Source organism: Mesoplodon mirus (genome assembly GCF_964341445.2).
Source record: "Mesoplodon mirus genome assembly, chromosome: 12".
Taxonomy (NCBI): domain Eukaryota; kingdom Metazoa; phylum Chordata; class Mammalia; order Artiodactyla; family Ziphiidae; genus Mesoplodon; species Mesoplodon mirus.
Genome location: NC_138988.1, coordinates 39,546,294 through 40,087,106, shown reverse-complemented (window position 1 = coordinate 40,087,106; position 540,813 = coordinate 39,546,294). Strand labels below are relative to the sequence as shown.

General features: G+C 51.1%; 27 protein-coding genes across 76 annotated transcripts; 15 read left to right on the top strand and 12 right to left on the bottom strand.

Annotated features, from left to right (window-relative positions):
* Positions 1–34,039: 34,039 nt before the first annotated feature.
* CDC25A (cell division cycle 25A) lies at positions 34,040–59,912 on the bottom strand. 3 transcript variants are annotated; one of them, XM_082637150.1, is made up of 15 exons: positions 59,250–59,906; positions 58,164–58,237; positions 56,609–56,651; positions 55,690–55,726; positions 55,085–55,186; positions 52,915–53,034; positions 49,742–49,876; positions 49,158–49,232; positions 45,969–46,142; positions 40,844–40,942; positions 39,001–39,063; positions 38,815–38,913; positions 37,994–38,124; positions 36,188–36,299; positions 34,040–35,977 (listed from the first exon to the last, which is right to left on the bottom strand). In XM_082637150.1, the coding sequence occupies exons 1-15, from the start codon at positions 59,417–59,419 to the stop codon at positions 35,837–35,839; spliced, it is 1,575 nt and encodes a 524-aa protein (XP_082493276.1). In that variant the 5' UTR covers positions 59,420–59,906; the 3' UTR covers positions 34,040–35,836. The 3 variants fall into 3 exon arrangements, with proteins under 3 accessions (XP_082493276.1, XP_082493277.1, XP_082493278.1); XM_082637151.1 differs by having other exon boundaries at positions 55,085–55,183; XM_082637152.1 differs by lacking the exon at positions 52,915–53,034 and having other exon boundaries at positions 59,250–59,912.
* Positions 59,913–77,363: 17,451 nt separating this feature from the next.
* LOC309813108 (antibacterial peptide PMAP-23-like) lies at positions 77,364–78,674 on the top strand (the record flags this gene model as incomplete). Its single annotated transcript, XM_082637702.1, has 4 exons — positions 77,364–77,561; positions 78,190–78,297; positions 78,439–78,510; positions 78,597–78,674. 4 exons carry the CDS (start codon positions 77,364–77,366, stop codon positions 78,672–78,674), a joined length of 456 nt encoding a protein of 151 aa, XP_082493828.1.
* A 17,274-nt stretch (positions 78,675–95,948) lies between these two features.
* Positions 95,949–97,977, top strand: LOC309813426 (cathelicidin-6-like; the record flags this gene model as incomplete). The annotated part of the gene is made up of 4 exons (XM_082638286.1): positions 95,949–96,170; positions 96,805–96,912; positions 97,039–97,110; positions 97,720–97,977. 4 exons carry the CDS (start codon positions 95,949–95,951, stop codon positions 97,819–97,821), a joined length of 504 nt encoding a protein of 167 aa, XP_082494412.1. The 3' UTR covers positions 97,822–97,977.
* An 11,064-nt stretch (positions 97,978–109,041) lies between these two features.
* Positions 109,042–111,203, top strand: LOC309813567 (protegrin-2-like). The gene is made up of 4 exons (XM_082638551.1): positions 109,042–109,403; positions 110,042–110,149; positions 110,292–110,363; positions 110,966–111,203. The coding sequence occupies exons 1-4, from the start codon at positions 109,047–109,049 to the stop codon at positions 111,074–111,076; spliced, it is 648 nt and encodes a 215-aa protein (XP_082494677.1). The 5' UTR covers positions 109,042–109,046; the 3' UTR covers positions 111,077–111,203.
* An 11,863-nt stretch (positions 111,204–123,066) lies between these two features.
* On the top strand, positions 123,067–125,101 carry LOC309813568 (cathelicidin-6-like). Its single transcript, XM_082638552.1, has 4 exons — positions 123,067–123,294; positions 123,929–124,036; positions 124,163–124,234; positions 124,844–125,101. The coding sequence occupies exons 1-4, from the start codon at positions 123,073–123,075 to the stop codon at positions 124,943–124,945; spliced, it is 504 nt and encodes a 167-aa protein (XP_082494678.1). The 5' UTR covers positions 123,067–123,072; the 3' UTR covers positions 124,946–125,101.
* Positions 125,102–136,174: 11,073 nt separating this feature from the next.
* LOC309813539 (protegrin-2-like) lies at positions 136,175–138,335 on the top strand. Its single transcript, XM_082638512.1, has 4 exons — positions 136,175–136,535; positions 137,174–137,281; positions 137,424–137,495; positions 138,098–138,335. The coding sequence occupies exons 1-4, from the start codon at positions 136,179–136,181 to the stop codon at positions 138,206–138,208; spliced, it is 648 nt and encodes a 215-aa protein (XP_082494638.1). The 5' UTR covers positions 136,175–136,178; the 3' UTR covers positions 138,209–138,335.
* An 11,863-nt stretch (positions 138,336–150,198) lies between these two features.
* Positions 150,199–152,233, top strand: LOC309813540 (cathelicidin-6-like). Its single transcript, XM_082638513.1, has 4 exons — positions 150,199–150,426; positions 151,061–151,168; positions 151,295–151,366; positions 151,976–152,233. Exons 1-4 carry the CDS (start codon positions 150,205–150,207, stop codon positions 152,075–152,077), a joined length of 504 nt encoding a protein of 167 aa, XP_082494639.1. The 5' UTR covers positions 150,199–150,204; the 3' UTR covers positions 152,078–152,233.
* Positions 152,234–163,472: 11,239 nt separating this feature from the next.
* On the top strand, positions 163,473–165,472 carry LOC309813385 (protegrin-2-like). Its single transcript, XM_082638248.1, has 4 exons — positions 163,473–163,673; positions 164,311–164,418; positions 164,561–164,632; positions 165,235–165,472. Exons 1-4 carry the CDS (start codon positions 163,476–163,478, stop codon positions 165,343–165,345), a joined length of 489 nt encoding a protein of 162 aa, XP_082494374.1. The 5' UTR covers positions 163,473–163,475; the 3' UTR covers positions 165,346–165,472.
* A 16,233-nt stretch (positions 165,473–181,705) lies between these two features.
* LOC309813384 (cathelicidin-6-like) lies at positions 181,706–183,740 on the top strand. The gene is made up of 4 exons (XM_082638247.1): positions 181,706–181,933; positions 182,568–182,675; positions 182,802–182,873; positions 183,483–183,740. Exons 1-4 carry the CDS (start codon positions 181,712–181,714, stop codon positions 183,582–183,584), a joined length of 504 nt encoding a protein of 167 aa, XP_082494373.1. The 5' UTR covers positions 181,706–181,711; the 3' UTR covers positions 183,585–183,740.
* An 11,239-nt stretch (positions 183,741–194,979) lies between these two features.
* Positions 194,980–196,981, top strand: LOC309813521 (protegrin-2-like). Its single transcript, XM_082638496.1, has 4 exons — positions 194,980–195,182; positions 195,820–195,927; positions 196,070–196,141; positions 196,744–196,981. The coding sequence occupies exons 1-4, from the start codon at positions 194,985–194,987 to the stop codon at positions 196,852–196,854; spliced, it is 489 nt and encodes a 162-aa protein (XP_082494622.1). The 5' UTR covers positions 194,980–194,984; the 3' UTR covers positions 196,855–196,981.
* A 17,016-nt stretch (positions 196,982–213,997) lies between these two features.
* LOC309813522 (cathelicidin-1-like) lies at positions 213,998–215,908 on the top strand. The gene is made up of 4 exons (XM_082638497.1): positions 213,998–214,198; positions 214,836–214,943; positions 215,086–215,157; positions 215,749–215,908. The coding sequence occupies exons 1-4, from the start codon at positions 214,001–214,003 to the stop codon at positions 215,836–215,838; spliced, it is 468 nt and encodes a 155-aa protein (XP_082494623.1). The 5' UTR covers positions 213,998–214,000; the 3' UTR covers positions 215,839–215,908.
* A 2,872-nt stretch (positions 215,909–218,780) lies between these two features.
* On the top strand, positions 218,781–221,016 carry LOC309813107 (cathelicidin-4-like; the record flags this gene model as incomplete). Its single annotated transcript, XM_082637701.1, has 4 exons — positions 218,781–218,978; positions 219,616–219,723; positions 219,867–219,938; positions 220,906–221,016. 4 exons carry the CDS (start codon positions 218,781–218,783, stop codon positions 221,014–221,016), a joined length of 489 nt encoding a protein of 162 aa, XP_082493827.1.
* Positions 221,017–222,088: 1,072 nt separating this feature from the next.
* On the top strand, positions 222,089–309,284 carry LOC309813471 (uncharacterized protein). Of its 6 annotated transcripts, none has more exons than XR_014295512.1 (5): positions 222,089–222,220; positions 228,929–229,023; positions 304,669–305,192; positions 305,785–305,868; positions 308,589–309,284. XR_014295512.1 is itself a non-coding variant. In XM_082638389.1 (3 exons), exons 1-3 carry the CDS (start codon positions 305,667–305,669, stop codon positions 309,051–309,053), a joined length of 321 nt encoding a protein of 106 aa, XP_082494515.1. In that variant the 5' UTR covers positions 304,741–305,666; the 3' UTR covers positions 309,054–309,284. The 6 variants fall into 6 exon arrangements, 1 of the variants encoding a protein (XP_082494515.1); XR_014295513.1 differs by having other exon boundaries at positions 305,762–305,868; XR_014295514.1 differs by having other exon boundaries at positions 304,669–305,868.
* NME6 (NME/NM23 nucleoside diphosphate kinase 6) lies at positions 252,993–258,221 on the bottom strand. Its single transcript, XM_082639728.1, has 6 exons — positions 257,191–258,221; positions 255,775–255,871; positions 254,705–254,807; positions 254,121–254,160; positions 253,540–253,700; positions 252,993–253,265 (listed from the first exon to the last, which is right to left on the bottom strand). Exons 2-6 carry the CDS (start codon positions 255,862–255,864, stop codon positions 253,099–253,101), a joined length of 561 nt encoding a protein of 186 aa, XP_082495854.1. The 5' UTR covers positions 255,865–255,871; positions 257,191–258,221; the 3' UTR covers positions 252,993–253,098.
* On the bottom strand, positions 304,002–330,005 carry PLXNB1 (plexin B1). 4 transcript variants are annotated; one of them, XM_082638383.1, is made up of 38 exons: positions 329,790–330,005; positions 326,012–326,062; positions 323,824–324,936; positions 322,912–323,094; positions 322,505–322,633; positions 322,278–322,378; positions 321,851–321,983; positions 321,446–321,602; positions 321,031–321,139; positions 320,846–320,954; positions 319,752–320,432; positions 319,427–319,549; positions 319,113–319,235; positions 318,727–318,820; positions 318,469–318,641; positions 318,172–318,323; positions 316,257–316,362; positions 315,948–316,084; positions 315,465–315,641; positions 315,067–315,238; positions 314,638–314,880; positions 313,795–313,971; positions 313,569–313,717; positions 312,974–313,074; positions 312,661–312,878; positions 312,346–312,524; positions 312,127–312,193; positions 311,765–311,911; positions 310,784–310,952; positions 310,401–310,504; positions 310,242–310,326; positions 309,836–310,020; positions 309,529–309,689; positions 309,291–309,438; positions 307,356–307,420; positions 307,139–307,214; positions 306,042–306,116; positions 304,002–304,744 (listed from the first exon to the last, which is right to left on the bottom strand). In XM_082638383.1, the coding sequence occupies exons 3-38, from the start codon at positions 324,928–324,930 to the stop codon at positions 304,640–304,642; spliced, it is 6,420 nt and encodes a 2,139-aa protein (XP_082494509.1). In that variant the 5' UTR covers positions 324,931–324,936; positions 326,012–326,062; positions 329,790–330,005; the 3' UTR covers positions 304,002–304,639. The 4 variants fall into 4 exon arrangements, 3 of the variants coding, with proteins under 3 accessions (XP_082494509.1, XP_082494510.1, XP_082494511.1); XM_082638384.1 differs by having other exon boundaries at positions 309,836–310,008; XR_014295511.1 differs by having other exon boundaries at positions 304,682–304,744; positions 307,139–307,242.
* Positions 330,006–333,068: 3,063 nt separating this feature from the next.
* CCDC51 (coiled-coil domain containing 51) lies at positions 333,069–341,159 on the bottom strand. Of its 3 annotated transcripts, none has more exons than XM_082638386.1 (5): positions 341,062–341,159; positions 340,667–340,724; positions 335,800–336,119; positions 334,589–334,753; positions 333,069–334,036 (listed from the first exon to the last, which is right to left on the bottom strand). In XM_082638386.1, the coding sequence occupies exons 3-5, from the start codon at positions 336,109–336,111 to the stop codon at positions 333,281–333,283; spliced, it is 1,233 nt and encodes a 410-aa protein (XP_082494512.1). In that variant the 5' UTR covers positions 336,112–336,119; positions 340,667–340,724; positions 341,062–341,159; the 3' UTR covers positions 333,069–333,280. The 3 variants fall into 3 exon arrangements, with proteins under 3 accessions (XP_082494512.1, XP_082494514.1, XP_082494513.1); XM_082638388.1 differs by having other exon boundaries at positions 335,800–335,998; positions 341,062–341,085; XM_082638387.1 differs by lacking the exon at positions 340,667–340,724 and having other exon boundaries at positions 341,062–341,140.
* A 30-nt stretch (positions 341,160–341,189) lies between these two features.
* On the top strand, positions 341,190–343,361 carry TMA7 (translation machinery associated 7 homolog). The gene is made up of 4 exons (XM_082638390.1): positions 341,190–341,296; positions 341,431–341,486; positions 341,569–341,656; positions 343,151–343,361. The coding sequence occupies exons 1-4, from the start codon at positions 341,281–341,283 to the stop codon at positions 343,183–343,185; spliced, it is 195 nt and encodes a 64-aa protein (XP_082494516.1). The 5' UTR covers positions 341,190–341,280; the 3' UTR covers positions 343,186–343,361.
* A 3,394-nt stretch (positions 343,362–346,755) lies between these two features.
* ATRIP (ATR interacting protein) lies at positions 346,756–363,325 on the top strand. 2 transcript variants are annotated; one of them, XM_082639452.1, is made up of 13 exons: positions 346,756–347,062; positions 349,148–349,278; positions 349,960–350,130; positions 351,712–351,830; positions 353,220–353,374; positions 354,631–354,726; positions 355,044–355,173; positions 355,363–356,052; positions 361,381–361,517; positions 361,678–361,766; positions 362,231–362,311; positions 362,531–362,783; positions 363,197–363,325. In XM_082639452.1, the coding sequence occupies exons 1-13, from the start codon at positions 346,816–346,818 to the stop codon at positions 363,262–363,264; spliced, it is 2,367 nt and encodes a 788-aa protein (XP_082495578.1). In that variant the 5' UTR covers positions 346,756–346,815; the 3' UTR covers positions 363,265–363,325. The 2 variants fall into 2 exon arrangements, with proteins under 2 accessions (XP_082495578.1, XP_082495577.1); XM_082639451.1 differs by having other exon boundaries at positions 361,675–361,766.
* A 593-nt stretch (positions 363,326–363,918) lies between these two features.
* On the top strand, positions 363,919–365,318 carry TREX1 (three prime repair exonuclease 1). Its single transcript, XM_082639453.1, has 2 exons — positions 363,919–364,001; positions 364,312–365,318. The coding sequence occupies exon 2, from the start codon at positions 364,333–364,335 to the stop codon at positions 365,275–365,277; it is 945 nt and encodes a 314-aa protein (XP_082495579.1). The 5' UTR covers positions 363,919–364,001; positions 364,312–364,332; the 3' UTR covers positions 365,278–365,318.
* Positions 365,319–365,560: 242 nt separating this feature from the next.
* Positions 365,561–385,724, bottom strand: SHISA5 (shisa family member 5). 2 transcript variants are annotated; one of them, XM_082639456.1, is made up of 6 exons: positions 385,549–385,724; positions 381,718–381,874; positions 373,590–373,673; positions 367,193–367,308; positions 366,829–367,041; positions 365,561–366,747 (listed from the first exon to the last, which is right to left on the bottom strand). In XM_082639456.1, exons 1-6 carry the CDS (start codon positions 385,685–385,687, stop codon positions 366,668–366,670), a joined length of 789 nt encoding a protein of 262 aa, XP_082495582.1. In that variant the 5' UTR covers positions 385,688–385,724; the 3' UTR covers positions 365,561–366,667. The 2 variants fall into 2 exon arrangements, with proteins under 2 accessions (XP_082495582.1, XP_082495583.1); XM_082639457.1 differs by lacking the exons at positions 373,590–373,673; positions 381,718–381,874; positions 385,549–385,724 and adding an exon at positions 368,703–368,807.
* A 6,762-nt stretch (positions 385,725–392,486) lies between these two features.
* On the bottom strand, positions 392,487–435,498 carry PFKFB4 (6-phosphofructo-2-kinase/fructose-2,6-biphosphatase 4). Of its 7 annotated transcripts, none has more exons than XM_082637230.1 (14): positions 430,486–430,633; positions 424,839–424,955; positions 424,583–424,679; positions 418,603–418,669; positions 415,873–415,947; positions 415,455–415,511; positions 414,918–415,039; positions 413,027–413,234; positions 412,316–412,462; positions 401,695–401,799; positions 399,870–399,999; positions 399,702–399,764; positions 398,755–398,819; positions 392,487–392,531 (listed from the first exon to the last, which is right to left on the bottom strand). In XM_082637230.1, the coding sequence occupies exons 1-14, from the start codon at positions 430,580–430,582 to the stop codon at positions 392,502–392,504; spliced, it is 1,380 nt and encodes a 459-aa protein (XP_082493356.1). In that variant the 5' UTR covers positions 430,583–430,633; the 3' UTR covers positions 392,487–392,501. The 7 variants fall into 7 exon arrangements, with proteins under 7 accessions (XP_082493356.1, XP_082493357.1, XP_082493354.1 ...); XM_082637231.1 differs by lacking the exons at positions 392,487–392,531; positions 430,486–430,633 and adding exons at positions 394,579–396,948; positions 434,511–434,635; XM_082637228.1 differs by lacking the exon at positions 392,487–392,531 and adding an exon at positions 394,579–396,948.
* Positions 435,499–436,002: 504 nt separating this feature from the next.
* UCN2 (urocortin 2) lies at positions 436,003–436,483 on the bottom strand. Its single transcript, XM_082638270.1, has one exon. It carries the CDS (start codon positions 436,428–436,430, stop codon positions 436,092–436,094), a length of 339 nt encoding a protein of 112 aa, XP_082494396.1. The 5' UTR covers positions 436,431–436,483; the 3' UTR covers positions 436,003–436,091.
* Positions 436,484–437,490: 1,007 nt separating this feature from the next.
* Positions 437,491–469,572, bottom strand: COL7A1 (collagen type VII alpha 1 chain). Of its 3 annotated transcripts, none has more exons than XM_082638380.1 (119): positions 469,500–469,572; positions 469,318–469,403; positions 468,670–468,850; positions 467,857–468,016; positions 467,678–467,771; positions 467,425–467,586; positions 467,096–467,259; positions 466,889–467,018; positions 466,670–466,786; positions 466,421–466,567; positions 466,219–466,335; positions 465,996–466,145; positions 465,785–465,913; positions 464,635–464,778; positions 464,191–464,316; positions 463,946–464,089; positions 463,221–463,343; positions 462,927–463,070; positions 462,440–462,565; positions 462,193–462,339; positions 461,810–461,935; positions 461,311–461,457; positions 460,948–461,082; positions 460,716–460,862; positions 460,498–460,634; positions 460,097–460,223; positions 459,865–460,011; positions 459,605–459,777; positions 459,472–459,507; positions 459,361–459,387; positions 459,222–459,266; positions 459,086–459,148; positions 458,574–458,645; positions 458,443–458,478; positions 458,263–458,298; positions 458,009–458,080; positions 457,830–457,907; positions 457,555–457,581; positions 457,419–457,472; positions 457,215–457,277; positions 457,064–457,123; positions 456,911–456,946; positions 456,667–456,711; positions 456,552–456,587; positions 456,150–456,194; positions 456,033–456,068; positions 455,879–455,911; positions 455,495–455,527; positions 455,282–455,335; positions 455,146–455,205; positions 455,015–455,050; positions 454,837–454,917; positions 454,701–454,736; positions 454,459–454,503; positions 454,151–454,222; positions 453,862–453,906; positions 453,587–453,613; positions 453,371–453,400; positions 453,160–453,240; positions 453,048–453,083; positions 452,937–452,972; positions 452,765–452,845; positions 452,471–452,506; positions 451,999–452,061; positions 451,686–451,730; positions 451,028–451,063; positions 450,917–450,952; positions 450,710–450,805; positions 450,568–450,603; positions 450,446–450,481; positions 450,282–450,329; positions 449,915–449,950; positions 449,661–449,783; positions 449,382–449,582; positions 449,256–449,291; positions 449,122–449,175; positions 448,870–448,938; positions 448,750–448,794; positions 448,552–448,614; positions 448,359–448,403; positions 447,997–448,032; positions 447,826–447,861; positions 447,634–447,678; positions 447,383–447,415; positions 447,243–447,305; positions 447,117–447,152; positions 446,957–447,037; positions 446,752–446,820; positions 446,584–446,619; positions 446,462–446,503; positions 446,262–446,306; positions 446,128–446,172; positions 445,563–445,598; positions 445,420–445,479; positions 445,171–445,278; positions 444,920–444,991; positions 444,730–444,765; positions 444,454–444,513; positions 444,287–444,331; positions 444,020–444,055; positions 443,872–443,907; positions 443,741–443,797; positions 443,533–443,604; positions 442,903–442,974; positions 442,641–442,676; positions 442,270–442,350; positions 441,966–442,019; positions 441,824–441,877; positions 441,687–441,749; positions 440,574–440,636; positions 440,353–440,469; positions 440,091–440,168; positions 439,940–439,993; positions 439,721–439,769; positions 438,990–439,022; positions 438,755–438,841; positions 438,438–438,527; positions 438,155–438,358; positions 437,491–437,843 (listed from the first exon to the last, which is right to left on the bottom strand). In XM_082638380.1, the coding sequence occupies exons 2-119, from the start codon at positions 469,400–469,402 to the stop codon at positions 437,818–437,820; spliced, it is 8,832 nt and encodes a 2,943-aa protein (XP_082494506.1). In that variant the 5' UTR covers position 469,403; positions 469,500–469,572; the 3' UTR covers positions 437,491–437,817. The 3 variants fall into 3 exon arrangements, with proteins under 3 accessions (XP_082494506.1, XP_082494507.1, XP_082494508.1); XM_082638381.1 differs by having other exon boundaries at positions 463,221–463,340; XM_082638382.1 differs by lacking the exons at positions 447,826–447,861; positions 447,997–448,032.
* Positions 469,573–473,637: 4,065 nt separating this feature from the next.
* On the bottom strand, positions 473,638–482,585 carry UQCRC1 (ubiquinol-cytochrome c reductase core protein 1). Of its 6 annotated transcripts, none has more exons than XM_082639720.1 (13): positions 482,147–482,585; positions 481,753–481,923; positions 480,112–480,198; positions 478,871–479,000; positions 478,481–478,679; positions 477,821–477,900; positions 476,155–476,270; positions 475,773–475,916; positions 475,472–475,632; positions 475,265–475,350; positions 474,693–474,781; positions 474,271–474,346; positions 473,638–473,830 (listed from the first exon to the last, which is right to left on the bottom strand). In XM_082639720.1, exons 1-13 carry the CDS (start codon positions 482,213–482,215, stop codon positions 473,766–473,768), a joined length of 1,473 nt encoding a protein of 490 aa, XP_082495846.1. In that variant the 5' UTR covers positions 482,216–482,585; the 3' UTR covers positions 473,638–473,765. The 6 variants fall into 6 exon arrangements, with proteins under 6 accessions (XP_082495846.1, XP_082495847.1, XP_082495849.1 ...); XM_082639721.1 differs by having other exon boundaries at positions 482,165–482,585; XM_082639723.1 differs by having other exon boundaries at positions 481,753–481,893; positions 482,147–482,583.
* Positions 482,586–487,989: 5,404 nt separating this feature from the next.
* Positions 487,990–491,175, bottom strand: TMEM89 (transmembrane protein 89). Its single transcript, XM_082638379.1, has 3 exons — positions 490,067–491,175; positions 489,542–489,723; positions 487,990–488,957 (listed from the first exon to the last, which is right to left on the bottom strand). Exons 1-3 carry the CDS (start codon positions 490,358–490,360, stop codon positions 488,837–488,839), a joined length of 597 nt encoding a protein of 198 aa, XP_082494505.1. The 5' UTR covers positions 490,361–491,175; the 3' UTR covers positions 487,990–488,836.
* Positions 491,176–492,159: 984 nt separating this feature from the next.
* SLC26A6 (solute carrier family 26 member 6) lies at positions 492,160–502,872 on the bottom strand. 19 transcript variants are annotated; one of them, XM_082638358.1, is made up of 21 exons: positions 502,764–502,824; positions 500,993–501,900; positions 500,749–500,907; positions 500,527–500,666; positions 500,176–500,286; positions 499,464–499,627; positions 499,102–499,266; positions 498,870–499,022; positions 498,477–498,559; positions 498,245–498,392; positions 497,859–497,972; positions 497,617–497,694; positions 497,188–497,310; positions 496,990–497,096; positions 496,752–496,821; positions 495,683–495,775; positions 495,493–495,597; positions 494,956–495,048; positions 493,969–494,148; positions 493,314–493,450; positions 492,160–493,090 (listed from the first exon to the last, which is right to left on the bottom strand). In XM_082638358.1, exons 3-21 carry the CDS (start codon positions 500,865–500,867, stop codon positions 492,781–492,783), a joined length of 2,493 nt encoding a protein of 830 aa, XP_082494484.1. In that variant the 5' UTR covers positions 500,868–500,907; positions 500,993–501,900; positions 502,764–502,824; the 3' UTR covers positions 492,160–492,780. The 19 variants fall into 19 exon arrangements, with proteins under 19 accessions (XP_082494484.1, XP_082494483.1, XP_082494497.1 ...); XM_082638357.1 differs by lacking the exon at positions 502,764–502,824 and having other exon boundaries at positions 500,993–501,361; positions 501,794–502,088; XM_082638362.1 differs by lacking the exons at positions 500,993–501,900; positions 502,764–502,824 and adding exons at positions 493,706–493,760; positions 501,956–502,426 and having other exon boundaries at positions 492,943–493,090.
* A 402-nt stretch (positions 502,873–503,274) lies between these two features.
* On the bottom strand, positions 503,275–530,317 carry CELSR3 (cadherin EGF LAG seven-pass G-type receptor 3). Of its 5 annotated transcripts, none has more exons than XM_082638118.1 (36): positions 526,294–530,317; positions 524,089–524,739; positions 523,433–523,658; positions 523,089–523,204; positions 522,660–522,748; positions 522,395–522,552; positions 521,690–521,853; positions 521,309–521,434; positions 521,049–521,218; positions 520,422–520,607; positions 519,749–519,865; positions 519,193–519,364; positions 518,898–519,039; positions 518,679–518,799; positions 518,179–518,362; positions 517,767–517,868; positions 517,533–517,547; positions 516,334–516,428; positions 515,944–516,153; positions 515,515–515,710; positions 515,093–515,248; positions 514,601–514,769; positions 513,833–514,000; positions 513,481–513,607; positions 513,187–513,393; positions 512,806–512,980; positions 512,463–512,575; positions 511,653–511,732; positions 510,991–511,114; positions 510,439–510,555; positions 510,186–510,334; positions 509,814–509,929; positions 509,355–509,513; positions 508,661–508,861; positions 506,979–507,867; positions 503,275–505,632 (listed from the first exon to the last, which is right to left on the bottom strand). In XM_082638118.1, exons 1-36 carry the CDS (start codon positions 530,033–530,035, stop codon positions 505,605–505,607), a joined length of 9,960 nt encoding a protein of 3,319 aa, XP_082494244.1. In that variant the 5' UTR covers positions 530,036–530,317; the 3' UTR covers positions 503,275–505,604. The 5 variants fall into 5 exon arrangements, with proteins under 5 accessions (XP_082494244.1, XP_082494245.1, XP_082494243.1 ...); XM_082638119.1 differs by having other exon boundaries at positions 513,833–513,961; XM_082638117.1 differs by lacking the exon at positions 517,533–517,547.
* Positions 530,318–540,813: the final 10,496 nt, after the last annotated feature.

The following is a 540,813-nucleotide window of genomic DNA, read 5'->3' as shown; positions in this document are numbered from 1 at the left end:
GGGTCATTACAAAATTGATTGCAGGTTTGAATATCTTTGGTTAAATAAAATATATTTTAAAACAATTTCATGTTTCTTTTTTACTACTTTTTAAATGTAACTACTAGAGGGACTTCCCTGGTGGCGCAGTGGTTAAGAATCCGCCTGCCAATGCAGGGAACACGGGTTCGATCCCTGCAGAGCAACTAAGCCCGCGAGCCACGACATCTGAACCCACGTGCCACAACTACTGAAGCCCGCGCGCCTAGAGCCTGTGCTCTGCAACAAGAGAAGCCACCACAATGAGAAGCCCGCGCACCGCAACGAAGAGTAACCCCTGCTTGCTGCAACTAGAGAAAGCCCGCGCGCAGCAACAAAGACCCAATACAGCCAAATAAAGAAAATAATCAAAATGTAACTAACAGAAGAAGTAGAATTACTGTTTGGTTCACATTGCATTTCTGCTGGGTAACGCTGGTCCAGAAGTTAAAAGTGATAGCTGACACTGTATTGAATGCTCAGTATATTCCAGGCACTCTAAGTATGTGATACCTAATAACTCATTTAAATCATCACAACAGTCCTATATGGTTGGTATTCATGTTTTTATTATCATTTTACAGATGAGAAAACAAACAGAACTTTAGTGACTTACCTAACTGGTGGTTGCTAGAGAGGAGGAGGGTGAGGAGTTGGGCAAAATAGGTGAAGGGGGTTAAGAGGTACAAACTTCCAATTATAAGTAAGTCACAGGGATGTAATATACAGCATAAGGAATATAGTTGATAATACTAAATACTGTAATAATTTTGTATGGTGAAAGAAGGTTACTAGACATTGTGGTGATCATTTTGTAATGTATTTAAATGTTGAATCACTGGGAATTCTCTGGTGGTCCAGTGGTTAGGACTCCACACTTTCACTGCTGAGGATATGGGTTCAATCCCTGGTCGGGGAACTAAGATCCCACAAGCGTTGGAGTGCGGCCAAAAATAAATAAATAAAAATATTGACTCACTATGTTGTACACTTGAAACTAACATAATATTGCATATCAACTATACTTAATAAAATTAAATAAATTAAAGGATAAGTGGAAAAGGGATAGCACTGCGAATTTGGAGCTCTGGAAAGGACTTTAAGCCAAACACAGAAAACTAAAATGACTGATCTGGATCACACACCAATTAATAAGACAGGTGTCTTGGCCCAAACCCAGAGATTTCCCCCTCTCACCTTACCCAGACTCCAAAGTAGGGGAACTACCATTGCAAGCCTGAATTCATTCATCCAACAGATGTTGACTGAGTACCTGCACATCAGGAAGGGCCACACAGTGAGCGGCACATGTACAAAGATAAAAAAGATAGGTTTCCTCTCGTGAAATTAGCATTACTTCACACCAAAGCCCACTGACTTGGTCTAAGCAGGAATTTACTATTGAAGAAAAACACACAGGTGGGAGCTAAAAAAGTTACTTTGCTCCTTCTCCCTGCTGCCTGGAATAACCAGCCCCTAGGCCTATCCCAGGCTTTATGAATAGAATTGGCTTTGAAATCCTTAGAAGACAGATGGCTAGGAAGATTCAAAAGTGTTGGAATCCTCCACTTCTTCCTTAATGTAATAGAATCACCATGTTCTGTGTATCCCAAGCTAGACAACCATCTCAGTTATTCCCTTCCATCTCCCTTCTCAGGCCTACCAGATGCTCCTCCTGCCTCAGAAACACCTCCATCAACACGGATGCTGTTCCCTGTTCTCTTTCCTGTATACTGCCATGGCTACTTCCAAGCCCTCTGCCAAGCTTGACAACCTTCTGGACACCCCCCCTCCAATTCATATACACCCTCCTGCACCCCTTATATACCTCTCTATTAACAGTACTCACCACATATGTGGTAATTATTTGTGTAAACATAGATCTGCCCTAATTGTTTCTCAAGGTATAGGTACTTTCTGTTTGCACACCTGCAATAGGAAAGAACATTCCCTTCAGTTCCAGGGTCCCCAGGATGAAAACATAGAGCCCCAGGGAATTCCCTGGCCGTCCAGTGGTTAGGACTCCGAGGTTCCACTGCTGGGGGCTGGGGGTTCCACCCCTGGTTGGGGAGCTAAGATCCTGCAAGCCACACGGAATGGCCAAAAAAACAAAACATAGATCCCCAGCATTTCAGAGTTGGAAGGGAATCTTAGCAAACACCTAGTCCCATGTCTAAGGATATATATATATATATATATATATTTTTTTTTTTTTTTTTTTTTTTTTTTTTTGCGGTATGCGGGCCTCTCACTGTTGTGGCCTCTCCCGTTGCGGAGCACAGGCTCCAGACGCGCAGGCTCAGCGGCCATGGTGCATGGGCCCAGCCACTCCGCGGCATGTGGGATCTTCCCGGACCGAGGCATGAACCCGTGTCCCCTGCATCGGCAGGCGGACTCTCAACCACTGCACCACCAGGGAAGCCCTAAGGATATATTCTTGAAGCTCTACAAGTTCACAAGAAGACATTTTAGGGTTATCCAATATATTTATTATCCATGAAAATCATGCTTTATATTTATTCATCCAATTTTTTTTAAGGTGGAGCCAGGTGGCACGTGGGCATGTGGGATTTTAGTTCCCCGACCAAGGATCGAACTCAGCCCCCTGCATTGGAAGCATGGCGTCTGAACCACTGGACCTCCAGGGAAGGCCCTATTCATCCAAATTTTGATCAAAATGTTGGCCAGGACATAAACATGGGCAGAGTCCAATGGCTTACCATAGAGCCTTCCCTCTAGTTTTAACCTAAACTACTTCAGTAGCTTTCCTTTGCATTACAATCTTGAAAATGGCTTCCAAGATCCTGTGCAATGATGCTGTCTCTGTTACCCCTCATCATCTGCCTTGTTTCTCAATATGTCCAGCATTATCTGCCTTCTTTGTTTCCTGAACTTTCCCCTCTCAGGACCTTCCTCAGGCTGTTTTCTCTGCCTATCCTGATTTGTAGGTAATATGAATTTCTGCATAGAAAATTAGGGAAGATCTAAAAACTATTAGAATTAATAAGAATTCAGCAAGGTTACTGGATACGAAGTTAACATACAAAAAGGAATAGCATTCCTAAATACCAAAAATCATCAATTACAAAATGGGATAGAAAAAAAATCTCATTCATCACAGTGAAACAATAAAATTGTTATGGAACCTAGGAATAAACCTAACAACAGAATTGTAAGACTCCGATAGAAAAATGTTATAAAACTTTACAACTTTTAGAAGAAAATATAGGGAGATATCTTGATGCGCTCAAGGTAGGAATCTCTGGCTGAAATTTCTTGGTACCGACATTTGTCAGATAAATACACAATTTTTACATACCAGTTTTTATCATAATTTATGATGTTTATGTTAGAATTCCATGAGGAGAGGGAAATATAATTACGTGGATTCAAATTCAAATAGGATAGAGAAATAGAACTGAGGAGCCAGAAGGGTCTTTTGGGGTCATTTAGCCCAAACCTTTTTCAGGTGAGGTAATTGGAACATGTTGAAGACCCACAAAAAAGTGGCAGAATCCAGACTTAAACCCATTTTCCGACTCTCAGGCGGGTGCTTTTTGCCCCCACCCCTTCTTTCATCTTTAAAATGGTGTAGCATAGTGATTCAGCAAACATACGTATGTATGTGTGTATATATATATATATATATATATATATATATATATATTTGAAACATGTATATGTACATACATGTATACTCATTAATCTATATTACATGTTATATATAATACAACATATTAATATGTAACATAGAATATTTTATATATGTATTATATATATTATATAGAGCTTTCAGGTAAGCCTTTGTAAAAAGACAAACTCAGCTGCATTTCTTCCACCTGTCCAGAATATGGACACAATGCCTAGAGGTAAAGCAGCCATCTTATGACAGTAAAGACAAAAGCTATGGGTTATGGGCTGAGGGCGAAAATAGGAAGACAGGAGGAGACTAGGTCCTTAACATCTTCCAGCAGCTACACTAATCTTTGACTGCCCACCTCCGGACTTCCTGTGAAGTGAGAAAAGTAACCCCTATCTCTTAAAGCCATCATTAGTCAATAAATCTCCATTGGTGTAAGCCCCCATTGGTCTATGCTATTTGCAATGAAATGCAACCCCAAATGGTACATGGAGTAAAAGTCCTGGACTCCAAATTGAGAAACCCCGTTACAGTCCCAGCTCTGCCAGGAACAAGCTGTATGGCCTTGGGCTAGCCATTTCCCATCCCTGGGCCTCAGGTTGCTCATCTCTATCAGGGGAAGTAGAACAAGATGGCCTCACCTCTCTCTTCACTCACTTGCATGCTGTGTAATGTACAGGATGGGACTTCCTCTCCCTTGAAATAAGACTACTTCTTTCAAGGTTCACTAAGTGTTTCCTTGTTCCTGTGACCTCTGGAGTAATTACAAGGGCCTGTTCCTTTTGAGTGCATGTGATACAAAACACAACTTTGGGGTATTCCCTGAACACAAAATCCCCCTAGCTAGGTCCTTGCTCTCTCTTCCTTTGGTGAGTTTCATTTACCTACAACTAGAGGGAGCACAAAGGGGATTTTACTCTAAAACTAATGGAGCACTGTGCCCACCTCTGCCCTACAGTTGCTGTGTAATTTCTCCTCTTGGGGTCTCGAATTCATCGTTTATGAAATGAGAGGGTTGCAGATGTTCCAAGGGCCCTTCCAGCCCTGACATTCTAACACTGCATTACACCTTCTGAATTTCATCTCACATTGGGATGGTCCTTCCCTGGTTGCTAAATGATTTGCTCTCTGGTATTACAGTTAAGCTTTCTATAACTCTGAGATAGGCAGGGCTAGTATCATCATCCCTATTTGGAAACTGAGGAAACAGATTCAGGGATGTGGAGTGATATGCCTATCATCAAACACTTAGTAAGTGGTAGATCTGGAACTAGAAGCCCCATCCTTTGATTCCTTGTTCAGTGCTCTTTCCACTACACCTTGATTATTTTGTTTCCTCTTTCATTTTTCTCTCCAGGATCCACTTCCTGGCTACAAGTCAAAACTGCTCTCAACTGTGACCCTATCACTGTGACTGCTCAGAGTAATGCCCTCAGTTCCAGGCACTTGGCCAGCTCAGCAGACACCTGGCTTTCCCCCAATTCTTCTTCCATTTTCCATTCTGAACCCTCAGTCTCAATAAAACCTCCTAGCTTCTCCCCAACTCTGACTCCAAGCATCACATCCCATCTAGAGTTCCACCAGATATATCACCATGTTCAACCAGAATCTGGCCCTTTGTCTCAATATGCTTGAGACAACTCTCATCCTGGTTCTGATATTGCTTCTTCACCTCACTCTTCACTCCATCCAACCTCTTGTTCAGCATCTGAAGCCCCTAAAGAGATAAGCCACGGTCAGAGAAGATGTTAACTGGAAGGCCCTTAGAGATCTTACAGTCCAAAGGCCCAGCAGAAGTTGAAAATGAGGAAATTGATTAGTCACAATATAAAAGAGTGGGGTGGGGACCGTGAGGAGCAGGAGGGTGCTGACCCCAACTCCAGCCAATTGCTGCCTGTTCCTGGAAATGTGGGCCCAGTGTGGTCACACTGGAGCCAAACGTTTATGTACAGTATCCTGGTTGTTGAGTGTCAACAACTAATTAAGCCTTTTTAAAAATACTGTCGGGCTTCCCTGGTGGCGCAGTGGTTGAGAGTCCACCTGCAGATGCAGGGGACACGGGTTTGTGCCCCGGTCCGGGAAGATCCCACATGCCACGGAGTGGCTGGGCCCGTGAGCCATGGCCGCTGAGCCTGCGCGTCCGGAGCCTGTGCTCCACAATGGGAGAGGCCACAGCAGTGAGAGGCCCGTGTACCGCAAAAAAAAAAAAAAAATACTGTCTAGGCCAAACACAGCTGTGGACCAGTGGCTCTTGGATTGCCAATTTGCAACCTGTGCTCTGGTCCAAATCCTTCACCCACAGATAAGAGGCCAACATCATGCACCAGATCAGCAGGAGAGGAGGAGGCAGGACCCAGACTTCAGACCCTCTATTCAGAGCTCACCATCCGTCACTCTGAAGCCAGAAAGCAGTTTTGGCCAATTTAACAAGCCTCTGGTGAGAGCCTGTTCTAGAAAGATGTTCTGAGAGGAGACAAAGATGAAGGGATTCTTTTAAAAGATGCCGGCCTTAGCTCCATGGCACTTCCTCACTTAGCTTGGGATCAAAGATTTGGCAGGTTGGGACAAACTAACTTATATTTAGGAAAGAGCTGCCCACGTTCATGGAATTCCTGTGGGCACAGTCCACACTGATTGAATTATGATTCCGGGGACTTTGCGGGGGAGCATTTTCTGAAATTTGTATTTGGAAATAATTTCAAACATACAAAGTTGCAAGGATAAAATAGTGCATAGCACTCTCATGTACCCTTTACCAAAATTCACCTCTTTTTCAGATTTGTCCCATTTGCTTGATTATGTGCTGCACACACACACACCACACACAAATAATATATTTGGAGTTTGAGTGTAGATCACATGCATCATAGCTTTTTACCCCTAAATAGTTCAAACATGTGTTCCTAATGATGCTATTTCTTATAACCACAATACAGATTTCACCTCAGTAAATGTATTTATTTATTTATTATTTTTAGTTGCGGCATGCAGGCTCATAGTTGTGGCACACAGGTTTCTTAGTTGCAGCATGTGGCCTTCTTAGTTGCACCATGTGGACTGCTTAGTTGTGGCATGTGCACTCTTAGGTGCAGCGTGAATGTGGGATCTAGTTCCATGACCAGGGATCGAACCCGGGCCCCCTGAATTGGGAGCGTGGAGTCTTAACTACTACTGCACCACCACGGAAGTCCCAACTTCAGTAAATTTACATTGACTCAGTTCTATCTAATCTACCATTCATATTCCAATTTTGTCAATTGACCCAGTAATGTCCCTTAAAGTATTTTTTTTCTTCCTCCAAAACAGGACCCAGTCCAGGATCAAACATCACATTTCGTTGTCATGTCTCTTTAGTTTCCTTTAATGTGGAATATTTTCACAGCCTTTGTGTGTGTGTATATGTGTATGTTTTTTAATGACATTAACATTTTTGAAGAATACAAATTCTTCAATATTCCCCTCTTTTTTAATTAGAATGTATCTCATCCGGGGAGTCTGATGTTTTCTCGTGGTTAGATTCAGCTTATATCAATACATCCCAGTCAGAATACTGCATGAACAATGGCATGTCCTCAGAATATCATACTAGGAGGCATGCTGTGACCATCTGCCCATCACTGGTGATGTTAATTTTGATCATTGAGACAAGGTGTGTTCTGATTTCTCCAGTGTACTGTTACTATTTTTTCCCTTGCAACTAATATGCAATCTGTGGAGAGATGCTTTACCACATGCTCAGATCCTGCTCCTCATCAAAGTTATTCCCCAGATTCGTCACCCATTGATGAGTCTTGCCTAAACCAACCTTTCCTATGATGACTGCACAGTGGTGTATTTTCCATTCCACCTCTCCTTCCACAGTTACCTGTTGACACTCAGCATTTTGTTGTCAACTATATCCGTCCCTTCTGGATGGGTGCAGTGTTGATCTCTATCAAGGTAAGTGAGATCTGGAGTTCCACTAGAAAACAATCATTCATAGCCAACATTGCCCAGCCCCTAAGAGCAGATAAAGGTGAACTGGAACAGTAACTCCAAGGGTTTCAGCTAAAGGAGCTGAGACCCTCAGAGAAGTAAAGTGGCACAGAGATTCCTCTATGCAGGGGCTTCACACAAACAGTGTCTGTTTCAGGACTTCCCTGGTGGTCCAGTGGGTAAGACTCCACACTCCCAATGCAGGGGGCCTGGCACAGCCTAAATAAATAAATATTTTTAAAAAAATTATAAAACGAAACAAAACAAAACAAAAAAACAGTGTTTGTTTCAAATTCTGTCTCTGTCTCTTCCCCTCACCTGCTCTGTAACCTCCAACAGCTCACCTAACTTCTTTCAGCCTCTGGTTCCTAATTCTTACCTTAGAGGCTCATTGGGAAGATTAAGAAACAATGCTCATCTTACTGGGCCCACAGAGTGCTAAATGAGAGGTACATATTATACGGAATATAGGAAAATTAGGTTGTGCTTGAATTATGTTTCATTTCAACAAACATCTGCTGAGAATCTGCCACGTACCAAGGCACTATGGTGGAGGCTAAAGACTAGCCTAGAGGTAGAGACTAAATATATCAGCCCTCAAAAAGCTCACAATCTAGAGGAAGAAAAAGACAAACTTAATTCCACTCCTAGTACTTACCCCCTCCCCAAATTAAAACATACATCCACACAAAAATTTCTTCAAGAATGTTTATGGCAGGACTTCCCTGGTGGCTCAGTGGTTAAGAATCTGCCTGCCAACTCAGGGGACACTGGTTCGAGCCCTGGTCCGGGAAGATTCCCACGTGCCATGGAGCAACTAAGCCCGTGTGCCACAACTACTGAGCCTGCGCTCTAGAGCCCACGAGCCACAGCTACTGAGCCCGAGTGCCACAATTACTGAGGCCTGCGCACCTAGAGCCCACACTCCTCAACAAGAGAAGCCACCGCGGTGAGAAGCCTACACACCACAACAAAGAGTAGCCACAGCTAGAGAAAGCTCGCACGCAGCAACAAAGACCCAACGCAGCCAAATATAAATAAAATAAATTTATTTTTAAAAATAGATGGATATCAGCATGGAGAGATGGACAGATATGTGATAAAACAAGGATGATAAAGTGTTAACGGTAGAAACAAGATGTCAGAGAAATGGGAGTTAACTGGAAAATTCTCTCAGCTTTGCTGTATGTGTGAAATATTTCATAATAAAATGTTGCAGTGGAAAGCCAGTACTGTACAGTGTGAGTCAGAGTTTGATAAATGATGTGGTAGAGAAATAACCAGTTTTCTCTGCTGTGGGAGTGGAGAGGAGAAAGTGATTACTTCTGCTGGGAGTGGATGGTGGCAGGGGTCAAGCAGAGTCTCAGAGAGGAGGAGTCCTAGGAAATGGGCCTAAAAGATAAGATTTTAAATGCAGAAGAGGGAAAGGGGGAAAAGGGCATCCCAGTAGATAAAACAGGGTAGCGTGAAAATGCTAGGCTCTTTTGGGAAGCTGCAAGGGAGCAGAGAGACTTTGGGGGCAGAATGGCAAGAGAGGAGGCCGATGAGTTGAACTGTGCTCAGGCTGGGATGGGAATTAAAAGACAGACAAGAGCATGTGGTTTTGACTCAGTAGACAATGGGAAGCCACTGAGTGTGTGTATGTGTAAGGCTTTGACATCTGACAGCAGGAGTAGAGGAAGGCAGTGGAGACAGCCAGCAATGCGAAGAACAGCCAGCAGTGGGGAGAACAGCAAGTCAAAGTTTTCTATTGCTTTTATTAACCAGCTGACAAGGGGGGCAATTTTTGTGACAGAAAAGTGGTCAAGACATGACCTTCCCGGAGGTGAGAAGTCTGAAAGTGAATCAGGGAGATAATTCAGCTTGTCTTAATTCCCAGCTCTCTAGTAACTTTGATCTCCCTAAAGACTTCCTGTTCCCTTTGAAGGTCTAGGCTGCCCGTTGACCTCCCCTCTGGCCCTCAGCCACAGCCCAGAATCTGCAGCTCACCCTCAGCACCCTCCGGAATGAACACACTGGGAGTCGGGAAGCCTGCTTTCCAGTCCTGCTATTGCCACCATCCCTCTCTGCGGCCCAGATTCCTCACCTGTAAATCAGTTGTGCTGGCCCCACTGTTCCCTGTGGTTCCTTCCAGTTTGGAGACTTCTCTACTCCAGTCTTTTTCTTTTCTTTCTTTCTTTCTTTTTTTTTTTTTTTGGCTTTGCCACACAGCTTGCAGGGTCTCAGTTCCCTGACCAGGGATCGAACCCATGCCCCCTGCAGTGGAAGCACGGAGTCCTAACCACTGGAATGCCAGGGAATTCCCTACTCCAGGCTTCTTGCAACCAGCCTGCCAGGCTCTCTCTCAAATGTTAATTTTCCCCTTGATGTGCAGGTGTCTTTCTGATCACAGCCCCCACTGTCGTTTTCCTATCTTACCTCTTTCCTCCCCGGTCAGGGGTGTCACTGCGGTGTCCAGCTCCAGCTCCTGGCTGATCTGGGCTGACGCTTGAAAGAGCTCTGCTGGCAGGTCAGGAGCCTCTGAGCTTCAGGGGCTGAAAGTGTGAAAGGGGTAACAATTCCCACTGCCCTGGTTGTAAGAATAACAAGAAAGTGATGTGTGAATGCACAGCCTGGGGACTTATCTTCTCTCCTCCACACCTTCCCTCCATTTCCCCAAGTTCACAGAGGACAGGTAGTGACTTACCTGAAAAGGATACAGGACAGTCACAGCCCTCCTTGGTCCAGCACCCATGACACCTGTTTCCAATCTTCACACCAGCCCTGCAAGCAAGACAGGACAGAAATGCCCCATTTCCCCAACTCTTACTGAGTTCTAGGAAAAGCTCAAAGTTTCACACACATAATCTCCTTTAATTCTCACAGTGAGGCTGAGGTTGGTATCTGTTCCCCTTCTGACAGTTAAGGAACTGAAGGCTCAGAGAAGCTACATAACTTGTCCAAGGTCACACAGCCAAATCCCAGAAATTCACAACCGAAGTATCAAAAGGAAGAATTACTTGGTGTCCTATATGCCCAGCACCGACTTTTAAAAATATATACTATATTGGGCTTCCCTGGTGGTGCAGTGGTTGAGAGTCCGCCTGCCGATGCAGGGGACATGGGTTCGTGCCCCGGTCCGGGAGGATCCCACATGCCGCAGAGAGGCTGGGCCCATGAGCCGTGGCCGCTGAGCCTGCGTGTCCAGAGCCTGTGCTCCGTAATGGGAGAGGCCACAGTAGCGAGAGGCCCGCATATCGCAAAATATATATATATATATATATATATATATATATATATATATATATACATATATATATACATACATACTATAATCCCCACAGCTAGAGTCCACTCAGGCCCTGAGAAGCCTGCCCCGGGGTCCTGGCGCACACATGGGAAGGTGGGGTTGGGCAGGGTTGCTCACCAGTCTGGGGTGGCAAAAGGAAAAGGCCTAGAGGTGGCATTTGCTGCTTCCTGAGGGACAGTAGGACTTCCCCAGACTCATCCTTTCACTAAGCTAATCCTGAAGCTTCACCTGAGAGTCAACTGGTGGGAAAGAGGCAAGGGAGGGCCTTCCAGGGTCTCTCAAAGACGCAGAGTCAGCAAGCTGAGAAATGGCAAGGCACATGCAGGGTGGGCATGTTCAGAGAAGTAGGAGCAGAGAGGAGAGTAGACTCCCTTTGGTGGGTGGAGGTCCCTCTAGGCCTCGGCTCCCAGGAGCAGCTTCCCATGCTATCTGAGCAGGCAGGCCATGTGCGGTCAACCTTCCACAGATAACCCCAGCACCGCACTTGTGGCCTCAATAAAATCTTCGGAAGAATGCAGCTCAGATGCCACCCCTGGCGGCCCTTCCCTGACTCTACTCGGGGGAAGAGGTTCATGTCCTCAGGTTATGTGTTCACCAGAGGATGAGCACCTTCTGCCCTGGTCCAAGCCACTTCTGATTCCTCCATCCACAGCAAGTGGTGCTGTGTCTTCACTGGGTTGTGTACTTATACTGCCTCAACTACTGCCAGGGCTCATGGTCCCCTAAATAGATGACATGCGGGCAGGACTGCTCGATCCCCATGGGAGGCTGGGTCCCTTGGAGTCCCACTCAGCTCGGAGAGCCCATGACTTCTGAACAGACAAACCTTCCCATCCTCATTATCTGTGGTTACTTAAAAATATGTCCAAAAATTCTTAGACACTTTTGCCTTTCAAAGGTGGAGCCTCATTCTTCTCCCCTTGAATGAGGGCCAGACTTAGCGACTTGTTTCTACTGCCTAGAATGTGGCAGAAGCAGTGCTCTGACTTTGGAGGCCAACACACAAAAAGTTATAGCTTCCTCCTGGTTCCTTCCTCTTGGACCGCTCACTCTGGAGGACGTCAGTCACCATGTCTTTAGGACACTTATGCAGCCCTGTGGAGGAGCCCCTGTGGGAAGGGAGGTCTCCCACCATCAAAGCCAGCACCAGCTGGCCAGGTGAGTGAGTGAGCCCCATGGAAGGGGATGCCCCAGCCTTAGCCAAGCCTTCAGATGACTGCAGCCCCTGCCCATGCATGACCACAATGCTTGAGACTTCAAGCCAGGACTGGCCAGCCAAGCCATTCTCGAATTCCTGATCCACAGAAACTGTGAGAGATAATGAATGTATCTTGTTGAATTAAGCCACTAAGTTGAGGGTAATTTGTTGCACAGCAGTGGATAACTAAGACATTACCCTCCTCCCCATTGCCTCTCAGAAAGCTCCCTCTGCTCCAGCCATACTGAACCACTCCATGTTCAAAGCAACACATTTCTGCTGAGTACCTTGTGTGCCAACCCAGGCCAGACACGGGATAGGGCAGTGAACCGGCTAGATCAGCATGGCCACTGTCCTGAGGAGCTTAAGGAGTCACACACTCCAAACATTTACAGATCCTGCTTTTGCCCACATTGTGCCCTCACCCAGAAAGCTTGCCCCAGCCCACCCCTTATAGCTAGATCCTGAACATTTTTGAATTGACCATTCTCCTTCAGCCCTGAACCTCCTCCACGAAGCCTTTTCTGATTGCCCCATTGGAAATGAGCCTTCTCATCTCTGAACTCCTATAAAGCTTTATCTCAACCTTAGCTTGATCACTTAGCATCTTCCTTGTATTATGATTATTCATATTTATTACCTCTCAGGCTAGCTGCTGTAGTCCCCTTGGGGAAGATGTCTTATATGTGTCTGTATTCCCCACATAACTAGTATACAAAGTGTCATGTGCATAGTTATCATTCAAGAAATGTACATTATGCAGATGAACACGTGAATGAAGCTTTCCGAACCCCTCCTTTAGAATTTTTATGGAGGCTGCTTTACACAGATGGGATCTATTAAATCTCTGGCGATTGATTCAACCTCCAGCCCCTCTGCCCTCCCCAGAGGTCAAGGGGGTGGGATGAAAGTTCCAACCTCTAATCACCTGGTTAGTTTCCCTGGCAACCAGCCTCCATCCTTAGGTGCTTTCCAAAAGTCACTAGGTTGATGTAAACTAGGGTGTGGTTGACCAGAGTTTGTTATGAATATCAAGATATCTTTATTGATCTTTCTGCTTAGGAAACTTCAAGAGATTTAGGAACTCTAATGGAGTTCTAATGGAGCCAGGAATGGAGATGAAGGCCAAATATATATTTATTATAAATCACAATATCACAGTGAAAAGTCTCATTGGGCGGTGGGATTTCAAACAAGTACAGAGCAGCATTTTACTTGCCAAACTTACTTGACAAAGTAACAGCTTATCTTCCTGAACTTTCTCAGTGGTAGAGTTTGGATTCAAGCATTAAGCTCTCTTAACACATTTTTTTAAAGTTATTGTAAAATATATGTAGCATAGAACTTACCATTTTAATAATTTTTAAGTGTACAGTTCAGTGGCATTAAGTACCCTCACATTCTTCTGCAACCCACACCACTATCCATCTCCAGAACTTTTTCATCATCCCATATTGGAATTCTCTACCCATTGAATACTAACTCCCCAGTCTCCCTGCCCCAGTCCCTGGTAACCATTGTTCTATATTCTATCTATGAATTTGACTACTCTAGGTATCACATATAAGTAGAATCATACAGTATTTGTTTTTTATGGCTGGCTTATTTCAGTTAACACAATGTCTTCAATGTTCATCCATGTTGTAGCATACATCAGAACTGCATTCTTTTTTTTAATGTCTTTTTTTTAACATCTTTATTGGAGTATAATTGCTAATGTCTTTTTAAAAAGAATATATTTATTTATTTATTTATTTGGCTGCACCAGGTCTTAGTTGCAGCACTTGGGATCTTCGGTGAAGCATGCAGGATCTTTCAGTTGCGGCATGCGGGATCTAGTTCCCCAACTAGGGATCAAACCCGAGCCCCCGGCAGTGCAAGCATGGAGTCCTAACCACTGGACCACCAGGGAAGTCTCAAATGCTTTTTGATAAAAATGATTGTGTTATGAGCATCCTTACTTTGAGCATAATGCGTGTTTCTTGATGCTTCAGTGTTGACATGCCGAATCCTTCTACCTCTGTCAGTGCCTGTTTCTCTCTACGGTGAAAGGGCTCACCTGGGTCTTCTTTATAGCTATGACTCTGGCTTTTGCCTTCCTTGAAGACTTGGGCCCTGACTCCATCTGTCCCTTGGGCAGGAGTGGGTGGACTGTGTGTTCTCTAGACAGAGAAGGGATATGACCTTGGTCAGCACATTTTCTTGGCCTGGAAAGCCCATCGTAAGGGGTGGGTAAGCACAGTATAATAAATATAAACAAGAATATTGTACTATCATTATAAATGAGATAAATATTGCTGTATCAGCAATCATATCACAATATCTAAATGTATCAAAATAACACCTTGTATACCTTAAAATTATACAACGTTACACATCAAATTTATTCAACTAAAATATTTTTTAATAATAAAAATAAAAGGGTGCACAAGTGAGTCGAAGGAGATGAACTCAGGGAGTCTGATGCCATAGCTAGGAACACACATCTGACTCTTGCATCATGACAGGCCACACCCCTCTCTGCTCAAGCAGGTTGGTGAAAACCACCTCCAGGCATTTCTCCTGGCACATATCACCCCAGAACCCAGCCAGAGATCAGCACTGATGTCAATGGGGAATCCCAGGCAATCAGCATGCCCAAGACCCAGCCTGAAGAGAGGGACATGGCAGCCTAGTCTGGCTCTTCAGGACACCCAGGTGAGAAAAACACTGCCTAGAGGCATGGTTAACAGTTTAGGTATGGAAGGAAGCCCCTGCCCCAGAGAACTTCTCTGAGATCCCACAAGGGGATACAGCACCCACATGCTGTACCTGCCTGTCCCAGACCTGAGACTCATGGGTGTGTTCAGCATCCTTCCTTAAAAGCATGGGAGATAAGTATGACGCTGTACATGCCAGCATCACCCTGTTTCTGGGCTCCAGTTCTGGCTCCTTCATAATGAGCTGTGAGGACTTTAGGTGATGTATAAAAGTACCAGAACCCAGCATGCCCTTGGTAAGTGGAATCAAGGCTCATCGTCATCATGTTTCAGCTCTATTGGAGGGGAGAGTAGGTTGACCATGAGAGGTTGTGGGTTTTGTCATCTACAGCATGCGAAAAACCAGAGAAGACCGATGGAAAGGAACACAGTGAGCAGGAGCAGAGAGCTGTTTCCAGGCTGCCATGGACCTGGGGGGGCAGGTCACACACTCACCAGTCCAGTCCCATTCTCAGCAGTCAGAAGAAGCTCTTGCCCAGGTCACTTGCTCAAGCTGGGGACTCACCTGCCCAGTTTAGACTGGAAAGTCACTGGAGAAGACCCTGTTCAGCCAATGGGCAAGAAAAAGACCCACACTTTGTTCCAAGATAGAACCTAAGGGGGCTGTGCTTCATGCGACTCCCCTGGCTCTTCCCTGGGTGCCGGTGATGTTGTTCACATCATCAGGAATGAAGCACTGCACAAGTAATTTGGGGCCAAAGCACCTGGCAGTGAGCACTGGCTTTGTCACTCACCAGGGAGTGATCTTGGGCAAGTCAGTTAAGTTCCATAAACCCCAAGTTGCTCATCTATAAATCAAGCACAGGGTTAGTGAGAGGGTCAAGGGAGATAGACAACACACAAAAGTGCTCTGTAAATGATCAAACTCTACACAAAGGATAGGTATTATTATTATTAAATAACTCCATGGCCAGGATTCTGGATTCTGGTATTGGCCCTGCCTTTACCTAGAGTAAGTCCCTAGCCTCTCTGCCCATTTAAATTGTTGGGCTAGGGACTTCCCTGGTGGTGCAGTGGTTAAGATTCTGTGCTGCCAATGCAGGGGGCCTGGGTTCAATCCCTGGTCTAGAAACTAGATCCCACATGCATGCTGCAACTAAGAGTTCGCATGTCACAACTAAGGAGCCCTCCTACCGCAACTAAGACCTGGCGCAACCAAAAAAATAATTGGGCTAGAAGAGTTTCTTTATTTGATTCAGTCTAACAGTCAACAAGATCAGAGTAGGAAAGGCAGGGGTTGTGAACCTTGTGTGGGAGGGCCATGCAAAGGCAAACGGACAGCAGCAACCAGCACTGAAAGACCACAGGAAGAGACCTCACGTGGGGTGGCCTAAAGTACGGCATTGAGCCAAGCTTCTGGCAGTGCTGGGTTTAAGCAGGGAGACCTCAGCTCAACCTCAGTTTCCTGAGCAGCTCCAGGACAAAGCTGGCACCACTGTTTGGAAGGGCCACTCCGTGCAGGACTGGTGTCTGCAGGCCAGGCAGACATGATGTCATCTGTGCATCTGGAAACCACAGACCAGCCCTCCTGGGTCTCCAGCGGCTCTCATGTTTTCTGGCCAGGATCCCCAAGTTCCGTTCTCTCTATATCCCCAATCCTTTGCATTCCAGGCTCCCAAGGAACTGAGCTAGGACCTCCTGGGCTTCCGTCCAAGCATCTAGTTCCAAATTCCACCCCCCCTTCGTCCCTTGGGAGTAAACAATATGACTTTAAACAAAGACTGCTGCCTCAGCCTTGAGGAAAATCCTGGGCCAGTTTCAGTGCTCTGCTGACTGTTTATTTCTTCATACCCACACTTAGTGCCAAGATAGAACCTGAGGGGCTGTGTTTATTGAGATTCTCCTGTCTCCTCCCTGGGCTTCCAGGTGCTGCGAAAGGTGCTCACATTCACAAGGTCCACACAAGTGCAGCAGGTGTGTTTCAAGTCAGAAACTTGGTCGTTCAATCCCAGCTCTCTCCTTTCGTTAACTGGCAAGTCTGTCAGCCTCTCTGAAACTTAGCGTCTTTGTCTGCAAAATGGGGCCAATAATATTGATGTCACAAGGTTGCTGTGAGGATGGTATCATTCCGGGCACGTCCGGTGGCTGCACACAGTAGGTGCTCAACATCAATGACCTTTCTGCTCTCCTCTCCCCCTTCCATTAGACCATGGTTCTCTCTCCCCTGGAGGGGAGTTCAAGTTCCCATTTCTGGGCCTCACCACCACAGTATCTGATTCAGCATTTCTGAGATTTGCATTGCTAACAAGCCCCCAGGGGCTGCTGCTCCGGTGGTCCAGAGGCTACTCTTGGAGAACCCTCATCTCCTTTGTGAGGAGGAGGTGGAGGGTCTCTATTCCCAGCCTGGCACACAGGGGAGCTCCAGGATGGACTTGTCAAAAGTGAAAGACTTCAGGGCTTCCCTGGTGGCGCAGTGGTTGAGTCTGCCTGCCGATGCAGGGGACACAGGTTTGTGCCCCAGTCCGGGAAGATCCCACATGCCGTGGAGCGGCTGGGCCCGTGAGCCATGGCCGCTGAGCCTGCGCGTCCGGAGCCTGTGCTCCGCAACGGGAGAGGCCACAACAGTGAGAGGCCCGCGTACCGCAAAAAAAAAAAAAAAAAGTGAAAGACTTCAAGTATTTATTATATTATAATTGACATATCAAAAAATTCACCCATTTTAAGGTGTACGGTTTGATAAGCTTTAGTAAATTTACAGAATTGTGCAACCATCTCCACAATCCAGTTTTACAATATTCCCACCACTCCAAAAAGTTCTCTTGGGCCATCTGTGGTCAATCCATGTCCACTCCAAGCTCCAGGCAACCACTGGTCTGCTTTCTGTCTCTAAGTTTTGTTTTTACAAGAAATTTCACATACATGGACTCATATAATTTGTGGTCTTTTGTGGCCAGCTTCTTCTGGTCAGCATAATGTTGTTTTTTTGTTTTGTTTCGTTTTTTTTGCAGTACGCAGGCCTCTCACTGTTGTGGTCTCTCCCGTTGCGGAGCACAGGCTCTGGACGCACAGGCTCAGTGGCCATGGCTCACGGGCCCAGCCGCTCCACGGCATGTGGGATCTTCCCAGACCGGGGCATGAACCCGTGTCCCCTGCATGGGCAGGTGGACTCTCAACCACTGCACCACCAGGGAAGCCCCAGCATAATGTTTTTGAAGTTCATCCATGTCATAGCATGTGTCAGGAGTTCATTCCTCTTTACTGCTGAGTACTATTCCATCGTGTGGGTGCATCACAATTGGTTTATCCACTCGCCAACGATGGACACCTGAATTGTTTCCAGTTTTTGATATTATGAATAATGTTGTTATGAACATTCACACACGTGCCCTTGTGTGGACATGTGTTTCCAAATGCTGTCTTTAAAGGTAAATCGTAATTTACCAAGTCTCTCCTTCCCAGTCCTTGGAGCGTCTGCAGCCAATACTGTTAGCGACTAAGGGCTAATGGGAAGCCCAGGCTCTCCTGTCAGCAGCTAAGATCAAACTCAGACCCCTCCCCAGGCCCTGTCTCCCTGCAGCCTCACCTTACCCACTAGTCACGGCCCTCCCCACCTCCATTACCCCAAATGTCATGCCTTGATTTAGAACTGGTGATTAAAAGATTTTGCCTTTCAGTTAAATTAAACTGCTCAAAGCAGCCAGCAGGGAAGAGAATGAAAACAGGATTGACCCAGATCTCTTAAAAGTCCTGGGGTTTCTCATCTCTCCTGAGCATCACTAGGACTAGATGTCCCCATGGATACAGCACTGTCTGGTCCAAAAGTAGCATCCTCTGTATGTGCACAGCGGTCAGAGCAAACCGAGGACCCAGACACTGGCCTTCTACCCCAACGCCCCTGATTCTTGCTGCTATTTGGCTCCCCTTGGTTTGGCTGACTTCATGTCTGACACACCTAGACTCTATTCCTTCTCTCCCAGGGACATCCCAGCCGCTGTACGGGAAAGTATTTTTCCTGCTCCACTTCCGAGTCCTTCCATCTGCCACACGAGGGGGGCACCAAAGCTGTTATCCTGGACACACACACTGTCCCTTGCAAGGGCCCCAAAAGAATCGATTGAGCAAAGGCTGACTGCCTAAGACCCTTTGCCCTGAGCCAGTTCCCCTCTCCCATTCCAATAAACCTCTCCCATGTCCAGGTAGTTTCCGGGCTCAAATCTTAAGCCATGCCATTTGGTAAAGGAGGTTCTGGCCTCAGGGCTCAAAGATTTGAGTTTGCATGCCTGTGCGGACTTGTGGCAGCAGTGACCTCGGGCTCTATACCACGAAGAAATGGATGTTTTTCATCCCGCCGGCCTCCGGGTGCAGATGAGATAACAGGAAGAGATTTGTTGGGTGCACCGCTCTGGAAACCCGTGGGGCACATGTAGGCCCCAGGTCAAAAGGATTCAGAGATCAGGAAAGACTTCACTCCTGTCACCAGTGAGTGTAGAAACAAGGACCTTTTCAGAGAAATGGCCTCTCAGGAACTGCCATCCTTGACTTGCTCTCCGGATTTGCCAAGTCAAATGGTGGCCCTGACAGGAGTTAAAGAGGTGCATCAAAGTGGTGGATTATAGTTGTGTTTTTATCTAGTAATGAGAGGTTGGGTGACTTAGGTTGGGAAATGTCTGTGCATATACTGCAGAAGGGATTATAACGAGTAGCTGAGAACGAAGGCCTGGAGTGTGAATCCTAGCCCTGCTACCTACTAGCTGTGTGACCTTAGGCAAATTACTTAACATCTCTGGGACTCCGTTTCCTCATCTATAAAATGGGAGTAGGGCTTCCCTGGTGGCGCAGTGGTTAAGAATCTGCATGCCAATGCAGGGGACACGGGTTCGAGCCCCGGTCCGGGAAGATCCCACATGCCGCAGAGCAAATAAGTCCATGCACCACAACTACTGAGCCTGCGCTCTAGAGCCCACGAGCCACAACTACTGAAGCCCACGTGCCACAACTACTGAAGGCTGCGTGCCTAGAGGCTGTGCTCTGCAATAAGAGAAGCCACCGCAATGAGAACCCTGTGCACCACAACGAAGAGTAGCCCCCACTCGCCTCAACTAGAGAAAGCCCGCGCGCAGCAACAAAGACCCAAATGCAGCCAAAAATAAATAAATAAATATTTTTTTTTTTTAATGGGAGTAATCATCTTACAAGGTTACTGTGAAAATTAAGTGAGGGAATGTGTGTGAAATTCTCAGCTCATTAGTTTATAGTGTGTCAAGAGTGGCAATTTTCTTGTTTATGTTTTATTTTTAATAAAGCATTTCCTGAGTGCCTCTTATCCATTCGGTCATCCATTCGTTTGTTCATTCACTTGTTCATTCATCTAGTCAGCAGAAACCTTCAAGTGCTAACAGTGTGCCAGAATATATGAAATGCACTCGAAAAAGAAAATAATACAGTGCTTGACCATTTTTAAAGCTCTTTTACATGCATTGCCTTGTTTTACCTTCCCACTACCTTCAGGGCGACGTTAAGAGAACAGAGGCTCTGAGGATGCGGTGATTTGCCTAAGATACCAAATAAACAGTGGCACAACTCCCTCCAACTCATGTTTTCATTTCTTTTTTTCAATTAAAAAATTTTTTTTAAATATTTATTTATTTACTTTGGCTGCACCAGGTCTTCGTTGTGGCATGCATGTGGGATCTAGTTCCCTGACCGGGGATCGAACCTGGGCCCCCTGCATTGGGAGCATTGGGAGCTTGGAGTCTTACTCACTGGACCACGAGGGAAGTCCCCCAACTCATGTTTTCAGACATTCAATCCAGTTTACTTTATAGGACACCTCACTGCCAGAAGGACAGGGTCATTAATAAATGAGTAAGACGGGGCCTCTCCCTGCCAGTCTCCATAGTCTCTGCTCCCAGAACTCAGGACACCTCCCCTCACTGTAGTCTTTTCCCCGGGGCTCTATTAGAGTTGCTTGTTCTGATTTATCTCCGGACACCAGGAGTCTGCCCAGAACACGGTATGGCATCTGGATGATGCCTGTGTCCATCTGGGTTCTCAGCTGCCAATAATGGGGCAGGGCCCAGGGCCCAGGTGGTGCCCCAGCTGTAAAGAGTCTGGTAAAGCTTAGGTCTGGCTTCTACCTGGAGGAGTGGGACTCAGAGTGGGGGAGTCCACAGCACAGGAGAATGTTCAAAGTTTCTGGGAAGCCAAAGAGAATCCACGTGTACTGTGTCCTGGCCTGAAACTGAATCTGGGTGGCTGGGGAGACCTATATACGTTTAGCCTAATTAAAGAGTAAGGAATCCTTCCAGCAGAGCCTCAGTGACTCTACGGGGGCTTAGGGCCAGGATCCAAGACTTCTGATGGCCAAAGGTATTCAGATGGATTCCTGGCCAAGGAGGCCTCACGCTGCACAGGCTCAGAGACACACAGCCTCCTGGCCTTGCCCCACCCATGTGCAGGGGCAGAATTCACTGGCATGTGGCCACTCCCAGGCAAGGTGGGAACCTCAATAATGAGGGGCCCGAGGCAGCTCCTTCCTGGACACCAGCTTTGGGAGCAGTCATCGAGTCTGACCCTGAGCATTCCACAAACTGCGTCCAGCTGAGCTATGGGTTCCAGGGGTGATCCCGTTCTCCATGCTCTGATACCCTATGATACCCTAAAAAGTACACAACTCCTCTACCCAGCTCAGTTTCTCTTAGGCCAACTCTGTTGAGAATAGGGAGAGCCAGAGAAACACAAAGAGAATAAGAGAAATGGCAGCTAAGATAAACATGAGATAAGTGCATGGAAAAGCCCCTGGGAGAGCAGAGGAAGAGCTGATTAATGCTGCCTGGGGGGCCTGAGAATGCTGGGGAGGAGGACCGAACCCAGTGAAAAGGATTGGCAAAGCGGGGGAAGGAAAGGTGTTTCATGAGAGGGAGCAGAGTTCAGGAACATAGATCTGTGAATAGGCAAATCACTGAGGCTCGCTGAGGATGCACGGGAGGCAGGAAAGGCCAGCAGGGCAAACCGGAACGTGAGACCTTGCTGTGACCTTCAGACAGAGACCAAACTGCTTGGGAAGTTGAGGCATTTGAAAGGAAAATGAACATTTTCCTCTCCATTTCCAAGTTTGCATTTGAAAGGAAGATGAACATTTGGGCTGAGACATAAAGCTGTGTATGGAGTGCCTCCTCTGTGCCCAGTGGCTTACAGGCATTTTCTCCACATCACGCAATGTGCACATTTTACAGGGGCAGACACGACAGAGCCATGGTTTTTCTATGGTATAAGCCCTGTCCAAGGAGGAGGCAGGGCAGAAGGGAGCTCGGCAGAGCCATAGCAGCTCCTTGAGGGTGAGGTCCCCCTTACACGGAAGGAAGCAAGTTGGAGCTTATTAAAGAGTTCACTCTTCTGATCTTAAGACCTGAAACCTGGTCCGTACTCTGGGCCACCATAACGCTGTCAAGGTCACCACACCCAACACCTTGAATGAGCCACCTGTCAAGAAACACCCACACTGAGGCTTCTCAGTGGCAGGGCCCACGTGCCTGGTGCCTGGCAGGTGCTCAGTGATAGCTGTTGGATGAAGCTTTCTGTAAAGAATTATTTTCGTTGTCTCCTGGCTTTGGCCAACACCTCAGGAAGTAACTCCCAGTCTCTCTGGTTCACCAAAGTCATTCAGAAGAGGAAGGGGCCCTTCCACTTCCACGGGGCCGCCCAGCGTGCGAGTGCTGCCAGAGCCCCGCAGGCAGCTGAGTCAGGGTGGGGGGAAGACTTCTTAGAGTAGGAGAGGCCTAGGTGACCCCACGGAAGTGGGGGGGGTAAGTGGAGGGGGCAGTGGGAGGTGGGCTCAGGAGTGAGGACGGGTCTGGTGGAGGAAAGAATGTCGGCGCCCTCCCACCTCTCAGGGCCGTGTTTTCCTCTGTGAACAGCAGCTTCTCCTGCCTCAGCAGCCTTCTCCAAGGTGTTGGATTTAAGGAGAGGGTGGAGGGAGGGAAGGAACCAGCTCTGCCTGAGCCAGGGTATGGACTAGGTCCTCTTGCTATGTGCCAGCCTCAGGTGTTATCTGTGGTGACTCACAGCCCCTCCCGGCCTGTTTACCCATCTACAAAATGGGCTCCGTTATGGGGTTTCCTGAAGGTGTTAGGTGATTTTTGTTGCTCTCTTGATTTTGTCTGTTGTTTTTGAGTTCTGTGGAGGATAACAGATGAACCAACTGGACCCTCTGTGTTGGACTCACCACAGTCAGACCTGGCATTTTTGAGTACTTGCTGGAACTATTCTAAGTTCCTTCCTTATATGTATTGTCATTTCATTCTCAAACCACCCTGCTATTATCCGCATTTTGCAGATAATGAATGTGAGCTTTCCATCCACCCATTCCCTCACCCAGCACGCTCATCAGGTGCCCAGTGGCCTGGGCTCCGGGTCAGCCCACACTTGTCAGCACACTTGGCCTTCCGAGACAGCCAGATGTCTGGGCAGGACTTGCAGCTCTTAGTTAGACCTGTCGTCACACCCTGTTTCAGCCCCGACTGGCCTCCTTCCCTACCTGCCTGGGTAGCTTGGCAGTTGCCAAGGCTTGTCATGCTTCCCCCCCAACCCAGTTGTTTGGGTGCCGGCAAATGCCAGGCAGGTGAGGAGCCCCAGCTTCCACCAGCCCAGCTGCCCTCGCCTTCCAGGTGCAGGGTAGGTGTGGGGCAGGGAGTAGGGGAGAGACAGGGTGTCTCCCAGGCTCAGGATTGTTGAGACGGAACCTCAACTGAATCACAGTATTAACTCGTCTAGAACTGGGGCTCAGGAAAACAAAATACCTGTGCGTGTACAGGGAGAGACCTGGCATCCTAGTAACATGAGTGGCCAGGAGGTGTCCTCCGCCCAGGTGCAGGCGCAATTTACTTCCCTCTTCAAACTTAAATCAAGTGGTCCCAACTTCTCCCTTTCTTCAGAACCATTTGTTCAGGACCCATCACGAGCCCAGGAAAGAGAGGGAAAGTGGGGCTTCCTGCATAAATTAGGAAATTAAGTCTCACAGGAATCCAGCAATGTTGCAGTCACCCAGAGGTGGCTTCTGGGCTCAAGAAGCTGAAGCCCAGATCCAGAACTGATGGTCTTAGGAAGGGGGCTTGGACGTACTAGGAGAAAGTCAGGAAAGAGTCTTGGACTTGGAACCTGAAGCACAAACGTCTACTCCCACCTCTGCTGTTTGGTGGCCAAGTAAGCGAAAGTGACTCACCCATCGATGAGCACGAGTGTCCGCGTCCCTGAAATGGAGGCAACCCCACCTCATGAGAATCTAGCGAGAATGGCCACAGAGGAGAGAAACCAGCGTCCACAAAGCCAGTCCTCAGGAACCCAGCTCCATGGATGAAGTGCTCCGTGGGTAAATAGGTTTGGAAAATGCTCTCTCCTCTCCTGAAATGTGTGCCACAGGTGAAGGATTCAGAGAAGCCCTGCAATAAGGAAAGCAGGTGGAAATTGTTTAACACAGCGTTTCCCAAACTTGGCCCAGGAAAGAAGTGTTCTGTGGGGTGGTGCTGTGAGTGCCCTGAACGTGAACATTAGGTGGCTGTGGTGTTTGGAAAACGGCAAGTAGCCCACTTTTGTTGGGGAGAGGATTCAGCCAAGAGAAGGATGACAGCAATGTGGAAACCAGGTAGGCCTTCAACACGCTCCTACACAGTGGGTGGAAGTGGACATGGACATGGCTGCGTTGAAGACAGTTTGACTACACTGATTGAAATGTCGAAGTCTCTACCGCTTGATCTGGTAATTCCACTTCTAGTAAATTATCTTGCATAAGTACTTGCACTTAATTATATGTACAAGAATGTTCACTGAAGCATCACATGTAAATATAAAAAGAAAAAAAAGAAGTAAACAATCTAGACATCCAGCCCTAGGGGAGCATTTGAGTGATGGCTGTCTGTGCATATGGCAGCCTGGGTCGCTACCATGGATAAAGCGTGGCTGCGCACTCTGACATGCAAGACCTCCTAGATATGCACTTCAGCAGAAAAATAACTTTGTTTTCCTCTCTCTCTCTCTCTCTCTACGTATATACACATAGATATAATATATGTCTGGCTTTTTATATTTATGAATAACACTTCAGTGGACATTCTTGTACATATAGCCCATGTAAGTATTTATATATGATAAATTCCTAGAAGTGAAATTGCCATATCAAAAAATATTTAAGATATATATATAGAGAGAGACAGAGATAGACATATAGATACGGATGCACGTATGCATCCATATATCAACACATATTTATTTGTGTAATATGTATATATACACGTTATATATATAAACACACATATACACATATGCAAATGTGTATATATACATGTATTTATACAAAGATATATGGGTGTATATGTATCTAAATAGAAATGACACATCCATATCCATATGTACCACATATCATATATTATAAATACATAGAAAAGTGTCCAGAAAGGGACATGACAAAGTTAACAGGGGCTTTCTCTTCAGAGGAATGTGGGATTAGGAAGAAGGGTGGGAAGAACAATGAGACTTACCAGCATTTCCATGCTGTTTTTATTTTTTACAGTGAACGTGCATTACTTTTGAAATTTTGAAAAATATGTCTTTTTTTAAAATTAATTAATTAATTTATTTTTGGCTGCATTGGATCTTCATTGCTGCATGAGGGCTTTCTTTCACTGCGGTGAGCGAGGGCTACTCTTCATTGCAGTGCATGGGCTTCTCAATGCGGTGGCTTCTCTTGTTGTGGAGCAAGGGCTCTAGGTGTGCGAGCTTCAGTAGTTGTGGCACGCGGGCTCAGTAGTTGTGGCTCGTGGGCTCTAGAGCACAGGCTCAGTAGTTGTGGCGCACAGGCTTAGCTGCTCTGTGGCATGTGGGATCTTCCCGGACCAGGGCTCGAACCTGTGTCCCCTGTACTGGCAGGCGGATTCTCAACCACTGCGCCACCAGGGAAGTCCAGCTGTCTTTTAATTGGTAGAAAAAAACACTAAAACAAGGCTCAGGAGGATGGCTTTTCTTTTGTAGCCAACTCAAAGCCTTTGTTTTTTTGTAACCTGAAGCCATGGGTGTTTGTTATGAATATAAGCACTGAATGACTATTGGATCCCCAGATTCACTGCTTTTGGTTTCAAAATAAAAACACTTTTTTTTTTTTGCTTGTTTGTATTTGAAAAATACTGAAGATTGCAATAATGTATAACATATCACTTAAAAAATATCTTGAAAGAAAGATGTCAGAGCTACCTTGGTTAACCTGACCAGTCCTCTCTCTGGAAATAACCCTAGTAATAATCTCCAGTGAATAGGGTGGTGCAGATTCTGCAGTGGATTTTGAATGGAAGTATTGTGATGCTGTGGGGCACCCTCAGAGTCAGTTTGTCTGTTTTTCATCCATAGTCCCTGGTCTCTGGAGCACACAGCCTAGAGGGGGCATGTGAGCCAGCAATGCCCACCTACCCTGTTCCCACACTCACATCTGTATGTTTATTATTGTGCTTTTCCTCGGATCCCTGACCTCCTGGGATCCTTTCCCATGCTTTTGAAGTGTATCCTTTAGAAGTTCACCTAGTTCAGTTCTCTTGGTGGGGAACTCGTTTCTTTTGTTTATCTGTGATTCTCTTTGTTTTACACTCGTTCTTGTAAGGTGGTTTTGCCAGTTACACCATTCTAACTTGACTTTCAACACGTTGTGCACAGCCTCCCAGAGTCTTAAGTCTCCCATTGTTGCTGGTGAGCAGCTGCTGAGTTGTCCCTGTGTTAAGGGCTCTAGTCTTTGATTCAGTGTGTGCTTAAGATCCTTTGTCTTTGGTGTTCTGCCCACATTACATGCCCAGCAGCAGATTTCTTCTTATTTACTCTGCTTAGGATTCATGGGGTTTTCTTGATTTTGTGGATTCCAATTTTTCATCAGGCACTCTTTCTTTAAAAATTAACTTTCCTCCGTTTTCTCTACTCTTTCCTCTGGGACTCAAATTTGATGTAGAGAGACCTTTCCATTATGTTTTATTTCTTCTCTCTTTCCACCTCTTTCCTACTCTCCTGATCAGTGTTATGATAAATACCTGTTTTACAGTTACATTCTAAATAATTTCCTAGCACATTTCTCCAGTGTATTATCTTTTCAGTTGGGTCTAATCTGTAGCTTAACCTATCAACTGAGTTTTAAATTTCAACAATTATATTACTCATTTTTACAAGAATAAATAAATTCTCTGGAAAAAGAAGGGCATTCCCCAGAGGTGTCAGCAAAGGTGAGAACATGAGTGCAAGAATGGGAGAGGAGTCCTGGGTTGGAGGGATGGGGGTGCTATCCAAGCCCATTCTTTATTGATAAGAACTCTGAAGTCCAGAGAGTCACACAGGGGTCACACAGCTAGCTAAGGGCAGAGCCAGGATTAGAACATAGGCCTTTTTTCTTTCTTTCTTTTCTTTCTTTCTTTGGCTGCATCAGGTCTTAGTTGCGGCATGCAGGATCTTCGTTGTGGCATTTGGGATCTTTCGTTGCGGCACGCGGGCTTTCTCTCTAGTTGTGAGCTTCTCTCTAGCTGCCATGCGAGGGCTCTAGAGCACACGGGGTCAGTAGTTGCGGCACCCAGGCTTAGTTGCATGTGGGATCTTAGTTCCCCCACCAGGGATCGAACTTGCGTCCCCTGCATTGGAAGGCGGATTCTTAACCACTGGACCACCAGGGAAGTCCCCGCCTTCTTATTTCTTGATTAGAGTCTAGCAATTGGTCAGAACCATCCAAGAGGGAAGGAATTAGGTATTGAAAAGACTGAGATGGATTCCACCCTGTGTCGTCCAAAATAAACTACGAATGAAGTATAGAGAAACGCAACAAAAGTCAGTTATTCTTCCATAATAACTACTTTGACGTATTTATTAAAAATATACACTGATAAACCACCCGAATCCTCCTCTTTTTGTTTCCCTTTTTGGTGCCCCTGCTTTGTGGTACATGAAGCACACGCTCAAACTAGGCTACTGGGAACTGCAGCCTGAAAAAGAAGCCACAACTTTGCCTGCACTGGGGCAGGCACGATGTCCTTGAATGCAGCTGTAAGGCAGGGCGCGGTGCGAGGCTCCCGCGGACCCCCCCAACTCCTCCCAGTTGCTGATTCCGGGAAGAGAGGCTGGAAGGCAGATGCTTGAGGAGGCTAACCTTGGGGCACCGTCGCCACCTGGTGGCGTACTCCGGTTCTTGCAGTGGTCGCGCCTGCAAGCGCCGCGAGGCGAAAGGAGAGAACAAAGAAAATGAGGGCGGAGGGGCCAGGGTGGGCTATTTGACTTTGCCCGAAGACCTGACCCGCTTTGTCCATCACTGGAAGGTGATGCGCCCCCAGGAAGGGCTGAGCTCCCTGTCCTGAGAGTGTGCAAACAGGGAGCCCTAGACTGGGCTTTACACTACTTCCAGGCGTCATCACTTGGAAATCAGAAAGGCCAAAGTCTTAAGATATTAGAATCATCGAGGAGGTAATCCCAACTCCCACCCCTGCCGCCAGGTCACAGTCACAAGGGGCTGAGAACTGCCCGAGATCACTCAGCTCCGGCTACTCCTCCGCCCCGCCCCAGTGTGGGCAGCCTTTGTTCATCAAGGTCTCAGAGACATTCCGGCCACAGGCAGCGGAGTTTACCTTATCTCTGTGATCCTCCCTGGGGCACTTGGCCTGCAGCTCCACGCCCTCTCCTTCCCCCTCTCCCTGAGATCTGACATCCCTCCCGCCTCTGGCTCCCCTTCCCTCGGGTCCCCGCCCCCACTGGGACCTCTCTCCACCTGTCCCTTCAACTGCCATTTGCATGCCTGGGACAAGTTGCTGTCACCAGCCTGGATATTTCTCCAGAGCAATCCCCTCACATTCATCCCCTAACCACCCAGGAATCTGGACAGTCCACTGTCCAAACCCCGCCCTGTCCACTGCTGTCCCCTCCTCCTAAAATGTTTTCTTTTGAAATATCATACTTACAGAAAAGCTGCAAGAATAGTACAAAGAACTCCCCTACCCACTTTACCAAGTCATTTATTTTTTAACATTTGCCTCATTTGCTTTCTCCTCTCTGTTCGTCTCTATTACACACACACACACACACACACACACACACACAGTTTCTTTTATGAAACCATTTGGAAGTAGGTTACATCATAGTCCTTAACCTTAACCTCAGTGTGTTATTTCCTGAAAATAAGGATATCCTTCTATAATTATCAAATTCAGGAAATTTAACATCAAGACAATATTTTAACCTAATCAATAGTCCATATTTCCACTTGGTCAGTTGTCCCCAAAATGTCCTATCTAGCACTTTTTGTTTTTTTGTTTGGTCCCAGATCCCATCCAGGATCACATATTTCATTTACTTGTCATGTCTCTCTTTTTTTTTTTTTTTTTTGCGGTTCGCAGGCCTCTCACTGTTGTGGCCTCTCCCGTTGTGGAGCACAGGCTCTGGACGCGCAGGCTCAGCGGCCATGGCTCACGGGCCCAGCCGCTCCGCGGCATGTGGGATCTTCCCCACCTGGGGCACGAACCCGCGTCCCCTGCATCGGCAGGTGAACTCTCAACCACTGCGCCACCAGGGAAGCCCTGTCATGTCTCTTGAGTCTCCTTAATCTGAACAGTTCCTTAGCCTCTCCATTGTGTGACACTGACATGTGTGAAGAATCTAGGCTGGTAATTTTATATAGTTCCTCAGTGCAGATACTTCCTTTCCTCCTGCATTTTTTTGCTCTAAGTGCCAAGGATCTACCCAGTTCTTCAGGTTAGGAACCTAGATCCCTCCCTCCCTCCCTCCTGCCCAGCCCTCATCAGGTCCTCATGCCCACTGCCCTTCTCTTCAATGCCCTCATCATTCCTCACCAACCAGCCATCCTCCACCCTGCCATCAGCGACTGTACTGCTTCACACAAGCTAGCTGTTTAAAGTGTGGTCCAAGGACCTGCAGCGTCAGGAGCTTGTTAGAAATGCAGAATCTCAGGCCCCAGCCCTACAGAATCAGAACCTGCATTTTTAAAAAAAATATATTTTATTTATTTATTTATTTTTGGCTGCGTTGGGTCTTCGTTGCTGTGTGCAGGCTTTCTCTAATTGCAGAGAGCGGGGTCTCCCTTCGTTGCGGTGTGAGGGCTTCTCATTGTGGTGGCTTCTCTTGTTGCGGAGCACGGGCTCTAGGTGCGCAGGCTTCAGTAGTTGCGGCACGTTGGCTCTAGAGCACAGGCTCAGTAATTGTGGCGCATGGGCTTAGTTGCTCCACGGCATGTGGGATCTTCCCGGACCAGGGCTCGAACCCATGTCCCCTGCATTGGCAGGCGGATTCCTAACCACTGCGCCACCAGGGAAGTCCAGAACCTGGATTTTAACATGTTCCCCAAGTGTTTCTTCTGCTAAGTCTGAGAAGTCCTGCTCTCAGAGATCCCTGAAGCAGGCCCCTCAGCTCCATATTGAAGGAGAGTCCCTCTCTACCACCCCTGACCCCCAAACTTCATTCTTACCGCACCTACACTCATGAGGGTATGCTGTCACCTTTGTACCATTTAGTCCTTCTTCCTGGAATGCCCTCTCTCTCCTGAGACTTCTACTCGAGATTAGGCTTAATGGTCACTTCTGTGGTGTGCTTCCTGCCACTCCTCTTGGGCGCCATTTCCTCTGAACCTGCCTCTTATCCTAGCTTCAGTTACATGCAAGTGTTACTCCCAAGGGCTCCTGATCTTTAAGGAGTTCCTCCTCCCATTAGTTGGTGAGCTCCTTTAGGGAAAGCCTGCATCTCACACACCTCCTTATCTGCAGTGCCTGGAACAATTCGAATGTCTGTTGAATGGGCACGTAAAAAACAAGCTCTTCTTCCACAGAGGTACTTCTTCCCAGTAGATCCTGAAGTGGGTACTGGGGTATCCAAAGGGCCATCCAAATACCTGAGCCACAGAATGTTAGGACAGGGGTGGCCACAGGGAAACATCTACTTCAAATGCCCTTTGTGATCCATGAAAAAAGGCCCCAGAGAAGGAGAAGTGGCTTACTTGCAGCTTCGTCCCCTGGAGTGGTTGGCCCAGCGAGTCACTATTGACCCATGTTTTGACCTTCCTGGAGCAAAGTGCCCTCATGTGGTTTAGTGTGAGAAGCAGAGTAGTAAAAACCAGAGTTGCAGATGAATGCGCACAAAATGGAGAGACTTATGTAGAAGTTTTAAACATGAAAAACTATTCTGTATCTTCTTGCTTAGGAAAGTCATGCCAGTGAAGGATAATGGTTACCTTGAGGAGGATGCGGGAAGACTGGAGGGTTTATAACCAAGCTGGGGTAGGCAGGGGGCTTCAGCCATGCTGTTTACTCTTAAGCTATGTGTGGAATATGAGTGTTGAATTATTTTTTATACATACTTATGTCCTTTAAAAATTCTTATCTGAACCAAGGGATCATGCCTTGCACACAGTTGTCCTCAAATTTTTTAATGAGTTTTCTTGCTGAAGGTTTTCAGTTAACCAGCCCTCAACCTTGTGGGTGCCCATTAAGTTTTTTGGTTTTTTTTAATAGTAAATGTAAACTTTCTGCATGGCAAGCTTCCAGCTCTAACAAGCGAAGTTCAGAGGGCAGGGTGCATTCTGGAAAACAGAATACCACCCTGTTATTGGAGCTTAAGATGAACACAAATAAGGCTGGGATTATATCTTAGCACATGGGCTAGAGTTCAGGTTTCATTTTATAGGCAAAGAAACACTAAATTCTCAAGGAGAATGGTTTGAACGAATTATTCATTTTAGCAAGGTGACTGTGGCAACAACGGGCCAGAGAGGAGACCAGCTAGCTTTGGCAACAATCCAGAAGTATTACCTGCTCAAAGTAAATTTATTTTATTTTTTTTTGGCCACACCGTGCAGCTTGTGGGATCTTAATTCTCCAACCAGGGATCGCACCCCTGCCCCCTGCAGTGGAAATGCAGAGTCCTAACCACTGGACCACCAGGGAATTCCCTCAAAGTAAATTTAAAAAGCAAAATGGGGTGAGGTGAAGAGAAACAAGACTTGCTCTGAGTAGATGTTGAAGCTGTGTGATGCACAGAAAAGGGGCTTCTTATTCTTTTATGTTTGAAATTCCTCATGATTAAAAAAGGTAGTGGGGCTTCCCTGGTGGCGCAGTGGTTGAGAGTCCGCCTGCCGATGCAGGGGACGCGGGTTTGTGTTCCGGTCTGGGAAGATCCCACATGCCACTGAGCGGCTAGGCCCGTGAGCCATGGCCACTGAGCCTGCGTGTCTGGAGCCTGTGCTCCGCAACGGGAGAGGCCACAACAGTGAGAGGTCCGCGTACAGAAGTCATAAATATACACTGACATGACAAATGAAAAAACCCTAATTACAAGAAAGGATAGTTGGTTTTGGCATAAAGTTTTTCATAAATGAATTAGAAAAGTACTGTTCACCTCAAATACATGATACAGAAATAGCCCATGATATAGAAATAGATGTTGAAGAGTTTAAATAACAATTCATTCTGAAAGACTGAGAAAAAGCAGCATATCTATATTAACATTTATATACTTTTAAATGTGTACAAATAATATGGCATGGACATATATACACTACCAAACGTAAGGTAGATAGCTAGTGGGAAGCAGCCACATAGCACAGGGAGATCAGCTCGGTGCTTTGTGACCGCCTGGAGGGGTGGGATAGGGAGGTTGGGAGGGAGATGCAAAAGGGAGGGGATATGGAAACATATGTATATGTATAACTGATTAAATTTGTTATAAAGCAAAAAAAAAAAATGATGAAGGGATCAATCCAAGAAGAAGATACAAAAAAAAATAAAATAATAATAATAATATATTTATAGCTGTGGTAGATATTTAGCTATTTCCGCCATGAAACTTAGTTTGTGGTCTAACTAATCAAAACTTTCCTTTTTTTTTTTTTTTTTCCGGTGCGCGGGCCTCTCACTGTTGTGGCCTCTCCCGTTGCGGAGCACAGGCTCCGGACGCACAGGCTCAGCGGCCATGGCTCACGGGCCCAGCCACTCCGTGGCATGTGGGATCTTCCCGGACCGGGGCACGAACCCGCACCTGCATCCTCTACATCGGCAGGCGGACTCTTAACCACTGCGCCACCAGGGAAGCCCCAATCAAAACTTTCTAATCTTCTCATTAGGAATATGGAGTCTTGTCTTTGGGAAGGTACTGTAATATGGGATGGGTTAAACAGAGTACAGCCATGTGATTTTATATGCAGTTGAAAATCACCTCTAGATATTATTGTACATAACTCTTTATATATGTACATGTATATATACCTACATATATATACTGTTTAAAAAATTGGTGTGACAAAAGTTGAGTGGAGAGGAGGGTGGCCGTGCTTAGACATGCAGTGTCTCTTTGGAAGGGTTAATAAACCATCTGGGAGAGGAAGTGGGGAGATGGAGGAGATAGTGCTCTCTCCTCCAAATCTTTATGAGCACGTTAACAGTAACACTCACTGGAGGTTGGTATCACAGGGGACTTCCTTTCTTCACACATTGTCTTATAATTTTTTTTTAAAGGCTGGAATAATGCCTCTACTATAGAGGCAAATCAGAAGGGAACTATGTCTAAATGAAGCTTGAGGGAATTCCCTGGTGTCCAGTGGTTAGGAATCTGCGCTTTCACTGCTGAGGGCCTGTGTTCCATCCCTGGTGGGGAAACTGAGATCGCACAAGCCACGTGGTACGCCCCCCCGCAAAAAAAGAACACAGATTACTTGCTATCTCGGCACCACTCTATTTTGTAATAGACTTTTGCTCGAGCTGGTATCCGTTGTGGCAATAGCCCCCAGCATTACAGGTCCAAGTTTCTCTGGTTGCATGTGGGCCCGTGACTCACCATCTGCCTGATTTCCTTCTGCAGTATCCTCTCTGGCTCCTTCAGAACACAACTGAAACTCCTATCTCCTTTACAGTGGCCCCTCTTTTGGTCTGTTGCTCAATCCTATGAATTAATACATCTTGTAAGAGAATGTCAGAGGTTCAGGCAGGCTTTTCATGCCCCTACTGCATCTTGTAAATCAACCTGAATCACAAGTTTGTTTTTGGACTCAGAGTAATAACTGAAGGTCATCTGGCCATCCCTGACGCCAGGCCACATGACAGCTCTTTGGCCTCTTAAAGAAATGTCGCTGCCCCAGCCTCTGGTTTTTAGTCAAGTGTGGTCCCAGAACTTTTAAAGGGACTCACAATTCCCTTTAAATACATTATGAAGTAGGCAGAGAGCATGGGTTCAAGATTGTTTTTATTTTCAGAGCCTGCAACAGTTGGTTACCAGTGTTACTAAGCTGGTACATTCTGAAGGCCATCCCACCTCCCTTTTCAGGCATTCAACCAACAGAATCCCTACAAACAAGATTACAGACTAATTAAGATGTGTCTCAATGTGTGTGGGGGAAGAGGCCTTCTCCCCCTGCTCCCCTCCTCCCCACATACTTTCTCTAACAAGATTGCTTTATAGTCAAATGCAACTCAAACCCATAACACAGCAACCAGTCATCTCCAGTATCACTGATTCTCTCCCCGCCCCCAGAACAGGAAGCCGGGGCAAGAGGGGAGACGGAATCTGCTGTATAAGAAAAACTTCGCTATACCCCAATGGAGCAAAGATGGTGAGGAAGCCAGCGCCTAAGGGTGGGGATGAGCAGGAACCAAACAGGCCTGTCTAGAATCAATCAACTCAGCCCCAGCTCCTTGGGAGGTGTTCCTTTGAGACCCCTACTTCTGTGGGATGAGATGAGGGGCAACTGGTGATAATCCATCTCTCCCTGTCCCTCAAAACATGATAAACTCAAAGTTTTACCTTCAAAATCCACCACGCTGCCTCCTGAGAAACACATTCTATAGTCATCTCTGCCAGCACCCACTCCCTTCTAATGCCCAGGGCTTCCAGCCCCTCTCCCCAACCTTGGGTGGCCCAGCCAACATTGATTTGATACTCCTTGACTCATAAAATGACTATTTTTAAAAAATTAAAATAGAAGCCATCAAAGAGTATCAGAGTAATAGAAGAAAGACACTCAATATATACTCCCTTCCCTTAGCTGGTAGAGCCCCCCATCCCTGCCCGCCTACACTGGGATACCTGCTCTACCATGTTCCAACACTGACCTGGGGGTGGCCCAATGGAAGCCACCTCAAGTGCTTTCCTGACCATGACTCCTAGACCAGCAACATCACAGTGAGCAGGGTCACCCCAGTAGATCTCAGGGGCCTTCGAGGTAGGTCTGGGAGGTTTAGCTTATGTCCTGCAGCCAAGCCTGAGTCTGGGGCCTGCTCCCACCAGTATCTCAGTCCTTGGCTGTAAATAGCAGCAGCCCCAGTACCGCAGCGCCTCCTGGGGGTGACAGAGTGCCTAGTTCTCTGTCCCACAGTTCATGTCCCTCTTCTTCCCCCTCCCTTTTTCTTTTTTTTTTAAAAATTAAAGGCAGAGGTAGTCCCTGGGATGATAAAACCCCACCTAGGATGGCAGTATTGTAACTTAAAGAAGCAGTTAAATAAAAGTCTCCAGGAGTTGATTACAAAAAAAGAAAGAAACAAAAGTGACTGATAAAGTTGAATAAATTAATGATATGGGTTATCCCACAAAGACCTTTCCTTCGCAGGCTGTCTTTGGTATTTGGCCAGCAGCATTTGTGAGTCTTCTCTCCATTCGGACTCTCCTACCCCTCCCCTCAGGAAAGAAGGCCATTGCCCAACGAGGCCCAGGCGGCTCATCCAGCTGTGGGGGATGAGGAGTCAGAACATCTTGACTTGGTGCTTGGAACTGTGCTGTGGCACTTGACAGCCTTGGCAGACTGTCCTGTTGCAGAAGGAGGACAACTTACAGGGACAGAAGAGCCAGCAGGATGCTCTGGGTTCCAGCCCTGGGAGAGTTGGAGGTAGGTTTAAGACATGGAAGCCTCAGGCCTTCTCTCCAAATGTCACACAGCTGGCCCCTTTGCTCAAGTTTCTCTACAGCAAACAGGGGAGGGGGGCAGGGAGGGAGGCTCAGGCTGCTGCTGTCTGGCACTGAGACCCTCAGAGCTTCTTCAGACGGCTATACATCTCTCTCTTGCTCTTTTCCCCGGCCCAGGTCCGGCTCTTGGTGCGGAACTTCTTCAGGTCTTCTTTAAAGTCCTTGTGGTGCATGGGCCGGTAACTGGGGGGCTCGCAGTGAGACTGGCGGGAAGATAGGGCGAAGTCAGGGCACACCTGCTTCATAAGCACACTCCTGCGCCCTCCCTGCTGGGGGCTGCAAAGCTCTGCTCAGCAGGTTCTAGGGCCCTTCTGTGTGCAGGGCAAATCCCCAGACCCCTGGCAAGAAACACCCATGACCACCAGACATCTGGGTGGAGAGGCGGCCCCTGCCCTTCAGAGAGTCCATCTTACCTGGCATTTCAGGAAGAACTCCTTATATCCGCCCTTCAGGACATATAGCTCCGGGTAGTGGAGTTTGGGGTACTCATTACCAAGCCGATCTCTCTCTCTCACATATCGGCACCTATAAAGGGGAAGGAAAGCCAAAGCATGGTTAGCTCTACACAGTGAAAGCAGTGTTCCTTACACACATCTCCCCAACTTTACCTTCATTCTTGGAAACAATCAGTGTCGACTTGTGATTTCCTGGCCACCTATTATCTTCAGGAATAGTGTTCACAGCCAGTGCCACTGCCTCGTATTGGCAGGTAGATGGTCTCTTCCCAACTTTTCAAGTTAAACAGCCCTAGCAACTGATCTCTGCCCAGCATCTTCCCTGCCACCACCAGCACCTAATCTTCGGTGACAGCTTCTCAGCCAGCTTCCCTCTGCATTCTCCACCCTCCACAACCAGTGTCTCTCCCTTACCTCCTTCTGAGCTTTGTTCCTGTCTCAGGGCACCTACTTGCATCCTGTACCAAAATGGACTATTGTGTAGTGTACTGTATACTCCTGTAGTTATGTGTGTGCAAATGCAGCAAAATATCACCAGTCGATGAAATCAGGGGAAGCATGCACTCTTTCTGAGCTTGAAATGGTTCCAAATAAAAAGGTGGCACAAGAACTTGAACCCAGCCCCATGAGAAAAGTCTCTCTTGGAACCTTCTAGTGAAGCTGCACTGCTCCCTGCCACCTCTGTCCCTGTTTGCTCAGCATTTGTCACAACCATCTTCCGTCTCTCCACTGGGACCTCCCCTGCGGCAGGTCAGTCCTGTTTACTCACTGCTGTACCTTCATTGCCTCAATAGCCCCTGACACGTCCAGGCTGGCAGTCCTTTCTGAAGGGACCTAGCACAGATGGGCAGCTGTTTGGCCCTCCCCCTAGCTTTTTAATACCACCACACACTTCTGACCACATTTTCAGAACCAGTCCTGTCACCATTAGTGAGAGTGTGGAAAGATGTTGTTAGAGCATCAGAGTGTTATTTTAAATCTGCAGTGGTTATTTTATTGTAATTATACTTTCACTTATTTTTGTATAAAACTTATCTTTGTAGTAAACTATAACAGGGCCTTAGTCAACAAAAGCCCTAACAGAAGTTCTTATTAATAAGGGGTGGGGATGGGGGGGCGGGCGGCATTTCTTTTCACCTCTAATGTGGCGAAAACGTGAAGGTAACATAACCCACTCCTTTGCAAACGTGGATTTGACAAGTGTTCGAGAGCATCACATCAAGTTTTGCAGAGAGGACATCACACTTTTCTGGCATTTGCATAAGGAGCAACCACACTATACCTGAAGGATGTCACCTGAGAACAGTAGCCCCATAGGTAGAAATAAGGACAGTGGGGGAAACTGGAAGAGCCAGAGTTTAATTCAATACAAAGGAAGGTTGGACAGTGAGCCATGCCCAGCAGTAGCCAGGACTAACTCAGGAGTGGGGGTGATGAAGCAGAGGCCAGATCCTCGGGGGATGTTGCACAGGGAACACCTGTGTCACAGGCTGGACTGGGGAAGCCAGAAAGCCCTCCACGACGACTACTGTGAAACTGTTAGGGCAAGCCTATAAACTACACTCCAGGAAGCTGTTCATGAAATCAACTGACTGCAAAACAGGTAAGGATTTGAGAGAATACCTGTTACACGTGAATTGATACTTTTACAAAACTAGGTATTTACACACCATGTGTGTAGGCTAAGGCATGGAAATGACATTCGATGTGCAACAGGTGGTCCCACAAAAGCACCACGGGGGCCATGCCCTGGAGCCCACTCACATGCGAGGGCCTCGCTCAGAAGAAAACTCGCAGTGGAACACCACGATGACACGCTTGCCATCCGTAGGTACGATGGGCTTCTTGAGTAAGAAGTCTTCAACCTCCTCTTCCATGTGCAAGTTCACTGCACCCTGTGAAGGCACCAGAGACTCTCGTTTCACACTCGCAGTAATGATTCTTCGAGAGTGGTCTTCAAATGGGCACCCCAAATTCTGTTATGACTGTGTGCACTGTATGAGTGGTATTTGTGAATGCCCGGGACTTTCACAGCCATGACAGTGGCAAACACTAACACTGTATTTAAAGTACCTCCTTACCGTATTTCAACACTATATTATTGGTTAAAAGATTAAAAGGGCACAACCAATTACTTTCTTCCTGGGAAAGTATGTTCCAACACCCACCTAACCAGGCAACTATAAATGTAAGAGGCATCACTAGGCTTGGCACAGACTGGAACATGTTGCCAGAGACTGGCTTCTCCTCATGGCTTCATGTCCAGGCATGGCTTAGAAGTCAGTGGGTACCATTTAGAAATGCCTGATGGTGATAGTGATGGCCTGAGGGACAGAACAGGAAGCAGTTGCCGTACAGTGTGGTAGAGATTAGTGCAGACCAGGGAACATTCTTTCAGTGCACCAGGAGTCAAATGCCTTTCACGCCCACTGCTTCTTTTTACAATTCTCAGAACCAGCATGTGAGCATTATAATGAGCAGCCAGGTGTCACCTCCCCCTTTAAAAAAAAAATCACAGATGTTGTCCAGGGATCCTGCTATGCCTCCAACAGCAGGGCTCGCCCACAAGCCTCAGGAATCCATACCTTGATGTGCCCTCCCTCATATTCATACGGGTATCGGCAGTCAATGATAACAAACTCTTTAATGAGGTTGGCAAACTTGCCACTCAAAACAGACGCTATCTGTGGAGAGAAAGCCAAGGAGAATCAACTCTGGCTGCCAGGAACACGTAGATTCCATGTGTGGCAGGTTCCAAAAGGATGACTTACAATTTCTGGAGAGATGTATTTTAAATCCTGATGCTTTCCAGCAACTGTATGAAAGAGGTAACACTTAAAAAAAAAGAGAGAGAAAGAGAGAGAGAAATACTTATGTTGGTTACTTGTCTAGGCACTTCATTAATATCCTGACATTGAATTTTCACACAGACCTATAAGGCACATTATCCCCATTTCCATATGTCAAAGCTAGGTACCTTGTCCAAGGTTAGCCAGCAAGTAAGCCAGACTTGAATACAGAAACCTCAGGTGATTTCCCTTTTCTCCCGCTTTTGTTAGGAACCCTCACCTCAGCAGCCAGACTGTGTGCAGCACATAAAGGACACAGAGAGGAATGACTTCATTGTTTACCAAGCACCTGCTATGTCCAGCATGGTGCTAGACACTGGAGGTGGAATGAGTGAGGCTGGGCCCAGACTTGAGGGGGAAGGACAGGCACATCAGTAATTACTGACTAGGGCTGACTGGCCGACTCAAGTGCTCACCCAATCCCATGGCCGTATGTGGGGTTATTATGACAAACACAACCAACCACAGCTTCAATTCAGGTGCAAGCTTCTACCAGCAAGGACACACCACACCCAGGTCTTGGCTTGCTCTTCCCTTCAGACTAGAACTGTCTTCTATTTTTTTAAAAAATTTATTTATTTTTTAACATCTTTATTGGAGTATAATTGCCTTAAAATGGTGTGTTACTTTCTGCTGTACAATGAAGTGAATCAGCTATATGTATACATATATCCCCATATCCCCTCCCTCTTGCGTCTCCCTCCCCCCTCCCTATCCCACCCCTCTAGGTGGTCACAGAGCACCAAGCTGATCTCCCTGTGCTATGCGGCTGCTTCCCACCAACTATCTATTTTACATTTGGTAGTATATGTAAGTCCATGCCACTCTCTCACTTCGTCCCATTTTACCCTTCCCCCTCCCTGTCGTCTTCTATTTTTAATCCACTTATTTCTCCCACCTGGTTGAAATATCTAGTCCAGATCCAAACCTTCCCTAATCGCCTAGCTGAGACTGAGACAAGCCTTTTATTTCTTAGTCTGCTGCTTTCACTGTGCTGATGTTTACTTCAATCCACCATGTGATACATGTAGTACATGTCCATGTGGCATGATGTCTTACTGACCATATGTTAAGTGTTTTGAGGGAAGGAACTGTGTCTCATTTTGGAATCTTTGCCTTACACATAATAAGTGTTTCCATAAATGTTAGCTACATTAATATGTAAAAGACTGACCTGGGGACCTTCAAATCATATGTGGCTAAACAAGCTACTACTGACACAGGAATGTGTCACATTTCACCACAGCTCAAAGGCAGCCAACCTGTATCAGGCCATCAGCAGACCTTCCTCTGGACCTCCCTAAGGGCCTTTTCCCTCGAGGGCCATGCTCTTCTGGACAATGGAGAAATTTAGTCTCAATCCTGGACATTCTAAGAGGACCTTTTGATATACAGACTTATATACAGTGAGGCTAGAGGTTTATTTCTGCTTCTTTACACTTTTCTGCAATACTGCTTTTATAATCACAAACACAGTTCCCAGAGAGCCTGGTCTTTGGGTTGGTGTCAAGGCGGCTGGTGGGTGGCTCCCTACTTGAAACCTCTGACCAGCACCAGTAAGGTCTATAGTCCCACAGAGACTGAGATACACCTGATCAAGAATGTGTTTCCTTATCTTAAAAAAAATTTCAAACTGCGTCCCCTTAGTGGGGTGGGGTGGGGGGAACCCCAGGAGCCACTTCAGGGAGGGAGGAAGGCTGAGGGGGGGCGTTTTAGGTACCCCCCTGCCAATCCTGCATCACAGAGCAGTTCTGCGTGCAATTACCTTGGAGAAGTCTCCTATAAGGTCCCTTGGGTCATTATCCAAAATATTCTCAATGGTCCCTTCTGGGGAAGATACCAGGCATAAAGACTGATGTAGAATCTGTAACAAATCAAAGGTGGAGGATGAGGCCAGGCTTCTGAACAGAACTTATGAAAACCTTCACCTGGAACATGTCAGGAAGAAGAGACTGAAATGTTAACATCCATATTTAGCAAAAAGACACCTTTCTTATTTGCCTGAATCTAGAGTGAAAAAAAGAATATGGGTTACTGACTAGGTATACTATTATTTGAACTGAATTCAATTCTAACTGAATTGCTCTGAAACTTCCTTTTTTTTTTTTTTTTTTTAAAAAGGAGGGGGGCTTCCCTGGTGGCGCAGTGGTTGAGAGTCCGCCTGCCAATGCAGGGGACATGGGTTCATGCCCCGGTCCGGGAAGATCCCACATGCCACAGAGCGGCTAGGCCCGTGAGCCATGGCCGCTGAGCCTGCGCGTCCGGAGCCTGTGCTCTGCAACAGGAGAGGCCCACGTACCGCAAAAAAAAAAAAAAAAAAGGAGGATTAAAATTAGGGCTAAGTCTAAAAAAAGGTATTTCTTAGCTCTACCCACTGAGAAGCTCCAGGGTTGCAGTAAGTAGCCCCTAGGTCGGTGTGCTCCCTAAATAATACAGCTGACCCCTGAACAACACGGGGGTTAGGGCCACCATCTCACATCCCTGAATTCAACCAACCACAGATCGTGCAGTACCACAGTATGTATTTATTGAAAAAAATCTGCGTATAAGGGGACCTTCACAGTTCAAACCCATGTTGTTCAAGGGTCAACTGTATTTTCCACTAAAAGAAACCAGAGCTTTTTGATAGACTCCAGGCTGGGACAAGAAATGTACAAGATAAACCTGGAACACTTTGTCATTAGTAGCAAGGAAGCACTCATATTTCAAAGGACACGTCAAAAGGACTAATCGTGGGGGAGTAAGGATTTCTTTTATACACTTAGTGTATTTTATATTTATTTATCTGGCTGCACCAGGTCTTAGTTGTGGCATGCAAACTCTTGGCTGCAGCATGTGGGATCTAGCTGCCTGACCAAGGATCGAACCCGGGCCCCCCGCATTGGGAACGTGGAGTCCTAGCCACTGGACCACCAGGGAAGTCCCAGGATTTCTTAAGTCGTACACAAAAAACACGAAACATAAAAAGACTGATAAATTAAAACATGTTTTAAAAAAAATCAAGAAATTGTTCATCAAAACAACAAGATTAGGTAAGAACAGGCAAGCCAGAGTGGGCAGATATGCATTCTTCTCAATAAAAGATTCATCTCTGAATATATAAAGCATTCCCACAAATAAGAGACAACCCAATAGAAATATGGGCTAGAAACTTGGCCGAGTAATAGAGAAGAAAATCTAAGACCAAGAAAAATAACTATCAGGGAAATGAGAGTTAAAATCAGATACTACACACTCACCAGAATGGCTAAAGTTAAAGGGATGAACAACACCGGATACTACTGGTAAGGATGAGGAAGAACTGGAACTCTCACACACTGTTCTGAGTACAGCCAGCCCTCGGTATCTGTGAGATAGGTTTCAGGGCACCCAAGGATGCTCATGTAAAATGACACATAGTACAGCTAGTGCTCAGTAAGAATGCATTGCAAAGTTGGTTAAGTCCATGGATGCGGAGCCCCCAGATACGGAGGGCTGACTGGACAACCACTTTGGAAAGCTATATGGCAGTGTCTGCTACAGCTAAACACACGCCTGGCCTAGGACCCAGCAAGTCCACAAGAAAAGTGAAAGTGCATGTTTACAAAACAAATTGTGTAAATACCATCAACTGGTATTTGACAAGGGAGCCAAGAATGCTCAATGAAGAGATCAGTCTTTTCAATAATAAATCATGCTGGAAAAATGGAATATAAACATGTGAAAGAATGAAATTAGACCCCTATCTTACACTACTCACAAAAAATAACTTGAAATGGCTTAAAGACTTACATGTGAAACAGGAAACCATAAAACTCCTAGAAGAAAACACAGGAAAAAAGCTCCTTGACATGAGTCTTGGCAATGACTTTTTTAGATTTGACCCCTAAGGCACAAGCAACAAAATAAAAAATAATTGAGACTACATCAAACTAAAAAGCTTCTGCCCATTAAAAGAAATCAACAAAATGCAAAGACAACCTACAGAATTGGAAAAAATATTTGCAAAACATATTATATGATAAGGGGTAAGTATCCAAAATATATAAGGAATCCATACAACTTAACAGAGAAAAAACAATCTGTTTTTTTAAACATCTTTATTGGAGTGTAATTGCTTTATAATGTTGTTAGTTTCTGCTGTACAATGAAGTGAATCAGCTATAGGTATACATATATCCCCATATCCCCTCCCTCTTGCATCTCCCTCCCACCCTCCTATCCCACCCCTCTAGGTGGTCACAAAGCACTGAGCTGATCTCCCTGTGCTATGCGGCTGCTTCCCACTAGCTATCTATTTTACGTTTAGTAGTGTATATATGTCCATGCCACTCTCTCACTTTGTCGCCGCTTACCCTTCCCCCTCCCCGTATCCTCAAGTCCATTCTCTACGTCTGCATCTTTAAAATAATCTGGTTTTAAAACGCAGGCAAAGAACCTGAATAGACATTTCCCCAAAGATACACAAATGGCCAACAGGTACATGAAAAGATGATCAATATCACTAATCGTTTAGGGAAATGAAAATCAAACTATTGTACAATGAGATATCACTTCATGACTATAAGAATGGCTATCATCAAAAGGACAAGAGGGGGACTTCCCTGGTGGTGCAGTGGTTAAGAATCTGCCTGCCAGTGCAGGGTACATGGGTTCGAGCCCTGGTCCGGGAAGAACACACATGCCGCAGAGCAACTAAGCCCATGTGCCACAACTACAGAGCCTGTGCTCTAGAGCCTGAGAGCCACAACTACTGAAGCCCACGGGCCTAGAGCCTGTGCTCTGCAACAAGAGAAGCTACCGCAATGAGAAGCCCAAGCACCACAATGAAGAGTAGCCCCCGCTCGACTCAACTAGAGAAAGCCCACACGTATCAACAGAGACCCAACGGAGCCATAAATAAATAAATTAAAAAAAAAAAAAAAAAAAAGAGGGAACTCCCTGGCGGTCCAGTGGTTAGGACTCCACACTTTCACTTTGGGGGTCCAGGTTCAATCCCTGGTTGGGAACTAAGATCCCGCAGTCCCCGTGGTGATGCCAAAAACAAAAAACAACAAAAACAAGAAACAAGTGTTGGCAAGGATGTGAAGAAAAGGGAACCTTTGTACAATATTGGTGGGAATGTAAAGTGGGATGGCCACTATGGGAAACAGTATGGACATTCCTCAAAAAAATTGAAAATAGGGACTTCCCTGGAGGTCTAGTGGTTAAGAATCTGCGCTTCCAATGCAGGGGGCATGGGTTCGATCCCTGGTCAAGGAACTAACAGCCCACCTGCTGTGTGGTGCAACAAACAGACAAAAAAGAAAAAAAAAAATCAAAAACAGAACTAACCAGGAGCCAACAATTCCACATCTGGGAATATATTAGAAGGAAATGAAAACACTATGTCAAAGAGATATCTGCACCCCCATGTTTAGAGCATTATTATTATTATTATTATTATTATTATTTTTTTTTTTTTTTTTTGCGGTACGCGGGCCTCTCACTGTTGTGGCCTCTCCCGTTGCGGAGCACAGGCTCCAGACGCGCAGGCTCAGCGGCCATGGCTCACGGGCCCAGCCGCTCCGCGGCATATGGGATCCTCCCAGACCGGGGCACGAACCCGTATCCCCTGCATCGGCAGGCGGACTCTCAACCACTGCGCCACCAGGGAGGCCCAGAGCAGCATTATTTATAATAGCCAAGAAATGGAAATAACCTAAGTGTTCATTGATGGATGAATGGATAACAAAGTTGTGATACATACACACACACACACACACACACACACAATGGATTATTACTCAGCCATACAAAAAGAAGGCAATCCTGCCATTTGCGACAACATGGATGGACCTTGAGGGCATTATGCCAAGTGAAACTGAAGTAAGTCAGACAGAGAAAGACAAATAACTATATGACATCACTTATATGGGGAATGAAAAAACTTTAAAAACACAATACAAACCATCACAACAACCACCAAAACAAAAACCAAACTCATAGAAAAAGAGATCAGATTTGTGGTTACCAGAGGCAGGCAGTGGGGGAGGGGGATTGGATGAAGGTGGTCAAAACGTACAAACTTCCGGTTATAATATAAATAAGTACCAGGGATGTACTGTACACCATGATGACTATAGTTAAGCCTGCTGTACTGTATATATGAAAGTTGTTGAGAATAAATCCTAAGAGTTCTCATCACAAGGAAATAAAAGAACTAAAATACCTAGAACTAATTGACAATGAAAAACACTACAATCAAAGTTGTGAGACAAACCTAAAATAGTGGGAAATTTATAGATCTACATAGAACAGGACACAAGAAAAATTAAAACTAACACCAAGGAAAAAAATTTATGGCCCTACTCCATGGCCCAACAAGTAGGGAGCTTAGACTTCCACCCCTGCCCAGCTGTACTTAAGTGTCCCAATCTCTACTCCACTGGGAAGGTGTCAGCAGAGGCCTAGAAGGGAGCCTGAACTCCCAATCCTGCCCAGCAAACATGAGGCTTGCCCCACCCTAGGTGGCATATCAAGGGAACCTGAACTTCCATCCCCACCTTCCTGCAGTACCAGAGGACTGACTGCTAAAACAGAAGAGTTACATAGCCTCATAATACCCAAAGAATATAGATTTAACTGAAAAATCACTTGTCATACCAAGAACCAGGAAAATCTCAGCTTGAATAGGAAACGACAATCAACAGAAAGCCACACCAGAAACAGACGTTGGAATTGCCTGACAAGGATTTTAAAGTAGCCATTATAAAAATGCTTCAACAGGCAATTATGAACATGATTGAAACAAATGAGAAACAAGAACAGTAAGTCTCAGCAGAGAAAAAGAATCAAATGGACAATTTAGAACTGAAAGATACAATATCACAGTCCTTGAGCAACACCCCCCCCCGCCCCGCATAACTAACCTCCTGGGGCTTCTTTGGACTGGCTGCCTCTTTGGGACTGGCCCCAGCCACACTCTTCCTCCGCTTCCTATTTCCACGTGGGGACTCCTCTTGCGATCGGTCTGGTCTTTTCAACGTTGACAGCATGGTGGAGCTACACGTGGAAGGGGAGTCAAACAGCTTGCAACGATTGCCCTTGGTGGGGGTGGGGGGGAAAGAGACCCATTTAATGTATTTCATTAACATACACTCACTTGAATCGTAAAGAGAATAGACCAAGGACTTCCTGGGATGGTTTAAGATTGATCCATCCTGAATTAGGAAACAGACATTGTCCATTTATCTAGTCCCTCGCACACTGTAGACACCAAGTCCCTGGTGTTCAATGAACATGTTCTAAAGCTGACATTATATGGAAATGAGGAAGACTATCCATGCCCTCAAAAGCCTACTGTCTGCACAGGGTCCTAAGAGTCAAATAACTGTTACCTTCCAGCCAGGGACACATTTTTGGCTTCCTCTTCCCTTCTAGTTTATTATTTGCACTTTGCTCGAGCGGCTTGAACAGGCTTTAACAGCCCACTTTAATCCAGAAGGGTGTGAGGTAGCTGGATTATACTATAAATCAGAGCCAGTTAAGGCGGTAAAATAGAGTTGAGTCTAAGTTTGCAGGGGGCAGGGGTGCCTTCAAAACTGTGTTCAAAAGTCCTTCTCTCTACTCAGTTGTTTTTCTTTCTGGATTGTACCAAAGCATTTTTTTTTTTTTTTTTTTTTTTTTTGCGGTACGTGGGCCTCTCACTGTTGTGGCCGCTCCCGTTGCGGAGCACAGGCTCCAGATGCGCAGGCTCACAGGCCCAGCCGCTCCGTGGCATGTGGGATCTTCCCAGACCGGAGCACGAACCTGTGTCCCCTGCATCGGCAGGTGGACTCTCAACCACTGTGCCACCAGGGAAGCCCTGTACCAGAGCATTTTAATTCAAGACTTACAAAGCCAAAGAAAATACAGGAAGATGTGCTATAGTACTTGATCTTTTAAAGACTAATTTCTCAGAGTCTGAGGGCAGCCCACCTGACTAGTGGTAGAGACAGTCTGACTTCAGCTCTCTAAACACATCTCAGCCCGTTCACAACTCAGTGTTCCTTGACAGGGCTTTTCCTTCTGTGCTGAATACACTTTCATACCCTGTAAACCACTCCCTTTCAAGCTGATACTAAAATTTCAGTGTTGCCTCTTCTTTGAAATGTTCCTGATAGTCCCCCAGCAAGTGTGTCACTCCCACACTGGCTCTCCTAGAGACCAAGGATTTTCCCCTTATTTTTCTGAAGTTTATTTTAACAGAAGTTTATTTCAACAATATGTTGTTCAGAAAAGCAAGGTCAGTTTTGTCTTGTTGTTGTTTTTTACCTAGGAGAGCTGGAAGCATTTTTGGGAAGAGGGCTTACTGCTTTCAATAGGATCTCAGAGGAACTGTAAGCTCCTCAAGGGCAGAAACCCCAGTTCCAACTCAGCCCCTAGCAATTGTGAATCTACTATGTTTGTGAAAGGAAACCCCCAACTGTGAAGGGCCCACACATACTATTCATGATTTTTAAATCCAACTTATAAAACTGATAACCTGGCTTCCCTGGTGGCGCAGTGGTTAAGAGTCCGCCTGCCAATGCAGGGGACACAGGTTCGTGCCCCGGTCCGGGAAGATCCCACATGCCACGGAGCGGCTGGGCCTGTGAGCCATGGCCGCTGAGCCTGCGTGTCCGGAGCCTGTGCTCCGCAATAGGAGAGGCCACAACAGTGAGAGGCCCGTGTATCGCAAAAAAACAAACAAACAAACAAAAACTGATAGCCATTTCCTAAGCAATCTCACACTGTATATAATTTTGTCTTTCAAAAGGACCTAGTAAATTTCATCATAACATTTGTATTGGGGTAGCCTATTCCCTCAAAGCTTTGCACATTAATCTACTATAATGTGTAAGTGGCTTCAAAACTGTATTTGTATTGTGATGCTATCTCACTTTCCCTAGGTGTTTGCATAAATGAGGATATGTTCCTGTATAGGCACAGCCTTGCGTCTGACTTTGTTTGAAAGTGTCCCTGATGGAAACAGAAGCCTACAGTCTATATAGATAGGTGGGTATTTAAAAAAAATATATATATATATATAGAGAGAGAGACAGACAGAGAGAGAGAGAGACATTTTGTGAGTTACTGTTGTTTGCCAAGTGTGCTGATGCTAAGGAATGTAAATAAATGAGAATGATATAAAGTAAACAGTCTTCAGACTAAAGGCTTCAGATTGAGAAGGTTTTTCAGGGAATTCCTTGGCAGTCTAATGGTTAGGATTCGGCGCTTTCAATCCCTGGTCGGGGAACTAAGATCTTGCAAGCTGCGCAGCGAGGCCAAAAAAAAAAGACTAACTAATTCCTCTTCAAACGAAGCCTTTCTATCCCAACTTATTCAACCAGTCCATAATATCTATCACAGTCTGAGTCTCCTCCTTCTACTGGGTGTTCTCTGAATGTGCTCCAGTCTCTCCACATTCTCTCAGCTGTGGAAAGTAAAACAATATGGTAGTCCAGTGTGTTCTCTCCTTCCCCATCAGAACAGGGCAGGGCTAGCATCTCCTTTTTCTGTTCTGGGCCAGGGTTCTCCAGTCAACACTCCTAAAGAAGGATAGCCCTATCTGCTACAGAGCCATCGTCTGGGTGGGTACAGATGGTACCTGTAGCAAAAGTCTTTCTATTCCTGCTGCCTGAGATCAAATTCCTTGTCAGATACAAACTGCTCACCCATGAAGCTGTCAGTTAAAATCTAAGCTGATACCAAATCTGACAGAGTTTGAGAATAACTGAGTCTCTTAAATTCAATTTAGCAGATATTTTCCAGCATTAATCCAGTGATCTTAAAGAAGTTAATAGAGAGGTCAGAGTTGTATAGAAAAGACATTAACTGACCACGAACAGTTGAGATGAACTAGAAATTATAAAAACAAGAACTGCATGCATTTTATATTACCCAGACTTCCTCACACACCAATGAGGACAAAAACAAAACCAAAAAAACTCCAAACAAACAAACTTGAAAAAACAGTGTGTATTAACACCAGGAAACACTAGCGACCAGTCAAGGGAAAGGCCCATAGACCCAACCACAGAATCTCAAAAGAAACAATTTTGATTCCTGTGGCTCCCTCTAGACACACCGGGACTTACCAGGTTTGTAGTTCTTCTCATGACAAGGGGAGCTGTCCAGAGGCTTGCCATGCAGGACGGGGTCTCCTCATCATTCTAAACAGAGAAAAACTGCATCACAAAGGTCCAGCAGAGACAACATTGGTTTAACTACTTTAGAATTCTTCCTGTAGAATACCAGAAAGACCTGGATAGGAAGCATTCTAATGTTCACCCCCTTCCCCGTCCCCAACATTTTAAGGTCAGAAAAGAGTAACACTTAACAGTCCCGGTATCTGAGCATGGCTAAAGGTATGCCCCTGAGGGGCCATGAGGAGGCACCGTGTTCTCCTCAGCTTTACACCACGTGACAGCTATTCTTCCACTGTTCCCGATTCACATCTCTTGCCAGAAAAATGGATTGTCAGCTCCTTCAGGGTAAGAAGGATCATATCAGTGTCTTCTTTTGAACTCCTCCATAGGATTTAATCAGGCTAGAAGCAGTCTCAATAAATTCCCAACAAATGAATAAAAATATCTGCCAGTTGGGGGATCACTGTTCCTTTTCAGATGACTTCTCTCCAGGGTAGTTAGTAAATGGATGGGAAAACACACACACATAATACCTTCAGATTCTCTCCATCGAGAAGATCCATGAAGCCATCATCCTCATCAGACAAAGTGGCAGTCACAGGTGACTGGGGCATAAAAAATGGAGTGAAATGCCCTGGTTCACTGCCATCTCTTTCATTTGAGGAAAGCTACAAGACAGAATTCATGGCTTGTTAATAAATAATCAGCTTTGACTTCCTTGGATGGGTCACTAGTTTTTATGAGGAAAACATGTTATATTTTTGTAAGAAGTTTTAGCAGCTCTAATCAAAGGAAAATGAAACCTAAGATTATAAATGAATTGATGTCCACACACAGCTCTGAGTAGAGTCAGGCCAAGTAGCCTTCACAAAGAACTCTCCCCGGGAGCAATTCACCTTACAATGAGATCTGGGGCTAGCCTCTTGTGAAGGACAAGGTTTGTTTTTTCTGAGGATTATAATTGGTGAACAGGGATCAGCATGGGGGTTGTGACAAAGTGATAATCTGCTAAAATGAGGAAGGGTGAGAAGATACCAGGTCGCTATGGAAACCACAAAAGGGACTAGAGAATGCTTCTGTAACTCCAGTTCTGACAGAGGGATATAAAGTCAAGAAAGTTCTAGAAAGTCCACCCTAGGGACTTCTCTGGTGGTCCAGTGGTTAAGAATCCACCTTCCAATGCAGGGGACACAGGTTCGATCCCTGGTTGGGGAACTAAGATCCCACATGTCATGGGGCAACTAAGCCAGAACGCCACAACTAGAGAGCCCACGTGTCGCCAACTACAGAGCCCACGCGCTCTGGAGCCCGTGTGCTGCAACTAGAGAGAAGCCTGCGAGCTGCAACGAAAGATCCCACGTGCCGCAACAAAGAAAGTTCATCCTAGACTTGGAACTGGAATTTAAATGACAGCTGCTCAGTTTTAACTGAGGAATTACTTGTGCCAGACACTAGGATATAACCTTTTATGTATAATCCCATTTAAGCCTCACAATACACTAAGGGTAGTTAATCCTGTTCATTTTATTTAATAAATCAGGAAACAGATGCTTAAGAGAGGTTACCAAGATCACACAGCTCACCTGTTTGACCACAAAGCCCAAGCTTTTCTCCCCACTATACTCTCCCTAAGAGAGACCATTCCTGGAGTCAAAATATAGAGTATATCTCATTAAGCAACCCTATCTTGTTTTTCAGGTAAAACCCCCATTATAAAATGAATATATATTTAGTATAGAAAATTTATAAAAACCACTCAAAAATCTACCATCTAGAGATAAACACTGCTAATACAAACATTGATGATAATGAATTATTTCTTTTCCAGGTACTTCCCAAAGCCAGGAAAAAAGTTCAGAGATAGATTTTTTTCTCTCCCATAGCAACGAATCTCTTTGGGGTATGAATGCATTAATCCTCAAGCAGCCCTCTGCTTTTCTGAGTAGATACCTCACCTAGGGGTCCTCTCTGCAGCTGGCCTACTCTGGTTCAGGCACTAGCTTTGCTTCACAATATAAAACAAGTTCTGGGTTGCCTCTCATCCTCCACAAGTGTACCTGAGCACACCTTGGGCACACTGGCAGTTTTTTAGCCAGCAGAGCCTAGGAGCAGGTAACTCTATCATGGGGCAGCACCCACTGAAGGCTCACCCTATGGTATAATACCAATTTCTGTAACCCAGCTTCTGGCGTCCCCAGGTGCAGATATGCTATAGAAAATGACAATCTCTGGACAGGATCTAATTCTTTCTCCATGATTCCTACACCAAGAAGCCATTATGAGGAAATATAGATGGTGCTTGGAGACTAAAAGCAAGGATACAAAAGAACTACCCTCTGGGACTTCCCTGGTGGTCCAGTGGTTAAGAATCTGCCTTCTAATGCAGGGGACTCAGGTTCAATCCCTGGTCTGGGAACTAAGATCCCACATGCCACAAGGCAACTAACCCCGTACGCTCTAGAGCCCGCGTGCCACAACTAGAGAGCCCATGTGCCACAACTAGAGAGTCTGTGCACTGCAACTACTGAGCCCGCATGTCAACTAGAGAGAAGCCCCGTGTGCTGCAACAAAAGATCCCACATGCCACAATGAAGATACTACATGCCTCAACTAAGACCCAATGCAGCCAAATGAATAAATAAATATTTTTAAAAGAAAGAAACACCCTCTGACATGATCAAAAGCCAAACCATTGCACTTAGCACTGGCTTTCTTTCAGTTTGTACCCTCAGCACCTACAATTAGGGATGGCCAAGTGATTACAGGAAACCCTGGTGCTGTGTTCTTCAGGTGTACACTAGAGATATTTAGTTTTGGATACCCAGCTCTCAGAGGGTTATTGTGTACTTGGGAATCAGCAGACTGTTTAATTCTGGTCTTCATTTATCTGTGTCCTTTGGCAAATCACCCAACCTCCCTGACCACACTTTCCCAATCTGTAAAGTGGGCTAATTCCAGCTACTTCACAGGCTTATGAAGATTAAAGACAGGAGAACATAAACTGCTTTGTGCAAATGCTAGACAGAGTAGCGATACTAGCTGAACCTGAACCTCAGACCGTAAGCCAGATTGGAAAGCTGTATTTTCAGATGCAAGTTCCCAGGAAAACCTGGAAACCAAATGTGGTCATTTTGCTCAAGCTGGGCCTCTCTAGTCCATAGCTATCTGTCAGATCATCAGTAGGAAATTAGGAAGTAATGACAGTCTCTGGCAAGTAAATAACTGTGGGACAAGTGGCCCCAAATACTGTCAAGTAGCCTTATAGGCAATGGGTTCACTGGGATACATAATAGTTCTTAATAAACCAAGTTTGGAAGAAGACAAGTGCTCTCTCCAAACAAAATCAGTCTGGGAAGTACCTCTCAGCATTCAGGACGCGTTGTAAAAGACAAGTTTGAAGTAAGACATACAATCCCACCATACATACATTCAGAAGAATGACCCAGGACGCCTGCAGAATTCCCATAATTGACAAGGTCAAATATTCCTTGCTCAAGTCCAATATTTCAAACATATCACCTCTCACTTCTGCTTCTGCCTGTCTGCTCTCCAGACACAGCAGAAACACCAAAAATGTGAGCCTAGTTTCAAAAAACAAAGTCAAGGTAAAGACAGCAAGAGCTACTGCTTCAACTCCAGGTTAAAGAGGGTGCTTTCATCTCTTCCCATCAGGAACTCCCAGGACTATGAAAGCCAGAGCACGTACCATCCGAGCTGGGGCAGAGTTCTGCCTCTGTGTGAAGAAATCTTTACCCTCCTGCACTCCATGAGCATGCAGGCAGCCTCGAGATGCAGGTCTTACTGGCTTCTTAAACTCAAAGGCTTCCTGCAAGAGAGTATAAATTGAGACATCATCCACTGTCTATGAAAAACAGCTCTAGGGTCTCAGCTATAGCTTCAGGAGACAAGCAAGGGAGTGGGTATTGATCACCTGCCTCCAAACCCATTTCTGATCTAATTCCAATACTGGATCTGTGTAATTAAGAATTTCAAAGATTCTGTCAAAAGCTAACTACTGATACAGCACTTTTTTCTCTTACCACAAACACTTTATTTCCTAATAAACACATGAGTATCTGCCAGGTACACAAAACACTATGAGTTAAAAACTAAATCAACAACTTTCTATCAACTATACTTCAATTAAAAAAAACTTTCTAAAATCGAAAGCAATTTCATTTCAATATAATTGAATAGGAATAAAAACTTTTCAGTCTAAACTTAAAAGAGGCCTTTATATTTTCCATCTTCTTCCTACCAATAGGAGATAATTAAGTGAAAAACACTTAAAGTTACTGCTTTCCATACTAAAAGCAATGGGGAAAAAAACTAATGACAACATGATGACTATAGCTAACACTTCTGGATGATAAGAGAGTAAATCCTAAGAGCCCTCATCACAAGGAGAAGTTTCCCCTTTTCCTTTCTTTTCCTTTTATTGTATCTATATGAGAAGATGGATGTTAGTTGAACCTACTGTGGTAATCATTTCGCAATACATGTAAATCAAGCCATCATACTGTATGCCTTAACTTTACAGTGATACATGTCAATTATTTCTCAATAAAATGAGAAAAAAAAACCCCAAAACCCTTCTGGTTTATTCAACCACATGGATGAATCTCACATAATGTTGAGTGAAAGCCAGAAGAGATAGAATACATACTGTATGATTTCATTTACTTAAAGTTTAATAGCACTAATAATTCCCCTACCCTAAAATATCCACTGAAGAACTTGTTAAGCACAGCTAACATCACAGAGTATTTACATGCCCATACAGTGCTTTCAGTGCATTAGCTCATTTATCCATCCGATCATCCCCACTTTACAGATGAGGAAACTAGGCCCATAGGTTAAGTGATGTGCCGAAGATCTGGCTTCGTAACCCGACTGGACAACTCCAGAGCAAGAGCTCTTTAACCTATGCTGTTTCCCCTCCAGAATGAAGCTCCAAGCAGGCAAACCTGGGAGAAGCCAACCTGGGGTTGTGGGGAGAGAGACCAGGCATGGGTACAATAGCGTTAGACTGCTTGGTTAAATGTACTACACAGAGGGAGATGTAGTGTTCTAAGCACTCAAGGCAGGAACTCATTTCTGTACTTCCCTCAGGACATCTTGCAAGTTGCCAAAGGAATCACTGGGAGAGTTCATGGAAGCAGTAGGTTCTGGAAGTATTAAGTCTGGAAGATTATAAGAAGTATGCTATGGAAATACATAGATATGGAAATACAGTGAGAAAGAAGACCGGGAAAGTTGAGCTGATTCACTGAACTCTTTTGGTGCCTACTCTGTGCAAGGGGCCCCGCCAGGTGTGAGAAAAGCCAGGCCAGGGAGTTCTTTGACTTTTGGCTGCACCACTCCAACTCACCCTCTAAGCTACCATTTCAGTTACTCTGAGATCCCCTGGGACTTGTTGGCTCTGTTCTTTCAAATACTGTCAAGAAGCCTTTCCCTAAACTTCTAACTCATCCCAGGGTCAGCACAAAGAGGCAAGGAAGGCCTGGCCAGACCCTTCCAGATAAAGTATTCATGGATATAATTCCTCCTCAGAGCTACCTTCTGAGCAACTCTTACCTGCCAGGAACCATTTGAAATGCTTTATCTACATTATCCTTATTTAATTCCCACAATAATCCTACAAGGGACTGTTACTCCTATTTCACAAAGAAACAAAGAAGCCTAAAAAAAAGCCAAGGTCACAGCTAGCAAGCAGTAGGATTCAAATCTAGGTTTTTCTGACTCCAAAGACCATCATGACTTTGGTGAAGGCTTAGTCTCCCAGGAAGCAGCCAGCCCAGCTACTTCTCCATAAGCCATGAACACTTGTGGGTTTGACCTCTGCCCCCAGGTGAGTAGATTAACGCCACACTCACGTTTTCCTTGTTCTCATCCTGGTCAATTAGCTGAAAGACATCACGGTCAAGAGAATCAGAATGGCTCCTCTTCAGAGCTGGGCTACACCCCAAGAGCTTCTGCTATCAAAGTGAAAAGAGGAATTAGGGTACATAAATGAAAATTCAATGGAAACTCAGTTCTAAAGGAAAAAACATATGGTGGTGGTGGGTTGGGGAGACCTAGCCCCTCATACACCACAGTGGGTAACCAGTAAATGTGGCTAGGGCTCCACCTTGCAAGAACACAAGATAGAAGTTCCCACTACATGGATTTACACCTAACTTCACAACATCTACAGCCCTCTCAGCAAGGACTTAGGTACCAAATCAACCCCAAAATAACATCACTACATAAAAAGAACCCCCTTCCTGGTTGGATAAAACTCTAATATTTAGAGATGGAAGAAAAAGCCCTCAAGAGGTAGCCATTATTGAAGTTGCTTTAGGTAGAGTGTTTTGAATGTTTATGAGATAAAGTAAGGAAAAGCAGTCTGTATAAATTAAGGTCTACTATCAAGGTTATACTGGTAGCTAAGGGGCAGATAATAGGTATTGGCTCAAAATAAACAAGGGAACTAACTTACAGGCAGGGAATTTATTCTCCTCATGGGATTTTCAAGGCTGCAATGAAATCAGAAAGTAAATAATGAGAATAAAGCAAGTAAAGAGGTATACATATTAGCAGATGCAAACCTACAGATTGGTGGGGTGAGGGGAGAGTCAAACATTCCCATTTTAGGCAAGATGGAAGAATAGATTTCTGAAGCTGTCCTGTTCTCATAAACATACCCACCGCTGGGCTTCTAGTGAAAAAAGCAAGCCCAGGTCTTCTTTTAAAATATACAAGTTCTAGGGCGTTCCCTGGTGGCCTAGTGGTTAGGATTCTGGGCTTTCACTACCATGGTCTGGGTTCAATCCCTGGTCGGGGAACTGAGATCCAGCAAGCCCTACGGTGCAGCAAAATAAAACAAAACAAAAACCAAACAAACAAAAGGTTTTCTTAAGACAATGATGTCAGAAGTCGGAGCAAGGATGTGGGTGAGACCGGAACAGAACACCAAATTACAGCTAAAACAAAGGAAGGGAAGTTCTGAAAACTGCTGACACAAACTACTCATTCTCAAAAGATACCAGACTGTTTATAGGATCCAGGGATCTTACTAGGGATAGCTAAATCCAGAGCTCCAGCCCAGAACATGAAGAATTTCATTAAAAATATTAAAGTTTTTGGGGCTTCCCTGGTGGCGCAGTGGTTGAGAGTCCGCCTGCCGATGCAGAGGACACGGGTTCGTGCCCTGGTCCGGGAGGATCCCACATGCCGCGGAGCGGCTGGGCCCGTGAGCCATGGCTGCTGAGCCTGCACGTCTGGAGCCTGTGCTCCGCGGCAGGAGAGGCCACAACAGTGAGAGGCCCGCGTACCGCAAAAAAAAAAATTAAATAAATAAATACATAATTAATTAAAGTTTTTCTAAACACAAATATTTAAAAGCAGTGAATACATACTTTTCTTTACTATCCAATGGCCCAGGAGAATCCAGACAGAAGCCTGTGGGAAATTACAACAAACAAACAAACAAACAAAACACCTCTCAGGATTTAATACATGATACACCACTTTGTCATTGAAATAAATAAATAAAACTACTAGTACTGTTTCTTTAAGGCCATCAACAAAGGCTCATGGCTTGGACTTTTGCCAGAATTGAAGTTGAGTCTCTATGATTGCCAAAACTTCGTATTTGTAAAAGTCTAAATATTTTCATAGTATATCTACTCATCCTTTCCTACTTGCAAATACCATCATGGAAAATAGGATTTGAGGAGAGTGAATTAAACCAAACCTCATGACTTATTTACAAAACAGAAAGAGACTCACAGATGTAGAAAACAAACTTATGGTTACCAAAGGGGAAAAGGAGGAGGTGGAGGGGATAAATTAGGAGTTTGGGATTAGCAGGTACAAACTACTACATATAAAATAGATAAACAACAAGGTCCTGCTGTATAGCACAGGGAACTATATATATTCAATATCTTGTAATAACCTATAATGAAAAAGAACTATATATATGTATAACTAAATCACTTTGCTGTACACCAGAAACTAACACAACATTGTAAATCAACTATACTTCAATCAAAAAAAAAAAAAAGTTCCTAAACCAAACCTCATGATTGCTTCGTTATTCAGATAGAGGTTACCCAGGCTAACTTTCTGTGAGTTCCAACCACGGAAAGAATAGGTACTCGTTTTCTGGAATAGTTTTGGTTTCAAATATCTTATATCCTGTCAGATCATGTGCACAACTCAGGGGGTTGGAAAATACAATTATGTTCTCTGACAAGCAAGGCAAGTATTTATTGCCTTCAACAAAATAACATCAAGTGAGGTGCTCAACTCACCAATGGCAGCAGAATAGAGGAGACACTGCTCAGCGTGGCCCAGAGCCACCAGGGCCTGCCTAGCGCACACCTTTCCTCCACGATGTCTAAATAATCGTACAGGAAGTTAGGTGTTACTGCTCCTGACATTCTCCCTTGCCACACTGCCACAATCCTATCCCTGGTTCTTAAGAAGCCTACATTTTAAGACTTTTGCTCTTGCAGTTCCCTAACCTAAAGCATCTGTGCAAATATACCTTGCAGTAACATGAACTTACAGATTACAATAAAATGCGCTAGCACGGTTTCTCCATAGCAGGCTCACTGAAATAATTTCATTATACTTCCAATAATTTGACCCAGCATTTTAACCAGTAAGATTTCCTGAATGCCAGGTAGAGTGGTATGGTTAATTTCACACTACTACTCATCCTCAACACCAAACACAAGCCATCTCCTTGTGGCCACTTGACACGTTTCTTCTCTTCATAAACTGCCACAGGGGCTCCTTTGTACTGTTGTTAAGGGTGTTTGTCACTCAATGCCGGACTTTTCTGTTTACTATCTCAACTCACCAAACTAAGTTTCTAGGTGAAAGCGCACATTTCAGCAAATTCCAAGTATTGCTTCCCACACGGCAGACACATGATAAAAATGTTTAAGACTAAAAGAATACCTGAATCAGTTGATTCGGAGGAGCCCATTCTCTGCAGACTGCTATTCCTCACCTCCAGTGGCTGTTCATACTCACTGAAACCAAGAAAAGTAACTCTCTCTATAGCTCTAGGACATAATTAAAAGGTTACATACAGGAGACAGGCCATGACATGGCAAGTTGCCATGCTGCCATCAACCATCATTACTTTTACGTCACACCACGGAACACTTGGCCACCCAGAACACCCAGTTAGCACTTGAGCATAAAAGGAGATGAGAAAAGAGTGGGTTGGCATGGCCTGGGTCACACTAGAGGACAGGACGACAAAGATGACTATTGGAGTATTTCCTGAAATGAGAGCATGTGTTCTAGGTACTGAGCTAGGAGCAGGGGTGAATAGGACAAGTTCCTGCTTTTCAGAGATTGGAAAAGACATGTGCTTATTTAGAAAATGTGACGTCCAAGATTGAAGAGAAAGCAGTTTCACCAGAAAAACAGTGGGATGCATTTTTTGCAATAAGGAAAAGAGCAGGGAGATTTGGGGCATGGAAAGTTGAATAAAAAGACCTGGTCTTAGGAAAGCATCGGGGTGGATATCCGGAAGGTGCACGGGGCGAGGGATTGCGACGATTTTGCAAACGCCAGGAAAGAAAATGTCACGTCCCTTTGCTGAAAAGGAAACAAAGCTCACAGGAAACTAAGCTCCTACGAGGTGGTTCAGCAAAGGGTGGAAGTGAGCGCCTAGGAGGGCATGCTCTTCCCGCGTGGAGGGAGATTTCAAAGAGCTTCCTGGGATAGGGACAGAAGAGCACAGGGCAATCCGAAAGGGGTGGCGAAGGTGGGGAGTCGGGGCAGACCCCACCCCCTACCGGGCCCGGCTCGGGGCTGAGGGCGGCCCTAGAGGGTCCGAACGGCCTCTCCCGCCCAACATTCGGCCTGGGGGGGGGGGGCGGGTGCACGTGGCGGGCCCCTGCCGGTGGGGCCGCCCCCAAGCGGCGGACAGGCAGGTCTCGCTCTTCTCCCGGCCGGTTTCCCGGCCCGATCTACCCGAAAGCCGTCTGGGAGGCCAGCGGCCTGAGGCACCGCTCTTCGGTCCCTCCTCACCTGCCCAGTCCCTGCAGCTGGTCCATGGTGACCGTCAGGTTGGTGACAGGCGACAGGCCCCCGGCGGCTGGCGTGCTGAACAGCGCCTTCACGACGGGCTGCGGTGCGGGAGGGGGGCTGCAGGCGAAGAGCAGGCGGCGGCGGTGCGGGGGCTCGGGGCCCAGTTCCATGGCGGCGCCCTGCCTCCCAGGGATCCTGCTCCCTCTTCCTCCGCCTCCGCCGCGCCCGCCCCGCCGGCACTAGCCTCGGCTGCGCGCTCAGCTGCCGGCGCCCGCGGGTCAAACACAAACACGACCCAGCGGTTCAGGGACGCTGCTGCCGCGGGCAAGCGAAGAGGACGGGTGGGTGTCCGGACTCGGAAGGCGCCAGCCACAGGCGCGAGGGTTTCCCTTCACTCCGCGAGGCCGGCGGGCGGGCGCCGGCAACCTGAAGATTAAATCCAAACAAGCGGGGCAGGTCTGGGAGGGAGAGCGGCTAGACCGCGAGGCCACGGCCCGGTCTCACACTCTCTTCACTCTTCTTTCACTCTCTTGCCCAGCCCGGGAGTGCAGAAAACCAGGCCGACCTTCACCCCCCCCGCCGGGCTGTCGCTGCCGTGGTGGCCTTTCGCGGTAATAGCTGCTCACTGGGGCCTGCCAATGCCCCGCCCTCCCTTTCCTAGTTGGCGCCAAACGGAATCCACCAATCAGTAACCAGTTCTCCTCCTCGCACAGGAATGGCAGCTAGGCTGGACCAGTGAGAGGGGAAGAAGGAAGCAGCTCGCAGGACTCCGCGAGGTTACCCCTCCTCAGAAAGGGGAGGGGCCTAGAGGGGACCCGAGCTCCTCTGAACCAGAGGGGCTCGGAGGTCAATGAAAACTCCCAGCTGAACCTGCGAGGCGCCGGGGGAGACCGGAAGCACCTCTTGACCCATTGCATGCTGGGAAGCGTAATTCCCACAGCCAGCGGCAGTCCAGTCACTACTTACCCCCGTTAGGCCAAAGCTATATCGGCCCCCCGTCCCGCGCTCCGCAAGCTGAGGAAATGTGGAGGGTGGAGAAGGCCGTCCGGGCCCCTCTCCCACCCTGGGCCTCCAGGCCCTAATTTTATCACGAGAGAGGGAAGTGAATGACCCAAGGACTGGGCTCTGCCTCCTGAACACCAGGGCCCAACTCTGGACCGCTGACTCCTGTCCAACCGGTAGTTCTGGCCATGAGCCGCTGACCACAAGACTTAACCCTACGGCCTGGACTGTGGGCCTCGGCATTGTTTGCTCACCTCCATTTTAGCCCTTGTATATTTTCTCAGAGTCATTTCCTTCTCTCCCACCCTTTCTTACCTCATTGGGATAGCAATATCGTAAATATAATAATAACTAACGCTTATGTAGCGCTTAGGTCCCCGTGTTCCACGGGCTTTATCTATTCGTTTAATTCTTTTTTAAAAAATTTATTTATTTTTGGCTGCATTGGGTCTTCGTTGCTGCGCGTGGGCTTTCTCTAGTTGTGGGGAGTAGGGGCTACTCTTCGTTGTGGTGCACGGGCTTCTCACTTCTCGTTGCTCTAGAGCGCAGGCTCAGTAGTTGTGGCGCACGGGCTCAGTAGTTGTGGCTCATGGGCTCTAGAGCTCAGGCTCAGTAGTTGTGGCACATGGGCTCAGTAGTTGTGGCTCACGGGCTCTAGAGCGCAGGCTCAGTAGTTGTGCACGAGCTTAGTAGTTGTGGCTCATGGGCTCTAGAACACAGGCTCAGTAGTTGTGGCACATGGGCTCAGTAGTTGTGGCTCACAGGCTCTAGAGCGCAGGCTCAGTAGTTGTGGCACATGTGCTTAGTTGCTTCGTGGCATGTGGGATCTTCCTGGACCAGGGCTCGAACCCATGTCCCCTGCATTGGCAGACAGATTGTTAACTACTCTGCCACCAGGGAAGCTCTAATTCGTTTAATTCTTAAACAGTTCTATGAGACAGGAATTGTCCCCATTTTATAGATGACCAGATTTGTTGTTACATCCCCCGTACCAGTGGCGACTCCTAGAATGAATGATTTTATGAGAGAGGCAGAGGTACAGCAATCAATCCTTAAGAGGACTTGTCTTTAGATAGCATGTTTAGAGCAAATACTCTTGCTTATTTAGATTGTATATTTGTTTTAGGTATCTGGTTGAGATTATGACCACTACCTCTGTTTTGGACCTACCGTTAAATTCATTAAATATTTCTTTAAAAAGCTTTTGCTTGGGCTTCCCTGGTGGCGCAGTGGTTGAGAATCCGCCTGCCGATGCAGGGGACACGGGTTCGTGCCCCGGTCCGGGAGGATCCCACATGCCACGGAGCGGCTGGGCCCATGAGCCATGGCCGCTGAGCCTGCGCATCCGGAGCCTGTGCTCTGCAAGGGGAGAGGCCACAACAGTGAGAGGCCCGCATGCCGCAAAAAAAAAAAAGGCTTTTGCTGGGGTGGAGGGATAAATTAGGAGGATGGGATTAACATATACACACTACTATATGTAAAATAGATAACCAACAAGGACCTACTGTATAGCACGGGAAACTATACTCAATATTTTGTAATAACCTGTAAGGGAAAAGAATATGAAAAAGGATATATATATGTATAACTAAATCACTGTGCTGTACATCTGAAACTAACATAACATTGTAAATCAACTATACTTCAACTAAAAAAATAAAAAGTTTTGCTTTCAAAGGTTTGTATTATGCTAATAATACAAAATAATTACAGCCTTAGAAAATACAGATAGTTATAATTTTAAAAAATCATCCATAATTCTACCATCTTCAAAGAAACAATGGTCAACATTTTGAACTTTTTTAATGGACATACACTATAATTATACAGTCAATATTTGTTTCATGGTTAAAGGAATGGAAAGTCCTTGCCTGAGCAGACATTTCCTGAATGAGATTTGCCCAAGTAGGTTGACATACTGAAGTATTTCCACCAGCAATCCAAGTATTGGAATGAAAACAGTGTCAGAAATGTTAGAGAACCTTTTTTTTTTCCTTTTTAAATGTTGTTGGGGACTTCCCTGGTGGTCTGGTGGCTAAGACTCCATGCTCCCAATGCAGGGGGCCTGGGTTCGATCCCTGGTCAGGGAACTGGATCCCACATGCCGCAACTAAGAGTTCACATGCTGAAACTAAAGATCCCGCACGCAGCAACAAAGATCCCAGTTTGCCACAACTAAGACCCGGTGCGGCCAAATAAATATATAATTTTTTTTTTTTTTTTTTTGCGGTACGCGGGCCTCTCACCGCTGTGGCCTCTCCCGCTGCAGAGCACAGGCTCCAGACGCACAGGTTCAGCGGCCAGGGCCCAAGGACCCAGCCGCTCCGCGGCATGTGGGATCCTCCCGGACCGGGGCACGAACCTGCGTCCCCTGCATCGGCAGGCGGACTCTCAACCACTGCGCCACCAGGGAAGCCCAAATATATAAATATTAAAAAAAAAAAAAAAAAAAAAAAGGTTGATGAAACGTTGAGGATGACTTTTTTTTTTTTTATGTTTGGGTCCATGGATTGTGAAATAAAAGCAAAAGAAAAGGAATAATTTAACCAAACCCTTTTCCCCATTCACTCAGGAATGCTCTCCAAAGTCCTGGAGCAGCTCTGGGGGGAAGGGAAGAGCCCTGTGCTGTGAATTGAGAGGTCTGAATTCTAATCTAGCTCTGCTTTGGGGCAAGTCGATTTTTGTTCACTCATTCATTCAGTCTCTACTGTGAGCCTACCAATTTGCCAGCTCCAAACAGACAGGGTTAATGCTTCCTTGGATATTTGCCTGGAATACTCTTCTTCACTCAGCTAACACCCACCCTTTCGAGAAAGCTCTACCCTCAGATACCCTCACTGACACATTCCCCTGTTACCATCCACATTCCAGGCACCACGTGTTTACACTGGTTTCTGTGAAAATTTAATCCCCCCCAAAAAAAGATTATAAACTCAAAAGGATAGGGACCCCCGCCTTTCCTTTTCTGTACTCTAGTGCCTGATTCAGGGAAACCCTCAGTACATATAGATCAAATACATGCTGCGAAGAAAAAGTGTGACTGCTTTGAGAGTGTTTAAGAAGGGAATCTGATCTGGTGTGGTACTGTCAGGGAATCTCTGAGGAAGTGTCCGGGAGGATAAGTCCTTAGGAGGTGGAAGAAAGCGTGTTCTGGGCAGAGGGACAGACCCTAAGCAAAGTCTCTGAGGCTGGGAGGAGTCCCCCCCTCCCCACCTTATGGCAGAGAACGAGTGGGAGGGGATGACGCAGAGGGCGCAGACTCTGCAGGGGCTTGTAGACCACATTCTGCAAGTTTATCTCAAGGGCAATGGGAAATAATTGAAAGGTTTACATTTATATTTGAAAAAGATAACCCATGGCTGATTTAATGTTTTACATGTGCCCATTCTTCTTTCACCCACCTGTGCTGTTAGCCAGATTGGATTTATTCTGCATGGTCTCCTGAGGCAGCGTGAGCCTCCCTGGAGGCTACAAGGTTTCAGATTAACACTAAAAAGGAAAGTCAGAACTAACAAAGCTTTCCAAGGTGGAATGAGCAGTCCACAAGTCTGTATAACCAGGGTCTTAGATGCTGTGGGGGTGAGGAGTACCTAGCATCGAGGGTTCCCAGATCCTAGTTCTACATTACAGTTATCTGGGGAGCTTTGACTTTTATTTAGTTATTTATTTACTGAGTTCACAATCCATTTACATGAGACAAATTCAAATGATACCAAAAAAGGCCTAGACTAAATCTCCCTCCCATCCCTGTCTACCCTGTTTCCTCCCCATTGGTCATCACTGGCCAGTTTTGTGTGTGTGTGTCTCCTAGAGCCTGTGTCTGTGCTAACAAGTGCATGTACATATTCCGCCACACATACTTTTTATTTTTCACAGATGGTAACAACATGTTATAAACACTGTCCTGAATCTCGCTTTTTTCCACTTCATACATCTTGGAGTTGGTTCCATATTAGCAGATAAATTTCCTCTTTTTTTTTTTTTTTTTTTAATGGCTACCAGTTTGGGGAGCTTGTTTGAAAATAGAGATTCTCTGGTCTCCCTTGGATATTTTGACTTCATAGGCTTGGTGTAGGGCCCTGCCTGGAATCTGTATAATCAGAAAGCTCTATGAATTGTTCTGAAACACAGGTTTGGGAACCACTTAACTGAATGACTTTTAAGGCCACTGAATTCCAGAGATCCCACACATTATTCTAATACATAATTTGTGTTTATCCTGGTTTGTGCTGGGTAACAAGCTCTGTAGGATGATATTCTGAGCACAGGCTAAATCTTGTCTCATGGTTAAATGTCTGCTCTGGGATAACAAACTTTTCTAGCAGAAACCGCACCCCCACCCCCCACCCCCGCCCATTCTTTCACGGGTGCTTCCTGAACAGTGAAACCCACCCGCAGTACTTTTTTTGGCCTCCTGCCTTACGGCAGAGAACTCCCAAATTCCCGTTACTGATAGGAATATCTCGCCTGAATTCCTGCCCCACATCTGAATTCACCTAGAATGGCCCACCGGCAACTCACAACTCTACTTACCTCAAGTCCACTTACTTCTCTTTCCTTCCTAACCGGACTTGTGACCCTCCCTAGTGCCCTTGGTAGGAAAAGGCACCGGCACCTTCACCTGCCTGTTCTTCCCCCGCTGCTGACCTGATCTGGCTGGACTCCCAAGCCCTCGACCCGTAAATGCTCTTTCTAAATGCAAATCTGATCTCCTCTCACCCTCTATTTGAAGCCCTTTCCTGTATCCCCCAACTGCTTAAAGCAGGGGCTCCCATACGTTTTGGACCCATGACCTGGAACACACATATCAAAAAGTTTTCAATACATCATTTACTCAGTACTACCTGTAATACACTGTTTTCTCTTTTATTTTTGTGACTTAAAAAATCCTAGCTATGAAAAAAAATTTAATTAAAAAAAATCCTAGCTATGAGTTCCTAAAATAAATGTGTTATGATGGCCTGTGACCTACACTTTGGAAAGCAGTGGCCGATAGGCTCAGTAAGCTAATAATGGTGTCAGCAGGACTCCTTTCATCTCAAAAGCTGTATGAAAAAATAATGTGGGAATTCCCGGGCAGTCCAGTGGTTAGGACTCGGCGGTTTCACTGCCGTGGCCTGAGTTCAATCCCTGGTCAAGAACTAAGATTCCTCAAGCTGCTCGCAGAGCGGCCAAAAAAAAATCTCAGAAAAATTCCTTCCCATTCCTCTTGTTTTGTGTAGTTTATTACTTGGCTCAACATCCCTGTTCTTGCGTTCATTCACTCAACAAATGTTTATTCATTGCTTACTGGGACAAACCTTGTGCTAGAGATAAAATGCCACAATCCCTACCCTCAGCAGGCTTACATCTGCCAAATACAGTCTCACAGAGGAATCCTTACAGTGATGAAAGCATTATCATGATAATGGATGCTGTCTGGGGCGGGCTGGTGGAGCTAGGAGGAGGGGTGGAGATGGAGACTCAGAAAGCTGGAGTGGGGAGGGAGGGGGGACTTCCCAAAGGAGATTAAAGCTACTGAAGCTTGAGGGTGTAGGTTGTTGGAAAAGGGTGGTTCGGGGTTGGGTGAGGTGGGGTGATTTTTAAGGAGAAGAAAGAGGCCTCAGAAGCCAGGAGGTGAGGATACTACTTCTGCAGAATGGGCTCGTGGGAATGGCTGTGAGGACACAAGTGGGAGGAAGGGGACAATTCTTGAAAGGTTGAGCATGCTGAAGGGATTGGCCTCATCCTGTGGACAGTGGAGGGTGTGGAGGGTGGATGAAAATTGCTGCAGGGTGGATCAGTGGGGGAGAGTGGGGGAGATTGGGGAAGCCTGGGGAACAAAGAAGGGGCTGTCCAAATAGTTCCGGTGAGGAATGGCAAGATCCTGAACCCAGGCGGTGGGAAGCGGGGTGAGGGCTCAACAATGGGAAGACGGGTGTGAGTGACCTTGGGAGCTGAGGAAGGAGATGGAGCTCACTGGGTTTTGATAGCTGAGTCATTGAGGTGGGGGAGGGAACGGGAGGAGTCTAGAATGATTTCTAGGAAAGGACTTAAGCCCCTGGGTGGGTGGTGGCATTATTTCAACAATAGGAGGCACAGTTCTTGGAGGAATCTGATGAGCTCAGTTTTGGGCTTGTCTACTGTCTGGGGTTGGCACTCGGGAGAGAAATTTGGAGTTCATTAGCATAAGGATGGTAATGTCCACTGAGGGTGTGTGCAAGGAGTGTTTTAGGAGGCTGCCTCTGGAGGGCACCAGCACTGAAGCCTGGATGCAGCAGGAGAGGCCCAGGAAGGTGGGGCTGGAGAAACCACAGCAAGGCAGGAGTGGCCAGTCTATGGTTCAATCCTGGTGACTGAAGGGAGTCACTGAAGGGGACCACGCAGAGGTCTTCATCGTGTTGAGTGAGTGGTAGAGGTGGGAGGTGAGGAAGAAGCCACAGGAAGGCTCTGGGATGGCAAGAGATGGCACAAAATGTATAGTACGGTTCAAAGTGCACCAACAAGCACTTAAACAAATGTTCATAGCCACGTTATTCATTTTAGCTCCAGCAGAGAGCAACCCAAATGCCTATCAACCATAGAATGGGTACCTGGAGGTTCTTTCATACAGCAATGAAAAGTAAAAACTACACCATTGGGACTTCCCTGGTGGCACAGTGGTTAAGAATCTGCCTGCCAGTGCAGGGGACATGGGTTTGAGGCCTGGTCCTCGAAGATCCCACATGCCACAGAGCAACTAAGCCCGTGCGCCACAACTTCTTGAGCCTGTGCTCTAGAGCCCGCGAGCCACAACTACTGAGCCCACGTGCCACAACTACTGAAGCCCATGTGCCTAGAGCCCGTGCTCCGCAACAAGAGAAGCCACCCCAATGAGAAACCCGGGCACCGCAACGAAGAGTAGCCTCCACTCTCTGCAACTAGAGAAAGCCCTCACAAGGCGACAAAGACCCAATGCAGCCAAAAATAAATAAAATAAATAAATTTAAGAAAACAAAAAAACAAACTACACCATGGATGACTCTCACAATCGATGTTGAGCATAAGCTAGACATGGAAGAGGACATACTGTTTGACTCCGCAGCATAAAGTTAAATAAAAAAGAAAGTCCTGCTTTTTAATCTTGGTAATAGAAGTTAGGGTCCTGGTGATCTCTGGGGTTGGTGGTGACTAGAAAAGTCCATGAGGAGGACTTTTTACATCAATGTGCTCACCTTGTGGAAATTCACTGAGCTGCAAGCTCCTGATTTGTTCACTTTCTATATGAATAGTATATTTCAGTGAAATATTTCCTGTTAGTAACAAAATAACTTTCCCTTGACCCCACTTTCCCGTCCAGCTATGGTCCTTTCCTTCATAGTAAAATGTAAAAAAGTTGTCTCTAACTTCTCTCCTCCCATTTTCTCTTTTTTTTTTTTTGGAAAAGTTTTGTTTTTATTAGTTATCTCTTTTATACATATTAGTGTATGTATGTCAATCCGAATCTCCCAACCTCCCATTTTTTCTTGAACCCACTCCAACCAGACATTCACCCTGCCGACTCCGTGGAAATGGCATCTGGCAAATTCTCCAGGGACCTTCATTTTGCTGAACCTAGTACCAATTCGCATGCCTGTCTTACTCTGCTCAGCAGCCATCTGTTATAGCACTGGCTACAGTTCACTACTCCTTTCTAGAAATATTTGCTGCACTTGGATTTCAGGACACCATACTCCAGATTTTCCACCTCTGTCCAGTTGCTCCTAAAAAAAAAAAAAAAAGATGCTTTAACAACATTGTAAATCAACTATACTCCAATAAAAAATTAAAAAAAAAATTCTTTGGAGAGGTCATGACAGAGGAAGCCATTTGGCCACTCAAGGGTGGGAAGCAGGCACAGGGAAGGAGAACAGCCTTGAAGTTCTTCTGGGGCATGGCGACCTCTTGTTCCAAGTAGCAGCAGCATAGAGCCTGGCTCGTAGCCAGAAGGAGAAATGTTTGTGGTGTAAATGAAAACTAAGGATGTGAATGTTATCCTGAAGGCAGTGGGGTTAGAAAGGGCCTCTGAGACACCATCACTCCTCTCCCCTCCTCTCCCCGCAAGGAAGATGAACTGAACTTATGGCTTGGGGTGGTGAGGCAGGTCCCTATGGTCCCTTTTCTCTTCTGAAAAGGTTGACTTTTTCTGCCACTCTTCCCCGGTGGACATTGGTGTAGCACCCAAAGAGGCCACCAGAGGGCACTTGTTTCCCAGGAGAATATTCTTGGGGACCGAATTGAGGAGTGTTGGTAGAAAAGGCAGCTAGAGGGACTTGCTGCGCGTGAAAAAGTGAATGCACCTCAGTCTCTGGACCTCTGCTTCTAGAGCCTTTTTTTTTTTTTTTTTTGGCTGCCTTGGGTCTTTGTTGCTGTGCATGGGCTTGCTCTAGTTGTGGAGAGCAGGGGCTACTCTTCATTGCGGTGCGTGGGCTTCTCATCACAGTGGCTTCTCTTGTTGTGGAGAACGGGCTCTAGGCGCCTGGGCTTCAGTAGTTGTGGCTCACGGGCTCAGTAGTTGTGACTCTCGGGCTCCAGGCGCGCGGGCTCAGTAATTATGGCTCGCAGGCTTAGCTGCTCCACGACACGTGGGATCTTCCCGGACCAGGGCTTGAACCGTGTCCCCTGCATTGGCACACGGATTCTTAACCACTGCACCACCAGGGAAGTCCCTCTAGAGCCTTTTTCAGGGTGGGACAAGCTCAGGGCCGGGAGCCCCAAACCTGTGTTGCTAGTCTCAGCTGGCCCTTTATCTTATGTGTCAGCCTCTTGATCACTCTTGGTCTCGGTTGCACCCCTCCAGGAAATCGGAGGAATGACTTCTGATCAGTGTACCACACAGAGGCATTAGCAAGAGAGAACAAAGCAAATAGTGTAAACACTTCTCAGAAGTTTGAAATAACCTTCTGAGAAGTGAGTCTGACTCCCTCAGGAAGTCAAAGGTCCCCGCTAGCAGCTGGGCCCTCCTTACAGCTTGCACTTGGGTGCTATTCACCTCACAGATTGTCCTGGGAGGAGAGGAAACTCTTTGTGCTAGGGGCTGGAAGTGGCTGGAGACGAGGAAGCTGGACTTGTGGTAACATTGACCTGTCCCAGTCTTTCTCAATCCCTGGGCCTCTGGGAGGTGAAATTGTTCCTAGGGCTCCCTCCTGTCCTGGTTGAGTTAGAGTCTCTTGTGCCATCCTGCTGCTGACTGGCTGACAAAGGCCCCCATTAGGCAAGGTGCCTTGTTGGGGGGTGGCAGATAGAGGAAGGGCTCATGGTTTTTTTTTTTTTTTTTTTTCCGTACGCGGGCCTCTCAGTGTTGTGGCCTCTCCCGTTGCGGAGCACAGGCTCCGGATGCGCAGGCTCAGCGGCCATGGCTCACGGGCCCAGCCGCTCCGCGGCATATGGGATCCTCCCAGACCGGGGCACGAACCCGTATCCCCTGCATTGGCAGGCGGACTCTCAACCACTGCGCCACCAGGGAGGCCCGGGCTCATGGTTTTGATAAAAGAAATTTTCACATAATGAGGTATGGGGGAGTCATTCTGGCTTATACACAAGTTAACTTGAATTTTATGGTAACTGAGACAGCCTGTTTGTGGCCTATCAAACATACATTGTATATCTGTTTTAATTATTAAAGGAAAGGGCACATTGACCAGAAGTAAAGAATGCCCATGTTAAAAATAAAGCTTAGCGGGGCTTCCCTGGTGGCGCATTGGTTAAGAATCCACCTGCCAATGCAGTGGACATGGGTTTGAGCCCTGGTCCGGGAAGATCCCACATGCCACGGAGCAACTAAGCCCGTGTGCCACAACTACTGAGCCTGTGCTCTAGAGCTGGTGAGCCACAACTACTGAGCCCGCGTGCCACAACTAATGAAGCCCACATGCCTAGAGCCCGTGCTCCGCAACAACAGAAGCCACCACGATGAGAAGCCCGTACGCCGCAATGAAGAGTAGCCCCCACTCGCAGCAACCAGAGAAAGCCCACGCACAGCAATGAAGACCCAACACAGCCAAAAATAAATAAATAAATTTATTAAAAAATTAAAAATAAATAAAGCTTAGGGCTTATTAAAGTTCCCTGGTTGCCTAGTGGTTAGGATTCCAGGCTTTCACTGCCGCAGCCCGGGTTCAATCCTTGGTCAAGGAACTGAGATCCCGCAAGCCGTGTGTCTTGGGGTGGGGGATGGGGGGTGGGGGAAAGCTTAAATGCTTCCCTTCCTGGGACACCAGTGCTGGTACTCCTCCTTTGATGATAAGGCTCCCTTCCCAGTTGCCAAGGCCATACTGACTCGCTGTGGACATGCTGGTCTGTTTTTTTTTTTTTTTGAAACCTTGAAGAAATGTATCCCTGACTTGTTTAATGTTCTTTGTTCTGAGAAGATATAAAACTGTGCTGAGAGCCATGCTTCTCAGGAGCAGTTTCTCAGAGTAATCTGGGAAGATGGTTTCCGGGCTATAGTCCTCAGTTTGGCTCAAATAAAACTCTCTTCTATTCTTATTATAGATTGTTTATTGATTATTTTCACTGACAGTTTCCAGGACCTAGACCTTTCTAGCCCTGAGCAATACCTGCCCTAGAGGACTTGGGGCTGGACCCATTCCAATCCTTTGAGCCTAAAATCCAGAATCCAAGGCGTGCCCTGGGCCTTCTGGGATGTTTGTGTGTTCTGTGAAAAAAGGGACACAATTAAGGAAATTGGGGTTAATCAGAGTGAAACATGTTCCTTTCCTGCAGGACTCTCAACAGCCTTTAGTAAGCTAACATGTATTGTGAGTCTCCGGGAAACAGCAAGGGAGGGTTCACATACTTCTTTGACCGTGGGACCCTTTTCTTGGGAATCTTGCACGACCCCCCCTAGTCCATGGAACATGCTCTGAGAAGTACCCACTTAATCCATGCAGCCCTCACATTCACTTCACAGAGGTAACGGAAACACAGAGTGGGCTAGGGGCTTGCCTCAGCCCCAGGTTGGTGGTCTCCTAAGCGTGGCCGGGGCCTCCCTTCCCTGGGCACACTCAGAGCCTTCCTGAGTGGGCAGGGAGGGGGCAGCTGCAGGGCTACTGCTCTTCCTCACCTTCACCCCTTTCTGTCATCTTCAGTGGCTCAAGGGCCAGTTCATGTGAGCGTGGGCTCTGCGGCCACGGAGAGCTGGGGAGACCAAACAATTGCCCACACATTGCCGGCGCTTCCCTCCCTGCTCTGCAACTTTTGAAACTGAGATATAAATTATCTACCATAAAATTCACAGTTTTAAGGTAATTATTTCAGCTTTGACAAAAACGCACAATCGTGTAACCATCATCACAATCAGAACATTTTCATTACCCCAAATGTTCCCTCATGGCCCTTTGCAGTCTACCTTGTCTTCCTAACCCTGGCCCCTGGCAGCCACTGATCTATTTCCTATCACGATAGGTTTTCCTTTTCTGGAGTTTTCATATAAATAGAATCATGCAATATGTGATCTTTTGCATCTGACTTCTTTCACTTATCATAATGTCTAGCATAATGTTTATGAGGTTCATTCGTGATGGTATATAACCAGTTTGTTCTTTTTTACTGGCAAGTAGCATTCCATCATGTGGATGTCCTGCAGTTTGATGGACTTGCTGATGGACGTCTGGGTTGTTCCTGGGTTTTGACTATTATCAAGTTGCTATGCACATTCTTGTACAAATTTGTGTGTGGAGGAATGTTTTCATTTCTTGATGGTAAATACCTAGGAGTGGAATTTCTGGGATGTATGGTAAGCGTGAGAGCTTACCCTTTTCAAGAGGGTTTCTGGTTGTCCTCCCATCATCTGCAAGGGGAAGAGGGGGATGAGAGGGTGAGCTGAAGCTGGGAGAGGTTGGAGCCTCAACCTTATATCTGTCTCTGAGTAGTTTGGTATCTTGGGCAAGTTGCTTTATCCTGGTCTGGGCTGGCCTCAGTTTATTCATCTGTGAAATGGCAATAGCACTATGATTCTCCCTTCCTGTCCCAGCAGGGGTGGAACGAAGGTCAGCAGCTTGCGAGCAAGAACATGGTCCTGGGACAAAGGCCTCCCACTGAGAGCTCTATTCCCTCTCAAGTCAGTGTGGACAGGACAACGTCAATTCCTGCAAATCCTAAGAGGTTCCTTTTGGTCCTGAGCCGAGTGGGCAAGGCCTAACATTTTTGGGGTTGTTAAAGGCGATCCTCTTGCCACAAACACCTTGGAATATGGAGCTATAAAGGAGGAGAAAAATTTTGCAAGGAGACCAAAGTAAAAAGGATCTTTACCACTGTCTTATACACATGTGGCCACTTAAATTTAAATTAATGAAAATTAAATTAAGAAGTCAGTTCCTCAGTTGCACAAGTCACATTTCAAGTGCTCAGTAGCCATGTGTGTTTAATGGCTGCCATACTGGATAGCACGGATACAGAATATTTCCTTCATCAGAGAAAGTTCTGGTTGAGACTCCAAACCCTTCCCTTTGGGAGGGTCCGTATTATTAGTACATCTCTAGTAAACTGAGGCAGGCCCCATGGAGGTCAGCTGGCTTACAGATAAGGACCCCCGAAAATCCAATGGGCAGAACTCACTGTGAGAGAGCTGGCTGCACAGGGACCCTGTGGCTGGCTGGTGGGTATGGCCCCTGAGATGGACAGCTGGACATGGTGAGGGCTGTGCACAGGCAGAGGGCTGGGATGCAGCCCTGGCTCTCTAAGGGGCTGTGGAGGGAGGTGGAGTGGAAAAGGAAGTGGTTGGCTGGAGCAATTGTGGGAGCTGGCAGGTTTGCTAGCATAAGATGTGAGAGCTCCATTTGAGGGGTGGGCAGTGGGCCTTCTGGGAGGGTCAGACATTTGAGAAATGAATTGGGCCTATGACTGAGCTGGGCCTCGTGAGAGCACCTCCTCAGCCAAGGCTCCTGAAGGGGGAACTATGGACTTCTTCTGCCTGAGCCCGGTGTCTCCAGGAAGGCAGCCCTTGGCTGAGTACTCTCAGCAGGACTTTCAAGGGTCAGTGTTGTGTGCAGGTCTCAGACTATCAACAGCCAGTGTTGTGACAGGACCAGCCCTTGGGGCTCTGATTATGACTGCACGATGCCCTTCAGCAATCGCCATCAGAGAACTCTGAAAAAAAAAGTTTCATTATTTATGGGACTGGGAAATTATGTGGCATGACTGGGGCCACTCAAAGACATCTAGGGTAGAGAGAGAAAGAGAGTATGGGCCTGGGGTCCTGCTTTTTTTGCAGTTGAGGATGGGGGCCTAGGGTTTCTAACGGCTCACTTTTTATTGGTGAATTTAAAACATAAGAGCAGGAATTTAAAGCACAGGAAGAGAAAAAACAAGTGGCCCAAATGGTCAGTTAAAGAAATCTGAAACAAAGGACCCTCAGTAGGGGGAGGTGGCCCGGCTTTTTTAACCTAGTCACTCGGCTGACAACATGTTTATTCAAGATAGCCACCTTTGAAGTGGATGCCTGGCCGTCAAAGCTTAAATCAGGCACTTGCATTACAAAAAAGAAAAGAAAAAAGAGAAAGAAAAAAAACCAATCAACTGTCAGGGTTTACACTACAATCCACCAAGTGATGCCTGGGCATCAGAGTCAATAGTGAGGACCTTGGGCTTCCCTGGTGGTGCAGTGGTTGAGAGTTTGCCTGCCGGTGCAGGGGACACGGGTTCGGGCCTTGGTCCGGGAGGATCCCACATGCTGCAGAGCAACTGGGCCCTTGAGCCACAACTACTGAGCCTGCGTGTCCGGAGCCTGTGCTCCGCAACAGGAGAGGCTGCGACAGTGAGAGGCCCGCACACCGCGATGAAGAGTGGTCCCCGCTTGCCACAACTAGAGAAAGCCCTCGCACAGAAACGAAGACCCAACGCAGCCAAATAAATAAATAAATAAATAAAATTTATAAAAAAAAAAAATAGTGAGGACCTTAACTACCTGGGTAGTTGATATGCTAAAAGTCAGAGGTTATAACCCAGAAACGCACATCTAAATAGGATTACAATAGCAAATCTTTTTTTTTAATACATCTCTATTGGAGTATAATTGCTTTACAATTGTGTGTTAGTTTCCGCTCTACAACGGAGTGAATCAGCTATATTTATACATACATCCCCATATCCCTTCCCTTTTGAGTCTCCCTCCCACCCTCCCTATCCCATCCCGCTAGGTCGTCACAAAGCACTGAGCTAATCTCCCCGTGCTGTGCAGCAGATTCCCAATAGCTATCGATTTTACATCTAGTATTATATATATGTCAGTGCTACTCTCTCACTATGTCCCAGCCTCCCCTTCCCCCACTGTGTTCTCAAGTCTGTTCTCTACGTCTGCGTCTTTATTCCTGCCCTGCCACTAAGTTCATCAGCACTGTTTTTTTTTTAGATTCCATATATGTGCGTTATCATATGCTATTTGTTTTTCTCTTTCTGACTTACTTCACTCTGTATGACAGACTCTAGGTCCATCCACCTCACTACAAATAACTCAATTTCATTCCTTTTTACGGCTGAGTAATATTCCACTGTATATATGTGCCACATCTTCTTTATCCATTCATCTGTCAATGGACATTTAGATTGCTTCCATGTCCTGCCTATTGTAAATAGTGCTGCAATGAACATTGTGGTACATGTATCTTTTTTTTAAATTAATTATTTTATTAACTTGTTTATTTATTTATTTATTTTTGACTGCGTTGGGTCTTCGTTGCTGCCCGCGGGCTTTCTCTAGTTGCAGCGAGTGGGGTCTGCTCTTCGTTGTGATGCATGGGCTTCTCATTGCGGTGGCCTCTCTCGTTGCAAAGCACAGGCTCTAGGCACGCGGGCCTCAATAGTTGTGATGCATGGGCTCAGTAGTTGTAGCTTGTGGGCTCTAGAGCGCAGGCTAAGTAGTTGTGGCACATGGGCTTAGTTGCTCCGTGACATGTGGGATCTTCCTGGACCAGGGCTCAAACCCATGTCCCCTGCATTGGCAGGCGGATTCTTAACCACTTCACCACCAGGGAAGCCCACACGTATCTTTTTGAAGTATGGTTTTCTCTGGGTATATGCCCAGTAGTGGGATTGCTGGGTTGTATGGTAGTTCTATTTTTAGTTTTTTAAGGGACCTCCATACTGTTCTCCTTAGTGGTTGTAGTAGCAAATCTTATAATAATTATACAGGCAATAGTCTGAAATCCAGTCTAGAACCATTGTCCCAAACTTGAAGGTTTCAGCCATGAAAATAGGTCAGTGATCTTGAGGGTCCTAGGGATTTGTTCAAGGATTTGCATAATATTGTGGAAAATGTTAATATTTGGCACCATCCTGTGAAATAGGTCTGAGCCTGTCCAGAGATGGTAGGTTGCTCCATATCTCATCAAACCAGTCTCTTAGTCCTGAGAATAGATCAGTTTAATTAAAAGGTTGTGCTTCATTTTCAGAAGCAGTGATGCAGGTGGGTTCCCCAAGTTAGGCCTACAGAGTACAAGCAATCAGGTATTTAATGAGAGGCATTTCTATGGAAACAATAAAAACCAAAAAAAATTTTTTTTTTTTTAAAAAAAGGGGGCTTCCCTGGTGGCGCAGTGGTTGAGAGTCCACCTGCCGATGCAGGGGACACGGGTTCATGCCCCGGTCCAGGAGGATCCCACATGCCGTGGAGCGGCTGGGCCCGTGCGCCATGGCCGCTGAGCCTGTGCGTCCGGAGCCTGTGCTCCGCAACGGGAGAGGCCACAGCAGTGAGAGGCCCGCGTACCACAAAAAACAAAAAACAAAAAACAAAAAACAAAGGTGAGTGACTGGAGCAGATTGTAATCCCAATTTCTGACTTCTGAAGGCAGCCAGATTTCTAGGTGTTGGGCTTAAATCCTCTTCAAATGGAGTGAGGGCAGACAGTGGCAATCTAATAGATTTTCCTGGGTCACAGTTTGAATCTCTGGTGATGCTTCTGAGTGGCCCACACAGCAACAGACTTGAAGATTGCCCATACATGAGCTGTTATGGTGATTTCTCTGATATTTATATTAAGTTGTCCTATTTTAGCCTGCATAGCTTCAGGAAAAGGGCAGTTTTAGTTCTCAATGATTCCAAGTCAGGAGGATGGGAGAAAAATTAGAAACATTAGTTTGGAGAGTTGTAGCCAGATATTAGAGGAAATGAGGAGAAATCAGTATCCAGACCAGTTTATAAGTAGACAGCAAAACCTCAATGACAATGAACAGAACTAGTATTTAATATCCTCAAGTACATATTAAATTTTCGACTGAAACATAATTTTTCTGTCTAAAGTTACCCCCATTTTTATCAAAGATAACCAGCATAAGACTAATTTGCTTGCAAATTAAGTCTAGTTTCAATAAAATTGGCCTGATTATTTATGAGTTCAGCAAGAAAAAGTGACTGACCATATAGGCTCCTTTAAGTCTGCTTTGCTGGAACTTTTCATAAGGAATCCCAGATTGAACTTTTAAAATTCTACTATTCTTGAGGCTTGGTTGGGAGGGGCCAGGGTAATAGGCCACTGCTGGCAGGGACTTGGGATGGGACATTTTTAGAGTGAGAAAGTCAGTGGAGAAGAATCCAGGAGAGGGGACAAATGGAGCCAGGCCCCTGACTGGTTGAGGGCTGGGCCCAGAAGACAAGATGGTGTGGGGTTGACTGTCTGCCTAGGGTTTGGCTAGGTGTGTAAGGCTCTAGAAGGAGCTGGTACAGTCATCCACTCACCAACATTAACTGATGACTACTCTCTGCCAGACAGTGCCTAGAGGAGGAGATTGAGTGCTGAATACACTCCTTTACCCCATTCCTGAGGAGGCCAGAGTGTGGAGGCAGAGGGGACGTAAGACAGAGCCTGGTCCTCCCTCTCCTGGAGGACTCAATGCTCTTGAGCAACCCTGCCTATGACACTCCCCGTGGGCCCCAGGAGAGGCCAAGACGTTGTCAGGGAGATGGAGAAACCATTTCTTCAACTTCACAGGAGGCTTCCCTCGCCCACTGCCCAGCAATCCCGTGAGGCAACAGCAGGGGCTGAGGCAAGTCCAGCTCACACCTGGGGAGGAGATCAGGGATGGGGCAGGTCAGGAAGACACGTGGTTGGGCCATTGCAACAGGCCCAGGAGGGGCATAAAGGATGGTCCTGCATGCTGGGAGGAGGCCGACTTGGGGACCATGGAGACCCAGAGGGCCAGCCTCGCCCTGGGGCGGTGGTCACTGTGGCTACTGCTGCTGGGATTAGTGGTGCCCTCGGTCAGCGCCCAGGCCCTCAGCTACAGGGAAGCTGTGCTCCGTGCTGTGGATCAGCTCAACAAGTGGTCCTTAGAAGCTAATCTCTACCGCCTCCTGGAGCTGGACCTGCCTCCCAAGACCGTGAGTCAGGAGGGGCCTGGGAAGGGGGCTTTCTCCCGCCAGCCCTGGCCACGCTGTCACCCCCTCTGTTCAGGCTCTACCTCCTGTCAGGAAGGCACTTCTCCCTCTAGGTGGGCTCCCACCTCTTCCAGGAAACCTTCTCAGAGCTGGGTCCCCTCCTAGCATGAGAGCTTCCTGCCTTAGCATCTCTACTGTGGGAACAGGTGCCCTGGGCTCCAGGGCTTTCTGGGAGCTCCAGGGATGGGGGGGCGGTTACTCGGTCTGTGATGTGACTTCCCTGCTTTAAGTCCCATCTGTTCCTCATTGTCTCCCTACCAGGGAGGGCTCTGCTCAGCTTGGAGGTTCCAGTGACAAGGTGTTTCCCTGCAGGTGGTCCCTGACTTGCCTCAGCCCCTCCGTGGGGAAGGTGTTCTCATCAGAGCTAGTCTGAGGTCCGCTCCTGCTCTCTGTGTGCCCATGAGTCCAGGAGTGGGCTCTGTCCCCTTCTCCTGTGCACCACAGCACCAAGCCAGGGGCCAGGCACACAGGAGGGGCTGGAGAGGCTGCCGTCTAGGTGAGGGGCAGGGAGACAGATCAGAGAAGGAAGCATGAGCTTGAGCCCAGTCACCCCACTTTGATCCTTGACCAGGATGAGAACCTGGGCACCCCAAAGCCTGTGAGCTTCACGGTGAAGGAGACTGGGTGCCCCAGGACGACCCAGCAGCCCCCAGAGCAGTGTGACTTCAAGGAGAATGGGGTGAGGCTGGAGGCTTAGAGTGCTGGTGGATGCTTCCCAGGGAGCTGAATAGGGGTCTTCGGGGAAGATTTCCAGCCCCTGGGCTGAGACTGGGAGGCAATGGTCTGGGGGTTCAGGTTGAACTCGAACCTCCCCTCACAGCTGGTGAAAGAGTGTGTGGGGACAGTCACCCTGGCTCAGATCAGGGACAACTTCGATATCACTTGCACTGTGGTGAGTGGCCCATTCTGTGTTGTGGAGCTAATAACAGGGTGGGTTGTGGAACATCCTTTGGACCAAATACCCACTGCCCCTTCCAGGGCAGAGAAAGGCCCTCCTACCTGGCCCCTCCCTCACCCAAGCCCCAGGTCTCCAGGACTGGCTCTGCCATCCCTTAGAGCAGTGGTTCTCTAAGTGGGGTCCCACCCGGGAACTTGACAGAAAGGCAGATTCCCAGGCCCCACTTAGACCTCCTGAATCAGACTCTGGGCTGGGTCCCAGCCATTTGTATTTTCACCAGGCCTCCAGGGGATTCTTACTGCTGAATTCTGAGAGGCACTGACTAGAGTAATGTGCCTTTAGCCCCTACTCCCGTCCAGCTTTGATGGGATGGGCTTGTGACCCTGGGAAACCCCTTGCCATCTGTGGACCCCAGTTTCCTCATCTGTCTGTGGGTGTAGGGTTTCAACCACATGCTCCAAAGGTCACAGCCAGAAAGTGAACTGGGGCCCAAAGTCTCCTGAAGTCACCCAGTTAGTGGGGATGTCCACGTGGGGAGGATTCTGGTCTTACCCTGGGCCCATTTTCCATAGTAACTTGTTTCTTCCTGTTGCATAGCCCCAGAGTGTTGGGGGACTGCGAAGCCTGGGTAGGAAGATACTAAGAGGTTGGAAGAAGTATGGCCCAATTATCGTCCCAATAATCAGATTAATTGGGTGAATTGTCAGCCCAGGGAAAAGTCCAAAGAGTCTGCCTGCCCTGGTTCAGACTTCTGGACCCTGAGAAATAAATTCTTGTGAAAGCAACTTACTCCAGGCCTCAATTTCATTTGTCTCCCCTCCTCCCACTTACCAGGACTGAGTCCTTAACTCTGGGTAGCCTCTTTTGTGTGTGTGTGTGTGTGTGTGTGTGTGTGTGTGTGTGTGTGTGAGAGAGAGAGAGAGAGAGAGAGAGAGAGAGAGAAAGAGAGAGAGAGAGAGAGATCACTCCTGAAAACACAGTCATGGGGGAGGCCCCTGTTCCTTCCAGGAGGGCATGGGGAGGGGCTGCAGGGGCAAGAGGTCCAGCACAGCGTCTCCATTCTCGGGTCCCTCCCGTGCCCTTCACACGCCTCTGCCCTCCTCCTCCAACACCCAGTAGGGACTTAAGGAGACCTGCTCTGTGTGCAGTGCTGGTGGGGATGCTGTCCCTGCTCACATGGAGGTGACAGTCCGGAGGGGTCAGGCATTTGATAAACACTCACAGAGACGCAGTTCAGTCTCAGGGCTAAGCCTACAGGTACAATGCCCATAGCGTTTCACTTGCCCTTGACAATCTTAACTCTGGAAAGCCCACCCTCCTTGCTTTTCCTTTGACATTGAACACATCACTGTTTCTTCAGCTGGGTCCCAGATTTCAGTTGTGAGCTTGTGTTCATTTTTATTTTTATTTTTGTCTGCACTGGGTCATCGTTGCAGTGCTCAGGCTCTTTGTCGTGGGCTTCTCTCTAGTTGTGGCACACGGGTTTAGTTGCCCCACGGCAGGTGGGCTCTTAGTTCTTCAACCAGATTTCGAAGCCACGTGCCCTGCATTGGAAGGTGGCTTCTTAACCACTGGACCACCTGGGAAGTTCCTGTGAACTTGTGTTTGGGGATCAAAGGTATATAAATGTTTTGTACCATTAAAAAGAAGCATCCTGCTCATTGGGGTGAAGAGCTCTGCATGAGTGTGAGAGATACACAGAGTGACACACAGGTCACATATCTGTTTGCCTGGGTATTTCAGACACTGTCCATGTCTTGCCCACTCCCCATTCTCTAGCTGACCTGTGCTCTGGGGCAGACTGGAAACATTGGGGAGTTTGAACCCAGGGAGCAGCCTCAACCAACCATTGGGGGGACTTGGTGGAAAAATACCTCCTCTTCCTCACTCCTTGGGGGGCCCACTCCCAGACATGTCACACGTCCCCCTGAGGTCCCCAGCTGGCTTGAGCCCCTGTCGCCCACTTCTGTGACCTGTTCATTGACACGTCCTCTTCTGACTCAGGTCCTGCCCTGTCTCTCTCCTCTACACTCGTGCTGACACTTTCTGGAATCACCTCCCAAACAAACTACTTCCACTAAATGCTTGTCTTAGGTCTGCTTGTGGGCCAACCTGTACCAAGACACAGATTCCCCTCTCTGAGAGGGACAGAGGACAGGATCTCACAGAGCCTTTACTTTGTTACCTGTCAGGCTTGTCTCCTCTTGGTGAGCAGGTGGGGCTGATCTCAGGCAGGTTAGAGGAACCTCATGCTTCTCACTCTACATCAACCCAAGCTGAGGAAGGAATCCCTGTAGAGGAAACCCAGGGGGCTGTGTTGTGTCTGTGCCAGAGGATACAGGCTTGCCAGAGCCAGTTGTTAAATGGTCAGGATTTTTCTGAGCTGGTTGTTAAACTCTTGGTAGCTTGAAATTGGCCTTGGTGGAAGTATTTCCACCATGGAAATCAGCAAATGTTACCCATCAGTTTTGTCATAGCTGGTACATCACTGCCCAACCTGAGAGATGGATCACTTATCAGGATGATATGGGCCTGTGCTGATCACATCTGTTTCCAATTTCCTCCCGTGACTGCCCATCCTGCTTCTATGACAATCCACCTATAGCCTCAGCCCTGTCTTGTCCTTTCATATTTTACATGGATGTTGGCCATATGTCCCTTGTCTGGGACCAGGCCCTCAACATGCATACGTGACCACTGATAGCAGAAAGGAGATGATGCAAACATTTTTTCCATTGCAACCTTTGAGAAGGAGACATAACAGGCAGGGAGGCATGGAGGCCTTGTCAGTGCCTTCTACAGTGATTGACTGGTGAGAGAGTCTGCCGTTTGACCATTAGATCTCTTACCCCTGAGAAAACAGTCAACAGACTTTCATGAATGGCATAGAGCATCAGCATGCCTCGCTTGTCAGTCCTCCCTGAGAGTAAAACTCTGGATGGTGAGTTCCATTTGCATGTGATGGCTACAGTGTGATGGGTGTGCAATGGAGGGGATCTGAGCCCAGCAAGGGGGAAAGAGGGTGCTCTGGGGAGAAAACTGCTTAGGAAAAGCAGAGGGACTGGCATGGTACAGTGAGAAGTGACACTCAGTTCAGTGCTCAAGGGAGACATGCAAGGGGGTGGGTCAGGGTGGGACTGGAGACATGGACAGACCCAGGTCCGGAAGAGCAATAACGAGCCAGATGATTTTAGAGGGGGAGAGCAGATCCTTGTCCACATTAGCCAACACCCTGGCTTCAGTGTGTGTGTGTGTGTGTGTGTGTGTGTGTGTGTGTGTATGTGTATTCACGAGGGGTGAATCATCAGGGAGCCCAGCAAGGACGTGTCACCCCAGGGCAATGGCCAAGGGGAGAGGAGGGAAGGGAGAATAGAAGGAGGGTTGTCCCAGAAGCTGAGAGAATGTGGGGCTGACTGGGATGGAGTCAATGAAGAGGGGATGAGGAAGGTTGACCCCCTGACAGGTTGAACAATGTGAGGGGTGGGTTCTGAGAATGTGATCATGGGCTGGTCAGAGTCCTGGTGTAGATATGAGATGAGTGTGGGGGGAGGTGACAGTTCAGTTTTGACCACATTGGTTCTGATATCCCAGGGGCATGAAATGCCAGTTTCCCTGGGTGGGGCACTGGGCAGCAGGTGCTGTGAGTGCCCTGCCCAGATCCCCCTCACTGGGTGGCTGCCCCCTGTCCCCCAGCTGTTTGAAATGTGCAATACAGATGCAATGGCTCACAGGTGCCCCCTTCACAGCTGCCTTCATAGCCTCCCAGGAGATGCCTGGGGGGTTGTGTCCCCTCTGCCCTCAGCCTGTGGATGGGGACTGACTATGAGGGGACATCAAAGCCCAGCCCCTGCCTCAGTCAGTCCTAAAGCAGGGGCTCCAGGCTTTTGTGGGTGAGGCTGAAGCTCGTCTCAGGGTAGAGCACGTCCCTGCTCAGCTCCTTCCTCTGCCCTCTCCTGCTCCCCTCCGCCTCCCTCCTCCTGACAACACCCCTCAATAAATCAGGTGCCTCTCACTTCCCAGCTGAGGCCCTGCTTCTAGGGAACGTGGCCTGTGATGGTGGTGGAGCTGTGCAGAGTTCATCCACTCGTCCCCGGTGGGTCAGGTGCGGGGCCTGATGTGGAGAGAAGAGAGAAGAGCCCGAGGCGTCCAGGGTGGTGGTGCAGGAGGGGAGTGGGGTGGGCGTGGTGCTGTAAGCCAAGGGGCATCGAGGATTTTTACAAAGTGGTCAGGGTAGGACAGGAACCCACGAGGCCCAGGGAGATGACTCTTAATATTTTCCTATTGTTTGTGCAGATGTGAAGGCCACTAACTTCAGTGGGGGGCAGCACAGAAGCCAAACACAGCGAGTGGAGGAGAGCAAGAGGTAAGGAAGAGGGAGGGAATGAGTGAGGACAAGGAGGGGCTTCTCCATCCCCCAGACCCCTGCTGTGCCAAGGAGGGAATCTGGGCTGTAATCAGGCAAGGGCCTTGTGGACCCTGCCCTTGAGCCCCACCAGTGAGGTCTCAGGAGTTAGTCTGGGGGCTCCCGAGACGGGACAGGGCACTCCAGGTCAGTCTCAGTGGGGCAGAGGGAGAGAATTCTGAGGGGTCTAGATATCTGAATGTAATTGCTCTCCTGCCTGTGTGGCTCTGAGCAGGAGAATTGATCTTTCTGGGCCTCTGTCTCTCTATCTGTAATTGGGAACAACATTATCTCCTTTAAGGGGTTGGTCTGTCATTTAGGTAGAGAAGGAAATTCAAGGACCTCATAGGGGCCGAATGTGAATCTCAGAGGGTGAGAGAGTCAAGGAGACCAAAGTTAGAGTGTGTTAGTCTCAGGGCACAGTGCCGGCTCGTCTGTCAGTGCAGGGACCCAGAGAGACACTTGGAATCCCCATCAGAGCAGGAGGAGATGAATTAAGTGCAGACTGTGCACACAGCGGACTTCCCTGAGGGCACCAACCTGGCCCCTCTGCACTAGCCTTTCCCATGTGGCCATTAGAAGGTAGCAGCTGGCACAGTAGGACGGGGTACCCTCCAGACCGCCTGTGCTCTGACTCAGCAATGCCCCTGCCAGTCAGAGCCCAGAAGTCTCGTCCCTCGGCCCCCATGGTCTCTCTAGCCTCAGCCCGAGGGTGAGGGCTGCCCTGGTTCCTGGGGTCCTACTTGCAGCCCCCTGTTCTCCTGTGTGTCACTCTGCCTCTGTGTCACCCCAGCCAGAGCAGGGTAGGACGCTGGCAGGGGAGACAGAGGGCTACATTGTCACTTTCATGGGCCCTAGGCACTTTCACCTTCGTGGACCCATCCATCCACAGAAAAGTATTAAAAATTACATTTTATAACTGCATTCATGTAAAGATGGATATAATCAAGGCTGCATTTTATATTATATATATATATTTTCCTGAATATTCATACATAAAATGGGTACTTTAATATATCCTTTGAGGAAATGAAAAACAACATTTGTTAGCTAATAAAAGCTTCAAAAAGAGTTGGTAAAATATTTGAAAAGACTACAAAAACTACTGTTTCACAAAATACTCAAACAGTTTTAATCATGTAAAATAAAATACAATAAAAAACATATTGGGGGATTATATTCAGCTACAAGCAACAGGAAACACCCACAGCCATCTTGACAGAAGGAGGTGCTTATTGTCACATGGAAACAATGGATCACCGATGCCACTGAACAGTGCAGCAGAGAAACAAACTCCCATGTCATTCTTTTTTTTTTTTTCATGTCATTCTTATTATCGGCACCGTTGTGAATGTCGTGGTGAGTCAGGAGCACATACTTACTAGTATTATTAACAACATAAAGTGTTTCCTACACATATTAGACACTATAAAGATATAATCCAGAGAGGAGTAGAATCAGAGAATATTTCCAACCGTAAAATACTGAAATAACTTTCAAAGTGGACACAAGAGGCCTTACAGAAAAAATTCAAACTCTGATGGATCTTTGATGTGTAAACTGTGAAGATATCAGTGGAGACTACATGTCTATAAAAATGGAAATCTAACATTTGTTAGTGGTGTTGAGGACACTCTTGACTACAAGGACACAGAATCTGGAAAATAAGCTGGGAGATGGTGTCCTTGAAGCTCCTATGTATCTGCCTCTTTCCCAGTGTGCGGGCTCCATGATCTGAAGAATGTCTTCTCTGCATCTGCTTTAAAATCGCACACAGGTGAGCTGTTGGTGAATGCTAACATGGAACCACAGAGGGGATAGATTCTGGAAAGTCTAGGTCCTAATATGACTCACAGGCAAGATATCTCCAACTCCAGATTTTTTGTATTATCACAAGTCTCACAGTCTATTCAACAAATACCAGTCAGAAGGAAACACAAAAAGCAAATAGGAAAAATCATAATTTACATAACAGTATACTCTTTGACATCCTAGTCATACATGAAATTTATTCCAAGTGTTTAATAGAATGGAAAATGGGAAAAGGCTCCTATACGTACCACCACCAAAGAGGATCTTTCTTAGTAAAAAGGGTACAATATATACAATAGATTATATATCCAGGAACTGCCACACAAAACTACTAGGAAAATCCCAACAAATACCAAACTGCCATTTTTCAATGGCCCATTAACAGAGAATGAATAGAACATTAAAAAAATTTAAGCCTCACTGCATACTAGAAATACACTTAAATTCATCCATGGATCCAACAGGCTTCAAAAGTAAATAGAACAAAATAACTATCTGATTAAAGGAAAAATCACTACCTTTAAATGTTATGTACTATTGTTGAAAGACAATTTACAGAATTAATTCACATTAATATTCATTTGTGAAATTAGTAGAAATCCACCATTGAAGGATACCCTTGAAGAAAGATCCTGAGTAAACACAGCATATTTATAAACTTTTTTTTTTGGTTGGTTGCATTGGGTCTTCGCTGCTGTGCATGGGCTTTCTCTAGTTGCCACGAGCCGGGGCTACTTTTCGTGCGGTGCATGGGCTTCTCATTTTGGCAGTTTCCCTTGTTGCGGTGCACGGGCTCTAGGCACATGATCTTCAGTAGTTGTGGCACACTGGCTCAGTAGTCGTGGCTTGTGGGCTCTAGAGCACAGGCTCAGTAGTTGTGGCACACAGGCTTAGTTGCTCTGAGGCATGTGGGATCTTCTAGGACCAGGGCTCAAACCTGTGTACCCTGTAGTATTGGCAGGCAGATTCTTAACCACTGCACCACCACGAAGTCCTATAAACTTTTTTTTTTTTTTTTTTTTTTGCTGTACGCGGGCCTCTCACTGGTTGTGGCCTCTCCCGTTGCGGAGCACAGGCTCAGCGGCCATGGCTCACGGGCCCAGCCGCTCCGCGGCATATGGGATCCTCCCAGACCGGGGCACGAACCCGTATCCCCTGCATCGGCAGGCGGACTCTCAACCACTGCGCCACCAGGGAGGCCCCTATAAACTTTTAAAACAACTCTTTCTGGGCTTCACTGGCAGTCCAGTGGTTAAGACTCCGCGCTTCCACTGCACGGGGCACGGGTTTGATCCCTGGTTGGGGAACTAAGATCCCCTGCATGCTGCACAGCCGGCAAAAAAAAAATAATAATAAATAAAAGTAAAAACAGCTCTTTTGGGCTTCCCTGGTGGCGCAGTGGTTGAGAGTCCGCCTGCTGATGCAGAGGACTCGGGTTCGTGCACCGGTCCGGGAAGATCCCACATGCCGCGGAATGGCTAGGCCCATGAGCCATGGCCACTGAGCCTGCGCGTCCGGAGCCTGTGCTCCACAACGGGAGAGGCCACATCAGTGAGACGCCCGCGTACTGCAAAACAACAACAACAACAAAACGCAACTCTTTCATATTGAAGGTTTTCTGGAACATTAGGCATAGATTACTTTCCATCAAGTTATCTCATGTTACTTACATTTATCTTCTCCATGGGAGTTTTTACATGCAATGATATTGGTCAATTGAAGTGTTTCCCAGGCTGTTCACAAACAAGGTTTTATCTAATAAATCCTTTTATGGTTTCATAAACTACTAAGATCAGAAGAGTCATTCCCACATTCATCACATTTTATATGATTTCTGTCCAGTGTGCAGTCTCAGGTCTTTGAAGGACTGAGAGACAAATGAAGGATTTCCCACATTCCTGTCATTGATAGGGTTTCTGTCCAGTGTGAATTCTTTCATGCACTTGAACATATGTGGAAGTGAAGGTTTTCCCTTCATTTTTACATTCATAGGGTTTTCCTTAAGTATGGGTCCTTTAATGTATTTTCAAAACCACTGGATATCTATAACTTTTACCACATTGTTCACATTGATATTGTTTCTCTCCAGTGTGAATCCTCTCATGTATTTTAAGAGAACTGGGATTAATGAATACTCTCTCACATTCTTTATATTTATAAGGTCCATCTCCAGTGTGTGTTATCATGTGTTTCTGAAGGGTTATTTTCCATGTGAAGGCTTTCCCACATTCCTTACATTCATAGTTTTTCTCTGATGTGGATTCTTTCATGACTTCAAAGAGATCGGGCAGTATTCAATACTTTAGAACATATTTTATGCACATACGGTGTCTCTCTTGTGTGATGTCTTCTGTGTAGCTGTAAGAAACTGAAATGATTGAAGGCTTTACCACACTGCTTACATTCACAGAGTTTCTCTCCTCTGTGAATTCTTTCATGTACTTGAATAGTTTCAGGACTTTTAAAGGCTTTTCCACATTGTTTACATTGATAGCGTTTCTCTCCATTGTGACTGCTTTTATACATTCGAAGACAACTGGGATAAATGAATGCTTTCTCACATTTCTGACATTTATAAGGTAAATCTCCAGTGCGTGTTACCATGTGTTTTCGAAAAGTTGTTTCCCACGTGAAGGCTTTCCCACATTCCTTACACTCATAGGGTTTCTCTCCTGTGTGAGTTCTTTTGTGTAGTTGGAAGGATTTTTGATATTGAAAGACTTTTCCACATTGTTCACATTCATAGGGTTTCTCCCCAGTGTGACTTCTTTCATGTGTTCTAAGAGAACTAGGAGAAATGAACGCTTTCCCACATTCTTTACATTTATATACCTTCTCCCGGTACTTTTGATACTCTCTTGGTTTGTCTTCAATGTGACATTTCATGTGTCTATTAAAGGATGAATGATGCATTCTCATGGTTTTAAACCAGGAGTTTTCTTCTTCAGATTGAGAGTTGGAATAAGGGTGAAGTTTTCTCCATAGGAACTACTGTCTTTACTTTGAGAGAGTCTCTCTACCATAGGACTTCTTAATTTTCTCCCCTGGTTTTTGTACTGATCTTCAATGTCATGATCTTCCTGTTTTCTTTCTACTGAGACCAGGTTCCGGAAGTTTTCCCGCATCGCATCTCTGTAGAGCTTCCTCTGTGAGGAATCCAGTAAAACCCACTCCTCCAGGGTGAAGTTCACAGCCACATCCTCAAAGGCCAATGAGTCCATTTTGAGGTTTCCTGGGTCTGTCTGAGTCCCTCCTAACGACTCCAAGGACCAGTGCAGAACACAGAGCAACAGAAGGTACATGAGAGTTAACAGGCCAGTGAACCAGACAAGACATGCGACCTCCTGCGCTCTGTATTATATATTCATTATATATTCGTTCTTCTCATTGTAAAAAAAATTATTTAAAAATATTTTGTGGGCCCCAAAAGTATCATGGTCCCTAGGCAGTGTGCCACTGTGCCTAATGGATAAGTCGGTCCTGGGGAAGTGGTTTTCCTGGTAGCAGGGCAGCCACCCTGGCAGGGAAATAAATGCTGCTTCTGTCTGGGGACTGTGGGCACTTGCTGGAGCTGCTCTGAAATCGCCCCCGCTGGCCATCTGTGGGTACTGCAGGGTAAGCGGGAGGCCTCATGGTGACTTTGAAGGCAGTGTCTGGGGTTTTCCCTGCCCTGGTGTCTTGTCAGGCAGAGGACTAGGAGCTGGGGTTCCCCTGGGGTACTTCATCCTCTCCCTCCTGTTTCGACTGGATTTCATCTCTATTGAATGAGATTTTGTTAAGACTAAAATCACACCTCTCCAGAACACTGGTGCCATAAATTTTTGTCAGTAGAACTGAGAACTAGCTATTACATAGAATTGTTTTGTGCTAGGACAAAGGAATTGTCCTAGCTGAGAGCTAGCTTTTACATAGAATTGTTTTGTGTTAGACAAGGAAATGGAGACACAGAGAAGTTATTTAAAGCTGAGGTGATAGAGCTGGCTGTTTACCCTTAAATAACTCCATTTGTATTTCTTGAGACCAAGGGTAGCCTCTTATATAACTACAGAGCAATTATCAACTATGTACATTTACATGGATACAACATTTTTTCCTACATGCTGGCCCAGTTCCATTGTGTCAGTTGATAAAATAATGTGCTTTAGTTTACAGCATTTTGTCACCTACGGTATAGGATTCAGCCTAGGGTCAGGTGTATCAGGAATTTGTGACTTTCTATTAGCCTCCTTTAATCTGGAACATTTCCACAGCCTTCTGAATTTTTTTTTTCTAAAAAAGTTTGTGTGTGTGTTTGTGTGTATGTGGAAAGAGGCTGTTGCTTGTTAAGGTGTCAAGGTGTGTGTCATGTGTGAGGTGTTTTGAAGTGTATTTGTGAGGGTGTTGGTGCGGGCACAGGTGTGTTTGCTTGTGTATGTGTAATATATATGGTATATGTGGGGTGTTTGTGGCTATGTATTTGAGTGTAATTTTTGTGATGTGAGGTTGTATAGGAGAAGTGTGGGTGTGAGTTTGTTGGTGTGTGTGTAGGTGTCCGGGTGTCTGAAATGTGTTTGGGGGATGTGTCTGGGTGTGTGTGGGTATGTGTGAAGTTTATGAGGGTGGACTGAGTTTGCATGTGTGCGGATGTGTGTGTAAGAGGAGTGTATAAAGTGTGTGTGTGTGTGTGTGTAGTTCAGGGGTGCGTATGTGTATATATGGCTGTGCAGGGGTGGTGTAAGTGTGGGTGTACAGGCTTATATGTGATTATAAGGGTGTATGTATCAGTGTGGTTCTATGGGCATTTGTGGCAGTGTGTTTGTGTGTAATTTATGTAAATGAAAATTTTATGCATTCACTTTAATCTCCAAAAGTTATATTTATACTCATTAAAATATACTTTAAGCAGCATAAACAGAAATAGTGTTTTATTGGCTCATTATTCCCAAGGGAAGGGGGCAGCTATGGGGGAAGAATTTGATTGAAAGTAGAAGCAAGTTACAAATAGAATATAATGCTTATCTTATTACTCAATGTTGTATCCTTTTTTTTTTTTTTTTTTTTTGGCTGCACCAAGCAGCTTGCTGGATCTTAGTTCCCAAAAAGGGATTTAACCCATGCTCCCTGCAGTGGAAACGTGGAGTCCTAACCACTGGACCATTAGGGAATTCCCTCAATGTTGTGTCTTTAAAATTAAAAAGGACATTTTATTTGTCAATAATTTTGAACTTATGGAAAATATCAAAAATAGTACTTAAAACTTTCATATTCTCTATTCCCAGGGTCACCTACATTTTGCCTAAATTGTTTGTTTCTCTCTTTCTCTTTCCCTCCCTCTCTCTTCCTCCCTCTCTGTCTCTGTCTCTGTCTCTCTCAGTGGTTCCTATGTCCCCAGGGTTTGGGTTTTATTCAGCGGTGGTCAGATCACCAGATCGGGAGCCCATCGCCCGGTGCAGAGCGAGTTTGTTGCTCGGAGTTCCCGGGGGGTAGGAGCGGGTCGTGCTGGCCCACAGGAGAGGACAGTGACAGGCAGAGAGCCAGGGCGGGGCACTGCGGGGAAGCCCGTGTGATGTTCTCCAGGGAAGGAATGGACAAGGCTTGAGGGTGAGGCTGACCAGGTTTAGGATCGGCTAGCTTGAGTAATTTCAGTGAGCTGGGGCTGGGGTGTAGGGGCTGCCCAAGTTGTTGATGCCTGACCCTGGGGCGATTAGGACAGTGGCTTAGAGTCTCAGCAGCAGAGAGGGTGGGGTGGGGTGCTGGTCAGTTTGCATGTGAAAGGCGAGCTGAGGGAGAGAGTCTGCTGTCTCTAGGCATCTGCTAACCCTGGGAGGGGATGTGAAAACATCAGAAACAGAAAGTAGAAAACCTGGTTAACACAGGGCTACTTACATAATGTAATCACTGACACATCTGGATTATAGCCTCATATCTCAAAGCTCTTTTATACATTCAATTGGTACCTTATTTTTCCCCCTTTTTCTGCCTTCTTTTGATTTTAAAAAATTATTTATTTATTTATTTTTAAGATTCTGGCTTGTGGGATTTTAGTTCCCTGACCAGGGATCAAACCTGGGGCCCTAACCACCGGACTGCCAGGGAATTCCCCTTCTGAATTGTTTTTATGATTCTTTTTTTTTATTATAACAGATTTTAAAATATTTATTTATTTATTTATGGCTGTGTTGGGTCTTCGTTTCTGTGCGAGGGCTTTCTCTAGTTGTGGCAAGCGGGGGCCGCTCTTCATCGCAGTTCACAGGCCTCTCACTATCGCGGCCTCTCTTTTTGCGGAACACAGGCTCCAGACGCGCAGACTCAGTAACTGTGGCTCACGGGCCCAGTTGCTCTGCGGCATGTGGGATCTTCCCAGACCAGGGCTCGAACCCATGTCTCCCGCATTGGCAGGCAGATTCTCAACCACTGCACCACCAGGGAAGCCCAATGATTCTTCTTTATGTCTGCTTTTGGCCTACTATTTATACTTCTGTTTAAATATTTTTATGTGATTGGCCTAAAGTTTACAGAATACATCTGTAATTAATTGCATCTGTATTCAATAATATATCACTTCAACATGGAGTAGAAGGAGCTTCCCACAATGCACTGACAACAGTGTCCAGTGTTTTCACATGTAGGTGATGTTTTGTTGGTTGGGAAGCCAAAGGTTTCCATCTGATGCCTCTGCCTTGTGTGTTATCAACAGTGCAGGAGTGACTGAAAAATAACAACACTCAGAGGCTAGTTTCAAGTTTCAAGTTTCTTGACACCATGAGGGTGAATCCATAAAACTGAATCCCTCCAGCATCAAAGTGAAATTGCTGCCTTTTACAAAGTAACGAACTTGATGCTCCTGGTACTAGGACTACCCCTGTGCCAAACTTGAAATGCCTATTAAAACCTGGCCCTTTGTGGTCTTGTAGTAGAAAAAGCCACACTCCACGGAGCTCTGACCCTATGCACTCCTAATGAGATTTTGACCACTTCTCTCCAGACAAGGGTGGTGCTTCAGGCTGTCTTTTTTAGGTTACAAACGTGCCGCTTCAGGACTTCCCTGGTGGTCCAGTGGTTAAGACTCTGCTCTTCCAAAGCAGCGGGCACGGGTTTGATCCCTGGTCAGGGAAGTTCCGCATGCCATTCGGTGTGGGGAAAAAAAAGTGACTTAATCCAACTATAATGCAGTTAATAAAGATATATATTTTTTAAAAAGGTGCCGTTTCAGCCAACACTGGCCTTACCATGTCCTTTAAATTCATCTATGTTGTTTCATTTGGTGGACATTGCACACAGTCAGGTAGATGATCTTGCTGAATGGCTGTGGAGATAGAGGTTTTAGGATGACCACTACCTCTGACTGTGAGGGGCGCTGCCACCAGGGAAAAGCCACACTTAGGATGGTGACATTGGGACAAGCGCACGGTGGGAGTCCTCCAGGCTCCCCTGCGCAGCCACATGGTGGCAGCAAAGCAGTTTAGAAGAGAGGGGTGGACGGGCCAGGAGATCACTACACGCCAGCTAAAGAGCTGTGGACGCACAGTGCTTAAAGAAAGCAACCAGCAGGCTGTACAGACTGCCTCCCGCTCAGGCCAATTTGTCCTAAAGAGCCTTTCCAATGACAATGTGGGGGACAGAGAACTATGCAGCCTGGAATGGGACACTACTGCCCATTCAGGAGGCGTCACTAGCTTGTTATTGGGCATTAGCGGATGTTAAGAGCCTAACAGAGAAACACCCCTATCATGGGAAGGGTGAAAAATGAAAACACCAACAAAATGACTATTTCCCAGAGAAGAGGTAAACGGGGTATTTGGAGTGAAACATCTAGAGGGAAACGTGGCAGGTCATGTTCCAGATGTGGCTCTCTCAGATGTGGGGTCTGTGTCAGAGCTTCCTGGGGACTTTGGTCCAACCAGGTTCCTAAAGATGCCTGATCCTTCAAGGCTGAATAAGCTAAGTTAAAGGCAAATGTGTGGGCTGTGCCACTGCAGCTGCTCAGCCTCAGAGACATCTGTTTACACCTGTGCATGAACAAGGGCCTGCTGTTCAGAGTCTCTGACCCTCACCTCCAATTTCAGATGGGAGGAATTTCTCCATGGGGGAGAGGAGGGCCTTCTGTGCAACTGTAAGAAATCTTCCATTTTACAGACAAAGAGAAGGAGGGGCAGCTGGTGAAAGTCTGGTTTAAGTTGACATAGGTGGTCAGCAGGTTGGATAGAGGCCGGGACCGGGGGACCAGAAGCCAGGGCACTCAGCCCTGGCCCTGCTCCTTCTCTTAACCACTCTGCTCTGTTTGCCTGGAAGTCCTGGGCTCTGGGGCCGGGATGAGGATGTGTCTAAACACAGGTGAGGCTGTGCTTTGTCCAGTTGGGGGTTTTAAGTGCAGAGCATGATGGGAAAGGATGGCTGGCTCAACCAGACCGGGCGGGGAAATAGAGGGGAGCTGGGAAAGGTGGGAGCTCCAGGTTGGGGATGAGGTGGTGACAACACTCTTGCAGCAGCCTCTGTAGGAGCCTCTGCTCCCATCTCTTGGCTGGTGTGTCCTCTGTTGGGTTAGGAGGGGGCGTGGGGAGAGTGCCCAGGGCCCAGCCTGACCATCTCAGGGCACAGCTACTGTGGCCTCAGAGATCCTCCCTCTCTTGATGCTGCTCCTTTATCCACCCGCCCCCCCGCCCCCCGCTTCCCTCTCCCCCTGCTTCTCTCTCTCTCTCTCTCTCTAAGCAAGAGCCTGGAGAGAGAACTGCAGGAAAATGGAGCCACGTGGGTTTCTCTGAGGTCATTGTAGCTGGGTTTACTCTCCCTTGCTGCTGAGAGTTCCACCAGAGCAGAGTATTTTGCAAGGAAGTCACAGCTGGTGAGAGGCAAACCGAGAATTCAAACACACGTCGGCCTGACTCCAGAGCTGTGCCAGGCTTCTCCAAGTGAGCATGTCTGGAGGTAGCCCTGGGGACGTCCCTGGGTAGCCCTGGGGATGGCTTTCTGGCCTCTTGATACTAACAGCTGCTCTTTATGGAGCATCAGTTATAGGCCAGTTGCTCCCAAGGTCTTTCCCAGGGTTGACTCCTTTATCAGACCTTGTCCTTGAACAACCGGTTGCCTGTCCCCATGGAAGGATGAGGAAGGAGACCTCAGTCCTAAGGTTTAGGAAATGCAATGGTGCAGAGGCAGGAAAGCAGAGGGAGGATTACAGACACCCACTAACCACGTGTATTGCTAACTATTTTCTACTGTAATCACCTTCTTTTCCTCCCTTGACTTGGGGAAAGGACACAGTTTGACCAAGAGGCCACTGGGGCAACACCTGGAATGTGAAACCAGGTTGCACAGAAGCCCACCTCTCCTTCCTTCTCCAAGGCTGAGTATGCAACCAGCGCCATCTTTCCTGGTTGCCACCTTCTGAGGTGCCCTGGCCATGCCCCCAAGAGTCCCGCAGGCCGGCTGAGTCCAGGAGCTACCCCAGGCCTCACAACCACATGGTCATTCCTCCAGAAAACTGTACAAGAATCTCCTTCTTGGCCTGTAGCCCCTCTATTGCTTTGGCCCATGATCTTTCCAGCTGTGTTCTCACCACCTCCCACACTGACCCCCCCAGCCTGGTGTCTGATCCACAGCACTGGACAGGGAGCCACTTGGGGTCAAATCAGAAGAGACTTCCTGAGGCTGTGGGAGCCAAGAGGAGGAGGTGCCATTTCTGTGGAGGTCAGGGAAGGCTTCCCCAGATGGAAGGGCAGGGCAAGCAGAGGGACCAGGCGCAGAGATGGGGAAGAGCAGGGGGCTCAGCGCTGTCTGAGTGGTTGTGGTGGATGGGGCAGCCTGACACCTGAGGCCTGCAGAGCAGGGGCTGAGGACAGCAGGGAGCATCAAGACCCAGACCCCGATGCCCCTGCCTCAAGGCAGCGGGGGGAATGGCCAAATCAGTGCTTGGCATGAGCCCCTAGGCAATGGTGTGGAGGGCGGACAGTGGTCTGGGGAGAGCCTGGAACCAGAGAAGGTGGAGTCTGGAGGCTGTGGCTACGCTTGAGAGGAGAGAAGATGGTGGTAGGAGCTGGGCAGGGCTGGTGGGAGGCCAGAGGGAGTGTCCTCAAGAGGAAGAAGGAGCAGGTGGGGCTCCCAGGCTTTCAGCTCAGGGCTCCTAAGGCGGCACCCAGCCAACAGCAGCCAACAGCCCAGTGCGGACAACCAAGGGCACTCATGGGAGTCTTGAGCTCAGAGATACAGACCAGTGATGTGTGTCCTTGATAACTGGTGTCTTGAGAAGGGGTGTCCCCAGGAATGTGTGAGGATTGGGAGGAGAAGCAGCCCGGATGCACCTGTGCCAGCCCTGCCTTTTAGGAGGAGGGTCCTTGGAGGAGACCGAGCAGGAGCCATGGGGGAGGCAGGAGGGCACCCAGGAGAGTGGCAGCAGGGGACAATCAGTCAAGGGCCATTTCAGGAGGACAGAGGCGTCTCTAGAGTCTGTATAGTCGAAGACAAGGCTTGAATGTGAATTTGGATCTAGTGAGGACTGGCCAGCCTGCAGTGGCCTTGAGTGTGAGAGGCAGCACTGAATTGGGGTCCCATTGCAGATGACCGCTCCCATGCTTGGTTGAGGAGGGGTCAGGGGAACAGGCCATGTCTGGTGGGGACCTGTGGAGAACTATTTAACCCGGAAAACAGTGGGGATGAATCCAGGACAGGAGACAGATGGAGCCAAGTCCCTGACTGGCTGAGGGCAGGACCCAGAAGACAGGATGGTGGAGGTTGAAGTCTGCCTAGGGACAGGCTGGGCGGATAAGACTCTAGAAGGAATTGGTACTGTCCTTCATTCATCAAACTTTAACTGAGTGCCTCTTGGGCTCCAGGCAGTGCCTGGAGTTGGAGGTTTGTGCTGAACACAGTCCTTTACCCTGATCCTGAGGAGGCCAGAGTGTGGAGGCAGAGGGGATGTAAGACAGAGCCTGGTCCTCCCTCTCCTGGAGGACTCAATGCTCTTGAGCAACCCTGCCTATGACACTCCCCATGGGCCCCAGGAGAGGCCAAGACGTCAGGGAGATGGAGAAAACATTTCTTCACCTTCCACAGGAGGCTTCCCGCTCCCACTGCCCAGCAATTCTGTGAGGCAACGCAGGGGCTGAAGAAAGCCCGGCCAACACCCTGGAAGGTAGCCAGGGATGGGGCAGGTCAGAAAGGCTCCTGGTTGAGCTTTTGCATCAGGCCCAGGTTGAGCATAAAGGAGGGTCCTGCATGCTGGGAGGAGGCCGACTTGGGGACCATGGAGACCCAGAGGGCCAGCCTCGCCCTGTGTCCTCTTCCCCTGTGCACCCAGGGGCGGTGGTCACTGTGGCTACTGCTGCTGGGACTAGTGATGCCCTCGGCCAGCGCCCAGACCCTCAGCTACAGGGAAGCTGTGCTTCATGCTGTAGATCGCCTCAACGAGTGGTCCTCAGGAGCTAATCTCTTCCGCCTCCTGGAGCTGGACCCGCCTCCCAAGGCCGTGAGTCAGGAGGACCCTGGGGAGGGGGCTGTCTCCTGCCAGCCCTGGCCACACTGTCACCACCTCTGCTCAGGCTGTACCTCCTGTCAGGGAGGTACTTCTCCCTCTAGGTGGGCTCCCACCTCTTCCAGGAAACCTTCCCAGAGCTGGGTCCCCTCGCAGCATGAGGCTTCCTGCCTTAGCATCTCTGCTGTGGGAACAGGCGCCGTGTACACCCTGTTCAGGCTTAAGGGCCTTCTGGGAGCTCCAGCGATAGAGGGTGGTCACTGGCTCTGCCATGTGGCCTCCCTGCTAAAGTCCCTCTGCTCCTCGTTGTCTCCCTACCAGGGAGGGCTCTGCTCAGTCTGGAGGTTCCAGTAACAAGGTCTTTCCCTGCAGGTGATCCCTGACTTCCCTCAGCCCCTCAGAGGTGTAGGTGCTCTCATCAGAGCTGGTGTGAGTTCCGCTCCTGCTCTCTGTGTGCCTGTTAGGCCAGGAGTGGGCTCTGTCCCCTTCCTTGTGCACCCAGCACCAAGCCAGGGGCCAGGCACACAGGAGGGGCTGGAGAGGCTGCCGTCTAGGTGGGGGCAGGGAGACAGATCAGAGAAGGAAGCATGAGCCCGAGCCCAGTCTCCTTACTTTGATCCTTGACCAGGATGGCGACCCGGACACCCTGAAGCCTGTAAGCTTCACGGTGAAGGAGACCGTGTGCCCCAGGACATCGCAGCAGCCCCCGGAGCAGTGTGACTTCAAGGAGAATGGGGTGAGGCTGGGGGCTGGGGGCTCCCTGGGAGCTGAACAGGAGCTTGGGGACCATTTCCAGCCCCTGGTGTGAGGCTGGGAGGTTATGGCCTGGTGGCTCCAGTTTGACCCAAGCCTCCCCTTCCAGCTGGTGAAACAGTGTGTGGGGACAGTCACTCTGGACCAGGTCAAGGGCCAAATGAACATCACCTGTGAAGAGGTGAGTGGCCCCTTCTGAGCTGCAGGGGTTGCTGGGGGGGTTGGACTGTGTAACACCCTTTAGACCAATTACCCGCTGCCCCATCCAGGGCAGAGAAAGACCCTCCTACCCTGGCCCCTCCCTCACCTGAGCCCCAGGACTCCAGGACTGGCTCTGCCATCCCTTAGAGCTGTGGTTCTCTAAGTGGGGTCCCCACCCAGGAACCTGACAGAAAGGCAGATTCCCAGGCCGCACCCAGACCTCCCGAATCAAACTCTGGGGTGGGGCCCAGCCATTTGCATTTTCACAAGGCCTCCAGGGGATTCTGACTGTGCTGAATCCTGAGAGGCACTGACTAGAGTAATGTGCTTTCAGTCCCTACTCCCGTCCAGCTTTGCTGGGATAGGCTTGTGACCCTGGGAATCCCCTTGCTGTCTGTGGACCCCAGTTTCCTCATCTGTCTGTGGGTGTAGGGATTCAACCTTGTGCTCCAAATGTCATAGCTAGAGGGCAAACTGGGGCCCCAAGTCTCCTGGTGTGGTCCTGGAAAGGGGTGTCCAGGTGGGGAGCAGTCTTGTGTTACCCCTGGGTCCATTCCCCACAAGTAACCTGGTTCTTCCTGGTTCACAGCTGCAGAGTGTTGGGAGATTTAAGCGGCTGCGTAAGAAGATCCGAAAAACTTGGAGGAAAATTGGTCCGATAGCTGGCCCGCTAATCCACTATTTTGGGTAAATTGTGGGCCCATGGAAGAATCCTACAGGTGTCTGCCTTGGCTCAAGTTTCTGGACTCTGAAAAATAAAATATTCTGAAAGCAAATTCCGCCATTATTTAATTTCACTTGTCTCGTCTCCTCCCACTTACTGGGACCAAATCCTTAACTATGGGAGGTCTCCTATATGTGCCTGCGTGTGTGTGTGTGTGTGTGTGTCTGTCTGTCTGTCTGTCTGTTGGTCTGTGAGAGTGTGTGTTTTTCTGTGTATGTATGTGATTGCACATGCAAAATACAAGAATGGGGCTTCCCTGGTGGCGCAGTGGTTGAGAGTCTGCCTGCCAATGCAGGGGACACGGGTTTGTGCCCCGGTCCGGGAGGATCCCACATGCCGTGGAGTGGCTGGGCCCGTGAGCCATGGCCGCTGAGCCTGTGCGTCCGGAGCCTGTGCTCCGCAACGGGAGAGGCCACAACAGTGAGAGGCCCGCATACCGCAAAAAATAAAATAAAATAAACATCAAAATACAAGAATGGTTGTTCTTTCCAGAAGGGCATGTTGTGAGGCAGCGGGGCCAAGAGGTCTAGGACATTGTCTCCATTCTCAGGTCCCTCCCGTGCCGTGGACCAGGCCATGAACATGCCTAAATGAACACTGACAACAAAAAAAAATTGAATATATATATTTTTTTATTTAAAAAAATTTATTGAAGTATAGTTAATTTACAATGTTTTTTTTAAAAATGTTTTTCATCTCAGCCCTTGAGACGGGATATGTAATTGGCCCCTGGCTGGGAGGTCTGCAGGCCTTGTCAGCGCCTTCAAAAATGATTGACTGGTAAGAGGGTCTGCTCTTTGACCATTAGACACCTCTTACCTTTGTGAGAAGGTGACAGACCCTTTTATGAATGGCACTGGGTCTCAGGCCATGGTACCCTTGGCTTGTCAATTTTCCTTGAAAGTAAAACTCTGGATGGTGGGTTCCATTGGGGAGTGATGTCCACAGTATTATGGACGTGCAAAGGAGGGGACCTGAGCCCAGTATGGGGGAGATGAGGGTGCTCCGGCAAGGTAGAGTGAGGAGTGACACTCTGCTCAGTGCTCTAGGCAGGCATGCAAGTGGTGGGGTCGGGTAGGAGTGGAGAGGTGGACAGACCCAGGTACTAAAGGGCACTAGGGAGCAAGTGATGGTTTTAACATGAATGAGCAGATCCGTGTCCATCTTAACCATCACTGGCTTCAGTGTGTGAGTGTGTGTGTATGTGTGTCTGTGTTCATGAGGGGTGAATCCTGAGGGGCCCAGCAAGGGGGTGTCCCCCCAGGGCAGTGGCCAAGGGGAGAAGAGAGAAGAGAGAATGGGAGGGTTGCCCAAGAGGCTGGCAGAGTGTGGGGCAGACTGGGATGGAGTCTCTGCAGAGACGATAAGGCAGGTTGATTCCCTGACAGGCTGGACAATGCAGGCGGTGGGTTCTGAGACAGTGATCATGGACTGATCAGTGTCCTGGTGTACGTATGAGATGAGTGTGGGGGGAAGTGACAGTTCAGTTTGACTACATTGGTTCTGAAATGCCAAGGGGATGTTGGTCCCTGGGCGGGGCACTGGGCAGTAGGTGCTGTGAGTGCCCTGCCCCAGATCCCCCTCACTGGGCGGCTGCCCCCCCCCCGCCCCATCCCCCAGCTGTTTGAAATGTGCAATACAGATGCTAATGGCTCACAGGTGCCCCCTTCACAGCTGCCTTCATAGCCTCCCAGGAGATGCCTGGGGGGTTGTGTCCCCTCTGCCCTCAGCCTGTGGATGGGGACTGACTATGAGGGGACATCAAAGCCCAGCCCCTGCCTCAGTTCAGTCCTAAAGCAGGGGCTCCAGGCTTTTGTGGGTGAGGCTGAAGCTCGTCTCAGGGTAGAGCACGTCCCTGCTCAGCTCCTTCCTCTGCACCCTCCTGCTCCCCTCTGCCTCCCTCCTCCTGACAACACCCCTCAATAAATCAGATGCCTCTCACTTCCCAGCTGAGGCCCTGCTTCTAGGGAACGTGGCCTGTGATGGTGGTGGAGCTGTGCAGAGTTCATCCACTCGTCCCCGGTGGGTCAGGTGCGGGGCCTGATGTGGAGAGAAGAGAGAAGAGCCCGAGGCGTCCAGGGTGGTGGTGCAGGAGGAGAGTGGGGTGGGCGTGGTGCTGTAAGCCAAGGGGCATTGAGGATTTTTACAAAGTGGTCAGGGTAGGACAGGAACCCACGAGGCCCAGGGAGTTGAAATATTCTATGTACATGTCAAATGTGCACTAATGGTAAGTGTACGTCTTGTGGAGTTTTTGCTATATGTATACATTTGTGTAATGCACCTAGAAATCTTATCTCCCTTCCAGTTGCTACCCTTTCCCCATAACCATGACCCTGACTTTGAAACCCTTAGGTTAGTTTTGCCAGAATTTGAAACTCAGAAAATTGAACTATAACATATATACTGTAGGGGCTTCCCCTTCCCCGGTGGCGCAGTGGTTAAGAATCCGCCTGCCAATGCAGGGGACACATGTTCGAGTCTTGGTCCAGGAGGATCCCACATGCTGCGGAGCAACTAGGTCTGTGTGCCACAGCTAGTGCGCCTCCGCTCTAGGGCCTGTGAGACACAACTACTGAAGCCCGCATCCTAGAGCCCGTGCTCCACAAGAGAGGCCGCTGCACTGAGAAGCCCACGCACCACAACCAGAGAAAAGCCCGCGTGCAGCAATGAGGACCCAACACAGCCAAAAATAAATAAATAAAATAAAATAAATTAATTAAAAAAAATACTGCTCCAAATGTACTCATGTAGACAGTGTTGCACACATGACGAACTATGTCTTAGAAACTTAATTTCTAGGGCAGAAATTGTAGTCAAAAACAAACAAACAAAAAAACCCCATATATACTGTATTGTGCACAATTTTTTCATGCAACATGTTTGTGAGAATCTACCATGTTTTTGTATGTATTATAGTTGGCCAAATTTTTATTGCTTAGTTAGTATTCCACTGTCCGAATATACCGGAATACATTTACTTTAACTATTGATGGATATATGTGGAGTTTACACATCATTCTTTTTAAATGACTGCACTCTAGGACATAGAAAGGACAGAGCATTCCCACCGACACATGTCTGGAAGGTTTCCAGTCCCCAAGTAGGCAAAAAGAAGATGCAGGACACATCTTGCTTCCTTCGTCCTCATGCACATGAGTGAGATTCCATGAGGGAGGATCCGAAAAGTGGGACTTCTCAGGGGGACACTGATAATGGCCGGCACTGTGCCAGGCTTCTCGAAGTGAGCATGTCCGGAGGAGTGGGTATGATGTGGACGGCTGCTGTCCCCCTTTACCCCCAGGAGTCGGGGAAGGCTTTATGGAGACTGAGTCTCTGGACCTCACCTTGAACTTTGGATGGGAGGAATTTCTCCATGGGGGAGAGGAGGGCCTTCTGTGCAACTGTAAGAAATCTTCCATTTTACAGACAAAGAGAAGGAGGGGCAGCTGGTGAAAGTCTGGTTTAAGTTGGCATAGGTGGTCAGCAGGTTGGATAGAGGCCGGGACCGGGGGACCAGAAGCCAGGGCACTCAGCCCTGGCCCTGCTCCTTCTCTTAACCACTCTGCTCTGTTTGCCTGGAAGTCCTGGGCTCTGGGGCCGGGATGAGGATGTGTCTAAACACAGGTGAGGCTGTGCTTTGTCCAGTTGGGGGTTTTAAGTGCAGAGCATGATGGGAAAGGATGGCTGGCTCAACCAGACCGGGCAGGGAAATAGAGGGGAGCTGGGAAAGGTGGGAGCTCCAGGTTGGGGATGAGGTGGTGACAACACTCTTGCAGCAGCCTCTGTAGGAGCCTCTGCTCCCATCTCTTGGCTGGTGTGTCCTCTGTTGGGTTAGGAGGGGGCGTGGGGAGAGTGCCCAGGGCCCAGCCTGACCATCTCAGGGCACAGCTACTGTGGCCTCAGAGATTCTCCCTCTCTTGATGCTGCTCCTTTATCCACCCGCCCCCCGCCCCCCGCTTCCCTCTCCCCCTGCTTCTCTCTCTCTCTCTCTCTCTCTAAGCAAGACCCTGGAGAGAGAACTGCAGGAAAATGGAGCCATGTGGGTTTCTCTGAGGTCATTGTAGCTGGGTTTACTCTCCCTTGCTGCTGAGAGTTCCACCAGAGCAGAGTATTTTGCAAGGAAGTCACAGCTGGTGAGAGGCAAACCGAGAATTCAAACACACGTCGGCCTGACTCCAGAGCTGTGCCAGGCTTCTCCAAGTGAGCATGTCTGGAGGTAGCCCTGGGGACGTCCCTGGGTAGCCCTGGGGATGGCTTTCTGGCCTCTTGATACTAACAGCTGCTCTTTATGGAGCATCAGTTATAGGCCAGTTGCTCCCAAGGTCTTTCCCAGGGTTGACTCCTTTATCAGACCTTGTCCTTGAACAACCGGTTGCCTGTCCCCATGGAAGGATGAGGAAAGGGACCTCAGTCCTAAGGTTTAGGAAATGCAATGGTGCAGAGGCAGGAAAGCAGAGGGAGGATTACAGACACCCACTAACCATGTGTATTGCTAACTATTTTCTACTGTAATCACCTTCTTTTCCTCCCTTGACTTGGGGAAAGGACGCAGTTTGACCAAGAGGCCACTGGGGCAACACCTGGAATGTGAAACCAGGTTGCACAGAAGCCCACCTCTCCTTCCTTCTCCAAGGCTGAGTATGCAACCAGTGCCATCCTTCCTGGTTGCCACCTTCTGAGGTGCCCTGGCCGTGCCCCCAAGAGTCCCGCAGGCAGGCTGAGTCCAGGAGCTACCCCAGGCCTCACAACCACATGGTCATTCCTCCAGAAAACTGTACAAGAATCTCCTTCTTGGCCTGTGGTCCCTGTAACACTTTGGCCCATTATCTCTCCCAGTTATGCTCTGTCCACCCTCCAGCACCGGTGCCCTAAGTTCTTTCCCAGGGTTTACTCCTTTATCAGACCTCATCCTTGATCAGCCACCCGAGGTGTGAGCTTTCCAAGGACAAATTTACCAAGAGAAAAATGGAGGCGCAAAGAGACTGGGAGCTTCTTGCCCAAAAGTAAACAGCAAGTGAGGGGCAGAGCTAGGACCTGAACTTGGACTCTGGCTTCAGGGTCTGTGCCCTGGAACATTTTATAGCATGTCAGTCATCAGAGCCAACTTCCCCGGGACCTGTCCCATCTGTCCGGACCCCAGGAGAGCAGAAGATCCACTTTCTGGAGGAGTTCCCATTTGTCTTCTGCGGACACTGTCTAGATCTCTTGTTCCTTGTAGAAAAACTGAGAAGGGCACTTTTGGAGCCCGGGTGCTCCTGTCTTTCCTGGCTCAGCTTCTGGTGCCCGTTCAGGAGGGCCTGAGACGATCCTGAGCTTCCCTTCCTTATTCTTTTTTTTTTTTTTTTTTTTTTTTGGCTGCACCGCGTAGCATGAGGGATCTTAGTTCCCCGACCAGGGATCAAACCTGCGCCCCCTGCAGTGGGAGCTCAGAGTCTTAACCACTGGACCACCAGGGAAGTCCCTTGAACCTCCCTTCCTCAGCTCACAGGGCCGGCTACCCAGCTCTCCACCCCACGCTCGATGTCTCAGAGCACAGGGGAGCTTGTCCTGAGGAGCGAGGACTCTGGAGGTCAGGCCGGCTGGGCTGGGCAGCTGCAGGAGGCTGTTCCAGCCCAGGAAGCAGTCAGCTGTGTGGGCCCCACTGGGCCTGAACAGGCTGGGGACAGTGGGGTGCTGGGCTGGAGAGGAGGTCATGGGCCCTGTCACGAGCTCCAGATTCCCCCAGATTTGGACGGCTGTGGGTGTTGTGGGCGATGGAAAGAGCACTAGCCTGGAGTCCAGTCCCAGCCCTGCCACGTGTCCCTACCGCAGCCTTGCTGAGCCCCCTTGTCCCTTGCTCTCTTGGGGCCTGGTTGCCCTTCTAAGCAATGGGAGTTGCTATGGTCAGTGCTGCCACACTTGTGTATGTTTGTGTGTGTTTAGAGCCTTTCTTTATTTCTTAAAGAAGACTTCCAAGAACCAGTAAATCAAAGTGATAAGTGTGTGTTGTATTTCCCAGGGAATTAAAATCTCCGCCATCTGAGGAACTCCTGAAGCAGGTACTTGGAGCTCTTCCTGCCATGACTGTATTTTGGGGGCTGGGGGCAGGGCCAGCGTCACGAGTGTGTCACCAGTGCAGTCACACAAGTCCCTGTGCTCAGAAGGGCTTTGTACTTGGTAATGACTTCTTCTTTTTTTTTTTTAACATCTTTATTAGAGTATAACTGCTTTACAATGGTGTGTTAGTTTCTGCTTTATAACAACGTGAATCAGCTATACATATACATATATCCCCTTATCTCTTCCCTCTTGCGTCTCCCTCCCTCCCACCCTCCCTATCCCAACCCTCTAGGTGGGATAGCACACCCACCGAGATTATCTCCCTGTGCTTTGCGGCTGCTTCCCACTAGCTATCTATTTTACGTTTGGTAGTGTATATATGTCCATGCCACTCTCTCACTTTGTCGCCGCTTACCCTTCCCCCTCCCCGTATCCTCAAGTCCATTCTCTAGTAGGTCTGCATCTTTATTCCCGTCTTGTCCCTAGGCTCTTCATGACAATTTTTTTTTTTAGATTCCATATATATGTGTTAGCATACGGTATTTGTTTTTCTCTTTCTGACTTACTTCACTCTGTATGACAGACTCTAAGTCCATCCACCTCACTACAAATAACTCAATTTTGTTTCTTTTTATGGCTGAGTAATATTCCATTGTATATATGTGCCACATCTTCTTTATCCATTCATCTGTTGATGGACACTAAGGTTGCTTCCATGTCCTGGCTATTGTAAATAGAGCTTCAATGAACGTTGTGGTACCTGACTCTTTTTGAATTATGGTTTTCTCAGGGTATATGCCCAGTAGTGGGATTTCTGGGTCATATGATAGTTCTATTTTTCATTTTTTAAGGAACCTCCATACTGTTCTCCATAGTGGCTGTATCAATTTACATTCCCACCAGCAGTGCAAGAGGGTTCCCTTTTCTCTACACCCTCTCCAGCATTTACTGTTTGTAGATTTTTTGATGATGGCCATTCTGACCGGTGTGAGATGATATCTCATTGTAGTTTTGATTTGCATTTCTCTAATGATTAATGATGTTGAGCATTCTTTCATGTGTTTGTTGGCAATCTGTATATCTTCTTTGGAGAAATGTCTATTTAGGTCTTCTGCCCATTTTTGGATTGGGTTGTTTGTTTTTTTGTTATTGAGCTGCATGAGCTGCTTGTAAATTTTGGAGATTTGACTTATGCTTGAGGTCTTGAAATTCCCATGATTTTGCACAAGGGGCCCCACATTCTCATTTTGCAGATGATGTAGCTGGTCCTGGCCAGTGGTGACTCAACACTTGTCACAACACAGGGAAGAGGTCCTGGAAGCCATTCTGAGAGAACTTATCTCCCTGGGTACTTGACTCGAAAATGCCTGAGTCCTTGCCCTCAGCCGTGAGCAGTCAGAGGGCAGGGTAGAGCCCAGGAAGGGAAGGAAGAGAGTGGGAATACAGAGAAGAAGGGGACCCCCAGAACAGCCCTTCGGTGCCTCTGGAGGGGCAGTTTCTGCCTTCCCAGGGCATCTATGACCAGATGCATTGACCTTCACTAAGACAAACCAGGCTGTGGGAAGGGACCACAGAGGCACCCAGGAAAGGTGAAGGTGTGTGGGCCTCGTGTGCAGTGCCCCGTCTCACTCCATCCTCCTGGAAGCTGGGGTCCAGATAGGCTTGACCTGCTTCCTGCTTGCAGCACATGGTCTCTTGGAGGCCGACCCTGAGACCCTGGGGTTTGCAGGTCTTTGTTCTGGTAGAAGAAAGAGGGAGGATGTGCCTTCTCAGATGTACCTGAGGCATCCAGAGTCCCCTCTGGGGAGAGGATACCCTCTTAGGCTCTCTGGGGACAGGCCTGGCCTGGGCGCCCCAGCTGCCCTCTCTATACCCATTTCCCCGGTAAAATCCCACTCACGGGAATGGTACCCACGCCCACCAGTCTGCTCCATGTCTGGGGCTGGGCCTAAGCCTGATTCTCTTCTGCAACGCTCAGGCACCTTCCTACTCAGCCTCCACCTGGGCCCAGCTCACCTTGTCACACAGCCCCAGATGCTGCGGAGAGGAGCTGGTTAGGCGTTTGATCGAGGTGGGGTAGCGCTGCCCTCTTGCTAGCTGCTCTCCTTCTCTAAGGCCCGTGCCTGGGAAATCCCAGCCTAGCTGAGGGCTTTCCAGGAGGACATAACCTCCACAGCTCTTTGCTTCACATGAAGTGGTACAAGGGAAAGGAGGAAGCTGACCCTGAGCAGAGGGTCCTGACCTTCATCCCTGACCCAAATTCCCACCCTCACAGCAGCCATGGCTGCCTTCCCTGCTCACTGCAGAGGGCAGGAGGGGGCGCTGAATTCCATCCCCTTGTCCCTGTAGAAGGACGAGCGTGGTGGGTGAGTCGGGGGCAGTTGATCCACGTCCAGGTCTGTCATTTTTCAGAGGGTGGGAGGGCCTTGTTGGAATGATATTGCCTGTGGGTCTCATTTTACTCATCAGCTGGTCAAATCAGAGAGCTAGTGGGTGTCCCCACAGTTGGGGACACAGCAGCCTAGGGTCCAGTTCTCTTTCCCATGAAGTGTCTGGACAGGAAGGATGGCTGAGAGGAGCAAAGGAGTGGGTGATGTAGGGTCAGGGCTCATACCTGACTTTGTTGGGGTGAAGGGTACATGAGGATTTCTCAAGGACCAGATGTGGAGTCAGGGGCAACCTGCCTGGGGACAAGGGGGGCTGTGGTGTCTTTCCTGAGAAGACCTCCGCTCTGATAGACTATGAGGACTAAACCAGGAAAGACAGATGCTGCAGGCATGGAAGGCAGGACCCCATTACAGGAGGTGCAGTGTGAGGACCTGGCAGAGAACTCTACACGGGATCCAGGGAGGATGGGGAAGGGGACTTCAGTCTGAAGGGTGAGCAAAATGGAAAGGCCCAGAGACAGGAATGCACAGGGAGGGTCTCATAATACCCAGTAACCATGTGTATTGCTAATTATTTTCTACTGTAATCACCTTTTTTCCTCCCTTGACTTGGGGAAAGGACACAGCTTGACCAAGAGGGCACTGGGGCAACACCTGGACTGTGAAACCAGGTTGCACAGAAGCCCACCTCTCCTTCCTTCTCCAAGGCTGAGTGCGCAACCAGTGCCATCCTTCCCCGTTGCCACCTTCCGAAGTGCCCCAGCCAATTGCCAAGAGTCCCACAGGCCTCCAGTCACATGGCCATTCCATGGGGGACTGGATCAGAATTTGCTTCATGGCCTCTGGGCCCCTCTAACACTTTGGCTCATTATCTCTCTCAGCTGTGCTCCCTCCACCCCCGAGCACTGGCCATCCCTGCCTGGTGACTCAACTAGAGCACTGGACACAAAGTCACTTGGGGGCAAATCAGAAGAGACTTCCTGAGGCTGTGGGAGCCAAGAGGAGGAGGTGCCATTTCTGTGGAGGTCAGGGAAGCCTTCCCCAGGCAGAAGGGCAGGGCAAGCAGGCGCAGAGATGGGGAAGAGCAGGGGGCTCAGCGCTGTCTGAGTGGTTGAGGTGGATGGGGCAGCCTGACACCTGAGGCCTGCAGGGCAGGGGCTGAGAACAGCAGGGAGCATCAGGACCCAGACCCCGATGCCCCTGCCTCAAGGCAGCGGGGGAAATGGCCAAATCAGTGCTTGGCATGAACTCCTAGACAATGGTGTGGAAGGCGGACAGTGGTCTGGGGAGAGCCTGGAACCAGAGAAAGTGGAGTCTGGAGGCTGTGGCTACGCTTGAGAGGAGAGAAGACGGTGGTAAGAGCTGGACCAGGCTGGTGGGAGGCCAGAGGGAGTGTCCTCAAGAGGAAGAAGGAGCAGGTGGGGCTCCCAGGCTTTCAGCTCAGGGCTCCTGCGGGGGCACCCAGCCAACAGCAGCCAACAGCCCAGTGCGGACAACCAAGGGCACTCATGGGAGTCTTGAGCTCAGAGATACAGACCAGTGATGTGTGTCCTTGATAACTGGTATCTTGAGAAGGGGTGTCCCTAGGAATGTGTGAGGACTGGGAGGAGAAGCAGCCCGGATGCACCTGTGCCAGCCCTGCCTTTTAGGAGGAGGGTCCTTGGAGGAGACCGAGCAGGAGCCACAGGGGAGGCAGGAGGGCACCCAGGAGAGTGGCAGCAGGGGACAATCGGGCAGTTTCTGGAGGAAAGAGGGGCTCCACCACCTGTGATGATAAAGATAAGGCTTGAGGGACTTCCCTGGTGACGCAGTGGTTAAGAATCCGCCTGCCAATGCAGGGGACACGGGTTCGATCCCTGGCCCGTGAAGATCCCACATGCCACAGAGCAACTAAGTCCACGCACCACAGTTACTGAGCCTGTGCTCTAGAGCTCGCGAGCCACAACTACTGAGCCCAGGCGCCGCAGCTACTGAAGCCAGTGTGCCTAGGGCCCGTGCTCCACAACAAGAGAAGCCCCCGCAGTGAGAAGCGTGCGAACCACAACAAAGAGTAGCCCCCGCTCGCCACAACTAGAGAAAGCCCACACGTAGCCACAAAGACCCACTGCAGCCATAAATAAATAAAATAATTTAAAAAAAGATAAGGCTTGAGCATGGCCTCCAGATTCAGGGAGGGCTGTCCAGTTGCAGTGGCCTTCAGGGCGAGACAGAGCAAAGAAGTGTGGTCAGGGTGTAGACGACCCTTTCTCAGGCCTGGCTGGGGAGAAGCCAGGGCAATAGGCCACGTTTGGTGGGGTCGGGGGAGAGGAAATTGTTTGGCTGATAAAGCAGTGGGGAAGAATCAAGGAGAGGGGACAAATGGAGCTCACTGTCTGAGTGCTGAACGCAGAGCAAAGGATGATGTGGGCTTTGTGTCTGCCTAGGGACTGGCTGGGTGTGTAAGTCCTTAGCTGTGAGTGGAACTGTCAACAACTCATCAAATGTTAATTGACTGCCTACTGGGTGCCAGGGAGTGCCTAGAACTGGAGATTCAGTAGAGAATACACTTTGTCACCCTGATTCCTGAGGAGGCCAGAGTGTGGAGGCAGAGGGCATGTAAGACAGAACCTGGTCCTCCCTCTCCTGGAGGACTCAACGCTCTTGAGCAACCTTGCCTATGACACTCCCCATGGGCCCCAGGAGAGGCCAAGACGTTGTCAGGGAGATGGAGAAACCATTTCTTCACCTTCCACAAGAGGCTTCCCGCTCCCACTGCCCAGCAATCCCATGAGGCAACAGCAGGGGCTGAGGCAAGTCCAGCTCACAGCCGGGGAGGAGATCAGGGATGGGGCAGGTCAGGAAGACACGTGGTTGGGCCATCGCAACAGGCCCAGGAGGGGCATAAAGGACGGACCTGCATGCTGGGAGGAGGCCGACTTGGGGACCATGGAGACCCAGAGGGCCAGCCTCGCCCTGGGGCGGTGGTCACTGTGGCTACTGCTGCTGGGACTAGTGGTGCCCTCGGGCAGCGCCCAGGCCCTCAGCTACAGGGAAGCTGTGCTCCGTGCTGTGGATCAGCTCAACGAGTGGTCCTCAGAAGCTAATCTCTACCGCCTCCTGGAGCTGGACGCGCCTCCCAAGGCCGTGAGTCAGGAGGACCCTGGGGAGGGGACTGTCTCCCGCCAGCCCTGGCCACACTGTCACCGCCTCTGCTCAGGCTGTACCTCCTGTCAGGAAGGCACTTCTCCCTCTAGGTGGGCTCCCACCTCTTCCAGGAAACCTTCCCAGAGCTGGGTCCCCTCGCAGCATGAGGCTTCCTGCCTTAGCATCTCTACTGTGGAAACAGGCACCATGTACACCCTGTTCAGGCTTAAGGGACTTCTGCGAGCTCCAGGGATAGAGGGTGGTCCCTGGCTCTGAGACGTGACTACCCTGTTTTGAGTCCCCTCTGTACTTCTTTGTTCCCTACCTGGGAGGGCTCTGCTCGGCCTAGAGGTTCCGGTGACAAGATGTCTCCCTGCAGGCAGCCCCTGACTTCCTCAGCCCCTCAGAGGTGTAGGTGCTCTCATCAGAGCTGGTGTGAGTTCTGCTCCTGCTCTCTGTGTGCCTGTTAGGCCAGGAGTGGGCTCTGTCCCCTTCCCCCGTGCACCCAGCACCAAGCCAGGGGCCAGGCACACAGGAGGGGCTGGAGAGGCTGCCGTCTAGATGAGGGGCAGGGAGACAGATCAGAGAAGGAAGCATGAACCTCTCAGCCCAGTCTCCCCACATTGATCCTTGACCAGGATGGCGACCCGGACACCCCGAAGCCTGTAAGCTTCACGGTGAAGGAGACCGTGTGCCCCAGGACATCGCAGCAGCCCCCGGAGCAGTGTGACTTCAAGGAGAATGGGGTGAGGCTGGGGGCTGGGGGCACTGGTGGATGCTTCCCAGGGGTGTGAACAGGGGGCTTCCGGGAAGATTTCCAGCCCCTGTGCTGAGTTTGGGAGGTGATGACCCAAGGGTTCCAGTTTGACCTCGAGCCTTCCCTTCCAGCTGGTGAAACAGTGTGTGGGGACAGTCACCCTGGACCAGTCCAAGGACCAATTTGACATAGACTGTAAGGAGGTGAGTGGCCCCTTCTGTGTTGTGGAGCTGATAATGGGATGGGTTGTGGAACATCCTTTGGACCAATTACCTGCTGCCCCATCCAGGGCAGAGAAAGGCCCTCCTACCCTGGTCCCTCCCTCACCCGAGCCCCAGGTCTCCAGGACTAGCTCTGCCCTCCCTTAGAGCAGTGGTTCTCTAAGTGGGGTCCCACCCGGGAACTTGACAGAAAGGCAGATTCCCAGGCCCCTCTCAGACCTCTGGAATCAGACTCTGGTGTGGGTCCCAGCCATTTGTGTTTTCACGAGGCCTCCAGGGGATTCTGACTGCTGAATTTGAGAGGCATTGACTGGAGTAATGTGCTTTCAGCCCCTACTCCCGTCCAGCTTTGCTGGGATGGGCTTGTGATCCTGGGAAGACCCTTGCCATCTGTGGGCCTCAGTTTCCCCATATGCCTGAGGCTGTAGGGATTCGACCACATGCTCCAAAGGTCACAGCTTAAGGGTGAACAGGGCCCAGTGCTCCTGGTGTGTCCGTTAGGGGGTTGTTCATGTGGGGAGGGAGGGGTCTCGTCTTGACCCCTGCCTAGTCACAAAAGAAATAAATTTCATTGTGGTTCACAGCTTCAGAGTGTCAGGAGAATTCGTATCCGGCCTCCACGTTTGCCAAGGCCAAGGCCACGCCCATGGGTCCCGCCAAGGTTCCCCTTTCCAAGGATTCCCGGAAAACGGTGAAGGATTGCCTGATGTCACACCCATTAAGGGCTTTTGGTGAACCCTGAGCCCAGGGAAGAGTCCTAAGGGTCTGATATGTTCTGGCTCAGACTTCTGGACGGTGAAAAATAAATTCTTGTGAAAACAACTTCCTCCAGGCTTCAATTTCAATTTTCTCATTCTTACCACTTACTGGGACCAAGTCCTTACCTCTGGGATGCCTCCTCTGTGTGTGTGTGTGTGTGTGTGTGTGTGTGTTTGTGTGTTTGTGTGTGAGAGAGAGAGAGACAGAGAGAAAGAGAGAGAGAGAGAGACAGAGAGAGAGAGAGAGAGAGAGATCACTCCTGAAAACACAGTCATGGGGGAGGCCCCTGTTCCTTCCAGGAGGGCATGGGGAGGGGCTGCAGGGGCAAGAGGTCCAGCACAGCGTCTCCATTCTCGGGTCCCTCCCGTGCCCTTCACACGCCTCTGCCCTCCTCCTCCAACACCCAGTAGGGACTTAAGGAGACCTGCTCTGTGTGCAGTGCTGGTGGGGATGCTGTCCCTGCTCACATGGAGGTGACAGTCCGGAGGGGCCAGACATTTGTTAAACACTCACAGAGACGCAGTTCAGTCTTAGGGCTAAGCCTGCAGGTACAATGCCCATAGCGTTCCACTTCTCCTTGACAATCTGAAGTCTGGAAAAGCCCACCCCTCCTGGCTTTTCCTCTGGCATTGAACACATCACTGTTTCTTTAGCTGGGTCCAAGATTTCAGTGGTGGGCTTGTGTTTAGGAAATTACCTGCTACAAAAATATGCAGCCTTAAAAAGAAGCATCCTGAGATGTAGAGAACAAACCTATGGACACCAAGGGGGAAAGTGACGGGAGAGGGTTGTGGTCGTGGTGGTGGGATAAACTGGGAGATTGGGATTGACATATATACACTAATATGTATAAAATGGATAACTAATAAGAATCTGCTGTATAAAAAAATAAATAAAATAAAATTCAAAAAAAAAAAAGAAGCATCCTGCTCATCAGGGTGGAGAGCTCTGCATGAATGTGAAAGACACACAGAGTGACACATGGGTCACATCTCTGTGTGCCTGGGTGTTTCAGACACTATGCACATCCTGCCCCCTCCCCATTCTCTAGCTGACCTTTGCTCTGGGGCAGGCTGGAAACACTGGGGATTCTGAACGCAGGGAGCAGCCTCAACCAACCATTGGGGGGACTTGGTGGAAAAATACCTCCTCTTCCTCACTCCTTGGGGGGCCCACTCCCAGACATGTCACACATCCCCCTGAGGTCCCCAGCTGGCTTGGGCCCCTGTCGCCCACTTCTGTGACCTGTTCATTGACACGTCCTCTTCTGACTCAGGTCCTGCCCTGTCTCCCTTCTCTACACTCGTGCTGACGCTTTCTGGAATCACCTCCCAAACAAACTACTTCCACTAAATGCTTGTCTTAGGTCTGCTTGTGGGCCAACCTGTACCAAGACACAGATTCCCCTCTCTGAGAGGGACAGAGGACAGGATCTCACAGAGCCTTTACTTTGTTACCTGTCAGGCTTGTCTCCTCTTGGTGAGCAGGTGGGGCTGATCTCAGGCAGGTTAGAGGAACCTCATGCTTCTCACTCTACATCAACCCAAGCTGAGGAAGGAATCCCTGCAGAGGAAACCCAGGGGGCTGTGTTGTGTCTGTGCCAGAGGATACAGGCTTGCCAGAGCCAGTTGTTAAATGGTCAGGATTTTTCCGAGCTGGTTGTTAAACTCTTGGTAGCTTGAAATCGGCTTTTATGGAAATACTTACACCATGGAAATCAGCAAATGCTTCATGTCAGGCCCATCACAGCTGGCACATCCCTGCCCAACCTGAGAGAGGGATCACTCATCAGGATGATATGGGTCTGTGCTGGTCACATCTGTTTCCAATTTCCTCCCATGACTGCCCATCCTGCTACCATGGCAACCCTTTTCTATCCTCAGCCCTGACTTGTCCTTTCCTATTTTACATCGGTGTTGGCCAGATGTGCCTTGCCATGACGAGGCCCTCAACATGCATATGTGACCACTGATAGTGGAAAGGGTTGGATGCTTACATCCTTTTCATCTCCACCCTTGACCAGGGAGCCAATGTGGTCCCTGGCAAGGAGGTCTGCAGGCCTTGTCGTGCTTTCTAAAGTGATTGGCTGGTGAGAGTGTCTGCTGTGTGACCACTAGGCCCCTTACCCGTGAAAGAACAAGTATCAGACCCTTCCATAAATGGCTTTGAGCATCAGGCCAGGGCAGTGGCCAACAGAGGAGGGAAGAGAGAATGGAAGGAGGGTTGCCCAAGAGGCTGGCAGAGTGCGGGGCTGACTGGGATGGTGTTACTGCAGACAGGATGAGGCAGGTTGATTCCCTGACAGGCTGGACAATGCGGCGGGAGGGGTGGGGAACTTCCAGAGTGCATGGTCACGGTCTGTTCAGTGTCCTGGTGTAGGTATGTGATGCGTGTGGGGGGAGATGAAAGTTCAGTTTTGACCAGGTTGGCTCTTAGGTGCCAAGGGGATGCTAGTCCCTGGGTGGGGCACTGGGCAGCAGGTGCTGTGAGTGCCCTGCCCAGATCCCCCTCACTGGGCGGCTGCCCCCCCCCACCCCATCCCCCAGCTGTTTGAAATGTGCAGTACAGATGCTAATGGCTCACAGGTGCCCCCTTCACAGCTGCCTTCATAGCCTCCCAGGAGATGCCTGGGGGGTTGTGTCCCCTCTGCCCTCAGCCTGTGGATGGGGACTGACTATGAGGGGACATCAAAGCCCAGCCCCTGCCTCAGTTCAGTCCTAAAGCAGGGGCTCCAGGCTTTTGTGGGTGAGGCTGAAGCTCGTCTCAGGGTAGAGCACGTCCCTGCTCAGCTCCTTCCTCTGCCCTCTCCTGCTCCCCTCCGCCTCCCTCCTCCTGACAACACCCCTCAATAAATCAGGTGCCTCTCACTTCCCAGCTGAGGCCCTGCTTCTAGGGAACGTGGCCTGTGATGGTGGTGGAGCTGTGCAGAGTTCATCCACTCGTCCCCGGTGGGTCAGGTGCGGGGCCTGATGTGGAGAGAAGAGAGAAGAGCCCGAGGCGTCCAGGGTGGTGGTGCAGGAGGGGAGTGGGGTGGGCGTGGTGCTGTAAGCCAAGGGGCATCGAGGATTTTTACAAAGTGGTCAGGGTAGGACAGGAACCCACGAGGCCCAGGGAGATGACTCTTAATATTTTCCTATTGTTTGTGCAGATGTGAAGGCCACTAACTTCAGTGGGGGGCAGCACAGAAGCCAAACACAGTGAGTGGAGGAGAGCAAGAGGTAAGGAAGAGGGAGGGAATGAGTGAGGACAAGGAGGGGCTTCTCCATCCCCCAGACCCCTGCTGTGCCAAGGAGGGAATCTGGGCTGTAATCAGGCAAGGGCCTTGTGGACCCTGCCCTTGAGCCCCACCAGTGAGGTCTCAGGAGTTAGTCTGGGGGCTCCCGAGACGGGACAGGGCACTCCAGGTCAGTCTCAGTGGGGCAGAGGGAGAGAATTCTGAGGGGTCTAGATATCTGAATGTAATTGCTCTCCTGCCTGTGTGGCCCTGAGCAGGAGAATTGATCTTTCTGGGCCTCTGTCTCTCTATCTGTAATTGGGAACAACATTATCTCCTTTAAGGGGTTGGTCTGTCATTTAGGTAGAGAAGGACGTTCAAGGACCTCATAGGGGCCGAATGTGAATCTCAGAGGGTGAGGGAGTCAAGGAGACCAAAGTTAGAGTGTGTTAGTCTCAGGGCACAGTGCCGGCTCGTCTGTCAGTGCAGGGACCCAGAGAGACACTTGGAATCCCCATCAGAGCAGGAGGAGATGAATTAAGTGCAGACTGTGCACACAGCGGACTTCCCTGAGGGCACCAACCTGGCCCCTCTGCACTAGCCTTTCCCATGTGGCCATTAGAAGGTAGCAGCTGGCACAGTAGGACGGGGTACCCTCCAGACCGCCTGTGCTCTGACTCAGCAATGCCCCTGCCAGTCAGAGCCCAGAAGTCTCGTCCCTCGGCCCCCATGGTCTCTCTAGCCTCAGCCCGAGGGTGAGGGCTGCCCTGGTTCCTGGGGTCCTACTTGCAGCCCCCTGTTCTCCTGTGTGTCACTCTGCCTCTGTGTCACCCCAGCCAGAGCAGGGTAGGACGCTGGCAGGGGAGACAGAGGGCTACATTGTCACTTTCATGGGCCCTAGGCACTTTCACCTTCACTCATTCATCCACAGAAAAGTATTAAAAATTACATTTTATAACTGCATTCGTACAAAGTTGAATACGATCGTGGCTAGATATAATGTTATATATTCATTGCTATTAGAGTCATGTTAATATTCTGTTCATAAAAGGAATTAAAATTAAAATATTTTTGTGGGTCCCAAGAAGTATCATGGTCCGAAGGTACAGTGCCTACTGTACCTAATGGATGAGTTGGTCCCTGGGGAGGTGGTTTTTCTGGTAGCAGCGCAGGCGCCCTGGCAGGGAAGTAAATGCTGCTGCTGCCTAACGAGACTAGGCACTTGCAGGTGTTGCTCTGAGATCGCCCCCCGCTGGCCATCTCTGGGTACTGCAGGGCAAGCTTGAGGGCTCACGGAGACCTCCAAGGGGGGACTGCCTGCGGTTTTTTCTGCCCTGGTGTCTTGGCAGGCAGCAGGCTAGCAGCTGGGGTTCCCCTGTGGACTCGATCTTCTATTCGTGATTCTTTTGAATCTCAGCTCTATTGAATGAGATTTTGTGAAACTAGACTCTCCACTCTTCCAAGCACTGGCAACATTACTTAACTGTCGGTAAAACGGAGAACTAGCTGTTGCTTAGAACACAGACTTATTCCGTGCTGTCACAGAGAAGGAAACCAAAACATAGAGAAGTTATCTAAAGCTAAGGTGGTAGATACAGCTGTCTTCCTCAGCCTCATAGAATTCTATTTGTATTTCTTATGATTAGGGGTAGCCTCTTATATAACTACAGAGCAACTATCAACTCTATACATTTACATGGATACAGTACTTTTTCCTATATGTCAGATGATATAATCATGTGCTTTACAGAGTTTCTCACCTGCAGTACAGGTTCCTGCCCAGGGTCAGGTGTGTCAGGAAGCTGTCAGGTCTCATTTGCCTCCTTTAATCTGGAACATTTCCATAGGCTTTTGCCTCCTTTTATTCTCCAAAAGGTTTCTGTGTTTCTGTGTGTGTGTGGATGGGGGGTTGGATTGTTGGGTGTTAAAATGTCAGGGTGTATGTATGTGTTGGAAGTGTTGTGCATTGTGTTTGTGAGAGTATTGGTATGTTGTGTTCCTAGGTGTGTGAGAGTGTGTGTGGGGGTTTGAGTGTAGTTTGTGTGTATGTGAGGTTGTATAGAATGAATGTTGGTGTGAGTTTGTGGGTATATGTGTAGGTGTCAGGGTGTGTCTGAAATGTGTATGTGGGATGTGTGTCTGGGTGTGTATGGGTTTGTGGGGGATTTATGAGTGTGGGATGTTTCTTCTGTGTGGGGATATATCAGTAGAGTTGAGTATGGGGATTTCTAAACTGTGTGTGTGGATGTGTGTGTATGAAGAGTGTATAAAGTGTGTGTGTGTGTGTGTACTTCAGGGGTATGTATGTGTATGTATGGCTGGGCATTCATGTGTGTGCACGGGTGTTGTGAGTGGCCATGTGCAGGTTTATATGTGAGTGTAGGGGTATAGTGTCAGTGTGGTTGTGTGGGTGTTTGCGGCAGTGTGTTTGTGTACATTTATGTAAATGAAAATTTTATTTATTCTGTTTAATTTACAAAAATTAGATTAATACTGGTTAAAATACGTTTTAAGCAACATAAAAGGAAATAATGTTTTATTGACTCATTATTTCCAAGAGAAGCGTGCAACTATAGCAAGGTCTTAGGGGCAAGAATTAGACCGAAGAGTAGAAGCAGGTTACAAATAAAAGGAACGTAACGCTTATGCAATCCCTCAATGTTGTTAACTTTAAAAATTTCAAAAACATTTTAGTTGGTAATAATTTACAGAAAAGTAGAAAATGTACAAAAAAACTTTCATATTCTCTATTCCCAGGGTCACCTACATTTTGCCTAAATTGTTTGTTTCTCTCTTTCTCTTTCCCTCCCTCTCTCTTCCTCCCTCTCTGTCTCTGTCTCTGTCTCTCTCAGTGGTTCCTATGTCCCCAGGGTTTGGGTTTTATTCAGCGGTGGTCAGATCACCAGATCGGGAGCCCATCGCCCGGTGCAGAGCGAGTTTGTTGCTCGGAGTTCCCGGGGGGTAGGAGCGGGTCGTGCTGGCCCACAGGAGAGGACAGTGACAGGCAGAGAGCCAGGGCGGGGCACTGCGGGGAAGCCCGTGTGATGTTCTCCAGGGAAGGAATGGACAAGGCTTGAGGGTGAGGCTGACCAGGTTTAGGATCGGCTAGCTTGAGTAATTTCAGTGAGCTGGGGCTGGGGTGTAGGGGCTGCCCAAGTTGTTGATGCCTGACCCTGGGGCGATTAGGACAGTGGCTTAGAGTCTCAGCAGCAGAGAGGGTGGGGTGGGGTGCTGGTCAGTTTGCATGTGAAAGGCGAGCTGAGGGAGAGAGTCTGCTGTCTCTAGGCATCTGCTAACCCTGGGAGGGGATGTGAAAACATCAGAAACAGAAAGTAGAAAACCTGGTTAACACAGGGCTACTTACATAATGTAATCACTGACACATCTGGATTATAGCCTCATATCTCAAAGCTCTTTTATACATTCAATTGGTACCTTATTTTTCCCCCTTTTTCTGCCTTCTTTTGATTTTAAAAAATTATTTATTTATTTATTTTTAAGATTCTGGCTTGTGGGATTTTAGTTCCCTGACCAGGGATCAAACCTGGGGCCCTAACCACCGGACTGCCAGGGAATTCCCCTTCTGAATTGTTTTTATGATTCTTTTTTTTTATTATAACAGATTTTAAAATATTTATTTATTTATTTATGGCTGTGTTGGGTCTTCGTTTCTGTGCGAGGGCTTTCTCTAGTTGTGGCAAGCGGGGGCCGCTCTTCATCGCAGTTCACAGGCCTCTCACTATCGCGGCCTCTCTTTTTGCGGAACACAGGCTCCAGACGCACAGACTCAGTAACTGTGGCTCACGGGCCCAGTTGCTCTGCGGCATGTGGGATCTTCCCAGACCAGGGCTCGAACCCATGTCTCCCGCATTGGCAGGCAGATTCTCAACCACTGCACCACCAGGGAAGCCCAATGATTCTTCTTTATGTCTGCTTTTGGCCTACTATTTATACTTCTGTTTAAATATTTTTATGTGATTGGCCTAAAGTTTACAGAATACATCTGTAATTAATTGCATCTGTATTCAATAATATATCACTTCAACATGGAGTAGAAGGAGCTTCCCACAATGCACTGACAACAGTGTCCAGTGTTTTCACATGTAGGTGATGTTTTGTTGGTTGGGAAGCCAAAGGTTTCCATCTGATGCCTCTGCCTTGTGTGTTATCAACAGTGCAGGAGTGACTGAAAAATAACAACACTCAGAGGCTAGTTTCAAGTTTCAAGTTTCTTGACACCATGAGGGTGAATCCATAAAACTGAATCCCTCCAGCATCAAAGTGAAATTGCTGCCTTTTACAAAGTAACGAACTTGATGCTCCTGGTACTAGGACTACCCCTGTGCCAAACTTGAAATGCCTATTAAAACCTGGCCCTTTGTGGTCTTGTAGTAGAAAAAGCCACACTCCACGGAGCTCTGACCCTATGCACTCCTAATGAGATTTTGACCACTTCTCTCCAGACAAGGGTGGTGCTTCAGGCTGTCTTTTTTAGGTTACAAACGTGCCGCTTCAGGACTTCCCTGGTGGTCCAGTGGTTAAGACTCTGCTCTTCCAAAGCAGCGGGCACGGGTTTGATCCCTGGTCAGGGAAGTTCCGCATGCCATTCGGTGTAGGGAAAAAAAAAGTGACTTAATCCAACTATAATGCAGTTAATAAAGATATATATTTTTAAAAAAGGTGCCGTTTCAGCCAACACTGGCCTTACCATGTCCTTTAAATTCATCTATGTTGTTTCATTTGGTGGACATTGCACACAGTCAGGTAGATGATCTTGCTGAATGGCTGTGGAGATAGAGGTTTTAGGATGACCACTACCTCTGACTGTGAGGGGCGCTGCCACCAGGGAAAAGCCACACTTAGGATGGTGACATTGGGACAAGCGCACGGTGGGAGTCCTCCAGGCTCCCCTGCGCAGCCACATGGTGGCAGCAAAGCAGTTTAGAAGAGAGGGGTGGACGGGCCAGGAGATCACTACACGCCAGCTAAAGAGCTGTGGACGCACAGTGCTTAAAGAAAGCAACCAGCAGGCTGTACAGACTGCCTCCCGCTCAGGCCAATTTGTCCTAAAGAGCCTTTCCAATGACAATGTGGGGGACTGAGAACTATGCAGCCTGGAATGGGACACTACTGCCCATTCAGGAGGCGTCACTAGCTTGTTATTGGGCATTAGCGGATGTTAAGAGCCTAACAGAGAAACACCCCTATCATGGGAAGGGTGAAAAATGAAAACACCAACAAAATGACTATTTCCCAGAGAAGAGGTAAACGGGGTATTTGGAGTGAAACATCTAGAGGGAAACGTGGCAGGTCATGTTCCAGATGTGGCTCTCTCAGATGTGGGGTCTGTGTCAGAGCTTCCTGGGGACTTTGGTCCAACCAGGTTCCTAAAGATGCCTGATCCTTCAAGGCTGAATAAGCTAAGTTAAAGGCAAATGTGTGGGCTGTGCCACTGCAGCTGCTCAGCCTCAGAGACATCTGTTTACACCTGTGCATGAACAAGGGCCTGCTGTTCAGAGTCTCTGACCCTCACCTCCAATTTCAGATGGGAGGAATTTCTCCATGGGGGAGAGGAGGGCCTTCTGTGCAACTGTAAGAAATCTTCCATTTTACAGACAAAGAGAAGGAGGGGCAGCTGGTGAAAGTCTGGTTTAAGTTGACATAGGTGGTCAGCAGGTTGGATAGAGGCCGGGACCGGGGGACCAGAAGCCAGGGCACTCAGCCCTGGCCCTGCTCCTTCTCTTAACCACTCTGCTCTGTTTGCCTGGAAGTCCTGGGCTCTGGGGCCGGGATGAGGATGTGTCTAAACACAGGTGAGGCTGTGCTTTGTCCAGTTGGGGGTTTTAAGTGCAGAGCATGATGGGAAAGGATGGCTGGCTCAACCAGACCGGGCGGGGAAATAGAGGGGAGCTGGGAAAGGTGGGAGCTCCAGGTTGGGGATGAGGTGGTGACAACACTCTTGCAGCAGCCTCTGTAGGAGCCTCTGCTCCCATCTCTTGGCTGGTGTGTCCTCTGTTGGGTTAGGAGGGGGCGTGGGGAGAGTGCCCAGGGCCCAGCCTGACCATCTCAGGGCACAGCTACTGTGGCCTCAGAGATCCTCCCTCTCTTGATGCTGCTCCTTTATCCACCCGCCCCCCCGCCCCCCGCTTCCCTCTCCCCCTGCTTCTCTCTCTCTCTCTCTCTCTAAGCAAGAGCCTGGAGAGAGAACTGCAGGAAAATGGAGCCACGTGGGTTTCTCTGAGGTCATTGTAGCTGGGTTTACTCTCCCTTGCTGCTGAGAGTTCCACCAGAGCAGAGTATTTTGCAAGGAAGTCACAGCTGGTGAGAGGCAAACCGAGAATTCAAACACACGTCGGCCTGACTCCAGAGCTGTGCCAGGCTTCTCCAAGTGAGCATGTCTGGAGGTAGCCCTGGGGACGTCCCTGGGTAGCCCTGGGGATGGCTTTCTGGCCTCTTGATACTAACAGCTGCTCTTTATGGAGCATCAGTTATAGGCCAGTTGCTCCCAAGGTCTTTCCCAGGGTTGACTCCTTTATCAGACCTTGTCCTTGAACAACCGGTTGCCTGTCCCCATGGAAGGATGAGGAAGGGGACCTCAGTCCTAAGGTTTAGGAAATGCAATGGTGCAGAGGCAGGAAAGCAGAGGGAGGATTACAGACACCCACTAACCACGTGTATTGCTAACTATTTTCTACTGTAATCACCTTCTTTTCCTCCCTTGACTTGGGGAAAGGACACAGTTTGACCAAGAGGCCACTGGGGCAACACCTGGAATGTGAAACCAGGTTGCACAGAAGCCCACCTCTCCTTCCTTCTCCAAGGCTGAGTATGCAACCAGCGCCATCTTTCCTGGTTGCCACCTTCTGAGGTGCCCTGGCCATGCCCCCAAGAGTCCCGCAGGCCGGCTGAGTCCAGGAGCTACCCCAGGCCTCACAACCACATGGTCATTCCTCCAGAAAACTGTACAAGAATCTCCTTCTTGGCCTGTAGCCCCTCTATTGCTTTGGCCCATGATCTTTCCAGCTGTGTTCTCACCACCTCCCACACTGACCCCCCCAGCCTGGTGTCTGATCCACAGCACTGGACAGGGAGCCACTTGGGGTCAAATCAGAAGAGACTTCCTGAGGCTGTGGGAGCCAAGAGGAGGAGGTGCCATTTCTGTGGAGGTCAGGGAAGGCTTCCCCAGATGGAAGGGCAGGGCAAGCAGAGGGACCAGGCGCAGAGATGGGGAAGAGCAGGGGGCTCAGCGCTGTCTGAGTGGTTGTGGTGGATGGGGCAGCCTGACACCTGAGGCCTGCAGAGCAGGGGCTGAGGACAGCAGGGAGCATCAAGACCCAGACCCCGATGCCCCTGCCTCAAGGCAGCGGGGGGAATGGCCAAATCAGTGCTTGGCATGAGCCCCTAGGCAATGGTGTGGAGGGCGGACAGTGGTCTGGGGAGAGCCTGGAACCAGAGAAGGTGGAGTCTGGAGGCTGTGGCTACGCTTGAGAGGAGAGAAGATGGTGGTAGGAGCTGGGCAGGGCTGGTGGGAGGCCAGAGGGAGTGTCCTCAAGAGGAAGAAGGAGCAGGTGGGGCTCCCAGGCTTTCAGCTCAGGGCTCCTAAGGCGGCACCCAGCCAACAGCAGCCAACAGCCCAGTGCGGACAACCAAGGGCACTCATGGGAGTCTTGAGCTCAGAGATACAGACCAGTGATGTGTGTCCTTGATAACTGGTGTCTTGAGAAGGGGTGTCCCCAGGAATGTGTGAGGATTGGGAGGAGAAGCAGCCCGGATGCACCTGTGCCAGCCCTGCCTTTTAGGAGGAGGGTCCTTGGAGGAGACCGAGCAGGAGCCATGGGGGAGGCAGGAGGGCACCCAGGAGAGTGGCAGCAGGGGACAATCAGTCAAGGGCCATTTCAGGAGGACAGAGGCGTCTCTAGAGTCTGTATAGTCGAAGACAAGGCTTGAATGTGAATTTGGATCTAGTGAGGACTGGCCAGCCTGCAGTGGCCTTGAGTGTGAGAGGCAGCACTGAATTGGGGTCCCATTGCAGATGACCGCTCCCATGCTTGGTTGAGGAGGGGTCAGGGGAACAGGCCATGTCTGGTGGGGACCTGTGGAGAACTATTTAACCCGGAAAACAGTGGGGATGAATCCAGGACAGGAGACAGATGGAGCCAAGTCCCTGACTGGCTGAGGGCAGGACCCAGAAGACAGGATGGTGGAGGTTGAAGTCTGCCTAGGGACAGGCTGGGCGGATAAGACTCTAGAAGGAATTGGTACTGTCCTTCATTCATCAAACTTTAACTGAGTGCCTCTTGGGCTCCAGGCAGTGCCTGGAGTTGGAGGTTTGTGCTGAACACAGTCCTTTACCCTGATCCTGAGGAGGCCAGAGTGTGGAGGCAGAGGGGATGTAAGACAGAGCCTGGTCCTCCCTCTCCTGGAGGACTCAATGCTCTTGAGCAACCCTGCCTATGACACTCCCCATGGGCCCCAGGAGAGGCCAAGACGTCAGGGAGATGGAGAAAACATTTCTTCACCTTCCACAGGAGGCTTCCCGCTCCCACTGCCCAGCAATTCTGTGAGGCAACGCAGGGGCTGAAGAAAGCCCGGCCAACACCCTGGAAGGTAGCCAGGGATGGGGCAGGTCAGAAAGGCTCCTGGTTGAGCTTTTGCATCAGGCCCAGGTTGAGCATAAAGGAGGGTCCTGCATGCTGGGAGGAGGCCGACTTGGGGACCATGGAGACCCAGAGGGCCAGCCTCGCCCTGTGTCCTCTTCCCCTGTGCACCCAGGGGCGGTGGTCACTGTGGCTACTGCTGCTGGGACTAGTGATGCCCTCGGCCAGCGCCCAGACCCTCAGCTACAGGGAAGCTGTGCTTCATGCTGTAGATCGCCTCAACGAGTGGTCCTCAGGAGCTAATCTCTTCCGCCTCCTGGAGCTGGACCCGCCTCCCAAGGCCGTGAGTCAGGAGGACCCTGGGGAGGGGGCTGTCTCCTGCCAGCCCTGGCCACACTGTCACCACCTCTGCTCAGGCTGTACCTCCTGTCAGGGAGGTACTTCTCCCTCTAGGTGGGCTCCCACCTCTTCCAGGAAACCTTCCCAGAGCTGGGTCCCCTCGCAGCATGAGGCTTCCTGCCTTAGCATCTCTGCTGTGGGAACAGGCGCCGTGTACACCCTGTTCAGGCTTAAGGGCCTTCTGGGAGCTCCAGCGATAGAGGGTGGTCACTGGCTCTGCCATGTGGCCTCCCTGCTAAAGTCCCTCTGCTCCTCGTTGTCTCCCTACCAGGGAGGGCTCTGCTCAGTCTGGAGGTTCCAGTAACAAGGTCTTTCCCTGCAGGTGATCCCTGACTTCCCTCAGCCCCTCAGAGGTGTAGGTGCTCTCATCAGAGCTGGTGTGAGTTCCGCTCCTGCTCTCTGTGTGCCTGTTAGGCCAGGAGTGGGCTCTGTCCCCTTCCTTGTGCACCCAGCACCAAGCCAGGGGCCAGGCACACAGGAGGGGCTGGAGAGGCTGCCGTCTAGGTGGGGGCAGGGAGACAGATCAGAGAAGGAAGCATGAGCCCGAGCCCAGTCTCCTTACTTTGATCCTTGACCAGGATGGCGACCCGGACACCCCGAAGCCTGTAAGCTTCACGGTGAAGGAGACCGTGTGCCCCAGGACATCGCAGCAGCCCCCGGAGCAGTGTGACTTCAAGGAGAATGGGGTGAGGCTGGGGGCTGGGGGCTCCCTGGGAGCTGAACAGGAGCTTGGGGACCATTTCCAGCCCCTGGTGTGAGGCTGGGAGGTTATGGCCTGGTGGCTCCAGTTTGACCCAAGCCTCCCCTTCCAGCTGGTGAAACAGTGTGTGGGGACAGTCACTCTGGACCAGGTCAAGGGCCAAATGAACATCACCTGTGAAGAGGTGAGTGGCCCCTTCTGAGCTGCAGGGGTTGCTGGGGGGGTTGGACTGTGTAACACCCTTTAGACCAATTACCCGCTGCCCCATCCAGGGCAGAGAAAGACCCTCCTACCCTGGCCCCTCCCTCACCTGAGCCCCAGGACTCCAGGACTGGCTCTGCCATCCCTTAGAGCTGTGGTTCTCTAAGTGGGGTCCCCACCCAGGAACCTGACAGAAAGGCAGATTCCCAGGCCGCACCCAGACCTCCCGAATCAAACTCTGGGGTGGGGCCCAGCCATTTGCATTTTCACAAGGCCTCCAGGGGATTCTGACTGTGCTGAATCCTGAGAGGCACTGACTAGAGTAATGTGCTTTCAGTCCCTACTCCCGTCCAGCTTTGCTGGGATAGGCTTGTGACCCTGGGAATCCCCTTGCTGTCTGTGGACCCCAGTTTCCTCATCTGTCTGTGGGTGTAGGGATTCAACCTTGTGCTCCAAATGTCATAGCTAGAGGGCAAACTGGGGCCCCAAGTCTCCTGGTGTGGTCCTGGAAAGGGGTGTCCAGGTGGGGAGCAGTCTTGTGTTACCCCTGGGTCCATTCCCCACAAGTAACCTGGTTCTTCCTGGTTCACAGCTGCAGAGTGTTGGGAGATTTAAGCGGCTGCGTAAGAAGATCCGAAAAACTTGGAGGAAAATTGGTCCGATAGCTGGCCCGCTAATCCACTATTTTGGGTAAATTGTGGGCCCATGGAAGAATCCTACAGGTGTCTGCCTTGGCTCAAGTTTCTGGACTCTGAAAAATAAAATATTCTGAAAGCAAATTCCGCCATTATTTAATTTCACTTGTCTCGTCTCCTCCCACTTACTGGGACCAAATCCTTAACTATGGGAGGTCTCCTATATGTGCCTGCGTGTGTGTGTGTGTGTGTGTGTCTGTCTGTCTGTCTGTCTGTCTGTTGGTCTGTGAGAGTGTGTGTTTTTCTGTGTATGTATGTGATTGCACATGCAAAATACAAGAATGGGGCTTCCCTGGTGGCGCAGTGGTTGAGAGTCTGCCTGCCAATGCAGGGGACACGGGTTCGTGCCCCGGTCCGGGAGGATCCCACATGCCGTGGAGTGGCTGGGCCCGTGAGCCATGGCCGCTGAGCCTGTGCGTCCGGAGCCTGTGCTCCGCAACGGGAGAGGCCACAACAGTGAGAGGCCCGCATACCGCAAAAAATAAAATAAAATAAACATCAAAATACAAGAATGGTTGTTCTTTCCAGAAGGGCATGTTGTGAGGCAGCGGGGCCAAGAGGTCTAGGACATTGTCTCCATTCTCAGGTCCCTCCCGTGCCGTGGACCAGGCCATGAACATGCCTAAATGAACACTGACAACAAAAAAAAATTGAATATATATATTTTTTTATTTAAAAAAATTTATTGAAGTATAGTTAATTTACAATGTTTTTTTTAAAAATGTTTTTCATCTCAGCCCTTGAGACGGGATATGTAATTGGCCCCTGGCTGGGAGGTCTGCAGGCCTTGTCAGCGCCTTCAAAAATGATTGACTGGTAAGAGGGTCTGCTCTTTGACCATTAGACACCTCTTACCTTTGTGAGAAGGTGACAGACCCTTTTATGAATGGCACTGGGTCTCAGGCCATGGTACCCTTGGCTTGTCAATTTTCCTTGAAAGTAAAACTCTGGATGGTGGGTTCCATTGGGGAGTGATGTCCACAGTATTATGGACGTGCAAAGGAGGGGACCTGAGCCCAGTATGGGGGAGATGAGGGTGCTCCGGCAAGGTAGAGTGAGGAGTGACACTCTGCTCAGTGCTCTAGGCAGGCATGCAAGTGGTGGGGTCGGGTAGGAGTGGAGAGGTGGACAGACCCAGGTACTAAAGGGCACTAGGGAGCAAGTGATGGTTTTAACATGAATGAGCAGATCCGTGTCCATCTTAACCATCACTGGCTTCAGTGTGTGAGTGTGTGTGTATGTGTGTCTGTGTTCATGAGGGGTGAATCCTGAGGGGCCCAGCAAGGGGGTGTCCCCCCAGGGCAGTGGCCAAGGGGAGAAGAGAGAAGAGAGAATGGGAGGGTTGCCCAAGAGGCTGGCAGAGTGTGGGGCAGACTGGGATGGAGTCTCTGCAGAGACGATAAGGCAGGTTGATTCCCTGACAGGCTGGACAATGCAGGCGGTGGGTTCTGAGACAGTGATCATGGACTGATCAGTGTCCTGGTGTACGTATGAGATGAGTGTGGGGGGAAGTGACAGTTCAGTTTGACTACATTGGTTCTGAAATGCCAAGGGGATGTTGGTCCCTGGGCGGGGCACTGGGCAGTAGGTGCTGTGAGTGCCCTGCCCCAGATCCCCCTCACTGGGCGGCTGCCCCCCACCCCCGCCCCATCCCCCAGCTGTTTGAAATGTGCAATACAGATGCTAATGGCTCACAGGTGCCCCCTTCACAGCTGCCTTCATAGCCTCCCAGGAGATGCCTGGGGGGTTGTGTCCCCTCTGCCCTCAGCCTGTGGATGGGGACTGACTATGAGGGGACATCAAAGCCCAGCCCCTGCCTCAGTTCAGTCCTAAAGCAGGGGCTCCAGGCTTTTGTGGGTGAGGCTGAAGCTCGTCTCAGGGTAGAGCACGTCCCTGCTCAGCTCCTTCCTCTGCACCCTCCTGCTCCCCTCTGCCTCCCTCCTCCTGACAACACTCCTCAATAAATCAGATGCCTCTCACTTCCCAGCTGAGGCCCTGCTTCTAGGGAACGTGGCCTGTGATGGTGGTGGAGCTGTGCAGAGTTCATCCACTCGTCCCCGGTGGGTCAGGTGCGGGGCCTGATGTGGAGAGAAGAGAGAAGAGCCCGAGGCGTCCAGGGTGGTGGTGCAGGAGGAGAGTGGGGTGGGCGTGGTGCTGTAAGCCAAGGGGCATTGAGGATTTTTACAAAGTGGTCAGGGTAGGACAGGAACCCACGAGGCCCAGGGAGTTGAAATATTCTATGTACATGTCAAATGTGCACTAATGGTAAGTGTACGTCTTGTGGAGTTTTTGCTATATGTATACATTTGTGTAATGCACCTAGAAATCTTATCTCCCTTCCAGTTGCTACCCCTTCCCCATAACCATGACCCTGACTTTGAAACCCTTAGGTTAGTTTTGCCAGAATTTGAAACTCAGAAAATTGAACTATAACATATATACTGTAGGGGCTTCCCCTTCCCCGGTGGCGCAGTGGTTAAGAATCCGCCTGCCAATGCAGGGGACACATGTTCGAGTCTTGGTCCAGGAGGATCCCACATGCTGCGGAGCAACTAGGTCTGTGTGCCACAGCTAGTGCGCCTCCGATCTAGGGCCTGTGAGACACAACTACTGAAGCCCGCATCCTAGAGCCCGTGCTCCACAAGAGAGGCCGCTGCACTGAGAAGCCCACGCACCACAACCAGAGAAAAGCCCGCGTGCAGCAATGAGGACCCAACACAGCCAAAAATAAATAAATAAAATAAAATAAATAAATTAAAAAAATACTGCTCCAAATGTACTCATGTAGACAGTGTTGCACACATGACGAACTATGTCTTAGAAACTTAATTTCTAGGGCAGAAATTGTAGTCAAAAACAAACAAACAAAAAAACCCCATATATACTGTATTGTGCACAATTTTTTCATGCAACATGTTTGTGAGAATCTACCATGTTTTTGTATGTATTATAGTTGGCCAAATTTTTATTGCTTAGTTAGTATTCCACTGTCCGAATATACCGGAATACATTTACTTTAACTATTGATGGATATATGTGGAGTTTACACATCATTCTTTTTAAATGACTGCACTCTAGGACATAGAAAGGACAGAGCATTCCCACCGACACATGTCTGGAAGGTTTCCAGTCCCCAAGTAGGCAAAAAGAAGATGCAGGACACATCTTGCTTCCTTCGTCCTCATGCACATGAGTGAGATTCCATGAGGGAGGATCCGAAAAGTGGGACTTCTCAGGGGGACACTGATAATGGCCGGCACTGTGCCAGGCTTCTCGAAGTGAGCATGTCCGGAGGAGTGGGTATGATGTGGACGGCTGCTGTCCCCCTTTACCCCCAGGAGTCGGGGAAGGCTTTATGGAGACTGAGTCTCTGGACCTCACCTTGAACTTTGGATGGGAGGAATTTCTCCATGGGGGAGAGGAGGGCCTTCTGTGCAACTGTAAGAAATCTTCCATTTTACAGACAAAGAGAAGGAGGGGCAGCTGGTGAAAGTCTGGTTTAAGTTGGCATAGGTGGTCAGCAGGTTGGATAGAGGCCGGGACCGGGGGACCAGAAGCCAGGGCACTCAGCCCTGGCCCTGCTCCTTCTCTTAACCACTCTGCTCTGTTTGCCTGGAAGTCCTGGGCTCTGGGGCCGGGATGAGGATGTGTCTAAACACAGGTGAGGCTGTGCTTTGTCCAGTTGGGGGTTTTAAGTGCAGAGCATGATGGGAAAGGATGGCTGGCTCAACCAGACCGGGCGGGGAAATAGAGGGGAGCTGGGAAAGGTGGGAGCTCCAGGTTGGGGATGAGGTGGTGACAACACTCTTGCAGCAGCCTCTGTAGGAGCCTCTGCTCCCATCTCTTGGCTGGTGTGTCCTCTGTTGGGTTAGGAGGGGGCGTGGGGAGAGTGCCCAGGGCCCAGCCTGACCATCTCAGGGCACAGCTACTGTGGCCTCAGAGATTCTCCCTCTCTTGATGCTGCTCCTTTATCCACCCGCCCCCCGCCCCCCGCTTCCCTCTCCCCCTGCTTCTCTCTCTCTCTCTCTCTCTCTAAGCAAGACCCTGGAGAGAGAACTGCAGGAAAATGGAGCCACGTGGGTTTCTCTGAGGTCATTGTAGCTGGGTTTACTCTCCCTTGCTGCTGAGAGTTCCACCAGAGCAGAGTATTTTGCAAGGAAGTCACAGCTGGTGAGAGGCAAACCGAGAATTCAAACACACGTCGGCCTGACTCCAGAGCTGTGCCAGGCTTCTCCAAGTGAGCATGTCTGGAGGTAGCCCTGGGGACGTCCCTGGGTAGCCCTGGGGATGGCTTTCTGGCCTCTTGATACTAACAGCTGCTCTTTATGGAGCATCAGTTATAGGCCAGTTGCTCCCAAGGTCTTTCCCAGGGTTGACTCCTTTATCAGACCTTGTCCTTGAACAACCGGTTGCCTGTCCCCATGGAAGGATGAGGAAAGGGACCTCAGTCCTAAGGTTTAGGAAATGCAATGGTGCAGAGGCAGGAAAGCAGAGGGAGGATTACAGACACCCACTAACCATGTGTATTGCTAACTATTTTCTACTGTAATCACCTTCTTTTCCTCCCTTGACTTGGGGAAAGGACGCAGTTTGACCAAGAGGCCACTGGGGCAACACCTGGAATGTGAAACCAGGTTGCACAGAAGCCCACCTCTCCTTCCTTCTCCAAGGCTGAGTATGCAACCAGTGCCATCCTTCCTGGTTGCCACCTTCTGAGGTGCCCTGGCCGTGCCCCCAAGAGTCCCGCAGGCAGGCTGAGTCCAGGAGCTACCCCAGGCCTCACAACCACATGGTCATTCCTCCAGAAAACTGTACAAGAATCTCCTTCTTGGCCTGTGGTCCCTGTAACACTTTGGCCCATTATCTCTCCCAGTTATGCTCTGTCCACCCTCCAGCACCGGTGCCCTAAGTTCTTTCCCAGGGTTTACTCCTTTATCAGACCTCATCCTTGATCAGCCACCCGAGGTGTGAGCTTTCCAAGGACAAATTTACCAAGAGAAAAATGGAGGCGCAAAGAGACTGGGAGCTTCTTGCCCAAAAGTAAACAGCAAGTGAGGGGCAGAGCTAGGACCTGAACTTGGACTCTGGCTTCAGGGTCTGTGCCCTGGAACATTTTATAGCATGTCAGTCATCAGAGCCAACTTCCCCGGGACCTGTCCCATCTGTCCGGACCCCAGGAGAGCAGAAGATCCACTTTCTGGAGGAGTTCCCATTTGTCTTCTGCGGACACTGTCTAGATCTCTTGTTCCTTGTAGAAAAACTGAGAAGGGCACTTTTGGAGCCCGGGTGCTCCTGTCTTTCCTGGCTCAGCTTCTGGTGCCCGTTCAGGAGGGCCTGAGACGATCCTGAGCTTCCCTTCCTTATTTTTTTTTTTTTTTTTTTTTTTTTTTTTTTGGCTGCACCGCGTAGCATGAGGGATCTTAGTTCCCCGACCAGGGATCAAACCTGCGCCCCCTGCAGTGGGAGCTCAGAGTCTTAACCACTGGACCACCAGGGAAGTCCCTTGAACCTCCCTTCCTCAGCTCACAGGGCCGGCTACCCAGCTCTCCACCCCACGCTCGATGTCTCAGAGCACAGGGGAGCTTGTCCTGAGGAGCGAGGACTCTGGAGGTCAGGCCGGCTGGGCTGGGCAGCTGCAGGAGGCTGTTCCAGCCCAGGAAGCAGTCAGCTGTGTGGGCCCCACTGGGCCTGAACAGGCTGGGGACAGTGGGGTGCTGGGCTGGAGAGGAGGTCATGGGCCCTGTCACGAGCTCCAGATTCCCCCAGATTTGGACGGCTGTGGGTGCTGTGGGCGATGGAAAGAGCACTAGCCTGGAGTCCAGTCCCAGCCCTGCCACGTGTCCCTACCGCAGCCTTGCTGAGCCCCCTTGTCCCTTGCTCTCTTGGGGCCTGGTTGCCCTTCTAAGCAATGGGAGTTGCTATGGTCAGTGCTGCCACACTTGTGTATGTTTGTGTGTGTTTAGAGCCTTTCTTTATTTCTTAAAGAAGACTTCCAAGAACCAGTAAATCAAAGTGATAAGTGTGTGTTGTATTTCCCAGGGAATTAAAATCTCCGCCATCTGAGGAACTCCTGAAGCAGGTACTTGGAGCTCTTCCTGCCATGACTGTATTTTGGGGGCTGGGGGCAGGGCCAGCGTCACGAGTGTGTCACCAGTGCAGTCACACAGGTCCCTGTGCTCAGAAGGGCTTTGTACTTGGTAATGACTTCTTCTTTTTTTTTTTTAACATCTTTATTAGAGTATAACTGCTTTACAATGGTGTGTTAGTTTCTGCTTTATAACAACGTGAATCAGCTATACATATACATATATCCCCTTATCTCTTCCATCTTGCGTCTCCCTCCCTCCCACCCTCCCTATCCCAACCCTCTAGGTGGGATAGCACACCCACCGAGATTATCTCCCTGTGCTTTGCGGCTGCTTCCCACTAGCTATCTATTTTACGTTTGGTAGTGTATATATGTCCATGCCACTCTCTCACTTTGTCGCCGCTTACCCTTCCCCCTCCCCGTATCCTCAAGTCCATTCTCTAGTAGGTCTGCGTCTTTATTCCCGTCTTGTCCCTAGGCTCTTCATGACAATTTTTTTTTTAGATTCCATATATATGTGTTAGCATACGGTATTTGTTTTTCTCTTTCTGACTTACTTCACTCTGTATGACAGACTCTAAGTCCATCCACCTCACTACAAATAACTCAATTTTGTTTCTTTTTATGGCTGAGTAATATTCCATTGTATATATGTGCCACATCTTCTTTATCCATTCATCTGTTGATGGACACTAAGGTTGCTTCCATGTCCTGGCTATTGTAAATAGAGCTTCAATGAACGTTGTGGTACCTGACTCTTTTTGAATTATGGTTTTCTCAGGGTATATGCCCAGTAGTGGGATTTCTGGGTCATATGATAGTTCTATTTTTCATTTTTTAAGGAACCTCCATACTGTTCTCCATAGTGGCTGTATCAATTTACATTCCCACCAGCAGTGCAAGAGGGTTCCCTTTTCTCTACACCCTCTCCAGCATTTACTGTTTGTAGATTTTTTGATGATGGCCATTCTGACCGGTGTGAGATGATATCTCATTGTAGTTTTGATTTGCATTTCTCTAATGATTAATGATGTTGAGCATTCTTTCATGTGTTTGTTGGCAATCTGTATATCTTCTTTGGAGAAATGTCTATTTAGGTCTTCTGCCCATTTTTGGATTGGGTTGTTTGTTTTTTTGTTATTGAGCTGCATGAGCTGCTTGTAAATTTTGGAGATTTGACTTATGCTTGAGGTCTTGAAATTCCCATGATTTTGCACAAGGGGCCCCACATTCTCATTTTGCAGATGATGTAGCTGGTCCTGGCCAGTGGTGACTCCACACTTGTCACAACACAGGGAAGAGGTCCTGGAAGCCATTCTGAGAGAACTTATCTCCCTGGGTACTTGACTCGAAAATGCCTGAGTCCTTGCCCTCAGCCGTGAGCAGTCAGAGGGCAGGGTAGAGCCCAGGAAGGGAAGGAAGAGAGTGGGAATACAGAGAAGAAGGGGACCCCCAGAACAGCCCTTCGGTGCCTCTGGAGGGGCAGTTTCTGCCTTCCCAGGGCATCTATGACCAGATGCATTGACCTTCACTAAGACAAACCAGGCTGTGGGAAGGGACCACAGAGGCACCCAGGAAAGGTGAAGGTGTGTGGGTCTCGTGTGCAGTGCCCCGTCTCACTCCATCCTCCTGGAAGCTGGGGTCCAGATAGGCTTGACCTGCTTCCTGCTTGCAGCACATGGTCTCTTGGAGGCCGACCCTGAGACCCTGGGGTTTGCAGGTCTTTGTTCTGGTAGAAGAAAGAGGGAGGATGTGCCTTCTCAGATGTACCTGAGGCATCCAGAGTCCCCTCTGGGGAGAGGATACCCTCTTAGGCTCTCTGGGGACAGGCCTGGCCTGGGCGCCCCAGCTGCCCTCTCTATACCCATTTTCCCGGTAAAATCCCACTCACGGAAATGGTACCCACGCCCACCAGTCTGCTCCATGTCTGGGGCTGGGCCTAAGCCTGATTCTCTTCTGCAAAGCTCAGGCACCTTCCTACTCAGCCTCCACCTGGGCCCAGCTCACCTTGTCACACAGCCCCAGATGCTGCGGAGAGGAGCTGGTTAGGCGTTTGATCGAGGTGGGGTAGCGCTGCCCTCTTGCTAGCTGCTCTCCTTCTCTAAGGCCCGTGCCTGGGAAATCCCAGCCTAGCTGAGGGCTTTCCAGGAGGACATAACCTCCACAGCTCTTTGCTTCACATGAAGTGGTACAAGGGAAAGGAGGAAGCTGACCCTGAGCAGAGGGTCCTGACCTTCATCCCTGACCCAAATTCCCACCCTCACAGCAGCCATGGCTGCCTTCCCTGCTCACTGCAGAGGGCAGGAGGGGGCGCTGAATTCCATCCCCTTGTCCCTGTAGAAGGACGAGCGTGGTGGGTGAGTCGGGGGCAGTTGATCCACGTCCAGGTCTGTCATTTTTCAGAGGGTGGGAGGGCCTTGTTGGAATGATATTGCCTGTGGGTCTCATTTTACTCATCAGCTGGTCAAATCAGAGAGCTAGTGGGTGTCCCCACAGTTGGGGACACAGCAGCCTAGGGTCCAGTTCTCTTTCCCATGAAGTGTCTGGACAGGAAGGATGGCTGAGAGGAGCAAAGGAGTGGGTGATGTAGGGTCAGGGCTCATACCTGACTTTGTTGGGGTGAAGGGTACATGAGGATTTCTCAAGGACCAGATGTGGAGTCAGGGGCAACCTGCCTGGGGACAAGGGGGGCTGTGGTGTCTTTCCTGAGAAGACCTCCGCTCTGATAGACTATGAGGACTAAACCAGGAAAGACAGATGCTGCAGGCATGGAAGGCAGGACCCCATTACAGGAGGTGCAGTGTGAGGACCTGGCAGAGAACTCTACACGGGATCCAGGGAGGATGGGGAAGGGGACTTCAGTCTGAAGGGTGAGCAAAATGGAAAGGCCCAGAGACAGGAATGCACAGGGAGGGTCTCATAATACCCAGTAACCATGTGTATTGCTAATTATTTTCTACTGTAATCACCTTTTTTCCTCCCTTGACTTGGGGAAAGGACACAGCTTGACCAAGAGGGCACTGGGGCAACACCTGGACTGTGAAACCAGGTTGCACAGAAGCCCACCTCTCCTTCCTTCTCCAAGGCTGAGTGCGCAACCAGTGCCATCCTTCCCCGTTGCCACCTTCCGAAGTGCCCCAGCCAATTGCCAAGAGTCCCACAGGCCTCCAGTCACATGGCCATTCCATGGGGGACTGGATCAGAATTTGCTTCATGGCCTCTGGGCCCCTCTAACACTTTGGCTCATTATCTCTCTCAGCTGTGCTCCCTCCACCCCCGAGCACTGGCCATCCCTGCCTGGTGACTCAACTAGAGCACTGGACACAAAGTCACTTGGGGGCAAATCAGAAGAGACTTCCTGAGGCTGTGGGAGCCAAGAGGAGGAGGTGCCATTTCTGTGGAGGTCAGGGAAGCCTTCCCCAGGCAGAAGGGCAGGGCAAGCAGGCGCAGAGATGGGGAAGAGCAGGGGGCTCAGCGCTGTCTGAGTGGTTGAGGTGGATGGGGCAGCCTGACACCTGAGGCCTGCAGGGCAGGGGCTGAGAACAGCAGGGAGCATCAGGACCCAGACCCCGATGCCCCTGCCTCAAGGCAGCGGGGGAAATGGCCAAATCAGTGCTTGGCATGAACTCCTAGACAATGGTGTGGAAGGCGGACAGTGGTCTGGGGAGAGCCTGGAACCAGAGAAAGTGGAGTCTGGAGGCTGTGGCTACGCTTGAGAGGAGAGAAGACGGTGGTAAGAGCTGGACCAGGCTGGTGGGAGGCCAGAGGGAGTGTCCTCAAGAGGAAGAAGGAGCAGGTGGGGCTCCCAGGCTTTCAGCTCAGGGCTCCTGCGGGGGCACCCAGCCAACAGCAGCCAACAGCCCAGTGCGGACAACCAAGGGCACTCATGGGAGTCTTGAGCTCAGAGATACAGACCAGTGATGTGTGTCCTTGATAACTGGTATCTTGAGAAGGGGTGTCCCTAGGAATGTGTGAGGACTGGGAGGAGAAGCAGCCCGGATGCACCTGTGCCAGCCCTGCCTTTTAGGAGGAGGGTCCTTGGAGGAGACCGAGCAGGAGCCACAGGGGAGGCAGGAGGGCACCCAGGAGAGTGGCAGCAGGGGACAATCGGGCAGTTTCTGGAGGAAAGAGGGGCTCCACCACCTGTGATGATAAAGATAAGGCTTGAGGGACTTCCCTGGTGACGCAGTGGTTAAGAATCCGCCTGCCAATGCAGGGGACACGGGTTCGATCCCTGGCCCGTGAAGATCCCACATGCCACAGAGCAACTAAGTCCACGCACCACAGTTACTGAGCCTGTGCTCTAGAGCTCGCGAGCCACAACTACTGAGCCCAGGCGCCGCAGCTACTGAAGCCAGTGTGCCTAGGGCCCGTGCTCCACAACAAGAGAAGCCCCCGCAGTGAGAAGCGTGCGAACCACAACAAAGAGTAGCCCCCGCTCGCCACAACTAGAGAAAGCCCACACGTAGCCACAAAGACCCACTGCAGCCATAAATAAATAAAATAATTTAAAAAAAGATAAGGCTTGAGCATGGCCTCCAGATTCAGGGAGGGCTGTCCAGTTGCAGTGGCCTTCAGGGCGAGACAGAGCAAAGAAGTGTGGTCAGGGTGTAGACGACCCTTTCTCAGGCCTGGCTGGGGAGAAGCCAGGGCAATAGGCCACGTTTGGTGGGGTCGGGGGAGAGGAAATTGTTTGGCTGATAAAGCAGTGGGGAAGAATCAAGGAGAGGGGACAAATGGAGCTCACTGTCTGAGTGCTGAACGCAGAGCAAAGGATGATGTGGGCTTTGTGTCTGCCTAGGGACTGGCTGGGTGTGTAAGTCCTTAGCTGTGAGTGGAACTGTCAACAACTCATCAAATGTTAATTGACTGCCTACTGGGTGCCAGGGAGTGCCTAGAACTGGAGATTCAGTAGAGAATACACTTTGTCACCCTGATTCCTGAGGAGGCCAGAGTGTGGAGGCAGAGGGCATGTAAGACAGAACCTGGTCCTCCCTCTCCTGGAGGACTCAACGCTCTTGAGCAACCTTGCCTATGACACTCCCCATGGGCCCCAGGAGAGGCCAAGACGTTGTCAGGGAGATGGAGAAACCATTTCTTCACCTTCCACAAGAGGCTTCCCGCTCCCACTGCCCAGCAATCCCATGAGGCAACAGCAGGGGCTGAGGCAAGTCCAGCTCACAGCCGGGGAGGAGATCAGGGATGGGGCAGGTCAGGAAGACACGTGGTTGGGCCATCGCAACAGGCCCAGGAGGGGCATAAAGGACGGACCTGCATGCTGGGAGGAGGCCGACTTGGGGACCATGGAGACCCAGAGGGCCAGCCTCGCCCTGGGGCGGTGGTCACTGTGGCTACTGCTGCTGGGACTAGTGGTGCCCTCGGGCAGCGCCCAGGCCCTCAGCTACAGGGAAGCTGTGCTCCGTGCTGTGGATCAGCTCAACGAGTGGTCCTCAGAAGCTAATCTCTACCGCCTCCTGGAGCTGGACGCGCCTCCCAAGGCCGTGAGTCAGGAGGACCCTGGGGAGGGGACTGTCTCCCGCCAGCCCTGGCCACACTGTCACCGCCTCTGCTCAGGCTGTACCTCCTGTCAGGAAGGCACTTCTCCCTCTAGGTGGGCTCCCACCTCTTCCAGGAAACCTTCCCAGAGCTGGGTCCCCTCGCAGCATGAGGCTTCCTGCCTTAGCATCTCTACTGTGGAAACAGGCACCATGTACACCCTGTTCAGGCTTAAGGGACTTCTGCGAGCTCCAGGGATAGAGGGTGGTCCCTGGCTCTGAGACGTGACTACCCTGTTTTGAGTCCCCTCTGTACTTCTTTGTTCCCTACCTGGGAGGGCTCTGCTCGGCCTAGAGGTTCCGGTGACAAGATGTCTCCCTGCAGGCAGCCCCTGACTTCCTCAGCCCCTCAGAGGTGTAGGTGCTCTCATCAGAGCTGGTGTGAGTTCTGCTCCTGCTCTCTGTGTGCCTGTTAGGCCAGGAGTGGGCTCTGTCCCCTTCCCCCGTGCACCCAGCACCAAGCCAGGGGCCAGGCACACAGGAGGGGCTGGAGAGGCTGCCGTCTAGATGAGGGGCAGGGAGACAGATCAGAGAAGGAAGCATGAACCTCTCAGCCCAGTCTCCCCACATTGATCCTTGACCAGGATGGCGACCCGGACACCCCGAAGCCTGTAAGCTTCACGGTGAAGGAGACCGTGTGCCCCAGGACATCGCAGCAGCCCCCGGAGCAGTGTGACTTCAAGGAGAATGGGGTGAGGCTGGGGGCTGGGGGCACTGGTGGATGCTTCCCAGGGGTGTGAACAGGGGGCTTCCGGGAAGATTTCCAGCCCCTGTGCTGAGTTTGGGAGGTGATGACCCAAGGGTTCCAGTTTGACCTCGAGCCTTCCCTTCCAGCTGGTGAAACAGTGTGTGGGGACAGTCACCCTGGACCAGTCCAAGGACCAATTTGACATAGACTGTAAGGAGGTGAGTGGCCCCTTCTGTGTTGTGGAGCTGATAATGGGATGGGTTGTGGAACATCCTTTGGACCAATTACCTGCTGCCCCATCCAGGGCAGAGAAAGGCCCTCCTACCCTGGTCCCTCCCTCACCCGAGCCCCAGGTCTCCAGGACTAGCTCTGCCCTCCCTTAGAGCAGTGGTTCTCTAAGTGGGGTCCCACCCGGGAACTTGACAGAAAGGCAGATTCCCAGGCCCCTCTCAGACCTCTGGAATCAGACTCTGGTGTGGGTCCCAGCCATTTGTGTTTTCACGAGGCCTCCAGGGGATTCTGACTGCTGAATTTGAGAGGCATTGACTGGAGTAATGTGCTTTCAGCCCCTACTCCCGTCCAGCTTTGCTGGGATGGGCTTGTGATCCTGGGAAGACCCTTGCCATCTGTGGGCCTCAGTTTCCCCATATGCCTGAGGCTGTAGGGATTCGACCACATGCTCCAAAGGTCACAGCTTAAGGGTGAACAGGGCCCAGTGCTCCTGGTGTGTCCGTTAGGGGGTTGTTCATGTGGGGAGGGAGGGGTCTCGTCTTGACCCCTGCCTAGTCACAAAAGAAATAAATTTCATTGTGGTTCACAGCTTCAGAGTGTCAGGAGAATTCGTATCCGGCCTCCACGTTTGCCAAGGCCAAGGCCACGCCCATGGGTCCCGCCAAGGTTCCCCTTTCCAAGGATTCCCGGAAAACGGTGAAGGATTGCCTGATGTCACACCCATTAAGGGCTTTTGGTGAACCCTGAGCCCAGGGAAGAGTCCTAAGGGTCTGATATGTTCTGGCTCAGACTTCTGGACGGTGAAAAATAAATTCTTGTGAAAACAACTTCCTCCAGGCTTCAATTTCAATTTTCTCATTCTTACCACTTACTGGGACCAAGTCCTTACCTCTGGGATGCCTCCTCTGTGTGTGTGTGTGTGTGTGTGTGTGTGTGTTTGTGTGTTTGTGTGTGAGAGAGAGAGAGACAGAGAGAAAGAGAGAGAGAGAGAGACAGAGAGAGAGAGAGAGAGAGAGATCACTCCTGAAAACACAGTCATGGGGGAGGCCCCTGTTCCTTCCAGGAGGGCATGGGGAGGGGCTGCAGGGGCAAGAGGTCCAGCACAGCGTCTCCATTCTCGGGTCCCTCCCGTGCCCTTCACACGCCTCTGCCCTCCTCCTCCAACACCCAGTAGGGACTTAAGGAGACCTGCTCTGTGTGCAGTGCTGGTGGGGATGCTGTCCCTGCTCACATGGAGGTGACAGTCCGGAGGGGCCAGACATTTGTTAAACACTCACAGAGACGCAGTTCAGTCTTAGGGCTAAGCCTGCAGGTACAATGCCCATAGCGTTCCACTTCTCCTTGACAATCTGAAGTCTGGAAAAGCCCACCCCTCCTGGCTTTTCCTCTGGCATTGAACACATCACTGTTTCTTTAGCTGGGTCCAAGATTTCAGTGGTGGGCTTGTGTTTAGGAAATTACCTGCTACAAAAATATGCAGCCTTAAAAAGAAGCATCCTGAGATGTAGAGAACAAACCTATGGACACCAAGGGGGAAAGTGACGGGAGAGGGTTGTGGTCGTGGTGGTGGGATAAACTGGGAGATTGGGATTGACATATATACACTAATATGTATAAAATGGATAACTAATAAGAATCTGCTGTATAAAAAAATAAATAAAATAAAATTCAAAAAAAAAAAAGAAGCATCCTGCTCATCAGGGTGGAGAGCTCTGCATGAATGTGAAAGACACACAGAGTGACACATGGGTCACATCTCTGTGTGCCTGGGTGTTTCAGACACTATGCACATCCTGCCCCCTCCCCATTCTCTAGCTGACCTTTGCTCTGGGGCAGGCTGGAAACACTGGGGATTCTGAACGCAGGGAGCAGCCTCAACCAACCATTGGGGGGACTTGGTGGAAAAATACCTCCTCTTCCTCACTCCTTGGGGGGCCCACTCCCAGACATGTCACACATCCCCCTGAGGTCCCCAGCTGGCTTGGGCCCCTGTCGCCCACTTCTGTGACCTGTTCATTGACACGTCCTCTTCTGACTCAGGTCCTGCCCTGTCTCCCTTCTCTACACTCGTGCTGACGCTTTCTGGAATCACCTCCCAAACAAACTACTTCCACTAAATGCTTGTCTTAGGTCTGCTTGTGGGCCAACCTGTACCAAGACACAGATTCCCCTCTCTGAGAGGGACAGAGGACAGGATCTCACAGAGCCTTTACTTTGTTACCTGTCAGGCTTGTCTCCTCTTGGTGAGCAGGTGGGGCTGATCTCAGGCAGGTTAGAGGAACCTCATGCTTCTCACTCTACATCAACCCAAGCTGAGGAAGGAATCCCTGCAGAGGAAACCCAGGGGGCTGTGTTGTGTCTGTGCCAGAGGATACAGGCTTGCCAGAGCCAGTTGTTAAATGGTCAGGATTTTTCCGAGCTGGTTGTTAAACTCTTGGTAGCTTGAAATCGGCTTTTATGGAAATACTTACACCATGGAAATCAGCAAATGCTTCATGTCAGGCCCATCACAGCTGGCACATCCCTGCCCAACCTGAGAGAGGGATCACTCATCAGGATGATATGGGTCTGTGCTGGTCACATCTGTTTCCAATTTCCTCCCATGACTGCCCATCCTGCTACCATGGCAACCCTTTTCTATCCTCAGCCCTGACTTGTCCTTTCCTATTTTACATCGGTGTTGGCCAGATGTGCCTTGCCATGACGAGGCCCTCAACATGCATATGTGACCACTGATAGTGGAAAGGGTTGGATGCTTACATCCTTTTCATCTCCACCCTTGACCAGGGAGCCAATGTGGTCCCTGGCAAGGAGGTCTGCAGGCCTTGTCGTGCTTTCTAAAGTGATTGGCTGGTGAGAGTGTCTGCTGTGTGACCACTAGGCCCCTTACCCGTGAAAGAACAAGTATCAGACCCTTCCATAAATGGCTTTGAGCATCAGGCCAGGGCAGTGGCCAACAGAGGAGGGAAGAGAGAATGGAAGGAGGGTTGCCCAAGAGGCTGGCAGAGTGCGGGGCTGACTGGGATGGTGTTACTGCAGACAGGATGAGGCAGGTTGATTCCCTGACAGGCTGGACAATGCGGCGGGAGGGGTGGGGAACTTCCAGAGTGCATGGTCACGGTCTGTTCAGTGTCCTGGTGTAGGTATGTGATGCGTGTGGGGGGAGATGAAAGTTCAGTTTTGACCAGGTTGGCTCTTAGGTGCCAAGGGGATGCTAGTCCCTGGGTGGGGCACTGGGCAGCAGGTGCTGTGAGTGCCCTGCCCAGATCCCCCTCACTGGGCGGCTGCCCCCCCCCACCCCATCCCCCAGCTGTTTGAAATGTGCAGTACAGATGCTAATGGCTCACAGGTGCCCCCTTCACAGCTGCCTTCATAGCCTCCCAGGAGATGCCTGGGGGGTTGTGTCCCCTCTGCCCTCAGCCTGTGGATGGGGACTGACTATGAGGGGACATCAAAGCCCAGCCCCTGCCTCAGTTCAGTCCTAAAGCAGGGGCTCCAGGCTTTTGTGGGTGAGGCTGAAGCTCGTCTCAGGGTAGAGCACGTCCCTGCTCAGCTCCTTCCTCTGCCCTCTCCTGCTCCCCTCCGCCTCCCTCCTCCTGACAACACCCCTCAATAAATCAGGTGCCTCTCACTTCCCAGCTGAGGCCCTGCTTCTAGGGAACGTGGCCTGTGATGGTGGTGGAGCTGTGCAGAGTTCATCCACTCGTCCCCGGTGGGTCAGGTGCGGGGCCTGATGTGGAGAGAAGAGAGAAGAGCCCGAGGCGTCCAGGGTGGTGGTGCAGGAGGGGAGTGGGGTGGGCGTGGTGCTGTAAGCCAAGGGGCATCGAGGATTTTTACAAAGTGGTCAGGGTAGGACAGGAACCCACGAGGCCCAGGGAGATGACTCTTAATATTTTCCTATTGTTTGTGCAGATGTGAAGGCCACTAACTTCAGTGGGGGGCAGCACAGAAGCCAAACACAGTGAGTGGAGGAGAGCAAGAGGTAAGGAAGAGGGAGGGAATGAGTGAGGACAAGGAGGGGCTTCTCCATCCCCCAGACCCCTGCTGTGCCAAGGAGGGAATCTGGGCTGTAATCAGGCAAGGGCCTTGTGGACCCTGCCCTTGAGCCCCACCAGTGAGGTCTCAGGAGTTAGTCTGGGGGCTCCCGAGACGGGACAGGGCACTCCAGGTCAGTCTCAGTGGGGCAGAGGGAGAGAATTCTGAGGGGTCTAGATATCTGAATGTAATTGCTCTCCTGCCTGTGTGGCCCTGAGCAGGAGAATTGATCTTTCTGGGCCTCTGTCTCTCTATCTGTAATTGGGAACAACATTATCTCCTTTAAGGGGTTGGTCTGTCATTTAGGTAGAGAAGGACGTTCAAGGACCTCATAGGGGCCGAATGTGAATCTCAGAGGGTGAGGGAGTCAAGGAGACCAAAGTTAGAGTGTGTTAGTCTCAGGGCACAGTGCCGGCTCGTCTGTCAGTGCAGGGACCCAGAGAGACACTTGGAATCCCCATCAGAGCAGGAGGAGATGAATTAAGTGCAGACTGTGCACACAGCGGACTTCCCTGAGGGCACCAACCTGGCCCCTCTGCACTAGCCTTTCCCATGTGGCCATTAGAAGGTAGCAGCTGGCACAGTAGGACGGGGTACCCTCCAGACCGCCTGTGCTCTGACTCAGCAATGCCCCTGCCAGTCAGAGCCCAGAAGTCTCGTCCCTCGGCCCCCATGGTCTCTCTAGCCTCAGCCCGAGGGTGAGGGCTGCCCTGGTTCCTGGGGTCCTACTTGCAGCCCCCTGTTCTCCTGTGTGTCACTCTGCCTCTGTGTCACCCCAGCCAGAGCAGGGTAGGACGCTGGCAGGGGAGACAGAGGGCTACATTGTCACTTTCATGGGCCCTAGGCACTTTCACCTTCACTCATTCATCCACAGAAAAGTATTAAAAATTACATTTTATAACTGCATTCGTACAAAGTTGAATACGATCGTGGCTAGATATAATGTTATATATTCATTGCTATTAGAGTCATGTTAATATTCTGTTCATAAAAGGAATTAAAATTAAAATATTTTTGTGGGTCCCAAGAAGTATCATGGTCCGAAGGTACAGTGCCTACTGTACCTAATGGATGAGTTGGTCCCTGGGGAGGTGGTTTTTCTGGTAGCAGCGCAGGCGCCCTGGCAGGGAAGTAAATGCTGCTGCTGCCTAACGAGACTAGGCACTTGCAGGTGTTGCTCTGAGATCGCCCCCCGCTGGCCATCTCTGGGTACTGCAGGGCAAGCTTGAGGGCTCACGGAGACCTCCAAGGGGGGACTGCCTGCGGTTTTTTCTGCCCTGGTGTCTTGGCAGGCAGCAGGCTAGCAGCTGGGGTTCCCCTGTGGACTCGATCTTCTATTCGTGATTCTTTTGAATCTCAGCTCTATTGAATGAGATTTTGTGAAACTAGACTCTCCACTCTTCCAAGCACTGGCAACATTACTTAACTGTCGGTAAAACGGAGAACTAGCTGTTGCTTAGAACACAGACTTATTCCGTGCTGTCACAGAGAAGGAAACCAAAACATAGAGAAGTTATCTAAAGCTAAGGTGGTAGATACAGCTGTCTTCCTCAGCCTCATAGAATTCTATTTGTATTTCTTATGATTAGGGGTAGCCTCTTATATAACTACAGAGCAACTATCAACTCTATACATTTACATGGATACAGTACTTTTTCCTATATGTCAGATGATATAATCATGTGCTTTACAGAGTTTCTCACCTGCAGTACAGGTTCCTGCCCAGGGTCAGGTGTGTCAGGAAGCTGTCAGGTCTCATTTGCCTCCTTTAATCTGGAACATTTCCATAGGCTTTTGCCTCCTTTTATTCTCCAAAAGGTTTCTGTGTTTCTGTGTGTGTGTGGATGGGGGGTTGGATTGTTGGGTGTTAAAATGTCAGGGTGTATGTATGTGTTGGAAGTGTTGTGCATTGTGTTTGTGAGAGTATTGGTATGTTGTGTTCCTAGGTGTGTGAGAGTGTGTGTGGGGGTTTGAGTGTAGTTTGTGTGTATGTGAGGTTGTATAGAATGAATGTTGGTGTGAGTTTGTGGGTATATGTGTAGGTGTCAGGGTGTGTCTGAAATGTGTATGTGGGATGTGTGTCTGGGTGTGTATGGGTTTGTGGGGGATTTATGAGTGTGGGATGTTTCTTCTGTGTGGGGATATATCAGTAGAGTTGAGTATGGGGATTTCTAAACTGTGTGTGTGGATGTGTGTGTATGAAGAGTGTATAAAGTGTGTGTGTGTGTGTGTACTTCAGGGGTATGTATGTGTATGTATGGCTGGGCATTCATGTGTGTGCACGGGTGTTGTGAGTGGCCATGTGCAGGTTTATATGTGAGTGTAGGGGTATAGTGTCAGTGTGGTTGTGTGGGTGTTTGCGGCAGTGTGTTTGTGTACATTTATGTAAATGAAAATTTTATTTATTCTGTTTAATTTACAAAAATTAGATTAATACTGGTTAAAATACGTTTTAAGCAACATAAAAGGAAATAATGTTTTATTGACTCATTATTTCCAAGAGAAGCGTGCAACTATAGCAAGGTCTTAGGGGCAAGAATTAGACCGAAGAGTAGAAGCAGGTTACAAATAAAAGGAACGTAACGCTTATGCAATCCCTCAATGTTGTTAACTTTAAAAATTTCAAAAACATTTTAGTTGGTAATAATTTACAGAAAAGTAGAAAATGTACAAAAAAACTTTCATATTCTCTATTCCCAGGGTCACCTACATTTTGCCTAAATTGTTTGTTTCTCTCTTTCTCTTTCCCTCCCTCTCTCTTCCTCCCTCTCTGTCTCTGTCTCTGTCTCTCTCAGTGGTTCCTATGTCCCCAGGGTTTGGGTTTTATTCAGCGGTGGTCAGATCACCAGATCGGGAGCCCATCGCCCGGTGCAGAGCGAGTTTGTTGCTCGGAGTTCCCGGGGGGTAGGAGCGGGTCGTGCTGGCCCACAGGAGAGGACAGTGACAGGCAGAGAGCCAGGGCGGGGCACTGCGGGGAAGCCCGTGTGATGTTCTCCAGGGAAGGAATGGACAAGGCTTGAGGGTGAGGCTGACCAGGTTTAGGATCGGCTAGCTTGAGTAATTTCAGTGAGCTGGGGCTGGGGTGTAGGGGCTGCCCAAGTTGTTGATGCCTGACCCTGGGGCGATTAGGACAGTGGCTTAGAGTCTCAGCAGCAGAGAGGGTGGGGTGGGGTGCTGGTCAGTTTGCATGTGAAAGGCGAGCTGAGGGAGAGAGTCTGCTGTCTCTAGGCATCTGCTAACCCTGGGAGGGGATGTGAAAACATCAGAAACAGAAAGTAGAAAACCTGGTTAACACAGGGCTACTTACATAATGTAATCACTGACACATCTGGATTATAGCCTCATATCTCAAAGCTCTTTTATACATTCAATTGGTACCTTATTTTTCCCCCTTTTTCTGCCTTCTTTTGATTTTAAAAAATTATTTATTTATTTATTTTTAAGATTCTGGCTTGTGGGATTTTAGTTCCCTGACCAGGGATCAAACCTGGGGCCCTAACCACCGGACTGCCAGGGAATTCCCCTTCTGAATTGTTTTTATGATTCTTTTTTTTTATTATAACAGATTTTAAAATATTTATTTATTTATTTATGGCTGTGTTGGGTCTTCGTTTCTGTGCGAGGGCTTTCTCTAGTTGTGGCAAGCGGGGGCCGCTCTTCATCGCAGTTCACAGGCCTCTCACTATCGCGGCCTCTCTTTTTGCGGAACACAGGCTCCAGACGCACAGACTCAGTAACTGTGGCTCACGGGCCCAGTTGCTCTGCGGCATGTGGGATCTTCCCAGACCAGGGCTCGAACCCATGTCTCCCGCATTGGCAGGCAGATTCTCAACCACTGCACCACCAGGGAAGCCCAATGATTCTTCTTTATGTCTGCTTTTGGCCTACTATTTATACTTCTGTTTAAATATTTTTATGTGATTGGCCTAAAGTTTACAGAATACATCTGTAATTAATTGCATCTGTATTCAATAATATATCACTTCAACATGGAGTAGAAGGAGCTTCCCACAATGCACTGACAACAGTGTCCAGTGTTTTCACATGTAGGTGATGTTTTGTTGGTTGGGAAGCCAAAGGTTTCCATCTGATGCCTCTGCCTTGTGTGTTATCAACAGTGCAGGAGTGACTGAAAAATAACAACACTCAGAGGCTAGTTTCAAGTTTCAAGTTTCTTGACACCATGAGGGTGAATCCATAAAACTGAATCCCTCCAGCATCAAAGTGAAATTGCTGCCTTTTACAAAGTAACGAACTTGATGCTCCTGGTACTAGGACTACCCCTGTGCCAAACTTGAAATGCCTATTAAAACCTGGCCCTTTGTGGTCTTGTAGTAGAAAAAGCCACACTCCACGGAGCTCTGACCCTATGCACTCCTAATGAGATTTTGACCACTTCTCTCCAGACAAGGGTGGTGCTTCAGGCTGTCTTTTTTAGGTTACAAACGTGCCGCTTCAGGACTTCCCTGGTGGTCCAGTGGTTAAGACTCTGCTCTTCCAAAGCAGCGGGCACGGGTTTGATCCCTGGTCAGGGAAGTTCCGCATGCCATTCGGTGTAGGGAAAAAAAAAGTGACTTAATCCAACTATAATGCAGTTAATAAAGATATATATTTTTAAAAAAGGTGCCGTTTCAGCCAACACTGGCCTTACCATGTCCTTTAAATTCATCTATGTTGTTTCATTTGGTGGACATTGCACACAGTCAGGTAGATGATCTTGCTGAATGGCTGTGGAGATAGAGGTTTTAGGATGACCACTACCTCTGACTGTGAGGGGCGCTGCCACCAGGGAAAAGCCACACTTAGGATGGTGACATTGGGACAAGCGCACGGTGGGAGTCCTCCAGGCTCCCCTGCGCAGCCACATGGTGGCAGCAAAGCAGTTTAGAAGAGAGGGGTGGACGGGCCAGGAGATCACTACACGCCAGCTAAAGAGCTGTGGACGCACAGTGCTTAAAGAAAGCAACCAGCAGGCTGTACAGACTGCCTCCCGCTCAGGCCAATTTGTCCTAAAGAGCCTTTCCAATGACAATGTGGGGGACTGAGAACTATGCAGCCTGGAATGGGACACTACTGCCCATTCAGGAGGCGTCACTAGCTTGTTATTGGGCATTAGCGGATGTTAAGAGCCTAACAGAGAAACACCCCTATCATGGGAAGGGTGAAAAATGAAAACACCAACAAAATGACTATTTCCCAGAGAAGAGGTAAACGGGGTATTTGGAGTGAAACATCTAGAGGGAAACGTGGCAGGTCATGTTCCAGATGTGGCTCTCTCAGATGTGGGGTCTGTGTCAGAGCTTCCTGGGGACTTTGGTCCAACCAGGTTCCTAAAGATGCCTGATCCTTCAAGGCTGAATAAGCTAAGTTAAAGGCAAATGTGTGGGCTGTGCCACTGCAGCTGCTCAGCCTCAGAGACATCTGTTTACACCTGTGCATGAACAAGGGCCTGCTGTTCAGAGTCTCTGACCCTCACCTCCAATTTCAGATGGGAGGAATTTCTCCATGGGGGAGAGGAGGGCCTTCTGTGCAACTGTAAGAAATCTTCCATTTTACAGACAAAGAGAAGGAGGGGCAGCTGGTGAAAGTCTGGTTTAAGTTGGCATAGGTGGTCAGCAGGTTGGATAGAGGCCGGGACCGGGGGACCAGAAGCCAGGGCACTCAGCCCTGGCCCTGCTCCTTCTCTTAACCACTCTGCTCTGTTTGCCTGGAAGTCCTGGGCTCTGGGGCCGGGATGAGGATGTGTCTAAACACAGGTGAGGCTGTGCTTTGTCCAGTTGGGGGTTTTAAGTGCAGAGCATGATGGGAAAGGATGGCTGGCTCAACCAGACCGGGCGGGGAAATAGAGGGGAGCTGGGAAAGGTGGGAGCTCCAGGTTGGGGATGAGGTGGTGACAACACTCTTGCAGCAGCCTCTGTAGGAGCCTCTGCTCCCATCTCTTGGCTGGTGTGTCCTCTGTTGGGTTAGGAGGGGGCGTGGGGAGAGTGCCCAGGGCCCAGCCTGACCATCTCAGGGCACAGCTACTGTGGCCTCAGAGATCCTCCCTCTCTTGATGCTGCTCCTTTATCCACCCGCCCCCCCGCCCCCCGCTTCCCTCTCCCCCTGCTTCTCTCTCTCTCTCTCTCTCTAAGCAAGAGCCTGGAGAGAGAACTGCAGGAAAATGGAGCCACGTGGGTTTCTCTGAGGTCATTGTAGCTGGGTTTACTCTCCCTTGCTGCTGAGAGTTCCACCAGAGCAGAGTATTTTGCAAGGAAGTCACAGCTGGTGAGAGGCAAACCGAGAATTCAAACACACGTCGGCCTGACTCCAGAGCTGTGCCAGGCTTCTCCAAGTGAGCATGTCTGGAGGTAGCCCTGGGGACGTCCCTGGGTAGCCCTGGGGATGGCTTTCTGGCCTCTTGATACTAACAGCTGCTCTTTATGGAGCATCAGTTATAGGCCAGTTGCTCCCAAGGTCTTTCCCAGGGTTGACTCCTTTATCAGACCTTGTCCTTGAACAACCGGTTGCCTGTCCCCATGGAAGGATGAGGAAGGGGACCTCAGTCCTAAGGTTTAGGAAATGCAATGGTGCAGAGGCAGGAAAGCAGAGGGAGGATTACAGACACCCACTAACCACGTGTATTGCTAACTATTTTCTACTGTAATCACCTTCTTTTCCTCCCTTGACTTGGGGAAAGGACACAGTTTGACCAAGAGGCCACTGGGGCAACACCTGGAATGTGAAACCAGGTTGCACAGAAGCCCACCTCTCCTTCCTTCTCCAAGGCTGAGTATGCAACCAGCGCCATCTTTCCTGGTTGCCACCTTCTGAGGTGCCCTGGCCATGCCCCCAAGAGTCCCGCAGGCCGGCTGAGTCCAGGAGCTACCCCAGGCCTCACAACCACATGGTCATTCCTCCAGAAAACTGTACAAGAATCTCCTTCTTGGCCTGTAGCCCCTCTATTGCTTTGGCCCATGATCTTTCCAGCTGTGTTCTCACCACCTCCCACACTGACCCCCCCAGCCTGGTGTCTGATCCACAGCACTGGACAGGGAGCCACTTGGGGTCAAATCAGAAGAGACTTCCTGAGGCTGTGGGAGCCAAGAGGAGGAGGTGCCATTTCTGTGGAGGTCAGGGAAGGCTTCCCCAGATGGAAGGGCAGGGCAAGCAGAGGGACCAGGCGCAGAGATGGGGAAGAGCAGGGGGCTCAGCGCTGTCTGAGTGGTTGTGGTGGATGGGGCAGCCTGACACCTGAGGCCTGCAGAGCAGGGGCTGAGGACAGCAGGGAGCATCAAGACCCAGACCCCGATGCCCCTGCCTCAAGGCAGCGGGGGGAATGGCCAAATCAGTGCTTGGCATGAGCCCCTAGGCAATGGTGTGGAGGGCGGACAGTGGTCTGGGGAGAGCCTGGAATCAGAGAAGGTGGAGTCTGGAGGCTGTGGCTACGCTTGAGAGGAGAGAAGATGGTGGTAGGAGCTGGGCAGGGCTGGTGGGAGGCCAGAGGGAGTGTCCTCAAGAGGAAGAAGGAGCAGGTGGGGCTCCCAGGCTTTCAGCTCAGGGCTCCTAAGGCGGCACCCAGCCAACAGCAGCCAACAGCCCAGTGCGGACAACCAGGGGCACTCATGGGAGTCTTGCGCTCAGAGATACAGACCAGTGATGTGTGTCCTTGATAACTGGTGTCTTGAGAAGGGGTGTCCCCAGGAATGTGTGAGGATTGGGAGGAGAAGCAGCCCGGATGCACCTGTGCCAGCCCTGCCTTTTAGGAGGAGGGTCCTTGGAGGAGACCGAGCAGGAGCCATGGGGGAGGCAGGAGGGCACCCAGGAGAGTGGCAGCAGGGGACAATCAGTCAAGGGCCATTTCAGGAGGACAGAGGCGTCTCTAGAGTCTGTATAGTCGAAGACAAGGCTTGAATGTGAATTTGGATCTAGTGAGGACTGGCCAGCCTGCAGTGGCCTTGAGTGTGAGAGGCAGCACTGAATTGGGGTCCCATTGCAGATGACCGCTCCCATGCTTGGTTGAGGAGGGGTCAGGGGAACAGGCCATGTCTGGTGGGGACCTGTGGAGAACTATTTAACCCGGAAAACAGTGGGGATGAATCCAGGACAGGAGACAGATGGAGCCAAGTCCCTGACTGGCTGAGGGCAGGACCCAGAAGACAGGATGGTGGAGGTTGAAGTCTGCCTAGGGACAGGCTGGGCGGATAAGACTCTAGAAGGAATTGGTACTGTCCTTCATTCATCAAACTTTAACTGAGTGCCTCTTGGGCTCCAGGCAGTGCCTGGAGTTGGAGGTTTGTGCTGAACACAGTCCTTTACCCTGATCCTGAGGAGGCCAGAGTGTGGAGGCAGAGGGGATGTAAGACAGAGCCTGGTCCTCCCTCTCCTGGAGGACTCAATGCTCTTGAGCAACCCTGCCTATGACACTCCCCATGGGCCCCAGGAGAGGCCAAGACGTCAGGGAGATGGAGAAAACATTTCTTCACCTTCCACAGGAGGCTTCCCGCTCCCACTGCCCAGCAATTCTGTGAGGCAACGCAGGGGCTGAAGAAAGCCCGGCCAACACCCTGGAAGGTAGCCAGGGATGGGGCAGGTCAGAAAGGCTCCTGGTTGAGCTTTTGCATCAGGCCCAGGTTGAGCATAAAGGAGGGTCCTGCATGCTGGGAGGAGGCCGACTTGGGGACCATGGAGACCCAGAGGGCCAGCCTCGCCCTGTGTCCTCTTCCCCTGTGCACCCAGGGGCGGTGGTCACTGTGGCTACTGCTGCTGGGACTAGTGATGCCCTCGGCCAGCGCCCAGACCCTCAGCTACAGGGAAGCTGTGCTTCATGCTGTAGATCGCCTCAACGAGTGGTCCTCAGGAGCTAATCTCTTCCGCCTCCTGGAGCTGGACCCGCCTCCCAAGGCCGTGAGTCAGGAGGACCCTGGGGAGGGGGCTGTCTCCTGCCAGCCCTGGCCACACTGTCACCACCTCTGCTCAGGCTGTACCTCCTGTCAGGGAGGTACTTCTCCCTCTAGGTGGGCTCCCACCTCTTCCAGGAAACCTTCCCAGAGCTGGGTCCCCTCGCAGCATGAGGCTTCCTGCCTTAGCATCTCTGCTGTGGGAACAGGCGCCGTGTACACCCTGTTCAGGCTTAAGGGCCTTCTGGGAGCTCCAGCGATAGAGGGTGGTCACTGGCTCTGCCATGTGGCCTCCCTGCTAAAGTCCCTCTGCTCCTCGTTGTCTCCCTACCAGGGAGGGCTCTGCTCAGTCTGGAGGTTCCAGTAACAAGGTCTTTCCCTGCAGGTGATCCCTGACTTCCCTCAGCCCCTCAGAGGTGTAGGTGCTCTCATCAGAGCTGGTGTGAGTTCCGCTCCTGCTCTCTGTGTGCCTGTTAGGCCAGGAGTGGGCTCTGTCCCCTTCCCTGTGCACCCAGCACCAAGCCAGGGGCCAGGCACACAGGAGGGGCTGGAGAGGCTGCCGTCTAGGTGGGGGCAGGGAGACAGATCAGAGAAGGAAGCATGAGCCCGAGCCCAGTCTCCTTACTTTGATCCTTGACCAGGATGGCGACCCGGACACCCCGAAGCCTGTAAGCTTCACGGTGAAGGAGACCGTGTGCCCCAGGACATCGCAGCAGCCCCCGGAGCAGTGTGACTTCAAGGAGAATGGGGTGAGGCTGGGGGCTGGGGGCTCCCTGGGAGCTGAACAGGAGCTTGGGGACCATTTCCAGCCCCTGGTGTGAGGCTGGGAGGTTATGGCCTGGTGGCTCCAGTTTGACCCAAGCCTCCCCTTCCAGCTGGTGAAACAGTGTGTGGGGACAGTCACTCTGGACCAGGTCAAGGGCCAAATGAACATCACCTGTGAAGAGGTGAGTGGCCCCTTCTGAGCTGCAGGGGTTGCTGGGGGGGTTGGACTGTGTAACACCCTTTAGACCAATTACCCGCTGCCCCATCCAGGGCAGAGAAAGACCCTCCTACCCTGGCCCCTCCCTCACCTGAGCCCCAGGACTCCAGGACTGGCTCTGCCATCCCTTAGAGCTGTGGTTCTCTAAGTGGGGTCCCCACCCAGGAACCTGACAGAAAGGCAGATTCCCAGGCCGCACCCAGACCTCCCGAATCAAACTCTGGGGTGGGGCCCAGCCATTTGCATTTTCACAAGGCCTCCAGGGGATTCTGACTGTGCTGAATCCTGAGAGGCACTGACTAGAGTAATGTGCTTTCAGTCCCTACTCCCGTCCAGCTTTGCTGGGATAGGCTTGTGACCCTGGGAATCCCCTTGCTGTCTGTGGACCCCAGTTTCCTCATCTGTCTGTGGGTGTAGGGATTCAACCTTGTGCTCCAAATGTCATAGCTAGAGGGCAAACTGGGGCCCCAAGTCTCCTGGTGTGGTCCTGGAAAGGGGTGTCCAGGTGGGGAGCAGTCTTGTGTTACCCCTGGGTCCATTCCCCACAAGTAACCTGGTTCTTCCTGGTTCACAGCTGCAGAGTGTTGGGAGATTTAAGCGGCTGCGTAAGAAGATCCGAAAAACTTGGAGGAAAATTGGTCCGATAGCTGGCCCGCTAATCCACTATTTTGGGTAAATTGTGGGCCCATGGAAGAATCCTACAGGTGTCTGCCTTGGCTCAAGTTTCTGGACTCTGAAAAATAAAATATTCTGAAAGCAAATTCCGCCATTATTTAATTTCACTTGTCTCGTCTCCTCCCACTTACTGGGACCAAATCCTTAACTATGGGAGGTCTCCTATATGTGCCTGCGTGTGTGTGTGTGTGTGTGTGTCTGTCTGTCTGTCTGTCTGTCTGTTGGTCTGTGAGAGTGTGTGTTTTTCTGTGTATGTATGTGATTGCACATGCAAAATACAAGAATGGGGCTTCCCTGGTGGCGCAGTGGTTGAGAGTCTGCCTGCCAATGCAGGGGACACGGGTTCGTGCCCCGGTCCGGGAGGATCCCACATGCCGTGGAGTGGCTGGGCCCGTGAGCCATGGCCGCTGAGCCTGTGCGTCCGGAGCCTGTGCTCCGCAACGGGAGAGGCCACAACAGTGAGAGGCCCGCATACCGCAAAAAATAAAATAAAATAAACATCAAAATACAAGAATGGTTGTTCTTTCCAGAAGGGCATGTTGTGAGGCAGCGGGGCCAAGAGGTCTAGGACATTGTCTCCATTCTCAGGTCCCTCCCGTGCCGTGGACCAGGCCATGAACATGCCTAAATGAACACTGACAACAAAAAAAAATTGAATATATATATTTTTTTATTTAAAAAAATTTATTGAAGTATAGTTAATTTACAATGTTTTTTTTAAAAATGTTTTTCATCTCAGCCCTTGAGACGGGATATGTAATTGGCCCCTGGCTGGGAGGTCTGCAGGCCTTGTCAGCGCCTTCAAAAATGATTGACTGGTAAGAGGGTCTGCTCTTTGACCATTAGACACCTCTTACCTTTGTGAGAAGGTGACAGACCCTTTTATGAATGGCACTGGGTCTCAGGCCATGGTACCCTTGGCTTGTCAATTTTCCTTGAAAGTAAAACTCTGGATGGTGGGTTCCATTGGGGAGTGATGTCCACAGTATTATGGACGTGCAAAGGAGGGGACCTGAGCCCAGTATGGGGGAGATGAGGGTGCTCCGGCAAGGTAGAGTGAGGAGTGACACTCTGCTCAGTGCTCTAGGCAGGCATGCAAGTGGTGGGGTCGGGTAGGAGTGGAGAGGTGGACAGACCCAGGTACTAAAGGGCACTAGGGAGCAAGTGATGGTTTTAACATGAATGAGCAGATCCGTGTCCATCTTAACCATCACTGGCTTCAGTGTGTGAGTGTGTGTGTATGTGTGTCTGTGTTCATGAGGGGTGAATCCTGAGGGGCCCAGCAAGGGGGTGTCCCCCCAGGGCAGTGGCCAAGGGGAGAAGAGAGAAGAGAGAATGGGAGGGTTGCCCAAGAGGCTGGCAGAGTGTGGGGCAGACTGGGATGGAGTCTCTGCAGAGACGATAAGGCAGGTTGATTCCCTGACAGGCTGGACAATGCAGGCGGTGGGTTCTGAGACAGTGATCATGGACTGATCAGTGTCCTGGTGTACGTATGAGATGAGTGTGGGGGGAAGTGACAGTTCAGTTTGACTACATTGGTTCTGAAATGCCAAGGGGATGTTGGTCCCTGGGCGGGGCACTGGGCAGTAGGTGCTGTGAGTGCCCTGCCCCAGATCCCCCTCACTGGGCGGCTGCCCCCCCCCGCCCCATCCCCCAGCTGTTTGAAATGTGCAATACAGATGCTAATGGCTCACAGGTGCCCCCTTCACAGCTGCCTTCATAGCCTCCCAGGAGATGCCTGGGGGGTTGTGTCCCCTCTGCCCTCAGCCTGTGGATGGGGACTGACTATGAGGGGACATCAAAGCCCAGCCCCTGCCTCAGTTCAGTCCTAAAGCAGGGGCTCCAGGCTTTTGTGGGTGAGGCTGAAGCTCGTCTCAGGGTAGAGCACGTCCCTGCTCAGCTCCTTCCTCTGCACCCTCCTGCTCCCCTCTGCCTCCCTCCTCCTGACAACACTCCTCAATAAATCAGATGCCTCTCACTTCCCAGCTGAGGCCCTGCTTCTAGGGAACGTGGCCTGTGATGGTGGTGGAGCTGTGCAGAGTTCATCCACTCGTCCCCGGTGGGTCAGGTGCGGGGCCTGATGTGGAGAGAAGAGAGAAGAGCCCGAGGCGTCCAGGGTGGTGGTGCAGGAGGAGAGTGGGGTGGGCGTGGTGCTGTAAGCCAAGGGGCATTGAGGATTTTTACAAAGTGGTCAGGGTAGGACAGGAACCCACGAGGCCCAGGGAGTTGAAATATTCTATGTACATGTCAAATGTGCACTAATGGTAAGTGTACGTCTTGTGGAGTTTTTGCTATATGTATACATTTGTGTAATGCACCTAGAAATCTTATCTCCCTTCCAGTTGCTACCCCTTCCCCATAACCATGACCCTGACTTTGAAACCCTTAGGTTAGTTTTGCCAGAATTTGAAACTCAGAAAATTGAACTATAACATATATACTGTAGGGGCTTCCCCTTCCCCGGTGGCGCAGTGGTTAAGAATCCGCCTGCCAATGCAGGGGACACATGTTCGAGTCTTGGTCCAGGAGGATCCCACATGCTGCGGAGCAACTAGGTCTGTGTGCCACAGCTAGTGCGCCTCCGCTCTAGGGCCTGTGAGACACAACTACTGAAGCCCGCATCCTAGAGCCCGTGCTCCACAAGAGAGGCCGCTGCACTGAGAAGCCCACGCACCACAACCAGAGAAAAGCCCGCGTGCAGCAATGAGGACCCAACACAGCCAAAAATAAATAAATAAAATAAAATAAATAAATTAAAAAAATACTGCTCCAAATGTACTCATGTAGACAGTGTTGCACACATGACGAACTATGTCTTAGAAACTTAATTTCTAGGGCAGAAATTGTAGTCAAAAACAAACAAACAAAAAAACCCCATATATACTGTATTGTGCACAATTTTTTCATGCAACATGTTTGTGAGAATCTACCATGTTTTTGTATGTATTATAGTTGGCCAAATTTTTATTGCTTAGTTAGTATTCCACTGTCCGAATATACCGGAATACATTTACTTTAACTATTGATGGATATATGTGGAGTTTACACATCATTCTTTTTAAATGACTGCACTCTAGGACATAGAAAGGACAGAGCATTCCCACCGACACATGTCTGGAAGGTTTCCAGTCCCCAAGTAGGCAAAAAGAAGATGCAGGACACATCTTGCTTCCTTCGTCCTCATGCACATGAGTGAGATTCCATGAGGGAGGATCCGAAAAGTGGGACTTCTCAGGGGGACACTGATAATGGCCGGCACTGTGCCAGGCTTCTCGAAGTGAGCATGTCCGGAGGAGTGGGTATGATGTGGACGGCTGCTGTCCCCCTTTACCCCCAGGAGTCGGGGAAGGCTTTATGGAGACTGAGTCTCTGGACCTCACCTTGAACTTTGGATGGGAGGAATTTCTCCATGGGGGAGAGGAGGGCCTTCTGTGCAACTGTAAGAAATCTTCCATTTTACAGACAAAGAGAAGGAGGGGCAGCTGGTGAAAGTCTGGTTTAAGTTGGCATAGGTGGTCAGCAGGTTGGATAGAGGCCGGGACCGGGGGACCAGAAGCCAGGGCACTCAGCCCTGGCCCTGCTCCTTCTCTTAACCACTCTGCTCTGTTTGCCTGGAAGTCCTGGGCTCTGGGGCCGGGATGAGGATGTGTCTAAACACAGGTGAGGCTGTGCTTTGTCCAGTTGGGGGTTTTAAGTGCAGAGCATGATGGGAAAGGATGGCTGGCTCAACCAGACCGGGCAGGGAAATAGAGGGGAGCTGGGAAAGGTGGGAGCTCCAGGTTGGGGATGAGGTGGTGACAACACTCTTGCAGCAGCCTCTGTAGGAGCCTCTGCTCCCATCTCTTGGCTGGTGTGTCCTCTGTTGGGTTAGGAGGGGGCGTGGGGAGAGTGCCCAGGGCCCAGCCTGACCATCTCAGGGCACAGCTACTGTGGCCTCAGAGATTCTCCCTCTCTTGATGCTGCTCCTTTATCCACCCGCCCCCCGCCCCCCGCTTCCCTCTCCCCCTGCTTCTCTCTCTCTCTCTCTCTCTCTAAGCAAGACCCTGGAGAGAGAACTGCAGGAAAATGGAGCCATGTGGGTTTCTCTGAGGTCATTGTAGCTGGGTTTACTCTCCCTTGCTGCTGAGAGTTCCACCAGAGCAGAGTATTTTGCAAGGAAGTCACAGCTGGTGAGAGGCAAACCGAGAATTCAAACACACGTCGGCCTGACTCCAGAGCTGTGCCAGGCTTCTCCAAGTGAGCATGTCTGGAGGTAGCCCTGGGGACGTCCCTGGGTAGCCCTGGGGATGGCTTTCTGGCCTCTTGATACTAACAGCTGCTCTTTATGGAGCATCAGTTATAGGCCAGTTGCTCCCAAGGTCTTTCCCAGGGTTGACTCCTTTATCAGACCTTGTCCTTGAACAACCGGTTGCCTGTCCCCATGGAAGGATGAGGAAAGGGACCTCAGTCCTAAGGTTTAGGAAATGCAATGGTGCAGAGGCAGGAAAGCAGAGGGAGGATTACAGACACCCACTAACCATGTGTATTGCTAACTATTTTCTACTGTAATCACCTTCTTTTCCTCCCTTGACTTGGGGAAAGGACGCAGTTTGACCAAGAGGCCACTGGGGCAACACCTGGAATGTGAAACCAGGTTGCACAGAAGCCCACCTCTCCTTCCTTCTCCAAGGCTGAGTATGCAACCAGTGCCATCCTTCCTGGTTGCCACCTTCTGAGGTGCCCTGGCCGTGCCCCCAAGAGTCCCGCAGGCAGGCTGAGTCCAGGAGCTACCCCAGGCCTCACAACCACATGGTCATTCCTCCAGAAAACTGTACAAGAATCTCCTTCTTGGCCTGTGGTCCCTGTAACACTTTGGCCCATTATCTCTCCCAGTTATGCTCTGTCCACCCTCCAGCACCGGTGCCCTAAGTTCTTTCCCAGGGTTTACTCCTTTATCAGACCTCATCCTTGATCAGCCACCCGAGGTGTGAGCTTTCCAAGGACAAATTTACCAAGAGAAAAATGGAGGCGCAAAGAGACTGGGAGCTTCTTGCCCAAAAGTAAACAGCAAGTGAGGGGCAGAGCTAGGACCTGAACTTGGACTCTGGCTTCAGGGTCTGTGCCCTGGAACATTTTATAGCATGTCAGTCATCAGAGCCAACTTCCCCGGGACCTGTCCCATCTGTCCGGACCCCAGGAGAGCAGAAGATCCACTTTCTGGAGGAGTTCCCATTTGTCTTCTGCGGACACTGTCTAGATCTCTTGTTCCTTGTAGAAAAACTGAGAAGGGCACTTTTGGAGCCCGGGTGCTCCTGTCTTTCCTGGCTCAGCTTCTGGTGCCCGTTCAGGAGGGCCTGAGACGATCCTGAGCTTCCCTTCCTTATTTTTTTTTTTTTTTTTTTTTTTTTTTTTTGGCTGCACCGCGTAGCATGAGGGATCTTAGTTCCCCGACCAGGGATCAAACCTGCGCCCCCTGCAGTGGGAGCTCAGAGTCTTAACCACTGGACCACCAGGGAAGTCCCTTGAACCTCCCTTCCTCAGCTCACAGGGCCGGCTACCCAGCTCTCCACCCCACGCTCGATGTCTCAGAGCACAGGGGAGCTTGTCCTGAGGAGCGAGGACTCTGGAGGTCAGGCCGGCTGGGCTGGGCAGCTGCAGGAGGCTGTTCCAGCCCAGGAAGCAGTCAGCTGTGTGGGCCCCACTGGGCCTGAACAGGCTGGGGACAGTGGGGTGCTGGGCTGGAGAGGAGGTCATGGGCCCTGTCACGAGCTCCAGATTCCCCCAGATTTGGACGGCTGTGGGTGCTGTGGGCGATGGAAAGAGCACTAGCCTGGAGTCCAGTCCCAGCCCTGCCACGTGTCCCTACCGCAGCCTTGCTGAGCCCCCTTGTCCCTTGCTCTCTTGGGGCCTGGTTGCCCTTCTAAGCAATGGGAGTTGCTATGGTCAGTGCTGCCACACTTGTGTATGTTTGTGTGTGTTTAGAGCCTTTCTTTATTTCTTAAAGAAGACTTCCAAGAACCAGTAAATCAAAGTGATAAGTGTGTGTTGTATTTCCCAGGGAATTAAAATCTCCGCCATCTGAGGAACTCCTGAAGCAGGTACTTGGAGCTCTTCCTGCCATGACTGTATTTTGGGGGCTGGGGGCAGGGCCAGCGTCACGAGTGTGTCACCAGTGCAGTCACACAGGTCCCTGTGCTCAGAAGGGCTTTGTACTTGGTAATGACTTCTTCTTTTTTTTTTTTAACATCTTTATTAGAGTATAACTGCTTTACAATGGTGTGTTAGTTTCTGCTTTATAACAACGTGAATCAGCTATACATATACATATATCCCCTTATCTCTTCCATCTTGCGTCTCCCTCCCTCCCACCCTCCCTATCCCAACCCTCTAGGTGGGATAGCACACCCACCGAGATTATCTCCCTGTGCTTTGCGGCTGCTTCCCACTAGCTATCTATTTTACGTTTGGTAGTGTATATATGTCCATGCCACTCTCTCACTTTGTCGCCGCTTACCCTTCCCCCTCCCCGTATCCTCAAGTCCATTCTCTAGTAGGTCTGCGTCTTTATTCCCGTCTTGTCCCTAGGCTCTTCATGACAATTTTTTTTTTTAGATTCCATATATATGTGTTAGCATACGGTATTTGTTTTTCTCTTTCTGACTTACTTCACTCTGTATGACAGACTCTAAGTCCATCCACCTCACTACAAATAACTCAATTTTGTTTCTTTTTATGGCTGAGTAATATTCCATTGTATATATGTGCCACATCTTCTTTATCCATTCATCTGTTGATGGACACTAAGGTTGCTTCCATGTCCTGGCTATTGTAAATAGAGCTTCAATGAACGTTGTGGTACCTGACTCTTTTTGAATTATGGTTTTCTCAGGGTATATGCCCAGTAGTGGGATTTCTGGGTCATATGATAGTTCTATTTTTCATTTTTTAAGGAACCTCCATACTGTTCTCCATAGTGGCTGTATCAATTTACATTCCCACCAGCAGTGCAAGAGGGTTCCCTTTTCTCTACACCCTCTCCAGCATTTACTGTTTGTAGATTTTTTGATGATGGCCATTCTGACCGGTGTGAGATGATATCTCATTGTAGTTTTGATTTGCATTTCTCTAATGATTAATGATGTTGAGCATTCTTTCATGTGTTTGTTGGCAATCTGTATATCTTCTTTGGAGAAATGTCTATTTAGGTCTTCTGCCCATTTTTGGATTGGGTTGTTTGTTTTTTTGTTATTGAGCTGCATGAGCTGCTTGTAAATTTTGGAGATTTGACTTATGCTTGAGGTCTTGAAATTCCCATGATTTTGCACAAGGGGCCCCACATTCTCATTTTGCAGATGATGTAGCTGGTCCTGGCCAGTGGTGACTCCACACTTGTCACAACACAGGGAAGAGGTCCTGGAAGCCATTCTGAGAGAACTTATCTCCCTGGGTACTTGACTCGAAAATGCCTGAGTCCTTGCCCTCAGCCGTGAGCAGTCAGAGGGCAGGGTAGAGCCCAGGAAGGGAAGGAAGAGAGTGGGAATACAGAGAAGAAGGGGACCCCCAGAACAGCCCTTCGGTGCCTCTGGAGGGGCAGTTTCTGCCTTCCCAGGGCATCTATGACCAGATGCATTGACCTTCACTAAGACAAACCAGGCTGTGGGAAGGGACCACAGAGGCACCCAGGAAAGGTGAAGGTGTGTGGGTCTCGTGTGCAGTGCCCCGTCTCACTCCATCCTCCTGGAAGCTGGGGTCCAGATAGGCTTGACCTGCTTCCTGCTTGCAGCACATGGTCTCTTGGAGGCCGACCCTGAGACCCTGGGGTTTGCAGGTCTTTGTTCTGGTAGAAGAAAGAGGGAGGATGTGCCTTCTCAGATGTACCTGAGGCATCCAGAGTCCCCTCTGGGGAGAGGATACCCTCTTAGGCTCTCTGGGGACAGGCCTGGCCTGGGCGCCCCAGCTGCCCTCTCTATACCCATTTTCCCGGTAAAATCCCACTCACGGAAATGGTACCCACGCCCACCAGTCTGCTCCATGTCTGGGGCTGGGCCTAAGCCTGATTCTCTTCTGCAAAGCTCAGGCACCTTCCTACTCAGCCTCCACCTGGGCCCAGCTCACCTTGTCACACAGCCCCAGATGCTGCGGAGAGGAGCTGGTTAGGCGTTTGATCGAGGTGGGGTAGCGCTGCCCTCTTGCTAGCTGCTCTCCTTCTCTAAGGCCCGTGCCTGGGAAATCCCAGCCTAGCTGAGGGCTTTCCAGGAGGACATAACCTCCACAGCTCTTTGCTTCACATGAAGTGGTACAAGGGAAAGGAGGAAGCTGACCCTGAGCAGAGGGTCCTGACCTTCATCCCTGACCCAAATTCCCACCCTCACAGCAGCCATGGCTGCCTTCCCTGCTCACTGCAGAGGGCAGGAGGGGGCGCTGAATTCCATCCCCTTGTCCCTGTAGAAGGACGAGCGTGGTGGGTGAGTCGGGGGCAGTTGATCCACGTCCAGGTCTGTCATTTTTCAGAGGGTGGGAGGGCCTTGTTGGAATGATATTGCCTGTGGGTCTCATTTTACTCATCAGCTGGTCAAATCAGAGAGCTAGTGGGTGTCCCCACAGTTGGGGACACAGCAGCCTAGGGTCCAGTTCTCTTTCCCATGAAGTGTCTGGACAGGAAGGATGGCTGAGAGGAGCAAAGGAGTGGGTGATGTAGGGTCAGGGCTCATACCTGACTTTGTTGGGGTGAAGGGTACATGAGGATTTCTCAAGGACCAGATGTGGAGTCAGGGGCAACCTGCCTGGGGACAAGGGGGGCTGTGGTGTCTTTCCTGAGAAGACCTCCGCTCTGATAGACTATGAGGACTAAACCAGGAAAGACAGATGCTGCAGGCATGGAAGGCAGGACCCCATTACAGGAGGTGCAGTGTGAGGACCTGGCAGAGAACTCTACACGGGATCCAGGGAGGATGGGGAAGGGGACTTCAGTCTGAAGGGTGAGCAAAATGGAAAGGCCCAGAGACAGGAATGCACAGGGAGGGTCTCATAATACCCAGTAACCATGTGTATTGCTAATTATTTTCTACTGTAATCACCTTTTTTCCTCCCTTGACTTGGGGAAAGGACACAGCTTGACCAAGAGGGCACTGGGGCAACACCTGGACTGTGAAACCAGGTTGCACAGAAGCCCACCTCTCCTTCCTTCTCCAAGGCTGAGTGCGCAACCAGTGCCATCCTTCCCCGTTGCCACCTTCCGAAGTGCCCCAGCCAATTGCCAAGAGTCCCACAGGCCTCCAGTCACATGGCCATTCCATGGGAGACTGGATCAGAATTTGCTTCATGGCCTCTGGGCCCCTCTAACACTTTGGCTCATTATCTCTCTCAGCTGTGCTCCCTCCACCCCCGAGCACTGGCCATCCCTGCCTGGTGACTCAACTAGAGCACTGGACACAAAGTCACTTGGGGGCAAATCAGAAGAGACTTCCTGAGGCTGTGGGAGCCAAGAGGAGGAGGTGCCATTTCTGTGGAGGTCAGGGAAGCCTTCCCCAGGCAGAAGGGCAGGGCAAGCAGAGGGACCAGGCGCAGAGATGGGGAAGAGCAGGGGGCTCAGCGTTGTCTGAGTGGTTGAGGTGGATGGGGCAGCCTGACACCTGAGGCCTGCAGGGCAGGGGCTGAGAACAGCAGGGAGCATCAGGACCCAGACCCCGATGCCCCTGCCTCAAGGCAGCGGGGGAAATGGCCAAATCAGTGCTTGGCATGAACTCCTAGACAATGGTGTGGAAGGCGGACAGTGGTCTGGGGAGAGCCTGGAACCAGAGAAAGTGGAGTCTGGAGGCTGTGGCTACGCTTGAGAGGAGAGAAGACGGTGGTAAGAGCTGGACCAGGCTGGTGGGAGGCCAGAGGGAGTGTCCTCAAGAGGAAGAAGGAGCAGGTGGGGCTCCCAGGCTTTCAGCTCAGGGCTCCTGCGGGGGCACCCAGCCAACAGCAGCCAACAGCCCAGTGCGGACAACCAAGGGCACTCATGGGAGTCTTGAGCTCAGAGATACAGACCAGTGATGTGTGTCCTTGATAACTGGTATCTTGAGAAGGGGTGTCCCTAGGAATGTGTGAGGACTGGGAGGAGAAGCAGCCCGGATGCACCTGTGCCAGCCCTGCCTTTTAGGAGGAGGGTCCTTGGAGGAGACCGAGCAGGAGCCACAGGGGAGGCAGGAGGGCACCCAGGAGAGTGGCAGCAGGGGACAATCGGGCAGTTTCTGGAGGAAAGAGGGGCTCCACCACCTGTGATGATAAAGATAAGGCTTGAGGGACTTCCCTGGTGACGCAGTGGTTAAGAATCCGCCTGCCAATGCAGGGGACACGGGTTCGATCCCTGGCCCGTGAAGATCCCACATGCCACAGAGCAACTAAGTCCACGCACCACAGTTACTGAGCCTGTGCTCTAGAGCTCGCGAGCCACAACTACTGAGCCCAGGCGCCGCAGCTACTGAAGCCAGTGTGCCTAGGGCCCGTGCTCCACAACAAGAGAAGCCCCCGCAGTGAGAAGCGTGCGAACCACAACAAAGAGTAGCCCCCGCTCGCCACAACTAGAGAAAGCCCACACGTAGCCACAAAGACCCACTGCAGCCATAAATAAATAAAATAATTAAAAAAAAGATAAGGCTTGAGCATGGCCTCCAGATTCAGGGAGGGCTGTCCAGTTGCAGTGGCCTTCAGGGCGAGACAGAGCAAAGAAGTGTGGTCAGGGTGTAGATGACCCTTTCTCAAGCCTGGCTGGGGAGAAGCCAGGGCAATAGGCCACGTTTGGTGGGGTCGGGGGAGAGGAAATTGTTTGGCTGATAAAGCAGTGGGGAAGAATCAAGGAGAGGGGACAAATGGAACTCACTGTCTGAGTGCTGAATGCAGAGCAAAGGATGATGTGGGCTTTGTGTCTGCCTAGGGACTGGCTGGGTGTGTAAGTCCTTAGCTGTGAGTGGAACTGTCAACAACTCATCAAATGTTAATTGACTGCCTACTGGGTGCCAGGGAGTGCCTAGAACTGGAGATTCAGTAGAGAATACACTTTGTCACCCTGATTCCTGAGGAGGCCAGAGTGTGGAGGCAGAGGGCATGTAAGACAGAACCTGGTCCTCCCTCTCCTGGAGGACTCAACGCTCTTGAGCAACCTTGCCTATGACACTCCCCATGGGCCCCAGGAGAGGCCAAGACGTTGTCAGGGAGATGGAGAAACCATTTCTTCACCTTCCACAAGAGGCTTCCCGCTCCCACTGCCCAGCAATCCCATGAGGCAACAGCAGGGGCTGAGGCAAGTCCAGCTCACAGCCGGGGAGGAGATCAGGGATGGGGCAGGTCAGGAAGACACGTGGTTGGGCCATCGCAACAGGCCCAGGAGGGGCATAAAGGACGGACCTGCATGCAGGGAGGAGGCCGACTTGGGGACCATGGAGACCCAGAGGGCCAGCCTCGCCCTGGGGCGGTGGTCACTGTGGCTACTGCTGCTGGGACTAGTGGTGCCCTCGGGCAGCGCCCAGGCCCTCAGCTACAGGGAAGCTGTGCTCCGTGCTGTGGATCAGCTCAACGAGTGGTCCTCAGAAGTTAATCTCTACCGCCTCCTGGAGCTGGACGCGCCTCCCAAGGCCGTGAGTCAGGAGGACCCTGGGGAGGGGACTGTCTCCCGCCAGCCCTGGCCACACTGTCACCGCCTCTGCTCAGGCTGTACCTCCTGTCAGGAAGGCACTTCTCCCTCTAGGTGGGCTCCCACCTCTTCCAGGAAACCTTCCCAGAGCTGGGTCCCCTCGCAGCATGAGGCTTCCTGCCTTAGCATCTCTACTGTGGAAACAGGCACCATGTACACCCTGTTCAGGCTTAAGGGACTTCTGCGAGCTCCAGGGATAGAGGGTGGTCCCTGGCTCTGAGACGTGACTACCCTGTTTTGAGTCCCCTCTGTACTTCTTTGTTCCCTACCTGGGAGGGCTCTGCTCGGCCTAGAGGTTCCGGTGACAAGATGTCTCCCTGCAGGCAGCCCCTGACTTCCTCAGCCCCTCAGAGGTGTAGGTGCTCTCATCAGAGCTGGTGTGAGTTCTGCTCCTGCTCTCTGTGTGCCTGTTAGGCCAGGAGTGGGCTCTGTCCCCTTCCCTGTGCACCCAGCACCAAGCCAGGGGCCAGGCACACAGGAGGGGCTGGAGAGGCTGCCGTCTAGATGAGGGGCAGGGAGACAGATCAGAGAAGGAAGCATGAACCTCTCAGCCCAGTCTCCCCACATTGATCCTTGACCAGGATGGCGACCCGGACACCCCGAAGCCTGTAAGCTTCACGGTGAAGGAGACCGTGTGCCCCAGGACATCGCAGCAGCCCCCGGAGCAGTGTGACTTCAAGGAGAATGGGGTGAGGCTGGGGGCTGGGGGCACTGGTGGATGCTTCCCAGGGGTGTGAACAGGGGGCTTCCGGGAAGATTTCCAGCCCCTGTGCTGAGTTTGGGAGGTGATGACCCAAGGGTTCCAGTTTGACCTCGAGCCTTCCCTTCCAGCTGGTGAAACAGTGTGTGGGGACAGTCACCCTGGACCAGTCCAAGGACCAATTTGACATAGACTGTAAGGAGGTGAGTGGCCCCTTCTGTGTTGTGGAGCTGATAATGGGATGGGTTGTGGAACATCCTTTGGACCAATTACCTGCTGCCCCATCCAGGGCAGAGAAAGGCCCTCCTACCCTGGTCCCTCCCTCACCCGAGCCCCAGGTCTCCAGGACTAGCTCTGCCCTCCCTTAGAGCAGTGGTTCTCTAAGTGGGGTCCCACCCGGGAACTTGACAGAAAGGCAGATTCCCAGGCCCCTCTCAGACCTCTGGAATCAGACTCTGGTGTGGGTCCCAGCCATTTGTGTTTTCACGAGGCCTCCAGGGGATTCTGACTGCTGAATTTGAGAGGCATTGACTGGAGTAATGTGCTTTCAGCCCCTACTCCCGTCCAGCTTTGCTGGGATGGGCTTGTGATCCTGGGAAGACCCTTGCCATCTGTGGGCCTCAGTTTCCCCATATGCCTGAGGCTGTAGGGATTCGACCACATGCTCCAAAGGTCACAGCTTAAGGGTGAACAGGGCCCAGTGCTCCTGGTGTGTCCGTTAGGGGGTTGTTCATGTGGGGAGGGAGGGGTCTCGTCTTGACCCCTGCCTAGTCACAAAAGAAATAAATTTCATTGTGGTTCACAGCTTCAGAGTGTCAGGAGAATTCGTATCCGGCCTCCACGTTTGCCAAGGCCAAGGCCACGCCCATGGGTCCCGCCAAGGTTCCCCTTTCCAAGGATTCCCGGAAAACGGTGAAGGATTGCCTGATGTCACACCCATTAAGGGCTTTTGGTGAACCCTGAGCCCAGGGAAGAGTCCTAAGGGTCTGATATGTTCTGGCTCAGACTTCTGGACGGTGAAAAATAAATTCTTGTGAAAACAACTTCCTCCAGGCTTCAATTTCAATTTTCTCATTCTTACCACTTACTGGGACCAAGTCCTTACCTCTGGGATGCCTCCTCTGTGTGTGTGTGTGTGTGTGTGTGTGTGTGTGTGTGTGTGTGTTTGTGTGTTTGTGTGTGAGAGAGAGAGAGACAGAGAGAAAGAGAGAGAGAGAGAGACAGAGAGAGAGAGAGAGAGAGAGATCACTCCTGAAAACACAGTCATGGGGGAGGCCCCTGTTCCTTCCAGGAGGGCATGGGGAGGGGCTGCAGGGGCAAGAGGTCCAGCACAGCGTCTCCATTCTCGGGTCCCTCCCGTGCCCTTCACACGCCTCTGCCCTCCTCCTCCAACACCCAGTAGGGACTTAAGGAGACCTGCTCTGTGTGCAGTGCTGGTGGGGATGCTGTCCCTGCTCACATGGAGGTGACAGTCCGGAGGGGCCAGACATTTGTTAAACACTCACAGAGACGCAGTTCAGTCTTAGGGCTAAGCCTGCAGGTACAATGCCCATAGCGTTCCACTTCTCCTTGACAATCTGAAGTCTGGAAAAGCCCACCCCTCCTGGCTTTTCCTCTGGCATTGAACACATCACTGTTTCTTTAGCTGGGTCCAAGATTTCAGTGGTGGGCTTGTGTTTAGGAAATTACCTGCTACAAAAATATGCAGCCTTAAAAAGAAGCATCCTGAGATGTAGAGAACAAACCTATGGACACCAAGGGGGAAAGTGACGGGAGAGGGTTGTGGTCGTGGTGGTGGGATAAACTGGGAGATTGGGATTGACATACATACACTAATATGTATAAAATGGATAACTAATAAGAATCTGCTGTATAAAAAAATAAATAAAATAAAATTCAAAAAAAAAAAAGAAGCATCCTGCTCATCAGGGTGGAGAGCTCTGCATGAATGTGAAAGACACACAGAGTGACACATGGGTCACATCTCTGTGTGCCTGGGTGTTTCAGACACTATGCACATCCTGCCCCCTCCCCATTCTCTAGCTGACCTTTGCTCTGGGGCAGGCTGGAAACACTGGGGATTCTGAACGCAGGGAGCAGCCTCAACCAACCATTGGGGGGACTTGGTGGAAAAATACCTCCTCTTCCTCACTCCTTGGGGGGCCCACTCCCAGACATGTCACACATCCCCCTGAGGTCCCCAGCTGGCTTGGGCCCCTGTCGCCCACTTCTGTGACCTGTTCATTGACACGTCCTCTTCTGACTCAGGTCCTGCCCTGTCTCCCTTCTCTACACTCGTGCTGACGCTTTCTGGAATCACCTCCCAAACAAACTACTTCCACTAAATGCTTGTCTTAGGTCTGCTTGTGGGCCAACCTGTACCAAGACACAGATTCCCCTCTCTGAGAGGGACAGAGGACAGGATCTCACAGAGCCTTTACTTTGTTACCTGTCAGGCTTGTCTCCTCTTGGTGAGCAGGTGGGGCTGATCTCAGGCAGGTTAGAGGAACCTCATGCTTCTCACTCTACATCAACCCAAGCTGAGGAAGGAATCCCTGCAGAGGAAACCCAGGGGGCTGTGTTGTGTCTGTGCCAGAGGATACAGGCTTGCCAGAGCCAGTTGTTAAATGGTCAGGATTTTTCCGAGCTGGTTGTTAAACTCTTGGTAGCTTGAAATCGGCTTTTATGGAAATACTTACACCATGGAAATCAGCAAATGCTTCATGTCAGGCCCATCACAGCTGGCACATCCCTGCCCAACCTGAGAGAGGGATCACTCATCAGGATGATATGGGTCTGTGCTGGTCACATCTGTTTCCAATTTCCTCCCATGACTGCCCATCCTGCTACCATGGCAACCCTTTTCTATCCTCAGCCCTGACTTGTCCTTTCCTATTTTACATCGGTGTTGGCCAGATGTGCCTTGCCATGACGAGGCCCTCAACATGCATATGTGACCACTGATAGTGGAAAGGGTTGGATGCTTACATTGTTTTCATCTCCACCCTTGACCAGGGAGCCAATGTGGTCCCTGGCAAGGAGGTCTGCAGGCCTTGTCGTGCTTTCTAAAGTGATTGGCTGGTGAGAGTGTCTGCTGTGTGACCATTAGGCCCCTTACCCGTGAAAGAACAAGTATCAGACCCTTCCATAAATGGCTTTGAGCATCAGGCCAGGGCAGTGGCCAACAGAGGAGGGAAGAGAGAATGGAAGGAGGGTTGCCCAAGAGGCTGGCAGAGTGCGGGGCTGACTGGGATGGTGTTACTGCAGACAGGATGAGGCAGGTTGATTCCCTGACAGGCTGGACAATGCGGCGGGAGGGGTGGGGAACTTCCAGAGTGCATGGTCACGGTCTGTTCAGTGTCCTGGTGTAGGTATGTGATGCGTGTGGGGGGAGATGAAAGTTCAGTTTTGACCAGGTTGGCTCTTAGGTGCCAAGGGGATGCTAGTCCCTGGGTGGGGCACTGGGCAGCAGGTGCTGTGAGTGCCCTGCCCAGATCCCCCTCACTGGGCGGCTGCCCCCCCCGTCCCATCCCCCAGCTGTTTGAAATGTGCAGTACAGATGCTAATGGCTCACAGGTGCCCCCTTCACAGCTGCCTTCATAGCCTCCCAGGAGATGCCTGGGGGGTTGTGTCCCCTCTGCCCTCAGCCTGTGGATGGGGACTGACTATGAGGGGACATCAAAGCCCAGCCCCTGCCTCAGTTCAGTCCTAAAGCAGGGGCTCCAGGCTTTTGTGGGTGAGGCTGAAGCTCGTCTCAGGGTAGAGCACGTCCCTGCTCAGCTCCTTCCTCTGCCCTCTCCTGCTCCCCTCCGCCTCCCTCCTCCTGACAACACCCCTCAATAAATCAGGTGCCTCTCACTTCCCAGCTGAGGCCCTGCTTCTAGGGAACGTGGCCTGTGATGGTGGTGGAGCTGTGCAGAGTTCATCCACTCGTCCCCGGTGGGTCAGGTGCGGGGCCTGATGTGGAGAGAAGAGAGAAGAGCCCGAGGCGTCCAGGGTGGTGGTGCAGGAGGGGAGTGGGGTGGGCGTGGTGCTGTAAGCCAAGGGGCATCGAGGATTTTTACAAAGTGGTCAGGGTAGGACAGGAACCCACGAGGCCCAGGGAGATGACTCTTAATATTTTCCTATTGTTTGTGCAGATGTGAAGGCCACTAACTTCAGTGGGGGGCAGCACAGAAGCCAAACACAGCGAGTGGAGGAGAGCAAGAGGTAAGGAAGAGGGAGGGAATGAGTGAGGACAAGGAGGGGCTTCTCCATCCCCCAGACCCCTGCTGTGCCAAGGAGGGAATCTGGGCTGTAATCAGGCAAGGGCCTTGTGGACCCTGCCCTTGAGCCCCACCAGTGAGGTCTCAGGAGTTAGTCTGGGGGCTCCCGAGACGGGACAGGGCACTCCAGGTCAGTCTCAGTGGGGCAGAGGGAGAGAATTCTGAGGGGTCTAGATATCTGAATGTAATTGCTCTCCTGCCTGTGTGGCCCTGAGCAGGAGAATTGATCTTTCTGGGCCTCTGTCTCTCTATCTGTAATTGGGAACAACATTATCTCCTTTAAGGGGTTGGTCTGTCATTTAGGTAGAGAAGGACGTTCAAGGACCTCATAGGGGCCGAATGTGAATCTCAGAGGGTGAGGGAGTCAAGGAGACCAAAGTTAGAGTGTGTTAGTCTCAGGGCACAGTGCCGGCTCGTCTGTCAGTGCAGGGACCCAGAGAGACACTTGGAATCCCCATCAGAGCAGGAGGAGATGAATTAAGTGCAGACTGTGCACACAGCGGACTTCCCTGAGGGCACCAACCTGGCCCCTCTGCACTAGCCTTTCCCATGTGGCCATTAGAAGGTAGCAGCTGGCACAGTAGGACGGGGTACCCTCCAGACCGCCTGTGCTCTGACTCAGCAATGCCCCTGCCAGTCAGAGCCCAGAAGTCTCGTCCCTCGGCCCCCATGGTCTCTCTAGCCTCAGCCCGAGGGTGAGGGCTGCCCTGGTTCCTGGGGTCCTACTTGCAGCCCCCTGTTCTCCTGTGTGTCACTCTGCCTCTGTGTCACCCCAGCCAGAGCAGGGTAGGACGCTGGCAGGGGAGACAGAGGGCTACATTGTCACTTTCATGGGCCCTAGGCACTTTCACCTTCGTGGACCCATCCATCCACAGAAAAGTATTAAAAATTACATTTTATAACTGCATTCATGTAAAGATGGATATAATCAAGGCTGCATTTTATATTATATATATATATTTTCCTGAATATTCATACATAAAATGGGTACTTTAATATATCCTTTGAGGAAATGAAAAACAACATTTGTTAGCTAATAAAAGCTTCAAAAAGAGTTGGTAAAATATTTGAAAAGACTACAAAAACTACTGTTTCACAAAATACTCAAACAGTTTTAATCATGTAAAATAAAATACAATAAAAAACATATTGGGGGATTATATTCAGCTACAAGCAACAGGAAACACCCACAGCCATCTTGACAGAAGGAGGTGCTTATTGTCACATGGAAACAATGGATCACCGATGCCACTGAACAGTGCAGCAGAGAAACAAACTCCCATGTCATTCTTTTTTTTTTTTTCATGTCATTCTTATTATCGGCACCGTTGTGAATGTCGTGGTGAGTCAGGAGCACATACTTACTAGTATTATTAACAACATAAAGTGTTTCCTACACATATTAGACACTATAAAGATATAATCCAGAGAGGAGTAGAATCAGAGAATATTTCCAACCGTAAAATACTGAAATAACTTTCAAAGTGGACACAAGAGGCCTTACAGAAAAAATTCAAACTCTGATGGATCTTTGATGTGTAAACTGTGAAGATATCAGTGGAGACTACATGTCTATAAAAATGGAAATCTAACATTTGTTAGTGGTGTTGAGGACACTCTTGACTACAAGGACACAGAATCTGGAAAATAAGCTGGGAGATGGTGTCCTTGAAGCTCCTATGTATCTGCCTCTTTCCCAGTGTGCGGGCTCCATGATCTGAAGAATGTCTTCTCTGCATCTGCTTTAAAATCGCACACAGGTGAGCTGTTGGTGAATGCTAACATGGAACCACAGAGGGGATAGATTCTGGAAAGTCTAGGTCCTAATATGACTCACAGGCAAGATATCTCCAACTCCAGATTTTTTGTATTATCACAAGTCTCACAGTCTATTCAACAAATACCAGTCAGAAGGAAACACAAAAAGCAAATAGGAAAAATCATAATTTACATAACAGTATACTCTTTGACATCCTAGTCATACATGAAATTTATTCCAAGTGTTTAATAGAATGGAAAATGGGAAAAGGCTCCTATACGTACCACCACCAAAGAGGATCTTTCTTAGTAAAAAGGGTACAATATATACAATAGATTATATATCCAGGAACTGCCACACAAAACTACTAGGAAAATCCCAACAAATACCAAACTGCCATTTTTCAATGGCCCATTAACAGAGAATGAATAGAACATTAAAAAAATTTAAGCCTCACTGCATACTAGAAATACACTTAAATTCATCCATGGATCCAACAGGCTTCAAAAGTAAATAGAACAAAATAACTATCTGATTAAAGGAAAAATCACTACCTTTAAATGTTATGTACTATTGTTGAAAGACAATTTACAGAATTAATTCACATTAATATTCATTTGTGAAATTAGTAGAAATCCACCATTGAAGGATACCCTTGAAGAAAGATCCTGAGTAAACACAGCATATTTATAAACTTTTTTTTTTGGTTGGTTGCATTGGGTCTTCGCTGCTGTGCATGGGCTTTCTCTAGTTGCCACGAGCCGGGGCTACTTTTCGTGCGGTGCATGGGCTTCTCATTTTGGCAGTTTCCCTTGTTGCGGTGCACGGGCTCTAGGCACATGATCTTCAGTAGTTGTGGCACACTGGCTCAGTAGTCGTGGCTTGTGGGCTCTAGAGCACAGGCTCAGTAGTTGTGGCACACAGGCTTAGTTGCTCTGAGGCATGTGGGATCTTCTAGGACCAGGGCTCAAACCTGTGTACCCTGTAGTATTGGCAGGCAGATTCTTAACCACTGCACCACCACGAAGTCCTATAAACTTTTTTTTTTTTTTTTTTTTTTGCTGTACGCGGGCCTCTCACTGGTTGTGGCCTCTCCCGTTGCGGAGCACAGGCTCAGCGGCCATGGCTCACGGGCCCAGCCGCTCCGCGGCATATGGGATCCTCCCAGACCGGGGCACGAACCCGTATCCCCTGCATCGGCAGGCGGACTCTCAACCACTGCGCCACCAGGGAGGCCCCTATAAACTTTTAAAACAACTCTTTCTGGGCTTCACTGGCAGTCCAGTGGTTAAGACTCCGCGCTTCCACTGCACGGGGCACGGGTTTGATCCCTGGTTGGGGAACTAAGATCCCCTGCATGCTGCACAGCCGGCAAAAAAAAAATAATAATAAATAAAAGTAAAAACAGCTCTTTTGGGCTTCCCTGGTGGCGCAGTGGTTGAGAGTCCGCCTGCTGATGCAGAGGACTCGGGTTCGTGCACCGGTCCGGGAAGATCCCACATGCCGCGGAATGGCTAGGCCCATGAGCCATGGCCACTGAGCCTGCGCGTCCGGAGCCTGTGCTCCACAACGGGAGAGGCCACATCAGTGAGACGCCCGCGTACTGCAAAACAACAACAACAACAAAACGCAACTCTTTCATATTGAAGGTTTTCTGGAACATTAGGCATAGATTACTTTCCATCAAGTTATCTCATGTTACTTACATTTATCTTCTCCATGGGAGTTTTTACATGCAATGATATTGGTCAATTGAAGTGTTTCCCAGGCTGTTCACAAACAAGGTTTTATCTAATAAATCCTTTTATGGTTTCATAAACTACTAAGATCAGAAGAGTCATTCCCACATTCATCACATTTTATATGATTTCTGTCCAGTGTGCAGTCTCAGGTCTTTGAAGGACTGAGAGACAAATGAAGGATTTCCCACATTCCTGTCATTGATAGGGTTTCTGTCCAGTGTGAATTCTTTCATGCACTTGAACATATGTGGAAGTGAAGGTTTTCCCTTCATTTTTACATTCATAGGGTTTTCCTTAAGTATGGGTCCTTTAATGTATTTTCAAAACCACTGGATATCTATAACTTTTACCACATTGTTCACATTGATATTGTTTCTCTCCAGTGTGAATCCTCTCATGTATTTTAAGAGAACTGGGATTAATGAATACTCTCTCACATTCTTTATATTTATAAGGTCCATCTCCAGTGTGTGTTATCATGTGTTTCTGAAGGGTTATTTTCCATGTGAAGGCTTTCCCACATTCCTTACATTCATAGTTTTTCTCTGATGTGGATTCTTTCATGACTTCAAAGAGATCGGGCAGTATTCAATACTTTAGAACATATTTTATGCACATACGGTGTCTCTCTTGTGTGATGTCTTCTGTGTAGCTGTAAGAAACTGAAATGATTGAAGGCTTTACCACACTGCTTACATTCACAGAGTTTCTCTCCTCTGTGAATTCTTTCATGTACTTGAATAGTTTCAGGACTTTTAAAGGCTTTTCCACATTGTTTACATTGATAGCGTTTCTCTCCATTGTGACTGCTTTTATACATTCGAAGACAACTGGGATAAATGAATGCTTTCTCACATTTCTGACATTTATAAGGTAAATCTCCAGTGCGTGTTACCATGTGTTTTCGAAAAGTTGTTTCCCACGTGAAGGCTTTCCCACATTCCTTACACTCATAGGGTTTCTCTCCTGTGTGAGTTCTTTTGTGTAGTTGGAAGGATTTTTGATATTGAAAGACTTTTCCACATTGTTCACATTCATAGGGTTTCTCCCCAGTGTGACTTCTTTCATGTGTTCTAAGAGAACTAGGAGAAATGAACGCTTTCCCACATTCTTTACATTTATATACCTTCTCCCGGTACTTTTGATACTCTCTTGGTTTGTCTTCAATGTGACATTTCATGTGTCTATTAAAGGATGAATGATGCATTCTCATGGTTTTAAACCAGGAGTTTTCTTCTTCAGATTGAGAGTTGGAATAAGGGTGAAGTTTTCTCCATAGGAACTACTGTCTTTACTTTGAGAGAGTCTCTCTACCATAGGACTTCTTAATTTTCTCCCCTGGTTTTTGTACTGATCTTCAATGTCATGATCTTCCTGTTTTCTTTCTACTGAGACCAGGTTCCGGAAGTTTTCCCGCATCGCATCTCTGTAGAGCTTCCTCTGTGAGGAATCCAGTAAAACCCACTCCTCCAGGGTGAAGTTCACAGCCACATCCTCAAAGGCCAATGAGTCCATTTTGAGGTTTCCTGGGTCTGTCTGAGTCCCTCCTAACGACTCCAAGGACCAGTGCAGAACACAGAGCAACAGAAGGTACATGAGAGTTAACAGGCCAGTGAACCAGACAAGACATGCGACCTCCTGCGCTCTGTATTATATATTCATTATATATTCGTTCTTCTCATTGTAAAAAAAATTATTTAAAAATATTTTGTGGGCCCCAAAAGTATCATGGTCCCTAGGCAGTGTGCCACTGTGCCTAATGGATAAGTCGGTCCTGGGGAAGTGGTTTTCCTGGTAGCAGGGCAGCCACCCTGGCAGGGAAATAAATGCTGCTTCTGTCTGGGGACTGTGGGCACTTGCTGGAGCTGCTCTGAAATCGCCCCCGCTGGCCATCTGTGGGTACTGCAGGGTAAGCGGGAGGCCTCATGGTGACTTTGAAGGCAGTGTCTGGGGTTTTCCCTGCCCTGGTGTCTTGTCAGGCAGAGGACTAGGAGCTGGGGTTCCCCTGGGGTACTTCATCCTCTCCCTCCTGTTTCGACTGGATTTCATCTCTATTGAATGAGATTTTGTTAAGACTAAAATCACACCTCTCCAGAACACTGGTGCCATAAATTTTTGTCAGTAGAACTGAGAACTAGCTATTACATAGAATTGTTTTGTGCTAGGACAAAGGAATTGTCCTAGCTGAGAGCTAGCTTTTACATAGAATTGTTTTGTGTTAGACAAGGAAATGGAGACACAGAGAAGTTATTTAAAGCTGAGGTGATAGAGCTGGCTGTTTACCCTTAAATAACTCCATTTGTATTTCTTGAGACCAAGGGTAGCCTCTTATATAACTACAGAGCAATTATCAACTATGTACATTTACATGGATACAACATTTTTTCCTACATGCTGGCCCAGTTCCATTGTGTCAGTTGATAAAATAATGTGCTTTAGTTTACAGCATTTTGTCACCTACGGTATAGGATTCAGCCTAGGGTCAGGTGTATCAGGAATTTGTGACTTTCTATTAGCCTCCTTTAATCTGGAACATTTCCACAGCCTTCTGAATTTTTTTTTTCTAAAAAAGTTTGTGTGTGTGTTTGTGTGTATGTGGAAAGAGGCTGTTGCTTGTTAAGGTGTCAAGGTGTGTGTCATGTGTGAGGTGTTTTGAAGTGTATTTGTGAGGGTGTTGGTGCGGGCACAGGTGTGTTTGCTTGTGTATGTGTAATATATATGGTATATGTGGGGTGTTTGTGGCTATGTATTTGAGTGTAATTTTTGTGATGTGAGGTTGTATAGGAGAAGTGTGGGTGTGAGTTTGTTGGTGTGTGTGTAGGTGTCCGGGTGTCTGAAATGTGTTTGGGGGATGTGTCTGGGTGTGTGTGGGTATGTGTGAAGTTTATGAGGGTGGACTGAGTTTGCATGTGTGCGGATGTGTGTGTAAGAGGAGTGTATAAAGTGTGTGTGTGTGTGTGTGTAGTTCAGGGGTGCGTATGTGTATATATGGCTGTGCAGGGGTGGTGTAAGTGTGGGTGTACAGGCTTATATGTGATTATAAGGGTGTATGTATCAGTGTGGTTCTATGGGCATTTGTGGCAGTGTGTTTGTGTGTAATTTATGTAAATGAAAATTTTATGCATTCACTTTAATCTCCAAAAGTTATATTTATACTCATTAAAATATACTTTAAGCAGCATAAACAGAAATAGTGTTTTATTGGCTCATTATTCCCAAGGGAAGGGGGCAGCTATGGGGGAAGAATTTGATTGAAAGTAGAAGCAAGTTACAAATAGAATATAATGCTTATCTTATTACTCAATGTTGTATCCTTTTTTTTTTTTTTTTTTTTTGGCTGCACCAAGCAGCTTGCTGGATCTTAGTTCCCAAAAAGGGATTTAACCCATGCTCCCTGCAGTGGAAACGTGGAGTCCTAACCACTGGACCATTAGGGAATTCCCTCAATGTTGTGTCTTTAAAATTAAAAAAGACATTTTATTTGTCAATAATTTTGAACTTATGGAAAATATCAAAAATAGTACTTAAAACTTTCATATTCTCTATTCCCAGGGTCACCTACATTTTGCCTAAATTGTTTGTTTCTCTCTTTCTCTTTCCCTCCCTCTCTCTTCCTCCCTCTCTGTCTCTGTCTCTGTCTCTCTCAGTGGTTCCTATGTCCCCAGGGTTTGGGTTTTATTCAGCGGTGGTCAGATCACCAGATCGGGAGCCCATCGCCCGGTGCAGAGCGAGTTTGTTGCTCGGAGTTCCCGGGGGGTAGGAGCGGGTCGTGCTGGCCCACAGGAGAGGACAGTGACAGGCAGAGAGCCAGGGCGGGGCACTGCGGGGAAGCCCGTGTGATGTTCTCCAGGGAAGGAATGGACAAGGCTTGAGGGTGAGGCTGACCAGGTTTAGGATCGGCTAGCTTGAGTAATTTCAGTGAGCTGGGGCTGGGGTGTAGGGGCTGCCCAAGTTGTTGATGCCTGACCCTGGGGCGATTAGGACAGTGGCTTAGAGTCTCAGCAGCAGAGAGGGTGGGGTGGGGTGCTGGTCAGTTTGCATGTGAAAGGCGAGCTGAGGGAGAGAGTCTGCTGTCTCTAGGCATCTGCTAACCCTGGGAGGGGATGTGAAAACATCAGAAACAGAAAGTAGAAAACCTGGTTAACACAGGGCTACTTACATAATGTAATCACTGACACATCTGGATTATAGCCTCATATCTCAAAGCTCTTTTATACATTCAATTGGTACCTTATTTTTCCCCCTTTTTCTGCCTTCTTTTGATTTTAAAAAATTATTTATTTATTTATTTTTAAGATTCTGGCTTGTGGGATTTTAGTTCCCTGACCAGGGATCAAACCTGGGGCCCTAACCACCGGACTGCCAGGGAATTCCCCTTCTGAATTGTTTTTATGATTCTTTTTTTTTATTATAACAGATTTTAAAATATTTATTTATTTATTTATGGCTGTGTTGGGTCTTCGTTTCTGTGCGAGGGCTTTCTCTAGTTGTGGCAAGCGGGGGCCGCTCTTCATCGCAGTTCACAGGCCTCTCACTATCGCGGCCTCTCTTTTTGCGGAACACAGGCTCCAGACGCGCAGACTCAGTAACTGTGGCTCACGGGCCCAGTTGCTCTGCGGCATGTGGGATCTTCCCAGACCAGGGCTCGAACCCATGTCTCCCGCATTGGCAGGCAGATTCTCAACCACTGCACCACCAGGGAAGCCCAATGATTCTTCTTTATGTCTGCTTTTGGCCTACTATTTATACTTCTGTTTAAATATTTTTATGTGATTGGCCTAAAGTTTACAGAATACATCTGTAATTAATTGCATCTGTATTCAATAATATATCACTTCAACATGGAGTAGAAGGAGCTTCCCACAATGCACTGACAACAGTGTCCAGTGTTTTCACATGTAGGTGATGTTTTGTTGGTTGGGAAGCCAAAGGTTTCCATCTGATGCCTCTGCCTTGTGTGTTATCAACAGTGCAGGAGTGACTGAAAAATAACAACACTCAGAGGCTAGTTTCAAGTTTCAAGTTTCTTGACACCATGAGGGTGAATCCATAAAACTGAATCCCTCCAGCATCAAAGTGAAATTGCTGCCTTTTACAAAGTAACGAACTTGATGCTCCTGGTACTAGGACTACCCCTGTGCCAAACTTGAAATGCCTATTAAAACCTGGCCCTTTGTGGTCTTGTAGTAGAAAAAGCCACACTCCACGGAGCTCTGACCCTATGCACTCCTAATGAGATTTTGACCACTTCTCTCCAGACAAGGGTGGTGCTTCAGGCTGTCTTTTTTAGGTTACAAACGTGCCGCTTCAGGACTTCCCTGGTGGTCCAGTGGTTAAGACTCTGCTCTTCCAAAGCAGCGGGCACGGGTTTGATCCCTGGTCAGGGAAGTTCCGCATGCCATTCGGTGTGGGGAAAAAAAAGTGACTTAATCCAACTATAATGCAGTTAATAAAGATATATATTTTTTAAAAAGGTGCCGTTTCAGCCAACACTGGCCTTACCATGTCCTTTAAATTCATCTATGTTGTTTCATTTGGTGGACATTGCACACAGTCAGGTAGATGATCTTGCTGAATGGCTGTGGAGATAGAGGTTTTAGGATGACCACTACCTCTGACTGTGAGGGGCGCTGCCACCAGGGAAAAGCCACACTTAGGATGGTGACATTGGGACAAGCGCACGGTGGGAGTCCTCCAGGCTCCCCTGCGCAGCCACATGGTGGCAGCAAAGCAGTTTAGAAGAGAGGGGTGGACGGGCCAGGAGATCACTACACGCCAGCTAAAGAGCTGTGGACGCACAGTGCTTAAAGAAAGCAACCAGCAGGCTGTACAGACTGCCTCCCGCTCAGGCCAATTTGTCCTAAAGAGCCTTTCCAATGACAATGTGGGGGACAGAGAACTATGCAGCCTGGAATGGGACACTACTGCCCATTCAGGAGGCGTCACTAGCTTGTTATTGGGCATTAGCGGATGTTAAGAGCCTAACAGAGAAACACCCCTATCATGGGAAGGGTGAAAAATGAAAACACCAACAAAATGACTATTTCCCAGAGAAGAGGTAAACGGGGTATTTGGAGTGAAACATCTAGAGGGAAACGTGGCAGGTCATGTTCCAGATGTGGCTCTCTCAGATGTGGGGTCTGTGTCAGAGCTTCCTGGGGACTTTGGTCCAACCAGGTTCCTAAAGATGCCTGATCCTTCAAGGCTGAATAAGCTAAGTTAAAGGCAAATGTGTGGGCTGTGCCACTGCAGCTGCTCAGCCTCAGAGACATCTGTTTACACCTGTGCATGAACAAGGGCCTGCTGTTCAGAGTCTCTGACCCTCACCTCCAATTTCAGATGGGAGGAATTTCTCCATGGGGGAGAGGAGGGCCTTCTGTGCAACTGTAAGAAATCTTCCATTTTACAGACAAAGAGAAGGAGGGGCAGCTGGTGAAAGTCTGGTTTAAGTTGACATAGGTGGTCAGCAGGTTGGATAGAGGCCGGGACCGGGGGACCAGAAGCCAGGGCACTCAGCCCTGGCCCTGCTCCTTCTCTTAACCACTCTGCTCTGTTTGCCTGGAAGTCCTGGGCTCTGGGGCCGGGATGAGGATGTGTCTAAACACAGGTGAGGCTGTGCTTTGTCCAGTTGGGGGTTTTAAGTGCAGAGCATGATGGGAAAGGATGGCTGGCTCAACCAGACCGGGCGGGGAAATAGAGGGGAGCTGGGAAAGGTGGGAGCTCCAGGTTGGGGATGAGGTGGTGACAACACTCTTGCAGCAGCCTCTGTAGGAGCCTCTGCTCCCATCTCTTGGCTGGTGTGTCCTCTGTTGGGTTAGGAGGGGGCGTGGGGAGAGTGCCCAGGGCCCAGCCTGACCATCTCAGGGCACAGCTACTGTGGCCTCAGAGATCCTCCCTCTCTTGATGCTGCTCCTTTATCCACCCGCCCCCCGCCCCCCGCTTCCCTCTCCCCCTGCTTCTCTCTCTCTCTCTCTCTCTAAGCAAGACCCTGGAGAGAGAACTGCAGGAAAATGGAGCCACGTGGGTTTCTCTGAGGTCATTGTAGCTGAGTTTACTCTCCCTTGCTGCTGAGAGTTCCACCAGAGCAGAGTATTTTGCAAGGAAGTCACAGCTGGTGAGAGGCAAACCGAGAATTCAAACACACGTCGGCCTGACTCCAGAGCTGTGCCAGGCTTCTCCAAGTGAGCATGTCTGGAGGTAGCCCTGGGGACGTCCCTGGGTAGCCCTGGGGATGGCTTTCTGGCCTCTTGATACTAACAGCTGCTCTTTATGGAGCATCAGTTATAGGCCAGTTGCTCCCAAGGTCTTTCCCAGGGTTGACTCCTTTATCAGACCTTGTCCTTGAACAACCGGTTGCCTGTCCCCATGGAAGGATGAGGAAGGGGACCTCAGTCCTAAGGTTTAGGAAATGCAATGGTGCAGAGGCAGGAAAGCAGAGGGAGGATTACAGACACCCACTAACCATGTGTATTGCTAACTATTTTCTACTGTAATCACCTTCTTTTCCTCCCTTGACTTGGGGAAAGGACACAGTTTGACCAAGAGGCCACTGGGGCAACACCTGGAATGTGAAACCAGGTTGCAAAGAAGCCCACCTCTCCTTCCTTCTCCAAGGCTGAGTATGCAACCAGCGCCATCTTTCCTGGTTGCCACCTTCTGAGGTGCCCTGGCCATGCCCCCAAGAGTCCCGCAGGCCGGCTGAGTCCAGGAGCTACCCCAGGCCTCACAACCACATGGTCATTCCTCCAGAAAACTGTACAAGAATCTCCTTCTTGGCCTGTAGCCCCTCTATTGCTTTGGCCCATGATCTTTCCAGCTGTGTTCTCACCACCTCCCACACTGACCCCCCCAGCCTGGTGTCTGATCCACAGCACTGGACAGGGAGCCACTTGGGGTCAAATCAGAAGAGACTTCCTGAGGCTGTGGGAGCCAAGAGGAGGAGGTGCCATTTCTGTGGAGGTCAGGGAAGGCTTCCCCAGATGGAAGGGCAGGGCAAGCAGAGGGACCAGGCGCAGAGATGGGGAAGAGCAGGGGGCTCAGCGCTGTCTGAGTGGTTGTGGTGGATGGGGCAGCCTGACACCTGAGGCCTGCAGAGCAGGGGCTGAGGACAGCAGGGAGCATCAAGACCCAGACCCCGATGCCCCTGCCTCAAGGCAGCGGGGGGAATGGCCAAATCAGTGCTTGGCATGAGCCCCTAGGCAATGGTGTGGAGGGCGGACAGTGGTCTGGGGAGAGCCTGGAATCAGAGAAGGTGGAGTCTGGAGGCTGTGGCTACGCTTGAGAGGAGAGAAGATGGTGGTAGGAGCTGGGCAGGGCTGGTGGGAGGCCAGAGGGAGTGTCCTCAAGAGGAAGAAGGAGCAGGTGGGGCTCCCAGGCTTTCAGCTCAGGGCTCCTAAGGCGGCACCCAGCCAACAGCAGCCAACAGCCCAGTGCGGACAACCAGGGGCACTCATGGGAGTCTTGAGCTCAGAGATACAGACCAGACCAATGATGTGTGTCCTTGATAACTGGTGTCTTGAGAAGGGGTGTCCCCAGGAATGTGTGAGGATTGGGAGGAGAAGCAGCCCGGATGCACCTGTGCCAGCCCTGCCTTTTAGGAGGAGGGTCCTTGGAGGAGACCGAGCAGGAGCCATGGGGGAGGCAGGAGGGCACCCAGGAGAGTGGCAGCAGGGGACAATCAGTCAAGGGCCATTTCAGGAGGACAGAGGCGTCTCTAGAGTCTGTATAGTCGAAGACAAGGCTTGAATGTGAATTTGGATCTAGTGAGGACTGGCCAGCCTGCAGTGGCCTTGAGTGTGAGAGGCAGCACTGAATTGGGGTCCCATTGCAGATGACCGCTCCCATGCTTGGTTGAGGAGGGGTCAGGGGAACAGGCCATGTCTGGTGGGGACCTGTGGAGAACTATTTAACCCGGAAAACAGTGGGGATGAATCCAGGACAGGAGACAGATGGAGCCAAGTCCCTGACTGGCTGAGGGCAGGACCCAGAAGACAGGATGGTGGAGGTTGAAGTCTGCCTAGGGACAGGCTGGGCGGATAAGACTCTAGAAGGAATTGGTACTGTCCTTCATTCATCAAACTTTAACTGAGTGCCTCTTGGGCTCCAGGCAGTGCCTGGAGTTGGAGGTTTGTGCTGAACACAGTCCTTTACCCTGATCCTGAGGAGGCCAGAGTGTGGAGGCAGAGGGGATGTAAGACAGAGCCTGGTCCTCCCTCTCCTGGAGGACTCAATGCTCTTGAGCAACCCTGCCTATGACACTCCCCATGGGCCCCAGGAGAGGCCAAGACGTCAGGGAGATGGAGAAACCATTTCTTCACCTTCCACAGGAGGCTTCCCGCTCCCACTGCCCAGCAATTCTGTGAGGCAACGCAGGGGCTGAAGAAAGCCCGGCCAACACCCTGGAAGGTAGCCAGGGAGGGGGCAGGTCAGAAAGGCTCCTGGTTGAGCTTTTGCATCAGGCCCAGGTTGAGCATAAAGGAGGGTCCTGCATGCTGGGAGGAGGCCGACTTGGGGACCATGGAGACCCAGAGGGCCAGCCTCGCCCTGTGTCCTCTTCCCCTGTGCACCCAGGGGCGGTGGTCACTGTGGCTACTGCTGCTGGGACTAGTGATGCCCTCGGCCAGCGCCCAGACCCTCAGCTACAGGGAAGCTGTGCTTCATGCTGTAGATCGCCTCAACGAGTGGTCCTCAGGAGCTAATCTCTTCCGCCTCCTGGAGCTGGACCCGCCTCCCAAGGCCGTGAGTCAGGAGGACCCTGGGGAGGGGGCTGTCTCCTGCCAGCCCTGGCCACACTGTCACCACCTCTGCTCAGGCTGTACCTCCTGTCAGGGAGGTACTTCTCCCTCTAGGTGGGCTCCCACCTCTTCCAGGAAACCTTCCCAGAGCTGGGTCCCCTCGCAGCATGAGGCTTCCTGCCTTAGCATCTCTGCTGTGGGAACAGGCGCCGTGTACACCCTGTTCAGGCTTAAGGGCCTTCTGGGAGCTCCAGCGATAGAGGGTGGTCACTGGTTCTGCCATGTGGCCTCCCTGCTAAAGTCCCTCTGCTCCTCGTTGTCTCCCTACCAGGGAGGGCTCTGCTCAGTCTGGAGGTTCCAGTAACAAGGTCTTTCCCTGCAGGTGATCCCTGACTTCCCTCAGCCCCTCAGAGGTGTAGGTGCTCTCATCAGAGCTGGTGTGAGTTCCGCTCCTGCTCTCTGTGTGCCTGTTAGGCCAGGAGTGGGCTCTGTCCCCTTCCCTGTGCACCCAGCACCAAGCCAGGGGCCAGGCACACAGGAGGGGCTGGAGAGGCTGCCGTCTAGGTGGGGGCAGGGAGACAGATCAGAGAAGGAAGCATGAGCCCGAGCCCAGTCTCCTTACTTTGATCCTTGACCAGGATGGCGACCCGGACACCCCGAAGCCTGTAAGCTTCACGGTGAAGGAGACCGTGTGCCCCAGGACATCGCAGCAGCCCCCGGAGCAGTGTGACTTCAAGGAGAATGGGGTGAGGCTGGGGGCTGGGGGCTCCCTGGGAGCTGAACAGGAGCTTGGGGACCATTTCCAGCCCCTGGTGTGAGGCTGGGAGGTTATGGCCTGGTGGCTCCAGTTTGACCCAAGCCTCCCCTTCCAGCTGGTGAAACAGTGTGTGGGGACAGTCACTCTGGACCAGGTCAAGGGCCAAATGAACATCACCTGTGAAGAGGTGAGTGGCCCCTTCTGAGCTGCAGGGGTTGCTGGGGGGGTTGGACTGTGTAACACCCTTTAGACCAATTACCCGCTGCCCCATCCAGGGCAGAGAAAGACCCTCCTACCCTGGCCCCTCCCTCACCTGAGCCCCAGGACTCCAGGACTGGCTCTGCCATCCCTTAGAGCTGTGGTTCTCTAAGTGGGGTCCCCACCCAGGAACCTGACAGAAAGGCAGATTCCCAGGCCGCACCCAGACCTCCCGAATCAAACTCTGGGGTGGGGCCCAGCCATTTGCATTTTCACAAGGCCTCCAGGGGATTCTGACTGTGCTGAATCCTGAGAGGCACTGACTAGAGTAATGTGCTTTCAGTCCCTACTCCCGTCCAGCTTTGCTGGGATAGGCTTGTGACCCTGGGAATCCCCTTGCTGTCTGTGGACCCCAGTTTCCTCATCTGTCTGTGGGTGTAGGGATTCAACCTTGTGCTCCAAATGTCATAGCTAGAGGGCAAACTGGGGCCCCAAGTCTCCTGGTGTGGTCCTGGAAAGGGGTGTCCAGGTGGGGAGCAGTCTTGTGTTACCCCTGGGTCCATTCCCCACAAGTAACCTGGTTCTTCCTGGTTCACAGCTGCAGAGTGTTGGGAGATTTAAGCGGCTGCGTAAGAAGATCCGAAAAACTTGGAGGAAAATTGGTCCGATAGCTGGCCCGCTAATCCACTATTTTGGGTAAATTGTGGGCCCATGGAAGAATCCTACAGGTGTCTGCCTTGGCTCAAGTTTCTGGACTCTGAAAAATAAAATATTCTGAAAGCAAATTCCGCCATTATTTAATTTCACTTGTCTCGTCTCCTCCCACTTACTGGGACCAAATCCTTAACTATGGGAGGTCTCCTATATGTGCCTGCGTGTGTGTGTGTGTGTGTGTGTCTGTCTGTCTGTCTGTCTGTCTGTTGGTCTGTGAGAGTGTGTGTTTTTCTGTGTATGTATGTGATTGCACATGCAAAATACAAGAATGGGGCTTCCCTGGTGGCGCAGTGGTTGAGAGTCTGCCTGCCAATGCAGGGGACACGGGTTCGTGCCCCGGTCCGGGAGGATCCCACATGCCGTGGAGTGGCTGGGCCCGTGAGCCATGGCCGCTGAGCCTGTGCGTCCGGAGCCTGTGCTCCGCAACGGGAGAGGCCACAACAGTGAGAGGCCCGCATACCGCAAAAAATAAAATAAAATAAACATCAAAATACAAGAATGGTTGTTCTTTCCAGAAGGGCATGTTGTGAGGCAGCGGGGCCAAGAGGTCTAGGACATTGTCTCCATTCTCAGGTCCCTCCCGTGCCGTGGACCAGGCCATGAACATGCCTAAATGAACACTGACAACAAAAAAAAATTGAATATATATATTTTTTTATTTAAAAAAATTTATTGAAGTATAGTTAATTTACAATGTTTTTTTAAAAAATGTTTTTCATCTCAGCCCTTGAGACGGGATATGTAATTGGCCCCTGGCTGGGAGGTCTGCAGGCCTTGTCAGCGCCTTCAAAAATGATTGACTGGTAAGAGGGTCTGCTCTTTGACCATTAGACACCTCTTACCTTTGTGAGAAGGTGACAGACCCTTTTATGAATGGCACTGGGTCTCAGGCCATGGTACCCTTGGCTTGTCAATTTTCCTTGAAAGTAAAACTCTGGATGGTGGGTTCCATTGGGGAGTGATGTCCACAGTATTATGGACGTGCAAAGGAGGGGACCTGAGCCCAGTATGGGGGAGATGAGGGTGCTCCGGCAAGGTAGAGTGAGGAGTGACACTCTGCTCAGTGCTCTAGGCAGGCATGCAAGTGGTGGGGTCGGGTAGGAGTGGAGAGGTGGACAGACCCAGGTACTAAAGGGCACTAGGGAGCAAGTGATGGTTTTAACATGAATGAGCAGATCCGTGTCCATCTTAACCATCACTGGCTTCAGTGTGTGAGTGTGTGTGTATGTGTGTCTGTGTTCATGAGGGGTGAATCCTGAGGGGCCCAGCAAGGGGGTGTCCCCCCAGGGCAGTGGCCAAGGGGAGAAGAGAGAAGAGAGAATGGGAGGGTTGCCCAAGAGGCTGGCAGAGTGTGGGGCAGACTGGGATGGAGTCTCTGCAGAGACGATAAGGCAGGTTGATTCCCTGACAGGCTGGACAATGCAGGCGGTGGGTTCTGAGACAGTGATCATGGACTGATCAGTGTCCTGGTGTACGTATGAGATGAGTGTGGGGGGAAGTGACAGTTCAGTTTGACTACATTGGTTCTGAAATGCCAAGGGGATGTTGGTCCCTGGGCGGGGCACTGGGCAGTAGGTGCTGTGAGTGCCCTGCCCCAGATCCCCCTCACTGGGCGGCTGCCCCCCCCCGCCCCATCCCCCAGCTGTTTGAAATGTGCAATACAGATGCTAATGGCTCACAGGTGCCCCCTTCACAGCTGCCTTCATAGCCTCCCAGGAGATGCCTGGGGGGTTGTGTCCCCTCTGCCCTCAGCCTGTGGATGGGGACTGACTATGAGGGGACATCAAAGCCCAGCCCCTGCCTCAGTTCAGTCCTAAAGCAGGGGCTCCAGGCTTTTGTGGGTGAGGCTGAAGCTCGTCTCAGGGTAGAGCACGTCCCTGCTCAGCTCCTTCCTCTGCACCCTCCTGCTCCCCTCTGCCTCCCTCCTCCTGACAACACCCCTCAATAAATCAGATGCCTCTCACTTCCCAGCTGAGGCCCTGCTTCTAGGGAACGTGGCCTGTGATGGTGGTGGAGCTGTGCAGAGTTCATCCACTCGTCCCCGGTGGGTCAGGTGCGGGGCCTGATGTGGAGAGAAGAGAGAAGAGCCCGAGGCGTCCAGGGTGGTGGTGCAGGAGGAGAGTGGGGTGGGCGTGGTGCTGTAAGCCAAGGGGCATTGAGGATTTTTACAAAGTGGTCAGGGTAGGACAGGAACCCACGAGGCCCAGGGAGTTGAAATATTCTATGTACATGTCAAATGTGCACTAATGGTAAGTGTACGTCTTGTGGAGTTTTTGCTATATGTATACATTTGTGTAATGCACCTAGAAATCTTATCTCCCTTCCAGTTGCTACCCCTTCCCCATAACCATGACCCTGACTTTGAAACCCTTAGGTTAGTTTTGCCAGAATTTGAAACTCAGAAAATTGAACTATAACATATATACTGTAGGGGCTTCCCCTTCCCCGGTGGCGCAGTGGTTAAGAATCCGCCTGCCAATGCAGGGGACACATGTTCGAGTCTTGGTCCAGGAGGATCCCACATGCTGCGGAGCAACTAGGTCTGTGTGCCACAGCTAGTGCGCCTCCGCTCTAGGGCCTGTGAGACACAACTACTGAAGCCCGCATCCTAGAGCCCGTGCTCCACAAGAGAGGCCGCTGCACTGAGAAGCCCACGCACCACAACCAGAGAAAAGCCCGCGTGCAGCAATGAGGACCCAACACAGCCAAAAATAAATAAATAAAATAAAATAAATTAATTAAAAAAAATACTGCTCCAAATGTACTCATGTAGACAGTGTTGCACACATGACGAACTATGTCTTAGAAACTTAATTTCTAGGGCAGAAATTGTAGTCAAAAACAAACAAACAAAAAAACCCCATATATACTGTATTGTGCACAATTTTTTCATGCAACATGTTTGTGAGAATCTACCATGTTTTTGTATGTATTATAGTTGGCCAAATTTTTATTGCTTAGTTAGTATTCCACTGTCCGAATATACCGGAATACATTTACTTTAACTATTGATGGATATATGTGGAGTTTACACATCATTCTTTTTAAATGACTGCACTCTAGGACATAGAAAGGACAGAGCATTCCCACCGACACATGTCTGGAAGGTTTCCAGTCCCCAAGTAGGCAAAAAGAAGATGCAGGACACATCTTGCTTCCTTCGTCCTCATGCACATGAGTGAGATTCCATGAGGGAGGATCCGAAAAGTGGGACTTCTCAGGGGGACACTGATAATGGCCGGCACTGTGCCAGGCTTCTCGAAGTGAGCATGTCCGGAGGAGTGGGTATGATGTGGACGGCTGCTGTCCCCCTTTACCCCCAGGAGTCGGGGAAGGCTTTATGGAGACTGAGTCTCTGGACCTCACCTTGAACTTTGGATGGGAGGAATTTCTCCATGGGGGAGAGGAGGGCCTTCTGTGCAACTGTAAGAAATCTTCCATTTTACAGACAAAGAGAAGGAGGGGCAGCTGGTGAAAGTCTGGTTTAAGTTGGCATAGGTGGTCAGCAGGTTGGATAGAGGCCGGGACCGGGGGACCAGAAGCCAGGGCACTCAGCCCTGGCCCTGCTCCTTCTCTTAACCACTCTGCTCTGTTTGCCTGGAAGTCCTGGGCTCTGGGGCCGGGATGAGGATGTGTCTAAACACAGGTGAGGCTGTGCTTTGTCCAGTTGGGGGTTTTAAGTGCAGAGCATGATGGGAAAGGATGGCTGGCTCAACCAGACCGGGCAGGGAAATAGAGGGGAGCTGGGAAAGGTGGGAGCTCCAGGTTGGGGATGAGGTGGTGACAACACTCTTGCAGCAGCCTCTGTAGGAGCCTCTGCTCCCATCTCTTGGCTGGTGTGTCCTCTGTTGGGTTAGGAGGGGGCGTGGGGAGAGTGCCCAGGGCCCAGCCTGACCATCTCAGGGCACAGCTACTGTGGCCTCAGAGATTCTCCCTCTCTTGATGCTGCTCCTTTATCCACCCGCCCCCCGCCCCCCGCTTCCCTCTCCCCCTGCTTCTCTCTCTCTCTCTCTCTCTCTAAGCAAGACCCTGGAGAGAGAACTGCAGGAAAATGGAGCCATGTGGGTTTCTCTGAGGTCATTGTAGCTGGGTTTACTCTCCCTTGCTGCTGAGAGTTCCACCAGAGCAGAGTATTTTGCAAGGAAGTCACAGCTGGTGAGAGGCAAACCGAGAATTCAAACACACGTCGGCCTGACTCCAGAGCTGTGCCAGGCTTCTCCAAGTGAGCATGTCTGGAGGTAGCCCTGGGGACGTCCCTGGGTAGCCCTGGGGATGGCTTTCTGGCCTCTTGATACTAACAGCTGCTCTTTATGGAGCATCAGTTATAGGCCAGTTGCTCCCAAGGTCTTTCCCAGGGTTGACTCCTTTATCAGACCTTGTCCTTGAACAACCGGTTGCCTGTCCCCATGGAAGGATGAGGAAAGGGACCTCAGTCCTAAGGTTTAGGAAATGCAATGGTGCAGAGGCAGGAAAGCAGAGGGAGGATTACAGACACCCACTAACCATGTGTATTGCTAACTATTTTCTACTGTAATCACCTTCTTTTCCTCCCTTGACTTGGGGAAAGGACGCAGTTTGACCAAGAGGCCACTGGGGCAACACCTGGAATGTGAAACCAGGTTGCACAGAAGCCCACCTCTCCTTCCTTCTCCAAGGCTGAGTATGCAACCAGTGCCATCCTTCCTGGTTGCCACCTTCTGAGGTGCCCTGGCCGTGCCCCCAAGAGTCCCGCAGGCAGGCTGAGTCCAGGAGCTACCCCAGGCCTCACAACCACATGGTCATTCCTCCAGAAAACTGTACAAGAATCTCCTTCTTGGCCTGTGGTCCCTGTAACACTTTGGCCCATTATCTCTCCCAGTTATGCTCTGTCCACCCTCCAGCACCGGTGCCCTAAGTTCTTTCCCAGGGTTTACTCCTTTATCAGACCTCATCCTTGATCAGCCACCCGAGGTGTGAGCTTTCCAAGGACAAATTTACCAAGAGAAAAATGGAGGCGCAAAGAGACTGGGAGCTTCTTGCCCAAAAGTAAACAGCAAGTGAGGGGCAGAGCTAGGACCTGAACTTGGACTCTGGCTTCAGGGTCTGTGCCCTGGAACATTTTATAGCATGTCAGTCATCAGAGCCAACTTCCCCGGGACCTGTCCCATCTGTCCGGACCCCAGGAGAGCAGAAGATCCACTTTCTGGAGGAGTTCCCATTTGTCTTCTGCGGACACTGTCTAGATCTCTTGTTCCTTGTAGAAAAACTGAGAAGGGCACTTTTGGAGCCCGGGTGCTCCTGTCTTTCCTGGCTCAGCTTCTGGTGCCCGTTCAGGAGGGCCTGAGACGATCCTGAGCTTCCCTTCCTTATTTTTTTTTTTTTTTTTTTTTTTTTTTTTTTGGCTGCACCGCGTAGCATGAGGGATCTTAGTTCCCCGACCAGGGATCAAACCTGCGCCCCCTGCAGTGGGAGCTCAGAGTCTTAACCACTGGACCACCAGGGAAGTCCCTTGAACCTCCCTTCCTCAGCTCACAGGGCCGGCTACCCAGCTCTCCACCCCACGCTCGATGTCTCAGAGCACAGGGGAGCTTGTCCTGAGGAGCGAGGACTCTGGAGGTCAGGCCGGCTGGGCTGGGCAGCTGCAGGAGGCTGTTCCAGCCCAGGAAGCAGTCAGCTGTGTGGGCCCCACTGGGCCTGAACAGGCTGGGGACAGTGGGGTGCTGGGCTGGAGAGGAGGTCATGGGCCCTGTCACGAGCTCCAGATTCCCCCAGATTTGGACGGCTGTGGGTGCTGTGGGCGATGGAAAGAGCACTAGCCTGGAGTCCAGTCCCAGCCCTGCCACGTGTCCCTACCGCAGCCTTGCTGAGCCCCCTTGTCCCTTGCTCTCTTGGGGCCTGGTTGCCCTTCTAAGCAATGGGAGTTGCTATGGTCAGTGCTGCCACACTTGTGTATGTTTGTGTGTGTTTAGAGCCTTTCTTTATTTCTTAAAGAAGACTTCCAAGAACCAGTAAATCAAAGTGATAAGTGTGTGTTGTATTTCCCAGGGAATTAAAATCTCCGCCATCTGAGGAACTCCTGAAGCAGGTACTTGGAGCTCTTCCTGCCATGACTGTATTTTGGGGGCTGGGGGCAGGGCCAGCGTCACGAGTGTGTCACCAGTGCAGTCACACAGGTCCCTGTGCTCAGAAGGGCTTTGTACTTGGTAATGACTTCTTCTTTTTTTTTTTTAACATCTTTATTAGAGTATAACTGCTTTACAATGGTGTGTTAGTTTCTGCTTTATAACAACGTGAATCAGCTATACATATACATATATCCCCTTATCTCTTCCATCTTGCGTCTCCCTCCCTCCCACCCTCCCTATCCCAACCCTCTAGGTGGGATAGCACACCCACCGAGATTATCTCCCTGTGCTTTGCGGCTGCTTCCCACTAGCTATCTATTTTACGTTTGGTAGTGTATATATGTCCATGCCACTCTCTCACTTTGTCGCCGCTTACCCTTCCCCCTCCCCGTATCCTCAAGTCCATTCTCTAGTAGGTCTGCGTCTTTATTCCCGTCTTGTCCCTAGGCTCTTCATGACAATTTTTTTTTTTAGATTCCATATATATGTGTTAGCATACGGTATTTGTTTTTCTCTTTCTGACTTACTTCACTCTGTATGACAGACTCTAAGTCCATCCACCTCACTACAAATAACTCAATTTTGTTTCTTTTTATGGCTGAGTAATATTCCATTGTATATATGTGCCACATCTTCTTTATCCATTCATCTGTTGATGGACACTAAGGTTGCTTCCATGTCCTGGCTATTGTAAATAGAGCTTCAATGAACGTTGTGGTACCTGACTCTTTTTGAATTATGGTTTTCTCAGGGTATATGCCCAGTAGTGGGATTTCTGGGTCATATGATAGTTCTATTTTTCATTTTTTAAGGAACCTCCATACTGTTCTCCATAGTGGCTGTATCAATTTACATTCCCACCAGCAGTGCAAGAGGGTTCCCTTTTCTCTACACCCTCTCCAGCATTTACTGTTTGTAGATTTTTTGATGATGGCCATTCTGACCGGTGTGAGATGATATCTCATTGTAGTTTTGATTTGCATTTCTCTAATGATTAATGATGTTGAGCATTCTTTCATGTGTTTGTTGGCAATCTGTATATCTTCTTTGGAGAAATGTCTATTTAGGTCTTCTGCCCATTTTTGGATTGGGTTGTTTGTTTTTTTGTTATTGAGCTGCATGAGCTGCTTGTAAATTTTGGAGATTTGACTTATGCTTGAGGTCTTGAAATTCCCATGATTTTGCACAAGGGGCCCCACATTCTCATTTTGCAGATGATGTAGCTGGTCCTGGCCAGTGGTGACTCCACACTTGTCACAACACAGGGAAGAGGTCCTGGAAGCCATTCTGAGAGAACTTATCTCCCTGGGTACTTGACTCGAAAATGCCTGAGTCCTTGCCCTCAGCCGTGAGCAGTCAGAGGGCAGGGTAGAGCCCAGGAAGGGAAGGAAGAGAGTGGGAATACAGAGAAGAAGGGGACCCCCAGAACAGCCCTTCGGTGCCTCTGGAGGGGCAGTTTCTGCCTTCCCAGGGCATCTATGACCAGATGCATTGACCTTCACTAAGACAAACCAGGCTGTGGGAAGGGACCACAGAGGCACCCAGGAAAGGTGAAGGTGTGTGGGTCTCGTGTGCAGTGCCCCGTCTCACTCCATCCTCCTGGAAGCTGGGGTCCAGATAGGCTTGACCTGCTTCCTGCTTGCAGCACATGGTCTCTTGGAGGCCGACCCTGAGACCCTGGGGTTTGCAGGTCTTTGTTCTGGTAGAAGAAAGAGGGAGGATGTGCCTTCTCAGATGTACCTGAGGCATCCAGAGTCCCCTCTGGGGAGAGGATACCCTCTTAGGCTCTCTGGGGACAGGCCTGGCCTGGGCGCCCCAGCTGCCCTCTCTATACCCATTTTCCCGGTAAAATCCCACTCACGGAAATGGTACCCACGCCCACCAGTCTGCTCCATGTCTGGGGCTGGGCCTAAGCCTGATTCTCTTCTGCAAAGCTCAGGCACCTTCCTACTCAGCCTCCACCTGGGCCCAGCTCACCTTGTCACACAGCCCCAGATGCTGCGGAGAGGAGCTGGTTAGGCGTTTGATCGAGGTGGGGTAGCGCTGCCCTCTTGCTAGCTGCTCTCCTTCTCTAAGGCCCGTGCCTGGGAAATCCCAGCCTAGCTGAGGGCTTTCCAGGAGGACATAACCTCCACAGCTCTTTGCTTCACATGAAGTGGTACAAGGGAAAGGAGGAAGCTGACCCTGAGCAGAGGGTCCTGACCTTCATCCCTGACCCAAATTCCCACCCTCACAGCAGCCATGGCTGCCTTCCCTGCTCACTGCAGAGGGCAGGAGGGGGCGCTGAATTCCATCCCCTTGTCCCTGTAGAAGGACGAGCGTGGTGGGTGAGTCGGGGGCAGTTGATCCACGTCCAGGTCTGTCATTTTTCAGAGGGTGGGAGGGCCTTGTTGGAATGATATTGCCTGTGGGTCTCATTTTACTCATCAGCTGGTCAAATCAGAGAGCTAGTGGGTGTCCCCACAGTTGGGGACACAGCAGCCTAGGGTCCAGTTCTCTTTCCCATGAAGTGTCTGGACAGGAAGGATGGCTGAGAGGAGCAAAGGAGTGGGTGATGTAGGGTCAGGGCTCATACCTGACTTTGTTGGGGTGAAGGGTACATGAGGATTTCTCAAGGACCAGATGTGGAGTCAGGGGCAACCTGCCTGGGGACAAGGGGGGCTGTGGTGTCTTTCCTGAGAAGACCTCCGCTCTGATAGACTATGAGGACTAAACCAGGAAAGACAGATGCTGCAGGCATGGAAGGCAGGACCCCATTACAGGAGGTGCAGTGTGAGGACCTGGCAGAGAACTCTACACGGGATCCAGGGAGGATGGGGAAGGGGACTTCAGTCTGAAGGGTGAGCAAAATGGAAAGGCCCAGAGACAGGAATGCACAGGGAGGGTCTCATAATACCCAGTAACCATGTGTATTGCTAATTATTTTCTACTGTAATCACCTTTTTTCCTCCCTTGACTTGGGGAAAGGACACAGCTTGACCAAGAGGGCACTGGGGCAACACCTGGACTGTGAAACCAGGTTGCACAGAAGCCCACCTCTCCTTCCTTCTCCAAGGCTGAGTGCGCAACCAGTGCCATCCTTCCCCGTTGCCACCTTCCGAAGTGCCCCAGCCAATTGCCAAGAGTCCCACAGGCCTCCAGTCACATGGCCATTCCATGGGAGACTGGATCAGAATTTGCTTCATGGCCTCTGGGCCCCTCTAACACTTTGGCTCATTATCTCTCTCAGCTGTGCTCCCTCCACCCCCGAGCACTGGCCATCCCTGCCTGGTGACTCAACTAGAGCACTGGACACAAAGTCACTTGGGGGCAAATCAGAAGAGACTTCCTGAGGCTGTGGGAGCCAAGAGGAGGAGGTGCCATTTCTGTGGAGGTCAGGGAAGCCTTCCCCAGGCAGAAGGGCAGGGCAAGCAGAGGGACCAGGCGCAGAGATGGGGAAGAGCAGGGGGCTCAGCGTTGTCTGAGTGGTTGAGGTGGATGGGGCAGCCTGACACCTGAGGCCTGCAGGGCAGGGGCTGAGAACAGCAGGGAGCATCAGGACCCAGACCCCGATGCCCCTGCCTCAAGGCAGCGGGGGAAATGGCCAAATCAGTGCTTGGCATGAACTCCTAGACAATGGTGTGGAAGGCGGACAGTGGTCTGGGGAGAGCCTGGAACCAGAGAAAGTGGAGTCTGGAGGCTGTGGCTACGCTTGAGAGGAGAGAAGACGGTGGTAAGAGCTGGACCAGGCTGGTGGGAGGCCAGAGGGAGTGTCCTCAAGAGGAAGAAGGAGCAGGTGGGGCTCCCAGGCTTTCAGCTCAGGGCTCCTGCGGGGGCACCCAGCCAACAGCAGCCAACAGCCCAGTGCGGACAACCAAGGGCACTCATGGGAGTCTTGAGCTCAGAGATACAGACCAGTGATGTGTGTCCTTGATAACTGGTATCTTGAGAAGGGGTGTCCCTAGGAATGTGTGAGGACTGGGAGGAGAAGCAGCCCGGATGCACCTGTGCCAGCCCTGCCTTTTAGGAGGAGGGTCCTTGGAGGAGACCGAGCAGGAGCCACAGGGGAGGCAGGAGGGCACCCAGGAGAGTGGCAGCAGGGGACAATCGGGCAGTTTCTGGAGGAAAGAGGGGCTCCACCACCTGTGATGATAAAGATAAGGCTTGAGGGACTTCCCTGGTGACGCAGTGGTTAAGAATCCGCCTGCCAATGCAGGGGACACGGGTTCGATCCCTGGCCCGTGAAGATCCCACATGCCACAGAGCAACTAAGTCCACGCACCACAGTTACTGAGCCTGTGCTCTAGAGCTCGCGAGCCACAACTACTGAGCCCAGGCGCCGCAGCTACTGAAGCCAGTGTGCCTAGGGCCCGTGCTCCACAACAAGAGAAGCCCCCGCAGTGAGAAGCGTGCGAACCACAACAAAGAGTAGCCCCCGCTCGCCACAACTAGAGAAAGCCCACACGTAGCCACAAAGACCCACTGCAGCCATAAATAAATAAAATAATTAAAAAAAAGATAAGGCTTGAGCATGGCCTCCAGATTCAGGGAGGGCTGTCCAGTTGCAGTGGCCTTCAGGGCGAGACAGAGCAAAGAAGTGTGGTCAGGGTGTAGATGACCCTTTCTCAAGCCTGGCTGGGGAGAAGCCAGGGCAATAGGCCACGTTTGGTGGGGTCGGGGGAGAGGAAATTGTTTGGCTGATAAAGCAGTGGGGAAGAATCAAGGAGAGGGGACAAATGGAACTCACTGTCTGAGTGCTGAATGCAGAGCAAAGGATGATGTGGGCTTTGTGTCTGCCTAGGGACTGGCTGGGTGTGTAAGTCCTTAGCTGTGAGTGGAACTGTCAACAACTCATCAAATGTTAATTGACTGCCTACTGGGTGCCAGGGAGTGCCTAGAACTGGAGATTCAGTAGAGAATACACTTTGTCACCCTGATTCCTGAGGAGGCCAGAGTGTGGAGGCAGAGGGCATGTAAGACAGAACCTGGTCCTCCCTCTCCTGGAGGACTCAACGCTCTTGAGCAACCTTGCCTATGACACTCCCCATGGGCCCCAGGAGAGGCCAAGACGTTGTCAGGGAGATGGAGAAACCATTTCTTCACCTTCCACAAGAGGCTTCCCGCTCCCACTGCCCAGCAATCCCATGAGGCAACAGCAGGGGCTGAGGCAAGTCCAGCTCACAGCCGGGGAGGAGATCAGGGATGGGGCAGGTCAGGAAGACACGTGGTTGGGCCATCGCAACAGGCCCAGGAGGGGCATAAAGGACGGACCTGCATGCAGGGAGGAGGCCGACTTGGGGACCATGGAGACCCAGAGGGCCAGCCTCGCCCTGGGGCGGTGGTCACTGTGGCTACTGCTGCTGGGACTAGTGGTGCCTTCGGGCAGCGCCCAGGCCCTCAGCTACAGGGAAGCTGTGCTCCGTGCTGTGGATCAGCTCAACGAGTGGTCCTCAGAAGCTAATCTCTACCGCCTCCTGGAGCTGGACGCGCCTCCCAAGGCCGTGAGTCAGGAGGACCCTGGGGAGGGGACTGTCTCCCGCCAGCCCTGGCCACACTGTCACCGCCTCTGCTCAGGCTGTACCTCCTGTCAGGAAGGCACTTCTCCCTCTAGGTGGGCTCCCACCTCTTCCAGGAAACCTTCCCAGAGCTGGGTCCCCTCGCAGCATGAGGCTTCCTGCCTTAGCATCTCTACTGTGGAAACAGGCACCATGTACACCCTGTTCAGGCTTAAGGGACTTCTGCGAGCTCCAGGGATAGAGGGTGGTCCCTGGCTCTGAGACGTGACTACCCTGTTTTGAGTCCCCTCTGTACTTCTTTGTTCCCTACCTGGGAGGGCTCTGCTCGGCCTAGAGGTTCCGGTGACAAGATGTCTCCCTGCAGGCAGCCCCTGACTTCCTCAGCCCCTCAGAGGTGTAGGTGCTCTCATCAGAGCTGGTGTGAGTTCTGCTCCTGCTCTCTGTGTGCCTGTTAGGCCAGGAGTGGGCTCTGTCCCCTTCCCTGTGCACCCAGCACCAAGCCAGGGGCCAGGCACACAGGAGGGGCTGGAGAGGCTGCCGTCTAGATGAGGGGCAGGGAGACAGATCAGAGAAGGAAGCATGAACCTCTCAGCCCAGTCTCCCCACATTGATCCTTGACCAGGATGGCGACCCGGACACCCCGAAGCCTGTAAGCTTCACGGTGAAGGAGACCGTGTGCCCCAGGACATCGCAGCAGCCCCCGGAGCAGTGTGACTTCAAGGAGAATGGGGTGAGGCTGGGGGCTGGGGGCACTGGTGGATGCTTCCCAGGGGTGTGAACAGGGGGCTTCCGGGAAGATTTCCAGCCCCTGTGCTGAGTTTGGGAGGTGATGACCCAAGGGTTCCAGTTTGACCTCGAGCCTTCCCTTCCAGCTGGTGAAACAGTGTGTGGGGACAGTCACCCTGGACCAGTCCAAGGACCAATTTGACATAGACTGTAAGGAGGTGAGTGGCCCCTTCTGTGTTGTGGAGCTGATAATGGGATGGGTTGTGGAACATCCTTTGGACCAATTACCTGCTGCCCCATCCAGGGCAGAGAAAGGCCCTCCTACCCTGGTCCCTCCCTCACCCGAGCCCCAGGTCTCCAGGACTAGCTCTGCCATCCCTTAGAGCAGTGGTTCTCTAAGTGGGGTCCCACCCGGGAACTTGACAGAAAGGCAGATTCCCAGGCCCCTCTCAGACCTCTGGAATCAGACTCTGGTGTGGGTCCCAGCCATTTGTGTTTTCACGAGGCCTCCAGGGGATTCTGACTGCTGAATTTGAGAGGCATTGACTGGAGTAATGTGCTTTCAGCCCCTACTCCCGTCCAGCTTTGCTGGGATGGGCTTGTGATCCTGGGAAGACCCTTGCCATCTGTGGGCCTCAGTTTCCCCATATGCCTGAGGCTGTAGGGATTCGACCACATGCTCCAAAGGTCACAGCTTAAGGGTGAACAGGGCCCAGTGCTCCTGGTGTGTCCGTTAGGGGGTTGTTCATGTGGGGAGGGAGGGGTCTCGTCTTGACCCCTGCCTAGTCACAAAAGAAATAAATTTCATTGTGGTTCACAGCTTCAGAGTGTCAGGAGAATTCGTATCCGGCCTCCACGTTTGCCAAGGCCAAGGCCACGCCCATGGGTCCCGCCAAGGTTCCCCTTTCCAAGGATTCCCGGAAAACGGTGAAGGATTGCCTGATGTCACACCCATTAAGGGCTTTTGGTGAACCCTGAGCCCAGGGAAGAGTCCTAAGGGTCTGATATGTTCTGGCTCAGACTTCTGGACGGTGAAAAATAAATTCTTGTGAAAACAACTTCCTCCAGGCTTCAATTTCAATTTTCTCATTCTTACCACTTACTGGGACCAAGTCCTTACCTCTGGGATGCCTCCTCTGTGTGTGTGTGTGTGTGTGTGTGTGTGTGTTTGTGTGTTTGTGTGTGAGAGAGAGAGAGACAGAGAGAAAGAGAGAGAGAGAGAGACAGAGAGAGAGAGAGAGAGAGAGATCACTCCTGAAAACACAGTCATGGGGGAGGCCCCTGTTCCTTCCAGGAGGGCATGGGGAGGGGCTGCAGGGGCAAGAGGTCCAGCACAGCGTCTCCATTCTCGGGTCCCTCCCGTGCCCTTCACACGCCTCTGCCCTCCTCCTCCAACACCCAGTAGGGACTTAAGGAGACCTGCTCTGTGTGCAGTGCTGGTGGGGATGCTGTCCCTGCTCACATGGAGGTGACAGTCCGGAGGGGCCAGACATTTGTTAAACACTCACAGAGACGCAGTTCAGTCTTAGGGCTAAGCCTGCAGGTACAATGCCCATAGCGTTCCACTTCTCCTTGACAATCTGAAGTCTGGAAAAGCCCACCCCTCCTGGCTTTTCCTCTGGCATTGAACACATCACTGTTTCTTTAGCTGGGTCCAAGATTTCAGTGGTGGGCTTGTGTTTAGGAAATTACCTGCTACAAAAATATGCAGCCTTAAAAAGAAGCATCCTGAGATGTAGAGAACAAACCTATGGACACCAAGGGGGAAAGTGACGGGAGAGGGTTGTGGTCGTGGTGGTGGGATAAACTGGGAGATTGGGATTGACATACATACACTAATATGTATAAAATGGATAACTAATAAGAATCTGCTGTATAAAAAAATAAATAAAATAAAATTCAAAAAAAAAAAAGAAGCATCCTGCTCATCAGGGTGGAGAGCTCTGCATGAATGTGAAAGACACACAGAGTGACACATGGGTCACATCTCTGTGTGCCTGGGTGTTTCAGACACTATGCACATCCTGCCCCCTCCCCATTCTCTAGCTGACCTTTGCTCTGGGGCAGGCTGGAAACACTGGGGATTCTGAACGCAGGGAGCAGCCTCAACCAACCATTGGGGGGACTTGGTGGAAAAATACCTCCTCTTCCTCACTCCTTGGGGGGCCCACTCCCAGACATGTCACACATCCCCCTGAGGTCCCCAGCTGGCTTGGGCCCCTGTCGCCCACTTCTGTGACCTGTTCATTGACACGTCCTCTTCTGACTCAGGTCCTGCCCTGTCTCCCTTCTCTACACTCGTGCTGACGCTTTCTGGAATCACCTCCCAAACAAACTACTTCCACTAAATGCTTGTCTTAGGTCTGCTTGTGGGCCAACCTGTACCAAGACACAGATTCCCCTCTCTGAGAGGGACAGAGGACAGGATCTCACAGAGCCTTTACTTTGTTACCTGTCAGGCTTGTCTCCTCTTGGTGAGCAGGTGGGGCTGATCTCAGGCAGGTTAGAGGAACCTCATGCTTCTCACTCTACATCAACCCAAGCTGAGGAAGGAATCCCTGCAGAGGAAACCCAGGGGGCTGTGTTGTGTCTGTGCCAGAGGATACAGGCTTGCCAGAGCCAGTTGTTAAATGGTCAGGATTTTTCCGAGCTGGTTGTTAAACTCTTGGTAGCTTGAAATCGGCTTTTATGGAAATACTTACACCATGGAAATCAGCAAATGCTTCATGTCAGGCCCATCACAGCTGGCACATCCCTGCCCAACCTGAGAGAGGGATCACTCATCAGGATGATATGGGTCTGTGCTGGTCACATCTGTTTCCAATTTCCTCCCATGACTGCCCATCCTGCTACCATGGCAACCCTTTTCTATCCTCAGCCCTGACTTGTCCTTTCCTATTTTACATCGGTGTTGGCCAGATGTGCCTTGCCATGACGAGGCCCTCAACATGCATATGTGACCACTGATAGTGGAAAGGGTTGGATGCTTACATTGTTTTCATCTCCACCCTTGACCAGGGAGCCAATGTGGTCCCTGGCAAGGAGGTCTGCAGGCCTTGTCGTGCTTTCTAAAGTGATTGGCTGGTGAGAGTGTCTGCTGTGTGACCATTAGGCCCCTTACCCGTGAAAGAACAAGTATCAGACCCTTCCATAAATGGCTTTGAGCATCAGGCCAGGGCAGTGGCCAACAGAGGAGGGAAGAGAGAATGGAAGGAGGGTTGCCCAAGAGGCTGGCAGAGTGCGGGGCTGACTGGGATGGTGTTACTGCAGACAGGATGAGGCAGGTTGATTCCCTGACAGGCTGGACAATGCGGCGGGAGGGGTGGGGAACTTCCAGAGTGCATGGTCACGGTCTGTTCAGTGTCCTGGTGTAGGTATGTGATGCGTGTGGGGGGAGATGAAAGTTCAGTTTTGACCAGGTTGGCTCTTAGGTGCCAAGGGGATGCTAGTCCCTGGGTGGGGCACTGGGCAGCAGGTGCTGTGAGTGCCCTGCCCAGATCCCCCTCACTGGGCGGCTGCCCCCCCCGTCCCATCCCCCAGCTGTTTGAAATGTGCAGTACAGATGCTAATGGCTCACAGGTGCCCCCTTCACAGCTGCCTTCATAGCCTCCCAGGAGATGCCTGGGGGGTTGTGTCCCCTCTGCCCTCAGCCTGTGGATGGGAACTGACTATGAGGGGACATCAAAGCCCAGCCCCTGCCTCAGTTCAGTCCTAAAGCAGGGGCTCCAGGCTTTTGTGGGTGAGGCTGAAGCTCGTCTCAGGGTAGAGCACGTCCCTGCTCAGCTCCTTCCTCTGCCCTCTCCTGCTCCCCTCCGCCTCCCTCCTCCTGACAACACCCCTCAATAAATCAGGTGCCTCTCACTTCCCAGCTGAGGCCCTGCTTCTAGGGAACGTGGCCTGTGATGGTGGTGGAGCTGTGCAGAGTTCATCCACTCGTCCCCGGTGGGTCAGGTGCGGGGCCTGATGTGGAGAGAAGAGAGAAGAGCCCGAGGCGTCCAGGGTGGTGGTGCAGGAGGGGAGTGGGGTGGGCGTGGTGCTGTAAGCCAAGGGGCATCGAGGATTTTTACAAAGTGGTCAGGGTAGGACAGGAACCCACGAGGCCCAGGGAGATGACTCTTAATATTTTCCTATTGTTTGTGCAGATGTGAAGGCCACTAACTTCAGTGGGGGGCAGCACAGAAGCCAAACACAGCGAGTGGAGGAGAGCAAGAGGTAAGGAAGAGGGAGGGAATGAGTGAGGACAAGGAGGGGCTTCTCCATCCCCCAGACCCCTGCTGTGCCAAGGAGGGAATCTGGGCTGTAATCAGGCAAGGGCCTTGTGGACCCTGCCCTTGAGCCCCACCAGTGAGGTCTCAGGAGTTAGTCTGGGGGCTCCCGAGACGGGACAGGGCACTCCAGGTCAGTCTCAGTGGGGCAGAGGGAGAGAATTCTGAGGGGTCTAGATATCTGAATGTAATTGCTCTCCTGCCTGTGTGGCCCTGAGCAGGAGAATTGATCTTTCTGGGCCTCTGTCTCTCTATCTGTAATTGGGAACAACATTATCTCCTTTAAGGGGTTGGTCTGTCATTTAGGTAGAGAAGGAAGTTCAAGGACCTCATAGGGGCCGAATGTGAATCTCAGAGGGTGAGGGAGTCAAGGAGACCAAAGTTAGAGTGTGTTAGTCTCAGGGCACAGTGCCGGCTCGTCTGTCAGTGCAGGGACCCAGAGAGACACTTGGAATCCCCATCAGAGCAGGAGGAGATGAATTAAGTGCAGACTGTGCACACAGCGGACTTCCCTGAGGGCACCAACCTGGCCCCTCTGCACTAGCCTTTCCCATGTGGCCATTAGAAGGTAGCAGCTGGCACAGTAGGACGGGGTACCCTCCAGACCGCCTGTGCTCTGACTCAGCAATGCCCCTGCCAGTCAGAGCCCAGAAGTCTCGTCCCTCGGCCCCCATGGTCTCTCTAGCCTCAGCCCGAGGGTGAGGGCTGCCCTGGTTCCTGGGGTCCTACTTGCAGCCCCCTGTTCTCCTGTGTGTCACTCTGCCTCTGTGTCACCCCAGCCAGAGCAGGGTAGGACGCTGGCAGGGGAGACAGAGGGCTACATTGTCACTTTCATGGGCCCTAGGCACTTTCACCTTCACTCATTCATCCACAGAAAAGTATTAAAAATTACATTTTATAACTGCATTCGTACAAAGTTGAATACGATCGTGGCTAGATATAATGTTATATATTCATTGCTATTAGAGTCATGTTAATATTCTGTTCATAAAAGGAATTAAAATTAAAATATTTTTGTGGGTCCCAAGAAGTATCATGGTCCGAAGGTACAGTGCCTACTGTACCTAATGGATGAGTTGGTCCCTGGGGAGGTGGTTTTTCTGGTAGCAGCGCAGGCGCCCTGGCAGGGAAGTAAATGCTGCTGCTGCCTAACGAGACTAGGCACTTGCAGGTGTTGCTCTGAGATCGCCCCCCGCTGGCCATCTCTGGGTACTGCAGGGCAAGCTTGAGGGCTCACGGAGACCTCCAAGGGGGGACTGCCTGCGGTTTTTTCTGCCCTGGTGTCTTGGCAGGCAGCAGGCTAGCAGCTGGGGTTCCCCTGTGGACTCGATCTTCTATTCGTGATTCTTTTGAATCTCAGCTCTATTGAATGAGATTTTGTGAAACTAGACTCTCCACTCTTCCAAGCACTGGCAACATTACTTAACTGTCGGTAAAACGGAGAACTAGCTGTTGCTTAGAACACAGACTTATTCCGTGCTGTCACAGAGAAGGAAACCAAAACATAGAGAAGTTATCTAAAGCTAAGGTGGTAGATACAGCTGTCTTCCTCAGCCTCATAGAATTCTATTTGTATTTCTTATGATTAGGGGTAGCCTCTTATATAACTACAGAGCAACTATCAACTCTATACATTTACATGGATACAGTACTTTTTCCTATATGTCAGATGATATAATCATGTGCTTTACAGAGTTTCTCACCTGCAGTACAGGTTCCTGCCCAGGGTCAGGTGTGTCAGGAAGCTGTCAGGTCTCATTTGCCTCCTTTAATCTGGAACATTTCCATAGGCTTTTGCCTCCTTTTATTCTCCAAAAGGTTTCTGTGTTTCTGTGTGTGTGTGGATGGGGGGTTGGATTGTTGGGTGTTAAAATGTCAGGGTGTATGTATGTGTTGGAAGTGTTGTGCATTGTGTTTGTGAGAGTATTGGTATGTTGTGTTCCTAGGTGTGTGAGAGTGTGTGTGGGGGTTTGAGTGTAGTTTGTGTGTATGTGAGGTTGTATAGAATGAATGTTGGTGTGAGTTTGTGGGTATATGTGTAGGTGTCAGGGTGTGTCTGAAATGTGTATGTGGGATGTGTGTCTGGGTGTGTATGGGTTTGTGGGGGATTTATGAGTGTGGGATGTTTCTTCTGTGTGGGGATATATCAGTAGAGTTGAGTATGGGGATTTCTAAACTGTGTGTGTGGATGTGTGTGTATGAAGAGTGTATAAAGTGTGTGTGTGTGTGTGTGTACTTCAGGGGTATGTATGTGTATGTATGGCTGGGCATTCATGTGTGTGCACGGGTGTTGTGAGTGGCCATGTGCAGGTTTATATGTGAGTGTAGGGGTATAGTGTCAGTGTGGTTGTGTGGGTGTTTGCGGCAGTGTGTTTGTGTACATTTATGTAAATGAAAATTTTATTTATTCTGTTTAATTTACAAAAATTAGATTAATACTGGTTAAAATACGTTTTAAGCAACATAAAAGGAAATAATGTTTTATTGACTCATTATTTCCAAGAGAAGCGTGCAACTATAGCAAGGTCTTAGGGGCAAGAATTAGACCGAAGAGTAGAAGCAGGTTACAAATAAAAGGAACGTAACGCTTATGCAATCCCTCAATGTTGTTAACTTTAAAAATTTCAAAAACATTTTAGTTGGTAATAATTTACAGAAAAGTAGAAAATGTACAAAAAAACTTTCATATTCTCTATTCCCAGGGTCACCTACATTTTGCCTAAATTGTTTGTTTCTCTCTTTCTCTTTCCCTCCCTCTCTCTTCCTCCCTCTCTGTCTCTGTCTCTGTCTCTCTCAGTGGTTCCTATGTCCCCAGGGTTTGGGTTTTATTCAGCGGTGGTCAGATCACCAGATCGGGAGCCCATCGCCCGGTGCAGAGCGAGTTTGTTGCTCGGAGTTCCCGGGGGGTAGGAGCGGGTCGTGCTGGCCCACAGGAGAGGACAGTGACAGGCAGAGAGCCAGGGCGGGGCACTGCGGGGAAGCCCGTGTGATGTTCTCCAGGGAAGGAATGGACAAGGCTTGAGGGTGAGGCTGACCAGGTTTAGGATCGGCTAGCTTGAGTAATTTCAGTGAGCTGGGGCTGGGGTGTAGGGGCTGCCCAAGTTGTTGATGCCTGACCCTGGGGCGATTAGGACAGTGGCTTAGAGTCTCAGCAGCAGAGAGGGTGGGGTGGGGTGCTGGTCAGTTTGCATGTGAAAGGCGAGCTGAGGGAGAGAGTCTGCTGTCTCTAGGCATCTGCTAACCCTGGGAGGGGATGTGAAAACATCAGAAACAGAAAGTAGAAAACCTGGTTAACACAGGGCTACTTACATAATGTAATCACTGACACATCTGGATTATAGCCTCATATCTTTAGCTCACCCGTTTCCTGAAGATGCCTGGTCCTGTTCCTGGATGGATCAGCTAAGTTAAAGGCAGGTGTGTGGGCTGCACCACTTGCAGCTGTTCAGCCTCCAAGATACCTGTTTATACCTGTGCATGAACAAGGGCGCTCCGCTCAGTGGGCGGAGTTGTGGGCTGTGTAGCCGCCCCGGAAGACATCCCCCAAAATTCACCTTGTTACATTTTTCACTGATTCGTGGGCAGTACACCATGAACTGACAGTGTGGTCAGATGCCTGGCCGTGGGACAACTGAACAGTCAAGTCCCAGTCTTTGTGGGGATAAACATTATGGCAAAACATAATGCTTTGCTCAACACGCACAACCCCTGTTCATGACTCCTGCAGATGCCCACGGAAAACGGCCATTCGAGGATAACATCAATGGAATCAACAAGTGAATCAAATCTGCACTGCCCAGGTGGGGACCCATATCATGTGGATACACCATCACACAGGGCATGGTGATGCATCTACATTCAGCATCAAACTCAAAATAAGGCCTAGCGACGCCAGCACCTGAGGCCAAGGAAGCCTGGCCAGTGTGGCTGACCGCCAGCTCCACAGCTGAGTGACAAAGGGAACTCCAGGGCAATAACCAGTAATGCCAGCCCCATCTGCACAGCATACGTGGCAGGTAGTATTCCAGGACTCTCAGATGGTCTATGTTTCACACCTGGATTCACAAAACACATCCAATCCACAATGGCACTGCCTTACAGTAAGAACTACCGGGAGTGCACAGTTACCCAGATCGCTCCCCGGACCTTTAATGCCCTGTCTCATCTCCAAGCAGTCGGTGCCATTGGAAGATGGAATGGACTCTGACAGGGAGCACTGAAAGGATAAGTGGACACCAAGGCTCACCTCCCAGCGAGCACACACTTAAGGAAGGCAACTTGAGCTCTAAATGGGTCAATTCCCTGGAAGGTCACCTTCTAGTTATGTAGAATGTTTAATTATGAGCCTCGGAAATGAGGGAGGAGGCCCACACAATCTGGACGACTCTTCAACCACATGAGTAATCTTTCTCACCCCACTTTTCTTCTTCCCATGCACCCCTGGAAGCTCCTAGTACTGGAATTTGCAAGTTGCCCAGAAGAGCCTTGGGGTGGGCAAGACTACCCTAGTGCTCATTGTGCTGCCTGCCCTGCTGCTGGAAGGGCAGGAGGGACAGTGATGACAATGATGATGAACATGAGGTGACAGCCCCTAAGGTGGTCCTGCTGGTGTGGACCCCCCATCAGGGCAGAGGGAGATGTTCTATGATGGGTCAAGGAGTATAAGAATGAGAAGCTGCTGGGCACGTAGGGAGGAGTCTGGGCACGTGGCGCTGGTGAGACAAGGGGAGGACTGGAGACGGGACCAGTGATCGCTGAGGGACTGGTTGTTCCATCACTTGGTTGTGAAGAGAGTAACTACCCTGGTGATGGGAATAGAAAGCCTTCGACTCACAGCGTCAAGGGTGGGAGGAGGCACCATTCACCTTTCTCTCAGCTTTTGTCTGCAGGGTGTCTGGCCACTTTCACCCAGGCGGCTACTCTCATCCTCAGCTTGATCAATGGCCAATGAAGAGTCTTGATCTAGGGACTCTTGGGAACCTTCTCGCAACTGCTGCCCCCAGGAGTGAACAGCCTCCACCAAAGAGGACAGAACAAGATTGACCTTCTGGATACTGATGACTTTTTTAAGCCTCATCATGAAATTTTGAACTCTTTTATATATTTTGCACAGACTATAGTAACTGTTCTAAGTTCAAATGCTTGTGGGATTCTGACCCCACAGGAGCAACACCTCCTACTGAGCTTGCTGCTACTTAGTATGTGAAAGTCTGGCCTATATTTACCCACAAAACACAAACTAGTCTAAATTCTCTCTTGTAGTGATAAAGAGTGCCTTGCCCTAGACTTCCTGCTGGCTTTTGAGGTGGGGTATGTGCAGTTGCCAACTTGCTGCATCTGGGTTAATAATAATACACTTAGCTGATTTGGCTCCAGGTGGGAGCCTGGCCAGTCTGTGTTCCAATGGGCCTGATCATCCTCAAGGGAGTCAGTCATGGTCACTCTCGTCTGATGTTGCCTAAGACACAGAAGACACTTGGGTCCACAGCCCTTCAGTACAATTAATTTGTGTATGTGAGGGGGCAGCCTATGTCTCTCAAAAGAATTCAGTTGGTTATGTGAAAATTTGGGATGTAGCATTGTAGGGCAATGGCTCTACCCTAGTGACCTTGCATATATGCATATAGGCCCTGTAGGCAAGGCTTGAACTGCAGCTGATCCGGACTTTGGCAGAAGCCCTTGTGATCCTCCTTGGAGCCCACTGCCAGAGTACAGCAGGCCCTTTGTCCTGGCCGCCGCCAGCTTCAGCGTGGGATCCTCTAAGAACCTCCTTCTCCTCTCAGTTGAGACTATGCCTGACTGGCTGAGTGGGGATCTGTGGTAGTGGTGAAAAGATTCAAAGACATCATTTGGGTGTAGGATGGGGAAAGATGGAGCCCAGTTAGGTGAGGGGACGACCACTGCGATGTAACTGAAAGTGAGGTCTGGCTGTTCACCGCTCAAGAGCCAATAATGAGGCAAGGTTGGAGGAAAGGAAATTTGGCTTTATTTCAGATGCTGGTAAGGTGGGGAGGGTGGGGAGGTTCGGAGGGTGTCCAAACGCCGATTCCCCACCACTGACCATCAGTGGACAAGATCTTTTATAGACAGAGGGAGGGGCTACATGCGGAAACAGTACTGTCAGCCCTGATGGTCATCTTGAAATTGCTCATGTGGCGGTCTGACCAGTGTCATCTTGATTGTTTTAAGTACAGTTAATCTTCAGTTCCAGGGTTGGTTTGTTCCCATTTCCTTGAGGCCAGTTCTCGGAATTGTGGCAGCTTCTGTCATGGCTACAGTCTGGGCATCATGTAGTTAACTTCTTCCACCTGGTGTGGGTTTCAGTCTCTATAAGACAGCTCACAGGATGTGGCTCAGAACATTATCTATAGCCCTTGAGAGGGAACTAAAAGTCCTTGACTTTGCTCAGTGACTAAACTATTACTGTTTTGTCCTGTTTGACTGCTTTTCTTTGCTCCTGCATTTTTTCACTTCTCTGGTTAAAATTATTCTTTGGCTAAAGTTTTCTACAGACAAAAGGCAGGCTGAGGACATGGGGGGCAAGGATCATAGGGTCCTGCTCCATTTCAGAGAGAGGTGTTTCTTAGAGCTTCTGTCCTTCCAGCCATTTTCTATGGCTCCACACACAGAGGTAAGCAGTGTGCCCTGCTTGGGGAGAGAAGAGGGCAAGAGGAGGAAGGGCCAGGAAAGAGTCGGTTCCATGGTAGGAGGGAGAGTTAGGGAAGTTTTTGTTTTTATTTTTTGATGTTTTCTTTTTTTCTGTCTTTTTCATTATTTATGATTTTGTTGTTGTTGATCTTGTTTGCTGTACCATGAGGTCATAGCAGTCCTTCCTCTAATAGAAACTGAAAGCATGTAGAGACAGAACACACTGATGACCATGCATGGTGACTAGAAATACATACATGTACAGAGTGAGAAGGACAGTGAAAAGATTTAGTTTACCTGTGAGAACCATCCCGCGAATGTCTCATATTAACAAGTGCAAAATATAAACAAACACATAAACCCTGATCAAAATGAAAGCAAGTAAAACTACCTAACATTAAAACACAGTGTAAGCAGCCGCATAGCACAGGGAGATCAGCTCGGTGCTTTGCAACCACCTAGAGGGGTAGGATAGGGAGGATGGAAGGGAGGGAGACGCAAGAAGGAGGAGATATGGGAACATATGTATATGTATAACTGATTCACTTTGTTATAAAGCAGAAACTAACACACCATTGTAAAGCAATTACACTCCAATAAAGATGTTAATAAATAAATAAATAAAAATTTTAAAAAAAGAAAAGAAAACGAAAGGACTATCACATACAGAAATGTGGACATGTGAAAAATAAATAAAACTAGTCTTTGGAACAACAACAATAAGTAAATAAATAAAATGCATGAGAGCAATGAAAAAAATAAAACACAGTATATAAAATGGTGTGAGAAATTTAAGTCACTTGACAGTCTTTTAGTCAAGAAAAAGCTGTTTGTGTCCTTTTAAATTTCACCCTGAAGGCCTTGCAGAAGTGGTGGAGGTTAAAGCTGCCAGCCTTGTTCCATCTGACAGGGGATGCAGTTCACAGTGGGCCAGTGCTCCTTTCTTATTCTCCGTTTCGGTGGACTTTCCTGCCAGCGTGTTGATGCCCTCCCCAAGCTCCGCGCTGTGCTGTCCTGTCTGTGCTGCTGAGGCAGTGAAAACTGTAGGGAAGAGAATCAATACAAGAACACACAGCTTGAGTCTGCTGTTGCTGATGAAACTGAGTGATGTCCTGCGACGGGAGCCACTCTTCCCCACGGTCTTTTTGGGTGAGTTTGGTGATTGCTCGTCTCTCCTGACCTCACTCCATTCTGTGATGCCATCACTGCTCAGAGAGGTTTCCTAGAGCCAACATTCTTTTCTTCTTAGGCATGCAAAGGGAAATTTTACCCTGGCAGCTCTGTAGGTCAGATGCCAGGAGGCTTGATGGGTTTCTCTGCTCTGTGTTCACAAGGCCCAGCCAAGACGGCAGGGCTGGATTCCTTTCGAGAGCCTCTGGGGGAGAATTACTTCCAAGCTCGTTCAGCTTGCTGGCAGAATTTGGTCCTCTGTGCTTGTAGGACTGAGGTCGTGAATCCCTTGCCTGCTGGTGGCTGGCGTTGTTCTCAGCTTCTAGAGGCTGGCCCCAGGCTTTGGCTCATCTTTCTCCATCTTCAAAGCCATCAACTGCCAGTGGAGTCTTTCTCTTTCTTCCAATCTCTCTGACTACTGAGGGCTTGAATTTCTTAATAATTTTTGAGCCAAGGGACCCATGTTTTCATTTTGCCAGTTATGTAGTTGACCCTGGCCAGTAGTGGCTCCAAGTTTCCCACAACAATTGAAGGACACCCCAGAAGCCATTGGCAGAGCAACTTACTTCACTCCATACTTGCCCAACGTGTATGTGTTGTCTTCGCCCATGGTCTTGAGCATCCAGAGGGCAGGGGACAGCTCAGGAAGGGAAGAAAGAGAGTGGGAGTTGGAACAGGGCAGAAAGGGACCCCCAGAACAGCCCCTCAATGCTCATAGCAAAGCAGGTCAAAAAGCTGAGTCTCCAGGCCTCTTAAAGCAATGGGCTGTAGGAGAGATGCAGGGTTGGCCAAGGTGGTGTTTGGTGGGCCAGACAGAGGCGGCCAGGGGCTCATCCAACAGAGAGACAGGAGGCCCCATATTGGGCCAAGGAAAACTCACACTGGAGCCAGAGCTCTGGGTACTGCCATCAACCCTGACTTGACCAAGATCTGCTTCCCAAGGCCACACCCCCACCCTGCCTTGGGCCTCAGTTTCTTCCTTGGCCTAATGAGACTGGTGGTAAGCCCTGCTTACCTGACTAGAGTGCTGTGAGTTCAGAGGAGGTGGATATACAGGAGCCCTTTGTACCCTGAAGGACCAGACACACAGGTCACATCCTTGGACTCAGGTCTCCATAGACAACATGTCCATGGGAGGCCGTGAGGAGGGACAGGACACAAGGGGCCCCAGGCTCCCCTCACAGTGTGGTTTCCATGACCATCCCAAGGATTACTGTTAGGGTTGTTGCTTTGGTGGCTGGATGGACCCCAGGCACCCCACTCAGTGGTGTCACTGGAAGAAAATTCACTGCGAAGAGGTTGCCCATGGGCACACAGGTGACCATCATGGCAGGGAGCCATGGAGGGAGCCCCTTGCTTCACCAGCTTCAGGGACAGCAGGGGGATCTGTCTCGTGTCCACTTCATAGCCAGGGTTTCACACCAACACAGCATGGCTCTCACCAAACACAGCTCTAGCCCACCCAAAGTCTTGCCACCCAACGGCCCTCCTAGTCTCCATCCCCATCCAATCTATAATCCCACCTCCCCAGGCTCTTCTCTTGTGTGTTGTTTTAATCGAGCTCGATATCTGAAAGGAAGTTCTCCTGAGGGCGGGGGGTTGTTGCTGGAGCCATGATCAGTGGTTCTTAACTGATGGTGAGCAGTCAGAAAGGTGCCTTTAAAATCTCCAGATTACTTTATTTTGTTTTGTTTTTTCATTTTCTTTTTCTTTTTTGGTTTAATATTTGTTGGCTTCCAAATTACTTTTTGGAAATAAGAAAAGCAGGTGCCACCTGGATCTATTGAGTTGGACCTGGGATCATGAGAAAGGTAGGGCTGAAGAAATGGAATCAAAGGAAATTGTGTTCTGATCTCCAGTCCATCCCTCTCCCCAGGAGTTGGTACCTTCTCTCTTTACTTCCAAAAGCACATACTAAATGTCAGAACCTGTGTGGAGCCTCTGGAGGGGCTGTTTCTACCTTCCCAGGGCATCCACAAGCAGACTTAAGACCTCCACTAGGACATGCCAGTCTGTGGGGAGGGACCACATAGGCACCCAGGAAAGGTGGAGGAGTGTGTGGGCCTCGTGTGAAGTGCCCTGTCTTACTCCAGCCTCCTGGAAGTTGATGTCCTTATGGGCTCAGCCCACTTCCTGCCGAAGCTCGTGGTCTCCAGGAGGCAGACCCTGAGATCCTGGGGGTTTGCAGGTCTTTGTCCTGGTAGAAGAATGAGGGAGGATGTGCCTTCTCAGATGTACCCGAGGCATCCAGAGTCCCCAGGCTCTGGGGAGAGAGCACCCTCTCTCACCCTCTGGGGATAGACCTGACCTCGGCCCCCAACTGTCATCTCTACATCCAGGTCCCCAGTAAAACCCACTCACAGGAATGGTACCCATGCCCACCAGTCTGCTACATGTCTGGGGCTGGCTGTGAGAGTGGCCCTCTTCTGCAAAGCTCAGGCACCCTCCCACTCAGCCTCCACCTGGGCCCAGCCACCTTGTCACACAGCCCCAGATGCTGTGGAGAGGAGCTGGTTGGATGTTTGTTGTCGTGGCTGGTGGTGAGATCCGGAGCCGGAGTCTGGCGCAAGCTGAGGTCCTTGGACAGGGAGGTAGGTTAGCCTCAAGCTTGGCTCTGCAGCAGCAGCAGCAGCACGGTCACCCTGATGCCACCAAGTATTCTGGCTACAGTGTGGCGGATGCAGCCTCTGTTTGGTTTTATGTACCCACCCCCAGAGAGGGGTGGCGCTGCCCTCCTGCCAGCTGGCCTCCTTCACCAAACCCCATGCCTGGGAAACCTCAGCTGGGCTGAGGGCTTTCCAGGAGGATGTAACCTGCCGCAGCTCCTTGCTTCACATGAAGTGGGAAGTGGGAAGGAAGAAGCTGACCCGGAGCAGAGAGAGGGTCCCGACACTCAGCCCTGACACAAGTCCTCACCCTCACATCAGCCGTGGCTGCCTTCCTTGCTCACTGCAGAGGGCAGGAGGGAGGGCCGAATTCCCTCCCCTGGTCCCTGTGAGACGACCAGCGTGGTGGGTGAGTCGGGGCATTTGGTCCAAGTCTTGCATCTCCTGTTTCCTGGATGGTAGATCCTTATTTGAGTGATTTAACCTGTAGGTTTCATTTTCCTCATGAACTGGACAACTCAGGGAGTTGGTGGGTGTTCCCCAACATTTGGGGGCACAGCAGCCTGAGGTCCAGTTCCCCTTCCTGCCCAGAGTCTCATGGACAGGAAGGATGGCTGGGAGGAGCAAAGGAGACGAGCGCTGCAGGATCAAGCCTCATACCTGAGTTTGTTGGGGTGAAAGGTGCATGAGGATTTCTCAAGGACCAGATGTGGAGTCAGGGGTAAACCCACCTGGGGACAAGGGCTGTGGTGTGTCTCCCGAGAAGACCTCCGCTCTGACAGGCTGTGAGGACTAAGCCAGGAAAGCCAGACTGGAGGCATGGAAGGCAGGCCCCCATCACGGGAGCTGCAGTCTATGGACCTACACAGGATCCAGTGAGGATGGGGAAGGGGACTTCAGTCGGAAGAGTGAGCAAATGCAAAGTTTCAGAGGCAGGAAAGCACAGGGAGGATTTCAGCATTACCTAATAGCCAGTAACCATGTGTATTGCTAATTATTTTCTACTGTGATCACCTTCTTTTCCTCCCTTGACTTGGGGAAAGGACACAGCTTGACCAAGAGGCCACTGGGGCAACACCTGGACTGTGAAACCAGGTTGCAAAGAAGCCCACCTCTCCTTCCTTCTCCAAGGCTGAGTGCGCAACCAGCGCCATCCTTCCCGGTTGCGACCTTCTGAGGTGCCCTGGCCGTGCCCCCAAGAGTCCCGCAGGCCGGCTGAGTCCAAGAGCTACCCCAGGCCTCACAACCACATGGTCATTCCTCCAAAAAACTGTACAAGAATTTCCTTCTTGGTCTGTGGCCCCTCTAACACTTTGGGCCATTATTTCTCCCAGTTGTGCTCCCTCTATGTGCAGCACCAGTGCCCCGAGCCTGGTGTCTGATCCACAGCACTGGACAGGGAGCCACTTGGGGTCAAATCAGAAGAGACTTCCTGAGGCTGTGGGAGCCAAGAGGAGGAGGTGCCATTTCTGGTTGGAGGTCAGGGAAGCATTCCCCAGGCAGAAGGGCAGGGCAAGCAGAGGGACCAGGCGCAGAGATGGGGAAGAGCAGGGGGCTCAGCGCTGTCTGAGTGGTTGAGGTGGATGGGGCAGCCTGACACCTGAGGCCTGCAGGGCAGGGGCTGAGGACAGCACGGAGCATCAAGACCCAGACCCCGATGCCCCTGCCTCAAGGCAGCGGGGGAAATGGCCAAATCAGTGCTTGGCATGAGCCCCTAGGCAATGGTGTGGAGGGCGGACAGTGGTCTGGGGAGAGCCTGGAACCAGAGAAGGTGGAGTCTGGAGGCTGTGGCTATGCTTGAGAGGAGAGAAGACAGTGGTAGGAGCTGGGCAGGGCTGGTGGGAGGCCAGAGGGAGTGTCCTCAGGAGGAAGAAGGAGCAGGTGGGGCTCCCAGGCTTTCAGCTCAGGGCTCCTGCGGGGGCACCCAGCCAACAGCAGTCAACAGCCCAGTGCGGACAACCAGGGGCACTCATGGGAGTCCTGAGCTCAGAGATACAGACCAGTGATGTGTGTCCTTGATAACTGGTGTCTTGAGAAGGGGTGTCCCCAGGAATGTGTGAGGACTGCGAGGAGAAGCAGCCCGGATGCACCTGTGCCAGCCCTGCCTTTTAGGAGGAGGGTCCTTGGAGGAGACCGAGCAGGAGCCACAGGGGAGGCAGGAGGGCACCCAGGAGAGTGGCAGCAGGGGACAATCGGGCAGTTTCTGGAGGAAAGAGGGGCTCCACCGCCTGTGATGATAAAGATAAGGCTTGAGGGACTTCCCTGGTGACGCAGTGGTTAAGAATCCGCCTGCCAATGCAGGGGACACGGGTTCGATCCCTGGCCCGTGAAGATCCCACATGCCACGGAGCAACTAAGTCCACGCACCACAATTACTGAGCCTGTGCTCTAGAGCTCGCGAGCCACAACTACTGAGCCCAGGCGCTGCAACTACTGAAGCCAGTGTGCCTAGAGCCCGTGCTCCACAACAAGAGAAGTCCCCGCAATGAGAAGCGTGCGAACCACAACAAAGAGTAGCCCCCGCTTGCCACAACTAGAGAAAGCCCACACGTAGCCACAAAGACCCACTGCAGCCATAAATAAATAAAATGAAAAAAAAAAACATAAGGCTTGAGCATGGCCTCCAGATTCAGGGAGGGCTGTCCAGTTGCAGTGGCCTTCAGGGCGAGACAGAGCAAAGAAGTGTGGTCAGGGTGTAGATGACCCTTTCTCAGGCCTGGCTGGGGAGAAGCCAGGGCAATAGGCCACGTTTGGTGGGGTCGAGGGAGAGGAAATTTTTTGGCTGATAAAGCAGTGGGGAAGAATCAAGGAGAGGGGACAAATGGAACTCACTGTCTGAGTGCTGAACACAGAGCAAAGGATGGTGTGGGCTTTGTGTCTGCCTAGGGACTGGCTGGGTGTGTAAGTCCTTAGCTGTGAGTGGAACTGTCAACAACTCATCAAATGTTAATTGACTGCCTACTGGGTGCCAGGGAGTGCCTAGAACTGGAGATTCAGTAGAGAATACACTTTGTCACCCTGATTCCTGAGGAGGCCAGAGTGTGGAGGCAGAGGGCATGTAAGACAGAACCTGGTCCTCCCTCTCCTGGAGGACTCAACGCTCTTGAGCAACCTTGCCTATGACACTCCCCATGGGCCCCAGGAGAGGCCAAGACGTTGTCAGGGAGATGGAGAAACCATTTCTTCACCTTCCACAAGAGGCTTCCCGCTCCCACTGCCCAGCAATCCCATGAGGCAACAGCAGGGGCTGAGGCAAGTCCAGCTCACAGCCGGGGAGGAGATCAGGGATGGGGCAGGTCAGGAAGACACGTGGTTGGGCCATCGCAACAGGCCCAGGAGGGGCATAAAGGACGGACCTGCATGCAGGGAGGAGGCCGATTTGGGGACCATGGAGACCCAGAGGGCCAGCCTCGCCCTGGGGCGGTGGCCACTGTGGCTACTGCTGCTGGGACTAGTGGTGCCCTCGGGCAGTGCCCAGACCCTCAGCTACAACGAGGCCGTGATTCGTGCTTTGGATCAGCTCAATGAGCGGTCCTCAGAAGCTAATCTCTACCGCCTCCTGGAGCTGGACCTGCCTCCCAAGACCGTGAGTCAGGAGGACCCTGGGGAGGGGGCTGTCTCCCACCAGCCCTGGCCACACTGTCACCGCCTCTGCTCAGGCTGTACCTCCTGTCAGGAAGGCACTTCTCCCTCTAGGTGGGCTCCCACCTCTTCCAGGAAACCTTCCCAGAGCTGGGTCCCCTCCCAGCATGAGAGCTTCCTGCCTTAGCATCTCTACTGTGGGAACAGGCGACCTGTACACCCTGTTTGGGCTTAAGGGGCTTCTGGGACCTCCAAAGATGGAGGGGGTGTCCTTGGTTCTGTGATGTGACTTCCTGGCTTTAGTCCCCTCTGCACTTCTTTGTTCCCTACCAGGGAAGGCTCTGCTCAGCCTGGCAGTTACAGTGATGAGGCTTCTACCTGCAGGCGACCCCTGACTTCCCTCAACCCCTCAGATGTTCAGGTGCTCTCGTCAGAGTTGGTGTGAGATCCGCTCCTGCTCTCTGTGTGCCCATGAGGCCTGGAATGGGCTCTGTCCCCTTCCCCCGTGCACCAAGCAGAAAGCCCAGGGCCAGGCACACAGAGCAGCTGGAGAGGCTGCCGTCTAGGTGAGGGGCAGGGAGACAGATCAGAGAAGGAAGCATGAACCTCAGCCCAGTCTCCCCTCATTGATCCTTGACCAGGACAAGGACCCGGACACCCCAAAGCCTGTGAGCTTCACGGTGAAGGAGACCGTGTGCCCCAGGACGACCCAGCAGCCCCCGGAGCAGTGTGACTTCAAGGAGAATGGGGTGAGGCTGAGGGCTGGGGGCACTGGCGGATGCTTCCCAGGGATCTGAACTGAGGGCTTCCAGGAAGATTTCCAGCCCCTGGGGTGAGGCTGGGAGTTTATGGGCTGGGGGTTCCAGTTTGACCATGAGCCTCCCCTTTCAGCTGGTGAAACAGTGTGTGGGGACAGTCACCCTGGACCAGGTCAGGGGTAACTTCGACATCGCCTGTAGTAAGGTAAGTGGCCCCTCTGTGCTGCAGGGGCTGCTGAGGGTGGGTAGTGGAACGTCCTTTGGACCAATTACCTGATGCCCCTTTGAGGGCAGAGAAAGGCCCTCCTACCTGGCCCCTCCCTCACCCGAGCCCCAGGCCTCCAGGACTGGCTCTGCCCTCCCTTAGAGCAGTGGTTCTCTAAGTGGGGTCCCACCCGGGAACTTGACAGAAAGGCAGATTCCCAGGCCCCACTCAGACCTCCTGAATCAGACTCTGGTCTGGGGCCCAGCCATTTGCATTTTCACAAGGCCTCCAGGGAATTATGACTGCTGAATTTGAAAGACACTGACTGGAGCTTTCATCCCCTGCTGTCATCCAGCTTTGATGGGATGGGCTTGTGACCCTGGGAAGCCCCTTGCCTTCTGTGGGCCTCAGTTTTCTCTTCTGCCTGTATGTGTCGGGATTCACCACAAGCTCCAGAGGTCACAGCTACAGGGTGAACTGGGGCCCCAAGGATCCTGGTGTGACACTGGAAAAGGGAAGTCCAGGTGGGGAGGGGTCTTGTGTTGATGCTGGTCCAGTACCAAGAGCAACCTGTTTCTTCCTGGTTCACAGGCCCAGAGTGTCAGGATTACAAAGCTACCATGGGCGCCACCACAGCCAACACAAGTGTGTCGCATAATAGTGATGAGAGTGTGCAGATAATCAGCACATCATGGTTTTGCATCATGAGCCAGAGAAGAGTCCTAATTGTGTGCTTATTCTGGCTCAGGCTACTGGACTCTGAAAAATAAATTCTTGTGAAATCAGTATCCTCCAGACTTCAGTTCCACTCGTCTCCCCTCCTCCCACTTACCAAGATTGAATCCGTAACTCTGGGATGCCGTGTGTGTGTGTGTGTGTGTGTGTGTGTGTGTGTGTGTGAATGCAGGCACGAAACAGAGAGATGGGTGAGGCCCCTGTTCCTTCCAGGAGGGCATGGGGAGAGGCAACAGGGCCAAGAGGTCCAGCACAGCGTCTCCATTCTCGGGTCCCTCCCGTTCCCTTCACACGCCTCTGCCCTCCTCCTCCAACACCCAGTAGGGACTTAAGGAGACCTGCTCTGTGTGCAGTGCTGATGGGGATGATGTCCCTGCTCACATGGAAGTGACAGTCCGGAGGGGCCAGGCATCTTGTTAAACACTCACAGAGACGCAGTTCAGTCTCAGGGCTAAGCCTGCAGGTACAATGGCCATGAGTCTCATGGACAGGAAGGATGGCTGGGAGGAGCAAAGGAGAGAGGAGATGCAGGATCAGGGCTCATACCTGAGTTTGTTGGGGTGAAGGTTGCATGAGGATTTCTCAAGGACCAGAAGTGGAGTCAGGGGCAACCTGCCTGGGACAAGGGCTGTTGTGTCTTTCCTGAGAAGACCTCCGCTCTGACAGGCTGTGAGGCCTAAACCAGGAAAGCCAGATGCTGGAGGAAGGGAAGGCTCTCCCCCAACCATGAGAGGTGCTGCCTGCGGACCAGACAGGGGACCCTCCTAAGGATTCAGGGAAGGACGAGAAAGGGGACTTCAGTCTGAAGAATGAACAAATACAAAGGCGCAGAGGCAGGAGGGCACAGTGACGATTTCAGGGTCACCAGACAGCAGTAATATGTGTATTGCTAATTATTTTCTACTGTAATCACCTTCTTTTCCTCCTTTGACTTGGGGAAAGGACACAGCTTGACCAAGAGGGCACTGGGGCAACACCTGGACTGTGAAACCAGGTTGCACAGAAGCCCACCCCTCCTTCCTTCTCCAAGGCTGAGTGCGCAACCAGCGCCATCCTTCCCAGTTGCCACCTTCCAAAGTGCCCCAGCCAATTGCCAAGAGTCCCACAGGCCTCCAGTCACATGGCCATTCCATGGGAGACTGGATCAGAATTTGCTTCATGGCCTCTGGGCCCCTCTAACACTTTGGCTCATTATCTCTCTCAGCTGTGCTCCCTCCACCCCCGAGCACTGGCCATCCCTGCCTCGTGACTCAACCAGAGCACTGGACACGGAGTCACTTGGGGTTAAATCAGAAGAGACTTCCTAAGGCTGTAGGAGCCAAGAGGAGGAGGTGCCATTTCTGGATGGAGGTCAGGGGAGACTTCCCCAGGCGGAAGGGCAAGCAGAGGGACCAGGCGCAGAGATGGGGAAGAGCAGGGGGCTCAGCGTTGTCTGAGTGGTTGAGGTGGATGGGGCAGCCTGACACCTGAGGCCTGCAGGGCAGGGGCTGAGGACAGCAGGGAGCATCAAGACCCAGACCCCGATGCCCCTGCCTCAAGGCAGCGGGGGGAATGGCCAAATCAGTGCTTGGCATGAGCCCCTAGGCAATGGTGTGGAGGGCGGACAGTGGTCTGGGGAGAGCCTGGAATCAGAGAAGGTGGAGTCTGGAGGCTGTGGCTACGCTTGGGAGGAGAGAAGATGGTGGTAGGAGCTGGGCAGGGCTGGTGGGAGGCCAGAGGGAGTGTCCTCAGGAGGAAGAAGGAGCAGGTGGGGCTCCCAGGCTTTCAGTTCAGGGCTCCTGCGGCGGCACCCAGCAGCCAACAGCCCAGTGCGGACAACCAAGGGCACTCATGGGAGTCTTGAGCTCAGAGATACAGACCAGTGATGTGTGTCCTTGGTAACTGGTATCTTGAGAAGGGGTGTCCCCAGGAATGTGTGAGGACTGCGAGGAGAAGCAGCCCGGATGCACCTGTGCCAGCCCTGCCTTTTAGGAGGAGGGTCCTTGGAGGAGACCGAGCAGGAGCCATGGGGGAGGCAGGAGGGCACCCAGGAGAGTGGCAGCAGGGGACAATCGGGCAGGGGGCAGTTTCAGAAGGACAGAGTGTCTCCAGTGCCTGTGGAGAAAAAGACAAGGCTTGAGAGGGGCCTCTGGACCCAGTGAGGGCTGGTCAGCCTGCCATGGCCTTGAACGTGAGCCTGCAAAGAAGTGTTGTCAGTGGTGTAGATGACTCTTTCTCAGGCTCCTTTGGGGAAGGGCCAGGACAATAGGTCGTGTTTGGCGGGGCCCGGGGACAGGACATTTTTAGACTGAGAAAGCAGTGGAGAAGAATCCAGGAGAGGGGACAGACAGAGCTCACTGGCTGAGGGCTGGGCCCAGAGAACAAGATGGTGAGGGCTTGACTGTCTGCCTACGGACTGCTGGATGGATGAGGCTCTAGATGTGGTTCGTACTGTCCTCCATTCATCAAAGTTTAACTGAGTTCCTACTGGGTTCCAGGCAGTGCCTGGAGTTGGAGGTGGCTGTTGAATCACTCCTTTACCCTATTCCTGAGGAGGCCAGGGTGTGGAGGCAGAGGGGACGTAAGACAGAGCCTGGTCCTCCCTCTCCTGGAGGACTCAACGCTCTTGAGCAACCCTGCCTATGACACTCCCCATGGTCCCCAGGAGAGGCCAAGACATTGTCAGGGAGATGGAGAAACCATTTCTTCACCTTCACAGGAGGCTTCCCACTCCCACTGCCCAGCAATCCTGTGAGGCAACGCAGGGGCTGAAGAAAGCCCGGACAACACCCTGGAAGGTAGCCAGGGATGGGGCAGGTCAGGAAGGCTCCTGGTTGAGCCTTTGCATCAGGCCCAGGTTGAGCATAAAGGAGGGTCTTGCATGCTGGGAGGAGGCCGACTTGGGGACCATGGAGACCCAGAGGGCCAGCCTCGCCCTGGGGCGGTGGCCACTGTGGCTACTGCTGCTGGGACTAGTGGTGCCCTCGGGCAGTGCCCAGACCCTCAGCTACAACGAGGCCGTGATTCGTGCTTTGGATCAGCTCAACCAGCGGTCCTCAGAAGCTAATCTCTACCGCCTCCTGGAGCTGGACCCGCCTCCCAAGACCGTGAGTCAGGAGAACCCTGGGGAGGGGGCTGTCTCTCGCCAGCCCAGGCCACACTGTCATCCCCTTTCCTCAGGCTGTACCTCCTGTCAGGAAGGCACTTCTCCCTCTAGGTGGGCTCCCACCTCTTCCAGGAAACCTTCCCAGAGCTGGGTCCCCTCCCAGCATGAGGCTTCCTGCCTTAGCATCTCTACTGTTGGAACAGGCGCCCTGTACACCCCTTTTGGGCCTAAGGGTTCTCTGGGAATTCCAGGGATAGTGGGGGGGTCACTGGCTCTGCCATGTGACTTCCCTGCTTTAAGTCCCCTCTTAACTCGGTGTCTCTCTACCAGGGAACGACTCTGCTCAGCCTGGAGGTGCCAGTGGCAAGGTCTCTCCCTGTAGGCGGCCCCTGACTTCCCTCAGCCCCTCAGAGGTGCAGGTGGTCTCATCAGAGATGGTATGAGTTCTGCTCCTGCTCTCTGTGTGCCCACGAGGCCAGGAGTGGGCTCTGTCCCCTTCCCCCATGCACCCAGCACCAAGCCCAGGGCCAGGCACACAGAGCAGCGGGAGAGGCTGCCGTCTAGGTGGGGGTAGGGAGACAGATCAGAGAAGGAAGCATGAACCTCAGCCCAGTCTCCCCACATTGATCCTTGACCAGGATGAGGACCCAGGCACCCTGAAGCCAGTGAGCTTCACAGTGAAGGAGACCGTGTGCCCCAGGACGACCCAGCAGCCTCTGGAGCAGTGTGACTTCAAGGAGAATGAGGTGAGGCTGGGGGCTGGGGGCACTGGTGGATGCTTCCCAGGGAGCTGAATAGGGGGCTTTGGGGAAGATTTCCAGTCCGTAGGCTGAGTTTGGGAGGTGACGGCCCGGGGGGTTCCAGTTTGACCTCGAGCCTCCCCTTCCAATTGGTGAAAGAGTGTGCGGGGACAGTCACCCTGGACCAGTCCAAGGACCAATTTGACATAAACTGTAATGAGGTGAGTGGTTCCTTCTGTGTTATGGAGCTGATAATGGGGTGGTTTGTGGAACATCCTTTGGACCAATTACCTGCTGCCCCATCCAGGGCAGAGAAAGGCCCTCCTACCCTGGTGGCTCCCTCACCCGAGCCCCAGGTCTCCAGGACTGGCTCTGCCATCCCTTAGAGCAGTGGTTCTCTAAGTGGGGCCCCACTTGGGAACTTGACAGAAAGGCAGATTCCCAGGCCCCACTCAGACCTCCTGAATCAGACTCTGGGGTGGGGCCCAGCCATTTGCATTTTCACCAGGCCTCTAGGGGATTCTGACTGTGCTGAAGTTTAAGAGGCATTGACTCAAGTCAAGGGCTTTCAGCCCCTGCTCCAGTCCAGCTTTGTTGGGATGGGCTTGTGACCCTGGGAAACCCCTTGCCATCTGTGGGCCCCAGTTTTCTCATCTGTCTGTGGGTGTAGATATTCAACCACATGCTCCAAGTGTCACACTGGAAGTAAATTGGGGCCCCAAGCTTCCTGCGGTGGCCCAGGAATGGGGGTGTTCAGGTGGGGTGTGGTACTGTCTTAATCTTGAGCCAATCCCCAAAAGAAGCCTGTTTCCTCCTGTTTCACAAATTCAGAGTGTGGGGCTATTTCGCTGGCTGGGTGACTTCCTCCAGAGAGGTGGGAGAAGATAGGCAAAAAGACTGAGAGAATTGCTCAGAGAATCAAAGATATCTTTGGGATATTTCAGCCCAGTGAATAGTGCTAAGAATCAGCTTATCCTGGCTCAGACTTTTGGACTCTGAAAAATAAATTCTTCTGAAAACAATTTCCTCCACATTCAAATTCACTTATCTCCCCTCCTCCATCTTACCAGGACCACCAAGTCCTTAACTCTGAGAGTCCTCCTGGGGGTGTGTGTGTGTGTGTGTGAGAGAGAGAGAGAGGATCACTCTTGTTAACACAGAGATGGGTGAGGCCGCTGTTCCTTCCAGGAGGGCATGGGGAGAGGCAACAGGGCCAAGAGGTCCAGCACAGCGTCTCCATTCTCGGGTCCCTCCCGTGCCCTTCACACGCCTCTGCCCTCCTCCTCCAACACCCAGTAGGGACTTAAGGAGACCTGCTCTGTATGCAGTGCTGGTAGGGATGATGTCCCTGCTCACATGGAAGTGACAGTTCGGAGGGGCCAGGCATTTGTTAAACACTCACAGAGACGCAGTTCAGTCTCAGGGCTAAGCCTGCAGTTACAGTACCCTTAAGGTTTTGCTTCCCCTTGACAGTTGTAACTCTGGAAAAGCGTGCCCCTCATGGCTTTTCCTCTGGCATTAAACACATCACTGTGGCCGTTTCTCAATGCCGTTCAAACAAAAAGCAACCACACTCATAGAAAGAGGGATCAGATTTGTGGTTAGAGTGTGGGTGGAGATTGGATGAAGGTTGTAAAAAGTACAAACTTTCAGTTATAAGATACAAAAGTACAGGATGTAATGATGACTATAGTTCACACTGCTGTGTGGTATATTTGAAAGTTGTCAAGAGAGTAGATCCTAAGAGTTCTCATCACAAGTAAAAAAAACATTTTTTTTCCTTTTCGTATCTATATGAGATGATGGATGTTAATGAAACATTGTGGTAATCATTTCACAATATATGTAGGTCGTTATGCTGTACACCTTAAACTTATACAGTGCTGTATGTCAGTAATATCTCAATGAAACTGGAAAAAAGTAATTTTTAAGAGTGTAAAAGGATTATTGCAGCAAAAAGTTTGTGAACCGCTGCCCTAGAGAAACTCTCCATGGGTGTGCAAGGAGACACACAGGATAACAACCAATTGGAATACTGGTCTATTTTTACAATAGATACCATACAGCTGTGAACAAAAATGAACGGATTACCGTATATCATTAAAGAAACTGTGCAAAATGAGCTAGTAGATACGTTATAAGGCTATTTATAGAATGTTTAAAAGCATGGAAACAAGACTACGTTTTGCTTATGGGTACCGGTGGTAAAAACAGAAAACGTGCCGGAGGAGAAGTCAGCAGGTCAACGCGATAATACAGTCTTTCTCCGACCCGCGGGGGTCGCGTTCTGTTCCGAAACTACGCTTCCCGGCAGGCCACGCGCTGCGCCGTGACGCACTTCCTGCAGACGCACGTCCTTCCCTTTGCACCGCCCGTGGCCAGGGGCGGGCTGTGAGATCTCTTAGCGACTGGACGCAGAAGGTGGTACCGTTATTGCTGCCTCTTTGCCTACCCAGGCGCACATGTGGACCTTGCGGGAGCAATTCCGGCTTGGCAGCGGACGGTGAGTCGGGCGAGCTGGCGAAGTGCCAGGGCGAGAAGAGGGTGACCGCGCCCCCCGTCTCCCCCGGGCGCTCCGACCTCAGGCGCCGGGCTGGCGTGGGCGGTATCCGAGGCTGAGGCTCGTCCTTCAGGAGGTGTGGAGATGGAGGGTGCGCGCTGTGGGCTGTGCAGATCACCCCTCCCGACTGCTCGCCTTCCTTGTGGGTGGGGCGGGGTTTCCTCCCTTGGTGTCCAGTACCCTGTCCTCGTGGTTTGCAGCTACCTCTCCAAATCTCCCCGCCTCGACTTCCGCCGCGGGGGTCCCATTTGCGCTGTCCACTCCGGCAGCCGTTGGCTGCCAGTGACTATTGAACGCTTCAGGTGTGGCGAATGCTACTGAGGAACTGCATTCTTAATTTTACTTCCTGTTAATTAATATCTAACTGAATAATGAAGAAGTCTAAAACATTTTTCCATCAGACACAAGGTTATTGTTTTGCTGAGACTATACTTCCTTTAATCCTTGAAAATTTAACGTCTTTTTGAGATGTACTGTAAGTGTCAAATACACACCTGATTTCCAAGAGATGGTTGGGGGGATTTCCCTGGTGGTCCAGTGGGTAAGACTCCGCTCCCAATGCAGGGGACCCGGGTTGGATCCCTGGTCGGGGAACTAGATCCCACATGCATGCGGCGCCTAAGAAGTCTGCATGCCGCGACTAAAGATGCCGCAACCAAGATCCCGCGTGCTGCAACTAAGACCTGGCGCAGCCTAAATAAGTAAATAAAATAAATAAATATTTTTTAAAAAGAGAGAGATGGTTGGGAAAAAAGTATAAACTATCGATAACTTTTTAACACTATGTGTTGAAATGATAATATCTTAGATATGTTGGGTTAAATGTTATTAAAGGTAATTTCACTTTTTATTTTTTTAAAGATTTATTTATTTATTTATTTTTGGCTGTCGTTGGGTCTTCGCTGCTGCGCGCTGGGGCTTTCTCTAGTTGCGGAGAGTGGGGGTTACTCTTCACTGTGGTGCGCGGGCTTCTCATTGCGTTGGCTTCTCTTGCTGTGGAGCACAGGCTCTAGGCATGTGGGCTTCAGTAGTTGTGGCACGCAGCCTCAGTAGTTGTAGCACACAGGGTCAGTAGTGTGGCTCGTGGGCTCTAGAGCACAGGCTCAGTAGTTGTGGCACACAGGCTTAGTTGCTCCACGGCATGTGGGATCTTTCCGGACCAGAGCTTGAACCCGTGTCCCCTGCATTGGCAGGTGAATTCTTAACCACTGTGCCACCAAGGTAATTTGTTTTTAAGGGGTGTAAGGAAAGCTGCATTTTAGAAATGCTGTTGTAATGGTCTTTAATACCTTCTACTCTTTACTAGTGCTCTTGTATATAAAGTAAGGGAAAACGTTGAAATTTTAAAAATTCATTTTTCTTAAATCACATTTATATTTCTGTGTTTAAAATTTTCATAAACTTTTTTTTGGGGGGGTAACTGGAGCCATGTAACAAGTATGGGAAAAAAAACTATGCCTTGTCGGAACAGTTTTGCTGATTTTTAGGGTGGAAAGGTGATGGGTACTTAGAATTTACCTTATTATATTTAATTAAGATCAGTATTTCTCTAAAAACATAAGTAAACAGGGAAGGGGTGTAGACCGTGGAGGTTAACTCAAGCGTTAAGGCGAGTGGTGAGAGGAGCTGAGGCCCTGGATGGGATCAGGAGGGGCTGAGACTTCTGGTTCAGGTGAGAAGGCACAAGTGGCCACAGCTGAGACTCAGAAGGGTTCTCAGGAATAATCCTGATAGGCCTGGGTTCTCAAGGCTGCTATTTCTTTCCCCAGTTCTGTCTTTTAAGGGCTCTGCCAGACTTGGTAAAGAGGAGAAGCCTAGATATCTGGTGAGTTGGGGCTACCTTTCTCTTCTCTGAAATGCTAGCTTATTTCTCAGAGATTCAGCGCGTCTCTCTTTCTTGGGGAGGGAGGCAGAGATGAACATTGAGGTAGCCATCAACGTTCATCAGATCAGCATTCACGCCTGTGTTTGCCGTTGTGCTAGGCACTTTATAATGATTTCTGCATTTCGTTTTTTTTAACTTTTTGAGCTTATAGAAAAACATAAATAAGTTTAATATGAAGAATTTAGGGCATTCTAAAACATAAGGGTAACTTTTAATAAAAACGTGGGGTTATTAAAGTCCTAAAATGCACTATTAAAGTTCCCTTCATCAGAGCTCACACAAATAATTATATTACCTTAATAGTATCTCATAGTCTGGTCTTATACACTGGACTTCTTTTTAACTATTATTGAAATTTTCAAGCATATCTAAAAGTAGAAGAAAAGAGTTAATGAACCCTCATGTATCCATCAACCTACTTCAGTAACTATCAACTCATGGCCAGTTTTTTGTGTGTGTGTGTGGTACGCAGGCCTCTCACCGCTGCGGCCTCTCCCGTTGCGGAGCACAGGCTCTGGATGCGCAGGCCCAGTGGCCACGGCCCACGGGCCCAGCCGCTCCGCGGCATGTGGGATCTTCCCGGACCAGGGCACGAACCCGCGTCCCCTGCATCGGCAGGCGGACCCTCAACCACTGCGCCACCAGGGAAGCCCTCATGGCCAGTTTTGTTTCATCTCCAACCTTACTGGATTATTTTAAAGCAAATTTAAGACAGCGTACTGTTTCATCCATAATTTCAGTCCTATGTTTATCCTTAAAACAACTTTATGAGGTAAAGAGAGTGCCCCTTTGGGAGACATCTGGTTCAGAGGGATTTCGTGACTTTCTTATAATCACACATGAACACCTAAATTGAACTCAGATTGCTCTGACTCTCAAAACCATGAGTTTTCTGTGATGCCTTGACTTTTTTTCGTCCTAGAAAACTATTCAATGATAAAAGAACATGGAGAATTCACCTTCTTGTTCTGATGCTTCATCCCACCCTTGCTCCCCTGATCCCATCTTCTTTTCTACACCAGAAGTGTAATTTACTGATTCTTGGGTACAGGACTGTGTAAAATTCTGTGAACTAGCCAAACAGAATGTAAGTACACTGTCCTTATTCTCAAAGAGCCAGTAGTCTTTGGGAAATAATGCATAGAAATAGGAAATAATGACACCTGGTAATTATGATGAAGACAGTTAAAACAAAATAGTTCAGGGAAAGACATGACTAAGTGTTAGCCTGTAACTGTTAAAACAATGCACAGCCACAAAGAATGGTCTTAGGTTTTGGATTGAAAATCAAATTAATGGTACACAATGCATTTTAACTCTGCATTAAATCTAGGTAGCTTCCTGAAAGGATACAGTACAGAAAACATAGCAGCTACATCATTGGTATTTTCCTCAGGGGATTTTGCATTAGCGAAGGTCAGTTTCCAGGCCCTAGGACCACAGATACCAGCCTTGATTGTCAGAGATGAGAGTGACTTGGGAGCAAATCACTTTCTAACAGGGAAGTAACTGCCTTATTTCTACCACCTCCCCAACACTTTATTGAGATTGCTTTGTATAATCTAGGTCCTTTGCATTTTCATTTAAATATTAGAATCAGCTTATCAGTTTCTACAATGAGATTATTTTTTAATATAAATTTATTTATTTATTTTTGGCTGCGTTGGGTCTTCGTTGCTGCGCTCGGGCTTTCTCTAGTTGCGATGAGTAGGGGCTACTCTTTGTTGTGGTGTGCAGGCTTCTCATTGCGGAGCACGGGCTCTAGGCACATGGGCTTCAGTAGTTGTGGCACGTGGGCTCAGTAGTTGTGGCTCACGGGCTCTAGAGCGCAGGCCAGTAGTTGTGGTGCAAAGGCTTAGTTGCTCCACGGCATGTGGGATCTTCCCGGAACAGGGCTCGAACCCGTGTGCCCTTCATTGGCAGGTGGATTCTTTTTTTTTTTTTTTTTTTTTTTTTTTTTGCGGTACGCGGGCCTCTCACTGCTGTGGCCTCTCCCGTTGTGGAGCACAGGCTCCGGACACGCAGGCTCAGCGGCCATGGCTCACGGGCCCAGCCGCTCCGCGGCATGTGGGATCTTCCCGGACCGGGGCATGAACCCGTGTCCCCTGCATCGGCAGGCGGACTCTCAACCAGTGCGCCACCAGGGAAGCCCAGCAGGTGGATTCTTAACCACTGCGCCACCAGGGAAGCCCTACAATGAGATTTTGATTAGAATGGCTTTGAATTTTTACATCAGTATGGGGGAGAACTAACATCTTAACATTATTGAGTCTTCTGGTCCATCAACACAGTATATCTTCACTTATACAGATCTTTATCTTAGGAATCTTACAGTTTTTGATGTACATGTCTGGCACATATTTTGTTAAATTTATCTCTCAGTATTTCATGTTTTGTTTTGATGTTAGTGTATTGGAATGACACTTTTTAAAGGTTTTTTAAAATAAAAATTTAATTTTAAAATAGTTCCAGATTTACAGAAAAATTGCAAGGATAGTTTATAAATAGAATTCCCATATATCCCACATCTAGTTTTCCCTGTTATTAACATCTTACATTAGTATTCTTGTCACGATTAATAAACCAATTTTTATGTTATTATTAACTGAAGTCCATACTTTATTCAGATTTCCTTAGTTTTTACCTAATGTCCTCTTTCTGTTCCAATATCTCATTCAGGCTATTGTACTACATTGGTTGTCATGTCTCCAAGGAGGTGTTTTGGTCAGGTATTTTATAGATTGTCCCTTAATTGGGATTTGTCCAATTTTTTTTTTTTTTTACGTTTGGGACATTTATTATTACAAAAATAAGCATCCAGGGTTCCTGTAACCAGAGAAAGTGAGTACAAATCCTCATTTTTTAGGCATCACTTTGAGTAAGAGATACTGTTTTAGTATTCTTCAGCTGTCATACCTGAATATCACAGATTGGGTGACTTAAACAACAGATACTTATTTTCTCATAGTTTTGGAGGCTGTAAGTCCAAGGTTAAGGTGCCAGCAGTGTTGGTTTCTAGTGAGAACTTTCTTCCTGGCTTGCAGATGGCTGCCTTCTCACTGTGTGTCCTCACATGGCCTTTCCTCTGTTCACATGCACATTCCTGGCATCTCTTCCTCTGTTTATACGGACACCATAACTTTATGACCTAATTTAATTTTAATTATCTCCCGAAAGGCCCTGTCTTCAAATGGAGTCACACTGAGGGTTAGACTTCAACCTATGAATTTTGGGGGGATGCAGTTCAGTCCATAACATTCCATCCTCGTCCCCCCCATTCACATCCTTCTAGCATGCAAAATACATTTACCCCAATCCAACAGCCCCAAAAGTTTTAACCCATTCCAGCATACTCCAAGTCCAAATTCTCATCTGTTTATCATTGAAATCAGGTATGAGTGAGACTTGATGTTTTTTCTGATTAGACTGAGATACGGTTTTCTGGGAGGAACACCACAGAGGTGAAATACTGTTCTTATCACATCATGCCAATGGTAGATAGTATCAGCATTACTTACCACTGTTAATGTTAACCTTGATCATTTGGCAGAAGGAGGGTTGTCAGGTTTCTACACTGTAAAGTTACTACCCTGCCTTCCCCATAACTTATACTCTGGGAAGAAGTCACTATGCAGAGCCCACTTGAAACGTGGGTAGTTACAGTCCACCTCTTTGAGGGTCGAGTAACTACATAAATTGTTTGGAATTGTTCTGCATGGGAAACTTGTCTATTCTCCTCCATTTATTTATTTATTTGATCATTTATTTATATCAGTATGAGTCATGGTTATGTATTTTATACTTTGGGTTATAACCCAGTATCACTTTATTTATTTTGTTGCTCATATTGTTTCAGGAGCTCTTTAGTTGGTTCTTGTGTCCCTTTGACATACTCCCATTATTGTGGTTTTTTGCCTTTTTTAAGTACTTCCTTACTTTCTGGCTCTACAGTATGGTCCAGGCTCATTTTGTTTATGTCCTGCTCCAGTCCTCAGATCAGCCGTTGCTCCTTTCATTGGAGAATGATATTAGAAACCAAGATCTGTATGCTAGGTGTGCCCTTTGCTCCTGGAGTGTCATTGCTTCCAGGCCCTCTCAGCTGACAGAGCAAAGAAATGTGATTGTGTATACTAATCTCTGTATATACTCATTTATAAATATTTCTTTATGTAATTATATTAAGCTAAACATGAGTTTGTTCTGATGCCTCCAGCTCAAATCCATTACCACGTGGATCATTCTAGCCTCCTCACCTTGCTTATTTATAACCTCCCACCAACAGTGAAAAACCTGACTTCCACTATTCACCATCCATTCACTTAATTTTTCAATTCCAGTTTATAAGTATAGTGACTTGAGAATTGTTTACCTGTGCCCCTGTGGAAAACAACTTTATCAATTAGCATATAGTACTTATTTATATATAGTTCCTTTTGTCTACAGATGCCACTCATTTCCAAAGTAAGCTACTTAGATTAGCTCCTTTTTTCTCCACCACCTTTAGGGAGGTTGTTTCATATATTTGTAATACATTTTTTTCACATTCTTCATTCCATCCTGGGATCCCCTGACCTCCTAAATGAATTTTTAAAATTTACACACATTAAGGTTTATACTTTGTGCTGTAAGGTTCTGGGGTTTTGATAAGTGCATAGTGCCATGTATCCACCATTACAGTATTATGCAGAATAGTTTCACCCCTCTAAAAAAAATCCTTGCTTCACCAGCCAAACCCTCCTGTTTTTGTTTTTTTTTTCCTTTGGCAGCACCACACGGCATGTGGGATCTTAGTTCCTTGACCAGGGATCGAACCCGTGCCTCCTGCAGTGGAAGCGCAGAGTCTTAACCGCTGGACCGCCAGGTAAGTCCCTGATTTTGCTTCTTTAGCCTGTTTTTAAGGTGAATTACATTGATTGCTTTTCAAGTGTTGAACCAGCTTTGCAAACCTATAATAAGTCCCCCCTGGTTGTGGTGTATAGTTCTTCTTATACATTTTTGGGTTTGATTTGCTTGTATTTTGTTGGGGGGGGTTGTGTCTGTATTCATGAGATATACTGATCTGTGGTTTTCCTTTCTAATGTCTTTTTCTGGTTTGGGGTATTCTAATGTCTTTTCTGGTATTAGGGTAATGCTGGCCTGATAGATGAGTTAGGAAGGGCTCCCCCTGCTTCTGTTTCCTGGAAGAGGTGTGGAAGTCTTTTGTGGTACAAAAGTTTTAATTTTGATGAAGTCCAGTTTATTTATTTTTTTCTTTATGGATCATGGTTTTGGTGTCATGACTAAGAACTCTGCCTAGCCCTAGGTCTTGAAGGTGTTCTCTTATATTTTCTTCTAAAAGTTTTATAGTTTTACATTTAAATCTAATATCCATTTTGAATAATTTTTTGTATAAAGTATGAGGTTTTAGGTTGGTGTTAATTTTTTTACCCATGGATGTCCAGTTGTTCCAGCACAATTTGTTGAAAAGACTCTTCTTCCTCTATTGAATTGCTTTTGCACCTTCATCAAAAATCAATTTGATGTACTCATGTTGGCTTCTTTCTGGGTTCTCAGTATTCTTTCATTGATTTGTGTCTATTCTTCCACCAATATTATGCTGTTTTGGTTATTGTAGTGACCAAATAGTAAGTAATAATTTTAATATCAGGTATAGTGACTCTCTCACTTTGTTCTTCTGCTTCCTTTGCCTTATCATATAAACTGTAGAATAAGCTTGTCTGTATCTACAAAAAATCTTGTTGAGATTTTGATAGGAATTGTTTTAAATCTATAGATGATTTTGGGGAGAATTGACATCTTCACTGTGTCAAGTCTTGCAAACCATGAACATGGTGTGTCTGTCCATTTAGTTAGATCTTTGCTTCTTTCATCACCATAAAGACTCTGTACAAATTTTGTTAGATTTATGTTTTAGCTATCTCATTTTTTTGAAGTGATTGCAAATGGCATTATGTTTTTAATTTGTTTCCATGTGGTCATTGCTAGTATATAGGAATGTGATTGACTTTCGTGTGTTCATCTTGTATCTTGTGGACCTCATGGACTCATTTATTAATTCTGTGATCTATTTTGTAGATTATTTTGGATTTTCTACATAGACAACATGTTATCTGCAAATAGGGACTGTTCTGTTTCTTCCTTACCAAATGTCTATGCTCTTATTTCCTTTTCTTGCCTTGTTGCCTTGACTGGAGTATTTGATTACTTTTTGAGAACCAAAAATTATTTATCTGTAAAGTCAGTTCTCACTTAAATATAAAACATTATATTGCTTAATTATAATAAATAGTAATAACAAATATTTACTTCATGTCAGGCATTGATCTAAGCACTTATTAACTCATTTAATCCAACAACCCTGAAAGTAGATGTCATTATCAAACCCATTTTATAGATGTAGAAACTAAGACACAGAGAGGTTATGTAAGTTACCCAAGGTTACATATTTTATAAAGTAATGGAGCTGGGATTTGGATTTGTGGCATTTGGTTCTGCAGGTTGGGTTCTTAACATATCCATTGTGCAAAAATCCTGGCTTTCCTTCTAGCTGAGCCAGTCTTATGCTTAAGTGAGGGAAGTAGAGGGGGAAGAGAAAGCAAGAAAGAAATGGAGAAGTTGCTGGAACATGAAAGACACAAGGTGTGAGCAAGAGAAAGTGTGAGACCTGATGTAAGAAGAATAGGGGAAAGATTATTAAGAATATGAGGACCAGAGTATGCCAGAAGAAGCTGGTCATGGAAAGCTTGAGAGGGTCCCCACGCCATTCCCCCCATAGGTCTTGGCTGCCTAATTGTGGGTCCCAGCTTGTTGTCTAGACATATGTCTTCCCTCCTACACTATACAAAGCCTGACTGCCTGGGCTGTGAGCGTGTGTATTTGACATCCCTCCCCAAACCCACACACCCAGTGATTTCTGTATTTATACCTAGTTTCCCACTCTCAATTCAGCATCATTATTATTCTTTACTCCTTTTGCCACTTCTGTGTATTGGATTTTAAATCTATTTTAGAATCTAGCTCTGAAGCAAGACTGCCTAGAAGCTCTGGCTTGGTAACCTTGTGGCTCAGTCCACCACCTCAGCCCCCCAACTGTGGTCTTTGATGTGGCAGAAGCTTAATTAGTTTAGTTGTAGAACCTGGAGTATACATCACCAACTCCTAGGGTGTGAAAAACTGCTTAGAAGGTGGGCTAGATAGAAGACTGAAATAGACCTGAGAATAGGAGGAAGCAAGTCAGAAAATAGGCATTCAGGGTGATCAAAGACAGCTGAGAATGATGTACACATGCCCCTCAATTCCACAGACTGAAGGAGCTTAGTAGTTAAAAATCTAGGGCAAGGCAGTAGTGACACAGACAACCCAGAGGTTGCAGCAGATGGTAACGGATTAAATAATGCTTGAATTCAATAGAAGTAAGTAATTTGGTGACTACCATGAGACTTGAGGGCAACACCACCTTCTAGGCATAACTAAAGAGAGAAAATGTCCCTGAATATACCTATTCTAATAAGAAGAGACCTGATGAGAAAGCATGTGGTATGGTTCAAGTATGCAGAAAGTTGAAGCAAGGTTTCTGAGACTTGGAAGAAATAAAGAGGTGAGAGAAAACTGGTGCATGACGGAAGAAAAAGCAGCTTGCAGTGAAGAGAATAAGGGCTCTGGAACCATGAAGGACTGTTTTCCAGTCCTGTTGTTTTCTTGTCATTTGGGGAAGTTCTCTGGGCCTCATTGTTCTTTCTCTGAAATAAAGACTGTAATATCATTCTTACAGTGATGATCTTGCGATGTAGTTTCATAAAATGTAAATATGTTCGTGAAAAATTCGCTAAAAATAGATTAAGGTTAAACTTCATTTAACTGGAAATGCCATTGTCAGGAACCACTACTTGCCATCCTCTCTGCCAACCATTTTATATATTCAAATATTGCCCTACACATTGAGTGAGAGGTTGGAGGGCTTTACAAAAGGCAATGTCAAAATACATACAGTGATAGGGATCTTATAAATCGCTTTTCTCAAGCAGAGAAATCTGTGTGTGAGAGTGTGTGTGTGTGTGTGTGTGCGTGCGTGCGTGTGCGTGTGTGCGTGCGTGCACGCATGCACCTAGTGACCTTTATTAAGCTGGCCAGATGTTCAGTACATAGTTAAGTCTTTTTTTAAAAAAATTTTATTTATTTATTTATTTATTTTTGGCTGCGTTGGGTCTTCGTTGCTGCACGTGGGCTTTCTCTAGCTGCGGCGAGCGGGGGCTACTCTTTGTTGCGGTGCATGGGCTTCTCTTGTTGCGGGGCACAGGCTCTAGGCGCGAGCGCTTCAGTAGTTGCAGCATGCGGGCTCAGTAGTTGTGGCTCGCCAGCTTTAGAGCACAGGCTCAGTCGTTGTGGCGCACGGGCTTAGTTGTTCCACGGCATGTGGGATCTTTCCGGACCAGGGCTCAAACCCATGTCCCCTGCATTGGCAGGTGGATTCTTAACCACTGCACCACCAGGGAAGTCCCATAGTAGGTCTTGACCAGGCTGGTTCACTACAGTGCCCCACCTTGCCTTCTTGCCTGCGCTCCCCATCTCACCCAGGCCCCACACATAGAGGCATCTCTCAGAACCCACACACATGACTGGTTCAGGCAGCAACTGTCCACTCCTGATGAATGCTCTTAGGCGCAAGCCTTCAGAGCGGCCGATAATTTGACAATTAACCAGCAGGCTGAAGGAATACAGTTTGAATCCTTTGATAAAGCTTGGCGTGCCTCAGCACTATCTCCTTTTGTTCAGAGAAATATATTTTAATCAGTGTTAACAATACTCATTCTAGACCTGGCATGAGGCACTCATATTTTTCTCTATAGTCTGAGTTGCCTCTTATTTTTTCTCTAATCCTCATCATTTCTTAATGCCCAGTATAAGTCCTGCCTCTGTGCTGCCTTTCCTTACTTCTATAGCTTGTCTTCTACCCTCCATTCGAATTTCATCCATTATAAGTTGTCACATTCATACTCCTGAACTCTGCTTTAATGTTTTCTCATTGATTTAAAAATAATTTTCCCAATTAAAATGTAAGTGTTTTAGGGCAAGGAGTGTGTCTTATAGATTAGTCCTGCTTTCTGCATGTTATAACACCAAGCCAAGTGTGGAGTAATGCCCAGCCCTGCAAACCCTCAGATCCATTACTTATGTAGCGAGACTCTTCAGGACAGCCAGTTCCATCCTCCATGTGAAAATTGATGGTGACTTGATGAGTATGAATTTGTTGGTTGATTTAGGGACCAGTGAAATTCGAGGATGTGGTTGTGATTTTCACTGAGGCAGAGTGGAAGAGACTGAGCCTTGAGCAGAGGAACCTATGCAAAGAAGTGATGCTGGAGAATTTCAGGAATCTAGTCTTGTTGGGTGAGGATATGTTCTCTTCCTTAATTTTTCCATTCATATATTTATTGACCATATAGCCAGCCAATGTTCTAAGCTCTTAGAACACATCTCTGAATAAAACAATAAAGCATTTTTTTGGTCATCCTAGTATAGTGACACTGACATATACAATAAATAGCATATATAAGTAAATGATGTATGTTAGAGGATAATAAGCTCTACATAGTTTTAAAATATGTATAATATATACAAATATAAGTAGAGCAGAATAAGGGGGATCCAGGGTGCCGGGGTGTAGAGGCAGGGGTGGGTGATCAGGGTAGGCCTCTGTGAGGAGATGGGTGTGAGCAAAGGCTTCAAGGAGGTAAGGAAGTTAGATATGTGGATGTAGTGGGAGACTCTTCTGTGCCGGGGAACAACCAGTGCTGAGACCCCGAGATAGGAAAGGAAGGAGGCCGGCGTGATAGGAGCACAGAGAGCAAGGAGGAGAGGAAGGTAATAAAAGAGGCCTCTCTGTGTCCTAGAAGTTAAAAAAGCTTATAGCGTAATTAAATCTGTCCGTTTTGTGTTTTATAGGTTATTTGATATCATAATCATATTTTTCTTCATTTATTTAAAACCTGAGAGAGATTATTTGTCTAGGATGGTAAATACAAAATTATTCTGGATATTCCTGCCTTCTTAAGAGTCCTGTTTTCAGAGTTGCACATAAATTTCTGTCAGAAGCTTTTTCAAGATTTTTCTCTGTTTGGCATAGCTATGAATTAATTAGTTCTGATTTATTTTTGTCTGCTTGGTTGTGTTATGAACTGCTTTCCTCGGTTTGAATTGGCCCCATTTCACTCCATTTGGCTTCTGACCTAGTTTCTCCATCTGTCTCAGTGAAGATTCACCCATTTAAATTTGCTTTCAGCTGGCCAACTAATTTGGTCTTGTTTTTACCTTGTTTCGTCTGGTGGTCTTCTTCTCTGTCTCTGTGCTCATGCATTTCATTGATTCTGAGAACTATATTAAAATTATCTCAAAGTAAATTAATCTTTACATGGAAACTTTGGATCCTGTTGGGTACATTTCAGACTTTAAACTGTTTTGCTGCACTTGATTCATCCTTCCTTTTCTCTATATATCTTTTTTCTTTTATTGATGAATTACTTAAAACAAATCCCAAATAATGTGACATACCACTCCTAAATATATCATAATGTAACTAATAAATAAGGACTTTATATATATATATATATGTAACCACATTATCAGTAGGGCTTCAGTATCATCTCACACTTGGTCTATGTTCAAATTTACCTGATAATCTCAAAAAAGTCTTTTGAGGGCTTCCCTGGTGGCGCAGTGGTTGAGAGTCCGCCTGCCGATGCAGGGGACACGGGTTCGTGCCCCGGTCCGGGAAGATCCCACATGCCGTAGAGCAGCTGGGCCCGTGAGCCATGGCCACTGAGCCTGCGTGTCCGGAGCCTGTGCTCCGCAACGGGAGAGGCCACAACAGTGAGAAGCCCGCGTACCGCAAAAAAAAAAAAAAGTCTTTTTGAGAATTTGAATCAGGATCCAGACAAGATCCACACATTCCATTGTTTTTAAATGTTCCTTAAATCTGTATCAGTTCTTCCTCCCTCTTCTGGTTTTTCTCTCAAGGCCATGGATCTGTTTGTAATGCTCTGAATGTAGAATATAAATCTATTTTAGATAATATTCTAAAGTAGTTTTTATGTAGTAGATTGTAAATCAAGGGAGAATAGTTTTGAACTTTATCAAGAAGTGTTCACCAGGGACTTCCCTGGTGGCGCGGTGGTTAAGAATCTGCCTGCCAATGCAGGGGACACAGGTTCAATCCCTGGTCTGGGAAGATCCCACATGCTGCGGAGCAACTAAGCCTGTGTGCCACAACTACTAAGCCTGTGCTCTAGAGCCCATGAGCCGCAACTACTGAGCCTGCATGCCTCAACTACTGGTGCCCACATGCCTAGAGCCCGCTCACCACAAGTAGAGAAAGCCCGCGCAGAGCAGTGAAGACCCAACGCAGCCATAGATAGATATCTAGATAGATAGACAGATAGATAGATAGATAAAATGCCATTTGCAGAAAAAAAAAAATGTTCATCAGCATGAAGAACACGGGAATTCCCTGGTGGTCCATTGGTTAGGGCTCAGCGCTTTTACTGCCGTGGCCCACGTTCAATCCCTGGTCAGGGAACTAAGATCCTGCGAGCCGCGCAGCATGACTAGAAAAAAAAAATGAAAACATCACATCACCAATGGCATTGCTGGTTGTAGTGTTTGAGTTACCACCCATACAACACACCTATGTCTGTCACCAATAGAATATACACATGTCATCAGTAAGCCACATCCTTGTCTGTCTGCATTTGTAACTGTCATGTCCACAGTGATCTGCCTGTAGCTGTAAGCATCTCATTGCTTCATTATGTCTCCTAATGTAGTCCTGTGAAATTCATATTGAAATACATAATTTTTTAATTGTAAATTACTTTCTTTTATTTCTCTTCTATATTTTGGTTAGGGCATTACATTATTTTTTAAAAATTCTGTGTATGGGGACATTTTATTAAATATGAATCTCATTGCAAGACAGTAAATGAGATATTACAAGACATAGACTATGAAAAGGAGCCTTTGATTCTGACAGTATTGAGAATGTGTCTGTCTTCTGCCTAACCTTTTAAGTTCGTTCTTAATTAACTCTGTTCCTATCACTTATTCATGCAAAAGTATTTATTAACTATTGTATGTTAGGTCCAGTTCTGGGTTCTTGGAATATACAGTAGTATATCTGAGAGAAGGGTGTTCCAGACATAGGAACCAGCCAGTGCAAGTCATCAGGAGGGAGTTCAGTGTGACTCTGATTGGAGGGAATGAAGGGTGGAGTATAGATGGAGTCAGAAAGCCGATAGGTTATGAAAGAATGTGGAACCCAGTAGGCCACTCTCAGGGCTTGGTTTTTACTCTGAACATTACGGGGGGTTTTTGGGTTTTTTAAAATAAGGTAAAGAGTTCTATTTATTAGGAATGTAGAATAAAGAAGGAAGAGATTGGAATGGGCTTTAGTTACCTGCTCCCATCCCATTCTTCTATTCTTGATCCCAGGGCAGAACTCTCATGGCTCTAGGGAATACTTCCTTTGGATGGATGAGGGTCCTGGCAGGATTGGTCTCAGTAGATCCTCTGGAGCAGCATGGCTTAGCCACCCCTCATTCTGTCCTGAGAGTCAGTGCAGTTGGACTGGGTGTCTGGGAAACTCCTGATCAGGAGATCTGGATGGCTTTGTAGCCCTAGACCGTGGTCAAAGCCCAGAATACCTCCTGTCCCCAGATTTAGTCTATAGGCCAAATTTGGTTAGTTTTTCCCCAAACAGATTGTTCTATGTCAGGGGGTTTAATTCTCACTGGCTTCTTTTCTCCAGAGACCTAGTCAAAGCAGCAAGAGTCTCATTATTTGCTTAGAAGCTTTTTTTTTTTTCCCTTAAGGACAGATTTAGTAGAAAATAAACCTTTGTGTGCTGATTAGTTTAGAGTTATCTGTGATTTGTATAGTGTTTAAGAGCACATCCCAAACCCTGTTTTGTTTCTTTCTTTGTGACTGTGAACAAGTTACTTAACCCTGCTAAACTATTCTCTGCTGCCTTCTGCATTGGAGACATCCAGACTGAGTGACTCCTACGTCAATCCACTCTTTCTTCTCATAGGAAAAGTCACAAAGGACGTTCCCATGTAGGTCATAGGATTGTTCTCTCTTGTTGGAAATAAACGGTTGTAGCTGTGTGTGTCAGTGTAACTGGTTATGGCTTAGAAGAGAATTTTAGCGTAAGTGCAGATACAAAGTTGAAGATGCCTCTAATGCTTACTTGGAAGATTATGTATTGGAATAATATGTAGAATAATAAGTTCTGCTGTGGGTTTTTTGTTTTTGTTTTTTGATTCAAGTAAAAGATGTAAAATATAAAAATTGACTACAGTACATAATCTGAATCTAATCATAGGAAAATGTCAGCAACATTCTATACATATTCTAGAACATGAGGAATGTTCCCTAAAAAAAGAACTCTATTCTTCAAAAATGCCAGTCTCATGAAAGAGACACTAAAGGAAACTAAAGAAACATGAAAACTAATTGTAATATCTGATAGTAGACTAAATCCTGTACTGTAGGGAAAATGCTATAAAGGACATTATTGGATCAATTGACAAAATTGGAATATATATGATAGCTAAAGTATTATGTCAATGTTAAATTTACCAGAGTTCAAGCGGAAGTTTTCGTGGGGCAACTGAAAAGGACACAGTTAAGATGGAGTTTCCAGCCCAGTGAGTCTGAGGGCCAGACCGTGACCCCATAAAGCATGATCTCCTGTCCAGACTGTGGCAAAGGTGTTGAAGCAACTTTCAAATTCTGCCCCTACTGTGGAAAACCTTTACATACAGAGGAGCACAAGGGGTCCCAGACCTTTGTCAAGCCGTCTATGTCATCCTCCCAAGCTTGGACTCCTCCCCTGAAATCTACATTCATATATATCAGACTGCCTGCTTGACATCTATTGGATGTCCCATAAGTGTCTCCACATGCCCAGAACTAAGCTCCTGATATGACTGCCACCCCCCACCTGCCCCTTCCATAGAGTATCCCATCGAGGTTCAGCTTATTCAGTTTCTCAGACCATGGAGTCATCCTCAAGTCCTCTTTCTCTCCCACCCCATGACTGCAGCCCTCCAGCCGATCTCATCATCTCTCCCTTTAAAAGTCAATGCCGAGGGCTTCCCTGGTGGCGCAGTGGTTGAGAGTCCGCCTGCCGATGCAGGGGACACAGGTTCGTGCCCCAGTCTGGGAAGATCCCACATGCCGCGGAGTGGCTAGGCCCGTAAGCCATGGCCGCTGAGCCTGCGCATCCGGAGCCTGTGCTCTACAACGGGAGAGGCCGCAACAGTGAGAGGCCTGCGTACTGGAAAAAAAAAAAAAAGTCAATGCCGAGGACTTCCCTGATGACACAGTGGTTAAGAATCCACCTGCCAATGCAGGGGACACAGGTTCAATCCCTGGTCTGGGAAGATCCCACATGCCGCGGAGCAACTAAGCCCGTGCACCACAACTACTGAGCCTGTGCTCTAGAGCCCACAAGCCACAACTACTGAGCCCATGTGCCACAACTACTGAAGCCTGTGCGCCTAGAGCCCATGCTCCACAACAAGAGAAGCCACTGCAATGAGAAACCCGTGCACCACAATGAAGAGTAGCCCCCACTCGCCTCAACGAAAGCCCACGCGCAGCAACGAAGACCCAACGCAGCCAAAAATAAATAAATAAATTTATTTTAAAAAAAAATTTTACCAGAGTTGATAACTGTATTGTGGTTATGAAAGTGAATATCCCTACTTTTATGAGACACACACTGAAGTATTTAGGGGTAAAGGGCATTGATGTATGCAGTTTACTCTCAAATGATTCAAAGAAAAAAATATATAAATATACATATACACACATATACACATATAATATACAAATGTTAGCAGTAGGTAATTAGGGTAAAGGGAATACAGCTGTTCTTTGTATTGTTCATATTCTTGCAACTTTTCTGTACATTTGAAATTATTTCCAAATAAAAAGTCAAAAGAAGTTGAATGGAAATATAGGTCTGACGAAGCATGTCTTGGAGAGACAGACATTAACGGCTGTGAATCTTACTATAACGGCTAGATCTTACTATAAGACAAGGAAGAAAAGCCCAGCGAGCCCTTTCTCTGACTACTTTGACTGAAAACTTTCTTTCTTCAGCAGATTCAAAGCCAGAAGTCTATCTCTGGCCTTTGGCAGTCAGCAATTTCTCAGCCACCATGAACTCTGCAGTCATCTTATTCCATATTCATGTGCAGGAAATCAACTCCAACCAGGGGATCCTTGCGCAGATGACCACCAGCAGCGGCAGCAACAACATTCTGATAAAAACCACTGGGGGCCAAAGCAGAAGATCAAGGAATGGGAGTCTCTACACCTTTGTTTTGGAGAACAAATGAGAAGGGGACTTAAGTGGTTTTCTCTAGCCCACCCCAGGGACCACCAGTAAGCTCTCAGGGAGGCAACAAAGTGTTGAAGGTACAGCTCAGTCTAGCCCAGAGGGTAAGCTCTGGGGAAGCAGACAACATTCCTGAGAGGGTAGAACTCTCAGGATTTGGAGCAGTCAGGTTTAGAGGTGTGGACTAGGTTTTAGCCAGAAGTCAAACCTCTTCAGACACAGGCTGTCATGAGCGGAGATATCTCCTGTGTGCAGAAAGTGTGGGCAAAGCTTTAGCAGGAAGTCACATCTCAACAGACATCAGAGGACACACAGGGGAAAAGCCTTATATATGTGGGCAAGGCTTTATAGATAAGTCACCCCTCTACAACCACCAGAGTACACACTCAGGTGAGAAGCTTTATGTATGCAGGGAGTGTGGGCAAGCTTTTAGCCACAAGTCACACACACACAAGGGAGAAGCCCTTTGCATGATGTGTGGGTGAGGCATTAGTGAAAAGTCAGACCTCATTAAGCACCAGAGGATTCACACAGGGGATAAGCCTTATGTGTGCAGGAACTGTAGCCAAGGCTTTAGGGTGAAATCACACCTCATCACACACCACAGGACACGTTCAGGTGAGAAGCCTTTTGTTTGCAGGGAGTGTGGGTAGGGTTTTAGCTGCAAAGTAATCCTAAACACACACCAGAGGACACACAGGAGAGAAGCCTTACGAGTTGCTGGGTATGTGGGCGAGACTTCAGCCACAAGTCAGCTCTCAGCACACATCAGAGGGTGCACTCAGGGGAAAAGTCTTATGTGTGCAGGGAATGTGGGCAAGGCTTTAGCCATAAGTCAGCCCTCATTAGACACCAGAGAACACACTCAGGGAAAAGCCTTAGGTGTGCGAGGAGTGAGGGTATGACTTTAGCAAAAAGTCAGTTGTCAGCCACATCAGAGGGCACACTCAAGGGAGAAACCTTGATTGTGAGGTAGTGTGGGTGAGGCTTTAGCTGGACATCACTCCTCATCACAGAGCAGAGGACATGCTCAGGGAGAAGCCTGACGGAGTGATGGTAAGGTGTTAGCTGGAGGTGACCTCATAAGAGACTCTGGGAATCAAATCTCTCCACCATCCATCACCACCCTGCTAGAGCTCTGCGAGGGCTTCAGGGACAGTCTTCTGACCCCTTACACCCTCTGTGAGTATGAAGATGGCAGAGGTCTAGCCTCTGAGAACAGATGTACCAAGTGATGGTCCTCTTGGAGAAGTGGTCTTTGCTTCTACCTACTTCCTTCTTCAGCTGTGTCCTTCTATTGGCTTCTATGACACTTTCCTGTTCTATTTTTGTCTACATATCTAGCCTTTCATGCATCCTCTTCTGCCCCACTTTAGGTATTACTCAGGGTTCAGTCTCACCCTCCAATCTGAGGGACTCCTTAACCATGTCTCCTTCCTAACCCTGCAGTTCCAAATCCAGATCCCTTTAACCACACCTCCGAATTCTTCAGTCTCAGGATCTAAACCTCAAAACCATGCTATTTGGCCCTCCAAGGACAGGGATAAGGTTACTAGCAATGCCCCACCATTGGCCTTCCAATACCAAGTTTTAGGGTTTTTAAACACAGCCCCTCCTGAGCCCCTCAATCTCAGTGCCCAGTCTTTTCGCCACACTCTCACATCAGTCCTCCAGTAATTGTTCTAAGGCCCTTTGAACCAGACCCACTCTCACTTACCTTACATTCCCAGGGCCCATGTGGCCCAGGTTCCTGGTAGTTCGCCTAACTTTCTTCTTGGCCCTAGTGCTATATGTCAATGGGTATACCCTGGAGGGCTGTCTACTCAGGCCTCAGTGTCTTTATTTGCCAAGAGGATATTTGCCACAGAGAGGAAGGAGAGAGATTTTTTGTAACACCCCCACACCACCACCAAATCTGGCTTGGTTTGGGGCTGGAGGAGAGATAAAAGGGGTTGTTGGTCCAGATGCCTTTGTCCACAGCCTCTCACCTGGAGGTGGTTGTCTCCAAGGTTAGCCTGGTGGGGGGTAAGGGCTGGGAGCACCTGCAGTGTAGGTTCCCCACACACACAATTCAACTCAGGCACTACTGCCTGGTCTACCACCATAGTGCTGCCCCTTTTCCCATGGCCTTAGCTAAAAGCCACAGAGGGAAGTCTGTGTTTTCTCTAGGTTGCCGAGCAGAGAAGAGGGGACCCCCCCACCATCATTCCACGTGACATCAAAGCTGCCTCCTGATAGGGCAACAAAAGTGGAAAAATTAATAGTCTTACACCTTGCTTTAAACATGATGGGAAAAAAATGTCTACTTTCTCTTAAAATCCATGCAGAAACTGTAGAGACAGCACACAAGTCTGGCCCAGCACGACCACTGTCAGGCCCAGGAATCAGGGAGAGATGCGGAGGGGACCTCTGTCCAGGTGGGTGCAGATAGCTTTGGGTGCCTTCCAGTCAGGAGTCACTCCTTCATGGACAGGGGTTAAAATTGGCCCGTCTCTGCAATGATAGTCTTGAGGTGTTGTGAGATCTTCATAATAAAGGATTGTGGGAGGAGACGGGATGGGAAAAGGAGGCAAACACTTCCAGGACTGTTGGGCTTCATAGAATTTCCTGCCAGGGAGGAATACCTGGATTTTTGCTGTAGGGGCTGGTGGCTCATTTCTTTCTTTCTTTTTTTTTTCTTTTTATAAATTTGTTTATTTATTTATTTTTGGCCATGTTGGGTGTTCATTGCTGCGCGCAGGCTTTCTGTAGTTGCGGTGAGCGGGGGCTACTCTTCGTTGCGTTGCGTGGGCTTCTCATTGCGGTGGCTTCTCTTGTTGCGGAGCATGGGCTCTAGGCGCATGGGCTTCAGTAGTTGTGGCTCGCGGGCCCTAGAGTGCAGGCTCAGTAGTTGTGGCGCACGGGCTTAGTTGCTCCACGGCATGTGGGATCTTCCCGGACCAGGGCTCAAACCCATGTCCCCTGCCTTGGCAGGCGGATTCTTAACCACTGCACCACCAGGGAAGCCCTGGTGCCTCATTTCTGATGGGTGATAAGGCATCTCAGACTCAGGGCTGCAGGACCTGGTAAGTAAAACTGCGATCAAGGCAGCCCCTGTGTTCTTGCTGACCTTGTCCTTCAACCTCACCCCAAAAGCGCTCGGCTTTGTCTCTTTCGGGGTAGTTTCATTTAGCCCTCCAAATGCCTCACTGCTTTTTCTTGAGCTTTGTCCCCCGGCGCAGATTTCTCCCTTTGTTTCCAAAATTTTCTTCTAATGCTGAAGTGCCTGCAGGATGGAACTGTGGGGAGGAGGGACCTCTTTGGCTTTGGGAGGGACCAGAGAGGGCACCCAAGGGGCTACTTGCTGCATCTGCTTGTTTCCCAGTTTCCATGGGGGTGAGGATAGAACCTTTCAACGTCAGCTCAAGTTGCTGTCACTGATTCCCTACCTTCCGCCTCCCTGGGTAATAGAGGCACCCCTACTACGTCACACTATTTTTGCACAGTTTTAACACGTCAGGGGGTCTGCATTTAGAGCCACTTTCCCATGGGGCTTTGTGGGAATGATCTCTCGACTCCATTCCAGGGGTCCTGGTTTTCTGCAGCTGTTTCCATCATCATTCCTTCTTTTCCCTTGCCTTGTTGCCCCTACTTTCCACATCTTGAGAGGGTATGAATAGCCCTTCATACCCTGACCTCAGTAATACCTATTTCTGGGCCTTAGGGTGAGAGGTGGAATTAAGGCCCCCAAAACTGGCTTCTGTTATTCAGATGCTGGGCGCTAGGGTAAGCCTCTTCAGGAGAGGAAGAGAGGAGGATGGCCATGAGGCCCAGGCATTTGTGAGTCATAGGGGATCATGGGCTCTCAGAACCTTAGAGTCCCAGACTCATGAATCCTAAGTGGCTCCTGGAGAACTGGGATAAAGGGAGCATCACATTAGGCATCCAGGGCTGCTCATTTGGGCAAGTGAATCCCACTCTTCATCTTGACCTTGGATGATTCAAGGGCTCATGTTCCCCAGGGCCATATATGACCAAAAATAAGCCTCTGGGAGAATTTGTGGAATGATGAATTCATGGGAGGGAATTCTTGGGTAAAAGAGTGTTTGAACTTGGAGATTCCAATTTAATGAGAAAGGATTTTGTGTGGTGGAAGGCTGACAGGTGAGAAAACTTGTGAATGTTCTAAAAGACACTGTGAAGAAGTATCTGTCTTTTGACATATCCGAATTTTGCTGGATTTCTGTTTTACTCCCTATTCTCAAGCTGTATCTGTACTGAAAGTATTTTTAATAAATTTTAAATTTTATTTTAAAATTATATTTTAATAAATTTTATTTGATTTTAAGTGAAACGTATGCAAATGTAGAAATAGAAAATGAATTTACTTGATTTCAGGTTGAGACAAATACATACAGCCATCTTCTGTAAAGAATCATTTTAAAATTTTGGAAGTTATTCTCATAGGAAATAGTGGTCACACAGAAGGTGTATCTGCGTCTGGGAGATAGTAGTTGCACAACATGCAGTATCTGTTATGATTTTGTTTCCCACCATCAAACTTATCTTTGGAAGATGAACCAGCTCTTGAAGTCCAGCTCTCAATCCAGGGCTCTTGCCTTTCTGTCCCCCTGACCTTGTCCACTCTGAGTTTTCCAACCGCCGTTAAGTCTTTAAAGCTGTGATTTCTCCTGCTCCTGGGATTCTATCTTGTGTCTGTTGAACCAGTCAGAAGGACAGATCACTTCTGTATATGTGACAGTCCCTAAATGCACATGCACATTCTCATTACACGCGTGTAAAACATCACATCAGTTATGCAGTCAGCAGTGAAAGCCACAATGACAATACATTGGGTCAGCCCAGAAGCCCCACTCCCAAGGTCACTTTAGCTGCCCTTCCCCACTGCAAACCCATCAACTGAATTTGGGTGCATTTTTCCCCCTTTTGGAAGACCATCCAAGTAGTTTAGTACATGTACATCAGGGGCTAAAGCCACAGCCACCAGGAGACCAGGGAAGGCAGAGTCCATGGGGGACAGCAGGGAGGTTTTTTTCCTTCTCTGGGTTCTCACCCCAGGGTTGGTGCTGCTTCCCCTCCCTGTGTGCCTCCTGGCATGCAGTGAGCACCTGGGTGATCTGTATGGCTCCATGGCCACCATGCCACCGTGACTCTACACTGCAGTCCTCAGTGCTTTTGGCCACACCTGCACTCAGCACCCCCTTCCCTCCCACAGGACCAGGTACGATGGTGACTTAGGCACTTGTACCCAGCAGAGATACAAAAATTTGAACCTCTCCTCTTTGAAAATACCCCAGGAACTTGCCTGGTGGTCCAGTAGTAAATAATCCGCCTTACAGTGCAGGGGATGCAGGCTCAATCCCCAGTCAGGGAACTAGATCCCACATGCTATGGGGCAACTAAGTCCACGTGCTGCAACTACTGAGCTTGTGCGCCTCAACTAGAGAGGCTGCGTGCCGCAAACTACAGAGCCCACACGCTCTGGAACCTGCACGCCACAACTAGAGAGAAGCCTGCACACTGCAATGAGCCTGTGCACTGCAATGAAAGATCCCGCATGCCTCAGCGAAGACCACACGTGCCGCAACTAAGCCCCGACGCAGCCCCCCCCCACAATTAATAATAAATAAATTAATAAATCTAAAAAAAAAGAAAATATCCCAGCATACTTGAACAGCATGTGGCCTTTGGTCCCCCTTGGGGACAGGGAAGCTTGGTCCCTCCTGGAAGCAGCTGCAGTTGGGATAAAGAGGAAGGGAGTATGGAGAATGCTGCTCTGTGCCAGTATGGAAGGCTTTGCATTTTTCACTTTTAAGTGGCTGCCTCATGGCTCAACCAAAGGAACTTTGGTTTCTGAGTGTTTTCACTCCTCAGAAAGTTCTGTCTTCATTGCTGACATTTACTTCAGCTTTGGAGACTGCTTGGCTAAGGATCACCTTTCAGCTTGACTGCAGAGCTGTCTGTCCCATTGTCAGAGCATTCTTCCCTTGTCTCCTGGAAGAAAGTAAGCAACAATCAAGGCCACATCTAGGGGCTTGTTACAATCCTCCCTCTCACCAGTCAGCCTATAAATTTTATCAACAGGTAGGACAGTGGGGCCCCGCTGGGCGAGAACATTTTCTGATAGATCCCAGTACCATATCCCTGGAACTGGCCTATGGGATCCTTTGCCCTTCTTCCAGAAAGCCATGTCTTTATCACGGCATCACATCCTCATTGCCAAATGAACATTTAGAGGGATGCTTGACTCATGGTGGATTGTCCACAAGTAAAGAAGAGAGACAAGGAAAAAATCCAAATATATGATGTTGGTAACAAGAACAACGAGTCTTTTGTAGGTGAAGAAATCAGAAATGTAGGGCTTCCCTGGTGGCTCAGTGGTTGAGAGTCCGCCTGCTGATGCAGGGGCCATGGGTTCGTGCTCCGGTCCGGGAGGATCCCACATGCCGCGGAGCGGCTAAGCCCATGAGCCATGGCTGCTGAGCCTGTGCATCTGGAGCCTGTGCTCCGCAACGGGAGAGGCCACAACAGTGAGAGGCCCGCGTACCGCAAAAAAAAAAAAAAGAAAGAAATCAGAAATGTAGATAATTTGCCCATGTTCACACAACTAATAAGGGGTGGTACTTGGATTCAGCTTGGTATTCAGGAATAAGGATTCCAGGGTAGCATATTGAAGGTTTCCAAGGTGGAAACCTCTGTGATAGGGCACTGCAGAAATAGCACCTGGCAAAAATCTGTGCTTTCTGTGCCTAGAAAGGCCCTTTCCTTGTTACTGGGGGTGGGAGGGGAATGGAGGAGGAAAGGAGGAGATCCTTTAGCCAAAGAGCATCACAGGAAGCATACACTGAAGTAATGCTATGACTAACTGGGTCATTTGGGGCTTGTCATGGTGGTGGACCACCAGGAAAACGAAGAGCTATCATATGTAAGTAATCAACCTTGATCATCATGAGTTGCTGACATTGCTTCTCCCCAAGGGGAAGGGAAGAGTACATCTGATCCCAGGGGATTCTCTGATGTGCTTCATACCCAGGGATAATCTTCAGTGGACCCTCACAGCAGTCAGCTCTTACATCAGGGTGAAACATTTAAGGGATCAGATGCTTTAGAGATAAAGGTCTGTGTTTCCCCAGTATATAAGCATCTTAAACCTGTAAGTGCTGACTCTGGGGGGAGGAATTATAATATGGTTGGTAAAGGATGGAGATAATAAGAATCAGTTATGACCTCATGTCTAGTTGCAGTAATGGGAAATGGGGGGAGTTTCCCCACTAATCGGCTTATGTTGAGTCTTAAATAGAGATTGTGGCTCACCAGCATCTTGCCTGGCTCTGGGATATGCTGAGCTACACGTAGACCAAAGCATGAACAGGGAAGGATGGCCTTGGACAACTTCTATACTCCATCTCTTGGCCACATCCTTACCATGGCTGTTGCTGCACCCAGGTGAAATCAGAGAGCTCCTTAAGTCCATTTCTCTTGTGCTCCTCCCAGGAGCTTCTCTACTGATGTGGTGCAGCAAGCCTTTCTGGCAATACATAGATTTGGACCTGCAGGGGAGTTCAGTCTTCCTGTGGAAATGCTTAATGGATGATGGAAACCAGTGGGCAGGTCCCCAGCTTCTTGGTCTCTGATGGGAGGGAGAGGACTTCCAGCTAGATAGAGGCCAGTTGTCCACAGTGGTGACCACCTCAGTACCCCTTTCTTGGGTTGGCTTTTTCTTCGCTGTTTTACTCTCCCAGTGCCTCCACTCTTATTTTCTGAGATCACTTCCCAAAATAAACTAACTACATATAAGCCCTCATTTCCTGCTATGCTGTTATTTCAGGAGAAAAAAGGCCACTCAACTGTGGCTACACTGCCAGTAACCCAGTTACCACCCAGTCTTCCATAATACTACCTTTGTAGCGACAGGCAAAGCTGAAAGAGGAGAAAGACTCCATGAAAGTCTCATCTTGTCCACAGTTCCCAGACCTGTGAGTTAAAAACCTTAAACCACTAACTAGATGACCAACCCCCCCCACCCCACCCAGCCCACCTGCTTATGCAAAATGCTCTGAGAGAGACAGGAGCCAATTACTCCCAGGACCCCAAATAAGTTTGTAGCTCTTGATGCCCACATGGAAGAGACTTACCTCTGTGAGAAAACTTTGGACCACAGAGGTTTATATATAATATGTTTTTCAGAGGGACTCAATCACATGAGGATTGTAGCTTCTACTTCTAGGGGGAAAACTGCTGGAATTTCTCAACTTCCATCACTCTTGATTTAACTCACTAACATGTTTCCTTAAGCCTCCAGCCCAGCTCATTTGAGCCACACACCCTCCCTGCCCTACCTTGCCCTTTGCTCCTTTGGAAACCTTCTTCCTCGGTCATTCAGGCTTCTCACTGTGAGAGACTCAGGCAGTCTTGGTCCTCCAACCCTGAATCCTAGGTTTGTACTCCACTGAGCTGGGTTTCTGTCTGAGCTGTCAAAGAGCCTATTTTATTTTGTTAATGGGTTCAATGAATCAAAGTTCTATTTCTGCTAGACTAATATTACAGTCACTTTCATAAGAAATCAGTCGTGTACTTTGGCCATGGTGCCGTTTCTGTGGTCTACATTCCCTACAGGGGACAGGAATGCTTACTTTAACCTCAGCATAAAGAGTGTGAGATCAACTTATGTGATTTCATTTGGTTTTAACTCCTCTTGGTAAAGTGGTAACTAGAATTGTGTCCTACCCTAATCATAATCTATCAGCTATCTCTATGCATTACCTAAGTTTATATATGAGAAAGCCACTTTTAATTGTACAGTCTTGTCAAAAACATTGTCAGTAATTAAATGTGCTAAAATAGACAAAGGAAAATTGTGTGAGATTAAGTCATACACTGAGAGGTGTGATTAACTTAACTCTTTCTATCTGAAATCCAAACAAGAGATCATTTAAATTGTCATTTATTGAGATCTTGGGTTTTTGACCTTATGTGCATGAGTTAGTTTAATCCTCACAGTAACTCTGAAAGTTAAGTATGACTTTCTCATTTAACAACTGAATTGAGTGGAGACAAATATAGCTAAAGTCACATAGCTAGAAAGTGATAGAACCAGGATTTGAATTCCGATCTGTCACCAAAGCTCCAGCTTCTAATCCCTGCACCTCCTTTCCAAACAACTTGAGAGGAAACACTGTGTTCACCCGCACATTCTACCTTTCAAATAACTCAGAACACCCTCACCCCAACCACAGTCTCCAAACTGCCGACCTGTTCACTCATATCTTCTTGTGCACACAGGTTTGCCACCAAGTGGGAACCCTCCATTGTCCTCTCTGTCCATTTGTTTTTTGTGTCCAGTTTAATCCTTGGATGATTGTTTCAACTATTTATTTGCCAAGACTAAATATTCCTTGTCCCTTTGATCTTTCACCAAACCTGCTCATGAAATCCCTGTTCTTGGATGATTCCACCAATTGCATACTTCATGGCTGCAACTCAGCACAACACATGACAAGGCATGCGACTCATATTCCAAATACAGGGTCACAGAGTTCTTAATTTGCCCTCAGAAATGCCTGGTAATCCTACTGTGTCTCATGAGTCAGTTCCCTTTCCCATGCTTCATAAGTATTATTTCAAACCTTTTTATGCTTTATGAATTTCATCTTTCCCCTCACTTTCAATAGATGGCTTTGACTCCTGTTTGACAAATGAAAGAGATATTGCTGAAGAAAGAGCTAACATCCCCACAATGAAACATGCAAGCATTGCTATGCCTCTCTCCTGTAGTGAAGAAGGAGCTATCTTTAATTCCAAGATTGACCTTTTCCTCTAAAGTGTGTTTGCGTCCTAGTCCCTCCTGCTTCTCAGGAATTTTAATGATTATAAATTATATTTATTGTAAACCAATCCATCTCTAACAACTCTACTTCCTTAGCATTTAAGCATGTTCAAATTATTACTATTCTGAAAAATTCTCTTCTAATCCCATTTTCTTTCTATCTACTGTATCTCTTAACAGACTTGGAAGTAATCTCCATTTATTCACTCTTTCAGTCCTCTCCACTCTTTTCTATACCCACATTTAGTGGACACTGTTGCTGGAGCACAGCAATAATATTTTTTTAATCCCCCTTTTTGCTCAGTCTTCATTTCTCTTGCAGCCTCAGCAGAATTTGATTACCTTTTTCTTATTCCTATCCTCTCCCCACACTCTTTCAACTGTTTTCCAGCTTCTGTGGTCAGCCTCAGCCTTTTGTAGGGTACTTCACCACCACATGCTGGATTGTTTCAGTCCCAGCATTCTCCTGCCTCCCCTCCACTCTGTGCACTCTGTCTTGCCAGTCACATCCATTCCCTTCACTTAAATCTCTAGTCATTTCACTCTACTCAGTCACCAAGGATGTCTTCTCTACAGTGGCCATATAAGTAGGGACTGAGGGACATGTGGAGCAAGAAATATTCACAGGTACAGAGCTTTAAGGATTAGATAGAAAAAATGGAGGGAAGGAGAGTGCTTCCTCTGGCTGCTTACTGATAGCTGGGGCTCCTGATCAGTCTCTCTTGTCAGTTTGCCTGGTGTTTTCAGTTGGCCTTTGTTTACCTTTGCGGGGGAGAATGCTGAAACTAAAATATCCCACATGCTGCAACTAAAAAGGTCCTGCATGCTACAACTAAAGATTCCGCATGCCACAACTAAGACCCTGCACAGCCTAGATAGATAGATATTTAAAAAGAAGAAGAAAAAGAAACCAACCAGTCTCCTCTCGAATGGTGAGTGTGCACACCATACTGTGATGGGCTGCTGAGAAAATGGGGGTGAGCCTGTCAGTGCAGACAACTGATATGAACTTGGCTGTACAGAGATGAAGAAACAGGTAGCCAAAGGGGAAAATGAGGTTAAAATGATTTTGAAAAATGGGAGACACCAAAACATGTTTGAATTCAAAGGGGAAGGACTCAGTGGAGAAGGGTAAAAGTGCAGTAAAGACTAGACAACCAAAAAAGCAAGGAGATGGGATTCGGAGCAACATGGAAGGACTGGCTTAACAGGAAGCAGGACCCATCCTATGTTGTAACAGGAAGATAGAAGAAGATGGGAGCATATGTAGACATACACTTACAGATTCAGTTGTAAGAAGATTCTCTAAGGTATCCCACTCTAAACCCACAGGTAGTATGACAGTATAAATGCTTCAACCCACTGTCTTCCAAAGTAAGCTCCCTACCACTCCAGAGCTGCCGCTCTTGCCAAGGTCACAGCGATCTCCATGCTGCCATACTTAGGGGGTACTTTAAGGGCTTCATTATTCTGGACTTCTCAACAGCATTCAACATGGCTTCATTATCTAAACACTCTCTTCTCTTGACTTTCCTGATCCACACACCCTCGGTTTTTTCCTTCCTTCTCTGGCTATTTCTTCATCTCCTTTGTTGGCTTGTGCAAATATTTGTTTTCATAAGTTCTATATAAATTCAAGGCTCCTCACTACTTTCAGTTTGTAGATTGTCATGGTAATGGCCCCCAGTGATTCACACCTCCCATTCTCCATGCCCTATGCGTGGACTCGGGGCTTGGCCATGTGACTTGGCCTTTGTCAATGGGATATCAGCAAACATGACACAAGCAGAAGCGTGATGAGCTTGTGAATGGGGGCCTGCTCTCTTGGAACCTTGAAACAACCATGCTATGAAGCAGCTCAGGATGAGAGACCGTGTTGGACTCAAATGCTGAATGCAGCCATGTGAGTGAGTCCCAGTGAGCCCAGCAGAACCACGCAGCCAATCCACAGACACATAAGAACGAATCGTTGTTGGTGGTGGTGTTGTTTGGGTTTTTTTTTTTTTCCGGTACGCGGGCCTCTCACTGTTGTGGCCTCTCCCGTTGCGGAGCACAGGCTCCGGACGCACAGGCCCAGCGGCCATGGCTCACGGGCCCAGCCGCTCCGTGGCATGTGGGATCTTCCCGGACCGGGGCACGAACCCGTGTCCCCTGCATCGGCAGGCGGACTCAACCACTGCGCCGCCTGGGAAGCCCTGTTGTTGTTTTTAAATATTTATTTATTTATTTATTTTTGGCTGTGTCAGGTCTTAGTTGTGGCACATGGGATCTTTCAGTGCGGCACGCGGGCTCTTTGTTACAGCACATGGGTTTCTCTCTAGTTGTGGTGCGTGGGCTCTGTAGTTGTGGAGTGCAGGCTCCAGAGCACGTGGACTCTGTCGTTTGTGGCACGTGGGCTCTCTAGTTGTGGTGCACAGGCTCAGTAGTTGGGGTGCGCGGGCTTAATTGCCGCATGGCATGTGGGATCTTAGTTCCCCGACTAGGGATCAAACACGTCTCCCCTGCATTGGAAGGTGGATTCTTAACCACTGGACCACCAGTGACGTCCCTAAGTCATTGTTTTAAGCCACAAAATCTTGAGGTGATTTGTCATGCAGCAATAGATGACTGTCATCCTCAGCTACAGCAGAGACATGGCTAGCTTAAGTGGCTTTGTGCAAATCAGAAAAAAAAGTGAGTCATAACAATATGCCTCTACTGGGCAGACATACTTTTGTTCAAACGAAAGGTGCCCCTTCTTCCAGGATGCAGCCCTGTGCCAGGTGCACAGCATGGATTTGAGCCCACAGTCAGCTCCGTCACTGGGTGCCTCGTGCACTACATAAGCTGCACACTGTGTGTGAACCTCCTGGGAGATTTCTTCACGATTCTCCCTTTTTTTTTTTAAATTAATTAATTTTATTTATTTATTTTTGGCTGCGTTAGGTCTTCGTTGCTGTGCGCAGGCTTTCTCTAGTTGCAGCGAGCGGCGGCTACTCTTCATTGCGGTGCACAGGCTTCTCATTGCGGTGGCTTCATCTTGTTGTGGAGCACAGGCTCTAGTTTCGCAGGCTTCAGTAGTTGTGGCACGCGGGCTCAGTAGTTGTGGCTCGCGGGCTCTAGAGCACAGGCTCAGTAATTGTGGCGCACGGGCTTAGCTGCTCCGCGGCATGTGGGATCTTCCCGCACCAGGGCTCAAACCTGTGTCCCCTGCGTTGGCAGGCAGATTCTTAACCACTGCGCTACTAGGCAAGTCCCACAATTCTCTCTTTACTTAGCATAGACCAGAAACTTGACTTCAGGACAGATTTAATTACTCCAGCTAGGGATAGAGAGACAGTACATAGAGTAGTGCTCCCAGCCTGCAGGATTCAGAATACTGACTTTTATTAAGGAAAATAGACCAAATGTTGCTAATACGGTCACTGCATTTTTCAGGCAAGTCAATTAGGCAAGCCCCTCCTTGAAAAGGAATGAACAGTTCTCAGATAAAAAAAGGAGCCATCATTCCTCTGAACCACCCATGAACATTCCAGAGAAGAGGTAGATAGAGAGTTAGATTCTAGAAGAGGTAGCAGTGAGGAGCTAGGCTCTTACGCAGGCGGCGGTGCCCAGCAGAGATGGCACAATGAGCCCCAGGCCTCCATGGTCCTAGGAGAATGCTCTGGACCAGAGGTCTGCGAGAAAAGGCTGGGCAATGCCACAACTCTTCACAGATCAACAGGCCTGCGTCAGGTTGGCCCTGGGCCTCCTGTTCCAGCTGCAAAGTGGATGCCCCCTTCTGGACTGTAGCACACAGGGCCACAGCGCAACTGGGGCTCCTCTTCCTCATACCAGCGCTGTTCACTGAAGTCGGGAAAGAAGGCTGCGATCTCTCTACTGGCTGAAACCACAGAGTCTGTAAGGGGAGGTAAAAAAGAGAAGGGGTTCTCATAGGGAGTGCAGGATGGAGGCAAGAGGGAATCATAATCAGGTTCAGAAACCAGAGCCTGTACTTCTCCTGCCCCTAAGTCCTGGGGCCGCATCTGCTGAAGTGGCCACAGAGGGCCAGAAACACAATTGGGAAGAAAGCTCACCGAGGGACCTGGCTCTCAACCCCACCATACTGCCTGCCCACCAACCTCAAACCAGCTTCGCTTATTAAATACTGTGGACACAGAAGGCAGACTCACCTGAGCCATGGGTTGTATTACGGGTGTCAGTGAGGCCGAAACTCCCACGAATTGAATCTGGGGCCACGTGGCGTGCTCGAAACACTCTGGTGGGTCCCATCACTGTCCTCCAGAGCTGGATGGCATCCTTGTGGGCGAGGATGTAGGCTCGGATTGGCCCACTGTGAACAAAATGGAGCACATCAGGAATCTGGCTATTGGGTCCAGGAGGGCATACCATAAGTAGAGCACAAATAAAGGCACACTGGACATCCTGAGAGTCTCCTTGCCTTTCTAGTTGACTGCCAATACTGCTTCAAATAGAAGGTGATGGAAGGCCACTGCTGATGATCAAGAAAGGCCACAGGGATCAGAAGAGTTGCTAGGCAGCATTCAACAATACTCTCCTACAGCCCCTGGAGCAGTTAACTACCATGGGACAAGTGGCCACAAGGTCAGTGTTGGCCCAAGCCCATGTTTCTTCAGATACTTGACACTGGTTACAAGTTTAAAGAGTGGCAAATAAAATTAACAAGTCTATTTAGGGGGCAGGGGAAATAAGTCTCAGTAGATGAAGATGTCGGAACCAAAATGAGAAATACCTGGCCATGAACTCCACCAGCCGCTGATAGAAAAAACGCCCTGCAAAGAGAGTACCTTCATCAAGACACTGGTGCCAAGAGAACTTTTTATACTTCTGACTCCCTATTTGGAATGATAAAAACTCTTTTAGAGAAAAGAACAAGGACCTTGGCGTCTGACATACCTGGGTCTGAATCCAGGCGCTCCAACTTGCAACCTGTGTAGTTTCGGGTAAATCATTAACTTCCCTAATATAGTTTTCTAATCTGTGTGCTGGGGACATAACAATACCTACTTCATGGGGTTGCTGGGGAATTAAATGAAATCATGAGTCTTTGGACAATGCCTGACAGAGTAAATTGTTAACTAGTGATAGTATCAGGACATAAAACTAAGTTACTTGTTGGGACCATGACGTAGAACCCTCCTAGAAAACATTTAAAAAATACTGATAATCATGAAAAGTGTGTATATAAACCAAGATTTTAGAAGACTGGCTGCAATTTTACGGTTGGTAGGTCAGAGAGAGCCTGACATTGTGTGGCCAGGTAAAAGCTCTCTTGTGATAGAGAAGCTTCCCACTCAAGAGGACTGTTGATCCTACCTTCATGCTCTTGGTAAAACTTCTGGCAATCTTCCTTTCTCCACAGAAGTTCTCTCATTCGTACAATAAGGAACTTGTTGCTCAGAATCTGCTGATGAACAGCCTGGATAAACACCACCCCAAAGATAAAAGTCAGTCAAAGGGACCATTTGAGTGAATGGGAGACCCAGGCAGACCAAAAGAACCCTGAGGACCCTTCAGAGCCTAGGACTTGAGGATCTGTCCCATTGGTGGGTCAGAAGAAAAGAGACGCCCTGTTGCTGTCTTGAAGATGGAGTGAGCCATGTGATGAGGAATGTGAGTGGACTCTAAAAATGGTAGGCCCGGGCTTCCTGGTGGCGCAGTGGTTGAGAGTCCGCCTGCCGATGCAGGGGACACGGGTTCGTGCCCTAGTCCGGGAAGATCCCACATGCCGCGGAGCGGCTGGGCCCGTGAGCCATGGCCGCTGAGCCTGCGCGTCCAGAGCCTGTGCTCCGCAACGAGAGAGGCCACAACAGTGAGAGGCCCGCGTACCGCAAAAAAAAAAAAAAAAAAAAAGGTAGGCCCCACCAGAAGGCCGGCAAGGACATGGGGATCTATCTCAGTCCTATAACCACAGAAACCAAATTCTGCCAACCTGAATGAGTTTCAAAGTGGATTCTTCCCCAGACCCTTTAGATAAGGGCCCAGTAGGCCGATACCTGGAATTTGGCTTTGTGAAACTCTAAGGAGAGAACCCAGCCCTCAGCCAAACCTACTGGACCTCTAAATTCTAGAACTGTGAGATAATGAGTGTTGTTTTAAGCTGCTAAGTTTGTGGTAATTTGTTATGCATCAGTAGAGAACTAATATACATACATTGTCGTGAGGTTTGGTTTTTCTTATTGTATTGGATCCTTTCTTATATTTTATATCTGCCCCAATTCTCCAGTAGATTTTTAATCTCCTTATGGTCAGAGTCATGGCTTCTAATTTTGCCTCCACACCATCTAGCACAGGACTGTGTTGTCAGTCTTCGCAAATGGCCCTATGGCACCTGAAACAGAAGCAATGCCTCCGACATACAGTAGAGGCTTAGGACTTGTTCTTACCTCCAGAATCAGTGGGTGAGCAACTGCATCAGGCTTGATCAGAGCCAGAGTAAGCTGGAGAGCCTGAGGGCTCCGTAAGATCGAGGTCATCTCCCTCCTGCCATCGGAGAGTCAGATAAGAGACCCAGTCAGTGCTGCATTCCCCACCCTTCCTATTCTGGAGCCGCGCAGTTTTGCAAGTCAACCAGGGCTCTCAATCAGACACTGATAAAGCACATGACAGTTACTTAGTATTTAATTTGCCCATTTGGGTTCATGGGGTTGAGGAAAGGGAGTGGTAGAGGGGCCATTCAAGTTGCCCAAGTTGCCCAGTGGAGCACATAATCTGGTTAGTGCAACTGTAAACCTGCGAAAGAGTGACCCATTCAGGAGAAGTTCAAGTTTAAACACGACCTGTCTCTGGCAATACTCCGTCCCTTCCTTTCTTTTGTGTTTTACAGAGGATTTACAATTTACATTCCTAAAGAGCAGCCACAAGGGTACAATAACTGTTCCCACAGTGCCCTCCCATCAATTATAGAATTTGAAGATTGGATGGACAAGAATTGGGATCTTGCCAGGATACCCCCCAAAAAGTCTGCTGGATACATACCATTTCTTATCTAATCTTACAGATAAGTCAGGATCTATCCCGCCCAAATCAAACCCTTTAATACACTCAGCTGTCCTCAATGGCAAGGTTTGCAGACATGCAACTCCAAGGTCAAAGACAAGTTGTAATCATTTTATATCTGAAGCAGCTAAAACTGCCTGGCACAAAGGTGCTTAATAAATTTTATTGACTAAATGAACCTAAACAGTCTTATTCATCCTCAGAGGAAAGAACAAGACACTATTTCTAGTGTCTAATCATGATGGTGTAAGAGCTCAATAAATAATTGTGAAGATGATATAAAGAATATAAAAGTATTTTATAAACTGGACTAAGAAAACTTGAGATCTCTTCCAACTTTGAAATTCTATTTACATGTAAAAAATTGATCATCTCTGCAGGACTAAGGTCTCAAAGATTATCTGGTGGAACCCCTAAATTTGCCAACAGATACAGAGAAGGCTTCCATGAACACACACAGGGACAGAGTCTGGACAACCGTCTCATTTCTCTTAGCCCGAAAGTAGCCTGACAATCACATTAAAAGCAGTGCTAGGGTGTGGCCCCAACGGAGAAACTGTGCCAAGGTCTCTCCTATTCATGTCCTTTCTACAGCATTCAGCTTGATGCTTCCACTCAGTCCACAAAGCTAAGCACAGTCTAACCAGTACAAGATCAGCCAACCCAGTTGCCCTAACATCCCAGGTGGTGAGTAACCCAAAAACGAGCAGAATCTTCACCATATATCTAGGGAGAGACATCCTTGGCACCTCCCCTTCCTCACCCTCCATATCCATGATATCACTGAGTTCTGGCAATTTTACCTAGCCAGTGTATCTCAAATTCGTACAATTCTCTCCTTCTCAACTGCCACCACCACAGTCCAAGACATCATCAACCTCCTCTGGACTTCTGCAACAGCCTCTTCAGTGGTCTCCCAGTTTCTACTCTTGCTACCCTCTACAATCTGTTCCCCACACAGCAGCCACAGTGAACTAAAAATGCAAATCTAATCATATCATTTCCCTCAACCCTTCAAAGTATACCCTGCTTTTATGATAAAACCCCAAAGCCTTATCATGTCCTACTAGGCTTTGCATGATCTTATCCCTGCGTACCTCTCTAGCCTCATCTGGAACTCCACTTCCTCTGGTTACCTCCTACTCACCCACTAGATCTTAGTTCACTTCCCCTGTTATACATTCTCATGGCTCCTTTCACGTTTTCTTCGGTTATCTCTTCCCAACTAGAAGGTCAGCTCTATGAAAGCAGGGGTCTGTTTCGCTCACCATCGTATCCTCTGTGCTTATGCAGAGTGCCTAGCACATAGATGGCTCTCAACAGTATTTGTTGAATGAATCAATGAATGAATCTGATTCAGCTATTCCAAGACCAGAATGCTAGGGGTTATCCAGGGGAGGACATGGTTCCTTTCCTAATGCCAGCTAAGTTATGCCTGTCTTGGATCTTGGTTTACAACAAATGTTAACAGGTCGAGAAACTTGCTCAACATAAAAGTCACTCGATTAGAGAATTATAAATTTTAGAAATTGCCTGGGCGTTTGCCCCCACAGCAGAGGCGCCTATTCTTCTGCTTCCTGGAGGCCGCCAGCCATGCCTCTCATCCTCCCAAGCGCGTAGGGGACCTGCAACCCGTCAACTCGGCTTTCGGCTAACAACACCTGAAGCCCCGCCCCCCAGACTCACAGCCTCAGCTCTAGACACCGCCCTCTTCCCCACCCTGCTCTTCCATTTATCTAGGCCTGCAGCTGCGCGACCCTGGCCCGTTGTACCGAGGCCTAAGCCCACGCTAGATTCTGAGCTATTCGGAGCCCCAGTCCTGCTGGAGTTTGGGTCCGAGTCACCTGATCCTCCCGCCGCAGAGGCCGGCCACCAGGCACTGCGATAGTTAGCCTTCGGTGCAAGCGGGGTCCTTCAGGCATTCGGCCGGGCAGCCTGCCTCAGGGTCCTTGCCCGGTGAGGCGGAGTGTCCCCCAATCCAGGAGGCCCTGCAGCAGGAAGGCCCGCCTTCTGGTGGCCCTTGTGTCTCTCCCGCACTTGTCCCGGAGAGGAGAAGAAGGTATACCGGGAGTAGCTGTTCTTCCGAGCTCGAGCGCCCTCAGGCGGAAGGGAGGGCCAGGCCGGTGGCCCTGCCCGGGGAGGTGGCTCAGAGAGGACAGGATGGGCGTTTCAAGGTGGCAACCCGGCAGTGAACATGCGCGCCAGCGGGGCCGCCGGAGTGGGCCTGGCCCCACTCGATCTCTCTTTTATTCTTTGTCTGGGGTAGTGCCTGGCACATGGTTGGTGCCCAGTATTTGTCGGAGGGACGCGGGGGGCAAAAAACTTGTGTGCGCTGGATCGCAAGGTCAGAGGCAGCCATTGAATCCTCTTGCACAGTTGGTGGGAATGTAAATTGATACATCCACTATGGAGAACAGCATGGAGTTTCCTTAAAAAGCTCAAAATAGAACCACCATACCACCCAGCAATCCCACTACTGGGCAGATACCCTGAGAAAACCATAATTCAAAAAGAGTCATGTACCAAAATGTTCATTGCAGCTCTGTTTACAATAGCCAGCACGTGGAAGCAACCTAAGTGTCCATCAACAGATGAATGGATAAAGAAGATGTGGCACATATATACAGTGGAGTATTAGCCATAAAAAGAAACGAAATTGAGTTATTTGTAGTGAGGTGGATGGACCTAGAGTCTGTCATACAGAGTGAAGTAAGTCAGAAAGAGAAAAACAAATACTGTATGCTAACACATATATATAGAATCCAAAAAAAAAAAGGTCATGAAGAACCTAGGGGCAAGACGAGAATAAAGACGCAGACCTACTAGAGAGGGGACTTGAGGATGAACGGACGGGGAGGGGGAATGGTAAGCTGGGACAAAGTGAGAGAGTGGCATGGACATATATACACTACTAAACGTAAAATAGATAGCTAGTGGGAAGCAGCCGCATAGCACAGGGAGATCAGCTCGGTGCTTTGTGACCACCTAGAGGGGTGGGATAGGGAGGGTGGGAGGGAGGGAGACGGAAGAGGGAAGAGATATGGGGACATATGTATATGTATAACCGATTCACTTTGTTATAAAGCAGAAACTAACACACCATTGTAAAGCAAGTATACTCCAATAAAGATGTTTAAAAAAGTCTTTGAGCACAGAGGGATATGTGGATGCGAAGGAGCATAGCTAATATGGGGGTGGTGAGGGAGGATTCTTGGTTGGAAAGCAGGTGTACATAGGGCATGAGGGAAACTAGTCATATGGCCCTTGAACATGTCGCAAAGGAATTTGGAGTAGGATGTGGGGTGGGGTTACCATGGAGTCCACTGAAGCAGTCCAGGGTGAGGGGATGAGAACTGAGGGTATTCGTGGTGTGTTGTATAATGTATGGAGAGGGTGATGACAGTGGGTATGCAGAAGGGACAGTGTGGCAGGTTGAATAAGGGTGGTACTTTTTTTTTCTTGGAGAGAATCACTGAATTTGAGAAGAGTGAAAATAAACTATAAATGTCATCAATTAAAAAAAATTTTAAACTGATTTTGTGCCTGCATGTACATGTGTTGCACTCCTGGAATGTTGGAAGGAGGGTCTGTGGTTCTGGCAGCTTGTTTCCACAAGGTGTCTTTGGGAGAGTCCATTTCTTACCTGTCTGGCTGGTGAAGAAGGCACATGTCCATTGCTGCCTTCAGAGGATGAGAGTAAACTTACCAAGTCCCACTAACCCAGCATTTAGTTTTAGACTTTTTTCCCAAATGCACAAGGTCCAACTTTGTTTCCCACCTTGATCTTCATTTACATACCTTTGGGCTGTAGAGCTTTTGCTGATTTTTAGGCCATGGTCATTAATTCACCTTTGTGTCTGTCTGTCTTGCACACACTGTAGAAGGTTGTAGTTCCATATTTTATAGTTGCTTTGACCATCCTCAAAAGTAAGCCTATGTTATGAAAGTATGGGCAGATGTGATTTTAGGGGGAGACTCAATAAATAACACCCTTTTTCTAAACCGAGGCTCATAACTAACAGAAATAGAGGAACGGCAGGCAGGTGGAGACTAAATGTCAACTTTATACTGATGGAGCTGTTGAAGAATATAACTTAGTGTGAGAACCTAATGCACCTGCCTTCTAACCCTGTGCTACCCAAGTTCAATACCTAGTCTCTTATAAGCCTCACTTAAAACAACAGCAACAACAAAATCTAAATAGTTGACAGGACCTATAAAATATCGCAGCATTCCCTCACATTCACAAAATTAGTCCCCAGCCCCTAGCAGATATAGCGGGGAAAATTTTGTCCCTAGAAACCTGTCAAAAGATACCGATACTCAGTTATACCTGTGGGAGGCTGAATAAGCTGGAAAATTCTTGATTCCGTTTTGCTGGGACTGAAATAATTCTATACCAGTTATGACTCTGAACTTGTAAGTCTGAACTCAGTTGGGAGAATCACCCATTAAGAGGTTAATTATGACTTACGTTCATTCTATCCAGAGGGACATCTACCTGTGTCTAGTCTTGTCTCTAGATAGTGGTATTTAAGACAATGCTGCCTTCGTGCAGTGTTAATTTACAGTAGTAGCGGCAGCCCCAACCAGATCTTTGAGATTTTTGAAATGTCTTTCTTTCTCATCCAGCATATTTAAATTATTTGATACCATTTCCCCTTTGGGTCCTGTGTTTCTGGCACCCCAGGACCGCCTTGAGGGTGGGCTCTAATGACACAGCTTCCCTAGCCCCCTGTGAGCAGTCCTCAGGGGCCACTGCCTTCTGCTGTGGAGTTGCTCATGCCCAGGACACCTGTCTCCTGTCGGGGGATGGGGGGTGGAGTTCCTTTCCCCGGCGTGTTTCAGTTGAGACTCATTCTCAGCAGTTTTTTTTTTTTTACCTGAATCTGCTGTCCTGAAGTTTGTTCTTCCAGGGACCCAGTGAGAATCAAGACCTTTGCTATGTTTTCCTCAAGATACTGTCCTCATCTTCTGAATGTGTCAGGTGAGGAGTAGCATTGCTTTTAGGCACTTCTCTTTGAGGGTTTTTCTCTCTACTGTTCCTGTACTCCTTTCCAGAAGGCTCATTGAGTTTCTAACATTTTATTGTTGGAGAAGGAAGACCCATAGGGCTGGCCCTTTGCTGGACTGTGGAAGGTGGGGAGGAAATGAAATTTGCCTCTCAGCTGTTTTCCAAGATGTCAACTTTCTCTTAAGAAAATATCTCTTCCATTGTTTTCATTCTTGCACTGCTCCTAATCTGATAGGGCAGGTTTCTAAAGCTCTGCTTTTCTTCCGGGTCTTTCTGAACATATGTGATTCTTCGAGACAATGTTCAGGCCTAGGCTTTTCTCATTATCTTTTCAATTTCTGTGGCTGTGGTCATCTCATTGAATGTTTTTTCTACTTCAGTCTAAGAAGATGGCATGTTTTGGTGGTAACAGGGCACTGTTTCTTTTTTGTTATAAATAAAACCTACCACTCTTACAATTGAAGCTGCAGTGTAAATCTCAGAACTGTAAAACCATGGCCAGAGTTTTTGAAAAACAGACCATCAGGCGGGGAGTGACCCTTAATCCATGTAGAAAAAAAATGCATGCGTTCCTCCAATTTTGTCCTTTGGCCTTGAGTATGGCTGAGAACATAAGGGATGGAATCTGGGACAATCTTTCCATGCTGCCTGCTAGGCTAGTACTAAAGTTCGGAGCTTACACACTTGTGTTCTTAGCATATGTGGAACTTAATTGTGACTTAAAGCCCCTGGCCTGTCGAACTAGCTAAAAAGCATAGTAAAGGGCCAAATAATTGTTTTGCCTCTGATGTTTAAAAGGCCTGTAGAGGGAAAGACTTCCCCAAAGTCAAATCTGTGCCTCAGCAAGGCTGCCTCACTGAGATCCCCTCTGCTGCTTAGGGTCTTCAGATGCCCCACAAGGCTATGGGTGTGTGCTAATGAAACCGTGTGAAACCGTGCACCTCAGATTGGGACTTGAACCCACGTGCCGGGACTCAAACCCACGTGCCGGGACTCAAACCCAGCCTAAATCCAGAATGGGACGTGCGGCCAGGACTCGAACCTGGCCAAAACCCTAATTGGGACTTGAACCCATGGAGCCGGAGTCACCTGGCCAAAACCCACAGTCTTCCAACTGAGATCATACACCTGGTTTCAGGACTTAATGAAGCTCAGGTTCTTGATGTCTCATCGCAGAAAGAATTCAGTGAGAGACAAAGTGATAGGTAGTAAGTGGATTTATTTAGAGAGAAACACTCCACAGACAAGAGTGTGGGCCATCTCAGAAGGTGAGAAAGGCACCAGAGTATGAGGTTGTCAGTTTTTATAGGGGTGGGTAATTTCATAGGCTAATGAGTGGGAGGAATGTTCCAGCTATTTCAGGAAGGGGTGGGGATTTCCAGGAATTGGGCCACCACCCACTTTTTGATCCTTTTGGTCGGTCTTGGAACTGTCATGGCGCCTGTGGGTGTGTCATTTAGCTTGCTGCTGTGTTACAGTGAGCATATGCGGAGGCTCAAGGTCCAGTGGAAGTTGACTTGTCCTCCAATGGGTCCTCTTGGACCCATTTGGTTCTAATCAGTTTATGTCATGTCCTCGGGCTACGTCATTCTTTCAAAGGTTGTGCCCTGCCTCCTTCCCTCCTGTTTCACTAAGGCCAAGGCCAGTGTTGGCCTTACATTCAACATGGCTAACTTGAAAAGCATTTGAAGTGCCTCAAATACTGGTCCCATCATAGCCTCAACTTACATGTGATGTTATGATCCCCACATTTCCTTACCTGGTCTCTTTTTTTTACATTCTCTGACAAATCATCAGATCCTAACATTCCTTTGAATAAATCTTATTCCTCCACCCCTGCCAGGGCAGCGCCTACTCCTGTAAAACTTCCAACACAGAGTAGCAGAATCTGTGGCTAAGTGGTTCTCGAAATAAGGGAGGAGGAAGGAGCCATGCTACAATTGCCTGGCTCTCTGTCCCTGAAGCTTCAGCCAGGAGAGCAGAGGTGTGCCGAGGCCAGGAGTGTTCAGGGGAAATCCTTCCTCGTGGACCCAGGGGATCAGGCCAAGAAGCATTTATTTTCTAATAGTATGAAAATAACATACAGACAAGTTGCAACCTGTATGTTTGGGAATTAGTCAAGAGCTTGGCTTCAAGAAGAAAATAATTTCAATTTGGGATGTGGTGAGTTTTCAGTGATAGTACATTCAAGCAGAACTAGCTTGTTGGTGATTGAGTAAGGTTAGTTTTGGGAGTTGTCAAAGAGGGGATGGTTGGAAATATGTGTGGACTTAAAAATTATTCACGGGCTTCCCTGGTGGCGCAGTGGTTGAGAGTCCACCTGCCGATGCAGGGGACACGGGTTCGTGCCCCGGCCCGGGAAGATCCCACATGCCGCGGAGCGGCTGGGCCCGTGACCATGGCCGCTGAGCCTGCACGTCCCGCAACAGGAGAGGCCACATCAGTGAGAGGCCCGCGTACCGCAAAAAAAAAAAAAAATTATTCACAACCTAAAAGTTATGTTTCATTCGGTAGGAATTTTTAGGACCTCAGGCCTAGGAGGCAGCATCTCAAGTAACACTGGGAAAACTGCTCCAAGGAGGCGAGGCAGGGAGCCAGGTTATATAGACGTTTTGTAACAAAGGGCAGGTAGTCGGGAACATCAAAAGATTATTGTTAATTAAAGAAAACCAGATATCCCAAGTTAAGGAATTTAGCGCTTTTCTATGTACAGGAAGATGCAAGAGTCTGGGCTCACGGAAATCATTCCTGTGTTAGGCACCTCAGCTATCTGGGGCCAGTATCCTGTATTTTCACATCCTGAGTTCCCTCAGAGCTCACCAGCTCTCACTGGAGGGCTGCAAGTGCAGATGACTGTGACATCCTTTGTTTACTGATATGGCAGGAAATATTCCATTTCTCATATGTCTGAAGAATTGACCATGGGAGAAAATGCAGACAGAAAACAGGCCAAGAACCAATCCTCCCCTTGTCAAAGAATAATTTTAAAACTTTTACTTTATACAAGGGAAAATGATTGATTGATTGATTGATTGATTGATTTAATCCAGCAAAAGCGAAAACAGGATTTCTATAAGAGAAAAAGTAGAGAGGGAAGAAGGAAAATTGCAGATAGTGTTACCGAGTCCAAGCTCGGTCTGCTCACCACACGACAGGCCAGTAAATCGGAGAGGAGGTGTTGAGGCAAGAAATACGACTTTATTCAGAAAGCCAGCAGACTAAAGTCTCAAAATAACCATCTTATGGGGTTTTGGATGCCAGTTTCTTTTCTAGCACAGAGAGGGGGAGGAGATGAGGAAGTAAAGTAAAAAGACATACGTTTTGCAAATATCCCCTGTAATGGCCAGCCTCAGGAAGGGGATGTGTTAATTTCTTCTTTCTTGCAGCCATCCACAGGTGGAACAGGGTCCGGATGTTTCCCTGAGCAAAGGCACTTTGGTTTAACGTTCAGTCAGAGGGGCAGGGTTCCTGAGGCAGGCCATTATGTATAGACAGTATCCTTTTAGGGAACAAAAGCAATGGGAAGCAAAGGTTAAACTAAAAGAAACAGATCCAACATGTTGTCAGATTTGGCTCTTCCCTGTTACAGTAGTTTGAAAATTGTGCCTTTTGTTTTCTGTGGATAAGCTGCTGATTAGCTAGCAGCCAACAAAGAAGCCAGTTACGGCATTCTGCCCTGGAGCAAGTGGATGGATTACTAAATAATACAACTTCACTTGGTTGTAGTTTCTCCAGAAGACCTTAGAAGATTAGCTCATGTGTATGTGTCAGGCGGTCTCTGGATAAATACTGTCTATCAATATCCTTTGTAAGCACCTTCATCATAGTTCTGCCAGGTCTGTACTATTTCCCTTATCAGAATTTCTGAACTTCTCCTTTTAGTCAGCTTCAGCTCTGATCCAAATTGGCCCTGAGGACTTTGTGTCCTTCTGAGGCAGTAACATGAATTGAATGTTGTGTGAGGGGAATGGCTGTTTAACAGTATTTAGACCCCTGAATATTAAACAGCAGAAGATGGCAAAAAGAGCAAGGGAATCCTAAATACTATTAAACATATTTGGAACCCATTTCATATCCAACTTACTCACTGATCTGTTTAATCAGGAGAATAAGTCCCAAGGATTGGTTTAGTCAAGTTTAGCTAATGAAGTGGCTTTCTTTCTCAATTGATTAATTGATTGTTTTACTTCTGTAATATAAGCCCTGGTATTAAAAAAATGTGTTAGCAGCTGCACAGTCCCCATTTTAGCAGGTCAGTATGTAGTTGAAGACTGTCCTAGCCAGTTAATTTATTGTAGTCTATTGGGCCTCCAAGGTTTGAAATACCTTAATTTGCTGGGGGTTTTTTTGTTTCTTTTTTCTTTTTTTTGGCCACGCCATGTGGCATGTGGGATCTTAGTTCCCCAACCAGGCATCGAACCCACGCCCCCTTCAGTGGAAGCACGGAGTCTTAACCACTGGACCGCTGGGGAAGTCCCTTAATTTTCTGTTTGAATCATAGTTGAATTATGAGTCACCTAGCCAGGGTAAAATGTCTTTGTACAAATCAGTGAAATCCAGTGTCTTTGGTCCCTTTTGATGAGTAACCATGTTGGTCTCTCAGTAACATGAGAGTAACCGAAGGTTTTGTTTTGAGTACTTGGAAAAGCTAGATAATAAATTGAGGAGTTGGAAATTGGCAGTGAAGGACAAAAAAAAAATTAACATAAAAGGAAAGAGAAAAGAAAAGGAGAAAGAGACAAATAATAAAATATAAGGGAGGAAACTGTCTACCAATAGTATTATCTTCTTGATTGGTAAATAGCAAAAGGAAACTGTCTGTTTCTAGGAGCCATCTGCTTCTGGAGGCCCTTTAGTGAGCCTCAAAGTTGGATCACTACGTGTTTAAACTGGGAAGTTTATATCCTTGGTTATATGTCTAATAGCTTAAGAACAGTATTTGTGATTAAGATCACCTGAAATAGTCCTTTCCAGTGAGGTTCTAAGACTGACTGATTGTTCCTAAGTGTTCCCACCTTATCAAAGAAGAGACACTGATGTATCTTGGTGTGTTTGTGTCCTCCTGTTTCTAATAGGCCAACCTTTACCCAAGGTGACCAAAGCAGACATCTCAGTAGCACTCCCAGGGGGAGCCAGATGCTAAATGGGACTTATCCTTTTATAAAATAGGTGTTACAGCCAGCCCCAATCTAACATGTCTAACAGCATTAAATCTTTCTCACTGCATCTATAGAAAAGACAAAGCTTTAAAACTTAAGTTGTTCAAGAGTAATTTTTTGCTTCTTACCTTATAACCTAGTCACCAAGGCCATTAAATTTTTAGGTAAAATTTTTTTCCTGATTTCTAGCTTTAGGAAAAAATAATCCTAAAGAGTCAACATTAAGAAATTAAAATTTTTTAATATATATGTAAAAATATACATATGTGTGTATATGTGAGCACTTGATACAGCAGTATTCTTTCTAAAAAACAATTAGAATAAGATCTTATTCCATTAGATTTTTTTTTTTTTTTTTTGTGGTACGCGGGCCTCTCACTGTTGTGGCCTCTTCCATTGCAGAGCACAGGCTCCGGACGCGCAGGCTCAGCGGCCATGGCTCACAGGCCCAGCCGCTCTGCGGCATGTGGGATCTTCCCGGACCGGGGCACGAACCCGTGTCCCCTGCATCAGCAGGCGGACTCTCAACCACTGCGCCACCAGGGAAGCCCCCCATTAGATTTTTTTTTTTTTTTTTTTTTTTTTGCTGTACGCGGGCCTCTCACTGCTGTGGCCTCTCCCGTTGCGGAGCACAGGCTCCGGACACACAGGCTCCGCGGCCATGGCTCGCGGGCCCAGCCGCTCCGCGGCATGTGGGATCTTCCGGGATCGGGGCACGAACCCGCGTCCCCTGCATCGGCAGGCGGACTCTCAACCACTGCGCCACCAGGGAAGCCCCCCATTAGATTTTAAGATACCTCCTAATCTTATTTATTAATTCCCTTCAGAGGCAGACAAGGAGTATTTGTTTATTTGCTCCAAATTTTTATATTTATAAAGTGGAAAGTTTTATCAACTTCTGAACAAGTTAGAATAGTTCACTGTGACAAGAGCAGAATCTGTAGAAATAAGTTCTGTTATCTACCTCAAATGCTGATTACTTACATCACAGTCAGGTCCTTCTGAGTGGTTTTAGGGTTGTATTCTGAATTTGGCACAAAGTGTGTACTGTCAGCAGGACTTCTGTGTCAGATTCATACATCACCAAGATCACACTACACAGTGCTTAGATTACACCACCGGAATGAGAAAGAGACATCATTATGTAAAACATGCTGGGACTTTTTTTTTTTTTTAATGTTTATAGACTTTGTATTTGAAATCTCACCATATAGCTTCAAGATGATATTAATGTAGCTCTAGAATTAATTCATATTAGAATATTTAAAATGCAAAGGAGCAAAGCTGAATTTACTTGTTGGCACTGTGCTTAGTTTGAGTTCACTGTATAAATAGTACCTAGATAATCTGGTGAGCAAACCTTATTTCCGAGGCAACTCCACCAGAGTGAACCTAGAATAGGAGAATTATTTGAGAGTCAGTGATGCTTTTGTTTAAATGTTTTGACTAGTTGTTAGAGACATAGTCCACTATGGGCCCTGAGCATCCCTATACATTCTGGCTGAGTGTTCCCAACTGCAAGAATTACCCATTTCTGCTACTGAGAAGTACCTGTAGTGGGTCATATAGGCAACTAAGTAGGTCAGAGTGACCACCACATAACTGCTCGTCTCCAGGGGAGGGATTCTGACTTACTTACTGCTTGCTACAGTGTTTGCTGCTTGCTCAAATGAGCTGTGCCCTTGTCCCTGGGTTCCTCTCTTGTAATGGAACCCACGGTGTGTGTAGCTGTTACCTGGTCCTCCACATTGCCCTGTGGGCATCGGGGCTTAAGGAACCAGAGCAAATAACCTGAGATTCTGGATATTACTTTTGCTGAGAGTAATAAACTCTTATCTCTGATTCAGTTTTGTGACTTAACATCAGTATTTTTGAAAGTAGGGTAAAATCCATGGCTCTTCACAATTCTTGACAATAGTTACCCTGAAAGTAGGAAAGGGGAAGATTAAAATAGAGGAAATGGCATGAATATTCACAAAATGAATAGATAATAAGCCCCTGATTGAGATTATTTGTTTTAAAAACACTGATAGACATTTCTGTCTAGCTTTGAATCACCATCTCTGCTGACAACTGCTAAAACAAATATTTTCCGTGGGAAAAAAAAAGTACACTTAAAATACCTTCACACTCACTTTTTTTTTTAAATAAATTAATTAATTATTGGCTGTGTTGGGTCTTCACTGCTGCGCACGGGCTTTCTCTAGTTGTGGTGTGTGGGCTTCTCATTGCGGTGGCTTCTCTTATTGTGGAGAACAGGCTCTAGGCACACGGGCTCAGTAGTTGTGGCTCGCGGGCTTAGTTGCTCCGCAGCATGTGGGATCTTCCCAGACCATGGCTCGAACCCGTGACCCCTGCATTGGCAGGCGGATTCTTAACCACTGCGCCAGCAGGGAAGTCCCCCACACTCACTTTTTAGATGAAATGTATATTGTTTTCTTTTGCCGTTAATCTTGTAAACTGAACTTTTGATCCCCTGAACTCCACTCCTGTCATTAGCCGTCAAATTTCCAAAAGACTCAGGCATAATTCTTGGTTCCTTTCTTTGCTTCATTCCCCTCAACAATCTGTTAGCCAACCTTTTGGTTTTAACCTTCAACTGTATCCTGAATCTAATCTCTTCTTACCATTTCCTAGCCCAAGTCAGCCTCATCTCTACATGGATTATCTATTCTTACCCTTCTGTGGCTTATTTTTCATACAACCACCAGATTCATCTTTTTAATGCATAAAGCAGTTCACATCACTCCTCTGCCTAAAGAAACTGCCATGTTTTCCCATTCTACTGAGAACAAAATCCAAACTTCTCACCATGGCCCTTAAAATACTGTGTGACTTGGCCTTTGCTGACCTGTGTGCCTTCACAAACCACTCTCCCCTCACTCCTACCATTCCACTACCTTGTTCCCACCTCAAGGCCCCCGCAGGAAGTGCTCACTGCCTGAAAGCTCATCTCCCCAATATTTGCTTGATTCACTCCTTGGCCTTGTGTCATCTCCTCAGAGAGGCCTGGCCAGACTTTACTATCTAAAGTAAAACCCTTTCTCATCATTCTCTTTCCCATTACCCTTTTCTGTTTTTATTCTGAGAACTTGCACCTAACTTTGTTGCTTTAGCCCACCCTTTATTCTGGCCTTACTAGAGAAGAGAGCAGAATCTGGCTAGCAACCCTCCAGCCGTATCACTAGCTTCCTCTCTATATGTGTGGATGTGTGTCTGTGTGTGTGTGGATGTATGACTAGAAATCTACTGAACACAATTAGTAAGATTGCAGAGTGCTTCAGAGGAGAAATGGTGGTTTCCCTGAGCCAAGTAAAGAGGACCCCAAAAGCCCGACTTGCAGATACAGGATAGTGCCTGCAGGAGAGGGAGATTGGCATATCCCTCCCCTACTGATTCCTTGAATCTCAGGGCCTGGTGTTGTCCTGGTCAAAAGAGGCGTGCAATGAGAGAGTTTGCGTGAAACCTTGACATGTTATCTCCTGGAATTTGGGGCTTATGTGACCATAGAACCTTCTGCCTTCTGTCTACTTGGAGAACCTGCCCACAGCAAGGAAAAAGAGGGAGTTACCCTCACCCTGCCTCCCTAACTGTAACAAATCCCAACCCTAGTCCCTAACCTTACCCTAAATCTTATTTCCTAAGCCCCTAACCCTATCACTGACAGTGATCTAACTTATTTGACTTGTAACCTAACCCTAGCTCTTCAGACCCTGACCCTGACTCAGTCTCTTCTGAAGCTGACCTTGAAACCATGATGCTTGTCCTTAAACTCAAGTCCTAAACCTTAGGCCCTTGGTGCAGCCCTAGCATCTAACCCCACCCCAGTCCCTAACCACCACCCAAATATCTGACCCTTGATTTGGACACTTTTGATCCCTGACCACCACTCTAACCTTAATATCTCTGATACAAATTTCCAACCCTAACCCAAGCCCTAGCCCCTAAACTCATAACCCTTTAACCCTAGACTTTGTTTCTAGATTCTGAGCCACTGACATCCTCTAACCTCCTAATCCCAACCTCTAATCCCTAAACACCAACCCATAAATTCTAACCTCTGATTCTGGAACCCTAGACTCCCAACCCTGACTCCACAAATGACAAGCCAGTACTTCAGTCAGCTATGAGCCACAGATAAGGGGAGTTGTAGCAACTCAGATTATGCACAAGTCAGATGACACAGTGAATGAAGGCCAGCAAATTAATCCACCCAACACTGAACATGAGACAATAGGAACCCTAGAAAGCCAGAAAAACTTCCCTAAATACAGGATATGATGGATAACAGCAAGCCTGAACAAACCTCCAAGTCTCAGAAGACGGGCAGTGAAAGTCCCAGTCATTGTGGCCACACCTCTATGTCCCAACACAGCAACCTCACTCAGCAAGTCATCCCAACCTTCCCAAGATGGAAGAGAATAGTCCTTAGTAAGTTGCAAAGCTCTCAGTCATGAGATGGGTGGCTCAGTAAAGCCCTGCCCTAGGGCACAGCAAAAGAAACCTCAGCAACATAATAACCACCATGACCCAGGAAATAAGTTAGCCAGCATTGCCACCATCACCCCGTCTCCCTCGCACAATCATCTGGACTCCAGGAGAAGCCCTAGCAGACCAGCTAGCAACCCAGCTGAACAGGAGACAGGAACCCTATGTGAAACGAGCTCCTTCCCCAACTCATTAGGGAAAATAAAACAATCCAATTTTAAAATGGGCAAAGGACCTGAATAGACTTTTTTTTTTAATTTTACTTTAACACATACATATTTTTATTACAAGGATGTGATCAATAAAATGTTTTTCAAACAAAAAGTATTACATTTGGATAACATTTTATGGGGAAGTGGAATATAAATATAAGTTATAAAAGAACAGTGTAGAATTACCAAATTTTAAAGAGCTCATTCATGTAATTTTATTTTTAAAAATTTTTGAATTTTAATTAATTTTTTATACAGCAAGAATAGACATTTTTCCAAAGAAGATATATGAATGGTCAACAGGTACATGAAAAGATGTTCAACATCACTAATCATAAGGGAAGTGCAAATCAAAACAACAATGAAATATCGTCTCACACCTGTTAGAATAGCTGTTATTGAAAAGATAAGAGATAGTAAATGCTGGCAAGGATGTAGAGAAAAGGGAATCCTTGTGCACTGTTAGTGGGATGGTAAATTGGTATAGCCACTACAGAAAACAATGTGAATATTCCTCAGAGAGTTAATAGAACTATCGTATAATCTAACAATTCTGCTTCTGGGAATATTTGCAAAGGAAACGAAAACACTATGTTGAACAGATATCTGCACCCCCATGTTCATAGCAGCATTATTTACAATAGCCAAGACAAGGAAACAACCTAAGTGTTCATTAATGAATGAATGGATAAAGAAGTTGTGAGACTGTGTGTGTGTGTGTGTGTATGAATAATTCAGCCACAAAAAAAGAAGGGAACCCTGCCATTTGCAACAACATGGATGGACCTTGAGGACATTATGCTAAGTGAAATACGTCAGACAGAGAAAGACAAATACTGCATGATCTCATATGTGAGATCTAAAAAACAAACACACACAACAAATTCATAGAAAAAGAGAATCATTTACTGAAGAAGCAAATCAATGAGTTTGATCGTAGCTATTGGTTCCCTCCAGCACTAGCATTCTCCTCTAAAGGGATATAAAGGCATTCGTGTTTCACTTGATCATCTGGGGATTCAGTAAGCTCTTTAACGGTAAGTTCAGGATTTTTCCTGCAAGGGAAATATATGCTTAGATAAATCAAATTTGGGGAAATTAAGAGAAAAACTACCATACTGGTAACTATACCCATAGTCCAGCAAGAGGAATGCTGAGCAATTATTCTACGAATTAAGGCAGTCTAGAGACATCCTAGACATTGAAGAAGAACAAAAGCACAAAATGGAGTGGAATGAGAAGAGGAGAGCTATGGGTGTGGATGCTTATGTGAGTCTTTGGACCCCAGAAGAGCCTATAGGAACTTCCATGGGGCAGAAAAGGTGGAGGATAGACAGTGGAGTTGACATGAAGCAGAGTCTGGTCAGAGGCACATAGACTGTTATTTGAGGCATAGAAAGTGATGTAAAAGAATAGTCTAGAACTGACCCTCCAGGTTCAAGACTCAGCCCTGCCAGTCCCTAGCTCTGTGGCCTTGGGTAAGTCACATCTCCCTCTTGACCTCTGCATCTCTGAATATGAAATGCAGCTAATAGCAACATCTTCCTCATGGTGGGGGCTGTGAGAAACACAGGAGAGGAGGTGCAGGCAAAGCATGTGACAGTGCAGGACACATGGTTGACTATCAGTCAGTGATAATTGTTAGTCCCCCTGTGGGAGATACCATATTCTTTATGATCTGGTCAAGAACAGAGTTTCTGGGGGAGGGCGGGGAGGGATAAATTGGGGGATTGGGATTGACACATACACACTACTATATATAAAATTGCTAACTAATAAGGACCTACTGTATAGCACAGGGAACTCTGCACAATACTCTGTAATGGCCTATATGGGAGAAAAATCTAAAAAAGGGTGGATATATGTATATGTATAACAGATTCACTTTGCTGTACGCCTGAAATTAACACAACATTGTAAAGCAACTATACTCCAATAAAAATTTAAAAAAAAACAAAAAACAGAAACTGGAAAAAAAAAACAGTTTCTGTTTTGCTTTGGTGAAGGACTGTGGGGCCGCTATTCATTCGTTCATTCATCCATTCATTCCCTTTCTCCTTACACCATAGCCAGACATTTTAATGAGTTCAGTGCATATCATTTTGTTTACATGTGTTTGTGCAAAATATATATTTGTGTTTGTTTATTTTTAACTTATGTTACAATGTTGTGTTACTTGTATTAGTCCGTCCCTTGCTTTTTCTCTCAGTGCAATGTTTTGATATCTACAATATTGCTAAATATGCATCTGATTTATTCTGAAAGCTGCATAGAACTCTATGCAGCTCTAACCTTGATTTCTTGACTAGTCTCACCCAGACTGCCCCCAAACCTGCCACCTGCCACCATGAATAACTCTGTGGTAAACAAGTATGTTACTTTACAAGTATGAGAGAATTTCTTTGTGGTAAATGCTAGACCATCAGATACATATATATTTAATTACTTACTTTGCATCAGAAGTGGTAGATTGCTCCTCAGAGTGACTGTAACAGTCTTCCCTATCACCACAGATAGTGAAAATACAGATATTTTCAACGCATCATCAGCATTGGACATTACCCAGCCTTTTGATTTTTGCTATAACAGGTGCAAATTGGTATCTGATTGTTTTAGTTTGAATTTGTCTGGTTATCCATGAGCTTTTGAACATCCTTCATATGCTAATTAGTCTTTTATCTTTATTATTCTATAAAACCATGGCCTCTGCCTATTTTTCTATTGGTTTGTTGTGTATTTTCTTATTGCTTTTTTGCATATACATTCCACATATTAGCTTGTTGTTTTTAGGTGTGACAAATACCTCCTCTTGTTCTGCCAGCTGTCTACTAACTTATCCATAGTGTCCTTCATTTATCAAGGATCTTCAATCCAACTGGAATATTGATTGGGAATGAAATGAATTTTTAGAACAGTATAGAAACTAGCATAGTCATAATACTTAAATTATAATCTGTCTCTCCATTTATTCATATATTTTCTCTTTGGAAATCTTGAGTATTCTTATTCTTTTTATTTATTTATTTATTTTTTGGCTGCATTGGATCTTTGTTCCTGCACATGGGCTTTCTCTAGTTGCAGCGAACAGGGGCTACTCTTCGTTGTGTTGCACGGGCTTCTCATTGCGATGGCTTCTCTCGTTGCGGAGCACGGGCTCTAGGCGTGCGGGCTTCAGTAGTTGTGGCACGTGGGCTCAGTAGTTGCGGCTCGTGGGCTCTAGAGCGCAGGGTCAGTAGTCGTGGCACACGGGCTTAGTTGCTCCGCGGCATGTGGGATCTTCCTGGACCAGGGCTTAAATCCATTTCCCCTGCATTGACAGGCGGATTCTTAACCACTGTGCCAACAGGGAAGTCCCAGGAAAAGAGTCCTTTGAATCCCAAACTTTTACAGGCAATAAGCAGACTTCAAAAACTACTCAGCTACAAAATTGGGCTACCATATATGGAAAAGGAAAGATGACTCAGAAGACAGAACCAAAAGCCTAGAGAGTGAAGCCAAGAGTCATGAAGAATCTTTCCCAGGCCTTGACTCCTAATAATGCCAGTGTGTTCTCTATTGGATTTCAAATTTTCTGTGTAGAGGTGGTCCCTTGGTGTTTCCCACCACCCCAAACCACCTAATTTTTCCACTTTCTCCTTTTTTGAATGAGAGTGTCTATAATGTTATCCTATGCCTGCCCTACCTTTGTATTTCGGGAATGTAGGGGACAAAAATTTGAATACTTAGTTCTAAGATTTTCACAGCGAGATGAACTGAATCTAAAGAGCCTCACCTAGGCCTAATTAAACAACAAGATCCTATATTTTGAATGATGTTATAATGGGATAAGATACTTGGGGGTATTGGGAGATAGTGAGTGTATTTTTTTTTTTTTAGCAAGTGTATTTTGAATGTGGGAGAGAGGTAAATTATTAGGGGGTACAGGGTGTACTATGTCAGCTAGCCTTTAAGATGGCCCTCAATATTCCTTGTCCCATAGTATTCATGATTTTATGTAGTCCACTCCTGCATTGAATAGGGCTGACTTCTGTCACCAATACAATATTGTGGAAATGATGGTGCATAACTTCTGAAGCTAAATCATAAAACACTCCTTCTCAAGTCATTGGCTCTTAGAAAGCCAGCCACAATGTTAGGACACTCGAGAAGCCCTACAGATAGGTCTGTGTGGTGAAGTACTGAGGACTCCTGCAGTAGCCAGCACACATTTGCCAGCCTTATGAGTGAACCATCTTGAAAGTGGAACTTGGCTTCAGCCTCACAGGAGACTGAGACAGAACTACCTAGCCAAGCTGCACCTGAACTTCTAACTGCCAGAAACTGTGAGATAACAAAAGCTTGTTGTTGTTTTAAGCCACCCAATATTGGAATGATTTATTATACACAATTTTTAAAAGGCTAAAGAAAAGTCTAGAAGGGAGACTCTTCTGTCTTGAATGCAGTGTACAAGGTTGTTGACAGAATAACAATTATAATAGTTGATGACTTTGAACTCTTACAGTGTACCTGGCAGAATTCTAAGTATGTTTCATGTGTTGTGAAATGTAATACAACAGCTCTGTAAGAAGCCACAGGCGTAACTTGGGGAATATCACACTGCTAGTAAGAGGCAGAACTGATTTGAGTCTGATGGTTCTTTTTTTTTTTTTTTTTTTTTTTGGTACGCAGGCCTCTCACTGTTGCGGCCTCTCCCGTTGCAGAGCACAGGCGCCGGACGCGCAGGCTCAGCGGCCATGGCTCATGGGCCCAGCCGCTCCGCGGCATGTGGGATCTTCCTGGACTGGGGCACGAACCCGTGTCCCCTGCATCGGCAGGCGGACTCTCAACCACTGCGCCACCAGGGAAGCCCCTGATGGTTCTTTATATCAATCATGTAGTGAGTTCCTGCCTTGGAATATATTGCGTAGTTCCTTTTCCATGTTCACTACCTCTTAAATAATTGAGATGTTTAGGAGAACTGTCTGCTTCTTTATCCAGAAGCAAGAAATGGATCTGATTTGGAAGAAGCTTCCAAATAAACACTGGCAGGTACTACCAAAAGCAATCTACAGGTTTAATGTGATCCTTATCAAATGACCCATGACATTTTTCACAGAACTAGAACAAATAATCCTAAAATTCATATGGAACCATAAAAGATCCAGAATTGCCAAAGCAATCCTGAAGAAAAAGAACAAAGCAGGAGGCATAACCCTCCCAGACTTCAGACAATATTACAAGCTATAGTAATCAAAACGGCCTGGTGTTGGCACAAAAACAGACATATGGATCAATGGAACAGAATAGAGAGCCCAGAAATAAACCCACACACCTATGGTCAATTAATGTTCAACAAACAAGGCAAGAATATACAATGGGAAAAAGACAGTCTCTTCAGCAAGTGGCGCTGGGAAAGTTGGACAGCCACGTGTAAATCAGTGAAGTTAGAATACACCCTCTCACCATACACAAAAATAAACTCAAAATGGCTTAAAGACTTAAACTTAAGACATGACACTATAAAACTCCTAGAAGAGATCATAGGAAGAACATTCTCTGACATAAATCATACCAATGTTTTCTTAGGTCAGTCCCCCAAGGCAATAGAAATAAAAACTAAAATAAACAAATAGGACCTAATCAAACTTACAAGCCTTTGCACAGCAAAGGAAACCTACAGAATGGGAGAAAATATTTGCAAATGATGTGGCTGACAAGGGCTTAATTTCCAAAATATACAGACAGCTCATACAACTCAACAACAAAAAACCCAACAGCTGAATCCAAAAATGGGCAGAAGACCCTAAATAGACATTTCTCCAAAGAAGACATACAGATGGCCACTAGGCACATGAGAAGATGCTCAACATTGCTAATTATTAGAGAAATGCAAATCAAAACTACAATGAGGTATCATCTCACACCAGTCAGAATGGCCGTCAGTAAAGAGTCTACAAATAACAAATGCTGAAAAGGGGGTGAGAAAAAGGGAACCCTCCTACAATGTTGGTGGGAATGTAAGTTGGTGCAGCCACTATACTGGAAAACAGCATGGATGTTCCTCAGAAAACTAAAAATAGAATTAACATATGATCCAGCAAGCCCACTCCTGAGCATATATCCAGACAAAACTATAATTCAAGAAGATACATGCACCCCTATGTTCATAGCAGCACTATTCACAATAGTCAAGATACGGAAAAAACCTAAACATTCATCGACAGAGGAATAGGTAAAGAAGATGTGATACATTTATACAATGGAATACTACTCTGCTGTAAAAAAGAATGAAATAATGCCATTTTTAGCAACATGGGTGTAACTAGGGTTTATAATTACTAAGTGAAGTAAGTCAGAAAGAGAATGACAAGTACCATATTATATCACTTATATGTGGAATCTAAAATATGACAAATGAACCTATCTATGAAACAGAAACAGAATCATGGACATAGAGAACAGACTGATAGTTGCCAAGGGAGAGGGCGTCGGGGGAGGGATGGGGTGGGAGGTTGGGGTTAACAGACGTAACTATTATATATAGAATGGATAAACATCAATGTCCTACTATATAGCACAGGGAACTATATTCAATATCCTATGATAGGGACTTCCCTGGTGGCGCAGTGGTTAAGAATCCGCCTGCCAATGCAGGGGACACGGGTTCAATCTCTGGTCCAGGAAGATCCCACATGCCGGGGAGCAACTAAGCCCAGGCACCACAACTACTGAGCCTGCACTCTAGAGCCCGCGAGCCACAACTACTGAGCCCACATGCCACAACTACTGAAGACCGTGTGCCTAGAGCCTGTGCTCCACAACAAGAGAAGCCACCGCAGTGAGAAGCCCATGCACCACAATGAAGAGTAGACCCCGCTTGCTGCAACTAGAGAAAGCCCGTGTGCAGCCCGTGTGCAGCCCAACACAACCAAAAATAAATAAATTTATTTTAAAAATATATATATATCCTATGATAAACCATATGGAAAAGAATATTTTAAAATATATATGTATAGGGCTTCCCTGGTGGCGCAGTGGTTGAGAGTCCGCCTGCCAATGCAGGGGATACGGGTTCATGCCCCGGTCCGGGAAGATCCCACATGCCGCGGAGCGGCTAGGCCCGTGAGCCATGGATGCTGACCCTGCGCATCCGGAGCGGGAGAGGCCACAGCAGTGAGAGGCCTGCGTACCGCAAAAAAATATATATATGTATAACTGAATAACTTGATTGTACAGCAGAAATTAATGCAACATCGTAAGTCAACTATACTTCATTAAAAAAAAAACACTTGCAGAATGAAACAATGGCAGTAGGTGTGAAGAGTTCTTTGAACACGTGAAGTGTTACTCTCATTCTTTAGGGTACTATGATCTGGTCAAGCCCAGCAGTCTGGTATCATGCATCTGGTGACCCTCCTCCAGATGCATCTTGCATTCATGGTGGATTTGGAGGGAAGTGTCAAAGTGTGGAATTGTTAGGATGAGGATGCTCTGGAGATCCTCACCATGCCTCAGGCCTATTTTTCCCTGGAAGCCTTTCTCACAAAGTATGGCCCATTGCTGATGGTAAGTGAACCCTGAATCCTGAGGGGGCCCACAAAACAAAATGCCTGCTGCCTTGATGAACGTTGTGGCCCTATTACATCATGATCTGTCTTCTTGGAGTTATTCTTATCACATACCCTGAGGGTCACAGTATACCAATGAATGTTGGCCATGCAAACCTCCATTACCATCTTGGCCTCTGATCTGCTTCAAGTACATTTCCCCAGTCATTCTTCTAAAAAAATTTTTCTCTGAATTATTTCATACCTATGTCTCTTCTTTCAAGTGTGTATTATTGTATAGTACATGAACTTGGACATGGACTATGTGTGGACAAGGCAGTATGGTTTTGGGGACACACTGAGATAAAACAATAGTATTGATGTACCAATGAGTGAGTAATTATCCTTGAGAAGAGTGCTTTGGTGCTTAGAAAGTTTTATTTCTTGGGATTTTCCCAGCAACTTCGTGAGGCAGACTGGTCAGAGTTGTTTTTTTGTTTTTTGTTTTTGGCGGCATTGGGTCTTCTTTGTTGTACGTGGGCTTTCTCTAGTTGTGGCAAGCGGGGGGCTACTCTTCGTTGCAGTGCACGGGCTTCTGCATGGTGGTGGCTTCTCTTGTTCCAGAGCACGGGCTCTAGGCACGCGGGCTTCAGTAGTTGTGGCACCTAGGTTTAGTAGTTGTGCATGGGCTCTAGGACGTGCAGGCTTCAGTAGTTGTGGCGGGTGGGCTCTAGAGCACAGGCTCAGTAGTTGTGGCGCACAGGCTTTGTTGCTTTGTGGCATGTGGGATCTTCGTGGGCCAGGAATCAAACCCATGTCCCCTGCACTGGCAGGCAGATTCTTAACCACTGCGCCACCAGGGAAGTCCCTGGTCAGAGATTTTAATCTCCATTATGTGATTAAAGAACTAGTAACATATCTTGCAGCTGACAGTACTGTCTCCTATATAGTTTAGGATTTCATGTCTCTTTCCATTGACATGATAGTGATGCTTTGGTTTCAGGTAGGCAATTGTGAAGGTGACATCTACACATGGACAGGGCCTGAGTTAAGGAAAGTTTCTAAAGTTAATGCATTTAGGGACTTCCCTGGTGGCGCAGTGGTTAAGAATCTGCCTCCCAGTGCAGGGGACACGGGTTCGATCCCTGGACAGGGAACTAGATCCCACATGCATGCCGCAACTAAGAGTTCGCATGCTGCAACTATGGAGCCCTCGAATCGCAACTAAGGAGCCCTCGAATCACAACTAAGGAGCATACATGCTGCATGCAACTAAGACCCGGCACAACCAAAATAAATAAATTAAATAAATTAAAAAAAATACCTTGGTTGTTTAGTGCAGCATTAGTTGTAATTACTGTTTAAATTACTAGGGTATAGGGCTTCCCTGGTGGCGCAGTGGTTGAGAGTCTGCCTGCATGGACATGGGTTCATGCCCCGGTCCGGGAGGATCCCACATGCCGTGGAGCAGTTGGGCCCGTGAGCCATGGCCACTGAGCCTGCACGTCCGGAGCCTGTGCTCCGCAACGGGAGAGGCCACAACAGTGAGAGGCCCGCGTACCGAAAAAAAAAAAAAAATTACTAGGGTATAGCAACATAATGGACTATTGTGCAACTGGATTTTTTTTTTTAACCTGGGAGAATTCTGATTAGAAAAGAAGTTATTTCCAGTGTTTTTGAGGCAAAATAAAGTTTATAAATATACATAATTAATATAATTAAGCTTAGCAGATTTTCTTTCCTATTTTTAAAAATAAATTTATTTGTTTATTTTTGGCTGTGTTGGGTCTTCGTTGCTATGTGTGGGCTTTCTCTAGTTGCAGCAAGCGGGGCTACTCTTCGTTGCAGTGCGCGGGCTTCTCATTGTCATGGCTTCTCTTGCTGCAGAACATGGGCTCTAGGCGTGCGGGCTTCAGTAGTTGTGGCACGTGGGCTCTAGAGCGCAGGCTCAGTAGTTGTGGCGCATGGGCTTAGTTGCTCCACGGCATGTGGGATCTTCCCAGGCCAGAGATTGAACCCGTGTCCCCTGCCTTGGCAGGCAGATTCTTAACCACTGCACCACCGGGGAAGCCCTCTTTCATATTTTTTGCTCTCTGATTCATATGTAATAAAACTTAGACTACTCTGAAACATAAAGACCTATTTCCTTTCAATAATTTTATTTTATATTTTTCAATTTATATAAAAATCTTTTAAAATCAATTTTCTAAATTGAAGTGCAATTGATTTACAACGTTGTGTTAATTTCTGCTGTACAGCAAAGTGATTCAGTTATGCATATATATAGATTCTTAATATTCTTTTCCATTATGGTTTTTTTTTTTTTTGGCTGCATTGGGTCTTCATTACTGTGCACAGGCTTTCTCTAGTTGCAACGAGCGGGGGTTACTCTTCGTTGTGGCAGGTGGGCTTTTCATTGCAGTGGCTTCTCTTGTTGTGGAGCACAGGCTCTACTCACGTGGGCTTCAGTAGTTGTGGCACATGGGCTCAGTAGTTGTGGCTCGCAGGCTCTAGAGCGCAGGCTCAGTAGTTGTGGCACATGGGCTCACTTGCTCAGTGGCATGTGGGATCATCCCGGACCAGGGCACGAACCTGTGTCCCCTGCATTGACAGGGGGATTCTTATCCACTGCACCACCAGGGAAGTCCCTCCATTATGGTTTATCATAGGATATTGAATACAGTACCCTATGCTATGTAGTAGGACCTTGTTGTTCATTCATTCTATGTATAATAGCTTTAAAGTGTTAAACCCTACCTCCCACTATATCCCTCCCCCAATCCTCTGACACTTGGCAACCACCAGTCTGTTCTCTATGTCCATGATTCTGTATCTATTTCATAAATAGGTTCATTTGTATCATATTTTATATTCCACATATAAGTGATAACATATTGTATTTGTCTTTTTCTTTCTGGCTTACTTCACTTAGTATGATAATCTCTACTTGGATCCATGTTGCTGAAAATGGCATTATTTCATTCTTTTTTATGGCAGAGTAGTATTCCATTGTATGTATGTACCATGTCTTCTTTATCCATTCCTCCATTGATGGACATTTCTGTTGTTTCTATGTCTTGGCTATTCTGAATAGTACTGCTGTTAACATAGGGGTGCATGTATCTTTTTGAATTATAGTTTTGTCTGAATATATGCGTAGGACTGGGCTTGCTGGATCATAAGGTAATTCTGTTTTTAGTTTTCTAAGGAATGTAAACACTCTTTTCCATACTGATTTCCAATATAGTGGCTGGAACAACTTACATTCCCACTAACATTGAAGGAGGGTTACCTTACCTCCACACCCTCTCTAGCAATTATTTGTAGACTTTTAAAAATGGCCATTCTGACCGGTATGAGTTGGTATCTCATTGCAGTTTTGATTTGCATTATTCTAGTAATTATCGACCTAGAGTATCTTTGGTAAACTTTTGTTTTCAACAGGGCTAGTAAACTTAACCTTTAGAAATTTGTTTCTTGAAGGTTGGCCCTCTTTTGAATTCCTTTTTGATTACCTGCCCCAGGACATTTCTTAAGCGCAGGCGTCATTTACAGCCCCGCAGGCCTTGTGAATATTGAGGGCCCAGTAGGCACCGGTTTTCAAGTTGCTGTTACGAGAAATGGCCACAAGGTGGCAGCATTTCTTCCTGCCCAACTCGTAACTCGGGCAACCAGAGCCTTAGGGAAAAGTCCTGTACCTGGGTTGTAAATTAGAGTGGGCTGTGCCAGAACAAACACCCCAGGGCTTGTGTCTCTTCACATCTTTCCCCTTAGCCTTCACCCTCCAGGCAAACCCCCACCCCTGAAAAACCGCCTCACTGAGGGTGCTGTCATCCGTAGGTGGGGCAACTCAAAGGAAGGAGGCTGGAGGTGGGAACCGCTCACCAGGAGACGTGAGACCAAGAGACACTATTGCTGCCCAGAGGGTCCACCGTCCTTTGGGTGCACTAGGCTTCGTGTAGCTGTTGGAGGGTCCGCCTGGATCTGGAGACTGTGGTCCCGTTCAGAGGGGACCAGGCACTCCAGGTGCGGGGGGGGGGCGCTTTTGCTGGCACATCCTCCCCGGCTTCCTGGACAGTCCAGCGCTGGGACCCAAGACTGCTCTGGCTCCAGGCATGTGACACCAATCCAGTTCAACGACGGCTGACGGGCATATAATACGCTCTTCTTTCCTTCTTTTTTTCTTTGTTTTTTTTTTTTGTTGTTGTATTCTTTAATTGAATTTTTATCTTATATTGGCATATAGAGGATTTCCTGTATTGTGTTTGTTTTCGGTGTGCAGCAACATGATCATGTATACCCATACATGTGTCTTTTATTTTTCTGGATTCGTTTCCCACACATGTAAAGGTTATTAATAGCAGATGCTGAAAGGGCTCCCCGTGCTCTACAATAGGTCCCTGTTGGTTATCAAGTTTACCTATCTTAGTGTGTATATGTTAACCTTAGCCTCCCAATTTATCCCTCCTCATCCCAACTTTCCCCTTTGGTAACCATAGTTTGTTTTCTAAGTCTCTGAGTCTGTTTCTGTTCTGTAAATTAGTTCATTTCTATCAATTTTTAGATACCACGTCTAAGTGATATCCTGTGATGTTGGTCTTTCTGTGTTGGACTCAACTCAATTAGTATGATTATGTCTGCCTCCATCCATGTTGCTGCAAATGGCATGATTTCATTCTTTTTGATGGCTGATTAATCTTCCATTGTATACACGTACCACATCCTGTGTATCCATTCATCTGTCGGTGGACATCTTGGTGGCTCCCGTGTTTTGGCTATTGTACATATGCTACACTGAACGTTGGCAGGCATGGGTGTTTTCGAGGGCTTCTTTTCTCCAGGTATATGCCTAGGAGTGGGACTGCCAGATCATATGGTAGCTCTCTTTTTGATTTGGCACGGAACCTCCACACTGTTCTCCATAGTGCCTGCGACCAGTCTCCATTCCCAGCAACAGCGCTGGAGGATCCCTTTTCTCCATGCCCTCTCCCGCAGTCATTCTTTGTAGACTTTTGATGAAGGCCATTGTCACTGGTGCGAGGTGATACCTCGTTGTACTTTTTTTTTTTTTTTTTTTTTTTGCGGTACGTGGGCCTCTCACTGTTGTGGCCTCTCCCGTTGCAGAGCACAAGCTCTGGACGCACAGGCTCAGCGGCCATGGCTCATGGGCCTAGCTGCTCCGTGGCATGTGGGATCTTCCCGGACCGGGGCACGAACCCGTGTCCTCTGCATCAGCAGGTGGACCCTCAACCACTGCGCCACCAGGGAAGCCCTCGTTGTACTTTTGATTTGCCTTTCTCTACTTATTAGCGATCTTGAGCATCTTTTCCTATGCTTTTGTTTTCAACAGTGGGAGTAAAATTGCCCTCTTGGAATTGGCTTCTAGAAAGTTGGCCCTGCTTTGAATTGTTTTTTGATTACCACAGGACGTTTCTTTCTCTTTCTTTATTTTTTATTATTATTTTTTTGAATATTTGAATTTTATTTTTTTATACAGCAGGTTCTTATTAGTTATCTATTTTATACATATCAGTGTATATATGTCAATCCCAATCTCCCAATTCATCATACCACCCCCCCACTCCCCCCGCCACTTTCCCCCCTTGGTGTCCATACATTTGTTCTCTACATCTGTGCCGCAGGACGTTTCTTGAGGGCAGGTGTCATTTACAGCCGCTCAGTCCTTGTGAATATTGAGTGTCCTATAGGCACCTGCTGTCAAGTTGTTGTTATGGGAAATGGCCACAAGGCGGCAGCATTTCTTAGTGCCCGACTCTGGTAACTTGCGCAGTCGGAGCCCTATGGAAAAGTCCTGTTCCTCGGTTGTAAATTAGAGTGGGCTGTGTGAGAACAAACACCCCAATGCTTGTGTCCCTTGCCATCTTTCCCCTTACCCTTCACCCTCCAGACAAACCCCAATCCCTGGAAAACCTCCTCGCAGAGGGTGTTGTCATTTTTCGGTGGGGAAACTCTAAGGAAGGAGGCTGGAGGTGGGAACCCCTCGCCAGGAGACGTGAGAAAGGAGACCCTCTTGCAGCCCAGAGGGTCCACCGTCCTTTGGGTGCACTAGGCTCTGTTTAGCTGTTGGAGGACCCACCTGGATCTGGAGACTGGTCCCATCCAGAGGGGACCAGGCACTCCAGGTACTAGGGGGTCTCATTTGCTGGCACATCCTGCCCAGCTCCCCGATAGTTTGGCCTTTGGACCCAAGACTGCTCACGCTCCAGGCATGTGACACCACTCTGGTCACCGAGGCCTGCCCAGAATATAGTAGACACTTCTTTTCTTTTTCTTGTCTTTAATTGAATTTTTATCTTATATTTGAGTATAGAGGATTTCCAATGTTTTGTTTTTGGCGTGCAGCACCTTGATTCAGTTATACCCATACATGTGTCTGTTGTTTTGTGGATCTTTTTCCCACATATATCAAGGTTATTGCAGAGTGTCAAACAGGGGTCCCCGTGCTGTACAATAGGTCCGTGTTGATATATCTAGTTTACCTATCTTAGTGTGTATATGTTAATATTAGCCTCCCAATTTATACCTCGTCACCTCCTCAACTTTCCCTTTTTTTAACCATAATTTGTTTTCTATGTCTGTGAATTTGTTTTGTAAATTAATTCATTTTATTTCAGTTTTTAGATACCACCTCTATGTGATATTATGTGATATTTTTCTTTCTGTTTCTGCCTCACTTCACTTAGTATGATAATGTCCAGGTCCTTCCATGTTGCTGCAAATGGCATGATTTCATTTTTTTTCCAGCTGATTAATCTTCCACTGTATACATGTACTACATCTTTATCAATTCATCTGTCAGTGGACATTTTGGTGGTTCCTGTGTCTTGGCTATTTTACATTGTGTTGCAGTAAACGTTGGGGGCATCGGTGTTTTGGAGTGATGGTTTTCTCCAGGTATATGCCCAGGAATGGGACTGCCAGATCATATGGTAGCTCTCTTTAATTCTTTAAAGAACCTTCATAATGTTCCTTATCGTGGCATACCAATTTTCTTCCCCACCAACAGCTTAGGAGGGTTCCCATTTCCCCATGCCCCCTCTGGCATTTAATGTTTGTAGAGTTTTGGATAATGGCCATCTTTCTAGTGTTATGTGATATCTCATTGTTGTTTTATTTTGCATGTCTCTTACAGCAATTTGAACACCCTTTCATATGCCTGTGTCTATCTCTATGTCTCTTTTGGAGAAATGTCTATTTCGGTCTTCTGCCCATTTTTTGATTGAGTTGCTGTTTGGGTTTTTTTGCTTGTTTTTTTGGTTTGTTTGTGTTTGTTTGTTTGTTTGTTTTTGCCGTATGCGGGCCTCTCACTGCTGCGGCCTCTCCCGCTGCGGAGCACAGGCTCCGGATTCGCAGGCTCAGCGGCCATGGCTCACCGGCCCAGCCGCTCTGCGGCATGCGGGATCCTCCCAGACCAGGGCACGAACCCGTGTCCCCTGCATCGGCAGGCGGACCCTCAACCACTGCGCCACCAGGGAAGCCCTTTGGTTTGTTTTTAATTGAGCTGTATGTGCTATTTGTAAATTTTTGATATTAATCCTTTGTGTTTGAATCGTTTTCAAATAGTTTCTCCCATTCTGTGGGTTTTGAATTTAATTCGGTCCCATTTGATTTTGTTGTTGTTGTTGTTTCCATTAATGTAGGAGATGGATCAAAAACCTTATTGCTGTGATTTCTTTCAGTGTTCTGCGTATGTTTTCCTCTACGAGTTTTATAGTATCTCGTCTTACATCTAGGTTTTTAATCTATTTTATTTTTTTTGTATGGTGTTAAAGAAATTCTGATTTCATCGTTTTACATGTAGCTGTCTTGTTTTCTCATCACAAATTATTGAAGATACTGTCATGTCTCCATTGTATATTCTTGCCTTCTTTTCCTAGATACATAGACCATACGTGCATGAGTTTATTTTTGGGCTTCCTATCCTATTCCATTGATGTACATTTCTGTTTTTGTGGCAGTAGTATACCCTCTTGATTACTGTAGCTTTGTAGTATTGTTGAAGTCAAGGACCCTGATTCCCCCAGCTCCCTGTTTTTTTCTGAGGATTGCTTTGGAAATTCTGGGCATTTTGTGGCTCCATGTAAATTTTAGGATTATTTGTTCTAGTTTTCTGAAAAATGTTATGGGTAATTTGATAGGGATCGAATTAAGTCTGTAGATGGTTTGGGTAGTATGGAAATTTTAACAGTATTCAATCTTCCAATTGAAGAGTACGGGATATCTGTCCATTCCTTTGAATCATCTTCAGTTTACAGTGTTTTATACTTCTCAGTATCTAAGTGTTTCACCTCCTTGATCAAGTTTTTCCTAAGTACTTTTGAATGCAATTTTTTTTTTTTTTTTTTTTTGCGGTATGTGGGCCTCTCACTGCTATGGCCTCTCCCGTTGCGGAGCACAGGCTCCGGATGCGCAGGCTCAGCGGCCATGGCTCACGGGCCCAGCCACTCCACGGCATGTGGGATCTTCCCGGACCGGGGCACGAACACGTGTCCCCTGCCTCGGCAGGCGGACTCTCAACCACTGCGCCACCAGGGAAGCCCTGAATGCAATTTTAAAAGGGAATTTTTTTTTACTTTTTCTTTCTGATATTTTATTTTTAGTGTAAAAAAATGCATCAGATTTCTGTATGTTAATCTTGTATCCTACTACCTTAATGAATTCGTTTATCAGATCTAATTGTTTTTGCAAGGAGTCTTTTGGGTTTTCTATATAGCATATCATGTCATTTTCATATAATGAAAATTTTACCTCTTCCCTTTTAATTTGGATACCTTTTATTTTTTTCTTATCTGATTGCTAAGGCTAGGGGTTCTACTACTATGTTGAATAGAAGTGGTTAGAGTGAGCATATTTGTCCTGTTCCAGCTTTTAGGCAGAAGACTTTCAGGTTTTCACCACTGAAATATGTTGTATTATGAATATTACGTTGGCTGTGGGTTTGTCCTAAATGTCTTTTATTATGCTGAGATATGTTCCCTCTATACCCACTTTGGTGAGTTTTTATCATGAATGGATGAATTTTATCAAATACATTTTCTGTATCTATTGAGATAATCATGTGGTTTCTGTCTTTTCTTTTGTTGATGTGGTGTATCACTTTGATTGCTTTGCGTTTGTTGACACTGGGATGGATCCAACTTGATCATGGTGTATGATCATTTTTATGTGTTGTTGGATTTGTTTTGCTAATTTTTGTTTAGGATTTTTGCAGCTATATTCATCAAAGATATTGGCCAGTAATATTCTTTTTTGATAGTGTCTTTGTCTTGTTGTGGTATCAGGGTGATCGTGGCTTAATAGAATGACTTTGTCTGTGTTCCCTCCTCTTCCACCTTTTTGAAGAGTTTGCTAAAGATCAGCATAAGTTCTTCTTTGTATGTTTGATAGGATTTCCCAGTGAAGCCATCTAGTCCTGGACTTTTGTTTGAAGGGAGTTTTTAAAATTACGGATTCTGTTTCACTTCTAGTGATTGGTCTGTTCAAATTATCTATTCTTTTTTTAAAAAATAAATTTATTTATTTATGTATTTATTTAATTTTTGGCTGCATTGGGTCTTCGCTGCTGCACACGGGTTTTCTCTAGTTGCTGAGAGTGGGGGCTACTCTTTGTTGCAGTGTGCGGACTTCTCATTGCAGCAGCTTCTCTTGTTGCAGAGCACGGGCTCTAGGTGCACAGGCTCAGTAGTTGTGGTGCATGGGCTTAGTTGCTCCAGGGCCTGTGGGATCTTCCTGGACCAGGGCTTGAACCCATGTACCCTGCATTGGCAGGCGGATTCTTAACCACTGTGCCACCAGGGAAGCCCCTATCTATTTCTTCTTGATTTAGTTTTGGTGGGCTGTATATTTCTAGAAACTTGCGCATTTCTTCTAGGTTTTCCAATCTGTTGGCATATTACTGTTCATAGTATTTTCTTACAATTTTTTTTGTTTGTTTTGTATCTGAGGTGTTGGTTGTTATTTCTCCTCTTTCATTTCTTATTTTGTTTATTTCAGTCCTCTCTCTTTCCTTCTTTGTTAGCCTGGCCAGAAGCTTGTTACCTTTTTTTATCCTTTCCAAAGACAAGCTCTTGGTTTTATTGATTTTTTATTGTTTTTTAGGTCTATTTTATTTATTTCCTCTCTGATCTTTACTATTTCCTTCCTTCTGCTGACTTTAGGTTTTGTTTGTTCTACTTTTACTAATTCTTTTCTTTTAGGTGGTAGGTTAGGTTGTTTATGTTAGGTTTTTCTCATTTTTTGAGGAAGGCCTATAATGCTATGAACTCCCCTCTAAGAACTACTTTTGCCGCATCCCACAGATTTTGTATGGTTGTGTTCTCATTGTCAGTTGTCTCAAGGTATTTTTAAATTTCCTCTGGTTTCGTTGACCCATTGGTTTTTTAGTAGCATGTTGTTTAGTCTCCATGTAATCCTTTTTTTCCTCCTTTCTCTTTCTGTGGTTGATTTCTAGTTTCATGCTGTTGTCGTTAGAAAAGGTGCTTGAAATAATCTCTATCCTCTTAAATTTGTTGAGGCTTGTTTTGTCACCTAATAGGTGGTCTGTCCTAGTGCACTTGAAAAGACTGTGTATTCTAGTTTTTTGGATGTATTGTCCTGAAACTATCAATTAACTCTAACAGTTCTATTGTGTCATTTAGGGTCTCTGTTGCCTTATTTTTTTATATATATATTTATTTATTTATTTTTATTTTTGGCTGTGTTGGGTCTTCGTTACTGTGCAAGGGCTTTCTCTAGTTGCGGCGAGTGGGGGCCACTCTTCATTGCGGTGTGCGGGCCTCTCACTGTCGTGGCCTTTCTTGTTGTGGAGCACAGGCTCCAGACACGCAGGCTCAGTAGTTGTGGCTCACGGGCCCAGTTGCTCCATGGCATGTGGGATCTTCCCAGACCAGGGCTCAAACCCATGTCCCCTGCATTGGCAGGGAGATTCTCAACCACTGTGCCACCAGGGAAGCCCTCTGTTGCCTTATTGATTTTCTATCTGGAGGATTTCTCCGCTGATGTCAGTGGGATGTTATGGTCTCCTACTATTATTGTATTCCCGTCAATGTCTCCCTTTATGTCTGTTACTGTTTATGAATTTAGGTGCTCCTATATTGGGTGCATATATGTTAATGAGTGTAATACCCTCTTCTTTTATTGATCCTTTTTTATCATTATATAATGTCCTTCGTTATCTTTTTTTATGGCCTTTGTTTCAAGGTCTATTTTGTCTGGCATGATTATTGCAACCCCCAGTTTCTTGCCATTTCTTTTCCATCCCCTCACTTTCAATCTACCTGTCTCCTTTGCCCTAAAGTGGGTCTCTTGTAGGAAGCATATTGTAGGTTCTTGTTTTATTATCCAATCCACCACTCTATGTTTTTTAATCAGAGCATTTAGTCCATTGAGATTTGAGGTAATTATTGATAGGTATGTATTTATTGCCATTTTAAGCCTTGTTTTCTAGTTGATGTATTTCTTTTCTTTTTCTTGTTTTTCCTTTTGTGATTTGATAGCTTTCTTTTGTATTACACTTGAGTTCTCTTCTCTTTTCGTGTTTGTGCATCTACTGTAGGTTTTTGATTTGTGGTTACCCTGGTTTTCAACTATGTTAACTCATTACTTTATGTACTTGCCTTAGACTGATAGTCATATAAGCCCAAACACAGTCTAAAAAAATCTATAGTTTCTTACTTCCCTCCCCCACATTTTATGATTTTGATTCATTGTTTTACATCTTTGTGTTTATCCTTTTGCGGTTTATTGTAGTTATAAATCATTTTCATAATCTTTGATTTTTTTAAATTTAGGTACTGGCTTATTTAAGTGATCTACAATCCTTTAATATATTTGCTTTTCCTATTGTGATTTTTCCTTTCCTATCGGTTCTTGCTTCTTTTCTATTTAGAGAAGACCTTTCAATATTTCTTTTAGGATAAGTTTAGTATTGCTGTATTCTTTTAGTTTTTGCTTGTCTGAGAAATTATTTATCTCTCCTTCTATCCTAAATGATAATCTTGCTGGGTAGAGTATTGTAGGTTACAGGTTTTTCCCTTTTAGGACTTTGAATATATCTTGCCACTCCCTTCTGGCCTGCAACGGTTCTGTAGAGAAATCAGCTGATAACCCTATGGGGGTTTCCTTGTAACTAACTCTTTGTATTTCTCTTGCTGCCTTTAGAATCCTCTCTTTATCTTTAATTTGCCATTTTAATCATAACATATCTTGGTGTGGGTCTGTTTGGGTTCATCTTGTTTGTGACCCTCTGTGCTTCCTGTACCTGGATATCTCTTTCCTTCTTTAGGTTTGGGAAGATTTTAGCCATAATTTCTTCAAATCCACTTTTGATCCCCTTTTCACTTTCTTCTCCTTCTGGGATCCCAATTATGATTGGCACATTTTACATTATCCCATAGGTCTTGTATGTTGCTTTCATTTTTTAATTTGTCTTTGCTCTTCTGATTGATTTCTATTGTTTTTTCCAGAACACTTATTGATTTTTCTGCATTATTTAGTTTGCTGTTTATTGCCTTTAGCTTGGTTTTCATGTAGGCAATTGAGTTGTCTAATTTTGATTGGCTCCTCTTTACAGTTTCTACCTCCTTATTATAGGAACTGCATTTCTATTGATAGCCTTTCTTAATTCCTTCAGCATTTTTATTGCCTCCCTTTTGAATTGAGGTCTAATAGACTGGAGAAATCTGTTTCATTGTTCTTTCAGGGGATATTTCTTGTTCTTTTAATTGGGAGTGGTTTCTCTGCTGCTTCATCTTCTGACTGTATGAATTTAGGAGAAATAGTTATCTACTGTGGTCTTAGAGGGCTATTTTTATGTGGGAGTGTCCCTGTGTAGCCTGCATGAGTCTAATGTGTTTGATGTGAGGGCTGTCCTTGGTATGGATGCCTGCCATATATTTCTTAAGGGTGTGCTAGCCATTTATCCCCTTGATAGGGTGTGTGATTGTTGTTGTGGTGACCAGAGCTTGCACAGGATATTGGGTGCAGGCAACTCTTTGTTCTGTGGTTGTCACAGCCCTCTCGGGGGTAGGGTTTTCTCCCCAGTTGTTGGCATAGAAGCCCCCAGATCTGGTTCTAAACTGTAGTTTGAGGTAGGTAGGCAGGACTGGAGCACTCCCATTGGGAAAGGAGCCATGAGTACTCCCCTGCAGGAGCTCTCCACCAGGGAGTGCGCTCTGAGATGTTGCCTGTCACCCAGAGTCCACACTCACAAAGTACACTCTTGTTGGCATGCCCTCAGCCCCACCTCAGCTGTGGGAAAGCTGGCAAGGACGTCCCTTGGGCACTATGCTCACAAAGCTGCCAGGGTAAATCCCCAGAAGCAAGCATCCACCGGGAATAGGCTCAGATTGCTGCCCCGTCTCCACGTGTGGACAACCCACCTTGCGTGCTCCCAGAGCTCAAAGAGGCAGAGCTGTGCCCACTGTGAGCAGAATGAGTCTGCTGTGGTGGGCCCCGCCCCTCCCTTCATGCATGCTTTTGACAATGTGGCTCCTATGGCGGACCCAGGCTCTGTTGTGCGCACACCCCTAGCTGTGACCCAGACCATTCTCCAGGCCCTTCAGGCTGTCTCCACGCAGCCAGACCTAGTCCTCACACTGGGTCTGTCCCTTGAAGCCTGAGTTTCAGCACCCAGCCCGTGCGCTCCAGCAGACATGCATCTCAGGCTGGGGAGTGCAGCGAGGGGGCCAGGACCTGTGGGTTAGTCTCTCTGTCCTGCCTGCAGGAATCCAGCTGCTGCACTCTCCTCTGAGCCTCTGAGGCTCCCTGTCTGTCTGGGCTGATCTCCCAGCTGGTGAAGAGGGAATATTCCCCCCTTCACAGCTCCCTCCCAGGGGCACAGGTCCCATCCCCAATTCTTTTTCTTTTTTCCTTTTGTCCTACCGGTTACATGGTGGTCTTTCTTGCAGCTTTGATTGTATGAGATCTTCTGCCAGTGTTCTGTAGGTATTCTGTGAGAACTGATCCACATGTAGATGTATTTTTGATGTCTTTGTGGGAAGAGGTAAGCCCCGTGTCCTTCTATTCTGCTATCTTGATCCAATAAATTCTTACTATATCAGTAAGTGAAATCATGGAAGGATAACTGGAACCAGCACAGTGCAGAAGAGTCACAGTGAGGGTGAGAGTGTGAAGTCAGATATTAGAAAAAGAGCACCAAAGAGGGGAAAGTGTAGAAGAGGGCATGTCAGGAGTGGAGAGAGAGCTGAGGAAGTGAATTTGATGGAAATGTGTGAGGAGGGAGTAAAAAAGGAAGTACAACAAGAAGAGATTTTTTTCACAGTTAAAATGAAATGAGACACAAAGTGAGGTGGCTGTAGCTAAGATTAAAAGCAATGCAAGAGTAAATGAATAAGAAGAAGGAAGAGTTGATTCAAAGAAATAGAGGTGGGGCAAGGAATTTTGTGATAGAAAATAGAAGCCAGAGGAGACAAAAATAATAGAACAGCATCAGAAAAGGAATGTAAGAGGAAATGGGTTTGTAGTCACAGAGGCAAAAAGACAAGACAGGAGGAGGCCTTTGTAAGGAAATTCAGCCAGTTTACTGATAAGCAGGCACACGTGGATGGAAAACAGGGCAAGGAAAAGAGATTTTTAAGGAAAAGAGAGGGATGTGCAGCAGCTGGCCCTGCTGATGCATTAAGTAGACCTGATGACATTAACGTATGAGACAGGAAGTGAGAACAGGCGCATTAAACTGAACCTCCATAATTTCCAAGCATAGGAAAAGCTGGAAATGGGAACAGAGCAAAGTGAGTACAGAGCCTAGGACAACCGAAGGAAAGAAAGCAATGGATGGTAAGAATACGGGCGGAGAGAGGGGCAGGCTCAGAAGAAGGACAGAGGAGGGGGGACAGGACAGGAGCTGAGCAATAAGGAATCAATGTCAAGCAAAGACAATATAGCGACCTCTCCACCTTTGCTGTTGGCTGGTGCTGCTCAGGCAGTTGACATGCATTGGGTGATTTCGACCTCTAGAGGCCGGTCTTTGGGAGGAGAGGCAAAAGCCCCCACCATGGTCAGGCACGTGGGTGGAGGCAGAGCTGGTTGAACCTGGGGATTCTGACGACAGCAATGTTGACCAAATTGCTATATAACCCCTCAGAAAGTATCTAAAACAATTAGAAAAAATAGAGGTCAGAGAGCAAAGGTGGAACAATTTACAAAGTTGCAAGAGTAGGATGGCTTTAGAAAACAGGAAAAGAAATACAAAGAATGCAATGATCTTAGTAGGAAAAGAGAAGAATGTTTAAGGTAGTGAGAGAATAAAAATTGACATGGGTTAAACAAAGAGAACAATGAGAAAAATAGAAAGATAATACGTGAGAAAGATGACAGAGAATACTCAAATGGAAGGAGAATGAAAAGAACATTTTCAAAGGTTTTGAAAGAGAAATGAGAGAAGGGGCTTCCCCAGAAGTGTATCCCCACATCTCCAGCTCAGGCCTGAGAAGAGAGATTTGGCTGGCTGGTGCCCCTGAAGCTGAGAATGCTATGGAGAGTGATCACATGGTCCAGGGGACAGGAGGGCGACCTCATCCCACAGTGGGGTGTGATTATCATGTCACCCAAAGTGGATCTTACCAGATCATGGTAAGGTCTCTAACATTGCGTCAAATTAGCCTATGGTGAATTAGCCTGCCAAAAAGCCTATTGTGAAATATAGAAGCTAATTACATTTTGGGGACACCACCTTTTCCAGATGTGCATGTTGTGTGAATGAAAACTCTGTGATATAAACTCAGGATGTAAGTCTATTCTGTTGAAATAATACGTTACAAGTCAACTTGATGAAATACAATATAAAATTTTAAAAAATGATTAACTTCTGCAAATATATGAACTATTTAAAGGAAAATGAAATAGATTCTAGAATGGCATTTAAATATCTACCACAATTATTTAAGGGAATATTCATTTATGGTATACATATAGGTATAACTAAATCACTTTGCTGTACAGCAGAAATTAACACAACATTGTAAATCAACTACAGTAAGAAGATTGCACAAGGAGAATATTCGTGTATGTGGATAATGACAGAAAAATGTAAACAAGATATTAGAGTGGGCAATCCATAAGTTTGTTGACTTATTCTTTTTTAATAAATTTATTTATTTTATATTTTATTTTTGGCTGCGTTGGGTCTTCGTTGCTGCACGCAAGCTTTCTCTAGTTGCGGCAAGCAGGGGCTGCTCTTCATTGTGGTGCGCGGGCTTCTCATTGCAGTGGCTTCTCTTGTTGCCTAGCATGGGCTCTAGGTGCTCTGGCTTCAGTAGTTGTGGCTCACAGGCTCTATGGTGCAGGCTCAGTAGTTGTGGCATGCAGGCTTAGTTGTTCCGTGGCATGTGGGATCTTCCCAGACCAGGGCTCGAACCCATGTCCCCTGCATTGGCAGGCGGATTCTTAACCACTGCACCACCAGGGAAGTCCCGATACTGTAGTTTTTAAACTATAGTTGATTTACAATGTTCTGTTAGTTTCAGGTGTACAGCAAAGTGATTCAGTTATATATGTGTGTGTATATATATATATATGTATAAATATGTGTATACATATAAACACACTTTTTCTGACTCTTTTCCATTTATTATAAGATATTGAATATGGTTTCCTGTGCTATACAGTAGGCCCTTGTTCTTTTTATATATATATAGTAGTGTATATATTTTAATCCCAAACTCCTAATTTATACGCCTTCCCCTTTGGTAACCATAAGTTTGTTTTTGATGTCTGTGAATCTACGTCTGTTTTGTTAAAGAGTTCATTTGTATCACTGTTTTCAATTCCACATATAAGTGATATCCTAGGATATTTGTCTTTCTCTGACTTACTTGACTTAGTGTGATCATCTCCAGGTCCATCCATATTGCTACAAATGGCATGATTTCATTCTTTTTTATGGCTGAGTAATATTCCATTGTGTGTGTGTGTGTGTGTGTGAGAGAGAGAGAGAGAGAGAGAGAGAGAGAGAGAGAGAGATGTCATCTTCTATATCCATTCATCTGTTGATAAACATTTAGGTATTTAGGTCGCTTCCATGTCTGCACTATTGTAAACAGTGCGGCCATGAATGTTGGGGCGCATGTATCTTTTCCAATTAGAGTTTTCCTCTTTTCTGAACATATGACCAGGAGTGGGATTGCTAGATCATATGGTAGTTCTAATTTTACTTTTTTTTTTTTTGCGTTACCCGGGCCTCTCACTGTTGCAGCCTCTCCCGTTGTGGAGCACAGGCTCCGGACGTGCAGGCTCAGCAGCCATGGCTCACGGGCCTAGCCTCTCCACGGCATGTGGGATCTTCCCGGACCGGGGCACGAACCCATGTCCCCTGCATCAGCAGGCAGACTCTCAACCACTGCGCCACCAGGGAAGCCCCTAATTTTACATTTTAAGGAACCTCCATACTGTTCTCTATTGTGGCCATTACCAATTACATTCCCACCAACAGGGTAGGAGGGTTCACTTTAATGATATTGTATCATTAATTAAAAGAAACAATGGAGGTTAAAAACTCATTCAAATAAATTTATATAATACTCTTACCAGAATATTGCTTTCAGGAGAATTAACATTTTTCTTTCTTGATGTTGTAAAATGTACCTCAGATTAATTGACATAAACTTGATAAGTAGAATAAAATGAAATATTTTAAAACCATAATTTTACGAAATTGAGTTATTTGTAGCAAGGTGGATGGACCTAGAGACTGTCATACAGAGTGAAGTAAGTCAGAAAGAGAAAACAAATACCATATGCTAACACATACATATGGAATCTAAAAAAAAAAAAAAAAGTTCTGAAGAACCTCGGGGCAGGACAGGAATAAAGGAATAAAGATGCAGACATAGAGAATGGACTTGAAGACATGGGAGGGGGAAGGGTAAGCCGGGACGAAGTGAGAGAGTGGCATGGACATATATACACTACCAAATGTAAAATAGATAGCTAGTGGGAAGCAGCCGCATAGCACAGGGAGCAGCTCATGCTTTGTGACCACCTAGAGGGGTGATATAGGGAGGGTGGGAGGGAGACGCAAGAGGGAGGAGATATGGGGATGTATGTATATGTATAGCTGATTCACTTTGTTATACAGCAGAAATTAACACACCAGTATAAAGCAATTATACTCCAATAAAGATGTTAAAAAAATAAAATAAAAGCCATAGTTTTAAAAGTAGTAAAATCTGTTAATATGGAAACGAATATGTTTCCGGAGTTACAATGACTTCTAAAAAGAAAAGAAACTGTAGAAAATGTGTGACTTACTGATAGAAGGACAAAACCATTCACTCAGAAGCCCAGCTTTTAACTGTACCTTAGTAACTCCTTAAAGGAAATTATCACTTGATAATTTACACAATAGATGTTGAAAGGTATTCAAATAGACTTTAAGGGAGTAAGTATTACTAGAAATAAAATGTTCAAAATGATAAAATGATCAAAACACCAAGATATACAAATTGTAAATATTTATAACTCGCTTCGAATATGTGAACCAAAACTTGACAGAAATAAAGGAGAAATGCATGAAGCTACTGAAGGGGTGAGGAGTAGATAGGAAACCACAGGACTGAATGAAGTACACGGAGATGGTGGAAGAAGCAAGAAGCACAGAAGGACCCACACTGGGCCACCCAAAACCCAGGAAACTGCTCCAGTAATGGAGACAGGAAAGCACCAGGGCCCAGACCACATGCACGAGCCTGAGCACAGGTACACTCATAGGGAAATGGTAAGCGTGGAGGAGAAGGAGGTGAGGCAGTAAATGGTATCTGCCCTCCTGAAGCCAACTACAAGAGGTAAATTTTACACCACCATGTTAAAAAAAAAAAAAGGACATGAAAAGATCTTCAGCATCCCTAATTCTTAGAAAAATGCACACCAAAACGACAACAAGGTATGATCCGGCACTAGTCATCATAAAGTCTACAAACAGTAAATGCTGGAGAGGGCGTGGAGAAAAGAAAACCCTCCTCTGCTGCTGCTGGGAATGGAAATGGCTACCAGCCACTATGGAGGACACTATGGAGGTTTTATAAAACACTAAAAATAGAGCGATTATAAGATCTGGCAGTCCCACTCCTGGGTGTATGCCGGGAGAAAACCATCCTTCAAAAAGACACCTGCAGGGCTTCCCTGGTGGCGCGGTGGTTGAGAGTCCGCCTGCCGATGCAGGGGACACGGGTTCGTGCCCCGGTCTGGGAGGATCCCACGTGCCGCGGAGCGGCTGGGCCCGTGAGCCATGGCCATTGAGCCTGCGCGTCCGGAGCCTGTGCCCCGCAATGGGAGAGGCCACAGCGGTGAGAGGCCCACATACCGCAAAAAAAAAAAAAAAAAGACACCTGCAGACTTCCCTGGTGGCGCAGTGGTTAAGAATCCGCCTGACAATACAGGGCACACGGGTTCGATCCCTGGTCCGGGTAGATCCTACATGCTGCAGAGCACCTAAGCCCATGCACCACAACTACTGAGCCTGCACTCTAGAGCCTGCAAGCCACAACTACTGAGCCTGAGCACCCAGAGCCCGTGCTCTGCAACAAGAGAAGGCACCACAGTGAGAAGCCCACGCACTGCAATGAAGCCCCAATGCAGCTAAAAATAAATAAATAACATAAAAAAAGAGAGATAGAAAATTAACCCTTTAAAAAGAAGAAAAAGACACCCGCACCCAACATTCATTGCAGCACTATTTAAAATACCCGAAGCATGGAAGCACCCAAAATGTCCATCGACATAGGTATGGCTACACAAGATATGCTACATATATAAAATGGAATATTTCTCAACCCCAAGAAAGAATGAAATCACGCCATTTGCAGCAACATGGATGGACCTAGAGATGATCCCACTAAGTCACACAGAGAAAGACAAATATCATATATCACTTATAGGTGCAAACTAAAACTTGATACCAATGAACTAATTAACCAAACAGACTCCCAGACGTAGAAAACTAACTTAGCGTGACCAAAGGCAAAGTTGGGGTGGGGGAGAGATAAATTAGGAGGTTTGGATTAAAACATACACCCTAATATGTGGGATAATCAACAAGGACCTACTAGACAGCAAAGAGAACTCTCCTCAACACTCTCTAATAACCTGGAATGGGAACAGAATCCGAAAAGGAATAGAAACATGTATAACTGAATCAGGTTGCTGTACACCTCAAACAAACACAGCATTGTAAACCAACTATACTTCAAGAGAAGATACAAATTACATTAGAAGAGAAAAATGAAAACAAGTGCCTACTCTAGTCCCCTCAGGCCTCAGCTGCCTGGGCTGGTGTCACATCCCTGGAACCTGAGCAGGCCTGGGTCCCAAGGCTGGACTGTTGTGGGGCTGAGGGAGCTAGCGGCAAGGTGCCAGCAAGTGAGCCCCCCTTGTACCTGGAGTGCCTGGTCCCCTCTGGGTAGGACCACAGTCTCCAGATCCAGGTGGACCCTCCTCCAGCTACACCAAGCCTATGGCACCCCCAAAAAAGATGGACACTCTGGACTGAAAGAGCTTTGGAAGTCTCCCTGTCTCCCCATCTCCTGGTGGTGGGGTTTCCACTTCCAGCCTCCTTCCTTAGAGTCTCTCCAACTACCTAGGACATCACCCTCAGCACAGCACTTTTGCAGGGGTTGGGATTTGACTGGGAGGGTGAAGGGTAAGGGGGAAGAAGTAAAGAGGCACAAGCCCTCGTGTGTTTCTTCTGGCACTTTGCACTCTGATTTACAACCCAGGAACATGACTTTTGCTAGGCTCAGGTTGCCCGAGTTACCAGAGTCGGGCATGAAGAAATGCTGCCGCCTTGTGGCCGTTTTCCGTAACAACAACCTTAAAACCAGTACTTAGGGGAACTTAATATTCACAAGGCCTGTGGGGCTCTAAATGACCCCTGCCTTCGAGAGATATCGCGCGATAAGTAATAGAAAAAGAATTCAAAACAGGGCCGACTTTCAGAAGCCAGTTTCAAGAGGTAAAATTTTATTCACATTAAAAAAAAACCACATGAAATGATCCTCAGCATCGCTAATTGTTAGAGAAATGCAAATCAAACCGACAACGAGGTATCATCGAGCACCAATCACCACAAAGTCTACAAACAATAAATGCTGGAGAGGGCGTGGAGAAAAGACATCCCTCCTCCGCTGCTGCTGGGAATGGAAATGGCTACCAGCCACTATGGAGAACACTATGGAGGTTTTATAAAACACTAAAAATAGAGCAATCATGAGATCCGGCAATCCCACCCCTGGGTGTCTGCCCGGAGAAAACCATCCTTCGAAAAGACATCTGCACCCCAACGTTCATTGCAGCACTATTTACAATACCCAAAGCATGGGAGCACCCAAAATGTCCATCGACATAGGTATGGCTACAGAAGATGTGCTACATATATACAATGGAATATTTCTCAACCCCAAGAAAGAATGAAATCATGCCATTTGCAGCAACATGGATGGACCTGGAGAGGATCCCACTAAGTCAAGTAGGTCACACAGAGAAAGACGAATATTATATGATATCACTTATAGGTGCAATCTAAAACATGATACCAATGAACTAATTAACCAAACAGAAACAGACTCCCAGACTTAGAAAACTAATTTATCATGACCAAAGGGGGAAAGTTCGGGTGGGGGGAGCGATAAGTTAGGAGGTTGGGATTAAAACATAAACCCTAATACATACATACACACACACACACACACACACACACACACACGATAATCAAGAAGGACCCACTGCATAGCACAGGGAATTCTACTTGATAATCTGTCCTAATCTATAAGAGAAAAGAATCTGAAAAATAATGGATATACAAATATGTATAATGAATCATTTGTTGTATACCTGAAACTAGCACAACATTGCATATCAACTATACTCCGATAACATTTTGAAATTAAAAAAATAAGTAAGCTTAAACGCTTTTGTACAGCAAAACATCCATAAACGAAACAAGACACCATATGGTTTTGGAGAAAATATTTGCATATGATGGAAATTTGAGGGATTAATTCCCAAAATATACAAAGAACTCATATAGCTCAACGTCAAAAAAACAAACAACCCAATTAAAAAATATGCAGAAGACTTAAGTAACATTTCTCCAAGGAAGGCATCCTGATTACCAACAGGCACATGAAAAGATGGCCAACATCACTAATTATTAGAGAAATACAAATCAAATCCACAATTGATGTATCACCTCATACTCGTCAGAATGACCATCGCCAAAAATTCTACGAATAGGGACTTCCCTTGTGGTCCAGTGCTAAAGAATCTGCCTTACAATGCAGGAGACGCAGGTTCGACCCCTGGTCAGGGAACTAGGATCCCACATGCCTCGGGGCAACTAAGCCCTCGCACCACAACTACTAAGCTTGTGCACCTCAACTAGAGCCTGGGTGCAGCAAACTACAGAACCCGCATGCTCTGGAACCCACGCACCACAATTACAGAGCCCACACACCCTGGAGCCTGCACGCCACAACTAGAGAAAACCTGCACGCCACAACTAGAGAAAAGCTCACGCACCACATGATCCTGCATGCCTCAGTGAAGATCCCGCGTGCCGCAACTAAGACCCGACACGGCCAAAAATAAATAAATAAGTAAATAATAAATCTTCTTAAAAAGTCTACAAATAATAAATGCTAGAGGGGGTGTGAGGAAAAGAGAACCCTCCCGTACTCTTAGTGGAAATGTAAACTGGTGCAGCCACTATGGGGAACGGTATGGAGGTTCCTTAAAAAAGTAAAATAGAGTTACCATATTTTCCAGCAATCCCACTCCTAGGCATACATCCAGAAAAGATGAAAACTCTAATTCAAAAAGATACACCCACCCCAGTGTTCACAGCAGCACTATTTACAATAACCAAGAAATATCCATGAACAGATGAATAGATAAAGAACACGTGGTATACGTATACAATGGAATATTACTCAGCCATGAAAAAGAATAAAATAATGCCATTTGCAGCAACATGGATGGACCCAGAGATTATCATGCTGAGAGAAGTGAGTCAGACAAAGACAAATATCATACATCGCTTATATGTGGAATCTTAAAAAGTGATACAAATGAACTTATTTACAAAACTGAAATAGACTCCAGACATAGAAAACAAACTTACGGTTACCAAAGAGGAAAGGAGGGAGGGATAAATTAGGAATTGGGGATTAACAGATGCATACTACTACATATAAAATAAACTAAAAGGACTTACGGTATAGCGCAGGCAACTATATTTAGTATCTTGCAATAACCTATAATGGAAAGAATCTGAAAAATATATATATATCAATCACTTTGCTGTACACCTGAAACACTGTAAGTCAACTATACTTCACTAAAAAAAAAAAGATACGGAGCTCCTGGTCCTCTAACTGGACAATTACTCCGATATTTAAGTTGGTGAAAGTTCACTTAATGAAGCAAGTCACTCCCTAATCTCCTTAAGGTGTCCCCAGTGATGAGAAACGAAGGTCCTTTGCATACTAACAAGTTTATGGGTAATGTAGTAGGTGAGGGCACTTTTTGCAGTCTTGATCAGAATAAAGAGATTGATCAACCTGAATGACAAATGTCCTACACTGAAATTGTGGCCAAGACCCAATCAGAATCCTTAAGTTATGTCAGGTTTAGAATCTCCACTCGCAGCTGTGGTGTTTGAATGAAGACTTAGAAGTTCCTGTCTTACTGCACAGGTTTGTGTTCTTTGTATCTTTTATTAGAACAGCATTCTGTTGAGGGCTGAGACATGAAAAGTGAATGACTCGGAACATGTTCAATACTCACAGCTGCCAGGTGTGCAGGTACATGGTTTTCCTCTCCCCAGAGCCCTCACCTACCCTGTTATTAACGGCCTCCTAGGACCTGTAGGGGCCTGGGCCCTGAACAGAGGCATGAGTCTGTCACGGCCCCTGTGGTGCCAACCAGGCTCCCTCCCTCCCTCTCTGGGCCTGCTTGACGTCCACCCCAAAGTGAATTCCCCATTAGCCCTGCTCCCTGAGACTGTCACAGTGGGGGATCAACTCCATGGTTTGGCCAGATGAAGGAGTCAGACCCATTCTGAGCCACTACAAAGACCTGGCAGGAGCATGCATTTGAAGTACTAAAGCTCACACACCGGAATGACAGTGCCTGACTGCTGGCTGACCTGTCTCTGACTGTGGTCTGGACATCAGGCAGAAATGAGGAGGGAAGGACATTAGAGCAGAGGATAGCAGTGGTGACTACAGTGGGCATGGACACACCAATGTGGCTCCTGCCATCTTAGGGACGAGGACCTTGAGAAGGCATTATTTAGGGCCATAAGAGGGAGGGAAGAGGAGTCTTCCTGGACTCATATCAGCCTGTGTCTCTTCAAACCCCCAATGAAGACCCCTAAGTTGGGAGGTGGGGCCTCTGTGTCAGAGGGGAAGGAAGGCTAGGGGGTCTCTGGGCTATAAGCAGAGAGCCATGGGGGAGAACCTTTTGAGGACCTGAAGGCTGGAGGGCCATGGACTCACCTCTGTTCAGTAGTCTGGCCTCCTATGGAGGGCAAGGGTGGTCTCAGTCAAGGGGGCATCAACCCCCAGCCGTGTAGACCCAGCCAGCAATACAAGATCCAGCTGAGACAGTCTCGAAGCTCACCTCCAGCTACAAATCAGGAAACCCAAACAAGGTGGCCTTCACGCAGGCAGACAGTTAGGTTATCTGCGCCCAAAATACCTTGACTTAGAAGACAACCCAGTAACCAGAAGCCCCTCAGAACAGCGCAGGCTACAGGGGTTCAGGGCGTCTAGAAACTACTGAGGAAAAGGGCCCCAAGATCCACTCCGCCTGGAGCAGTGATGCCATCCTTTCCCAGTTCCTTTCACAACAAATGCAACAGGAATGGAGAAATTTGAATACTCAAATTGCCGATAAGGCAGACCTGCTTGAAGAAACCAGAGACCCCTGCACCTTGGGTTTCAGGCCCCCCAGCCCCATCCTGGATGGGGTTCTCACTTCCTTCACAGCAGCTTTGACTCCAGCGAGCCCTGCGCAGGAGTCAAGGAGAACCCAGCCAGCCCTGTGATCTGGAGCATTCTGTGGGCGTCATGAGACCTCCCGGAGGCTGCAGATCCCATCTCCCCATTGGTGCCTGCCAGACACAGCTGCCACCCTCCAGCTAAGGGAGCGCTGGGCCAAGCCCACATCTCAGACACCAGACAGTGTGTTATCCTTTAATGAAGAGCCAGGTCAGTAGGGCCACCATTCTCCCCGAGGCCCCCCTGCAGCAGACACCCCTCACTCCTGGCTGCCTCGGTGGCAGGGTGGCCCTGAAGCAGCCAGCCCTGCTGAGAGGTCAGTTTACAGTGGCCTAGGAAAGGCATTCATCTCTCGGACCTAGGAACATGGCAGCAGCAACATGGCCAGAGGCAGCTAACGAGGTCAGGGATGGTGGAGGAGGAGGGCGGGACAGGAAGTGGGGGCTCTCCTCCTTCCTCTCTGAATCCCCTGGGATAAAGGCCAGTGTTCAGGAGCAGTACAGTCTCCCCAGGGGCTGGAGGCCCTTCCAGCCACTCTCTGGAAGCCCTTAGTCCCCAGTTTCCCTCAGACTAACATCACACAGAAAGTAGCCCGCAGGGTCACTGGCCTCAGGGTCACCATTCCATCAGCCTCAAGGCCCCAGGCCTGCGAGATGAGTCCAGCAGGGCCCAGGCCAGAGCCACCAGGAGACTTGGAGCCACCTTCCACTAACTCCGCTGGGCAGGCACTACAGGCATCTAAGAAGGTGGTCTCTCCCTCGTGGTTCCGGGGCTGCCCAGGCGGGGCTGAGGCACAGCAGGCCAGGGCTCTCCAAGTCCCTACAGATCTGTGACCTTGTTTTCTACAGCCGCTGCGATCTGCTGGAGCCGATAGCCCAGCTGCATCTTCTGGGCCGTGCCATCTTCCTCCAGGGCAGTGATGATCTGAAATACAGAGACCAACTCAGCAAGGGGAGACCGTCAGCCTGCCGTCTGCCTTTGCCACAGACTTCAATAGGCCTCCACAGCTACCGCAGCAGGTGTGGGTAGGGGCCCGAGAAACCCTGTGAGCTGCCGCACTCACTTCCTCAGGGCCCCCCTCAGGGAGGGAATGATGACAGCAGAGTCACTGTGGGGTTTTAAGGATTAGTGAGGGAGGGAATGAAGTACTTTACTCAGTGCCTAGCACTCACGGTAATGCATATCACCTCCCCGGTAAAATCGTTTTGAGTGGAGGCCAACTTCACCCACCATGCTGGTCTTCTCCGCCACAAACCCCCTGGAAGCCCTGCTCCACCCATCCTGGCTCCCCCGCCCACCAGGCAACAAGCAGTTCCTAAATTCCTACATGCTGGGTGCTGGACAAGGAGCAGGAACCCAGCAGTGATGACAGGTACGATCCCTGCCCTCATGGGGCTCACTGGAGGGGAGACAGGTATTGAACAAACACGGACAACTACATAACCACAAGGGGGGCTGCCACAGAGGGAAGGGTGGGAACAGGAGGGGCTCACCGGCCACGCCTCCACAAGGGGACAGCTGTGTCACACGGCCCTGCCTCCCCCACACCAGCACCCACACCGCTTGGAGCAAGGCACCTGGACTTCACGCTTGCGCATCACTCCTGTGTCAAATGCCTGTCCTCACTCCAGGCCTGAGCCATGAGGCAGGGCCCTCATCTCTCAACAGCAATGGCCACATCCCTGGGGCCACGCAAACACCAGGTTGACTGGTGGGCGCTCTGATCCTGAGGCCCAGCCCAGGAATCCCCCAGAAAGCCCCCTTACCAGCTCTGTTGTGCCCTCATCTGCCCCAGACCCTCCTCTCTGGCAGCGCATGCAGCCCAGCCAGGCTCACCCCCCCAGAGATGGCCTGCACAGCACACTGCCACATGTGGTCTCAGGTAGGGCTCAGAGCGAGCGCAAGGTCGGGGCACAGGTGGCCACTGTGTGTCCCTCCCAGCACATCCTGCACACCATCTCCAGGCCCTGGTAGATCCCCAGCCATCCATCACCACCACCATGCCCAGGAGCCTGGCTGAGGAGCCCGGATGGGAAGGGCAGCAGCAGGTAAGAGCCGGGCCACTACCAGGAAGCACACCTGAAGAACAAACACTTCCCGAGCCCAGGGCTCAGCCCCCCTCCACCACTCTGTGCCTGGGGGAGACCCAAAGGCCCCACACTTGCGTCACAGAGCCAGTCACCCTCTCACATCATCCTGACCATGCCCAGGTTCTGCCCACCTGGTCATAGTATTTGTTGATATACTTGTAGAGTTCGTGCAGGGCCACTCGCACCCCCAGGTCTCCAGAGTAGTTCTAGGGAGGAGAGACAAGAGGTTACAGAGATAGGGGGTGCTGCCAGCCACCAGAGGAGGCCCAGGACCCCAGGCAAGGCGAGTGGGGAAAAGGGGGCTGGGAGGTAGAGGAAGGAACAGGGCCCTGCATTGGGAAGCAGAGCCCCTCCACAGACGGGGGATGCCAGGCTAGACGTGCTAAGCTGGGGACAGGATAGGACCAAAGGGCCTCCTTGGTGGAGAGACCCTGGATCTGTAGTTTCACCATGGCCTGGGGTCTCCCCTGGGGCTCGGCTTCTCTCCCCCTCCAGGCTCCAGCTGGGACCCTCTGGCATCCCAGGCAATCACAGAGCGAGGCAGAGTAGGTGCTGCTCACAGGCTGTGACCCAGCATAGTTCTGCTGTGACCTCATTCAAGCCTTTCCTGAAGTCACACCCAGGCCCCTCCATGGGGACATCTCTGAACCTCAACCTCCTTTTCAGGACAATGGAGTTGATATCACCTAACTTGTAGAGCTTTCATGGGAATCAAATGAGAAGTAATCAAAGCCCCCACGCACGGCAACACCCCAAAGCTATAGCTGCTATTGTTATTGTGGTTGTGGTCATCATCATCGTGGTTTCAGATTTACATTGTTTATATATAAATTCCCTGGACTGGACTGTTTGGAGGCTGTTTTAGGAGTAGGTGGGGGCATGTCTATAGTGCCAAGGACAGCAGAGCAGTAGGAAGACGTGGACAGGCTGACCCAGGCAGTCCTGGGGCTGAATCCCCGCCACCTTGCTGCCTTGGAACTATGGTCCACAGACCCCGAGGGGCTGCAGACATCTAAACACCTGGCTTCGTCAGGCCAGGTGGCAGCTGCCAGGACAAGGCCCCTGCTGCTCTCTGATGAGACACTGGGAGCCTTGGTCTTTTACAGAGGCAGCGGGAACACTGTGTTGAGGCCCCCAGGGCTTCCCTGCAAAGGAGCAGTGTGAAGGGGGCAGGACCCTTGTGGCAGAAGGCCTATGCCCAACCCAAGAAGCAGAAGGAGGGCCATACCCGGGACAGCTCGGCCAGGATGGAGTTCATCTCTTGATCACTGGCCGGGATGGTCTGTCTGATGTCTGCGTAGTACCTGCCAGAGATCATGGGTCCGGCAGCCGCTGGGGAAACAAACCCCTCTTCACCCCACCAGGCCCACCCCTGGGCCTCAGCTGTCAACACCCACCAGTCTGTCCACCCATTATCCCCCAGATGCAATCCCTTTCTCTCGTACCTTTCCACCATCCGTTTGTACCGGGGAATATCCCGAGCATACAGAAGTTTGTTGATGGGAGAGTCCTGGGTGCCAGCAGGTGAACAGTGAAAGGAAAAGAAGGATGAGAGCTCCTGTTAGGGTGACCAGCTGTCCCAATTTTCCCAGCACTGTTTCAGTTTTAAAACTAAGTCCTGAATTGCGGGAAACCTCCTCAGTCCCAGACAATCTGGATGGTTGGTCACCCCACCTCATTCCTTCTGTCACCCCTCCCCCAATGTCCCATCTCTGCTGTCATCACCTTGAGCTTCCCCCCATCTCACTCCAAGGTCATCTCTCAGCTCCACGTGCCTCCACCCGGACCTGGCAGGGAACTGGCATGCAGGGTAGGAAGGGTGCAGTGCCGTGTGGAGCCCTAATACTGCTTCTCCAAGTGCTGTTCATTCCCCATGTAATCATTTTAAAAACCAGGAAACTAACCCCGAAATTTAATTAAATTGCCCCAGACCACCTCACTCCTGTGTGGCTGAGCTGGGATTTGAAGCAGCTCTCTCAGACCAGGGCCCACAGTCTAACACAGCCAGATACATCCTCTACCACCGAACTGGGCTCCAATCCCAGCTCTGTGCCAGTGGCCGTGGGCAGCACACTTCCATCCTCTGGACCTGCCGCCTCACCCTACAGCTGCTGGGAGGGTGAGGCAAGACTGCACTGCCCCGTGAGCAAGGGCGTGAGCGCTGGGCCTGAGGCAGGATGCCTGCTTCTCAGCAACTCTCCATGGGTGGCCCTTGGCATCTGGGTTTGCACTATTCCTGAGCTACCCAGGAAGCATTTGCAGTGCTGCTGGGAGGGGGAAGCAGTGTGAAGATGAGGCAGAGGAACCCAGCTACCACACAGCACACACCCTGGAGGTGACCCCTGGGTCCTGGTGTGGCTCTGTGGTTCTCAGCTCATCGCAGGCAGAGCAAAAATGGCTTCCAAAAGACAGCACTACAGAGTAGAACTTTCCATCTTGTTTCCCCATGGAGATCTAGAGATAGATCTCTCAAAAGGTCCCAGGCCCAGGGGTCGAGGCTAAGCAGAGTCCATTCTCATGCAGAGCCACGACAGCCCTGCCTGCTGGGTGCTTGAGCAGTTGTGGTGGTGACCCCGTATCTGTCACAGCACTCTCTGGGTCCTGACCACTGTGACAACATACCTCCCCCTCTCTCTGCCACCAGGCAGCCCTGACCACCTCTCCTCCATGCTTCCCAGCTCCCCTGTCAGCACATCCCTCCTCGCCTGGCCCCGCCCTGGCTTCTGCTCCCTGTACTGCAAGGGCTGGCAGACACTTCCACTGCCCTTGGGAATCAAATCTCTGAGGCAGCCTGGAGCTGCTCTGCAATTGTAGAATCCATGGGCTCCCCTCCTGCAAGTCTCAGCTCACCACCGCCAGAGGCCCAGGACACGTAAGGAACCCCTCCCTCTTCCTCACCCCCATATCCAACCCACAGCTTCTGCCTGCCCTGTACCCTCTAGTCCCAGCTTGAACCTGGCCACCGCTCGTCCCAGGGACAACACAGCTTCCTCTCTGGACTCCAGGCTCCAGTCCATCCACTGCACGACTGCCAGGAGGCTCCACCTAACTCAGCTCTGACCACCCCCTTTGCCGTCGGGGTGAGCCCTCGCCAAGTGGCCCTGGCCTCCTGCCGCACCGCCAGCACTCTTTGCTCCACTTAACCCTGTGAATCAGCACACGTGCCCCCTGCCCTTGCTCGTCCCTGAAGGCTGAGGCACGGCCACCTCCGAGGGAGCCCAGGGACAAAGCCTGGCCCCAGGCCTGCGGTCAAAGGCCTCGCATATCCTCCTCCTTGACATCCTCAAGAAAGCCTGGAGTCTGTGCACCACAGCACTCTCCATCCCCAGCCACGCTGCCCCACCCACCCAGACCCTCCCGGTCCACCCCAGCCAGCTCACCCGGCCCAGCTTGTGGTCAGCCAGGGTGCAGGCATCCATGAAGGTCTGTGCAATGACCAGGAACACTGCATCCATGTTGTCAGATGTCTGCACGTCGAACACAAACTGCGGGTTTTTTATGATATTGATCCAGAACCTCAGCGGCAAGCTGCGGGCGGGGCAGGTGTGGCCAGTGAGTGTGCTGGGGAGACAGTAGAGAAGACCCCGCACATGCTAGGCCCGCCTGCACCACCCCCACCTGTTGGTCTTCCATATATGGACAGTGTCCTGGTCCGAGATGCCATGCTGCTGGGCCTGCTCGTCCAGCAGGTCAAAGAAGTACTTAACAGCAAGCGGCACGGGACGGCTGGTGCTGAGAATCACCTGGAACAGGTCATCCACAAACTTTTGCAGGGTGCCCTGCGGAGGAGGGGAAGCACAAGAGATGCAGTCAGCAAGGGGACCTCAGCCCAGCCCAGCCTCAGATGCCTCGTGACACCAGGCCTGTGCGAGTCCCACACACCCCCAAATCCCACTACCTGTCTCGTCCCTGCCCCCAGCCCCACCTTCATGGACAGCAGGCGGGTCAGGTAGATCTCAGGGATGGCCTTGGCTCGCTCCCGCTCCCCGCCCCGGAGGCTGCCCCTCCGAGGCCTGGGCGGCTCCGGCTCCTCGCTTGGCTTCACCAGGTGCCAGGGCCGGATGCCCCCCTCGTCCACATCTTCCAGCATTGGGGTCCCTGTACCAAGACCTTACAGCTTGTCACCCCTCATCAGGTGCCCCCTGCCCTAGACCCCCGGGGTCCTGCCAAAACCTGGGAGTGGGGACACCTGATTAAGGGCTTCTCTGGGTGGAAGGGAAGTAGACACAAGCCCACCCTGAGGTCCAGAGGACCTTCCCCCGTTATTGGAGACTGGGCAAAGCAAGGGTAGAGGACTGCGATGGCAGGGGCGGGGCAGGGTAAATACTCACTCTCTCCAGGGACGTAATCCTGGCTTTCCCGGAGGACATGCTTGGTGAGGCAGGGGACGAGGGCCACAGTTGCTCCGTCTGGGACCTGTGGACCACAGTTGGTGACCCTTCCACCAGCCCACCCCACCACAGCCCTCCCCCAGCTCCCACCCCTCCCACCTTGTAATGCTGCAGGGTGTTCAGGCGCCTCCACAGACCCTGGACCTCAGAAGTCACGTCCTCATCAGAAAGAATGAGATGCCCGGCCACCCCAGACCGCCACTCTGCAAGGACAAGGTGGGCTTGGTCCAGGGCTTTCAGGATACCCTCCCTGCAGTGGAACCTGTACCCTCTTCTACATGGACACTGGCCCCTCCATCAGGGGCAACCTCACCCAACTTCTCTGAAGTCCAGAAACAGGGGCCCCTCACCAGGTGACAGGTCATCCCTGTAGAGGTGTTCCAGAGCCCACATCCCCTGGGTGATAAGCTGACCCCGCAGAGCTGGTATAGGGCCAGCCTAGCCCTGGGGGTCCCCAGACCACCCTTCCCCTCTGCCCTCACCGACGTCCAGGGTGCGGGGGTCTGGCCGCTGGGCGAGAGGCACTCCTTTATAAAGCTGGTCCAACATCTTTTCCTTGGCCTGGGAGATGGTGTCACAGTCCAGGACCTTCACGGGCACGCCCTGGGCTTCTCCCGCTCCAGGCCCCACAGCCAGTAGTGCATTCAAGGTCTGTGCACGATACATGGGAGCGGTCAGGGCTCACGCCACGTGTGGGATGACCGAGATGCAAGGCCAAGGCCAGGGACAACCCATAAGGAAGCCACTGCCTCTGACCTCCAAGCACCAAACAATCACTCCTTGTCTCTTCACCCTCCTGCCTCCTCAGGGACAGCAGCTCCCTCCACTCTGTGGCCCCAGCACCTGGCACAGTGCACTAGTGTCTGCTGGGTGAATGGCAGAAAAAATGGGAGAGCACAAGTTCCTCTGAACTCTGATCCTCAGGCTCCTGGCGCAGACAGTTAGGCTGAGGCACCTGAGGAAGCCCTCATAGGAAGTGGGGTCTCCACTAGCCAGAGGAGCAGGCCTGGCGGAGCCTGAATGGGATTTTCCCAAAGGAACTCCACGTGGGCCACGAAGGGGAAAGTTTCCCAGAGGGAAACAATGGGCAGGTCTGCCAGGGTGACTCCCAGCTTGGTGGGCACAACCATGCCCCTGGCAGGATGCTGAGACCATGATCAGGCAGACACTCAGGCCCTGACACAGCATGGACCCGGATGGGCCCCGGGCAGGGTTGGCTGCTCCCTAGACTCTGTATGTGGCCACCCTGACCCCACCCCAAACCTGGGGAACCTCTGAGGTCCTATCTTCAAGGTCTGGTCCTCAAGCCTCTATCCTGCAGCCAGCTGGAGGTTAGGCTGGCTCAAACCAGATGCAGACACCCACACAATCGTACGTGGTCACCCTCCTCACCTTCATGGGAGACTGACTCACCAGCAGGTTCTCTCTCTCTCCCCCTCTCTCCCTGTCTCTCCCCCGCTCACCAGGGGACGGTACTCCACATCCTCTCGGAGCAGGCGGTTGTCATTCAGGGTGTATTTGGCTTTGCCAGTCACGCTGTCTACCGGCCCCTTGTCCACTTGATGCTTAATTCCACGGAAAAGCATGTACAGAGGCTCCCCTACCGAGTCCTGGGTGAGTGGCGGGCAGTTAGGACGCTCGGGGCAGGGGACAAGCATGGGACGGAAGTGCTGGGGAAGGGGACAGGATGCAGGCCGCAGAAGGCTTAAGGTGACTGAGGACATGCCGGGCAGGGGTGCCCAAGCTGTGCTGGGGCAAGAAGTTGTGTGATTCAGAGTCCTGACTCTCCCTGGAGGGGAGCCCCACCCACCTCTGCCTCACTCACCCTCACGAAAGTGTAGAGGCAGATCGACATCCAGTTGGTGAGCAGCTTCTCCACCACGGTCTCTGTCCTGGGATGACAGGAAAGAGGGGGCAGAGTCAGCAGGCGGGGACCCAGGGCTTTCTGTTCTTCAGACCCCAGGCCCCAGAGGGCCTGACTCAGGTCTTGGCTCCAGCTGTCCACGGCCGCCTGGCCCCCGTGGCGTCTGACGGGCATACAGACCTGCGCAGCATCAGCTTGGGGTTCTTGGCCACATACTGGGCCACCAGGTCACTGAGCAGGGTGCGCAGGATGTCAGTGAAGTACTCAAGCTTCCCATGCAGTGCCACGGTGAGCAGAGATGCCACGTAGGCGCGGTCCCGAGCTGAGAAGGTGCGCTGGCTCTCCAGGGTGTGGATGAACTGGCACCAGGGAGAGGGGACGGGTGGGCGGGGAGGGCAGATTCAGAAACGGAGGGACTGAGGAGGGATGGGGCTGGAGGGTAGGGGGACCCCCTCCCCACCCCTGGAGGGCCCAGATAGGGGGCGGGGCCGGCACCTTGATGAGGAAGAGCTTGCTGTTAAGCAGGTTGGAGAGCTGCCCCAGCCCTTGTTCCACAGTGGGCCGCCTGCTCTCAGGCACGCCCAAGTCCCGGTGCAAGGGCGACTCCTGGTGCCCAGGGAAGAAGACCCTCTCGGCATACACCTTGTAGTCGAGGAAGGGGATGCCGCTGCCCAGAAGGTCACTGGTAAGATCGGTCATCTCGGTCATAAGGTCTGTTGAGCAGAAGCAGCCAGGTTTGGGCGCTGATCCAAGGTGGTGGGAACAGGCTTGGGCGGAGCCCTGGAGCGTGGGGTCTTCGCAGCCTCACCTGTGAACTCCTTCTTGCAGCGGTCCCGCACGCTGCTCTCCAGGTTCTCCAGCTGGATCTGCACCTTCTTATAGTCCCTCAGAGCCTGCTTGCTCTTCCTCCTGCTCAGCACCAAGGTCAGGGCAGGGAAGGCCAGAGGAGGCCCGAGCCCTTGCTGGGTCCCACCGGGCCCAGGCCTGCCCAGGCCAGCACAGTCTAACCCCGCCATGCCCAGCCAAGTCAGGGCCTAGTCAGAATAATTCAGCCTGTCCTATCCCAGGCAAGTCACACCCACCCACGACTCATCTAGCCCAGCCTAGCCCAGGGATCAGCAAACTATAACACGGCCATATCTGGCCCCTGGCCTGTTTTTGTAAATAAAGATTTGTTGGAACACAGCCATGCTCATGTGTTTATATGTTGTCCGTGGCTGCCGCTGGGCTATAATAGCAGAGCTGAGTCACTGCCACCAAGACCGCCTGGCCCACAAAGCCTGAAATAGTTACTCTCCTGCCCTTTATAGGAAGTGTTTGCCTATCCCTGGTCTAGTCTGCCCCTTCCCAATCCAGCCACACCCTGCTACCTGCCCAACCCAGCCACATCTGGCTGCACCCACCTGTACATGAGGACAATGATGATGACACCCAGAGCCAGAAGAGAGGTGCCCACCCCCAAGCCCACCTGGGCTGCCATGGGAAAAGCCACAGGGCTCTCGCCATCGTACTGCACGTGGCCCAGGGAGAAGCGTAGGTTCCCCATCTGCACCTGCACAGGGAGCCACCTGTGAGCAAGAGGTCAGCGCACGCCCAATGCCTGCCCCAGCCCAGAGCCTGCCCACTGACCGTGAACTCAGGCAAAGCGTCAGGCATCTCCCGGAGGGCATGGTGCCGGTGTAGGGGCTGCTCCACAGGGGGCTCGCAGTACAGGTGGTGCCGGGTCAGCGTCTTCACCATGCAGGGGCCGTCCCCTATCATGGCCACCACCTCCTCCTTGGACATTGCAAGGTCCAGATTCTCCCCCTGGAACATGGGGTCACTGATCGATCATTCAGAACTCTTCCTTAAGGGGAGGAGCTGATGGTCACTCAGATCCTATCTCCCCAAATGTGGGACGGATGGTCCTGAGACCCACCCCCAGGAGCAGGGCTGATGGTGCCTCAGCACCTCTTGTCCTGCACATGGGGTGACAGCCCCATGGATGTTTCCCAAGCTGCCCCCTGACCCTTTTCTGCCCCTCCCTATCCTTCTTTCTTGAGTCTTAACTTCTCCAGAGCTAAAAATCTGGAGAATATAAAGCTGTCCCCAAATCCTACCCAGTGACCTAACAAAGCAGAGCCCCTGCTACTGCGTGTCAGTACACACGCCAAGTATTTGTCCACATGAGACAGGCTGCCAAATGAGCATCAGCCAGGCGCCACTGTGTACCTCGCCGCCACTGCGTGTGCCGAACTATTTACATATCGTTACTCAGACACCTGCCATGGAGTGTGTCAGAACCCAGACCACAGGACCTAAGCCCCAGCCAGGTGTGTCGGGCTAGGCAGCCCGCCACCAGCCCCCTCAGCACTCGCCATGTCCATCCACTGGCCCTTGCTTTGCTGTCATGCCCCCTCTGCCACACACAGCTGTACCATCCGGCAAAGTGAAGGGTCTTGGGGCCCTGCCAGATCCCACTAGGAGCAGTACCTCCACAGAGAGCACACTCCCAGGCTTGTGCCGGAATGGTGCGGTGGGGTCCTCGGGGTTGAGTGGCTGCAGAGTGGGGTCGGCCTCATAGGAGAAGGGTGTGGGGTTCAGTGTTGCAAAGTCAAAGACCAGGTTGTCAAGGATGAATTCCACACGGACCCAGGGGTCCTCAGGCAGGCCTGGGAGGGCCGGCGTGCGGCACGTGATGAGCTGGGAGGAGTTCACGTGGCAAGGCTCCTCAAACTAGGGCAGAGGGAGGGAGGACAGGGAGGGCCCGCTGAGGGTGCACAAGGGGGGGTCCAGCAAAGATGGGGACACAGCCTCCACTGGTACCCACCACCCACGGCTGTCTAGGGGTAGGGGGGGATGAGGGGCAAGGTGGGCGATGGCTAGCCCAGTGCAGGCAGGGGATGCCCATGGGGGTCCTACGTGAAGGCCGCCACAGGAGGCTCCGGGGGAGCACGCCGTCTCTGGGATCATGCGGCGCCTCCACCCAAGGCCCTGGCCTGGCCCTGGCGCTCTCGTGGGCACAGTCACTCGGATTCTTGGTGTCTGTACCACGTCCAAATTCTGGCCACGGACCCATATCTCACGTCCTCCACTGAAAACACAGCCCATGAGCCACTTATGGCTTATGTGAACAAGGCTTTAAAGCACAGCCCAGTCCCTGATGTTAGGTCAGCTCCAACCCAAAGCCCCACGGCCCCTCTCCCCACCAGCAGCATGGGAGTCGAAGCCCCCGACAAAGAGCCCTACAAACCCCCATATACTGGAGCTGCAAAAACCTCCCAACCGCATGCCATGCAGCCATGCTCTCAGCCCAGCACCTGAGGAAGCTCTTGGCGGGGCCAGCAGAGGTGACATTGGGGTCTGATGTGTACTCAAAATGGCTGTGATGAAGCCTCCGCTCAGCGGCCCCAAACCACACAGCCACGGGGAGTGTGGCAGGCGTGGGGTGTGGGCTGGTCTCACACCGCAGCTGCTCCGCCTGCTGCTCCAGCAGCCTGAGAAGGGAGGGAGAAGTGGCAGGCAGGCCCGACTGGGCCGGAGGGGCACAGGAAGGGGGAAGGGGTGATTCCAGGACACGGGACCCACTCGGGCCACAGCTCACTTCCCTTCAGTGCTGATTGCAGTCTCCACAAGTGACCCTGGAGGCTGCACTCCCACGAAAGCCCCAGCTTCGAGAGGGGCCAGCCGCTTTCTGATGGAGCAGACTTGGCCCTCCCCCTTTCTGCTCTCCCTAGTATCCCACCCCTCCATCTTCTCCCTGGAGCTCAAGGATTTTTGCAGAATGAGGAAGCGGCCCTCACAGGTGACAAGGCTGGTCTCCAACTACCACTCGGATGTCCTCCAGCCGCCCGGTCAGAAGCTTGGAGCCGTGCAGGGTGAGGCTGGTGCCCCCGGCTCTGGGGCCTCGGGCTGGGAAGACGGAATGCACTTTTGGGTCCTGTGGGAAGGGGTCAGGGAGAAATAGGCATCAGGCCAGGAACAGGGAGGCAGGGGGAGCAGACAAGGAGGCTCTGGGGTAGGGAGCCCCAGGGAGGCGAACCAATGGGCTGGGAGGAGCCACCTAAGGGGATGGCCCATGGGTAGCTGGTGGGGACTCAACTGTCAGGCACCTGGTAGGCAAAGTCATGCTCTGAGACGCCGCGTCCTCTTCCTGGCACCTCCACCGTCACAGCGCCTGCCACCTCCTCCCCGCTGGCCCCAGTGATACACACAAGGCTGTGGGCACAGGGCAAGCTGGGGTGCTGGGCCACACTAAGGGCCCCTCAAACTGACCCGGCCACCCCCTCCCTGCCCCACTACATCAGGTGTTCTCCCTGGATCCCGAGATTGACAGAGATCCTCTTGCTTTGGAAGGAATTTCTTAACGACTCACCAGGAGGCTTTGGCCTCTGAGAATTAATATCTGTGGTTCAATCATTCAAGTCCAACCCCAGAGCCTCGTGACAATGAGAATTTCTCTCTCTGTGGGGCACCAGCCCTGGTAAGGCTGGTGGCAGGGGTGGGTTGCCGAGCTAATGAGTGGGCCTAACTGGCCACCATCACCGTGGGCACAGCACCAGTTACAAGGTGGTGGAAACTTGATTTCCTCATGAAAAAATGTTCCCGAAAGCCTCTAGTCAGGTCTGGGGATGGACGTGAAGGGAAAGTGAGCAATCTAAGAAATGCTGGTTCTTAGCCAGGAAACAGAAGCTTGGGGCAAATTAATCTCCAGAATGTGAAGCCTGCAGTGGTTCAACTCTTTGTGACATTGTCACGGTCACTGCAAACACCCCCAGAAAACAGAACAAGCAAAGTGTGAACTACCCGGGAGAGGCTTCAGCTGGAATGTATTTTAACCACTTTATAAATCAGTTCAGAAAGTACTTTAGTCTCATGGTTCTAGAATCATTAACACTCACCGAAAGTTCTCAGTCATAATACATTCAGGGGGGAAACAACATGCTCTAGCAGAGTCTTGTTGAAAATAAGACTGCGGGGTACTTGCCTGGTGGTGCAGTGGTTAAGAATCCGCCTGCCGATGCAGGGGACATGGGTTCAAGCTCTCATCCGGGAAGATCCCACATGCCGCAGAGCAACTAAGCCTGTGCTGAGCCTGCACTCTAGAGCCCGCAAGCCACAACTACTGAGCCCGCATGCCACAACTACTGAGCCCGCATGCCACAACTACTGAAGCCTGCGCGCCTAGAGCCCAAGCTCCGCAACAAGAGAAGCCACCGCAATGAGAAGCCCGCGCACCGCAACAAAGAGTAGCCCCCGCTCGCCGCAACTAGAGAAAGCCTGCGTGTAGCAACAAAGACCCAACGCAGCCAAAAATAAATAAATAAATACATTTTTTAAAAGAAAGAAAATAAGACTGTGGGACCCCAACACGGGCCTACAGATCCAGACCTCTGCAGGAAGTGGAGGGAGGTGGTCTAAGGATCTGCTCTGGGGGGTTTTGGACCAACTCTCCAGGTAACCCTGACATTCGGCGGGTTGGAGACCTGCTGCTTGTGGATGTCTCCTTCGCTGTGTTCTGCATGTGCACATTTGGGACCCTGCAACTGCCAGCCTTGTAAGCCACAAGCCCTGGGAAGGTGGGAGGGGTCCCAGGGACTGGACAGAGGGGCCTGACACTCAGCAGGTGTGTCACAAGTCTATCCCCGTGAGGAGCCTGCCCAGGGCAGTGCTTGGGGAAGAAGGGTCAGCAGGTGGGAAGGTCAGCCGCGGAGCACAGCTGTCTGGGATCCGAGGAGCCTGCTACCGCAACTATGCCCGAGGTCACCGGGTGAGCACACCTAGGCAGTGCCAGGAAGCAGAGCCTCCTGTCAGCTCTGAGCAGTGACTAGACCCAGGCCAGAAACCTGCAGGTCTGTGCACAAAGCCAAGGCCTTGATAGTAACCCCAGCCCTGAGACACTGTGATCAGAACCAAGGAAAGGGGGAGGGGGAGGGCAGACGAGTAGTGGGTGGACGGCCCTAAGCAGGAAAGCCAGCCGTGAAGCCCACAGGGTGCCCCCTGCTCCTGTCAGTCCAGCCCACTCACCTGCTGGACACCTCGTACTCCTGAGCGTCCACAGCACAGGGCACTCCAGCCACCCTGACCGTGTCCTGCACGTCCTGCACATGTTGGCCCAGGTTGGAGCCCCTGATGGTGACACGGGTGCCTCCGTCTACAGGCCCAGTCAGTGGCTCCACCTGTTCCAGGACAAGGACAGCTCACCTCCACTCACCTGTTGACCTTTGGCAGTCTGGAGAGACAGCCCCAGCCTCCCACCTTTTGGGCCCCTGAACCCACAGCACCCCGAACCCCTTGAAGGGATGCTCCAGCATTTCAACACACCGAGTGGATGAGGGGTGCTGGGCACTGGGTGACCACAGCCTCAGCCTCGCCACAGGCCTCCCGGGCCACACAGCGTGGATGCTCCCCCTTGCACCACACACAGCCGTACTGGGGCATGGCAGTTTGGCAGCGGCTGCAGTCCTCGTGTCCCACGGAACAATCATAAAGCACCACTGGGGGTGGAGAGACGAATGTGAGAGGCATGTCAGGAAGAGCCCTGTTGCCACCAGCCAGTCCCAGCAGCCCCGGGTCACTCACCGTGCAGCCCATCCACACTGTCCACACGTAGATGGCCGGCCCGACGCAGAAACAGCCCCACGCGGAGCTCTGGCTGCAGAGCCTCATAGCTGAGCTGGAGAAATGGGAGTGAGGTCAGAGCCCAGGGTTAGGGGAGGCGTCAGGCCTGGGGAGACGGTGGTCAGAGAAAGGACCAAAATGACTCATGGGAACACAAAGCCAGAGGCCAGAGCTGGGATACAGGACCCCATGGGGCACAAGGTCAGAGGTCAGAGCCGGGATACTAGTACTCCCTCGGGGTCAGTCAGTCAGAGAATGGGCTGGGATGAGTGCGGTGCAGCCAGCTAAGCTTGGTAGCCAGCCTGTGGCCAGCACGCCCTTGCCCACCCAGGACTCGGGATCTGTACCTGGTGCTGCTGGCAGGTGACGTGGCACCGGGTATCTGGAGGCAGCTCACATTCGACCCGGGCCTCAACCACCACCTCGTGGCCCTCCAGCTCCATCACACACTCATGGTCTCCTGGGCTGTCCTGGGGACAGAGGACACGGCTACAGGGACAGCTTCAGAAGCCAGGCCTGGTGAGCCCCACAGGGCCCCAGCACAGTCCCTGGGTTGGGATTGAGACCTGAGGCCGTGCCCTCCCCTGCTCCCCGGGACTCGCGCATAGTTTGCCAACAGCCAAGGAGGCCACAGCAACAGCTGCAAAGAGGACACACTCACCTGGAAGAGGCGCAGGTTCCTGCCCAGCAGTCGCACTTCTCGCTGCACGTGGACCGGCATCAGGCTGGAGCCCTGCACGCTCTCCACACAAGGGCAGGAGCCTGCCCCCAAGGTCGTCTCCTCCTGCAGGCACCAAGCGCCAGGCAGTCTATGGAGCCCACCTACCGCCTCATCCCTTTCCCAGGCAGAACCCCGGGGCCAGGCCAGCGTGAGGCAGCGGACGCCCCCCTCCCCTCCATCCTTCCCCTGCAGAATCGCGAGGTGGCCAAGAGGCTGCATCTGTCCCGATCCCCTCCCGAGGCCTCCTTCCTGGGCCGGGTCTCACCAGCTCCCAGAGCCCAGGGGTGTCGTACTGGTAGTCAAGGCTGGACAGGAGGATGAGGGGGGCGGGAGGGCCCTCGTGCTCAGCAGAGTCTCCATCACCTGAGAGGAGGGTGGAAGTGGAGAAGGCGGGCGTGTCACCCCCCGTCCACTCGTCCGCCTCGGGCAGCTCGCCGCCTTCTCTCATGAGCCAGTCCAGAGCAGGCTTCGTGGAGCCAGCGGCCCCTGGGAAAGTGGTGGCGGGAGCCGTGCCGGGGGGCTGGTCCAGGGGTACTGCAGAGGGGAGAGCCTCGGGGCCAGGCTCTGCAAGGGCGGGGGGCAGTGCTGCTGCATCTGAGGGCAATGGGTGGGAGGCCAAGAGGTCCTCGGCGGTGGCCATGGGTCCGAAGGCCGTGGGGGCAGGGACAGCAGTTCCAGGCCTCTGGCGGGGGCTGGGAGGAGGAGGGGCCTCGTGGAGAGGTGAGCCCGTGGAAGCAGAGGCAGGTGTGGGGCCAGGACCTGCCCACGGCCCCAGGGGGCTGAGCAGGGAAGGCCTGGCCCCAGGGTGGACATCCAAGGCTGTGGCTGTGGAAGGAGTGTCCACGGGAAGGGCGTCAGGAGCCGGGGGGACCGTGGCCCTGGGGGCTGTGGGTGGGAAGGAGGTGGGTGCGTCTCTTGCAGGAGGGGCTGGGGAGAGGGGCGGGCTCTGAAGGGGGAGGCAGAGAAAGACAGGGAGGGCCACTCAGCAGGCAGGTGCGGGAGCGGGCAGCAGGCAGGCAAAGGGTGTGTTAAGAGGAAAGGAGACCAAGGAAAAGAGAAACAAAAACAGCCCGTTAATTCTCCAGAGGGGAAGGGGAGGGCGCGCTCTAGGGGCGTCTATGGCATCTGTGCCAAGGTGGGGCACGAGGCCAGACCTCCCCTCCTCTTAGCTACAAACGTCCTCTCCTGAAACAGGTGGGACGTTGACAGCCGTCCTCCAGTGAGTCCGTCACACACAGCAGCTCAGGTGCTCACGACAGAGCACCCGGGGCAGGCAGACACAGACCCCGGGCCATGAGAGAAACCCTCACAATAGGGAGCCCGAACCCCCCCTGGGGCCTGGTCAGGAGTTGGGCTCACCTGTCGGCTGACCACCATGGGCCCAGCATCACACGAGGCCTTGTGCGTGCACAGGTGCTGCCAGACGCACCAGTTACACCCCCAGAGACTTCTCACACAGGCCTGGCACCTGCACAGAGCACAGCCATGGGGTGGGGATTGCCACGGGGCAGCCCAGGGGCTGGGGGTCAGGGTGAGGAACTCACTGTGCAGATGGGCGGAGCAAGGTGACGGCCAGGCAATCATAGAAGGAGAGGGAAGCCTCAGCAATCACGACGGCGCCAAATCTGAGCTCCAGGCTCACGGAGACGTGGTCTGCAAAGGGAGGACCAGGCTGGGCTGAGGAGCAGGAAGGGGCCCTCAGACCCCGAGCTGACGTCCCAGACCACACAGGGTGGGTTTAGCACTCCGACCAGGAAGGGGTGCCCAGGGTCGGGAACACAGTCCACAGGGTAGAAAACAGGGACTTTAGGGATTGGGGACCAGAGGGGGACCTCAGAGAAAGGCATGGCTTCAGGACCCTTTGCCTGGATTCACACCTCATCCTGATCACACCCCTTGGAGCAAGATGGGAGGAGAGTGGGGCTCCCAGGCCCTGGGCTGGCTCCTTCTCTCACCCACCGGCTTCTCTTGGCAGCTCTGGAGCCTCACTAGGGTCTGGGGAGGGGCACATCACACCAGAACTGGTCAGCAGGGCAGGACTCTGGTATTCCCCAAAGTGGCAGGAATAAGACTCCCCTGGCCACAGGGGTGGCAGATCAGGTACCGACAAGAAAACCTGCGAAGAGAGGCCAGGACACGCTGTTGGAGCCACTGGGCAACAGATCAGGGCTCCGTTTACAGGCTACCAGCGGCCACCAGCCCCCAGTGATCGCAAATACCCTCCAGCCTGGGTTAGTAACAGATGAAGAAAGCGAAGCCCCAAGAGAAGCGACTTGGGCAAGGCCATATGGTATTTAAAATCCAAGGTTGCGACCCATCACCAGAGCTCCCCCCAGCCAGGGCTCCGCCTGCTCTGGTCTTCACCTCCCTCCTCTCCTCACGGCTGATGTTAGCAGGACTCAAGGTTGCCACTCGCAGACAGCCCACCTCAGGCTGGAAGCTCCACAGCCACCGCTCTAAGCCCTGGCCCCGAGAGCACTCAGAATGGCGACTGCACCTGGGCAAGAATAACCCGTGTCCACCTGTGACCCTCACGGGGCCACTGGCAGTTCATGGGGCAGGGACACCTACAATCCTAGGGACCTGGGCAGGATCCTCAAGTGGGCCACGACATGCCTGGCAAGTCAGGGTGGAGGATGGGGTGAGGGTAGGGCATTGGGGCACCCAGGGGTCAAGGGTTGAGAGTCAAGGGCCAAGGACCAGGAACACTGGACAGGGTAGAAGAATTGAGGGCATGAGGCTGGGGTTGGGGTGGGGCTGGGGAAGGGGCCAGGGTCGGGGGAGTGCTGACCTGCCAAGGAGCACACACCACCCACAGTATGGGTCCCTGTGAGCCAGGCAAGATGCACAGTCCAGGTGCTGAGCACAGGAGGCCACGGGAACCTTGAGAAGCTACAGCAGCAAAGAGGACTTGAGGTCAACAATCCAAGCACCAGTGGCTCCCCACATATGGGCCCCCAGCTCCCCTGAGGCCCCTCCCAGCAGTCATGCCCTCCCTGGCTGGCGCGTGGCACTCACCGTGCTCTGGGTCATGACATATAGGTGCTCGAAGGCCCCATCAAAGATGAGGTCTCTGCTCACCGCAGACCCGTGCTGGATGATCCGTGTGGAGTACGGGTGGCCATCACTCCCTGGGCCCAAGTAGACCTGAGATCAGAGACCACAAGGTCTGAGGCCCAAGGCCCTCCCCTCTCGCCCCAGTGAAATAATTTACAGGTAGAATTTCCTCCTAGAGAGTACAGGTCACACCACCCAGCCCCAGAAAGAGAAGCACAGGTCATCTCTCCCAGCCAGGGCCAGGGGCACATCACATATCACACATCGCAGCCCCAGGGATCTCAGGCGTAGCTCTGCCCAGCCTGGGTCCCCAGCAGCCTGTCGCCTCCAGATCCTGGGGCGGGGCCCAGTACCTCCTGTGGACTCACCTTATGCAGCTGCCCTTGACTGTCACCCAGGAAAGCAATGGTGTGTCCATCTTCCACAGTGATCGCCACGGCTGTTAGCTGAACCCCTGGCCACTCCAGAACTGGTGTGGCTTCCAGGGGGACACGGCTGGCCATGGGGCTGGGCGTGTGGTCTGAGCCACAAGGGTAAGCATCCAGGGTGTCCTGCAGGCAGCAAGAAGCACAAATAAGGCCCTCCCTGGATAACGTCCCCTGGCCCCTCCTCCCTGGACAACCCCACCCCTTCTCCCAGCGTCTCTGCCAGCTCTTGGCTCTCCCACAGCTGCATTCTTAGCCTTGCCTCAGTGGCTTACCTCCACAGTCTGCAGCGGCTCTGTCCCCCTCTTTTGATCCCCACATGTCTGGGGCCCCACTTTCTCCCATCCCTGGCCTGGGAGCTGCTTCCTCCAGTTCCTGCACTCAGCCTTCTCCTGGACCACTTTTCCAAAGCCTCTCCAGCTTGCATCCTCCTCTCCAGGTCTACTAACCTGGGTCTCCTCCCACCTCTCACTGACTCAGTCCCCCTATATGTGGCTTCTACCCTTTTCATCCATCCTGAGACTAGAGTCAAACAAGTCTCAACCTCACCTGCCTCTCTCGCTCAAGAACCTAAAACAATAGATTCCATCCCCCCTACATTCTGGGTCCCTGCCCCATTCCCAAGAACCTCAAGTGCCCTTTCAGTCCACCTACACAAATGCCATCCCTTCAGCGCCTGGTCCAAACCCACCCCTGCACAGCTGGCTCTCTGTCCCCCTGAATGCCACTCTTACCATAAGGTACCCCTCCATTGCCCAGACACAAAGGAATCACTTAACATCCATTGACCTGATCAGTAAATGCCTGGCCAATGGCCTCAGAGACAGGGAAGGGCTGGGCGGTGCCAGGACTCACCACCGGCAGCTGAGCACAGTCGGAATTGACATCATACTCAATGTAGGCCACCTCGGCCCCATCCTCAGCGCGGCCCTCCCGAGTGTAGCAGGCATCGCGTGTGCGATTAGCAAGGCGATCCACCTCATCCAGGGGGAAGGCACAGAGGGCAGAGGCTCCAGATGCCCCGGCAGCTGCCAACGGGGGCCGGCCCACAGTGGGGGGAGCGGCCGAGGAGAAGGCTGCAAAGAGCACCTCCCCCCGGGCCACCTCCGCGGACATGGCTACAGCCGCAGCCTGGATCAGCCCGTAGCGGGCCCCCTGACAGGCCAGAGGCAACTCCACGTAGGAGTAGTAGTGCTGGTCCCGGAGGCAAACACGGGACACATAGGCACGGAAAGCTCGAGACTGAGCCTGCAGGTCCCGCCGGAGAAACAGAAAGTAGGCACTGGCCCCGCGTGCAAAGGCGCTCACAAAGTGGTGGCTGTACTCGGAGAGGCGGCCCACAGCTAGTTTGGCCGTCTCCTCGTAGGAGAAGGCAGCCTGGGGGTCCAGCGGCCTTAAGGCGCGGGTAGTGATGGGAGGGATGCCACCCCCCACACCCCTGCTGGTGTAGCCCCGCCCCACAAAGAGGAGGGGCTCCCCAGCCGAGCCCTGGGCCACCAGTCCCACCGTGGTGACCGCAGGGTCGTTGGCGGCCACATACTGGGTGTCCCCAGGTCGCTCTGGCCGCAGCAACAGCTGCCCGAGCTGCCCCAGGCGCCGCTGCTCACAGACCCCCTGGTGCACACTGCCACACACCACCAGGGCCCCGGGGCTCACCAGGAGCAGCTGGTTCGGGTTGTTGGTGGGCTGGGCCTGAGGGCACTCATCAGGCGTCACAGGTGGCAGACAGTCCCTGCTGTCTAGCACAGGGCCAGTGGACACAGTGGCCTCCAGCTGCAGTTCAGGGCTCAGCTGGAACAGGAAGTTGGTGGCCCCTAGGTAGAGGGTGCCTGAGGTGGGATCCCGCGCCAGGTGCTGCAGATGCGTACCATTGGGAGTGAAAGCAGTCGGTGGAGGGGGCTGGAGGGTGAGGACCCACCCGGCCCAGAGTGCCTGGAGAAGAGCTGGGCCGAGGGCAGGCATGGTCACCTGGTAGGGAGAGAGGTTGAGCGGGGCTCATGTGGCCACCTGAGCACCGTGGGACCACTGGTGAGGAGTAGGACTGTGACACTGCCAAGACGCCCCTCCTAACTCAGGGAAGGGGGAGCAGGGAGGACCAGGCTTAGATGGCACTGTGGTTAGGATGACCCCAGGACCACACACTAGCAAGGGGTCAGGAGACATTTTCCTGGAAACTTCAACACTGCCCATTCGCTGTAAGCACTACTCTCTCAGGAGACCTGCACCCCACACCCCTCACCCTGCCCTGCCCTATGTCATAACAGGGTCCAAGGGTAAGAGGCTAAAGGGGCAGAGACATGGGAAACATCCCATTCCCAGGGACTAGGGCCTGGAAGGGGCAGGAGAGCAAGGGATGGGAAGAAGGGACCCAGAACCCCAAAGAGAGAAAGGCACCCTCTGCATGGATGTCAGTCTCCTGGGCCGAAAAAGGGAGGGCAAGGTCTCATAGGCCACCTGCATGTTAGAGTGGGGTAAGAATTGGATGAAGGGCCTTTCAGGCTAGGAATCCAGAAGGGTAATAACCACAGAACCAAAGGGCCAGAGAGATGAGGGGGGGTTAAGGCTGCCAGGGAGGGCTTCCCTGGTGGCTCATTGGTTAAGAATCCGCCTACCAATGCAGGGGACGTGGGTTCGAGCCCTGGTCCGGGAAGATCCCACAGGCCACAGAGCAACTAAGCCCGTGCGCCACAACGACTGAGCCTGCGCTCTAGAGCCCGCAAGCCACAACTACTGAGCCCACGTGCCACAACTACTGAAGCCCGCGTGCCTAGAGCCCGTGCTCTGCAACAAGAGAAGCCACTGCAATGAGAAGCCTGCGCACCGCAACGAAAAGGAGCCCCCGCTCACCGCAACTAGAGAAAGCCCGCGCACAGCAATGAAGACCAAACACAGCCAAGATAAATAAATAAAATAAATAAATTTTTTTGAAAAAAGCCTGCCAGGGATAGGGCCTAAAAGGCTAGCTAGACCCCACCTTGGAGAGCCCTCAGCAGAGGTGGGAGTCACACTGCTCCCAGACACCTAGGTGTGAGGTCAGGCTCACCTGGCAAGGCCGGCCGGATCAGGAGACGACAGCATGCCCCGTGCGAGTCACCTACCAGGGAGAAGGCAGAGCATGAAGCTGGGGGCTGCGCTGCAGGCACGTGGGCTCCCCACCATGGCGGCAGCAGAAAGGTACCTCTCCCGGCTGCCCAGTCTGCTGGTGGAGCTGGGCCCAGCCTGGCCCTCGGCCACCAAACACATTCCACAGGGACGCCTCCTCAGAGCCCACAGAGAGGGGGAGGGCAGCAGAACCAAGCACCCTCAGGGCCTGGGAAAGGGCAGCTAGGAAGGAGCTGCATGGCTGGCAGGGCCCAGTCAGGTCCCCACTTTAGTCCTGTGCCCCCTGCAGCCCGTTCTCGGCACTCTCCCATCCTCACCCTCTGCCCAAACTCTGCCCTATCAGGGTACCCTGGTACATACCCTCCACACAGGCCCAGGGCTAGCCTAGCCCAAAACCATCACCAGCACATAAGCAGACACATGCTCGCACACACCAAGAAGCATACATACCACCCACCCTGGATGCACACACCCACACACAAACACATGGGTGCGAGCACACACACAGATGCATGCACATACAGCCTGTGCATACCGCACGGAGACACATACCCAGAAACACAGGCAAACGTCCCACACAGACACGCTACCCACCTGCACTTAAGACACCTGCACAAAGACACGTCCACAGAGAAAAGCTCTTTACACAAAGGAACATGCGCTCCACACAGGCACATCACATGCACCCACCCACCCAAGACATACACACCACCACCCACTTTCAGACCCCACACACACAGACTCACGCACACTTCCCTGGTTTGGGCCCTAAGTCCTAGAGGGCTGCAGAAGCCAGGCCATCTCTTGCTATCTCCTCTCCTGCAGGTCAGAGCAGAGCAGGGCTGGAGGGTAGGGGGCAGAGGGGGTTGTCCTAAAGGAAGTCACCATACTAGATGGGCCCCACATCCCCAGGACCTTTGCAGACCTTGAGTGCCTGCTCTCCTCACAGACCCCTCCTTGCAGGCTCCACCTGAAGCCAGGTGAGACCAGCCACCTCTCCCAGACCTGGATGGTCTCCAGCCAGGAGCACCAAGATTGGTAAAGCGCAGGGGACAGGCCATGCATCCCAAGCTGAGACACTTCCCCTACTTGCCTGCGCCCAGGCGGCATGGCCCAGCCCCTCCCACCACCCAGCTGCCAGTCGGCCTGTTGACTCTGTTCGCAGAGCTTCCCAGGGTCCAGGTTGGCTCCTTCCAGCCAAGGCTCCCGGCAGGGTGCTCCTGAGGCTGGCCCAGAGTGAGCAGGGCTGGGCGTAAGGCTTGGAGGAGGGTCCAGCAGCCTGGTGGAAGCAGAGTACTGTGGCCACGGCCTGGCTGGGCAGTGCTCCCAAAATAGCTTGGGGGTTTCCATTTTTAGTGTGCAGAGAACAGGGCAGCTCTATGGGAGCAGGAACAAGGCAGCCTCTGTTTGCCACTGAGGGGGTAGGAGGAGGGGGCCGGCAGGGAGAATCGTGAACCCGGCGAGAAGCCCAGGACTGTGGCAAGGCCAGGCTTCCCAGGAGCCCCCCACCTTGTTTCCAAGGGATGGGGGGAGAAAGTTTCTTCCTCTGGGAAGACAGGGTCTGCCTGAGGATGGGCAGAGGCCATCTCCCATGCTCAGCCACTGCTCAGTCCCTCCTACCACCTCCCGCCTAGGGATGCGCCTTGGGCAGAGGGTCTGACCCATCATTCGCTGACAAACATTTGCTCAGCGCCTACTTCAAGCCAAAGTTCTCCAGCCCTCAAGGGGCAGCAACCAGGACAATCCCTAAATGTAAAATCACAGCTGGGTCGAGAGGCCCACAGGAAGCGGATGGGCAGGATCAGAACAGCTCCTGGCAAGGCCACATAGGATACTGGAGGCCGACTCACGCTGGGAAAAGTGTCAGGCTTCTTCAATCACTGCCACAGGGCCGAGCAACCCTCGCCCTTCCCCACATACCATGGGTAGGAGGAGGACAAAAAGAAGAAGGGCACATATTTCACTTAACCTCTGCCACCGGCCATAGGGCAGCTCCCAGCCCCTCCAACTTACCCCCTCCCACCTCAGGGGAACTTCAAGCGATGTATCGGAGTACATCCCTCCTTCCAGAGTTTTTGGGGCACCCCAGTGCCTGGAGTATAAAGGTCAAGCCCTCCAGTCCACATGTTCTCCTGTGCGATCCATGCCAGCGCTCCCCCGCACATGCTCTTCGTTCCTGCCAGCCTGAACTGCAGGCTGTTTCACACTCCTCCGTGCCCACTCCCTCTCTATCCCATGAACTCTGGTGCCCAACCATCACCTCCCAGGGAAGCCTTCCCTGTCCCCCCAGGCTCCTGAGGAGCCCACTGCACGTGGCCGGTGGACATCCCCAGCCACCACCCAGGTGTATATTGCAGCTCTGCCTTGGGCTCTCTAAGCTTCAGGTTTCCCATCTGGAGAATGGGAGGCGGGACTGCTCTGACCATTAAACGTCATATGGTATGTGCCTGGCATTAGAGGCACCAACCAAGGCCACTCTTCTCCTTGTTCCACGCTCCCACTCTTGAAGCTCCTTAAAGGCAGGGAATGTGACTTTTGATTCAGAGGCCCCAGTAACCAGGACAGACGTTAGCACAGAGCAGGTGCTCCTTACATGTTGAAAGAACCCTCATTTCACAGCCAAGAAAACCCAGCCAACAGTGGAGATATGGAGCCCACAACCCTCTCCAAGCCACTTGGCTTCTTGAAGGACGACACAGGGTCAGCCCCACTTTTATTAATGACCAGGCCAGAGCAGACTGAAAAGGCTGGTTTGGAGCTGGGCCTCAGGTCCCCAACTTACACAGCTAGGATCTCTTGCCCACTCCCCAGATTTCAAACCCCAGCCAGGGTCACAGCCAAAGCCTAGCTCTTCTGGGCCCACCTTTCTCTGGACCGCTTCAGCAGGGCCCAAGGCTGCCTAACTTCTGTCTGCAAAGAGCAAGCACCTCTCCCCGCCCTCTTGAGGCTGTCCTCACCAACCAAGAGGGCTTATAAACTCTGCCCTTCAAACTGGGAGAGGGTTCATATCCCAGCCCTCATTTACCGAGTCGCGGGGATTAGTGGGAAACCGGCCTTTCCTTTCTGCCCTCGCTCTGCTCCCAGGGTCCACCCAAGAGAAGTTACTAATTGACAGCGCAGGAGTGCACAGTGCTTACCCTGTTGTTTGTGTTGAGGTGGGGTGGGAGTGAGGGTCCACCATTTACCGGTGAGGACTCAAGGAGTGCTCATCAATCACCCACCGTCCGTATACGGCGGGTGGGGGGCTGGGGCTTCCCCTCTGGGGGTGCGTGGCAGGGGGATCACAGGCTGCCTTTTGTCAGTCGCGCCGAGCGCAGCCTGGAAGGGCTGTTACTACGAAGGGGAAGCCTCGACCTCCCCGTCAACTCTTCCCCGACCCTCCTCCCTCCTCCCCGACCAGGGCAAGGACCCCACCAGTGGTCCTGGGAGGGCGGGGAAGAGGCCGGCCGGTCCCGGGCTGAGGCGGCGGCGGCGGCGTTGGCGAGGAGGGGGCGCGGAGGAGCAGCTCCACCTCCTCTGTCTCCCAATCGCGTTACAGGCGGAGCCGCCAGAGTTTCCCTTCGCGCGGAGAAGTATGGTCCCAACTCTCAGGACCGAAGCCGACCACCACTCACACGGGCTGCCCGGGCCCGGCGGCATCGAAGCTCCAGGCCCTTCCATCCCGAGGATGCGCCGCCTCGCCCCGGTCCCACCGCCCCGGCCCCGGGCCCCGCACTCACCACCCGGCCGGGCCCCGCAGGACTAGCACGCCGAGGCGGGCGCCGGCCGTTCCGGGCTCGAGATCTGCGCGCGCGGCGGCGGCGGCGGCGGCCTCCCCAAACCGCGCCCCCCCCCCCGCCGGAGGTGGGTCTGGCGGAGCCGCAGCTGTTACCCGGAGACCGAGGGGCGGAAAACTGCGGCCGCTGCCCGCCCCTCCCGCCGCGGCGCTGCCACCGCTGGGAACAAAGGAGACAAAGCCGCGTCGGCCGGGCCCGGCTCCGCTCCTTACCCCCGCCTCGCCCGCCGGGCCGCCCTCCCCCCACCCGCCGCCCAGGCCAGGCCGGAAGCAGCCGGGAGAGCCAGGCGCGCGGCCCCGAGCCGCCCGGGACCCCGCATTCCAGCCCGCCCGGCTCTGCACTTGCCGAGGGCGGGGGACTACACCCCTCCTTCGCGGGGTCGGGGAGGGTGGGCGGCGGGGGCGGGCTGCACCACGGCGGTAGCCAGGGCAACGCGGACGACGGCGGGAGGAGGGTGAGGAGCGGGAGCCCCAAGGACCGGCTGCCCCACCCCGCCCAGTCCCGCCGGGCCTCACCTGCGCGCCGCGCTGGAACCGGAATTGGGAGCCCTCCGGGATGGGAGGTGCCGGACCGGGGGTCGCGCGCTGCACCCCAGGTGTGATGGTACTGCGCCCCGGCCTCTGCCTGTCTACCAGCCTGCCAGCGCCGGGTGGGACCCACGCCCCTCACCTGCCCCGCCTGTTTGTTTGCTAACCACCACCCACGCTGTGCGGCGCCGTGAGCTCCCTCTTACCTGTCCAATACCTGGCTCCTGTGGTCGTCCTCCTCCAACTTGGAACTCCTAGGCGCCTTGTTTCTCCCCCCCGCACCAGGACTCCCAAACAGCCGGCCTCTCCTTCCGGCCCCCACCTCTGGCTGTGCGGGAAGAGCGCAGGCTGTGGGGTTGGGCCTGGGCTTGCGCCATCACTAAGCCAAGTAACCTGACCCCTGCCCCCCAAACACACACGCCTATTTGCTGACCGCCAAGTGGAGGTGATACCACACCTAGCCCGGCTGTTAAAGGAGGGCACACCGCTGCAAAAGTGCACAAGCAAGGGCACATTTCCTTCCAGACCTGTACCTGGGCCCGCCCCAAGCTGAAAAGCCTTGGGCAAGTCTGGACTCCCTCACCTGCAAATGCTTGGGCCTTCCAAGGGAGGAACACTTGGGTTCTCTCCTGAGGCCCAGGTGTGCCCTCTGCTGGGCCCTTCACACCTTGCCCTGCCCACTGCAAAAACTCAGGAGCCAGGACCTAGCCCATCCTATTAGGACTTCTGGAGAGCTTTGGCTCATGGCCATTGGGACAGCCTCTTGGGAGGCAAAATTTGTCACACAGAGATCACTCTGGAAGCCCCCAGAGCCTCCACAGGCTTGGGGGAGCCTCAATCAGAAGGTTCTGGTCATCCACACTGGCTGCTGTCAGAAGAGCTAAATCACAGGCACCCTCTTCCCACCTGCCACCCATCAAGAGTCTCATCATTCTCATATACCCGACTCTGCCTTCCAAATTCTCCCTCCCCAACTCCTCGGCTCGCTCCCCTCCCTCCACCCTCTCTTCCAACACCTGGGTCCAGGCCTCAGCACCTTGTCCGCACCAGGATGGCACCCCTTCCCTGGTTCCCTCATTCCTGGCCTCTGGACATCAGAGTGGCTCTCTGGGTCCTCCACTTCATTCTCTAACTTTATGCTCCACAACTCCCCAACACCCATCACCACCTCAGCCAAGCTGTTGTGCCTCAAGGCCCTCACCCACCTTGCCTCTCCTGGCTGTGCAGCTTGTGGGGGGGCCCCCTCCATGTGCCTGGAATCCTCTCTCCCCAGACCCATTCACTCAAGTGCACACCCTTTAGGACCTACGCCACCCCAGAGGGGGACCTAGGACTTCCAAACCCCACAACACCCCTCACCTATACACAGACAAGTCACCTCCTACCCATCAGGAGGGTGAACATCCCAAGTGCAGAGGTCATTTCATCCCACGCCCTCCTGGGGAATCCATTACAAAAAGAAAACAATGCCGTGGACAGAGTGACCAAATGATCAAGGGACCAGGGGCTCAGAGGTTCACATCACCCATGGGGCCACCTGGGCCATGCCTACTGCCCAGGCCTGAGCACAGGCTCCCAAGAGGGAGGGCATCTCATGGAAGCACTTCTGGCTCCACAGGCCTCTGCTGTGAGTCAGCTCTGCCCAGCCCACGGAAGCCCCTACCTGCAGACCGTGCACACAACCTCAGTGCACCCTGAAAGGAGGGTGGGTTCCCCAGACCCACAGTGCAAGCCGAGTGCCTCCCCACTGCTCCTGTTTAGTCAAGGACACACAAGGCCACCCATGGCCATTTATCCCAGGAGGTCAAAGGTTGCTGTTCTCCACTGAAAAGGAAGAGGTAAAGGGTTCTCATGGCCATCTGCCTCCATGCCCCCCCCAACTGCACCTCCCACCTCTGGGAGGTCCCTCCCCATCACTGCCTCACCATTCACACTGCTGGTGGGCTGAGCTCTGCCCAAGGCTGTAGAGGTCATCCCTAGGCTGTGTGTGGGATGACACCAGCCCGAGTGGTGCTGCCCAAAGCATTCTCTGCACCAGGAAACCAGACTGGCCGCCAATCCCTGTAATTATGTCCCCAGCAATATTTACCAACCATTCCCCCAATCTCTCTTCCCTGCTCTCCTCTGATCATTCCTCCAGTGTTAGAAACAGGAAGTTCTCCCCAACATGGCAGAGAAAGTGATCCAGAAGAGGGGCAGTAACCATGGTCACCAATGGGTGGGAAGCAGGCTAGGTTTTACTCACTGGAAATCATGGGCCACGTGACACAGGAGAGCTGGGCAAGTGGAGGACAGGCCAGAAAATCCAAAATGAAAATCCAGGCCTCAAGCGGTAAGTACATCCAAAATGATCCTGAACTGTGGGCAAGACCAAGAGATGAGAGAGGAACTAAAAGGGGGCGATTACCCTACTTCCAGGCCAACCCTCGAGTCTCAAATCTCAATTTTCAATGGACAAAACTCAGTCTAACAAATTACTTTAAATAGGGCTTCCCTGGTGGCACAGTGGTTGAGAATCCCCCTGCCGATGCAGGGCACACGGGTTCGTGCCCCGGTCCGGGAAGATCCCACGTGCCACGGAGCGGCTGGGCCCGTGAGCCATGGCCACTGAGCCTGCGTGTCTGGAGCCTGTGCTCCGCAACGGGAGAGGCCACAAGAGTGAGAGGTCTGCGTACCGAAAAAAAAAAAAAATTACTTTAAGACAAACTTAAAGACAGTTTAATTGGACATTAGCACAAATTTTCGATAGTTAATGTAAATGAGTGTTGCCTAAAAAGCAAAGTATGTCTGCTGGTGAGCCACAGACTCAGGCTGAGGTTGAGTGCACCCCTGAAGGCTCACTTCATTGCTTCATTCTCTAACTAAATCCACATCCATACCTCCTCCCTCTGGAGGTGGGTCCAGGGGCTAGCTGGCCCTGAACAGCATATACAGCACAGGCAGGATGGCCACAAATGTCATGCAGGTGACCAATGTGCCATAGATGGTGTTCCTGTTGACCTGGGCTTCTAGCCTCTGCTCCATGTCCGACAGCCCCAAGATCATGCTCCCCTGTTCCAGCAAGGACCCAGACAGGGCCCCATCTGCCGGCTCCACCAGGCCTGGGTGCGCTGCAGCCTTTGCAAGCTGAAGCACCCCAGCCACTTGGCTCAAAGTCTCTTCCAGGCCATCAAGCTGCTCTCGTAAACCCTCTAGACATGAATGGACCTGCCTGGAATGGCTGAGCTGCTCTCTCAAGGCAGCTGAAAGGACGTCTGTGTCTCTGTCTCGGGTGGGGGAAGTACCTGCCTGGGACAAAGAGCTCTGCCCAGGCCCAGCTTGCACCAGGCCCCTCAGGTCTGCCATGAGGTCATGGAGGTCCCTCTGCTGGAGGGAGTAGCTGGACGCCTGTTCTCGGATGGCTTCCTGGAGGCTCACAGGCCCCTTCTGAGCCTCCAGAAGCAAGACCTTCAGCTCCTGTAGCCGCACACGGTTCACGTAGGTGGAGCCAGCCACACCAATCAAGGCCCCCAGGACTGACCCAATGAGGGACCAGTTCTTGGTCCTCTCAGCCCGAGTGCGCTCCTTCTCATGACTTTCCCGCACAGCTGCAGAGAAGAGGGAGAATTTCTCTCGCTCGGAGTCTTCGGCACGCAGATAGGTCATACGAAGCCTCTTCTCCTCCTGCAGAAGCAAAGCTGTCATATAGCAGCAACCTGGCCCAGCAGCCGCCAGCAGATGTCCCACTACCATGTCCCTGGGGCTCAGCTTCACGCCTGGCACAAATTACATGTTCCATAAACACGCTGAATGAGTAAAGGATGAGTAATGGTAGCATAAGCCTGGTTAGGAGGGAGGAGAAAAGGAACTGGGGGTGGTCAAGGTGAGTGGCACAATCCTCCCCAAGCGGTCTTGGGTCTGGCCGGACATGCAGTGGTGTCTACAGAATGTGTCTAACAGAAGGGAAGCGTCCGGCGCTCTCTGGGCCAGACCCCTGCATGGTGCTCCCTCCTCAGTAATCTGGGGTCCAGATTATACAGTCCTGGACCACTGATCCCAGTATTCCAGGAGGAAGTGTGTGGAGAAGCTCTGGAAGCCTGGGGCCCAGTCCCTCCACAGAGGCTTCTGGTTTACCTCCTCACCAGGTGTCTGACCCTCTAACTAGTCAGGGCTCCCACCTCGCCCCTCCATGACCTGCCAGGCTAGGGTCCCTCTCCAGATGAGGAAGGTGCCTACCTGCAACATCCTGTGCTCCAGAGTAGCCAGTTCCAGGTACTGGTTATCGTCTCTGGAGATGCGGTCCAAGCGGTCCCTCACCTCCTTCAGCTTGGCCTGCTGACCTTCCAAGTCCTCCCGAGCCTCCCGGACAAGCCCTCGAGCCACCATGAACACTTTCTCTGCCTGCAGAGAGAACAACAGAGGCCATTTGCCCCTTCTCTCCATGCCCACACAGCCTCGGCTCCATTCCCAACCAGACTGGGCTGAGAAGAGGTCAGTGGGGTGTCAGTGCAAAGGGTGGAAAGAGAGTCCCTCAGACACATAATCCTGGCTCACCCAGTGGTCCTCAAAGTGTAGCCCCGGGCCCTGCCCATCAGAATCACCGGATTTGTCCATTTAAGTGGAAATAACATGCCCCTGAGAAACCTGAAAATAGCTAAAGATGCATACAATCTGTGTCCACCAAACCCAGCTGACTCTAATCTGACAAAACAGAGCAAGGACCTTATGTTCTTAATCGGCTTCATGTGTGTTACCTTAGCTACAACCTCCCAACGACGCCAAACGCCATGACAGGCATTGCCCTGGCCTCCATTCAAGAGACGGAGAAAACCCGCCTCAGCCAAAGTGATGGCCTCCAAGGGGAGAGACAGCACTGTGCCTCAAAACCTCCGGCTAAACCCCAGGTTCTTCCCACCCCACTACACTGGTCTGCGCCTAGGTGGGAGAGGGAACAGAGATGGTGGAACACATTTCCACTGCCACAAAGGACTTGACAACCAGAGGCAGCTCTTCCTACCACACAGTCTGATGTTTCCCAGTGCCTCTACTTTCACGAGGGATGCTTTAATCACACATGGAGCTTTAAGGACACTGTAATGCAGCAACCCTCCAGGTAACTCTCACCACCAACCCCCAAGCAGTCAATGAAGGAAGTGTTTGCTGTCCTCACAGAAAGGATGTTAATGGCCCGGGACTCACTGGTACATAGCATACACAACAACTTGTTTTCATGGGGGAGAGGAGGGCCCTTCACCCCAGTAGTACCAAAGCCAGGCTGTCATGTGAGAAACGAGTCAGATCCCTCTCCTAGTGGTATGTGTTCAAGAAAAGGCAAATCTGGACATGGCCTCCCAGCACCTGTGGCTGGTAATTTACTTGTCAGGAGCCTCCAGGCCACATTGCCCAGGTCAGAGGGCAGGGCCAACCACCCCAGCTCCCCTCCTCACCTCAGTCACGTTTCCCTGGGCCTCTCGAACCTCACTGAGTCCAACAAACTCTTCATATCTGTCCCACCAAGTCTTGGCCATGGAGGATGCTCGTTGCTGAATGCTGTGGCCCAGGGCTCCTCCCAGCGCTGTGAGGCGGTGGTACAGCCCGAGGGCCACCTCCTCAGGTCTTTTCTCTCTGGGCTGGCTGGGGCCTGGGCTGCAGAGAGTCCTGGTCATAAAGAGGTCCCTTCCAGGGAGGCCTCTCCGCACCAGTACGGGAGACACACCCACGACGTGCCGCATGGCCAACGCAGGGCTGCACCCTGTCATCGGGAGATCTGTGGGGGGATGCCAGAGAGATCAGCTCACAGCCGAGAAAGGCTGGGCTTAAGTCAGATCTCAGGTCCTAGGGACAGTTCTGAACTGAACAGTTTCCATTAGAAAGTCCAAACTGCGCACCACTCTGTTGGGCCCAGAGGTGGCAGCCACCAGGGTCAGGCTTCAGCAGGTGCCCCCGGACAATGGAGCATGTCAGGGAAGAGCATATTTAGGAGCTCAGGCTTTCCATCTCTCTCCATGACGCCACATGAACCAGATCCTCCCATTCCACCCACACTCCCACAACCCCAGGTCTCTGTTGTGATCTGCATGAGAATCCTGGTGTCCCGTTTTCTGATAATCTCAAAGAAAATTCTTAAACCTGCATTGTGTCCATTCTAACAGAGCCCCACAAAGATTCACAAAGACTCCTAGGGAAACTGTGGAACTGACTGAGGGGATTTGGGGGAAAGATTTCTATAAATGACTATCAAAACCACCTTCCCAGACTCCCTGAGGGCTGCCTCAACCCTGGGGAAGCAGTTTCGCTTCTGTTCTGGGACACAGGTCGTTCATATCCCAAGGCAGAAAACTCTCTCCTCAGCTCTCCTCTGAAAAGACAATTCCAGGGGAAAACAAAGCAAAACAAAACAACCCAGATTTCTTCATAGAGGACAGCTTTTTTAGGTTCACACCAACTTTCCTTCTGCCCTTCAAGCCCAGACATTCCCGGTGACCAACTCCCAGTCTCACATTTCTCACTTTCCGTAAGCTTTCTTCCTTCTTTCCAACCTCAGTAACTGCCCAACAGGTTAAGTTTCTTTCTTCTTTCCCTTTTCAACCTTGCTTTGATGTTTGGGCCCCAACAATCCTACTTCTCTGTTACCTGAACAGCACAGGGAGTCTCCCATTATCCAGTCAGGCGTTGCCTGAGCCCAGGAGCAGCAGTGAATTCCGAGGACCCCAAAGAGAGGGCCAGGTGACCCATGCTCCCGGGGCAAACCTGGGCCAGAGCACCCTGGTCTGGCCAAACCAACCCTGCCCCCAAGTACTGACTCTGGCTGTCAGAGTGACACCTGGTAGCCAAAAGACCAGGCCAGAGAGAGAGAGGTAAGCAAAGGGAGCAGGGGACAGGAAGACAGACTAGAAGAGCTCCAGTTACAAAGAAAGGACCTCCCTGATGTAAGGCGATGAGCATCCCAGCCTCCTCCCCACGGTGCCATGCTTGGAGAAGCTCAGACCCTCTTGAAAACAAAGTTGCTTGGGTAGGGGCATGCCTCCTGGCAAAAGCCTTGAGCTGAGCGCCACAGAAGGGGACATCTCTGTGACAGTGGTTCCAAGCTGGTGCTGCACCCAAACCCCTGTGCCCCTTGCCTAAGGCCCAAGGGAGCACACGCCACCCATGGCCCAGCAGTCAGGCCAGCCTCCTAGGCCTCAAGGCCAGTGACCACTGCACACAAGCTGTGGCCTCACAGCAATCCTGCAGGTGTACCTCTCATCAAAGCAGAGCACCCGCCCTCCTCAGCAACGCTCAGCAGAAAGGTGTCCCCTTGCCCATCACTACTTCTTCAGCCCTCTTCTCTCTTGATCCCACTCGACCACCAAGGTTGCTCTCCTGAAGCCCTGCAAAACTTCCACCTTGTCAGATCCAGCAGGTGCTACTCAGATTTCTTCTCCAATACCTCTGCAGCTTTCAACACTGTCTCATTTTGAAATCACCACCCCCCTCAGATTCCTCCGACCTTCTCAGCCTCCTTTCCTGGCTCCTCCTCTATCAGCAGCCCAATCTTGGACCCCAGGAAGGTCACTCATCCCTGGCACAGAAGACAGCTACAGCCTCCTATGCAGTCATGGCTTCCTCCCCTGCCCCTCACAGCCGTTCTTCACGTGGCAAACAGAGGCTCTGTTACCTCCTAAGTCAGATTACATCCCTCGGTGCAGAACCCCCTGACAGCTCCCCTGTCACCTGGCATGCACACCAGTCCTGCCATTGGCCAACAAGCCCCGGTCCTCTCAGCCCTCATCCCCTTCCTTCTCTCCATCCCCGTACGTACTCCACTCCAGCATCCTCACCACGCTAAGCACAATCCTGCCACAGGGTCTGTGCCCTGCCATGTCCTCTGCCTGGACCGCTCTTCCTCCACAAGTCCAGTCATCTCACAATTACGTCTTTGTTCATATATCACCTCTTGATAAGGCCTTTCCTGACCACTCCCTCCTTGACCACCTTACCTGCTTTCTTTTCCTCCATCAGACACACATATTGCCTTCTTCATGTATTGCCTCGCCCCTCCCTAGAACATAAGCTTGGAGACAGCAGGGACTTGGCTTCGTGAGGGGACACACCAATGAATCCCAAGTTGTTCCCCCACCCTAGTCCCTCCTCTCAGCCTCCCATCCAGCCTGTCTCCTGGCTCCTCCCCACTTAGATGTCTCACAGGCCCATCAACCAGCAAAGGGAAGATGCTCCTGGCACAGAGACAAAGTGGAACAATGCTTGAAGTTGTCTAAAATCTGAAGGGTGACCTGTGCAGCAGAGAGGAGAGTGGGTGGAGAGGCTGGACAGGTGGACAGAGGCCAAAATGAGCCCTGGGCCAAGTTCAGGACGCTGCCCCTCCACATCCATTCTCCTACTCCATCCAGATGACTATCTCCTACCAACTGCCCTTTTCGCAAACCTCCATCACCAGTACGTCATCCTTACTTGTATAGCTGATGGTTTGCTTCATTTTTCACCAAGAAAATATTTTAAAATTGGAAGAGAACTTCCATAAACTCCTACCACACCTTCCCACCTGCCAGTGTCTGTCTCATCCCCACCTTCTCTTGTTCCTCAGGATGAATAATTCCTGCTCTAGGAAAGGCCAAGCTGTGCCCCAGGTGCCATATCCTCTCCCCTCCTCAGACACTGGTCCCATATCCTCTCCCCTCCTCAGGCACTCATTGATTTGACACCCCCTCCAGCAACTGCCCAACTTCTCTGCTCCTCTTTACTCCTTGACAAAGTGCCTGCACTAGCTGTCTCCAGTTCCTCTTCTCCCATTCTCATTCAGCCCCCCTCTGTTCTGGCCTTCACACCCACCAGGCCACTTGAACTGCTCCTGTCCAGGTCATGTCCACGTGGCTAAACCCAATGATCAGTTCCATCCTCTTCCTGCTTGCCTTGTCAGCAGCCTGTGCCTCGTGATAGCTCCCTCATTCTTGAACCACCTTCTCCTCTTGGCTTCCAGTCCCCACTCCCTTCCACAACCTCTCCACACAGTGCCCCAGGGCTCTGTCCTCAGGCTCCTCTCTTATCCAGTCCTATGGCTTGAAAAATCATCTACAAAAAAGCTCTAAACTTGATTGTAGGGATAGCTGCACAACACTGTAAATATACTAAAACCACTGAATGGTATACATTAAGTAGATGAATTGTGTGGTATGTAAATCATATCTCAATAAAGCTATTACTAAAAAACAAACAGAATTCTCTGGCAGTCCAGTGGTTAAGACTTGGTGCTTTCACTGCCAGGGCCGGGTTCAATCCCTGGTAAGGGAACTAAGATCCTGCAAGCCACGTGGCGTGGCCAAAAATAAATAAATAAATAAAACCCAAACAAACTATAATCGGACCTCTCCAGCCCACACCTCTCCTCTGAATTCCAGGCTCATTTATCGAACTGCTCACTCCATGTCTCTGCTTGGAAGGCTGATGGAGATCTTATCTTCCTCTCCCAAACTTGCATTTCCCACAGCCTTCTCCATCTTGGTTGATGGAAACCAATCAGGCCCAAACTCTCATATCATCCCTGACTCTGCTTTCTCTCCCTCCTCACATCCAATCCATTAACAAATGCCACCTCCACCTCTGAAACTAAATCCAGAATCCCTCTTCCTCTTGCCCCTGCCACTGCTATCACCTGGTCCCAACGACCGATATCTTTTGTCTGGATTATCCTAAGAGCCTCTGACAGGTCTCCCTGCTTCTACTCTAGCCCCTACTGTCAACAGAGCAGGCAGTGGTGCTTTCAAAACACGGTCAGACCATGTCTCTCTGCTCAAAGCCTGCAACGGTTCCCCATTTCTCTCAAGGTAAAAGCCAAAATCCTTTCCATGACCTACAGGGCATCCACCTCCTGGCTCTCGTTCTTCTCTCCTCTCACCAGTCTCCTTTTCCTCACTCTGCTCCAGTCACATGGACCTTTTTCCCCTGGTTTTTTTGAGATAAAATTGACACACAACATTGTAAAAGTTTAAGGTGTACAATGTGATGACTTGACAAATGTATACACTGCTAAATGTTTACCATAACAAGGTTAGCTAACATATCTTTCACTTCATATAATTCCCAGCTTCTTTATGTTGCTGGAACATGCGAGGCTATTCCCACCTCAGGGGCTTCACACCACCTGTTTGCTATCTGTACTGCTTGCTCCCTTCTCTTTTTCAAGTCCTGCTCAAATGTCATAGCTGTCCACTCCCACCCCAGGACGCCTTAACCACTTTCTCTGCTTTATTTTTCCCCAGGCACATATCACATGACCCGTGGTATGCATTTCACTTATTTACTTATAGTCTCACCCACCAGAACGGCAGCTCTGCCGGGGCAGGCACTGTTTTGTTCACTGCTGCATCCTCAGTGCCTAAAGTACACACATATAGCACACACTCAACAAAAATGTAGTGGATGAATTTGCAAAATATCGCACCCCGGGCTCTATTATAAAACCCCAACTCCTTCCGGTGGCCTCCAAAGCTCTAGAACCAGGTGGTCTAGCCCCCGCCCATTTCTGCTGCCTCCCTCGCATCTCCCACCAGCCACACTGTAAGGAATGCGCCGAGCTTCAAGGCCTTTGCACAAGCCCTTCCCTCTACTTGCGGTCCTTTCCCCGTGCACGGTCCCATGCTTAGCGCTTGCGGTTAAAAACCTCTCGCGGCTTCTGGATCCTCCCCGGGCAGGACACCCCACCTCCCCAGTACCTGGTGGGCTTTGCGCCGGAGCCGCAACCCCAAAGGTGCGCCAGTCACTCAGTTGATCTCTGACCCTTTAGTGCCCGCCTCCGGACCGCTTCCGGCAGCGGGAGCGCAACTTCCGAACCAGGAGCCAATCTGCGGGCCCGCATGGAGGTATAGGCTCAGGGGGTGGGACGGGGAGCTCCGCATCCGGTGGCAGGGTCCGGGGAAGGGGCGGCAGGCGCCATGTCGGGCCGTGAAGGTAAGTGTGCGGGGCCGATGGGGTGGGGTGGGGTGGGGTGGGGTGGGGTGGGGTGAGGTGGGGCGGGGCGGGGCGGGGCGGAGAGGGACGGGACCCGGCGGGGGCCAGGCTGAGCGTGCTCGTGTCGCACGCAGGTGGCAAGAAGAAGCCCCTGAAGCAGCCCAAGAAGCAAGCCAAGGAGATGGACGAGGTGAGGGCTGGCGCAGAGGCGTGGGCGGGCGCGGAGGGTCTGAGAAATCCGCCGGGAGTGAACCCGCTCTCCCTCTCCGTAGGAAGATAAAGCATTCAAGCAGAAACAGAAGGAGGAGCAAAGGAAACTCGAGGAGCTAAAAGCGAAGGCCGCGGGGAAAGGCCCCCTGGGTAAGTGAGGGCGGATTAGAGCTCAAGCCGGACAAACGCCTGAGCATCAGTCTGGATACGGGCCCGAGCATGTCCGTGTCCTGCCTCGTTGGTGAGTTGCGAGGTCTCTGTTGCTGGTGTCCGCTGCAGTGGACGGCCCTAGCCATGCTTGGTTTCGCAGCAGCGGGAGAGGGGGCGGGAATCAGACCCAGTATGGGCTTCTCTTGCTTAGGGAAGTGGCAGAAATGGAACTACAGAAATTTATATATCTCAGACACAAGTTCGTACAGTTGAGTTTCCAGATACCCTCTACAGTTTCTTGCTCCAAATTCGTCTTCCACATTACTATTTGTTTCACTGCTGCTTTGTTGCTTGTAACATTTCTTAATTTACTAATCGTTAAAACTCTAGCAAAATACTTTTGCATCCTGAGTCTTTTCACTGCTGGATGCGCCTAGTCTAATGGATAAACTCCAAGTCTACTGGCATACTATTGTGCTATATGTTTTTTAACTTAATTCTCTACCATTCTGTCTCTTTTTTGCCTTTTGCCTTTGTGTAAGAGGAATTGATTACATATCAAAAGTTTTTTTTAAACCCATCAGTCATTGTACTTTGTGCTTCTTAAATCCTGTTTACATTCATCAAAATAGGATTATTTTCTCAACAGTTATCTATACCCTATTGGATCACTGAGCCACCCTAGGGACAATGAAGGCTGGGATGGTGGGAGTGTCATTCAGGGTTTCCCAAGACCTCTATTCTAGTGGGTTTGAGTCATTTTTGTGTACCCACACAGCGCTGAGATTCCTTTTTGGAATGATGTGAGGTATCTTGCACCTTCCCTTAATCTGTGATTATGTATGGGGAGAAGGCCAACCCTTAGTGAAATCCTGTACTACTTGTTTCTTATTGAGCATCATCTACCTTTTTTTTTTAAGGTTTATTTTGTCACAGCCCTTTAGGACTTTCATTTCTATATTAGGCATACTTAATTCTATAATTGTGTTAAATTACCTACCGTGTGCCAAATACAGTCATTTGCAAATTGGGTAAAATAAAGGTAGTGAGTAAATCAGATCCCAGGATCATAATATAGAAGGTGATATGGTGTGACATGACACTTAAGAGTATGGACTTGGAAGTCAGGCTACCCAGCTTGGAATCCTGGCTTTGTTGCATACCAGTTTATAACTTTGAACAACACCTAACACTGAGACTTTGTTATCGGTAAAATGGGTTGATAGGGGATGAGGATTAAGTGAGCCAGTCTGAAATACACAACACACTTGAGATCCAGACCAGTGCACAGCCGTTACTCGTGCCCTGCCTCATTCTCATTCTACTTTTGCCCAGAATAGATAATACTGAGAAAGCTCTGTGCATGCTTGTGTCCAAAAAAATGCCCAGTACAAAGAGCTGGACTTTATTAGGATCCTTACCAGGCCCCTGGGTCTTCAACCATAGAACTCTCTTTTTCCCTGGATGAGACTTTTTTTTTTTTTCCTTTTGCAGCCACAGGTGGAATTAAGAAATCTGGCAAAAAGTAAGCTGTTCCTTGTGCCTGAGGCAATGATGATCCTTAGTTCCATTCCTGTTTAAACATCTGGATTAAACATCTGGATTCCCTGCCATAACATCTGTTGCCACCTATAGCTAGAATGAAATGTTGTCTTGGAAACTATTGTACATTTAAGAATAAACTTTTGTAAAAAAAAAAAAAAAACCATACAGTGGTTCATCTTGTCTTTAGTTCTTCTCAGCCATTTCTACCTTAGCTATGAGATCCGCGTAAACCCAGCCCAGAATCCTGCCAAAGTGTGTTCTTAAGTTCTTGTTCTATCCTGAATTCTGTACCACCTGGAATTAAACCAACTCATTTGAAATGGCTGTTGTTTTCTGGGTGGTTGTATACCCAACAGTATATATTACATGAGATTAGTGGAAGAATTTGTACTTTGGGAAGAAAATCTATCTTTCTGTTACGACATCCACATTACTATTTGTTACAATGGGGTTGTTCATCTGTTCATGTCAGGAGTCTTGCTTGTGTAAGCCGGGCATGCACCAGTGAACAATTCCTCTTGCCAAGGAACTTCTCTATTGTTGGAGGGGAGCAGGACAAATACATATGATATGTGTTATGAAGGGAAAAAAGACTGGAGAAAGGAGAGATTCCTAAAAGTCTGTAAGAACTAAGCTTACTCTGAAGCCCCCAGGTCTGCATTTCCACTAGGGCTTCAGAAAGGTCCTTGCTAGGTTCCCATCTCTTATACTCTACGTTCAACCCATCAGCAGAATTAAATCTGAACCCTTCATATTTACTCTTATACCACCGGACCTTCATCCTGACCCTAAAATCCCTCACCTAAACTATTGTAGTCACATCCAAATTTGTCTTCCTGCCCCTACCCTTGCTTCCATACAGTCTAATCCTTATTCAGGACCCAGAGTGATCTCTAAACCATAAAGTTACATTTTGTCTCTCCCTGGCTGAGAATTCTTCAGTGGCTTCTTAGTGCAAAAAAAACACAAGTCCCTACAATGACCAGTGAGGCACTAAGGGATCTGGATGCCACTCCCTACCCTCTGGTATCTAGCATTCATCGTCCTGATCCACAGTGGCCTACATTCCAATCAAGCTCCTGCCTCACTGTTAGAACCAACTGGAAACTCCCTTTAGAGTACTGAAATGTCACATTAGTGAGCTCTTTCCTGACTAGTGGCAGTCCCAGTGTCTCTTATCCCTGTTTCCTTTTTCCATCCTGACATTTGTTATCTACCACTTCTGACTCCAGGAAGAGTAAATTCCTGGAGGACAGAGACCATAATGTGTGCTAAATGCATATGTATTGAAACAATTTAGAGGCACAAGTCTAGATTTCCTCTCTAGGCCCTTGATACAACTATGGGAATAATGCTAATAACACTTAGCTTTCTCTGAGAATGTGTTTTCAAAAAGGGCTCTAGAACTAGTCTGAGATTTTGCTGAGTCAAAACTGGAAAAGGTTTTGATAGATTGAAGCCTGTATTATCATTATACTGTACTTGATATTAGTAGAAAAAGAAAACCAGCCCCCTTTGCTTCTCTCCCGGAAAGTTGCACAGCCAGCAGCATCTTTGGACTCCAGGGAGTCCCTGTTGGACCCTGCCAGCTCGCACCCATCCCTGTGCTACGGAGAATAACCCTTCAGAGAGCCAGTGCCAGCACACCACCCCTGAGATTAAGCTACTGCTCTTTTATCTGGTGGAACCTAATCAGCATGAACAAATGGAAGTATAATCCTGTCTCTTTACGGGACCAGAGTCCTGGAGCAATTAAGACAAGCATTCATCATTTGGGCAGCTGTCTGAGGGAACCTACCAATTACCTCAAAAAACTAAAGCCAGGTATTCAAGACCCTCTAGGCCCTGACAACCATCTCCCTTTTATTTACTGCCTTCACAAACATTCATAGGACACTCACAGGCCAAGTTTGGCACTGAGCATTCAAGGATGAAAAGTTTTGCCCCAGTTACGCTCCAACACCCTGTTCCTGCTAACTGTCCTGCACATGACTGCTGCCCGGTAAAATCCCGTCAGCCACTCAAGTCCAGCTTGAATCCTTGCTCCTCTCTTAAAGCCTTACCTTCTCTCTCTGCCATCGATAATTCCTACCTGGCACTTGTGTGGCGTCCATTTCAGTGTTCTTGTCTGAGTAGTCTTGGTGCCATCCTCCTTGGTAACTTTTTTTTTAAAATTATTTATTTATTTTTGGTTGCATTGGGTCTGTTGCTGTGCGCGGGCTTTCTCTAGTTGCGGCAAGCGGGGGCTATTCTTCGTTGCGGTGCACGGGCTTCTTATTGCGGTGGCTTCTCTTGTTGTGGAGCACAGGCTCTAGGTGCATGAGCTTCAGTAGTTGTGGCATGCAGGCTCAGTAGTTGTGGCTTGTGGGCTCTGTAGAGCGCAGGCTCAGTAGTTGCGGCACACGGGCTTAGTTGCTCCACGGCATGTGGGATCTTCCCGGACCAAGGCGCGAACCTGTGTCCCCTGTATTGGCAGGCAGGTTCTTAACCACTACGCCACCAGGGAAGCCCTCCTTGGTAACTCTTTTTTTTTTTTTTTGCGGTACGCGGGCCTCTCACTGTCGTGGCCTCTCCCGTTGCAGAGCATAGGCTCCGGACGTGCAGGCTCCGCGGCCATAGCTCACAGGCCCAGCCGCTCCGCGGCATGTGGGATCCTCCCGGACGGGGGCACGAACCCGTGTCCCCTGCATCGGCAGGCGGACTCTCAACCACTGTGCCACCAGGGAAGTCCCCTCCTTTGTAACTCTTGATAACTTCCACTCAACCTGTAGGACAGCCCAGGTGCTACTTCCAGGGGGCCTTCCTTAACTTCCTGAGTTTCATTCATTTCTAACCTATGACCGTCGCTTGGGACAAAAACACTCAAGAGCTCTCAGAGAAATGAATGAATATTAACAGCCTGAGCAGTTAGTTCCCACCCCCTCCAACACAGGCACACCATTCTCAGGATCACCCCTTCTCAGACCTTTCTTTCTCCAGACCTACCTCAAAGGTACACATTCAAAACATTTACTGTTCTCAAAGATGTGTGCTCACAACAGCTCTATTCATAACTCCTCGCCCAGTCCCATTCTCCCAGACTCCTCCCCAAGAGAGCCTTGGGGTATATGAGAAATGGGTCTGGCTGGAGAACAGCGAGCTCACAAAGACCAAACCCCTGAATGCTCCCTGACTCAATTCACATGTGCACGTGTGAAAATCAGGGCGAACTCCTCCAAGCCCAGCTGTGTACCCTAAGTGATGCCAGAGATCGGGCGCAGAGCCACCTGCGCGGTGGGGCTGGTGAGTTAGCCCAGGTAACTCGGTTCTCTCCTCTTAGACCACCCTCCTACTGGGGTCCCAGCCGTCGGCACGAAAGCGCCAGGCAGGATGGTGCCCAGAAGGGCTGGGAGCGACCGAAATCCGCAGGCGCCCAGTTGAGCACCGCGGCGCGGTCTGATTACGTCATTCCTCCGCCCCCCCCACCGACTGGCAGGTGATTGGCCTGTTGGCTCGGGGGCGTGGCCCCAGCGGCTGAGGCGAGCGGCGGCGCGCTAGCGGTTGGTGCAGCCAGCCCTCCGGCCTCGAGGTTACAGGCCACACTCGGTGCCTTCGGATACCGGCTGGCGGCAGGCATGGCTGGAATCCCCGCGCCAGGCAGCAGGAGGCGGAGCGGGCCCCCGGCACCCAGTCCTGGCCCGCCGCCCAGCACCCAGCACCCTCCGAGCAAGCGGGCCCGGGGCTTCCTCGCGGCCGCCCCCCCAGACCCAGAAGACCCATTCGGCGCGCACGGGGATTTCACCGCCGACGACCTGGAGGAGCTCGACACCCTCGCGTCACAGGCCCTGAGCCAGTGCCCGAACGCGGCTCCGGACGTGTCCAGTGAGTGCGCCTTTTCCCCGAGGGTGGTGCAGACCTCGCTAGACCCACTAGGTGGCTGTGGCTTAAGAACCCCACGACCGCTGTTCCGGTGTCTTGCACTCACACTGCCACTTCACCTTTTAAAAATATAGGAACAGTTTGATTTAAGCAGCGGCGTGTCCCAAAAGGTCCTTTGATTTGGGGGAGAAATGTATGAGTAGTGTCAAACAGCCGATTTGGAATACCGAAAGCTAGGTTAACATTTTACTTTAGTTTCTATACTTTGGACCACTAAGAGTCTTAGTTCTTAACAGAGATCCTTGCAACACGACTACCACCACCATCAGAATCATCACTACCTACACATGGGGACCCATCCTTATGACAGGTTTGGGAGGCTTTAGATCCAAGGAAGACCACCTCTTCCCTTGGGCCGCGTGAGCATAAGAGGGGCCTGGCAGAGGCAAGAGATAAAAGAGACTCATTCTTTTTTTTTTTTTTTTTTTTTTTTTTTTTTTTTTCTGTACGCGGGCCTCTCACTGCTGTGGCCTCTCCCGTTGCGGAGCACAGGCTCCGGACACACAGGCTCCGCGGCCATGGCTCGCGGGCCCAGCCGCTCCGCGGCATGTGGGATCTTCCGGGATCGGGGCACGAACCCGTGTCCCCTGCATCGGCAGGCGGACTCTCAACCACTGCGCCACCAGGGAAGCCCGAGACTCATTCTTTTATACAACCAATAAATCGTACTTAGGTGCCCAAACTTTAGGAGCTGCAGACACTTAGCAATAAACAAAAGACAAAAAGCCCCCTCCTTCATGGAGCTTACCCTCATTCTAGTGAAGTCTTATGGGGCTCCCAGGAAGAGAACTCTCTACTTGGATGTCTTACATGAATCTTATATTCCACACAGTCACTTCCTGGAAACCCAGTCATCCACCAGCACCTCCAGCATGGTGCCTGGCAAAGCATTCAAAAAACACTCAGAGCATTTGATGACCAAATGCTCTGCATGGCAATGACTAGCACCACTCTCCATCATGTAGCACAAGGCACACAACAGCTCCCTTTCCTTGACCATGGATCTGATCCCTTTCCAAATCCTGTAACTTTACCTTCTTCATCCATCTCTGGAATCCATCCTCTCTGCATCATCTCTGCCATCTCCCTGATCTGTGTTACCATCACCCCTTCCCGGACAACAGTCTACTAAATTGTTCCCACATTTCCAGTTATGACTCAAGTCAGACTTTATACCACAGCCAGAGTGATCTTTTCAAAACTAGAATCTCTGTGTCACACACAGATACACGTGAACATCCCTACTGAAAGCCTTTAATGACTTCACACTACTTCCAGTATAAAGATCAAAATCCTTAACATGGCCAGCAGGGCCCAGCAGGGCCTGTCCCTTTGCCTCTCCTTCTGTGGGTTCTAGCCACACTAACCTTCCTTCATTCCTTGAATTCTCCCTGCTTCCTTACAATACAGAAACTGCACATTGCTGTTTCTCACACACTGAGCGTTCTTTCCATCTATTCCCCATCGCCACTCATCTGGTTAGTTCCTGCTTGTTCTTCAGCTCTCCATTCAGTCATCACTTACCTGGGGAAGCCTTCTTCTATTCATCCCGTTGGATCAAAGCCCCTATTATAGGCTTTTCTATATTTGCTCTTCTCTGCAGCTCTTATAACAGTTGAAATTTTACATTTATTCTTGTGTTTTTGAGTGCCATGTAAGCTCCATGAGTGTAAGGACTGTATCCATTTTGCTCACCATTGTACCTTTCTTTAGAGGCTAAAGCCTGGCATATTTTAGGTGCTCAGTAAATATCGTTGAATAATAGATCACTGAGTTCTGACCAGTGAGATCCCCACAGCACCTTTCAGCCTTTAGATGAGACTCTTAAAACTGGGTGAAGAATGGGGAGAGGGTGGCAGGTTCTGTTATTTCCTGAGGATTGATTCATGGTCTTATATTGGAAAATACCTATAGTGCTTACTAGATCTTTCTCTAATTTGCTTTCAAAAATGATTGTTTTCAGCACTGTCTGGCTAAAGTGGGAAAATGTTGGGTCCTAAAAAGTATACGGGAACTGTTTTTTTACAGATGTTCATAAGGTCCCCAGATTAGATGGGATGTCAAAAAATCCTGCAAGGAAAGACAGAGAAAGTGTTCCAGTTAAAGATAATTTTGAATTAGAGTTACTTCAGGCACAGTACAAAGAGCTTAAAGAAAAGGTAAGTGATTTAACTTGTGGCTTTTGTAGTTAATTCATTCACCTATGCATGTGTTATAAAGCATTATACAATAAAACATATAAAAGTTTTAAAACAAGGGTCCAGATTCATCCCCATGAATTGGGGGAAAGAAAGCCAGAAAATTTTGGTTGAAACTAAATCCTGAGATTCCTAACAACCAGGGCAAGAAAGGAAACACTGTAAACCATATACAAAAAGAGATACAAACTTTCTGTTATAGCACTGAGATAAATTTATAGCCTATGTCTTATATAAGAAACAACATCATAATGGTTGCTATTTTCATTAGCAGTTTTGCAAAAAAGCAAACATTCTTCATATGACTATCTATAGGTCCCTAGAAAAACCAAGAACATAATGTAGAATTTTAGTTCTGTAAAGCGTGTGACCCAAATTGTTTAATACCTCTTAGAGCCTATAGAATCTGCATGCAGAAGTGACAAGTGTGTCCTTAAGCTATCTTGCTGAATATCCACTGTCCCAGGAATGGGCCTAGCAGATCATGGTGATGTCTGATTGGTACAGGTATATTTTGAGCACTAATTGGTCTGTTGGACATGTTTTAAATGTGTTTCTTCATCTCCCCAGCTACATGTTGATACATGTACATATATAATTTTCCCTTACAAACTTTTCACAACATCAATTTGGGATTTACAGATGAAGGCAATGGAAGAAGAAGTGCTCATTAAAAGTGGAGAAATTAAAATTTTACGGGACTCACTGCATCAGACAGAATCCATTCTAGAGGAACAGAGAAGATCACATTTCCTTCTTGAGCAAGAGAAAACTCAAGCACTCAGTGACAAAGAAAAAGAATTCTCCAAGAAGGTGACCCAGAGCATTTGTTTTGCTTGTATGGACATCAGCTTTGCCTGCTCAATGAGTTCCTTTAGAAGCAATGACTAAAGTTGCTTATAGATCTTCCAGGAAGATTTCAACAGTTGTTTGTCTTAAATACTTTTGCTACCAACTAATTGCATGTACTTTTCTCCAGGCTCTGAGGTTTGGAAAAGGACTTAGATGAAACTCTGCTTTGCTGTGGTAGTCTAAGTTACTAGCTCACACTTTGCAGAAACAGCTAAAATTAATGGGTTTTTTGTTGTGTTTTTTGTTTTGTTTTGTTTTTTTGGCAGATCAGAAACTCAGTTGACCTAGCTTAGGCCAAAAGAAAATGTATTGGCTTCCATAACTAGGTCTGGGAAAACAGGTGTGCTGGGGCCTCAAAAGACTCAAGATTTGCCACGACTCATCTTTATTCTCTATACTATTGATAGGCTCCATGCTTATGGTAGAGGATGTGTTCTCCAGGGGCTCCTGGGCTCATATTTCATAGCTCCAGAGCAGACTGAAGACTTAGGGTTCCTTAACTCCAAGTTTTAAAACTCTGGAGAAGGCTCTAATTGGTCTAACCTGAGTCAGGTGCCTGCCTCTGAACTAGTCACTGTAACCAAAGAGATAATAGCTCCCATTCAAATCACATATTCAAAGGTAGGAAAATGATGTTTCTTAAGGGAGGGAGATACTGTTCTGGGGAGAAAAACAGTGGGTGTCCAGTATATACCACTTTCCTTCACTTCCCAAGGCTTCAGACTCAAGGACATGGGCCTTATTCTGCCATTACTTCATTCAGCAAACTTGGCAGTCTTTAAAGAAGCACTGACCTGTGCCCAAGACTAACAGCAGTAGTTGCCTTTCCATATACATGATGAAGAGCAAAGGGTTTGCAATCAGACAAACCAGAGTTTGAATCTAGGCTTTATCACAATCAAGCAGTGACCTCAGGGTGATGACTTATGCTCTATGACTCATTTCCCTTATCTGTTCCAGAAAATAACCAGAAGGGCTGTCGTGAGACTTAAATGGTCCTGCCCTTGTGTCTGGTGCTGTGCCTGGGGAATGGCAGCAGTTACCATTGGCCAGAACAGCAGGTCTCCCCACACTGTACAAGGTTTTGGTAAAACTCTTCTAATTACTCAGCCCAGACCTCAGGAAGACTTGGATTGTGCACCACTATATTCACTAAAAGGTCTACATGTTACCGTGAGATATGGTACCTTGTCAAGCTCTGTGCTGGGCATTTTACATTCACCATTCTTACTTAATCCCCCCAACCAGGAAGACAGGTATTTATGTTACAGATAAGCTGGAGTTCAGAGAGGCTGAGTAAATGGTATTTGAACCCTCACAAACTACCCAGCTATAGTTCAGATCAAAATATCTTTCTAGAATACCATGCCATCTTTCAGGAAGAAGGTTAAAGCTTGATATTTTAGTTCATTTATGCCACAGCAGACTTTTATACTATCTCTCATTGCTTGTTTTTCCTTTACTATCTTGAGATTTTGAAGCCCAGAGCTGTTTCTGTATATGTGATGAGGCCTCTGTAAGTATGCTTCTTTTGTCTTCCAGCTCCAGTCATTGCAGTCTGAACTCCAGTTTAAAGATGCAGAGATGAATGAATTAAGGACAAAGCTTCAAAGCAGTGAACGAGCTAATAAACTAGCTGCTCCCTCCATTTCCCACGTCAGGTAATGATGGTGCTAGAGGGAGAACACAGTTTTGTATCGTTTAGTAAAAAGTCTGAATAACAATGTCAGGCTAGTCCTGAACAAAGGTCGTTTAGACTCTGCCACCGGGGCATAGATGCTCTTTCCTGAAGGCCTCAAAGATAGTTTGGATGAGACTAGAATGGTTTGGGGCATCATAGCATAAAGGCCTCACACTCTAGAAGTGCTTCCTCCCTGTAGACTTTATAAACACAACGCAACTCCTCGGGATGAAAAGAGGCTGGAAAGATGCTCTCCAAACTTTTGGAGTGGACCAGTCTTCATTTTTATGTAATTTGTTTCAAATAAATGATTTTGCCCCAACTGTATTTCAGTCCCAGCTGCTTGGAATATTTTTTCTCATTTGCTGTCCAGCAGTCCCCACCTTTGCTGCAGATGTGATCAGCTTGTTAATGGTCCGTCCTGTCCCCTGCCTGACAAAGAAGTCTGGCACACTGTCAGGATCAGCCTTGAAATTTGAACAGTGTGGGTCAGGTTGTCTTTTTCTGGTATTCAACATTCTGCTGCCTTTGCTTATAATGGGCAGGGTGTGAAATTGAACTTTTCTTGCCTTGCGTAGCCCAGGTAAGACAGGAGAGCAGAGGGAGTCCATCCTCACCTCTTCACACTAACAGGAGGGCCTCAGCATTGTCTGATCCAATCAGAGGGTTAAGACTGCTTCTCTAACATAAAGACCCTGGCAACAAGGCGCTGGCTCAGTTTCCAAGTTGCAAGACACAATACACCTTTTTCTAGACCCTCTTTCTCCTGAAAATCTTTTCATTCAGTCCCTGACTATTATAAAAGAGGTTGTTCCAAACTAGTGGTTACCAGGCGGGGGAGACGAAATGGGAAAGAGGCAATATAGAGGGATAGGGGAGTAAGAGCTCTAAACTATTAAGTATAAAATAAACTACAAGGATATATTGTACAACAAAGGGAATATAGCCAATATTTTATAATAACTATAAATGGAGTATAACCTTTAAAAATTATGAATCACTATAGCATTTGCTTATAACTTATATAACATTGTATAGCAACTATATTTCAATTTAAAAAAAAGAGGTTGCAAACTGAAAAGATGTTTTGGTGGAATTGGAAATAATAATGGAGTTATGGCCAGTACTTTTGGGTGATTGGAAGAAGGTGGAAGCAAATGAAAGATTTTTTTTTTCAACAATTTGAATCAAAATGCCTTGAATTTTGCATTGCTGTCCTGACAAAGAATAACAAACGTGTAATAGATAAAACTTTTGGTCAAATCACCTAGACAGGAAAAGTTTAAAGTTTGTTAGAAGTCTTATAACCAGGTGTTTTACATGGTATTAGCAGAATCATTACTTTGCTTTCATAGTTAACTTTTTGCAGTCCTAGGAAAAGCCCTTCTGTGGTTGTAAAGCCAGAAGCATGTTCTCCACAACTTGGAAAACAATCTTTCCCTACAAAGGAGTCGTTTAGTGCTAACATGTCCCTTCCCCACTGCCAGACCGATCCAGGATATAAGTCCCTGATGGGCAAAGAGGGTAAGTCAGTCTATCCATCATCTATTGCTCTATATCAGACTACTCACAGACTTGAGCCTTGAAACATCTGAGTGTTTATTTTCTCCTCATTTCTGTGGGTCAGCGGTTCTGACAGCACAGTGGGGATGGTTTGTCTCTGCGGGCACTGAAGGCTTGTAGGGGCTGGAGGTCTATTTCAAGGTGGCTCACTCACATGTCTGGCAGTGGAATTCCTTTCCACATGTGGGCCTTTCCTCAGGGCTACTTGGCTGATCTCATAACCTGGTAGATGGCTTCCTCTAGAGCTAGCAAACCCAGAGAGATAGGTGGAGGCTATCCTTTTTATGGCCTAGCCTCAAAAGTCGCATAGCATCACTTCTGCCACGTTCTGTTTGTTAGAAGTGAGTCATTGAGCCTGGGCCATGTTCAAGGGGAAGAAAACTAGGCTGCGCCCTTTGAGGAGAAGTGTGTCAAAGAATTTGCAGGCATATTTTAAAACCTCCAGTCAGCATCCATTGCCATGCCAGAAACACAGCTAGTATGCAGGAACATGTGCTCCTTTCATCGCCCAGCTGAGTCCAGACTGAGGGAATGCTACTGCTTTCTAGAGAGACAATCTAGCATTAGTAGGTTTTCACTCTGAGACTGTGCTATGCCAGTTATCTTACAATTCAGATACAGTGCCTTTCTCCTACCATCGACGCTTTCAAGTCATTAGCATCACGCCACCCCTGAGAACTACAGCTACTCACATTTTTGACATTCAGCAACTTCAGGAGCGGTTATCAGGTAGCGTTATGAGCAGGCAGTGGAGCCCACCAGCCTGGCCGAGAGTCCCAGTCACACTGCTTACTGGCTTGTATGATTTGAGCAAGTCCCTTAACCTCTGTGCCTCAGTTTTCCCATATGTAAAACAGAGCCAATGATAACACCTCCTGGTTGGGTTGCTGTGAGGAACAAGAGAGCTAGCATGTATAAAACTCTTAGAACAGTGTCTGGCACATAATAAGAATCATATAAAATGCTTTTATGTTATTGCCTGATTTTGAAGTGGGGCAAACAATTTAATTTTCTTTTCCTTTCCTTTCCTTATGCAAGTTCCTGTTTTATATGAGGAAGGCAAAGATGTGAATGTTCTTGAGTTGCTTTGGCTCTTGTTTTGATCCAAAGTTGAAGAAGTAGAACAATGTATGTTTTAAACTCATTACATTTAAGAGTTTCTGATACACTTGTGCTTTTGTGTTCCAGTTTTGATTAACATATTATCTGTTATTCAGAGAATAAGACCCACAGTCTGGGAGATGACCCGATAAAGCAAGAACAGTCCCAGAAAAGTCTTACTGACAGCTGGATGCAGAGATCAAACACTCAAGGTACCAGAATACCTGCTCCTTCTGCAGGAGGCCTTCCTGGGTCCGATCATCCTCTGTGATGCTGCAGTGGAATTGCCTAGGGAACTGTCCTGGGCTCAGTCAGCACCCCAGGCAGTGCTTTAGAGCGTCCAAGGGAGTAGTAGTCTGTGGCTTAAGCAGAAGACTATAAAATGGAAGGGGCCAAGAGCAAGTATGCCTCCGAGCCTTCAGTACCCACAGGCATCTCAAGGGAAGTTAGTGGCAGCTTAGAGGATAGTTGGCATCATAGAAAAGCACTCTCATGTCAGAACCTTCTACAGTCACCTTGTCTTCTGCAGGCTCCATTTTGATAAACCTTCTCCTGAAGCAGCCTTTGATCCCAGGGTCATCCCTAGGTCTGTGCCACCTCCTGAGCAGTTGTTCTGAGGCTCCTACCGGCACCCTGTTCCAGCTACCCGGACTTGGCAGGTAAGCATAAGACTCCTAAAAAGCTTGTTTGGAAGAAGTTTACAGGAAGCAAGTCCCTATCTGGTCCTGACCGGCCTAGGAGGTCTGCTCTGGGCAGGAAAACTAGAGAATTTAGCAGGCAGGTTGTTTGGGTCCCTTGACCTTATCTCCCTTTCACACTTGTGTGTTTTCTTTTGTGTCTGTTGCTAGTACCTTGACTGGGATTTCAAGCCTGAGGACCACAGATTCTTGTGATGGGTCATTTCCCCTCTTGGCCCTGAGAGAAGCACAGAACCTGGCACTTACTGGACTGAATCTGGTGGCCAGGAATGAAGGCTCCTGTGACAGAGACCCAGCAGAGGGAGGCGGAAGGGCCTTCCCACTCTGCCAGCTTCCTGGAGCTGTGCACCTCCTCCCCCTGGTACAGTTCTTTATCGGCTTACACTGCCAGGCTCTGCAGGATTTGGCAGCAGCCAAGAGAAGTGGAGCGCCTGCGGACTCACCGACACATCCCTCCTGTGTGAGCTCTGGGGTAGAGGCCAGCCCCGAGGACTCACTTTGCAACCTGGAAGGCTTCTCTGTGGCTTCACTAAGTGTTCTTCAGCACCTGGTGTGCCACAGCGGAGCAGTCATTTGTCTGTTACTATCAGGAGCAGGCGCCGATTCTGCTGCTAGGGAAGGAGACCAGAGCCTGGTTGACGGACATGGTCGTGGGGATGTGACCTCAGCCCCAGGGGGGCTTGCCGGTGACCAAGGCCAGCATCCACTATTGAAGATGCTTCTTCAACTTTTGGCTTTCTCTTCTGCAGCAACAGGTCACCTTAAAGCCAGTGTCCTCAGCCAGTGCCTTAAGGTTTTGGTGAAATTAGCTGAAAATGCTTCCTTTGATTTCCTGCCCAGGTATAATGTAGCATGGGAGTCATGATTCCTTGTGGGTCTTACCCGGCCTCTTGAGGTCTGTCCTGAGGCCCCTGTAATTGTTCCCATCTTGACTCGTCCATACTGCTCAGCTCTAAGCCTTGGTTTAGGTTCTTAGCTAGAGTTCTCAAGTGATGGGAAGTGGGGCCGGGAGTTAGAAGAACCAAGGAAGTGGTTTATTTGGCTTAGTTCTGCCTCTGGATAGTAGGTAAGCGAAAGACACGTGATAAAAGAAGGCTGCTAGTCACTATGGAAGAGTGTCCTGCCCCCGAAACAGACAAAGGCTGAACCAAGAGGCCTTTGAACCTGGGACATGGATCAGGTGAAGACCAGATTTCACAGCCACATTGAAGTTTAGTTTGGTGGGGTTCCCTGAAGAAGCAGAGGGTGTGTGGAGGGTCTGCAGCTACAAGCTGACCTTGCTGGGTATCTGCCCATCATCATGGTGTCCACCACTGGCATGAGCCACAGGTCACTTGCTCTTAAGGTTTGTTGTGGAACACTGTTGTCATAAATTCCTAGCTTGGGATTCCAGACCCTCAACACTGGGAAGGTAAACACCACCCAGCCAATCCCCTCGTCCTGTAATCCCATCTCCCCCTCAGCATTCCACCAAGAGGCCAGTTCCTCTGTTGGTTGTATCTTAAGCCTTTTTGTCTCTGAACTCAGAATACCTGTTTGCTAAAAACACTCCTGGATCCTGGTTTCCATATGAATATATTCTGGCTTGTCTGGTGCATCCTAAAGGTGGTGCTCAGAGCTAGACACAGTGTACTACAGAGTAATGTGAGCAGCAAGGTAGGCACGTTACCATCACCCAGGTGCCTGGCAGGGGGCCCAGCTCATGGTGGCTGATTGCTTCTTTTTTTAAATTATTATTATTTTTGAGTCTTCTCTTTCCTTTTATTTTTTTTAATTCCATAGTGCTTTACAGTTTTCAAAAATTTCACACACGATTTCGTATAATCCCATAACAATGCTTTTTTTTAAAATCCCCTACCCCTATATTGCCCTTCCTTCCCTCTCCCCACTGGTAACCACTAGTTTGTTTTCTGTGTCTGTGAGCCTGTTTCTTTTTTGTTTTATTCACTAGTTTGCTGTGTTTTTTAGATTCCACATACGATATCATACAGTATTTGCCTTTCTGACTTATTTCACTTAGTATAATGCCCTCCAAGGCCATCCATGTTGCTGCAAATGGCAAAATTTTGTTCTTTTTTATGGCTGAGTAGTATTCCATTGTGTGTGTGCGTGCGTGTACATGTACCACATCTTCTTTATCCATTCATCTGTTGATGGACACTTAGGTTGCTTCCATACCTTGGCAATTGTAGATGACGCTGCTATGAACATTGGGGTGCATGTTTCTTTTCAAAGTAGTGTTTTCGGTTTTTTTCAGATATATACCCAGGAGTGAAATTGCTGGGTCACATGGTACTTCTAATTTTTTGAGAAACCCCTATACTGTTTTCCACAGTGGCTGCACCAATTTACATTTCGCCAACAGTGTAGGATGGTTCCCTTTTCTTCACATTTGTAGTGTTCTTTTTGATGATAGCCATTCTGACTGGTGTGAGGTGATATCTCATTGTGGTTTTGATTTGCATTTCCCTGATGATGAGTGATATTGAGTATCTTTTCACGTGCCTATTGGCCATCTGGATGTCCTCTTTGGAAAAATGTCTTTTCAGTTCTGCCCATTTTTTGATTGGGTTGTTTGTTTGATGTTGAGTTGTATGAGCTGTTTGTGTATGTTGGATATTAACCCCTTATCCGTCATATCATTTGCAGTTATCTTCTCCCATTCAACAGGTTGTGTTTTCATTTTGTCAATGGTTTCCTTTGTTGTGCAAAAGGTTTTAAATTTAATTAGGTCCCATTTGTTTATTTTTGCTTTTGTTTCCTTTGCTTTAGGAGATGGATCCAAAAAAAAAAAAATTGCTGCTATTTTCGTCAAAGAGTGTTCTGCCTATGTTTTCCTCTAGGAGTTTGATAGTAGCTGGTCTTCCCTTTAGGTCTTTAACCCATTTTGAGTTTATTTCTGTATATGGTGTTAGAGAATGTTCTAATTTCATTGTCTTACAAGTAGCTGTCCAGTTTTCCCAGCACCACTTATTGAAGAGACTGTCTTTTCTCCACTGTATAGTCTTGCCTCCTTTGTTACAGATTAAATGACCTTAGGTATGTAGGTTTATTTCTGGGCTCTCTATTCAGTTCCATTGATCTGTGTGTCTGTCTTTGCACCAGTACCATACTGTTTTGACTACTGTAGCTTTGTAGTATAGTCTGAAGTCAGGGAGTATGATTCCTCCAGCTCTGTTCTTTTTCAAGGTTATTTTGGCTGTTTCAGGGTCTTTCATGTTTCCGTATAAATTTAAAATTTTATTCTAGGTTCTGTGAAAAATGCCATTGGTAACTTGATAACAATTGCACTGAATCTGTAGATTGTCTTGGGTAGTATAGCCATTTTGACAGTATTGATTCTTCCAATCCAAGAACAGGGTATATCTTTCCGTTTATGTTGTCTTCAATTTCTTTCATCAGTGTCTAATAGTTTTTGAAGTACAGGCCTTTTGCCTCCTTAGGTAGGTTTATTCTTAGGTGCTTTATTCTTTTTGATGCAATGGTAAATGGGATTGTTTCCTTAATTTCTCTTTCTGATAGCTCATTGCTAGTGTATAGAAATGCAACAGATTTCCGTATATTAATTTTGTATCTTCCAACTTTACCGAATTCATTGATGAGCTCTAGTAGTTTTCTGGTGGCATCTGTAGGATTTATGTATAGTATAATGTCATCTGCAGACAGTGACATTTTTATTTCTTCCTTGCCAATTTGGATTCCTTTTTATTTCTTTTTCTTCTGATCGCTGTGGTTAGGACTTCCAAAACTATGTTGAATAAAAGTGGTGAGAGTGATCATCCTTGTCTTCTTCCTGATCTTAGAGGAAATGCTTTCAGCTTTTCACCAATAAGTATGATTTTTTTTTAATTTTATTTATTTATTTATTTGGGCTGCATTGGGTCTTATTTGTGGTATGTGAGATCTTCGTTGAGGCATGCGAGATCTTTAGTTGCAACGCGTGTTCTCTTCATTGTGGCAGGCGGGCTTCTCTCTAGTTGTGGCATGTGGGTTTTCTCTTCTCTAGTTGTGCGTGCAGGGTCCAGAGCGTGTGGACTCTGTAGTTATGGCGCACAGGCTCCAGAGTGTGTGGGCTCTGTAGTTTGCAGCATGTGGGCTCTCTGAGGCGCACGAGCTTAGTTGCCCCGAGGCACGTGGGATCTTAGTTCCCCGACCAGGGATCGAACCTGCATCCCCTGCTTTGGAAGGTGGATTCTTTACCACTGGACCACCAGGAAAGTCCCTACCAATGAGTATGATGTTAGCTGTGGGTTTTTCATATATGGCCTTCATTATGTTGAGGTATGTTCCCTCTATGCCTACTTTCTGGAGTTTTTCTCTTAAATGGATGTTGAACTTTGTCAAAAGCTTTTTCTGCATCTATTGAGATGACCACATGGTTTTTATTCTTCAGTTTGTTAATGTGGTGTATCACATTGATTGATATGTGGATATTGAAAAATCTTTGCATCCCTGTTTCTTATTTTTTAAATGAATGAATTCCAGGAACCGCATTTTTAGCAGTTCTCTTGGTAGATATATCATCGTTCTATTCCTGTTGAGCTTGTCCACAATAACATCAAAAAACAGCCATTTAATGGGTGCTTACTGCAGGCCAGACACAGATGCCTTCTGTTCACTAGCTTGGGTGGCACCCTCAGAGCCCTGTGTCTTCACGCCCAGCACAGAGCCTGGCTCACTGTGAGCACTCAGTGTTTGTTGAATGAATAAACCCCATGTTGCCTTGTCTGAAACCCCAGAGGGAGTATGCTAGATCAGCCAGTTAAGACTCCTGAATCATTGTTCTTGATCACTGTCTGATGCCACCTCCCACGCAGTGCTTCTCTGAATTCCTTCATGCTTGCAGGCTGAACCCCATTACCACACAGCTTCATGTTCACCTTGAAGTAAAAGCCAGGGACAGGTGCTACCAAGGCTCCATAGCAGTATGCGATACAACACGAGCAGCCAGGCAGGCTGTGATCTCCTATGAAAGGCACCACTGCCCGCCCAGGCTGGAGGGCACCTCATCCCCTCAGACTCTTGTCTTCCCACTGCATCTGTTTTACGGGTAGGTCCAGCGTAGCTCCCCAGGTACTGGCATGGCAGGCGCTTTTGAACAAAAAGTTGTCATCCCCAGCTCAGCCAGGGCAGCATGACTTATTTATTGTGCGTTTAGGGGCTGTGCCAAAAAAAAATTTTTTTTCATTTAAAAAGGCGGCTCCGATGCTGTCAAAAATAATTTGAAAACTACTGTGTTGTGTATAAAGATGGATTTTTTTAGTTTCAGGGGCCACTTCTGGCCTAATAATGAAATTAGGTAGTAACCGGTTAAATTCCAGTTTCCCACAAAGTTCCACATTCCCTGGTGACTAGAAACATTCAGCTTGTCTCTCATACAGGATTTGCTCTAAAATGAGTTCGCCCCAAATAGACCTTGCTTCCTAATGGTGTACAAGGAATATTCTTAACCCTTGGTGCCGTGTGCATGAAAAGGGACATACCCGCAGAACTGCCCCTCCCCCCACCCACGAGGCTGTGTGGGTTGAGCAAAAAGCAGTGCTTGTCTTTGGACTTGGTTCCTTGGTAATGAATGCGCCATCCCTTTGCCCCCAAGACCAGGGGGAGAGTGCCCAAGCCCCTCACCATGGACACCCTGAGTGCGTACCTTCTCATACGTGGCAGCAGAGGAGCTGGTATTTCCCGATACGTGGGGAAAATGAAGTCTTCCTTGCCCAGCGAGTGGTCTTATAAGATCCAACCATAGCCAAGTCCACATTGTCACTGCTGACGCCTGGCCAGTCCTCTGGTGGTGGGCACAGGACATTTCTCTCACACTCAAGTTGAACCTGCCTCCCTGTTTGGGAGCAGAGGCAGGAAGGAGCCCAAGAGTAGTGTGGAGGCCGGCACCCGAGGTCCAGGGGGGCACCTCGTATTTGCTGGGTGGCACTGTGCCAGGTAAGGGCCTGTCATCTCTAAGCCACAGCAGTCCCACAGTGCAGGGTAGTACCCACTCGTTCACCTGAAACACGTATCAGCAGGTAGGGTGGCATTTGAACCCAGGTCTGTCTGAATCAAGTCTCCTTTTTACTGGCCTCTTCAACTTCCTGTTGCCTACCGTGAAAAGGTGAGGGTGACTCATGGGATTGGGTTGGAGGTGTCACGTCTCTCTGGGGCCCTGTGTTTCAGGTTCCAGTGCGTGTTCCGGGTGCTGCCACAGTGCCTGCGCCCAGAGACACCCCTGCCTAGTGTGCTGCTGACTACTGAGCTCCTGTCCCTCCTCGTGGACCACGAGAAGCTTGCACCTCAGCTCTGCTCCCACCCGGGTAAAGCAGGCCGGGGGCGCGCGTCCGGACTCCTGCAGCTTGGAGGAAGGGTGGTGGTAGGGGCAGGTCCGGGGCCGCCTGAGGGCTTCTGCAGCTTGTACCTCAGGCACTGGGTGAGAAGGCGGATCCTGAGTGAGCGGTGGGGTGTCCTTTCCAGAAGGCTGCCTCCTGCTGCTGCTGTACATGTACGTCACATCGAGGCCTGACAAAGCCGCCTCAGAGACACAGTGGCTTCAGCTGGAACAAGAGGTAAAGACACCAGAGCCCCTTTTGTGCTGCTCACCGCCCCACCCCACCCCACCCCACCCCACCCCACTCCATCCCACGTAAGAGCCACTCGTCTCCTTCCTCTGGGAATTAAAGGAAGCTTTAATCCATTTTGGTAACGCGTTGAACCACTAGCAAGGTCAACTCATTTGGGGGACTCCACACTACACAGATACGGTACAGTCGGAGCCCAGGGTACCCTGGGACTTGGCAAGGTTGCCTGGTGGCTGGAGGTGGGCACAGAGGCAGGTGGGTCAGTGGTGAGACCCAGGTGTTGGTCCTGAGTGTCTCCTGGGAAGCTCCCAAAACACGACCACCTCTTGGATCCCATTAGTGCAGACAAGCAGTTGCTGAGGCAACTGGAGCTCTTGTAGAAGCCTGAGAAAGCCCTCACTGTGACCAGGGCCTCACTGTGCCATGGATGGGACAGTCTGTTCTTGTTCTAGGCTGTGTGGCTCCTGGCTAAGCTTGCTGTGCAGAGCCCCTCCTCCCCAGTCACTGGTTCCAGCTGCCAGTGCAACGTGGAGGTGAGTGCCAGGGGCAGGCAGGGGCCGACAGTGGGCAGCTCTGCTGGTGGATGACAGGGCCCTGTGAAAGCATCCCATGCTCCTTCACCAGGACTAGACCCTGGTGCCACTGCTCAGAACCTTCCTCACCCGGGTGGCTAGGAAAGATGCTGCCCAGCTAAGCAGGTTGTCAGGGTGCAGGGACCACCTGACCTGACCTCAGCCTGTGCCCTCCCCCAGGTGGTCAGAGCACTCACGGTGATGCTGCACAGACAATGGCTGACAGTGCGGAGGGCAGGGGGGCCCCCGAGGACTGACCAGCAGAAGCGGACAGTGCGGTGCCTGCGAGATACAGTGCTGCTGCTGCACAGTCTGTCCCAGAAGGACAAGCTTTTCACTGTGCACTGCGTGGAGGTCCTGCATCAGTACGACCAGGTGATGCCAGGGGTCAGCATGCTGATTCGAGGGCTTCCTGACGTGACAGGCTGTGAAGGTGAGCCTGTAGGAGGGCCCCTCCCTGCCCCAGCCCACATGTGGAGTTTGCCCTGAAGTTCGTGGACAAATCAGACTACCTGGCCTTAGGTCAGCAGCGCTCCATCCACACAGCCTTTGCCGGCACTGGGGCCATTCTTTTTTCTTCCCTGTCCAGTTCTTCTCTCAGCATATCAGCCTGCCTTTTGCTCATATCTACTGAGTCGGCCTGGCAGAGCCACGGTTTTTCCAGAAACATCCCTGTCTGAATTGCCTTTGTATTGTTTTGCTTGCAGTAGCTGAGGGAGCAAGGCCTGGGCATGGAAGGGACTGCTTAGTTCCTGTGGGCCTGGTGGGGAGGAGAGGTGGGACCTCCCCCAGTCCCAGCACCTTCAGGCAGGACTTCACCACAGAACCCTCTTGTTTTTGGCTCAGAGGCAGCCCTGGATGATCTCTGTGCCGCGGAGGCTGACGTGGACGACCCCGAGATGGACTGTGGCTGAGGCCTGTGAGCATCGAGCCACACGGTGGCACCAGCACCACTGCTCCCCTTACCTCACCCCGATTAAAAGCAGCGACTGGCTGTTAGACAAAAGGCCAGGCTTACGCTTCCTGAGTCTGATCTGTCTCGGCTAAGTGGGAGGGACAGAGCAGGAGGGGGACCCAGGGAAGACTGAGATCCTTCTTCCTGTTCCTGGCCGGCAGCCCCATGGTAATGAATCTGCTTTGAGGAAGGAGCCCTGCCTTGCCCTGCCCTGCCTGTGGAGTTGTCCTGAGTCATCACTTTCGCCTGAGGCCATGGGAAGAAACCATTGTGTGGCAGGGAAGAAGGTGGCCCTCAGCCCAGGCCTAAACCAGGGAGGCCTGGGAAAATGGGGCCAAGGGGTGGGTGCAAAATGGCCACGGCAGGGGCTCCCAGCAGGCTCGAGTCCTGGAGCTAGCCTGCCCCATAGCCCTGTCCTCCTGGTGTGAGGGCGTGAGGGCCCTGGTGCGTTGTGCCAGCCAGCAGGCCCACAGTGAGAGGTCTGAGAAGGCCTTTGGGGATAGCACTGTGGGTGCCTGGGGAGGGACAGGTGTTGGCAGGAGGGACAGCCCAGGCAGGCTGACAAGCGGGGCGGGCCTTGCTCACACCAGCCGCTGGGCGGGCTCAGGCTGAGTTTCACTTCCCGCCACTGCTGCCAGCAGCAAGAACCAGCTGGAGAGCGTGCACCCTGAGTCATTGCTGCCTGCCTGCTACTCGGTAAGTGAGGACCCCCAAGGGGAAGGGGTAGGGTGGGAGGGCCATGGGTACCTGCCCCACCAACCCCCACCGGACTGAGCGGGCACTAGGGGGAGGAGCCAAGCCTTCCCCTGAACAGAAAACAGTGTGCTGGTCCCACTAAGAAAGCCACCCCACCCTCCCTGGCTTCCTGCCCTGGAAATGGGTCCTGGAGCTCAGCAACAGTTTCTGCCCGTGCAGGGAAGGCCAGAGGGGTGCTCCTGTCCCACTTGCCTTACCTCTTATCACTGGGCACTCACACATCCACCCCCCACCCCATGCTCCTCCCCAGGCTCAGCGGCAGATACCCACCATGGGCTCGCAGGCCTTGCCCCCGGGTCCTGTGCAGACCCTCATCTTCTTGGACCTGGAGGCCACTGGCCTGCCCTTCTCCCAGCCCAAGGTCACAGAGCTATGCCTGCTGGCCATCCACAGATGGGCCCTGGAGAGACTTCCCACCCCTCAGGGGCCTCCTTCAACAGTGCCCCCACCACCCCGGGTGCTGGACAAGCTCTCCCTGTGTGTGGCTCCGGGGAAGGCCTGTAGCCCTGCAGCCAGTGAGATCACAGGCCTGAGCACAGCTATGCTGGCTGCACACGGGCGTCAATGCTTCGATGCTAACCTGGCAAACATGCTCCGAGCCTTCCTGCAGCGCCAGCCACAGCCCTGGTGCCTTCTGGCACACAACGGTGACCGCTACGACTTCCCCCTGCTCCAGGCAGAGCTGGCTGTGCTGGGCCTTGCCAGTGCTCTGGAGGGCGCCTTCTGTGTGGATAGCATTGCTGCCCTGAAGGCCCTGGAGCAAGCTGACAGCCCCTCAAAGCACGGCCCAAGGAAGAGCTACAGCCTGGGCAGCATCTACATGCGCCTGTACGGGCAGGCCCCACCAGACTCACACACAGCCGAGGGTGACGTCCTAGCCCTTCTCAGCATCTGTCAGTGGAGGCCACAGGCCCTGCTGCGGTGGGTAGACGCTCACGCCAGGCCCTTCAGCACTGTCAAGCCGATGTACGTGGTCACAGCCTCGACTGGAACCAGCCCAAGGCCATCTGCTGCTACGGCCACTGTACCCCTGGCCAGCGCCAGGGGCACCAGCCCCAACTGTGGTGGAAACAGGAACCCTATGCCCCTTTCCCCAGCGAAGAGCCCTGGAGCCCCACCCAGGGAGGGGCTGCTGGCCCCACTGGGCCTGCTGGCCTTCCTGACCTTGGCAGTAGCCACGCTGTATAGGCTGTCCTTGGCCATACCCGGGCAGTAAGCCAAGAAGGAAATTCTGACTAATAAAGACCCTCCACAGCACCGAGTGATCACTCACCTCTACCCACCGTGGCAGCCTGAGAGCCTCCCGCACTTCTGCCCACACTGAGACACCTGGGGCCGGGGGCACAGGAAGTGGCAGTCTTTGTCCATCACCCTCCCTAGCAGGATGGTCAGACGTCTGAGCCCAATACAAGTAGGGAAAACAAGGAACTTCAAATACTGGGTGGAAATGATACCTAGTCTAAAACCCAACCCCAGCAGCCAAGAAAGGAGACAGCAGCTCCAAATAGTTGGATTTATTATAAACAAGGGTGCAGACCCTAGACTCTCCAAAACACATCAACAGGTGCAAAGCTACTATGTGGTGAGACGTTAAGGGAGGGATAGGGAACACCGAGGTATGTGTCTGGGCCAGAGCAGCCACCAAGGGTTCCCGCCACCTTTGGTCTAGACGACACCTTGGCCCAGGCGTCCCCACTGCCAAGACAAACTGTGGCCTGGGGTACAGGAGCTGGAAAGCCTGTGAGGCTGGTGCTGGGGAAGCAGGGACTATCAGACATCAGAGTTCCTCTGCTCTCGGGGGCAGTTTTCCTCCAGGACCCAGGGGTTTCAGCCTCACAGCAACTATTACACACATTTTGAAACAGAAAACAGGCAAAATACTTAGCTAAAAGTAAAAAACACTGCAGGGAGGACACCTGAGTGTGTGGGTGGACAGAGGCCACCCTGCCCACTTAAGGTGGCGGCCAGAGCCAACCAGGGCAGCCAGAACCGAGGATAAATGTGGCCCTCCAGGTGGTCCCAGGAAGGATGCAAGAACACAGACCAGGCAGACAGCTCTCAGGGGAGGGTGGGGCTCTGCCTGAGGTGTTTTGATATCAGGAGGCTGCCCACCCTCCACTGGGCATGGCACAGGCTCAGGAGCTATGGGAAAGGGTTGAGACCCACCTGCAGCCAGTTCCCAAGCCTCACCCACCCGCCTGCATCATGGCTCGGGTTCTTCAAAGACAAGCCTGGGGACAAGCCATGGCCTTGAGCAATGGCTAGCCATTCTGCAGAAACCGGAACACGTGTGCATCCTGCCGGCAAAAGTCTGTACTATCCTAGTGTGACAAGCCCCACTTGCTCTCCCTGGGGTGGTCTGGAAAAGAACTGTTCTTTGAATTTTGCTCGAGATTTCAGGAAGCATAATTTCGAGTGAGGAAGGCAACAAAGTGTGGTCCCAGCAACTCTGGCAAGGATTGTTCCCAGCCCCTCATTGGCATCACAAGAAGCCTCATGTACAAACAGGACACACACACCACGCACAGGGAGAAAAGGACCGTGCCTGCATACCCATTCACACACACATGACAGATCAAGTGGCAGCCAGAGATGCAAGGTTGTGCTCAGGGGGCTGCCTTCGGGGGGTCCATGTAGGCTGGATTGTAAGGAGGCTGGCTGGCAGGGTAGGGCATGGCTGCACCTCCTGAAAATAGAGAGGACACTGGTTGGCCGTGGGCATGGCTGCAGGGGGTCAGGCACAGTTGGAGTCAGTAGGGATACTCACCAGCCACTGTCTCATGGTAGGCAGGGGGGCCCATGGGCTGGGCCAGGTAGGGTGGTGGGTACTGCATGGGGTATTGCGCTGCTGGCATCCCTGGCTGGGGGGGCATGGAGTGGTAGCCCTGGTACGTTGGTCCCGGGTAGCTGGGCGGCACACTTGGAGCTTGCGAGTAAGGGGTGTGCACTACTGTGGTGGCCGTGGTGGTAGTCACGACCGCTGAAAAGAGAGTCCCAGTTAGGACCCTCAGGCCTGCCACCCCTCCCTCCAGCTCAGCTCCGTCAGGCCCCTGGTAAACCACGCCTACCACCTGGGGTCGGCACCCTCACACAAGGGGTCACAGTGGGGCAGGTGGGCTGGGGATGCTTACGACGCGGTCGGCAACACATCTTGTACAAATAGCAGCAGGAGCAGGTGAAGCAGATGATGATGGTGACAACGGAGAGCACAAAGATGGTCAGTCCGACGGCCACAGTCGTTCCAAACCTGCCAAAAAGCCAGTCAAGGCCCAGGGCCTCTCTCCCCTACCCAGGACCAGCAGTCCACACCACACCCATTCCCAAGGTGCACCCCTCTTGCCAGAGGAGACTCTGGGCAACACAGATAGAGCAACCTCTGGGGTATGTAGCTTGAGCCTGTTTCAGCCTCAGGTGTTTCCTCAAGTGTAAAATGGGGTTGACTGAGAGTCCATGTGAGGCCCCTCGCCCGGGGTGGGGGGCCCTGGCCACACTCTCAGGAGCATGGGAGAGAGTTCTTCAGGTGCCTCCCCCATATACACATCTTGTCTACCCCCACCGAGCCAGCGGCAGATGCCCATCGAGTACACGCCACAAGCCAAGCACTGTGTGGCTTGAACCAAAAACTCAGAGGTGGGCGAGACAGACCAACTCATGGCCTCTGGGAGCCCACAGATTATTAGAGGAGGCAGGTGTTGAAGGGAAAATGACTCAGGAAGCACAGGTAACGAAAACGGGGAGAAGTTCCAGGAAAGGGGAGAATGGTGTGGCCAGGACAGTGAAGAGAGGCACGCAGCGAGCCCAGGGTAGGGCTGCTGGCCCCCGGAGTGACGGTGAGCTTGCTGGGTGCCAAGCACCGTGCCAGGTGTCCACATACACCCTCGCTCTGACCAGAAGGGCAGGTGGGTAAACTAAGAGCCAGGCGGGGCTGGAGGGGCCCTGCCTTCTGGAAGAGGCCGCCTCCCTGCCCACGCAGGCCCCTCAGCAAGGACCAGGACCAAGTGGAGAGCCCGCCCCCCGAGAACGCAGGCCATGGGTGGGAAGTTCACCAAAGCCGACCTTCAAGGGCACAGCCACAGCCCCAAGCTGTCCTCCCTTCTTCCCCGAGGCCAAGCAGTGTTCCAGTAAAAGGCAACAGCACCAAGCACATCAAAACGTGGAAGGGGCTTGGTGAGCTTTAGGCATTCGCCTCCCCTGAGGCCTGGGGGAAGTCTGGGCACCCCCCTTTGCCCCACCTTGGGTGGAGGGTCTTCCATCTCACAGCCCAGATGGGCAGGACAAGCTCAGCAAGGCCCAGTGCACAGCTTTGGGACAGACGAAGGACAGACCCTTCACACTCCAGACTCAAAATACCTGACTGCGTTCATAAAATAGGAGCCATTGGCCACTGTGAGGCCCAGAACAAGGCCCCAAGACAGGACCGTCAGGAGGTACCTTCCTGCCTAACCAGGGTAGCCTGTCACTGCTCCTCACCCACAGGCTCCTCCCAGACCCTCCACTGACCCAGGGATGTAGACATGCACACCCATGTTCACACGCAATCAATAGCACTCAGCTGTAGGGCCACCACCACCGATCTCTAATCTCTCTCTTTCTCTCTCTTCTGTCTCTGTCTCTGACACACAGTATGGCGCCCAAGCTCACCCCATGTTAGCCTCCACCTTCACTCAGGGGCCTCCTGCACCCCCGGACTTCCCCTTTCCATCATGAGGCCACTCGGTTTCAATCTCCTCCCCTTTCCAGGAAAAGTAAAGCAAATCTCCTTGGCCCTCCCCTACGCCTGACGTCAGAGGCAGGAAGGAGAGATGCGGGGCCTCTTAAAGACACAGTGCGGCTGGCGGGCGCCCCAGCTGCTCCCAGCTGCGCTCCAAACTGGGGCCAGGAGTGGGGAGGGAAGTGCTCGTCTGTCTTCCCGGCTGTCTTCCCGGAGCTGCCTCCCCAGCCCTGCCTGCCCTGGTGCAGCTTCTCTACCCCACTGTCCAGGAGAGCACTACCACGGGGTCTAAGACATGCCCCGCCTAGGGTCCCCAAACCACGCTCCTGCTCCTGCTCCGCCCAGCTCAGCCAGCCCTGTTCCAGCAGTCCCCTCGATGGGCTCCTTCAGCCATTTAAGCCCACCAGCAGACCCGGGGGCCCGCCGGCCCGTCCCCTCAGCTCCTCCTCTCCCACCAACATGCTCCAAGCCACAAACCTGCCTGAACCTGAACCTGCCTCACCAGGAAGATGCAGATGCCTCCCCAAGTCCCCTTGGCCACCCTGTCAGGTCTTATCTTGTCACTCCTGCTTGAAAGCCTAGTATGGCTCCTGTAGCTCCTGGGGTCACACAGGAATTTGCTTTATAATTTACTTGTTAAACTTTGTGTGATGTGTATCTGTATGTTTCTCTCTCTCTCTCTGTGTATATATCTATCTATCTATCTATCTATCTATATATATATATACACACATATATAATAGTTGATAATAAAAGGAAAAAAATCTAGGATTTGTCTCATCAGATAGTAACACTTACAATAGGCAAATGTTAATCTTAATTAAAAGTCTAAATAAGATAAAACTTGTGTGGCCTGGGACTCCCACCCTCCCTCCTGTGTGCTCCAGCCACATCACCCACCTTTTCAGCTTTTGAAAGCACCATGCTGTGTCCTACCTCAGGGCCTTTGCACACGCATTTCCTCCTGCCCAACTGCCCCGTCTGCTCTTCTCTTCCTCCCACCCCTACACAATTAATTCTTGGTCCCTTTTCAGACCTCAGCTCAAAACATCACTTCCTCAGGGACACCTTCCCTGACCATGCAGATGAGGTCAGGCTCCTCGATAAGTGCTCTTACAAATCAAATTCTTGTCTACCTCAGTTTATAAACACACGCTCCTTTGTGTGAGCGTTTGATTAATGTGCATCTTACCTCCAGCCTGTGGATTCATGGATGCACAGACTGCACCAGCTCTGGACCATCACTGTATCTCCAGTGCCTGGCCATACAGGAAGTGCTCAATAAGTATTTAACAAACGAATAAATTCACTCAGGGACCCCATGGGCAGCACCTAGTAGACAGCAAGGCAGGCACATTGCCCTGAGGAACAGCAATATTTGAGGGGTGGTTGCAGAGTGGGGCAGGGGTCTGTGGCCACAACAGGCCACGACACTAATGGAACCACACCTCTGAGAGGAAGGAATGGGGCTTCCCAAGGCTGAGGTTACCTCCCAGATCAAGGAGCCCAAAGGCCAAGTTCAGAAGGCAGAGTTGGCCTAGGCAGGAAGGGACAGAAGGCCAGGGGAACAAGAGCCCAGGCAAGGAGCTTGCAGCGGGGCTGACTGGGACGGTCCCTAGGAGGCCAAAGACTTCCAACGCCCAGACACCGAGAGGGCCGTCTCTGGAGCTAAGACACCAGCACTCTCACCGCGACGCTGGCCAGGCAGCACGCGGCCATGACACAGTGGGTGAGAGAGCTGCGGAAAGAGCGCGGTGGGGGCTGAGGACCGACACAGGTTGGCGATGCCCACACCTCACCTAGTGGACCTCCCTGCCCTCCCCCTGCACCAGCACAGCAGAGTCACGCAGAGGGTCAGCAGTGACCCGCCTGGAGCCTGGAGCCAGCAGTTCCACCACTTGGGTGCTTCAAGACACACCATTCCTGCCTGATCATCCTGTGAGTGAAAGGAGCTAGGAAGGGACAAGGAAATCAGGACCCAAAAGAGCCATGACAGGGAACCAAGGAAGCTCTGGGGAGGGAACCAGCCACTGACCATCAACAGGGCAGGACAGGAGTCACCTGCCAAAGTGGGGAGTGGGTGGAAGACCCACAGGTAACATGGCCACACCATGGGGAGCATGGAGCCCAGGCCATGACAGGCAGATGTGGTCTCATCTGCATCGCTGTGCTCTGAACTGGTGCCTCGTTCTTGGAGAACCCAAGGAGTCACCCAGAGGAAGAGCGGGGGTAGGGGGGTGAAGTCCAAGAATGAAGGGGGAGGGGGAGGTGGGGAGGGGGCAGAGCTGGCACAGGCCCCTTCAGCACATAGGGTCTTTCCCCTGTCAAGCGTCCCCCGAGCTTCCAACCAGGGCTGGACCCCACCAAGGAACCAATGCTCCAATGGACAAACAACAGTGCCCTTGGCCAAGGGGGCATCACACGAATGCTCACCCGAAAGGATGTCTCCTTGGGGCCCAGAGGGGCGACCACCTGGGGGCATCCACAGGAGACGTGTCACTGATGAGCCCATCCCTCCACCCTCCCAGCACCTGCTCCTGGAGCCCTAAACCTTTGTAAGGCAGGTGCTGTGTGCCACACTGGGGCTCTGCTCAGAAGCAGAGGAGAGGTGGGGCAGGATGGGGTGGGGCCCAAGGGGGCTGAGCAGCATCTGCACTCCCAGCAAATGGGCAAGATGGCCTGGTGGGGAGGCAGCGGGGCACTCGCACCTCTGCACCTGCAGGAGGTGTGGGGAGATGCTCCTGAGCTGGCCCCGGGAAGCCACTTCTCCTCTGCCTCCTGGGGGACCTTGTTCTGCGGTGTGGAACCCATATTTCTCACACAGTGCTCAGTACTCACTCACAAGCCAGGCCACCTTCCACGTTCCTTCCCCCTCTCTGAACCCTCTCCAGCTCCTCCTGCAGCTGACCCTCAACACGCTCAATCCCACCCAAATCCGAGCCCTTCACCCGAAACCTACACCTCCTCTGTCCTGTATCCCCCCATGCAGGGCAGAGAGCAGGACACCACACCGCGGCCCCTTCCCTGGCCACCTTCCTAGCAGGCAGCCTCACCTCACCTCACCTCACCCCGCCAGCCCAGCCTCTCTCTGGCCTACAACACCTGGACCAGGAAGCCATAGTCCAGGCTCCCCACCAGCTGCTGACATCCTCCGGGGAGCAGCCAGAGTGGTCTTCATCCTAAAACACCATTCAGACCCCAGCACTGCCCAGAGTCCTCCATGGTGCCTGCCCAGGACGAGGCCCACACTGGCTGGACATCAGACCCCCATGTGGGGCCAACTGAAAGCCCACAGCCTCAGGCCTCAGCAACGGGGTGCTCCCTGCATGTAGAGGGAGTGGCGCTTCCAGGTCTCAGTCTCTGACCAACATAGGGAACAGGTCAGTGGGCAGAACAGAGGGAGGACGCCCAGCCACGGTTGCCTAGGAGCAAAGCAGCACCTCTTCCCCTCCCCCAGTCACAGGAGCCCTACCCCAATGCCTCTGCAGCCAAAGAGGCCCACACTCACCCAGGCCCACAGAGCAAGATGGGACAGGACAAGAGCCTGGACCCCACTACACAGGCCCAGAGCCCAAAGTCTCTTCCTCCAAAGGGGCAACCAGGCCTAGGTGGACCTTCTCATAGGGGCTTCTAGATCCACCGAGGTAGAGGGCAGATGGCACGTGGAACAGACTCCGCCAGGAAAACACACAAGCAGCTGCATGCCCATTCCATCCATGCGAAACGTGCATCACAACACCCGTCATGGTGGCAACAAGACAGGGCAGGAACCTGGCCAAGGGGACTGGAGTTTGGGCGATTGGGGTATTCCCCGGCCCCCTGAAGGGAAGGCCCTGACAATAACCATGACCCACAAACCCTGACACAGACTGTGCATCATCAGTTATTCCTGCATATTTACTACACAATAATCACCCCATCACTATGCACCCTGCACCATCATTGCCCCCATCACTTTCACCACTGCCACCATTACCCCAACACCAATACCCACCACCAGCATCCTTATCACATCTCCCTGTCACTGTCCCCCATCACCACCATCACCTCCTACCATCATACACCTGCCTGTCACCCCATTACATAGCCCCACCATAGCCCCCATTACCATCAGCCTCTACACCATCAACACGCACTACTCCCCCATTACCACACACCCACCACCATCTACCATCACCCTATCCTGGACCAGGAAGCCAGATGTGATAGGGATGCTGGTGGTGGGTACTGGTGTTGGGGTAATGGTGGCAGTGGTGACAGTGATGTGGGCAATGGTGGTGCGGGGTGCAGAGTGATGGGGTGATTATTGTGGGGTAAAGATGCCGGGATAACTGATGATGCACCGTCTCTGTGTCAGGGTTTGTGGGTTGTGGTTATTGTCAGGGCCTCTCCCCACCACCACTGCACCCAGCACCACCACTGTACCATCACCACACACTCAGCACTGTAGCCCCCATCATCTCATCCCTGCCACCACTGCCGCATCACTATCGCCTTTTGCCACTATCATCCCCATCACTATCACCCCCTCCCCATCACCTACACCCATAGGTCACCTGTGCCCACACCATCACCTAGGTCAGTATGAACACCCACACCTGGCCTTTCCATCGTGAACCCCCAACCACAGTCTCCCCCATCCTGGCACAATGATGAAGACACCCAACACAAGGATCAAAGATCCTGGAGGTCAGATATGGTGACAGCTTCTCTGGGGCTCTAGCCCAAGGACTCTGCCATCCCAGTCCCCACAGCCCTCCTGAGCCCCCTTGTCACCTCTTCCAGGAAGATGTACCCAGACTGCAGGTTTTACTTACCCGGACATGGGGTCGACGTCCAGGCTAGAGCGGAACTTCAGTGGCGAGCCCAGCTGTTCCGGTGGTTCCACATTGGTGGGGACGCTGCAAAGAGGAAACCTCACAATTAACACGCCTGCACCCCACCCAGCACACCGAGAATGAACAAACACTACCTTAGCACACACACAGAACATGCACGAAAGCCAACCCCATACTGGGCCAGAGAAGTAGCCCTGGGGGCCTCTGGAGGACGGATATCAAACACACCAAGATCTCAGGCTACAAAGCCACACGTCCTTCTAAAGTGTACATGGAACGTTCTCTAGGACAGACCACATGTGAGGCCACAAAACCAGTCTCAAGATATCTGAAAAGACAGTTATCATACAAAGTATCTTCAACCACAATGGGATGAAGTTATAGATCAGTAACAAAAGACACACGCCACAAAGCTAAAGAAAAAAATCCTAAAAAAACCCCCTCAAACCTTGGGAAACTAACATATTACAGCAACAACAAAAGAACTGTGGCTTAAATAAGAAATCATAGAGGAAATTAAGAAATCTGTAAAACTGAATAATAATAAAAATACCACTTGTCAAAATTTGTGAAACACAGCTAAAGGGTTCTTAGAGGGAAATCATAGCTTTAATACTGAGATGGTAGTAAACTGAAGAAGATGGGGAAAATGTAACAGAACGAACCTCCCAAACAAGGAGGGAATTAATAAAGATAAGTGCAAAAATAAAAGAGAATAGCAGCCATGGAAAATAATAGAGAAGATTAACAGAACCAAAGCTGGTGGACCTCTGGCAAGGCTAATCAAGAAAAGGAGAAAAGACGCAAAAAGATAAAAATACAGAATGAAAAGAGGTAAACTATAGACACAACAGAGATTTTAAAAATAATAACTGTCTGGGAATTCCCTGGTGGTCCAGTGATTAGGACTTGGCGCTCTCACTGCCGAGGCCTGGGTCCAATCCCTGGTCAGGGAACTAAGATCCCACAAGCCTCATGGTGCGGTCCCCCTCCCCAAAATGATAATAACTGTTTGAATTGAACAAACCACCTGTGAAAAGGCATTTTTGAAACAAATGGAGGCAACTGAAGACAGACTAGTACAGAAAGCTATTAATGAACTGCTGTTAATTGTGCCAAGTGTGTTCCTGATATACGATTATATTTCTTTCTAAAGGACTCACTTCTGCAGATAACTAACATTTAAGGAGAAACTTTTATGCCTGGGATGGGTTTTAAAATAATCCAGAAAACAAAAGTAGTGGGAGGTATATGGAACACTAATGTCAGAGTATTGATAACTATGGGAGCAGGTGATGGATATATGGATTTATTATTCTCTCTGCTTTTGTATGTATTTGAAAATTCTCAAAATAAATTCTCAAAAAATTAACAAAATAAAATTCAAGAAACAAACAAAAAAATGCAAGAGCATTAGGAACAACTATACCGTACTAAATCTGAAGGACAAGTAAAGCTGAGAAGAAAATATTTTTTAAAAATTCAGTGTGGGGCCTCCCTGGTGGCGCAGTGGTTGAGAGTCCGCCTGCCGATGCAGGGGATACGGGTTCGTGCCCCGGTCTGGGAGGATCCCATATGCCGCGGAGCGGCTGGGCCCGTGAGCCATGGCCGCTGGGCCTGCGCATCCGGAGCCTGTGCTCCGCAACGGGAGAGGCCACAACAGTGAGAGGCCCGCATACCGCAAAAAAAAAAAAAAAAAAGAAAAAAAAAAAATTCAGTGTGTGTGCTTTGGCAAGCAATAACAAGAGTAAAGCACACCAAGCTGGGATGCAGGGAGGGCGGGGGGAGTGTGTGGCTGGGAAGAGACTTCCATGGAGGTGGGCCTGGCATCTGAAGTCCCTTTTCTCCTGGGGGCATTAGGCTATTGCAGAGGGGCAGCTGAGAGCAGCGTTTCTGAAAGCCTCAAGTGGTAGAAATTATATCCAGAGGCCAGCAGGTGGGCAAGCCCTGATGATTCCCACTCACATGGGCTGGGTCCTGAAAAGCAAGGAGAAACTCAGCAAGAGTTTCTCAGCTCAGCTCTGCAATTAGGCCAAGGTGACCTTAGAGTGCTCAGTCCCTGGCAAAAGCAATATCAATCCTCCCTGGAGGAAGTCCTAAGGTCCAAAGGTCTACAATCAATTTTGCAAATGCAATGTTTGGCACACAACTGAAGATTTTCAGGAACACTAGGACACTAGACAACATGACTAGAAAACAACAGAAACAACTGACAATAGAAATATCCACAGGGGCTTCAAATATTGAAGTTATCACACCCTGACATTAAAACAAAACATACTTTAAGATAACTAATAAGAACCTGCTTTATAAAAATGAAATTAAATTAAATAAAAAAAAAAATACTTTGGGACTTCCCTGGTGGCACAGTGGATAAGACTCCGCACTCCCAATGCAGGAGGCCCTCATCAGGGAACTAGATCCCACACGCATGCTACAACTAAGAGTTCACATGCCACAACTAAGGAGCCCATGTGCCGCAAATGAGAAGCCCACATGCCACAACTAAGGAGCCCACCTGCTGCAACTAAGGAGCCAGCGAGCTGCAACTAAGTAGCCCACCTGACACAACTAAGACCCAGTGCAGCCAAATAAGTAAATAAATATTAAAAAACAAAACAAAACAGACTTTGTTCAAGGAGATGAAAGGAAAAAAATTAAGCAGTTTAGGAGAACTTGAAGTATAAAAAAGAAACAAAAATTCTAGAACTAAAAAATTACACAAAAAAATAATAATTTATGGGCTTCCCTGGTGGTGCAGTGGTTGAGAGTCCGCCTGCTGATGCAGGGGACGCGGGTTCGTGCCCCGGTCCGGGAAGATCCCACATGCCATGGAGCGGCTGGGCCCGTGAGCCATGGCCGCTGAGCCTGCGCGTCTGGAGCCTGTGCTCCACAACAGGAGAGGCCACAACAGTGAGAGGCCCGCGTACCGCAAAAAAAATATATATATATATAATAATAATAATAATAGTTTATTAGACACAGTGCAAGATATAATTAAACAACTGGAGGATAGGCCCAAACAAATATACGTACACTAAAAAAGCATGGAGACACAAAAAGATGGTAAATGTAAATACAAAAGAGAGTAGGTGAAATATGGAATACAGTTTACAAAAGGTCTTACATATGTGTAATTAGAGTCCTAGAGGGAGAAGTGTGAGAATGGGGCAGAAGCAATATTTAAAAAGATGATGGCTGGAGTTACTCAGTTTTCCTGGATATCTCCCATAAATGCAGGAGATATGCATGCTATTAAAATTGTTTGTTTTTCTCCTAGCAAAAACAAAAACAAAAAAAACAAGCCAAAAATTCCAGAAATACTGTGAACCCCAAGCAGCAAAAATTCAAAGAAAACCACACTAAGGCACATCATAGTAAAACTGCTGAAAACCAAATACAAAGAGGAAAAACTTAAAAATCAGTCAGAGAAAAGATATGTTGCTTGCAAAGGAGCAATAATAAAGCCATCAGCTGATTTCTCAACAGAAACAACAGACATCAGGAGTTAATGGAATGAGCGAACTTCCCTTTTGGTCCAGTGGCTAAGACTCTGCTTTCCTAATGCAGGGGGCCTGGTCAGGGAACTACATCCCATATGCCACAACTAAAAGATCCTACACACCACAATAAAGACCCGACGCAGCCAAATAAATAAATAAATATTAAAAAAAAAAAAGAAGACAATGGAATGAAATCTTCAAAGTGCTGAACTTTGGGGCTTCCCTGGTGGTGCAGTGGTTAAGAATTCACCTGCCAATGCAGGGGACATGGGTTTGAGCCATGGTCCAGGAAGATCCCACATGCCATAGAGCAACTAAGCCCGTGTGCCACAACTACTGAGCCTCTGCTCTAGAGCCCGTGAGCCACAACTACTGAGCCTGCACGCCTAGAGCCCATGCTCCACAACAAGAGAGGCCACCATAATGAGAAGCCCACAGACTGCAACGAAGAGTAGCCCCCACTCACCACAACTAGAGAAAGCCCGCGCGCAACAACGAAGACCCAACGCAGCCAAAAATAAATAAATTACTTAATTATTTAAAAAATCACTTAGACAGGGGCTTCCCTGGTGGCACAGTGGTTGAGAATCTGCCTGCCAATGTCGCGGAGCAACTGGGCCCGTGAGCCACAACTACTGAGCCTGCGCGTCTGGAGCCTGTGCTGCGCGACAAGAGAGGCCGCGATAGTGAGAGGCCCGCGCACCGCAATGAAGAGTGGCCCCCGCTTGCCGCAACTAGAGAAAGCCCTTGCACAGAAACGAAGACCCAACGCAGCTAAAAATAAATAAATAAATAAATTTATTTTTTTAAAAAAATCACTTAGACAATATTGAAGAATATCAAAGCTTATTATAAAGACACAGTAATTGAGTCTGCTTTAGCCCAGGGATAGACAAACAGACCAATGTAACATAATAGAGAGCCTAGAGACAGCCACGCATATGTGGACACTCAATCTGTAACAAACTTGGCACTGTAGAGTGATAGAAAAAAAGGATAGTTCTCTCAATAAGTGGTGCTGGGTCAACTGAATACCCAAATTAAAAAATGAAATTTGATCTCTACTTACATGCACTACTACTACTAGGCATACTTAAAAGAAATGCATACACATGTGCACCAAAAGGTATGTACAAGGATGCTCAAAGAAGCATTATTTGTTATAGCAAAAGAAAGGAAGGAAGGAAGGAAGAGAGGAAGGGAGGGAAGGAAGAAACAATCCAGTTGTCCATCAACATTAAAGTGGATCAACTGTGGTATAAAACTTAACATACACCAATGGAAATGAACAGACAACACAACATGGATGAAACTCACATGTTGAGAGAAAGAAACCAGATAGGAAATAGATGTATGATGTCATGTGTATGTCTCTCTGTGTGTGTAACACGTATAGCAGTTTAATGGTTACCTATGGGGATAACAGAGGGAATACTGATTGGTAAGTAACATGAGGGGGCTTCTGGGATGCTGTGACGTGCTAATTCTTGCCCTGGATAGGTGGTGGTTATGTGGATGTGGATGTGTTTACTCTGCAGTAATTCACTGAACTGTATGCTTTATATTTGTATACTTTTATGTATGTATGATATATACTGCCCCCAACCCCAATAAAAAAACTAAACTATAGAACTTAGGGATGCATGTTTGGGTATTACAGCTCTAAAGAAAAGCAAGGCTATATAAAAGTTAGAATTATCACTATCTTAGTGGGATGAGAGGAGAGACAGTGATTGGGAGTAAGCTCAACAGGACTTCTGATATCTTGACCTGCATAGTGGTCATGCAGATATTTGCTTTGTGATAAATCACTGAGTTGTACATTTATTTTAATGCAGTTTTCTGTATGTGAATTATATGTTACAACATAACAGAACAAAAACCAATCTCAAGGAATGAGTTTAACAGCAGATTAGACACCTGAAGAATTGAATGAACTGAAAGGTTAGAAGACATTATCCAGAATGCATCAGAGAGACGAAAATATGGAAGAGAGACTAGGAGATGTGGACACTGGAGGAGAAGATGCAGCATGTATAAATGGAGTCCCAGAAGGAAAGGAGACGGAGGAAGGGCAATACTTAATGAATAGCAGAGTATTTTCTAGAACTCATGAAAGACATTAAACCACAGACTTAAGAAGCTCAAATATAACATCATAAATTTTTAAAAATCTATACCTAGATATATCATAGTGTAACTGAAGAATACCAAAGACAAGAAAAATCTTAAAAAGCTGTCATAAGGGAAAAAAAAGATTTCTTTTAAATGATGGACAACTGACTATTGAGCTGATGTCTCAACAGAGATAATGGAAGTCAGAGAAAATAACCATCAACTTAAGTCCTTCTCAGATAAGATATTCTTTAAGAATGAGATCAATATAATTTACCATATTAACAGAATAAAAATAGAAAAATCATCCAATTATCTCTAAAGATTTAGGAAAAATATTTGACAAAATTCAAGATCCCTTCATGATTAAAACTCCAAGCAAACTGGGAACAGAAGGGAACTTCCTCAACCCAATAAAGGACACCTATGGAAAAGCTACAGCTAACATCATACCTAATAGTGAATGCTTTCTCCCTAAAATTGAGAACAAGACAGGGATGTCTGTTCTCACCATTTCTATTCATCATTGTACTGGAGGTTCTGGCCAGTGTGATGAGACAAGAAAAAATAAAAGTATACAGATTGAAAAGAAGTAAATATGGGACTTCCCTGGTGGCCCAGTGGTTAAGAATCTGCCTGCCAATTCAGGGGACACGGGTTCAAGCCTTGGTCCGAGAAGATCCCACATGCCTCAGAGCAACTAAGCCCGTGGGCCACAACTACTGAGCCTGCGGTCTAGAGCCCACAAGCCACAGCTACTGAGCCCACATGCCACAACTACTGAAGCCCATGCGCCTAGAGCCCATGTTTCACAACAAGAGAAGCCACCGCAATGAGAAGCCCGCGCACCTCAAAGAGCAGCCCCCACTCGCCGCAACTAAAGAAAGCTCACATGAAGCAACAAAGACCCAATGCAGACAATAAAAAAAGAAATAAAAGAAAAAGAAGTAAACAGTAGAAGAAAAAAATGGAATGAAAACAAACCAAAACAATACGGTAAGTGAAAAAGAAAGAAATATAGAACAGGAGAGACAAATATAAAGCACAAAACAAGATAGCAAATATTGAATGTAATCCTAGAAATAGCAATAATTACATTAAACTTAAATGGAATAAATCCTCCTGTTTTTTAAAGCTACCAGAATAAATTTTTTTAAAAAAAAGAAAGAAGAGGGCTTCCCTGGTGGCGCAGTGGTTGAGAGTCCGCCTGCCAATGCAGGGGACACGGGTTCGTGCCCCGGTCTGGGAAGATCCCACATGCTGTGGAGCGGCTGGGCCCGTGAGCCATGGCCGCTGAGCCTGCACGTCCGGAGCCTGTGCTCCTCAACGGGAGAGGCCACAACAGTGAGAGGCCCGCATACCGCAAAAAAAAAAAAAAAAAAAAGAAAGAAAACATTTATAAAGTGTAAAAACAGCAAAAGGGCAGCAGTAAAACGGTAGAATATGATCCATCAGGTATACAGCCTGGTGTCGCCATTCCCCAGAGAAACTGCAACTCCTTAGTCAGTAACTACATGCATCTCTCTGACCTGGCAATTTGCTCCACTGTACTTGGCAAGAAATTCTCACATGGCTCTGTAAAGGAGGAAGTATATGAGGATGCCCATCGCAGTTATCTATGATAGCAAGTTTTGGACTCACACTACAAAGAATACATGGCAGTGATGGGCACAGGCCAGATGTACACACAGCAATGTGGATGGGTCTTACAAACACTGCATTGACTGCAAAAAGTAAGAGGGTTCACTGTGCCCACAGAATATAAACTTTGCAATACAAATAATCGAAAGAATACAACAGACTGACTGGTTGCCTACAGAATAAGAGGGGAATGGAATGGTCATGGGAGATTAAAATAACATGGTGTAAGATGGTGGAGGGCTGGTCTTGCCCAGACCAATGATGGTCACCTGCCATGAGCTGAGCAGTAATGACTACCTCAACCCTCTATACCTGTGGCCAAACACAAACGAAACACCCAATGTGGCAAAGGGAGACACACACAGGGTCCTAGAACCTTGGTTCCAGCCTATGAAACAATGTAAACCCAAGATGCAGTGTAAATCCACGGGCCATGGCAAGAGGATATAGGCATGGCCCACAGTTGGCTACACGCCCATGCACTATGCCCTCCAGGATCCACAAGATGATACCTGCACAAATCACATACAACCCCCAACCAGGTGCACACACACACTGCGGGGTACACTCATGCCAAGGTGTCCACCCTGAGGACACGTTGGTACAAGTACACACCCAGGGTTGAGCCACAGGGCCTGCTGAGGCCACCAAACCCTGAGAAACCTGCTCAGCCCTCGAGAGTGGGGGAGAGAGGAACAAGGGACTATCTGAGCAGGGTCTGGGGAGTCTAGCCCAGGACAAGGACTCCCCAGTCCCCCACCCTCAGTGATCTGCCACCATCTCGAGAGGGCTGAGAGGAAAGAGGGGCAGGCTCAGGCTGCCTACCTTGTGACCTCCAATGCACCCACCTGGCCTCCGGAACACCACACTCTTCCTCATTCCACACAAATTTCTTCAGCACATCAGAGCAGCAGTACTGGTCATAACAGGTGCCACAGCAGAAATCAGGACAGAACTTGGGGAAGAGGTTGCGTCCAGGGGAAACCATACACACCTCACTGTGGGCTGGAACAGAGAAACACACTGTTCATCTGTGGCCATGGGGCCAGGCCTCAGCCCTGTCCCAGCCAATACAGCCCCTTCCCCAGCAAGGCCAGCATGCCAGGCCATCTCTGAGCCATCCCACTCATTGGCTACCTCTGGCCACTGCCCCAACCAGCCTTGCCCTCTCCCCTGGGCCACAGCAGAGGTGCCAACCTGGGCTCCCTCCCTCTCCCACCAGTCCACTTGCCCTCCAGATGGGACAGTGAACTTTCTACGTGTGAGTCTGACTGGGCCACTCCCCACTCTCAGGCCATGGGATCAAGCCCAGAGTCCACAAAGCAGGGTCCAGACTACAAAGGACCTTGAAGGTCACCCCATTCTCTGCCCGTATTCTACCTGTTTCCCATCCTCCACCTTCAAATCTACCTACCCATCAAGGCCTTACTCCAGGCTCCCTCCTACAGAAGCCATCCAAGCCCAGCAGTCCCAGCTGCTGGGGACCAGGCACTGGACTGACTCGTTCTTTTTTTTTTTTTTTTTGGCCACACTGCGCGGCATGCGGGATCTTAGTTCCCCCCCACATTGGGAGTGCAAAGTGGACTGACCCGTTCTTTTTTTTCTTTTTTTAATATTTTTTTAATTAATTTATTTTATTTACTATTTTTTATTTTTGGTTGCATTGGGTCTTTGTTGCTGTGCAGGGGCTTTCTCTAGTTGTGGTGAGCGGGGGCTACTCTTCGCTGCGGTGTGCGGGCTTACTGTGGTGCCTTCTCTTGTGGAGCACGGGCTACAGAAGCACGGACTTCAGTAGTTGTGGCTCGAGGGTTCTAGAGTGCAGGCTCAGTAGTTGTGGCGCACGGGCTTAGTTGCTCGGCGGCATGTGGGATCTTCCCGGACCAGGGCTCGAGCCTGTGTCCCCTGCATTGGCAGGTGGGCTCTTAACCACTGCGCTACCAAGGGAGCCCAGACTGACCCATTCTTAATCCTCACTCCCTGTCCCTACTGCTCAGCCGCAGCAGCCTCAGCCCCTGCTGGACACTACGACTTCAGGAGCCGGCCCTCACAGACTATAGCTTTACAGCAGGCTGCCTCCTGACCAATTCACCATTGGCCACAGTCACTCCTACCACAGAAGTGTCCATGAGGTACTTAGCCCTGGGCTGAGCCTGCAGTAGGCACCTAGGAAATGTTTGTGCCCTCAGAGGCCAGGGCTCTGAGGCAATGGCACCATGTGGAGCCCCAGAACCATCACAAGGCTCTTAGCCAGAGGTGGGATCTAAGTATACCTGGCTGACAAGTGTGGAAAATGACCACAAAGTCTGCAAACTTCCAGGAAGATGTTGCAGCCAAATGTTCCCACGCATCCTTTGGCTACATTAGCACAGATCTAGTGCCCACCAGCAGGACAGAATGGTCCTGGATTCTGCCTAGACAGGCCCCAGATGCAACACCCAGTCCAGTAAGGCCCAGATGACTATGGTAGGCTGGGGATAGTCCTGATAAACCCTGAGGTAGAAAGTCCTGGCACAGCACTGGGACTCTAAAGACCCAGTCTGGTTACGCCCCCAGGGCAGTGGGCAGTGTCTAGAGACCTAGCCTGGTTGGTATATTGAAAGGGAAAATTTGTCACCCCTAAATATTCCTCTTTGGGGACTTCCCTGGCAGTCCACTGTTAAGACTTCACCTTCCAATGCAGGGGTGTGGGTTCGATCCCTGCTCGGGGAACTAAGATCCTACAGGCCTCGAGGCCAAAAAACCAAAACGCAAAACAGAAGCAATATTGTAACAAATTCAATAAAGACTTTAAAATTGGTCCACATCCGAATAAATAAATAAATAAATATTCCTCTTTGGCCTAAGGATTATTTTTTTTTTTTTTTTTTTTTTTTTTTTTTTTTTTTTTTTTTTCTTTTTGCGGTATGCGGGCCTCTCACTGTTGTGGCCTCCCCCGTTGCGGAGCACAGGCTCCGGATGCGCAGGCCCAGCGGCCATGGCTCACGGGCCCAGCCGCTCCGCGGCATATGGGATCCTCCCAGACCGGGGCACGAACCCGTATCCCCTGCATCGGCAGGCGCACTCTCAACCACTGCGCCACCAGGGAGGCCCTGGCCTAAGGATTATTTTAAGCAGATTATTTTTAAGAAACTGCAGACATAGGAGAAGCTCTGAAAACTAAGAAGTTACCCTTTTGTAATAGAAATTTGTAAGTATAAAGGAAATCTCCATTTGTAAGGGTATCTCCCTCGCTGTACTAGGAAGAGGGGGATGACCTTATCTCTAGAATCCATGCTGAAGGCATAGATTTAAAGCTGCATAACAACCTTACCCTTTTCCTGGTAACTTCCCATAACTGACCCCCAATATCCTCTTTTGCCTTTAGTTCAAGATGGTATTTAAGGTGAGGGCTTCCACCATTTGGGGGAGTTACTCAGTTTTCCTGTGTCTCTCTCATGTATACAGGAGGTATGCATGTTGTTAAAATTTGTTTTTCTCCTGTTAATCTGTCTTACATCAATTTAATTATTAGACCAGTCAAAGAACCTAAAAGGCAAGAAGGGAACATTTTTGCTCCCCCACAGTATCATGCACCCTGGGGCCACTGGAAGAGCAAGGTCCAAAGACAGAGGCACTGACTGACGACCTTGAGAAGGGACAACTAGGAATGGGGTGGTTGGTGGGGGAGATGCTTTATTCCTGGCAGCTCCACGCAGAACCCTGCTCTGGGCAAAGCTGCAGGGCAGAGGATGGGACCGCCAACAGGCCCAACGTAGCCAGGTGTCCACCTGCCAGCAGGTACACTCAGCATAGCCCATGCTACTGGGAGGCTCGGGCAACCTACCTCCAGCAGGGCCATTACAGCCTTTACAGCCACAGCCCAGCCCAAGCGTCTAAGCTGGGCCTGAAGACACACACAGGTGAGTCTGTTTGAGCCAAAAGCCCATGACAACAAATGTTCTTCTGATGCCCAGACGCTCTGAACCAGGCTGTCCAGACCTCACTGTACCAGAGAACAGGGCTCTACCTTCTCACTTTCCCAGGTCCTCCAGATTTGTCCCAGTCCCAAGGAAATAAAGTCCTTCCCTTGGAGGAAACCATGCACCCCAGAAGGATTTTTGGCTTCCTATGGAGGCGGGTGGGGGCAGTGCGCTCTTCCAATCCCTACCCCTGAAAGGCCCCCAGCCTGGCTTCCGCCGTCTGTGATTCATCCGTCTACAATCAACACACACAGTTAGTGTGTCTCCTCCAACCCTGGGGGCCAGCTTCAGCAGTCTCCAGGAATACCAGGGCCATGGAGGCAGAGTGTGGAGGCTCCCAGCCAATAAACAGAGGCTGAGGGAAGGCCTCTGATGGAGGGGCCAGGCCTCCCTGCAGCCACCATGCCCCGCTAAGGCCAGGCAGGGAATGCTACCCACCACCCCCTTGGAACACTAGAGGACAGACACCGCCCCCCACCCCATTCTACGACAGAACAATGATGGCAGCTGCCTGGGGTCTGGGCAGTGTCAGTGCTGACGGGAGGGAGGCTGGAGTGGAGGAGAGACCAGTCGTGGGGTCCGCTAACTGCCTCGAAGTTATTAGGGCTCGTTTGGGGTCACTGCGGGGACGGCGCTGCCCGGGCTCCTACCAGGGACGGCGCGGACGTGGCCACCCCCCATGCCTGCCCGGGATAAACTCCCCCACCCGCCAAGACTCACCACCCGGAGGCGCTGGTAGCAGCAACAGCAACAGCAGCAGGATCCGAGGCGCTGGGGCCGGCGCGGCCATGGCTGAGCGGGTGGGCGGACGGACTGACGGTCGTAGCGCGGCCGCAGCCTCAGCGACCCGTGCGGCCATCCGCTTCCTCGCCTCGCCTCGCCTCGCCTCGCCTCGCCTCGCCTCGCCTCGCCTCGCCTCGCCTCGCCCCGCCCCGGCCCGGCCCGGCCCGGCCCGGCCCGGCCCGGCCCAGCCGTTCCGGGAACCCCGCCCGGGAAGGAGAGGAGGGGAGGGGGAGGGCGAGGGAGGGGAAGCGCACGCCCCTCCCAGCCTCGGGGCTAGGCACGGTCCGGTGTCGGCCCCTCGGGACCCGCTCTCAGACACAGGCGACCACCGAAGTTGACTTCGGCTCTCAGGGCCCTGTCCGCCCCCAACCCCAGTCCCCACCCTGGGGCCCGGAGGGGGTCTCTGAGGGGATCTGCTTCCTAGCACTTGAGTGCCTGTTGGGTCCTGCTGGCAGGCCGGACACAGCCCCTCCCCGCTCCTGGGGTTCCTCACTTGCCCCGGGCATCCTCACTCCCCGGGAGGTACCCAAGGACCAAGTGGGGTGGCTCGGGGACAGCGCCCAGAGCAGACCTCCGCACACAGTAGGCCCCTAACAGATGCTGGTTCCCTTCTGAAAGCCTAGTTCGGAGGCTTCCAGGGACCCCATCTCTGAGGACACTCTATCACCCTGCCTCCTGCCATGACACCCCTACCGCCGTTGTCACTCTACCCTGAGTCCAGGCAGGCTCACCCCTGCCTCAGGGCAAGTCTGGCTCCCATGGCCTGGTCTGAGGGAAAGGAACTGGCAGTTCCCAGACACACATTAGACCATCACCTGGCTCAGGATTGGGCCAGCAGGATTGGGCCATCCTTGTCTGCTGCCAGAGCAGGGTTCTCACAAGGCACCCTGAGATGCGGCCACGACTAACAGGCCTCCCTGCCCCCTCACTGTGTGTCAGGGCATAAGGGAGCAGGGCCCTATGGGGACTTCCCTGGACAGACCCCTCCCCCATATCCTCTGCTGTAGCTCCTCTCAGAAGTACCTAATCAGAAGTATCTGATGCACATTTCCTGAGTTGTCTTATAGATGCTAAAACTACCACCAAGTGGAAGAAATTAACTACTTGATGATCATGAGCGCCTAGCCCCAGGATTGATAATGTTAACACCTGTGACATGGCCCTGTTACTTCACCATCAACCAATCAGAGAATTGTGCAATGCTGATCACATACCCTGTGACTCTCCTCCTTCACCTGGCCTTTAAAAACACTTTGTTGAAACCCATGGGGAGTTGGGGTGTTTTTTAAAACAGTTTTTAAAAAATATATTTATTTATTTTTGGCTGCATTGTGTCTTAGTTGTGGCACACAGGCTTCTCTCTAGTTGTGGTGTGGGCTCAGTAGTTGTGGCACACGGGCTTAGTTGCTCTGTGGCATGTGGGATCTTAGTTCCCCGATCAGGGATTGAACCCATGTCCCCTGCATTGGAGGGCGGATTCTTAACCACTGGACCACCAGGGAAGTCCCACTTGGGGTGTTTTGAGCACTAGCTGCCCTGGACTCCTTGCCTGGCGCCCTGCAATAAATGCTGCACTTTCCTTCACCACAGTCAGTAGACTGGCTTTACTGCACTCAAGTCAGCAGACCCAAGTTTGGTTCTCAGTAACGAGTCCCTGCAGAGTCAGGGATGGGGAGCTGGACTACTGTCTTAGTCCCTTGGGGCAGCTATAACAAAACATCATAGATTCAGTTATAAATGACAAACATTTATTTCTCTCAGTTCTGTAGATTGGGAAATCCAAAATCAAGGTATCAGCTCATCTGTGTCCATTTAGAACCTACTTCCTACCTAGTTCACAGATGACTTCTTTTCCCTGTGTTCTCAGGTGGCAGAAGAGGCAAAGGAGCTCACTGGGGCCTCTTTTATGAGTGCACCAATCCCATTCATGAGGGCTCCACCCTCATGGTCTAGTCACTTCCCCAAGGCACCAACTCCAAATACCATCACCTTGGGAGTCAGCAGTTAAACATGTGAATCTTGGGGGACACAAACATCCAGTCTATGGCAAGCATTCTTTTTTTGCCCAGGGTTTCTGACCTGCCGCCCACTCTGCACCTGCCACAGTTAATTAAACTCATTACACTCAAGGCAGAAAACATGAAGTATCACACTAACCAGGTCCCTGAGCCAGTGTGTACATCCGGCATGCCACCACGTTTCTCACCTGAGGGCGGGGGCTTCACGTAACAAGGAGTGAGGCCCAAGGAGACAACTCGGGATGTCCTCAGTGCAGTTCCCCAGACCTAGGAGGTTAGGGTCCTCCTCTGGGCCTGGGTCCTCCATGATCCCCCTCACCACTGGCCAGAGGGACTCAAGACTCAGCATGCTGTGCTGAGCACACTGTGGGGGCAGAGGGGTGACTGACCCCAGGCAGGATGAGGCCCCTCCCTGACACAGCCCAGCTTCGTCCCAACTGGCTGCCTCTGCCCCCTCAGTCTGAAGCTGAACGCCGCCCAGGTCCCCCTTACCCACGCACAGTGGCCACCACACACTCCCCTCCATGTCCACCTCGCCAGCCACCTTCTGAGGCCTGTTCCACACCATGGGTGCCCCGCCTTCCGCCTCCCACAGATTTGGTTTCTCTTCATAACTCAGTCCCTGCCCTCAGTCAAACTCCTAAGAGTTGTCCATTTTTTTCTTCTAATTTTTACTGGGGGACTTCCCTGGCTGTCCAATGGTTAAGACTCCACGCTTCCACCGCAGGGGGTGCAGGTTCAATTCCTGGTCAGGGACTAGGATGCCGCATGCCACGTGGCCTAAATAAATAAATAAATAAATAAATAAATAAATAAATGTGTATTGGAGTATAGTTGATTTACAATGTTGTGTTAGTTTCAGGTGTACAGCAAAGTGAATCAGTTATACATATATCCACTTTTTTTAAGATTCTTTTCCCATATAGGCCATTATAGCTAAGAGTTGTCCTTTCTCACCTCCCATCACCTGCCTTTGGCCTCTCATCCCCATCTAGGGGCTTCTGTCCTGGCCTAGTCCTCCCTGACCTTTTCAGTATTGGGTTCCCTCATGCCCCCTCATCTTCCCACACCTCAAAGACACCCATGTTAAACCTTCATGGTTGAGCATAGTGGCGGCTCCAGGACCCACCCAGAGCTGTGCATGTGCAGGAGGGGGTGAGGCCAGGAACACCCAGCAGCTTGGAAGTCACAGCCACACATCCAGCATGCATGTGCCCATGTGTGTGTTCCGGGGGGGGTGAAGTTGGGGGCAGGAACGGGCAGGGGTCCTTGTGAACAAGGCCTGTGAAGCTGGAAACTGTCACTTCCACAGGTTGCCCGAGGAAATCTGCTTCTCCCGGACAGAAACCAATCTCCCTGTGCCAAACTTCGGGGTCTCAACAAGACTGAGGAGTCCCACCACGTCCATGTAAGGACCCAGACCAGCTGGACTAGCTCAGCAAAACAATGCCAGGCCACAGGTGAGGGGCCGGCAGCTGGGGACCTTTGTGCTTGGCTCCGCCCCCTCAGACAAACTTTCTTATCAGCCCCCGCCCCACCCCCTTTCATTCCAGTAGGTGCCCTCCCCTCCTGCTTGAGGCAGACCCTACCTTAAATTGTGCCCCTTCCCCATCTGGCCTACCTGAAAGGCTCACACTTTATCTCAGGGCACAGCCCCCTGTGCCTCTTGTCGTCCTGTCCCAGGCCGGTGGCACCTCAGGCCGTCCCCTATGTCCTCACCCTCTCCCTCTGTATTTCTCCCTCACACTGCCTGCTGATATCCTGGACCATCTGTTTGTCACCTACCTTACCTCTCACGCACACCTCTCCTCTGGCCCTCCCCACTGCTCACATGCTCACCACCCACCAGCATCCCAAGGCACAGTGGACCCTGCCCTGCCCTCCCTCCCAGCCCTTTTGGCCTCCGAGAGTCTGCACCCATCCACCACCATACTTGCCCTGAGGACTCCCAGAACTCCATCCCCAAAGACCTCCTCAGCTTCCATGGGCAACTCACTGTCCCCAAACCTCTGTCCCCATCTCTGCCTGGTCACCCAGGCATGCTGCCCAACTCTCTCCACGCTCTGTCACTTTCACCTCCAGAACATTCTTTTACCCACCACTGACCCAGCTCTGAACTCACCTGCTCCCCCCAATGCTTCCTGTGTGGATCTCCCTAGAGTACAAATCAGTCACACACCCTCGCTCTAAACCCTGCAATGGCTCCCTGTATCTCTTAAGACAAAGTCCTGATTTCAGTCCCATAGCACTGAATGGGGCTCCTTGTGCTTCCTTGCTCTCAGCACACACCACATGCATTCCGCCACCCCCTCTGGCTCCCAACTTAAACACCTCCTCCTCCAGGAAGCCTCTCGAGATGCCAAGTCTGGGTTAGGGCTCCACTCAGTGTTCCCACAGCCCTTGTGACCCCCCAGCCCAGCACCAAACCTTGGGTTATGTGGGTGCCTTCTGCTACTTTGCGGGCTAAGTGAGGCTGGGACTATGTTTTCTGTATCCAACACAGGGCCATGCACACAGCAGGTGCTAGATAATAACTGGAAAAGGAAATAAAGGATCTCCTTTAGCCCATTGACCACTTTCCCCTGAGCACCAGCCCGGAAACTACTCCCCCTGGGGGATGGGCTGCCTCAGCCTCCCCAGTCCCCTCTGTGGGTTCCACCCACCCCCACTCCCACTGCCCTAGCACGCATTATGCTGGACTATAGCTGTCTGTGCATCTACCTCCCTACCAACCACATCAACCTTAGTGCTGATGCCCATAGTAGATGCATGTTCAGGCCCATCTTCTACTTTTCCCTCCACATCCACCCCCTATCCCACTCTGTCCTGGGGTTCCCTCTTTCTCTTTCTCCCTCCTCATAGTCAGTCGTCAGGCTAAGTCAACAGAAGGCAGTTAAGTTGCAGGAGATCCGTCAGAGGGTGGGAGGAGAGTGCATGAATGGCGCTGTTCCTTCCCTATTCCTACCCCAAAGCTCCTGTGGGCCTTCAGACACACCACACCCCACCGCCAACACCACCCGCTCCACCCTCACAGCCACAGCTCGGCCTGTCCCTCCATTCAGGGCCATAACGCTGAGAAATTGAGGTTTTTATCTTGAGAGCCCCAGGGAGTGACTGATATAAGAGATCCCTCTGGTAGACAGATTACAGTAGAAACTGAACAGGAGTGGGGTTCGGGGGTTGGGTCCCTTCCCCTCCTGGGCCTTGACCCTGTGGGTTGTGGACAGGGAATGTTGCCTGACTTTTCTGTAAACAAAGAATGTTGCCCGCTATCCCAGTTCTACAAGAATCAAGCCATTAGCCACTGCAGCAACCCACGGATGGTGCACCTGAGGGGAATTCAGGATGGAGAAAAACAGGAAGCGTTCTGTGCTTTGGATACTGACCCTAGATAGTTAAGATGCATATCAAAGGAATAATTTCAATGAACCCAGGTCCTTGCATGTTCCCATACATAGAAAAACATTAACTTGAGATGTCTGTTCTTTGTGGTTAGTAATCTTGATGTTCAACTACATATTTTTGTTTTTGTTCTTCCCACAAAAAACTCCTGTAGATCCTGGCTCCTCCCTTATCTCTTCAGAGCAAGTCCTCAGAGCTTTCTGAGAGGCTGTCTTCTGGGCTTTAGTCCTCAGTAAGGTCCCACACAACTTTTAGGTTGTGCATTTTTCTTCAGTCCACAAGGCCTAGGGAAGGAAAGTGCTCCCAATGTTAGCCCCAGGTGCTGCCACCCGAATTCACCCACAGCTCTGTAAACAGCCCCTTTATCGGACTCTCCTCAAAAACGCACAGTGTTAATAATGACTATTTTCTGGGACTGCCCTGGTGGCTCAGTGGATAAAACTGCGTTCCCAGTGCAGGAGTCCCAGGTTCGATCCCTAGTCAGGGAACTAGATCCCACATGCATGCCGCAACTAAGAGTTCGCATGCCACAACTAAGGAGCCAGCGAGCCGCAACTAAGGAGCCCACCTACCGCAACTAAGACCCAGTGCAACCAAATAAATAAATATTTTTTAAAAAGACTATTTTCTGCTGGGACCTTTATGTGGCAGTCAAGCTGCATATGGGAACTCTGCATGGGGCCAAAGCAATACCGAATGATGCTCAGAAAGCCCAGTGTCCCGCGGTGTGGGTGGCAGGGTATGGGTGGCATCAGCCTAGGACTGACCCACAGGGCCAGGAGCATGAGAGCTAAGTAGAGCACAGCTCTCCTGCCATTCCTCTTCACCAGCACCTGGGCTCCCTTCCTCCATTTCAGAAGGCAGAAATGCCAGACATCCACTTCCCAGCTTCCTTTGCCCGAGGTCCAGCCAATCAGATGTACCCTCCTTGGAATCAGATGTACCTTCCCTAGAGTCAGACATACCTTCCCTGGAGTGTGCCTAGCAGGCTGGTGACCAGAGCCTCTGCAGTGGTGGGGGTCACGGCAGCCGGGTAGCAGCATGCAGTGTCTGCCAAAGCAGAACTGTAACTTGGGCATGGCCTCTTTGTCTTGTCCTCCTGTGTCCTTGGTGGTTCTGGGAGCTACACAAGTTCATTTGCATAAATTCCATTTCTGATTATGTTGGGCAGAGTCAGTTTCCTCCAACTGATAAAGTTGTCAGCAGGTGACCAGGGAAATGGGGGGTGCATCCAGAGTGGACGTTTGCCTGGCTGGAGTTAAAGGCAGTGGAAATCCGGCCAGGATGAAGGGAAAGCCTTTGGCAACCCCAGCAGGCTGAGGAGACACAGCTAGTACAGCCATGCCTCAGGAAGATTCACTCATTCATTCAAAATAAATGTTGGACTGAATTTATCAGGGACAACTCACCTTTTCCCTGAGTCCCTGGAGACGACCCAGAACATAGTCCTTCACCAAGGCCCTAGGAAGTTCATCGCTGAGAAGTTTCCATTTGCCAGGCCTGCTGTAACAAAGTACCACACCCTGAGTGGCTCAAACAACAGAAACTTACTGTCTCATAGTTCTGGAGGCTGGAAGCTTGAAGCCAGGATGTCAGCAGGATTCAAGCTGTCTCTGAAGTTGCTAGGGAATTTTGGATTAGGGGCGCACCCTACTCCAGTATGACTTCATCTTAATTTATGACACCTGCAACCACCCTATTTCCACATAAGGTCACATTATGAGGTACCGGGGGTTAGGTCTTCAATGTATTAATTTGGGGGACACAATTTGACCCATAAGTACCATAGTCACGGCTGTCCACGGGTCAGAGATTCTGGTTGGAGACACTATAGTTGAAATGCCTCCTTGATTTCAATGCAGATACCAGGATCTTTGGCAGGAGCACCAGGCCCCTAAGACAAAAACTGATGGGGAAGCCAGCAGAGCCCTACTGGATGTGTATGACAAAAGAACTAGAGGGCTGACCACCAGAGACCTGACTGCAGAGGATAGGATCTCTCACCAATTTTCCAGATAAGATCAGTTCACAAACCCAGGGGCCCTTGAAGGAAGTGGGGTGGGTGCCCTTTAAGGTGAGCCCTGTGAAGACAGCCCAGCTTCATGCTGGTACTTTCCCCACAGCCCTTCCCAAAGAGACCTGTGGCCATTAGCCAGGGTTTGACAGATACCACTTGTGGTCTACCCCATTTTCCACTTTTAATAGAACAGTTTTTGTTTAAACAACAATGTGCCCAGTCCCAGGGGATGAATAATGATTGGTCTAAACCAAACATGGCAACTCGCCTTTACAGGTGATAATTATATTTTATTAATATATAATATACAATCATATTATAAATATAATTCAAATGTTGCTGAAACCTCTGCCTTTGTAACAATATTTCATTCTATCCAAATATCCTCTGATCCTACCTGATGGCCACTGTTTCCTAGCAACCCAAAATGCTACAAAATTCTTCAACCTAACCATATATAATCGCTCTTTCTAGGTTGTGGTAGAACAGTGAACCTGAAGAAAAATTCTATAGTGTTATATTTCATTCCTTCTATTGTGGCTTTGCTGTTAAAATCTGCAAAACCTTCTTCAGAAAGTGCAAGGAAGCCTCTAAGGAGGTCAGGTATCCACTCCAGGAGCTCTATGCCCGGAGACAGGGTGGGGACCATTCAGCAGTCCCCCAACCTCACGTACCAGGAAGACAGTCATAGCTGATATCACTCTGAGCCTGGGGATGAAGCCCAAGGGGTTCCTGTCATCCACTGTGACACAGCCACCCTCTGCCCTGACACACTAGGAAAGGCAAATGCCAGCAATGTTATGTCCATGGAGGAAAACCCTTGCAACACCCCAGCCCCAGGGCAGGTGTGGAAAGTCCAACAAAATTCTGAGGCATGGGGAGGAGGAGGGATAAATTAGAAGCTTGGGATTAACATATACATACTACTATATATAAAACAGATGACAAGGACCTACTGTATAGTACAGGGAACTCTACTCAATATTCTGTGATCACCTATATGGGAAAGAATCTGAAAAAGAATGAATACATGTATACATATAACTGAATCACTATGCTGTACACCTGAAACTAACACAACATTGTAAATCAACTATACTCCAATAGGACACGGGTTCGAGCCCTGGTCCGGGAAGATCCCACATGCCGTGGAGCAACTAAGCCCGTGCACCACAACTACTAAGCTTGTGTTCTAGAGCCCGCGAGCCACAACTACTGAGCCCATGAGCCACAACTACTGAGCCCACGTGCCACAACTACTGAAGCCCGTGCGCCTAGAGCCCATGCTCTGCACCAAGAGAAGCCATGGCACTGAGAAGCCCACGCACTGCAAGGAAGAGTAGCCCCCGCTCGCCACAACTAGAGAAAGCCTGTGCGTAGCAACAGACCCAACACAGCCAAAATTAAAAATAAATAAACATTTATTTTTTTAAAACAACAACTATACTTCAATAAATTTTTTTTAATGCAAAAGGAAAAAAAAATTCTAAGGCATAGGAAAGGGTACCTCTTGTCACCATCTTCCCCACGCCAGAAGTGACAAAGAACAGCAGAGAATCAGCCAGCACACTCCACCCACAGCCTTATGCAGGCCCTCCATCCTCGACCCAGCCTCTGGTTCCCCTCTCCAGGGATGCCAGTATTTGGGACCCACATTTCCAGGGACCCCAGATCCCCCCCTACGTCTGCTTCTGTCTCAGTGGTGAGGGCCCAGCAACCTAGGTCAGCCCAGGGAAAACCCGGGCCCTGCCCAGGGCTCACTCCAGGGCAAGACAGTTTCCGCTCCAGGGATGGGTAGTCATGGGGGTGGGAGCTGGACCAAGGGCCCATACAGACGTGTTGGGAGGGAGCGCAGCACAGGGGTTTGCAGAGCCGCTGGAAAGAACCTCACCAGTGGCGAGCTGGCCACACAACACAACCTTAGATTGTTCTTTTTTTAAAAAGTATTTATTGCAAAGAATGTTGGACACAGTGTGACGTGTGGCCGAGATCCAACAACATCCATTCCAGGGTGAGCAGGAAACATGTCTGCAACAGGAGCACATCAACCGTCCCAGCTACAACCGGGCAGCCAGCCAGGTGGACGGCTGCCCCTGCAAAGCCGGCTCCGGGTGAGCCCTGCTGGGATCCCAGACTTCCCTCTGCCCCATCCCAGTCCTTGTGACATGTCTCCAGTAGCTCCTGGCTGCCCTCTGGACAGAGAGAAAAGGCCTCGCTGGTCTCACCTCAGCCAGCCTGAGGTCTTGGAGAGGTGGTGACATCTAGATGTACATGCCGCTGACCAAAGGGACCTGCTATGGCCAACAACTGAACATGACCAAAAGTCACCAATACTCTGGCGGACATGGAAGCAAAGGCTGCAGTCCCCACATCCCAAAGGCAATAGCGTGGTCCTCTGGCCCTGGGTCTAAGGGGCCTGGGGCTCTGACAGGAGATAAGTCCAGAAGGAGGGTACTGCCACGGCTCTGTCCTGGATATCTCTCCACCCACGTCTGTCCATAGCTGCTGTGGCACTTGATGCCGAGAGACCATCAGCCTGGGCCAGGGACACAGGATCCTGGGGCCTGACTTCACCAAGGACCACCATCTATGGACAGCAGCGCATCCAACTACAAATCCACACACTTCCTCACCCAGCCTCACAACTTGCTGGCCAGCCTGTTCTCCCAGCTACAAAATGGAGCCAGAACCCACGGCCCAGCCCAACTCCCTGGGCCCAAAAGAACTCAGGGGCGTGACAGATGGCAGGCTTCCCGAGGTCGTTTTCATCAGGCTCCTGTGTACAAGAATCAGAAGCTGGGAAAATCCTGCCCTGGCCGGGGCTGCCTCCAGCTCTGGGCTTTCCCGTGCTTAGTCCCGTGGGTAGAGGTCGACAAACGCCAGGACAGACTTTGCAGGACCATGCAAGCTTTTTCGAATCCCTCACAGCAAATGCAGGTCCCTGCCACCAGTGTACCCTCTTGTGTGGACACAGGCAGCAGCGGGCAAGGTAGCCCAGGGGCATGGCCGGGAGAGGAAGATGGGAGGGCAGCCTCTCCCTCGAGCACTGGGAAGGGCGACTCATACAACTGTCCCGTCTTCACGTCTTTCTTTACATGTTGCACCATGAGAGCAGTTGGAGAGGGGTGGCCTTGGCTACCAGCCCCCACGAGTATTCCAGTGTAGGCATAATTGGGAAGGGGTCATCGCAAACACCCTGCTCCCTGCATGATTCTGTGCATTCCCATGTGCTGAAGTGAACACACTGCTTTCCTGAGAGTCCACAAATGCAGACGCACGGACCCAAGGGCCTGGCCAGAGGAGGTGGCTGCCTTGGTGGAAGCTCTTCAGTCCCTGGCGAGGCAGGATGGGGATGGCTCTTTCCCGCTTACTGAGGCAGCAGCAGCTCGTGAACACCTTGCCTCTGGCTCGGGAAGTGGCCAGAGAGAGGGCAGCAGAGCCCTGGCAGGGGTCCCCAGGTCTACCCAGGCAGCTCGGCCTCAGTGGGTGGAAACATCACAGCAAGTGCTTTCCATTTCACATTTTTGGGTTTCACACTTCACAAAGCCCACCCGGCCGGTAAGAGAGAACAGAAGGATCAGGGGCTGGGAAACCTCTCACCAGCCCGGTGCAGATGCAGTCAGGCCAAGTGGTTTTTAGCAGCAGGTTGGGCACCGCATACAACCCTGACACTGTCAACAAGGAAACAGGTGGGCTGGGACTGGGATTCTGGGTGCCACCAGCCATGCATGGCTTTGAGGGTGTTCCTGTGTGGTGACTGTCACACAGACCAGAGGGCCTGGAATGACCTCGTCCGCAGAGATCAACACTTGCCCAGGGGTCGCAGTGGACGACACACGGTCACTGGTGAGCAGGGACCGTGACAAGGGCTTCCTCTGGAGGCCGAGAGATGTCTACATTCTGCACAAAATTAAACACACAGAACACTGACCCTTTGCCAAGGACAGTCACCACTATCTGCTTTGCTCATCGCTATGGCCGCTGGACTCACATTCTCACCCCAAGGGGCCCCGGCCACAGGACTTAGACCCCGACCTTTCCTAAGAGCCTGGGGTCAAGAGCCTCTTGACACGTGGTGGGTGACAAACACCAGAACAAAGGTGGGGGATGAAGGACACCTCCAGTTCCTGCTTGCTCCTTGCAGGCAGGTCAGGCATTACCCAGAGTGAGGCCATCCCCGCCTCCTGCCTCAGGTCTGGGTCAGGTGGGGAGAAACAGCTGGCCGGGAAGGGGACCAGCTCCTGAGGGTGCCCTCCTCCCAGCTATGTCGGTGTGTCGGTGGACAGGTGTCAGATATGGCCCCAGCAGCCTGTGGACACCTCCTGTTCTGCAGCCTGGTCTGTCCCCTGAGAGCTGGGGCACCGGGCCCCCTGCACCTCCTGAACAGCCCCCCTCCCCTGCCTCAGCTGCAGAGCCCAGTTTTGTCCACAGCCGGCTGAGTTCAGGGCATCTCAGGCCTAAGGGATGGGGGTCAGAGACTCCCCTCAACTCTGCAAGACTATGTGATCCTATGTGATCCCTGATCTTGGTGGTCCAACGGAGCAGGTCACCAATGACCTGGGCCACAGCCCAGATCTGCAGGGAGGGAATCATGGCCCCTATGGCCACACTCCTGAGTTCACAGGGCTGGCCACTGGAATTGTAGGGGCAGGTGCAATTCTCACTGGGGGCAGGCTTCCCAAGGGCCCCTTTCTCACCACAACCTGCCCCCAAGGATGGGCCAGGACCTGGAGATCCTGCCCACCTTAAAAGGAACCATCCCAGAACCTGTGGCCAACAGAAGTTTGCCTCTCAGAAGCGCCTACCCAGAGGCAGGCAGGGTGCCTGCCAACTACCCCATGGTCATGTTGTCTCCTGCAAATGGACCGGGGCACCAGCCCCTGATGCTTGCTGGGTCCAGGGGCCTCTTTCACCATCACCCCGTCAGTGCTGGGGACCCAACGCCTTCTGGGCTTTCCTCAGCACGAGGGGCCTCTTGGGACATCTTCCCCTGAGACCTGTGTGTGCCAGACTGGGCCTGCATCGGACTCTCAGGGCAAACAGGGAAGAGGTTTACACAATGACTGGTTCTGGTGAGGGGAAGCAGCCTTAGGAAACAGGACACGCCCACACACCTCAGCCTGCGGGGCCCAAGGCCCGCACCCTGGGCAGGGGCCCAAGGCCCAGCACATCCCATTGTGGATGGCAGAGGCATGACTAAGGCCCCAGGAGCCTTCCTGGTGCAACAGACTCTGGGAATGGGGCCCAGAGGGGCGGTCCTGCTCTTGGCCTCAGTGGGAGAGGAAACCAACATGGCAGAAGGATCCCACACGGGCCTGAAGTGCTTCTGGACAACACTTCAAGGAGCTTCTATCTTTAACGCTGGGGGAACACAGAACAGAGACGTGTCCTTCTGCAGGCAGGTCTCTACGCAGCACCGAGACACCCTCAGCCTCTGCACGGCCCTTTCCGCAACAAAGCAGGACATTTTTCATTTTTACTTTTTAAAGGTGCTCAAGTTGGACAGGTGCTCATGAGGCCTGGGCTGGTGGGACATGGAAGCGCCTGCCCGCTGTAGGCCTCTAGCCTCTGTTCTGGCCACAGCGTCACCCTGACAGAGAATTCTAGCTCACTCAGTAGGTGCCCCAGCTGGGCCTGGCCCTGGTGGTTGCTGTGTCTGGACCCCCAGGAACGTGCCCACCACCCCAGCAGTGACCCGGCTGCTACCTGAGGCCTGTCCCGGTGCGTGTTCACGGCCGCCACATTCAGGAATATGGACTCCACTTTACAACCTGCCAAAGGGAAGATGCAAATCCATTCCCCCTCCTGAAAGGCAGCTGAGCCACAGGGGTAGAAGCTTCTCCCAGGAGGAGGCTTTCGGTGCTGTAGGGCTGAGCAGACGCCTCAGCCTCACTCCAGTCCTCCCACCTTAGGCAGCTCCAGAGGCCCCGTGAGGAAGCACTAGGCAGCGTGTCAGGCCCGAGCCTCTGGGCCACTGCCCAGCGCAGGCTCGCCGAGGAGCCCGGGCACCAGGCAGAGCCACAGTGAGGATGAGCGGCCCACCTCGGGGGCTGAGGGCGGTCTGAGAAGCAACAAGCCTAGCTCAGTGAGGGGTCACTACGCTGAGCAGACCCGCACCCAGCCCTGTCTCACACTTGAGGTGGGATCACCATGGTGCCAGGCGCTCAGTGCAAAGGGGGACGAGGCGATTAACACGCACTGGGATGACTTCAGCTGCCACTGAGCTTTACAGTCATTGTCCCGAGGGCACAACCATGTGAGAGTGCCTCGACCAGTGTTGAAGGGGAGGAGTCGGGACCCAGGAGGTTAGGAAGTTGCGTGAGGCCTCTGCTGGCAGAGCCCAAGGCAGAGGCGCATATTTTCAGGTCCGGGTCCTGGGGGCCTTGGGGCTTTCTGGGGGATTTTGGAGAAACCAGTAGAAAAGCCCCTCATGTGGGTGGGTGATGGTTAAGGAAGGATCATTGGGGAGGCTTCCTGTGGCCACAGGAATTAAAACAAAAAAAAGTTAAAAAGCAAATTGGGAAAGGTGGTGGGGTGGAAGGAGGAGGAATGAGCCTCTAATGAAATTTTCAAGGGAGGGGTTTGCAGAAAACCACGGAACCCTGCAGACAGCCAGTCTGGCAACCAGGTCAGCATGCGGGAAGCTTCTTTACCATAAGCCACAGGGGTCAGCTTCAGGACCGTGTGCAGCGGACACTTGAGGTAAGGCAGCTGTTCTGTGGACACAGACGGAGAGGGCTGGCACCAGGGATGCCCAGGTGACAGTCCCCTTCAATCTCTCTCACACACACATCCCACCTCCCCAGGGGCAGCGTCCGCACCTGCCGCCTTGTCAAGGAAGTAGGCCAGGAGGCAGCGCATCACAGCCTGGTGGCAGATGACCAGCACGTTCTCTTGCCGCTCTAGCTCCATGATGACGGGCTCGAGTCGCTGGACCAGGTCCTCATAGGACTGCAAGGGCAAGTGGGAAGCGTCCCTCAACCCAGCTCCGGGGGTAGGGATGGAGATGTTCTGGGTAGTGGGCTACCTTCTCCTGAACTCCTCACCATTCTGGGAGGTTGGTGAGGACTGGCAGTCTGACAAAGGGATCACCTCCCCTATCCCAGGGCCAGGTCCCAGTAGGACCGAGAGGGCAGGGCTGGGGCTTAGGCTGCGTCCAAGGGGCCACCTCCATGTCCATCCTGGGGTCCTTTGCTGAACCCTCAGCTACTGGAATTCACATGCTGGCAACTGACGACAGGTGGAGAAGACACGGCTCCCTTCCTCCCCACCGCACGTGGAGTACACAGAACGAGGCTTGTGGGGAGGGGAAGCAAAAACCTACCAAACTTCCCAGAGTACAACCTGTCAGAATGCCTGAGCTCCCAGGAAGGACCCTCATGGTCTGCCTGCCCTGCACCTCCCCTGGGTGCCGTGAGGGAGCCCTTGGACCAACCCCAGTGACTGGCAGGTCTAGAACTTTTCACTGGGAGACCCTGGGGGTTCACCCCTGTTTGCACACAGTGAGCCGTCCTTCAGAAAAAAAAAAGGCCTCAAGCTTGGAGCTGAGTTTGCCCCATGATTTGATTGGGAGTAATAACAACATGACTTGTGCCAGCCCCTGGTATTTCTGGGGAAATCCTAGATTGCTCCTTTTGGCAACTAACTTCCCTACCAATTTCCCCCCTCTATTCTCAAGTTTGAGCAGCCAGATGCTTTGTTTCTTTTTACTGTTATCTGGTTTGGTTCTAAATCTGGGCTCTCCCTCACAGTATGATGTGGGGAAATATCAATGCTACCCGAAGCTGTCCTACTCCCGAGGACAGCACAGCATAGGCACCTGTGAGCCTGGCATTTGGGCGGGGGGTTTCTACATGTGTACGTGTATGTGTGTATGCAAACCTGTGTGTCTGTGGGAGGTATTTTTATTTGGCCACTGCCCCAGGTCACGTCCTAGAAGTGGGAGATACATGAGTCAAAGGTGACACTGGGGGCTTCCCTGGTGGCACAGTGGTTGAGAGTCCACCTGCCGATGCAGGGGGCACGGGTTCATGCCCCAGTCCGGGAGGATCCCACATGTCATGGAGCGGCTGGGCCTGTGAGCCATGGCCGCTGAGCCTGCGTGTCCGGAGCCTGTGCTCCACAACAGGAGAGGCCACAACAGTGAGAGGCCCACGTACCGCGGAAAAAAAAAAAAGGTGACACTGTTTCTACCCGGGGCCTGCCTTGAGGCAAGAGCCAGTCTGAGGGGAGGTGACAGTGCAGGTAACTTATGGTAGTCACGACTCACCTGGGGAAAATGAATCCCTAGGTCTGGATTCAGGGCTAGGGGTGGTGTCTGGAGCCGCAGGGAGGTTGGGGTCACCCTATGACACTCCCAGGGATGGGGAAAGTAAAGATGGGAGTGATGGGAAACAGGGCTCCAGTAGGCCTCAGGGTTGGGATTCCTGGGCAGCACTGCTCACCCACCACCCAAGGAGGCGCCTGCAGCCTGGGCCACGGCTGAGAAGTGGTGGAGGTGACACACACCCAGGCTGCCTACCTCTGAGGCCAGGCCCCTCCTGCTGCCCACGGAGCCTCTGCAGAGCCCCTTGGGGCCCTCAGTCACAGGCGGTCCTCCCAGGCAGGCAGCAGGTGGCTGGGACTAAGCCCCCATATCCCACCTACCTCCCCCTTGGGGTACCGGTACCGGTACTTGTCCTGGTCTCGCAGGGCAAATTCCAGTGGATAATGATCCTGAATTTCCTCGTAGGTCATTTCCTCACAGACGCCCTAGGGAGACACTGCAGTCATCACACCACCCACACCAGGCCCAGGGATCAGCCCTGTGTCAGGGGGAGGGCATTTCCTGGACCACAGGGCCTCTCCCAGCTGGGAAGAGCAGGCACCCTGGGAACACTAAGCAGGGGCAGCCTCACATTTGGAAAAAGCTATCACACGTCTTTTCCACCCACCCATCGTCCATCCATTCAGTTTATGCCATAAAAATAAACACAGAAATGTTAACTATGTGTCTTTTCTAATGTGTCTTTTTGTCTTCTGTGTTATGGAAATACTACAGCAGAGTATGGATTATTGTACAGGCTATAAAGTAACATTTCCCTCGTGTCATTCAGGATATATACACACGCACAGCATAGAGTATCGTATACAAATTCCATTTTAAAACAAAACAGAAGAGCCCAGGAAAATGTGTGGACTGACCAGTGTCAGTCCTTCCAAGGCTCAAGCCAAGAACCAGCACACAGGAGGTGCCCAGAGAGGAAGCAATAAAACGCCCGTAATAAAAAGCTGCTGGTCTATTTACAATACCCCGGTCATGGAAGCACCGAAATGCCCATCGACAGACGAATGGATAAAGAAGATGTGGTACATATATATACAATGGAATATTACTCAGCCATAAAAAGGAATGAAATTGGGTCATTTGTAGAGACGTGGATGGACCTAGAGACTGTCATACAGAGTGAAGTAAGTCAGAAAGAGAAAAACAAATATCGTATATTAACGCATATATGTGGAACCTAGAAAATGGTACAGATGAACCGGTTTGCAGGGCAGAAATTGAGACACAGATGTAGAGAACAAACATATGGACACCAAGGGGGGAAAGCAGCGGGGTGGTGGTGGTGGTGGTGTGATGAATTGGGTGATTGGGATTGATATGTATACACTGATGTGTATAAAATTGATGACTAATAAGGACCTGCTGTATAAAAAAATAAATAAAATAAATTCAAAAAAAAGATGTGAGAAACTATAAAGTGGGGGTCGGGAGAAGAAACTGTGACACTACAATTCATAACACACACAATAAACAAATTATTCTGAAAAATAAAAAATAAAATAAAATAAAAAATAAAAAGCTGCTGGTTTCTACCTTTGTCCTCGGGGGTTTTTTCCTAGACAAAGCCTTGGGGGCAAAGTTGTTTATTAAAAAGGAAAGATGATGAGGAAAATGTAAACCTATAAATGCCTATATCAAAAAAAAAGATCTCATATCACTAATCTAATCTTCTACCTTAAGATATTGGAGGGACTTCCCTGGTGGCACAGTGGTTAAGAATCCGCCTGCCAATGTAGGGGACAAGGGTTCAATCCCTGGTCCAGGAAGATCCCACATGCCGCGGAGCAACTAAGCCTGCATGCCAAAACTACTGAGCCCACGTGCCACAACTACTGAAGCCTGTGTGCCTAGAGCCTGCACTCCACAACAAGAGAAGCCACCACAGTGAGAAGCCCACGCACTGCAATGAAGAGTAGCCCCTGCTCACTGCAACTAGAGAAAGCCTGCGCACAGCAACGAAGACCTAATGCAGCCATAAATAAATAAATAAATTTATTTTTTAAAAGAAGTTACTGGAAAAAGAACAAATTAAACCCAAAGCAAGCAGAAGTAAGGAAATAATACAAATTAGAACACAAATTCATTAAATAGAAAAAAGCAACGAAATCAAAAGTTGGTTCTTTGAAAAGATCAACAGAATTCACAAAACTTTTGCTAGAGTGACAGGAAAAAGGAAAGCTCTAATTATTAAACCAGGAGTGAAAGGGGGATATTACTACAAAGCTTACAGAAATAAAAAAGATTATAAGGGAATACTATGCACAGTTATATGCCAACAAATAAGACAACTTAGGTGAAATAGGAAAATTCCTACAAAGACACAAACTACCTGTTGTGAGTTGAATACTTCCCCCCAAAAGATACGCTGAAGTCCTAACCCCTGGGAACTGTGAATGTGACCTTATGTGGAAATAGTCTTTGCAGATATAATCAAGTAGATGAGGTCCAATGACTGATGCCCTTTTAAGAAGGCCATGTAAAGACATAGAGAGACACACACAGGGAGGAAGCCCATGTAATGAGGGAGACAGGGATTGCAGTGATGCACCTATAAGCCAAGGAATGTTGGCAGCCACCAGGAACCTGCTAAAAATATGGGCATTAAAAGGGATTGGGGGCAGGGGCTTCCCTGGTGGCGCAGGGGTTGAGAGTCCTCCTGCCAATGCAGGGGACACGGGTTCGAGCCCTCTCCGGGAGGATCCCACATGCCGTGGAGCAGCTAAGCCCGTGCGCCGCAACTACTGAGCCTGCACTCTGGAGTCCAAGAGCCACAACTACTGAGCCCACGTGCCACAACTGCTGAGCCCGTGTGCCTGGAGCCTGTGCTCCGCAATGGGAGCGGCCACTGCAGTGAGATGACCACGCGCTGCAACGAAGAGTGGCCCCCACTCTCCGCAACTAGAGAAAGCCTGTGCGCAGCAACACAGCCAAAATATAAATAAATAAATTTATAAAATAAAAGTGATTGGAGGGGACTTCCCTGGTGGCACAGTGGTTAGGAATCCACATGCCAATGCAGGGGACACGGGTTCAAGCCCTGGTCCAGGAAGATCTCACATGCCACAGAGCAACTAAGCCCGTGTGCCACGGCTACTGAAGCCCACATGTGCCTAGAGCCCATGCTCCGCCACAAGAGAAGCCACCACAATGAGAACGCCACACACCACAATGAGGAGTAGCTCCCGCTTGTCGCAACTAGAGAAAAGCCTGTGCGCAGCAACGAAGACCCAACGCAGCCAAAAATAAATAAATTAATTAAAAACAAAAAAGATTAGGGAGATTCCCTGGCGGTCCAGTGGTTAGAACCCCATGCTTTCACTGCTGAGAGCCCGGGTTCAATCCCTGGTCGGGGAACTAAGATTCCACAAGCCACAGTGTGGCCAAAAAAAAAGTGATTAGGGTGATGGCTCAAAAGGAAGTGAAGGACAGTAGAGAAAGCCTCTCTTGCCTTAGAGAATACGTATATTATCATGAACAGAATGTTGCTAGAAATATGAATGTTTAGGGACTCCTCTGGAGGTCCAGTGGTTAGGACTCCGTGCTTTCACTGCTGTGGCCCCAGGTTCAATCCTCGGTCAGGGAACTAAGATCACGCAAACTGTGTGGTGCAGCCAAAAAAAAAAGAGAGAGAGAGAGAAAAGGCAATCTTTATCATAAAGCAGCAGAGAACTTGGCTGAACTGTGTTCTAGTGTGGGCAGCTATAACAAAAAAGGCAGATAGGGGCTTCCCTGGTGGCACAGTGGTTGAGAGTCCGCCTGCCGATGCAGGGGATACGGGTTCGTGCCCCGGTCTGGGAAGATCCCACATGCCGTGGAGTGGCTGGGCCCGTGAGCCATGGCCGCTGAGCCTGCGCGTCTGGAGCCTGTGCTCCACAACGGGAGAGGCCACAACAGTGAGAGGCCTGCGTACCCGCAAAAAAAAAAAAAAAAAAAAGCAGATAATGACAAGTGATAAGGAGGATGCAGAGAAATCAGAACCCTCATACACTGCTGGTGGGAATGTAAAATGGTGCGGCCACTTTGGAAAACAGCCTGGCAGTTTCTAACAAGCTTAAACGGAGATAACATGGGGGACTCCCTAGCGTCCCAGTGGTTGGGACTCTGTGCTTTCACTGCCAAGGGCCTGGGTTCAATCCCTGGTCAGGGAGCTAAGATCCCACAGGTCACACAGCACAGCCAAAATAAAAAAATAAAACAAACAAAAAGACGTAGAGTTAACATATGACCTAGCAATTCCACTCCTGGCTATGTACCCAAAAGAAATGAAAACATGTCCACACAAAAACTTGTACGTTCAGAGCAACATCATTCCTAAGGCCAAAAAATGGCAACTACCCAAATGCCCATCGACTGGTGAATGGATAAATAACATGTGGTATATCCATACAATGGGATATTATTCGGCAATATACAGGAACAAAATACTGATACATTCTACCACAGGAGGAATGAAATGTCCAGAATAGGCCAATCTATAGAGACAGAAAACAGATTGGTGGTAGCCTAGGGCTGGGGGGAAGGACTGGAAGGAAATGGGGGTATGGGTACAGGGTTGCTTTTTGGAACAACAAAAATGTTCTAAAGTTGATTGTGGTGATGGTTGCATAACTCTGTGAATATACTAAAAACGATTGAATTGTACAATCTAAATAGGTGAACTGTATCATATGTGAATCATACCTCAATACCTCGATAAAGCTGTTGTTTTTAAAAAAGGAAAAATAAGACAGTAAATTGTGGATTGGGCTAAGAAAAAAATCACAACGTTAAAATAGAAGACTAGCCCAAGGCTGTTTACCAGAACAGAGGAAAGAACAAAGATAAACATGGAAAGATGACTAACAGATCATAGATACTAGAATAGTTTCTAAACTAAAGATAAAGAAGGGAATCCAGTGTATCTAGGAAAATAATCAGATTAACCTCAAAGAAAAAAAAGATCCAGCTGCCAAGGCTTCTCTGAGAAACCAAATGCAACAGCCATATCCATGCCCTTGGAAGGCAGACACCAGACCCCTAACCTGCGTCAGGGAGCTGCTATTTGCACGAGAAAGAACTCAGGGCTGGAAACCTCCTGTAACTCCCACCAGCCACAGCTGATGAAAGCCCACAAAATGGGTTAAATGAGCTATAAAATGGGTCACAGAAATTGCTTACTCTTTTGAAAGAGTTCGTCAATTCTAAAGAAGAGCTACAACAGATAAAAAAAAAAAAACATGATGCTATACTCTGCCCAATTACAGTAAAAAAAAAAAAAAGGGCAGAAAGGAAACAAATGGAAATAACACATCCTCATAATTCCCAACAGAGTCAAGAATTATTTTCCTGTTACTAATTTTGATAAGTATATTTTAGTTATTCCTTTATTTACAAGCATTCTGCTTAAGAATGTTTTTGAAAAGCTGTAAGGTAATGACTACTGGAATAAAAACACTGCTTGCCTTCCAAATCACAGAAAAGATGATGTTTATACAGAAAAAAAAAAAATGAGATGAAGAGAAATCTGCAAGGTACTGGGGAAAAAAAAGGACAAAGATAGCGATTGTAATAATAAATATGAATGGGTTTAGATTCCTAAATGAAAAAAGCTCTCAGGCCAAAAAATAAACCAAAGATATGTTCCTTTCATCTAAAGAAATGACAGAAAAAGATTAAAAATAAAAGGGAGTAGGTATGGGCTTCCCTGGTGGCGCAGTGGTTGAGAGTCCGCCTGCCGATGCAGGGGACACAGGTTCGTGCCCCGGTCTGGGAAGATCCCACATGCTGCGGAGCGGCTGGGCCCGTGAGCCATGGCCGCTGAGCCTGCGAGTCCGGAGCTTGTGCTCCGCAATGGGAGAGGCCACAACAGTGAGAGGCCCGCATATCACAAAAAAAAAAAAAAAAAAAAAAAAAAAAAGGGAGTAGGCATAATAAAAAAAATGGACAAAAAGCAAGGATGGCAAATTAAAACCAAAGTGAGATACCACCTCACACTCATTAGAATGGCTACTGTAAAAAAAAAAAAAAAAAACAGAAAAATAACAAGTGTTGGCACAGATGTGGAGAAATCAGAACACTCGTGCACTGTTGGTAGGAAAGTATAATGGTGCAGTTGCTATGGAAAAAAGTATAGTGGTTCCTCAAAAAAATAAAAATAGAATTACCATATGATCCAACAATTCCACTTCTACATATGTACCAAAAAGAAATGAAAGCAGTGTTTCAAAGAGATATTTATATACCCATGTTCATAGCAGCCCGATGCACAATAGCTAAAAGGTGGAAGCAACCCAAATGTCCATAGATAAATGAATGGATAAGCAAAATGTGGTATATACATACAATGGAACTATATTCAAGCTTAAAAATGTGATTCTGACATACGCTACAACATGGATGGACCTTGAGGACATTATGATAAGTGAAATAAACCAGTCACAAAAAGACAAATACTATATGATTCCACTTATGTGACATACTTAGAGACAGAAAAATCATACAGACAGAATCAAAGAGACAGAAAGTAAAATGGTAGTTGTCAGAGGCTGGGTGGGAAGGAGAAATGGGGGTTACTGTTTAATGGGTATAGAGTTTCCATTTTATAAGGGGAAAAGAGTTCTGGAGATGGGGACTTCCCTGGTGGTCCAGTGGGTAAGACTCCGCACTCCCAATGCAGGGGGCCCAGGTTCAATCCCTGGTCAGGGAACTAGATCCCGCATGCATGATGTAATGAAGATCCCACGTGCCACAACTAAGACCCCACACAGCCAAAAATAAAGTAAGTAAATAAATAAATCCGCATGCCACAACTAAGAGTGTGCATGCCGCAACTAAAGATCCTGCATGCCGCAACAAAGATCCCACATGCCGCAACTAAGACCCGGTGCAACCTAAATAAATAAATCAATATTTAAAAAGTAAATAAATTTATTAACATGGTTACAAAAATAAAACTATTTAAAAAAAAGAGTTCTGGAGATGGATGGTGGTGATGACTGTACATTATGAATGTATTTAATACCACTGAACTGTGCACGTAAAAATTGTTGTTAAGATGATAAGTATTATGTTATGTGCATTTTGCCAAAAAAAAATTGGAAAAAGAAAACCAGGGATGATAATATTCAAATTAGTCAAAGTATAAATCCATGCAAAAAGTGTTTTATATTGAAACAGGAACCTTCCAAAATGAAGGCTGAGCCACAGTGGAGTAACTGGTACCAGATTTGCTCTCAGCCCAACACAAACAATTAAAAAAAACTGGACAAAATGTATGCAACAATTGTTTGTAGACACTAGACAACAGGCAGAGCAGGGCTGTGATCCTCCAGAAGGGACACAAGGAGCCTACGACTGCAGCAATTTACTGCAGGCACTTCCTGGACTACAGAGCATCACAAGAAAAGAAGAAGACACAAAAAAGAACAAAACTGAACCCCTAGAGCTTAAAAACGTAACGCCTGAAATATAAAGTTCACTGGATGCTGGATGAGTTTAACAAAAACAGCAGTAAAGATAAGTGAGCTTGAAGATATAGCAACAGAAACTATCCAAACAGAAACTTGGAAAGAACAAAAGACTGAGAAACAATGAACAGAAGCTCAGTGACCTGTGGGATTATCCCATAGGTTCTATATACTATACCAAATGGTCTAACATACAAGAAGTTGGAGTCCAGGGTAGGAGACAGGGTAGCAGAAAATATATTTAAAGAAATGATATCTTAAATTTTTTTTCAAACTCATATTTAGAAATCCAGAAATCCAAGAATCTCAATGAACTCCAGGCAGGATAAACATAAAGTAAAACATACCAAAGCACATCATAATCCAATTGCTTAAAATCAATAATAAAGAGAAAATAAGAGTAAAAGAAGATACATTATATACAAAACGAAGATAAGAATGGCAGAAAACTTCTTGCTAGAAAACAGTGTGACCCAGAAGACAATAGAGGTGGTCCAATGGTGGTCCAGTGGTTAAGAATCTGCCTTCCAATGCAGGGGACAAGGGTTTGATCCCTTGTTGGGGAACGAAGATCCCACATGCCACGGGGCGACTAAGCCCATGCACCACAACTAGAGAGAAGCCCACACACCACAACTACTGAGCCCGTGCCCCCTAGAGCCCACACGCCACAACTAGAGAAGCCCGCACGCTGAAAAGAGAAGCCCACACGCCGAAACTAGAGAAGAGCCTGCATGCTGAAACGAAGAGTCTGTGCACCGCAATGAAGACCCAGTGCAGCCAAAAAAAAAAGAAGAAGAAGACAACAATGGAACAGCATCTTTTAAATGCTGAAACAGAAGGAAGTCTGTGCTGTTTCCTCTCATCTGCCCCTCCATATCCTTCTGCTTCTCCACCTGCTCTCTGCCCCAGGAGGTTGACCTTTGTGCATGCACCTACAAGGCTCCCATGGCCACTAATGTCTTGTTGGGCTAGGCCATGGGGAACACTGGCAGGAGGTCACAGGGAGGGAGGAGAGTGAGGCTGAGATGTTTATTCTGACTCCCTCCTGAAGAAGTTGCCTTCAGTGGTCTAGGCCCTCACCCAAGGTTCCATCCCACCAGCTGCCCTTTACTCACTGCTCCCTGTCCCCAGGTTCCTATATCCTCTCTCTCCTCTGCCCAAGGGAAGCAATGGTCCCTGTTGTCATGAGGTCCCTATATCCTGCCCATTATCTTTGAAAAAAGGTCCTTTTATAAATCCTCATTGAATTAACCTAATTGGAGTGGCCATCTGTTTCCTTTTATGTCCCACATATTCCTAAGTCATGAATTTTACTTTATAATAAAACATCAAAATATGTGAAGAAAAAAAGGTAAAATAATGCAAAATTCTTGAAAATGCAAGAAAAATCAACAAAATTATAATTAGAGTGTATTTAACATTCAACTATTGATTTTTGATGATCAAACAAAAAAAAGACAGAAAATTTGAATGGTATAATTAAAGTTGAAATTAATGAGATACACAAACTTTTTCTTTTGAAAATTTTCAAACATATAGAAAAGTACAGGGCTTCCCTTGTGGTGCAGTGGTTGAGAATCCACCAGCCAATGCAGGGGACACAGGTTCGAGCCCTGGTCAGGGAAGACCCCACATGCTGCAGAGCAACTAAGCCTGTGCACCACAACTACTGAGCCTGCGCTCTAGAGCCTGCATGCCACAACTACTGAGCCCACACGCTTAGAGCCCATGCTCCACAACAAGAGAAGCCACTGCAATGAGAAGCCCGCACACCGCAATGAAGAGTAACCACCGCTCACCACAACTAGAGAAAGCCTGTATGCAGCAACAAGGACCCAAAGCAGCCAAAAAATAATAATAATTAATAAGTAAATAAATAATAAATAGACTTTCTAAAAAAAAAAAAGAATATACAACAGAAACACAAGGCACTTAAACTGGGAAGGTAACAACTGGATTATCCTTATTTCAGAAGATATGATAGCTCCCTGAGATGAAGCTATGATAATCAACTGAAAAAGTACTAGAGCAAATAAAAGAATGGTCACAGGTTTTCTGTGGACCGGCAATAACCAGACGGGGGACAAGACCTTATTCACAAAGAGGCTTCCTCCATGAGGCCACGTGGCCCAAGCTCCCAAGGGACCCTCTGGAGATGTCCCTGGTTAACAGCCCACTGTCAGCCTTCCTGGCCTGGCTCCCTACATGAATGCTGTGCCTGTGGCCCTTCCCATCTCATAATGCCATGGACGCCCCCTTTCCCTTCCCCAATCTTTTCCAGCGGGGATGGATTCCATGGCATGTGGCTTCATCACCTTCCTCCCTACTCCTCACCTCCTGTGTCCAACCTGATTCCATCTCATCCACAGGGACACAACTGAACAAGCTCGCAAGCTGAATGAGTGTCTACCTTTTCCACAGCTGCATCCATCTGCTGGGGGTGGAGGATCGCCCCCAGAACACAGACAAGGGGGCCACAGAAGACTCCTGGTTTCCAGACAAGCCAACTCTTCCCCTTTGCTAACGCCCACTGGAAACTCCTCCTTCCTTTCACTCTTGAGTGAAACCTCCATGAAGTTCTGAGACACAGTACTCTATAGCCACCTGCACCCCTCTCCTCTCCTAATACCTTGGAATCTGGGCCTCCGCCACCACTCAGGGCCTCCTGTAGTCTCATTCTCTCCCTTTCTTCCAGCCCCTCACCATCAGCTTACACATGGCCAAGTCTCCCTTGACTCTGAGTCCGTTGCCCCCCACTCACTTCCCCACCCATTCCCATTGGGCACCAAACCAGTAGGCTCATGCCAAGAATCCCAGTGCTCCAGGGCTTCCCTGGTGGCACAGTGGTTGAGAGTCCGCCTGCCGATACAGGGGACATGGGTTCGTGCCCCGGTCTGGGAGGATCCCACATGCCACGGAGCGGCTGGGCCCGTGAGCCATGGCCGCTGAGCCTGCGCGTCCGGAGCCTGTGCTCCGCAACGGGAGAGGCCACAACAGTGAGAGGGCCACGTACCGCAAAAAAAAAAAAAAAGCATGACAAGCCAGCTGGTAGGCAAAATGGCTGAAGAGGGTCAAAAGGTATAAACTTCCAGTTATAAGACAAATAAGCCCTGGGAATGTAATGTACAGCATGGTGATTATAATTAACAATATGTATCATATATTTGAAAATTGCTAAGAGAGTATGTCTTGAAAGTTCTCATCACAAGAAGAATAAAATTTGTAACTATGTGGTGATGGATGTTAACTAAACTTATTGTGATAATTATTTCACAATACATACATACATCAAATAATCACCTTGTACACCTAGATAGTTACATACAAAAGAAGGGAAGGAGGGAGGCAGGGAAGGAGGGAGGGATGAATCAGAACCCTAAACAATAATGAAATGTTAAAGAAAAAGCTCTCCCTGACCCCCTTCAACACTGTCACCCTGGGTGAGCACAGCTGTGCCCAGAGCTGGGCAGGGGAGGGAAGAGATGGTGATTACCGCATCAATCTCGTTGAGAACTTTCCACTGCTCATAAGGCACACCCAGGGCCTCAGCCGTCTGGATTGTCCTCTTCATCTGGCTTGTCCAAACCTTTAGGTCCTTGATGTTCTGATCCCTGATGAACTGGGCCAGACTCCTGGCAAACTGAAACACATCACAAGCAAATTCAGATGCACAGGTCCTGGGCTGTCCTCAAAGGGTCCACGGGGCCCAGCCTTAGAGAAAACAGCTTTGGTAAAAAACACGAACTAACTCTCGATGACACCAACACCCACACCCACAAGTGCTGTCCTTGTGCATTCTTCCGAGACGCTCAGTGTAGTTCCAGCTGTGGCTCATCAGGTCCCCTGCCAGTGCTCACCCCCCGACCATGTGCCCTAGGCTGTATGACCTTCCCACTGAGGTTTCAGTATCTCCCCTGGACTGTGGCACAGCATCAGCTGCACTGCAGGGACTCAGCTCACTCCCAGAATGGCATGCCTCTCCAGGGAAAGGGAATCAGCTGGTGAGAGCTCGCGTGCAAGCCAGAGATCCAGGCATCTGCTTGGTGACCTTCCCTATATAATGGGAACATTCCAGACTGAATGACGTCATCCACCTGGACTGCATGTTAGCTGGAGTCCAGCACCAGCACACGCATATGCACACAAAAATAAACACACGCGCGCGCGCGCACACACACACACACACACACACACACACACTGACCTCCCTGCCCCGGGCGGACAGTCCTGGGTCCCCGCCAATCCGGCCCTTGAGGTTGAGCTCGCTTTCCCCGTGCCGGCAGAGGTAGATAGAGCGGGGCGTCACGTGGATGTTCATGAGGTAATACACAATGCGGCTCTGGATGTGGTCAGCCACGCGGTTCACAATGTAGCTCTGCCCCACGTCCATGATCTTGATGTAGGACAGATCCCTTTCCAGAGAAGGTAGAGAGAAGCCTGTGAGTGTGACCGGGGTCCTTGAGGCCACGCCCTGCCAGCTCCAGGAACCATCCTCAGAGCCTTGCATCTCTGACCCCACCAGGCTTGAGACCACAACACACAGGACTGCCAGCTGGTACGCGAGTGATGGGGGTGAGGTGGGAGCAACACGACACGCATGACATACAGACAAACCCCGTGAGAGGTGCTCCACACTCATCATGCTCCCAAAAGGTGACATTCAAAGCGAGGGGTCAGTCCTACCACATCGGGACCTTCATCGCTGCTCTATGTCCCCCGGGCCCCTCTTTCCTACCTATGAGCTCTCAACGTACTATCTGTAAGGTGAACAAGAGATAGTTTTTTCCAGGATTGACCTGGAAGTAGTTGGCAAACGCGCTTCCCCTCCAGTCTTCCTGGTCAGCCATCCATGGGCCTGGCCTTTCCTTCCCCCAGCGAACCCTCCCCCAAGAACCCAGCCTGGGTCATGCGTGTGTGCCGAGTGGTTGCCATGTCCCACACCAGGCAGCAGGTGGACGAGACAAAAGCAAAGGAGGATGGTGCTGGTGGCAGCGGCCAATAAGCCCAGCTCTGCCGCCTTCCCTGCTTTGGACCAGTGCAGCCCTGCAGCGTGGAGAACAGAGCCACAAGGAGCGATGCCATGCTGGGGGGAGACCAGGAGAACCACAGAGGCCGGGGCAGCAGCACCGGATCAGCGCCAGCCTCGCTGAGGGGACTCAGTCCAGGGACTGTCCCTCAAACATCCCAGAAAACATCCCCCCAGCAGTCACTTGACTTCTTTCATTTGTAACTATATATTCATACGTAATTATAAACAACCCAAGTACAAGTTCATATTCCACCCTTTTCACTTAATGCTACACAACATACACTTTCCCATGTCTCTTCAGCATGATTTATAAGGACTGTGTAATACTTTATTCAGTTATTAAAGTTAACTTAATTACTTAAGTGTTATTCACTTAACCACTGCCCCCACTTCTGCTATAATACAGGAGTTGGCAAACTATGGCCAGCAAGTCAAACTCAGCCTGGTTTTGTAAATACAGTTTTATGGGAACACAGTCATGCCCATTTATTTACGTATCATCTATGTCCCTTTAGTACTAAACGGCAGAGTTAACTAGCTGCAACAGAGACTGTATGCCCCCAAAGCCTAAAATATCTACCACCTGAGCCTTTACGGAAAGAGCTTGCCGGTGGCTGGCTGCTGTCCCCACCCAGCACTCAGTGCCACAGATCCCTGTTCCAGAGGGAGGCCCGCAGGGCTCACAAGCACTGGTTACTGCTAGCTGTTCGTAGGCAGGGTTTGGGCACCCCTTCCCCTTCTCAAAATACAGACCACCCACTGAAAGAAGAGCGTGTACTGTTTGCAAAAGCCTTGTGGGAAGACCCTCTAAATAGAAAACAGGCTTGATTTTCTGATGGAATAGCAGAAAACTGTGACTCACAGAGCTCCAGATAAAGCAGCTACGGTTCTGCAAGTCACCCCTGGGCCATGATTTCCACCCCAAGGAAAGAAACAAAACAGGACAGATCATCTCTGCCCGCGGAGGTGGTCCCTCAGCCACCACGTTGAGGGGCCACAGGAGGCAGCCGAGTGGACCCCACCTACCACCCACCGCAGGCGAGGACACAGTGCTGCTCTGCCTCACCTGTCCAGGTCCTCGTCCAGCGACTCATATGAATTCTCATAGCACTCGATGCGCCTCATGAAGTCCTCCGTGGCCTCATCGCTATCGTGGTTGACATAGTCAGGGCTGCCCAGTTTCACTTGCTGCCGGGGTCAGGCACAGAGCAAGGACACATCAGGGCCGGAGGCCAAGCAGGTCGGAGACCAAGGAGGATGCTGGGTTGGGGGGAGGCTGGGAAGGAGGACTGGCCTCCCAGGGGGACTGGTCCCATTAGGAAGAGTCCAGTGGCTCCCTGGTCCCAGCTCCCATACCAGTGCTAAGAGAGTATTACTGGCAATCCTGTGATCGCAGTCCCTCATCTTTGGGGGATGAGGGACTGCAATCGGGTGGGCAGTCCCCACCCGACCCAGAGATCTACCGCCTTCCCCCCTACCCACAATGTTCAAGAAGACCAAGTTAAGGTCGGCCCAGGCACCAGCCTAACCTGGAGATGGACCTCACTGTCACAGGCCATCTTGGCTGTATTACTGCTCCCACAAGGTCAGATGCACCACTCACCACGATGTTGGCAGCTATGACCTCAGGATCCACACAGATGGACTCAACAAAAAAGGTCTGCATCAAAGACCAGGGTGGGCAGGAGGGAAGGAACCAGAGACACATTTAGGGCCCTGAGCCTGGCTCCCCGAAGCTCCCTACCCACTGAGGGCCATGCTGCCCAGAGGCCCTTCTTCAAGGGGTGGGGTCAGGTCAAGGAGCACAGAACCAAAGCAGGTGCTGCCCTATGAAGGACTCTCCCACCAAGACCCCCACTTCCTCAGAAAGATAACTCCAGGTGGAGAGAAAATCAGTATCCCAAATCCACTCAGGAGCCCACCTGCCTGATGCCAGTGGGCCTCAGGAGGCCGAGAAAGTGGCCCCAGAGGGCCCGAACGTGCCACAGCCCAACCAAGGAGGTAAGCCAAGGAGGCCTCACCTTGTAGCCATTCTGTTCCCCAAAATTAAAGATGGTCGCTCTCCGTTCTCGGGTGGTATTTGTTGCATCAAACACCTAGGACCAAAATGGGGTTAACTCAGCCTCTGGCCCTGGAGAAGGTGGGAGGCCACCTGACAGCTGTAGCACAGGGACTGGATTTCTCATCAGGACCAGTTGCCGTTCGGCCATCCGCCTGGCCAGTCTCCTTCAGACCTGCAGTGGCTGGGCTGGTCCTCCCCTTCCTTGGGGAGCACCCCAAGGAAGCTGGAAGCAGGGCAGCAGGCACTCACTCACAAGACTTCCAGTGAAACTAGTTAAACTTGGAGAACTAAACCCATGTTTACTTCCACTCCATCCTGTCACCCCAGTAAAATGGGAACAGGAGAGGAGAGGAGATGGGAAATGTCAACACAGTTTTTTAAGATAGACATATGGTAACTGGCTCAGAGAGACAGAGAAAACCAAACACAAACCTATACCAACCAGAGCACACCTGCTTGTGCAGAACCACGGTAGTCAGGAACAGGGCACAGGCATCTCTGAAAAAAGGGACAAGTGTGCAGAAGAAACCAGAGGACTGGCTGGCAGTGCAAGTGGAGCCCCAGGCCCCCTCCTTGCCTTCTCCAGGCAGGCTGTGACCTGCCCCTGGGGCCTGGTCAGCACTCAGGTGCAGCCCACCCAAGCAGCTTTTATAGCGTAACTTTTTACAAAGGGCATTTGACCAGGGCTCACTGGATGCTCCAGCAAAACCTCTAACATGAAAAACAAAGACTAAATCAAACAGAATAAAAGGAACTTCAAGAAATGAGGACAGGGAGGGACTTCCCTGGTGGCGCAGTGGTTAAGAATCCACCTGCCAATGCAGGGGACTCGGGTTCGATCCCTGGTCCGGGAAGATTCCACATGCCGCGGAGCAACTAAGCCTGTGCGCCACAACTACTGAGCCTGCGCTCTAGACCCTGCGAGCCACAACTACTGAGCCTGCGCTCTAGACCCTGTGAGCCACAACTACTGAAGCCTGTGCGCTTAGAGCCCGTGTTCCACAACAAGAGAAGCCACCACAATGAGAAGCATGCGCACCAAAATGAAGAGTAGCCCCCGTTCACCACAACTAGAGAAAGCCCGTGTGCAGCAACGAAGACCCAACGCAGCCAAAAATAAATAATAAATAAATAAATTCATTAAAAAAAAAAAAAAAGAAGATGGGAGGGGAGTGGGGACTCAGTTGTGAGAAAGCAGCGGGGGTGGTTTAACAAAGTAAAATACATAGGGCTTCCCTGGTGGCACAGTGGTTGAGAGTCCGCCTGCCGATGCAGGGGACATGGGTTCGTGCCCCGGTCCGGGAAGATCCCACATGCCACGGAGCGGCTGGGCCCGTGAGCCATGGCCGCTGAGCCTGCGCGTCCGGAGCCTGTACTCCGCAACAGGAGAGGCCACAACAGTGAGAGGCCCGCGTACCGCAAAAAAAAAAAAAAATATATATATATATATATATGACATTTCTCTGAGCTGCTGGAGAAGAGTTTCCTGATGGAAAGGGTCCCCCAAAGGACCCAGCATTGTGGAGAAGACTCACCATAAAGCACATCACCTTGAAGACCCTAAAAGCTTCCCCAGAGGAAGGGGCATGAGAAGCCCCCCGTTTCCTCTAGGAAATAAAACTTTTCTTTTTTTTTTTTTTAACTTCTTTTTGGCCGCAACGTGCTGCTTGTGGGATCTTAGTTCCCTGACCAGGGATTGAACTTAGGCCCTCAGCAGAAAGAGCATGGAGTCCTAACCACTGGACTGCCAGGGAATTCCCTAGGGATAAAAAACTTTTAAGGAGGATCAGCAAATCAGAATGACATCAGACTTTCCCACAGCCACTCTAGAAGCCATAATACAATGGAGCAATGTCATGAAAATTCTAAAGGAAACGTTCTTCCCACCCATCCATCAAATGTGAGGATAAAGAAAAGACATTTCTAGACACGCAAGGTCTCACAAAATTTACTTACCAAGTACCTTTCTCAGAAAGCTATTAGAGGATGTGCTCCAACAAAACAAGTCAGTAAAGCAAGGAAAAGCAAGACATGGGATCAAAGAGCAGGACATTCAACTCAGGAGGGAAGAGAAGGAAATTCCCAGGGTGACAGCTGTGCCACAGACAGACCTAGAGGGTAACTGATCTAGGTGGGGCTGGGGGACAGAGCTCCAGGATGCATGCCTTCAAGAGGAAAAAGGAAGGAAAAAAATAGCCCGTGTTTGACTACGTAGGGTTGGGGTAGGGTCCTTTCCTGCAGACACCCTTGCTCAGCCTTGTCCCACCTGTCCATCTGACTGGAGGGGCCAACACAGAGGGGGAATTCCCTTACCCAGCATTCAAGTGATTCCTGAATAGCCACCAAACGTTGGGCTGGATGCTCTCCACACCAGGAGAAATCACATTTGCTAAAGACTTAGGTAACATGACACCTCTAACTTGTGGAGTGGCCAAGAATGTGAGTATTCAGAGGGAAGTCCTGCAGGGTCAAACACAACCACAAGCCCAGAGGGAAATTTCTGGCCCACATCTCGGCCTCTGGCTTCTTCCAGCACAGCAGCTGCAGACTTCTTCCCAGGGGCTGCATCCAGGGGTATCTAGGGCCACATACACCCTGCCTTCCCCTCCAGATGCCTGATAAGTAAAGGGGTAGACGTATGTGGGCTCCCACATGCCACTCCCAGATACCACCAGGGTGTTATACTCACCGCCACATGCCCCCCCTCCTCACTAAGGAACCGCCGGACGTCTCGGAGGGCTGCCAGGGCACACTGCCTTCAGAAAAGAAAACACAGGTCAGCCAAGCACCTGACTGGTTGCTGCAGGGCAGTAGTTCAGGGATATATCCTATGCCAGATAGGAGACGGGGCAGCCCCCGGGGCCCCTTCTCTCTTCTCAAGGTTTCTCTTTCCTTGGGAAGATTTTCAGTGTTTGGTAATCCTGCTCCTATAGGTGGAAGGTTATGTGTTCCTGGCCATCAGGAATACTTTTTTTTTTTTTTAATTGGAGTATAGTTGCTTTACAACATTGTGTTAGTTTATACTGTACAGCAAAGTGAATAATCTATACGTATACATATATCACCTCTTTTTGGATTTCCTTCTCATTTAGGTCACCACAGAGCACTGAGTAGAGTTCCCTGTGCTATACAGTAGGTCCTCATCAGTTATCTATTTTATACATAGTATCAGTAGTGTATATATGTCAATCCCAATATCCCAATTCATCCCACCACCCCCTTTCCCCCTTGGTATACATACAGGAATACTTCTTGAAATACCACTTTTCTGTACTTTCCTTCTTCATCTCGTCATGTACAAATCCAGCCTGCCATTTTGCCATATTCATGATTTCTAAGTGTCATGCATTTCCCCTATCAAAATAAGCACTTTTAAAACCAGACACTCCCTTGTGTGTGTGTTGGGGGCACGGCAGGCAGTGCTGGTGGTGGGACAGGAGAGACAGTACTGCTGGCCCCCAAGGCAGCATTAAGCTTAATGTTCAATTTTCCTTTCTAGAAGGGAGATGTGGGCTAAGAATGCCACCTGGTGTATCAGCAAACAAAGGGTGTTGCAGCCAACAAGCTATCAGTCACTGCAGCCGCCCCCATAGGTGCCCCCTCAGGGGACTCAGAATGGGAAAGAACAGGACATTGGCCCCAGAGAGCTGAGGTACATATCAAAGGAATGATTTCAATGAGCCCACACATGGCACCTACCTTATCTCTGCAGAGCAGTCCCTCAGTTATCTGAGAGGCTGTCTTCTAGGCTTAAGTCCTCAGTTTTGTTCACTGAATAAAACATAAGTCTCAACTTTTAGGCTGTTCATTTCTTTCAGTGGACCAAGAACGCCCTACATGATCCCTTCTGGAGGAGGGTGCCGTGTCTCTGCCTCTCGCACCCGGGTCCACAGGTGCTCTGCAAGGGCAAAACCCTCACCATGACTAACCACTGACTACAGTGTCTGTCCTCAGACATCTCAGCCTTTCTGTTTATTGCTGCAAAATGGACTGCCACATATAAGGATCTTTCTGACTTTATCCATTTCCCCTATAAGGTCCGAAGATAGATAAATCACTTTGACTTTTTATCTATGCAGGGGAGCAGAATTTGCCACCCCAAAATATGTCTCTTTGGCATAAGGATTATTTTAGGCTGATTATCTTTAAGACACTGCAGACACAGGAGCAGCTCTGAAAACATGAGTAGAAGTTACCCTTTTTTGAGAGACATTTACAAGTATACGGGAAATCTCCATTTGTAAGGGGGTCTCCATCGCTGTACCAGGAGGAGGGAGATGACCTTTATCTCTAGAAACTATTATCAATGCTGAAGGCACAGATTGAGTGATTGATTTAGGCCACGCCAGATAGCTTGCAGAATCTTAGTTCCCAGCGATTGAACCCAGGCCCCCGACAGTGGAAGCTCCAAGTCCACAGCCAGGGAATTCCCTGAAGGCATAGATTTAAATCTGCATAACAACCTTACCCTCGTTTACCGAGCTTTTCCGGGTAAATTCTCCTGACTCCTCACCCCCAACATCTTCTTTTCTCTTCAGCTGAAGATGGTATTTAAGGGGAGGGCTTCCCAGGTCTCTCACATGTATGTAGGAGGTATACGTGCTATTAAACTTTTTTTCTGTCCTGTTAATCTGTGTCATGTCAATTTAATTATTAGACCAGTCAAAGAACCTAGAAGGCAAGAAGGGAAAATTTTTCCTCCCAAACACTATTACCTGTACTTTTTTGATGTAAAAGTAAAGTTAGATCTCCCATTTGTTTGATCTTGGGATTTTGTGTGTAAACCCCTAGTGCATCAAAGGACTGTGCCAGGCCAAGCCAGGCCAGTGTGCCCAAGCATGGAAACAGAGGCCGACCAGACTGCTGGGGTCACGAGGAAACTGGGGGCAGAGCTGAGTCCAGGTCACTGGAAGGAGCTCTGCTCTTATGCCTCCTTGTGACCTTTCTGTGCTCTATTAGGCCTTTCAGTTAAGACCCCAAAGTGCTTTCTTCTGCCAAAAAACCTGAATTCTGAGAGTCCAGGAAGCTGGCATTGATAAGGACAGAGTAAAGGGACAAAGTAGGTGACTAGTTAATCCCACTAAGGGCTCAGGGAAGTAAAGGAAAAAGTATGGGAGACCTCTATAAGAAAATGATCACTCAAGAAAGCAGGTTTGCTTAACCACAAAACCAAGCAGGCTTGCTTAACAACAAAACCATGCAACAGAAGCATGAGACATGCCCCCAGACAATAAAACAATGGTGGAATGAAACCCACATCCTGCCCAGTGGTAAGTTAATGATTCCTAGGACATGCTCTTTTGTGCTCACTAAAAACAAAAGTATAAGGAAAGGGTGACATTATACTGAAAGCTGAGCTGATTTACCATATTTTAGTATACATTACCACCTTTTTGCTCATTTCCATTGCGCCATGACAGTCCCAGTTTGACCACTAGGGACAAGAAAACTCCGCCCCCCACCCCCATGTGGAGGAGGAGGAGCTGACGATGGAAGCTTGACGTCTACTCAAGGATGAGGAAGAAGATGGTCTTCTCCCCCTCCTCACTTCTCCTTTGATTATAAAACCGTAGCCTACTAAGTTCTCGGCACGGTGCCCTCCTGCCCACCCACTTGTAAACCTCACAAGTGTCCTATTCTAATAAATCGCTTATCTATCATTTTGTCTCTCGCTGAATTCTTTCTGCACTGAGACATAAAGAACCAGAGCTTCTCAGAGCCCCCCACATCCCTGAGACACATTTCTACAGTTTCAGCATGGCTGGGGCCATTTCTTGCCACCCACATTTAGAGCCCCATGTTCTGGGCTAAGATCTCTGTGGGCTGCTCTGGCTGAGGCTGCACCAAGTAGGAGGGATCTCAGGGCCAAGGTGGAGATGCTGGGGGAACAGCCTGGGAGCCTGCACACGTGTGGGTGTGAGTGTGGATGGGCACGCACGCACATGCATAGGTGGATATGTGTATGTTTAAGTCTGTGAGTGAGCACCTGTGAGCATTCCTTGGGCCCCTGTGGAAGTGCAGCTGTGCACATACAAGAGGGTGTATGTGGTTTGATAAATACATTTGGTCTTTGTCCTGGGTTCTTGGCAGAGCTCCTAAGACCCTTGGAATTTCTTAAGTGATAGGAGTGATTTTTGTCATTCACGAGGAGCCCCTTCCAATCACACCTGAGTTGATGCTAATGTAGTGACTCAGGCTGGGTCCCCTAGACAGCCTCAGCATGGGGCTGATCAGCAGAAAGTGATGAAAGGGCTGGAACATTCAGCCCTGCCACCATCCTCCAGGAAGGGAGATGGGGGCTGAAGATGAATTGAACGATGAGAGTTGAAGAGCTTCCAGGTTGAAGAGATGAGGTGCTGGGAGGGTGCCAGACCCCAAGACGGCTGGAAGCTCCCCACACTGCCCCCTTCCTTGCCTGTGTACCTCCTCCACTTGGCTGTTCCCGAGTTGTATCCTTTATAATAAACCAGTAAACACAACTCAAGTATGTTCCTGAGCTCTGTGAGCTGGAACAGTAATCTGCTGAAGAGGGGGTTGTGGGAACCCCCAATTTATAGCCAGTTAGAAGTACGGGTGCCCCCCGCCGAGACTTGTGACTGGTGTGTGAAGTGGGGTCAGTCTTGAGGGACTGAGTCCTTAACCTGTGGGAACTGATGCTAACTGCAGGTAGACAGGGTCAGAATTGAATTGAACTGTTGGATACCAGTTGGTGTCAGGAGGATACACACGTGTGTGAACGCCCACGTGTATACATACGGTATGTGTACACACCTTCCTGCGGTATGTGACTGTGTGCACATATATGAGGGTGCCTGGTGTGTATTTACACACATACCCATGTGTACATAAAGAGGGAGCACCTGCACATGTACACATGGCTGTACATGCCCTCTTCTAGATCTTCCACTGTGCCCAGTGTTAGGGACAGACTTCCACATTGTGTAGCTCTAGGAAGCTCAACAATGTGTACGTACCTGGGCCTCTGGGAAATGCAGGCTTCCCTTCCCAGGTTTCCCACTTTTAAAAAGTCTGATCTTTCTATTTTGCCAATTATCTGTGGGACGTTTTGGGCTGGTTAATGGGAAATAGCCCCATAGCCCAGGGGCCAGACCCAGGCTTTGGATACACGAGGGAGACTTTCTAGGAACAGCCAGAGGGTGTGCCTACAGAGAGGCACACGTGAATCTGCCCCCAGCTTCTACTGCTGGGGTCTCTGTTCCAGCTGGGTGACCCTGAACCAGCTTCCTTACCTCTTCTGAGTCTGGGTTTTGCCATGAGAATTAATCCCAATGTTCCTACCTTCAATGGGCAGTCTGAGCAGAATGACCAGTGAGCTCTGGGAATGCTAGCTTCTTTCTTCTCCCCACAAACACTCTGTATTCAGACAGGCCTGGCTTCAAATCAAACTCTGAGGGATCCCAGACAATACCACCACTTCCTGACCTCAGTCTCAGCATCTAGGGGAGTGAGGCACCACAGCCCACTGTAGGGAAGATCAAAGCAGCTAATGAGTGCCCACAGCTTGAGGTTGTTGCAGAATTTGCATTTGATGCAACCTTTGATCTACAAATTGAGTACTTCCGGGATGATGGACAGGACAGTTTTTAGTGGTACATAGGGTTAGATTTAAGTCTGGACTCTGTGAGGTTACTTGGGATCTTGTGTGAGACTGCTGAGTCTCAATTTCCTCATCTTTAAGTTGGTGGGCAGGGGGCGGCAATGGGCATCACACACGCAGCACATAGTAGATTCAAATATCAGTGCCCTCACCTTTTGTCTGGGTCGTTATCACAGAGGGCCCACCCTTGAGTTTTACCCACAATTCACAGTTCGGCCCCAGAGACCTGAATGTCAGACTCCACTTCCCTTCTTGGTGCAGCAGCCCGCCCAGCCCCACTGACCCAACAGCAGAGGCACGGAAGGGCCAAGCCCCACAATGGGGAACTCCTGCCCCCTGGTGGCCAGAGAGGGAGCAGGCCAACCACAGCATAGCATAGCTCCTCAGACCACAGCTGGTGCTCAGTTTTTCTGGAGAAAGCAATCAATTCAAGTCTGAATGGAGAGGGAGAGTGGGTATCATATGCAAATTTCCATCTCGTCGCCCAGCAACACTGAGGCAACTTCAAAGGAAAGCCAAGGCCTACCCGACACATGCCAAGAACATGACAAGCATCCTCCAAATATCAGTAGGAGGCTTATCCTGCGGCAAGGGAGGAAACGCCCCAGTTCTGGGTCTGATCCTTCTGGCTTTTCGAGAAGGTGTCAGGAGGTAATCCCATTCCCACTCTGCCGCACCCCTGAGGCCTGTATCTCTGCTTCACCTAGGGCTCCCCTCCCTATCAGAGCCCATCCCCATGGATGGCCTGGGGTAAATCAGCCAACTGGCCCTGGCTAAGCCTCCACCATCTCCCTGAAGCTCCATGCTCCCCTCCCACAGATATCCCACAGGGCAGGGCAGGGCAAGCCACCAAGGGGCCAAATACCCACTCCCTTTGTCCCCAAACCCAGCACATCCTCACCCCCACCACATCCTGAGAGGTCAAGAAACCAGCCCTGTTACAGCCCACAGGGTAGGGCAAGGCCAGGTCTCAGGAACAGCTTGGTCATCACTAGCAACTGGGCTCCAGGGCCTTCCTCATAAACAAACACACATACGCACACAAACTCACTTCCTGATTTTCAGGCCCTCTTCATTGTCTGGAAGAAAAAACTCAAAAGACTTGTATGTCTTGACCATGTCCCGGCGATACTGGCCAACGTTGAATTCTGGGGGAAGGGAGAGGCTCAGTTTTCACACAACAGCATCCCTCCCCAACCCCTGACCTTGACCCACCCCCAGGCCCTGTGGCAGTCCAGCCTTCTCACTCCTCCCCGATCCCCCACAAAGTCCCAAAGCCCCCTTGGAAAGCCAAGGCTGAGTCTCACCCCGTGTGGGCACGCCAATCCAGTTCAGGTAGCGGGTCAGCTTCTTAGAGATGTAGGTCTTGCCCCTGGCAGGCAGCCCCACCATGACAATGAGCGTCGGGCAGTTGGTCATGCAAACTGAAAGGCAAGGAGCAGTGTCTGAGGAAGCTGGACCCCTCCCAGTGGGCCCCTCCTTCCAGGCCCGGCATCAGATGTGCCTTCCCAGGCTCCTGGCAGCAGAGAGCTCCCTGGGCACCCCCAGACCCTGGTCTCTAACCAGCGCTGGCATGCCCAGTTCCCCAGGCCTGTCAGTGCTCAGGGAGACGCCGCGGGATCTCGCCAGCATTTACCCTGATGTGCACCATCAGATATAAAGCTGGAGCTGCCACGGCCCTGGCTAAACTCTGCAGGGGAATTCCCCTGGCAGGTGGGACAGAGCCAAAGCCCAGTGAGGTACTCAACGTCTGCCTGTCATCCCGGAACCCGTCACTCAGCATTCCTGCTCACACAGCACCACTGCTTCCGCTCCCCAGGGGGAATTTCTCTTCATCTACGAAGCCCGGAAGCGGCTTCTGCAGTAAGCCCTTCCTCCAAGGCACCTGCATGCCCACCTGCTGCGCTCTCTCCCTCAACCCAGTCATCTCGCCAATGAGTCTGCTCTCCACAACTGATCACTTGGGGTGAAAGCAGCCCAGCAGTGTCTGAGCCATTCAGGATCCTGAGGCCTGGCAGATTTGGTGCTCAAAAATTGTGGGCAGGGAAGGAGACGGAGGCACCTCAAAACCCACCAGGGTGAGGGCCACAAGGGGCTGAGACCAGAGACCCAGGCCAACGCCGCAAGGGCGGTCCCTCTGATAGCCAGCCACCGCCATCCCATGTGCCACCAGGTCGGTGTGCCAAAAAGAGAAGCTGCCAAGGCTAGAGGCGGGAAAGAGTCTGCACCCAGCCCCCAAATCCATGGCCCACTAAGACAGACACCAAGGCAGCAGAACTGCCAGACTATGGGATCCAGCTCCGCTTTCAGTGTGGTCTCACCTCAGAAGCCTCAGGAAGCTTCCCTTTCATCGTCCTCAGGACCTGGGCCAGGTAAAACCACAGCAGACAGATGGACAGAGGTGGGGACCTGTCACTACCCCTCCTTTGCCCACATGGCTCTGCAAGTGCTTTCACCTGGTAGCCCTCCTCAGACTGCTGGACCCCACCCTTCAACCTGTCTCCCTCACTGGAGATGGAGTGCAGAGGTGGTCAGAGTCAGTCAGGCCTGGGTTCCTATCTTGACTCTGACACTTACTGGCAACTCTGAGCCTTGGTGTCCTCACCTGTAAAATGGGATGATAATCCCTCAGCGACGCCTAGCAATATCCCCATGTAAGAGCTGGAACACTTCCAGGAAGCTGGGCCCTCTGCCTGGACTTGGCAGCCTGCCTGGCTAAGGACACAGATGTATCTCAGGACTGCCCTTGGGACTTGGGGTGCAGAGGCAACTGTCTGTCTCCAGGCAGGCCCCGAATAGAAGTAAAAGACCCTGCTTGCCAGTGGGGGCTCCGTCACTCCTGTGCATGACCTTTGGGCAAATGTGACCCATTCTGCAAGCCCCAGGGGAGAGAAGGAGGGGATCCTGCAGACACAGCCTGACCGTGAGTAAGAGTGAGGAAACTTGCAGAAAAACCTCAGCGTTGGGACTTCTCTGGTGGCACAGTGGTTGAGAGTCCGCCTGCCGATGCAGGGGACACGGGTTCGTGCCCCGGTCCGGGAAGATCCCACATGCCGCGGAGCGGCTGGGCCCGTGAGCCATGGCCGCTGAGCCTGCGCGTCCGGAGCCTGTGCTCCGCAACGGGAGAGGCCACAACAGTGAGAGGCCCGTGTACCACAAAAAAAAAAAAAAAAAAAAAAGACCCAAAACCAAAACCAAAAACCTCAGCATTGGCTAAGCTGAGAGAAAAACGAGTTAGGCAAGGCCCTGCATCCTGAGGGCCAGGCCAGTGCTGCTGAGTCCTGGGCTGTTTGCACAATTTCTGGCCGGTTGGCCAGGGCTCCCAAGCAACCACAATGCAGTGCATCAGCTACTCACTGTGGGGAAAACCTGCGCCCAGCCTGCTCCCTCTGATGAGGCCACCCCTTCCCATTGCTCCCTGAAGGGCTCTCCCACGACCCCAGGGCTGAGGTTCTGCATCACCTCTTCACAGCTTCCGTCTTCCCAGAGACGCCCCTGGCCCCCTCCCACGGCGTTTGGTGACAGCATCCCCCCGCCCCATGCACAGCCATGGTGGGCAGGCAGGGCAGCAAGTCAGGGCTGGGCACAAAATGAGAGCAATAAATTACCTATCACCCCTGTTCCTCAAGATAAGATCCCAAGTCAATGATACAAAAGAAAATTCAAAGTACAAGTATATTCACACCAGCCCTGCTTGCAACAGCAAAACACTGGGGAAGTCCCAGCAATGGAGAAATTGCAAACCGAGGCCCACACGGAGGGAACACACCTGAACCAAGGGCGGGTGGACCAGGTGAGTGGGGGAATGCAGTTGGAGCTGCAGCTCTGGGCCTTCAGGACCTCAACACTGAGCAACAGGACAGCAGAACACACAGTTCAGAACATGGGGCATGTGCGGAAGGAAATCTGAAGATATGTCAACTCAGCTTTTCTCACTAGTTCCTGTAAATTATCTGTAAATTTGCTCAAGGCCACAGGAGCCCAAGGAGTCGAGAGGCTGAGACAAGCCTGGAGCTAGTGACTACTTTCTGGTGGTACCTCCGCAGGGGCAGCCACAAGTCCCTGGAGTGGGTTCCAGAACTGAGTCTTGAACTGCACCTGCCCTGACTTCCTTGGGCCAGGCTGGGGAAGGGAGAGTTCTTTAAAATAAAGCAAACTGGCATCACTGTCCTGTTCAGAGGGGACAGAAAGTTGTCTCTCCTACTGTCCTGTGCACACACCAGTTGTGGCCTTACCGAGGCAGTCTTGCCACCTTTTGGCTAAGAAAAGCTATCAAATACTGTCCATTCTGCCATGTTCCCTGAGTCCCCTCTCCATCTCCTACCCCATCTGCCCCCAGAGCTCCTCCAGGTCAATGACCAGAAAGGTGACAGCTTCCAGGCCCTCTGTGTAGCCCTGAATTCTATCAAAAGGAGGAAGAATTGCTCATGAAGAGTGGGGGAGGAGAAGGCAGGGAACATCCCTCAGCCAACCAGCCTCTGTTGCCCTGAGGAGCTCGGACTAGACCCCAAAGACAACCCACCACACAGCACAGACTAGGGCCCCTCATCCTCTTCATCCTCTTCTCTATAAAGCCCTGCGATCAAGTCAACTTCCACCCACCTTGACCCTCAGGTTCCCACCTGTCCTTGTGGTCCTCCAATCTAGTTAGAAGCCCACTATGCAGAGGGTAAAATACTGCATGAATACGGGCTTGGGACCTGAGGTTCTGGTTCCTTGTTCGTTCCCTGCTTACTCCCTCCTTGCTGTGAACTGTGAGACCCTAGCCTAGGGTCCAAACCCCCACACAATTTGCAGGTCTCATCTTTAGCCTCTTGGGCGCTACCTCCTCCTCCAGGAAGCCCTCCTGTGCCAGGCCAGCTCACAGTCCCACCCACTGCAACACCCTGAGGCAGTGCCATGGCACAAGCCCCTCTGCTCAGGCCAGAGCCACATTTTAGTTGCATACCTGGAGCTTGGAGAAACACAGGCCTGCCCCAGAGGCAGTTAGACCTGGGCAAGTCCCCTCCCATTGGGCCTCAACTCCTTTGTCACATGAAAGAGGGTTGGCTTGGAGCTTCAATCCCTGACTTTGAGGTATGGAGAAGCAAAGAAACAACAGTGATGATAAATTACAAAATTACCTGCTACCATTTATCAAGCACTTATCAAGAGGCTCACAGGACTTCCCTGGTGCCAATGCAGGGGACATGGGTTTGAGCCCTGGGCCAGAAAGATCCCACATGCCGTGGAGCAACTAAGCCCGTGTGCCACACTACTGAGCCTGTGTGCTGCAACTACTGAAGACCGCAGGCCTAGAGCCTGTGCTCCACAACAAGAGAAGCCACCGCAATGAGAAGTCCGTGCAACGCAACAAAGAGTAAACCCCGCTCGCCACAACTAGAGAAAGCCCACGAGCAGCAACAAAGACCCAATGCAGTCATAAAAAATATATATATATATATATATATATATATATAAACTTATAAAAAAGAGGCTCACAGCAGCTTCATAGTGCAAGGATGATGACTGTCTCAGTCTCGCAGATAAGGAACCTGAGACCTAGAGGATCAGCTCTTTGCCCAAGGTCACCCAGCTGAGCCACGATGCAGCTTGAGTGCTCCTGCCTCCAAAGTCCACGTTCTCACTCCTTCTCCTTTATGTAACAACAGAGGCCACCCCCTTGTTAGTACAGTACAGCCCTAACACGGACTGACTAGAAGCACAAGAGAAAGGGGCCTAGCCCTCCACACCTCCAGAAGTCTGGAAGGAAAACTGGCTAGGGTGTAGCCATAGTCCCTTAGGACTGAATACTGACTGGAAAGCCATGGCCCCCGGGCTAAAAGCAGGGTCACAGTTTCAGCAGCCCATCAGGACCTACATTATGGTCAGAGTCACGACCCACCAGAATGTCTGGTCAAAGCCACGGCCACCCCTACCAGGTTCCACAGTGTGCTAAGAGATGCACACACTCCTCCCCTAGGACTCACATCCTGGTCAAAGCCAAGTCCCCCAGGCTAGCCTCAAAGCAAGACAAGCACCAAGCACTCTCTCCTCTCCTATCATGACCAGGCAGAGGTCAGGAGTACAGGGAGACCCCAGCACGTAACACAATCTCCTGACCTCCATTTCCAAATCTGTATCAGAAGCTGGACTAGATGTTCTCTGAGGACCTTGCCAAGTTGCAAATTTATTACAACGTTTCAGTTACTCCTAAAATAAATCTTTGTTTTTCTTGGTAATAAAAAAGCTGCAGACTCATTTAAGGACAAGCAGAAAATCAATGAAGTGGGTTTAACACCTAGGACCACAGGAAAAGTAAGCCCCTTAAGGATTCCTTGAATTTCAGCATATGTTCTAGATGTTTCCACCCTCCAGTTTTACCACTCACCCACAACCCCACCTGGATGCTTACACACCCATGGACACAAAGACAGGCCCATATAAAAAAGTGGTCTCACTGTCTCTATCCTGAACACATCTGCACTTCCCTGAAATTCCTCCCAAAACTCGATTTCAGGCCCAGAGACGGGCCTTCCTCCCCGCCTTGGGCCTTTGAAAGTTCTGGGCTCAGAGAGACCAAGCGAATCTCCTAGGGCCAACACAGCTCAGACCCCGGCCTGACCACCCGGCCCACGCTCTCTGGCCAGCTGAGAGGGCAGGACCGAGGCTCCAAGTCCTCCCCTGACCTGAGGCGGTGGGGACAGAGTGGTGTGGGAAGGGTCCTGCGCCCTCCCCTAGGTGATGGCGGCCAGACCTAGCTCCCGCCGAGCCGAGACGTCGCCACACACCTGTGCCCGCCTCTCGCTCTGCTACACCTGTCCCAGGCCTCCCACCTGTTCCTGTTCCCCTCCCACCAGTCACGGCTGCCTCACCTGTCCCCGGTTCCCCACCTGTTCCCGGCTCCCTCTCCATGTAAGACCAATACCCATGCCCATGCACCGCCCTCCCCCTTCCCCGCAGACCCCGTCTCACCACCGCGCTGGCAGGCGTGTAGAGCAGGCCGCCCATTGCTGTACGGCATCCAGATCTTCTTCAGGGGGTTCTGGGTCAGTTCCCGTGGGGACGCCATCCTGGGGCTAGGATGAGTCGGACTGCGCCGCTTCCAACCCAGCAGCCCGGCCACCTCGGGCCACTCGATGCCCCGCCCCTCAGCTCTGCCCCTCAGCCCCGCCCCTCTTGAAGCCGCGTTGACGCCCGTCCAACTCCACGCAGGCCCCGCCCCGGAACGAGTAGGCTCCACCCCAACTGAAGAGCGCCTGGCCTCCTACCACGCATGCTCAGCTCGCCTACTAGCGCGTTTTGGACCAAGCGGGCCCGCCCTGCATGCCAGGATGGAGGACGCGCATGCCCAGCTCCCAGTTTCCAGGCTTGGGTGGTGCAGGCCCCGCCCTGGATGCCGGAGCCCAGCACACCCAACGCGACCCTGATGATTTGCATAGACCTCACCCACGCCTTCGCCCTGGGCGTGCCAGGCTTGCCCCCAGGACACCCGAGGTCCCGCTTCCCGCTCTGAGTGACCTCAGGGCCCCCAGGAGGAGGGGTTTGCATGCGTTGGGGTAGGCCTGCGTGACGCGCAGAGCTTAGTTGGTCAGGACCAGCCTGGCGGCCCCTGCGTAACTCTCATCACTGGCCCGGTTGTCAACTCCGCCGCGCCCCACCGGCCTTGTGCTCCGACCCTCTCTTCTGCTCCGAGTCCCGGGACTCTCCACTGCCCACAGGAGCAACCTGCTCAACCACGCTGAAAAAGCTCCTTTATCTCATGGATAGGGACAGAGGGCAAATCTCAAAACTAATCGTGTTTCTCTCTTTGCCTTAGCTGCTGGGGAGCTCGGGCTAAACCCCAGCCCACCTGGAGCACGTGAGCGGTACCTAGTAACCAAGCTCCCTGGGGACTCACCGAACCCTGACAGTATCTTACTTCTCCTTCCAGGATTTCATTTTTACCAATTAAATTTTAAATCATAAGTTTACACATTTTTTTCTTTAATGAGCCTCTGCCTCTTCATCAGGAAAATGGAATACACACTCTCATGGATCTTACAAGATTCTGGTATGCGTTAAAAGTGTCAATATCTGGGCTTCCCTGGTGGCGCAGTGGTTGAGAGTCTGCCCGTCGATGCAGGGGACACGGGTTCGTGTCCCGGTCCGGGAAGATCCCACATGCCGCGGAGCGGCTGGGCCCGTGAGCCATGGCCGCTGAGCCTGCGCGGCCGGAGCCTGTTCTCCGCAACGGGAGAGGCCACAACAGTGAGAGACCCGTGTTCCGCCAAAAAAAAAAAAAAAAAAAAAAAAGTGTCAATGTCTGAGAAATCCATTCTAAAGCACATTAATGTTATCATTTATTATGTTATTTATCCTCCTCCTGTCTCTAAAAATGCAGTGGAGGCAAGGGGCAAGGGAGAGAGCCTGAGTTCGGGAACACTTGGCCTACCTCCTCTCTGTCTCCTCAGCCCAGCCTCTTAAGCTTTGTACACTTTCTGCCCCCGACCTTAGCTGACACTGCTCGAGTCTGGGTCACACTGCCCTCTAGCGATGTCCTCCACCACATCCCCTGGCAGCATCACTGCATCCCCAAGTTCTCTCTGCTTAATGTGTGCCCAGCCAGGATCCAGGGGCTGGGGCATGGAGAAGAGTCTCCACCCAGTGTTCCACAGGGGCAGCACCCCTCCCCCTGCCCTCCTTGCCACACCCCTGCCTTGAGTCAGTCCTCCAAGTCACAGCCCAGCCCTTCAGAGCCTCGCAAGGACCCTTAAGATGACTGATAACAGATGTCTTGCCCACTTCGCAGGAAATGAAGGTTAAGGAGGTCCACGTGCTAGAAGCCCACGCAGACCTTCCCTGGAAGCAGCTCAAGCCGCCTCCGCAGGAAATGCCCTGCCTCAGAGTTGACCACTTCCTCCTTCTTCAGCCTCCCTCTTCAGTGTCCACCGTCCACCTCCTTCCCCACCTCATGCCCAGCAGCTGGCACACCCATAGGCAGCTCCTGATGAGCGGGATGCCCCTAGTAACCTTCCGCCCACTTCCTACTTCTCCAAAGCCACTCATTCTGTTCCTGACAAGTCAGCCCTCCTGTCTGTCTCCTGGCCACTACCAAGGCCATCCTGGGGCCACCCTAGCCTCAGAGACCTTGTCACCACATACCCACACCCTGTCCAACCCCCAGCAGTCATTGCAAAGTCTACCTCATCTAACATTCACAGACACCCTGCACCTTCTCACCCTGCCATTCTCCTCTCCAACCTCTTGGAATGTTAGTCAAAGGCTGGGGGTAGGGGACAGCCAGGGCAGGGCAGGAGGCCAGGGCCATGTCTGGGAAGCCATCCTCACCTCCAGAAGTCTGAGTCTGGCTTACCGGGAAAATCAGTGGCTCTGTACCTCCCACTCTTCCCCAGTCTGACCCTGGGCTGACTCAGACATACCTTCCCAAGTCTCTATATCCAGTGCGAGGCCACATGTCAACAGCAGGAGGAGGCTGGAGCCCCTCCCCAAGGCCAGGGTCTACATCTGCTCTGAGGATACTCCCCTCCCATGGCTCCACTTCTCAGGTAGGAAACTGAGGAAGGGGAGAAGGGCCCAGCATCACAGAACCGCCAGCCCACAGTGCAGGATGGACTCAGCTCAGCTCCCAGCCCTTCAGAACCTCACCTCCCACACCTTGTACTATAACCACACATCCTACCTCCACACTTGCACTCTTGCATGTTCCCTCCATTGAAATGCTCTCCTGACTTTCTGCTCCCTCAGCGCCAATAGATGTCCAATAGAATAACTGGCCCTCATGGCTTTCCCTCCCTGGGGCCACCCCAGAGTGAGCCAGCTCTCCTGGCCCAAGGGTGGGAGGTGTGCTAGGGTGTCAGTGTGCACTTGTGTGTGAACACATCCTGCTCAGCTTTTCCTCGCCGTGAACCTGCCTGGCCTGGCTCCTGTGGTGCCCTCTGCACTGACCACTGGACCTCCTCCCAGACTACAAGCTGTGGGGTGTCCTCAGTCTTCAGTCCTCAATGCTCAAACTCTTCCCAGTCCACATATCTGCTGGCCAGACCTGGCCAAACCGACAGCCACCCTTTGCAGCATGTGGGCCCAGGGACCTCAGTGCATCCCACACAGACCCACACACCAGTGCACGAAAGCATGGTATGCACACAGCCACTGGTGCACACACACTGACAGGCCCTGCACCCAGGCTGGTGCAGAGACAGGCCAGCTGCAGTGAGGCCTGCTGCTCTCTGCTGTCTTTCTTCCCCTTTATTCCCTCCTCCTCTCCCCTCTGCTGTCACTGGGAGGTTGGGGAGTTCCTAGGAGTTCCAGCTTCCTCTGGCCATTTCTGGCCAAGGATCATCCTGTGTCTCCCTGGGTCCAGAGCTCACACAGGGTGTGAGGTTCCAACTTGGGGGTAGAGAGCCATGTAACCAAGCAGCCCGTGAACCCTGGTCTGCACTTGCTGATTCCAGCCTGGCACAGGGCACACAGTAGGTGCTCAAAGTGACTCAGGACCAGCCAGAGCACACAGTAAGGTGCTCAGAGAGGTTCCTGACTGGGACAGAGCACACAGTAGGTGCTTAGAGCAGCTCAGGACCGGCACAAGGCACACAGTAGTTGCCCTAGAAATGCTGGTTTAATGGCTAAAGTAACATCACATGAAGAACTTCCCAAATGAGCCTCTGGATATGACCCCTGAGGGGGGACCTGGATAAACATGACCCCTTGGAGGCCAGCAAAGGGCAGAGCAGGAGGCCCCCATGGGAAGCTCCAGCTGGCTGTCCCTCCCCCTGGGCTGGAGGAAGAAGCTATTTATAGTTCCCCCTTGGCCCAGCTCCTTCTCCCCGGCAAGGCGCCAGTGTTCCCCCTCCTCCATGCCCCTGACCGACTGATGCCCCTAAGAGCACCCCTATTCCTGGAGAGACCCCCAACACTCTCACACCCCTTCTAGCACCACCTCCACTTTGCCCAGGTCTTTTCCCAATCCCCCCACCCTGTCCACCCTGCCCCGTGCCTACCCTGCCTGCTGCTCCCTGACCAGGGGTCCGTCAGGGAGCTGCCTCCTTCCTTGCCTCTCTTCATCCTGCAACCGAACTGGCCTGGGCCGCCGCCCCCTGCAGCTCGGAGTCGGGCAGCCCCGCCCTCCAGCCTCCGGAGAGAGCCTGCAGGCCGGGTGGCCCCGCCTCTCCAGCCCCGCCTTGGGCCCGCCCCCCAGGGCTGCTGACAACTGTGAGATCTCCGTCAGTGCCCCCCGGCCCTGGGCAACCACACTTCCGACAGTGCTATCTCTTTCTCCAGCCCTCGTCTCCAGCTGAAGTTGTCTACACTACCCAGAATACCTGCCCCATCTGCAGGCAAGCCTGACCACACTCTCCAGAAGGTCAGCCCATCCCCGGCAGAGCAATGGAGTTGGGGTTGTGAGATTAGGCAAAACATACGCCCTGCACACCAAGGGACAGGTCAGTGAAATTGGGGCGGGGGGAGTGGGGAGAGGAGCAGCGTACCCAGCTATGACTCCGCCCTCGTGTGTCACTGCCTGGGTGCACACGACTGTGTGATTCTTGTCTGTCCCATTCTCCGGTCACTACATGTATTGAGCGCTTTCTGCGTGCCAGAACCTTCACATACATTACATCACTCAGTGCTCACAAGAAGCTTGGCGGCATCACTCTGCTTTACAGAGGAGAAAACAGGCTTGGAAAGGTGAGGAGGTTTGCTCAGGACAATTCGATGAAGGAGGGGCAGTTGGACCAGAGCCCCAGCAGCCTGAGCTCCCTCTCCCCTGAGCCATGTGTGTCCAAGGGCAGAGGCTGGGTATGCAGGGGGGGTGGGTAAGACAGTGCCTGGCTATGTGTTGAGCATGCTTCATGTAGGTTTGGGGGACAAGCTCCTGTTCCTCCCTGCTCCCTCACATGGCCTCACCTTGCTCACACGCACTCACAGCTGTTAGATACACAGAGATGCAGCCACACATGCGTGCACACACCCCCACACACAGGGCAAGGCTGCCACGGCCACAGACCTCCCACGTACGACCATCTCACTGTGCCTCGAGATGCCCCTGATGGCCCCATCCATCTGGGGTGGGTGCTGTCTCATGCATGTGACCCTCCGCCAGCATTTCTCTGTGTGGTGACCTGTGGGAGGACAGGGCAGATCTGTGGGTCTGGTCTTAGGTGGGCTGGTCTCCGATGCGGTGATGGTCTCTTGTGTTGAGGTGCCTGAAAGTGGCATTACAGTGACCACATGTGATGGTGTCCAGACCTTCTGTGACTGGACACAAGTGGGACCCAGACATGATAAGATTCCATGCGGTAGTGACCTTCAGTGGTAGTGTCCAAGCTGTCCAGACATACTGTAAGCCTGTGGGGCTCCTAGGAGTGGCAAGACTCCACTTGGCAACCTGACACAGCAACATCCAGGCTGTCCAGACACACTGTGACTCTGTGAGGCGCTCTGATATGACCCCACATGGCAGTGACCTCACGTGGCAGAGTCCTGATGCACCGTGCCCAGATGTAGTACCGTCCAGCTCTGCCGCTACCTTGCAGGTCTCCCCATCCACGCTGGCTCCATCATTGTGATCCCCTCCCTCAGGCTCAGTGGCGGCCAACATGGGCCAGGATGTGGGTATTGGCAGCAGCTTGCTCCCTCACTGCCCTGGCCCGGGCCTGCTCCAGTAAGATCTGCAGGAGGCCAAGGGGGACATCCAGCGAGAGGGTGATGCGGGGGCCAGGGCGGGGGCCAGGGCCAGGGTGGCCCCAAGCAGTGGAGGGGCCTGTGGTGCTGGCTGAAGGGCTCTCCAAGGCCACAGGGCGGGGAGTGGCCTGGGGAAAGTTCTGAGGGAGGAGCTGGAAGCCTGGGATAGGGGTTGCTGGGACAAGCAGAGTCCTGCCCAATGTCAGGACCATCAGCACCAGCAGAGCCCACCTGGTCATCGTGTGGTCAGGCTGTGAGGAGAAAACAGGTTCAGGGCAGGGGCCCTGGTCAGCTATGGCCCATAGACAGAGACAGATGGGGAAAGCAGAGAGACAGAGAGCGGCCAGGCCAGGGACAGAGAGAGACAGAAACAGAGATGAAGGGACAAGAAGAGAGCCAGAGTGAGACAGAGATAACAGACAGAGCCAGGCAGAGAAGGGGTCAGAGGGGCAGAAAGAGTGAGAAAGAGAGTGAGAGAGACAGAGATAGACAAAGTGATGGAGAAACCCAGAGACAGAGAGTCACAGGTACATCTAGATATGGATATATTTTACAGACAGAGATGGTGGGGAGGGAGGAAGGACAAGAAGAAGAAAGGGAGGGAGGGAGGAGAGAGGGAAAGGGAGAAAGAGATGGAAATGAGTGAGAGGGAGGCGGAGCAAATGGAGAGTGGAAGAAAAAAGAGACAGAAACTGCCCCAGAGACAGTGTGATGGAAATAAGGATGCAAAGAGAGAGAAACCCAGAGGGACCAAAGGGGAGCCTGAGGTCTGAGCGAGAAAGCTTGTAGTAGATCCAGGGCAAAGAAAGGCAGGAATGGGGGTCCTTGAGGCAGAGAAGCAGCCAGAGATCCCAGGGCACCTCAGGTTCAGAGACCTCCACTGACTCAAATCCCAGATCCATTCAACCCCAAAGGCCCTGCCCATCCCCCTTGACCCCAGTCCTACCAGTAGCAGCCTCCTCTAGGGTAAGCTGGGGCCAGGCAGTGCTGTGCTGTGGTCTGCCTCTCTGCCCCCTTCAGGGCCCATTTATCTCCCTCAGCCCCTGGGCTGACAGCTGGGGCCTGTCTCCTGGCTTGAGGCAGCCCCCCACCTATGATTCATCCCCTCCTGGGGAGCAGTGAGGACATATCCTCGGCCCCTACCCTGTCTTCTTTCTGGGGACAAGTTGGGGACTGAGGGTCACAGGACAGTGACCAGGGCTGGAGAGAGGGACTCTGTACCCACTCAGGATGGTACTGCCCTCCCAGGGAAAACCTGCCCCCCTGACACCCACACCTCCCCAAACAGTCACAACAGGGGCCTTTAAACAGCAGCTTTAATGCCCCCCAGAATCAGCACCATGTCATCACAGGCTTGGGTCAAGGGGCAGGTCAGATGCGGTCAGATTCAGTCACATCCGCTCAGTGCCCACAGCCATCCCCACACTGAGTCATCTGCCGGGGAGGCAGGAGCCACAATGGGGGTTTGTCCACAGGGGGGAAGGCTAGACCCATGGAACAAGTCACTGAAATTAACGGACACGCTCATGCATGCTCACGTGCATGCAGGCCTCTAGCACCAAGGGGAGGGACAGCAGGGTCCAGCTGAGACACCGACTCCTCCAGGGGATGCTGAACTTCAGCTCATCATCTGCCTAAGCTCCGGGCAGCACCTGGGTGGGGCAGGTTGGGTTCAGCCACCTGACCTTACCCATCACATCGGCCACAGAGAATGGGGAAGCTGGGGGCATAGGGTGTGGAGGCTCTGCCCGCAGAGAGGGATGCTCACTCAGGTCTTTAAGGGAGGGAGCACTGAGGGGGGCCATACTGGGGACTCCACATAGAGCTGGGGTTCTCTACTCAGCTCTTTGGTCTGGGGGGGGTCTGTCCCAGGTCCCCCAGTCTGAGGGGGCTTCTGACCCAGGACCCTGACCCTGGACATGATCTGGGTAGGCCCCTAATGGGATGGGAGGTACGCCCATACCTGTCCCCTGGCTCTGAGCCACCCGGGGCGGGCAGCGGCGCTCACAGGCCTCACGGGTCCCAAAACGGTTGGCATTCCCTCCACAGCCACCATAGACAAAGGGGTGACAGGCCTCCGTACCACCTGCCACAGCCCGATGATACCAGCGCAGGGTGTAGGCAGTACAGGAGCCCTCGTCCAGTGGAAGCGAGCAGGGGTCCGGGGCTGATGGAGGTCAGAGAGGTCAGCAGGGATGGGCTCTGTCTGCCCCTCCCCAAATCTCTCTGGGCCCAGCCTTTCTCACCATTGCCATCCCAAGGAGCCTCAGGGTCCTGGTATTCCTCCACAGAATACTCAGAGTATTCGTACTCATCGTCCTCGGGGGGCACCTGGCCTGCACGCATGGTGGGGTGTGCTGTGAGCAGGGCCCCAGTAGGCCCGGGTTCATGCTGCCCAACCCTGGCCCTTGGATGCAGTGGGCAGCACTGGTCTCCCACATGTACACAAGAGTGCTCCCTGCATGTGGACCCTACACGCGTGGCGTGGGCCCTGCACACATGAGCAGCCCTGTGTGTGTCTGTGCTCCCACCCCACACGCCCCACGGCTCCAGCCGTCCTCACCTTCCTCCTCTGCATGGGAGACGCGGAGAACGGGCACAGCGTGGAGCTGGGGGCCAGCGGTGTCTGCAGCGTAACTAGGGAGGGGTCCTAGAGCCAGAAGCAGGGGCACAGGGCCCTGGGGTCAGCATGGTGGCCACCCCAGCCAAGCCCCTGCTGAGAGGACCCAGGTGATGGGCACAGCAGGGCCTGGGGTGAGAAAAGTTCCGGGAGCAGAAAATACCAGAAAACTACTCACGTGATCCAGATGTGATAAACTGGCTCTGGCAGGCTGGAAGGGGCAGAGAGGGGGCAGGGAGAGAGACAATAACAGAGCAGGAGACAAAGATGGAAAGAGGCAGGGAGAGAGACACACATGGGGGCAGAGACATACAGAGGGGGACAGCAGAAGAGAGTGACAGGCAGGAGAGAGTGACAGACAGGAGAGAGAGGAAGGGAAGCAGATGCAGAGAGATAGAAAGAGAAAGAAAGGAAGGGGAGAAGCAGACAAAGGGTGAGAGTGAAGTTGGGAACAGGCCAACAAAGGGCAAGAGAGAGAGGGAGAGACAGCCAGTCAGGAGCCGGCAGGTATGGAGACAGAGGGAAAGCAGCCAGAGAGAGAGGCGGAAGGAGACGAGCTTCACTCTCTGATGCCCCCCAGGGCCACCAGAGCCCTCCACCCACACCCTGGCTCCACGTCAGGCCCTGAGGAACCGGCTCTGCTCACACCTCCACCCCCTCCACACGCCACCATCCTGGGCACCCAGGAACACTATGTGTCCCTCCACCTCTGCCTGGGTCTCCATTTGGGGAAGTCCTGTCAGCATGTCTGTCCTGAAACACCTGTGTGCTTTTTGTATCCATCTGTCTCCACCCATCTCCTTGACTGCTTGCCCCTTGGAAGTTCTGGGGATGCTGCCTGCCCCTGTCTAGGGGTACGGGGATGGAGTGGGGTGGTACCCAAGAGACTGTGGGCTGGGCTCCACTCACCGCAATGCTGACTCATCTCCTGACGCACAAGGCCCCGAATGTCATCCTCCTAGGAGCCCAAGACCACAAGGGTCATGAAGAACCAATGGATCACAGAAGGACAAAGGGTACATGATGCAGGGATCATGGAGGGACAGCGCTGAGTCAGGGTCCAGGGTCCAGGGGGTCGGGGGTTGGGTGCAGGAGGCAGAGCCCACCACCCCCATACCCCACACTCACTGTCAGTGCAGCTTCTCCTTTCTCACCGCGGGGCCCCGCAGGTCCTGGCCGCCCCTATGTGCAATGGATAAGACCAGGCTGTGACCTCTGATCTCACGGACGCCAGAGGTCACCCCAACCTTTGACCCCAAGCCCAGGAATCCCCACTCACCTGCTCCCCTCTCTCTCCTGGGGTTCCAGGGACCCCAGGGGCCCCCACCACACTCTCTCCAGGGGGACCTCGTTCACCCTGTTAGACAGGACCAAGTAAGCAGGGTCAGAGGCAGTGGGGGTCAGAAGTAGGACAAATTGGGATCATAAGTTCAGAGGTTGGGGCAAAGATATTGGGGGAAAGGGTTGCAGAGCCAGAGGTCAATGAGGTTTGAAGGGTCAGTGAGGCTCAGGGGTCTGGAATCAGAGTCAGGGCCCCTCACCTTCTGGCCCTGAAGTCCTTCGGGGCCTTTGGGACCAATACTGCCAGGTGGCCCGGGGGGACCACTAGAGCCATCACTGCCCCTAGGACCTGGGAAGCCCCCAGTTCCTGGAGGCCCCTGAGGAGAGATAGGTTAGGGTCAGTGACAAGAGCTTCCAAAGATGGACCCACTTCCAGAGAGTACAATCTCCTCAATTCACCATGACCTTAGCCTCGACTTACCCGCTCCCCTTTCTCACCCTGGTCACCCTTGGGTCCTGGCTGCCCATCAAAACCGCGGTCACCCTGGGAACAGAAAGAAGCATGAGAGTCCCTCTGCCTTGGCCTACCTCAGCTCAACCCCCATAAGCCCCCAGGCCCAATGGCCATAACCTCAAGTACCTGTGGCCCTACCAGCCAGAGACTCTCAATCTGCCATGATCCCCATGACCCTGACCCCACTGTGATGCCCCTTGCCCTGACTCCACCTTTTTCCCCTACACTGACACTCCAGCCTCCCCACTGACCTCCACCCACCGTAACCCCTTAGCCCTGAGGCATGTGCTGCTCCAACTCCCATCCCTTAATCCTAAATGTGCATTGTGGAGACTTCCCTGGCAGTCCAGTGGTTAAGACTCTGCACTTCGGAATTTCCCTGGTGGTCCAGTGGTAAAGGATCCGCCTTATGATGCAAGGGACGTGGGTTTGATCCCTGGTCAGGAAACTAAGATCCCACATGCCGCAGGGCAACTAAGCCCATGCACCACAACTACTGAGCTTGCGCTCCTCAACTAGAGAGACTGCATGCCACAAACTACAGAGCCCACGCGCTCTGGAACACGTGCACCACAACTACAGAGCCCACGCGCCCTGGAGCCTGCGTGCCACAACTAGAGAAGAGAAAACCCGCATGACACAGCTAGAGAGAAGCCCGTGCGCCGCAACAAAGAGCCCACACACTGCAACGCAAGATCCTGCATGCCTCAATGAAGATCCCACGTGCCGCAGCTAAGACCCGACGCATCCAAAGAGAAATAAAAATAAAATAAATAAATAATAAATCAATCTTAAAAAAAAAAAAAAGACTCTGTGCTGCCACTGAGGGGGCACGGATTCAATCCTTGGTCGGGGAACTAAGATCCTGCATGCCACACTGTGCGGCCAAAGAAAAAATAAAAAAGCACATTGTGACCCCAACCCACCCTGAAACCTTAAGACCAGCCCCACTCCACCCCCCAATGTCCCAACCTTTCACGACCCAAAACCTTCCTTGACCCAAAACCTTCACGACCCAACCATGCCCTTCCTTACCCAATCCTAAACCCCCAATGTGCACTGTTGAGAGAGACCCCATACCTTGGGACCAATCAGGCCCTCCTTCCCAGGGGCCCCTGACTGGCCTGGAACACCTGGCTCCCCCTGGAGAAGAGAAGACATTAGCCAGGCCCTGGCCCACCCATCCACTCCTCATTCTGGGGGTGCCCCACTCTCACCAACTCTCCTTTGCGTCCTGCCAGCCCTGGGCGGCCCGGGGGACCAGCTTCTCCCTGCAGGGATCAGGTGGAGGGATCAGCCTTAGGCCCCAGGCCTCACAGCCCCCCACGTCCCCACGCATATGCCCCATCACCCCTGTACCTTATCTCCCTTCTCTCCATCAAGGCCACAGGCTCCCTTAACCCCCCGTTCGCCCTGCGGGAGAAAAGAAGTTGAAAAATGACTTCCAGATACCTCACCCTGTAACCCCTTGACGCTGAAACTACTCTCCAAACTGGCCTTAGATACTCCAACCTCTGACCTTCCAACCTCTAACCTAACACCTCACATTCAACCCCAGATACCCCCACATCTGACCCCAGATACCTGACCTCTGACCCCAGATACCTCACCCTCCAACATCAGGTCATCCTGATTAGGGGGAAAAAAACAGTCCCCTTCCCACCTTGAGGCCCCGGGGACCCATGAAGCCAACATCTCCTTTGTCTCCTCGGACACCAGGGGCTCCGTCTTTTCCTCGGGATCCCTGGGGGGAAAGGGGTCAATGTGAGGCCAGGGGAGGTCAGTGAGGGATCAAAGGGAATCACTTTGGATGTAATGGACAGGGAACACCATAGGGGTGAGAATCATCACTAGGGGCCAGAGCCACTGGAAGGGCAGGGTTTTCCATGGGGATGAGGGTCACCATGGGCAGGGGTCACTATGTGGGTGGAACCATCACGGGGGCTACTGTGAAGATAGGGGTCCCTGGACAACATGAGAGCACTGGTTCACTGTAAGGTCAAAGGCCACTACATGGGCATGGGGGCATCTTACCGGCTCACCAGGGATCCCTGCAGCACCAGGCTCACCCTGTGGGAAACACAGATGGGGGAGGGCAGCCCTTCAGTGTGACTGTCCCCTATGCTGGCCTCTCTGCTGCACATGCAGCCACGGCCCAGGCTGCACAAGGAGCCCGTGTGAGCACATATGGGGCCAAGAGCGAGGGAGGCAGGAAACCCTCCAATGCTCAGAGGACACCCTTGGGATAGGGGTGTGTGATGCATGGCTCTGGGTCTGTACCTGGGGCGGGACTTGCCTTGGGTCCTGTGAGTCCACGCACTCCCAGCAACCCGGCTGAGCCCTTGTCTCCAGGCTGTCCCTTGGCGCCCTGCGGGAGTGACCAGGAGAGGGACACAATCAGGACCAGACCAGGCTGCATGCTCAGAGAATGACTGGAACCTGCTGGCTGGGGTGGAGCTGGGCAGTGCTGCTCCCACGCACTTCCCCATGGCCCCTTCCCTTCCAGCCCATGCCCCAGCAGGGTGGAGGTGGGGACTGTGGCTCATGGGGTGGCTCATTTCTCACCTCAGGACCCCCAGATTCCTGCCTCTCCTCTTACCACTGGGCCCCTACTCTTACCCCTACCTGGAGCACCCCTAACAGCCAAGGAGCCCCCTTCCCATTCCCACAGGCACTCTCACAGAGCCACAGTCCACACACTCCCCTTCTCACCTCATATCCAGGCCCTTGAGCCCCTCCCATAGAGCCCCCATCCCCTCAGCCACCCCACAGAGTTGCTACAGCTGACAGAACCCCCTCCCCTCTGACCCCCAGAAAGCCCCCTCCCATCCTCCCCTCCTGTCCTCACAGACCCTCCATGGAGCCCCCCAGCCTGTAGGATCCCCCTCCTCACCCTGTATAGAATATCCCAACCTCATCCCCATACCTTTTCTCCAGGGTCCCCACTGTCTCCCCGAGGTCCTTTGTCACCATCTATGCCCTGAGGCCCTCGTTCACCCTGGGTCAGGGTCAGAAATCAGGGTCAGGGGCTAAAAGTCCCGTACCCTCTGAGGGTTTGAGCTCTCAGATCCCCTGGCCCAGCCCACACAGAAGCCCCTCCCACACCCATCTGCACATGGACCAGATCCACTCACCATGTCCCCCTTGGCACCCCGTGGCCCCGGAGGCCCCATAATCACAGCTGAGTCACCCTGAGTGGACAGGGGGCAGTCAGAGGAGTCAGGAGCACCCTTAGTCCCCTGCCCTCCCCCATGTGCACACTCACCTTGTCACCCTTTAGCCCTGAGGTTCCAGTGTCACCCTATTGGGTGGAAGAGTGTGAGTCTCACCCAAATAGAGAAGCCCCAAATCCTGAGTTGCAAGATCCATCCCCACCCACACTGACCCCAGGGGCCTCTTCCCCATATCCTTACCTTCTCCCCACGTTCCCCCCGGCTGCCTGGGGGACCCTGTATGAGAGAAGAAAATGGTGAGCTAAGGGAATTTGTGGGGACTACTGGGGAGAGAGCTCAGGGGGCAGGGGAGGACCGGGGGGCCCGGGGGAATGGGGGAGACAAAGGACCAGAGAGTAGCCAAGGAGAACCAGAGGCCTACAGAAGGCTGCAGAGTGTCACAAGGACACAGAGGGCACAGACAGGGGACTGAGTCACACCACTGGCTCTTTCCCCAGGGGAACCCACCATGAGTCCTCGGGGTCCCTCCAGGCCGGGGCGGCCATCTTCACCCTGGATGGTGACAATAGATTCAGTGACTCGATAAGTTGGAAATCAGAGGCGAGAGCTGTGATGAAGGGAGTCCCAGGGTGGCTCCCTGGAATGGCCATGGCTGCAGAGCAGGACATACGTACCCGGACACCTGGCTCCCCACGCTCGCCTCGGGTCCCAGGCGGCCCTGCTCCAGGGTCTCCCTGGAGATCAACAGGACACCAGGGATCAGTGAGGGGAACTGGTGGAGGACAGAGGGTCATGGGAGGTCGGTGGAGGTTGGAGGGAGTGACAGGGGTCAGTGGAGATTGGAGGAGGTGACAGGGGTCAGTGGAGATTAGAGGGGGTGACAGGGGTTAGTGGAAGCTGGAGGGGGTGACAGGGGTGCAAGAGAGAGCCAGCAGTATTGTCCCATCTACCTTGTCTCCTTTGAGTCCACGGGCCCCAGGTGCTCCCTGTGGGCAGAGTGAGGTGAGGCTTCTGTGCCCCTCAAAGGCACACACACATCTAGCCACACAGTGTGGCATAGTCCCCAGCCTAAGTCCCCACATGGACAGACTCCAACACACAGCAATCAGAGACATGGGGCGTTGGGGCACTTCTACTCACCGCTAACCCAAGGGGTCCAGGTGGCCCCAAGGGACCTGGGGCTCCCTCTCTCCCTGGGGGGCCTGCCAGACCCTACAGTGAAAATGAGGCAAGAGAGGCGAAGGGTGACTTAGGAACCTTCCTCCCGTGCTGTCCCCCCAAAACCAGGAGCCCCCTCGACAGGGTTGGGCCCCCTTCTCCTCCTCACCCAGTACCAGATTCAGAGGTCCTGAAGTCACCAAGTCCCCACATGCAGCCCTCAGCACCCTTACCCGCTCTCCACTGGGGCCCGGCTGACCCATCTCTCCTCGAGGGCCTGTCTGACCGGGGAACCCCACAATACCAGGAGAACCAGGGGTGCCGGGGGGGCCCAAGTCTCCCTGGAACAAAAATAGCAAAGGGAGGAATGGCTCCAGCAGGACCCCTTCCCAGGACTAGCCCCAGAATATCCTCTTCCTCCCACCTCCAGGCCCCCCGCCCCACCTACTGCCCCCACTACTAGTGATGGGGCATTGCTTTACCTTTAGACCTGGAGGACCAATTGGCCCAGGGGGTCCCTGGACCCCAACTCCTGGGTCACCCTTCAAGGGAAAGAAGAGTCAGATCAGGCTCAGGGAGCCTCAGGACCATGACCCCCAGCAGGGATGCTTTAGGGCACACATACCTTGTGACCTTTGAGCCCTGGAGCCCCTTTCTGACCCTACAACAAAGTAAACAGCATTTGAGAGTAGGAACATGAACCCAGAGCTCAGGTATGGCCCCAAAACATTCCCAGGGGAGCTCAGAGGTGACCACGGACATTTGGGACCAAGGATGTGAGTGCAGGTATGTGGGAGTGCAGACAGGAGCAGGAACTCAGACATGTCCCATCCCAGGGAGCTTAGACATGACCACAGACATGAGCTCAGATACAGGAGCACAGACAGGATGGGGAAAGGGGCAGCACCAATACATGACCAAGGAGAGGCCCACAAAAACCCCCATGTGTCCTGAGACCTGGGAGATCAGACAGGAGCACGTGTGCTCAGACACAGGGAGGAACAGAAGACCTAGGACAGGCACGTGGAAGCCAAGAGGCGTGACCCCCGCATGCTCCCAGAGCAGGACCCTGAATGCTGGAATGTTCAGCCAGGCTCGGGTTCAGATGTGCCCAGGCCCAGGAACGGTCCCTCACATCCACGACTGCACTCCTCAACCCAGACTCAGACTCGCCCAGACCCCAGACTCACATCTTCACCAGGATCTCCAGGCTCCCCAGCACGGCCGGCTTCACCCTGCATAGAAAGGGTGGTGAGGGTGTCTAGCCACCCAACCGTACCCCTCCCTGCCCAATGCACAGGCCCTGGGGCCAGGCCCACCTCACCTTCTCGCCTCGCGGCCCTGGCAGTCCTCGGTCACCTTTGGCTCCCTGTGGATACAGGGGTCAGGAGGACACATGGGTGTCAGGGGCACAGACAGCTGAGACTCAGAGAGGGAGCATGAGGCCCGGACCACGTGGGGCATATTATGGAAAGTGAGGGTCACAGGGGTGGAGGAACTATGCTGTGGAGGTTCCACACTCACCGGCTCTCCCACCAGGTCTTCAGCAAGGCCTCCAGGGGCGCCCTGATGAGGGAAAGGGGTCAGTGGGGTTCCTCAGCCCTTAACCCTTGTGCCCCCCAAACCGGGGCCTCCCACACACTCACCTTCTCTCCCTTTGCTCCAGGGGGCCCGACCACAGCCTGCAGGGAACTCCTGGTGAGTTACCTCGCCTCCTGCCACCCCACCCCGCCATCCATATGGAAGGGACAAACTAGGCTTGGGGTGAGGCAGAGGAGCTGATGCAGAAGGTGGCGGTCAGGATCAAAGATCACCTGTCCAGGGGTGCCCATGGGTCCAGGCTCTCCTTTAGGTCCGACAGGTCCAGGCAGACCTGGTGACCCCTATGGCAGAATGGCGGGTGGAACTCAGTGCCTCTCCACCCCCTACCCCAGCTGCCCAGCCCTCCTCTTCCTCCAGGCACACGGCTGGCACAGGCCCCATCACATGCCCACAGCGAGCTCCCCTCAGAACACACACCGGCACGCCAGGGGCTCCTCTGTCTCCGTCCTTCCCACTGGCACCATCACGACCTGGCACTCCCGGCTTCCCCGTCTCCCCCTGAGAAAGGAGAGCTCTGTCAGGGGACTGCCCCCTGACTCCTGACCCCCGGAGTCTAGCCCTGATCCCCAGGACTCACCACTTGTCCAGGCAAACCTGGTGCCCCCTGAGGACCCTGAAGGAAACAAGTCAGATGTGAGAGGGACATGGAGAGCATGGGACCCAGAGGGCAGGGACATGTTATCCCTGCAGGGGCCTCACTCACCACAAGGCCTGAAGTGCCAGGGGGGCCAGGAAGTCCCACAGCTCCAGTGGGTCCAGGCAGGCCCTGGAGGAAGAAAAAGTTCAGGGCAGTGCCAACCCCACCCAGCTCCCTGTGACTAACCCATGGGCTGGGTCACTCACCCGTCCTGGTGGTCCTGTCTCTCCGGGCTCCCCCTGCCAAAACCCCAGAGACCGCATGACTCCACAGATGAACGAGAGGCCCTTCAGCCCCCATCCACAAGCAAAGCCCACATGGACGGGGCACCTTGGTGCTCAGTCGCATTACAGAGCAGTGACATTCCCAGAGGTTGGCAGATGTTATCCTGGTGCAGACAGGCTGCTCCAAGCCACCACCTCCTTCCAGCCACAAACCCACACATGCCTATACTCACCTTCAGGCCAGAAGGTCCCTGGGGTCCTGCAGGGCCAGCAAGACCCTAGAAAAAAGTATCAAGGGCAGGAAACTGGGGTCAGAGTTATCCACCTGGACTCATGGACTAACACAAACAAGTTATCCAACTGAGTCATCAGTGGGGACTGATGCCTGTCCCACCCCCACCGGGCAGTGCTGCCCCATCACTCACCGGGGCACCGGGTGGTCCAGGGTCTCCATGGCCACCCTGTTGGAGAGAGAAAGAGCCAGATGAGTGGGAGCCGATCCCACCCTCCCAGGGAAACTGAGGCAGTACTGCCCATTGTAGGGGTTACCCACTGTAGGATGGGAGCAGGAGGGAGCGGGATTCTGGGGTACTCACCATTGGGCCAGGGGTCCCCCTCGGACCTTGCAGACCCTGGATAGAGAAGGGGGCTGCTGAGCCTCAGTCTGGCCTCACTTGGGCCTGTTCCTGCCCTCTGGAGACCTTTGCCTGGGGGCCCCACTTCTGCACCTCTACCCCTCCCAGGCACAAATCACCCCATACCCACAGACTGCCCCACATGGACAATACACATGGGCCTGTACGCGTACACAGACATCATGCATCTGCACTCAGACCTGGGCACCCAGTCACCACACCCTGGCACCGGTCACTGGTGACACGTGCATACGGCGACCAGCACACAGCAAAGGGCAGCTGTTGCCCAGAATCTCGGCCAGGTTGTTCCTGCCATCACTCACCGGCTTCCCCTCAGGCCCAGCCACACCACGCTCTCCTGGTAGACCCTAGAGAGAACACATTTAAGGCCACACTGTCCTTGTTCCCCATCCCAGCTTCCCCCTAGACAGTCCCAGGCAGAGCAGACTCCAGCCCGGACAACACAAGTGAGAGCGGTGTACTTGTGCACACATGGCCCGTGGGGCAAGGACTCACCGGGCTGCCATTTTGACCCCTCTGTCCAGGCTCTCCCCAGTCTCCCTTGATGCCTGGCTCACCCTACAAGCAGAGTGTCATGCCCTGAGCCCCCATCACTGCCAGGTGCCCACAGACATGCCACCCCGGCATGCCCTCCCGCAGGTGACACGTGCATACGGCAGGGGAGGGGAAACATGGTGGGGTGGGAGGCCTCACCCTGTCTCCTTTGGGGCCTCGGTTGCCGTCACTGCCTGGCTCCCCCTGTGGGGATGACATGTCAAGCCAGGTGCTGGCGCCATGGCAAGGGTGGCCCCCAGGTTGATCCCACACACTGACCTTAGCACCCTTGAGTCCAGGGGGTCCTGGTTCTCTAGAGAGTCCAGAACCTGGCTCGTCCATGGCCACCTACAAGCACAAGGTCACAGGGGAGAGATGTGTCTGTCACAGAGGCACGGAGGAGTCATCCCAGATCACAGGGTGCCAGAGGGTTGTAGGGTCAGAGCCACCACATGAAATTTCTGGGGCTCAAACCAATGGTGGCCTCTTGGTGACAGCAGTCACAGGCTTGGGCAGAGCTGGGGTGATCACCTTGGGGCCAGGCGGGCCAGGGGGTCCAGGGAGGCCAGGAGGGCCGTCTCTGCCCTGAAGAAAAGAAGAAAATGGATAGCCACCCCAACACAGCCCATAGGCAGTCCCGCCCGGTAAAGCCCCCTCCAGCTCACCTGTTCTCCACGTTCTCCTTTCTCTCCCCGTTCTCCCTGAAGTGCAAATCGCAAGGTGAGGGCTATGCCCGTGGGGAGTCCAGCTCCTCCTGAGCCCACCTCCCCGGCCGTCCCAGCCAGGCTCACCCTCTCTCCTGGTCTCCCTGCCTCTCCCACACTCCCAGCCGGGCCTGGGAGCCCAGGGATACCAGGCTTTCCAGGTTCCCCAGCAAGGCCAGGAGGTCCAGGGGGGCCCCTCTCCCCAAGGGCCAGGCCAGGTGGCCCCTGAGGGCCGGGGTCTCCACGATCTCCCTTCAGCCCGCGTTCTCCAGAAAAGCCAGTGGGGCCCTGGAGGAACAGAAGAGTAAATGCTGGTGTCAACCACACCCTCCACAGGACACGCCCCCCTGAGCAGCCAACACATACCTCTTTGCCTGGGGGGCCCCGCTCTCCTGGGTCCCCCTTGGGGCCACGACGCCGTTCAGGCACAGGCAGGAAACTGCCAGAGCTCTCTTCCCAGCTCTCCACGATCTCCCGCAGGGCAGACGTCTGAGTGACAGTGAGGGGTCAGGAGAGCAGGGCCATTCCTGCAGCCTCCCACGCCCTGGCCTGGCCCTGTGGGCATTACTTGTCCCGTGGGGTTCCCACCAGCCCCCATGCCCAGCCCCCAAACAACCTACCTTGATGCCAATATTTTCCAGCAACCGCTCCACATTCTGGGGACACAAACTGGGTGAGGGGCTGCCCACAGAGGAAAAGGCCCCACACTGCCCCCCAGAACAGCCTCCATACCCTCTTCCCCAGGCCTCTTGCCCAGAGGACCCTTTAGCCCTTGGTTGAGGTGGCTCGAGGTCACTGGAAGCCCCTGCCTGCCGTGTGCCCGCTGCCCAGGTTCCCCTCAGCGAAGGCTACAGGAATCCCAACAGGGCAGGGGGCTGAGCACACAGTACAGCTCCGGTGGGGCCTCACGGCAAGTGGAAGGGGACAGAGGTGGCCGCTACAGGCGTGCACGGAACAGTCAAGGGCCAGGTCCCAGGCTTCACTCACCGCCATGCTCGCAGGATCTCCTCTCAGACCACGCTCTCCTGGGAGGCCCTGGAGACACCAAGAGACAAGCTGCTGGACCCAGTTTGGGGTTGGGGCTGGGGGCATGTGCGCGCATGCGCGGGTGCTACGGCTACCGGGGCAAGTGAAAAAGATGGGGGCCTCACCTGTTCCCCTTTGGGTCCAGTCTCCCCACGGTCACCCTGAGAAAAAGAATGACCAGTGGAGAAAGTGCCCCCACTCTGGGCAGCCCCTGACCATAGCCCCCACCCAGCATCTGCACACTCACCTTGGAGCCCGAACCTCCCGGAACACCAGGGAAACCCTGAGATATGTCAGAACACAGAAATCACACAGGATCATGGCCTCCCACAGCGACAACATAATGGCCCGTGTTGCTCCCAAGTCCTGGAACTACCCTGGACACTCACCTGGCCAGGAGGGCCGATCTGCCCTGGGATGCCCGGGGGGCCCTGGAGTCCAGGGCTACCAGGAGCTCCTCGCTCACCCTTGGGGCCATCATGACCCTGTGGAGGATGCAGCCAGCATCAGGACCCTGAGACCCCAGAAAGGAGTGGAGCCACATATCACAGGGTCAGGGTCAGGGGTCAGAGGTTGCAGAAGACTCCAACACTCACTTCTCTCCCAGGAGCGCCCGAATCTCCCTTCTCTCCCTAAGGAAGACAAGGAGGGTGCTTCAGACATGGCCCCAATCTGAGCCAGAGCAGACTCCAAGTGAGGGGACTCACCTTCCTCCCATCTTCTCCAGGGTCCCCAGGTCCTCCCTGCAGGCAGAGGACTCACATCAGACCCAACAGAATTAAGAATTAAGAACTGTCTGTGTGTCTTGGTAACTGTCTGCAAGTCCTGTGTCTACCTCACTATGTGTGGCCATATGTATATGAGTGACTGTGGATACAAATGCATATGTCGGTCTGTCCCCACATGTATCACACATCAGAGCCTTGGATGTGTGTCTCACCACACCTCCACAGAGGTACACGTGCAGCCCTGGGGCCAAGTCATAGTACGTGTATGGGTGGAAGTGTTTGTGTGTCAACATGTCTTCAGTATCCCTGAATATGGGCTTCACACCTGTGTGTTGGCACCTCTCCATCTGTGTCTGAGGCTCTTTGCCTGTGCCTGTGGCTGTGGTTATTTTAGCTTGTGTTGGCCCATCCAGGCACAGGTCGGCACGTCCACTTAACTCACTGTGTCTGTGAGGCTGCCTGTGTGTGCACATGGACGTGTGCTTCAGGATGTATCTGTATGTGTGGGCTACGTACTCGGGTGTCGGCACGTGTCAGCATGTATCTGTGTGTGTGCCCCATGTGCATGGCACATCTGGGCCATGTCCATGTGCTAGCATTTTTTGGAGGTTTCACTGTGTCTACCCTGGACACTCACGTTTTTCCCATTCAGGCCAGGCTTGCCATCCTTGCCTGGCTTTCCCTGTGGGAACAGATCATTGGTCAGAAGTCAGGGTTGGGGTGAGGGCAGTAAGGGGGCAAAAGGGTACCACGAGGGGACTTCCCTGGTGCACAGTGGATAAGACTCCGAGCTCCCAATGCAGGGGGCCCGGGTTTGATCCCTGGTCAGGGAACTAGATCCCACATGCATGCCACAACTAAGGAGCCCGCCTGCTGCAACTAAGACCCAGTGCAACCAAACAAATAAATAAATAAAATTTTTAAAAGGGTACCCTGAAAGTGGGACTCACCGGTGCTCCAAGGGGACCAGAGGGGCCAGGGGGGCCCTGTTCTCCTCGAAGGCCAGGAAGTCCCTGGAAAAAATCTTTGCTAGGATTGAGAGGGCCACTGATATATCTCCTGGGGCACATCCATGGACTTGGAGAACCCCACTAAGAACCTCCTCCCGTGTAGAGTCCCCCCAGAATTGGGAGGAGCCATTGAGGTCCCGAGGCTGAGACCCGATAGGGTAGGGGGCCCCCTGTTGAAACTCCCAAGGCAAGAACCCTCAGGATTTGGGGGTCCTACTATAGTGCCCAAGGCAGAGAAGATCAGAAAGCAGGACTCTGCTCAAACCTGCCTGCCAGGGACTGGGACCCTCCCAAGGACAGGGCTGGACCAACTCCCCCTACTCCCGCTGGTGCTGTGACTATGAAGACTGGGCTACACAGTTCATGCTGGACCCCTGAGCCGCCCTCCACCCTAATATCTCCCCTTACTTACGTCTCTCCCTGGGTCCCCAGCCTTGCCTATAGCACCCTGAGGAGAGACTCAAGTCAGGGAGTCTGCAGTGGTCACGGGGTCAGGGGCACTGCCCACTGACAGGGCCACTAGTTCCTGTGAACCCAAGGCCTGTCAGGCAGTAACATCGCCCACCCAGGCAGGGTACTAGGGGAAGACACAGAAAACCCATCTGGCCCCAGAGCTCATCAAGACCCAAAAGACTTCAGCGAGTCTGGAGCCATACAAAGGGGCAAGGGAAGGGGCGTTGACCAGGCAGTGACCGTCACGACTCACAGGCAGCCCAGGGGGACCAGGGGTTCCTGGTTTCCCATCCAGTCCACTGCGGCCATCCAGGCCAGGGGGGCCCCGGTCACCCTGAGGAAAACAGAGTGGTAAGAGGCCTCAAAGGATGAGATGGATCTGAGAGCCCAGGCTCACAGTCGGAAAGCCTCCATGCCTTTCTCACCTTTTCTCCTGCTGGGCCTCGAACACCTGGGTCCCCCTGAAGGGAACAAGGTCAGTGAGAGGTGAGGGCAAGATGGGAACTTAGGCTGATGGGGCAAAGTGTGTCACTCACCTGTGGGCCTGGGGACCCCCGAAGTCCACTGATGCCCTGAGGACAGGGGGAGGAAGAAATCAGAGCAGGCTTTCCCAGGCCCACATGTTCCCATGGGAGAAGCCATACTCACTCTCTCCCCAGAAGCTCCAGGGGGGCCGGGGTCACCCTTGGGTCCTCGAGGACCCTCCTGTCCACGGTCCCCAGACTCTCCCTATGGTAGAGACAAACGTGTTGAGGGAATAGCGCTAGGGTCACAGGCATGCCCGAAGCAGAACCTCTCATGGGAGTGCTGGGATGCTTTCTCATGCTCAGAGCTTCACTCCACCCACAGAACATGATACCTTCTCTCTGACTCCAAGTCCTGTGTCCACCTGTGGAGGGAATGGCCAGTGAGAAAAATAGTTCAAGTAGGGGAAGAGGAGTTGGTGAGGATCAATGAAGACATCAGGGGGTAGTGGGGGAAGTGGGAGTCAGTGGAAGGGATGAAGGGACACTGTGTGGGGCCAACAGGGGCAGATGAGGGAGATGACAGAGAATCAGACCCAGTCAACCCTTACCAGCCGTCCAGGGGGTCCTGGGGGACCCTAGGAAAGGAAAGAATTGTAGTCAACAGGAGTCCTGCGGCCCCACAGTACGGCTCAGGTTTGCCTCGAGCTCAGCTCTGCTCCCAGATTCCCTGCACCCCAGCGCCAAACCCCAGGAGCCAGGTCAGGCCTGGAGGTGGCCACCAGGGCTCCTGACCTTGACCTCCAGGCCCTTAATGGAGGTGCTGACCAGACTGAGCACCAGAACCCTGTATCCCTCCCGAGCCCAGAACACCAGCACTACTCACTGGCTCCCCACGGTCACCCTTGGGTCCAGATGGTCCAGGGCTCCCCTGCAGAAAGTCAGGGGGTCAGGGTCAGTGAGGAGAGGCAGCAGTTTGGGGGAGCTTTGGAAACACCCTAAGGATTCATGGGGATCCTGGTGGTCTTTGGGGGTTGTGATGAAGGGGTCAAAGGAAATGAGGACTGTGAGGGTTTAGCACTGCAAGGTCGGGGTGGCAGGGTCAGAGGCTGGGAGCTGGATGGTTGGAGATTGAAGCTGAGGTTAGAGTTCAGGGATCAGAGGTCAAGACTCACGTTTCGTCCATCCTCTCCAGGATCTCCCTGGTCTCCCTTCTCACCCACGGGCCCCCGAGTTCCAGGTGACCCCTGAGAAGAGCAGCTGGTGTGAGACAGACCCTCCCAGCATTTTGCAGATTCCCCCATGACCCCCATACTGTCGCGGTTCTCCATCACCCTGAAAACCATGTCAGAGTTTCCCATCACCACGTGCCTCCCTCCAGACTCTCCCATCACCCTTTCTCCCCTGAGTTTCCCACAGCTTTATGCCCACCTCCTATAAGTTCTCTCATCAACCCCCCTTACTTCTCCCCGCAAAGCCTCACCCGAAGGCCACGCTCGCCAGCTTTTCCAGGCAAACCTGGTTCACCCTGGTGGTGGAGAGAACGCCACATCAAACAGGTGAGTTAGGCTCAAACTAACTCAGGGAGTGGCGACAGAGAAGGGCCTGGGAACCAACTGGACCAGAGGCAGGGGGGTGGACTGGATAACCTGGTGGAGCCCCAGCCCCCCAGTGATCACAGTTCAAGGATAAAGGATCAGAAACCACAGTGGGAAGGAATCTCACCGGGGGACCCTCGTCACCTTTCTCTCCAACTTCACCCTGTGAGACATGAGTGTCAGCCTTGGTCCCCAAACCCCCAGGGAGGCCAGCAGTACCCTACTCCCCATCCCCCAGCACTCCCCCAGTCCAGTCCTCTTACATCTCGTCCTCGGGGGCCGATGGGTCCTGGAGAACCAGGACGCCCAGGGTCCCCCGTCTCTCCGGGAGGCCCTGAGTCACCCTGTGGAGGAGGCAAGAGTGATGCAGCACGTATAGCCAGCCCTTGAGGGGAGGTGACCCCAGGAACCTTGATGCTACCCAAGGTCACAGGCACTCACCGGGGGTCCTGCTCTGCCAGTGAGGCCAATGGGACCCTGCAGGGCATAGGGAGGGAGGTACGACTCAGTTGGGGCTCCCAGGCACCACCTCATCTCCTTCTGTCACACTCCCCATCCCCACATTTACTCACCCGGACTCCAGGGTCTCCCTTGGGGCCAGGGTCCCCAGGAAGAACCAAGCCAGGTGGGCCCTGGGGGAGGAAGGATCAGAGGTCAGGGGACACAACTGTCACCTGCCCTAACCCCTAAACACTTCCCCACACTTACCCGTTCCCCTTTGACTCCGGTAGCTCCTTTGGGCCCAGGGAGCCCCATGTCTCCCTGGAGGTGACAAAGACCATCAGCGTCAGCCACAGGCTCCATGAACCCACCACCCAGCGACCATGCCACAACTGTCATGACCTCCAGGGGCCTCCAGGCAGGCCCTATGACCTTGATCTCAACCCTGTAACAGCTTCCCTTCACTCTTACCAGACTTACCTTCTCTCCTTTAGCTCCAGCACCCCCAGGTCCCTGAAAACAAACAGGACAGACACGGCTTGGCCCTGCCTAGGGATCACACTACTACAGCCTTGACTGGAGTTGGGGTTATATAGAATTAGAAGTCTCTACCCAGAGGTCACAGGGACACCTGCTGGGAGCAGGGCAGGGGTTACACAGGGCTCACGACCTGTATGGTGGTCATGGGGTCACAGGATCACAGCCAGGAGTTGGAAGGCGTGTTACAGCATTAGAGTCACAGAGCTCTGAGCCAGTCCAGGGTCCCAAGGTTATGGGGTCACAGCCTGGAACGCTGGTTTCCAGGCGGGTCACACTGCTCAAGGGCCTGTGCGGTGATTGGAAACACACCCTTCCTTCACTCACCACTGCGGGGTCCCCAGGGCGACCAGGCTCCCCCTGTAGAGAAAGGATAGGGACAGGGATGAGTCAGGGACCCACCTAGGAACTCAAGGCCCCAGTATCCCACCTGCCACAGTCCCTGGTATCAGGGGCACTTGACTGCCAGCCCATGACCCACCTTCTCTCCTCGGCGGCCAGTGGGTCCTGGTGGCCCCTGCACATGGAGAAAGCATGAGCCCAGGATGGGGAGGAACGCATGAAAGCCCTACTCCTGATCCCACAGTCACATACTTACTTCAGGACCCTCAGGTCCAGGACGTCCAGCAACTCCTGGTGGACCCTGGGGAAGAGGAGAAGAAATGTTGACCCAGGTGGGTGGGGGCAGAGGGATTATGGCAGATAAGGGCTAGAGGTTCAGGATGGGGGTCACAGAAGATCAGGATTTAGGTCAGCAGGGGTCAAACTCAGCGGGAAGACAGAGACCAGGTCAGTGGAAGTCAAGGTCAGTTCAGCAGGGTCAGAAAGCTAAAAGCGGGTCCCTGGAGTTGAGGGTTAGAGCCTGCATCAGCAGAGATTAGGAGTCATGTGAGGAAGGGTGGAGGGCCAGGGGCAGTGGAGATCAAGGGCAAGAAGTCAGAACCAGGAGGGGTACGGAACCAAGGTCTGCTGGCACTGGCAGTGGAGTCAGTGGGCTCACCTGTGGTCCCGCTGGGCCAGGGGATCCACGTTCACCCTGATGGAGCAGAATGGGTCAGAGCTGAGTCTGGCCCCAGATCCTCCGGGGCCCTGAGAGCCCCCCAGGCTGCACTTACCTTTTCTCCAGTCTCACCCATGGCCCCTGTTAGTCCTCGGTCACCCTGAGGGGAGAGAGATAGGAGAGGGGCCTTTACTGTCGAACCCCAGACAAAACGTCTCAAACTCCAATCATCTGTCTCTGAAATCACAGCCTCTGACCTGGGGAGAACCCTTATCTCCTGATCCTCCTGCCTCCCCTAATCCTATAGGGGTCCCAGTGTGTCACCTCTCATACTTGACCCCTCACAAAATGGTACTTACTTTGGGGCCAGTGTCTCCAGGAAGTCCCTGTAGGCCCTGAAAGGGGTTCAGAGATTTCGGTTTTGGAATAAGGATGGAGTAGAGGGTTGATGGCTGAGGGTGGGGGCTGGAGCTATGCCCACCACGCTCAGAATCCCTGGCCTCCACACTCACCGGCTCACCCGGGGTCCCAGGTTGTCCTGGGAGGCCTGGGGCTCCATATTCACAGTCACCCTGAAGGAGAAACAGGTGGGTAGAAGACCCTGCTCCCAGCACCCAGAGGCCTCACCCCAGAACTGGGACACCAAAAGGTCAGGTCTCCCACCTTTTCTCCTTTTTCTCCAGGGGGGCCAACTGAGCCTTGGGGTCCACGGCTTCCAGGAAGACCCTAGGAGGAAGTGAGTAAAAATGTGAGCCGCAAACTGAGGTCCAGCACCCACCCACTGCCCCAGCAGAGCCCCCAGCTCCTCTATCCACACCCCAGAGCATGGCCCAAAGGGTCCCCAGCAGAGCCTCAAGGCTCCCTCACCGGCAGCCCAGGCTCCCCTAAAGCAACGCTGCCATCACCTGGTCCAGGGGGGCCCTGGGAAAGAACAGCAGGTCAGGGGATGGCCGGGGGGAATCAGACTCCAAGCCACCCCCAGCATAACTTGCCCCTCACTTACCCGCTCCCCACGATCACCTTTCTCACCCTAGAAGAGAGATCATGACACATGACCCTGGACTACACCTCCACACCCCAAGATACCAGGAGGAATGAGAGTCTTGGGGTCAAACTGGATTACAAAGTTCATGGAGGAACTGAGGAGTCATGGGTGGGGGTGGTCAAGAGGTCACATGAGCTCAGAGTCACCAGCAGGGGTTGTGTGGGTTTGAATGAGGTCACCAGGTCACTGGATCACATGGAGATGATGAGACCACATGGCGGTCATGCCCTCACCTTCACAGCTGTTCCAGAAAATCCTGGGGGACCACGGGGTCCTGGGTCTCCCAATGGGCCACGAGATCCAGGGGGACCCTGATGGAAGAGACAAAATATAAAGTACAACCCCATAGACCCACCCCATTGGTTCCCCCATCGCACATCACTCCCCCATCCCACCATACTCTAGAACTTACTGGAGGTCCAGGGTCCCCTTTCTGCCCAGGAAGCCCTGGGCCCTCGCCTCCAATGACTCGTCCAGGCTCTCCCTGCAGGACAGAGAACAGCAGGAAGGATTCAGGGTATGGGAGCCTTGAGGTAGGAGAAGCCCCTAGAGGTCCCCAGCTATTCCTCATCATGCTTTAGGCCCCACACGGTGTCTGTCCTGGGGCAACCCTGTTCCTCCCTGGGACATCCCGGCTTGGTTCCCTCCCCTCCCTCCTTCACCTACCGGCTCCCCCTTTGGGCCTCGAGGCCCTCGCTCTCCCTGAGGACAAAACAGAGCAAAGGGTGATGCTTGGTCTCAGCACATTTCAGGGTGGTCCCCTACAAGCCAACCCCGCTCCACCACCCCAGCTCCCCACCCTGCAGAAAGGGCTCTGGGAAGACACTGTGGGGCAGAGCAACTTACTGGTTCTCCACGAGGACTGGGCCACCCTGGGGAGCCCTGTAAATGGAGGCCAGAGTCAGACGAGTCAGACCACCCCACCGGCTCAAGCAAAGTGTCCCACCATGTGAATTGCGAGGGCAAGGCTTGCTCACCTTCGGGCCGGGGGTTCCAGGAGTCCCAGGGCGGCCAGGGCTGCCTGGAGGCCCATCTGCCCCAGGGAAGCCCTAAGGAGGCAAAGAGGTTAGGGCAGGAAGGGACCCTCCCTCAGTGCCCCTGGTTCGCTGGAGGAGCCCCGACTGACTATTCTTCACCTGAAGCCCTCACCCCACAGGCCCCTGAGCGTTGTTGGGGGTACAGCAGTGATGTATGTACCCTCTGAGCTGAATGGAGCCGAACCCCAGGCACAAGGGCAGTGATAAGGCCAGGGCCTTCCCTGCCTCTTGGACTTGGAACTTCCACCCAGGCTCTCCAGGGGATCTCAAAACCCCATTGGTCCCCCCTAATTCAGATCCTTCCCCAAAATCTCTGCTGTGGTTGATAATGTCCACTTAGGCTTCTAGGAATACTCTGTGTTTCTAACTCTGTTTTTTCATTCCCTCTTGTAAAAACCCTGAAGAAGCTTCGAGGATTGTCTTAGGGGAACCTCAATGGTCTCTCCACTCACCCTCTCACCCTTCACAATGGTACTTCCAGGAGGTCCCTGGGGGCCAGGAACACCCATCCTGCCCTGAGAGGAGAGAGCAGGTGAGGAGGCAGTACGCCGGTCAGGGGACAGAGGACAGGTATGGGGAGGCACTCACCGGGAGGCCGGGGGGGCCAGGAGGCCCGGCTTGTCCTTTCAGCCCCTAGGAAGGATGATTGGTGAGCCCTGTGCTGCTGACCTCCCCCTGACCCACTGAGCCCCCAAGCCATTCTCTACCCCCCACCAGAGCCACTCACCATCTCTCCAGGTTCCCCTTTCTGGCCCTGGGGAAAGATGTGTTGGGTGACGGTCAGAGTGGCAAGTTCCAAGAGTGGCCCTCACCCACCCTCTCAACCCTGGACACTTACCTTTGGACAATGCACCGAGCAAGGCTCTGGCTGTAGCTGTGGACACAAGGTCTCCTTGAGGTCAGCCGTTCTACCAAGAGCCCCCAGACCCGCTGTTTTTCACCACCTAGTCCCCCAGAGGCCCCTTCCAAACCTGGGTGGTCAAAGCCGTCTGACACAGGGCTGTTGCCAGACTACTGACTGCCTGGTCCAAGCTTGGACCATCATCCACGGCGAAGAAGGTCTGGGCAGAGTCCATGCCCGGCACCAAGCGACGCAGCTGTTCTGGGTCAGCTCCTGCCAGGCCCAGCATCATCACTTTGAGCCCTAAGAAGGGGTCCATCAGCTTGCATGACGACCCTTCTGGGGCCAACCCTATTCCCAGGCCCCATTCCCACCAGCCCTGCTCCTTACCAGCAGCCTGGGCCTCACGGATAGAGCTGAAGAGGTCACCTCTCAAGGGCTCATCCACCAGTAGAACCATCACCCCCGGCACATGCCGGCGTCGTCCAGGGGCATCTGGTGCCAACAGGTATCTGTGAGCTGTAACCACAGCTGTGCCTGGGAGAAAGGTCATGTCAGAACCCAGGGGCACCAAGCTCCCAATGGGAAAGCCCCAAGAATCCATGTCCACTGTAGTCCTTACCCAGGTTGTTCCCACTTGGGTCTGTGTAGGGGATGTTGCGGATCTTCTGCCGGATAACACCAAGGTCATGGGAGCTGTTCAGCAAGAACAGTGGGGAGGGCCGGTGACTGTAGGACAGGAGGCCAACCTAGGGTGGGGAGACCACAGAGCCTGGGGAGGATGACACAGCAGGGACAGGGACACAGAGCCTGGTGGGAGACACAGAGCCCAAGGTGTGTAACTAAACCTGATCTATTAGGGGGTCAGCAGTGATGGTAGGATACAGAGCCCCAGCAAGTGAGGTGATCTGGAGCCTGGGGAAGGGCAGGGAGAAAGCCTGGACCAGTGGTGGGACAGGGAAATGGTGTGGGACCAGGGGTGGGCAGGGACAGGTAGGAGTCTGGCTGCCTCTGGGGCCAAACCTGGATGGCCTGTGGCCCAAGAGGCCCAAGTGCAGACACCAGATGCTCCAGGGCTCGCTTCACAGCCTCTGCGCGATGAGCATTGTCTCGAGTGGTATGCAGCAGGAACACCACGTCCATCAGGCCATGGGGACACACTGCAGGAAGGGGGCTGAGTTACTGAAGCAGTCAGCCCATCTAGCTACTCTCTTGGGCCCCTCCCACTGGGCCCACCATACCTGGGGTCTGTGTGACCGAGGCCTCAGGACCCTGTACACCCTCCTGGACAGGTGTCAGGGAGAATATGTAGGTGATGCCAGGCTCTAGCCCTGTCACCCGCTGGGAGCTTGAGATCCCCGGAAGTGTCTGTGAGGCCCCAGGCAATTCTGCAGAGGACAGAGCTCAGTTAAACAGGAGGCCCTCCATGGAGCCCCCACTGCCAGCCCACCCGAACACTGGCCTCCCCGTCACCTTGGCCAGGGCCTCTGAGTGGCTGCCAGGATAGGATGTAGCTGGATACCCCAGACACCGGGGTCCAGGCCAGGGTCACTGAGTCGACTGAGGTGTCTACAACACGCAGTTCAGTGCTTGGGACACGAGGTGACTCTGAAAGAGGAATCAAGGACTAGGGATCCGAGTATGTGTCCCGAGAACCCAGAGGAGAGAGATCTAAGGAGATCTTGGGGCAGATTCATCTTAGTGAAGGAAGTGTCACCAGAGGTCATGCTGGGATCACCCCGGGTCAGGAATGGTAGCGGGGGCTACAGGAGGAGTCACTCAGGGTCATGGGGTACAGGAAATCAGGGTGGGTCATCAGTAGGGGTAAGAGCACACCAGTGTATGCAGTTACTTCTGAGGGGGGCCCTTCTCCAGCTGTCCCCAAGACACTCAGCCATATACGGTAGTGGGTCGCTGGTTCCAGCCCGTCCAGTTCGTAGCTGCTGAGTTCCGGCCCCAGGACCCGGGACTGTTCCTGGCCACCTGGGGCAGGCATGATAGGGGGGCAGGGGCACGTAGGAGGATGCTACAGATCGGCATTAATGGACACGCCCACCTCACTGACCCCCCACGTACCTTACTGACAAGGACCCCGCCAGCCTCACTGACTGATCCTGCTGATGGGGTCCACCCTCCTGACTGATCTCCTCATTCTCGCTGACCCTGCCCGACTGACCCTCATTGATCCCACGCACCTAGGTGACTGATACCAGGTACCTTCAGCAATCCCGCAGACCCCCACTGACAGACCCTGCCCACTCTCACTGATTTCACCGACCCCACCCCCAACCCCGCCCCATTGGTCCCTAACCTCCCTACCGGGAGCACCTCTCACCCTCAGGTCGCCAACGCAGGCGGAAGCCGCGTGCCCCGGGCACTGGCTGCCAGCGCAGCCTCAGCGAGTGCTCCCCTCGCTGCACTACACGAAGCATCTCCAGGGCTGGTGGAGCCTCCTCAGGTGCTAGAGAGAAAGCACAAGAATCAGGGAGGCTCCGCCCCCCACTGATCTCTGTGCCAATCCCAGACCAACCCTGGAACACGCACCGCCCCCAACAGGCCCCACTGCCTATTCCAGGCTACATCCGCCTCCCCCGAAGACCCCGCCCCCACAGGTTCACTACCAATCCCTGGACCCTTTTCCATTCCTGAGAACAAACCCCGCCCCCAAACCGTCCAGGGCACCATTCCAAGGCTCGCGCCAGCCCGAGCTCTGCCTACGCGTGGTGACGACAATGGAGACAGGTGCGCCCTCACGGTCCCCCACAAGTGCAGTCACTCTCACTGAGTAGCTGACTCCGCCTTCGAGGCCCCGTATCTCTGCGGAGTCCGTGTTTCCTGGGAGCACCTCCTGTCTCGTGGGGCCACCTGGTCAGGCGAGCATAGGGCAACGGTCAGGGATAGGGGTGGCTGACCAAAGGGGCCAATCCCAGCCAGGAAGGGCAAGGGCAGGGTCAGGGAACCATACCCTCGCTCCGGCCCCAGGCCAGTCTGTAAGCTGTGGCTCCAGTGACCCCCACCCAGGTGACCCGCAGAACATCACTGGAAGCATTGAGGATCTGCAGCTTCGAGACACTGCCCACGGGCTGAGGGTCTGGGGGAAGACACAGGGAAAAGGATCAGGGGCCACTGGCAGAGAACAGGGCAGAGAACAAGGTGGCAGAACAGGCATGTTCAACGCAGGGAGGTCTATCTGAAGGTCAGTATGAGGTTACTGTGGACGGGTCAGTGTACGCAACTCCTGAGTGGGAAAAGATCAGTGCCTCAGAGTGGGCAGTGTGGAGCAGCCAGGAGGTCACTGTGGGTGGACTCCTAGTCAATGTGGGGTACGTCAGTGTGGGGAGAGAAGTCATGAGAAGAGCTGTGATGGAGCGGGCAGCTGGAGCAGTCAGGAATACGCAGCAGGACAGGGTAGCCAATGAGATGTGGTTGGCAGATGGCCAGGGTCCACTTACCGGTCCTTACAACCACAGAGGCAGGGGTCCCATCCATACCAGCCACACGGGCCCACACATGCACTGTGTACTCGGTATCTGGCTTCAGCCCATCCAGCTCAGCCACTGTGGCCTCCCCAGAAACCAACTGGGATTTCTCTGGGCCTAGGAGGATGAAGGTAGCTCTAGGACTAGCCAGACTCTGCCCCCAGTGTCCCACCTGGACCCCGAAGAAACCCCTGCTCCCATTCCACCCAGACCTGCCCCCGACAACCTCCAAAACCTCTGATCCCTTCCCAAACCTCTGGTGCCCACCGTGGCCTGAGTGCCAGGAGACCCTGTATCCTGTGGCACCAGGAACCCTGTTCCAGGTGATGGTGACAGATGAGCTGCTGACTTGAGTCACACGGACTGTCTTCATTGGGCCCAGTGGGTCTGCTGGGGAGAGGCAGTGGGGAGTCTGATGGAAGAGGCAGTGGAGGGTCTGATGGGGGAGGGGTTGGGGGGACATCTAATAGAGGAAGGCAATGGGAGTCTAAAGGGAGGCAAGGATTTGATAGCGGATGCAGTGAATGGGTCAGATGGGGAAGGAGTGGGGGTTCTGACAGAGAGGATAGTAGAAATCTGAGGTGGCAGGTGACAGGAATCTGGGAGACCAGAGGGTCTGAGAGAGAAGGTAATAGGGTTCCGACGGAGGCACTAGGAGGCAGTGAGGGGGTCTGACAAAGAAGAAAAGTGTAAGTCTAAGAGGATGGTCAAGTCCGGCAGAAAAGGCAATGGGGTCTGAGAGATGAGGTGGTGGAAATCTGAGGGCAAGAAGAGCGGGGTGTTAGGGGACAGGCAGAGGAATCTGAAGAAGGCAGGGGCTTAAAAGGAGGCAAGGGAGACTGAAGGGGGAAGCAGGGCCTCTGAGGGAGGAGGCAGTGGGGATCTAAAGGGGGAGACTGGAGTTCTATGGAGAAGCAAGGGTCTGAAAGGGAAGGCATGAGGGTCTGAAGGGCCACTGGAGAGAGAGCCAAGGGGCTGGGTCAGGCCCTGACCAGTTCGAGCCACGGTGATCGCAGGTGGGCCCTCCTCTCTCCCTCGCAATGCCGACACAGCCACCTGGTAGGAGGTTCCAGGTCTCAGCCCCATGATATCTGTGGCAGTAGACTCTGAGGGCAATGTCTGGCTGGACTCCAGACCTAACGTCAGAGAGAAATGTTGGCATGGCTCCTGCCTGCCCCTTGGTCCCCCATACCCTGATCGTTCCCCTCAGCAACCCTCCCGCACATCCCACACTGACCATTGTCTGTCCTCCAGCTAACCCGAAATCCACTGGCTCCAGGCACAGGTCCCCAGGCCACCCTCACTCGCGTTGCGTCTGACGCCACTACCTGCAGCCCTGGGATGGCAAGTGTGGTCTCTGGCTCTGGGGATTAAAGATAGAGGTCAGGGGGCCTCCCTGGTGGCGCAGTGGTTGAGAGTCCGCCTGCCGATGCAGGGGATACGGGTTCGTGCCCCGGTCTGGGAGGATCCCATATGCCGCGGAGCGGCTGGGCCCGTGAGCCATGGCCGCTGAGCCTGCGCATCCGGAGCCTGTGCTCCGCAACGGGAGAGGCCACAACAGTGAGAGGCCCGCATACCGCAAAAAAAAAAAAAAAAAAAAAAAAAGATAGAGGTCAGGGATCAAAACCAGGACCAGAGTGAGTCAGGCAGCTGTCCCCCACAGCCCTCCTGCAGTGCTCACCCCGGCGAACAGTGAGGACGCTGGCACCACCCTCTCGGGTGCCTACTCGAGCTGACACCCACACTGTGTAGCTCAGCCCAGCCCGGACGTCATCCAAGTCAAAAGCTGTCTGACTCCCGGGAAGCACCAGGCTCCGCTCGATCCCTAAGGGAGAAGGCAGGATAGGCAGGCAGGGGTCAGTGAGAGATGGGAATGTGGGATGAAGGTGCTCAGTGATGGACAGAGATACAAGATGAAAAGGATCAGTGGGGGCAGGACAGAAATAAAGACGCAGACATAGAGAATGGACTTAAGGACACGAGGAGGGGGAAGGGTAAGCTGGGACAAAGTGAGAGAGTGGCATGGACATATATACGGTACCAAACATAAAATAGATAGCTAGTGGGAAGCAGCTGTATAGCACAGGGAGATCAGCTCGGTGCTTTGTGACCACCTAGAGGGGGGGGTGGGAGGGAGGGAGACGCAAGAGGGAGGAGATATGGGGATATATGTATATGTATAGCTGATTCACTTTGTTATAAAGCAGAAACTAACGCACCATTGTAAAGCAATTAAACCCCAATAAAGATGGTAAAACAAAAAAAAAGAAAAGAAAAGGGTCAGTGAGGGATGGGACATGGGACGGAAAGGTGTGAGAGATAAGGACAAGGGGTAAAAGGAGTCAGTGATGGACAGCGACACAGGATAATGGGCCAGTGATGAATGGGGACACATAATGACAGGAGTCAGTGGAGAAGGACATAAGATGTAGGATGTCAGAAGTCAGCGGACAGCGACATGAGTTAACATGTCATCGACAGACAGTGAGGTGGAGTCAGTATTGGATGGGGACATGGGAGAACAGTGGTCACAGCTAAGGTTATAGAAGGGCGGGGGTTGAGCTTGTGGTTGTGGAGAAGGGTGAAAGCCATGGCCAGGGAGGTGGGGCAGGGAGTGGAGACAGATCCAGATGAAGAGACAGGCAGGGTCAGGGCAGGGAGCAGACAGACCCTGTGACAGGTTCTGGTTCAGTGCCATCTTGGGAGGTGGATGGACAAGGAGAGAGGAGGAGGCTGTAGAGACCCCGGAGTGGAGGAGGGCTGGAAAGGCTGGAATGGTTGGAAAGGCTGGAACTTCAGTGTGTGTACGGGTCTGGCTGCGTCCCCCTCACCCTGGATGCTGCGCACGGTGATCCGATACTCGGTGGCGCTGGGAACTGGGCTCCAGGACACTCGCATCCGCTGCCCAGGCAGCTTGGTGGCCTGTAGGTCTGTCACAGGGCCCACGGGCAGCTCTGGCCCTGTTGGACAGCACAGCCTGAGAGGCAGCCTGGGGCCCCTGTACCTACCCCTCTCACTTGGCAGGGCCCACAGAGCCCTCACCAGGGGGGACCACGGTTGCAGGCGTGGCCACCTCGCGGCCCTCTAGCAGCGTGTAGAGTGTGAGGCGATACTCAGTGCCTGGCTGCAGCCCATCCAACTGGTAGCGGGTCACATCAGAGGGCAGCACCACCTTCTGTGGCACCTCCAAGCCTGCAAGATGACAGGGTCAGGCCAGCTGAGGCCAGGTCCAGACCCAGCCTGCCCACCCCCCACACACACGGACCACTCTCACGCCGCCACTCCAGCCGGTAGCCACGGGCCTCAGGCACCAAGTTCCAGGAAAGAAGGATGGATGTGGGGCCCAGGATGATGGGACGCAGGGTCTGCTCAACTGAAGTGTCTGCCCAGGGCACATGGGAGGTCAGTGGCCTCTGTGCCCTGCCAGCCTGCCCACCCAGCCTGAAGAAAGCACCCAGCCCTCTCACCGGTGCGGGCAGTCAGGGAGGTGGCAGGCCCCACGCTCCGGCCAAGCAGGGTGCTCACAGTCACCTCATAGTCTGTGCCAGGCTCCAGGTCACGCAGCAACACTGAGCCCTGCCCAGGGCCCAGCTCCTGCTGCTGCGTGGCCCCACCTGCACAGGGGGCACAGAGGGGTCAGTGGGTCTTGCAGACTCAGCACCCTACAGTCCTGTCTGAGGTGCAGGGACTTCCTTCAGCCCACACCTCTCACTCACCACTGAAGACCCGCCATGTCACGCGGTAGCCAGTGGCACCTGGCACACTCCGCCAGGCCACCAGGAGGCTGTGGGCTGTGGTGTTCTGGATGGTCAGCTCCGGTCCCTCCAGAGCAGCTAGGGGAAGGTCCCACCAGGGATTAGTAAGTCCAGAGTGGGGAGGGGTTACTGGGATGGGTGGTTAGGTGAGCAGGGTCAGAGGTTAGCAGAACTGCTCACTTGTCCGAGCTGTCCCGCTCACGGCCTCCCCGATGCTGTTGGCGTAGAGGGCAACCACCGTCACTTGGTACTCAGTCAGTGGCCGGAGACCCTGCAGCCTCACGCTGGTCTCACCCGCTGGGATGCTCACCTGCCCAGGGTCAGAGGTCACTTCATCTTGGCCAGCTAAGTCCCCAGCCCTCCACCTACCACTGCTGACATCCTTACCTCCTGCCGTTCACTCGACAGTGGCTGTCCCAGCCCCGTCAGTGGCGTGTACTGGACCTTGTAGCCAGTCACAGGGCCACTGGCCGCTGTCCACTGTACTCTCAAGGATTGACTGCCTGGCTCAGACAGCACCAGGTCTTGTGGACCAGAGGTTGAGTCATCAGCTGGGAAAGGGGCAGTCAGGCAACCAGGCAAGAGGATCAGGGGTCAGCACTTATGGTACAGCACTGGGCTCAAGGGTCAGGAGCACATGGGATGGAATCAGCACTCCCAGGTTGGGGTTCGGGTCAGGGTCCAGGTCAGGGCACACAGGGTGGGCAGGAACTCACAGGGCAGGGCCACAGGCACGCCACCTGCAGTTGTGCACACCCTCCGGGAAACAAGAGGCAGTAACGTCCTCAAGATGTTGAAGTCGTTGACGAAGAAGAAGAAATCGCTGGTCGGCTGCGAGGCGATTCGCTTCAGCTCCTCAGGGTCGGCATTCTTGATCCCTGAGGTGATGCCCAATCAGGGCTCAGCTGACCACATGCCCTCTGACTCATCCCTGCCCCAGCTGACCTGTCACCCCAGCTTGGTACTCACCCACAGCAAACAGCTTGACTCCCTGCGCCTTCAGCCTCTGGGCAGCTGTGTCCACCAGGTCCTGGGACTTCCCATCTGTGATGAGGATGCAGACCTGGGGCAGGTGCAGGGTCAAGTCAGGACTGCCTCAGACACTTACTTGGGGTCACCTTGGAAGGCATGGTAGGGTGAGAGATCACCTTGGGAACACCAGGTCGGGCCAGCTGGGGCAGAAAGACACGGTCAGCCACGTGGAGAATTGCAGCTCCTGTGCGCGTGTTGCCTCCCTTGTAGCTGAGCTCTCGGATGGCACGGATCACATCACCTCCTGAGCCAAGCACATCCAGGCCAAATTCTGTCCTGTGGGGAGGGGGGTGGCAGCAGGCTAGGAGCAAGGACTTTTTCCGGTCCTGGCCTCTAAGAGGCCTCTAGAATGAGGGTTGTTATCAGGCCCCCTTGAGGGTCCACTTGGTTCTGCGATTCCTACTTTCCATCTCTGAAGCTCCCAAGCTAACAAACTCCTTAGGTACCCAACTGTGTCGCACCTATGGCTGGGCCTGGGCAGGCCTGGACCCCTTGGGGCTCCCAGGCTCAGGTACCAGGATGTCTGGTGAATTAAATAATGGTAGGAGGAAGGGCCCAGTTATAAGCAGGTGGACACTGGCCAGACAGGGAGGCCCTCTGCTGAGTGAGGGAGGCTGAAGGTATCAGGAGGCTAGAACATGGAGAGTCCAGCAGGCACAGGGCATCTCAAGCCACTGGGTCCCCTTCTAGGCCTCTCCATCTCTAGATCAGAAAACACAGCTCCTATCTTTGGCAAGGCACTATTCAGGAGGGGTCTCAGATGTGAGGGCTGTACCTAGGAGATCCCTGCTTCTGTCTTAAGAAGATGTCCTGGCTGGTGGGAGGGGGGATCCTCTGGGTTCCCTAAAGCCTGACCTAGGGGTTTGGGGGCTCTCTGCTTCTTTCTGGGGGTGGGGTCCTGGTGGGTCCAGCTGTGGGGAACCACTCACCGTGGGTCATCGCTGTACTGCACGGCAGCGAAGCGCACACCCTGTGCACCGGCTGCCCCAGAGAAGGGTAGCACCAGCCCCTCAAGGAAACCCCTCACTTCGCGGAAGTTGCTTCGGCCAATGGACGAGGAGCCATCGAGTAGGAACACGATGTCAGCGGCGTAAAGGCGCGTGCAGCTCACTGGGGCAGGGAAGAGCGATCACGATTTTTTCTTGGGGCCCACCCACCCTCTACCCTCACTGTGGTCCCCTGGGGCTGGGGAGGGGGAGTCGGCCTCATCCACTGTGCAAACCAGCCCAGGCTGGCTTGGGCCTGGGAGCGGTGGAGGCAGCAGAGGTGGGGCCCGGAGCGGACTCTCCCGCGGAGGACTAGTGGGGAGGGAGAGTCGCCGGAGCGGGTGAGGATCTGGGACTGAGGTTGGCGTCTGGGGACCAGCGCGGAGTGACATAGGGTAGGGGACCCACGCACAACTGGATGCAGTTTGGGAGACGCAGTGTGGGTCGCGGAGGGTTTGGGGAGTCCAGGGAGAGTTAGGAGAAATGCATGAGTTGAGGAGGGTGGGAGGCGGGATCCAGGATGAAGGTCGAGTGGAGCCGCGGGTGGCAGGGTGCAGTGCCCTGGATGGGGTCCTTCCCTGCCGTACCCACCTCTCTCCCTGTGCTGGGCCCACACTCGGGGAGCCCCTGCCAGGATCCCCGCGCAGAGCGCAGCCACCAGGAGCCGCAGCCTCATCCTGGGTGAGGGAAACGGTCAGCCAGGACCCCGCCTCTGTCCCTCGGCCTTGGCGGGTCCGAGCCCAGCGCTCTCCCACCCCCAGTCCCGGTCTTGCCTGCCGGTCCACCGGCTCCGATCGGGCTCCAATCGCCAGCCGCTGCCGCAGTCCCGCAGCCACAGCAGAGAAAAGTCCCTGATCCCGGGGGCGGAGCAGTGGGCGGGGACCCAGGCGGCCCGCCCCCACCCATCGTCCCAGAAGTCGCCGCCCCTGCCACCCCTCCCCTGGACAGATGATCTGACTCCACTTAAGTGTAAAGACCCCCACCTCCCATGGCTTCTGGGATTTCCCCAGGAGGTTCTCTACAGATGGATGTTGAGGGATCCCTCTCCAACCCCATCTAGGGTCAGAGATCTTGGCTGCTTTAGGTCAAACAGACTAGAAGTGACTGCTGGAGACCAGACTTCAGACAGGTTCCTGGGGATGAAAGACGCAGCAGGATGTTGGTGGGGTAGAAGATGCAGCTGGAGGTGACTCACCACCCCCCTCCCCCCACCCCACCCCCACCTCCGACAGGGCTACCCAGACAAGCCCTCAGGCCATGAGTCCCGCTGGCCTCTCCTGTGATTCAGCCATTCCTCTGTCTGTTGGGTCTCCTGTGTCCCACCCCAATCCCCTCAACAGGCAGACCAGCTCCCAGCAAATGAGGGGCTCTAGGCTCATGCCAGGGAAAGCAAGGCACCACTGGGCTGCATCCAAGTAATGCCCACCCCTACTTTGGAAGGGGAAGCCAGGAGAAAATCTGTATTGTACTTATGCATACATGTCCATCCCAGTGTCCTGGACCCCCTGCTGTGCTCTGAACCAGCCCCAGGCAGATGCCATCCCGCTGTGCCTGCAGGGAGGGGTTATCCATGTGTGGAGAGTGGACCACCCACAGTGACAGCTCATCTCTCAGGAATCCACCCCCTCCTGCCTATGCCCCCACTGGTACGCCTGTCCTCCTCCAGCCAGGCTCCCCTACCCACACATTCTCATTTTGGCCCCTCAGAGTCCCCTCCTCCAACCTACTCTTATTCTGCATTGGGTCTTCGTTGCTGCGCGCAGGCTTTCTCTACTTGTGGTGAGCGGGGGCTACTCTTTGTTGCAGTGCGTAGGCTTCTCATTGTGGTGGCTTCTCTTGTTGCAGAGCTCGGGCTCTAGGTGCGCGGGCTTCAGTAGTTGTGGCATGCGGGCTCAGTAGTTGCAGCTCGCGGGCTCTAGAGCGCAGGCTCAGTAGTTGTGGCACACGGGCTTAATTGCCCCATGGCATGTGGGATCTTCCTGGACCAGGGCTCGAACCTGTGTCCCCTGCATCAGCAGGCAGATTCTTAACCACTGTGCCACCAGGGAAGTCCCCAACCTACTCTTCTTGAAGACCCCCTTCCACCCATCATCTCTGCCAGGCCCAGAGGTCACCCTGGGCTCCTCCCTCCCTTCCTCACTGCCCTCAAGATCCGCCTGTGGTGTCCACCTTCATAACTACTCCTTCCTCACTCCTCTTCCCTTAACCAGGCTGAATTCCCACCCGTCTCCCTCAGCTGGCTTCTGTGATTATGGACAGTCCCCTCAACACACCTGCAGGCCAGGGACACTCTTTGTATATACATATATGTTCATTATAGGGGTTGATACCGAGGCAGAGAGATACTCCCATGAGCAGGTCCCGTTATTTTTTTAAGCCTGGAGAATACTTCTAGACTCACCACTGCCATAGGGCCCCTTCCAACGTGCCTGGCCCCCCAGCCTCTCCTGGGGCTCCATAGGCTAATGGGGGACAAAAGGGGACAGCACTTCTGTTAAACTTGTCTGCCTTGTCCTCTTCTAGGGCCTGAGGTCTCTGGTATGGCCAGAGCTGGGGGCAGTGAGAACCATCCACACTGCCTGTTTTCCTATTGTCCATAAGGCTTGAGCTACAGGGACAGCCCCAAATTATCATGAGGTACAGCACTGTGATCCATAGGGCCCAGAACCTTTTCCCTAGGTCAAGGTCTCTTCAGCCATTTCCCAGGACCCTCCAACCCTTTGAAATCTGTCCTTCAGGTGAGGGCTACAGAGAACCAGTCGTGCGCTCATTACAGAGGCAGCCCCTGCCTGCAAGACCCTCACCTCTTCTTGTACAGCAAGGGTGGGTGAGAGCAGGGCCGAGCTGGCACATACAGTGCAGGCATACATACACATTTGGGTCTAGCCTTTAGGGGAGACTGGAGGCCCAGCTGAGAGGGTGTTCAGGCAAACCTCTTCAGAACCATGAGGGAGTCCCCCAAAAGAAATGGCTGCCTGCTGTGAGGGGGTCACTCAAAGCGTGCTTGGAGAGGCTGTTGGAGGCAGAAGCAAGGTTGAGGATGAGCACAGGTCTGGCGCTCGGGGGAGGCTCATGAGCAGGGGTGTGGCCTCCTGGCAGGCACAGCTAGGGCCCAACCCCAGACACCAGCTCCCTCCATAAACACACTGGGGCCCTAGAGTTTTCTTTCTCCCTCCCACACTCCCCTGGACATTTCCTCCTCTGGCTTCGGTCACCACCTCTGCTGGATGGCACCATGTCTCCAACTGGGTCCTCTTTTGGGGATTCCAGCCCCACACATCCCACTGTCTTGAACACCTCCAAATTTCTCAGAACCGTGGCCAAAGCTGGGCAGGTCATCCTCCTCCAACCTGCCCCTCCCCTGTGGTACCCCAGCCCTGCTGGGGATGCTGCCCTGCTTGTGTCCCCTAAAGCCCACTCCAGCTCTTACTATAGCTGTGGTATCTGCTCTGCCACAGAGCTGCTCACCAGGACTGCACAGAAACCCACCCTGAGTTCCCAGGCTAACTCTCAGCTGACCAAGTCACTTCTCTTCCCATTAACTTCCAATACACCTCCCCCAGCATGCCTCCAAAGTAAAGATTCCCTGGCTAGGCATGCAAGGTCCATTAGGACCAGGTCACCCGCTCGAGCACTCTGTGTCCAGCACACCTGTAGCCTTTGAGAGTCAGGCCTGGCCTTAGCAGAGAAATCAAGCCCCATCCTCCAGGAGCTCAAACTTGGGACAACACGCTTGGCACTTGTTGTTCCCCAGCCTGGATATGCTGTGTCTATAACCATCCAGGGGTGGGCCTGTCAGGGTTCTTCACTGTCCAGCAGCTTCTCTCCAGCTGTTCACAAAGTAGGATGACCTGAGTCCCCCAGCCTTGGGTTCTAGAAAGCACTTGACAGTTATTTCCTAATTGACAACTTGTGGCAACAAACAGGGCTGAAGGGAAAAGCACTGGGGTGGAGTGGGAGCGAACTGAGGGCTGTTTTGGCCACTGCAAGGCTGGGATGCTAGGGCACTTCTGAATAGCCATCTTCTCAAGAAACCTTGTCCCAGAGCCCTGTCCACAAGTGCCAGCAGCACCTCCCTCACAGCAAAATTGGGCCCCACACTTCCATTCCCCCACTGGAATCCCAGGGAACCTGACTGTGGAAGGGTTGGGGGGCACAGGAAGAAGGGCCTACCTGCCCACCTGCCTTGGGGACCAGAGCCCAAAGGTGGCAGGGGGACTAGACAGTTGAGAGCTCCAACAGGTCCTCAGGGAGATGGGGAGGGGACTGCCGGGCCAGCAGCTCAGAACTTGCCTGGGACAGACCAAGTCTAGGGAGGGGGCTCAGGCCCCACTGAGCTCAGGGATATTCTTGGAGCCTGAGTCAGCGGCAAATCAAGGCAAAGGATTCTTGCCTTGCCTGTCCAGGCAGCAGTTAGAAACCAAATGGGAACACTATGCCCCAGGCTATCCTCCTCCCAGAATCCAGAGTAAACATATGAAGGAGGCTCCCTCAGGGACATTCCTTGGCCTCTCCTGGTCCGTCCGGGGGACCAGGGTCCGCCGGAGGGTGACCGCACAGGACCCACAGCAAGGGGCTTCCCACCTGAGCCCCCCGAGTTCCCACGCTGGGACCTCTACCAGGGCAAAGTCTGGGCCTGCAGTTCCCATGGCCTCCCACACCTCACTCTTGGGACAGACTGGCTACGAGCATCGCCCATGTGGCTAAGTGGAAACAGCTGGCCTCAGCTCCCTGCAGGCATCAAAGGCTTCCGGCCTCTGTGCTGCAGCCCCACGCTTGCCCCTCGCTAAGGACACATCAGCCTGTGGGAAGGCAGAAGGATCTAGGAGATGCAGAACCGGGAGGAAGTCCCTGCTCCCCAATCCACTGCCCAGTGGACTCCATGCCAAGGCCAAGAGAGGGACGAGGCAGTTCTCAACACAGGACTTTATTGGTTGGTGGTTATGTGCAGCACAGGTTTGAAGGACTGAGGTGGTATGTTTGTGGTTGGGGGCACCACAGACCCCGGCCCCGCCCTCTTGCCTGCACAGGCTTCCTGCCTAGAAGCGCAGCCAGAACATGCCACTACGGATCCGGTTATAATCTGGAAGCTGTTCAATGGGGCCTGTGGGGATAGGGCGGGGCGTCAGGGTGAGGTACCTGGCCTGTACAGGGACACCTGGCCCTGCGCCGCACCCCATCCAGAGCTGCCCAGAGCAGCACAAGACAGGCTTGGAGTGGAAAGAGGGAAGAGAACATTCCTCCAAGGGGTGCTGAGCCTGTCCCTTCATGCTCTGGCCTTTGGAGCCCCACCCCACACATGGAGGTGTCCGTTACCTGGCGGTTGTGGGGTACTGATGGAGGCACCTTGGCAGGGAGTCAGGGAGCTGCTAGGACAGGTTTTCTGAGCACGAACTCCCTGCCAGCCAGGCTATTGGGCAGAGCCTCTTAGGGGCCTCAACGTGCTGCTCCCCGTGAAAGCTGGGGGACGGGGGAGCAGAGGCAGAGGGGAGGCCAAGACAACAGCCTGAGAAGGACAAAAAGCAGACTTTCTAGGCCACTCACCCAATCCAGCCACTGCTGGACACTGGTCATAGAAGTACTTGGAGCAGACCTCACGCACGATCCTGGCATCCACCTCCTGCAAGATGAAGCAGAGGGCACACTGAGCGACGGGCACCTGGGGACCACCTCTGCCAGTCAACATTATCCAGGTGACCAAGATCTTCCACACGTACCATGGAGCTACCCCTCAACCAAAAGGGGAAATGCAGCAGGGCTCTCCCTGCTGTAGACTTCCACGGGCCCCACCCATCCCTACAGCCATCAGTGCCTCGGCCCTGCCCTCCAGTTACACCACCGAGGCAGGTGACGCTGCCTCGGACACCAGGGTTGCCTACAGGAGCAGTCTGCACTGCCTCAACTCTCCACCCTCTGGGAGTCTGCCAGGCCAAGACTCCAGAACCTCTCCCAGGGACCCCCGTTACCGCAATCCGGCTTTCCCACTCAGCCAGAGGGATGCGGCGGCCATACGTCAGAAGACTACGTCCAATGTCCTCACACACAGGAGTGGTGGCTGCAAGGGTTGGGGGAAGTTTACAGGTCCACTTGGTCCAATCCACGTGGGTACAAGCCATGCATGCAAGGGTGCCCCCAAGAGGTCCCAGCTGAGAGCACTACCCCCGCCCACCAAGCAGCCCACCTCGCTGCCAGTGAAGCGGCACTGAGTGAGAGTGGGTGCAGCGTCCTCGGCATATGTCCCAGAGATGCCGCCAAAGTGCTTCACGGTACACACAGAACCTTCAGCATTCTGGGCTGACCTGGACCTTGGTCTGACCTAGACCACAACCCTCACTTGTACAACCACCTGTCACTGTATCCATGGGCTGTTGATCTAGCCTACCCACACCTGTACCTAAAACCCTAGGCCCCTGTGAGAGGGGTAGTGGTGGGGTATGGTGTGACCTTCAAAGTTTTCGTTTCCAATCTTGGTTTGGAACACTGGGACTGTCACTGCCAGTATGCACTCTACCCCTTGCCACAGGGCTGCAGGACTCACCATCCAGATGAGACACCAGAGCATTTCTGAGAATGTTTTTGCCCCGGACCACCTCGCTCTCTGTGGCACTGGTGCAAAGGCGCATCCTAGAGCAGGGGTGGGGTGGGATTCATCCTGAGAGACGGTGCTGTCTCTGAGCCTCCCACGTCCTGCTCAAAGGGCCCTATTCCCTCCCCACCTCCCTGGCAGCACTAGGCCGCCACTCACCACTGGCCCTGTAGGAAGAACACCATGTCGTCGATGCTCATGTGGTCGCAGACAAAGTGTGCGCCCAGTAACCCTGTCTCTGAGTAGCAGATGTTGAAGGTCTGAAAACTCTGGCACAGCTTCTTGGTTGCAGCAACTGCAGCCAGTGGGCTGGACAGGTGCTACCAGGGATGAGGGTCGTCAGCACCCACCCTCCTGTCTGTGGTCCACACCCCAAACCCCACAGTACAAGCGCCCACAGCCCAGCTCCCTCTCTTCCCTGAAGACAAGGTCCCATCCCATGCGCACCCCTGGCACTCACCGTGCCACCACCGTAAGTGCAGTCATAGTGGCCAATAATGGCATTGGCCACCTGGAGGGCCACATTGTCCGGGTTGGCCCAGCCAGGCCCCTCTACTGCAATGGCCACATGGGCCAAAGGCAGGGCATCATCACGGTGGCGGATCTGAAACAGTACATGGCAAAGCTGAGGGACAGCCAGACTTCCCAGGCGACCAGCAAAGGTGCCAAGTGTGGGTGGAGAGTGTGCATGCAAGTGTGAACACGTGTGCCTGTGAGGCAGCAGCCACAGGACACCTGCCCAACTCGAGGCAGCTCCGGAGTCATGAAGATACCCATGCACACGAGGGTGCCCCCAAGAGGTCCCGGCTGAGGGCACTACCCCCGCCCACCAAGCAGCCCACCTCACTGCCAGTGAAGCGGCAGGGAGTGAGAGTGGGCACAGCGTCTTCAGCGTATGTCCCAGAGAGGCTGCAGAAGTGCTTCTGGGCCAGGTCTAGCAGCTGCCGGTGCTCCACCCCTGCCAAGACAGACAGCAGAGTTACTGGCCAGCCAGGGCCCAAGGCACAGGGTAGGGGAGATCACACACACGCAGAGGACCCCATGTCCTGCCTTGGTGGGAAACACCAAAAGGAAGACGTGACATCAGGACAAGGTGAGGGAAGAGGACCCTTCACAGACACACCCTATTTCATGGGCAGGGCAGGCACCTCAGGGTCTAACAGCTTCCATCACCTCAGCCACAGGGAAGCAGCAGCATGCTCAGCTTCAAAATGGGTTCCCATGTGACACATTCCCACCAGCACCAAGGACAAGACTGGTGCTCCCTGGGCATAAGGCCACCTGCCCTTCCTTCTCCCTCTGCTTGAGGCCCTTCCTCAAGCAGATCCTGTGGGGGCTGGCAGGTGAGAGGACACAAAGAGGTGCTATGCAGGGCTGTGACTAGCTTCGGGGTCCCCTGAGAGCTGGGGACGTTTACCAGTAACGTTACAAACTCACGCCTCAGGACCCCTGCTGGACCTCACCTCTGCAAGAGGAGGCCTTTGCTGTCCTAGCGCCTTGACCAGTGGGCGCTGTGGTAGTAAGCAGCCTCCCCCAGGTACAGCCTGCTAGGTGCCTCTGCCTTTTATTCTTTCCTTCCCTGAGCTCAGATCCTGTTCGACTCAACAAAGTCTGATGTGTCAGTAGCTCAGGCTGCTCTTGGTCCCGAGGTTCACTGGCCCCAAAGTCACCAATCATGTTCTTCCTATCAATCTTTCTTGCCCAGTCAGCTGTCACGACCTAAGTTGGGAAAGCACCCTGGCCCTGCTCCCGTCCCCTCCCCACCACATCCCCTCCTCTGTCAGGTGTCTACCTAAAAAGCCACCCTGAGTCCCCGCGCTTCTCTCCCGGCTCCTACCGTCCCCCACCAGGCACCTGCCACAAGCACTCCCTGAGCCTGCCCACTTCCGCTCTGGCCCCTACATGGCAGCAGAGCGAGCCTCAAAACACACCAGCCCGTGACACTGCTCTTCCCCTCTGCACAGACCTCCCACTCCCCACCGAATTAAATCCCACCTCTCTTTAAGCCTCTGTTTAAACGACACATGCTTCAAAAGCACCTCCCTACCCTCTAACTCTGAGTCCCCCATTAAAGTCCCCCTACCACTCTATGCCTTCCTTTCAAGGCACTTCCCATCTGTCATGCAACATCTGGTTTGCCCACTGACAAGGCCAAGAGAAACAAGCCTGAGGGCTTGAATCTCCCACCAGCCTACAACCTGGATCTCCTATGACCAGGTGGGGCTGAGAAAACCCTGAGGCCTGGAGGGGCCAACAGCCTAACTGAGGCCTGTACTAAAGAGGGGAGTAGCATCCCCGGGCGGCCAGTTTCAGTGGTGGTAGCAGAGGAGAATCCCACCCGACCTCAAAGAGTATGCAAGAGAGGTCACTCCCCTCAAGGACAGGGTGGGAACAGTGTCCCCAGGAGTGGAAGATCCCTATGGTCAGAACCGGGAGACTTGGCCCTGGTAACCAAGGCCACAGCCCACTCCCCTATTACCACAGGGCTTCAACGAGCCCATCGCTCACCTCCAGCTGCTGCTAAAACCATTCGAGAGGCCTTGTAATGCCGGCTGAGGTACTCAGTCAGGTCTGCCCGAGACAGCTTCCTGCAAGACATACAGCCAATTGGTCAACACCGCTCCCAAACCAGAATGATCTGGGTCACACAAAAAGGGGCTGAGGAGACAGACCAGGAGACATGGCTTCTCTGAAAGCAGGACCCCACACACCAATTGGTCCTTGCCCCATTTCTGCCACCCACCACTCTGGGGCCCAGAGGGCAGCCCTCATTGGGGCCCCCTTCACATCCCACCTCAGGACAGCCTTGTAGTCCCCTCTGAGGAGGGTAAGAACTGACGGTGGGGGCTCTTGAGGGGCAACAGCAGAGCTCACCCCACCAGAGGACAAGAAGCCGTGTGGAGGGATACCCAGAGCACCCTCCCTCAGGCTGGCAGGACATGCATGGAAACGTACCCTAAAGCAAAGCCCGAAATTCAAGTGAAAACCACACAGGTGTTAAAAAAGACTCACAGGGACCACGTGGCAACACAGACGATGTCTCCAGTTGTGTGAAGTAGGAAAACAAACAGCACAGACAGCAGATCAACTAAAACAAACTCATGTGGACACGGCCTGGCCATGCCAGAATGAGGGGACGAGTTCCACCCCAGACCAGCCAACACTCACCTGACATTCTCACTGGACCCCTCCACGGCCTGGGCTAGAGGTGTGCCCTGGAATGCCGTGGCATGCAGGTAGTCAAAGACCACGTCCCGCACAGATGCATCGTTCTCCTGCAGCTCCTGCAGGATCACATCACGCTCCTTCTCAACCTGCGAGTCTTCTAGGCTGCAGTTCTGCACAATGTCGGCCAGGAGCTCCACAGCTGGATGCAAGAAGGACAGGTTTGGAGACCAGTAACAGGACAAAACCCCAGGCCTGACACCACTGGTTGCTTTGTTGCAAGGCCATACTCTAAGGGTAACCCCATTCTTCAGCCAGGCCAGGGGGTCCTGAGTGCCTGTCCTCTGCACTCCTGGAGTCCTACTGGTGTCCCGGTCCCATCCTCCAGAGTACCTTTTGGCAGGTCCTTAGACAGTGCCTTGATGTAGTAAGCCGTGTGCTCCCGGGTGCTGTAGGCATTAAGATGGGCCCCCATGCTCTCCACCTCCTTCTCCAAGGCACTGCCAGGCCGATTCTTTGTTCCCTGGAACCACACATCAACAGGACAAATCAGGAGCCACATGGGAGCCCAGGACCCCATCCTCACAGGCTAAAGTCCCAGCAGGACCACTGGTCCACAGATATCTCCCTCAGCAAAGACTCTGGGGTTAAACAGCCCAGAGGCTATGCTCACCAAGTGCTTAGCAGGCCTTAAGCCAATCAACGTCACAGCATCGTGGACCAAGAGAATGAAGATATCCAGGGGTCAGGAAAGAAGGGCATGGCCAAAGCAAGTGTTACCTGAAATCCAGAGCTCCCATACCAAGAGGGGGTATAGCATTTGACTGAGAGCTTCCATACCAGCCTGACCTTACCAGCACTCCCTCTCCTCTTACTGACAGTCATGGTCAGGTAAGCTCACACCTGTGTTCAGGTGATGCTACCACTACCCACTCTCCCTCATACCATTTATACGACTCTGTGTATGTGCTGTGGCCTCTGTAGGACTCAACCTTAGTCCAGTGTGTGTGTATGTATGCGTGAGCGTGTATGGCAGTGCTGCTGTCCAATGACACACACACGTATGTATCTATGTTGTTGAGACTGACACACACAACTATGATGCTGGACCTCGCTAGCTGCCCATTCCTGCTCCGCAACACCACCTATCCCGTATCTTCTCCATTTTTTTCATTCATTTAAGAACTCAGTCTCTACTCCATGCGAACACGAGGTGGCTTAGGAGCTGTTCCCATCCTCAAGAAAGCTCCTACTCACTTCTACAAACAAGAGATGCACAGCGTTTTACAAAAACTAAATCTGTGGGTTTGTTACAGTGCACGTGTACATCCACAATTCTACATCCATGCACGCACACAACACAGGCCTGGCCTCTGGTGAAGAGCAGGGTTCCTATGGCTCCCTGGGGTTTTTCTGGCTCTGGGGGCCTTGTGCAGGGGTTCACCAGATAGGCGCTCACTCAGAAGAGGCCAAGTCCACATGACTCCTCCCAGAAAAGCCATCCAGAGATCTCTTTCCCCCGCTACCCTGCTAAAACCCATAATTGAGGAGGCTGACTTTTCTGACCTGCATCCTCAGGAGGGACAGCAAGAAGCCCTAAGCCCAGGGGAGATGCAGGACTTTAGGAGCCTCACCTTGAAAGCCAGATGCTCCACAAAGTAGCCTGCCCCGTTGTTCTTCTCAGTCTCATAACGGCTGCCAGCATCAATCCACAACCCCACCTGGACAAGAAACCACCAACAAAGGTAACAAACAAACCACCTCAGCCCCGCCTTACACCCCACCCTGCATGACCCAGCACAAGCCCCAGACAGGGGCTCACAGTCCCACGCTAGGGAAGAACTTCTCAGCGGGACCCCTGTGCTTAGAGGCACAGGGCATCAGCTGAATGACTAGTCACACTGCATCACCTCTCCTCCCTGCTCTATTTCCTGACTGGTTATCAAGACTCACAGGGAAGCTTCAAACGAGGCACGTTCACCTGTCCCATCACCACAGGAAATTCTTAAATACAACCTCACTTTTCAGTTGATTCTTTGTTTCTTCTAGGCAAGCAACTAATCATTTGAAAACAACTTCTTTTCTCCTTCCTAAAAATTATATCCTGCCTTTGTTCTGGTGATTGTGTCCTTTCGCCATTAAAGGAGAGGCTATTGCCTTAAACACTGAACATTTTATCATCATAAGTAGCCTTCGTTCACACTTAAAAAAAAGTTTTAAACAGAGCTGGACACCTAACACTGCCAAGTGTCTCCTTGGCACCCAACGAGAGAATCTTATAATTTTCTTAACAGCCTCCTGGTGTGCTGTGAAACACAAACCACACTACTCACCCCCATGGTGACACAGACCTAATCTTTTAATTTACTATTTGTTTCACAGCTGACTTAAAATGTTCACATCTACTTTCCTAAGAGATGTTGATATACATACTATATGCCATAAATTCTTTACATGAACATCTATTACACATCTAACATCTTTGAAAGATACATTTTACAATCCATGGTATCCTTTGATTATAATTGGCAGCATTCTTTTCCTGCCACTAGAGCACAGTGATGCTCCTTATAATCTAGAGCATCTTAGTGTCCATGAAATACAGCATTCTCTACCAAGCTTTCTTCACAGGCTGTGGGTCGGCTTATACAAGTGCCACGTAATAAGGAAGTTGCCCATCACCTTTTGCTGTGTTCAGTAACAACTTATATCACAGGACATTATTTGTTCCTGGAAAACGGAAAGAGTTTACCAATAAAATCACGTTAAGTTTGGGGTGGGGAGGAGACGGTTCGCTTCTTGAGAATCTTCTCTGTTTATCTAGCCAAGATTTCTATCTTTGAGTGAATTTTGAGGAAAATTATCCATTTAACTGGAATTTTCTAGTTGATTTCTTCTGCAATACATTTCCACTCTAGGCAACGGATTATGACTTTGGGCCGTGAGGCTGGCAGTCACCTAATGTCTCTGAACCCCATTTTCCTCATTGAAGGATCACTTCTCTCATATGGGCTGCTGAAGAAAAAGCTGAAAAAAGACTTGGCCTCCTGACTGGCAAGCATCACACGCTAAGTAAGTGTTGGTTACGGTGAGGATTGCCCCCAAGAAGTCAAGGCGTGGCTAGGGTAGGGATTGGGGTAGGAGGGTCAATCCCGAGGTGGCTGAGAGGAGTCTGATCCAAACCACAGAGCACTTGAGCCCAAGGTCACACCCCGACTTGGGAAAAGAGACCATGCCCAATATGGAGGTGCACTCCCGACAGCGGACCCACTCACCGTGCAGGTAGGCTGGGAGGACTGCTCCGAGGCCACTCGCAGCCCGTTGTCCAGCTGGCTGACCTGCGTCTCCGGCACGCTCTGCAGGGCCTGCGCGTAGGTGGCGATGCCCCGCAAGAGAGGCGACCTGAGCAGGGCCGGCTGCTGGAAAGGGGCGACCAGGACTGAGGACTAGATTGGAGGATCGCTCCTTAGCTCTCAGGCCTGCAGTGAGATCCCCGTCCCCGCCCCCAGGCCAGCCGCGAGACTCCCATGCGTGCCCTCGGCCGTGACCTTCCCACGGCTCTGACCCCGCGACCTCCCCATTCTCGACCCGCCACCGCTGACAGCCCGCTCCCGGTCTGCGTTCCAAAGACCCGCTCCCCATAGCTCTGCGCTCTCGCTGACACCTCACCGAGCGGCGGCTGCGCACCAGCACTCGCGTCCCGGCGTTGGCCGCCCGGCAAACCGCAGAAGCCGCCATCTTCTAGCTCCAGTGGACGCTGAGCCGCGCCACGCATGCGGAGAGTGGACGCAGCGGCGCGCGAGGCGCAGGCGCAGTACCGCAGACTTGGCACTCGGCTGCTCCCTGGCGGAGGACGCCGCGGATATTCATTCTCTGCTGGTCGTGAGTTCTTCGCGTCCCTGGGTACCAGTGCGCATTAATCCATCTGGCTAGCCATCGTCCTGCGCGGGTCTGTTCTGGATCCAGTCCATCTTCCCTCTTCACCCGTGGTGGTGGCGTGGGGGCAGAGTGCGCGATGTTTCTCGCGAACAGTGGGCGCCTCGACTCCACTGAGTGCTCAGAGCGGCCGGGCGGGCGGGGAGCGCAGCCACAGCATGTTTGCGAATCGCAACCCCAGGGCTAAACCACCAGGGTGAAACCTGGGACTACAAGGCTGCTGCTGAAAGTCACGGTTTTCTCTTTAAAGGAATGGAGAAAGTTCAGGCGGTTGACATGGAAAGAATTTAGCAATATATTGCTAAGAAAAAAGGAACAGTTTTAGAGACTAATTTGTGAAAAGGATTCCTTGTTTGGAAAACAAAACCCACGAAACAAAACGAAGTGCTTTTTCTAATAGGCTACATAGAAAAAAATCCAGAGGAACTCACTCTAAACTCTCATTCAGGTGACTTATAGAAAATGAATTCAGGGGAAGGGAAAAGAGGCTACCATTTTTACACTTCTGTATTATTTTAATACATAATTTAAAATTTTTAGGGAATTCCTTGGCGGTCCAGTGGTTAGGACTCTGCGCTTTCACTGCAGTGGCCCGGTTTCAATCCCTGGTTGGGGAACTAAGATCCTGCAAGCCGCGGGTCTCAGCCAAAAATTAAAAAGTAAAATAAAAATAATTTTTTTTACAAAAAATGTTTGTTGTTTTTGAAATAATAGCATATTTCTGAACTGTACTTCCTTTTACAGGTATATGACGTTTTCTGTGATCTTTCAAACTATCACTCAGAACTTTCTTTTATAAAAATCAGACAGGGCTTCCCTGGTGGCGCAGTGGTTGAGAATCTGCCTGCTAATGCAGGGGACACAGGTTCGAGTCCTGGTCTGGGAAGATCCCACATGCCACGGAGCAACTAGGCCCGTGAGCCACAACTACTGAGCCTGCGCGTCTGGAGCCTGTGCTCCGCAACAAGAGAGGCCACGACAGTGAGAGGCCCGCGCACCGCGATGAAGAGTGGCCCCCGCTTGTCACAACTAGAGAAAGCCCTTGCACAGAAACGAAGACCCAACACAGCCAAAAATAAAAATAAATAAATTAAAAGAAGGCTCAACATTAAAAAAAAAAAAAATCAGACAGAAGATGCTTAAGTGTGCACTGATAAATATTTTGTGAGCTAAAATTATGTTGTGATCTTGACGTGAAAAAATAAAGTGAAATAGAATCTCCTAATTAGTTTTTTAAAAACTAGTTTTTAGAACCGTTTTATATTTACAGAAGAATTGAGCAGATGGTACAGAATTTCCCATATATCCCTGCCCACATACAGGCATGCACAGTTATTCCTATTAATAGCTTACCTTATTGTGATACATTTGTTACAATTAATGAACCAATGTTGACATATTATTATTAACTAAAGTCCATAGTTTATTCAGATTCCCTTAGTTTTAGTTTTTACCTAATATCCTTTTTCGTTCTAGGATCCTATCCAGGATACCACATTCCATTTCGTTGTCATGTCTCCTTAAGACTCCTCTTGCCTGTGACACCTCTTCCAGTGACCAGTGCATTGTGCACCTTCCTTTTAGCAGAGCTCCCCCAAAGAGCTCACTGCCTCCAATTCCTCTCCTCCCACTCTTTCCCAAACCCACTCCAATCCCACCCCCAATTCATTCCTCCAAAACCACACCTGTAAAGGTAATCAATGAGCTCCATGTTGCTAAATCTAATGGCCAGTGCTCGGTCTTGTTTAAAGTGATTGGCTACTTTTTCCTCTTTAGAGCCTCATCCCTTCTCCACCTTTAGTTTCCCATGCTCTCCTGTTCTTGTCCTACCTCCCTGTACATCTCAATTAAACATGCTAAAGCTGGGACTTCCCTGGCGGTCCAGTGGTTTGCACTCTGCACTTCAACTTCAGGGGGCGCGGGTTCGATCCCTGGTTGGGGAACTAAGATACTGCATGCTGTGCAGCACGGCTGGAAAAAAAAAAATGCTAAACTTGAACTCTTTACTTTTGCTCCCAAACCTGTTCCTCCCATAATTGTCTTCATCTCAGTAAATGACACTTCCATTAACCAAGTTGCTCAGGCTAAAAATCTAGGAGTCATCCTTGACTCTTCTCTCTCAAAATCCACACCCAATCTTTTAGCAAATCCAATAATTTCTAATCCAGTTACCTGCCCCCCCTTTCCCCACCCCCACTGCTACCCTGGGGTGAGAAGGGAAGGACAATGAGACAACCAGGAAGTGTGATGTGGTAGATGCCCAGGGAAGGATATGTTTCAAGAGAGTGGTCAAAAAGGAAATGCTGCTAAAAGGTCAAGTACAAGCAGTGGTCATTGCAATGATTTGGCAAGAGTCTTTGATGACTCATTGATCTTCTGGAATTTACTTGGCCTACGGGGTGAGGTGAGACCAAAATACCCATTTTCCCCCTAAATTGCACACTGAATTTTGTAACAATTCTTGACCAGGCCTCATTTCTCTATCCATCTCTGAGACTCCCTTTATTCCCCCCAGAGAGTCTCAAAACTGTAAAAGCAGGTCCATGCGGGCTGCCTGAGAGGGCTCTGGCACTCACCTTACTCTCCTCACTCAATATTTGATATACACTTCAGTTTATTCTTATAGATTTTTTCTTTTTCTTTTAATTTTAGTTTTTAAATTGTGCTAACATATACATAACATTTAGCACCTTAACCATTATTACATCTTAACATTATACAGTTCGGTGGTATTAATTACATTCAAAATGTTGTGCAGGGAATTCCCTGGCAGTCCAGTGGTTAGGACTCAGCACTTTCACTGCTCGGGCCCGGGTTCGATCCCTGGCCAGGGAACTAAGATCCCGCAAGCCTCATAGGGCAGCCAAAAAAAAAAAAAAAAAAAAAAAAGTTGTGCAACCATTATCAGTATCTAGTCTACTTTCAAAACTTTTTCCTCATCCCAAACAGAAATTCTATATCCATTAAGCAATCACTCGCCATTTCCCCCTTCCTCAAATCTCTGACAACTTCTGTTCTACTTTCTGTCTCTATGAACTTGACAGTTCTAGGTACCTCATATAACTGGGATCATAGAGTTTTGTTGTTAAAAAAAATAACAGGCCCAAAATAGAGTCACTTATGCTAAGCCCCATGCCACCAAACCAAGTCTTAATTTTAGTTGGGCTTTCCCAGAAATGGAATCTTAAACCAGTCAATCATGAATCTCCTGATCAACACTATTTGATCAGGTCATCTGCCTGTTATACTGTGACATCCCCTAAAGGAAAGTAACTTTGCAATAACCAACCTGCTTTTTTTTTGCCTACTATAGTATCCTTGTTCCCACTCCCTTTTGCCTATCAAAATCTTTTTTTTTTTTTTTTCGGTACGTGGGCCTCACTGCTGTGGCCTCTCCCATCGCGGAGCACAGGCTCTGGACGCGCAGGCTCAGCAGCCATGGCTCACAGGCCTAGCCGCTCCACGGCATGTGGGATCCTCCCGGACCGGGGCACGAACCCGTGTTCCCTGCATCGGCAGGCAGACTCTCAACCACTGCGCCACCAGGGAAGCCCAAAATCTTTCATTTTTGTTCAGCACCTTGGAGCTCTTTTCTACCTGCTAGATTGGATGTGCCTGATTTGAATCAATTTTTGCTCAAATAAACTTAAAATTTTTAAACATGCCTCAGTTTGGGCCTCCCTGGTGGCGCAGTGGTTGAGAGTCCGCCTGCCGATGCAGGGGATACAGGTTCGTGCCCCGGTCTGGGAGGATCCCATATGCCGCGGAGCGGCTGGGCCCGTGAGCCATGGCCGCTGGGCCTGCGCATCCGGAGCCTGTGCTCCGCAACGGGAGAGGCCACAACAGTGAGAGGCCCGCATACAGCAAAAAGAAAAAAAAAAAAAAAAAACATGCCTCAGTTTATCTTTCAACATTGTCCTTTTATCATTGGTTTATTTCACTTAGCATGATGTTTATCTATTTATCTGTTGGTGGACATGGGCTGTTTCTACCTTTTGGCTATTGTGAATGATGCTACAATGAACACTCACTGGCATACAAGCATGTTTGAGATGCTGCTTTCAATTATTTTGGTATTTACCTAGGAGGGGAATTGCTGGATCATACGGTAATTATATTTTTAGCTTTTTGAGGAACCACCAAGCAGTTTTCTGTAGTGGCTGTACCATTTTACATTCCTGCCAGCAATGCAAAAGTGTTCTAATTTCTCTACATTCTCACCAATATTTGTTATTTTCCAATAGCCATCCTAATGGGGTTGACATTATATCTCGTGGTTTTGATTTGTATTTCCATATGACTAGTGATGTTAAGCATCTTTTCATGTGGTTATTGGCCATTTGTATATCTTCTTTAGACAATGTCTATTCAAGTCCTTTGCCCATTTTTGAATGTCTGTTTTTTTTTTGTTGAGTTGTAGGAATTCTTTAGGTATTCTGGATATTAGTCCCTCCTTAGATATATGATTTGCAAATATTTTCTCCCATTTTGTGAGCTGTCTTTTTACTCTCTTAATAGTGTTCTTTGATGCACAAATTTTTTATTTTGATGAAGTCCAATTTATCTATTTTTTCTTTTGTTACCTGTTCTTTTAATGTCATACTTAAGAAATCATTGCCTTCTCCAAAATTATGAAGATTTCCATCTATGTTTTCTTCTAAAAGTTTTATAGTTTTAACTTTTAAATTTAAATCTTTGATACTTTTAACTTAATTTTGTATATGATGTAAGGTAAGGGTCCAACTTCATTCTTTTGCATGTGGATATTGTTTTCTCAGCACCATTTTTTGAAAAGACTATCTTTTCCCCATTAAATGGTCTTTGCACTCTTGTTGAAAATCAACTGAATATATATGTGAAGGTTTATTTCTGGGCTATTCTATTTCATTGGTCTATATGTCTATTCTTATGCCAGCACCACACTGTTTTGATTACAGTGCCTTTGTAGTACATTTTGGAAATCAGAAAGTTTGAGTCCTCCAACTTTGTTCTTTTTCCAAGATTGTTTTGGCTCTTCAGGGTCCCTTGAGATTCCATATAAATTTTAGGATGGGTTTTTCTATTTCTCTTATAAAACACCATTGGGATTTTCACTGGGATTACACTGAATCTGTAGACCACTTTGGGTAGTATTGCCATTTTAACAATATTAAGTCCTCCAATCAAAGAATATGGAATGTCTTTCTATTTATTTAGGTCTTTTTAAATTTCTTTCAGCAATGTTTTTCAGCAAGAAGAAATCAGGTGGCACCTTCAGCACTTCACTTGGAAATTTTTTCTGCTAAACATTAAAGTTCATCATTTACAAGTTCTGCTTTCCATCCAAACACGGGTTATGATTCCACTAAGCTTCCCACAACTATTTAACAAAGATTCCTTTTACTCCTGGTTTCCAGTAACATGTTCCTAATTTTCTTCTGAGCCCTCAATGGCAGCATTCTTAATGTCCAAATTTCTGCTAACAGTTGTTTGAAGGTAGTTTTGGCTTTTTCTATTATGCTCCCTGACATTCTTCCAGCCTTTGTTCACTGCCCAATTCCAAAGCAATTTCCACATTTTTAGGATTTGTTACAGCAGTACCTCTCACTCTTGATACCAATATTTAGTAGTTTTCTATTGCTGCCATAACAAATCACCACAGACTTAATGGCTTAGAACAAAACAAATTTATTATCTCACAGTTCTGTAGGCCCAAAATCCAACACGGATGTCACTGGGCTAAAATCAAGACATTAGCAGGGCTGTGTTCCTTTCTGGAGGCTCTAGGGGAGAATGTGTCCTTGGTCATTCAGGTTATTGGCAGAAGTTAGATCATAGTGGTTGAAGGACTGAGGTTTCTGTTTTCTTGCTGGCTATCACCCAAGGGTCATTCCCAGCTTCTAGAGGCCATCTGAATTCCTTGGACCTTTGGGTGGTGGAAGATCTCTTCCACCACCTTCAAAGCCAGCAGCAGAGTATTATTAGTACCTCTTACACTTTGAATCCGACCAACTCTCCTGCCCTCCTCTTCCACTTTTAAGGGCTCATGAAATTACACTGGGCCTACCAAAATAATCCAGAATAATCTTCCCATTTTAATGTCTTTAACTTAATTCCATCTGCAAAATCCTCTTTGCCATGTACTGTAAAATATTCACAGACTCCAAGGACATCTTGAGGGCCATTATCCTGCCTACCACAGCCTCCCTAGGAGACACTAACTCCTGTCCCTTCCCAGCCTGCCCTCTCCTGTGCTCCAGAATTCCTTCTTTCCCCTGAAATCCTGACCATCTTATAGTTCATGGAACAGGTCAAGGTCTCTTTCCCCACCTGGCCCTTGTATGTGCTTATCCTTCTGACTGGAGCACTCTCCCCCTCCTCTCATCACCCAACTCACCCTTCAGGTACCAGCAGTCAGCCCACACCTGCCCTACTCCAACTGGCTCAGCACAACTCTCTGCAGAGGAATTGAGTTTTTGAGTCTGCTTCATCACCACCTCTACCCTCCCCTATTTGTGAGTGGGTGAGGGAGGAGACTGTTCTGTTCATCAGCAGATCCTGATGCCTATGGTAGAAGGAAGGGAGGAAGCAGGTGAGGGCCCCCTTGGGGAGGTTCAGCCCCCATCCCACTTCCAGGGGCTTTAGAGCGAGGGCCACTTAGGTGCCAAAGCATGCTTGAGATGTCACAAAGATGAAGGCAGCCAGGGCCCTCCCTCTACCCCCAGCCCCAGCTCAGGCCCCGCAGGCTCAACCAGGAGCTCTAGCTCCTGACTCAGCCAAGTGGTCACCTCTGGGCTGCCCTCTCTGGACCACCCACATCTGCCCTTTTGGCCAAGTCTTCTCCCACCACACTGGGGGCCCCTGAGGAGCCCCAGAGGAGCAATTGTATTTATGAGTGGGATCCCTAGAGAGGAGGGGGTCAGTTGGTGTGGGCAATGGAGCAGTGTGAGCCAGCCCGGGCCCCATCTGCCCAGCCATCAATGGGCACCGAGGCCTCGATGGGTGTGCTGGCTCTAAAAGTAGAAAAGGGGCACAGGGTCCAGACAGGCCTGGAGAGAATAAGACACACAGGCCTGAGCCTGGCCCAGAGCCTCAGGCCATCCCCACCCCAACAGGCCACCAGGCAAAGAGAGGAGTATGTTGGGTCACCCGCTCTGGGCAGGAGTCCCCTTTATTTGGGTTCGCCGCTGGGTGGCTAGACGCTGCAGATAGCCCTCAATATGGACCAGGAGGGCATCCAGCATATGCAGGATCCCAAGGAGTAGAGTACGGTCTGAGATCGGGGCCCGTCGTTTCCAGGGTGCACAGGGGTTAGCCGTCACCTGCAGATGCTGAGGATAGGACCAAGAGGCAGGAGTGAGAACAGAGGAACAGGACAGAGGTGTGGTGGGAAGGGGGACTTAGGGTGATGGAGGATCGTGGAGGGTCTGTTGTGGCCTAGTATGGTCATGGGGCCCATGGAGGCTGGATGAGGAATAGGGATATTAAAGAGGGAGGATGGGGCAGGGTACTACCCATGGGAAATGGCCAGGGACTGTTGGGTGTGGACAGATGTAGGGACCCTGGGGTGTGAGTGATGGGGGAGGGGGAGGGGCAGCAGGAGGCCCACAAGACATGAGTGGGAGGATGGGTAGAGAATTACGAGCTGTGGGGACAGAGCAGTGCCATGCTCACCTCACTCTTAGTGGCCTGTGAGCGCCGCCATTGCATCACCACATGGCTGAGCATCAGCATCATGGTAGTGGCAACGGTGACCCCAGCCACTGGGTAGATGCAGTTCACCCCCAGGCCCATCCAATGGCCAGAAGAACCCAGGCTGTCCTTGCAACCCTCCAGGCTGTTTGGCTGGCACCCCCAGGGCTGTAAGTCCAGCCCCACCTGGTACCACAGGGGCCGTGACCAGGTGTGGGTGGGGACAGGCATTGCTAGCAGAAGCAGCCATGGCAGGAAGGACTGTGTGTGCAGCATGGCTGCTGCAAGTACTAGGGGCCGGAACCTGGGCGCCTGGCAACGGGCAAACACCCCTCCCCCAGGGGCAGGTGAGGCAGTAGGTTCCAGCTGGGCCCATGGCTTTCAGGAGGGGTGGCCTGGCCAGAAAATATGGGGCGGGGTGGGATTCCAGGGCAGGGAGGAGGGCAGGCTTAGGGCCCAGGAATGAAAGAATGCCTCCTTCCCCCTCTCCCTCCTCATCATCTAACATACATCTAACATGCTCTCCACCAGTGGCAGTATCAACCACAGGCCAACCAAGCTAAGCACACAGAGCTGCTCCCTGCCCCCCTATGCCCAGACTCAGCCCCATGGTACACGTCGCAGCACAGTGAGCACTCAAAAATGTGGGCGCGCACTCTCTGAATAAAGCCTGAAGGCTCACCCTGGCCTGTGAGGTGCTCTATGCTCTGGTCTCCCCCGCTGCCTCTTGTAGGCCTCCCTGGTGTTCCTTGAACACACCTGCAGTTCACTACACTAGGAGCACTGTCCTAGAAAGAGAACTCTCACAGCTGGATTTCAGCTCAAGTGTCACCTGCTCCCTGAGTCTCCCTCCCATGACCATCCCGGGTAACACAGTCCCTTCTCTTTCACGTGACCCTGTTTTATTTATTTATTTGGCCGCATTGTGGCATGTGGGATCTTAGTTCCCCGACCAGGGACTGAACCCGTGCGCCCTGCACTGGAAGCGCAGTCATAACCACTGGACTGCCAGGGAATTCCTGACCCTGTTTCATTTTCTTCAAAGCATTTCCAAGTACAGGTATACCTTGGAGATACTGTGCTTCGGTTCTAGACCACCACAATAAAGCGAGTTGCACAAATTTTTCAGTTTCCCGGTGCATATAAATGTTTACACTACACTGTAGTCTATTAAGGGTGCAGTAGCATTATGTCTAAAAAAAAGTACATACCTTAATTTAAAAAAACACTTTATTGCTAAAAATTGCTGACCATCATCTGAGCCTTCAGCAAGTCACAGTAGTAACATCAAAGATCACTGATCACAGATCCTAACAAATAATAATGAAAAAGTTTGAAATACTTTGAGAATTACCACAATGTGACAGCGACATGCAGTGAGCAAATGATGTTGGAAAAATGGCACCAAAAGACTTGACTCAGGGTTGCCATAAACTTTCAATTTGTAAAAAACACAGTACGGCGAAGTGCAATAAAACAAGGTCTGCCTGTATCTGCAAGTTCATGTTTGAGATTTACCTTCCACTCCAGTACATAGGTTCACTTAACCAGTATTTACCAAGCACTTGCTTGTGCCCAGTGCTGTTCCTGGTGCCTGGAGGCAGTGTGACAAAGGGCCCTGATTTCCTGGGCAAGGTTTTGGGGGTGGGGAAAGGACAGATGATTTGTGAACACAGAGCAGGGAACTGACACAGGCCAGGATAGAAACAGCCAGGCAAGGGGTGCCTCTGTGACTTGCAGGGCAGGGCAGCCTCTGTCCACTGGTCCAGCACAGAGCCCAGGACCTGGTCGGGACCTGCGAATGGCAGGCTCACTTGTTTTGGCAGGTGACGTGAGCCCAGCACTGTTGCAAGCTGTTTGTGGCATTTACTCATTTAATACTCATTGAGGAACCCATGAAGTGGGTACTATTACCATTTCTACTCTCCTGATGAGGATACTGAGGCCCAGAAAGGTTCGACCTCCCCACCCTGGCCCCCAGTCACTCAGTATCAGCTGGCCTGAAGGCCCATTGCTGCCCACTGGGCCACATGCCCAGATGTTGGTGTTTTATGGTAGAAATCAACACGTGGTTCTTGGCTGACGGTGACCTGCAAAGCCCAGGTGATCTAATTATACAAATAAGCATTTTTCCCAAGTAAATCAATCATGCACATTCTTTCCTTTCTTTTCTTTTCTTTTTTTTTTCTTTTGGCTGCACTGTGCTGCTTGTGGGATCTTAGTTCCCCAACCAGGGATCGATCGAACCCTCACCCTTGACAGTGAAAGCGTTGAGTCCTAACCACTAGTCTGCCAGGGAATTCCCATATTCTTACTTCTCAGTGCAGACCGGCAACACCTGTGAATACCCTGTGCTTCCTTAGCTGGTTGCTCAGGTGTTCACACCACACCCTCCAGGGGCTGCCCAGTAGTGCCAGGCCTGCCCTGCACCTCATCAGGGGTCCCTGAGAACAGGTCATTCCTGAGAAGCAGCTCTGATTCCAACCATTTTACAGCCGAGGACACAGGTGTCGAGGGCTGCATGTGGCTGGGGAGGAACTTGGACCTGGGACGTGCCCCCCCGGGCCTAGCCCCGTAGCTCTCCCTCCTGCTCCACACTCCCCCTGCCTGACCCTGCCCTCCCCAAACTTTCCCCCCACTTCCAACCCCAATTCCCACTTTGGGGCATAAGAAGGGTCAGGAGCCAGGGCTGTGGACTATACCCTTGCCCCTGCCAAGCCCCCACCAAGCCACAGCAGAGCCTGGCACTGGGCAAACAAATCTTTATTCCTGAGGCTAAAAACATGCATGCTCCTCCAACTTGGCCAGTGCCTTATCCCAGGCCTAGAGCACTGAACTTGGAGTCCCAGGACCTCCATCCCTGAGTTATGTGCCTGCGTACGGAGGGGACTCCTGGGTGACATGTGGAGGCAGCCCAGGGGTAGGGGGTCCTCACGGGTAACTGGTCGCAACCTCCAGAGGTGGGCAGTCTCAGGCAGGGTGGCAGCACGGTCAGAGTTTGGTAACCTGGGCAGGGAGAGGAGGAGAGGCTCCTGTCAGTTTCCGAAGGACACGTACCACCCCCTCCCCCGGGAGCAGCTTCCTCTAAAGGCAGGAGGGGAAGGCAGTGGATCCACTGGGGGCAGAGCTAATCAGAGCCATCCAGGAAGGGTGGACTTCCTGGAAATGGGGTCAGGATGGGACAAACAGTAGATAAACAAAAAGAGCTCAGCAACAGAGGTCAGCTCACCAAAACAGGGTTGACGGGGCTGGACCTCGGGTGTTGGAGTGCAAAGATGACAGCGTCGTGGACAGAGGCAAAGAGATGCTGCTTGGTGATAGATGCATCGAAGAAGTGCCCCGCCTCAAGCTGCGTGACCACGGGAGCTGTAGGCAAGGAGTTGGTCTCCCCTGACCCGCAGAACCCTCAGGAACACCCAGGCACTGGCAGAATGTCACCCTGACCACCACCCCTGAGGCTTATGGCTAAACCCCAACTCTTGACCCTTGACCCCTCCCTCCCAGGACCCCTCTGACCTCCAGTTTCAGAGAAAGACTTTTTCCTTGTGCTGCCTGGCAGATTCCTTGGCCAGAATCCCCACCCCCTCCCCGGACGGCTCTTGCCGTGTCCACCCCACGCACAGTGGCAGGCGGCCATGTACACCTCCACCTCGATCTCCCGGAAGTCATGGAAAATCTGCAGCAGAAAAGGGGGCCAGACTCAGAGGGAGGCTCAGGGGTTCCGAAGGGGGACTTGGGCAGGCTGGGGGGGAAGGGAGTTCAGAGGGGGAGCTCAGAGGGTTGGGGGTTAGGCTCAGAGGGCTCTTGGAGTTAGTTATGGGGTCAGGGTTGAAGGGCCTTGTCCTCCCCCAAGGCCCTTCTTAGGGGTGCCCCCAGCCCCTTACATTCTTCAGGCTCTTGAGAGACACAGTGTCCACGAAGGAAAGGGAACTCAGGTCCAGGATGAGGCTGTGGAAATCTGGCTGAGGCAGGCCCAGGGTCTTCAGTGAGGACAAGTCTGGGGCCTTGGCATCTTCTTGACCCCTGGCTGCTGTATCCTCTAGCTCAGTCCCTGCGCTCACCTGCTGGGAAACCAGACACACTGCAAGGGCCGCCCACGGTGGGTGAAGGCAGGGAATATACACAGACGTGAAGAGACACACAGGATCAGACGTGTAAACGGTCACATATATGGGGCATGCAGTGGACACATGAGGATATGGAGACAGGGAGCCTGTAGGTAAAGACAGGAGGGAAACATGGGGACACACAGGGGAGGGTGCCCAGACTCCGGGAGCACACACAGACATGCATCTACTGCTCTGTTACCTCCTGGGCCCATACTTAATAGGGACACTTAAGAAGGAAGGGCATCAGAGACCACACCCCATCCTCAGTCAGCCAGAGTGACTGACTGAGGATGGGGACAAACCAAAAGAGACACATGGACACACGCGCACACAGATATCCTGGCACCCTGCCTGAGTCTTTTTTTGGGGGAGGGGGGTGCTGCACAGCATGTGAAACTTCCCTGACCAGGGATGGAACCCATGGCCCCTGCACTGGGAGCGTAGAGTCTTAACCACTGGCCTGCCAGGGAAGTCCTGCCTGAGACTCTAATTGAGATTCATGTCCCCTTTGATCCCAGATTTTTCCCACATGCCCAGTCCCTTCCCTCTGCCCATGAACACAGACTGCAGGGTCTTGTAGAATTCACAAATTCAAGGTCTTTGGCTAGGCCTCAGATTACAGACCAGAGAGCCACAAGCAGAATTCTATGGCATATCACTAGAGATCTCCCTGTAGAGCATCTGATCCATCACTCCACTCCACACATGGGCACTCTCATCCCTGCAGCTCATGGTTAGCCCCTCTCCCACCTCCAGCCTCACCGTGGCCTTGGAGCCCTCCACATCGTTGCTCTCGATGTCTGTGACACTGGTGTTGACATTGATGGAAATGGAAGTGCCCTTGGAGGTGGCAGCCTAGGCCAGGAAAGGGGGGGACCAGGAAAGAGGTGTCCCAGCTGTCATATGACAACCAGGCCAGGCAGGCCTGGTGTCGCCCCTGGCTTTGGGCAGGCAGGTGAACTAGCAGCTGAAGCTTGGGACCCAGGGCAGGGTCCTGGGACTTTTGTTCTCAGGGCTTGACGTGAGGCTTCTCAGGAGGTAAAGGACGGAGATTCGGTAACCCCACTGATCAGGTCAGTGGGATCAGAAGGCTGTGGGGTTTTGACCTACTTTGGGAAGAGGACTGTGATGGTCCACGCCACCATTGGCTTAGGAGGCAGGAGAAAAACAAAACTGCCCACAGAACCCTGACCTGCAGGGTCACTGGGGGCATCAGGGAGACAGGAGGAGGGATGAAGAATGAGGGTGAGAAGCCAGGAGGCTGGGAGAAAGGCCGGGTGGGGTCAGAAGGGCCCCTGCCTGTTTCGGGAGCTTATTCTCTTTCTGAAGTCGCTTCAGCTTTAGCTCCTGCTTCCTGAGCAGTTTCTTCTTCTGGGAGATGAGGTGGTCCACGTTCACACCGCACTAGAGCAAAGGGCAGGGCAGGGGATGTGGACACCGGGGAGGTGAGAGACCCTCTGCCCCTCCCCCTGTGGGCCCCAGGCCTCACCCTCTGCTTCAGCGTGTCACTGTAGAGCTCAGCGTTGGCAAAGTACATGGTGGCCGAGGAGCGGAAGACCTTCACGCCCGGGACCTCCCTGGCCTGGGGATGGGTCAGGTTGGGGGTGGCTGAGCCCTCGTCTCTCCTAGCTGCATCTTGCTCTCTTTCTTTCCTCCCCTGTGTACCCCGGTACCTGACATCATCAACCCTCTGCTTCCCAGCTAACAGAGGCCCAGCCTGCAGCCCATGCCCTCCCAGGAGCTGGTGGGGTCATCCTGACCCCTCAGCTGGGCCTGTCAGAGCTGCTGCTTCTTCCTCCAGGGCATCCTGAACCTCTCCCACCCCATCTCCCCTGTCCTTCTGCCAATACCCAGGCCAGGCTTCAATGGCTCTTAGCTTCCGCTTGGGTCTCCAACCCCAGCACTGGGGTCTGTTTTCTGTATGTGGACAGAGAGACCCTCCTCAACTGCCAGCCCAGCCAAGCCTTCCCCAGCTCCCACCCCGCTCAGGACACTCCAGGTCTCTGCTCGGCCTCTGGGCCTGAACGATGTCCCTGTGCCACCCCCCACCTTCCTTTCCATCCAGCTGAGCTTCTCCCCTCATGTCCTTCCCTCACTCTGCCTCATCATACTATGCTCAGCCTTCAAGGCTCCATCAGGGAAAATGAGCTTGTTTTATTCCAGAGCCCCCACTTTTGTTCCCAGGGCTTGACGTGAGACTTCTCAGGAGGTAAAGGACGGGGATTCAGTAACCCCACTGATCAGGTCAGCAAACAGCCTCCCCTAGTCCTCGTGCCCCAGATCCTGCCCCTCCACATTCCTGACCCAGGGCTACTCTGCAGGATGGGGCTTGTACTCCTGCCTCTAAGACAGGCTCCTCCCCCAGGCCCTAAGGCCCATACTCGGAGTATGGGGGTCAGAGACCCAAATTCCTCCCTTGAAATTCCAAGGGCCAAAGCACCCTTAGCGCCCCACCCCCGTGTCCTTGCCAAGTACGCAAGGACCCGATAAGGGACGGCCCCGTCTGCCTCTGTCCTACCCCATCCACGCCATCCTCTGGCTTAGCCCCTGCCACTCACTTCTGAGTACTCTGCCACGTCTCTGTAAATATCTGTGTCTGGCACCTGCCCCAGGACAGAGTAGTGGGGCCTGTGAAAGAGAGAGTGTGAGAAGAGGGGGGCATTAGGAGAGGGGGCAATGAGGGGGTTCTAAGGAGCCTTGGGTCACCCCCCAAGATGTGGGAAAGCTGGGGGAAACCAGCGTGGACCTCACTCCCTCACCAGCTGGAATGAGGGGGGAACCAAAGGGGTGACTCACAGCTGTGTGCGGACCACCACGAGCAGCAGGGAGAAGACTACCGCAACTGCCAGGCCAAGGTCCAGGTTCAGCAGGATGGTGGCCACAAAGGTCACCAGCCAGATGAGCTAAAAACAGAAGGGTAGTAGTCAACAGGGTCTAGAAGGTTCACTGGGGCTGAAGGCCCTGACCCCACCCCTGGGCTCCCAGGCCTCTCACCAGATCCACTCGATTTGCCTTCCAGAGGGAGCGTATGTCGGTGAACTGCATCAACATGCCCTTCAGGTTCACGATGATGGCAGCAGCCAGGACTGCCTGGGGGAGGGGGAGGGTCACCAGGAGCTACTGAGAGGTGCGGGATGCTGACAACCCTGACCACCCGGCATGAGCCAGACTGTCCTCAAGCACCTGGGTATGACCCCGAATGACACTAGCCACCTCCTGCCCCCGAACCTAACAACTTGGGTCTGACTCTCAAAGGTTCTTACCCCTGACTGTCGACTCCAAATCTCAACCCAGAGATCTCAAGCTTGAAAAACAGGGCATGATCCTGTATCCCTCCCCCTCACCCAGGCCCTGACTGACTGATCTGAGTCCCTGGCCTGGCCAAGGCCCTCAAGCCTGGCTGGGTGCGGGATGGTGGCTCACCTTGGGCAGGTCTTGGAAGAGTTCTCCAAGTTTGACGATGATAATGAGGATGAAGAGGGAGGAGATGGCTCCAGCCACCTGTACAGTGGGAGTGAGCGGGCAGATGAGTGGGCTGGAGTGTAGGGGAGAAGGCGGCGAGAGCAGGGGGAAAGGGGGGGTGGGGGGGGAAAGCCGGGGATAGGACCACCCAGGCAAAGCAGTGTGCGTGTAGATGCACACCCAAGCCCACACCTGCAGCCCACCTGTGTGTTGCCCCCGGTGCTCTCCTGTATCAGGCTCCGAGACATAGAGCAGCTCACAGGGAAGCACTGAAAGATGCCCCCGATGAGGTTACTGAGGCCAAGTGCCAGCAGCTCCTGATAGGGGTAGTGCAAGTGTGAGGACACATCACTAGCAGTGCGTGGTCACTGTGTCCAGGCCTATGCATCCCCAACCTCCATCCGCACTCAGTAGCCCCCAAAAACTTGGCCACTGTCCCATGTGTCCTGCTCTCCCACCCTCAGTCCCCCATGTGGCCCCAGCACATCTGTTTGCTGTTTCCCTGTCTCCCACCTGATACTCCAACCCCCCAGGCCCTGGGGTCTCTGTACACCTGCCCTCTCCGTGTCCCACATCCCATTCCCCAGACCTGGTTGCTGTCCACCCGGTAGCCATGCCTCAGGGCGAAGATCTTCCCCAGCGAGATGGCAATGGCGAACCCAACCACAGCGATGGCAAAGGCATTTCCCACAAGCCTTGCGAACAGCTGGGGGCTGGGGGCCACTGGGGGCACCAGCCTGTGAGGGGCATCTGTGAGGTCAAAGGAACGTTGTGGCCCTGGCCACCCAACCCTCCCTGACCTGACAGGGGCCAGAGCTCACCCTGCAGGGATTTTGCCCACGACATCCACCCCAAATCTGTGCTGCAGTCCCACACCGTAGGAGATGCCTGTGGCCCCGATGAGCTGTGGGGAGAGGACAGAGTCAGGGGAGGTAGGTGCTGGCACCACTGTTAAGGGGGATGGAGAAATCACTTTGGGCGTAAAGAGAGAGGCCTGAAGCAAAACCTTCAGAGGGGTGGGCAGAAGTCAGCGATAGGGTAAGAGATGGACACCACCATTTTGGGGAAAGAGAGATGCTGTCAGGGGCTGTCGGCTGTGGTCCCCCCAGTCCTCAGTGCCCACGCCAACTAGTCTTTAACTATCTGGGGGACGCCCACACGGCAGGGACTCCTCACTTGCCCTTCCCCCTGCCCCCCCCCACCAGAATTCGAACCATGAGCAGCTCCCCGGGGAGCGGCATGGGCAGTTGTCGCCGCAGCTTGTCATTCAACAGCTTCACCAGCACGAGAACCACCCCTGCCACAACTGCAGTGACCATGGTGCCGACCACGGTCTGGGGCAGCTTCCAGCAGACCTCCAGTACTGTCTGAGGGGAGGTGGGGGGTCACAGCCAGCACTCAAGGTCCTGGGCCCACCCACCCTTCCCTCCTTCCACCCTCACTCACATAGATGAGGGACAGTGGCCCAGAGCGGCTGCTCAGATGGAGGCCAAACACATACTTGAGCTGCGAGACGAAGACCTGCACAGACGCGGCTGTGGTATAGGCTCGGACCAGAGGCTCTGACAGATAGGTGACCACGAAGCCAAAATGGACCAGGCCCAGCCCCACCTGTGGGGTGCACAGGGCAGTCAGGGAAGGAGAGGGTCCCAGGGGTGGCCGGGGCAGAGCCCAGGGCAGGTGGGAGCAGAGGGGGATGACTGATGAGGAGGAGGAAGATGGTGATGGCCAGACACTCAGGGGACCTGGCAAATGGGGTGAGGGGTGGGTCTGGCAGTCAGGGGCCTGTACTCCTGACTGCTCCGCACCTGGAAGAGGCCAACAAGGACACTGAGTGTGGAGGCCAGCTGCACCCGATCAGCATCTCTGGCCGCCACATCAACAGTGGAGTTTGAGGCCTGCAGGTAGGCTTCATCCGGAGCCAGTGATTCTGTCACACTGCCCACCATCACGGACATGACAGCAAAGGTGCCTGCAGGGGCAGATCAGGGTGGTCTGAAGGGGAGGGGGCACTGCCCTGCCCTGGAGTCCTGGTCTTAAGGGAGAGGCCAGGAGACACCCAGCTCTAGACCAATATCCTCAGATGTGTTGTGCAAATAGAGGCAGCGCTGGCAGTCAGGTATGAACTCTAAGTTCAAAGGCTCTTGAGTGTGGCTACAAATGTTGGCCCTGCATCATCTACCTTGTCCCACCTGTGTCCACTGGCTCAGGACCACTCCCCCTGTGAAAAGTGGAATGGGGAAGGGGGCATGGCCTGCCTCAGGCTCTCAGGTCTGTGCCAAGTCTGGGCCCCTTGAGTTGCTTCACCCACCCGTATCCTCCTGGGCCAGGGCCTCTAGGTAACCTGAATCTGTCTCCACGGTCAGAGGCCCTGTCCTGCCTGGAATGACTCTTGGGCCAGTCTCCCACTGGCCTGGCATCAATGCCTCCCTCCCTGTTCCCTGCGTTTCCTTGCCCTGCTCAGCCCTCCCTCACCCTGTCCTCCGTGGGGAATGTGGGCATCCTCCTGGCTCCACTCACCCACGGAGATGTGCCGGGAAGTGCCGAACAGGAAATAGATAAAGACAGGATAGAAGGAGCTGTAGAGGCCAAACACAGGGGGCAGTCCAGCCAGGAGGGCATAGGCCAGGCCTGGAGGTGGAATGGTAGCAATGTAGACTTGGAGGCCAGGGTCTTGAAAGGATGAGGAAATCCCAGCCCTGGGTCATGGGCCATAGTTCCAGGGGCAGGGGTCATGCTTCTGGCTTTTAGCAGAGGGGTGGGGGGAGGCAGGGGCAGGCAGTGGTTCACAGATTACAGGCCAGGGCCTTGCAGGGTCGGGGTCATCATCCAAGGGTTTTGGGTACAGTCTCCAGGTCAAGGGTGGCTCACCCTGTGGTAGCTGCATAATGGCCACACTCAGGCCAGACAACAAGTCACCCAGAAGCCAGTCACGCACAGGATACTGGGGTAGCCAGGCCAAAACTGGGAAGTACTGGAACAGAAGGGCTCGGGCCCGAGCATGGGAGCACCTGGGGACACAAGGGTAGGTATCACAGACAGGGGCTACCTGAGTCCTGCCAGTGCCCCCAGTCCCCCCCACCTCAGCCTTACCGAAACCAGCTTCGCCACTGGAGGGTCCCAGTTGCTGAGCTCCGGCTCCCCAGCTCCTCCAGCTGTTCTTGGTTCAGCAGTGGCCGCTCCACATGGTAATCTCGCCTCCTCAGCTCCATTGCCTGCGTTGTGGACAGCAGTGCCTGTGTGTCCCTCTGTCTGGGTGGTGAGGCCAGAGACACAGTGTGGGCACTCCTGGCCCAACCTCCCCTAGACCTCCACCTGGGACCACAGAGTCACCCACCTGACTTTTCTAGGTCCCAAGATCTAGGTAGGTCCAGCCACCCAGCTGGCTCCTGCAGGCCCTATGCCCAGGCCCAGGCAGGGGCAGGACCTGAACTTTGGCTGGTGGAAGACTCTTGCTGGGCCACAAAGAGGCAGCAGGATGAACACAAGCCACACTTCAGTCCAGCCCTGAGTGTTCACCAATCTAGGTTCCAGGCTGACTGTCCCTCCCAGACCCCTCCCCCCAGCCCCAACTCTTCTCCAGCTAATCCCAGTCCAGTCCGAGTCCTTATCCAGCTGCCCCACGAGCCCAGTGCATGCTGTCGGAGAGCACACGCAAGGAAGGAATCCAGCAAACCAGGCAAGTCTCTCTTCATATGAGAAGGCTCTATGAGAAGGAAAGTGTTGGGGCTAAGATTGCCCCCGGGCCTCCAGCCACAGGGTCCAGGTTGTAGACCTGGACAAGCTCAGGCCTAATCTGGGAAAGTCAGGGAATGGCTCTCACTGGGAGGGAGAATTTTCCCCCTGGAAAGAGAAGCCCCCATTTCAAGGGGGGACAATCTCACCTGGGAATAGATCTCCGGGAGGATCTCGCCTAAGGAGAAGCTCTCACCTGACAGGAAAGTTTTCACCAGCTAGGTAAGTTCTGTCCTGGGGAGAATCTCTGATCTGCCCAGTGGCTACCACCTGATTAAGGGAAACGATCTCACTTGGGAATAGGAAATCTGGGGGGGAAGGGGGGGCAGTTCTTACCTGGGGGAAGCTGTCCCCAAAACAGTTATCACTTGGGAATAGGAGCTCTTGGAGGGGGAGCACTTACCTGGGGGAAAGCTTTCACTAGCAGGGAAAGTTTTCACCTGCCAGGAAAGTTCTGATCTGGAGGGTATTCTCACCTAAGGGAAGCTCTGACCTGGGGGAGGCCCCCACCTGTAATGGGAGAAAACTCTCACCTGGGAATGGATCTCAGAGGGGGGAATCTTACCTGGAGGGAAGCTCTCCCCTGCTGGGAAAGGCTTCACCTGTCAGGAAAGTTCTGATCTGTGAGAAGCTCTGACCTACGGTGAGGTTCCCACCTGAGGGGCAGGAGCTCACCTGGAAAGGGCCCCTAACCTGGATGTCTCCGTTGGAGAATGGAGTGGAGTGGGTGCAAGGACGATCCTCAGAGACTCTTGGCATTGCCAGCTCACAGAGATCTTTGAGCCCCGTGGCCCCTCCTCCTCTGTGAGTCACTCGAGGTCTTTAAGGGCTGCCACTCCCGCCACCCCTCCCCCTCCCCCTCCCCTCGGTCGAACCCGTGCTTGGAGGGAGGGGCTTAGATCTTTGACCCCTCCCTCTAGGAGGGCCCAGAGGCCAGAAGGGCCGGAGCGCACATTCCCGGACCAGTTGCATCCCTGGGTGGACCCAGGCCCCGGCTATGGACACTCTAGCAGCCACGTCCCGGGCCCCAACGCGCCGCACCGGCGCACCTCCTGGGCCGGGGCTCCTTCGCACACAGCCGCCGCGAGGCGGCCCCCGGCTAGCCCTCGGACGGCGCTCGAGCGGCTTTCCGCACAGCCCGCAGGGGCTGGGGTGGCGCCGGCTCCCGCCTCATCCCTCACTACGGTTGGGCAGCCGCCTGCAGAAAATCGACCAAGCGGTAAACCGAGGCGCGGCAGGCGGGAAATGCCTGCTCGGGACTCGGCGGTACCCTTTCCGAGCTAACGCAAGCCGGGCGCCTGCTCGGGGGCCAAGGGGTGGCCCGCGCCTCGCGGACTCGAACACTGGGAACCAGGGCCGCGCCCTGCACTCACCCCGGCGCTTCCGACAGCCCCATGGCGGGTGGGCAAACCGAGAGGCGGTACTCCCCACAGCTCGAGCGAGCGGCCTCTGCGGCCCGAAAGGCGGGGCTGGGACGGGGGCGAGGCCTGAGGCGCGCTCCCAGGGGCCAATCCCCGGGCAGGACGGGGAAGGCTTGGGCCAGTCAGCGTTCCGGGGCGGAGCCTAAGGGACGGTCTCCCGGCGCTGCGAACCCTGAGGAGGGAGATTTAACCCCTTCCTCCCCCTGCGGCTTGGCTTGTGCTCCCCCTCGTGGCCCGCCTAGTTCCCCTGCCTGAGCCGGTTGTTATCGCAGAAGTGGGACTAAGGACCCGAGCTGGCCTGGCCGTAGCCAAGTTCCCAGGTCCCTGAGTAGGGTGGGGCCGATACCACCAGGTCCCGGCTTTTTGCGGAGGGTCCCCGCGGGACGCGGAGCAGGATGTCTAGGGTTGCGGCTGGTGACCAGAGCCTTATCTCTCCGTGGGGTATCCAGGTCCATGGGGCCTCTCAAGCCTCCAGTTGAGGGCGCCACCCTCACTCAGGCTTTCCCCCTGAGACCTGGGGTGTCTCTGAGACCGAAGGGGCTCAAAGGCCTCCCTTCAACGCTGGGCACGCAGACCTTAAAGGCTGCGAGGTTCCCCTCCCCCGCACATAACACTGGCCCGGCGACAGGCCCGTTCTGCCCGAGTTCTTGAGGAACGCGATGTCCTGGCAGCTCCAAGTCTGAGAGGCTGGCGGGGAGTCAGTGCTGTCAACGGGCTGAGGGCAGTTCCTAGGGTCGGTTTGAAGGCCAGGGCAAATGCCAGGTCAGGGCTGCAGGCCTTGCGGACTGAGGAAGCCATCATGTTGCTGCCTTGACCAGGCCTTACTCTCAGCACCTGTGCTCACACTTCAGGCCCAACCTCAAGGCGAAGGGACAGAATTCAGGATGAAAGAGATAGAAACCTGGTCCAAATCTCCAATGAAATGAGCTAAAAATAGCCGAATATTCTTGGGGAGGGGGGAGGGGGCAGTGCTCAGATTTCTCCCAAAGGTCAGCCCAGCCTGAATCATTCATAGCCACTCTCCTACCCCCCACCCCCAAACAGAATGAGGCAATAACCATTTTCTATAGAAGTTTATTCCCAAAACAGAGCGCGGCTTCACGGAACAATTTACACAGACAGGAAAAGGAGCCACTGGGCTGGAGGGGGGGGGTACCCCCAGAGAGGGGCATCTACAGAACCTAGGACATAGCAAGGACAGCCCCCTCTCCCCACAGCAGGCCCCTCAACCCTTCAAGGGCTGGGGTCACTCTGGGTAAGGAGAGCTGGGGTCCTGGCTGGCGGGATTTGGCACCAGTCAGTAAAGTAGAACTTTTAATCTCCTTGGAAACTGCCTCCCAAGAGTATGCATGAAGGAGGTGGGTGTCTGCAGGGACCCTCCACAACCCTGCATGGCCACTGTTCCCAGTGGGAAGAGGATGCCTACTCTCGAGGCCTTCTGGGCCTGCTGTTCAGCAGGAGACTCAGGGCTGACCTTTGGCTTGGGGCTAGGGCTAGGGGTTAGAAACCCCTCAAGATGGCCAGGCTCAGGGTCCTCACAGGTGGGTCCTCCAAGCCCCTCTCCCACTTTCTCTACCTTTCACTTGTAAACGAAGGGAAAAAAACATTCTCAACTGTAAACAAAGTGTAAAAGTTCAAAGTTTTAAATTGTAAACAAAGTTGAAGAATGTTTTAAGTCTTGACCTGTAAACAAAGTAACAAAATTTAAAAGTCCCCAGTTCTGGACATCAGACAAAGTAATAAAAGTGAGAGTTTGTGAACAGGGTCCTAACAGTCATTTTTCCCTTTACAAGGGAATAAAGGAGGGATGGAAGCGTCACTTCCTGCAGCCCGGGTGCCTAGGGCCAGGGAGGCTCCTGTAAACATGGGAGGCAGTGGCACCTACATTCTGAGTCTTTAATTCCCTTGTTTTTGCTCCCCTTGCTCCCCCTCCTACCCCACCCTTCAGAATAAATTCTAGCAGGGGCAGTGTCAGGGAATTAAATGGCACCACAGACAACTTTTGTTCACAGCAGGGGCAGGGGCTGTGACCCCTCCATCCACCCTCTGCAGGAATGTCTGAATAGAGGCCTGAGCCCCTCCCCATGGGAGAAAGGGAAGCCTTGATCTGTAAACATGACATCTGCTGCTCCACCAGCGCTCCCCAGCATCAGTCCTGGGTCATAAGGCAGTAAGTGGCAGGGACTCCACATAATAAACACACACATCCACGGGGAGGGGCGGCATGAGCGAGCCCCTGTGAGGAGGTCAGAGGACCCCTGTTTCCAAGACCAACCCCCAGTCCCAAAAGTTTGGCCTGTGGGACATCCAAGAAAAAGCAAAGACTAATTCTGCACTTTGGGCCCTGACAATATTCAGATCAACCGGGGAATGGGGCGGGGGGGAGCATTTACCCCTCCTGTCTGAATAAGATGAAAGAACAATTAAATTGCCAGGGACCCAAATGGGGTGAAACTCTGCATCTCTTTCCCTCTGTCCCCCTCCCCCTCCCAGCCCAGCCTCAGAACCCCGGGAGACAGAAGAGCTGAAAAATAACATAAGCATATTTCTCTGGTTACAAAGGTACAAAACGTATAAAAGTCCTCCCTTCAGCTCCTTCATTCCGTGCACCTGTTACACACTTGCTCACATGCTCACAGACGGGCATGGACAGTCAGCACCGCAGCAGCAGAGAGAGCTGGGGGGCGGGGGTATAGGAGGCTGCCATGGGGTCAGCCCCCAACCCCTGGAGTCTCTTCTGTTAGCCCAAATCCTCCACCGCCCTCGGCTGGTCCTCACCTGCACGTCTGCCCCTCAGGAGTGACCCTCACTTCTGGGAACTCTGCAGAGATAAATGTGGAGATCGAAGGTGGTTGCTGAGAGTCAGGTGCCTCTGGACTCCCCCACCAAACCGGACCTGGGCAACCTCCCCCATCACCTTCGCCTCTCAGTCCCTAGCGTGCTTATGCCCACTCTGGGGTTCTCAGAGCACTTCACCCATTCTGGACCCCCAGACTCACCAGCAAGGCCCCTTGGCTGGCCACCTATATCTTTTCTCTAAGCACTTAGTGAGCACCTACTATGTACAGACTCTGTTAAGCACCTAACAGATTTTGTCTCAAAAATCTCCACACCTCAAAGAGTTTGCTACCACAGACATACTTTGCAGATGAGGAAACTGAAGCTCAGAGGGGTCAAGTGTGAGTCCAGAGCCTGAACCCCTGCTCAGTTACCCCAGCCCTCCCCCAACAGTCAGACCCTAAGGCTGGGCTGCAGGAGGACCCAGGTGGTGCTCACAGCTCCCTCTCATCCCCACCTCAGCATCCTTCCAGAGCCCTGGGCACCAGGCCCCCAAATCTCCTGCCCCTCTCTCCTTCCTGTCTTCTCCCCAAGCTCTGCTCAGGTTTTTTGTTGGTCTCCTGCCCCAAACCCAGGGTCTCCTTCCCTCCACCTACAGAAAGCCTCTCACCCTACAGACCTCCACAGAGCCTGACCTAGCTGTTCCTCCTTCTTAAAACTCAACTCTGCTTTTGGCTTCCAAGACCTGGTAATTCCTGGTTCCTCCCCACTCCGTCTCTGACTCCTGTACCCAGCTGCTTCCCAGGTATGTCTGCCATCCCCTACTCTGAGATGCACCGGGTCCCAACTCAATTCCTGTGTGTCCTACCCCACAGTGCCCATAGGCAGGAGGAACTTAACATTGACTGAAGGTGTAGGTGAATGAATGATTTCCTCTCAAAGTAAGTTCTTCAGCCTGGCATGTAAGGCACCTACATCCTGGCACTACTTCTGGTCCCTCCTTATCCCATACTACACCCTAAGCAAAGCCTCCCAAGCAAAGCCTCCTCGCCTCCCTGCCCCTTCCACATACCAGGCTACCTCCCGCTTCTAGGCCTTGGCTCCTGCCTTCCCCCCTCCACTAGCTCAAGCCCTTTGGAAGGCACCTCACTCTCCTCCTTAGTCTAGGAGGTGCAGGCCCCAGTCATACAGCCAGCAAGTTCTTGCTAATCACCCCACTCGCTGCCAGATTTCTGCCCTCAGGCTGTGGCGCCCTGGCTGCGCAGCGCCTGGGGTAGCCCATGCTCTCTGCCAAACCCCGCCCCATTCTGTGGCAGAATACAGGGCAGGGTGCGTGGGAGGTTGCCCTAGACTGATGGGGGTCTGAGCAGGTGGCCGGACCCTGCTTACTCTGAGTCGGGTGACAGCTCCGAGATGCTGTGGGATGTGGCAGAGCATGGCGTGGAGGGCCCAAGCGCAGAGGCTGTGGCGGAAGGCGTGGCAGTGGTGTGAGGGCCCGAGGGTGTGCTTGAGGACTGCACGGCGGAGGAGAGAGCTGAGGAGTTGAAGGAGGCGAGGATGGAGGAGAGAATGTCCAGCTGTTCTGTGGAGGGGCCGTGGCTAGGGCCACTGGCTGGGTCTCCCCTAACTCTGAGCAGCTGCGGGGGTGGCCCAAGGCCTTCTCGCGAGGGGTGCCGGCTAGGCACGTGGTCCAGCCGCTCCCCTGAGTTCGAGCTCCTGGACAGAGAGTCCAGGGGCCGGGATGGCAAGAGGGGGTCCCTTGAGAGTTGCCGCTGGGGAGACAGGGGCAGAGGTGGGGGCTGTGGGTCAAGGTCCCGGGCACCATGGGGCGGGGGCAACGTGCTCAACCACTCGCAGGGCGCCCCTAGGTCCAGCGCATCCCGTGACCCAAAGCGGCCAGCCACGGCACCAGGGTAGTCCCTGGGTGGCTGCCTCCGTGGTAGGGTGCTGCCCCGATCCCTGGGCTCCAGACGGCCTGGCACGGCATCCAGGCGTTCCTGGGAACCTGGCCGACTCAGGGGACGCAAAACAGGGGCAGGGGCCTCCTCCAGTCGTTCACGGCTCAGCTGCCGCCTGAGGAGCAAGTCCAGCTGTTCTCGGGAGGAGTAGCGGCTGGCTGGCTGCGAAAGGCTGCCAGTGCCCGCTCCGGCATAGATGCGACCATAGGAGGCAGCTGGCACAGCACGGTGGCCCAAGGTGGCTGCACGGCACCAGGACAATTCAGGGGCGCCCCGGGTCTGTGGCACCAGCGGGTACTGCAATCGGTTCTTCAGGATGCCTGTGGGAGGAACAAACGGGGGACAGTGTGTGTATGGGGGCCAGGAACTCCCTGGGTCTAGGGATGCAGCAGCCTCTGGAATCCCTGTGACACAGGGTTGGGGGCAGAAACCCTTTGGGGAGGGGGTATAGAGGCCGTTCCTGGGAATCCCAGAGAGGCTGCAGGATAGGGGTAAGAGTGAGGCAGTAATCCCCGGGGTCAGGACAGAGGCAGTCCCCGTGGTGAAGGGGTCAGGGCAAACCTCCCCCCAAGGTCAGAGGAGGTGCAGCCCACAGGTCCTGGTAATGCAAGCCAGGGTCAAAGAGGCAGGAATCCCCAGGGTTGGGGCAAGAGCAGTCCCTGGGGTCCCTGTGATGCAGGGGTGAAGGGAGAAACCCCTTGAGTTGGGACAGGGCCAACCCCTTGGGGCCCCTGTAAAGCAGGATAAGGTGGCAGAAACCTTCCAGGTTAGAGCAAAAGTTCTGAGATCTGGGGCAGAGCAGCCCCTATGGCCCCTGCAAAGCAGACTAGGGTTGGGGGAGGGGGAGGAATCCCCCGGGTTGAGGTAGGAGTGGCCTCTGGGGTCTCCGTGGTGCAGGCCAGGGTATGCGGGGCAGGCAATTCTCAGGTCAGGATGAGGCCGTCCCCTGGGACTGTGAAGCAGCTTAGAGGAACAGAAACACCCATATCAGAGCAAGAGAAGCTCTCAGGATCCCTGTGAGGCTATTTGGATTAGGAGGATGAAATCCCCTGGCTCAGGGCATGGGCAGTCCCCAGGGTCCTTGAGGCACAGGCCAAAGTCAGGGATCCATACCTTTTCTCTGGCGCTGGGCCCGACCCAAGGAGGTTTCATCTCCACTGGTCAGGGCCAGGTCCGGCTGGTTGTTGTTGGCTGCGTCCTTGCTGGTGTCCAGTCCCAGGCGCCTTTCAGAGCCCCAGGTCTGCAGAGCACAGGGAGCAGCCTCACATCCCCCCAGGGCTGGCCAGTAGGACAAGAGATCATTGCCATCCACATCTGTGGAGCCAGGGCAGATAATAGGAGTCACCCCAGTGACTCACAACCCCTGTGATCCAGACTCAGTGGCCCCCTAATCCTAATGACTTCTGAAATCTGGGTCTTTCTCATGGAGCAGAGGTAGGAATAGGAGAGTGTGTCTCAGAGATCAATGGAATCATCCAGTGAGGGGGATACTGGTAAGCTCCCCCTACTCTTGACTGGAGGTGGATAGAGCCTGGAGGTGGGGAAGAGGAGGGGCTGGAGAGATGACATGTCACCCTATAACATCCCTGACCTTGTTCTTCTGTTGCCTGGGCCGCTCCTGGGTCTCTAGCCAGCAGAACTCTGCTGGGAGGCTGGATGGGGAGAGGTATGTGGGGGACCAGTGATGACCCCAGGTTCCCAATAAGTCGGTTCCAGGAATCTTCAGGGGATAGCAGGCTTTCTGAGTCACACCAAATGGAATATGGGGTATCTCTTGGTCGCCCATGGGGTCAGAGGGCCCCATCACCTTTGGGGTGTGTAAGGAGCCTCTCACTCTGGGCTGCCCGGCGGAGTGGACGCTGGAAACGCCCCCGCGTCCGGCCATTGTCCTCACTTTCTGAGGATGGGATGGACAGGCTTCTCTCCTCCTCCAAGGACAGGTCACTGTCAGAGTCAGAGTCTGCACCTGGAGTTGGGAGATCAGGAGGAAGACACAGTGGTGGCCAGGGGAGGTGAGGGACTTGGGGGTCTCAAGGAAGGCTATGGCAAGGGGGCTGGGGCCCTGGGGAGAGAGCTTGGAGTGGGGGTAGGGACAGAAGGGCTGGGACTTGCCAGGAGAACCAGGCCTGGGTGGGTAGATGCTTCCTGGGGCCGTGACCTCGGGGGAGCTCACCCCAGCATAGTCAGCTGCTGCTCCCAATCTGGGGCAGAATGAGGAATGGGGGAGAGACCCTCTACCTCCCTCCTCCCTGGGCCAGGCTCCCACCTCCACCAGCATCTCGATGGAATATGGCCACATCCAGGTCAGTGGGGCCAGCGTGAGCCTGGAGGCCGTGGTCAGTGTGGTCAGCAGCCGAGCCATGTCGAACCAGGACATTGTCCCTGGAAATGCAGGAGCCCCCCCCATCAAAGAGGGGTGTGATGGGGTGCTTTGGACGCAGGTGTGTCCATGAGTAAACAGTCAGGTGCATGTGGTATGGCTCTGAAGGTACCCCTGGGTGTGTGGCAGGAGGTATCTGGGGCAGAGGCAGCAGCAGAGGCCCAGATGGCCGAGATGGGTGGAGCCACCCCGAGGACCTGGTAAAGCGGGGCTGGTCTGAGCTGTGTGCCCCCCTCACGAGAAGGCCCCTCCCCTCACCTGAGGTAGCTGCGGCCCCGCTGGCTGTCTTGGTCCTGGGTCCGGCCAGAGCGGGCACTGCTCACTGAGGAGATGGTGGAGGCACCCAGAGTGATGCGGATAAGGCCGCTCTCCTCGAAGAGGGCTGTGTTGTTGTAGGCCCCGGGGCCCTGGGGAGGTGGTGAGGACAGGAGTGTGAGCCAGCCTGGAGAAGCCTCAAACCCGGGCCTCCCGGGGCCCCCTCCCTGACTCCCTGGCCCTGAGAGCCCCTCACCGTCCCAGGTGCTGGCCTGGCCTCCTCGGGCGCTGCCTTCCTGCCCAGACAGGCTGGTGTCCAGGCAGCCCGAGCATCTGCATTCAGGACACAGAAGAGCAGCAGCACCGCCAGGCCCTGCGGGTCAGCAAGGATCATTGAGGGGATAGTAAAGGTCAATGAGAGGTCAGAAATGAGGCAGAAGTCAGAGTAGGGCCACAAGGGGGTCAGCTAGGGCTGGTGTAAGTCACTGTGGGTCAGCAAGTGGGATTGGTCATTGCAGATTAGAGTGAGGCAGTGAGAAGCCCAAGGGGGGACCCAGTAAGGGAATCCGGGAAAGTCAGCAGAGGCAGTGAGAGGTCAGAGTGGCATGAGTGACTGGGGTCAGTGAAGGTCAGTGTGGACCAGCAAGCAGCCAGGAGCCTCAGCACTGGTGAAGGTCAATCCAGGATCAGCAGTAGTCTGGTGTCAGTCATCAGGTGGGAGTCAGCTCTAGGCCTGGGGTCAAGGCCCTGGGCCCCACCCTACTGAAGCCCCATCTGGTCCAGGGTGAGGGAGGGGCGCCAGAGTTACCTGGAGCCCACAGAGTCCGGCGTGGAGGTAGTGGAAGGCCAGGATGCTGTGGTTGACCGCCAGGAGGCCAAAGAGCCAGGAGGCACTGACCAGTAGAAGGAGCAGAAATGAGCTGCGAAGGGTCCTGCCGCGGGAACGTGAAAGGACACAGGACATGTGAGGGTCACGCAGAGCTCACACGGGAGACATGGGAGGACACGCAGGGTCACAAAGAGGACACACAGGGGATGTGGAGGGAAAGAAACTCACACAGAAACATGGAGGTCTCAGGAGGGCACTAGGGAAGTCTGGAAGTCACAGAAAGAACCAGGAGAGTACTCAGGGAACCATGAGGGGACACGGGGAAAGCAGACTGAAAGCGGGGGGTGGGGCATAAGAGAAAGCATGGAAGGTAGGTGGACATGCACGGGGCAAAGGGCAAAGTGAGCCACCCAGGCCTTGGGAGATACTGGAGAGACAGCAGGGCACAGCCAGACCTGTGGGGCCAGAGTAAGGCAAGGGTGCCAGAGAGGGACTACAGGCCAGGGCAGATGTGACTTCATCCCCCTACCCAGAATCTGGAGCCCAGCCTGCACCAGGGATGCTCTGGGAACCCCCAAGCCCCACCCAGGAGAGGGCTGCCATTCTGGGAATCCCCCACTTCCTCCAGCCAGCCAACTCACAACGCAGAGGTCTTCTTGGCCTCCCTCTGTCCAGTGGAGCAGGATGTTCGGGCAGCGAGGAGAAACATGGTCCCATTCATCTGGACCCGTGGCCAGACATGTGGAACAGGGGCAGGGCAGAGAGAGACAGAGGTAGTGAAAGAGACAGAGAGACAGGGACAGAGAGACACTAAGACTCAGAGAGAGAGGCAGAACCAGTGAGAAACATATGCAGACACACACACACACACACATGCAAAATACATAGATCAAAAACAAAGAGAAACAGAAGAGGGGGACTTCCCTGGTGGTGCAGTGGTTAAGACTCTGTGCTCCCAATGCAGGGGGCCTGGGTTCGATCCCTGATCAGGGAACTAGATCCCACATGCATGCCACAACTAAGAGTTAGCAAGCCGCAACTAAGGAGCCGGAGAGCCACAACTAAAGGAGCCAGTGAGCTGCAACTAAGGAGCCCGCCTGCTGCAACTAAACCCAGTGCAACCAAATAAACAAATATATTTAAAAAAGAGAGAGAGAGAGAAACAGAGGAGCTTAGAATCATAGAAAAAGTCAGAGATAGGGAACGAGAGAGGGACTGAAAGATGGAGGTGGAGAGAGAGACAGAGGTAGGGAGAGGAAGCCGAGTCTCTGACCCCACACCTCCCACCTCCATGCCCGTTGGGCAGGAACAGAAATGGAGGCTAAGCCCAGGAAGCCTGCAGACTGCCACCTGGCACCCTTCAGCTGATACCACCACACCTGCTGCAGGGCCGCCTCCTGCGACCCCCCACCAAGGGGAGTGCAAGGTGGCACTGAGTGGAGGGCACTCACCATGATGACGAGGACGACAGGGCCTGCAAAACTCCAGATGAGCGGCTCGTGGATCGAGATCCAGCAGAAGTCAGGGTTCCCGTAGCCCTCGGGATCCAGGCCAACAGCCAGGCCTGTGGGGGAGAAGAGATAGGACAGAGGGGATGTATTCTAGAGCTGCTGACTCTCACGTATGGGGAGAAGCTGGGGTGGGGGCAGAGCAGGCTCCTCCCTGAGCGAATGGCAAGGGAGATTGAGGTTGGTGTCACGATCAGGATTGGGGGCAGGGGCAGGGGTCAGGCCATGTGATGGATGGAGGTCAAGGGTCACAGGCCTGGTTGAGGCCAGTGAGCAGGGCCCTCACCCAGCAGCACAGCAGGGACGCCCCAGCCCAGGGCGTGGTAGAAGCGCATGGCGCCGCGGTCCACATTGCGTGGCTCGACCTGCATGCGGTAGAGGTGCAGCCCCTGCACGAGGAGCCACGCGAAGGTGCTGAGGAAGAAGTAGTGCAGGAGGATGGCAACCGCGGTGCACAGCAGCTGAAGGCAGGGTTGGGGGGCGTCAGGACCTCTCCTGCCACGCCCCACATCTGACCCCTAAACCACTGCACCTGACCCCAGCATCCTGCCCCAAACCCTGGCCCCAACCTGAGCACCCCTGATCTCTGACCCTGAACTCTGGCCCCAGGCCTTCCTGGGCCAGGTGAGGTCATCAGGACACAGGTCCCCTGGCCCTGACCCTGCACCTGGTTTTGGGTCCTGTGGATCCCCAGCAGGAAGAGGAGCTCTGCCACTCCCAGGGCAGCAGCCACATTGGCATGGATCCCACGCATGTTGGATTTGAGGCTGCGCAGGCTCAGCAAGACGGCTGCGGTCAGCAGCAGCGCGGCCACAGACACTGCTATGACCACGTGGGTGAACACAGCCAGCAGCTCCAGGTCACCCTCCAGCCGCTGTGGGGACAGGGATGGTCACTGGGGTATTGGGCACTCCTGCCCTTTGACCCTCCCACTTCCTCGGGACTCTGAACACAGCCCCACCTCACGGGGAGAGGCATCCATGAGGACCCCGAAGGTGCCCGTCCGGCTGCAGCGACACCGTGCGTGGGACCCGTTCCTGTGCACCAGCTCACAATCCCGTGCTGTCCATATGCCGTGCTGGTCCGCCCTGTGGCCACAGGGCAGTCAGACCTACCATCCCCTCTGGGGAGTGCCCCATCGCCAGGCAGGGGTTTGTGAGAGGCAGTGGGAGGGGCCGAGGGTGCCTGGAGTTGGGGAGCAGCATTCCTCATGGGTCTGGGTGCACAGGGGCATTGGTGGGGGCCCCAGGGGCAGGCTGGGCCTCCCAGGGGCCACCAGGGGAACCAAGGGTTTCCAGAGTGGAGGTCCTCACGGGCCAGGTGGGTCCCACTGCACGCAGATGGCCTTGCTGCGATTCGCTGTCTGTAGCAGGCGGAACTCCAGGCTGATCGGGGACTCTAGGACACCCCTTAGGAAGTTGCGTCCATGGAACACAGCCACACTGACCACCGGGGAGTTCATAACAGGGTTCTGGGGAAGCCTGAGGAGACAGCCCACCTGGGCTTGGGCACTGCTGACCTCCCCAGGCTCTGGCTGCCCACCTCACTGTCTTCACGTCACTTGCCATGGCCCACCCAGAGTCTGAGATGCCCTAGAGTGGATGCTGTTTCTGAGAACCCTTTTAGCCTCTGTTGGGCTGCTTCAAGACCAGGGGTCCGTGGCCTGGTTCTGCAGAAATGCAGCTGAGAGGCTTCGGACCCGCTGCCCACACTGGAGTCTGAAGCCCAAGCAGCTACAGACTTTGCCTCTCAGTGCCTTCCCTTCCACCCCTGGCTGACCTCCTTCAGTCAGCCAGTCTTTGCCTATCTCCATCGGCCAGTTTGCCTGTCTGTCTGGCTCCTGTATCCTTTATGTGCCTGACCCCAGCTGTGGCTCTGTGTCTATCTCCTCACTTGCACAACTGCCCAGAACATGATTCACACAGAGCCGAGCATGGACAAGGCTCCCAGAGTCATGGGCAGGAGCCTCTCTGTATGATTGTGAACCTGCTCATTTGTCCACCAAAAAAGGGGGTGCTAGGCTGGGGAGAAGCTTGCGGGAAGCCCAAGGGTGAGGAGCCTGGGAGTGACTCTACTCATACCTGGCACCCCGGCGCTCGGCCTGGAACTGGGCAGGGAGCAGCCCCCCTAAGGTGCGGTACACCAGGAGGATGATGATGGAGATCCCAGGCTCAGGCTCTGGGGGGGCCGGCGGGGGGGCCACACTCGAGGTGGTGGAGTTCTCCACGCTGCTGCCACCTGTGGACAGAGCTGCCAGAGGAGGGGGAGGAGTCACTGTTGGTGACCTCTGATCCCAAGCACCCACAAACGCAGCTCTGAACCCAACCCAGCATCAAGCATGGGAATCTCTTCCCTTTGCTGGTCCAGAACCAGGGTGGGTGCGGAGAGCAGGAGCCCATGAAGGACACATGGGTCCCCCCAGTGCTGGATCCTGACTATCAAGGCCTGGGCGAGATCACTTATGGTGAGGGGGAGGGTCTGGCAAGGGGAGAATTGACAGGAGGGCGACATGGCATCTGGCTTGGGGGGCAAGGAAACAGGATCTGGCCCATGGGTCACCCCAGGGCTCTTACCTTCAGGTGGGGACGGCCGTGGGGCCTGGGAAGGCAGCAGCACATGCGTGTGAGGATCCCAGGCATCCTGGCCCCGGAAAAGGTTGCTGTGGTAACGAGGGTAGCGACGGGTCCCCCGGCTGGGACTGGGGTGCTCCATGCGGTCAATGCTGAGCACTGCCCGGGAGGAAGAGGGGTGAGACCCAACAAGGATCTCCTCCCTGTGCTGAGGGTCCCACTCCCTCCTCCTCCCATCCTGTACCTAAGTTCCATGACCCACAGCCTCCTTGCTACCAGTGCAGAGCCTGTCCCTGCAAAGCGCTGAGGGTGGCAGCACAGCCTCCTGCCACTAATGTTGACATCAATAGCCCCCAGCCCCTCAGACCTCCAGGTCCTTGCCCTTTCACGGCCCCCGGCCCCACCCCACCCTACCCTCCACATACTGATGTTGGGTGTCACCAGCCCCACGGGATTCAGGTACGTGAGTTCCATATTCCTCGCGAGCGTGGCCGCGTACTCCTCCAGGTGCTGCACCAGCCCGGCGCTGCCTGGGGAACACCCGGGGGCCCGCTGCCCCAGCGCTGCCCACAAGTCCCCAGTCTCTGGAGCAAGCAGTGCAGAGCCGGCCCACAGCAGATTCTGGGAGGAGGGAGGTGAAAGTGGGCCCAGCCAGGTGAGGATGTGTGAGGGGACAGGGCATGCCTGAGGGGTCTGGCCAGGTGCTCAGAGAGGTCCCAGTAGGGTATGGCTCTGGAGGGAACAAGGGGAGAGAGAGAGAATCCAGGGCCTTCACTTCCCCGGGGTCGGGAGGGGCCTGAGCAGAGAGGTGGGGGTCAGGGCCAGGGGATCGGGAGCCCAAGGTGTAGCCCCACCTCATTGAAGTGGGCGTCTTGTGTGGCTGTCAGCCCGAAGCCCTGCTGGTGACTCTCAAAGGCCAACAGGTGGGCCAGCAGGCGTGCAGTGACTCGGACATCTTGGCTGAAGTAGTGGTCAGTGTGGCCAGTCACCTCCCGTAGCCTCTGAGCCAGCTTCTTAGCCTCCACAGTATCCAGGACTGTCTTGTTCAGCTCTAGGCCATCCAGCTGCCAGGACAAAGATGGGGATGGTCGCTCTGTGGTCCCTTAGGCCTTTCTCAAAAGCCTCACAAGAAGGTCAAGGGCTGGGGCATGATGTCTGGGGCCCAGCACAGGCCTGGGGAGACTGAGGCCAGGGCCAGAGCCAGGGCTGGTCTTGAGTGCAGGGCAAGGTCTGGGCAGTCTCACCAGCAGATTGAGTTCTCGAAAGGCAGGGGAGGTACAGTTGAAGAGGTCAGGCTCCAGCCAACCCTGGTCCTCGTCGCATAGCCGCACGGCAGCTCCTGAAGGCATTTGATCCCTTGTCAGGCCTGGGGCCTGGACACCTTCATTGAGGAGGTGACCACAGCACCCTCCCCTACCCCAGGGGGAGCTCTGAAGCAGAGACCAGGTAGTAGGCATCCATGGCTGGACCCCTGGATAGAAAAGCCCCAGCCCCTAGCCCAGATGGGCCCCAGGAGCTTGTCAGTCAATTCCTGAGGGGTCTATGGACCATTTCGAACCACCATGACATAAAGAAGAACACAAGGGCAGGACTGTGTGTGTGCATGTGCACCCAGACACACACACACAGGCCAGGACAGCTTCACAGACATGTAGCCCAGGGCAAGAACACACAAACCAATGCTCACACCTGCACACGAGTAGATGTGTGGCCCAGGACAAACACACAGATACACAGTGCGCCCCCAGGAGAATTTTGTGACCAAAATGAGGTGGGGGTGAAAGTTCTCACACAAATTTTAACTGCCCCAGTGGTGACTTTGTTGCCATCTCTCCCTTATCTGTGAGATTGGAATTAGAGTTGAATGAGAATTGACCTGGGCCTTAAGAGAGCTTGTAGCCACCAGCAAGAGGCCCCCTGACTTAAACACAGAACCCCCTCCCCAAAAGACAGACACAGACGCGTGCACAGGCACAGAAAGACACGCACAAGAGCATGCACACGCAGACAGTCTCTGTCCAGCCACTGCAGAGACCTCAAGCAGCGGGAAGGGTTCTGTGAGGACCTCAGGCAACAGAGAGGAGTCTGTGGGGTCCTCAAACAGAGGGCAGGGGTCTTTCAGGACCTCAGGTAGTAGGGAGAGGCCTGCAGGAACCTCAGGAACTGAGAAGGGGTCTACAAGGACCTTAGGAAGTGTGTGTGTGGGGAGGGGGTGTCCTCAGGCAGTGGGGAGTGGTCTCTGAGGACTTTAGGCATCAGAGAAGGGCCCCCAGGGTCCTCAGACAGTAGGAAGGCCTCCAGGGGCTTCAAGAAGTTGGGAGTAGCTTTTAGAGACCTCAGGCAGTGAGGAGGGGTCTGCAGGGACTTCAGGCAGCAAGAGGGATCTGCAAAAGCTCTGGCAGTGGGAGGGGGCAGCGCACCTGAGCAAACACGTACCCCTTACCTGCACCCCGCAATCCTGCCCAGAAGCCAAGAGAAACAGATGGAGGCTCAATGAGGATGTGGGGAGGGACCCAGAGCCCCTAAGAGGTAGGGAGGGGCCCACATCGACCCCTACCCAACTCCCACCTCTTTGTAGGAACAAGGCCAACCAACTCAGGAAAAGAGGTGGCTCCAGCAAGTCGGAGGTCAGGCCTACCCCGACCCTCAGCTATTTGCCTGTCCCCCAGGTACTCACCCAGAGCCCCCCGAGGACAGGGCACTGAGGCCAAGACACCAAACTTGGTCTGAGGCCACCACACACCAGATCTCAGGGACTTGGGGCAGGCGTCATAGAGCACTAGGGAGGAAGGAGGCACTGAGCCAGGCAGCCAGGGGCTGGAGCAAGGGAAAGCTACATCCACTGCCCCCCACCTACCCCAGGCCCACTGCCTACCACTCTGCTGCTGGCCTCATGGGAGCTGGCCCATTAGATTCTGTGACAGGTCCTCAAAATACTTGGGGCAAATGTGGGAGTGCCTGGGTGTAAGTGGTCTCCCTCAGAGAAGCCTCCCAGAGCCCCTACCCAAGAAGCCAAGCATGCCATGGGACTTGGTGACAGCGTGCCAGAGCCAGCCCTCTATATATGGAGCTGGGTGGAGCCTGCTCACCCTGGCAGCCGCTGGCTGTCACCTCTGCAAAAGGACTGTCACAGCTGTTGCACTGGCGGCCAAGGGCTCCTGGGCGACAGGGGCACTGCCCACTGTGGGGGGCGCATGAACGTGAGGTGGAGCCCACAGGGTAGCAGTCACATGGGAGGCATGAGTCGCTGCCCCGCGGTCGGTAATGGAATTCCTGTTTGAGAATGGGTCAGGGGCCTGAGGTCAGAGGTCAGGGATTAAGGTAGGGGTCTCAGGTCAGGGCTTGGGGAATGAGTGGAATCAAGGGCAAAGGGTCAGGAGAACAGTGCTCACAGGCCAGAAGGAAGACGGGCCTCAAATGAAACGTAAGAGAGGGGTTAGATGTCAAGGACAAGAGATGGCAGTTAGGTCACGGCATAGGGGTAAGAGGTCAGGGGCTGAATCAGGTGGCAGAGGTCAGCAAGCTGGATGAGAATCACAAAACATGTCTACAGAAGAGTTAAAAGGTCAGGGGATGGGGACAGGCGCACCTTGCAGTGACACTGCCCATTTGTCTTGTTGCAGTTGGGATCAAAGCCCTTATGAACGTCGCAGTTGCAGGGGCCACACGTTGGGCTCCCCCACCAGCCCCGTGGGCACTGTTGGTCCATCCTGGGGTGGACAGGCACGTGAGACGCCTCCACCACATCTCAGTGACCCTCCCTAACTCCCACCAGCTCTTTCCATCATCTCAGCCCCCAGCCCCTTACCTGTGCTCACAGTGGTGCCCAAAATAGCCACCTACACAGTCGCAGGTATAGCCATGGGGGGCCCCAGGGAGGTGCCGGCATGACCCCTGATTCTGACAGGGGTTCAAGAGGCAGGCGTCCACACAGCCCGGGCCATAGTAACCTGCAGGTTGGGTCAGGGAGCTCAGGACACTGGCCACAGAGCATGGGAGGAAGCAGGCACCTGTCCTTCTCAGTCCCTGCCTCCTCCAGGCTCTCCAGGTCCCCCAATCTTCACCACGAGCCCCAGATCACCCTGCCCCAACCCAGGCCCCACCTGGCCAGCAGGTACAGGAAAAGGTCTGCCAGAGGTCTCGGCAGTCAGCATGGGGTGGGCAGGGCCCAGATGCACAGGCGTTGGTCACGACACAGCCAGGTTCCACGTTCACTCGGTGGCTCGGGGGAAGCAGGGCTGGGGAGCCCGAAGGCGTGGAACCAAGCCATACTCCCTATGGACACAGCCAGCAAGGAGTGAGACCCATGCCAAAGCACCTTAGCCCCAAGTCCAGCAGAGCCAGCCACCTGGTCTGATGACCCCTGACATGCAATTTCCCTACAAACCCTAGACCCTGACCCAATGATCCCAATTCAGTGGCCCCATGGGACCCCTAATCATGCTGTCCCTGAAACAGGCCTCTAATGACCCTTGATAATTTAAGCTAGACTCTCACCTCCAACAGCACAGAGAGGCTTGACCTGTCTCTGATGGCTCTGGGTCACCACTACCCCTATGCCAACCCCCGTGTGAATGCAGCATTTCAGGTCCCAAGGCACCTCTGATCTCTGACCACTCACCCTACTGCCCCATATCATGTTCGCATGCTGACCCTCACCTGGATACAGCCAACCAGACCCTTAGGAGCCTCCTCTTCACTGCTGGGGGGCAGGCCTCCCACATGGAGTCGCTTTACCTTCAGGCCCTGAAGCTCACTCCCCACCGCCAAGGTGTCCTGGAGGAAGGGGACAGTCAGCACTGGGGGTGTGGGGGGGACCTGATGGACCCCTGCCCTACCCCAGTGTCAGTCTTGGCCTTATCCTAGACCTTATCCTGCACTACCATGCTCTGTCCCTCTGGCCCAGAGGACTGGTCTGGAAATGAGATGCTCCCGAGTATGGAGGACCTGCTGGAGCATGGCGGACGGGTGACAGGAAGTTTTCAGTCCAGAGCTGGGCTCAGACTGGCCCTTCTCTCCTGGACCCAGAACAGACCCCAAAATTCCATGACTTTGATCTGGGAAGATCAGGAGACCAGAAGAGGTTTCCAGAAGTTTGGCGAAGTGCTAGCTGCAGAGGTACCCCAAGAGTAGGCCAGAAATCTGCGTAGCCTCCCTGACATGAGGAGGGTATAGCAGAGTGGGCTCAGAGCGAGGACATGACGAGGGGGACTCGGGGGAGAATATCAGACTATGTGCAACGGAGGGAAGTGAGAGGACTAGAGGTGGGGTCAAATGAGGTGGGTCTAGGCGGAAGGCTGAGAATGGACCACCCCAGGGTTAGAGGTCAGACCTGGAAGAGGCTAAAGTCCAATGAGACCATGAGGACATGGTGGCCCCGCCGGCCACCTGGCTCCTCCTGCAACTCCAGCCGCAGATCATGCCATCGGCCATCACTGACAGTCACCTGGTCCAGGAGGAGGTGGGCAGCACGGCCCGAGCCCCTGGTCACTGTCACAGACAGCAACCCCCGATCCAGCTGCGGGTAGAGAGGCACAGCCCTGGGGTCAGAGCCCCAAGTTTGGCTGGGGCTAGGAGTATCAGGAGGTGAGATCAGAGGGCTCAGAGGTCAAGAATATCAGAGGTCAGTACATCAGGGACAAGGCTATATTTGGCACATAGAGCACTGTGCCCAGGGACACTATGCAGCAGAGAGTGAAGTTAGGGGGCAGAGGTCAGGACGAGGGGTCATGGATTAGTGCAGGTGGCACAAGAGAGCTATGCTGGTGTGCTGCACCTGCAGAGGATATGATAGTGGGGAAGAGGGTCAAGGGCCCGGGTCCAGAGCAGGGTCAAGTATAGTCAGTACACCTGGCAGAGAAGTATGCTGTGTGACCAGGCCTGAAACCACAGGAATGTTGCTGGTGCATTAGAGGTTGAGAGCTGAGGGTCTAGGGAGGGGTCAGGAGGACAGACACACCTGACAGAGGACTGTGCTATGTGGCCCAGCCTGGACTTGCATCAGGACCCCCTGCTTCGCCCGTGTCCGAAATGCCAGCCCCAGGTACCACGGCACAGACACAGCCATGTCATTTCCAAAGTCCCAGCTCAGTGTGCCGTTGCCACGGAAATGGTGGGGATGGGCCATAGCTGGTGGGATAAAAGGAGGAGGGTCACAGGCCTCACCTCAAGAACAGAATTTACCCTGCAGGCTCCTCCTGCCCCAGGCTGCCCACTCACTGAGCCGACAGTCTTTGCCTCCGAAGCCCACAGGGCAGTCACAGCTGAAGCCACCCCAGCGCTCTGAGCAGAAGCCGCTGTTCTTGCAGGGGCCTGAGTCACAAAAGTGCAGCTTGGCCTGGCAGCCTGGGAGAGGAAGGTACATAGAGGAGGTAAGAACACAAGGTGGTGGTGGGGGGCAAAACACAGAGGTCCAGGGGGGCTGAAAGTGGCCATGATCTTAGCCCCATGTTCTCTCGGGGGGTAGAATTGGTAGGACTCAGGTCCTAAAGGCTAGGCTGCAGCATTCTGCTTGCCAGGAAAGGAGACAAGGAGGAGATCAGATTTTGAGTTAATCCACATAGCTTTCCACCCTTTCCCTATGATGAGGACATGGCCTACCTGCCATGGTGCCATTGTTTGCGACAAAGGATGCCATGTCCACTCGGCGGCCATCAATGTGCAGGTCCCGCATGCAGCCAACAAAATCCTTGTGGTTCACGGGGAAGTTCTCGGGAAGGTTGGGGACACCCCCCAGGAGCAGAGGGCCTGTCAGGTCCAGGGACCTGGGGGTCAGAGGTCCAGGTCATTGGTGGGACTGGGGCCAGGGTAGGTTTGCTCCTGGTGGGGGGCATAGGAAATGGAGGGGGTAGGACTCAGAGGGTATGGTGATTGAGCGGGGAGGGTAAAATCAGGCTGAGGAAGGAACTGGAGACTTACTTCAGTTGTGGGGGTGCAAAGGAGAGTTTATGATGGGCAGATGGTTTGGGGAAAGGTGGAAGAGGCTGGGGTTGAGGATGAGGATGAAAAAGGGAGGCATTTGGGTGGCTGGGGGAGGGGATGGGGGTCAGGTGGGCTGTGGGGCATTAGAGAGACCAGGGGAGTGGAACCTTTGGGGGAGTGGGTGCCTGGGGACTGTGTGGGAGTGGGCAGTCTGGGCAGAACACAGAGAGAGAGGTTAAGGTGAGGTGGGGTTTCAGCATCCTAGTGGGGAGAGGGAAATACGGTGGTTTGGGGAAGGATGGGGATTTTGGTAGGCAATATTGGAAGGCTTGGAGTAGGCTTTGGAAGGCAGAGGGCTTGAGGATCAGGGGCTGGGGGCCTCACTTCTTGGAGCTTGTTTGTGTGCCAGCAGCCGCGCATGAGTAGTTGCCAATCTCAGCACCAAACTGCAGAGCCACAGCCATGTCGCAGTCATCCACGCTCAGCACAGCCACCTTGTCCTTGGAGGGGCCCTGAGCACCCCCCAGGGCATCTGTCCGGGGCTAGAGACCCAGGCACACCACTCAACAGGACCCCCAGGGTGATCCCTGAGGGGCAGAACCTGGCATCCCAGCTCCCCCCATACTCCCATGCCAAGGGTGGTGCCCACCTTGTTGTAGTATCTCAGATGCACTGTGTGCCACTGCCCGTCATTCAGGCCCCCTGGAACTGTGGGGCTGACCACTGTATTGGACTCACCTGTGGGGTGGATGTGTATGGAGGCTTGTCTGGAGCTGCTAAGTCCCCCTTCTCCTCCCACCCAGTCGTGAAGGCACAGCTACTCCCAGGGTGACCCTGGATGCATCAGATAACTCCCCCCACTGGTGGCCACGCTGGCTGGACCAGAGTGCCTTTGGACAGGTAGGAGAAGCACACACTTCGTGGAGAGATGGGCTTTCCCATAGGGAAAGTGGTCCTCACTGTTGTCTGTTGGGCGTGGAGGTGTGTGTTCAGGTGTGCCCGTGGGGCTTGCACCCCTCAGCCATCTCACCCATACATGCACACACTCGCGCCCACACTAGTCCGTGGGGGCACCCACCGGTGGAATATGTGAGTCTCACTTGCCCAGCCACGAGCTCCAGGGCCAGGAAATCATGCTTCTCGTTCAGGCGCCCGTTGTAGAAGAGCAGCCCACTGGGCTGCACCGTGGCGAACCTGGGTGGGGGGGGGGCGCGTCACAAGCCGGACCCCTCCTCACACCCACCATCCCTGTGACAAGAAGGTTTGAGGGAGCTCACCCACGCTAGGGTGAGAGAGGAAGTGGTGAGAGAGGGAGGGGAGGGGGCGGTGTCCTATGGGACGCCAGGGTGGGGCCGTCAGGAATCTGGGTCTTGAAGGTAGTGGGGACCGCGTGCAGGCACGCAGATGCGGGCGGGCACCTACGAGAGGGACAGCGTGAGGTGGAAGCGCTGCCGCAGGCCGCGGAACATGACGAAAGAACTGGGCGGGAAGGAGCGAGCCGCCACTTCGCAGCGCGGACCCTCGAAGGCACCGCCCGCCGGGCACTGGCAACGAAAGCCGCCGTCGGGCCCATTGGCGCAGGTGCCCCCGTTGCGGCAGACGCCGGGCACGCAGCGTCCGGCCTCCGTGTCTAGCTCGCAGTCTTCGCCTAGGGGTCAAGCCGCGGTCAGAGGCGGTCAAGACCGCGCCCGCCAAAGCGCCAGCGGGCCCCGCCCCTCCGAAGACCACGCGCTCCAGGCGAGCGCCAAGACCTCTGAAAAGTCGAGCTCCCTCAAGTGGGCAGCCCCTAGTTATACCTGACCCCGCCCTCCCTCCCCGCCTGGCTGCGACCACGCCCCTCCCATGGTCCCGCCCTGTCCACTACCGCGGACCTCAGGGCCCCGCCTCTGCCCAGGGCCACGCCTCCTTCGCTACCTCGGCCCCACCAAAGCCTCTATTTCTTCGCGGTCTTAGGCTCCCTCTGGACCAGGTTCTACCGCTTCTGGACTAACGGCGCCCAAATCGACCCCGGTTGGCTCAAGAGTGGTGCCCAATCCTCACTTGCACTGCAGGTTCACCCAGCCCCGCGCCCTGCTCACCTGTGAAGCGCGGGCGGCAGACGCAGGTGTAGCCGCCCTCGCGCCGCGCGCAGGCGCCGCCATTGCGGCAAGGGTTGGAGTAGCAGAGATCGAGTTCCGTCTCGCAGAAGTCTCCCGTGAAGCCTGGGGGGCAGCGGCAGCGCAGGCCTGCGATGGGCTGGATGGGTCTGAAGAGCGTGGAGGCGGAGGCCAGGAAGGGCGCAGAGGAGTCAAAGCGCAGCACAGACACACATTTCATGTAGTTCTCACAGGGCTCGCGCAGGCATACGTTGTCGTCGAAGGGCAACACGTCCAGGAGAGAGCGGGCGGCAAGTGCGGCTCGGCGCACGTACAGCTGCTCCTGCAGCTCCTCGGAGCTGAACCAGGGACCTGCAGATCCAGCCCCGGCCCCGCGTGGTGCCAGCGCTGAGAAGCTCACGTTGAGCACGGTGCCCCCCACGTCTGTGTCGTTCTGGATGTTGAAGATGAAGACGTCCTCGGCGGGTGTGGCAAGTACTGCGGCCACGCCTTCCAGGAAGTGGCCTAGCAGTGGCGAAAGGAAGCGTTCCTGCCACATGTTCTCAAGGCGAACGGTCAGGCTGTTGGCCAGCAACTCCTCCGTGATGATGATCACGCGCAGCACACACTGTGCCGTTACACGATGTAGCCCATCTGCAGGCGGAAGTGGGGGAAGTGGTCAGTCTGGGGTCAGCGGCTGCTCCTCCCTGGGACATAAGAGGGCTGGGACCAGTGACTGCTCAGTCCCCCAGCACCTCTGTGTTAGCAGGCTGACCATGCCAGGACACAAGGAGGTCTGAAGCTTGTGATCACCAACTCTCTCAGCATCAAGGTGTCAACAAGTTGCTGCTTCGTCTTGCCTCCCTCCAACACAGGCAAGGGCCTGAGCCAGGGATCAACCAACCCCCTCTCTGTCCCAACAGTGCCCATGGGTCAGCAAGTCATTCCTCCAAAAGCACACAAGAAGGTCCCTAAGTGATCAGTAACCCACCCTTCCCCACGTTATCATGGTCAGCAGGCCAATCAGGACAGAAAGAGGAACCAAGGCCACTGACCACCGACTTTCCTTCCTCTCATCCCCAGCATTGCAGAACCAGCAAAACATGCCCTCCAAAAATATCCCTCTAGGTCAGGGATCACCCATCCCCTATCTCTGGTCAGTCACCTGCTTTCCCAGGGCACTAGAAGGGTCCCTAACCCTGTGACCACTCAACCTCATCCCCCAGAACCCTGGGTCAGCAAGCTCCCTCTCTCCGGGAGGGCCTTGGACTCTGGCCTCCTCCTCAGCATCCTTGAATCAGCAAGCTGCCCATCACCCCAGACCTGGGTCCTGCAATTTCAGTGCCCACCCCCAGAAATGAGCATGAGGTGCTTATATGCCTTGTCTCCAGACCCTAGTACACACTGGGTGGCCAACAGCGATGGTTGTCCAGTGAATTGAGGGATGAATGTGCCTTCATTGGCAGTGCCAGGAGTCCATGCTCCAGAATTGGGAAATAAGCACTGGTAAAGTCTCTCCCAATCCCTTCAGCCTCCAGTATTCAGGACTGCAAGAGCTTCTCCTGCCTGTGCTCTCCTATGAGGGAACAGCTTGTGAAGGCCTGGGGACATGGCTGCAGAAAAGAGGCGGGTGGACCTCTGGACATTTCCCCAAAGGGCAGGGCCTTAGTCAGCCCCTTCAATAGCAGCCAGGTCTGCTCTCTGCCTGAGGCTGCCAGAGTAAACTGCTGTTCCCAACCACTAAACTACTGGCCTCCCTCTCCTCCACAGATGGGCCGAGGGTCATACCAGACCCAAAGTAACCCTTCATGTGAACAGGGATGTGGTGTGGGCTGACTGGCCTATGCTGGCTTTTCCTGGGACCTCCAGAGCATTACCCCAGGACCTCTAGCCTTTCAGAGGGAGGGGAGCTATCCCTAGATTAACAAGCAGACATTTCTTTACAGTCAGCAGACAGTTCTTTACAGTCTTTATGGGGTCTGCTAATGCCCTAGAATCTTTGGGGTTCTGTGGAGACTGCCCAAGACCCTAAACAGAGACTATATGACCCTAACCTGTGAAGCAGATCCTGTGGGGTGCAGGAAACCAGAGCTTAAGGGATTCTTGGAAGGCTTGAAAATCCCTCGTTGGTTTGAAGTGCCTTGTGGGGCCCCTGAGGACCTGACAGGCTGAGGTCACTGGCTCACTTGATTAACCCCCGCCCCTCACCTGTGACAGTCACCAACATGGAGGCCACCAGTGGGCGGTTGTTGTCTAGCTTGCGGCTGAGTCGAAGCTCCCCGCTGGTCTGGTTGACCACCAGTAGCTGCAGCTCATTGCCCCGCTCAAAGGAGTAGAAGAGGTGGTCAGAGACATCAGGATCATAAGCAGGGATGCGCCCAATGATGCCTGAGGGGAAAGTGTCTGAGCGGTTGGATACATAGTTGTTGAAGAGGATCTGGAAGTTGTTGAGCACAGGGCTGTTGTCATTCTGGTCAACCAGGCGGACGTGCACAGTGGCCCGACTGACCAGAGGGGCTGATGTGGCCTGCACAACAATCACATATTCCTGGCGAGCTTCATAGTCCAGGTCAATGAGTGCTGTCAACTCTCCAGAGAAGATATCCATTTGGAACAGCTCAGGGATGTTCCCCTCCACAATCTGGTACATTATATGAGCATTGGGGCCTTCATCAGGGTCCAATGCAGTGATCTGGGCTACCACCGAGCCCACAATGCTGTTCTCCTTCACTCGCACCTCAAACTCCTCAGCTGGGAAGACCGGTGCATTGTCATTAACATCCTGCACCGTCACCTGGATGCTGACTGGAGTCCGAAGCGGGGGCACACCTCGGTCCACTGCGTAAGCAGTCAGTTCATACACTGGCACTGCCTCCCGATCTAGCCGCCTCACTGTGCGGACAATGCCAGAGGTGGGCTCAATGGTAAAATCTCCATCCCCATCTTCCCCATTCTGGAAAGTGTACTGGACCCGGCCATTGGCATGAGCATCCCGGTCAGTGGCTGAGATCTGCAGGACACTGGTGAAAGGTGGGGCATCCTCAGAAACCAGCCCTGTGTAGTGGGAGGCCACAAACTGTGGAGGGTTATCATTCACATCATTGACCATCACCTCCACATAAGTAGTGTCTGCCTTCTGTGGGATGCCATTGTCCCGAGCTGTAATAGCCAGTGTGTAGGTCATCTGGTCCTCATAGTCCAGTGAGGCCTGCAGTGTAATGGCCCCTGAATCTGCATCAATGCGGAACTGGGGCAGGTTGTCCTCCAGGAGATAAGTAATACGAGCATTCTCACCCACATCATCGTCAGAGGCACTGATGACCACCACGGTGCTACCCACTGGCCGATCCTCATTCACACTCACTGAGTAGTGGGCACTTTGAAAGACAGGCCGGTGAGTGTTGGCATCTGTAATGTTGATGTGCACGTAGCAGTGATCATGAAGGGCACGGTCAGATGCAGTTAGCACCAACTTGAAATAGCGTTCCTGCTTGTAGTCCAGTGGCAGAGCCAGTGTAACCAGACCTACACCCCCCTGGGAGCTGATGGCAAAGCGATTCCGAGTGTTGCCTCCTGTGATCTGGTAGCTGATGGCACTGTTGGCATCACGATCTACAGCAGTCACACTCACCACACTGGTGCCCACGGTCGCATCCTCATTCAGTCGTAGGTGGTACTCCTTCATAGTGAACTCAGGGCGATTGTCATTAACATCCAGCACAGTCACTGTGACGCTGGCTGAAGCTGAGAGTGGGGGTGAGCCATGGTCTCGGGCCTCCACACCAAAGAAGTAATGCTCCACAGACTCACGGTCCAGGGGACCACTCACAGAGATCCAGCCAGTGGCACTGTTTATCACAAAGGGTGTATCAGATGCCACACCAGTTAGGGAATACTCCAATCTGGCATTCTCTCCATGGTCTGCATCCACTGCCTGAATGTGGATGACTGAGTGGCCCAGGGGCGCGTTTTCCAGGACAGAGACCTGGAAGGGCGTGCTGACGAAGATAGGAGTATGGTCATTGATGTCGACCACCTGGATGCTGGCCAGGCCTGTGTTGTTGGACAGTGGTGGGCGGCCTGCATCCTGAGCCCGGATGCGCAAGGCATACTCTCGCTCTGCCTCAAAGTCCAGAGGTGCCACCACCTGGATCTCGCCCGTGAGGCTGTCGATGGCAAAGTGGCCGCGGCTGTTGCCACTGATGATGTTGTAGTGCACCAGTCCGTTGGCGTCCTTGTCCCTGTCGGTAGCCGAGACGCGTAGCACCACCGTATGGGGGCGCACATCCTCGCGCACCTGCGCCACGTAGCGTTTCTCGCTAAACTGGGGCGCATTGTCGTTCTCGTCCAGCACGGTTATGTGCACACGCACAGTGGCAGAGCGCGGCCCGGGCTCTTGTCCCTGGTCGCTGGCCTCCACCACCAGCTCGTAACTTTCCATGTGCTCGCGGTCCACGCGACCGCTGGTGCTGATGAGCCCTGAGCGCGGATCAATTTCAAAGGCGGCAGAGGCGGCGGCGCGCTCAGCTGGCGGCCCCACAAAGCGGTAACGCAGGTTGGCGTTGGGGGGCGCGTCACCGTCTGTGGCACGCAACTGCAGGATGGGGTAGCCCTCCTCCACGTTCTCGCGAAGCGTCTCCCGGTATTGCGCCTGCTCAAATACCGGCGCGTGGTCGTTGCGGTCGGCCACTGTCACGGCCACCATGGTGGTGGCCGAGAGGCGCGGCGAGCCATGATCCTGCGCCGTCACGCGCAGGTAGTGGCGATCCATGCTCTCGCGGTCCAGAGCAGCCTCTGTGCGAATAAGGCCGCTCTGCGGGTCGATGCTGAACAGTTCTAGCGAGCGGCTGTTCATGAGCGCAGCCAGCGAGTAGACTAGGCGTCCGGCCTCGCCGATGTCCGGATCCTGCGCCACTACGCGTAGCACCGCGGTCCCCGCCGCCTCATTCTCGGGCACCAGTGCCTGGTAGTTGTACTGCGGAAACTGTGGGTGGCGGTTCGCGGCGCGACGGGGGCGAACCCGGCTCGTTGGGGGTATTCTCCAGGCTCCATGCTCGGTCAGGCCCCCAGTAGGGCGCGGCCCCGGGCGCTGCGGGAGGAAGCGGGGGCGGAAGAGGACGCGGGAGCGCATGCGCTCGGGCGTTGGCTCGGGAGCTGTCCGGGACTCTCGCAGTGCTGAAACAGATGCGGAAGCTGTCCTCTCCTTGCGAGGTGCTGAATCCAGCCCGGGCCCGGATCCCACGGCCCCGGGAGGGCGGTCCAGCCGGGGCCCTGTCCTCCTCGCTTGGGATGTCGCGATTCTCTCGCTCTGACCCCTGCGCCCCGGCGCCCACAGTTCCCCGCAGCAGCGCGTGGTTCCCACTTTTTGGGGGGCGCCTGTCCCAGTATTCCTCTGGGAGAACACCGGGTGGGAACCACGGGGCCGAATACGAAGGTCCGAAGGGAAGGGAGAGCTGTTCTCTGGGCCCGGGACCCCTGGGGAAAGACGTTCTGGCGACAGACTATCTCTTTGCAACGGCCCTGTTCGCCCGCAAGAGGAGACCTCTGGACGCCAGCATAACGGAGACCCTGGTCCTTGTCCTGTCTCCTGCCCGCGGCTGCCAAATGTCTTGACTCCATATTCCGCTCCCAACCCCGGCTGCTCAGGGGGCCCTCGACCGCTTTGATCGCTTTGCCTTCCCCCTCGGAGCCCCACGAAGACAGGTTCCCTGACTCCCAGGCCAGGCTTTCCATCCTCTCGGACCCCGGGCGACTCGGGACAAAGAGCTAAGGCTCCGCCGCCGATCCGCGCCCCTGGCCCCGTAGCAGCAGCTACCCCCGGGTCCCAACCTTGGCCCCCGCCGCCCCCCAGCTCCTCCCGGCTAGGAGGGAACAAAGAGAGGAGGAGAAGGAGCAGGAGTAGCCGGGTGGTCGGCCCCCTGAGACCCCACCACGGCTGCCGCCTCGCCATCACCCCTTACTTCCCCACACGGCCTCCACTGTCCTCCGCCTTGGTCCAGGCCTTGGGCCCGCCTCGCTGCTCGGGCCCCCACCCGGGGCCCTGCCGCCGCCCTGGTCCCCGCCTCTAGGCCTGTCGCTCCGCGCCGCCGCCACCCTCTGGGCACCATTTACTCCGCGGCCAGAGTCCCTTTGGGGAGCGGCCCCGGCTTTTGCCGCCCCCACCACAGCAACCCCGACGCTGCTGCCGCCTCCCGCCGCTCCAACATGGCTCCCGGCCGCTGCGATGGTTCGTTCCACCTCCGCCCCGAAGCCCCAAATCCGATGGTACAGGCTGTCGCGCATGGCAGCTCTGGATATCGAAGTTACTGCCGCCATCTTTATTGAGGTCAGAGCATAAGTGCTGCCCGCGGTCCTGAACCGGGCTTGGTGCTTCACTGCCCCTAGTTCCACCCTCCTCATGGCCACCGCCCTCACCAGCATCCCTCCCCCTAGGGCGCTGTCTCAGCTCCGTCTTCCAGCTTTCTGCTTGCGGATCTCTTGTCTCCCTTCCTGAGCACTGGTTTCGAACCCTGTCCCGGATTTTGGTCTGAAAATTTGGTGCCCATGATGTGCAGAGAAAGCGTTCTCATGACTCTTGGGCGGGGATACCATGTGGAATCCTGGGGTCGGAGGGGACGATGGCTGGACGGGGCCTGGGGTGCCAGCAGGCCAAACAACAGCCTTAACTGTTCGATCAAAACTTCGCTTTGTTTGTTTTTTGTTTTTGTTTTTTTGGCTGCGCTGGCATGCGGGATCTTAGTTCCCCGACCAGGGATCGAACTCGTGCCCCCTGCAGTGGAAGCGCGGAGTACTAACCACTGGACCACCAGGGAGGTCCCGATCAGCGAGTTTTAACTCATGAAACATGTCGCGACCATCTGTTTGTTTGGAGCGCCCCAACGGAGCAAACTTCCCTGCCTTGCTGGCCGCCAGCAGTCTTCCGTGTTGGGGGCTCCTCCACTGGAAGCTACACTCCCTCCTCCAGGCCGCGGGTCTCTGGAGTGCTCTGGAATGCCACGTGGAACCCGGCATTGATGCACGGCTGCGGCCCGGCCTCCTAGGGTCCCCGCCCCTCGACCGCTAAGATTGCGTCCCTTAACCCCTTGTAGGGACTAACGGAATCTCAGTTTTGCCCGCGTTATGCTACTCGGCGCAAGTAGACCCAGGCTAGCCAATGGGCAGACGCCGCGGAACAGACGTTACAGAGGACGGGCGGGGGCGGGGGAGTGGTGAACGAGGAGCGTTCCAATCAGAAAGCCACTGTTTCTATTGGCACAATGGGTGGCTCCGCCCCCATGGCAGACTCATTGTCTGGGGAAGGAGGCTCCTCCGGTTCCAGAATAACCCAGAGAGACAATCCAGGAAGTGCTCTACGGGCCAGCCTGCAAAGGCAGCAGCGACAGTGAGCTGCAGCGCCACGAGCAGAGGACGCAGGCGTCCCTGGACCGAGGAGGGGTTTAGGGCTGGGACACGGAACGCTCCAAGGGGTGCGGTTCCTGCTTGGAACCAGCGGAGATCCCCCGGCTGAGGCTCCTGGCCCGCCCCAAACGGTACCTATGACATCACCACCAACCAATCAAATGGCGCATTCCTAGCCCCCCCCACTTCTTCGCTTCCAGGAGGCGGGGTTCCCGTGGGTTCCTCCTTCAAGCGCCTCAAGTGACTACGGAGAGCGGGTGGGTGGGCTCCAGTGGTGCCCTCTGGTTTCTCTGAATCTGAGGGCCACCTAAGGTCAGATCCGGATGTACGGTCTGGGTTCCTATGGGCGTGAGGATGAAGCATCTGCAGAGGCGCCGAAGGCGGAACTCGGTTGGATGGGGGCTCAGTCGGCGTAGGGCCTGGAGGAGGGAAGCCAAAGACATGGTTCTGATCGCACACCCACCCTCCGGGCCCACAATCTAGCGAATGGAGGGCAGAAAACTTTAACGAAGGAGGGAGACAGGTGGAACGCTACGGAGAGGGATGCTGGGGTCCCAGAAGAGGCACCTGAGCCAATGTAGCGATCTGGGAAAGCTATCTGCAGAAGATGCCCGTGCAGAGCTCTGAATAACCAAGAGATAGAGGAGCCACCCTAGGTCATGGAGGCCATGTGGACAAATATGCTGAGGCTTAAAGGGACCATGGCCAAAGGAAGTCATGCCCAGCTCCCTCCACTAGGGTTAGCACTGCCCTCAACTGATGCTCCTTGTGGAGAGCAAGACCTAGGGCTCTCCTTGACCCCTCTGTTGACTGCAGATGACTCTCCGTGTCACTCCCTGCTGTTCTGCCTCCACCGTAGTCCTCTCTTTGTGGCTGCTGTTCCATGGAAGCCTCTCCCTATCCATCTGCACTCAGCTCTGTGCCCCAGCCCAAGTGGCAGCTTCTAATGCTCCCTGTAAAGCCAAACCAAGTGTCGTTCCTTTTTCCAAGTCCTCTTTCCACTTCCCTCTAGGACATCTCAACCCCTCTCCTCGTGCCTTTTCCTCCCTACCTTGTGTTTGTCCCCTCCTTCCTCCCAGTCAAGTCAGGGGTACCTTGCTGGGAGAGCAGACCAGAAGACCTGGCCAACCCATCCAGCTCAATTATCCAACAGTTCTTTCATCTCACTAAGACCTTCAATCTGTCATTCCTCACCTCCTCTCAGCTCCTTACCTTAACCATTAGCTAGTCTTATAACAACTCTCCTGCCCTGCTCTTCTTAGACAAACTCATTGGGCTAAAATCTAACTCCTTAAAATAGATTACTTGGGGCGGGGGGGTCTTGCTCTTGCGCTCCTGGCGCTTGCCTAGGTTATTGGCGTAAGCGCAAGATTGGTGGGCTCCTAAGGTTTCTGCTTGAAAACTGGATGATCTTCTAGCTTGAGACTATTCCTTATCAGAGCCTAGGGCCACTGGGCCCCTTCACTCAATACTTGCTGGAGCATCATCACACCCTCGTGCACAGTTGGTATTGGCTTGCCTGGCTGATTCACGTGGGAGAGTCCTTGTATGCCATTGTATTGTTCAAGTCTAAAGGCATCACGCATAGTTGGACTCAACTACTCTGGTTCCTGCAAATTCCTTTTTGGGATGGCATCTACTACTTGATTGCTTACAGACCAAGACGCCAAAAACAAACTTAAAAAAAGATATCCAAAAAAACTGAATCACTATTTTGTACACCTGAAACTAATATAATATTGTAAACCAACTATACTTCGATTTTAAAAAGAGAGAAAATACAGCATATAAAGTTCCTAGGAGAAAAAAAAAAAGATGTTCAAAAGCTTCCTCTACACTTTGACATTCAGCCTCACCTTTTTTGGGGGGTGCTGTGTTTACTTGATCTTTCTAGAAAGTTACGACCCTCTAGTTATTCATTATTTCTTCATCTGCTCTGGTTAAACTTGAGTAGATAGTAGGAAAAGATTTTAGCTTTCCAGTTCTGCAGACTAACCTGCAGAGGTTAGTCTCTGGCCCTCATACGTTTTAGAATCCTGCCGAGGGTTAGCCCTCGGCAGAGGGCTTCCAGCTACCTTCTTGCGGTCCTTGGCTGTGTTGGCGTTCTATCACCTGGTTTAAGCCACACACTAAGTTTGCTTGTTGGGATATCGTTGCTCCCGCCTTCTGATTATAACACCTTACCCTTACCACCACCATCTTTTCAGCTCTCCTTTCCCCAAATTTCTTTCCACCCACCTGGACCAAAATAGAGTGACACTTCCGTAACACATCAACTCCACCCACATCTGTTAGACACCTGTGAGGCGGGTTCTTCTCCTCCCAGGCTTGCATTTCACATTATGGAGAAAGATAAGGAAGACAAGCAAGTGCCTGGAATGGGGCGGGCCAAGCAGTGACACAGAGGCACAGAGGACATCCTGGGAACCAAGAAGGAACGACTGGGGAATGCTTTCTCTGCTGCTGCCAGCCAGAAGTGATGCTTCCCTCCACTCGGACCCTCTGACATAGTGCTCTGTATGTGCAGGGTCTGATGGCCACCTTCATGTCAGGACCACATCTTAAGACAGCTTCATTTTTTTCCTCTAGCACCTGTCCCATTGCCTCACACACAGGTGTTCTATCAGTGTTTACCGAACAAAGGAGGGAAACTCTGATTTCACTTTGCACTTGTTCAGCATCATTCCAATTTTTATCTGAAAACTGCAGAACCCATTCAGTGTAACCTTGTGTCAGAGAAAAGCACAGGACTGCCCTTGACTGGTACCACCATCCTTCTGTGGGTCCCCTGGTGGGAAATCTGTATCTTTTTCATACTTTCCTATTCTTGGTCACTTTTTCCAGACACTGTAGATGTCTCCCTTCAGTTCTGACTCACTCAGCCATTCCTGTTCTAGACAGTCTAGACCATGGGTTCTCCAGCTAGTTACTACCTCTCTCATTCACCTGGTTATAACTTACTACTGACTGGTTGGGGCAGGAGGGTTACTGTCACCTCAAGGAGCCTTTAGGGCTCCTTTCCTGGAGGACCCCCTGCTTGTTCACTAGGGACTAGACCTTATTTTCCTTCCATGTAGGTCATGTTATTTGTTTTAATCAAACACTTATGAGAAACAGCCCCCTCGCCCCAAAAAAGAGGCCTCAAGTAAAAGCACAACCATGAAAGATGATGGACTATGAATTAGTTTTGGTGGAGATCAACTTCTACACATAAATCTCAGTCTTTCCCTCTGTTTCTCTTGTGATTAAGGGGTTATTAATGGTGCCAAGGATAATATGGCTGATTACTGAATGAAATGTATTAACTTGAATAAAATGTTGTGAATTGTGAAAAAAAAAATAGACTACTTGTGAATTCCTCACCTCTGGAGCAGCAGAGCATTGCTAGAGGAAAACATTTCACATTCTTGACAACAAGCCTTAATATTATATTGAAGGGCTTTGCCAGCACAGTAAGGCAAGAAAAACAGTAAAAAGGTACAAGGATTGGAAAGGAAAAAAGAAAACTTATTCACAGGCAACAGGAATGTGTATGTAAAAAATCCAAAAGAACTTATAGATAAGTTGTTAGAGTTTAGCAGTCATTGGATGCAAGGTCAATATATAAAAATCAGTTGTAATTTCTATATATCAACAAGTGAGAAAATTTTTTTTCATGATGTGATTTACAGTAGCATCATGTAACATAAAATGCTGGAATAAATATAATGAAATATGTGCAATGACTCTTCACACACACATACACACACACACAATAAAACATTACTGACACTAAACACTGTGATAATCATTTCATGAAGTATGTAAGTCAAATCATTAGGCTGTATACCTTAAACCTATATAGTGCTATATGTCAATTATATCTCAAGAAACACTGGAAGAAAAAAACATTGAGAGAAATAAAGACATAAATGGAGTGGAAAACTATGTTCAAAGACTGAAAGATTGAATACAGGCATACCTCGGAGATACTGTGGGTTCAGTTTCAGACCACCACAATAAAGCAAATATCACAATAAAGTGAGTTACACAAATTTTCTGGTTTCGCAGGGCATATAAAAGTTATGTTTAGACTAGAGTCTATTAAGTGTGCAATAACAGCATTATGCCTAAAAAAAATGTACATACCTTAATTAAAAATACCTTATTGCTGGGACTTCCCTGGTGGCGCAGTGGTTAAGACTCCGTGCTCCCAGTGCAGGGGGGCCGGGGTCGATCCCTGGCCAGGGAACGAGGTCCCACATGCGTGCGGCAACTAAGAGTTCGCATGCCACAACTAAGGAGGCTGCCTGCCGCAATTAAGGAGCCCATGAGCCACAACTAAGGAGCCCACCTGCCGCAACTAAGACCCAGTGCAACCAAATAAATAAATATTTTTTTTAAAAAGAGAAAATCAAAACCTAAAAAGGCGGGGGGAGCACAAAATTTTTAAAAAAATACCTTATTGCTAAAAAATGCTAACCATCACCTGAGCCTTCAGCGAGTTGTAATCTTTTTGAAAAGTAACACCAGGGAATTCCCTGGTGGTCCAGTGGTTAGGACTCAGCACTTCCACAGCAGGGGGTATGGGTTCGATCCCTGGTGGGGGAACTAAGATCCCGCATGCTGCATGGCGTGGCCAAAAAAGAAAAACAACATTAAAGATCACTGATCACAGATCATCATAACAAATATAATAATGATAAAGTCTTAAGTATTATGAGAATTACCAAAATGTGACACAGAGACATGAAGTGAGCAAATGCTGTTGGAAAATTGGCAACAATTAGACTTGCTTGACACAGGGTTTGCCACAAACCTTCAACACCTTTCAATTTGTAACAGATGCAGTTTATCTGTGAAGTGCAACAAAATGAGGTATGCCTGTATTGCACACATGCTAATTCTTCTCAAAGAATGGATTCAATGCAACTCCGATAGAAATCTCAGCAGATACTGTGTAGTGTGTGTGTGTGTGTGTGTGTGTGTGTGTGTGTAAACTGACAAACTGGATTCTAAAACGTATGAGGGCCAGGAATACCCAAGACAGTCCAAAGAAAACCCAAGTAGGAGAACAGCTTCGTCTATAGGAGATCAAGAAAGCTACAGCTACAGAAACCAAGACTGTATGGTACTGGTGCAGGAATAGACAGATGAATGGAACAAAATCCAGAGAGGGGCCTAAAGATGTGTGGAGACTTGAATTTTGACAAGGGTGGCTCTTAAGAGCCAACACAAAGGATGGGCTTTCCAATAAATGGTGCTGGGTCAATTGGACATCCATGCAGAAAAAAATTACATGAGACCCCTACTTCATACTACCTTCATAATCAATTCCAGATTTGACATGTGAATATGAAAGGAAAGACAATACAGCTTTTAGAAGAGCACACAGAAGTTCTTCATGACTTTAAGCAAATATATATATATATACATATATATATATATATTTGTGTGTGTGTGTGTGGGGGGGGGTGGTTCGCGGGCCTCTCGCTGTTGTGGCCTCTCCCGTTGCGGAGCACAAGCTCCGGACGCGCAGGCTCAGCGGCCATGGCTCACGGGCCTAGCTGCTCCACGGCATGTGGGATCTTCCCGGACCGGGGCACGAACCCGTGTCCCCTGCATCAGCAGGCGGGCTCTCAACCACCACGCCACCAGGGAAGCCCACAAATATATATATTTTAAAATAGGATACAAAATGTACTAACCATAAAAGAAAATACTGAAAAATTGGATTACATTACAATTAAGAACTTCCTTTCATCAAAAGATGTTTAAGAATGGGAGAAGATACGGTAAGATATACAACCCAAGGACTCATATCCTGAATACATACTACAAACCAACAAAAGATAGACAACCCAGTCTATGAATATGCAAGAGATGTGAACAGGTGCTTCACAAGAGAAGATCCAAATAGCCAGTAAACTAATGAAAAGGTGCTCAACCTCTTTAGTCGTCAGGGAAACACAAGTGTAAAAGTAAATACTACTATACTGCACCAGAGTGACTAAAATGAAAATGACTGACAATACCAGGTTTGGGGAAAGATATAGAGCAGTTGGAACTCAGGCACCAGTGGAGGAGAGTACACTGGTACAACTACTTTGGGAAACTATTTGGCAGTTTCTGCCTGTGATCCCGCAATCCCACTCTTGAGGATATACCTCCCGGTGCAAGGCATATGAGCAACAAGAAGATATGCACAACAGTGCTCCTGACAGCACAATTCGTAATAGACAAAAATTGGAAACTGAAATTTATCCAGTCGTTAACTGTGAATAAATGAGGGTGTAACCCACATGACACTGGGAATGAACAAACTGCAACCACATACTATGACATAGACAAACCTCAAAAACTTGGTGAGTGAAGAAGCCAGTGTCTATATGATTCTATTTATATAAAGTTCAAAAACAGGCAAAATTTATCAGTAATTACCTCTAGGGAAGAGGTCTGGGGAGAAGGAAGGAGTTGGTGATTGAGAGGGGTACACAGTGGGCTTTGGGAACTAGTGACACTGGGTGGTAACTACATTAGCATCTTCTGTCATAATTCATTAAGCTGTACTCTTTGCATACTGTAGTTTTCATAGTATGTTATTCTTCCATTAAATAAGAGAAAAAAAGAAAAGGTTATCCTCACATACTTGGAGCCTCAGTCTGTATCTTTTGGGGACTGAGCAGGCAGGTGGTCTTCACCCAACCCCTTACCCTGGAGTTGCCTTATGCACGTGTAGCATGTTGTACTCAGTCATGTCCCACAGAAGTGGTGCCACACCTGTAGGGACCCACTTCTAGCCCAGAGGTTGGCCCAAACACCCAGCCCTCACTGCCCCTCAAAATTTGAGTTTTCCGGCCTCCCTGGTGGCGCAGTGGTTGAGAGTCCACCTGCCGATGCAGGGGATACAGGTTCGTGCCCCGGTCCAGGAGGATCCCATATGCCGCGGAGCGGCTGGGCCCGTGAGCCATGGCCGCTGAGCCTGCGCATCCGGAGCCTGTGCTCCGCAACGGGAGAGGCCACAACAGTGAGAGGCCCGCGTACCGCAAAAAAAAAAAAAAAAAAAAATTTGAGTTTTCCTCAGCCCCACTGTCGGAAGCCATCCTGGAGCCATTGCACCATGACAAAGTCATGAGCAACGGAAGGCGAAACTGCAAGGCAGCGTCGTGCCAGGAAGGTGGACTACAGCTCCGTTGTTATGTTTTATGATAATAAATTTACATACAGGGGCAATTTTGGGGGGATGTTGCTCCACGTGAAAGAAAAATTCCTCTAGGACTCCCCCTCCTGAAACTACCACAGAATGGGAAGTACCCACTAAAGCCCCGGGGAAATAGGTAAAGAATTAAGACCCTGGAACTAAGGGGATGTTTTTATGAAAAACACCCTCTAGTATGGAGTTATGGCCATGGGCCGGAGTTCCTGATGACGACATAGGAAATTTATGGTTCTATTATAAAGGAAGATTAATTATAGAAAAACAAATGACTAGAGCAGAATTCGTTGCCAGGATAGGGAGAAAACACTGTCTCAGTTGAAGGAAACAACGAGAAAGAGCATGCAGGTACACTGTAAATATTTTCATGGAACCATTGTAAAAGGTTGCTCATGCAAGAAGAAAAATAGGAACAAATAGCTCCAACTTTTACAATTGATATAATCATATAATTGCTTGACTTGGTTACTAAGAAACAACCTGTGATTAATGGGAACTTGGGGAAATATTTTAATAGGACATCTAGAAACTAGGGGATATTTGTTTTAAAAAATCTTTATAGAATATTTTGAGGTTTGATTGTGCTAAGATTGTTTGGCCACGTACCTGGTAATGTAATCAACTACAATATATAAACCTGTGATTGTAACAAAAAAAGAAGAATGAAGAAGAGAATCAAGAATAAAGACATGAGGGGCTTCCCTGGTGGCGCAGTGGTTGGGAGTCCGCCTGCCGATGCAGGGGACATGGGTTCGTGCCCCAGTCCAGGAAGATCCCACATGCCGCGGAGTGGCTGTGCCCGTGAGCCATGGCAGCTGAACCTGTGCGTCTGGAGCCTGTGCTCCACAACGGGAGAGGCCACAACAGTGGGAGGCCCGCGTACCGCAAAAAAAAAAAAAAAAAAAAAAAAAAAGAATAAAGACATGAGAGAAAGAAACATGCAATGCTGAAGTAATAGAATTATTTCCTTCGCCGACGCTATCCATCCCTCGGGTATCCCTGGACTCGCTGGAGTTGGGCTCCGGCACCCCACCCTATCACTCCCCTTTCTTTGAGTGCCTTAGTTCTCCCTCTCTTTGCCCTTTCCCCTGCCTAACCACATCCACGTCTACCATCCTTCCAAACAGTCAGAGGTATTCTCTCAGACAGTTCCTTCCCCGAGGAATTCTCTGGCTAGTCATTGTCCTTGGTAGTTTTAATTCTGTGCGGTGAGACACCATCAAGGTGTTTATTGACGGTCCTGGAGTCCTGGCCCCTCTGAGTGTCTCCTTACAAACACATGCAAGGGCCTCTTGGACAATGACGCAGAAGTGGGCAGGGGCTCTGATCTTCCAGCCACGGGGCTGCACTTTGTTTCTCACGGGGGCCAGCACTAGGAATGATGGCACAGCACTGCCCTGCTTTTCCCACGAGGTCAGTGTGTGCAGCCTAACAGCAAACAGAACAAGGCAGAGGCTATCGAATGTTCCTGCCTCAGCTTCCCGAGGACCTGTGCTTATCACTGACTTACTCGCTCTCAGGAGGAGAACCATGGTTCTCTGCCTTCAGCACTCCAATGAGAAAGGAGCTGTACCTGGAAGTCAGCATTGTTGATTCCGTCTGTGGAAGGGAGGCAGAGGCCTCCAGGATGAAGTGACCAGGTTGTACCACACACAGCTTTCCTGCAGACAACTGTGTCAGCTCCTCCTCAGGTCCAGGTGAGCCTGTGCACTTAAACTTCTGGAAGAGTCAACAGGTCAGGAAGGACATCTCCCTGCTGGCCTCCTCTGCTTTGCTCCCATGGACCTGTTTCCCTGGGACCCCACCCCTAGACTGGCTTTGCTGGGCTTCTTGCTGTATTGCGTTCTGCTGGGAGAGTAACAGCCCTCTGCCTTCAGCACCCCATTAAGAAAGGAAAAGTCGTGGCGAGAAGTCGCAGTATCAGTGATTCTCGATGTGTGGAATCTGATGAAACTCGTCTTGGGTAACAAACTGAAGGGAACTGATGGAAACCACTGCTGCCTGGTGTCTGCCTACAGGTTCTGACTCTCTTCCCCAAGTTATGGTGACAGGCTTCGTTAACTGCGGAGCCCACGAGGAAAAAGTTTCTTGTCCAGCGTTGGCCTCTGATTCCCCTCAAACAGTGTACAACTAAC

Bases quoted from the DNA above. Each gene is read 5' to 3' on its own strand.
- CDC25A (XM_082637150.1), bottom strand. From the start codon at position 59,419: ATGGAACTGGGCCCCGAGCCCCCGCACCGCCGCCGCCTGCTCTTCGCC. The intron at 39,064-40,843 runs GTAATTGCACGC...TTTTTTTTTAAG, and splicing joins TTATAGGAGACTTCTCCAAG to TGTTACCTCTTTCATACAGT. The intron at 35,978-36,187 runs GTAAGATGGACT...TCTTCCCGCCAG, and splicing joins AGTTCTTCCTGAAATGCCAG to TCTCACTGCGAGCCCCCCAG.
- LOC309813567 (XM_082638551.1), top strand. From the start codon at position 109,047: ATGAGGCAACAGCAGGGGCTGAGGCAAGTCCAGCTCACAGCCGGGGAG. The intron at 109,404-110,041 runs GTGAGTCAGGAG...ATCCTTGACCAG, and splicing joins TGGACGCGCCTCCCAAGGCC to GATGGCGACCCGGACACCCC. The intron at 110,150-110,291 runs GTGAGGCTGGGG...CTTCCCTTCCAG, and splicing joins GTGACTTCAAGGAGAATGGG to CTGGTGAAACAGTGTGTGGG.
- LOC309813568 (XM_082638552.1), top strand. From the start codon at position 123,073: ATGGAGACCCAGAGGGCCAGCCTCGCCCTGTGTCCTCTTCCCCTGTGC. The intron at 123,295-123,928 runs GTGAGTCAGGAG...ATCCTTGACCAG, and splicing joins TGGACCCGCCTCCCAAGGCC to GATGGCGACCCGGACACCCC. The intron at 124,037-124,162 runs GTGAGGCTGGGG...CTCCCCTTCCAG, and splicing joins GTGACTTCAAGGAGAATGGG to CTGGTGAAACAGTGTGTGGG.
- LOC309813539 (XM_082638512.1), top strand. From the start codon at position 136,179: ATGAGGCAACAGCAGGGGCTGAGGCAAGTCCAGCTCACAGCCGGGGAG. The intron at 136,536-137,173 runs GTGAGTCAGGAG...ATCCTTGACCAG, and splicing joins TGGACGCGCCTCCCAAGGCC to GATGGCGACCCGGACACCCC. The intron at 137,496-138,097 runs GTGAGTGGCCCC...TGTGGTTCACAG, and splicing joins TTGACATAGACTGTAAGGAG to CTTCAGAGTGTCAGGAGAAT.
- LOC309813540 (XM_082638513.1), top strand. From the start codon at position 150,205: ATGGAGACCCAGAGGGCCAGCCTCGCCCTGTGTCCTCTTCCCCTGTGC. The intron at 151,169-151,294 runs GTGAGGCTGGGG...CTCCCCTTCCAG, and splicing joins GTGACTTCAAGGAGAATGGG to CTGGTGAAACAGTGTGTGGG. The intron at 151,367-151,975 runs GTGAGTGGCCCC...CCTGGTTCACAG, and splicing joins TGAACATCACCTGTGAAGAG to CTGCAGAGTGTTGGGAGATT.
- LOC309813385 (XM_082638248.1), top strand. From the start codon at position 163,476: ATGGAGACCCAGAGGGCCAGCCTCGCCCTGGGGCGGTGGTCACTGTGG. The intron at 164,419-164,560 runs GTGAGGCTGGGG...CTTCCCTTCCAG, and splicing joins GTGACTTCAAGGAGAATGGG to CTGGTGAAACAGTGTGTGGG. The intron at 164,633-165,234 runs GTGAGTGGCCCC...TGTGGTTCACAG, and splicing joins TTGACATAGACTGTAAGGAG to CTTCAGAGTGTCAGGAGAAT.
- LOC309813384 (XM_082638247.1), top strand. From the start codon at position 181,712: ATGGAGACCCAGAGGGCCAGCCTCGCCCTGTGTCCTCTTCCCCTGTGC. The intron at 181,934-182,567 runs GTGAGTCAGGAG...ATCCTTGACCAG, and splicing joins TGGACCCGCCTCCCAAGGCC to GATGGCGACCCGGACACCCC. The intron at 182,874-183,482 runs GTGAGTGGCCCC...CCTGGTTCACAG, and splicing joins TGAACATCACCTGTGAAGAG to CTGCAGAGTGTTGGGAGATT.
- LOC309813521 (XM_082638496.1), top strand. From the start codon at position 194,985: ATGGAGACCCAGAGGGCCAGCCTCGCCCTGGGGCGGTGGTCACTGTGG. The intron at 195,183-195,819 runs GTGAGTCAGGAG...ATCCTTGACCAG, and splicing joins TGGACGCGCCTCCCAAGGCC to GATGGCGACCCGGACACCCC. The intron at 195,928-196,069 runs GTGAGGCTGGGG...CTTCCCTTCCAG, and splicing joins GTGACTTCAAGGAGAATGGG to CTGGTGAAACAGTGTGTGGG.
- LOC309813522 (XM_082638497.1), top strand. From the start codon at position 214,001: ATGGAGACCCAGAGGGCCAGCCTCGCCCTGGGGCGGTGGCCACTGTGG. The intron at 214,944-215,085 runs GTGAGGCTGAGG...CTCCCCTTTCAG, and splicing joins GTGACTTCAAGGAGAATGGG to CTGGTGAAACAGTGTGTGGG. The intron at 215,158-215,748 runs GTAAGTGGCCCC...CCTGGTTCACAG, and splicing joins TCGACATCGCCTGTAGTAAG to GCCCAGAGTGTCAGGATTAC.
- NME6 (XM_082639728.1), bottom strand. From the start codon at position 255,864: ATGACCTCGATCTTACGGAGCCCTCAGGCTCTCCAGCTTACTCTGGCT. The intron at 254,161-254,704 runs GTAGGATCAACA...CTCTCTTTGCAG, and splicing joins GTTTTACCAAGAGCATGAAG to GGCGTTTTTTCTATCAGCGG. The intron at 253,266-253,539 runs GTGAGTCTGCCT...CTCCCCTTACAG, and splicing joins TAATACAACCCATGGCTCAG to ACTCTGTGGTTTCAGCCAGT.
- LOC309813471 (XM_082638389.1), top strand. From the start codon at position 305,667: ATGGCCTGCACAGCACACTGCCACATGTGGTCTCAG. The intron at 305,703-305,784 runs GTAGGGCTCAGA...CACCATCTCCAG, and splicing joins ACTGCCACATGTGGTCTCAG to GCCCTGGTAGATCCCCAGCC. The intron at 305,869-308,852 runs GTAAGAGCCGGG...TGTACCCTCTAG, and splicing joins GATGGGAAGGGCAGCAGCAG to TCCCAGCTTGAACCTGGCCA.
- PLXNB1 (XM_082638383.1), bottom strand. From the start codon at position 324,930: ATGCCTGCCCTCGGCCCAGCTCTTCTCCAGGCACTCTGGGCCGGGTGG. The intron at 318,642-318,726 runs GTGAGTGACCCG...CTCCACCCCCAG, and splicing joins CAGTGTGGATGGGCTGCACG to TGGTGCTTTATGATTGTTCC. The intron at 315,239-315,464 runs GTGCTGGGCTGA...CTGTGTTTTCAG, and splicing joins CCCGCCAAGAGCTTCCTCAG to TGGAGGACGTGAGATATGGG.
- CCDC51 (XM_082638386.1), bottom strand. From the start codon at position 336,111: ATGACAGGGTGCAGCCCTGCGTTGGCCATGCGGCACGTCGTGGGTGTG. The intron at 334,754-335,799 runs GTGAGGAGGGGA...TTCTCTCTGCAG, and splicing joins CCCAGGGAAACGTGACTGAG to GCAGAGAAAGTGTTCATGGT. The intron at 334,037-334,588 runs GTAGGCACCTTC...TTGCTTCTGCAG, and splicing joins TGGAGCACAGGATGTTGCAG to GAGGAGAAGAGGCTTCGTAT.
- TMA7 (XM_082638390.1), top strand. The intron at 341,487-341,568 runs GTGAGGGCTGGC...CCCTCTCCGTAG, and splicing joins AAGCCAAGGAGATGGACGAG to GAAGATAAAGCATTCAAGCA. The intron at 341,657-343,150 runs GTAAGTGAGGGC...TTCCTTTTGCAG, and splicing joins CGCGGGGAAAGGCCCCCTGG to CCACAGGTGGAATTAAGAAA.
- ATRIP (XM_082639451.1), top strand. From the start codon at position 346,816: ATGGCTGGAATCCCCGCGCCAGGCAGCAGGAGGCGGAGCGGGCCCCCG. The intron at 361,518-361,674 runs GTAAAGCAGGCC...TGTCCTTTCCAG, and splicing joins TCAGCTCTGCTCCCACCCGG to AAGGCTGCCTCCTGCTGCTG. The intron at 362,784-363,196 runs GTGAGCCTGTAG...TTTTTGGCTCAG, and splicing joins TGACGTGACAGGCTGTGAAG to AGGCAGCCCTGGATGATCTC.
- TREX1 (XM_082639453.1), top strand. From the start codon at position 364,333: ATGGGCTCGCAGGCCTTGCCCCCGGGTCCTGTGCAGACCCTCATCTTC.
- SHISA5 (XM_082639456.1), bottom strand. From the start codon at position 385,687: ATGGCCGCACGGGTCGCTGAGGCTGCGGCCGCGCTACGACCGTCAGTC. The intron at 367,042-367,192 runs GTAAGCATCCCC...CTCTCTTTTCAG, and splicing joins GATGTGTTGCCGACCGCGTC to CGGTCGTGACTACCACCACG. The intron at 366,748-366,828 runs GTGAGTATCCCT...CTCTATTTTCAG, and splicing joins CTACCATGAGACAGTGGCTG to GAGGTGCAGCCATGCCCTAC.
- PFKFB4 (XM_082637226.1), bottom strand. From the start codon at position 430,582: ATGGCGTCCCCACGGGAACTGACCCAGAACCCCCTGAAGAAGATCTGG. The intron at 424,956-430,485 runs GTGAGACGGGGT...CTTGCCTTTCAG, and splicing joins ACACGCCTGCCAGCGCGGTG to TTTGCATGACCAACTGCCCG. The intron at 399,765-399,869 runs GTGCGGACGCTG...CTGTGTCCACAG, and splicing joins CTTCCTTGACAAGGCGGCAG to AACAGCTGCCTTACCTCAAG.
- UCN2 (XM_082638270.1), bottom strand. From the start codon at position 436,430: ATGACCAGGTGGGCTCTGCTGGTGCTGATGGTCCTGACATTGGGCAGG.
- COL7A1 (XM_082638380.1), bottom strand. From the start codon at position 469,402: ATGAGGCTGCGGCTCCTGGTGGCTGCGCTCTGCGCGGGGATCCTGGCA. The intron at 464,317-464,634 runs GTGAGCACTGCA...TTTAATCCCCAG, and splicing joins CGTCCTCACTGTTCGCCGGG to AGCCAGAGACCACACTTGCC. The intron at 453,241-453,370 runs GTATCATGTTCT...TCTCTACCATAG, and splicing joins GACTTGGAGTCAGAGAGAAG to GGAGAGTCTGGGGACCGTGG.
- UQCRC1 (XM_082639720.1), bottom strand. From the start codon at position 482,215: ATGGCGGCTTCTGCGGTTTGCCGGGCGGCCAACGCCGGGACGCGAGTG. The intron at 480,199-481,752 runs GTGAGTGGGTCC...TTTCTTGTCCAG, and splicing joins CCTCCCAGCCTACCTGCACG to GTGGGGTTGTGGATTGATGC. The intron at 474,782-475,264 runs GTGAGTCCTGCA...CAACCCTTGCAG, and splicing joins TCTGGTGTCTCATCTGGATG to CCACCACTCCTGTGTGTGAG.
- TMEM89 (XM_082638379.1), bottom strand. From the start codon at position 490,360: ATGCTGCACACACAGTCCTTCCTGCCATGGCTGCTTCTGCTAGCAATG. The intron at 489,724-490,066 runs GTGAGCATGGCA...TCCTATCCTCAG, and splicing joins CACAGGCCACTAAGAGTGAG to CATCTGCAGGTGACGGCTAA. The intron at 488,958-489,541 runs GTGACCCAACAT...CTTCTACCATAG, and splicing joins GGGACTCCTGCCCAGAGCGG to GCATCAGGATCTGCTGATGA.
- SLC26A6 (XM_082638356.1), bottom strand. From the start codon at position 502,149: ATGCCAAGAGTCTCTGAGGATCGTCCTTGCACCCACTCCACTCCATTC. The intron at 499,023-499,101 runs GTGAGTGAGGGT...ACCTCCCCTCAG, and splicing joins GGCCACTGTCCCTCATCTAT to ACAGTACTGGAGGTCTGCTG. The intron at 495,598-495,682 runs GTGAGGCCTGGG...CCTTTGCTCTAG, and splicing joins GTGACACGCTGAAGCAGAGG to TGCGGTGTGAACGTGGACCA.
- CELSR3 (XM_082638118.1), bottom strand. From the start codon at position 530,035: ATGGCGAGGCGGCAGCCGTGGTGGGGTCTCAGGGGGCCGACCACCCGG. The intron at 513,394-513,480 runs GTGGGGCTGTGT...CTGTCCCCACAG, and splicing joins TGGATGCCTCTCCCCGTGAG to CGGCTGGAGGGTGACCTGGA. The intron at 512,576-512,805 runs GTGAGGGCCCTG...TCTCCCCCACAG, and splicing joins CGTCCCTGCTGTGCTGCTGG to GCCTGGCTGTTGGCCTGGAT.